Source organism: Botrytis porri, assembly GCF_014898465.1.
Source record: "Botrytis porri strain MUCL 3234 chromosome Unknown BPOR_009, whole genome shotgun sequence".
Lineage (NCBI taxonomy): Eukaryota > Fungi > Ascomycota > Leotiomycetes > Helotiales > Sclerotiniaceae > Botrytis > Botrytis porri.
The window spans coordinates 1,695,879-2,244,665 of record NW_024066083.1 but is presented as its reverse complement, the minus strand read 5'-3'; the positions used below and the strand labels follow the sequence as shown (position 1 = coordinate 2,244,665).

Sequence of the window (548,787 nt, the reverse complement as noted above, 5' to 3'; positions counted from 1 at the left end):
GAGCAATTATACTCAGTTTCTCTAAAAATCCTTTAATCTTTTACTTTAATATTACTAACCGAAGCTACATTTTCTTTAAAGTCGCTTCCTTTTTTCATTATTATATATAAATTATACTAAATAAAAATTGATAATATAGAGCCTTATAGCTAATCTTAAATCTAAGCTATTTAGTATAAAGTGAATTGAATAGTATCGACATTATAAGCAGGAGATAAGCAATAGGAGTGTATATAGTGCTCCTAATTGCTTTTCCTTTGGCCTATATTATAGTCGTAGAAGAACGGAACATATAACTATATCGGTACTCCCACTAGCATAGTCCATCCCTAGTACCCCCTGGGAGGTCGTGGCGAGCCCCTGTAGCTTGCCCCCTAGATGTAAATTAAAATAAATAAATAAACATATATATATGATTAATAAACGTTTTTCATTTTATAATTTATTAAATCTTACCCCCATTTATTATTAAAAATAGGGGCATTAATTAATATTAGAAATTTAAATTTAATGTTTAATATTTAAAAACAATCCTTTTTAATATTATCTACTTTCTATTATAATTCTTATACTTTTCTTTAAAATATTAAATAAATTTAATAAAGGATATAAATAAAAAAACTATAGTTATTAGTTTTGAGGAGTAATACTTCTATCTTCTTTCTAATAAGATTTCATTTCCTTTAAATGGTTTAAAATAAGTTATTAATAGAAAGAGAATTATCAAGTATGAATACATAATATATTAAAACAAAAAGTAAGTAATTATTAGCTTAGATTCAATTGATAGTATCTTATATATCTTCAATTCAGAAGTAATTAGAGCTTGTATAGATTTTAAATATACCTTAAGGACCATTTTACTTAATAGATTATGTTTATAATTCTATATTAATAATATATTAATAATTTGATATTTATATGGAAATGTATTTAATTTTTTTTGATGAATCTTTTATATTTGTCAAGATACTATATAGATCTTCGATATTAAAGTTTATTGATTCCTTAGGTATATAGATATAAAGGGAAACAAGGCTATTAATAAGCTCATCAACCTTAACATTTATAAATCTATTTGGAATTTATAGTTTATTTCAAAACTTATTATTAAAGGGTTTTATAATTGAATAAAATAATTTTAATCGAATAAACAATAATTTATATTTTCAAATATTTATAATAAGTGGAATTTTATTTATATAATAAAGTTTTCTTTTAAATTAAATTTGTTAAAAGATATATTATATTATATTTTAGTTATATATATAGAATATAGAGATTTCATATAATACTATGGAAAGTTTAAATATTAAAATATTAATCTAAAATACTTTTACAATTATCAAAAGATTTTAGAATATTTAATATTATATTAAAAATCGCTAATTCAATTCAAAAAATGATCTAAATAATTGTTTTTATTTTTTTCCTTATTAATAATGAAAAGCTTTAGTTACTTCTTGTTCTTAATATTATAATTATTAATACTAATTAAATTCCTCGAAATTATTTGATTTTATATTAGTATTTGATTTTGTTAAGAATATTTACTTCTTTTATTCTTTTTTCCTTTTTTCTTTTCTTAATAGAATTCTACTTTTCCTATATCTAATTCAAAAAAAATAAAAAAATATAGGATTTATAATATTAATTTTATATATATATATATATCTTTATAGTTCTATACTTATTATTTTTAAAAACTAAATCTAACTTTTTAAAGTCTTGAATATTATTGGTTTTATTTTAATCAATAAAAAAAGAAGTTATTTAAGTAAGCTTTAATTCCTATATATAAACTACTTTTTAAGGCATTTAAATAAGTTCATAGTTTAATACATCCTCATATTCCTTGGAAGATTCCTAGGGTCGATATTATACCGGCTCGATGAATATTAATAAATACTATTACTACTACTACTAGTATTTAATTAATATATTAATACTATTATATTGAATAATTTGATTAATTGAAATCAAATTAAATAAACGAAAAGTTATTAAATTTATATAATTGATTCCAAAGATTTTCATCTTTTAATACTTTTTGAATCTTTAATAATTTAATCAAAAGAGTCCTCTAAATATCCAAATATTAATACTATATTAGAAAAACAATTTTACTTTTAAATAATCATATTTTTATAAGAGTCCGTTTAAGATTAAAACATTTAATTACATTTATAATATTCTTATGTTTCTTGTATTTTTGAGGCTTATTAAGACAATCTCAAATTGAGTTAAATGAAAAGAATTGTTTATTTCATGAATATAAAAGTTATATTTTATAAATTTAATATTTAAAAGTTTAATCTCTAATTAATTTATAATGTTTAGAGTAGAAAAGAATTTTATTATTGTATCTTTAATTTCTATTTTGATATTAATATATATTGTATTAATAGAATAATTTTTGAAAACAAAATAATGTTCTTTTTTCTACATTATCTGAATGTTTTTTAAAAAAGTATATAAAATCATTATAAATAAGTTTCTATAAATTGGTATTTATAAGTCCATTATCTTTATATTTAATGATTTTATATTAAATAAAAGATTCAATATACTTTTTGTAATTATTATAAGAATCGAATCTTTTATATATATGTTTGACTTTTAATAAATCCTTTAAAAATGTAAATTTGAGGGTTTATAAATAGATTTAATTGAAGGCAAAGATTTTTCTTCAAGTTTATTTCATAAATTGTTTTCAATAAATACTTTATTGTAATGAACTATAATTGATAACCTATATACACTAAAGATCTTCAATCTTTTTAGTAATGTAAAACTCTTTTCTTGATTGAAGATATTAAGTTTCTTCAATATGATTAATGAAATATAAGAAAAGCAATAAGAATGAAAAAGTAAAGAAAAGAAAAAGGGTTTTTGAATCATCAGTTAAATAAATTGTAATATCATTAATTAATATTAATCCAAAAAGAATATAGAAGATAAAATATTTATATTTATAGATTTTAAATATTTATATTATATTTTGTTTAAAAAGTTAATTAAGTATAGATTGTTATAGACCTTATATGAATATTATAAGAAAAACCAATCTTTTTTATTTTTACTTAAGACTATTACATTTCGTATTTACTTACAACTATAATATAATAGCTAATGAATTGAAGCTATTTACTAAGTCGGGTACCTCACTTTCAGACCACCTCTCTTTTAAACCACCTCAAAAAAGCTTACTATAAAAAGCAGCCTTTTATCTTAAATCTTTAATAACTTTATAACTTTTAAATCAATCAATTTAAAATTTTAATATATTATTATTTATATTATATTTAAGATACATATCAAAGTTAATATTAATTCGATTTTATATATAATAATGAATAGATATTTAATTTGATAAGCTATTTCGAGTTATAAAATTTTAAAGGTTATTCTTCAAAATTGTATAAATAATTATTTATTTTATAATAAAGATGTATAATATATATAAAAGATAGTTTTAATATAAAAAAAACAATTAGTAAATTAAATATTAGTTTAAAAATATTTAAGTATTAATTCTATATATTAATAAATTCATAAAATTCAGAAGTATCTTCTTAATATTAAAAAAAGTGATTTTACATTTAAAAAACAATAAGTATAGAACTTTCTTTAAAGAAATCTAGAAATTAGAATTAAAAGATAAGTTAAAATTAATTTAGTGTATATCAAAGATATAACTATTAATATTATTAATTAATAATTTTCAAAATTAAATTTATTTTTAATTTGTTATATTAAACCTTAATATTATTATAATATAAATGAAATAGATATACAAAAAGGTTAGGAATTAAATGAATTAGTTCTAAAAAGCTTAGAATATCATTTTATTTAGAAAAAGAAGCCTGATTTTAAAACTTGAACATTACTTATAAAGTATATCTCAATTATAAAAAAAGCTTTTAATTCTTTTATTATATTGAAGAGGAAATTGATACAACAATAATAATTTCCAACTGATTTAAAACCTTATAAAAGGTAGTATTTTATTATTATAAATAATATTGCCTTCAAATAGCTTAAAAAGGTCTTTATACCTTAAACAGCCCCCCCCTTACTAAATAAACTGAAACTCTTTATAATAAATAAATATAAAAATTATAAAACTATTAAATTTATATATAAATACTTTAAGTATAATATATATCTTTTATTCTTTTTATTATATACATCATATATCCTATAATCTTTTGATTTATTTATTTTCTTATTTTTTAAAAAAGTATATAGATATTATCTCAATAAATTAGTTTCTTTATTAAATTCTAAAATAATTAGAAAGATTAATTTCCTTATATACTATTAGAAAGTATAATTAAACAATTTATTAAAGTATAATATACTAATTAAATAGAAAGCTTTAGATTTATAGCCTTTAAATTATATTAAATCTATTATATTTAGATTATTACTTAAAAATAGTAATAAAGAAGTTATAAATCAGAATTTACTTTTTAATCATAATCCTATATATTAATAAAATAAGGAATTTGTAATTTCAATTTTTAAAACGTTTCAAAAAGCTGATGATTTAAGATTATATATATATATATGTTTCTTTGAAGTAAAGAAATTAATCTTTATATTCATTACTAACTTTTTAGAAAGATTATTAAAGGATTTGATATTAAGGATTATGAAATTCTGCAATTTAGACATTAAATAAAGTAATTAGAGTATTAATTGAAGTAAATTATTTCTAAAAAGAGATATAAGGTAAAAACTAATGCAAATTCAAAGTTTTCTAAGATTAAAAAGATTAGAAAAATACAAATTAAACTAAGAAATTATGAATTCGATATAGGAAATATTAATAATAATAATAAAAGTATATTCTTAAGTATTTATTATAATACTAAATAGTTATTAAATGGTTAATGTTTTAATATTATATAATATAAATTTTTGAGGTGGTTTAAAAGAGGGGTGGCCTGAAAGTAGGGTACCCGATTTAGATCTTAATGTTTAATGTTCATATAATTATTATTGATTCGAAAAGAATACGGAAGACATAGTACTCATGGTATTCGTAGGTCCTAAATGTCTAATTATATTCTGTTTAAAGAGCTAGCTAAGAATAGGAAGTTGTAGGCCTTATGTAAATACTATAAGAAGAACTAGTTTCTTCTGCTATCGCTTAGGGCTACTATATTCCGCATTCCATCAATATAATTACTTAATGAATATAGATCAATACAACATTCCAAAATCAAATTATTTTCGTATTTTCGACTTTATTATATAGAATTAACTCTTTATATTCTTTATGAACTCTTTTATTTATTATGATAATTATTTTTATAGTAATATTGCTAAATAACAGATTTATAATTTTAAATTATCTTTCTCAATTATTAAACTTTAGGTTTATATATCTATTAAACCTAGAATTTCCAATCAATTTTAATATATTATTTGTAACTAAAAAACAAAAAAACAAAATGAATACTTATATATTTTTTTTTTTGAAATTGATTTTTATAATTACAATATTATTTCGAATTTATTAGATATTATTAAAAAGTAATTTGATATCTTCAACTATAATATAAAAAACAAATATATAATCATCATAATCTTATAATCTTATTTAACTTCTTTATAATATCTTATATAAATATATTTAATATAATCTTTATAAAGGAACTTATAAGCTTAATAATTAATTTTGTAACTATTATTATCTTTATAAATATTATAATTTCTTTTATACTTTTTGATACTTATATTTAGTTTTTGTTTTATATTATACTAATTATTAGTTTTAAGATCTTTATAAAAGTAATTAAATCTAATAGTACAAATAGTATCAAAAACATTATATTCTTTGAGTTTAAAAATATATAATTTAAGAAAACCTTTTATAGTTTTATATTAAGAAAGAAGTTTAATTTCGAATTATATTTAGTATTAGGATTATAAATTGCTTATTGAATATGAACCTTTTGTTGTACTTAATTAATCTTTTGTTTTTATTCTTTGATAATAACTTATAGAAATCATCAAAACCCTATTTTTGATTAATAGCCTAATAATCTTGTTTAATTATGTGCTAAGTTATTATTCTTATAAGTAATAATATTCATCATCTATTTTATAACAAATATAATTCATAAAAAGTTCTATAAATATTAAATACTATATTTCTAATTATTTTTAAAATTTAATATAATTATATAATTATAAAAGTTTTTATTTTCTTTATAAATCTGAATAATAAGGTAATTATAATAGACAAGATTCTTGTTTTTAATAAAGTTTTTATATAAATAAAAAAGTATTTAATTATAATTAAATCCTTCAATTATAAAATCAATGAACACTTTAATAGAATTATCTAGATTACTTTATTTATTGAAATAATTTACCTTTTTATTTTCTTTGATATTAATAGTTCTTTTAAGCTTACTAAAAAGAAGTATATTATGATTTGATATAATTTAGACTATTAAGAATACTATTTCTTTTTTAAATGTTATTAACTTTTCCTCTATATTTATTATAGTTATTAAATAGATATATATAAGGAATTAATAGGGATTAAATATATAATATTTTATAAATATATTAATTATTATAAACCTTTTAAAATAAAATATAATAAATACTTTATTATTTTTTAATATAAAAATAATATTATAATATTTCTTATCAAAAATAAATTTAAGGTTATTTAAAAGGTGGATAAGGTTTAATATAAAATGATTGATATAATTATTGAAGATTTCAAAATAAAGATATTGAATATTCTTATAAATATAATATTCTTTAATAAATATAAATACAATAAGGTTATTATTGAATATGAACAAATTAGATTTCTTTTTATTATTAATTAAATTTTAATTCGAAATTAAATATAAGTTTTTATAATTATAATTTAAATACTTATTTTTCTTCAAGGTAAAGGTCTCAAATTATATTTAAAATTAAAATGAGGAAGTAATAAAAACACTTTTTATAATATTTATAATCTTAATAAATTAAATATATTTGATTTGAGAAAAACAATCTGTTAATGTTAATATAATATTATAAGTCTTATAATAAAAACTATATTTAATTAATTTAATAATATAATCTTTAGATATATTAGATTAATATTGATAAAAATACTTCTGTATATATAATAGTTCTTATAATTTTAAATATTCAATGAGTTGATATTATTTATATTTAAAAAGTTTAAATTGTTATTAATATATATATATAAAACCATTTAAATTATGATTATTATATTCCAATAAATTTCTAAAATCTTATAAATCCTAAAAAGCTAAATCGCTTATAGATTATAATATATTTATATAAAGATATTAATTTATATATATAATAATACTGTTCTGTTTATAATAAGAATCTTTTTTGAATTGATATAAATGAGAATATTATACTTAATTTATATTAATAATTGAATAATAACAAAGTGTTAGATTATATATTTTATTTTATTTTATTGTTTTGATATCTAATAAAAAGTAACTTTAATATTTAATATTATATATTTAAATTAGAAATATAATTTATATATAAGAGCTTGAATTTAATATATTAATTTAATAATAATGATATAAATTTTATTAATGTCTTTAATAATCTTATATTTAAAATTAATTATATCATTAATCTTATCTTTTTAAATATCCTTTTTATTAATATTATTATTAAGAAAAATATATATAATAACTTAAATTATAAAATATAAATAATTATTATCCTAGAACAAAATACAATTTTATTAAAATAATACTATTATAGAATTTTAAAAATAAAATTAAATAAATTGTTTGATTTGATATATATTAATATAATCTATCTCTTTAATACTTTTTTCTTTATAAATAAAATTGTAATTGAAATATATATAATTAACTTTACTTCGATAATAAACTTTATTATTTATATAATTAATAAATCTAGTAAAGGAAATAATAAAGTTATATTAAAATAAATCTCTAAATATAAAGAATTATATTAAATATAATATTTTAAAAGAAAACATTCTATAAACAATATAAACCTTTTACAAAATAATTTAATAAATAGAATATAATTATTAGAAAAACATTATAAATAAAATTAAAGATAATAAATTGCTTTATAGAATTATTAATTAATATAAATTAAGATTTAATCTAAAGTCTTTTTTATTATACATTAATAGAAACCTTATAAAAACATTATAAAAAAGGCTCATGTTTTAGATAAAAAGATTCTTAATTACTTTAATACCTTTAATAATCTTAAATACAAACTCCTCGAAATCTGAATTAAATTAAATATTTTAAAGTAATTCTAATCTATTTTAATAATAAAAATCGAATCAAATATTAGCAGGATTTTCAATACTTTATTAAATATAAATTATATTATAATATGAATATTTAAAATTTATTAACTAATATTGAATTATCTTTTTTATAAACTTTATAATTAATACTTAATACTCAACTTTTTCCTATAAATCTGAAAGTTTATTAAAATAATTATACTATTCAAGATTAATAGAAAGAATAAATCCTTAATTTACTTCCAACAATTTATTATATGTATTTTCTATATTTTAGAAGGTTTGAAAATAATTATAATTTATTATTTAATATAAATTATATTAATTAATAATATTCTTAATTTATAATATAAAGAAGTCTTTTTCAAAAGAATTATTATAAACCTAATAGTCTACTTCACTTACAATATAAAAGTAGTTTTTACCTATGGATTAAAGATTATTATAATTATTGTGAATATCTGAAAGATCTTTAATATATTCCTAAAATAGAAACTATTAAGAAGAATAATTAAATAAGACTAACCTCTAATTCTTCTAACACTAATCAAATCCTTTTTTATTAATTAGTTTATTCAAATATAATCAAAGAATTCAATTATACTTAATTATAAAATTAATTATAAAACACTCTAGAGGTCCTTTCTCTCTCTAATTTTATATATACTATATCTAATAAAGCTTATATTATTAAAATACAACATTATACTTCAAATATACTAATAATCTTTATCTATATTGAACCTTTTAGTTCTTAAATTCTAATGTTTTTGTTCTAATAGATAATATAGAGAAAATCCTTAAATAAAATAATAATAATAAGATTATCTTTATTTTTGAAAAAACTCGAAATAATTTATTTTATTAAAAAGAAAGAGATCTATATTTTTCTTTAGATTATTAATAAAAAGCTTACTATTATATTAATTATTATGATCGAACATAAAGCTTAATTTATTCTAAAATAATTAAAAGTCTGATCTAATAAAACGCTTATTTTCAAAAAGTATATACCTATAAAAGCTATTAAAGCCTAGATAATAATACGTCATATTTATAATCTTGTAAAAATAATTAATAACTTTTTGATTTTAGCTTTTTAAAAAGCTATAATCATTTATATTGTTCTCTTTCTTATATATAAAATTAAAGAATAATTCAATAATAAAATAAAACCTTTTTATATTCAATATAATAATTACAACCTTATCATTTTCTTCTAAATGAACTAATATATTAACCTATCTAAACAAACATTTATTTTAATTTTCAAGAATATATTTTTTATATAAAAAACTATTTCGATTATTATTCTTTTCAAAAATATAAGTATTTTATTTGCTAAGGTTATACTAAATAAAGTTATATTTTATTTCATATTATATATATACAATTAATAAATACTTTTGATTCTATAATTTATCAAATTTCATATTTATTTATTATTAAAGATAGGAGTATTAATCAATAATAGAAATCTAAAATCAAAATTTAGTATTTAAAGATAATTCTCCTTTATATTACTGATTTTATATTATAATACCTATACTTTTCTTTAAAATATTAGATAAACCTAATAAAGGATATAAATAAAGAAACTATAATTATTAACTTTAAAGAATAATAATTCTATTTTCTTTTTAATAGGATTTCAATCTTTTTAAATAATTCAAAATAAATAATTAATGAAAAAAGAATTATTAAGTATAAGTATATAATATATTAAAATAAAAAGCAAATAATTACTGACTCAGACTTAATTAATAATATCTTATATATCTTTGATTTAAAGGCATTTAGAATTTATATAAATCTCAAATATACTTCAAGGACCTTTTCATTCAATCAGGATGCTATAAATACTTTCAATATTAAGGTTTATTAGTCCCTTAAATATATAAATACAAAGAGGAATAAGGTTATTGATAAGCTTGTCGATCTTAATGCTTACGAATTTGTTTAGAATTTAGAATTTATTTTAAAATCTATTATTATTAAAAAGCTTTATAATCAAATCAAATAATTTTAATAAAATAAATAACAATCTATATTCTTAGGTATTTATAATAAATAGAATCTTATCTATATAATGAAGTTTCCTTTTGAATTAAATTTATCAAGAAATATATTATGTTGTATTCTAATTATATATATAAAATATCAAGATTTTATATAATATTATAAAAAGTTTAAGTATTAAGATATTAACTTGAAATACTTTTATAGTTATTAAAAGACTTCAAAATATTTAATATTATATTAAAAATCGCTAATTCAATTTAGAAAATAATCTAAATAATTATTTCTATTCTTTTTTTTATTAATAATAAAAGGCCTTAATTACTTTTTATTTCTAATATTATAATTATTAATATTAATTGAATTCTTTAAAATCATTTGGTTTTATATTAATATCTATTCCTATTAAGAATACTTATTTCTTTTATTCTTTTTTCTTTTCTTTTTTTTTCTTAATAAAACCTCACTTTTTTTATATCTAATTTAAAACAATAATTAAAAATAAAGCAGGGGATTTATAATATCAAATATACCTTTTAAATATATACTTTTATAACTTTATACTTATTAATCTTAGTAATTATATTTAGTTTTTTGAAGTCCTAAATATTATTAATTCTATTTAATTAATAAAAAAGAAGCTATTCAAATAAGCTTTAATCTTGATATATGTGCATTATCTTTCAAGATATTCAAATAAATTTATAGTTTAGTATATTCTTATACTTTTTAAAACGTTTTTAAAGTCGGTTTTATATTAGCTTAATGAATGTTAATAAATATTATTACTATTATTATTACTATCACTATTACTATATTCCGCATTCGCTTATAACTATAATAAAGTAGGTAATGCATTGAAGCTATTCATATAAAATAACAATAATATTATTAGGTTATAACATTTTAAAACTATTTATAAAATATGTTTACTGAAAATCAGCTTATTGAATTAATTTATAAATCGAGTTAAAACTATTATATAATCATTTATATCAATTCCTGATCTTTTACTCTATTTATAAAGATTTTATTTAATATTATAAAAAGGTTGATTATAAAGATATTCAATTTAAATACTTTTATAGCTATTTCAAAACCTTCGAATATATTATTATTTATTATAAAACATAATTCTTTTTAAAACTTAGTTTGATAAGTTATTATTTTTGTTTTTATTTAATTAAAGAATTGAACTATTTTATACAATTTCTAGGTTATTTATTGAAATAATCCCTTTTCTGTAAAATGATTAGTTTCTATGATAATGTTTATATTTATTTAGAATAATTCAATTGTATACTTCTCCTTCCTCATTATAAAAACAAATTTTTAAAGTTCCCATTTTAATATAGTTTTCCCTTGTCTAGTTCTTCTTTCTATTTACCGTTCATATTTTAATTTATCAAAAGCTTCTTTCCTTTATATATAATACCTACTTTTTTCTTTTTTTTAATTAATATAAATATAAGCTTTAATTAGAACTATCCGCAAACCTTTATAAATATAAGTATATACGAACGATATATTTAGCTTATATCAACCATCAAAAAATCCATATTTTTATTTTAAATAACAAAAAGAGAATATTTATTTCAACTATTGAATTCTTTTTAAATTAGATTTGGTTTCTATAATATATAATTATTTTCAAAACCTTAATTTAATATATCCTTATATTTCTAAAGAAGTAATATAATATGAGCATTAAGACTGAACTCCGCCGGAAATTTAGAAAAACTACTACTACTACTACTTTGAAGATACATTTGGAAGTATATTTGTAAGCAAGAATATTATAACCTGAGGTATACTTACCTTAGAACTTTTTTCAATGTTCGATTCAAATTAGGATCTGAATTAGAATTAGAATGTATATATGAATATAAAGAAGAATATAAAGAAGAATATAAGATAGGATACAAAAGAACTATGATACTATTGTACTATCTTTCTACTATACTATTATACTATTAATATGATTCATATACAAGTAGGTTAAATTAACGAGTAGATTACTTTTACTTCAAATATTAACCTTATAATTTAATATATGATTTAAGAATCAATTAATATACAATTGAATATTCATGAAACTCGAATACTCTTAGTCATTGAGGTTATATATAAAGATAAAAATCTTAGTATTCAATAATCTACTAAGCTATAAAATATTATATTATAGAATAAATGAATCTATTCCTTATATCAAATCTCTGTTTAATCATAATAACCTATCTAAATTAGAAGAGGAAGTTATTATCCAATATATAATTGAAATAGATTTGAAAGGTTTTATATTTAAATATAAAGGGGTGAGAAATATAATTAATTGTATTCTTTATTTTAAAGGAGAAAAGAAAATGGAAAAATAAGAGGTATATTGATTCATGAAATGTGATTAAAAATTAAAAAGATGTTTGAATTATATTTATAATTTTCAAAGAGTTTTTTATAAGGATTCTGAGTTTATTATGAATTATTTCGGATTTATTTCAAATAAATAAGATACATTTAATATTTTTGATTACAATTTATAGAATTTTAATAAAATAAACTTTAAAATTGAGTTTGTAAATATTGATACAATTATTATTAGATTTAAGAAGTTCGATAAGGGTAAGGCTTTATAATTAGATGATTAAGAATAAGTAATAGCGATTATATATAGAAGTAGTATAAGAATAATCATATTTTATTTTTAATGATATAGGAAAAAATATTTCTTTTAAACTAGTATATAGAAATGAATTTTCTTGTAAATTCGATTATCAAATTTTTAAATAATAGATAATTTAATAATGAGATAGCCTTAAAATGATTTCAATATTTCAATAATTATACTCAATTAAAAAAGGATTAATGATAAATGTTAATATTATATAGATAGAAAAATTATGAATCCCTGTTATTTTAACTGTATTATAAAAGTAATATTATTTTGTATATATGTATATATTTTCATATTCAAATCATTTAATTCAATCTTTTAATATTGATTGTTTTAATATCTTAAAGCAGAAATAAAGTATAGCTTTTGAAGTTTTATATTAATAAACAATTATACTTTAAAATATAAAATCTGGATTTAAAAGAATAGAGTGAGTCTTATTTGATTCTAAAAAATACTTTCTAAATTGGATATTTGAATTTATATACTTACTTCTCCTTCTTTCAATTTAAATCTTTAAATCTCTCAAATTCATTTTAATTCTATAAAAGCTTTTTTTTCAATTAATTTTAATTCAATATCAGTTATCTTATTATTATGTGAGCTCATCTATACTTGTATTAAATAGTATTTTAGCTTCAACTGAAAATGTAAAAAGATTAGTATCTAAGAATACACTTTTAGATAAAAAAAACTATATATTTCGAAAAGCAAATAAAGTTTGGAATCAATTTTGATATACATAACAAATTCAGATATATTGAAAGGAAGTCGTTATTAGATAAAAGATTATAAATTTTCCATTTCAAAAAGAGAATGAAATTTAGATTTAATATAATAAGTATTTAAATGAAAAGAATTTTAATAGGAAAAAACTTTGAATCAATATTGTAATAAATACGAATCGATAAAACATCAAATAAAAATTTATTAAAATAATAAAATATTCTAATTTATTAAATTCTCAACTGTTTTAATCAATTGATTGAATGATAATTGAATAATATGAATTTGAATATATGAATTAAGGTGAAAGGAACCCACTTGATAATACAATTCACTTGTATATGAACCACGTTATATTATCATACTATCATACTATCATACTATCATACTATTATTCTATTATCCTATTATTCTATTATTCTATCATTCCATTATGCTATTATACTCCTACTACTACTACTAATATGTCTAAGGAATCTATTAAGTCTAAGAAATCTAAGAAATCTAATAAATCTAATAAATCTAATAAATCTAATAAATCTAATAAATCTGAGAAAGATTTCCTATACATCTAATTAATCTGAGAAATGTAATAAATCTAATAAATCCAAGAAATCTAATAAATCTAAGAAATCTAATAGATCTAACAAGTGTAATAAATCTAACAAATCTGACAAGTGTAACAAATCCAAAAAGTCTGAAAAGAGTACTAGATAGCAAAAAGGAGAATAAGAAGAATAAGAAGGATAAATAATAAGTTTTTATAAATTTCATACTTGAAACTCGACCGTAGTTAAAAACGGGGGTTTGGGGGCTGGCCCTCATGTAGTAGTAGTAATAGTAGTAATAATAATAATAGTATTAATTTTCATCTAATGAATACAGATTTGAGATCTATATCCTATAACCTTTTAAGGAATATTAAGATATATTAAATCAAGGATTTTTAAAACTAATAATTAAATCATTTTAGAAAGTACTTCTAATTTATGTTAAGCTTTATAAAGTTATTCAAATATAATTTTATCATTTTATTTGAAATGACTATATATTATTCTAAAGTAAAGCTCATATTTAGTATGAAAAAGGATTAATTGAAAGATTTATTTTAATATTATTAAAACCTAAAAAAGCAAGAAAAGAACCAGTTTTAATCAGAAATATAAGTTTTAGAATAAATAAGTTACAAATAAAACCTAAAAGTCAAAAGTGTCAAATATACCAAGCCGAATTCAAAAATCTATTAACGTAAATATGCAAAAAGTAATATAAGAATAAGCAAAAAGGGAACTCGAAGATATTTAAATAAAAGATATACTAGAATAATATCGTAACTATTTGAAACAAATATTAATATAAAAGTTAATAAAAGAAAAGAACTTTACAAATTCGAATGATTTTTTCAAAAGCTATAAAAAGTATTCTATCCTTTTTACAATTATAATTAAGAGAATAAATGATTAAAGTAATTGTTTATCAAAGAATCTTTAGTATTTGATATAATACATAATAAAAAAAAAGGTTTTATCTTATTTGTAAAAGTATTTGGGATTGGGATTCATATAATTAAATTTCTTATAATATTAAGTGAAATCTCATAAAAGAATTTAATAATAAATAATCTATAAAATGAATATTGAAAGAAATTGAATTTAAAAGGGAAATCAATTTTATATTCAAGATTTCATTTATAATAATTAACAAAAAGCTTAAGGTTTTTTTTGAGCTATTAGAATTATTAAGTCATATAATAAAATGTTCTCAATATATTTTCAACATTATTAATAATAGATTACAAATTAAACTCAAAATAAAATAAATTATAGAAAGTATTAATATTAGCTAATATATTAATTACTTTATTATTCTCTATGTTTATATATCTTGATAATTATTTAATATGAATATTATATATTCATCTTATATTTGGAATTATATGAAATATTTTATTAGAAAGATTTCGATATATTACCCTAAATATATCAAATTATCAATATATTATTAATATATTAGTAGATATACTTTAAGTTTATATTTATTAATATTCAAATTATATATTAAAACCCTATTTATATACTAATAACTTTATTATCAAAAATATAGAAGATTGAATGAATGAAATTTAAGTTATATACTATTTATCTTTCATTTAAATAAATCATATAATTATATTTAACGGTAATAACCCCATATAGCATCATTCCATGTATTGATACCTCAAATATCAAAAGTACTAGTGGGGATCTAACATATGCTATTTCAGATCGTTTTGATTTTCAAAATATTATTATTTTGATTTCAATTTGAAAAGTGTTAGTTTGATCTAAATTTATAGGGATATTGATATTCTAGTCTCAATTTCAAAAGTGTTAATTTGATCTAAATTCATAAAGATATTGATATTCTGGTTTTAGATTTAAAAGTAATATTAATTTAAATACAATACAAAATTTAGATTTTCTACTCAAATTATAATCAATCAAATTAGGAAATTAGATTCTAATCTTAAATTAAACCTCAAAGCTTTTATTTTTTAAACAAACTTTACTTTACTTTATATTTCTTATTTTTATTAATATATCTTTTAAATATTCTTTTTTCTTTTTAACTTCAATATATAATTAATACTCTTAATAAAGTATTTAATTTCAATAAAAATTTATTTTAAAAAAAAGGAAAGAAAATCAATTGAAGAGCTTTAAAAAAGATAAGTATTTGTAGGATTTAATATATAAGTATTTAAAGGTTTTTAAGGTATAAGACTTTAAAGTGAAAAGCTTAAGAGACTCAAAGGATAAATAAATTAATTAGAAGATTTAAAAGGTGTAGAAAATATTGGAGATTCTATTATTAATAATAATTAGTATTTAATTCTTAAATAAATAAAAGAGAAATACCTGAAGTTAATCTCAAATCTTTTATAAATATTAGTAAAGCAAATTATAAGATTTCAAGCTCTATTATTTTGATTTTACTTTTCTTTTAAGTTTTATAACCTTTTTTATAATACTTTGGATTCTTTTTTTAAAGATTAAATAACATTATGTATTTAAATCTAATTTCGGAATGGTAATTATTATTTGTGTTTCCTCAACTTTATAATCAGATTTAGGTGTATTTTCTTTTGTAATGTAATTTAATATAAATTAAAATAATTTAGATAAGATTACTTTAGCATTTATATTATAAAGAACCTTATTAATCATCTTAAATCTAAGCTTTTATTATTTGATATTAGCTTAATTTAAGAATAAAAACTTTTCTAATCGAATAATATTATCTTTTTTATTATATAAAAGTTAGGCAAATATATTAATTATTACAAAATTACTTTTTAATATTATTTTTTTTGTTTATTAAATATATTATTTAGAACTTATTCCACTTCCTTCTTTACAATTTCTTTAACTATTTTCTTAAACTCTTATTCTTTTAATAATCTTTCCTTTTCTACTTGTTATTCTTTTTCTAAAACTATTTGAATTAGCTCTACTTTATTATCTATCTTACCCTTTATTACTTCTATATTTATATCTACATACTCTTCTTCTACAACATTTATATCTATATTATCTATATTTACACTATTTATATCTATATCTCCTTCCTCTTTATAATTATTATTTTAAATAATTTTAATATATTTATTATTCTCATCATCAACTCTATCTACTATTTATCTATAATACATTTCTAATTCTTCCCTTTTTTATTAATTTTAAGAAAAGTTATTTAGTTCTTCCTATACTTATCAATATTACTTACAAATAATAATATATCGATCATAAATATTTAAATCAGTAAAAATTAGTTTATTGAAATCTTTACTTCAATTAAATAGAATTCAATTATTATTACTATTATTATCCAATTCTTCATTAAAATTATAATTAAAATCAAATTCAATTTTATTATTACTAGTATTATTTAAATCTGATTAAAAACAATTGAATTTAATTAAGAATTGATTAAATCTAATCGAAAATTTGATTGAGAATTTGATTCAGAATTTGATTAAGAATTTAATAAAGTATTATTTTTATTTTAATAGTTTTAAATTTGATAATCTTTAGTATATTAAGCTTTATTATTAGTAATAGATTTAAAAAAACAAATTCAATTATTATAATCTAATTTAATATTATAAAAATTATATATGTTATTTATACAAACAAAATCTTTTCTTTTATTTCTTCAAATTCATTTCCTCTTTGAATAATCTATTATACAAAATTATAGAAAAGAAAGAATTATAGAATATTTAATTAGTTTATTATACTATAAAATCAAATCGAATACTTGTTAATAAATATAATACTATATTTTTATAGTAAATATATTATAATACTATAATATTAATTCCTTTTGTATATAACAAAATACAGTATATATATATATACAAAGTATTCTAATATCCTGAAACTCCAAATATATACAAATAATACTTTCAAGATTAATTAAAGATTGTTTTCCATTTAATATATATTTAACCTAATAATCATTTCCTTTAATTAAAACAATTTTTATTTCTATAATTTAATATTTCATTTTCTTATATTTTTTCTAAAGTATCTTAGCAAGTTTTAAATTAAACACCTTAAAGTTTCAACATTTTTCGAATTCTTATATAAAATAATTTTGAATATTATCCAGTATTAATAAGATTGAAAGGTTTCGAATGAACTCTATTTATTATTAACAAATTCATTAACATTAAAAATATAATATCTATAACAAACAATACCAGTATCTATATAAAAGAAATATTAGTAAATAATAAAAAGAATCTTTTTAATATATTCCTATATTAGAAAATAATACTTTTTATAATAAATATAATAATATCAAATCTTTCTTTAATATTTATTATAATAATAATCCATCAAATATATTTACATTTCTTACCTTTACTTTTAGCTCGAATATAGATATTGTTAATAATATATTGAGTATAATATAAATATATAACTTATAAAAACTAAATTAAATTATTAATTAAACTCTTTTGTTTATTAAAAATATATATATATTTATTTTCTTAATCTAATCAATTAAGTATTAGAAAAACCTTTCCCATTTGGAAATAATATTATTTTTATTAAAATTTATTTTCTTTTAAAATAATAGCCTAACAAATAAAAAGAATATACTCATAAATATTAATACAAATCGTAATAGTTAATATTAATTTATAAATTGCTCGAGTATATGTACTATCAATAATAAAGAATTTCTAAAGATACTTGAAAATTTTATAAAAAGATACAAATATTATAAATATTACTTAAAATCGATTATATTTATTTATTTTGATATCATAATAATTTTCAAGATTAATATTTCGAATTATTTATATATATACTAATAGCTTTCGAAAACTAGTCTCTTTGTTAGCATATTGTTGGAATTGTATATACTTTTCAACTCGATTTGCTTAACAAATACTAATCTTTTAGTCAAAAAAGACTAATATATTATTCTATCATTATTTATTAAAGATTAATGAATTAAAAAGAATCAAAAGATTATATTAATATTGAATCTATTTAAAACTTTATTATTATTTTTATTATTAATAAGTTGTTGGTAAACAGGTATAAGGTTTTATAAGAACTTTATTAATAATATATACATCTTTCTTATTATTTTTTGATATACGATAATAAAACTTATATTTATATTGCTTTATTAAACAATATATTAGAGTGCAATATTTATTTAAGCTTTATTTAATATGAAAAGATGAATTTTGATTTATATATTAAAACTTAACCTTTGTATATATAATATTCTTATTTGCTTATATTTTGCTTATCAGTTTATTTTACGAAATTGTATTGTTTGCTATCATTATAATTGTAATTATAATAAAATCTAGATTAGAAATAAGAATTTAGATTAAATTCTAATATGGATTTATTGTATAATAATTTTCGAATTAATTTTTAATTTTTTTCAATTAAGTAATATACAATAATTAGTATTATAATAAAATTATATTTATTATTTTTCAAATAAAAATTCTATATTCACTTTAATCAATTATAATTTAATATCTAAGATTTGTAAATATTATTTATACTTATTAATAACATTACTTTTTCTTAATATAAATCAAATGAAATAAATTTTAGTTCTATATTTAACCTTTTTTATAAATATATTATACAATTTTCAATTTTATTGAAGTTAAATCATAAAATTATCAATAATATATTAAAAATAATTTCTATTTTAAGAAATAATAAATTCAAATTTAATAAGATAACTAATAAAAGGCTACTATGTAATACTATTAGTAAATTTGTAAGGGTAATTATCTTTATTATAATACTAAATCAATTATAATAAATAGTACAACAAACATAATAAACTATTATGAAAAAAGTATTTAATATAATCTATATAGTTTATCCTCAAATTAAAAACTATATATTAATTCAAATCAATATTTAAAGCAATTACCCTTTTTATTATATAATTCGATGTAATAGTAAACCTTTTATATTATATATCTCTCAAGCTTAACAAACCTTTAATTCTTTATACAATAACTTTATTATATTAATTTTATTTATCTTTTCAATTATGAATATCAAAATGTAAAGATCTAAATAATTAATATAGAAAATTTAAAAACATTTTTATAAAAAACAAGAAAATAAAACAGTAGTTTTAATTATTAATATGTAAAATATTAAATTATATTTATTAAATATGAATTTGTTAATGGTAATAGAAAATAATTGATTTATATTCAAAACAATTCTGTTAGTTTTATAAAATTATCAAATATTCTTGGATTTAAATTAAGCTTTGTTATATAATCTTGATAATATATAAATTATTTTTAATAATAATAATAATAGTTTTAATTTTAACTTTAATAACAATTATATTTTATTTAAGATTCTTAAAATATTAATTGATATTATTTATTAAAAAAAAGAACTGGAAATATATAGTTTTAATAATTCGAAATTAGAATTCGGTTTTAAAGATATTAATCTTATTTAATCCAATTTCAATTCAGATTGTAATTATTTATTAGGCTCTTATTAATAAATGATATTCTTAATTTAGCTTTTAGTTAATTTCTTGTTAATAATAATAGTGATATATAAACTCTCTTTAATATACAACTTAGAATATTAAAATTCTATTTGAAAAGTCAAATGATTTAGTAAAAATGGAAAGTAGCTGAATGCTAATATAAATGTTATTCTTATATAAAAGTGTGGTACTCTTGTATTTGTATTATATAATACTTATTTATTTATTAATAGATCAGAAGGGCTTTGAATTGAATGCGTTATAATATTAGGTTATAATAAAAATGTATATACTAATTGCTTAATTAATTATAAAGGATTACAATATAATTTCAAAGGTAATTAATACTTTCAAATAAAAAGATTATAATTAAATGTTTATAGGAAATAATAAAGTAGATAATCTTATTTGTTGTAAAAGAATAGTAATTAAGAAATCTTTTGAAAAGTGTAATCAAAAGAATGAAATTAGTGATACAAATAATTCTAATAAAAACTTTAGTTTTAATAGTAAGAGTTCTGAAAACAATTTGGGCTTAGAGAAGGTTAATGAAGTTATTATAGCTGTTTTGTAGTACATAATATTGATTTTGATTAAAAGTATAAATAAGGATAAGAAAAAGAAAAAAAAGAAAAAGAAAAAGATTAAGAAAAGTAAAAAAGATAAGGAAAAAAAATATAAAAAGAAAAAGGGAAAGAAAAATATTTATAGATTTAAGAGATTAAAATAGAGATCTTAAGTTTATAGATTTATAATTTATAATTGTTTAATTTATTTTATATTATATTATAATTAGAATGTAACTTTTAAAATTAGAATAATATATAGTTTTTGAAATTAAAATAATATATGATTTTTAAAATTAAAATATCAAATCAATTTGAAATCAAAATATCAAATCAATTTGAGATTAAAATATTAAATCAATTTGAGATTAGAATATTATATATTTTTGAGATCAAAATATCAATTTTTTATTCAAATCAAATTGAAACTAAAATAATAATATTACTAAAAAAAATCAAGATTGAAATATTAAAAAGATTAATTGAGGTTATTTTGATTATATTCCTGATATTTGAGGTATTAATATATAGAATAATGCTATATGAGGTTATTACCGTATATTTAATATATTTGTTTTCATTAATATATTATTTCAATCTATTTCAAAAGATTACGATTTTATTATTTAAAAAGAAAATATTGTTCCTTGAATTCTTTTATGATAATTTCTTTATTAATTCTTATTATAAGATTAATATAATATTTATAGATAAAATATATAATAATTAAAGTTTAACTTGGAAAATTATGAAAAAGAGATTTTTAAGTTATTAAATCTTAATTTTAAAAATCTATTTGTTTTTTATATCATAGTTCTTAATAATTATAATGCTAATAATATTAATATAAAACTTAAATCTTAATTTGGTTTTCTCTAGAATAGCTTTCTTAAAGGATAAGTCGATATTCTTGAAAAAAAATGATTATTAAACTTGTTTTTTAGGTCAATAGTATTTCATATATTATCATAACTAGTATCTTGGTAATGAGCTTAATATAATCTTTAATTTTAATATTAATTATTATAATTCAACATCTACAATTCGATTTGGAAATCTTGATTCTTTTTATATATTATGTTTCTGTATTATAAAGGAAAGAGAGGATTATATAGATAATAATAGTTTTATATAGTAAGGATATTAAATTATTCGAATTAGTATATTTGAATTTCATTGACATTATTTATATTTATAAATTCTGAATTGAAATTAATAATAAAATATAAAATTATTTAGAATTTGATTGTTATATTTTAATTAATTCCTAGGATTTCCTTAATATTGAAGACAAAAAGATAGTCTATTTCTATATTCTTATATATATTTATAAGAATGCTGGACTTTATATATAATAATAAAGATATATTCATAATAAAGATCTATTATGAATTAATACTAATAATATCATAAACTTAAATGTATATAAATAGTTTATAACTAATATAGTTATAGACTATATAATATATCTTATATTTACTTATTATTATCTAGTTGAACAGATTTTTAATATATAATATAATGTATTTAAATTCAATATTTATATTATTTATTATAGTAATAAATTAGTCAAATGATTATTAACTAATGATATAAATTATATTGGAATATTAAAAGACTTTATTTATCAAATAAATTATATTTTAAACTTAATCTTTTTCAATATTTTGTTTATACAAATCTTTATTAAAAAGGATCTTTATATTAATTTAAATTATAAAATATAAATTACAATTATCTTTAATAAAGGCCTTATTATTCTTAAATAATAATACTATTAGGTTCTTAAAAAAGTATTAATTAGATTCTCAAATCTTAATGACATTAGAGTTACTAACCTTATTAATCTATAAACTCTTTTTAGTATAATAATAATTGAAGTTTTTATATAAGTATTTATTATAATCCTTGATTTAGTTATTTAGATAGTTCACAAGCTTAATAAAAAGGATGAATATTTAACTCTCTAATGGAATAAAGCCTCTATAAGGATTATATTAGATTTAAGTAGAATAAAGATAATTTTATTATTAATAAAATTCTTCAAAATATTATATAAAAAGCGAAATATAAATACTAGAAATATATAATAAATAAAGTTAAGGATAATAAGGGATTGTATAAGGTTATAAATTGATATAAAACAGACTCTAATCATAAACCCCTCTTTTCATTTATAAATAGTATTATAATTGTTAATTTGAGAAGCATACGGAAAACTTAGTACCCATAGTTTTGTAGATCTCAAATATCTATATTGTATTCTATCTAAAAGTTAGTTAAATTATAGGAAGTTGTAGGTCTTATATAGATACTGTAAGAAGAGTTAGTTTTTTCTACTCTCGCTTAAAGCTACTATATTCTATATTCGCTAAAGACTATAATATAGTAGCTAATGAATTAAAGCTATTCACTAGATCCTAATCATTAGTATTCATACAATAATCAATAATATAATAGATAAAGTAGAAGTTCTTTATTAGAATTTAAAAAATTTAATAAAGTAAATTATTTTAAATTATGTTTAGAATTAAAATTAAAATTCAATTTAATAGTATTTCAATAATAGGGGGGTTAATATTAAAGCTTCATTACTATAACAAAATCAATTAGAAAACTATTAAATTGAATTTTAATTTCAATTTTGAAGATATTCCAAAATAATCTACTTTGTTGAATTTCTCGAATTTTAATTGATAATTTTATTTCTTTTCTTTTTATTTTATTAATTCCTAAAAGATTATATATTAGATTGAAAGATTAATAAGTATTATAAAATACTAATTAAGATTACTTTAGTTATAAATCTGATATTTGAGGTATTAATATATAGAATGATAACATCCGAGGTTTTTATTGATTATACTGTATATTATAATTAAGAGTAATAAGGTAACTATTAAACTTATCAATCTTAGCTTTCTTTAGAATTAAATTTATTATAAATAAAACTATACTAGATCATTATTATGTATTTAATATAAAGAGTTTTCATATTATATTATAAAAGTTTTAAATATTAAAATCGAGATTTGAAATGCGTTTATATTTATTAAAGGACTTTTAGGTATTTAATATTATATTATAAATTTTTTAATTCAATTTATGAAATAGTTCGAATAATTACTTTGATTTTTCATTTCATTAGTAATAAAATGTTTTAGTTTTCTTTTATTTTTAATGTTATAATTATTTAAGATTAATCAAATTACTCTACATCATTTAATTCTATTCTAATATCCACAATTATTGAGAGCAATTTTATTTTTTCCTTTTTCTCTTTTTCTCTATATAAGGACCCTACTTTTTCTATAACTTATTAACATATCAATCAGAAATATAATGAATACTCTTTTTGTTTGTATATATATATTTGATTTAAATCATAGATATAAATTCTCATCTTAAAATATATCTTTATTTGTTTTTTGAAATTGTATTTAGTTTCTGAAAGTTTCTAAAGATTATTATGTTTATTTCAGTTAATAAAAAAGGAACTATTTGAATGGATTTTTAGTTTTTATGAATAAGATTGCTTTCAATAATATTAAATAAATCCATAGCTTAGTATATTCTTAAACCTCTTGAAAGATTCTCAAAGTCGATCTTATACTAACTTACTATATATTAATAAATACTATTACTATTATTACTATATAAGAATAATATTATAATTCACATTAATTCAGGGCAAATCTTTATTATAGATGAAATAGTATTACTATATATATAAGTTATTATCTTTATAAATCAATATCCAAAGGTAACCGGAGCTTCATAAAATTTATAAAGTTTTAGATATTGATTAAATATAGTATTAATGATTTCGATGATTTTGTATTGATATATTAATAATAATTCAAAACTTTTAGTTTTATTAATAATCATTTATTAAAAATCTGTAACTGTAATAGTTATTATATATATTGAAATATTTGTGTTAATGTTAATTAGTAAATTTATAGATTATACTAATCGTCGAGGGAAAAATTTTTCAGATTACGAATTTGTAGAATTTTTTTTTCTTATTAATTATTGTATAATTTGAAACCCCTACGAATTTGTATATTTTAAATTCCTTTTCCTCAATGACCAGTGTTAATCTAATATAATAGCTGAATTCTAACTATAATTATTTTTTTAATTCGTTTTTTAAGTATGTTCAATATTGAATAACGTAATTTATCAGCATGTGGGCCATATCAGCATGTGGGCCACTTTCACCTCAATTCATACTTTCGAATACAGATTATTCAACAACCATTATATCAATTAATTGAAACTATTAAGAATCTAATAATCTAGGATCTATTGCATTGTTTTGACAAGTTTTTGAATTATAACCTAGTTTTCTATATTTATTATAGCATCTATTAGAATTTACTTCCTCATTAGGATTCCCCCCATTTTAACGCTCGTCGCATTGAATCTGAATATCAACCTTTTGTTGAAATAATATATCAAGAGCCTCTTATCTAATAAATACTCCTCCTTAACATAATTAAGGTTTTTTCGTATGTCGATACTTACTTAATACTTTATTTGCCTTTCGAAGTATACGAATCTCTATATTCAAAAGTGTATTCTTATAAGCTAGTCTCTCTGTACCCTTAACTAGAACTAGTACAGTCTCAAATAAAGGTATAGAGGAGCTTGATTAATAACGATTTATTTGAGATTTGATTAATGTTGATTGAGAAAAAGCTTTAATTAAGTTGTAAAGGGTTTAAGAGATTTATTAATCTAGATTGAAAGAGAGGAGGGTAAGTATACGAATTCAAATATATAATTTCGAAAATACAGTTTCAAGATTAAATAATATTAAACCTATTCCTCAAAATTCTGATTTCATATTCTGAAAGATGATTGATTCTTTATATACAATTTTAAAAGCTATAAAGAATTCAACCTTCGAAATATAATTAATATATACCTTAATAAATCTATCAATTTGAATACTATATAAACATTTTAGATTGCTAAAACAGTTTACATCAAGTAATTGAGTTAAATAACTTGAATGTAATAGTAAACATATATATTTAATATTATTCTTTTTATAATAGTTCTAAAATAATATTGATTCATAACTTTTATGCCTATCTAATACCAACATTCGATATTTACCCTTTCTTCAATTCTTAATATACTTATTGAAGTGTTTCAACCATTTTAAATCTATTTCATTATTCGTTTATTCATTAGATATAGGTTTAATAGCTCATTCTATAGGAAGATTCGTTTCAATGTACTAATTGAAGAGATAAACCTGTCCTTAAACTACTAAAAATAGGGGAATAGTTTTACCCTCTCCATTTCCACATATTATTGCTGTAACCTATTCCCAATTGCCTGATTGTACTGATTTACTTCTGCCACATCTTTTAGCACTAGTAACAATTATTACTGTACTTATAATCCCCATTATAAAGCCTGTTTCATCGAAATTATAGAAATCTCTGTTCAAAATATTATATTTCGTTTATATAACTTATTTATAATCAATCAAAACCAGTCTTCAATAAACATAAAATCTTTGCAAAAAGCTCTTTAAAAGTTATAAACATAATTAAAATATATCTTTAATTCGATTCAACACTTTATAAATTGATACATTTAAAGCTTCCCAATACATTTCGCATCCCTCGATTTAAGAATATAATTTACTATATCTTTTATACTTTTGATTTTAAATGAAAATCCTCTTGAATCCATATCGAATATATATTCAATAATAACATCCTTTTCTAATTCCAAAAGATTATAAGATTTATATCGATATTCTATACAAAAAGTAAAATTGTTAATTCTATACTGTAATATTGTACGCAGAATATTATACATTTTAGCAATCTTTCGAATACTTAGTTTTTTGTCTTTTTGAATAGCTTCAATAATAAGGAGTATATAGGCTTCTTAATTATTCGAATTCATTATAGATTGTTGATAAAACGCATGTTGAAAGAGAAAAGTATGAATTGAGGTGAAAGTGGCCCACATGCTGATATGGCCCACATGCTGATAAATTACGTTATATAATCTATAATATATATAGGGCCCAGCCTCCAAACTCTCGATCCTTGTTATACTCGAGTTCAAAATCATTATTATTATTATACTAGAACGATTTGAAGATATTAGATCTATTTATAGAGGTACTAGATCCATGGTTATATTGTAATATACCTCTGTTTATTATATTGAATTAGTATTAAAAGCTTCAGATTATTCTCTAGTTATTAACAAAGTAATCTTACATCTTACTTATATAGGGATTATACCAACCAATTAAAATATCAGGATATTGAGAATTCTCATTAATTTGAAGGCTTACTCTATAATAATCAGTAGAACACTTCTTATCACTACATAAAAAGCAATATTATATTTTATTTATTTATATATAGTTATATACCTAAGATTCTTTTATTGAAAATTGTTTAATATTTTTTTTAAAATCATTATTTTTAAGCTTATCAATTCCTTCATATATCTCTAACGATCCTTTTCAACTTTAATATATATTAAATAATAATTTGTAAAAGAGTGAAAATTCTCAATGACAATTCGTAAAGATTGTTTTAAACTTTCAAAACGATGTTTGGGTTTAGATTTATTAATCAATTTATTAGTGGACTCTTTTTGAAAAGTATCATGTTTAAGGGATTTGATTATAGAATGTATATATACAATTGCTTTATAAATTAGATGCTAATTGATTAAAATAATAATTAATAATTATCATTCTAAAGTTTGATAAAATTCATCTGATCATTATTAATCCTCTAAAATAGATATAATAGTAGTAATAAATTCTTAATCGATTCGGTCTATTTAGTTATACTAAGATTATATAATATAATTTTATCTAGTTCTAATTGAATAAAGTAGATAAAAAAGAATTAAAGTCCATTCCATTTCAAACTTTTCTAATAAAACCTTTGGGCAATCTTTCGAATAATTCTTTCTGAGTTCTTCAAATTATTTTTATTATAAATCTATTTTATTTAAAAACCTTCCCTTTATTAAATCTTTTATTATACCTATAAAAACTCTATATCTTCTATTTAATTACAATAATCTCTTTTTTTATTCAATTTCTTTTGAAACATTATAAAAACTATAATTAATCATCATATTATATTCTTTTTAAGAAGTTATCTTCTTCTTTTAATTTATTTAATCCTCTAAAAAGTTATCCTATTATAACCTCTAATTTATTATTTATAAACTTTATCTCCACTTTCTTTTGATATACATCAATAATATATAATTTGTTTTTAATATTTATTATCTTTCCTTCCTTTTTATTTTATCAAATTACTCTATCGATATAGAATATATTATATTAAGATCTATTGAATTATTTTATTAATTTAGGGAACAAGATTGTATTATAGAGCTAGACAATTGAATAAGATCGAAATAATAGGTGTGATGATATTAGAATACTATTATTGTTTTAATAATATACAATTTACATTGCAAAATCATTATTTTTTTAATTATAATTAATAATATATTATTCACCATATAAAATGATATTGAAATTACTATTTCATAATAATATCATATATTAATAATAAAATGCTATATATCTAAACTAAATATATTATAAATATATAAAAAGTTTTATATTTACTTTTGTTTATATAAAGTAGCTATAAATATATTAGTAAGATATTGAATATTATATTGATATATTTCTTATAAAATATTTCTTAAAAAAAGTAAGGATTTTTCAAAAGTTTTGATCTTTCATTTTTCTATACTTAAAAACCTTTTTCTTTATAATTAAAATCCTTTTATAAAATCCTTAAGTATTAAAAAACTTGAATCATTATAAAATTCTACAATTTAATCTTTTCCATCAATTATATTGAATATAATAAACTTATTATTAATAATATGAATATTATTAATTTTAATATAAATATATCAAACTCTTTTTTTTAACATTAATAATAATATCCCTTTAATCTAAATGATTATCAATTCGTTAACTTTGAAAAAAATAAAGAGTTATATTCTGTTTTGAAAATAATAAAGATTAATAAGTTTTTCTAAGAAAATCTTTTCTTAGTTTTTTTGTGTTTTCAAAATAGATATATATAATTAATCTTTTGTATTAATCTTATTTATATTATAATAGGTAACTTTCATATTAAATATAGATTTTTTTTTATAGAATTGATATATTTTTCTTCACATTAATTTTAAGAGAAGGAATATAATTGTATTTATAGAATTATTCGTTTTCTTTATTTTATATTAATTTTTTATTATAAGAACATTTCAATCTACAATTATCTACACCTTGCATCCTATAGATATAGATGGATTTTTAACAATTATGATAATAAAACATAATCAATTAAAATATCATATAACATATTCATTAGTTAATATTCGACCTTGATATCTTCATATTAAAAAACTAATATTTCAAACAAAATTTAATGATAAATTCATTTATAAACAAATATATTGATATATGAAGTTGGATTGATGAATTGATATTTTACGTTTTTAAAGACATTAATTGTTTTAGAAAGTTCAATATAGTATTCTATAGAAACCTCCTAAAACCTATTCTTCAATATAAAATATATGAAATCATTTTCTGAATATTGTATTTTTGATAGATTTCGAATTCAAATTCAATATAAGCTGATGTATTTATGTGTACATATATATATATATATTTAAATGTAAATAAATATGATCTATTATTATAAAATATCATTGAAATATTTATGAAGTCAGGAGTTTTATGTCTTTTAATATTTGTATCCATAAATTTATTAATCTTATAATCGATCTCATTATCTCAACAAAAGGAAAAAATTTAATGAATTAAATATATTATGATTTTAAAATTCAAATTTAATTGGAGAAAGTAACTTCTAATTGAAATTAATATGATCTATAAATTTAAAACACTTCGTTATTTCTAAAATAGGAAGGATATTCGATTATAATACTTCTACATTAATTAAATTGAAATTCATATCAATCAAAAGGTATATCAATTAAATAGTCGTATACAACGCATATTTCTTTGAAAGATTAATATTTGTTGATTATATTCTTGATGGCTATGAGAATGTATGAGTTATTTAAGGTATTCTAAGTTGACAGTCTAGAGGATAATTGTTTGTATTCTCTTTGAAGCTTAGATGCCTATTTTAATAAAGATTATCAGTTTAAATAGAATGACGACCTAGAAAAACTCTCCGAAACATTATGAATGATATAGTAATAGTAGTAGTAGTAGTATTTATTAACATTCATTGAGCAAGCATAAGGCTAACCCTAGGTACCTTCTAAGGAATATAAGAATATATTAAATTATAGATTTATTTAATATCTTAAAAAGCAATTTATATATATAAGGGTTGAAATCTAATTCAGTAATTCCTTTTTTATTAATCAAGATAAGACTAATAATATTTAAGATTTTGGAAAGCCAAATATAATTCCTAGAAGTAACAAATATAAAGTTATAGAGGCGTATATTTATTTAAGATATATTAGTATTAAGCAAGCTTTTACTTCATTTCTAATTACTGTTTTAAATTAGATATAGGAGAAATAAGATCCTATAAAAAAAAAATAAAAAAAAGGAAGGAAAAGAGGATATCCTTAATAAGAACAAATACTAATATAAAAACAAATAATTCCAAGGAACTTAATTAGTATTAATAATTATGATATTAGAAATAAGAAATAATTAAGGCCTTCTATTATTAATAAAAAAGAATATAAAAGTGATTATTTAAATTATTCTTATATTAAATTAGTAATTTTCAATATAATATTGAATTTTTAAAAGTTTTTTAATAATTATAAAAACATTTCAAATTAATATTTTGATACTTGAACTTTTTATAATATTATATAAAATCTTTATATTTTATATATATAATTAACATATAATATAATATTTTTCTTAATAAATTCAATTTAAAAGAAAACTTTATTATATAAATAAGGTTTTATTCATTATATATATTACTAAACATATAAATTATTATTTGTTCTATTAAAATTGCTCTACTTAATTATAAAGCTTTTTAATAATAATATCTACCCTGTTAACAAAAGATTTTAATCTTTTAAGTATATAAGTATTAAGGGAAACGAAACTATTAATAAGCTTATTAATCTTAATGCTTACGAATCCGTTTGAGATTTAGAATTGATTTTAAAGGGCAAATATTCAACACCTATATGTAATGTCCTCTACAAATCTATAGTTCATTTATTAGAATGTATAAAACTAAGATTGAATTATTGATTTTCTAATAATTTGTAAATTATATTAATCCTATTTATTCGAATTATCCCTTTCCAAAGACTTAATTACCCTTTTATCAATCTTTTCAATATTCTTATATAATATAAAATCAATGTTGTTAATTAAAAAAAAATATAATAAAGAAAAAGAAATATAAAAAAGAAAATAGAAAGGAATATCTTGAAAAAATAAGAAGAGATTTTTCAAATTTTTAGGATTTGTAATTTGTAAAGATATTAAAGCAAAGTTTTAAAACTTATTTAAAAAAGATTCGAACTACTTAAAGCCTTATATTATTTAAATCAATATGTTTCCATTTCAAATAGAATAAAAGGATTATATAAACAATAATTATAATTATATATAAAAAGTAAAACAAACTATTAAATTTATAATAATTTCTTAAAAAAAGCTTCTTTGTATTATAGATTAAGAATATTATTAATTAATATAGTTTATATTAGATAATAAACTATAATTCTTTTCAAATCTTATAAAATATAGAAAATAAGTATAATTAATTATTAGAAATAAATAAAGACTTTATCCTTTTTATCGATTTCAAACAATATAATTATTTTAATCAATTTTCAGGTTTAAAGAAAGAAACTAAATATTAAACATTAATTATAAAGTTTATAAAAAGAATAGCTAATTATTAATTAATAGACCTTAAGTATTTATGTTATAATATAATTTGTATTTAGTAAGGTATTAAAAATCGTAATGATATTATATTCGATTTTTTTTCAAAATAAATTAGATTTATTTTAAAATGCTTAATTCGTTTCAGTTTTCAAGAGAATTATATTTAAGGTTATTAAAGGTATTGAAATAATTAATAATTTTCTTATATAAAGTTTCAACCTTCTTTATAGTATTTTTAATAAGATTTTTATTGATATATAACAAAAACGACTTTAGGTTAATTTTTAGTTTATATTAGTTAATAACCTTATAAAGCTTCTTATCAGTTTTAATTTTATTTATAATATTCTTTTGGTAATTATGTTTTGTTCATCGGATTATACTATAAAAGATTTAAGTTATAAAAAAAATCTTCTTATTTATAATATTATATTTATAAAAATGATTTCAATATACTTTCTTATATTTAAGAGTTCATCGTAATATTACTGTATTATTTCTTCTATTAGATTTATTGATTATATAAATAATAAAAATTATTATTATAATAAAGTTAATTATATATATTTCAATCATTATTTTATTTGAATGGAAAAGTGAATTGAAAAGGTAAATTATATTGATATATACTAAATTGAAGAATTTATTTAATTTTGTTTTTAGAATTTTGAAATAATATTGTTTTGATAGAATTATATTTTGTTCTGAATTAATAATTAATTATATCTTATAATTCAAATTATTGTATATATTTTTCTTGATGATAATACTAATAAAAAAATATTTGACACGATAAGATTAATAATATGGTTAAATTTATAAATAAATTTATTAAAGATGTTGATAAAGTCTATATTATTATTACTAAATTAGTATATAAAATTCAAGTCTTTATATTTAATTTATACTTCTAATTTTTGTATATATTACTTAATATTAAAATTGCTTTCTTTTAAGTGTTGAGATAATAGGATAAAATGAGATATATAGTGTATTATTATTTTTTTATTCAGTTAATAGTATAGACTAAGTATAATATTTTTATTTTTATTAATCCAGAAAAGGTCCCTATTATAAATAGAATACTATTATTATATATATAGATCAATGTTTTCATATATATATATTATAATCTAAAGATAATTTAACTCTTCAAGATTTATAAGATCCTAGGAATTTGTTAGAGTATAATAACTGGAGCTTAAATAGTTTTATATTTACATATTAATAACAATTTAGAATTCCTAAACATAAATAATATTAATTTATCAAATATTTGAAATTATAGGAATTGTTATATAAATAAACATAATTTTATTAGTATTAATCTAATATATCTAAAGATTATGATATTAAGTTAATTAAATATAAATTTCATTATAAGGCCTGTAATATTATATGAATATTAACAAATTATTTTTCTGGAATTAAATATATTAAAACTATGTATATAATAAGGCATATCCTTATTGTTTCCTTTTTTTTAATTTTGAATATAATCTAGGGCTTTTATCTCAAAAAAGAATAAATGTTTAAATCAAAGCTATAAGGACTTGTATTTGATTTTAAACTAGAATTTGATTAATAATGAAAAGCAATTCACCTTGCTCATATTGAATAATAATAATATTATATTTATATTTGTTAAAGAGTATTATAATTATAAGAACATCAAACGTTTCTGCTTTAAAGATTTTAATAATTATATTAACTATTTTATATTAAATTTCTTCGTTTTTTTAAAAATCTTAAATTTATTCTTAATAGAGAAAACTATAATACTACTTTTATACTAAAGAATAATAGAGTATTTATTATAATCAATCTCAAATGGTTTGTAAGTAATTAATATATTAAAGTAGTATTATATAGTTAATATTTATCGATTCTTTATATATGTTTATTTAATAACCATAATAATCGTAGAAAGGGAAATGATTGTATTTAAAAGGAAAGTAATATTCTCAATAGTCTGAATTATATTGAGTTATAATATACTTTTTTTTTAAGTATATGAACACTAAACATTAAAGTCTAATAAATAGCTTTAATTCATTAGCTATTATAGTCTTTAGCGAATACGGAATACAATAGCCTCAAGCAAAAGTAGAAGAGACTAGCTCCTCTTATAGCGTTTATAGTAGTAGTAATAGTAAATTCATAATCGATTCAATCTATATAGCTATACTAAGACTATACAATACATCTATATTTATATCTAATTAAATGAAATAAATAAGAAAAAGATATAAAAATCTATCCCTTTTTGATATCCTATTGAATTGTTTATATTATATATCTATTTTATTCAAAACTTATAATTTGTAATACTTATACTTTCAAAAACAATATTATTATAATTGCTTCGTTTTTATTCTATAAGTTGATAATATATAGCCTATTTCCACCTAATATAATAATATAGACCCCCTTTCCTCTTTTTTATAATATAACAATTTTTATTATTATTAATATTATCATTATTATAACAATATAATTCTATAATTATTCATCTTTATTCTACAACAATTATATTTCTTTATTTACTTTTTATCTTCCTTACTTTTTTCCTTTTTATTTACCTCACCTAATTTTTGTTTATTATTTGTTTTATTCTTTATAATAAAGTATAAATCTTTTTATATTTTTCAAATGGTTTATTATACTTTGTTTTATATCTACTTTATCATTTCCTTATTCTTATTAACTTAAATTTCAATCTATTACTTTCAAAATAATATTCTTTCAAAATATCTTTCAAAAAAAGAATAAATATTTAAAACCCCCTCCCTATTCTCATTCTATTATACACTTATTTCATAATTATCATATTAAATATCTATATTAATTCATTTATAATTCAAGTATAATTAATAATTATACTTATAAGAAATATTCTTATTATTATACTAAAAAAGGTATATATTATAATATAAATATCTTATCTCTAGATCTTGACTTTAAAAGTTTTTAACTGATAAAACATTTGTTAATAAAAATTTCTATAGATTGTATAAATATTATAATAATTACTCTATATATTATTACTATTTATAAGAAAAATGTATAAAAGATTATAGATAAATTTGATATTTATAATAATAATTAGAATCTTAATATTTTTATAATTACTTACAACCTTTATGCCCATAACAAGTTGCTTATTATTATTAATATTATTAATATTAATTAATTCATTAAAATTCCTCCCAAGTATTACAATCTTTTTAATATATCTAAGATTATTATATATACTATAATTAAAGGGTTATATTATACTTTTATTATTATTAAAACTATTATGTAAATATAATAGATTAAGACTATAAAATCCATTATATTCTTCTTTATTTAGTTTATTGATATATATTATATTATTATAGATCGTTTCTCATATCCTTAGTATTATTATTACTAATTGATATAATATAGTGTTTAAAAGGAAAATCTTAATAATAATAACAAGATTAATACAAAAGTTACATCTTAATTCTTTAAAAATAAAGTTTAAGGTTTAATAAGGTTTTATTAATATTATTATATTTCTATAATCATTTTTATAATTACGATCTATATTTTTAATATTTATATCTTAATATTCTAATGAAAATATATACTAAGGAAATAGTTCTATTTTGATAAGTTATATAACTATTCTTTTAAGTAATTTCAAGTCTTGTATAAAGTTTTATATCCATTACGTCTGAATTCGAAGCCTTTATTATTATAATATTATATCTATACAATAAAATATAATGTAATTAACAATCTAATTCCTTTACTTATATTATATATATTCCAATCTATATTCTAAAACCCTTTATTGTTTGAAAAACTCTTTTAAGCCTATCTTTTCTATTTTAATATCTAATATTATTGAACTGATTCCTTTTTTAAAATTATTATAGATCTTAAACCAATCACTACTAATTCAATAATCCAAAAGAATAAATGTTTTAGATTTATAATAATTCTGAAAAGTGTTTCTTTATATAATTATTTAATTTATTATACTTTAAAATTGAAAATGAATTATTATATTTATTTAATATAAAATCCATTTATTATCCTCTTTTGTTTTATATTTTTATTCATAATTCTCAATAATTTTATTATACTTTAATTTGAATAGGGCTTATTTGAGCTTTACTTTTTCAAAAGTGGTGTGGATTCTTTTTAATTTTCTCGCAAATCTACATTTTCTATACACTTTATTATATTCTTTTTAAATCAGTTTTAGTTTATTTATTCCTTTCAATCTAAATCTTGTTATAGCTTATAATTTGTTCAAATAGATATTTAAGGGTTTTATAAAAGCTTTTATATATAGTATATAAATAGGTATTACTTTATAGATATTAATAACTATGCAAAGACAAATATTCTGTTCTTTTTGAAAATAAGGAATAATGGATTTGATTATCATTTTAATAATTATTAGGGTATATCATATAAATAATATATATATTATTATAGGCAATACTATTGCTTTATATACTTATCGAGATAAATTTAAGTTGATTTTTCAAGTCAATGTTATAATCCTATATAAAACACGTGTTTGGTTAATTAACTTTTCTTTTATTTATCAAATATACTTTTTTTAAGATAATTTGGAATCCAAATAAAGGTTTAGTATTTTAATACTTAGCTTCAATATTATTATAGTGGAGTTGAGCTGAAGAAAACCTTTTATATTATAAAGTTTAAAATATCAAATAAAATAAAATAATTAGTATTTTATTAGGATGAATTATATATCATATTATTCTATTTATTATATATATTTCTTATAAGTTTTATATAGAATATATATATTTTCTATTGTAATATTGTTTTATATAAGAATATTAATATTATTTATAAAATCTATTATATTAATATGTTGTTTAATCCTTATACAAATATTAATAAGTTTATTATTATAAAATAAAAAGAGAATTGAATTTAATGGTAAGTTCTAAGGGATGTTGTTTAAAGTTTCTATTTAAGAACTAATATAATTATCTATTTGAATATTATTAATTTTATTTTAAAATAAGTTTATTATAAAATTAATTATTTAAATAAATACCTTTTCATTCTTTAAAATATAAATCAGCTTAAAATATAAGGTGTTATTAAAGATTTTGAATATATTTAGATTAAGTATATTTATGATTTTCTTTAATTTAATATTTTATATTATATAAGTTTATTAAATAAATCTCTTTAGAATAATAATAGTATTTTGTTTCAATTATATTTTTATTTAAAATTTAAATGGAAAATTGTGGGTTTTTGTAATATAAAATAATTATTTAAATATAATTTTTTTTTAGAAATTTCCTTAAAATATTTAAAAAAATAATCAAATAGTATAACTTGATTTGTTTTTTGTTTTTTTTTAATTTGTAAAGGAGAATTGTATATACTTCCTTAAATGTTTTTAGATAATATTTATAAGCTATATAGATCTGAAATATATAACAATAATAAACATTCATTAATTTAAATTTTAATATAAGTTTAATAATAAAATTTATAATTCTTAATAATCTCGATACTTTATAGAATTTCAATTTTATTATTATTCTAATAAGATATACTTTAATTAATCGAAACTTTATATTTATTATGGAAGAATATTTAAAGGAATCTTCTATATATTGATTTATATTAAATAAATTTATTATTGGTGGTAATATAAAAAAGTAATTTTTAAATACTATTATTTTATTTTTTCTTAATATTATTTTTTTAATTTTTTAATAAAGATTAAAGAAGTAGAGTATTATTTTAAATAAATAGCTTTTGTTTTTGATTCATCTTTTTAAAATTTATATATTGTTTTTATTTTTTATTATTATCTTAATTCTTTCTTAGAAATATTTTATTATTTCATTCTAAATTATCTTTTTCTTTAATTTTTATATTTTATTAAAAGTTTTATGAAAACTAAGAAGAGGGGTTAATGATATATTTTCAATAGAATTATTGGATTTGTTTAATTAATACTATATAATATTTTGTTTAATATAACTTAAAACATAAAGATATAATTGTTATAAATAGATTATCATTTATAATTATTTATAGATAATAATATATCTTATTAATATGATTATTAATCTTATTTATTATTTTTAATTATATAATATTCAATATATTATTTATAATATTATTCTTAAAATTATTTATATTTATAACTTTTTATAAAAGTTTTGGTAATAGTTTAAAGGTATATGACTATATTATAATTTTGATAAGAAATGAAATATAATTCGAACTTCAATCTAAATGTTTATAAACAATAATAGAATAGATTTAGTTTAGAATTTCATTTAAAATTTGAATAAAATTTATTATAGATTTTTGAATTCCTTTATTTTATATTATAGTTTTTTTTAGAATAATAAGTATAAAAAAGAATTGATTATAGAAATTAATAAGTTTCTTATTATATATTTCTATAGATATTATCTTTATCCCCCTTCAAAATGAATAATAAAAGTTAAAGTTACCCAGAATTATATATTTTCGATTTAAATTCTCTAGTTGATAAAAGATTATTAGTAAGATTGATAATTCAATAGCTTTATATCTAACTAATAGAATAAGGTTATAAATATTAATAATCTATATTTACTATTTGATATTTTCATTTTAGATTTTGAAGTAGATAAAATAAAGATTATATATAAAAATGCTAAATATTCATTTATAAGTATTCAAGATCTTATTTATATATAGTATTATTTTGATTTCGTTTTTTTGTTTATAAATAAAATGTTATTATTAATTATTATTATAAGTGGATTTATTAAATAGATTGATTCAAAGTTTTTGAACTACAATAATATAATATTATACAACCTTTTTATAATATAGAAATATAATTATTATAAATATCTATTTATTAATATTATAGTATAATATAGTATAATATAGTAATATCCTAGTATAATATTATAAGGATTCTAAAGATTGATTTTAATTATTGAATAAATTATTGCTTAAAGTAGATTTTTATTTTGTTTTTATAATATTAAAGCTTTGATTTTAATTTGGGGATAATAATTTGAATCGTTTATATTATATTACCTTTTACTATGAAAATAATATTGGTTATTATAAATTAGTAAATATAAATTGATTATTTAAAATCATACTAGATTCTTATCTTTTTTATATTAGAATATTGAATTGATTATATTTATTCTTTATTGTAAAGTAATCTAGAATAAAAGGTATTATTTGTTTTATATATTCAAATTTCTTTACTAGTTTATAATAGTTATATCTATTTTATACTTTCTGGTTTTCCTTATAATTAGTGCATTTCTATTTTCCTTTATTTTCGATTTTTTTATTTTTTTATTAATTCAAATAATGAATTTCTATATAATTATTATATATTGTTTATTTAATGTATATAAATGATCTATAGTTTCCATGTTTTTAATAGTTATAATATTAATTTAATAAATACATTATATTATAAAGATTAATCTTCAACCATATATCATTATAGAATAGACCATCAAATAAAGCCTAATTTACTATCTTCGAAAAAAGTATGATAATAATAATAAATGACATTTCCTTCTTCCCAATAACTTTCTTATATAATAAAAATAAATGGTTTATATTTAAATCAATTTTGAGATTGTTTATTATAAGAGCAACCTTGAATCCTTTTTATATTTAATCCATTTTTAAATTGGTTTATTCTATTTTTATATTATATATAATAACTTGATTTATAAATCGTTTCGCCTTTATATTTAAAATAATAATATTAATTTAAATAAAGTTTTTTATAAACTTGTTATACCTCTTTCAAATTTTAATTATAATAATAAATTTGATATTTGATATTCTATTGATTTTTATTATATTAATTCTTTTTACTTCTTTATTAATATTCTTTAATAAATCTTTATTAAATATACTCTTATATCTTTTTATATTTATAATATTAAAACTAATCCGAACATTTTAAAGAATATATATAATAATAAGTTTTCTAATCAAACTATTTATATTAATGTATTATATAAATACTGATCTAATTCTTAGTATATCTATATATCTATATATTTATTATCTTTTTAGTATTTCTTATATCTTTTTTCTTATATCCTCTTTTAAAGCTTTTAACACTTCTTAAAACCATTCTAATGCTTTTCCATTAGTATTACAATAAATAACTCAAATATTATAGAGTTTTTTTATCTCTATCTTTAATACCTTTATTAAATTATACTAACATATCATTAATTTCATAATTATCTTTAAAAGTTCAAATATTATTATATTAATCACCTTTTAATATTTTACTTCAAAAATCTTTATTTCCTTTATTCTAAATATTATTATAATCTTAAAGAATTTTTATCAAAGTATTCGCTAGATTTTTAATAATAATAACATATTCATTTAGATTTATTTCAATTAGAGAAACCTTATAGAAATATTATAAAGCTTTGTTAATAATTTTATAAAAATTCTTTAACTTTATTTCAAGTTTTTAGAATGCTTATTTTTCCGTGTTTTTTTTATAGCGTTTATATAAGACTCATAATTTCTTATAATTAGCTAGCTCTTTAAATAGAATAAATATAGACATTTAGAACCTACGAATATTATGAGTATTACATCTTTCGTATCCCTCTCAAACTAATAATAAGTCAAGAAAAGCTATTAATATCAAAAAAAGTAAAAAGATAAATTATTTCAATAAATAACATGATCTAAATAATTCTATTAAAGAGCTTATTAATTTTATAACTAAATGATTTAATACTAATTCTATACTTCTTTATTTATATAAAGGCTTCATTAAGGATAAGAATCTTATTTACTATAATTATCTTAGTATTCAAATTCATAAAGAAAATAGAAACTTCTATAATTATATACTTATATTAGATTTGGGAAATGATTAGAAATATAATTTCTAACATTCATAGAACCTTTTATTGATTATACTTATTATAGAATAGATTACAAATATTATTATTTATAGAAATAACAATCCAATTTATAATTATAAATAAGATTGTTAGTATATTAATTAAACAAAAATCTTCAATAATTTCTATAAGTTATTATTAGAGAATATTGATAAGAGATTAATTAAAAAAAAATCAATTTAATGAGTAATTCATAACTTTAATACTAAATACAACTCAAAATAAAATTTCTTTTTAATATAAAATTATAAAAGGTTTTTTCGAATTATATATTTTTAAACTTAAAGAATATATTATTCTTAATATTATTTGTATTATTAGACTTGATTATTTCTATAAAGATTTTAAAATTAATAATAGATATAATATAAATAAAGAATTAAATACAAGTATTAAAAGATGTAAAAAGAGCTATAATATTTACAAAAATGATAATAACTATAAAGTTGATTATAAAAACTATATTAAATATTTTTATATAAAATACTATAAAAATATTGAGTAGGATTATAAGGTTTATAACAATTATATATTTGTTCTTAATATTATATTCAAAAGTGTTAAATCACTTTTCAATAATATTTTATTTATAATAATTAGTTTTAAGAAATAATATATAAGTGTTCATTTTATTTCTTTCTTTTTAATTATAAATAATTTAGTAAAATTAATTAAGGATTATAGATTTAATAAATATATAAATTTAAAGTTTAATAATTAGGAGAAATAATTCAGTATTATAAAAATAATTATTATATTAAATGAAAGGATTTATAAAGGATATAGAGAATTAATTCTATATAATAGAATCAAAAATTTAAAGATATCTTGATTTTAGAATATTGTATTGTTTTGTTATGAATAATATAGATATTTTGAAACTCTTTATTAAGGAAAATATCTATATATGTATATTATAAGAAATAAGTTTTGTAGGATATGATTAATTAAATGTTTTTAAAGGAATGAGGAAATCTCTGAATAATATAAATCCTGAGTAATATTAAAAACAATTATAAAGAATGCTAATAAGATTATTAGTATTTTCAATTATAAAGTAATAATAGTAGTAATAGTAATAATATCTATTAACATTTATTAAGTCAATGTAAAATTGATTTTAGGAATTTTTTACGGAGTATAAGAATATATTAAGCTATAAACTTATATAATAACTTAGAAAAACAATTTATATATATAACGATTAAAGCTTAATTAAATAACTCCTTTTTCATTAATTGAAATGAAACTAATAACATTCAAGACTTTGAAGAATTGAATATGATTTTTAAAAACAATAAATATAAAGTTATAGAAGTATAAATTTATATAAGATGTATTAATATTAAATAGACTTCTATTTCATTCCTAACTATCATTTCAAATTAAATATAAAAAGAATAGGATTTTATTAAAAAGAATAAAAAGGAAAAGAAGAAGAAGAAAAAGAAAAAGAGAATAGATGTTTTTAATGAGAGTAGATACTAATATAGAATTGAATGATCTTAAGGAATTTAATTAATAATAATAATTATAATATTAAAAATAAGGAATAATAAAAGTCTTTTATTACTAATAAGAGAAGAAATAAAAGTAATTGTTTAGATTATTCCTTAAATTGAACTAGTAATTTCTAATATAATATTAAACACTTAAGAGTTTTCTAATAATTATAAAAGCATTTTAATTTAGCATTTTGATATTTGAAATTTTTATAATATTATATAAAATCTTTATATTCTATATATATAATTGAAATATAATATAATATTTTTCTTAATATATTCAACTCAAAAGCAAGCTTTATTATATAAATAAGATTTTAGTTTTATATATTTCTAAAAGTATAAATTATCAATTATTTTATTAATGAGAGGTTTTAAATCGAATTCTAGATTTTAAATGAGTTTATAAGTATTGAGGTTAATAAGCTTATAGATGGTCTTGTTTTTTTATTAAATATTTATATACTTAAAAAACCAATAAAGTTTAATATCAAAAATCTATACAGCATTTTAATAAATATAAAAGGTCTATTAAAGGAAGTCGAATATATTAATATATAAACACTAAATTACTAATATATTATTAATATAAAGCTAAAGGTGCCATTTATTAAGCAAAAGGATCCTTAAAGTAGATTTAAGATTTATATAAACCTTAGTTACTTTTAAATTAAAAACATATAAGATATTATTAAACAAGTTTAAATTGATCATTATTTACTTTTTGTTTTAATATATTATATATTCATATCTAATAAGTCTTCTTTTATTAATAATTTATATAAAGTTATTTAAGAAAATTAAGATTTTATTAAAAGGAAGATAAGATTATTTTTTTGAAAGTTGAAAATTATAATTTCTTTATTTATATTTCTTATTAAATTTGTTTAATATTCTAAAAAGAAATATAAGCGTTATAATATAAGGTATATAATATTAGGAAAGATTATTCTTAAATATTGAATTTCAGCTTTAGATTTTTGTTATTAATTAATATTCCTATTTTAAATAATAAATAAACATATAATTTAAAAAATTATCAAACAAAAGAAATTTATTAATTATAAATGTATAATAAAATAAAGCTTGATTTTATTTAAAATAATATTAATGAATAAAATGCTTATATCTTTGGAGAAGTTGAAATTAAAATGTTGTTTAAAATAAAAAAATACTTTGAAATATTAGAACAAGTATTTATTTGATTAAATGAATATGTTAGTTTATTTAGAAGGAAATAGCTTTATTATTATTAATATATTAAATATAAGATGATTTTGTTTTATTATTTAATTATATTTTAGTTTTATATTTTAAAAAAAGAATGATATAGACAATAATAGCTTTATATAAAGCTAAGATCAAAAAACTGTTAATTATTTTTATGAAATCATAAATATAATAAATTATTGTTTAGATTTTGATAATTCTTATAATTCTATATCTTCTCAAAATAAGTTTTTTATTAAATTAAACTTTTAGTTATTTTAAAGTAGATTATATTTTGTTTTTAATTATAATAATTAATATAATAATAAGCTTAGGGTTGATAATATAAAAAGAAATATAGTTTTTTTTTCTTTTTGATCAAATAAATTATTTTGAGTTTCTTAAAAGTAAAAATAATTGTATTAATATTATTTTATTGAAGAATTTTCTTTATATTATTTATTAGAATAGAAATATCATAATTTAGAAATTGCAAGGTTTAATATAGATAAAAGTTATCCATATATTTAGAATAAAATTTTATATTTTATAATATAAACTTTGTTAAATATAATATATTTAAAACTAAACAAGAAGGGAACTTTAAAATGTTTTATATTCAATTTTATAATTAAATATAATTGAATTCTTTGATTCTATTTAAGTAAGCTAATAATTAAGCGAGAATTAGATTGATCTTAGAAGAATTAAAGATTAATCTTATTTAATTATTCTTTCAAGTAATTTCCATTTCTATTTTTTTAAAAGATCTCTTAAATATTTATAATAATTATAACAATCTTTAATTGTTAAATAAAAATAGCTTTTATGTTATAATTAAAGTAAATCATTAGATTTATAATGATTCTCTTAAAAAAAGCTTCTTTATATTATAAATTAAGAACATTGTTAATCAATATAATTTATATCAGACAATAAATTATGATTCTTTTTAAACCTTTTGAAATATAAAAAGTAAATATAATTGATTATTAAGAGTAAATAAAGAATTTATTCTTCTTATTAAACTTAAATAATATAATTATTTTAATAAGCTTTTAAATTTATAAAAACAGCTGAGTATTAAATATTAATTATAGAGTTTATAAAAAGAATAATCTATTACTAATCATTAAGTCTCAAGTATTCATATTATAGTATAATTTATATTTAATAAGATATTAAAGGTCTTAATAGTATTATATTTGATCTTTTTATTAAAATGAATTAGAATTATTCTAGAATATTTGATTCGTTTTAGTTTTCAAGAAATTTGTATTCAAGATTATTAAAGATATTGAAGTAATTAAGGACCTTTTTATATAAAATCTTAACCTTCTTCCTAATATTTCTAATAAGACTTTTATTAATATATAATAGAAATAACTTTAAATTAAATTTTAATTTATACTAATCAATAATCTTATACAGCTCTTTATCGTTTTCAATTCTATTTATGATATTCTTTTAATAATTTATATCACTTATTAAATTACGTTATAAAAAATACAAATTATTTAAGAAATATTCTTACCTATAATATTATATTTATAGAGAGAATTCTAATATAATAGTAGTAGTAAATTCATAATCGATTCGGTCTATATAGCTATGCCAAGACTATACGATGTGCTTATATATGGTTCTAATTGAATAAAAAAAGGAAATAAAAACCCACCCCTCCTTGAACTTTTTTATTAAAATCTATAAACAACCTTCTAAACAATCCTTTCAAATCCTTCAAATTACTTATATTATAAACTTGTTATATTCAAAAACCTTTCCTTTATTAAATTCCTTAATATACTTATAAAACCTTATACTTTCTATTTTATTATAATAATCTCTTTTTTTTTAATTCTTTTTAAAATATTATAAAAGTTATAATTAATTATAATATTATATTCTTTTCGAAGGATTGTTTTTATCTTCTAATATTTCAAATCCTTTAAAAATCTTATTATAATTTTTAATCTATTACTTATAACTTAAGCTTTATATTCATTTTCTTTTATAATATATTAATAGTATATAATTCCTTTTTAAAGTTTAATATTTTTTATTCTCTTTTCTCCCATTGAATTACCTTATTAATATAGAATATAATATATTAGAATCTATCGAATCATTCTATCAATATAAAAGATAAGATTATATTATAGGACTAAATAATTGAATAAGATTGAAATAGTAGATATAATAATATTAGAATACTATTACATTAATAATATATACTCTATATTAAAGAATTACTACTTCTTTAATTATAATTGATAATATAATAAGTTATCTATTATATAAGATAATATTGAAATTAGTATTTCATAGTAATATTGTATATTAATATAAAATATTATATATCTGAATTAATATATTATAAATGTTTTTTAAAATATCTAGCTTTTCTTTATATTATATAGAATAGTTATAAGTATACTAATAAAATATCAAATCTTATATTAGTATATTTTTTGTAAGATATTTCTTGAAAAAAGTGAAACTTTTTGAAAAGTTTTCATTCTTTATTTTTCTATATTTAAAACCCTTCTTCTTTATAATTAAAACCTTCTTATAAAACCTTCGAGTATTAAAAAACCCGAATTATTATAAAAATCTATAATTTAATTTCTTTCATTAATTATATTCGATATAGTAAGTTTATTATTAATAATATAAATACTAATAATTCTAATATAAATATACTAAATCTTTCTTTTTCATATTAATAATAATATCTCCCTAATTCAAATAGATATTAATTCAATAATTTTGAGAAGGAATAAAGAATGATATTTTGATTCAAATATAATAAAGATTAATGGGTTTTTCCAAGAAAATCTTTCCTTAGTTTTTTCGTGTTATCAATATCTAGCTATATTAAAACTATATAATATCCCTATATCTGATTTCAATTAAATAAAGTAGATAGAAAAAAGAATAAAAACCCACCCTCTTTCGAACTTCTTTAATAAAACCTTTAAGTAGTTTCCTAAGTAATGCTTTTATATCCTTTAAATTGTTTATATTAAAAAATTATCTTATTTAATAATTTGTCATTTATAAATCCTTTAATATACTTATGAAAATTTCATGTTTTTTACTTTATTATAATGATTCTCCTTTATTTATTCGATTATTTTCAAAATATTATAAAAGTTATATTTAGATGTAATATTGTATTCTTTTTGTAGAATTATCTTTAGTTTATAATTCTTTAAGTTTTTATGAAGGATTATTATTCTATTATACTCTTCATTTCGTTATATATAAGGCTTATATTTACCTTTTCTTAATATATATTGATAGTATATAATTTCTTCTTAAAGTTTATTATCTTCTATTCCCTTTCGTTTTATTAATATAATTCTACTAATAGGAAGGACTTAATTCTATATTATAAAGTAAAATGACTATATAACTAATCTCAATTTACATTTGATATATTAAAATTTAAATAGAATTGAAATGATAACGTAGTTTAATACCGAGTGGGCCATCATAAATACATACAAAATTCGTCTGTATGTAATCATACACTTTCTTCATTTAATAATATAATTTTTTAAAAATTGAAATTATGAAATCTAATTATATAAATACTCTAAAAATCTAATTTGTTTTTCAAAATTATAATTAATATAAGAACTATTATTAAAATAATATTTTTGTAATGAAAATCGTAACAATTTCTGATTTTTATAGAATATAATACAAATCTTCATATAAAAATTAAATATTTATATAAGAAACCTTTTCTTATTGATAAATCTTTTTTCTTTTCTAAAAAATATTAATTAATTATTAAAATGTAAATATTAAGAAAAGGCTAATTTTGGTGTATTTTGAAGTGGCCCACTCGGTGATATAGCCCACTCGGTGTTAAACTACATTAGATATAATAGTATTAGAATGTTATTACTTTCCAATAATATATGCCCTATATTAAAGGATCATTACTCTTTTAATCATAATTAATAATATATCATATGTTATATAAGATAATAATATTGAAATTGAGAATTCGTAATAATGTTATATATTAATATGAAATACTATATACCTGAAATAAGTATATTATATATATTTTTGAAAGATTTAACTGTTCTTTTTTTTTATATAGAATAGTTATAAATATACTAGTATAATATCAAATATTATATTAATTTATTTCTTATAAAATGTTTCTCAAAAAAAGTAAGGCTTTTTGAAAAGTTTTCACTTTTTATTTCTCTATATTCAAGAATTTTCTTCTTTATAATTAAAATTCTCTCATAAAACTTTTAAATATTGAAAAATCTAAATTATAATACAAATCTATAATTTAACCTTTTCCATTAATTATATTCAATATGATAAACTTATTATTGATAATATTAATAATATCAATATAAATATATTAAATTCTTTTTTTTAATATTAATAATATCAATATAAATATATTAAATTCTTTTTTTAATATTAATAATAACATCTTTTTAATCTAAATAAATATCAATTTAATAATTTTGAAAAAGAATGAAAAGTAATGTTTTGTTTTGAATATAATAAAAATTAATAAGTTTTTCGAAGAAACTCTTTCCTTAGTTTTTTTATGTTTTCAATTCTAATAAGTTATATCTTCTTATATTTAAGAGTTTATTATAATACTACTTTATTGCTTCCTTTATTAAGCTTATTAATTATATATATCTCAATTATTATTTTATTTATAAGAAAAAAATAATCAGGACAATAAGCTATATTAATATATATTAAATCAAAGAGTTTACTTAATCTTGTTTCTAGAATTCTAAAATAATATTATTTCAATAGAATTATATTTTATTCTGAGATGATAATTATGAGTTATATCTTGTAATTCAAATTATTATATATATCTTCTTTAATAATAATATTAATAAAAGAGATATTTGAGAAGATAAAAATCAATAATGTTATTAGTTTTATAAATAGATTTACTAAAATACTAATAAAGATTTTATATATATAATTAAAATATAATATAATACATTTTTTAATAAATTCAATTTAAAAGGAAGCTTTATCGTATAAATGAGGTTTTATTAATTATAAATATTTAAAAGTATAAATTATTATTTATTCTATTAGAATCGTTCTATTTAATTACAAAGTCTTTTAATAAAGATACCTATTTTATTTATAATAGATTTTAAAGTAAATTTTAAATTTCAAATAAAACTATAAATATTAAAATCGATAAGCTTATTAATAACCTTATTCCTCTTTGTATTCATATGCCTAAAGAATTAATAAACTTTAATATCAAAGATCTATGTAATATCTTAATAAATATAAAAGATTTATTAAAAGAAATCAGATATGTTTTTATATAGATATTAAACTACTAATATATTATTAATATAAAGTTATAAATACTATTTATTGAGTAAAGGGGTTCTTAAGATATATTGAAAATCTATATAAATCTTAATTATCTTTGAATTAAAGATATATAAAATGCTACTAATTAAATTGGAATTAATAACCATTTACTTTTCATTTTAATTTATTTTATATTTATATCTAATAATTTTCTTTTTATTAATAATTTCTTTTGAACTATTTAAGACAATTAAAATCTTATTAAGAAAAAAATAAAATTATTATTTCTTAAAGCTAATAACTATAATTTCTTTATTCATATTTTCTATTAAATCTATTTAATTTTTATAAAAAAAAAAAGAATTATAATGTAAAGTAAGTAATACAAAGAAGGATTATTCCTAGATATTAGATTTTGATTTTAGATTTTTATTATTGATTAATACCTTTATTTTTAGTAATAAATGGGAATAAGATTTAATGGATTATAGAATAAAAAATATATATTAATTATATATGTATAAGAAAACAGAATATAACTTTGTTTAGTATAACTTTAGTAGATGAGATATTTATATTTTTAAAGAAAGTAGTAATTAGAATAGTTTCTTATATAAAAAATATATCTTTAATAATTAAAACAAATATTTTTTTAACTAGATTAGTATATTAATTTATTTAGAACAAGATAATAAAATTATAATTAATATATTGAATATAAAATAGTTTCATTTTACTATTAAATTATACTTTAGTTTTATATATAAAAAGGGAATGATATAAATCATTATGGCTTTTTAAAAAATTAAAGCTAAAGAATTATTAATTATCTTCATAAGATTATAAATATAATATATTATTATTTGAGCTTTAATAGTTCTTATAGTTATATATATTTTGATGATAAATCTTTTATTGAATTAGATTTTTAGTTATTTTAAAATAAATTAAGCTTCATTTTCGATTGTAATGATTCATATAATAATAAGCTTTTTATTAATAATATAAAAGAAATTATAAACTCTTCTCTTTGTAATAAATAATTTATTTCGAGTTTTTTAACGGCAAAGCGAATCAATCTTATTGTTATTATTCTATTTAAGGATTTTCTCTATATTATTTATTAGAATAAGGATATTAGAATTTAGAAACTAAAAGGCCTAATATAAATGAAGATTATCAATATATTTAAAGTATAGTATTATATTTTATAATATAAGCTCTATCAAATATAATAAATATAAAATTAAAGAGAAAAAGGAATCTTAAGGTATTCTATAATCAATTTTGTAATCAAGTATAATTAAGTTTTTTAATTATATTTAGATAAATTAATTAATAAGGAAGAATTTGATTAGTATTAAAGAAGTAAAAGCTAATCTTATTCAATTATTCTTTTTAGTAATTTTTATTTTAGAAATATATTAAAGGTTTTTTAAATATTTATAATAATTATATTAACCTTTAGTTTATAGATAAAACCTACTTTTATATTGTGAATAAAGTAGACTATTAGATTTATAACGATTCTTTCAAAAAGAGTTTCTTTATATTATAGATTAAGAATATTATTAATTAATATAATCTTTATTAAATAGTAGATTGTAATTCTCTTCAAACCTTTTAAAATATAGAAAATAAATATAATAAATTGTTAAAAATAAATCAAGGATTTATTCTTCTTATTAATCTTAAATAGTATAATTACTTTAATAAGCTTTTTGTTATGAACAACGCAACATAGGCATGGGACTGGGCACTAAGTCACGTGGTTGGCTCAGTCTGCCTCAGTGGGATAGACATTGAGTTATGAAAGTATAAACAATTCAGTACTAAGCTGTACTAATTATATTAAGTAAGAAGGTTTATATAAAGGAATAGATTTCATTACAATATAGAGCTTCATGCTCAAAAACAATTATTAGTTTTATTATTATAGTTACAAGAATTATAACTAATTATAACCTTATTGAATTCCTACTTGAAGTCTAATCTAAACCACCTCGAGAGATCTCTAGACACTTTCACGTGACCTTAGAGGCAGCTCCCGTAACACTTTTAGGCTTATAAAAAGAAACTAAGTACTAAATATTAATTATAAAACCTATAAAAAAAGTGATTTATTATTAACCAACAAATCTTAAATATTCATATTATAATATAATTTATATTTAATAAAATACTAAAAACCCTGATAGTATTTCATTCAACTTTTTTTATTGAAATAAATTAGAATCATTCTAGAATACCTAATTCAATTCAATTTTCAAGAGGGTTATATTCAAAGTTATTTGAAATATTAAAGTAATTAAGGATTTCCTTATAAAAAGTTTTAATCTTCTTTATAATATCTTTTATAAAGTTTTCATTAATATATATATATAAAAAACTTTAAATTAGATTTTAATTTATACTAATTAATAACCTTATAAAGCTTTTTTTTTATTTTTTATTTTTTTATATAATATTCTTTTAGTAATTATATTTCATTTATTAAATTATTTTATAAAATATTTATATTGTTTAAGGAATATTCTTTTCTAGAATATTATATCTACAAAAATAAATTCGATATTTTTCTTTATATTTAGGAATTTATTATAATATAGCTTTATTAATTATATGAATAATAGAGTTCATTATTAAAGTGAAGTCAATTATATATATTTTAATTATTATTTATTTATATATAAAAAATGTTAGAGAAATGAGCTATACTAATATACACTGGATTAGAAAGTTTATTTAATTCTATTTTCAGGATTCTATAGTAATATTGTTCTAATAAGATTATACTTCATTCTAAGATAATAGTTATTTATATTTTATAATTTAAATTATTATTTATATTTTTCTTAATAAAAATAATAATAAAAAGAATATTTAAGAAAAGAAAGTTAATGATATAGTTAGTCTTATAAATAAGATTATTAGGAATATTCATAAAGTTTATATTATTATTAGATTAGTATATTAAATTTAAGCCTTTATATCTGGATTATACTTCTAATTCAAATGTATATTATTAAGCATTAAAGTCACCTTTTATTAAATATTAAAATAATAGAATAAAATAGAACATATAATCTATTACCTTATTATTATCTAATTATTAGTATAAATTAAATATAATATTCTTATTTATATTGATTTAAAGAAGGTTCCTATTGTAAATAGAATAATATTATTATATATATAAATCAATATCTTTATATATATATATTATAACCTAAGAATAATCTAGCTTTTTAGAATTCATAAAATTCTAGGAATCCATAGAAACATAATAATTATGATTTAAATGATTTTCTATGTATATTTATTATTAATAATTTAGAGTTTTTAAATATAAATAATATTAATTTATTAACTATCTAAGATTATAAGAAGTATTAGATATATAAAAGTATTTCTATTAATATTAATTTAATATATCTAAAGATTATATTATTAGATTAATCGAATATAATTTTTATTATAAAATTTGTAATATTATATTAATATTGACAAATTGTTTTTTTAAAATTAAATATATTTAATTTATTAAGATTATATATATTATAAGAAGTATTCTTATTACTTTTTCTTTTTGATTTCAAATGTAATTTGGAAATTTTACCTTAAGAAAAAATAAATATTCAAATTATGATTATAAAAACTTATATCTAATTCCAAATTAAAATTTAATTAATAATGAAAAGGAATTTAGTTCGTATATATTAAATACTAATCTTATTATATTTATATTTATTAAAGAGTATTATATTTATGAGAATATTTAATATCTTTGTTTTAAAGCTTTCAACAATTATATTAGCTACTTTATATTAAATCTCATTTATCTTTCAAATAATTTAAAGCTTATTTTTAATAAAAAATATTATAATATTTTTTTATATTGAAGAGTAATAGAATATTTATTATATTCCAGTTCAAAGAATTTATAATAATTAATATATTTGAAAAGTATTATATAATTCATCCCTATTAATTCGTTATATATATTTGTTCAATAATTATAATAAACATAAAAGAAAAGTTAATAGTATTTGAAAGAAAAATAATATTCTTAGTAGCCTGGATTATATCAAATTATAATATACTTTTTTTTAATAAACCTAAAGAATTATTAATATTAAAGAAAGTAAAAAAGTAGATGATTTCAATAAATGAAATGATTTAGGTAATTCTATTAGAATATTCATTAATTTTGTAATTAAAAGATTTAATTATAACTACATATTCTTTTATTTATATCAAGGTTTTATTAAGAATAAGAATTTTATTTATTATAGTTATATTATCATTTAAATTCATAAAGGAAATAGGGATTTTTATGATTATATAATTATATTAAATCTTAAGAATAATTAGAAATATAATATTTAATATTTATAAAACTTGTTATTGATTATATTTATTATAATATAGATTACAAATATTATTATTTATAAGGATAATAATCCAGCTTATAATTATAGATAAGATTGTTAGAATATTAATTAAAAAAAGATCTTCAATAATTTTTATAAGTTATTATCAAAAAGTAAAAATAGAAAATTGATTAAATAAAAAAAGGTATTTATATGTAATAGTTAATTTATAATTCTAATATTAAATATAATTCAAAACAAAACTTTTTTCTAAAATAAAACTATAAAAGGTTTTTTAAATTATATATTTCTAAACTTCAAAAACATAATATTTTTAAGATTATTTATACTATCAAACTTAACTACCTCTATAAAGATCTTAAAGCTCATAATCGACATAATATAGAATGAAAATTAAATACAAATATTAAAAAGTTTAAAAAGAATTATAATATTTATAAAAATAATAATAATTATAAAATTAATTATTAAACCTTTAAGTTTCTTTATAAAAACTATATTAAACATATTTATATAAAATACTATAAAAAAGTTGAATAAGATTATAAATTCTATAACAACTATATATTTGTTTTCTATATTATATTCGAAAATATTAAGCTACTTTTTAATAATATTTAACACACTTAAGATAATATTATAATTATAATAATTAATTTCAAAAAGAAATATATGAATATTCATTTTCCTTTTTTATTTCTTAATTATAAATAATACATTAAGATTAATTGGAAATTGTGGATCTAATAAATGTATAAACTTAAGATTTAATAATTAAAGGAAATAATCTAGAATTATAAATTCATTATTTAATAATATTATTATAGAAGTAATTATTATAATAGGTAAGAGGATTTTTAAAGAATATAAAGAATTAATTTTATATAACAAAGTTGAAAATGCGAAGATACTTCGATTTTGGAATGTTGTATTAATCTGTAAAATATTACAAAGGAATCAAATGAAATTCTAAAATTTATAGTAATTATATATTTGCTTTTAATATTATATTTGAAAGTGTCAAATTACTTTTTGATAATATTTAATATATTCAAAATGATATTTTATTTGTAATAATCAGCTTTAAAAATAATTCTAAGTATTCATTTTGCTTTTTTCGGTTTTTTATTATGAATAGTTTATAAAGATTGATTAGGGGTTATAAATCTAATAAATATATAAACCTAAATTTTAATAATCAAAAGAGATAATCTAATATTATAAATCTGTTACTTGATAATATTATTATAAAAGTAATTATTATATTAAATGAAAAGGTTTATAAAGAATATAAAAAGTTAATTCTGTATAACAAAATCGAAAAGACGAAGATACCTTGATTTTGGGATGTTGTATCGATCTGTATGTCTTGTTTTCAATTATAAAGGGTTAACAAAAGGCTTGTCATAATATGATATAAAATGAAATAATCTTCTTTTTATAAAAGGAAGCTCTTAAGCTGTTGTTCTTTTAATAAAAAAAGATGTCTTATAGTAAATTTTCTAATTCAGGATGATATTGAAAAAGGCTTATATATAATTAGTAGAAAAAAGTCATAGAGTATTTGATTATTATTGAGAAAAAACATATTTATTATAATAAATATTTTTAATACTTTGAAATGAGGGAGTGATTCATTCTCAATACTCTTTTAATCTTCGATAAAATCTAGCCTAAAATAATTAGATTTCATTCTTTTACGATTAGTCATATGAAGAAGAATTCAGATCTATAGAACAGAGAATAACTGTATAAAAAAAATAGATTATAATTACTTCAAACTGGATTTTATAGAGAAATCAATGAATTCTATGACACAAAAATAGATTCTGATCACTTTAAATTAGATCTTATAATAAGAGAATAGATTCTAATTATGTTAGATAGGATTTTTTTTAAAAGAAATAGATTTTATGTTAGAAAAATAGATTCTAATTATTTTAAATTGAATTTTTCTTAAAAAAGGATTGAATGTATAAATTTTTTATTTCTTCATTCTTAAATTTCTTTTTTTGATAGATTAGAATCTATAAATTTGAGGCAGATTAATTTATAGACTTTATTGTAGAGTTTTTTATAGGATTTATTATAGAAGTTATCAAAGATTTTAAACGGTATCAAACTATTCAAAACAATGTTGAGAGATATTGAGAATACTTGCTATATTTATTATTATAATATTAAAATTAACTTGAACTAATTTTAAATACTTTTATGCCTGAAGGCTTGGCAATCTTGAATCAAAAATTAAAACATTTTAAAGTAAAATCTAAAAATCATGATATTACAATTAAACTTAAGATTATAACTTCAATATTTATTATCAAAATCGTGAAGTGAAATCATCTCAAAGCTGAATTCAGAAGGAGGACTTTCAATTTATACTCAAATTGTAATATTATTATTAATAGTTATGTTAAAGACTCAAAATCTGAATATGAAAAAATCAGTATCCAAAATTTAGAATCGAAAATTAATATAGAAAGTATGAAATGTATGACAACTTGCTTTTGTACTCTCTAAAAAAATAGAATTAATTTCATATGTTCATTTTGCAGAGATATCATATAGAATTTATACAGGATTTATTCCAAAGTCATTGATTCTAGTTTATTTTAATAAAAAACCCATTTAAAGAAAAAGAAGTAGTATATTTATAGAATCTATTTCCCTCCTATAAGATTAGTCTGAAATACTTAGAATCTATTTTCCTATTTTTCTTTTATTATGAATTCTCTTTTTTAAAAAAAAGTATCTTTTTTTATACAATCTAAATTATTTTTTATTATAAAATCTATTTTAAATCGACAAAATTTTATTATAAATCTTAAACAATACAAAAGTGAAACACTCTTTAATTCTAAAGTATAAACATAATCAAATCATATTTGGGAGATATAAGAGTAATCTGCTATAGGATTTAACGTCGATCCTGAATATTACAGATAAGACTTCAAATGATAGAAATGAAAGACGATATTTCATGATGCAATTATAAAGCTTTGAAATATCCTTAAGATTGAAGAACTCTATCAATAAATAACCATCATAAACTTTTCAAGTAATTGATAACTTCAAAATTATTTAGAGGAAAATGATTTTGATTATGTTTAGAAATGGAATAAAAATGTAAAAGGATAAATGTGATGAAGTACTTTGAAAGAGTACTTTAGTTTGATTTAAGATTGTTGGCTTTCTAAGCATCTTATTAAAATACTTTTCAATAATAATCTCTTCATATGTAGAAGCTCTTTGTAATGATAGGTCTCAACAAATATTCGTACAAGATATTATAAAACAAAAGATTGAGTATTAAATAGAATCAAATTTGTTCTTGGAAATCTTTATTTTATATTCTATAAGATGATTGATTTTTTGTATATAATTTTCAAAGTTATAAAGGATTCAATCTTTAAAATATAATCAATATATATTTTGATAAATCGATTAATTTGATTATTATATAAATATTTTAGATTATTAAAATAACTTATATCAAATGATGAAATTAGATTACTTCAATATAATATTATATATAAATATATGATATCGTTTTCTCTATAGTATATTTAAAAGGCTTTTAAATTTTGAATTATCTATTTACTTTATATTTACTATTTTTCGATTTTTGATATACTTATCAAAATATTTCAATTATTATAAATTTGTTTTATTAATTGTTTTTTATTAAATATAAGTTTTAATGATTCAATCTATAAGAACATGAGTTTCGATATATCAATTAAAAAGATGAATTTGTTTTTAAACTATTAGAAATAAGGATATAGTTTTAATTTTCTTCGCATTATATTTAATAATTATAATTTATTCTTTATCATTTATTTGTATCATCTCGATTTTAATATTTCGTTTGATATTAATTATTATTATTCTAAAGTCTATTATACTTATTATAAAGCTTGATTCATTGAAATTATAAAAATAATAATCAAGAATATTATATTTCGTTTACATATTTGAAACTAATCGAAACCACTTTTCAATAAACTTAGGATTTTTATAGAAAACTTTTTTAAAGTTATAATTACAATCAAAATAGATCTTTAATTCAATTTAATATTTTACAAATCGATATACTTAAAGTTTCTCAATATATTTTGTATTTCTCGATCTGAGAATATGATTTGTTATATCTTTTATATTTCATAATTTTTATAAAAAATCTTTTATATTTTCATCAATTATGTGCTCAAAAATAATATTCTTCTTTAATTTCACAAGATTATCAAATTTTGATTAATATTTGTAATAAGAAATAAGACTACTGAGTTTATACTATAATATTATATTCAAGATATCATATATCTTTGTAGCTTTTCAAATACTTTTTTTTTGAATAGCTTTAATAATAAGGAGTATATAGGCTTTTTGATTATTCTAATTCATTATAAATTATCAATAAAATGTATATTGAAAGAGAAGAGAATAAATTGAGGTGAAAATAATCCACTTATTAATATGATCTATTCATTAATAAAACACATTATAATAATTCGAATCATATTATATTATGAATTGTAATAATATTAAATTGAACTATTAATCCATTGAAACAAATTTATTAAGTTTTAAATATAGGGTCGTTATTATTCTTGAGTCTAATCATGTTAAGTATTCTCTACTTAAAAGATTTCTAAATCCTTTAGAATAGTTTTATTATAAATGAATATATAATTATAATTAAGATTTTTATTAAGGTTATAGGCAAATCTAATTGAAATCAAGAATATTTAATTCTTTAATAAACTAGAGAATATAAAGAAGTTTATAAGGATTATCTTTAAATTTATTATTATTTAATAGTTGGAGATTGAACATTATAGAGAACTACATCTTTATATAATATTATTAATTAAATCAAAAATAATCAAAAGTTATATGAAGTTATTAATTAATCCAAACTGGAAATCAATCTAAAACTGCCCTCTTTATTAATGAATAATGTTATAATCAAAAATATTTTTTAAAAAACTAGAAGCTCTTTATACTATTATTCCAAAGTATTTCATTATAACTAATGATCTCAATATTAATCTGCTAGAGGAATAAGAGAATATTAGTGATTTTGATTAATTCTTATGTATTTGAATTAATTAAATCGAATAGAATATTATTGGGGTATCTAATATGTCACTAAAAACTAATAGATTTATAATATATTTATTTAAAATTTGTTAGAGTTTAGTTAAATATATGATTTGAAGGTTTTATAAATTTTATTTAGCTTTCAACTTCCCTTTGAAAATTTGACAACTAGTAGAAATAATAATACATTTTAAAGTGGATAAAAAAGACAGATTCTTAGTTTGATCATAAGAATTAATTATATCAATTTCTTATATCTTGAAGAGCTTTGAAAGAATTATAATATATACAATAATTTAAAGCTATCTAATTCAGGGAATTCTAAATCTTTATTATAATGATACCTTTTTTGAACAAGCAGTTAGTTACAGATCTAATAACAATCTTTCTATATAATATAGAATTAGCTATCAGTTTCACAGTATAGTTGCTTACAATATAATTGCTTAATTACTCACTAATATACAAATCTCAAATTAATAGTATCTTAATACTTTCTATTTCAAATCAATTATAAATTACTCTTTATATTTTTATATTATTTTATTTTTGATATTCTTATGATAATGAAAACTAATAATATTAAATATATTTTCAATTATCCTTTTAAATCTAGAATTCTATTTATTAAACTTTACGATTCTTAATTACTAATAAACCTATATAACTTTCAAAAATAAAAAATAAAATAAATAAATAATTTTACTTTCCTATATCTTATATTCAATAAAAGTATAATTAGTAAAGAATTCTCTATTGTTAATTATCTTAAAGTATTAATAAATAAAAACAAATATAAAGTTGAGAAAATATATAATATAATATTAATATTAATATAATTCATTAATAACTTATTATATTTTGTTTTAAGAAATTCTTAAAGTATAAAATAATATATAATCTATTTCAAAAGATATTATTGTTTTTAATGATATTATTTTATATCAAGATTCAAGATATTATATTTATATTAATTAGACTTTATAATTTTATCTTTATAATTATATAAAAAACATGTAAGTTAGTATTTGTTATAAATATTTTTAAATCAATTAATCTTTATGATTTTTTTTATTCAAAAGTAATATGGATATCAAGATTAAAGAGATTTAGTAATTATATATCAAACAGAATCTTATTGTAAAGCTTTATAACAAATAATAATTTCTTTAATTATAATCGACATTTATTTAATCATAGAATTCTAATTAAATATAATCCTTAATTTCTTTTAAATTATTCAGTATCTTCTCTTTTATTATAATAAATTATATATAATATTAATAATATTATTCTATTCTCAATTATTGTTATTACCTTAATTATTATTAACTAGATAACAAATCCTATTGATATTATAATATACAACTTATTACCTTTTTAAAAAAAGCTTAATTATATTATAATAAATCCTCAAAGCTTATTATTTTAAATTATCTAAAGTTTAATATAATTAGATTATTACTAATATTCTAGTAAATTATATAAATCTTCATAATGAGTATACTCTAATTAATAAGACTTTAATTTATGAAGAAATTTATATATAAATCAATATTAAACTTGTTAATTATAAATCCTCAAAATATAAAGTTAATATAAAAACTAGTAAAATTATCTGAATCATTTTATTCCTCAGATTTCTTTTTTCTTTAAGTTCTTTGGTATCAAAGATAAGATCAAGATTTTTAACAAAAAGATAATAATTATTTATTATAATCTTAACTATTAGAATTATTATAATCTAGTATAATATATTAGATAATTATAATATAAATATTACAATATCTAAATAAATTAATATCAAGAATTATTTAATACTAATTCTATCAACAATCTTTATTATATCAATTACTATAAACTTTTCCTTACAGATCATTCTAATTACTCTATTATTTTAAAATATAAAAATAATAGATATATTGAGTTTATTAAAATAGAATTTAATATTATTTATAAATATAAAGTAGCTACCTTTAAGCTTACTCATTAAATATCAATTATTATAAAAATCATCTCTAAATTAATATAATCAGTCAAAAACATCCTGATTCTTCTTTTTATTAAATAATAATATAATAAGATAATTATACAATATAAACAAAATAATAAGATAATAATCATATTAATCATATTAATTTCTAATATAAGTATATTTCTGTTATTTAGTAATCTTATTATTAATATATCTAATACTTTTATTCATAACATTCTTGTATATAAAAAGAAATTCAAAATCATATTGTTTAATTTTTTAATTCTTTTTACAAAAATATGAACTAAAATCATTAAACATTCTAAATAATATTCTTCCAAACAAAAACGATATAACATAGTTTATTAGTATATACACTATATCAATATATACACTACTTTTACCTCAATTTACATTTTCAAATTTTTATTATTCAATAACAATTAAATTAATCAATTAAAACTATTCAGAATTTAATAATCTAGAATTTATTATATTATTTTAATAGATTCTTATATTATAATCTATCTTTCTATATTTATTATGATACTACATAAAAAATGCTTTTGTATTGAATTTATTTTCTTTTTAATACTTATTATATTAAATCTAAATATTAACTTTTTATTAAGATAATATATCAAAAGCTTTTTATTTAATAAATATTCCTTCTTAATATAATTAGATTTTTTATATATATTAATATTTGTTTAATATCTTATTTACTATTCGAAGTATATAAATCTTTATATTCAATAGTGTATTTTTATAAGCTAATTACTTTATACTTTTAATTAGAATTAATATAATCTCTAACATAAATATAAATAAACTTAATTACTAATAAATTATTTGAAATTTAATTAATATTAATTAAAAAAGAGTTTTAATTAGATTATACAAGGTTTAAAAGATTTATTAATTTAAATCAAAAAAGAAAAAAATAAATATACAAATTCGAATATCTAATTGCAAGAATATAATTTCAAAATTAAATAAAATTAAATATATTTCCCGAAATTCTAATTTCAAATTCTAAAAAATGATTAATTCCTTATATACAGCTTTAAAAGCTATAAAGAATTCAACCTTTGAAATATAATTAATATGTATTTTAATAAATCCATTAATATGATCATAATATAAATGTTTTAGATTATTAAAATAATCAATATCAAATAATTAAATTAAATAATTTGAATATAATAATAAATATAAATATATAATATTATTCTCTTTATAATATACTTGAAAAGTTATTAATTTATGGTTTTTATACCTATTCAATATTAACATTCGATATTTGTTCTTTTTTCAATTCTTAATATACTTATTAAAGTATTTCAATTATTTTAAATCTATCTTATTATTTGTTTATTCATTAAATATAGATTTAATAATTTAGTTCACAAGAAAATCAGTTTTAATATAACAATCAAAAAAATAAACCTATTTTTGAACTATTAAAAATAAAGGAATAATTTCATCTTTTTTATTTCCATACATTATCACTATAGCCCATTCTTAATTATTTAATTATACTGATTTGTTTCTATTATATCATTTAATATTAATAATAATTATTATCACATATATAATTCTCATTATAAAATCTATTTTATTAAAATTATAGAAATCTTATTCAAAATGTTATATTTCACTTATATATTTATAATTAATCGAAATTATTTTTTAAAAAGTTTAAAATCCTTATAAAAAGCTTTTTGAAAGTTATAAATATAATTAAAATATATCTTTAATTCTTTATATTGTTTTATAAATTAATATACTTAAAGCTTTTCAATAGTTTTTCTTTTTTTTCGATTTGAAAATATAATTTATTATATCTTTTTTTTTTAAATTTAAAAAGAAAATTTCTTAAATTTATATCAAGAATATATAAAATAATCATTTATTCTTTTATTTTGATAAGTTTTAGATTTTGTAATCGAAATTCAATTATAAAAATTATTCTATTTATTCTTTAAATCAATATTATATTATAATATTATATAGCTTAGTAAAATTTCGAATTAAAAGTTTTTTGTCTTTTTCAATAGCTTTAATGACTAAAAGTATTCTCCCTTCTTTATTATTTAATTACATAATAAATAATTAATAAATCGTATATTGAGATTGAAGAGTGTAAATTAAGACAAAAGTAGTATACATATTAATATAGTACATGTACTAATAAACTACGTTAAATAAGCTTATTATTAACTTTATATTCTTTATCTTTTAATAATAGAATATTATAAAAAGTATTATAACTTGTATTGTAATAAAAGGATTTAATAATTTAATTTTTAGGTTACTTAGACTAATATAAATAAAGAAATTTCCATTCATATTATATTATTCGAATTAATATATTTAAATTTAATTAATATTATCTATATTTAGGAACTTTGAATTAAAATCAATAATAAAATCTAAAATCATTTGGGATTTGAGTATTATATTTTAATCAATTCTTACGATTTCCTTAATAATCTTTTTTTTATAATTCATTAACTCGAACTTTAATTATTATATTTTATATATAAATATTATACTGACTTTATAATAGAAATTAATAAGGAAATTTTTATAGAAGAATTTAAGAAATAATGAATATCCCTTCTGAATAATGAAATCATAATCTTCTTAAACAAAGTGAAATAATATATTGAAAAAATATATATTAAATATAATTATGTTATTTATTAAGATAAAAAACAAATTATATATAGCTCGAGATTCATTAATTTAATCTTTTACATTTTCGATACTAAAGTTATTAGTATATAACAAGGCCTTTAATATATAGTTTAAATACTAATAAACATAAGCTTAAAATATATTTAGCTATATATTAATAATATATTAAAATCTTTTTGATAAGTATTTCATATAATTTAAAATTCAATATAAATATATAATATATATTAAATAGTTATCAAGATATACAAATATTAAGAATAATAAAGTAATTAATACTTTATATAATATATTTAACGATAATAACCTCATATAGTATCATTCTATATATTGATACCTTAAATATCAGGAATATAACCAAAATAACCTCAACTAGCATTTTTAATATTTCAATCTCGACTTTTTTTAGTAATGTTGTTATTTTGATTTTAATTTGATTGAAATAAAAAATTAATATTAATATATTAGGATATTAAGGTATATATAAATAGCTTCTATATAATATAACAAGAGCTTTGTTCTTCTTTTATATTAAAACTATATTAAATATTCTAATCTTAAACATATATAATATTCTGATTTTAAATTAATTTAATATTCTAGTCTCAAATTGATTTAATGTTCTAATCTTAAAAATCATATATTATTTTAATTTCAAAAACTATATATTATTTTAATCTTAAAAGTTATATTCTGATTATAATATAATATAAAGTATATTAAATAATTATAAATTATAAATTATAAATTTATAGATTTGAGATTTTTTTTAATTTCTTAAATCTATAAATATCTTTCTTTTTCTTTTTCTTTTTCTTTTTCTTTTTCTTTTTCTTTTTCTTTTTCTTTTTCTTTTTCTTTTTCTTTTTCTTTTTCTTTTTATTCTTGTTTATATTCTTGATTGAAATTAGAATATCAATATGCTTATAAATTTGAATTATATTAACACTTCTAATTAAGATTAGAATATTAATATCCTTATAAATTTGAATCAAATTAACACTTTTCAAATTGAAATTAGAATAATAATATTTTGAAAATCAAAACAATCTGAAATAGTATATACTAGATTGCAATTAGTACTTTTAATATTTAAGATATCAATACATAGAATAATACTATATGAGGTTATTATCGTATATCTAATCTTAAACTTAACTTAAAATCTATTATTAATAATATTATAAATGTATTAAAAACACTTCGCTATATTACTCGATAATTATAATAGCTTAAATAAAACCTTAAATTTTTTATTAGTTATTATAAATAAAATCTCAAATATAAAATCAATTCTTTCTTTAAACTTAATCTTTTTCAATATTATTTATATAAACTAACTATTATCAAATTCTCTTATAAAAAATTTACTTTATATTATAAGAAATTTAATTATATAAATATTAATTTCAAATACTTTTATAAACAAAAAAAGATTCTTCTTTATATTACATATTATTTTGAATTCTAAAGATTCTTTAATAAATAATTACTTCAATTATTTATTTCTTTGATTATAATTATAGATGGAATAGAATACCTTTCATAGCTTTTAGAAAAATTATTTAAATTTATAAAGTTTCTCTTTCTTATTAGTTTTTATATTAATATTTATTCCGAATAATTATTATATTATTCTAATATATCTTCTATTTAAATATTTCTTTACTTTTCTTTTCATTTATTCTTATACTCTTTTTTAAATATTTGTATTAAAAGATTTTTGAATTTTTGATATATTTGATACTTTTTAGATTTTATTTTTAGTTTACTTATTATAAAACTTGTATTTTTAATTAGGGTTAGTTATTTTCTTGTTTCTTAGCCTTTTAATAATATCAAAATAAATCTTTCGACTACTTCTTTTTCATAATGAATATAAGCTCTTTTTTAAAACAATATATACCTATTTTAAATAAAATAAAAAAGTAATACTTGAATAATTCTATAAAGCTCATTATAAATTAGAAACACTTTCTATAATTACTTAATTATTCATTTTAAAAATTCTTAATTTAATATATCTTTATATTCCTCAAAAGGTTAAAGAATACAGATCTTAAACTTATATTTGTTAGATGAAAATCAATACAACTATTATCATTACTACTACTAAAATCAGCTATCTTATATAATCTCATAGTTACAATAAATAAAATAAATATTAAGGAACCTTTGAATATACTTTTAAAAAGACAACTTTTAGCTTATATAATTTAATAGAACTAGCTTTTAGTTTTATTATAAATTAAAAACTCCTTTTTTATTAATTAATAAATATTAATTTGTTTAAAATATTCTATTACTTTAAACTATAATATAATCTACGGTAAAAACCCCGAATATCATCATTTCATGTATTAATACCTCAACTAGTATATAACAAAACGAAATATTATCATTTCATTATATTATTATTAAATTTATAAACTAATAAATTTCAAATCTAATATATAACCTTTTAAAAATTAATAAAATAAAATAAAAAGATATGAAATTGTTAATTAAAATTCAAAAAATTTAATAAAATAAATTTTTTTATTAAATTTTTTGAATTTTAATTAACAATTTCATATCTTTTTATTTTATTTTATTAATTTTTAAAAGGTTATATATTAGATTAAAAGATTAATAAGTGTTATAAAATACTAATTGAGGTTATTTTAGTTATAAATCTGATATTTGAGGTATTAATATATAGAATGATAACATTCAGGGTTTTTACTATACAATTTATAATATAGTATAAAGCTTTCCTTTATTCTTAGTTTTTTATATACTATATCTTATTAAACCTTCTATTTATAATAAAACTGTATATTTTAAATGTATAAACAAATTATATTCTTTTAAAACAATTAAATACCTTTTATAAAATATTTTTCTTATATAACAAAAGTTCAAAATATTATCTATTAAAAAAAGAACAAATTTTTCTTTGTTTTAAGAAATTAGAAATAATGTATTTATTAAAAGGAAAGGGAATAAAAATTCGATCTATATTATTAAACATAATTCAATTATTGTATTGATTATAATAATCAATTGAGTGAATATTTAATCTATTTTTCGATAATATAGAGTGTGATTTGACTTTATACTTATCTTTAAGAGATAGAATTATAAAAGAATATTCATGATTAGAATAGTTATATATTATATTGAAAGCCTAATCAAAATTATAAACAGGCTCTTAATTCTTGTTCTTAAAAAGATTATAATTATTTGTATTATATTTTTCTCTATCTATAGTATAAAAACATAATATAGTAATAAAAATAAAGTACTATAGCTTTTTATTTAAAATAAATATCAATAATCAACTTTCGAATAGGTTCATATATTACTTATGTAATAGAAACTCTTATAACGATTATTAAATTCTTTACAACTCAGATGTTCCTTTAAATATAACCATATTCGAGAATATAAAACTTAGATTTATAACAAGAATCCAAATTATAAACCCTATTTATTCATTAATCTACTGAAATCTCTTTTTATTAGTTAAAGTGGAGATATAAATACAAAATAAATAGCTAAACTCAAGATTCAATATTTGAGTATGTATTCATTTACTATATTTAGATCAATCTCATAGCCTTTATATTTTATAATAAATTATTTAGTAAATCTAATTAATGATTAATAATAATAATAATAGTAATAACGTGGTTTAACACCGAGTGCACCACGAATTTTACATACAAAATACGTCTGTGCGTAACCGTGCACTTTCTTTATTTAATAATATAATTTTTCAAAATTTGAAATTGTAACATTTAATTATTTATTAAAAATTTGAATTAATATAATAATTATTATAGGAATAGTTTTTTTGTAATGAAAATCATAACAATTTCCACTTTTTATAAAATATAATAGAAATTTTTATATAGAAACTTAATACTTTTATAAAAAATATTTTCTTATTAATAAATCTTTTTTGTTTTTTAAAAAATATTGATTAAGTATTAAAATATGAATATTAGGAAAAGGCTAATTTTGGTGTATTTTGAAGTGGTGCATTCGGTGATATGGTGCACTCGGTGTTAAACCACGTTAACACTTTGAATAAATAATTTATCATAACATCAACTCCTTTAGCTTTTTGCTCAATATTACTATGAATTCACACTTTTCATAAACCTTTATTCTAGTCTTCTTTTACAAAAACATAATTACGATTTATTTATTATATAATACTATTAATGTGGTTTATCATCGAGTGAATTATATTATTGAGTGGATTACTTAATTTATAATTAAAACTTATTTGTCTTTAATTATATACTTTATTTATTTATAAATAATTCTTTTTAAAAATCAAACATATAAATTTTAATTTTAAAATACTACAAAAATCTAATTTGTTCTTCAAAATTCCAATTAATATAATAATTATTATAGAAGTATTTTTTTGGTAACGAGAATCGTAACATTTTCAATTATATTTCCATAAAAATTAGATTTTTAAACAACAGAAAGTTTATAATTATTTTCGGTAATAAACTACGTTATTGAATATACACTTAATAATGAAATTAATAAGACTTTGAATTGTTAAATCAATTACTATTTATATTGACTTTAAGAATCTAATGACTTTATAATATCTCTAAAATATAACGTTTTAAAATGTTCAATGTATAGAATTAGTTTGAAGAATTAATTTGATATTTTTAAAAATTTCGAGTTTCGATTAGGTTTAAAATTATACTCGATTATATAATTCAAGAAAAAAATGATGATAATTATAAAGTCGTTCGTGTTCTAAAGTTGATAAAATTTAATAATTAAAAACTAACTGGAAATCTTATCAATTTTATGATTCAGTATAAAATTAAAGATCAAATAATTGTATTATCTAATCAATTTTCTTTTCATTCGATGTCAAAACTATTTTTCGGTTTTTTATTTTGAAAAAATATAAACTTCTCTAATCTAATAAAACAAGAATATCATTTATTCACCTAGATTATCATAATTTCAAACTCAACATTTTTCAAATATAGAATAAATAAATATAGGTTTTATAAAAATAAAATCACATTTAAATTTATACAATATTGTATAGAATTCTACGAATTTATATACTATCATTTACTTACTATTATAAATAAAATTATTCATTGATATTATTATTCACTTTTTATCTTTTTTAAAAAATTATTTTAAAGGTTTTATTAATGCGATTCGATCTGATAATATCTATAGTCTCTATAGATTTTAATAATCATTTATTTGATCAATTCAATATATATTATATTAAACATAAGATAAAAGGAATAATGATGTTTTATTTTAATCTCTCTATTATAACTATTTATGTTTAAATCGAGGTTACATTTATATTATTCTACATCTGAAGAATTAGATAAGACTTTTGATCTAGTAAGCTTGTAATCAAGTCTTTTACTCAATCTATGAAATACAGACTGAATAATCTCTATATATAGTAATAAATTCATAATCGATTCAATCTATCTATAGCTAAGCTATACTGATGATATAATACATTTATATATATTCAATTATATAAAATAAAGAAAGAAAAATAATAAGAAATCTACCCTTCTCTAAAGCCTATTCAAATCTATTATTAATAATCTTCTTATTCACCCTTTAATAATCTTTATAATCCCCTACCTTTTATATCTATATCTATTATTCCTTTCTACTTTATTCAACTTTTTCTAATATAGCAAATCTTATAATTGATATATTGTTAATTTATTATAGAACTCTCTTTATTTTCAAATCATTGACTCTCAAATTCTTAAAATCTTATTTATAATATTAATAATTTCAATTTCAATCTTATATCACAAAATATTACACTTTTAATCTTTTTCTTTTAATACTTCAATCAAAATAAATTCTATTCAAAATTTATTATCTTTATTCTCATTTCATTTTATCAATACCATTTCTTTAATAAAAGAATCCTAAAATCTTATAACAATTTTTTTCAATAATTATATAATTGATATTAATTTATATTCAATATATCGATAATTCAAAACGAATTATATAATAAATAAAAATAAATTACAATATCGATTTTTAATATAATAATATAGAATATATTATTAAAAACTTTTACCTCCTTTTTAAATAATCAATAATATATTATATACTATGAAAAATACTATAAATACTAATATATTACAATTTCTATTATACTTCAAGATTATTCTTATATATATAAATCATATTATATTAAGATTTAAAAGATATTATTTCCTTTCAAAAGCTAATTATAAATATTAGAAAAACATTTAATGTTTATAAATTAATAATCTTATTGGAAATATTTCTCAAAATGAATAAAACTTTTTAAAAAGATTTTCCTTTTTATTTTCTCATATTTAAAACTTTCTTCTTTATAAAACTATTAAATATTAAAAGATTTAAATTATTATAAAAATCTTTGAAAAATGTCTTTTACTAATTTATTCAATACGATTTGTTTATATAATAATAATATTAATTATTTTGAATATTCTAAATAAATATAATATACTATCTTTCCTATGTCAATAATGATAATTACCTAATTTAAATAAATATAGATTCAATAATCCTAAAAGAAAATATAAAATAATTCTTTAATTCAGATATAATATAAATTAAAGAATTATTTCGAAAAAACTCTTCTTGATTTTTTTCATGTTCCTTGCTCAAATCTCTCTATATATATGAACAAATGTTATTTAATAAACTCAAGAACTGATTTTTTTCTTTTCGAATCTACAACTAAACTCTTTTCGTATTTAGATTTTTTAACAATGTAATACTACGAGAATTGAGTTATAAAATTTAATATACAGGAGTAAACAATATTTAAATCAATTAATGAAGAATCATACAATCTTAATAATAGATAGAAAATCAAAAGACAATATAGTTCAATTTAGGACGAATTACGACAAATTACTCTTCTATCCCTCAAAAGTCATTTAATTACTCTTATACTTTACCAGGGGCCTGCGAGCCCCCGGACCCCTTACATTGATAGAATATAAATTTAAGTTTAAAGAAAGTGTTCTAAAAATATAATTTTAAATAGTAATTAGATTGAAAGCTTAAGTCGACTACTCTACTTTCGGGCCACCCCTGTTTTGGGCCACCCTTTTACACTAAAAATCGCTTTTTTAGCCTATTAATATCTCTATCAATACATAATCTAATTTAATAAAGATTTGAATATATATAATTTAAGCCATTAATTTAAGCCATTTTAAGCTCATTTTGAAATTTTGAAATTTTTAGGAATTTTCTGTATTGAGATCTAAAGCTTTAAAATATTAATCTTTTAATTTGTATAAGAATTATATATAAATTTAAAACTTTTATAAAATCTTTAATAACTTTTTAATAATAGTTATTAAAAGAAAACTATATATCTTTTTGAGAGTTTTGAACTTAAATCTATATAGAAATTTAAAAAAAATTTAAAAAAAATTAATAAATATAAAAATATAATAAACAATGAGTTTAAAGTAGTATAAATAATATCTATAATTTTAAGAATATTTTTTTAAATATTTATTTATAAGAATTTCTTTTTTTGAATCCTTCAAAATAAATATATCATAAATTTATAATAAAATCTTATGATTTATTTTTAATAATTTTTAATAAAAAGTTATTAAAGATTTTATAAAAGTTTCAAATTTGTATGTGATTCCTATACAAATTTAAAAATCGATATTTTGAAGCTCTAGATCTCAATATAGAAAATTCCTAAAAATCTGAAATTTTCAAGATGAACTAAAAATGATCTAAATTATATATATATAAATTTTCAATAAATTCTATTCATAAATAAGAAAGTTAAAAATTCCATTTTTGGTGTAAAAAGTGGCTCAAAAGGGGGGTGGCCCGAAAGTAGGGTACCCGACTTATAATCTTGTAGAGATCGCAGATACTACCCTTTTATATCTTGCCTCAATGAAGCATCCGTTACTAATGTGACCTACATCTTGTGCGCATACCTCTGTATACAAGGATATGCGACGCAACGCACAATTATTGAGAAGTGATAAGCTGATCTCGAGTTGTCCTTTTTGAAAGAACACCCAGATTGCTCTACAGGAGTAGCCTCAGAACTTGCTGGAAAAAGGTCAAGGGTGCTGCGAATATGAGACTTTAGTAAACTTTAAGCATCATCAAATTGATCAATCAATGAAGCAAGTAACTCTTGCAGACCTAGAGAAAGAATTAAAGAGCCCTCGATATCACTAAGAAAGTTTGACGTGGTTTAACACCGCGTACACTAAGCCGAGTATCCTACTTTCTGACCACTCCTTTTTTAAGCAATTCATTTACATTAAAAATCACTTTTCTAGCTTATTAATAAATTTTTTATTTATCGATAGAATCTATTGAATATATATATATATAATTCAAATCATTTTAAGTTTATTCTGAAAATTTCGAAATTTTAAGATTTTTCCGAATGGAGATCTAAAGCTTCAAAATATTGATTTTTTAATTTATATAGGAATTATATATAAATTTGAAATCAATTTTAAATCTTCAATAACTTTTTAATCAAAACGATTAAAAATAAACTATAAAATTCTTATCATAAATTTTCACTATTTATAATATAGAAAATTAAAAAAAATAGAAATCTTTTAATTAATAAGTACTTATAAAAATACTTTAGAAATTACAAAGATTATTTTTCCTTATTGAAGTTTTATTTTAATATTTATTAACTTTTTATTGATTTTTATATAGATTCAAATTCAAAACTTTTAAAAAATTAATGAGGTTCTTTTTATCAATTATAATTAAAAAGTTATTGAAGATTTAAAATTGATTTCAATTTTATATATAATTCTTATACAACTTAAAAAATCGATATTTTGAAGTTTTAAATCTTTATTTAAAAAAATCTTCAAAATCTAAAATTTTCAATATAGATCTAAAACAATTTGAATTATATATATATAAGTTTACAATTAATTATGTTGTATTTTGATAAAGATGTTAATAAGCTAAAAAAGCACTTTTTAGTATAAAAGAGTGGCCTAAAACAGGGATAATAAGAAAGTTGAGTACTCAACTTATATCATCAAATATACTACTTTTATCTTAATTTATACTATCAATCTTATATTATTCAATAATAATTAAATCAATTAATCAATTAAAATTATCAAAATCTAAAAATTTACAATGTATTATAATGTTTTGACAAGTTTTTATATTATATTCTATCTTTTCATATTTATTATAGTATTAATTAGAAAATATTTCCTTATTAAAATTCCCTTCTTTTTAATATTCGTTATATTAATTAAATCTGAATATTGATTTTTATTACAATAATATAACAAAAGTTTCTTATTCAATAAATATTCCTTTTCAATATGATTAAGTTTCTTATATATATTAATATTTATTTAATACTTTATTTACTATTCGAAGTATAAAATTGTTTATATTTAAAAACATATTCTTATTAACTAATTGCTTTATATTTTTAATTAAAATTAGTATAATTTTGAATATAAATATAAAGAAGTTTAATTGATAATAAATAATTCGAGATTGAATTAATATTAATCAAGAAAGGGTTTCGATTAAATTTTAAGGAGTTTAAGAAATTCATTAATTTAGATTGAAAAAAAAAGAATAGATATACAAATTCCAATATTTGATTTCAAGATTAAATAGAATTAAATCTATTTCTTAAAACCTTAATTTTGTATTTTAAAAAGTAACTGATTTTTTCATATACAACTTTAAAAACTATAAAGAATTTAATTTTCAAAATATAATTAATATATACCTTTATAAATTCATTAATATAATTACTATATGAACATTTTAGATTATCAAAATAATTAATATTAAATAGTTAAATTAAATAATTTGAATATAATAATAAATATAGGTATGTAATATTATTATTTATAGTATATTTGAAAAACTATTAATTTGTAACGTTTATATTCATTTAGTATTAACATTCGATTATTCTTTCCATTTATAATATATCTATTAAAGTATTTTAATTAATCTAAATCTATTTTATTATTTGTTTATTTATTAAATATAGTTTTAATAATTTGTTTTATAACACGATTTTTTTAATATATTAATTAAAGAGATAAATCTATTCTTAAACTAATAAAAATAAGTAAATGATTTTATTCTTTTTATTTTGATATATTATTACTATAGTTTATTCTTAAATATTTAATTACATTAATTTATTTCTATTATATTTCTTAATATTAATAAAAATAATTATTATATATATAATTCTTATTATAAATCGGGTACCCTACTTTCGGGCCACCCTTCTTTTAAGCCACTTTTTATATCAAAAATGGAATTTTTAATTCTTTTATTTATAAACAGAATTCATTGAGAATTTGTATATATATAATTCAGATTGTTTTAAATCTAATTCGAAATTTTTAGATTTTTAGGATTTTTCTGTATTGAAATCTAAAGCTTTAAAATATCGATTTTTAAATTTGTATAGGAATTATATATAAATTTAAAACTTTATAAAATCTTTAATAACCTTTTAATAAAAATTGTTAAAAATAAATTAAAAAGTTTTATTATGAATTTATAATATATTTATTTTGAAAGAATAAGAAAAAATAAAAAACCTCTTATAAATAGATGTTTAAAAAAAATACTCTCAAAATTACAGGGATTATTTATACTATTCCAAACTCATTATATACTGTATCTTTATATTTATATATATATATATATTTTTTTTTTTGAATTTCTATATAGATTTAAGCTCAAAACTTTCAAAAAAATATACAGTTTTCTTTTAATAATTGTTGTTAAAAAGTTCTAAATTTGTATGTAATTCTTATATAAATTAAAAAATCGATATTTTAAAGCTCTAGATCTCAATATAGAAAAATTCTAAAAATCTAAAAATTCTAGATCAGATTCAAAACGATTTGAATTATAGTAGTAATAGTAAATTTATAATCGATTCGATCTATATAGCTATACTAAAACTATACGATATATCTATATCTATATTTAATTGAATAAAGTAAATAGAAAAAAGATATAAAAACCTATTCCTTTTTAATATTCTATTAAATCGTTTATATTATATATTTATTCTATTTAATATTTATAATTTATAATATTTATACTTTTGAAAACGATATTATTATAATTACTTTATTTTCATTTTATAAGTTAATAATATGTAGTCTATTTTCATTCAATATAATAATATAGATTTCCTTTCTTCTTTTTTGTAATATAATAATTTTTATTATTATTAATATTATTATTATTATAATAATATAACCCTACAATTATTTACCTCTACTCTATAACAATTATATTTCTTTATTTACTTTTTATCTTCCTTATTCTTTTCCTTTTTATTTATTTCATTTAATCTTTTATTTATCATTTTTTTATCCTTTATAATAAAATATAAATTCTTTCATATTCCCTTAAATATTTTATTATACTTTATTCTATATCTACCCTATTATCTCTTTATCTCTATCAACTCAAACCTTAATCTATTATTCTCAAAATAATACTTTTTCAAAATATCTTTCAAAAAGAGAGTAAATACTCAAAGGTTTTTTCCCTATTCTTATTCTATTATACATCCATTTCGTAGCTATTATATTAAATACCTATATCAACTTACTTATAATCCTGTTATAATCTATATTCATACTTATAGAAAGTATCCCTGTTATTATATTAGAAAAGGTATATACTATAATATAAATATTTTATCTCTAGATCTTAACTTTAAAAGTGTTATAGGAGCTGCCTTTAGGGTCACGTAGAAGTGGCTAGAGATCTCTTGAAATGGTTTAGATTAGATTTCAAATAGGAATTCAATAAGATTAATAACTAATTATAATTCTTATAATTATAGTAATGAAACTAATGATTATTCTTGAGCATAAAGCTCTATATTATAATGAAACCTATTCCTTTATATAGACCTTTTTATTTAATGTAATTAGTATAGCTCAGTACTAGTTTGTTTGTACTTTTATAGCTCAGTGTCTATCTCGCTGAGGTAGACTGAGCCAACCATGTAACTTAGTGCTCAGTCCTGTGCCTATGTTGCGTTGTTCGTAACAAAAAGTTCTCAATTAATAAAACATTTGTTGGTGTAAATTCTTATAGATTATATGAATATTATAGTAACTGCCTTATATACTACTACCGCCTATAAGGAGGGTGCGCAGAGGGTTGTAGGTGATCCTAGTGTTTATGATGACGATTAGAACCTATTTGAATTATATATATACAAATTTTCAATGAATTCTATCTATTAATAAGAAAGTTAAATATTCCATTTTTTAAGATTTTTGATAATAAAGAGTGGCTCAAAACAGGGGTGGCCTGAAAGTAGAGTACTCGACTTAAAGCTTGTTTTATTAAAATTATAAAAATCATTATTCAAAATATTATATTTGACTTATATATCTATAATTAATTAAAATCACTTTTTAATAAATTGAAAATCTTTATAAAAAACTTTTGAAAAGTTATAAATATAGCCAAAATATATTTTTAATTCAATTCAATATTTTATAAATTGATATACTTAAAGCTTTTTAATATTCTTTATATCTTTAAATTTAAGGATATAATTCTTTATATCTTTTATATTTTTTTAATTTAAATAAAAATCATTTTAATTCTATATTAAATATATATTAAACAATCATTTCTTCTTCTAATTCTATATTTTTATGATTATTTACTTGAATTTGTATACAAAGAAATAAACCTTTTATTTTGTAAGAAAAATATTATATATATTATATTATATAGTTTACTAGTATTTCAAATATTAAGCTTTTTATTTTTTTGAATAGTTTCAATAATTAAAAGTGTTTGAGCTGTTTTTAGTTGATTATATAATAAATGATTGATAAGTTTTGTGTTAAAGTTGAAAAGTATAAATTGAAATAAAAGTGGTGTATTTGGTGATATGGTGTACTTAATATTAAACTATACTAATTGAAAATAAATTTATTCCATTACTTCTCTTTAGTCGATAATTCTTTTCTTCAAATATTGTTAGTGGCCCATTCTAGATTTGCCTTGAATATACTCACTCTCCGTAGGACTTTTTGGCTTTTGATTGTTTAAATATTGACACGGAAGTCTTATTTTGAGGCTTTTTTTATCACACCTATGTTCAAGAAAATTGCAATCGGCCTTTTGATATCATTTGGTAACCATAAAAATAACCACCGGCTCTAGCGCGTCACCTTTCGCTGATGTTAGATTTCCTCGTCACTGCATCAGTTCCCCCACTGACCAACTAGCCAGACAGTCTATCCCAGACCGAACTCAAAGATAGTATGCAGTCGTCAATTCTCCTTTACCCGCAACAAAAACAAGGTTCAATCTTCAGGTCAAGCCCCGCTTGGACGAGGATAGCCTAGCACAGATCGAATCCATGGTGTACTTCCCCATTCACCCCCTGCGCGGGAAAACCGCCTGACCGCACCAACTTCTAGGTCCCTCTCCTGCACCAATACTAAAGGTAGGCCATGAAGCTCCAGATAAGCCTGACACCAATAAATATTCCAGAACCTCTTGAAGTTGTCGGTCCGGCGTTGAGCGTCTTCATTCAGTGCATAAGACTTCATGGACAAAGACAGATCACTGCACATTTTGGTGCCAATAGTCCTATAACCAGCAAGGTATCCAGACATACCAATATGTAGTTCATCTGTTTCTCTAGTGCAATTTGTAGATAGCAGATGTGTCAAATTTGGCATTTTCTCGACGAATTTGTTGCAGAGATCTGGGCATGGTCTCGGATGAGGGCCAAAAATTGATTTGACCAGTCCGGGTATCATAGCAATTGCGTCAAGCTTTTCAAGGTTCTGAGTGCTATTGATAAAACTCTCAAACCTTTCAGCGGGCACCCTTGGAGGTCGGGTTCTGTCGAAGAGATTGGTCAATAAGATAGGTATATCAAATCTGAATCTAAAATAAATACGACCGTTTTCGTTCGTGGTACCGAAAGATAATGAATAGAATCTCAAGGCTTCAGTTCTCGAGATACTATACACGTGTAGGGCTATTGGAATTGAACTGGTACTTTGACAAACCTGGGTGGTATCATCATATGTTATGGGGATGACCCTTGGATCAGGTAGTGTATGTATCCAGATCTTTCGCTGGATCTCAAGGGGAAATCTCGAATACTGAGGAAAGCCCTGTTGTTCGAGTTTATAATTGACAAGCATGTCTTTGAGGTGTTTTTCAGCCGAAGAGAAGCTTGATAATCTACCGTCAAAGAAAGTGGTAAAGGTGAGGTTAAAGGTGGCAGAAAAATCTGTCGAAGTTATTCTTGGGTTGAGCAATGTCTGCAGTGGTGATCTCGGAGCCATATTGAGTATTTGTGGGAGTTCTATTCAACACTTAAATAACAATGCATCAAAAGCAAATGTAGAGGGGCGTTTAAGTACTTTTGTAGGAGTACTTTTCTCTGACTTGCTGTAGTCAAATGCTTTCAATAGATATGGTAACATGTGAGGGAGAAATACCTGTTAGGGTTAGAGTTGAATAGAAAGGTCAAGAAAATGCTACTTACTCTTCCAGGAGTATCTTTCTTTGACCTGCTGTAGTAGGAGTTATTCGATAGTATCCATGTTCATTAAATTTTACAGTACATGGCATACTGTCCGAGTTGTTACTGGGCGCCTCAAGGTAAAAGCAAGTACTGAATTCGCAATAACTAAGAATAAGATAATTCTAGATTGTTGCTGACAATGGAAAGGTTCTGGTAGCTGTTAATTTTCAAAATTCTAGACACCACTAGAAGCTTAACGGAGAAGAATTAATAAACTCAGGAAATTCGGAACTCTCATGGTCACAACCATATATCGCCCAAGTGAATATTGCAGTTCGTGTGATTCAATATTGGGTATCTGCATGTTGGATGGAACTTCAGCACATGTTTCTGCGTAGAGAGTCATCCCTTTATTCTGGTTTAGTTGTATGGGAGAGTCTGTCGATCAAGTTGTGACTTTAACTTAGTCTGGTCCTAGCTGCGTGATATTGTGCTGTTCGGTGTTTACTGGGAAGATGAAGAATGGAAGTGTCTGGACTTGGTTGATAGCACAGAAATTTCGGGAGATATTGTATCAAATGCCGCAAGAGAAGACAGTGATATAGTGAAATAATTTAACGAAAGTTCACTAGGTATACATCGGATGATATAAACCTGGGAACCTTCTCGAATTCTCATCTGATGTGAAGAGGAGTAAAGAATAGAAAGACAAAGGTGAGTATTTATCAATTCAAAGAGTTAGGGTTAGGGTTATAATATACCGAAGCATCAATTGGTCAGTAAGCTGCATCATCTCCATTTCTATTTACCTGCATCAATCCACAGTCATTGTGCTTTCAATCAGATGGGCTCTCATGTATGGAACGTGAAAGGTTTAAGTGAATAACGTAAGTCATGGCGTAATGCGTCTAATTGTGGGGGACCACCCCATCAAAAAAGCAACAATTCAACAATGGTCCGTCGAAAAAGTTTAAAAGTGCAGGAAATGGAATCTCGACTTTCTGAAGCAGTATTAGGAGTTCAAAATGGAAAGTATAAGTCTTCATATGAAGCTGCAAAAGAACTGGGGCTTTCTAAAGATACTGTGACGCGACGCGTCAAAGAGGGTTCATCGCGTTCTGAAGCACGTCAATCGCAACAGAAACTTTCTGCTGTACAAGAGAATGTACTTCTTAAGTGGATAAAGCAATTGACAATTAGTGGCTATTCACCAGGCCATTAGTTGTTAAAAGAATTGGTTGAGGAGTTACGTTCAAAACGGACTTATAATTTGGATTGCCTCTCATTTGACTCCCTTGAACTCCCACCACAACACCTTCTTGGTCATAAATGGGTTCCACGATTTATCAAACGACATCCTCATCTTACAGTTGTTATTGGCCGTCGAATTGAATCTGTAAGAATGGATGGTGCAACCAGGGAAACATGTAGTACTTGGTTTGACGCGTATCAAAAAGCGATTCAGGATTATGGAATTGAGAAGAAAGACGAATATAATATGGATGAATCTGGACATTCAATTGGGACAATGGAATCAACTCGAATTATTATCGATTCTACACTTCGTACAAAACATCAAGCACATCCAGGCCGTCAAGAGTGGATTTCAATGGTAGAGTGTATTTGTGCGGATGAATCCATTCTTCCACCACTCGGGATTTTTAAAGGTAAAAATGTCCTTCAAAATTGGATTCCGAAGGAAGTTCTTGGTAGCTGGTTCTTTTCAGCAAATACAAAGGGCTGGACAAGCAATCTTCATGGATTAGAATGGCTAAAACGCGTTTTCGAACCTGCAACTCGTGCAAAAGCAGGTGGCAAATATCGGCTTCTCATCTGCGATGGCCACGATTCTCATATTAGTGGAAGCTTTATAGCTCACTGCCTTCAAAATCGAATTGTACTTCTTATACTTCCTCCTCATACCTCGCATTTGCTTCAGCCACTTGATGTTGCGGTTTTCGGTCCATTGAAAAAAACGGCTCACCGCAGCACTTTCTGATTTGAATCAAGCTCAACTTGTACGAATACAAAAGATTGAATGGATGGAGGCATATATTAAAGCTCGAGCCGACGTATGCCATCATCAAAATATCGAATCGGCATGGCGGGGAGCTGGGTTACATCCATTTAATCCACAGAGAGTGTTCCGTACACTGGATCGAGAGTTTACCCCCGAAGTCGAAATATCTAAAGAACCAACCCAATTTGATATTTTTAACCAAGTCTTCGTCAATAGCTCACCCCCGGATGTAGCAATCTTACAAACAGCAAATAACCTTTTAAATTCAACAATTGAAAATGATACGACTCTTTCAACCCCGGTTCGTCAATACATTCGAAAATTGACGATTGGGAGTGAGCAACTTCGAGCTCAAAGTATTGTTCATCAACACGATGCGAATAATTTACGAGCTATTATGAAGAAACGTACGATACATAAGAAAGGAAAGAGACTAGTTTTGAAGGGTCATTTTCATATTTCTACGCAAGAATTATGTGATGCAGTAGTGGAAGTCGAAAAAGCTACTAAGGTACAGACAATGAAAAAAGGAAAAGGGAAAGGGAAAGTAATTGAATATGAAACTGAAACTGAAGAGGATATTGGAGAAGAAGTTGAAGATGAATCTGAAAGTGATACTGGAGATTGTATTATAGTTGATTGTTGAGTAACTGAGATTTTAATAGAGTGGTTCCCCGCAATTAGACGCATTACGCCATTAGACGCATTACGCCATGACTTACGTTATTGAACGCCTTTGAGAGAAGAATTCTCTTTCAACTGTTCGCTGATGAAGTGTCTTTCCATCTAATTGCCTAGCCTCGCCAGCCTCTCTTCACTTCTTGATAAACAGATTTCATCATCTCATTCCGATTCTATGCCAGCTTCGACATCGGATGACAGTGACCAGATGTTCCTTAAAGCTGCACAAGCGCATGATGTATAATACTTTTGTCAATGCCATTTCTGCTGGCAGATGAGAACCAATGAAGCTTTCATGGAATTTGAATGCTTGTAAAGTTGAGTTCCTCTTCCCAAAGCTGATTTCGATCGTCAAGACGAACTTTTGGGGTGTGGTGGAAATCAATGTTTCGCTGTCTAGGTGCACATACTAGAAACATAACTCAGTGGGAAGGCACGATACAGATGTGATTGTACCTCAGCTTTGGTTCTTATCCTCTGAAGAGACCATTGATTGCTATTCATAAATTGACTCAACATTTCATCATCAGACATAGTCTCGTATCTTCAATCACGTCAAGTTAACTTTGCCTCACAAAGACATCTCTTCTTCACCATGAATTTTCAGGCGCACAGCGACGACTTACCAATGCGAAGACCGATGCTAAAGCTGAAGCATTATTCCACGTTCTTCTGGGAGGAAGGAAGTATTGAGCAGAGAGGATTTACGAAGGAAAAGATGTTATCACTCCAAGTCATTGAAGCGGTGACGAAAAAAAGCCGCCAGGCTGTTTGGAATAGGCTCGTTCTGATCAACTTCTGCATATATGTACGAGCACTGACTAGAATTCAGATTTGGGGACACCGAGTACGATGTTACAAGGCGCCGGTTTGACTTTAAATATATCTTTTGCGGACAAGATAGCCGATACCCATACACACCGACGAACAGACGGAAAAGCCGACCGAGGCATATTTCTCAGTGGGGAAGCTGTAGATGAGTCTGAAGCTAGAATGAGGAGTAAAAGCAAGTTGACATGCGGTTAGTGTGGGCTGGATCCCTCGGTTTCCATGCATCACAGCGAAAAATCATGGGCCAATCTTTCTGCGTTGCTGAAGCACCAACATTCTGGGTTCCACTCCCCCAAACCGAGAAACGTATATGATACCGTTCATAGTCACGTAGTCGAGTAAGACTTAACATTCAATAATACTGATCGCCATCATGAGACTACAGACACGGTACCGCAACAGCCCGTCAATTTCAAGAACACAGATTTGTCCAGTAACGGAGGATCAGAAGACGGAACAGGCAAGAGAAACCTCGAGTTACCAAAACAAAGAAAACACCACGACACGTGGTGCACATGGCTCAGAGATCCAAAGCGCTCGAATGAGGTTGAACGGCCAATTTTCAGCTTCTCAGAAGTAATCACTAATCGATATTTGGAACAAAATCAAATACCACGAGTAAAGAATGATAAATGTGTTAGCCCTGTGCCGCCTGGTTTTGCTTCTTTAAAATGTCTCGCGGAGATTGTATCGGATCACAACTTTTCATCATCACCTGAGCAGGGCATCAAAACTCCTTACCCTGTTCACGAGCTTGATGAGATTTTAATTGGGAATTCTGCACCTAGGCCAATGATTGGCAGATTCATTGAGCCTCAGTCAAACTTGATAGACTTCGAAGTCACAACAACTGAAACTCGATCGACAGAAGACTGGCGAGATCCTTGGATGCTCTTCGGAGAGCCTGGCAGTATGCTATTAGACGGTCGGTAAGGGAATTTTGATATTGATGTTATTTCTTACTTCAATTGCGTCGGAGCATTGTGATTATAGACCTGATGGAATTGTTCAGTATTGAAGAAGGTTATATATTATTATATGTCAATATCAATTTACATAGACGGCGTTTCATATGGTAACATAAATAAGAGAAATTTTACAATACTATTTGTCTTCTCCTAACCTCGCATTACAAGTCCTTCAGTGGAGCTTCGCCCTTACCATCGCCATACTTTCTAACAGGTTCCTTCCCAGAAAGACTATCCTCTTTGAAAACTGCAACCTCATCACTGCTCATATGCTTTGCCACTTGATCTGCCTGCCATTTCTTGAATGAAAAGCCTACACCCTCATGGCTGTAGTCTTTATCATTGGCTTGATCCTTGTGATACTTGACTCGTATGAAATCGCTATGAACGGTTTCAGGATCGAGAGACAAAGTCACGAGTGCATTTATTGTGGCGGTTTTTGGAATAATTTTAAAGGTCCATGACTATCCAATTGTTAGAATTTGTTGAGACGTATGTCAAGCTATCTAGCAATGATTCTCAAATACCTGTTCATTCTTGAATTGGATCACCTCATCATCACTTCTTACAACCTCATAACCCTCGTTCTTACTATCCTTGAACAACTTTGGTAGCGCAAACCACTGTCCAGCCATCTTGTACCGATCATTGGCATACACAAACTGGTCGTCATATACACAATCAGGTGTGTACCGTTTGACACGCTCAATGGTAGGTTCGCAGCCATACAGAGCAATTATATCGTCAACGAGTGCTTGGCGAGCAGGAGACAGAGGGATAGATTTGGAAGGGTTGGGGTGCCAATCCTCAGTCGAAGAGGTTTGGCGAACTTCAAAGTTCTCTCCGGGGGCTGTTGCGGTTGCCATGACTGTACGTGTGAGTATGAGTGATGGGAAATTTCGAGTACTGTTCGAATGAGAGTTCTAGAAGTGAGTACTAAAAGTAGATAATTGTCTAAGAATAGAGAAAAGATATTGCAAGTACGAGTAGTGTTCTTATAGACATTCTGGACGACAGCTACGTATACGAAACGCATGTAACGCCACCACTAGCTATGCATACTCGTGTTTAATGATGTCAACGTGAAGGAGTCGAACAAATGACATATTGACAGTTCTTTACCCGTGTCTTACGCAAACATAAAGATTCAGTCATCGAGATGTCCATGTGCGCTAGGCCGCATCTCAAGAGTCATTCAGATTGAATATTCGTGGAATCAGCGGAATCCCTCAATTCTAGAAGCTCGAAGTGTTGACGTAGTCCATTACTTGGGATGTGGGGTAATAAGCTCGGGGAAGTGGCGTTCGCTTAGACTTTCAGGTCTGATCGTCTATGATATGCTGAACATTTGATAGATATGAATATGACGGACTGATGAATTCGATTCATAAGATCCTACAAAGACTTATTTAATATGGCTTTGTTTCATATACAACGACTTATCTGTGGAAATCCAAACATCAACGGCATCTACGCAAATTTAAGCGCCACACAATTGTGAAATTCGAATTCGAACTCGGATTTAAATGAATTGCGATGCTCGATTCGTCCGTTTCACGCCCCCTCATATCCTTGAATCATGATTTTATTTTCGTCCTCCCATGAAATCGTGTTGTCTTCCAAGTGGAGTCGCGTCCAACAATATATGTGTAATCAGTGATCAATTTGGTCCTCTCGCACAGGTACTGTATGTTAAAGCTTCATTTCCTCCCTTTCAGCGCAAGCCCAGGCCATGCACTCCTATCTTTACCTTTATTTTTATTTATTTTTAAAAAAAAAGAAACTTCATTCTCTTCTTTAATAGTATTCATCCCCGCCCTCTTCTGTTGTAATCCGAAGTCGTGATTCCATTCTGCCTCAAAAGGGCTGAGCTGTTCGTAGCACGAACTGATACTCCTCTTAAATTCTTCCGCCTGCTAATCGGCGCACATGACAAAAGTGCAAGCGTTATGTCTCGAGAGCTGAGATGGATAAGAGACGATGCAAGATCATCGGCCAGGATGCAGCAGTTTGGATAGCTCGCTTTGCGATCCGAATAGAGCATGAAGTAGTAAATAGTGAGGCTTTGCGATATTTGAAAAGGTAGGAGAGCATAATGGGACTGGTGATTCATGTAAAGGTACAATCTTTCGTGAGATTGGTCATGGAGAAGTCGTGGAGGGTCGTGTTGGGTATATTTGTAAGCGAAGATGAACTGTGTCTCTAGCAAGGAGATCGTGACATGCGCCTCGAGCCATTTGGCTTGATCAATTGTCCTTCAAGAAATTTGTTAGCAAATATTTGGATTCAGTGTGCAATTAGTAGAGAGTGCTCTCTCGACATGATAATTGAGGAACGAAAGGGGTACGTGAGCTTATAAATCGAACTTCCTTGCTTGTTAAAGTAGATTTCGATCATGAACAATTGGTAAATGAATAATGAGGGAAGGTGATGTTTTATGCCATTTGAATTATGATCCTATCATAAAATACCATCAACTCTTTGTTTCGAAACCACGCCACGCACACCCATCAGACTCAGCTGGTCCAATTTCAGAAGTGGAAGACGAGAGAAATGATCAAAAACCTCACGCTGACCATCATTCCTGGAAATGCAATCAAACTTCATATGCCAATTGTACGACTATGGTTCATACTTTGAACACTTTGATACCTTCGATTCTTATGTCCTTCCATCTTCTGCTACAGCGACAGCTACATCTAAGCAGATGGCAGTATTATCTGTGAGACCTCGTGGATGATTATCGAGCCCAGGCGCACATGAGGTATACTAAAGAGAGTACGCACGTCGCTTTTTTCTTTTAGCCTGATCAACACATAAAATTATGAGATTTAATTGGAACTGGTAGATTCAATGTTCGAGTTAAACAAGCGATCTCTTCCCGTCCCTAAACGTATGTATGTTGTCAACAGATGATGTGCCATTTTGACAATGGACTTAATTAGCTCCACAGCACTCAAGCACTTCAACTTGACTGGAGCGGAAAGATTAGATTTGCAAAGATTTTACATTTGAAAAGAGTAATCAACTATGATTGCATTTCATACAGGCTGTGTGAATACACACTTAATGTATATTATGTATACTGTCCACTAGAACAGACGGGATATCGTCATTCTGGCTTGTATTCATATCCAACTGTATTGACTGATGGAGTTCCGTACACAGTCATAGTAAGAATTGATGCATCAACGTGAGAATCTATTTCCGTGGAGAAGTTTGGGGAATCTCTGGGTGGGCATTGGGTAATCATTGCTGGATGTATCATTCCTTGTAAAGTTCTATCCCGATCGGTTTCGGAGGTGTTCAAAACACTTTGTCTGACGGGAAATAGAATTGATGTTTTTGTATAATTATCGCCTTCTCATGAAGCAGCCCTACGATATAATTAGATTCTCTAGCATCGCTTCTAGAATTTCCGAACGAAGTACTCGATTGACGCTAGAACTAAGTAGAATCTTAGCATAGCAAGAAGTCGAGTACAGAGTTCCCGAATTATCAAGCTATTTTATTTCGAGTACGAATACGACATGATGGAAAACCCCCCGATGTGGATAACCTGTACTTTAGTTTGTGACTACCAGGATACCAAGGGGTCTCTGAAACTTTGCGCAGATTCCGAGAATTGATTTGATTCTAGAGCAGAACTCGGGATTTGAAAATCCAAGTGTCTCCGGTATGACCTGATCTTCTTACGATTGCGGGATAGGTAAATCATAGGTATGCATTAGATAGTTTCATCTACTTTCTGGCTGTTAAAACGAACCGCTTTCTAGAATTTTTGGTAATTAGAAAAACAAATCCAACGCCTTCTCGTGGCACCACAGGGTGAAAGATATAATAAGATCCAAGCTGTATATTTATTTATTTATCTATCTATCTATCTACTAGACAGGTACGCAGGTACACATGGGATAGTGTACATACTACGTACATACATACTAACTTCGAACCATCTCGAACAACCTCAAGGCGCACAAAGAGAATGCACCGGAGTCATACTATACCGGAATCATACTATACCGGTACTTGTTTGATAAAAACAATCATTGTTAGCCGAGAGGAACTATCTTGAAATTACTCCAAGACGTCGTAAATATATTAAATCTTCGTTGATTTCCATTAACTGACCAATCATAAACTGCTTATTCCAAATAATTATCGATCGCGGAAAGATTTAATCCAATTCCCGTTACGTCGAGAATTATTAATTACAGTATTACACTATTAACTTAATTTAGTCAGGGTTCTCTCTTACTACAGAGTACACTTTATACTTTCCACCCCTCGGTAAGATTTTATACAAACTCCAGTCCAATGCATACATAATAATCTATCATCCCGTCGCTCTATCCTCTTTTTATTCTTCCAAATAAATTCACCCTTCTCTCAATATTCTTCTCGCTCGTCGTATTTCCTGGTTCAAAGGAAATTTCACGAGGGTTATTGCTCCCAATTCAATTCTTTGAATCCATTGTCAATCCATCAATCGAACAAGCAAACAATCATGGAAGCCGTACTGAAAGGTCGGGCAATGTGCCCATTTCTTCAAAAGACGTCGCCCGCAACCCTCCGATCCCTCTCGACCTCTACTCGTCCCCATGCCTCCCCAGGTGGGGGAAGTATGTCCAACCTCCAGACCATTGCGGGTCGATGTCCAGTCATGGGCAAAGCTCTCGCCGTTCAAACCGCAAAGGCCGGAAAGGTTGGATTTGGTGGCGTGACTGCTATGAAGGCCATTCGAGCCTTTTCCGGAAAAGTTAGCACAGGAAAGGCAAAACTTCATACTAGTAGATCCCATGAAGCGAGGGCTGTCGAGGATACTGTGTTTGGTCGTGAAAATGGTATGTGTTTTCTTGTCCGATCCGCCCCCCATTGTTCATATCGAGTCATCATCTAACGTAAGATGAACAGTGCCATTTCAACACATCAAGCAAACGCGCCCACCAACTCAAGCTACTCGCCATGACCAATCAAAGGCCCCCAAATTCGATTACGAGGGATTCTATAATGCGGAATTGGAGAAGAAGCACAAGGACAAGTCATACCGCTACTTCAACAACATCAATCGATTGGCCAAAGAATTCCCTCGCGCTCATATGGCCGACAAGAATGAGAAAGTGACGGTATGGTGCTCTAATGACTACCTGGGCATGGGCCGGAACCCACAAGTCCTAAAAGCGATGCATGAAACCCTTGATGTATATGGTGCTGGTGCTGGTGGTACTAGAAATATCTCAGGTCACAACCAACATGCGGTTGGCCTCGAGGCATCAATTGCGAAACTCCATGCTAAGGATGCTGCGCTTGTTTTTACTTCGTGCTATGTGGCGAACGATGCGACTCTTGCGACCCTTGGTAGCAAGTTGCCCGATTGTATATTTTTGTCAGATTCTTTGAACCATGCTTCTATGATTCAGGGCATCAGGCACTCCGGTGCGAAGAAGATGGTGTTCAAGCACAATGATTTGGAGGATTTAGAGGCCAAGTTGGCATCTCTTCCACGCGAAGTTCCTAAGATTATTGCATTCGAATCTGTGTACAGCATGTGCGGTTCAATTGGCCCCATCGAGGGGATTTGTGATTTAGCCGAGAAATACGGCGCAATTACCTTTCTCGATGAAGTCCATGCAGTAGGAATGTATGGACCACACGGCGCTGGTGTAGCAGAACATCTAGACTACGAAGCACATCTTGCAGGTCGTCCAAAGGGTACCATCATGGACCGCGTGGATATTATCACTGGAACTCTAGGCAAAGCATACGGATGTGTCGGTGGTTATATTGCCGGATCCCATAAGATGGTTGACGCTATCCGATCGCTCGCTGCTGGTTTCATATTCACCACCTCTCTTCCACCCGCAACCATGGCCGGTGCACAAGCCGCCATAGAATATCAATCGGAATACCAAGGTGACCGCCGCCTTCAACAACTTCATACCCGGGCCGTCAAAGACTCACTTAGCGAGCGTGATATTCCAGTTATCCCTAATCCCTCTCACATTATTCCTGTTCTTGTTGGAAATGCGGAGCTTGCCAAACGTGCATCTGACATGCTTCTTGACGTTCACGGCATTTATGTCCAATCTATCAATTATCCTACCGTTCCTGTTGGTCAAGAGCGCCTTCGTATCACTCCCACACCAGGCCACGTTCGCGAATATCGTGAACATCTTGTCAACGCGATCGATTCTGTATTCACCGAACTCGGTATCAAACGCACTTCCGAGTGGGCCGCCGAAGGTGGCTTTATCGGTGTAGGCGAAGCTGGCAGCGAGGCTCCAGAACCACTGTGGACCGACCAACAACTTGGCGTGGACCAAATTGTTAAGGAAATGAAGGCCGCTGGTCCAGTGGGTGTTATGGAGGCACTCCTAGAACGAGAGACTAAAGAAACGGCCAAGGCTGTTAGTGCTGCAGCTCATTAGAGCTCTTCCTCTCGACAGTATTTGCGTGTAGAATTGCCGCAAAAGATGGAAATCGGATGAATAAATGCTCCTCGGACCCAAAACCACGATCTTTTTGAGCTTACAATGGATCTTAGACGATAGTTCAAAGACGATAGTTTATATGATGGCATGGATAGTTGTTGATATCACTGGAATTTCTGCGCATGTTGGCTATTTATCTTAGGATGATAGCATATCATTGTGAAATTGATCAAATCTGTATTGACTACTTTGGCCATATATTACATATTGAGAGTTTTATGTGTTGATGTGATTGTGTGTACCGTTGTGAATCTTCACGAAATCGGATAATACAGGATGCTATCCCTAGCTGGCTGCATAATATATGAATATCCGTGCTATTATAGAACGTAGACAATTAATATCCAGAAAAGGGCTGGCATTATTTTCCGTAAAATATCATAAGAGAACTCGTCTCGCATCGACTTGTACGAAAGATAGATGAGTTATGCCTCGCATATGGTAGGTTGTTAAATACTATGCATGTCATTATCATCTCTAGTGTTGGTAGTTCTTGCTTCGCCAAACCCCCTCAAAAACTGCGCAGCTGGAGTCTCTAAATCCTCAGATTCCATGTGCCGTGTAGATACCTACCTACGTAGACTAGTTAGCCCCCTATATAATCCGCCAAAAATTTAAGTGAATTTGACTTGTACTTATCATCGCCTTCATGAATGATTCTATTCCTGGAACATAGTCATAAATAAAGTTAGAAATCACCAGAACATCACCAAAATGTACACACACAATCAAGCAACCAAACTCCAGGTATCCCTTTCCGATTCATCTATTGACAACAACTATCTAGATATATGTTGCTATCCACACACCCATCCATCCCGTACCTCTAGTCCCAAAATCAAAACCATACAAGGCCACAGGAAATATAATCTCCTCCTCCGCGACCTCGCTTAAAGAACGTATCATACACTTGCGCAGAAATTCGCACAACTCCTTTTACTATGCTAATAATCCACCGTAGCCATGAGCCATAATGAGAGCAGAGCAAATGCTATTTTGTATGCCAAGAAACACATCCAAGTTCAGCTCCAAGAAAATGTCCAAAGGTTGAGAGAGCGCAGCGAGTCATACGCAACACTGTGAAGCTACCCAGCCCATCCAATGGGTAGCAGAGTGCATGAGAAACATGCAAACCCAAAGAAAAAAAAGAAAAAAAAACAGGAACAAGAAGGGGTATAATGGAGACTGCTATTGAGTCTGTTGGTTGGTCATTGTCGTCATTGGTGTATTTATTTTTTGATCGTTCTTGTGGATTTCATCATCCTGGTGATGCCCAAGTCGAAACCAGCTTTCTTCTCAAGCTGGTTGATAATATATGTTTATTTTTGTCAATTGTCCTTCTCATAATCCAGACCCGACGGGAAAGAGACCTCCGCATATGTCTAAAGCCCCTTCAATCTCTCCTTCCATTAGATTGACTCTATCTTTTAGAGTCTTATTTTCAGCTCTTAATAAACCCACAGTATCCCATGCCATCGATGTTCCCTGACCATTACAGTTCGCGCATCCATTTGTAGGACTTGATTCGCCAGAGCCAATACCTAACATTTTCTTGAAAGCTGAAGTTTGAGGTTTTGGTTTGGCGGGAACGACTATCGTAGGATTGTTGTTAATTTGAGCATCTTTTTGTAAAGCACCAACACGTCCAAATGATGAAGGTACATCAGGGGTGCTATCTCTCGTACTCTCTTTGGTTGTCATGACAGTCGAGACTGTAAGTGTGGGGGACCGGCTTCTCGAGAAGACACTTTCACCTCCGCCACTTGCCATATCATCATCACTTTCGCCGCTCAAGTCAGCGCTACCTGCACTTTTCCTCCATTTAGCTCTTATATCTGGAGGAATGCCTAGATCTTCTTCTCCCGCCGTCGAACAACAGCTCGTACGATGTTGTGAAATCCTCGCCTCTTCTTCCCTCCTTTTTATCTGAGCATTAAACTGATCTCTCTCTTCCACACGAGCCAGTTTTTCTTCGGCAAGCTGGTTTACTAATTCTTCTATAGTGTTGTCTTGTTCATTGAATTTCTTGACCATATCCTCTAGTTGAAGTTTAAGAAATTTAGCGCGAGTCTGGGCCTCTTCCAGTTCTTCTTCTTGTGCATCTTTTTCAGCTCTAATTTCATTGTATTGGATAGTGCGAAGTTTGTATACGTTTTGGAGTTTTTGTATGACGCCCTCGGCATTAACGCGAAGGTTTTTGAAGGCAGCAGGGGAGAAAGTGTCGATTTGACCGGATGGAAACAGTGAAGATTGAATGTCGAGATTGATATACTCGTCGTTGTCCAGATCTGAAGGCAGTTGAATGGGTTGTGCATGAGCTTTTGAAGAGGATAAGAAACCGAAGACGCCGGTTGATTTCGCGGGAGTCGAGTTGGAATCGAGGACAGGGAGAGTTCCCCTTCTTTCGAGCTTTCGATTTGGCGAAGGTTCTCTAGCAGATGCCTTTTTCGAGTCCAGTTCATCGTGTTCCGATCCTATAACTTCTGAAGCCGAAGATCCCCCAAACCAGCCACTTTTCCTTGTGGGAACTCTTGCTCGACCACCCTTATCTCCAGTCAACGACGCCATGTATTCGAATGGTAGATCCTCCTTGGTGGGTGAATTATCTGCCGATCCGTTAGGAGCTTGGAGAGTTTGACGCGTGCTCCAGGAAGGTAATAATTGTGAGAGGGAGCGTTGGTGTGTTCGAGCTGGTCGCGGAGGAGATGTTCCTTCATTAGCCGTCGATTGAGAATTACTCGTAGCGAGGGCCGCAGCGGCAGGTAAGGGAGCAGGTGCTTCGATCTTGTTTTGGGTTGTTCCTCCAGATGCTTCATCTGCAAATTGGGTCTCCGCCCATACTGTCTTTAATGTTGAGACCGTTCGAGGTGATTCTGGGGTTAAGGAATGTGTTCGTTGATGTGTTTGGGGCTGTATCTTGCCCTGTGCTGCAGGGACAGGAGATTGGAGATTTGGCATAATGAAATTCTCGGCATAAACCTGTCTCGGATGCTCTTGCCGTTTATATCTAATCTGTTATTGGTACCGAGGATGAATAATAAATAACCTTACTCCCTTCCTTCTTCATGCGAGGAAATGAAGGGTTGTGATGTGCCTCCAAAGGATCATCCAAGTATGGTTCCGTCAGACTTGTGTGTTACGGAATGTCGATGAGACAAATATCGATGATATTGACATGTAATGTCTTCAGGCAAGATCTAGATAAGTAGGAATGAAGATTTTGAATATATTCCCTCGTGCTGTGCACAAGTATTCTTAAAGTTTTATCTTAGAGTTTCGATAACTTTGGTAGCTTAAGAAAGGGACGGGATATAGGACTCGACCCCTGGTTAGACTACTAGATTTCCTTTGGTAGGGTTGTAGTGAGTGGGGTGATGTGAACGAAGGAACTTAACTCTTCTGGTTTGAAGAATGGGCTAAAGTAATGAAACAGCCGTTAACTTTTAAGTCATGAGATGTTTTTGGGTTCAACCAGATGGATATGATTTGTGCATTTGTGGCTAGGTACAAAGCCAAAAAACGAAACACAAATAGACACCTCGGTAGTAGTAATAGATTGGTGTCTAATCTAAAGTTACAATCATCTCAAGAGACATAAAAGAAACCTAAACTAGTCGTTGGCAAATGGTACTGTCAACGCATCTTGTATGTACAAAGTACAAAATGATGGTGGTTGGTTGTTTGGTGGAATGTGATGTGTAGGAGCATGAGCTTGGCTTGGGCATCTCGAGCCTCAAGGACATCCACATCACGTAAATGCGCATATTGCGCGACCATAGAAAATGACGAGAGGTTGGTGAATCACAATCAAGGATTGAGGATTGTAACTACAGTACCTAGGTAGGTATTGATATTGAAATGATAATGGCAATCCATGAAGAACCAATATATGCACAGATAATTCCAACATTTCTATTGAAAATATGTATTACTTGGGTATTTATGTTAGGTATAAGCTAGTACAATTGTTATTAAGAGTTTAGATGTTATTTAGTCGCAGGGACACTCGGTTCATCCCTTCACTCCAACATTCCTCGGCGTTGGAAAGGTCCTTTCAAATTTCATCTCAAAGCGCCTGTTACGTATGCACGATATCCGATTGTCATCATTGCGGAAAGTGTTTTTTGAAAATCCTGCACAATCATCGTTTCGTTGTGGTGTATCAACTTTCGACTGTACTCTTGAGAATATGTCATACACTCGCCAATTGTACGACATCCAAGTCCGTCCCTGTCTACTCCGTACACACACAAAGTACAAATCTAGCCTCTTCAGAAAAGTACTCGGCACAAAAGTAGTCATTCTGATCCCGCTTCGTTGGGTCGATACTGCAGGAAGCAACTGAGATATGCAACAAATGCTGCAAGAATCTGGCAAAGCAAAACAAGAGCCTTGAACTAATTGCACAAGAAGATACCCGAGTAGTTGAGCAAACCAAACTCTGAGTTGCTCATTGCACTAGGTTATACATTATCGTGACGAGGCATGAAGATGATCTCAGTGTCTGTGGGCTAATAGTTGACAGTGAGACAGGTGGTTAGCAGGACATATCTTATCGCCTCTTCGTCAATTATTACTGTACGGTACTGTGTATATCAGAGGAAGAAGCCGATATGAATGAATACCCAAAGACTCAATCTTTCATCTCTGTCGTATAAATCTCGGCTTCTTCTATCCCAGCCACTCCCAGCCAATCTAATCTCTCTTCCTCCTCATCCAGCCCCCTAAAAATAGTCCTTGCCACTACCAACACAGTCAAGCGCTTCTTTCTCATGCAGGACTAAAACTACAACATTGTCAAGACATGCAACAAATATTCAGTAGCGTCACTCAAGATATGCAACAAATGCTTTAGTCATTTCTTCGAGTGATATCATGTGATTCTCATCATTTTTCATCATCCTCATTCCTCATTCCCTCATTCCTCATCTCCTCTATCTTTGGTGCTGGTCACACTCTATTACATTAAGAAAATGATCATAATGTTCAAGCAATATCGGAAATGATAGGAAAGAAGACCGCCGCCAGAAAATACTGCACGTGCGTAGCCTGTGCTGGAAGTTTTGTTGCAGGTCTTAAGATGGGTACTTGCATAATCGGACAGGACATCTCGCATAATCTCGGACTGAAACGATGATTGTGTCACAAGCAAACAAGGATAATCAGTATGGAGTTCGTCCGATGTTTTCTCATAGAAGCTTGAATGAAGCCCCTGCTTCAAGTAAATACATGTAGCAGGTAAGTGTGAGTTGAATCAAATGTTATCAGTCAGGCAATGTCTTGGTGGTCTTTGTCTGGATACATTCAATGAGGAAGTACAACCATAGAACACAGGTGACACTTACCCGAGATGTACTTATCATTTCAGAAAATGAGATTGTTACAGCTCCCAAGCAGCCAGAAAGTAAACCCACATGTTCACTATTTGGAGATTCCCTCTCGAGGAGACCGCTCTATCGTATAAGCGATGATAAGAACCATACTTGATGTTCTCTGATTAGTGAGACTTCTTGTTGAAAATCTCTGGGATTAAGATCAGTTCATCGATAAGTAAACATGGGAAATTTAGTGTCTCAAAAGATTATGATATCTTAAATTCATTCTCATTTTGGGTTTAAGATATTGTTGTTGGGGAGATGAACTACGTAGCAAAACAACCAGACTTGTCATAACCAATTGAGAAAGATTCTATTGTGAGCTACTTCAATCCTCTACTGCTCACTCTGGACATTAACGACGACGCCTACTAGGCCCGTATTAAGATGGACTCATGAGACAAGTTACGTGCGTGGGAGATACAATACAGCGCTATGATCTCAAAGAAGTTCAAAAAACCACAAGAACCACCAGTGGTCTCCATTAATGCTCACAATACATTCCACCCACCGTATTCGCCAGTACCATATGCTTATGGTTATCTAAACTCAAAATAATGCCACCCTCGCTTGCTCTAAACATCAATATTGTCACTGTCTTCATTCATAGTGTTCCTCATGGGACCAGCCTGGAGGACCATGAAGTATCTGTTTGGTCGATTACCAGCAGTTACTTTCCGGAGTCGATCCATTCACCACCATAGGTGACTTCACCTTTGTATCTGTCTCTGTCTTGGCTCGCGCAGCTACTGCAGCTACTGCAGCTACAGTACTCGACCTGGCTGCGAAAACTCTGTCCCTCTCTCGTTCTTCAATTGTCTGGATCTTTCTCCCCCTGGTTTCCTTGGGTCTTCCCGACTTCTTCCCCTGAGATGTCATAGGTCTTGATTTGTAGGCTTTCATATCTTGCCGCCGTTCTCTGAGCTCTGCTCCCTCTTTGGCCAGCTTTACCTGCAGAACCTTTCCACAAAATATCACACCTTCAAGCATTTCCACAATAGCTTGGGCCATGTCATGCGTGTTGAAAGTCAGGAAAGTATGACACTTTTGCCTTCCATCTGGATGCTTTTCGATATTCATGTAGCGTAGAGCATCAAGAGGGTTCTCGGTGGATGGACTGCCGCGATATTTCGATTTTATTACATTGTACAGGAAAGTTTCTAGATAAGAAGTTGATGTTTCTCGAGGAAGCTGGGTAATGATGACTTTGCTTTTTACAATAGTCATTTTATCAGATCTTTGAGTCATGTAAAAGACAGGAGGAGATGCTGCGAATGACTGTGGTGATGGTTGTATGTATACTGGCGTATCTGGTGCCATATCACCGGCATACAAAATATGTGGATAGGTGAGCGGTACTGGGGCATTTGGATACATTTCAATACTTTGTGTTTGTTGAATCTGCGCTTGTTAACTTATGTCATGGCAATAAGTTTGGGAAGATCTACCTGGGTCAATCCTCGGTCATTAAATCTCGCTGATGTAGAGGTAGAGATATACGTGCTTTCGGTTAAAGGAGCCATTTGGACAAATGGTATCTGTTGAATTGACATTGCAGATGCTGGTGACGCCGAAGATGTTGGTTTTGGGAAAGTGTTCCTTATCCTTGCCACATTTCCGCAGGAGTTTGAGGTGGTCCATGGGATAGCAAGATCCCGCACTTGAATCGGCTTCGTTTCGTTGCGGCCATCTGCACACAGCGCTCGATTTCCCATAGTTCCACCTTGTAGATGCTCTGCATCTGTTAGTCCTATCTCTTCATAATCGAAGAACTTACGAAGTGCTTTAAGAAAGTCCTCCTTTCCATGCACTGTCACCCACCCACAAGTTGACCCTGGATATACCTGTGCATGTTCGATTGCAAGGCAATGTCCCTCAGAATCATGTTTTCGTGCGAAGTCTTTTAGAATCTGCCATGTGCATGACCATGGGAGGTTGCTGACCAAAATATAGTATAAGCCAGTTACATCACCTGGTAGAACTTGAGGCATGATGTTTGATATGAAGTTTTATAGTAAGATAGAAGATGGACGGATGTCAAGAAAGGTTGTTTTAAATAAGAAAGTTGTATGTAGGCTACAGTGCTTTTAGGGGGCTGTGAATTTAGGGTATGTTTAACATTTGATGAGTTATTAGGGGAAAGCCTTAATATCAATTACTCGACCAAGATATTCTAGGCATTCACTGCAAAAGGCCGAATTCGAATAGGCACAGAAATAGATCGAAGAACAAGACTCAGAATTCAGAAGCGCAAACGAACTCTTGCAGCAAATTTTGCCGGTTGCCTGTCAATCTCTCAAACCATTTCTCAACTTCTTGTGAGGCAGAGATGAATTACTATTTATCTGCAAGTGCAGAGCGGAATCGGACATAATTTTCAGCTGCGATCTGGTCAAAAAGTGGCATCCCAAAGTAACGGATCGAAAACGAAAGAAGAAAGCAAAAGGTCTGAGATGGATTAATCCATGAAAATACCTGTGTAACATATGGTTGGAGCCATCAAAAGAAAAGCTTTAGATTCAAATTTTGATCCAGATACTCCACATGTCTACCTGCTATCCTGCGTCTATCCGGGTCGATTAACTATCCATCCCATTTTTTATGCGTGATTGGAGAACAAATCAATGATACGCCGGGAGATAGAAAGATCTTTAGGGTACCAAGACTCTGAATGAATGGGAATATCTACATCAATGGTGCACCTCCTCCGGAATCCCATCATGCTTCCCGAATGCATATGAGTCTTGGAAATGTGTGGTGGCTTGGACAGCCAAAATAGATAGAGGCGACGGAGAAGTTGCAATGGATTGCCATTGAAAGAGGCCCAGGGCATGCTTTCTGTCACAGATTCTGCGACACGACTTAGTCTGGAGTGGCGCAGCTGACCCTTTACTTGTTTTGATATGGATTTCCCAACTTATACTGAATATTGAATTTCCCCATAGATGACGGTTTCGAGGATACTGACTTGAATTCTTCGACTTTAGCTAGAAAAAAATCACTAGGTGAAGTGCAGAGATCCTTAGCAACGGCCCTTATTTTCAAAAACCATTTTCCTGCGAAGTTTGAATCGTTAAGCTCGCATAGATACTGAATTTTCCAGAATCTCCCTCTGGTTTAGCCAGGTGGTGTATAGCCAGATATTCTTAGTGTAACCGTGGATACATCTGCCGTTTAACTTCAACGCTTGACTGCGGTAAGTACGGCGATGCCGCGATTGGTGGACGTCAACGGCCCAACCAAGATAGAATGACTAACCACCAACCCGGATCAGGAACTCAGGGTTCTACATGACACCACCAAGCCATAACAAGAACCAGGTTGTCAACATGGCAACATGGGACTGTAGACGCAGTCACAAAGGCAAACATACATGCATAATCTGTTTGGCTCTCATGTTTAGAAAAGATTGTTATGAGAAAGCTTCCCTCATAATCCGAAGAATGTTCCGAGCTCTTTCTACAGTACCAGGGCATAGATAATGACCACTTGCCTTAATCACCTTAAAAAATAGCGATTTAATATATATCATATAATCATTTATTAATATTTATAATTATATTTTTCAATTTAAACTTTTCAAATGAATTATTTATATAATAAAGACTTATATTTTTTTAGTTTTTTAGTTTTGATATAAATTATAGAATTGATATTTTATAATTGAAATAAAATCTTATAAAGGTTCTTTAAATTTTGCTTATTTTGTTGATAAATTCTAGAATTCCTAAATTATTATATTTCAAAGCTATATAATGTAATCAATAAAAATTCTAAAAATGAACTATTCATTTTTTTGAAATTTATAACTAAAACTTAATAGAATTCTAAAAGTATATATAACTCATTCAGATACAATTGTATTTAAATTCATTTGTTTTAAGAATGAATTTTAATGTAATTTAGGCGATCGGCCATTATCTGTACTCAGTGACTATAGGTCTTTAGTAAATTCATAGGGATTACATTTCTGAATGAACCGAAGGACAGTGATAGCTTGGATATTCAAATCATAAGATATCTTAACCCAGAAGGTATGAAACGATCGGAATAAATTTGGATCGAACCTCGAAAATTTATGTTTCTAGAGATCTCTTTTGATTATCATGGTTATGATATTCGGCTATTTTGCCCGGTCGCGAGACTTAAAATTCTTTACAACTAATAAATGATCATCCTTATGATTTTCTAGAAAAGCTTTAAGGACAGGAGAAATATACATGCATGTAGGCGAAAACACAGGGAAGACACAAGTCCGATGTACAATTGATCGAGGATTTCTACCCCAGGCATGCGTGCATGTGTAACATAAGAAATGACTGACTTGCAGCGAATTGATATTTTGCCAATGGAAGACGCCAAAGCGATTTGATTAGATACGATGTGAACTTGGCATGTATTGTACGTCTATTGATGCAATAACTTTTAGCCCTACAGACTGTTTCGAGGATTTCTTCCTCGTGCAGGGACACAGCACACCTGAACTTCCTGAAGGGATGGGGTTTAGAAAACAATGTTACGGATAGTCACTTATCAGAATCAGTCAATCGGAAGTAGTCCGAAGCGATTAGGGCCTTGAAGTGTCATCCATTAATAATCATCGATATTAGTCCGTATCAAATGTAAAATGCCTTCGTTGGGTTTTCATTGGCTTGACATAATTGAGAGGAAAGGCACAAGGGAAATGGTTGAATTCCGATCGAAATCAGCTAGAAAGATCAGGTTGAATCTTTTCAAGGGGTTTAAACTCAGTAATCTATCAACTTGAGCGGCCACTTCCTCTGGATTACTTGAGAATTTTGGCATCGTCGCTATTTGCTATGCAATCTGAGCGACATGACATTCGGATGTTTTTTAAGGTTGACAGGGTCAAGGAAATCATGGATATTAAGCAATCAGGAACGTGGACATCATTTGCTTGACTCATAAGATTTTCGATCTTTGTTTAATCTGGGGACTTGCATATCATTTGGCCATATCTATTTGTTTATGGCAGTTGAAGCCTGTGGCTGTCCCATAGGCACCCATTGACGACGATTAGCATTGCTGGGATATGCACCGAAACCCCATGGGAGAGAATTCTGGTAGGTAACACATACATTGGTAGTACAGCATAAACAAAAGTCTCATTTTTCGAAATCAATTCTACATAACGCATACACGAAATACAAGGACAAGGGGCAACGAAGAAAGTAACACCAATCAAATCCAATTTTGGCTGCGCCTGCGCCCGCGCCACTCAGCTTCTTAGCTCTCAAAACATGCAATCCTCCTCATGACTTCCATCATACCTTCAGTTTACGCTCGATAAGGTTGAGCAACATATGAAGCTACGGGAGTAGAGAAGCTGTAGGGAACATAACCGTGAATTGAAGAAGTAGTGGTGATGGTCGAACTAGAACTACTTGTGGTCGAGTGAGAAGACGAACTTGAACTGCTAGTAGTTGAGTGTGATGATGAGCTACTGTTACTAGTGACTGAAGATGAGCTGCTCGAGACTATAGTTGTCTTCGCGCTACTCGTTGGAGATACTCTCCCGCCGGTTGAAGAAGCATGGCCATTGCCGCTATTACTTCCAGTTGGTCTGAAGGAACCCGATGAGTGTGGGAACCCGGAGCTGCGAATGCTGCCTGATGGTTTAAAACTGCCAGCGGGTTTGATACTACCAGAGGGCTTGATACTGCCGGATGGTTTGATACTACCGGAAGGTTTAAAAGTGCCCGATGGCAGTGCGAACCCTGTTCCCGTCTCGATATGATGTACCCCAGTCCCAGTGCTGATAGTTGCGTTTGACCCACCAGTAGTAAAAGGTGCTTTTGATGAGCCGGTCACGCTAATGCCCAATTCAGGGTGCGTGGATGTGGGTCGGACACTGCCGGATGGAAGTCCATATGAGTAAGTGCCGTTGCGAGAATATGGAAGGCCCGTGCCTCTAACCGTACCGGTCGAATTTGCTGTTCCAGTCGGTGCATGGCTTGTGGTGGTGGTCTTCTTACCCTTGGCAGCAGATACGAATTCGTCATATTGAGTTTTTGATTTAGGGTTGATAGCAAACACCATGCCTGACTCACACTCATTCTTTTGACGACTAAGATAATATTAGTGAGAGTAATGGAATCTGTAACGGGCCGATACATACCTGAAGAAAAATAGTGGGTTCGTGGCGTTTGTAACGGGGAAGTCGACAAATGTAGTCATGTTTTTAGCCAAAACGGGCTTGAACCCCGAATCGTATACACCATTCATAACGCAAGGAGCCGCGATATCACAAGAAGTTATGGTGTGATTAGTTGGGTAGAAATTGAACCGCACGGTATCTCCTTCCTCTGCATCGATGTATTGAGGGGAGAAAGAGAGAGTGCCATTTTGGCCAATTAAGACAACGTGCGTTGGCTTGGTTGGCATTCCGGTTCCAGTGGGTTTGTGTGAGACGCTGGTCCCTGTTCTAATACTACCCGTCGGATAGATAGGCTCACTTCCGTTTCCAAACGAATATGGTGGTCCTGTAGGCTTACCAGTAGATGTCACTTTGCCGGTCTTGGTTCCGAGAAGGCTTTCCGAGTGTGTAGGTGGGAGACTGGGGGTAGAAGTAGCGCTGGCGATCTTGGTTATTGTAACTGTACTGGCCTCACCGTAGACGTCTACGGTGACATCAATAGTGATGATCTGAACTACAATGATTTCTCCACCTGAACCATAAACAACCTCTGTGCAGTCATAAGTTGTAGCACCGGTAGGACAGACTTGGACGGTTGAAACCCCTGATATCACGTTTACTTGTGTAACGGCTCCGGTAGCGCCGGCTGAGGGAAGGGGTGTGACCTGAACTCCCAGAAGCGATCCTGTTCCACTTATAATAGGGGTAGAAGTTTTGAACACCTTCAAAGATGTCGATGTGGAAGTGGAGCCTCCCCCAATAACAGTTCCTCCATTGTTGACTGTGATTGTTTGAACAGGGGCTGTAATAGTTTGAGCAGGTGCTGTGATGGTAATTGGTGTGGGAGCAGATCCGCCTCCAAGTGTGACAGTCTGATATATAGTTGTACCAGATTCCTCTGCTCCACCATACCCTCGACCTCCCCCAAGAGTAACAGTGGAAGTCATGAATGAAGGTTCTGTGACAGTTATAGTAGTTGGTTGATAGATTGTGGTTGTGACAGGAGAACATTCAGCATCTGAAGATGCAGCCCCGATTCCAGAAAGGAGAGAAAGAGCAGCTGCGCGTGAGAACTTCATGATGGGTATCTGAATAGAAAAACGTTACAACCCCTCCAAGAAATTATGTAAGAGAAATGAATTGGTAAGGACCGTAAAGGGGAAAACTTCCCGAAAGACAAGATTGCTGGAAGAAAAGAAAGACTGGGCTGAACTTGAAGTCCCAAAAATGGCAGATACAGCCAGTTATACGAATTGATTTCGATGGCATCATGACTGAAGACAGTGCCACAGTATGGAATTTTGGCTTTGGAATTTACATGCTACGCAAAAAGCATGTCATGATCCTGGGGAGATTACATTCTGTGGGATCTTAAGGTAGCTATACTCAGTAGATTGCTTCAACATAGGATCGCCAAAAATATTAATCTGCGACTTCGAACGATATGAATATGTTATTGGTAGAAATATTACAGAGCTAGGTAAATTTCGTAAATCAGAGTTGCACTGTCAACAATGTGGAAATTTGCTCTTCAATCATTATTTTAAAGAGGATTTAGGATTTGAAGTAAGAAGAAAATTGTGTAGCATCGGAGGATTCAGAATGACAATTTGGATAGGAAATAATAAGCGTTGCTCAAAATTAACATCACATCAGCCACTCAGATATGATTATGTCCAAAATAGAATGATTATGCAGAATTTTTGGTTCGTGAGTCACGGAACAACTCAATTAAACCTTTTATCTTCCTCTAAAATCCATATTTCACGTGAACTGCGACAGTTTTGACAACTTGAAGCTTCTTAGACCTCTAATAGAGGACAACAATAAGTTGTACACTCCACGTTCTCGAGCGGCGCATGCCATTTTCAGAGCCAATGATTGATATAGAATGTTAGAGTCGTGACTTGTTTGAGATGAATTCCGAAAGACAATTAGGCCCAAATTCCTCTGTTGTCCTTTCATATTAACTCAGCCTCACCCCTACTCTACTTCTCATTATTGTGAGCGCCCTCTATCCATGTGCCACTCTTCCCGCCCTCTTTCCTCACTACTCTTAGCCCTTCAACTCGCATCCCCTTATCCACAGCCTTGCACATGTCGTAAATCGTTAATGCCGCGATTGAAGCGGCTGTAAGTGCCTCCATTTCCACACCAGTTTTCCCCTCGCATGACACAGTGGCCGTGACCTCCACACTCCCAAATGCATTACAAGGCACAGATTCTGGAATAGATGGGGGCCATTTATATCCATCGCCTTGTCCTGTGCCAGACCATGGCATTGACGTAGTTGGAGCGGGAGATGAAGGTTCTGTACTCGATTCATCCTCATGTGAGATCTGTAGGTCAATGTTGACATGTGTAATTGCAATTGGGTGACAGAGAGGTATCAAATTAGAGGTTCTCTTGGCAGCCATGATTCCTGCGATACGGGCAACTCCCAGTACATCGCCTTTCTTAACTCGGTTTTTACGTATGAGTGGAATGGCTACTTTGTTGGAGAAGTGAATACTGCAGACAGCGACAGCAGTTCTTTTCGTTGGTTGTTTGGAGGAGATGGAAACCATGTGGGCATCGCCGGATTCTGTGAGGTGGGTAAGTTTGTGTGCCTGCGAGTGGGTCGAATCTGATGCACTGTGCAGCGAAGACTTCCCCCTTTCACTGTCAATGTTATTCATTTGAGCCGGGGTAGCTTTGCTGGAGTATAGATGTGCAAAACTAGACGGGGGTATAAATGGTAGGAGGTTTGGAGGGACATTGTGGGATCGACTTGACGGCCGGCCTCCCATTTTTTTAAAGAGTGCCTTTGAACTACGATAGTAATTGTCACCTGGATTGTATGTCAGTCTCAACCACGTGCTATACTGCAAAAGCGCCGATTCTTACTTGCAGCTATATAAAATTTAAGATGCTGATTAAATACATGAGGGTATTGAACTGACGCCAATGCAAATGATTTTATGACATCGTATGGTTCGCACATATCTCCATCGGAAATGAAACCTACCCACCTATTAAAATCATGGGTCTATTTTTCATATTCTCCAATTCGCCCATGCCAGCGTGCTTTTCCTTTTTTCGACTCACGGCCATACCAATGACTTCTAGCAACTCTCTCTCGTTAGAGGAGCTTCCTAGAGGGCTATGGGCATCTCCAAGAGCCTGTTTCCTACCCATTTCTATTTGCTTCATTGCCTCGAAAGCTTGCTCGTCGATTGGCTGGCTGCCATTTGATTTTCTCAAGATATCCCTCAAGGACACTTCAGCATTGCCAAATAAGCATACCTTTAAGTTGCCATCACTTGTGATTCTCAATCTGTTGCAAGTACCACAGAAATTGTGTGTCATACTTGTGATAAACCCCATCTTTCCTACAAATCCAGGAATCTCGTAAGTCTTACTTGTGTCATTTTTGTGATCTGCCACTTTTCGAAGTGTCGGATACTTCTGCCGTATGATATCAAGCATTTCTTTGTAGCTTAGCATTTTGCCTTGGCTCCACTTGTTGCCGTCAAATGGCATATACTCGATGAACCTAACTTCGACGTCTTTATCGCGGCCCATTTCGACAAATGGTATGATTTCTCTTTCATTGACCCCACGCATTACAACGCAATTGATCTTGAGTTTTATGCCAGCACCTAATTTGTTCATATGTAGTATCCTATCTATACTTTTCATCACAGCTTCAAAGCCCTTCCTTCGAGTCATAATCTGAAACTGCCATGGATCTAAGGTATCCAGACTTAAGTTGACTCCAGTCAAACCGGCTTCCACCATGCTATCCAGCTTTCTTGCAAGGTTTAGTCCATTTGTGGTCAGACAGAGCTCCCGTAAACCATGAGATCGCAAAGCTCCAACCTGTTGCATAAGAGGCAAGATATCGCGACGAACGGTCGGCTCACCACCAGTAAGACGGATCTTCGAAACCCCCTGGGAAACAAATATAGATGATAGAAGTACGATTTCTGGTGTTGTCAGAAGATCTGGCTGTGGCGATTGCGGAACCCCCTCTTCTGGCATACAGTATAAGCATCGCAGGTTGCATTTTTCTGTAATTGAAATTCGAAGATAATCGTGCTGTCTTTGGAACTTGTCGGTAAGAAAGGAGGAAAAAGGTTTGGCATTTTTCAGTTCGTCCCTTCTATTTGAAGTCTTGCTTAATGATGGCTCAGTGCCCTCGCGCAGAGGTGAATCGTGCCGAGGGAGCTCTTGAATTGAGGAAGCAGCAGTGGATAGTGCTTTGTGTGCGTTCCGAGATAGCAGGTTGAGCTTGCCATTTTTGAGTGTACTTTCTCGAAAAGCTCTTCTCAAGGGGAGCATCTTGGAAGAAAGGAGACGCTATATTAAAGATAGTCCGGAAAGAACAAGATGATGTGTTTAATCAAAGATATCTCTGGGCTTTCAATATCCGGTGGCGTAGAACAGTTGGAAGCTCTTCAATCATTTCGCTCATCAAGTAACCTTATACCAGTCTCCCTGAGTATTGAATAGTCTTGCTTCCTTATTGTCGCAGTGACACATCATCTCAATTATCAGGTTTTGCAAAGATTTTAGTCTGTCAAAATAGTCGAGACTCATATGGATTTGTAAAGACGAATTGTAACTGGAGGGGCAGCGGCCCTTTCCGTCCTTTCTCCGAGTTGCCGCACAATAGCCAAGCTGACTCATCAAAGCTTATCGTTATCGGCTCAACTAAATAATTTCACACGGGTATTGTGTGTGCGGGGCTTCTGCAGATCTCTATGAGTGCTACAGTAGGCGGCATTGAAAGTCAGATGCCAAAAGTGCACTCACCTCCATTCAATTCACAATGCGATTTTCTCGTCCTCTTAAATGTAAGTGTGAACTCAATTACTTCCATTTTGTAAGGCATATAATTAATACAAATATATATCTTAGCATCAAATCATTCTCTTCCGAGTCCCAATGGAGCATATATAGCGATTGTTCTGCCATCGGCACTTCAATTCAGAGAGACGCGTTCCCTTGAAATAATACGCTCCATATCACTTCCACCTGAACTCACAGCCTCAATAACATCATTCATATGGTCGTGCTCCTCCAACCGCCTACTTGTAGCGTCTGCGGATGTCATACGCATATTTTCCCCAAGTGACAATCGCTTCTCAGCCAAAATCACAAATCCGACCTCAGGAACTACGAAGACGACTTTCATTTCATTTGGAGGAAACGATAATGAAGTCTGTATCTTTTCAGAATTTGGTTTGAAGTTAACCATCTTCAATCTTGCTACTTCGAAGTCAGTGGATATCACCTCTCCCAAGCTGTTCACTCCTGCTACTGCCGCAAAAGGATTCTCACACCGTCCACAATCCGGAAACTTGGCTCTATTAACGAGAAATGGTGGCAAAGACGTGGTTAGTATACATAAATCGGGAAGCTTGGAGGTCATAAGATCATGGCTACCAGAAACGATTGACGCTCAAGAGATGGCTTGGAGCCCAGATGGAAAATGGATAACATTATGCGAATCTGCTAGCCAAGGCCACAGATTACTGCTTTATACAGCCGATGGTCACTTGTATAAGGTTTGGAATGGCCCGACCCCGATTCTCGAGGAAGAAAAGGATATCGCTTTAGGCGCCGGAATAAAAATGACTGAATGGAGCCCAACAGGAACACACATTGCTATTTGCGACTCTAGTCGAAGAGTTGTGTTGTTGGCTGCTCCAGCATTCTCAGAATCTATGGTGTTATCCCACATACCTTCTGTAAACCCTACAGATACGTTACACGTACGTCAAACTATCTCCTACCCCAAGAAAACGAACTCTAACTTCTCAGATTTGGATTGAACAATTTTCGCCATCTCCCAATGGTGGTTTCACTCGAGAATTCGTTCGAGGGAAACAGCCGACCTTACCTCCAGAAGCAACTGCCATTCCGACTGCAGAGCCAAAGACTGGCACTAATATGATGACTTTCGATATTTCTGGCACACTACTAGCGACTAAGGTTGAGGAAATGCCATCAGCAGTCTGGGTTTGGGATGTGGGGTCTCGATCACTTAGAGCACTGTTAATAATGCACGCTCCGGTAGCTAGGGTGACTTTTCATCCTAGTGTCAACGAACTTTTGATGATTAGATGTGAGGGTGAGGAAAACAAGGGCCGAGTTCAATTATGGGACCCATCTTGGGAGGCTCCAAGAATTGTTAATTTTGGAATGCAAATGCCCGAGGGTAAAATCATTGGAAAGTCGATCATCAAGTGGCTCAACGTAGCATCTGTATCTCCTTCCATTTTCTTTAGCGATTCGCAAGACTGCATTCTCTTATCATTGTCTAAGCTAGAGGATGCCGAAATGCTCCCTTGGCATGAATCGGAGGCGAGAGGAGTTGATATCTACGGTCAAACACAAGAGTCGCCCTTGAACCTCGTTGAAGGCGACGACAAGCGGCACTTTAAACGCGTGAACGCGGATGATATTGCTGACAATGATAACACATACATGGACATGAGCGATAGGAGCGAGGAGCTCGACGATACCTTTCATTTTCGCAAAACCTAACGTCCATTAGTCGCGGAGAGCGGTTTGATTGACATGCCATGCGATTTCGCAAAGGAGTATCCCCAGCTTACATTGAGGCTCCTGACCCCACAACTGTGTGGTGGGAAATGTAACAATCGAAAAGTTCGATGGGCTTTGTATGATTATCTCTACATGTGCATTCAAAGACCGTGAGTGGCCCACGTTTGTACGAGTTATGATATGATTTCTGAGCTTTCAGCACAAAGCTTGTTGATCATGAATTTTGTGCCCTTCTTCTGAGGGCTATGTTGCTACTCCATCATTAATCTATGGACGCCAGAAACAAAAGTGAAGCCACGAGAAAACAGTTCAATGGCATTCAAGGCTTTCGAGCCAAGAGAATTCTAAATCTGAACGAATGCATTGTCTGTATTCTCTCATCTACCCACTCAACCCCATGGTGTACTTACTCCACAGTGCGGCGAAGCAGATGACGAGTCTAGAATACGAATCAAACCCCCCTCCCCCCCCAAACTTTTGTGTTCATCTACGAGAAAGCTGTTGGTTGTGATCATCAGCACAAGATAGAGTTGGTCTAATCAATATCTGTCCAATATAACACTATACTAAACCCGAACCAGTAAGCCTTCCCGGGGGTCCAGATAATGGTCATGGATAAACGAATGTGTAGATGATTGGAAGTATGAAGTCTCTTCCACATTTTCCATAATGATTCTGGAAAAGTGGCTCGCTCACCCAAATGGATCTAGAGTGGGGATTATGTAACAAATATAAGTCCTTGAGTGGGGGAATTCGTTCTTCCCAAATCCACACACGATCTTCGAAAAATAAAGAAATCCATAATAATTATCTTCGTGCCAACAACAATATGGGAACCACAATGCACATGAAATAACAGATAGAAAATGATCATCATTCATTCGTTCAATGACAATCAACCATTAATTAATCTATCCGTTGTCAACTGTCCAAAAGAGACATTATATGAAATAGATCGTACCGTCATACATCATCCATCCACCATTCTCCGTACATCTACATCGTTGCCAATGATGGATCCTCGTTTCTCTCTTCATATGGATACCATACTTGAAAACGTCCAAATTCATCCTGCTTCTCCTGCTTCTCCTGCTCCTGCTCCTATCTACTCCCTGTCCTCTTGTCTCTTTACATCTTCCTCCCTAGACCTAGGTATACTTTCCAACTACTGCGTCTATACATGCTCGGGAACTTGGGGGGTACACCCACAGCGCTAAGAGCCAAGTAAATAAATAACTTGGCTGAGCCCGTCCTCATTGCTTTGCCCCCATTCAAGCTACCGCTCCACGAAAGTTGAATCCAAGATTATGTAGAAACCCTGCTTGAACCCCTGAAAAGACCCTTCAGACCGGGTTTTAGACTTTTGATGGGGACGCGGTACAATTTCCATGTCTTTTCGAACTTTATTGTCCATGGCATTGGTCCAAGTGTTGGCTACAAATTCACTTCTTTACGAGCTGCTTGCAATTATCTAATATGTTCCCCCTTCTCCTCCTCGTTGTCTACTCACTTCTTCCTCTCTAACTTCGCGCAAACTTGGATCCTCACTTGCATTTTTGGATCTTCTAACGGAAATGGCTTCTATAATGGAGAACGCTTCGATTGAGTCTGCAGCTGCAGTTGTCGTCAATCATCCCTATTACCCTCTTGAGATGGAAATAGCTAGTTATCTGGCAAATGAATGGACCGTACCGACTCTCCTAAGCATTTTCTTTAGTGCTTGTGCAGTATTGTTCTTGTGCACTCGCACTTTTGTTGCCAGATCATATCCTCATCTGCCAAGCACTGAGAGAGCTGCGATATGGTGGTTGGTTTTATGTAAGTCTTCCTTATCAACGGTATCACACAGTCTCCTAATCTTTCTTATAGCTGGCGCAATCCATCTCTTTTTCGAAGGTGTGCGATAACGAGTCAATTTACAACAGAAAGTGGCTAATCGCAGCTCTCCAGGATACTTTTCGCTCCATCATACCCAAATCATCAAAGACCAACAATTGTTGGGACAACTATGGAAGGAGTACGCCCTTAGCGATAGTCGATATTTGACATCGGATCCTTTTGTCCTCTGTATGGAAACAGTAACAGCGGTAAGTCGATTCCAAGCCCACTACATTAGACAGCATACTGATAAATTCCCTATAGTTTTTATGGGGACCTATGTGCTTTACCGTTGCGGCCTTTATCGCAACTGGCCATCCACTTCGACACCCCCTACAAATCATTGTGACTGTAGGACAAATCTATGGACTCGTTCTATACTATGCGACTCATACTTTTGATTATTATCACAAGGAAGTCAATTATTCTAGACCAGAATTTCTATACTTTTGGTTTTACTATTTCTTCATGAATTTTCTCTGGATGATCTTTCCAGGCAGTAAGTCAAACTCATTCCGCAGAAAGTGTCAGCGCTGACTGTGTTACTACAGTGCTCCTCGTCGATTCGGTACGTACTATCGCGCGAACCTTTACAGAGCTCGACCGGGTCAAGAGCACTCGAAAAGTCAATGGTTTTGCAAAGAAAGGCCAATAAATGCTGGGAGATTATGGCCGGAGACGGGTCAAGGAGACAGAATACCGATACGATACCCCATTTGTGATTAAAAGCGTGTCACCATCTGCTTTTGGAGAAACATAGATTTCCGAAACTACCCATAGATAGACAGATGTATGTAAGGCCGCAAAGGAATCAACTTAATGCAAGTTGAAGAAGAGTGCATTGGCGAAAGGAGTCTAGGAATCTGGCTGCAAATTTAGATTTTTCCGAATGATATAAGTGACCTACAATCATTCATATTGTTTCTCGTTACATATTATACCCAAGTCCTCATGTTTTTATACTAAGTGCACTGTCGTTAGTCAGGGGATCGGGAGATCAATATTCCAATGGCGAGACATGAGGAAAGAGCCAACAAATCACTCATGTTGCTTTACTCATGAAGATCATGTTATTTCTTTCAAACATGAGAGGGTGCTTCGGATACTCTAGTCACGCTATGGTTTCTCATCTGTATCACAGGACGACGTCTCAACACTTCTACTTGAACAAAACACTGACATCTCTAAAGCAAATCTTGCACCGAAGAACGTAGTTAAAAGTCTTTTGAATGAAATATTTTGATTACATTACAATTGTACGACATATTCAGAATGCAAGGCTTCAAACCGAGCAGTGCCTATTTTGATCCTCCAGAAACTCCACCTTCAACACGCAAGCCCTCAGAACCAAACGGCCGTGAGAAATATTCAAAGAAGTGTGCTTGGGTATTCCAACAGCCAAAACAAAACATTCAGTATCAATCACCACCCAGGCTCAAACCTTGAGGTAAGCAGCCAATTCTTCATTCATCACCATTATGCTACCAACGCTGACATGCTTGTCGAGCTTCTGGCTCAAGATGCTTACTCTCTTTTGTGTAAGTTTCGAAATGAAGAGAGGCGGAGGTCCTACATGCTTTTTATCGAATGTTCTTGGTGAGAATAATGGATCGGGTAAGATCCCTCCTGCTATCAAATCCTCTTCGTATATACTCACAGAGTATGTACTAACTGGTCTTGGCTTGTGCAATTGTTCAAAAGCAAATGGCTGTTCTAGTGATTCAGCTTCTGAATAGACCGAAGATATTGAACCTCGACGATCATCAGATGTAAATGAACCACTCGTTCTAGGCGAATCAACATCAGAAGACTCAAAACTCATCCCTTCATGATCGTGTGAGGAACGAGACCATTGCGATGATGCGTCGATCGATGAAGTGGTGGACGATGATTGATTTCTGTAGGAATCGTATTCTTCCTTGGTAGCGTTTGTTATTGGAACATCGGCAAGGCCGTCCTCCAATCCATAACCATGTCCCTCAATCAAAATTTCATGGTGTGCATTTCTTCGTGGACTAGGATGCTGAAGTTCCGGCATTATCGTCAGGGCATTACCAGCATTGACTTTTTCAATTATTTTCTTGGTTGATAATGTGGTGTCGAGAGCACTTTCGTTCCTTCGCGACAGAACTGATTGCTTTCTTTGGGCGAGATAATCATTGAAAGCGGCTATGACATCAATTGGTGTTTGTCCAGCACTGGAAGGGTTCGACCTAATTAGGGAGTTTCGGTAGTCTCTGTTTGCTTGAGCACTTTGCGTGCGAATCAAATTATAACACGAACGCCGGTCATTCCACGGTGGACATTCTCCAATGCGAATGGAAATATTATAAGCTACATTCTGGGTAGCGCGCACTTGATTTGGTACTTTCGTTGCTTGAATAAGTATTTGAAGAGAAGAATAAATCACAATCCAACGAATCTTGCGGCCTTCCGCCTGGGAGATCTTTTCCGCTGCTGTCATTTTGGACTCGGCTTGGGTGGCACATTCTTTCTCAAAGCCCCGGTAAGCACGAACAAGCGTACACTCAGTGAGCCGTAGATTCTGTCGATTTGTGGCCTTGTCGAGAGCGTTCATTGAATCCATGCTTGAATCATTGTGAGTTTTATCACTCTTGGGAAATATTTTTGTCGTAAAGGTCAATCGTTTGCTCAATGGTTTGGTAGATGGTTTCGCATTATCATCTGGAAGCAGTGGTAGAGAAAAGGGCAATGGTTCGATCTGATATCTCCTGTCGAATGCCATGACTGCATGCAACACATCTAGTTCTTCCTCACTAGCGCTTGTATTCCCTGTTGTCGCCACAGTAGAGTCTGCGAGAAACTCATACAATTTTTCAAATTCGGATCGCATTTGCTTGAAGAGACTCTTGGAGAAAGCTCCGCTTCCTGATCTCGATGCCAAGGATGGATATGATCCAAGCTTTGCAGTATAGTATCTCTGGAGAAATGCTCTAAATTTTTCGAGGTGAATTTGAGCATCGGGGCTCAGCTGCAAACATGTGTCGGCAAGTTCTTCCGTGAGAAATCCGCTCAGCATTTTTCCACATGTATCGAGTCGAAGGTCCATTTCCAGTCTTGCTCGAGATATGAAAACTCGATCTTGTCGACTCAATGACTATGCAGGAATTAAATACTGTGTCTTCAGGCATAAGTTATGATGATATATACATACCTCGAAACCAGGACTATTGTGGAGTTTCTCGCACATCCCAGCACAATGTGCAAGTGCATCTATCCACATATCTTTGAAATGGAAATGCTCTGCAAAATACATAATTCCAAGGGCATGATCCGGTGTATTCCTCATATCTGCGTATCCCTCTCCGTCGATATAGGCTACGATATCATCCACGTTGTTGGCATCAGTCGATCTGAACTGAGACATACTATTGAGAAGTCCAACCAATGCACTGCCTAAATCCTGTCCGACTAACGACTTCTTGAAAACCCACGCAAAGAAGTTTCTGGTCGCGGCGTGGTAGAGGAAAGCCTCTCCTCGTTCTGCCATGATAGGAGCTGGAATGTATAGCTCAACGTAATCAGAATCACTGGCACCCGAGAAATATTCATCCAGAGCCTCGCTAACGTCTGAGAGTGGCGAGCCGTTAATATCTTTCGACATAAATGCATCCAAAAGTGGTTGGCATTTCGCGTCAACCAGGACATTCAATGGTACCCGAAATGCTGGACCTCTCATCGATTGTCCTCGGCCATACAAATAAACCAGGCAATCTCCTTCAGGGTACCATAATTCGGGATCCTAAACAATGTCGTCAGAATGTTGCTGATCAAGAGCTACAATAACAGACATACCCTCCTCAACCCATCCCACTCGATTGACCTCCGCGACTTTCCATCCCACTTTCTGATACCCATACCGTTTGCCGTTAACATGTTCATACTAGATTTGTTTCTTCGATGTGTATTTGTTTCCGGACCCAGTGGCCAGTTTTCTTTGGGTGAAGCTGGAGGGTCGTCTGTAGGTATATATTCCTCATTTATGGAAGTCATGCCATACATCTTTAGATCATTTTTTGGAATCACGGGTATGGAAGATAGATATGGCATCCCAGAAATTGAAAAAGCCATATGGAGAATATTACGATCAAGATCTTCCACCTAAATGACGAAAGCGATCTTCAGTGGCTTAGTAGGGTCAAGTTGGGGGTTCTACCCAAAAGTCTCAATGATTCTTAGGATAGGCGTATTGTGTAGGGTGGAGAAACATGTCAAATGAATCATAAGATTTGAAAAGAAAGCTCAATTCCAGATTAGAGCAAAATTAAAATGGAAGAAAGGAAGATGGTGAGTGTTTTCTTCGATATCTTTACGACAAAGAAAAGTTTCGGAGATCCATACGAGGGGGACGCGAGAGTCAATATGAATAACTTTGTTTATGGTCTGACAGACCACCAGTTGTAATACGAGATGGATCCTGCCGTGCTACGAGCATCCGTAATTTTAATTTTCTGCACATTCTGAATTTCTCGCCACGTAGAGTGAAGCTTCACGGGCTTTGTAGACAGTGAACATTCGTGCATGGCTTGCATGGACATGAGTTTTCGAGGGGTTGAGATGGGATAATTCCATGGTCACGGCCCCCCCCGCTTTAAAGTTTTGACCTAAAGCGAGGCTTGAGATGCTATTAGCATGGTTGATTTGTAAGCACAGACTCGAAATATATATCATTGGTCGAGTTTCTTTTTCTGATTGATGCATGTTTTTGTACATGCATTTGGGTTTCGCTTCATCGTTGATGGGATGGTTTTGATATCATATGGATACAAGTTGATTTGGATCTAAAGGCGTTCAAAACCTGAATGCGTCACTGCATTTCGTTCTGCAAAGTATCAACTACTCTATTAATGAAATCTTGAGTATTATCTGGAACTATCTAAACGGAATCTTCGCTGCTACCAAATTGACAATGCATCTAATGGGAACAAAGTGTCTGCGGATTCTAGCAAGCTTGAGTACCAGTATTTGCCAGTGCAAACCTAGCTCAAAGACTCAAGTTGACAAGTTCGGTGGCTTCGGCGCCGACGGGAAAGGGACCAAGCGGTTCTCGGGATATCACATAGCGTGATTTCTTGTGCTTAGACGCACCTTTTCGCTATTTAATCTTGAGATTAAGTAGGCCTCGGGATCGGAAATTAAGAATCTTAAATCTGAACAATATTCAAATCAAGGATACACCCGATGCGCAAGATCTCTCTGTCGCAGAGTTGAAGTACATGCAATGGATTGTTGAATAGTAGGCGTACATAATAGAGGATCCGAAGTGTCACTGAGCAGGGGATTTATGTGGTTGCTCGAGAAACTACAAGAACATTTCAATAAGAATTAATATCGATATCTCACAGCCACCGAAAGAGTCAAGCTCATGTGTACCGGTAATCACATTGATATCCGCAGATAAGTTGATCTCCAAACTTGGGCTTCTTTACAACAAGCCTCCAGATGACGCCGCTCCAATACCCCTCTCCCTTTCTCCATCTTCCATATGATGCCTCCACGCGATCTTGGTCTCTGTTTCTCAGTGTAATGACGAGTATCAATTGTTTCACATTGTGAGATATATCTCTTTTCTTTTTCTGTTAAGACCGTGACGCAATGATCAACACTTTTGAATCAAGTCGGCAAGCATAATTCAAAGTCCGGTGAGGTTAATGATCGGCAACTAGTGTCATTTCTACTTTAGTGACAAATGTTTTAGGGATAAAATGCTGTGGGGAGTGTGGGTTTGATAGGACCCTGAATTGGAGATGAATGAAATTGGGGATCTGATTTGACGCGTCGAAATCTTCATCTTGATCGAATTATGAGATACTTCTAACTAGATTTGTTTTTGGAGCCTCATTGGATAGAAAATCACCCTTGGGATAACGGATGTTGACATGCACCGCTTTGACATTTTGTCTCTTGTTTTCTGTGACTCCTGGTGGTTTATGCATTATCACCACTGCTATCGCCACCATAGCTTTCCCTCGAATTTCTGTCCATTCGCCTACCATACACACCTCCATGCGTTCTTCATTGCCCAATCTTGTCTTTCATTCGCTTGCATCCACTTGTGTCTACCCTGCCGTCCTCACAATCATCAGGTCTGTGCTGTAGAATTTCATATTACCAAGCTGCATATAAGCTCTCTCGCAATCTATCATTCGTCAAAGCGAGGCTTAGAGGTAGCGAGTAGAGTTGTTTCACCATTGATATACGATGGAGAATCGGATGATTGCGATCTAGGATGGTTTATCGAAAGTTTGTACTGGGAATCGGTATGTTTATGGAAGGGGGAGTAGTTTCTTGGGGATATTTATAGATGTTTAGTCGGAGATGAAATTTGAGCGATTTTTGAAAGGGTGTCGAGAGGGGATGGATGGTGCTTGGTGCTTGGGTTTTTGTTGGTTAAGGGAGGGGAGTGGAGTTGGTTTTGGGAGGTGATGGGAGTTTGTGGTGGAGGTGGAGGGAACGGAGGGCGAGGGAGGAGGGAGGAGGGAGGAGGGGATGAGAGAAAGAAGGAAGTTGTGATGGGTAGATGGGTGGATTTGAGGATATTGTATATATATATATACATACATAATGATAAGACTAATAATCGCATACCAGCTCGAGTTATTCAGGAAGCAAAGTTGAGTACTAGTACAGTCTTCGAATATTGACTGCTACACTATATTGTCTCATCGTGTTCTTGACTATCTACCGTATTCTTTTGAAAAAATTGGCCATACGCTAGCAAGGATAAATTATTTAAGCTCATCGTGGGTTAGGGGGTTGCGGAAACCACCAGAGTTGTTTGATTCGCTCAATCAATGGATTATTCATCAAACACCTTGAATTTCTGCCGAATTCTTCTATTTTGAGGCGTTTCACTCCCTTTATTAGAGGGGAGCTAATTGACCCTATCGTTTCCCATCTTATACCTCACACGAGCACATACCGCTCTATGTCATTCAAAAACCAATGCTCTATTCATATCCCACACAAACTCTAATAAATCTCATAAACCCCAATAAATCCCATCACCATATCAAATGTCAAATACTAAATAGATATTCTAACCTTTAGTATTCAATGTAAGAGATTCTAAATATTTAGATATATACATACATATCAAGCGACGCCAGAGTTAAGTTTTTGTCACTATTATTATTGTTTTGATGATTTGTAGCTTGGGATGAGATACGATGCTATGCAATGTGATACGGTTCTTGTTGTTGTGTATGCATGCGTAGAATACATGATGTACTGGGGAGTTATATTTGGGATTTGAATTTGGATTGGGATTTGAATTTGAATTCAATGTGGATATATTCACATGTCTGTATGTGGATGTGGACAGATAGTTTCCTCATTTTCCATTTACCTTTCCAGAGCTTCACTTCTTTACTTCGCTTTGGAACGGATCTGTTATTTAGGGTTTGAGGGTTGCGATTGTGGTGTTGATATAGTATGGTATCTCCTGGGCGTGGGAAAGGAGAGGTGCGAGGGTGTGTATGGGAGAGTGAGGGAGAATGATAGATGAGGGAGAGAGATAGGAGGTAGAAGTGAGAGAGGAATATAGTATCTGGATGGGAGGTAAGAGGTGACGGGTGGATAGAAGAGGGAACTAAGAGAGGAATATAGAATGATTATAGGAGGGAGATATAGAAGAAGAATACAGAAGAAGAACACAGAAGGGAATGTACCCTAATATACCCTAACATTTTATTATTTTAAAGTTAGAAGAAAGGAGAAGAGAGAAAGAAGAGGGACATATTCTATTATTTTATTAATTCAAGAGGGAAAGGGAAGAGAGTATGATAGATGAAATGAGAAGTATATTAAAAAAAGAGTGTGAGGGAGAAAAGGGAACGAGAGAAGAGGGACAAAATAAAAAGCAAGGCAGAGAATAGGAAGGGTAAAGGAAAAAGGGGAGTAAGAGAGAGAGGAGAGTGAGGAAAGGAGATGAAGAGTGAGGAATTCTTTCAAGGATGAACAAGAGGAGAGATACTGAGGGAATACTATGTCATTATGTATAATAGCGAAGAGGGTGGATGACTTTTATAGAAGTTGTCAGTAATGTAATATTGTAAGCTGTCATTACTATTGTTAGTGTGATCGCACCATCATATATACTATTATCAAATGAGGGAGCTGAAAAATGAATCTGTATATAAACTCTGGAGTTGTGTTGAATTTATTCAATATAGAATAATCTCTTTAAGTTTACTCTACAGGTTTTGTTTCTTCAACACTACTCTTCGTATTTCCCTCCAAAATTTTCCCTCCTCTACCGCCACCTCTTCCACCCCTCCCTTCCTTTCCTCTTCCTCTTCCCCCACCCCTTCCACCTCTACCTCTACCTCCACCTTCACCTCCCCTCCCACCCTTCCCCATCGGAGCATTCCTATTCCTCAACCCCTCCTCCAAATCCGCCACCTTCACTCCATCCTCCCACAACAAACCCCCCTCCCTCCTCCCCACAACCTTCTTCCAAAACCTCGTTCCCACCACCCCTTCTTCATCCCCCTCCGTCAAAACCACCCCATTCTCACTAACCCACCACTTCATCTGCGGTTCCTCCTCCAAACACCTCTTCACATCCACATAAATCAACACCTCCGCATCTCCTCTCATTCCACTCACTACTCCCCCATCTTCTGGAATACCCGTTCCAAAATGTACATGATTCCTTCCCATCTTCTTCAATCCTCCACTTTTTAAAATCTCCTCGTAAAAAGCAAAATATGTCCCATGCACACATATTTCCGGTACATTCCCCGCTTCGAGCGTGATGGGGACCAGTAGCGCCGCGGAATCAATCGCGATGGAATGACCCTGATTAGCACGGATCATCCAATCTTCTGGATTTTCAGAAGAAGGAGAAGGCGGTTCTGGAAGCGATGGATTGGGTTTCATAGAGAAACGCTGTTTGGCATTATTGGTGACGGCGGTGCGGATATCGGCAAAGGTCGGTTTGAGAGATTTGAGACGAGGCCATTGCATCTGTGAGAGTTGTGAGCTGTTGGGTTCATTGAAAATATGTGTGATATGATATGTTAATGGAAAATGAGTATGTCCACGTGATTCCCTTCGTCTTCTCTCATTCTTCTCATACACCCATCCATACTATATACATTCCAATTCCCCCCTTCAACCCTTCCTAACAACCTCTCCCCCCAATAGCCAGCCAACCAAGTAACCAAACCACAAGTAAAAGAACACAAGAACTAAAAAAAAGAAGAAAAGAAAAAAACTCACCACCAAATCCAACCTCGCAAACCCCTCTCCATCCAACTTCACCCCCTCACTCTCCGCCGCATGTCTCAACAACTTCGACAACGCCTTACTAATAAGCATTTCTCTATTTTTTTCATTGCCACCCCGGTCACCACCACTACCACCAGCAGCTCTTCCCTTTCCTCTCCCTCCCCGTCCTCCTTTTCCACCCCTCGCATTCCCACCTCCCATATCCACAGTATCTCCTTCTCCCGCCAACCTCGCCGTATCCAGTGCACTTATATTTTCCATGGCTGTGAGATTCTCTCTTTCCCCTCTCTTATGTCTCTCTCTCACTCCCTCTCTACCTCTATCTCTTTCTCTCTGGGAAACCGTATGCGTATAAACCCCAATAACTCCACGATCACGCACCCCAAAATCAAGACCAAGATCACAAGATTTATTTCTTATCTGACTCCGATTTTGATTCTTCAACCCAGTCTTCCCCGCTTCAGAGCACCTATCTTTCTCTCCGTGAATTCCTTTCCCAATTCCCAAGGTCCTAGAAATCTTGACGCGCAGAAAAGACTTGTACATCAATTATTTTCAAGGCGTGAGTTGAGTAAGGTAAAGAAAGGTCATGGATTGGTGAAAAGGCTGTGTGCATGTAGTGGGGTAAATTTATGTAGGTAGAAATAGATGGGTTCGCTTACCAACGGAAGGTAGGCATACAATAGTAAGAAGGAAGGAGGGGAAGAGTCATCGGCGAGGTGAGATGGGATGAGATTGATGTGATTTGATTTGATTATATTGGTATTTATGATTCAATAGATTTAGAGAGTGTAATATTTTTGAAGTGAATACTATCGATTAGACAAGGTTTATCCATTTGGGTTGATCTTAAGATGATTTATCTATAGGCTTTGTTTCATTATCAAAATATATGCACAATGAATCCTATCTCACCATCACAATCACCATTTAAAAAGCAATACTACAATACTATCAACATAATGTCTTGACCAAAAAAAAAGCCTCTCTCTACATTTATTTATCGCTAGTGAATAAAAATATAATACATTCATAAATGGACACCTATCACCTATCACCTCCAATCCCAGACTCCCAGTCCACCTGGATCCATCTCCTTATATGCCAAAGTGGAATTCCAATCGAATAGCCATATCCAGCAACAATTCAAAGTGATTGTATAAACACATAAAGCAAGCAACCAAAAAATTCCGCAAGCCTAGGCTGAAAAAGCCGCACGCCCAAGACAAGCAGCAATATGTACCTAGAGAGTATGCCCTCAACCCTCTCGCTGATATGTAATCCTCAAACCCCTCTCTCTAATCGTGCCATCGTATGTACCCAGGGTATCTTGAAAAAATGTTTCTCTCCCTATGGTGATAAAATCAAAAATAATGTAAGAAATCCTCCCCCTAATAATCCTGTTCGCAAAAGCGTTGAAAAGAAACCGTAAAGAACTCCAAATTTTCTTTGTACAAATGAGAACATAAATGAAATCTATTGATAAGCACCATGTTGCGAAGGACCCAATGGTTCCCTACTTCTCATAAGGCTACCAGCTCTGCTTCTGGCGGCAAAAGTCAAAGGGGCAGAAACCTTTCTTTGCCCACGTTCTTCTGCCAATCTTCCTGAAAGGCTTGTAGTGTCTCTCTCTGGAGTTCGCTCAAGATATCTTCGGCCACTGCCACCCGTGCTTGAGTTTATAATAATTTCCCTTTCTGGTGTTCGTTCATAATATCTTCTGCTGGGGGTCGATTGGGTAAGTAAAGAAGATTGTGGTACCCTATTAGGACTGAGGGCTGTAGTATGAGATCTCCTGAGTGCTAATGATGACGAGATTGCGCCAGATCTAGGATCGTCGTCGGGTAGGGGATGTCGTGATAATTCGTCTCGTGGAATCTCCCCCCTGCGTCCAAGTTCTGTCTTGGCCCTTGAAGGTGCTCGAAATCGGGCCTCAACAGTTTCTTGAGGATCTTCGGTTTCAGCGCGTCGGTTACGAAGTAATAAAGATGTGCGACGTCCTGCAGCTAAACTTTGTGGTGTTGTATTCTCAGGTGGTGGATATCTTAGGGTTGGCAACGCAGTTGTTGCGAGAAGGCTGCTTCGTCGGGCTTCGAGACGACTATAGGATCTTGGGCTTGCTTTTAACCTTGCTACGTCACCAGAAGGCAGTTGCCTTGGACTGACAGGCTCGATACTCTGTTGAACTTCAGTATCTTGACCATGACTATTTTGTCGGATCTGTGTAAGTGTAGTATCGGGATCGTTTGATCTTCTTTCCGACAATGAAAGACAAAGCTCCGTTAAGCTGCGACACAGACTGTCTGCTTTCCGACGAACTTGTCGATCAGAAATGTTAGATTGTGGTCCACCAATGACTGATTGGGAACTTGATATAGGGCCAGGTTGACCAGAAGTTCCCATCATAGCAGAGATTGCCAAGGCATCATTTGCTGAAGCCTCCAAAGACTTGTAAATTTCGGGATCCAATAAAGGCTTAGAATTCATTAATGCAGACCGTAGGAGAGGATGATTTTCCGCTTTAGACATATCCACAGTAGGAGCTTCAGTAGGTGATATGCTGTTACCTCGTCCACGTTTAGGTGATGTTGACATGGTAGTTTCCGTTGTGGTTGCAGTTGGAGGACGCTCATGGGTGGCTCGCGAGACTGCTGCACCAGATGTGGTAGGCAATTTCCCCGTCAATTCCAATCTGTGTATGCGCGATTTTAGATCATCTAATTCGTCCCAAACGGTTGAAGGTGCAGTGGTGGACACGGTCGATGCAGTGCCTTCTGTTACACGCTGTGTTTCATGTTGATCGCTGATCTCCATCGGTTGCGCAACAAGTGGAGAAGAATGATAAGCAGTGGTTCGGGGAACGGAATACGAATTGGACAAGTTTGATTGTCGGTATGCAGTGATTGTTCGGTCCTGTATAGATGGCCTTCGTCCAGCATATGGTTGTGGTTCGGAATCGGCTTCTCGGTTATTTGTTCGTGGAGTTGTAGGGGTCGACAGCGATGTGGCTGCAAATGGTCGCTTCCTTTGCTCGTTCGAAGTCGAGATCGCTGAAGGAGGCCCTCTCCTTACGAATGAATTATCCCCTGATAGTCGTGGTAAACTTTCCGCGTCCTCTGCGTAACGAATTGTAGGGGCTGTTTCTTGCTCAGGTTCACGACGAAGATATGAAGCACGAAAGATAGGAGCAGGGAGAGATTGGCGCATGCCAATACGAGACTATTGATGAGTTAGATATCTCAAGCCCGTCATGGTAACTATACTGATGCGAGCTGGAATCGCAAAGATAGGAAAAGATAAGAATATAATTACCTTTTTGGAATCTAATCTACTCAAGGTTGGAAGGTTCTTTTGGCGATTCAAATCATCTTCCTCTTGCGCAACCTGTAAGAATAAATCCGCTTCATCGGAGTTTCGTTCGTCTGGTGAATCTCTCCGAGGATTCCGCCCCTCTAAACTCCTCAATGCAGATTCCCTCTCAGCTAGATCTGGTTCCATTCTTTTGTTGATTGTGATACCCCTTGGCGGTAAGGCTACAGGTCGTGATGGTTTATTCTCCAATGATATTTGAGGTGCATAAGATGTTGAAGGAGAGGGAGATTGATCCAAATGAGATTGATCCGCAATCCAATTTGTTGTTTGTGAGATATATGATGCGCCTTGGGATAACATGGTCGGAGTAGTTTCTTTTGCGACTTCAGCCGTTATTCCATTCTTTCCATTGGCGTTCGTTAACACGTTCCTTGCTTTTTTCTCAGAGGTGCCAATCCCTGAAGTTGTTTCGTGTTGAAGTTTGGTGGAAGTAATAGTCGTGGCTGAAGGTTTGTTTGGCGTTGGCGTAGGATAAGATAATGTTCGACGCGATGATGCTGATTTAGGTGAAGCTGCTCTGACCGGACTGCCAGTGAATGAACTCAATATTCGGGTACGAAATGGTTCTTTCTTATTATTATTACTATTCTGATTTGTTGGACTAAAGGGGGTCGCAATAGTCGAATGGTTTCCCGTGAATTTTAAATCAAAACTAGAAGATTTAAGTTTCAGATTTAGATGACTATGATTATGGTTGCTGTTTTTGTTGCTTAGCTGCTCAGCACCACCACCTGCGGGATTCATGTTGGGATTTGGATTGGGATTGGAATTGATATTGGTATTGGTATTGGTATTGGGATTTGTGGTGAGAGTAGAAGTAGAAGTAGAAGTATTTCCAACCGCCGCCATACAGGACTCAGCTGATGGTTGTGATAATGTTGAACGATGATATGGTTTGGTTTTGGATGCGGTTGGTATTTGTGTGACTATCTCGGGCGCATCATGTACTCTGGGGAGTTTGGAGGAGTTATGAACGACTCTATGGGAATGAAATGACAGAGGTCTGGGTTTTGACTTTGTGGTAGTAGTAGTAGTAGTTGGTGACTGCGGGACTTGTGACATCTTGAATAAAAATAGGTCAACATATCAAGTCCAAGCGAGCAGAGGGGAGAGAGAAATAAAAAGGAATAAAAATGGATGTATGTGTGTATGTGTGTGAATGTCACTCACTCACTGTCAATGTCAATGTCAGTGTTAAAATGTGAAAGAGGAAAGGAAAAAATAAAATCACACAACCAGGTTCCTCTCACATCTTCTGCTTAGGTTCACACTTGTCAGGTTCCGTCGTCCCAGGAGATCTGAGCACCACTGGGTAAAGGGTAAAATGGTAGGGTAGCTATGCTCGCTCCTAATGCACAAAGTAGCTGCATCCATTGCTCCATTGATCCATACCCGCAGTATCAAGATTTAATAACGAGGAGGTGGAGAGCTGGGCCCCATAACCAAAAAAGTAAATAAATATGCGAATGGTATTGGATAGACGAGAATAATTGGAGAATTGATAACGGATTCATGTATCCTGTGAGATTGCTTTTCTTACTTGACAATGGTGTATATATACTTAACTACATGTACATTCACACATACATACATATATATATATACACACACTCACACACACATACACATGCACACACACACAACGAATTTCTTATGAAGAGAATGAATATATACAATACGAGCAAAGAGAATACACAACGAGAACGTCTACATCTATGTATTCGGCTGTGTGGTTGGTTTCCTCTATCCATATCTGTAACGACTGCTTCTCTACTCAGGTACTTGGTGCACCTTCGTATATTTCTTTTATCTACGAATGCTTGTTTCCTTTATGACAGTTCTCACGTTTCCTCTCGGGATTTCATTGTGTTTCAATCAATCAATCATACACACTCATTAATCGCGTCGAAGGTTTTTGCGGTGCTGCATCGCATAAATGGCCCTGTCAAAATGCAATCCACCGTAATTTCCATCTCAGCACTCGCATTAGGGCTTCCGACACCTTCACATCCTTTTTGTAGCGACTTTTGCGCTGGATATGATTTTGGATTTTTATTTTTATTTTTACAGAGGATGGGTAGATCTCTCCCCCTTTCTCTCTTCCTCATGGATGAACATTTAACATCCCAGCTGATTCCTAGAAATTGGTAGCCCTACCTAGACATCCCCCTATATGTGGTCGTCAAAGCGTGATTCTTATCTGAAGTCATATTAAGATACTGGCAATGACGACTACCTTAGTAGGTGGAGCATGACATTAATCTTCATGCAGATGCAGTAGAGGGTGTACAATTGAAATGTTCTCACACATTCGACACCTTCTACGGTCTTTTGATTCGAAGAAGACCGAGCCTCTCACGCTCTTGGTTTTGGAAGCTTGACCCTCTCTTTCCACCTGACGCATGTAACTAGTAAATTACTTATCCACCATGACCTCTCACTGCATCGATCGTGCTCTACGCGAGAAACGTGCATATCGACGGATCGATATGTTTGATGAGAAATGCAGAAGCTGGTCATTTTGAGATGATGAATCATAATAAGAATCGCATCACATCACATCACATCACATCGTATCGTGTCGTATCTGACTGAACGGATTAGATAACGTATCTCGATTGACCAAAAGCCTGATGACAACGATTTCCGGAATCAAGTTGAGAGCACATGTTATTTGCATCTTCACATTGGGTGAGACATTAATATGGTGAGGGGAAGCACGACAAATCGACAAGTCGCCACTCGCATGGAGCAGGTGTGAACCCTCAGGGCCTAGCTCGGGCTGTGGCCACTGCCAAGCGGAGAAATAATTTGTATCATCCTGTACCATCATTCCGCTCCTGTACCTGTACTGGGAGTCCACTTTCAAAAATAGCTTTTCATTATTATTGTGACTCTCGGTGGGTGGGTGGGTAGGTACGAGGAGCTCGAATCATGTAACAACTTGTATCTTGTGTTCTTGTGTACGAGGTGTATAATTGTACAGAGCAGATGTCATGGTTCGAGACCTGCTCTATAACCCTACTCGCAGCTGTGGCTCTGCAAGGCTTCGGGTGTCAAGGAAATGTTGTAGTATCGTACAGCGTCAACTGCAAGTCAGATCCTTTGAATGGTTGAATAGCTGAGTGGCCGAATAGCTGAATGGCTGACAAGCTGGTTGTGAATACCAATGGTCAAAGAATTGACTGCCGAAGATCGGAAGAAATTTCGAATCAACCGGTTGAGATAGATTGTGTGGGATATACTAGGTAATCAAATAAACTTTCTTCCCGTACTGTAGAGAGCCTCTTAACCTTAAAATCGGCCACACGAATGTATGAAGAGGGCTTCAATTCGTTCGAAGGGTTGAGCCAGTATTCAATGGATTGATCGACTTGAACTTGAAAGACATAATGATATGAAAGATGTACGAAGCACTATGTTTTACTTGGTGTCAGTTCTTATGTATATTTGATGAGTGGACAATGATTAGTTTTGACTATCCAATGAATTATCCAAACTCTATTTAGAATCTCTCATTAAAAAGTGTCGGGGATACTTGAAAATTTCTCAAATTGTTGCAGCAGTTGTGGGCCGTAATATGATGTACTGCATGTACATTCAGGGGCAAGGACCCATTGATGTCCCAGAACCACGAGGGCAAAGTGAGTATTGACCCCCAAAAAGGTGACCTGGATGCGGAGGGCGTAATTTGGTCTGGCCAAATGGGTATTGAATCTCGTCTCGCAGATGGAACGGTTGTCTTAAGGTCCATCAGATATATGCTTTTATCACCAGTCTTCAGGTTTCTCGTGGAATCCATCGTTCCCACTTCCCACCGATAGAGAGCTACCTAGCTGGATGTTCGTCCCAACTTCGGCTTAGTGAAGTATTGACTGGTGTTTAAGGCGATTCGAGTTGTGGATAGCAGGTACGTAGATCGCGGCTGAGTCTCTTTCTCTGTAACAAAATAATGTGAGACTTATGAGACTACATCGAAACCCTAGGATAAGGATGCGAATTGAGTTTCCCCCCGTTTGTCCATGATGAAATATAAGACCGAGGTTTTAAAAACGTCGACTACCTGCATTTGCATGGTACGTACCAAAACATGGTCTTTTTACATAACAAGCTGCCACACAAGTCTTCTTCAGGGTCGTCCTTGAACATGATCAATACTTCATTAGCATAACGGTGAAGATTCTCCACCTTCTTCCACTTTCTCTTTTCTTTGGCCATATCTATATTTATCTTACCTCTTGCATTCGAGCGAGTCCCCTGAAGAAGACGAAGAAGACCTTTATATGAACAAAGCTTCGATAGTTGGGAAGAAAGGATGAGATGAGATGAACTCGGGGGATGAAAAGCTGTACTATGTAACTTTGGGGTTGCTGTCTCAATCTTCATGCCTCGCTCGGATCGATAGCGAAAAGTATATCATGAAGCAGACATACTTTTCAGCAGTTCGATCGGCTCCAAGGCCGAACTAGTCGTATGTACTTGTCGAATTCCTTGCTCAAGCGTCTCGTATTTCTTGAAAAGGTCTTCCAAGTGTCAATGTCTACACGGCAGCTCCCATAGTTCTCTGGGATTGTGTTCGTACTCGCAGTCTCGTCGTCCCGTAGTTTCGCAATTCGTTACCACCCGTTGAAATGAGATTTTCTATGTGGGGTGTTCTGAAATGCAATGACCTGGATCATGCTTTGGTGTGAGATGAATATGGGATAGCCATGTCGAAAAATCAATCTCATCCCCCGCAATGCTGGGAGGCGACAAATTGGATATGACCCAGAAATAGGATTCGGGAGCGAGAGGAGAAACCCTGACATTTTCTTCTTTCATTCACGAATCTTCGTCCTCTTGGACTTGGAGATGGACATACAGGACAAGGACAAATCACTTAATGTACGTACGTCCCAGCACCAGTCAAGGAGTAGGTGCACTGTGTGTACCCAAGGAAGACTAAATTAACCCAGCCACACTGAGCCTCAATCATCTATCTCTCTCTCTCTCTCTCTTTGTTTCCCCTTTTGCCTTGAAGACAGAGAACGAGGATTAATCATGTCAGGTTATATGACAGTAATGTGAGCTTGGAGGGAGGGGAAGGGCGGTGATATGACCTATTAGAGCATCAAAGCAAATGCAATTGACCCTTGATAATCCATAATAAAGCTTGATGATGCATGATTATCCTTGATACCTCTTCCGTGATCAATCATTTCTACTTTTTTTTTCTTTCTCTCTTTCTTTCTTTCTCTTTCTTCTCTCTCTCTCATCAATTCTATTGGCGTGGCATCGGGATATTCATAGTTTGTTTCATGTATTCATCATGGATGTTTAGGACCAATTAAACTGGAGAGACAAAAAGTGATTAAATCTATTTTGGCAACGCGTATAAAGTAAGTGCTGGGTACGGAGCAAGCACTGGCTGGGTAAGGACTGGATATCTGGGTATCTGAGTATCTGGGTACGGTATCTGGGTAGTGGTGCAGTGTGCAGTGTGTAGTGTGTAGTGTGTAGTGTGCAGTGTGCAGTGTGCAGTGTGAAAATCCTGAGGCCATCGAATCAGTATTTCAGTATTCCACTTGACCCATTTGCCTGGACTGGACAACAAGCCATGAAGTGATGAAGCGGGTTCCAGGTTGTTTTTTCTATGCACCGAATTGTCAATTTTGTAGCTTTGATTTGGCTTTTTTTTTTCTCTCTTTCCAAGCCTCTCTCTCTCTGTCTGTCTCTGTGACTTATTTTACTTTCATTTTATGTTTCTCCCCCCCCAAAGCTTTCTTCTCTTATACCCATTAACTGTGTTCTTACACACCCTACCTACGCCAAAATTCCATACTTTGATATCATCTCATTCTACCAGTACATCTTCTTCCCTACCTCTTCTCTCTCTCTCTCTCTCTCTCTCTCTCTCTCTCTATTTCACCATTTTAACATTATGATTTTCATCATCTGACATCATTCTTCTCCGCTTCTCACCTTTTTGCCATCTTTCCTTAAGATTTTCTTCGAGGACTCGATCGAATTCTCTTTGCGACGGAAAAGCCGCGGCCATTCCTTTGTTCTCGAATCTCGTCCTACAACCCCAAACACGCATACATAGATAGAGAGGTACCTAGCTATCTAGCTACCATCAGCTTGCAGGCCCCTTCAATCGATCGGTCGATCAATCAATCAATCCATCCATCCGTGGAGGCGCAAACAATACATTTGGCGCATCAGATTTCAAAGAGGACGACTTTGTTTTCACTTTCATCGAAATTGACATTGACATTGAACTTGTGCTGAATTCTCAGCATCAGATATTCTATTCGAGATTATCGTCGAAAGGGTTGAGGATCTTCTATTCAAAACAAAGCATCTCCACCAGGCGCAAAGAGAGAAGGAATTCTCCAATCTCGAGGATTAAAATAAATAAAGCGATTACTCTCATCTCAACCTTCAAACGATTTCATTCCTACAGTCTGAACTTCCCCTTCAGGTACCCCAGACGAGATACCAGCCCTCTTTGAGATACCCCACGGCAAGCAATAAATACAATCTGTTCCCTTCATCTGTTCTTGACCAGATCAAGTAACTCTTACATTGATTTATCCGTCTGTCTATCCATCCTATCCACGAGTGATTCTTGTGGAATCTGGGAGCGCAAGGGAAGTTTCTATAATTTCTCGATACGATATTCCACCACTCACTCACGCACTTACTCAACTTGGTTCGATTAATAAAAGAAGATATACTTTGCAAAGGTTATACATATATATTCATATATATCTATCTGCAATTTACATCATCTCCAAAGTTACACACTTTATAACGCCCATCTCATCTCATCAAATTACATCGATCAAATCCAATCTCGAATTTATCCTTCATTCATCCTTTGACGGCTTTCGTGCAGACGGCAGGCTTGGTTTGGGTACACCCGCCTTTATTACAAAGTACCCTCCTCTCTTATAATCGTTGCAGGCAATAGAGAGAGAAAACTCACTCACGCATACATACATACATACATACACACACACACACACAGACACATACATAGTAAGGGATCTTTTTTACTTTGGCTTTGTATTACTTTATTATTTTATTGGTTCACATTTACCCGCCCTGTCTATTTTTAAACCCCCTGCATTTCACTTTATTGCCCTTATTCGCTGAGAACGGTGCGCTGACTTATTAGTTTTCAAACCTACCTACCTTTACTATACCTAGTAGCATTCTAGTGCTCAGCAACCCTGCCCACTACCACCACCACCACCACCACCAACATTGTCGAGACATCCTCGTTTCTCGAAACTCTCAATCCTTCAATCTTGTTTCCCCCCCCTCCCCTCCCCAAAAAGGTTCAATTTGGAAAGTTTGACATTTTTCCAACAATAACATTATATCCTGTTATAATCGGTCATTCGTCATTTGACCCGGTCATACATTGAAACCTACCTATCCTATTATTCTTTCAGGTACACACACACGCACACACACGCGCACACACACACACACACATACAACTTCGAATAATAATAACTGCGGCGTCTCGCGTGCAATACCTAGCTAAGGCAAAGATTAGGTTACCCCTCGAGGCAATTATTACTTTGTTCTCAAACTCTTCTCTTACGACCATTCGCTGTATGCATTCCAATCACTTTGTCTAAACCATCACTTCTTGCACCATTCCATATTCAATCGCAAAATACAAGATCAAGGCGCGTTTGACGTTGGTTCTTGTCGTCGGCCCTTCGCTGGAAGTTTGTCATTCAATTGGGAAACCGTTTCAAGGGCTTCATAACTTCAAGTGAGTGAGTGAATTCCATAACCTTTCTTTTGTTTAATTCTTTTAAACTGGCGTCCCTTTCTTATTGTTGCCTTCATTGGTTATAGTCTCATCATTAAACAAACAACAAAAGAATCTCGTTTGTATTTATTGTTGTACTCTTTGACAAGCGATGATGGCTGGTCCAACAAGCATTGCAATTGCTAACAATGCGACTTTGAAAAGGTCTTTTACGGCGATTACACCTTCACCACCTTCGCCCGACTTGAGTGGACTATCTAAAACATATTGGGATATACAATTAGTCCGGAGCACACACGAATCATTGGCGCAGGCTCCAGTAGTCAAACGTCGCAATCTTTCTGAAAGACGAAAGATGCCATCAGCAGCTGGTCCCCGAATGTACGAGAATCATATACCTTCATTCATGTCAGTGTATGGTATGGATTCGAACATAATGGATGGTTCTTCGTTAGACGGCACTCACACCAAACTATCGGCTAGTCCGTATAACAATCAACAATTACATCAAAATTCAGAAGTCAAGACCGATAGCAACTTACTTCAGATACATTCCCATCAACATCGGGAAAGTACTTCAACACAGGCATCCGATTCGACGGACTCTTCACCCACCACGACAGTATCTACAGTAGATTCATCTTCGCTATCAGATCCATCACCAAGTTCTTCGCCTGAATCGCCAATCACACTCGTCCCATTATCTTCATTCACTGGATCTTCGTTTGGTCTAGATTCTTTTCAAAATTTAAAGATGGGCGAAGTAGATGCAAGGCCGCCGCCAATAACCATTGAACGACCTATGACTTCACCTTCGCCAAGGAAGAAGAATCCCAAAAGTCTGGCTCTCAATCTTCGACCAAGCATCGATGAATTCACCTCGGAACCGGCTTCCCCTTCGTTTATCAAACCGCCACCACTGAAGGCTAGAAAAAAGCCAAGTATATTAAGCTTAAATACTGGAACCGCCAACCTGACTTTGGAATCTATGGGACAAGGAACATCGTCAATGTTGCAACGAAGAGGCCTGAAACATTCTGTCTCGTCGCCGCAAATGCTTTCAATGACGACACCAGGCTTTGGTCCTAGTGGTGGAATGACATTGGGTGACCCTTCTAGAGGATTTGGAGGCTCGAGATTGAAAGAATCTGGCGCCCCGCGAGATACATTCACTATTAATGAAGATGATGCCCCCTCACCAACAGGAGTTCAGATGGCAACTCGAGCACCAGGAATGTCTATTGGCGGTGATTCATTTGACAGGCCACCTACTGGCGAAGATTGCAAGTCTCCATCATATCCTGACGGTCCAATCCTCATGCATGAGCCAACCATCCATCTATACTCAGAGCCTAAAATGGAGGAGGCTGCAGAATTTGATGTTGTGATCAATGTCGCGAGGGAAGTCAAGAATCCATTCGAGGTAAAATTGGAGGAAAGGGAGAAGGAGAAAGAGGAGAAGCAGAAAAGAGTTAGCTATATGACTGCCGCGTCCAGGCATAACTCTGTAGATCCATATGCCGAGATACCTGGCACAGCTGGAACCAATTCCTCTTTCCAAACTGCTTACGAGACTCAACCGGCTGGTTCCGAATCGAGTTCTGCGGAGTCATCTCCATCTACACCACGACCTAACACCTCGGAAATGAAGATTCCCGAGTACATCCATATTCCTTGGGACCATAACACAGATGTGCAAGATGAATTGTGGGATTTGTGCCAAACTATAGAATCAAGAGCTAAAGAGGGAAAAAAGGTTCTGGTGCATTGCCAACAAGGTGCTAGCCGATCGGCAACCTTAATCATTGCATATGGAATGTATATCAACCAAGATTTATCAGCGAACGAAGCGTACAATTTGGCACAATCGAAGTCACGCTGGGTCAATCCTAACATGTCTCTTCTCTTTTCATTGAACGACTTCAAAAAGGTTATCGAGAGAAAGAAGCTGGAGAAACAGGCAGCTCAAAATAAAGACACAGTTGTCAGGAATAAAAGCCTGACCCGACACAGACAATCGCTCTCTGCAAATGATCTCGACACCGCATCTTCCCCGGGCCGTAATAGAGCAAACTCGTCTCACGTTTCGCCGCCTAGAGATCCGGTCGTCAGAGAGCCTTTGATCACAAAGGTCGCCTCAATCAAGGAATCCGAAATCAAGGAAGAGGCAAATTCTGCTTGTAATTCCGCAATTGACCGTCTAGGCCGTTTTAACTTCGGATTCGGTGACATTCCACGCATCGAACCTTTTACCAAATTTGAAATTAATCCGAGAGTTGATCGATTACCATCACAAGAAGACAAATGGCAGCTTGACACGATGTCTCCTCGACCACATGATGATGACGCGCAATCTGATATGATGTCGCCGCGTATCACTGAGATGACTCGTAATCCCCTCGAGCATGCTTTCGCACGTGGTATTCCACAAGAATCTTCCTCTAGTGGAACACCCAGCCTCTTCTCTCCACGTGGATTCGATTTCCAGCGAACAGCGTTCTTCCCCCCAACTGTCGCAATTCATCCAAACCTCCCACCCGCACAAGATCCTAGGAGTCCACCTATAACAGGAGAAGCTACTATCACACGATCTATCGACGATTTTCTTTGAGCATTTTCAGAGCACATAGAATTCATCCTACTAAAAGAATATTACCATAATGTCTTTGACCGATGTTTTATCTATACCAAATTTCGCAAGCATTATAAGTACACATTTAGTTGTATGCCAAATTTTGGATTATCATTCGGCGTTTCTTATTTTCTTTTCTTTTCTCTTTTCTCAAATTTATAAGCAATACGCCGGTTTTTTTTTTCTTTCTCATGATGGACGAAGATGGAAGGGCGTTTGCATAAGTTCGTGGCGTTGGATACGTAGGCAGGTCATCGTTACCGCCTCGCTGTAAGATTTTAATGAATTGTCCCTTTGTCCTCAAAGGGAGTGGAGGGATGGTACGGAAGAGATGGAGTGGAGGGATGGGGTACTCACTTAGTTGAGACTTGGAACAACGAAGGCAATATGATGAGGGGAATAAATCAAGAGGGGAAACCTTCCTTTTGTATCAATTGCCTGACGCTGTAGGGTGGATGGCTACGAATAAAACTATATACCCAAGAGAGATATTTACTGGCTATATATTCTTTACTTCTATCGTGTGATTATATTGTGCATTATTGTTGATTCTACCAGCGATTCTTTTGTGTGTGAGCGCTATCAGTCTGAGCTTGCACGATGACCCCTCTGCTATGTATGTAAATGCAGAACGTAACTGAGATTTGGGTGAATGTGGATCTACTTTGTAAGATTAATAAGAGAGCCTACATGGAAATGAAAATGGAGATGGAAATGTTGAATCACATCGATCGATTGATTATTTAGATGGGACTTCTAGTGTGGTCTGTTAGTATATGTTGGTATATGAGGTTGATAAGAGAGGGATTGATGGGAAGATGATGAGGTGAGGTGAGGTGAGGTGATGTGAGGTGATGAGGTGATGTGATGTGATGTGAGGTGATGTGATGTGATGGAATATAATATGTTGAACGATTGAGGGGCTGTGTGGATGTTTGTTTGTTTGTTTATTTGTTGAATGGAGGATGATAGGATGGGAGGATGGGAGATGGGAGATGGGAGATGAGCGGAGTTGGTTTTTTGAGGGCTAGGCTGTATGGTTTGGGTTGTGGGTAAGATTTAGAGATGTTGGGTATGGAGTAGAGAGTAGAAGGTGAGGGCTAGGTTAGGAGGTGGGTAGTGGGTAGGCAGGGAGACGAGGGAGATGAGGGAGGTGAGGGAGGTGAGGGAGGTGAGGGAGGTGAGGGAGGTGAGGGAGATGTGATGAAAACAAATAACTTTGGAAGGCATTGGTAGGCAAGGTAAGAGAAGAAGAAGAGAAGAGAAGAGAAGAGAAGAGAAGAGAAGAGAAGAGAAGGAGAAGAGAAGAGAAGAGAAGAGAAGAGAAGAGAAGAGAAGAGAAGAGAAGAGAAGAGAAGAGAAGAGAAGGAGAAGAGAAGAGAAGAGAAGAGAAGAGCAAATGAAAACCTATTGAAATTATAAAATTGTATTGTGCTCGAAGTAGTCTGTACTGAGTAGGTACTAGATAGTATCCCACAACATAACACGAGATGATATCCAAATCCATCCTACGAATTCGTTAAGATGGTCGTCTCAGTATTCCATTCCACTCCATTCTATTACACTCCATAATTCAACAACATACCCAACCATTCTTTAAATACCAGCAACGACACTATACTGACTACTTTCATTCGAATCCGAGTCCTCATGCTGAGGTTGAGGCTCCTCGCTTCTCCTCTCCTCTCCCTGCTGAGCTACAATGTCAGCTTCTTTCAATCTCTCAATCGCCTTCAAGAACTTGAAAACTTCTTTTGCACAAGCCTCTTTGGCTTTCTGCTTGCCGTAAATGTTTGTGAGTTTTCCTATGGGGCCATCAGCTCGGGGATCAGATCCAAAATCTGCATAAATTTCCCAAAATGCCGCGCCTTCTGACATGCGCGTGAGTTTATAAGCGGGAGGATTGAAACCAAGGGCAATGCAGAGGCCGGGAACGAGACTAGGGTAGGGTGTTGGGGAAGTGCTTCTCTCTCGGGCATCGAGAATTGGTGAGGCAATTGGGGTCTTGGGAAATCTGACGGCGCCGTTAGAGGGCATGAAGTTATGTGATATAAGCCAATCGATGGCGACTTTGGAGATGAATTGTTTGGCATCTTTTTTGTTGCTGAAGGATGCTAAAGTGGTGAAGGACTCGGTATTCTGTACGATGACTACAGAATAGCGAAATCGCTGTTCGGAGACTTGTTCGTCTCTATACTCTGGCGGTGGAACGATGTTGTTGGCTTGGTGGTACTCTGGAAGTTATTGGTATCGATGCATGGATGAAGAAGTCTCGTGATCGTGATAGAGGACTTACCCAGTAGTTTTCCTACCCAATTTGTGCTGCCCATTTCTTGCAATGCTTGATTTTCAAGCAGGACACCACTAACATCTGGCACAGTTCTAGGTCTACTGGCGGCTGGTAAGCCGGCACGAGATCTTGTGGGTTGTGCATTGAGATTATCTTGATCAATCCTAAAAGCCTTGTTAATAAACTTTCAAGAATAAAGCTAAACGACAGCGACAAAAGATTGAGTCATGGTATTATGACACTTGAGTGTATCCAACATAGAACCTACTGAGCTTGCAATTCATCTTGCTCTCTTTCAAAATCGCTCAAGCTCTGAAATCGTGCTCCAGAGCCTGACGTTCCCACGATGCTTGCTTGAGTGCCCGCCATATTATTTATACGAGCTTGAATATTAGGAAAAGAGCCGTAAACGTTTGTGAAAGAACTGAGCATCGGAAAGGAGCTTTGAAGCTATGTTAGAAAGAAAAGTTGTTTGTTTGCCGTGAACTTTCTTGGGGGACGGGTGAGGCTGGAGGTAGAAGGTTGGAGAAGGACAACATTTGGGATTCAATGCATCTACAAGGGTATTTTGACTTCAGGCGGGGTTATGAGAACCATGTCCAATGGTTTATACTTGGTTGGATGACATATGTATTGACTGGTGGTTGAAGATGGATAGTGTAACACTATCATATTGTATTAAGCACAGCCCAAGACTTTCACTGAAAGGATTCGACGATGAGTATCGTCTGAAGATGTCAATGGGGGAGATTTACCTACATACTTCGCTATTTACAACCCCTTTATCCCGAACTTAAGCCGAGATAGCCATGGCCTATCTGAATCAGTACTACCAACAATCAATAAGACATGAGATCCTTCAAAACAACAACCTCACATCAACGATAATTCTTTTAATTGATATTCGCATTTTCTTGATTAAAGATGGATCTCCAAACTACCATGAGCTCCTTTACTGCTCAGGACAAAGATCAAGAAGTTAGACCATCTTCAAGTGGAAGTTGGGCTTGCAAGGCGGTGGATGAATTCGATGCTTTGTGAATAAGTCTGAGACCTTAGACTGAAAGGAAATATACTGACAGTTGATTAGATCAATAGAATACAAGCCCAAGCCAATTGAAAAGTATCCAGGTTAGTTATCCATCCATTCATGAGCTTATCTAGAGCTTCCCCAGAGGAGGGGGGTGTGATCCTCACGGGACAACTGCCAAGTCTGATGATTGGTTCAACACGAGAATAACTCAAGACCTCGATTCGAATCATGTCATTCTTGTTCTGACAAGTCATATTAGCAAAACTCCATGCGCGGAATGTCAAAAAGTATCTTGATGTCGGCGAGGGTCTCATCTATCTTCCTGGTCTACCAAGTTTCAACTATGAAGACTCTGATATGCCACCTGCTTTCAGACAACGACGTTACTTCTATTATATCACTGGAGTGAATCTTCCTGATTGTATTGTCACTTACAACATCCATCGCGATCAACTATGGCTTTGGATTCCACCACCAAATTCCGGCTCATCCGTCATTTATAATGGAGCTCGTCCAACAGCCAAAGAGATCATGGCCAAATATGATTTCGACCATGTCGAAACATTAACTCATCTTGATTCATATCTCACTTGGTATGCACACACCGAACCTGGAAAAATTCATGTTTTACATGATTATCAAGCGCCAAAAAATATCGAACTTCAGATTACTCGCAAAAATGGATGTCATTCTATTATCAGCGAATCTCCATTCGATAGCTCCAGGTTAGAGGAGGCTATGAATACAGCTAGAGCCATAAAGACTCCGTATGAGCTTAGAATGATCCGGAAGGCAAGTGCAATCACAGCACAAGGTCATATCAATGTTCTCCGTGGTCTTCGTCATTTGTCCAATGAGGCAGAGATTGAAGCCATTTTTACAGCGACATGTATTGCCAGACAGGCGAAAACTCAAGCATACGGAGTGATTGCTGGCTCTGGAGAAAACGCAAGTACTCTTCATTATATGGCCAACAATGAACCTCTAAAAGACAGACAACTTCTGTGCTTTGATGCGGGATGTGAATGGGATTGCTACGCATCCGATGTGACTCGAACATTTCCAATCTCTGGAGAGTATACTGAGGAAGCACAAGCTATTTATGATATTGTGGCTAAGATGCAAGACGAGTGTATTGAATTGCTGAAGCCAGGTGCTAATTATCGAGATATTCATATACATGCTCACAAAGTTGCGCTCAAAGGTCTCATGGATCTGGGACTTGTAGAAGGTGGAACCTTTGATGAACTTTTCATGGCGGGTGTTTCGGTAGCATTTTTTCCTCATGGTGTTAGTACTATTTACTCCATTAATAATATCCAATCTGACTGATCATTTAGTTGGGTCATTATGTTGGTCTGGAAGTTCATGATGTTGGACCAGGTGGAAGTCGCATCACAAACCGTTTGTATGGCTTCACCAAAAAACCCGCCGATTGGACTGATGCCTACTTCCAAATCCTTTCCAACACTGGAGTCACTTCAGATGGTGGATCAATCCTCGAAAAGGATATGGTTGTCACAGTCGAACCTGGAATGTAAGTCTATCCCAGACCCCGTTATTTTCAACTCTGACGATGCGTCTCCAAGTTATTTTTCCCGATATGCTCTTGAAGAAGTTTATCTCAAATCTCCCAAATATGCAAAATACATCAACAAAGATCTCCTACAGAAATACTATCCAATCGGAGGTGTACGTATTGAAGACGATCTTTTGATAACAGAAGATGGATATGAGAATTTGACTACCGTTCCAAAAGGTGAAGAAGCATTAAACATCATCAATGAAGGAAAGAAACAGGAAGAAGGAGAGAGACAAGCGAACAAGAAAGCTACAGAGTCTAGAAGACAAAAGAAAACTTGGTTTTGGTAGATATTGAGTGGTTGAAGAATGGTAGAGGTGTAGAGGTGTAGAGGTGTAGAGGTGTAGAGGTGTATATTAGGCGTTACGTTACATTTTTCTCTTTCATCTCGAGATCCTGAAGGATGCTGGGAGCTTTTCTTTTCTTTCTCTTTTTCCTTGAACAATGTAGCGTGGATGGATAGCTTGGATACGACTCAATTCAACCTGTGGTCTATCGATCAAATACACCTTTTATTTTGAAGTATACTCATGAAAGAATTTATGTGTTTGTATGCTTTGTATGCTTTGTGTGGTGTTTACTTGAGAATTGTTGAAAGTCGATTCATTTATACAATGTCTGCAAAAAGGAAGGTTAGTGGCCTTGTTAGTAGAGATAATCACGACTCACTTGTTAGACTTGCAACGAACCAATTGTTCACCTGCAGCGAGCCTGTAAAACACCCCGATGGTTCAATCTACCACCCAGAAATCCAGCTCACCATATATACTATTGCTAATCTACTCAGTCCTCGCAGTCTATCCAATCTTTCTCCCCCTCTCCCCTTCAAATCCATCGACGCATCCATACATCCTTCTCAACATCCAAAAACAAACTTCCCAAAATATCGAGAGAAATCACCAAATATCCATAAAGAAATCCCCCCCCCCCTTTCCCCCCTCCACAAATCCATCCATACTATTCAGTCCAGTTCAATTCAATGCTCTTTGTCCAAAAATACACACTCTCTCTTTATTCTCTTTTTCCATTGTTCTACACCCCACAACCTTTTTATATAAATATCTATTCCCACCTGTCTCCTTTGTCTCTTTGTCTCTTTATCTGTACAAACAAATAACACGAAGAACGACCCCTTTGTCTTGGATTTTCTATATAAATCTCATTTGCGCCTTCTCTTCTCCCATTGTATTATTCATTTACAATTTCAAGGATCGAGTATTAAGTCAAGTATCAAGTAACAAGTCGAGTATTGAGTCAAATATTACACATCGAGTATCGAATCGGGTATTGAGTATCAAACATCGGACATCAGACATCAAGTCAAGTATCAAATATCAAATATCGAAGATCGAGCATCAAGTAATACCTACCCCAGAATCCCAACTATACACATCTTCGAAGAATTCAACCGTCGTTTATATATAGTTATATAGTCATATATATATATATCTCACTATCGGAAATCGAAACTCAACCCCCCCCCCCCCCCCCCCCCCCCAAATCAACACCACCACCCCTTCAACAACAAAAATGTGCACCTACACCACCGTCCACTACGCCTGCTCCCACACCTCTCACGGCTACCCACAACCCTGCTGGATCGCTCTCAAATCCGATTCTCTTCCACTTTCCCTCCCACTCTCCTTTCCCCTTCCGATTACCTGTCTTAAGAGCATTCAGACAGAGGAAATGTTGCCGGAATGGTGCTCGGGGTGTAAGGCGAAGGCTGCGATGGCGGCGGAGAGAGTGAGGGTGTTGTGTGCGGCGAGGGAGTAGATGGATAGGGTGAGATAGGGTGAGATAGATAGGTAGGTTGGTTGGTTGGTAGTTGGAGTTGGAGCGCTAGGTTTGTGATGGGATGTGTAGGATAGGATAGAATGGGATAGGATAACAAGGTTAGGTAAGTCAGGTAACAATTAACATTTTGATTTTTTAAACCCTAAAGTTTCAGCAATATGAATGAAGTATTTTAAGTACCAATAAATGATTGTAAATCTGTAAAATTTAATAAAATGAATCAAAGTGGTGTTTATGTATACTCAAGTAGATAAACCTAAAGCATCCCTCTCATCTTAATTTCAACTTCCCCTCATGTTCCTGCCAAAAATTTCTACACAATCTGTGTCCCCAATGCTCAATCCACCATTCCCCAAAACTATCCTCAACTTTGACATCTACTTTCAAAACTCTTTCTTCTCTCTTCAATCCACATATCACACACGCTTTCGGTGCCGTAAGTCCCCCTTCTTGACTCTTCACATGCATCGAATCTCCTATTTCTGGGATCGCTAAATGCTTTGATACATCTTTAAGACTTGTATTAGCTACAGCTACAGCCGATCGAAGCCTCCCCAATTGTTCTTTCCACACACGGATTGTTTCTTCCGCTTCACGATCTTCACGTGCGACTTCCGCTTTATCGACACCGGTCAATTTCATGCCGCCTTTTCCACCGGCAGGCCCAATGCTCATACCCTGCGAGAGATGAGTATCACGTTTCCAGCGTAATTTACGACCAGCGATGATATGGGCTGCAACAGTGGCAATGAGAAGGTAGGCGCGAAGAAAATTGATGGTGGAAGGATCGGATATGATGCGATTTTTGAGAGAGAATGGCTGGTTTGCTACGGCTTTGAAGAGAGATGATTGAGGAAGGTCGAAGAGCTGAGGGAAAAGCATCAAGAGAATCGAGGGAGGGGGAATGTTGGTAGGAGGTGGAAGAATGGGTTCCACTGGGGTAGGCTCGGTGACTTTATCGACGGCATTCCAGGCCCAAGCATCGGCTGCTATGCCAGATGTTGGATTTGCGCTAGGTATTGCCGGAGATTCGGCTGGAAGATCAGAAAAGTCACCCCAGTCATCGTCTATGTCTTGAACAATAGATGGTATAGCAGGCGAATCAACATAGGGTGTGGCTTTTGGAGGTTTCTCGTCATAAGATGGCCAAGCTGTCAAAGGAGAAGCTGATTTGGGTTTATCTTCGATCTTCATTTTGGTGACTTGTTTGATTTGTTGGGTAGCAAGAGCCACCTTGGGAAATGGATTCCGCTGCTGAAAGGAGGGTGATCTGGGTGCTTGTGGGTATGGTAATGGGGTTTTGAGAGTCGGTGACGTGGTACTGAGTTTAGGAGGCTCTTTTAATGCTTGTGCCTTGATACTCATTGAGCCAAAAAAGTCATCCAGGGGTTCTAAAGGTGGAGGTGGTTTTGATGATGCAGAAGGAGTGACGCTCTCAAAATCCCCAAAATCATCATCTTCTCCCCCTTCCTCATCGGCGTCAAAAAGGATTTCTCCACCTGACGAACCCTTAGATGGTGGTAGTGTTGGCCGAGGATAGGGATAGCTCATATGATTGTTCGAGGTAGACGAAGGCTCTGGCATATCATGAACATTATTGTTAAAAAGTTCAATGGTTGATCTGCGCACTATTCTCGGGTTTGGCGGAGCATTATCATTTTTGAATATGTTCCCGTGGTAATTGGATTTTGGTGCATTGATAGTTGGCTTTGGGGGAGTAGCCGTTATGCCAAAAGAACCCCATAAATCGTCTTGAGGAGTTCCACTTTGTGCTGGAGTCATTGGACTCGTGAAGCTATTCAAATCCCCCCAAATGTCATCATTTTGATTTGTAGTTTGCGCCGGTACCTGGTTTGCATGCGCCTGGCCTGGCCGGCTACTAGAGGTGGCACCATCAAACAACGAAAAACTCTGACTAGCTTGTGGTTGAGTATCTCGAGGTGATTTGTAAAATGTATCGAACTCGAGAAGATCGGAAGACATGGCTGTTGATGGGACAATTGCTTGTGAATTGTGAGTTGCTATTGCTTCATCGGCTTCATGAGTATCAGTATTTCCCAAGATGTACGGGCTGGTATAGCTCGTCTTCTCAAAGGTTGTACGTCGAGGATCGAAAGATGACGATGTCGAGAGATAGTTGGTTTCGCAATTCTTGTGACAATTGATCCGGTCCAGACCAAGACAATGGAGATTTTATATATCTTTATCCACACAAATTCCACATGGATGAAATGCACGACTTACTATATTTTATATTCTATTCTTATGTGAGCTTCATCTCAAAGCATGTGGATACTTCGTCTCAGGAAAATGAATACCAAATCACCATTTGGAGAATGCAACGGTTGGAGTGCATGAGATGATGATGATTGGGTGAAGAGTACGAAACATAATATTGAAGTACCTCATAATGTTGCTAGTGCGCTGTTCCATTTAGATGCGATGGAAGGCTGAGGCTGATGACAAGGCTGATGGATATGATTGTATTTGATTGGTTCATGCTGCTTGAAAATGACGCTAAATAAAACTTGGTCTAAAAGCAAAAAAGTACAGCTCAGCCTTGTCCCCCCCCACTCCATTATCATGATTTAAATAGTCCGAAAGATAGGAGTGTCGTCATAAACCTCCCTTTTTCGGACATCATATCTGCTCGTGATAATGAGGTCTTTGGAAGATTCCAGGTAAGAAACTCTATAACATTAGAAATCTTCTTCCTTTCTCTGCTCGTTATTGTTCTAAATTCTAATACAAGAGTGAGAAAAGAAAGAGATGGCAGGTGACGATAAAGTCCGCATCTAACTTGACCGAACTCAAGAAATCCGTCAGGATCGATGGAGAACACAGTCCTTGTAACGGGGGCTTGAGATCTATCTGCTGGAAGGCAAGTTCCAAGTTTCATCTTGGTGTACGCTTGAGTAACATTTTGATAGACGTTTTTATTGTTTCAAAACACAGAGATCACGGGTTGGGCACGAGGACTTGAAGATTCACGAAGTGCTTATACCTCTTTAAGACAACATTTCTTGAGATTTATCGAACATCCAAATGATCTAGGATCTTCCTTAGATCCTTTGGATGATGATAAACACGTGAGTTCTTTTGATTTTGTCTTTATGTATTCTGGGAATGTCGTCCAAATATACTGAGAGACTTTGAGTCACCATGGAATACCCTTCGGAAAGATGAAGAAATGCGTGCCGAAATATTCCAGGATATCGAGAGATGCATGCCAGAGGAGCCATACTTCCGTCGAGCCGACATTCAAAGATTCATGCTGGATGTGTTATTCATCTTTTGCAAAATCAATCAAGATGTAGGTTATCGTCAGGGCATGCATGAGATACTGGCTCCAATTCTATGGGTAGTGGAGCAAGATTCTATTGACCCTGGAGACATCAATAGTGACACGAGTGAATCAGAAACAGATTCATCAGATTCGGTGATGAAGCAGTGTTTGAATCGTAAATTCATCGAGCATGATGCCTTCACTCTCTTGTCTCTAGTCATGAGATCAGCAAAGTCATTTTATGAATTAGGTGACCCCGGTCAAAAAACACCCCAAATTGTTGGCGGAACACCTCAAAATGGCGCATCTCCTATTGTTGAAAGGAGTAAGCGAATTCATGAAGTATACTTGGCTCGTGTAGATCCGCGACTAGCCAAACATCTTACAGATATTGAGATACTACCACAAATATTCTTGATGTAAGGATAAAAATCCTTAACTTTGGCTACTGTTCATCTGTTGACGGATTATATAGACGTTGGATTAGGTTGCTCTTCGGGCGCGAGTTTCCTTTTGTTGACCTACTATCAGTATGGGATACTCTTTTCGCCGAGGATCCAGATCTAGATCTTGTGGATCTTATATGTGTGGCAATGTTACTTCGAATCCGTTGGCAACGTATGCAACTCACCTTCCACAGTTTGGTGTAATGACTAACTTATAATCAGTAATGGAATCGAACTACTCACTGGCTCTGATGCTACTACTCAAATATGAGTGCCCTCCAAATCCACAAACTTTCGTCGATGATGCTATCTTCTTACGAGATAATTTTAATGCCAGTGGCGGATCCACGATCATTCATAAGTATAGCGGGAAGTTCCCGCATCGAGATAAATCGTCGCCACCACCCGATGCTCCTATTGAAGAAAGTCTCAGCCCTAGACAGCTACTCATGCGAAATAGATCCTCATTGACTAGCCCTGCTCGGTTCTTGCAACAACAAGGAGGTGTTGAAGCGTTGATTCAAGGTGCTGCAAAAGGTGTTTACAATAGGGGAGAGCGTCTTGGCATCAACCAAGCTGTACGCGATGCGATGGAAGAAGTGAAGAAGAATATGCAAGGATTACAAACTCCAAGAGGTAACAATTCTCCTAGGAGGGCTAGTGGTGCTTCACGGTGGTCTCTTGACGATGGGCGTGTGATGCCTGCCTCGACAGCTATCATGGCAACAATGAACGAAAGAAACAGGCAATTGGCTGTCATGCTAGATCACGCAATGATAGATCTGAGATCTGTTTCGGTGTCAAAAGAAAGTAGCCGGGAAAAGTGCATCGAGGCAATGGACATGGCTATTGCGAAAGTTGATTTCGTAAAAGTTTACTTGGAGGACTCTACTATGCCACTTCCAATTCTTTCACCAATTATCGATAGTAGGAATGAGCCTGCTACCCCAGAAGCAGATATACCGAAAGTTTTATTACCACAAATGTCAGATCACAGGCAGACAACTTCACCAGAGACTCCCATCATGACTTCCGACCCAGGCAATGCTCTGGCAAAAGAGACAAATAACCTAGACGAGCCATCCATATCAACGCCTGAAATTAGTCAAACTCCAAGGGAAGCAATTGATCTCTCCTCAAACGAGCGGTCTACAATTATCGAACGCGACATAGAAAGAGATGCTATGAGATCTGCAACAACCAAGCGACCTAAAGCACCAATCCCCACTAGATCTTCGATTGCTCAGTCATCGTTCTCCTGGATGCTAGAACCAGATCAAGCATCTAGCCCCACGATAAAATCTTCACCTCCAAAGAGTTCTTCTCCATTTTTAAGAACCGGAAAGCGACCTACATCCGGTGCTGGTCGAGAAAAGGCAGCGTTTCTATTTGGGGATGATGATGGTGACTTCCAACTTCCAATACCCAAATCTCCAATGCCAAACGCCGAAGAAGCCTTCAAACTAGGAACGTTGAAACGAATAAAAGAAAAACAAATCTGTGGGAACACGGTTGAATAGTATGGTTATATTATCTCTTTTCGTCTATCTAACAACACACTTCATCATCGGATTTATCAGTAAACGCGAATCCATCAATATCTGAATCACGACGCGACATCGACTTGATCACTTGTTACAAGCCATCTATTAAATATGATAGAAAAAGAACGAATGGGGCGATCTCCTAACATCAGCTGGGAGCCTGACCTATTTCGAACGTCGGATGGTAGAACACTACTGCAAGCTGGCAATGCAGGTATACGCGAAATGTATGAAGCCTCCAATTCGTCTAGGTATTTTGAGTAACACCAGTTGAAACTGGCTACTCCTCATATTTCGTAATTGACCCCGACAATCCCTCGAAACAGGATTTGCAAAGCCCAAGACTAAAGAGCGTCATCGTCGGAATATGGGTCAGCGTTGTGAATATGGGAATGGGCATATGAGGCAGACAATATCAAAATTATTTCATATGAAGCCTCTGAACCTGTTCACTCGTACTTTCTTTGATATTGGTTTTACCATAGAGAGGAGTCATGTACAGGTGACTATGAGTCCTCTCTTCATCCGCGATTCTTTCCCTATGGAGTCCTCCTTTCTTCCCCTATGAAGCTCTCCTTTCATGTAGACAGAAGTATATAAAGTATTTGAATCTTGGAAGCTCCAGCTCCAGCTCCAGCTCCAGCTCCAGCTCTTCTTGATATTTGCCTTAGTTCGAACCCTTGAAATCCTGGGGGGATGATTTGCTATTGATCGTTCCAAGGCACACCAAGTAGATACAACATATACCAATGATATCAAGAGAATACCGTCAGCCTTTCTGTTATTGTTCTTTATGTAGAAAAGAGTTGGTGAAATTGGTGAAATGTGTACTTCATGCAGACAATCCAGCTACCTACCCAAGTATTTTGATACATGTGCCCCACCCTTTCTAAACCCACGGTCGGTGTGTCTCGAACAAACTTCGAACCCCGCCCTTCCAATAATTAGCGTCAAAATGATTCCCAGTAAAAAAAAGCAAAAGCACTTTCCAGGTTCACCAGCCATTCCTTCTCTCCTCTCCCCTCCACAAACAAAAAGATTCGTCCATTTCTTTCAAAGAGAAATATCAATCACACTTTCTCCTCCCCTTTCCTCTTTTTCCTCTCCCTCCTCTTCGTCCCTTCCCACTCCTCAACTCAACTCGCAACCTTTAGTCACCCCCCACTATCTATCGAAATCCCATCTTCTTTTCCCCTCTTCCAGGTCACTCGGACAACCCTTCATCCTCCTTTATCTTCCCGATAACACACCTCGAACTCTTCACACACAACTCCCTCCCACCACCAGTCTCTTTCTTGATATCTGCAATCAAGGTATGCTTTTATATTAATCCTCTCTCTTCTGCTCAAGTCGCAATGTGTGGCTGTACATTGCATTCCACTGGCGCATTCATTTTCGCATTCGGAGAGTGAGATATGTCATTGTCTGCGGATTATCACTTCTTTAATTTACAATTATCTCTCTCGAGTACTAATCTTCTATCAATCAGGTCTACTCAACATTACCTCACTCAACTTTCTATCCCCCAAAAGTTGAAACTCAAACAAATACAAAATGTCTTCTCAAGATCATCGCGACAATGCTCCTAACGGTGATGAGCTCAACGATTCCATGGATCGCTTACAAGTCAATGATGAGACTCGTCTTGGCCCCGATGGTGAACCACTCCCAAAGACCGATGAAGAATATGCAGAATCTCAACTCACCTTGAGAGCTATTGTTTCTTCAAAGGAAGCTGGTGTCATTATCGGCAAAGGTGGCAAGAATGTCGCCGACCTTCGTGATGAGACTGGTGTAAAAGCCGGTGTCAGCAAGGTCGTTCAAGGTGTTCATGATCGTGTCTTGACCATCTCAGGTGGATGCGATTCTATTTCCAGAGCTTACTCCATTGTTGCGAAGGCTTTGTTGGAGGGCGCACCACAGATGGGAATGGGCGGGGTCGTTTCTAACAACGGTACTCATCGTAAGTTACATTCCATGCCATTACATGGACACTTAGTCTAATTGTACTATCTAGCAATCAAGTTGTTGATCTCCCACAATCAAATGGGTACGATCATCGGTCGACAAGGACTCAAAATCAAGCATATTCAGGACGTTTCTGGTGTTCGCATGGTCGCACAAAAAGAAATGCTCCCACAATCCACCGAACGTATCGTGGAGGTCCAGGGCAACCCCGAAGGCATCCAAAAAGCCATCTGGGAAATCTGTAAGTGCTTGGTTGATGACTGGGCTAGAGGAACCGGTACTGTTCTATATAACCCCATGGTTCGCACTCAAACCGGTAACTCGGGTGTTATGGGCCAAGGCAACGTTGGAGGAACTGGTCGTGAGTATGGTAGCTCACGTGTCATGCGCACTGGAAATGGTGCCGACTTCAGTGAGAGTGCTCCACGATCATACAACCGCCGTTCTGAATCGGATGCTGCTCAACGTGGACCCCCTACTCACGATGAGAACGGAGAGGAACTTCAAACACAAAATATCAGCATTCCAGCTGACATGGTTGGATGTATCATTGGTCGGGCTGGTTCCAAGATCAGTGAGATTAGAAAGACCTCTGGAGCTCGTATTTCCATCGCTAAGGTAAGCTTTCTTTATCTCGAGAGAGTTCGAAGCTCCACCACAAATATATCACTACTGACATATACATTAGTCTCCTCACGATGAGACTGGAGAGCGCATGTTCACCATTATGGGTACTGCTAAGGCCAACGACTCAGCTCTCTATCTTCTCTATGAGAACCTCGAGGCCGAGAAGCAACGCCGCAGTCAAGGCAATGCTCAAGAATGAATTACTAGCTCTATTTGAGCACATCGAATTTCGTTTTCAGGCAGGCAAGCTTTGTCTCAGGTCTATCCAGATTTGACTTGCCGCAAGGCTGATATTGATGCGATGATTCTACCTTGGGATTCGTTGGTAATTTTTCCTTGGACCGATATTCCCTTCCCCGACAAAAGCAGTCCCTTTACCATTTTCATTTCCACTTCTTGCGGCACGAAATTTTACGAAATTATGCTCATTTGCATGGTGCACATACGAGTTGCCCTTATGCAAATGTCATTCCCCTATTGATACAAATGATTCGCCTCAACATTCGACAACCAGAGATACCGACCTCCTATCTCGACTCAGCTTTCCGAAGTCCCCAATCGAACGAACGAGAATCGACCTAATCTCGTCATTCATGCCGGCTATGACCTGATAATTCTCTTAAGTTACGAATCATGATATGCACATTACCCGTTAAATCATATGCACTCGACACAAGTTTCCCATTCGTCTTCCACATCGCTCCTTCGAACACCAATACGTCCGCAACACAAATAGCCTTACGTCTTCTCGACTTTGATCTTATACTACGAAATAGGCTCATCAACACATCCAGATCTGTTCTGAGAATGTAGTAGATAGACCATGGAGTAGATCTAGAACAATACGAGTATTCCGAATAATGAATTTATTAAAAATACATGGAATGGATGCAAGAATCTCAAAGTGAATTTAAGCCCATGTGTCCAATTGTAATTCATCGTGTGCTCTGTATTTTCTATAGTTTATGACCGGAATCTGTACCAGTATATTCCAAAGTTTGCTTTGGGGTATCCTTTCCATTATATCCCATTCACCCTCTACTTCAACATTACCACTTCCTATCGAAACCCTTTTCCTTTGTAAAACATCATCCTCTGCCACCATTGTAATCTGCACCTCCTGCCTTCCTACACAACTTGACGATCTCTGCCTCGTCCACATCCTCCATACTTCTCGCATCTATCGACACACTGTGGTGATTCAAGACGGACTTGACAGCACCACTCTCAATGCTAACTCTGGCCTTCCTCATAACTTTTGTCTGTTCGCCAATCCACGTAATAAAAGCGAATTTCACCCTTGAAGATTCGCTGTCATTGGCATATTCAATCCGTAAATAGGCATATTGGGCTTGGGTGGGATCCAATTTCTCACGTAGTTCGGAGATACCGCCCTCTCCAGTTGCAGTGAGGGTCAAAGCATCGCCTATGGCTTTGGCATAGGATATCAAGAGCCAATTTGTGGGGGATTTGTCGGAGCGAACATCGTCGTAGGCGGCCAGAATCTCGGGGGAATTTGCGTTGGACATTTTGAATTGGAGACTGGGCTTGGGTTTGAGGGAAAAGGAGGCGCTGAGAGGATGATTGTGCGGGGTGAATTGGTAGGAGAATCGAAGGGTTCGTGAGGTGAAGTAGAACAGTGGGGTTTCGGTGAGTATATATATATATATATATATGAATGTCTATTTACACTTTTGGATCGAGTGGAAATATGACGTTTCGAAAGGTTTAGGAGTGAAGTTTAAGTAAGGTAAGTGTGTCTTGTCTGTCGAGTTTCAACACTTATTATACTCTCATGGAAGGAAGAGAAATGCAGATGTAAAGCAAAATACTCGACTGAGGAAAAAGCACCAGAGAGAAAATATGAATGGGAGAGACCCACGGAACAACAAAGTGCCAGCTAATCCATAGGGACCCTTTCATAACTTCTTAGCTACCAACCTACCTAGAACAATTGCGGATTGAAACTATTCCATGTTTGAATGTGAGGGGATCTGACCGCCTTTATTTTATTTTATAGTATTATAATGCAGATAGGTAGGTAGAGTAGGTAGAGTAGGTAGATCCAATAGATCTAGATGTGAGATGTGGCTTGTTGCTACTACCTCGGACCTTCCTAGGGAAACCTTGGAAATAGTTGAGGACATTTGGCAATTGAAAATATACACATCTTTATTGATTTACCCATTGCACGTTTCTACTCTGCTTTCTTTTACACTCCTTTCTTTTCTTCTCTTTTCTTTTCTCCTCTCCTCTTCTCTTCTCTTCTCTTCCCTCTTCCTTACCCTTCTTGATACCCATTTGTCTTGACTATTTCTTCGGGCCTTATCCCTTACTTTCATTTCATTTTGCAACCGCCCTTTCTGATTCCCCTAATTGCCAAAAGATGGCGAGAACAAAACAAGCAGAACCTTTGCGTCGCAATCCATCTTCCGAATATACGAGTAAAGCAGATGCGACCGGGGCGAGAACTTTAAGTGCTAAGAAATCGAATAAGGGACTAAATGGGAATGCGCCGACACAGAATGCTGCACTTAGAAGTGATGCGCTGTTGAATGGGAAGACACAAAAAGAAGCTGGCGCATTGCAGTTGATATTCGCAGTTGCTGGAATTTACGGCAGTTTGTGAGTGAAAGCGCCAAAGAAGACTCTCAATGGTCTTGATCAGAGGAAACAATAATGCTAATAGTATAAATGTATAGTCTTACTTGGGCACTTCTCCAAGAACGACTCACTACAACTGCATACGGGTCAGAAAAAGCACCTGAAAAGTTCAAATTCCCCGTCTTTCTCAATACGGTACAATCACTTTTCGCTGCCACAGTAGGCTACATTTACCTACGATTCGATACTCCCGCCAATAGCAAAACGCTACCCATCTTCCCAAGTCGACGGATTATCTTTCCCCTTCTCGTCGTGGCCATTACCTCCTCACTCGCCTCCCCCTTTGGCTATGCATCTCTTGATCACATCGATTATATCACTTTTATTCTCGCCAAATCATGCAAATTACTACCAGTCATGTTTCTTCACATAACTCTCTTTGGAAAACGCTACCCAATTTCTAAATACATCGTCGTCTTAGCCGTAACTTGCGGTGTCGGTATCTTTACTCTCCATGCAGGTGCTAAATCTCATGGCAAACCTAGCAAAGCGGCACTTAATCCAGATCGCAATACTGCATGGGGACTTTTGCTCCTAGGAGTAAATCTTCTATTTGATGGTCTCACAAACACAACACAAGATTGGATCTTCACAAGCTTCCAACCTTATAAAGGTCCACAAATGATGTGTGCGAATAACATTATAAGCACTTTACTTACAACATCATATTTGTTAGTGTCACCATATCTTGTTCATACTGGATTGGGAGAGTATTTGGGTATGGATCTTGCGAGTGGTGCAGGAGAATTGGCTGGAGCATTGGCTTTCATGCAGAGACACCCAAGTGTTTGGAGAGATGTACTTGGATTTGCAGCTTGTGGTGCTGTGGGACAAGTTTTTATCTGTAGGTTTCCCACTTTTATTCTTTCTTCTATTTGATCAAGACCTCTATTATCTTAAGAATCAAACTAACATCTAAAACAGTTTACACACTTTCAACCTTCTCATCTCTTCTCCTAGTAACCATTACTGTTACTCGCAAGATGCTCACTATGATCTTATCAGTGGTATGGTTTGGTCATACACTAGGTAGTAAACAGTGGATGGGTGTAGGATTAGTATTTGGTGGCATTGGTGCTGAAGGTGTCATTGCGAGAAGAGAAAAGGCAGCCAAGGAAAAGAAGAAGTTGGCCGAGTCGAAGAAGGAGTTGTAGACGCGACGATGAGTGTAGGATATTTGAGTAGTCAGATGATTTCAGAATTCAAAATCAACTATCCAGGATTGATGGGAGGCGTTTGGGTTATACAGTACCATAATTGTTGGTATTGGTGAGGAAGGGTTAGAATTTTATGGGGAATTAGAAATAGATAACTAAAGAAGGTTTTCGCATCACCAACATTTGGCTTACTATGGATACCAACGTATAACAAACAACTAACAATGGAAATCTCATTTAAACCACTGGTCAAAGTGTCACGTTTACCTAGTGGTGATGTGCTGTGCCGTAAAGTGTGGGTATAGACTTCACTTGTATATCATACAAAGCTCTCCTTGTGACTTGTCTTCTGGAAGTGAATTGCTCATATTTAAATCTCATACTAGCATTTCAGGGAAACAGAGATATAACAACGATGGTTGATGAGAATCTGGAAATGCAGGAGGTGGAACATGATCTCGTGATTGTTGGAGCAGGTATGCACTTTTCTTCACCTCAATCATTTCAAGCTTTCCAAGCGTATCTCGTCACCCTTTGAATAAATTCTAATTCATGCGCTTTACTTCTCTTTTCTTCTCCGAACCGTTCGGCTGGTTATTTGCTGGTATACCGCGCCCCAAATAGGTCCATCCGGCATAGTTTTAGCTCGCTTCTATCTCTCTATATATCCTACTCATCATCTCGCTATCCTCGAACAAGAAGATGTTATTGGAGGGGTCTGGAGTTCCGGTATTTTCTCTCCTATCTTGTTCCCCCCCTGAACCACCCTCCTTTCACATCATTTCACACGTAGTAATCCTAATCTCCATCCACAGCACGTCAATACCCAGGATTCCGCTCCGAATCCGGTCTTCGCATGAGAGGTTTCTCGGATATACCTATTGTTCTTCCTCCAGATGCAGAGACATATCATGATACATTTGAAGCGGAATATGTGACAAAGTATCTAGAAGGATATGTACATGTACATGTTTACAACGAGAAGAGTTTGAGAGATCGAGTAATCTTTGGGTTTAAAGTAGGAGGGATTGAGAAGATTGATGGGATTTGGTCGGTTTGGAGTGAAGTTGTCAAGAATGGAAATGGGAATGAGTATAAGAGAATCATCAAGACCAAAAAGTTGGCGATAGCCACTGGTCAGAATTCTCTTCCTTATATCCCGACATTTCCTAACCAAACGAACTTTCAATCTCCTATCGTCCATCAAAAACACTTTAGACAAATATCCACATCAGCTCTAGCGTCAGATTTCCCCTACACGGCAGTAACCATTCTTGGGGGAGGTAAATCCGCCGCAGATATGGTATACGAATGTGTGAAAGCCGGCAAAAAAGTATCCTGGCTCATTCGTCAATCGGGCGAAGGACCCGCCATCTTCGCCGGCGCGAAAGGACGAGGCCAGTATCGCAATAGTGCGGAAATGTCTGCCACGCGAGCCTTTTCCGCGCTAAGTCCCTCGTGTTTCGCGGAGCAGACTTGGTGGTCTAGATTCATTCATCGCTCGAGGATAATGAATTCCATCGTATCGAGGATATGGAAAGGCGCGGATGAAGAAGCTACCAAGCTTGCAGATTTCGAAAGAGAAAATGCGCTACCCGGGTTCGAGGGCTTGAAATTCGAAAGTCAAATTTTTTTGGTGTAATGGCCCACTGGGACTTATCCACCACGATGATTTCTAGGATACGGTGGCGAGGAATGTGAGGGTTTATCGGGGGGGTATTGCACAGCTGGATGCTCATGCGATTGTGTTGGATAATGGGACGGTCATTCATACAGATATGTTATTGTGTGGCACGGGCTAGAAGCGCGGATATCCCTTTTTGAGTCCTGCACAAATTCGCGAATTTGGTTTACCGCATCCGGGAATCGAAGATTCCGAAGAAGAAGCGCGGATTTGGGATTCTTTGACTGAAAACGCAACACGAGAAATCCTTACCTCGTTCCCGAAACTGCGAAATCCGCCAGATTCAATGCATACCCAGGGCCAGAAAGAAACTACTCAAGCCATTCCAAGCACCCCCACGCGTCTCTACAAATTCCTCGCTCCCCTCAACGATTTGCCAGACCCCTCTCTCGTCTTCCTCTCTCACGTCCACCTCTCCAACGCCTTTCGTCTCGCCGAAGCCCAAGCTCTCTGGACCACCGCCTATTTCTCTTCCCATCTCTCGCTTCCGGGCTTGCGAGAAGCGAGATGTGAAGTTGCGTATCAGAATGGGTTTTCGAAATTGAGATATCCGGCGCATGGGGAGGGGGGAAATTATTTTCATGTGGATTTGGTGGGGTACACGGATGCGTTGGTGAGGGAGGTGGGGTTGGGGAGTTATAGGGGAGGGGGGGTGTGGAGGGATTGGGTTAGCACGTGTACGGCGCGGGATTATGGGGGGATGAGGGAGGAGTTTTTGGGGAGGTTTGGAAAGAGTGTGTGGAGTGAGAAGGAGATAAAGGAGGAGGAGGGGGTGGTTGGATAGGTGTAGGATGTACATTTGGTAGTTGATGATTTGTGAGAGTGATTTATTTATGTTTTGCTTTTGGTTTTGATTTTAGAGAAGATTTACTTGATCTTGTTCCATTTTTCTTTCGTCTCATATTGAGATTAATCTTCTGTAGTCTGTAGATAATACAATGAATATTTTCAATACTCAAAGTTTTCATTAATCTATCAGAGCAAGTCCCTGCAGTACCATCTCTGTCTTCATCTCCATCTCCGTTCTCATCCCACTCCCTTTCGCAATCCTAATCTCCCTCTTCGAACCATCTGATCTCCCACATCCTCCCAAAAACCACACACCCTTCGAAATCCCAATGTATTAAAAAGAAAAACAACGCAGAAAAACGACTCCACACCTGTCATACCTACCCACTTAACTACCATACATACCTAATCTCAAATTCTCAAAATAAACCTAATAAAAACATCATATCCCAAAGACTTTAAGGGTTAACGCATACCTACCTACTTATCTAATACTCATGTATTAATAACTATACTTACTAATTTGTAAGTAGCTTAAGCGAATATACACTGGGTTTGTGTTTGTCTTGGGGGGTGGATATGGATAAGATTTGATTTGATTTGGAATTTGGAATTTGGGATTTATATTTAGATGAGGATGGAGAAGGAATTGAAAAGAAAGAGAAGGAGGAAAAGGAAGAATGAATAAATTGAGAAGTTGGAGTATGTTATAAGAAGGAATACAGATGAGATGAGTTTCGAAAATAATTATAAATGTAAATATAACCATATAAATAAACAAAATCTCGCAGTAAGTAAGAAGCGCAGTATGCTCTAATTTATTTAGTATATCAAATCTCTTGAAGAAGGATAACTCGAAACGAGAAAGTTGAAGGAATGTTAAAAGGAGTTCTTATTTTCATTTTATTATTTACAGAGTTCCTTACTTTCCCTTCTTTTCCTTGTATCTTGAATCGTCAGATCGGGATTTGATAATGTAATGAATATATGATGAATTGGTTTAAATGTTAATAGGATTGATACCAAATTTTCAGTCTAGTTGCCTACCGACCTCCTTACTTTTATCAGAACTTATCCGAGAAATCTCAACTTGCCTCGCTTGCTTCGCTTGTATAAAAACAAACACTTACATCATTTAAGCAAGCTAATCAAGGTTTCATCTCTTTCATTCAGAGATTCCACATACGTAGATAGTGTTTCCAATTGTCAAATTTTCACGCTGCAGGTTTAATTTTGAGTTTGAGTTAGATAGGTAGGTAGGTAGATCGGTGTGTGATTTTAATAATTTTAGAGATGTATTTTTATAGGTATTTTGATATTTGAGGAAAGTTTTAGGTATTTAGTGTTTAGAAGGGGTTGAATAGAGTTAAATGAAATATTCTAGGGGTTGTGATTGTTGGAGTGAATGAGTGAATGAGTGAATGGAGTTTGAGTGATTTTGGAAACTTTAGAGATCTATTTTGATATTTTGATAAGTTTTAGGTATTTAATGTTCAGTGTTTAGAAGGAGTTAGGGTTAGATGAGAAGAGTTGAATGGAATAGGCTGGAGTTTGTGATTTGTTGGTTGAAGTGAATGGAGTGAATGAATAAAGTTTGAATAAACTATGATAATGGAATGCTCTGCTGGAGAATTGCTGGGAAGCTAGGAAGCTAGAAAACCAAATCGCCAAAGGGAATATAGAGGATTAATGAATCACAAACGGAAGAGGGAATATTAAACCCTATTACTCAAATATCCGAATTTGCAACTAAGAAGAGAAAGGAAATAGAAAGGAGAGAAGAGAGAGGGCGCTATATCAATTTTTCTATTTCAAGAGATATAAGATCTGTAATCATAGTCCCTGTGGTGGCAGATTCCATACTTGACAAAGTGTTCATTTTGTTAATGTAATAAAATCCTCAATATTTTAATACTATATTGAATAAATTATTTCTATTTTACTGATCTGATGAAGCTTTTTATTATATATAATAAAGCTTATTCTAATCTATAAAGTCTTAATGAATTTCTTGGATTTTGAACGTTTTATCGAAAACTTTAGTCTGAAATAACAATTTGATATATAAAAAGTTTCTAGATTTTACCTATTTTTCAATCCCCTTTCCCCTTTCCCTTTTAAAAGCTTACTTTCAAATCTATAAAGATCATACCTATTTTTATACTCTGAATAAATAATAGAGTTGCTTATTTACTAATATAATAATAAAAAGTTTTTAATAATTCCTAATAACATAATATATATAATATAAAGATTTTCGAAATAAATTCGAATTCTTATTACAATTTAGATATATATATATATACATATTAGAAATGAATAGAATTCCTATTTGTATAATACATTCTGTATTTATAATATAATAATAAAGTTTGTAATTAAAGAATAGTTCGAGAATGATTTATTTATAAAGATTTCATTTCTCTTTAAACTTTCACTCAATACTTCTCATCCTTCTCTTTAACTTCCTTCTTTTAAACCTTCTCTTTTTAATTATTATACATATACCCTTTCGTTTACTTTTCCTATAACTCTAATATTCAAAAATCTTGAAATCTTAAAGACCTTTCAGAGTCCTTATTTTCTTTTTTTTAATTAAAATTTAATAATAAATAAATCACTACAAAATGAACTAATTATATTTATTATTAATAAAATGAATACTTCGTTTATAATCAAAAAAATATTAATAATATAATATATACTCCAAAAATTTACATAAGAATTTATATTGAATTTCTTTTCATCTGGAATATTAACTTTGTTATTATCAGGAGTATATATGAGAGATGAGATGATCTAGTGTTCTGTCTAATATTCTAAGATCTAATAGAATCCCCTTTCATGTTTTTACAAAAGTAGTTATGCAGAAGATCTGAGATATTTCTATGCAGACCGTGCAATTCAATAAAAGTATATCAGCCGTAGTATCATCTTGACATAGGGATTGGTTTTCTAACCCCGTTTGACTTTCAAATAGTTCAATTCCTTCGCATCATTTGAATTAGAAACCCCATCTTTCAAATTGCACTTTTTTGTTCCATATAATACTAGTAGCAGCATGATAACAGAAGCCCCTGCTGTTCTCAGCGTGATATTCATCGAGAAGATTATGCAAGTCTAAAAGCCTTCCATTCCCATCCAAGCATTTTCCCAATATCCATCACGCTTTTTCTTTTCCATTCCTCTTCGTCTCTCAGTCGCGATTCTAGTTCAATCCTGCATACGTCGATACGCTCAAAAGTGGTCGAATCTGAGGTTTCGCCAAGCAGCATCATATGAACATCGTTAGAACTAATCCAAGAAGGTTCTGTCACCGAAGCACATATCCATACCTTGAAGACATACTCCCCATTATCCGTAACATTCATCCCCTGCTCTTCTGCCAACCTCAAAAGCCAATGCATTGTCACCAAGTCTATTTCATACTGACCGCAAATTCTCCACCTCTTTGTGTTATTTAAGCTAACTGGAATACGGAGATGTGTGATCCACCCAACAACATGGAGATAGTGCACATTTCCCATCAGCATAGCATTTTGCACAATATCTGCAAGATCCGCTTCGCGAGACCAAGAGAGTATAGTTCCGCTCTCAAATTCCAAGCCGAGCGCCATGTCATGCACCATATCTCGCCTCAAGGGCCCTTGTCTTAGCTTAGTTCTTTCCCATTTGATCGGACAAAGCGATGGTGAAGCCTGTGTCCACTCACACCAGGTCCAACTGGGTAAGGTCCGGCTTCTTTTTGGTACAGCCGCCTTGGGCGACGTCCTCGGGGGTCTCGAACTTCGTATCGAAGCGCCATGTAATACCCATTATTAGTGGACTGGTAGTATTGATATTGAGGTATTCACCACTGAGCTCAAAGATCGGCACTCCAGATATGTGTCCATGAAAGTCTGGCCACTCGGATTTGAACATACCCAAGATGCCCAAAAAAGCAGGCAGAACGTCAGAGTCTTTCGAGAGTTGCCTCTGAGTATAAGCGTTTACCTGCTGTTGGAATTCAGATAATTTATCATTGATGGAGTATTTTGGTCTTCGGGAGAATATGATTGGGATGCGGTTGTTGCGCTTATATTTTCGTTCCTTCTTAAGAACATAGTTCCCAGGACCACGTTCCCAAAAAGGATACTCTCTAGCACCTTCTTCCTTAAGAACATAGTCCCCTGAACCATATTCACTAAAACCATAGCCTCTAAGTCCATAGTCAATGCTTTCCATCTGACTACCCTCTGCATCACATTGGAAATAACACTGCGTCTCCGTAAATACGAGTCTTCGCCTTGACAACAAAGCCTCTTGATAAGTCCACCCGCGCGTATTCCACACTGACTGTTCGACTTCATTCTGGATATTACTGATCAACTGCACTAGATGAACGGAGTTCAGTTGCAGGGATTCTTGCGAAACCACTCTGGGCCTGGTAATCCCAGCGTGTCCTTCACTCGGACATTTGGTAGTAGCGGTGATTATCGTGAGAGTAGATTGTGAATAGATCTTACCCATATTCTGAAGGAGAAGAGATTTTACACCAGAGGAATCAGTTTGAGGAACACAGTATCGATCAATCCACAGGTACCTATAGCCTAGAGATATGACAACCTTGATGACACCGGTTATAAGATCCGGGAGAGTGGCCGGTAATCTTCCCCACTAATCTGGTCCATCTGATACCTCACCACCCCAGACATAGCTCAGTGTGATGTACTTCATTTAGGCCGTACCTGGCACTAGGATATTTCTCCCGTCCTCACAGTCGATCACCATGAAGCCTTGAAGCGGAGCACCAATCTTTGGCATGCAATCAAAGTCAGAAATGATATGATTTTCATCGCACAGCCGAATCCATCTTCGGACAAGAGACAAGTCGGCATTCGAGGAGAGGCGACGTACAGCTACTCCATCATCGTAAGCATCCACACCTGAAAAGCCGAAGACGGTATCATGGGTATTTTCCCTAGGTAATCCGAATCCTTCATGACTATAGATCGGCATAATATCAGATGTAAGGTAAAAAATAGGACTCTTGTCCAAGGTGTGCCTGAAGCGAAGCATGCATCCTACAGTTGACCTTGCAAGGACATAACTACTAACCACGCGTTTATCTTTTCCAGGCCTGATAGAATAAAGAAACTTGCAGATCTTGCAACTAGGGTCGAGTTCTTCAACTTCAAATTTGCAAATCGACTCAAATTTGCCGACCTTGTCTTCTATCCACATTTCTTTAAATACTTTTGGTTCCAGGAAGAACCAGCCTACGATCTTGTCACACCTCTCACAAAGACCACGTATATCAGCTTTCTTTCCAGCCGCCAAAACAGGTGCCATTCGTCTCTCCATGTCCATTTTGCGCTGGACGCTATGATCTGAGGGTTTGAATATGGCAGTTATAAAATCCATTGCAAAGGAACCAGGATTTCAGGATAAACAACGCTCAAACATCTCACAATTCCTTAACCTCCCAGAATACTTTAATTGAGAGGTCCAAAATACTGTCGAAATCGACATGATGCAAAGTTTAGAAACAAAGTGCTTTTTGGTGTCTCAGCCTTGTTGTCCTGCTAGAGGCGGGGTAGGTATTCTCTGCTTACGATACGACACGTCTTCACAAGCCAAAGTGTAACCACCAACTCAGTCTTCCTAAATGATCCCAGAAATCCTACCCTATGAAATTCTCCACTTCAGAATCGCCAAATGAGATGGCATTCCATCCCGTATTAAATCTTCTCATACCGATTCTACATAAGTCTAGATCTCAATACAACATACAATCTGTAATCTCGAATTTGAAAAACATAGGAGGAACTCATAATTCATGTGTTTACTAATATAGTACATTACACGAAAAACTACTCTCATATCTTCAAAAAGTTGTTTAATTACTCTCATACTCCTAATTAGAAGAGAATTCACTCTTATACTCCTTAAGTTCTATCGTTAGAAAGTAGATTCTATAAATAGATCACTAGACTTCCTTTGAATTGTTCTTCTTTTCCCCCTGATTATTATAAATTAGAATCTATAATAAAATCCAAGGAGTATAAGAAGAAAACAAATATGAGTTTCAGAGTAAAAAAGTAATTAAATAATGTTTGAAAATATAAGAATAATTTTATATATATTATATAATTATTACGGAGGTATTCGCATCGTAATATGAATTATAATATAAATACAAGTCCTTTATATTATTACCTATAAGAACAACATCATAGGAACTATATAATTAGAAGAAATCTGTCTTTATTAATATCTATTCTATAATAAATATAAAATAAATAACAATTATAGATTAGCTAGTAAGTATAGGTTAAACAAATAATAGTATTATTATAAGTTATAGAGAAAGAATTATATAATAAATAAAAAGAACAAATAAACTATTTAGGACTATTTACAGATAAATAAAATAAATAGACTATTCAAACTATTTAATAAAAATAAAGGCTTATATAAGGAAATAGGTTTTATTATAATATAAAGCTTCGTACTTAAAACAATTATTAGTTTTGTATTATAGTTATGTTACGGGAGCTGCCTCTAGAATCACGTGGAAGTGTCTAGAGATCTCTCAAGATGATTTAAACTAAACTTCAAGTAGGAATTCAATAAGGTTATAACTAATTGCAATTCTCATAATTATAGTAATGAAACTAATAATTGTTTTTGAATACGAAGCTCTATATTATAATAAAACCCGTTCTCTTTATATAGATCTTCCTGCTTTACAGAACTTATGATTCTGTTCTACTTGGATCCCTTAAATCCTAAGCTCCAAAAGCTCCTGGCTCCTTGGATCCTAGGCTCCAAAGGCTCTAACGTCCTATCACATGACACTTATCACGTGATCCAATGTTACCCGTCGTAACAAGTTATAAGAATTACAATCATTTAACCTTATTGAATTCCTATTTGAAGTCTAGTTTAAACTACTTTGAGAGATCTCTAGACACTTCCATGTGACCCTAGAGGCAGCTCCCGTAACAATACTAAATCTAAATACCTCGAGTTAGAATCGCAACTATACAATTCAAATAGTTATAATACTAACATCCCGATACTACTATAGCAATAACATTAAATCGTTACCATCTGAATTAGCTAACTCGTTGTTGAATGGATTCACTGTCCTACATGCGCACTAGCTTAGCATGGGTCATCAAGATATGTATCTTCTCTTGATTCCATATCCTTAATATGATAGTTATTACAACGCAAGCCTCCGTATATGTATAATTTGAAACGAAGAACGAAGAAGAAGCCCACTCGAGTAGGTAGCTAGCGTAGCCCCCTCTCTCACCTCCAACATTTGATCTGAACCACTCATGAATAATTCAGTCACTCTATACAAATCAAAGATTTCCAAACATATAAATGAAGAGATAAATTACTCTCGTACTACCAAGGGTCTAATATACTACTATTATCCCCTAGACTGTCTGGGTGGTCCGTGCAATATACCCTGTATGAAGAAGTCTGATTGATCAGATTGAGTTTTCAATGCTTTTTCAATCACTTTATTTATAAAATAGGATTTTGATTCTAAATCTTGATTTTCTTAATCATAGAAGTATACAAGATTAAAAATTAATAAATATCATTATACTTAAAATTTTGAAATAAAATATTATGAAATAGATTTTATATTAAAGATTGAATATGAATATCTGATTAAATTTCGAGAATCCTAATGATCTGATTGATCAATAAGTTCCTATTAAGCGAAAGCGCCTTGAGTTGACAGTCTAGGAGATACTGTATACTTGTTACGATTAGGATATCGATAAAGGTCAAACAACTAGAACAAGAAAGCTAAAGAGAGGAGAGATCCTTAAGAAATCTCTTCATCTCTTATATAGTAATAATCGCTTAGTTCAAGCTAGTCTTGAACTAAGGTATGCGTAATGAGTAATTACAATGTCATGTGTTATTCGTTACAGTACTAAAATCGATATCTCTTTATATTCATATCACGTAGATTCTACTCTATCATACCTAGAATCTATATATAGATCTCTAGCACTCAAATACAGATTCTAGCGCTCTATTATAAATACTAGTCTTTAATTACAAACTCACTTCTAGTGACATTGAGGTAATCGACAAATTAACGTAAGTCATGGCGTAATGCGTCTAATTGCGGGGAACCACTCTATTAAAATCTCAATTACTCAACAATCAACTATAATACAATCTCCAGTATCACTTTCAGATTCATCTTCAACTTCTTCTCCAATATCCTCTTCAGTTTCAGTTTCATATTCAATTACTTTCCCTTTCCCTTTTCCTTTTTTCATTGTCTGTACCTTAGTAGCTTTTTCGACTTCCACTACTGCATCACATAATTCTTGCGTAGAAATATGAAAATGACCCTTCAAAACTAGTCTCTTTCCTTTCTTACGTATCGTACGTTTCTTAATAATAGCTCGTAAATTATTCGCATCGTGTTGGTGAACAATACTTTGAGCTCGAAGTTGCTCACTCCCAATCGTCAATTTTCGAATGTATTGACGAACCGGGGTTGAAAGAGTCGTATCATTTTCAATTGTTGAATTTAAAAGGTTATTTGCTGTTTGTAAGATTGCTACATCCGGGGGTGAGCTATTGACGAAGACTTGGTTAAAAATATCAAATTGGGTTGGTTCTTTGGATATTTCGACTTCGGGGGTAAACTCTCGACCCAGTGTACGGAACACTCTCTGTGGATTAAATGGATGTAACCCAGCTCCCCGCCATGCCGATTCGATATTTTGATGATGGCATACGTCGGCTCGAGCTTTAATATATGCCTCCATCCATTCAATCTTTTGTATTCGTACAAGTTGAGCTTGATTCAAATCAGAAAGTGCTGCGGTGAGCCGTTTTTTCAATGGACCGAAAACCGCAACATCAAGTGGCTGAAGCAAATGCGAGGTATGAGGAGGAAGTATAAGAAGTACAATTCGATTTTGAAGGCAGTGAGCTATAAAGCTTCCACTAATATGAGAATCGTGGCCATCGCAGATGAGAAGCCGATATTTGCCACCTGCTTTTGCACGAGTTGCAGGTTCGAAAACGCGTTTTAGCCATTCTAATCCATGAAGATTGCTTGTCCAGCCCTTTGTATTTGCTGAAAAGAACCAGCTACCAAGAACTTCCTTCGGAATCCAATTTTGAAGGACATTTTTACCTTTAAAAATCCCGAGTGGTGGAAGAATGGATCCATCCGCACAAATACACTCTACCATTGAAATCCACTCTTGACGGCCTGGATGTGCTTGATGTTTTGTACGAAGTGTAGAATCGATAATAATTCGAGTTGATTCCATTGTCCCAATTGAATGTCCAGATTCATCCATATTATATTCGTCTTTCTTCTCAATTCCATAATCCTGAATCGCTTTTTGATACGCGTCAAACCAAGTACTACATGTTTCCCTGGTTGCACCATCCATTCTTACAGATTCAATTCGACGGCCAATAACAACTGTAAGATGAGGATGTCGTTTGATAAATCGTGGAACCCATTCATGACCAAGAAGGTGTTGTGGTGGGAGTTCAAGGGAGTCAAATGAGGGGCAATCCAAATTATAAGTCCGTTTTGAACGTAACTCCTCAGCCAATTCTTTTAACAACTGATGGCCTGGTGAATAGCCGCTAATTGTCAATTGCTTTATCCACTTAAGAAGTACATTCTCTTGTACAGCAGAAAGTTTCTGTTGCGATTGACGTGCTTCAGAACGCGACGAACCCCCTTTGACGCGTCGCGTCACAGTATCTTTAGAAAGCCCCAGTTCTTTTGCAGCTTCATATGAAGACTTATACTTTCCATTTTGAACTCCTAATACTGCTTCAGAAAGTCGAGATTCCATTTCCTGCACTTTTAAACTTTTTCGACGGACCATTGTTGAATTGTTGCTTTTTTGATGGGGTGGTCCCCCACAATTAGACGCATTACGCCATTAGACGCATTACGCCATGACTTACGTTACTCTTCTACGCCCCAAATTTTAAGTTAATTCATCTCATGTCCTAAGAATCACACTTGTTCTACTCTCATGCTTCTTGGATTGAATAAAGATTCTATAGTGAAATCCATCTCAAGATTGTAGATTCTAGGCTATAGTAGCTTAAAAAGGAAAAGTTATAATATACCTATAGAATTTACTCCCCTCTATAGAATATAGCCTAAGATGACTAAAATCTACTATAGAATCTAAGGAGTATGAGAATGAATGTGCCGTAGATATTTTAACCATAGATCTTCATATACTCTTCATGCCCTCCCTCTCTACAAAAACTCTCAATCCAACAACAAAACCAACACCAACTTCAACCTCCAATCTCCAATTCCTAAACTCAAAATGAATAAAATAATCCACACACCCTCTCACACTACATCATCCAACTAATCAGCCCAAACTATCTAAATCATCCAAAGTAAAACCGCTCAAAAATTCAAAGAACATTTTCAAATTAGAATAAAGAAGCCTAGCTTATATTCTATTCCCCAATTCCAAAGTTCAAGAAGATAGGCGGATAAGAATTCATATAGCCATCCCTTATTATACATTGAGCGTGTACGGTTATATACAATTGTTTTAAAGCCTGGCTTCTAACCACAAAGGCCGAATTACTCTTTCTCTCTCAATTTCTCCGATTCTCCCCCCCTTTTATTCATATGGAAAAGGAGTTCTACCACCCAGAAGAGTGAACTCTTTTGCCTCAGTATCAGATTGAGTGCTATTTGATATGAATATAGTATTTGAGTTATACAACTATATAACTAATATAAAATCATACAAAATCCTTCCGCAGAACCCTCAACACGATAATGTTGATACAAGCGTCATAACACATCACAGAATGACACCAAATGGTCCCCCTTTCCCTCCCCTCAAAAGACAAACAAAACAACTAGAACCAAGAAAGCCCACCTAACCCACACCTTCTCACACCTCTTCACACCTTCTCACACCCCCTCTCCCCCACCCACTATACTTACCATACCTCCCATTTCCCATCTCCCTTCTCCCCTCCAAACAGATCCAAATCCAAATCCAATCCATTCGATCAATTATTTCATCCTCATCCCCGACCCCATTCCAATAAGCGAAAGAGCTTCTTTCAAACAAGATGAAAAAGTAACATGTATATCAGCCAAGAAGCAAAAAAGCAAAAAGCAATCAATCATTCAAGTAATCAAGTAACAGAGAGAAAAAAAAGGTGAAAAGATGAAAAGATGAAGATTAACACGCACAATATTCAAACACGTAATACAATCGACAAACGACGATTAGAAGGAAGGGAGAGAAACTACGTGATTTCTATTAAATCTCCTTATAATTTAAACCACTAGGCTATATACTTAATTAAATCAATCACAATCGATAATTCTCCTTATAATCCTCAATTCTCTTTCGAGTCCAATAAATAGATTGGCATCATCATCATCATTCATATACAATACAGCCACATCTTCAGTTCCAACCATGTGTGTTCATCACCCCCTATCCACCCCACTTTCATCCTTAACACACTTGCTAATTTCCTCTGATCTACTCATTTCCATATCCCTTCGTCCCATCCATCCACTTGCAAAACCCTTTGAAATCCTCATCATATAAAAGTGCGCAACGAAAAACAAATCCTGCAATGACACCCCCACGCAATTCCCCCATTTGATATAGATTCAGATTCTCGCTAATAAATCAAACCTCTGAACTGTGTCTTCCTTTCCATAAAGGGGGTATCTCTTTTCATGACATCATGAAATCTAAGTATTTCTTCTCTTTCGTGTATTTCTTCATCTGTTTGTTTCGATATAACCAAAATGTTTTCTTCATATTCTCCTTATTCAGTTTCGTTGTTGCTTGTTATTTTTTTTAGTACGCATAGCGATACTTAATACTACCGCTCGATACGAAACCTAAGGCTTATTCGTCGTCCTCTGGCTCCACACACCAAGGATGGTCCATCACTTGCTCGATAGTCAATCTCGAATCGACACCCCGATTTAGCATACCTCGGATGAGGTCGATACTATCTTCACTCATAACATAAGGTACCCTAAGATCACGATCCATGATTTCGTCAATACTGTAGAATGGATTTTCTTTATACACGATGGTGTAAAGCAGAATACCAAGAGCCCAAACATCTTGTGGTTTTCCTTGATATGGTTTACCAGAGAGAACTTCAGGTGCAGCATAATCTGTGACGATGTTAGATATAATCTCAAATTTATAAAAGGAGTAAACTTACCAATGGTTCCTACGAAGACGTCAAAAGGACCGCTCTTGATATAAGCGGCGCTTCCGAAATCAATGAGCTTGATACTCCCTTCACCATTGATGACTATGTTCTCGTCCTTAATATCGCGATGAACGACAAGAGCCTTGGTGTGAAGATGATGAATGGCACGTGCGACCTGTGCGAAAATGCTGCGACATTCTTTTTCCTCCATGTTAACTTTGAGCTCGATGTAATCAAATAAATCCATTCCTGGATATCCGTGAGGTACCATTTCGATATAGTAATTGACGGAATCCTCAAAGAAATCAGACATCTCCACGATGTTAGGATGTTCAAGCCCGTCCCGACGCAAATAATCGAGAACATGAATTTCGAGGGGCACAGTACCCAGTCGACGATCGCGAGTCCAAGTATCGACAAGAATTCGCTTTTTGGTGACATATTTGAGGATCACCTTATTGTTACCATTCTTCTTGAATCGAGCAAGTTTCACCTGACCATAAGCTCCTTGACCCATTTCTTCCAATATTGTGAAATCATCAATGCTCTTCTTGACAACAGGTTTGACCTCTGCTGGAGCTGCTGGCTTTTCTTTCTCATGAGCTTTCGAAAAAGATCGATCGCGACCTGTAAACTTAGCCGCTGTCTTTTTTGCTGCGGCCTTGAGCTGTGCCGTGAGCATCGACGCATGCGATGTTTCGTTCTTGGGCTCATCGGAATCTGAAGAATCCATTTTGATGGGAGCTGGAGGTCCTGTTTGACCTGGAGAAGGTTGGTGTAATGGTGTTTCAAGTCCACTCAATAAGGGAGTTTCCATACCGTTAGCAAGCTTTGCGGCGTGGATATTCCTTGAGTATGTAATCCATAAAGCGTAGACAAGTTCCGATTTTATGACAGGCTCTTGGGGCGTGGGTCCGTCTTCCTCGTCACTTATTTCTTCGATAACATTTTCATCGTAAGCGGGAGTTTTAGGATCCGATTTCACAACCCTAAGTTGAGCGTCAATCTTGAGCTCTGAACCGTCCCTGTGTTTGGCTGATAATCCATCTGGTCTCAAGAAATATGTTGATGAATCAGCTTTTCCATCCCGTAGTGCAAGAAAAGCTTGAGCCCGTCTAAAGCTGTGTTCAGGAATAACAATTCCGTCAACCATATCAACACCGTCTTCTTCGACTAAAATTTTCAACATCCTGTCGAAATCCGGTATTAAATCAGTAATCAATCGACCATCGGGCTTATCCTGCCCAAATAACGCAGCAGAGAAAACAGAATTTGAACTCGTGATTTTCAAGGTTTGCGCAGAGAGAACCATAATGCCAGCAATATGAGGAAAGCTGGAAACGCGGAGATCTGTGCTACTAGGAACTCTGTCGACGACTGCCGGAATATGAACACGTCCAGAGGTACGGGCGGTGAAATATCTCCGTTTACTGACTTCGGCATAATCAATCTCCCCGCTCTTGCCATCAATTCCTTGGCGTGGAACTCTCGGTAGAAGTTTCCCAATATCCATACCTGTCCAATCAATGTCGGCTCCCCATATCGCATCGATAGATCCAGATATTTTTGTTATGGCAGCGTCATCGTCAAGGCTGACAATGGCTACATCTTCATGGATCTCTTCCAAAACCCAAATAAGGCCACCTCTCTTTTCCTTGACCCACAAGCTTGCCGAACCTGTTGCACCGTTTCGTTTTTCAATAGGTACCACATCGCCACATAAAAGGACGCCCCTAGATTTATTACTTTGATGATTTGAGCCACCTTTTGCTGCTCGTGTTCCCGAAACAAGACTGGATCCTGCACCATCGTCGGTTTGCGCTCGACGAGGAGGTTTCTGTACTTGACGCGAGTTAGGTTTACTCAAGAGGCTAGCCGTGATACCACCAGGCCGTCCAAGCAGCATTGATGCTGCAAGCCCTGGTCAGTATACAAGCAATGGAGTGGAGGTCTTAAGATCATCTCATTTTGAAAAAAGAAACAACTTACTGGTTGATGTTGAGCTTGATTGCTGGCTTGGGTTCTGTGATAATAGTGTAGTCTGTTTTCCAACCCTGTGAAGATATTGTTAATATTTCGTGGGGAAATAAAGTGTGGGGTAATGTCCGACGCCCACAAAGCGAAATATCAAAAGCTTCAGAATATCAAGATAAGAAAATTTACTTACTCAGTTCCCAAGCTGTGTGCACTTAATTTTTCCTCCAACCATGGTCTTCTTTCTTTTTGTACAACTTCAAGGATACCCATTTTGCGAACCTCTGCTTTTGTAACACCAAATACGAGACAGGCGAGGTCGTTGGCCGCCAAAATAGTGTATGGTGAAGTACTTTCCGTGGTAAAGATAGCTTGTGCAGCAGGTGCCCACCTACTCGAATGACTGTGATTTGCTGACCCTAAAGAATGTCCGAATGTCGAAGCGCTGGCGGTCTGTGGCATTGAAGGGGAAAACATAGATTCGTGGAGAGAATCAATAGCTATGTAAGGTTGTGACATAGCGTCCATTAGCTTGTTCTGTAGGCTCAAAGGTTCCAGATCGGTGTAAGTTCTCTTTAGACTTTGGCGCCTCGTGATTGGTGGGGATGTTTGCGCTGTCGTCCGACTCTCGTTTGTTGGGGTCCTAGAGGAAGGTTCAGAATCCGCCGGTAGGGCTGTTGCTAAGCCTTTTTTGGGTTTGATAGACTGTAGATCATCTTCGCGTAAGGTATGTAATGAGATTGTCACCTTTTTGGCGCTGGTAGGTGAAGGCGGAGAACTTTCCATTGGCTCTGGACTTTCGGAACGTACGGCAAAGCTAGCATCGAAGATATTCCGAGAATCCAGAATCGTTGCCGGTCCGGTAAGAGGTCCTCCCATTGTCTGCTCTTCTCCAGCTCCGATGTTGTTCGCTCCAACCAGTTTGGCTTTTGCCAAAAGCTCGAGCATACCTTGCATCTCTGCGTCTCCGTTTACTCTTGCTTGAGCACTGGCTATACCTGCACTTGTTGTTCCCCAGCCCAGCTTCTGTGACATGAACTCGACGGACCTTTTCAAAACATTTTGACGGTTGTGGATAAATTCATCGGATTGGTGGGCGAAAGAAAAGGAATGTAATGATTCAGATGGGAAACGGGTAAGATCTTCGGTAAATGGTAGGATTGGAGAGGATGGACCAGAAGGCATGGCTACGGAAGCTGCTCGACCAGAAAAGGGAAGGGTCATTGAACTCGACCGAGCACTCATCGACGCAGCTCGGGAAGAGCTTTCGGAAGCAGGCAAAACTGGTACTCTCGGAACTTGTTGTCGAATTCGTCTTAGACCTGAAGCACCGAGCCCATGCTCATGTTCCGTTACGATGGGCGATCTAGTACTGTAGAAGTTTCTCCGTCAGTTACCGATGTCTCCAAAGTCATTTGCAGAATCAGGCGCAGATTCGCCCCATGACCTCATAACATGTTCCTGCTGCACTAGGCACTAGAAACTAACCTCGACATTGTATCAAACTCTGCCGCCGCCAGCCCGTCATCAAAGGAGAATCGTATTCTAGCTCTATCCGGTCCTGCTGAAGCATGTGCGAGGAGGTTCCCGGTACTTCTGTTTTTCGGGATTGACAAGTCTGCAGGGCGAAGGGGTACACTGCGGTCGCGATCGAGTTCCCTAGCTGTTTTATTCTCGAAGGCTGAGAAGTAACCCATTAGTCTTCTTATAATTCCAATGCGGAAGGAAAAGGGAGAAGTAGGTATGGTACGACAAGCAAAATAATGACCAAGGTTTTATTGTTGGGCGGAATTCATGCGCCGATCAAAGGGAAACCTCGTCCAGAATCATATCACTAATACTAAGAAATAAGGACCTACCATGATTATTTGAAGTATCCGTCTTCAGCATAATTGTGAAGACTCTTATAAGTTCACGAGCTTCTTTTTAGCTTTAAAAAGCCAGGATGATTGTTGGTTTGGCGGTTACGAGTACAAAGGACTTTATTAGTACAGTAGCAGTGTCCGTCGGCAACCTCAAGCTGTTATGTGTAACAAATGATCTCGTTTCGAGTGAGAAGTACAACTGTGCATGAATAGAATATATTCTCCTGGGGCCAAAAAGGAGTTTCGTGATATAATGTCAGGAAATGGATTGAATGGGTTGCGCTTTTGCAAGTATCCAAAGATATGTAAGCTCGAAGGATGCGTGAGTTGTTGGAGAACTTGGAGAACTCGATTGGCTTTTGCTTTTGTGATAGAAAATTAGAAAATCGAAATTTGAGGGTGGTACTGGAGAAAAAGGTGGGGTCGGAAGGGAAGTTAAGTACAAGGCTTCTCCTTGAGTTTGTTATATCTGATGATATAATATATGATATGATATGATATGATGTGATATGATGTGTATGAAGTGTGTACGTCAGGGAGATATACCGAGTAGACAAATGCCAAATTATGAAGTGGTTGATGTAGACGTAGACACAGATGTAGACGTATAGATAGATGTATTAGTATAAGATGAGTAAGAATGAATGTTAGAAATCCAGATATAACGTTGTCTGTCGATGAATGGACGATGTGTATGATATTTTGAATCAGCAAACACGGGAAAAGATGATTGAAAGGCGTCTTCTTCTTCCTTTGCTTTTGCTTCGGCTTCTGCTTCTGCTTCTGCTTCTGCTTCTGCTCTTGCTTTATGATCAATTAATGAGTGACCGATCACGCAGCGAATTACTCGAGTATTATTCTTCTGTTACTTTCCGGCTTCTCACGTGAAGTGTTTTATAATGTGGAGAGTCAAGTCAGCAACAACGGTTCTATCAAATGAAGAGGATGGACTTGCTGGAGAAGACACCATCACGTTGGGGCTGATAGGTTGGAGGTTGGTTCGAGGTTGGGAATACCGCGACTAGGTACGTATTAGGTATATACTACGACGTAGGTAAATGCTGGGTACATACTAGGTAGGTTACAGATTCGGCTCATTCGCCTTGTGGCTATGACTATTCAACTGCTTTTCACGATGGATGGATGATCCAACCATCCAATTCGTCCAATCAACCAACCATCTTTTTCCTCTAAACGCTACACCCCACCGAAAAGAAGTTTCCTATGAAACATTCAAGACATGGTAATTTTCAAGCAGAAGCTCCCAGATTCCATGACGGCTTTATGTGCTAGGTTGTGACTTGTTACTCTATCAACGCCTCCCAGATTGTTGGATTAGAGTTTTCCGAAGAACAATTGACCTTGGTCAAAACATCAAATGAACCTTTCACATCTTTACCTTGGTATCTAAAGTCTTAATCTCCAAGGTAAGACTTATATTGATGTAAACAAGAACATATGCGGCATGTGCCTAGGTGCCTAGGTAGTCGAGGTAGTAAACCTTTTTCAATCAAGGGCTTGCTGAGTCTGAAACTATTTCCAATGTATATACATGAAAGTACTCCTAGCAAGATGCTTGCTGCCAACTCCTCGTCTCCATTTGTTAGCTTGTCGACTCGTTTCTGCTGTACACTCCTCGTCAATCAATTTCAGCTACTATCTAGTTACCATCCAGCTACCTACCTCGCTACCTATACATTTATATATTAATCACACGTGGGCTTCTTCTCCAGCTTTCATCGCACACTCCAGGGCTTGCTGATTAACCATTCGATCCGAGATGGCGTGCAGCATCGTGACACAGCATTTGAGGCCGGGGGTCGGATCTTTTCAAACCGTTACCGCCCATTTGCTCAATTTTGGGGGGTACTCGAGTAACATGTGACGGTATTCGCGTAACCCCTTCATGAGGTTGAAAGCATCATAATACTCTATCAAATATTTATATATGTATGATTATATCACACAGCAGCTCTTGTTGTGATGTTCAAGTTTTAACTCTTCATATATCATGATTTTTTGTTTTGAATACATTTGAGAGACCTACATCGTACTTCTACAAGGTGAATTGGTCATATGGTGTCTCGATATTAATAATTGGGGTCGACTCGACGATGATCTTCCTCTACTGGCAATGATCCGACGGTACGAGAGTACCTCGGATATCATTCTTTGACAATACCGTATACCTATATCCTTGAGGACCTGAAGAAAGTAGATCATCTTCTGCATGAAGGAGACGTACGTACCGAGTACACTCGTGAAGATAATGTTTCTCTTTCAAGTTTATTGTCCTCGAGTCTACCTTTTTTTCTTCTACCTTTCTTTGATTGTCAATAGATTCAAAAGGGGAAGACATCACCTGCAATTTCATGTGAACTGAATGTTCTATTGGCTGCTGCGACGTGATAGACCCGACTGCCAAGATAAACCTCTCCTGCTATCAGGCTAATATGCTAATTCATCCAAACTTCACCATCCACGCAGGTCTCACCACCAATTCTTCAATACAATCCATCCATCCATCAATCAATCATGCTGTCTTGCGGCGGGATTATGGACATATTAGAAGATACACCTACTTGCAGTAAGCTTCAACAATTTGGCATGTGAATTAGCCAGCCATTAAGAATGTTATCGATTGACCCTTCAAAGCTTGGCCAAAGGAAAGTGGAGAGAGTGCGCAGAGTAGAGATTCCGCTTTGACGATTCGGACCAATTCTCCAACTTATGTCGACATACCGTACCTAGGTAAGTCATCTTGTACCTAGATACGATACGATACGATACCTAGGTAGTAAGTACCCTTATTATTCGTTATCCGGAAAACCCCGCATTCAGCTGTACCCCAGAGAGAAAGGGTGGTAGCGATGAGTAATAGGTGTTTGTAAGAATCCGCTTGGGAATATCGAAGAGGAAAGGAAGAAACGAAGAAACGAAGAAAGAAAGAAAAGGAGAGAAAGAGGAAAAGGATGCATGAATTGCTGACAATCGGAAAAATATCAATCATACCTCCTTACGTGCTGCATGCTGCATGCCAATATTCGGAGCCGACTAAGAATTACTCTGAATTGTACGGAGTAGAGCAATCAATCACCATGAACCAAGATTCATTTTCTACCCACCAAATTCATGCTAGGGAATACTCGTCGAATGTAGCAGCAATGCAGCATCTTTTATCCACTTTTGACGAACAAGCTAGGCTCAGCCACGAAGCCATTCGCACGGCCAAGCGTGATCTAGTCACTAGTTTGATCATCCATGCCATGGTGAAAGGGAAAGGGAGAGGGAGAGGGAAAGGAAAAGGGAAAGGAAAGGAAAGGAAAGGAAAGGCACAGCGATGCTTTTACTGTGGAAAAGATCAACTAACATCCTTCTCCCCACACCACTTCCGCTGTCTCGGGAAAATGGGGGATCGGTGGAGAGGGAATCCGAGCGAGGGAAAATCATACACTAACACGACTCGACGAGGATTCAGGTCTTCTTTTTCTCCAGGGGCTTGACTTGATGGGGGAAGAGAGTCAGGGGATTTGTGGATGGCGATTGGAGGTTGATTTATTAGAAAGTGTTTACTAAGTAGGGCGATAGATCTATTGACAGACACATAGAGAGACATTTCTTTCCCCAATGATAGGTTCAATGTAACCCAATATATTACCTATTTTACTCAAGATGGCTTTCTGAAGACTATGATATTGCTACATAATTGCTACATACTAATCTACCACGGGCTGAATTAAGGCCAATTCAATTCTATTCTATTCAACTCGATTCGAATATAATCCATTTGGAAAAGAAAAGTTGCCCCCAATCAATTGTAAAAGATTATAACATTTCACATTGTAAATAAATTATCTTTTGCTTGCTTACCTGCTGCTTACTTGCTGCTTACTGACTACTTACTGACTACTTATGTGGATGTATATCATGTATGTATGAATGAGGCAAGAATGGATGTTTCTCACAGTGAATAATGCAGCCCCAAGCCAAAATAACGGGACCACAAGTTAACTAGTGAACCCATCGGTTCCAGCCTTCCAGCCTTCCAGACTCACTGATCAATCATCGAGTGTCCATGCATTTTGAATTCTCAACCTATCGCTTTCCAGTGTTCGTTTGGAAACTGCAAAGTCTATGCCCCAGTGCCCACCCTCGAGAGTCTCTAAAACTCGTAGTGGCCGTACATCGGTTGGTACTCCGCCTGTCTGGATTGGATGTGACGGGACTGGCTTGTTTATTCAATAACCTCTCACATAACCTCTCACAGTCTCACCTCTGACTTCTCTCCTCTTTCCTATCTCTTCTCTCCTCTTTCCTATCTCCTCTCTCCTCTCTCCTCTCTCCTCTCTCCTCTCACCTCTCACCTCTCTCTCTCCTCTCTCGCCCCTTTCATTGCAGGGCAATTCTTCTACTCCTCATATCCAATCTCTCTCACCCTCTTCATCATCAAATCTTGTCTCGTGCTTGCGATTTTGAACATCTGATCACTATCTCGAATCACGAAGCTTGTTCATGTGCAAAACCTAATTGAGCCGATAAGGAGGCTTTACGATAAGGACTGGGAAAGTGATCGATATTCACACCAGTATTGGTATTCGGAGAAATATCATTCACATTGCATCCATCCTTTTTTCTCAGTGGTGAGTGTCTTTGGATTCTATTGTCATATTTCATATGCATGTGCATGTGCGTGCATACATACATGATTGATCCATTTGTGAATTGTGCCGTTAATTCTTGAAGATAGCAGATACACAGAAGATCTACTACTACTACTACTACTACTACTACACTCCTTCCTATCCACCCCCCCGCCTCGAACATCCATCTCCCACCTTACGTTGCAAGAGTCGAGGAAGATATAATAATCGCTGGTCGGTCCTATTAAAAGAACAAAGGAAAAGATTTGGAAATTTCCATTGTCTCCCGGAATAACTATTACATCTTCGATTCGCATATATTTCGCAATCGATACATACAACTACATTACACTTGAGCCTTGCTTACCTTGGATTTGATCAACTCGGGTTGAAGACATTAGTGGCTTTAAATCAAGGAGCCTCCCGAACACCATCGTCAGCCAGTCCTTAGCTACATTTTGATCACTTGCCTCCTTTTTAAAAAACAATCGATATCGAATTCCTGGAACAAGGAGATTATCTCAGAGTTTCAATTCAAATTTGCCAATCAAATGGCCAACACAATGGCGGGGTTCTCAACCCCAGTCGGAAGTTCAACACCAGTCATGAACGATGAAAGACCTGTCAAGTCCAAAGGCAAATGGCTTCAAAGAATAGCTTCATCGCCTACACTCGCACAATTCAGTCGAAAACGAGCGAAAAGTAGTCCATACGGGAGCAGGTCAACACTTTCCTGTCTGAGTTTCGCTCCTCCCATCTCGGAGAACCCTCCCGCCCGATTAATAGAAGGAAGTTCTTCCGCAGCACCAGTCTCGGGACCAAGTTCAGGAATTAGCTCAGAAGCAGATTCGACACCAGTGACTCCTGGTCTTGATACGCCATATTATGATCCAATGTATCGTCACATTGCTATTCAGCGCAACGAGAATGAAGCGATGGCTGGTGCATCAGCACTGACGCAGGACTTACAACAACTGACCATCGCAGAGGCAGGAGAACCTGCGGCTTCATCTTCAGATCATGAAATCATCGAGGATTACTTTTCACAGCCGATGACTGTAAAATCTAAACCTTTCAAGAAGAGCAACTTTAAATTTTGGGACAAAATGCCACACGAGGTTAAGCTACACATATTTGCATTCCTGAAACCCAAGGAATTGGTACGAGCTTCCAACACTTGTCAGGATTTCTACAAAACTTGTTTCGATGGACAGCTCTGGACATGCTTCGATGCCTCGGAATTCTATGCCGACATTCCCGCCGAATCTTTGGCAAAGATCATTGTATCGGCAGGTCCTTTCATCAAAGATCTCAACCTTCGAGGTTGCGTACAAGTCGAGCACTACAAGCGAGCAGAAGTGATAGTGAAAGCTTGCAAGAATCTTATCAATGCGACACTTGAAGGATGTCGAAATTTTCAAAAAGCAACTTTACACAATCTTTTGAAAACTAATGGAAGATTGACCAATCTCAATCTTACTGGGTTGTCAGCTGTCACAAACGCAACGTGTAAGATCATAGCACAATCCTGTCCACATCTTCAGATGTTCAATGTGTCATGGTGTACTCATATGGATGCGCTTGGTCTACAGCTAGTCATTCGAGGTTGTCCAAATTTGATGGATCTCCGTGCTGGAGAAGTTAGAGGTCTCGACAACGAAGATTTGGCGCTACTAATCTTCGCGACAAACAATCTAGAGCGACTAGTTTTGAGTGGTTGTATAAATATTACTGATAAAGCTCTTCAAATAATGATGCATGGGAATGATCCAGAACTCGACGCTTTCAGCTATGCACCGTTAGTTCCGCAACGGAAACTTCGACATTTGGATTTGAGCCGCTGTAACAGACTGACGGATGAAGGTGTGAAATCAATCGCCTATGTTTGTCCAGACTTGGAAGGTCTGCAATTGAGTGGATGTATTGCCTTGACAGACAAAGCACTCGAAAATATTCTAGCTACCTGTCCAAATTTGACACATCTCGATTTGGAAGATCTCAGTGAACTTAGCAACGATTTATTATCCAATCATCTCGCCAAGGCACCCTGCGCTCCCGCGCTCCAACATCTCTCGGTCAGTTATTGCGAAAATCTAGGTGATACGGGTATGCTCCCTGTTATCCGCACTTGTACTGGTCTTCAAAATATCGACATGGACAATACGAGAATCAGCGATCTAATTCTCGCCGAAGCAGCAACTATGGTTCGACTCCGATCATCACGTACCACAAATCCATTATCACGTCCTTGTCCGGGTCTTCGTATGGTAGTATTCGACTGTTCGAATATTACATGGACCGGTATTCGTGAAGTCCTTTCACGAAATTCGGAGATTACTAAGCCGGTTGATCATGATAATTTACATAGATATTCATATCCCACAGAAATTATTACGCTCAAATGCTTCTATGGTTGGCAATTGACCGTGGATGAACACACAAAGAGAGTTTTGAGAGGTGATCTTTCGGCAGCAGGAAGATTGGAGAGGAAATGGACGGAATATATGATGGCGAATGAAGAGGCTGGTGCAGGTGGTGCCGGGATTAGGAGGAGGAGAAGGAGGGCAAGAGAAGCTCAAATGATGCATGCTGATGAAGAAGAAGGTGGGGTAGCTACTGGTGGAGGTGTTGGAAGAAGAAGGAGGGCAAGAAGTAGTGCGTGCGCTATGATGTGATTGTCCATATTGAGAAAGATTGGAGTGCGGATATATGAAAATGAAATACGATACGGTACATATGATGGGATTTAAAATGAAGATTGCAGAGCAATTACATGTTTGGAGTCATGATTTTGGGAATGGCTCGATAGATGGTATGCTATTTTACTATGGTTTGGGGTTTGGCTAGATATCTGGTATGATGTCTAGATGGAAAATGTACAGGGGTTCGGATTCGGAAATAGTTTTGGGAATGTGAAAGCGATGCGAATGGGAATGACTATTCTTCCCTTTGATTTTTGGGCGGCACGGAGCTCATGACCTTGTGTTTATTCTGTGGCTCGCTTGGACGGGTCTGAGGGATTATTTGAGATGAGATGAAGTAGGATGAGATAGGATAAATTGTCATGGACTTGAGATATCAGAGATGGAGTCTTCTTTCTTTGTGTTTAATTTTTTGTGTGTCTTCTTGTGATGGGATGCTTAGAATGACTGAGCTTTTGTTGTGATTGTTATGGCTGTGGTTGTGAGATTCTGATATGAAAGGAAATAGGAGATTTAGATGTGATGATTGAAGATGGAGATAAATATGAAGAAGAAGATGATATAACATATATGATATATCTAGTAAGATGAAGCTTCAAATGAAATAAATGCGATTAGATGTGATATCATCTTAAGCGGTTCTGATGTGGTATGAAATGAATTTGGATGAAATATTGATATAAAAAGATAGATAGACATACAGATCTCTCTCTCTCTCTCTCTCTCTCTCTCTCTCTTTATTTTATTCAAGTTTTCCATATAAGAAAAAAGATTCTCAAACTCTACAAACGAATTTATGAATCTATAATAAATCTACAAATCATTGAATGAAATGTCTACCTACCTACACCTACATAGTATCCAAGTAGGTACGGTATGCGATGACTACCTACTTGGATTAATTAGCTCGGGGAAACTGAGTTCTTGCCTTTCCGCTGCCTCTTTCTCGCTCTCCCTGAAAATGAAAATGAAAATGAAAAGATAGATATATATATATATATATATATATATATCTATTGATATCTAGAAGATAAAATGAAATGGGAGGAGAGAGAAGAGAGAGAGGAGAGAGAGGAGAGAGAAAAAAAGAAAAAGAAATCTACACCTTACCTACCTAGGTAGATATACCTTTCGGCTTTTTGATTTCAAATTTTCAATTTAAGCCGTAAGATGATGACCTCAGGAGTATATGTATTTCTAGTTGAGTGATTTGTGTGAGTTTTACTTATTTCTTTTTGGAAGGAGGGGTGGGGGGTAGGGAGAGGGGTTGGATTTAATATGAATATGTTTATTATATGTTCTAATTTGTATGGTTCTGTATTTAATGATGTATGTATATACAGATGTACATATAATAGCTAGATAGGTATGTAGATACTATATATAGATAGAGTCAATCTAAATCCATTCATCGTCGTAAGGATATCGAACCAGAATAAAAATCTATAAACTTTTCTTCTAGTTTCAGGAGCTAGATGTACACTCCTATCTAATATCTATGCAGCTTCTATTCATTCCACACCTCCCACATACTCTACCCTCAACCCTCAATCCAAAATTCTCAATTCCCTCACCAACTCCCAAAACTTATGTTGACCTTCCACACCCTTCTCCTCAGCTTCAATCGGGCCTCCCGTATCCTTAACCGCATTATGAACCAACTCGGTCGCAACATCCCACTCATCCTTCTCCACGAGCGCCATCAACAAGGTACGCATCGTATTCCACGACGTAAACTGTTTACTCTTCTGCACACTTCTCAGGTACGAAATCGCTGTGTCGGTATCCCCTACACTTGCATATCCCTCGATCAATCGATCCCAGAAGATGTGATCTACGGTTCCGACGGTGAGTTGCGCGCGTTCGATCAGAGTAGTCGCGGCTTGGAAATTGGGGGGTGACTGGGCGAAATAATATTCGAGAAGAATGGTGTAGATGTATGTTGAGGGGGTGAGTCCTTGAGCTGCCATTCGATTCATGACTTCTGAAACGGGAGTGATGTCTGTGGGGACGCCTCGGAGGAGAAGATAGATCATTTTACCGTATAAGAACTGGTTTGGTGTGACCTTCATTTGTTCCATGGCGAGGAAGGTGTTGTTGATGGCTTTAATTTGTTCTGCAGGACTAAGAGTATCTATGTCTGCGAAAGTTTGATCCAGGATCGTGACGAAAGTGGCAGCATCTGCTTGAACTCCATGACCTTCCATAGAAGTCAAAATTTCTGGAGTTTTATCTGAATGACCAGCGCGGACTATTGACGAAAGAAGTGTGTTGTATGTCTGAACGTCTGGAATGATACCCCATTGATCTGCCCAAGCGAGGATGCGATCGGCCGCTTTTATTTCTTGTCTTTTTATGAGACCAGAAACTGCGGCATTAATCGTTGCAATAGTAGGTCTGACAGCTCCCGGAATATCCTTCACGTTTTTCGAATTTGAGATCTTGAGGTTAGGATATTTTTTCCGCGCTGCTGCTAACCATAAGCGACCCATCTCATCTAATGCGCGGATGCCAGCTTCCGGCTGATAACAGTGAATAAGACCACTGATTCTGGTAGTCCAACAGGTTACATCTGGCTTTTCTCCAGATGATATCATCATGGCCCAGACTTGCTCAAGACCTTTGGCATCGCGGGAATTTTTGCAGCCATTCAACATGGCATCCCAGGCACCAAGGTTTGGAGTAAGATTGTTTTTAATCATGTGATTCCAAACTTCAATGGCTCGAGGTTGTTGCTTGAGATTCATGAACAACAAAATGAACATGTTGTAAAAAGCAGGAGTTAGATAACCGGTTCGATACCCAGATTCGAAACCATCTTTGGCAGTTGGTATGTAGATTGGAAGTTGTTGCGCTTGAGACCATAGCCGATCCATTGTAGCGACGTCTCTTCTAGCATGCGCATCAACAACTTTCTTATGTAAAAGCTGGGTCCGCATATTTTGCGTCACTTTAAAAGCCGTCCTAACACTCTGCTTCTCGGTGAACTCCTTGATAGCAGACCAATCATCTTTGACTAAGCTGACCACAGATTCAGGGACATCTCGGAAGAACTCAGCGGCATCAATCAGAGACATCGAACATGCGTTGACAACATCCGAGAACTTTAACATGAGCGGCTTTGCATCTTCCACCATGGTTGCTGCGCCATGTCCAGTCTTGTCAAGTTCAAGGAGAAGCTTAAGTGTTCCAAGTGCGATTGTAGGCAATTGATACATCTCACCTGGGGAAAATTGTGGAGTGAGAAGACTAAATGCATGTTGAGTTCCATTCTGGCGTTTTTCCAGAAAGATGCTATGCAAGGTATGACTAGGAAGACTTGACCAGTCAGAACAAGAAGGTATGACTTCGGGATCTGATTTATTAATTGATTCTTGGCTTTGAAGTCGTCGAGGCCGACGACGACAAACGATGTTCCAACTTTTGAGAAGTTCAGATAGTAATGTTTGTCCCTCTGCCGTTGTGATACCGACTTTCATAATGCTGTCAATCAATGTGATTATCATTTGAACCCATTGAGTGCCACGCAGTAAACCCAACTCAAGCGTGACCGATATCATTTCTGTGAAAGTAGGTACGTCGTCACGAAGAGGCTGCTCCTTTCTCTGCTCTCTTATGAGTCTCAGCATCTTTGGTACTGTAGACTTGAGGTAGACAGGCCATGAATTTCGACTAATTGTACCATTTTTCCATGCAGTAGGCCCAAAATGTTCCGCGAAAAAGGACCAGCAATCGTTAAGGGGACGTTCCTCCCGGAGCATTTCCTTTAACTTTTCTCCATCTTGATAAGCCTTCACGGTCGATGAAGTCCTCTGGGAAAGCTCCGATGTACGAGTGGGTTCTCGAATCGATTGTTGCTTGAGGGTTTCTTCAAACATTGACTCCAATGCATCTGCTGGCTCTCTGGTCGCATGGCGAGTAGTCGGTGGTCTTCGTGGTGATTTTGGGTTATTCCTCGTTTCCCCGCCTTGGAAACCTCTCGTCGATTCCGCATAATCCTCTTTATATTGCTCACTCGTGGAGCTTGGAGGGGTACTGATTAGAGAGTTGAACGTAGCTTTTGAGTGCCATTGGAAGGATTTGTTTCGACGTAGATGACTGAGAGCTTGTCGACATGACATACAAACATAAGGAGAGCTCATATCAACTGTCTCACGGTAGAGAAATGTGGGAGTTTGTGAACTGATTAATTAAAGCTGGTACATATGAATGGCATTTCAACAAGAATACAAAGTTATTAAACTTCCACGGAAACCTTTGACAGGTCGGAAACTTTAATGCCGATGGCACGACCCATCCACTATCCATTGGTTGATGATGATTTACTAAGCTAAGGTACCCGAAACTATACCGGGCTTGGCTTGAAGCATAGCAGGTACCATATCAACCATGTCATATCCAAAGCCTGATACAATCCTATGCTTTCTTGGGTGTAGGAAAAGGAGTTGGAGGTTGTCAACTTGACTTTATAAATACAACACGAAAATACATACTCAGTTGAAATACATAAGGAAGGTATTGCAATGACCACACTACAGCCCCGCGGTCCATACTCGCAAGATGAGCTCAAAAAGTTATACCCCGATGATCTACAACTTCAACTTGTTCAGGTCCTAATGCGACATGGCGAACGAAGTCCCGTTTCTGCGAGATTTCAAAATGCTGGGCTGCAACCTTACTGGCCGTATTGTTCAGCAGCTCGGCGAATGGTGAGCGCTACAATGGAAGCTAATTCATCGGATTGGACTCCTCTGCAATGGAGACGTCGCCTGGAAACATTCGGCAATGATGATGGCCCTATCATTGCACGAGGGCCTCGAGGAGAAGTTGATGATGTTTGCAATCTGGGTGAATTGACAGACAAGGGGAGAGAAACGACTTCACAGTTGGGAACTCGACTTCGAAGACTTTACATTGACCAATTGGGATTTCTACCTCAAATGATACACAATACCGATTTCTTGTACCTCCGCGCAACGCCAATCCCAAGAGCTCTGGAATCAATGCAGCAAGCTTTCTTCGGCATGTATCCGCCCTATGCCCGCGCTGCAGCTTGCCCACCGCCAACTATAATCACACGCTCGCCTTCTGGTATGTGCCGCGTACTCTCGAACTTTGAGCTTCATGCTGACCGCCAATTCTCTAGATGAGACTTTGTTCCCGAACGATAGTGGGTGTAGAAGATTTGCTCAATTGTCCAGAGCTTTCGCACAGCGAACCGCTGATCGTTGGAACGAAACAGACGAAATGGAATATTTGAACTACCTTATTGGCAAGTGGATGCCGGATTCCAGTAAACGAGTAGCCGTCGACTCTCACCCCAGACTTTCTGGTATTATGGACACCATTAATTCCACCCTAGCCCATGGTCCTGAAACCAGATTACCCAAAGAATTCTACGATCAGAGAGGTCGAGCTATCATAGAAAAAATAGGAGTTGAGGAATGGTTTACTGGATATAACGAGTCAGAAGAATATCGCTCTCTTGGTATTGGAGGACTCATGGGTGATTTAGTCGAGAGAATGGTTGGAAGTGTGGAACATAACGGGCAAGATGGCTTATTTGAAACTGGCGGTGAGAATGGTTCGACTGGCATTGGAAGAGGAGGGGAGAAAGCTATAAAGATGGGCTTGAGTGGCTGCCATGATACAACTCTCGCCGCCGTTCTTACTAGTCTAGGGGCATTTGAGGACCGGCCTTGGCCACCTTATACGTCTCATATTGCTTTAGAGATGTTTCGCAAGAAGCAGCCCTTGCTTGGAGAACCCATATATGAGCCGCCCAGCAGCAGTAACGGTACTGGAAAAGGACTGCTTTCAATATTTGGATTGGGCAAGAAAACAGAAGCAGGACCTATTGGTATTGCAAGAAAGAAGCTTGGTGACCTCTCAGAAACAGAGAGATCCAAGCTAAATGGCTATTATGTTAGAATTCGTTATAATGATGAAGTTGTGACAGTTCCTGGGTGTAGGCCACAAGGCAAACATCTTGATGGAGACCAGTCATTTTGTACATTGGTATTTATTCACCCTCAAAATCCCCATCTGACCTTTGACTAATTATATATAGGCGGAATTCAAGAACATAGTCGACAAGTTCACTCCCGCTCACTGGAAGAAGGATTGCTTGAGCAATCTAGATGCACCAGCTTTTCCCAAGATCAAAGAGCCCGCGGGTTACTAGATATGATATATGAATATATTACACAAGTTGTTTTTAGAGGGTGAGTTATAGATATACACTACATTATGATTCTGCATTGTACAGTCTTAGATAAATTTGTCAAATGCAATCAAAAGAGATTAACGCATTATTTCTGGCGTCTGGGATATCATGCTATCTATAGTCTTCTTGTATACCAATCTATCCACCGCATTGGTCGGGTATCGTCCTCCATGTCCCAAAATAGGTCTAGAAACATCCAGGATTTCATCCAAAATTGTGACCATCCAAAATAACTCACCCTACAGTGCATCGATTATTACAATCTAGATGGCTCAGAAGAGTTTCCCGGTTTCTTTCCTTCAATAACAACACCAAGCGCAGATCCAGCATCTAGGGCTGGCAGAGCTGGGGTTGTAGAGAATGATTCATCTCCTGAGAAACGCCTATGAAGAGTTAGTATACATCATTTCTGCAGTCTCACTTCAAAATCGTGATCGAGTAACTTACCATCCTCGTTCTTCTCCTCCGCTTAAGAAGCTACAGTCACCATTCTTCGTGATTTCCCATCCACCTCCAACACCATTACCATTTCTCCATCCCACTTCAGGAATCTCCTCTTCTGGACCTTTCCACATATCCACATCCTTTCCTGCCTCATCTCCACTCTCCTTTCTCTCAAAAACACTCAGTCCACAAGTAAACGGTCTGAAATCCTCCTCACCGACATCCTCTGGCATTTTCCCCGTCAAACATCTTCCAATCGCTATTAAAGTCGCCGCATGTGTGCATATAACAATAGCCTTGACACCTTCTCTATCCGCATCTTCTATAACTCTATGTAACGCATATGCCGTCCTATCATGCAAAGTCTCTATACTCTCTCCATTAACACTTGGTCGAATCTTCGGCACATATTCTTTATCATATGTCGGGAATAGAGAATGTAATAATTCTGGCGTAGCAGGACTGGGATGATCGAATCGAGCAGTGCCGTACCATTCACCCAAGCCGTTTTCACCACGGATTTTAAGGGACGCTGGGTCACTTGTGCGGGAAGAGAGATGGGGGATGAGCGGAGATATGGTTTGGATGCAGCGGTAGAAGGGAGAGGAGTAGATGCGTTCGATGGGTGGAGAAAGAGTGCTTAGATGGAGACCAAGTTCTGCAGCTTGTGCTTCGCCATATCCTGCGAGCGCGGGATCGCTAGGTATACCGGTAGGAGTGGGGATATTGGCGGTATATGTACCTGTTGCAGGGTCGACAATCCAATTTGAACGAAACTTGAGAAAGTCGGTCAGTATGGATAAAGCACAAACTATTAGAGGAAACTTACACCATGGCGAGTGACGTAGATGGTAGTCAATGAACGTGTAGGTTTTGAAGACATTTTTGAAAACAACAATTTAAGTTTGTAAAAAAATATTATACTTTCAGGTGCGAGGACTGGAAGTTCTATGTTGTTTTTTCACGATGACGTTTTGTGGAGGAAATTCAATATGTACCTGGGCATTTCTCCGCTCCTCGGCTGCGATAAGATAAAGAAAGGGGTCCTTTTGGAGGAGTTCCGGAGTTTTTGTAGATAAATTGGGACAATGTTATATCAAAGAGGAATATTTCATATGACTTTGTTAGCAATACGTGTGAATTGATGTCTTTGCGTCATTTAGTACATTCAATGATTCTTCATGGTACAGTCAAGATCAATGCAGATAGGATGGGGTTGCATTTATACGTCATTGGGAATTAATACACAGCGAACAATCCGTCCAATACATAGAACATCCTATTCGTGACAGTGATCTATAGCATAGTAAATCAGTCCTCTTTGCCCCTTGTAGTTTCATACCTATGAATTGTCAGTATTGAGTCATGGTTAAGTCATTGTTATCGAGTAAGGTGACAACATACCTCTTTCCTCTGAATGCCCAAACACCCCAGTTACCGCAACTAATGTCTTGAGGGTCCATATCGTTGAGATCCCATCTCAAACTTCGAAAGCGATTCTCACCTGGTTCCATCAACATATCCATTTCTCCGCCTACGGTCTTTTTGACCCAATCAATATCTCTATCCATGTCGTATTGTGTGTATCCGGTGACCAAGATTGGCACCTTGGTTTCTAACAGTTGTGGGATAGTTTCCGCCCACTCGTGTGAACTTGCTGGATGTCCTAAACCAGGATGGAAAAGCATGAAGCAATCAAAGTAAGGATCGTAAGGATAAAAGTGACCAGCTTTGTGAAGGGTGTGATAATACTCCACAAAAGTACTGATCTTTAAGGAGTTTGTGATACGATCCTCAACAATTGAGCCAAATGGATTTCCCGGAGTTCTCTCAGGTAAAGGAAATTCAGCATCTCTGTTCGCCATACTTTCGGGTCCAATGAAGATCAAGTGGAATGTGACTCGAGGAAAGAGATGTGCTAATTGCACCCAAACTTCTCTTGGCAACGAAGATTCTGCACGAGCTCCTAGAATGAAGATTCTCACCGGTGGCGGGGTTGGTCTAAGGTTCTTGATTTCAGATCCACCACCGGTTCGTGCAGGGTGTAGATTATAACGAAGAGCTGATTTTGTTAGCAAACAATATTCTGAGAAATTTGGAGGCCCTACATACCACTTAAACTCTTGAGACCTTCAACGGTTAGTCTCCCACCCTTCTTGATATTGTAAGGACTCAATTCATGCAGCACACTTCCAATAGTAAGAGGGTACGTCAACAATCTAGTCGCTTGTCGTAAACTTCTTTCGTCATTGATGGCCTTAAACTCTCTCGAAAACAATAGAGTATCCCAATTTGTCATATTAACCATAGCTTCTTCAATCTGATCTCCAGGGTACTCGAATTCTGGAAAGAACCTGCCGGAGCGTAGATCATGATCATCCTCATTTATCTCCCGCAGGGTATCACAAATTTCCAAATGTGCCTCATAATCATCAGCCCAATGCTCTTCTGAGCATGACACAGGTATTCCGCAATCTGGACATTCGAAATCGACGTGGGCTGGTGGTAGCGCACCTGTAGCAGATTTCCGTGCTTCGGGATCGTCTGGATTTGTTGGCAATCGAGTCTGGTGATGATCCGGATGTGGGCAATAGGCATTTTGTTTCATGAAAGCTGCTCGTCTTCTAATTTCGGGGGATGGCGAATTCGAGAACGAGTGGAAGAGGTTGTTCGGCTTCAAGAGAGCTCGTCCTTCAACCTCTGGAGGCGGGGTCGATTCCAAGCCACTTGGAGTTCTATATTGCGGAGGCTCATTTCTTGCTACCTGCCCTTGCCCAAATGATATTGCTCGACGGCCCAAGTCTTTTTGCGCCAATTGATTCCCGGATGGCAAATTCGAAGGGAGCTTGGTGCTTCTACCATTACCAGAAGCAATGGTTCTATTACCCAAGCCGATTGACCTAGGCGTTTTTCTGAGCGCATGTAAGCACTGCCGGCAAGTATATGAAGTTGAAGGACGCATGATTTCAAGCACCGTCAAGCTTCTCAAAAAAGATTGAAGAAGTAAAAGTGCTATACAAGCTGTGTATAAGAAATTTGATACATGAGGTGATTTCTATGATGAGTGGTCGCGTATTATTTATTAAAGCGGCATGGATTCTTTTAGCTCGTGAATATTTGTAGATTCAAGAAAACAACCTCGAACACCCAAAGCTTTGCGACAAGCTACTTGTCGAGCCCTTACAAATGATACCATCTTTAAATTTTCGCGCAAAGTGAATAATCTTACCTGAAGCTGCGCAGACTTTCTGCGCTGCTGCCCAAATATGGCTACCACATCAAACCAATTCTTGTACAGCTTGACCATCAATCCTCCCACCGCCATCACCCAAGCAATACTCGGACAATTTGCTGGCACGAAAGAGCAACAGATTGTGACTGCCTCTGGTTCGCGTCTCACTCTCCATAGACCAGATCCGTCGCAGGGAAAGATTATTACAGCACTCTCACACGATGTTTTTGGTATCATAAGAGCTATTGCAGCTTTCAGATTAGCCGGTAGCAATAAGGGTAAGTCATTCATCTTATCCCACTTGAGCTTCACTTAGTGATTTGAAGCATCGATGGCAGCACGAATCATACCGATATGAATAGCCTATGGGGACGAGTGTTATAGAAACTCGGTCGCAATTGAGAGCTAAGCTAAAATAAACAATCGCAGATTATATTATCATCACATCCGACTCTGGTCGTATAACAATCGTCGAGTTCGTCCCCGCACAAAATAAATTCAATCGCCTACATCTCGAGACTTTCGGCAAGTCGGGCGTTCGAAGAGTGGTTCCAGGGCAATACTTGGCTGTGGACCCGAAAGGCAGAGCTTGTTTAACTGCATCGGTGGAGAAGAACAAGCTTGTATATGTCTTGAATCGCAATTCTCAGGCGGAACTTACCATCTCATCCCCCTTGGAAGCCCATAAAGCACAAACTTTGGTGTTCGCATTGGTAGCATTGGATGTGGGATACGCAAATCCGGTGTTTGCGGCTCTCGAGGTTGATTATGGCGAGTCGGATCAGGATCCCACAGGGCAAGCTTATGACGAGATTGAGAAACAGCTTGTCTACTACGAGCTTGACCTGGGCTTGAATCATGTGGTGCGAAAATGGTCGGAGCCTGTCGATCGAACGGCGAACATCCTTTTCCAGGTGCCTGGAGGAACGGATGGACCTAGTGGTGTTTTAGTTTGTGGGGAGGATAATATCACCTACAGGCACTCTAATCAAGAAGCTTTCCGTGTTGCTATCCCTCGCCGCCGTGGTGCAACGGAAGATCCACAAAGAAAACGAAACATTGTAGCAGGAGTTATGCATAAACTCAAGGGTGCTGCGGGAGCTTTCTTCTTCTTACTACAAACCGATGATGGTGATCTTTTCAAAATAACCATTGAGATGGTTGAAGACGACAATGGGCAACCAACCGGCGAAGTCAGACGTCTCAAGATTAAGTACTTTGACACCGTGCCTGTCGCGGCGAGTCTCTGTATCCTTAAAAGTGGATTTCTTTTTGTTGCAAGCGAGTTTGGCAACCATCAGTTCTACCAATTTGAGAAGCTTGGCGATGACGATGAAGAAACAGAATTTATCAGCGATGATTTCCCAACTGGAGCTCATGAATCATACACGCCCATCTATTTTCATCCTCGACCAGCTGAGAATCTAAGCTTAGTCGAAAGTATCGACTCGATGAATCCTTTGATGGACTGCAAAGTCGCCAATCTCACTGACGAGGATGCACCACAGATCTATTCAATTTGTGGTACCGGCGCTCGAAGTACTTTCAGAACCCTGAAACATGGCTTAGAAGTAAGTGAAATCGTCGAATCTGAACTGCCCGGTGTACCATCTGCAGTCTGGACGACAAAGCTTACTAGAGGTGATACCTATGATGCTTACATCATTCTCTCTTTTTCAAACGGTACCTTGGTTCTCAGCATCGGTGAAACTGTGGAAGAAGTAACTGATACTGGGTTTTTGTCATCGGCACCAACACTAGCTGTACAGCAACTTGGCGAGGATTCTCTAATTCAGGTGCATCCTAAAGGTATTCGACATATTCGCGCGGATCGTCGCGTGAATGAGTGGGCTGCTCCTCAGCATCGTTCTATTGTTGCAGCCACTACAAACGAACGACAAGTTGCTGTAGCTCTAAGTTCTGGAGAGATTGTCTATTTTGAGATGGATTCAGATGGATCTCTCGCTGAATACGACGAAAAGAAAGAGATGAGCGGTACAGTTACCTGCTTGAGTCTCGGTGAAGTTCCAGAAGGACGTCAAAGAAGTCAATTCTTGGCTGTTGGCTGTGATGACTCAACAGTACGTATTCTGAGTTTGGATCCCGAATCAACACTTGAGAACAAATCGGTTCAAGCTTTGACTTCTCCTCCAAATGCCCTTTCCATTATGGCTATGTCAGACTCATCATCTGGCGGCTCAACTCTATACCTTCACATCGGACTTTATTCTGGCGTCTATCTACGAACTGTTTTAGATGAAGTGACTGGAGAGCTCTCTGACACACGAACACGTTTCCTTGGACCGAAGCCCGTCAAGCTTTTCAGAGTAGCCGTCCAAGGTCAGACTGCAGTGCTTGCGCTCAGTTCTAGGCCATGGCTCGGATATTCAGATCCCGTCACCAAAGGCTTTATGCTCACCCCACTTGACTATCCAGCTTTGGAGTGGGGCTGGAATTTCAGTAGCGAGCAGTGTACTGAAGGTATGGTGGGAATCCAAGGGCAAAATTTAAGGTACGTTAATACAGTTTTAATAATCCTAAAAGCACCATATACTATGATGATTTTCTTATCGTTAAACTTCTTAAGTCTTCCATGACTATGAGGATGTAACATTATAATTCCAATTGTTCCTTCTGAAATATCTAATCCAACTCAATCATTCAAACCCTTGCACTCAAGTTGGAGCAATGGCTAATTCACCATAGAATCTTTTCTATCGAGAAACTCACCGACAACCTTTTGCAAGAATCCATTCCTCTGACTTATACTCCTCGTCGTTTCGTCCGACATCCCGAACACCCTTGTTTCTATGTAATTGAAGCGGACAATAACATACTTTCTCCAGCCACAAAGCAGAAGCTACTTGAGGATCCTTCTGTTACAAACGGTGATGCCACAGTACTTCCTCCTGAGGAGTTTGGTTACCCGAGAGGAACAAACCACTGGGCGTCTTGCATCTCTGTCGTCGATCCTGTGACCGAAAAAAAAGTTCTGTCTACAATTCACCTAGAGGAAAATGAATGTGCAGTCAGCATCGCTGTTGTCGCTTTCGCTAGTCAAGAAGATGAAACGTTCTTATGTGTCGGAACAGGTAAGGATTTGGTTGTTAGTCCAAGATCATTCTCTGCAGGTTTCATTCACGTGTACCGCTTCCATGAAGACGGTAAAGAGCTCGAATTCATACACAAAACGAAAGTCGAGGAACCACCTATGGCATTACTTGCTTTCCAAGGTAGACTATTAGCTGGAGTGGGAAAAGATCTACGTATTTACGACCTCGGAATGCGACAACTCTTACGAAAAGCACAATCTGAAGTTGCGCCTAACATGATTGTTGGTTTACAAACTCAAGGCAGTCGTATCATTGTCAGTGATGTCCAAGAGAGTATCACTATGGTCGTGTACAAATTTCAAGAGAACAGACTCATTCCATTCGTGGATGATACCATCGCAAGGTGGACATCGTGCACTACAATGGTAGATTACGAGACTGTCGCAGGAGGGGATAAATTCGGTAACCTTTGGCTTCTCCGTTGTCCCGCTAAAGCCAGTGAAGAAGCGGATGAAGAAGGCTCTGGTGCTCATCTTCTACACGAACGTCAATACCTGGCTGGAGCTCCTCATCGATTAACATTGATGGCTCATAACTTTTCCCAAGATATTCCAATGAGCATTCAAAAGACAAACCTCGTTGCCGGAGGTAGAGATTGCTTGTTGTGGAGCGGACTTCAAGGCACACTTGGTATCCTAATACCATTCGTCAGTCGAGAAGATGTAGATTTCTTCCAGACATTAGAACAACACCTAAGATCAGAAGACCCGCCTCTGGCTGGAAGAGATCACTTAATATACCGAAGTTATTATGTGCCAGTAAAGGGCGTCATTGATGGAGATTTATGCGAAAGATATACCCTCTTGCCAACGGACAAGAAACAAATGATTGCAGGAGAGTTGGACCGCTCGGTTAGGGAGATTGAGAGAAAAATTTCGGTAATTGCCCCTATCCATCTTTTATGGACATTGCAAGGCTAACAACAGTTCTAGGATATTCGGACACGATCGGCATATTAATTGGGCGTAATTTGGGACAGGGTGCTCGCACCAGACGGCGCTGTATATTTTATAAGGTGTTTGATGTGCACTGTATCATGAACTCCATCCATCTCATGATGTTATGTTAAATTACAAAAATAAAGAGGAATCTAAAACACGCAATTATACAGCAATGTGCGGGCGAAAATCTTATGATCTCTGTCCTGTGAATCTTCTCTTCGCAACATCATATCTCGACTTCCCTTTTCCTTTCCCTTTATTCGATATAGGATTTTCTCTCTCCCACCTCTCATCGTCTTTGTATATTCCCATTGCGAGCTCTAGGTCGTAGTTCGCTTGTTCAAGATATAGAACTGCAATGTCGTATCTAACGGGAAATTAAATGTTAGCCTTTGATCCCTCTAGTGTTATCGGCCTTTCTTTTGAAACTCCTACACTCGAGAGGGTTTGAATCTTGTATCCCTTCGAACTATACAGGTAGCCCTTCTCTGTTTCTCATTGCCCATTCCGCAAATTATAAAACACAAACTCACTCAGAAACTTTACACCCAACCATGAATCTCCTCACGCAGCTCTTCCTCCTTTCTTCTTCCTCCCACTCCACAGGCCGCGGACTCAAACTCACTCCCCCTTTATACCATTCCCCAGGTATCAATATCGTTTTCCTAGCAAGAAGGAGGTGATCACTTGTTATACCATTTTTCTTTCGCAATGCATCAATTGGTACACCGTAGCGAAAGGATAGAGACGTCATGGAATCGGTGGCGTGGGAGAGGAAATGGAGGGTGTCTTCAGATTGTACTTCGGTTTTCGGCTGTGACTGGGTTTGGGCTTGTGATTTGGAGTCGAGAGAGTGAGAGTAAGTAGGGGGAGAAGTTCGTGCGTTCGATTCGGAAGAATGAAGGGATTCGTAGGAGGGTGGCTTATTCGACGGCGTGGAAGCTGCTACCGTATGATCCACCGCTTCTGCGCTCCTAACCTGACAGAAAGGACAATAATTTGCAAATCTCTCATTGCCTTCTACACATTGCCCGCAGATAATGCGTCCGCAACATGATAGCCTTCTATTTTCTCTGCTACTTATCCTTTCTTTCTCATTCCATTGTGTGTCTTCTTTTTCCTCTTTCATCCCATATGCCGGGCTCTCCTCTGAGGGGACAACTTCTTCTTTTATTTTCTCATTGAAACTTGAATCCCTTCTCGTCAATTGAAGAGAAGAATCTCTTTCCAACGTAGATGCCGAGTATGAAGGTAAGCCATTCCTCCCTTCATTCCTCTCTATCTGCACAAGTAGACGCGCACAAGTGCAGCAAGATTCCTGATCCATTTTAGACATTCTTCTGTACTGTATGATATCGAGTATGTGTCAAAAAAGATTTCAGTAAACAGAGAAACAAATGAACGAAGGCTCTATTGTTGGTTGATTTATGATTTATTCTATTGTACGAGTGATGCCACCACTGATAGTACTGATAGCTGACTATTTGCCCCTCGCTTCATACGGAAGGCGGGGTGACCTCCATGTGACGTAGCGCTACATGTTTTTCTTATCGGAATGCACAATTGACATCTACCGACCTCCTCTCCAATTCTTACACATGCAACTTGCATAGAACATCAAAAACTTTTCTGATCATATCATATCATTTCATTTTGGATTTCTCCTCCTCGATATTGATACTTTTACAACATGTCGAATATCCAGTCTATCATGACTATCTCCTACCTCCCTCGGAATCCTCAGAATACCCATAATTAGTATTGGCATTCCATCATCTGAACGTTCAAACTGTTGCGGCCCTCTCAGCGTCCCCATTCAACCACCAGAACTTAGCACAGCTTTCCTTTGGACGATCTTACAAAAGAGGAGTTCGCATACACACATACTTTGATTCAGCACTCCGATCTATCCCATGCCTTCTCAGATTAACTATCGTCATCGGAAAATATCCAATGATAAACCGACAATATCTCATACGCAAACCCATCACTCCCCAGGTCTTTATATCTATTACTGCTTTCCGTATCATACATATGCAGTAGCAACATGCGGAACGCACTGTCGATCCTCTGTCATCTCCTCTTTGGCTGATGTTTCTGTCATCGCTTTTATATCTTCTGAGCGTCTTCGCAATCGATTTTTCTCCTTCATCAACTGCTCATATTCCTCTATTATACCACAAATAATCTCCTAGATACCCTAAAGTTCATCATGAATCTTAAGACTTTCGTCCTGCTATCTTATCTCTAATAAATGCTGACCATCCTCATTGGCTACTTTTGTACCTGGCATTTCCTCAACTGGACTGCGATCCCGAATACTCTGGCCGTTCGTATCTCGGGGCTTTGCGATGTACTTGACTGTCGCCTGCAGCTGTCTTCTTTTTCATCCAATGATTGAACCGACGCAAATGCCAGAGAAAGGCGCCACTTAAGGATCTGATTCACAGGGAAGACTTCACTTCGAATTGGTAGTTGAGTGTGAACTGATGGTCGAGCGGCAATTGGCAAAATTGGTGGCAGAGCGCATCAGCCTGTCAGGCTTTCAAAAGAGTTCTGATTATGGGCAGTTTAATGGTGTCTTTGGAAGGAGAAGAAATCATCCACATGGGGTTGATTCGCTAAAAAGGTTAATCTCTATACTGAGTATGTGTTATTATCAGTGAGTTTAACATGTAATCGAGTAGACTGTTAGTATTTTAGTTTTACCATGTAGTTTCTACGCTCCTTACCGATCTTATAAGCTTCGAATAGCCATCAACTCGAAAACTTATCCTCCCCTTCATCCTGCCTACCACGAATCGAAGAAGGAGCCACCAGTTACAAAATCATTCGCCAGGTTCTGAAAACTCCTCGTCACACTTTACAAACAACAAGCAATAGGGCGTTGATTCCAGCCCATGGAATCTGAAATGTAAGTGGCAGCGGCATAGGGTGATGATGAGATGATGGTATTCTCTAGACAAGTACGAGTATAATGTAAATCGATCACCTGGAAGGGGGATGGGGTGGAAGGAACATGCAGTCTTCTACAGTTGGGAATTTTCATACAATGGATAAGTAGAGCTGGAATCCAAACATTGGATTCTGTAGACCAGATACCCCTCTGTAATGCTAATCGTACACTTGTTATCTGTATCTTTACACCCTTTTTGCTACGCTTTTAACTTTATCTTCATCATTCATCATCCATTCTTCCCTCCCACCGTCTTCACTTTGCTCTTCTTATTTACCTATTTTCTTTATGCACCTACCCCTCTTCTACACCTACTTCTATCACTGTCCCTCTAACACCCCCCCCCCTTTCAAATCCATCTCTCCTAGTCCAGAGAAACCCTTCTAACTTTCAAGTTTCAACTTCCTACCTACCTTTCACTTCACTTCACCTCTTCTACAATCATCTCACAGTTAGACATATCTAGTTGTTTATGTACACAGTACCACTATATACACAGTTTCACGAAGCAGCCCCTTCCCCATCCACACAATCAACTACTCAAGCACAATCAGTCTAATCTAATCCAGTTTTCCCACAGTTACATTATATTATCTAATACCTATCTATTCTATTCATTTTCTCATCTACACAGCAACGCTTCATATTTATCATCTATTCTCTACTCATCATCTACCATCTATTCTCTCTTCTCTATTCATCGTCTATTCTCTCGATTTTCGATACTCAGTCAGCTAGCGATCTAGCTACTCAAACAAGTCAAGCCAAGTCAACAGAATCTCGTTACAACATCTATCTATCTATCTACCTATCTACCTATCTACCTATCTAGGTAGTTACAATAATGATCTACCGACATCATGAAGTAGTTTCTTCTTCTATCTCAATATTTCATTATTTCATTATTTCATTGAAAGTTTGCATGAATATGAATGCCTCCTACCTAGCACATAGTTCGGAGAAATTCAAGCAGCTAAAGAAAAGGCCTAATCTTATCCTTCGATGCAAGTGCGTCTTTGGGAGTATATTCATGGAGAGTATCTCTATATGGACAGTATCTTTCTCCTTGTAATAGTACCATCAAATATCTAGATCACAAGAGATCTCCTCGCATCAAAAGTTTGCGCAAAATTACTTGTTGATCAATCCATATATCTGGTGGTATGCAAGAATTCTTCTACAACTTCGTCTCTCGCAATCTAGAAAGTTTGAGATGGCAATAATCCAAATCTCTATGGAGAAGAAAAATCTAGATGGAGATATGTAACTTTTTCCATTACTGTCTATCTATACATGACATTTATCCTCACACGCGTCAAGTGTCTTTGCCGGCCAACGTGTTTGACTCTCCTGCCTCCCCAGTCCCCCCTTCCAACGAGTAGTCGGGGATGTCTTTATCCTAAAGACATCATAGCGCGTATGTATGAACCGTTCCTTTCGTTTTCACATCATTTGGATGCATGGTTGGGATTGATTTTGGAATCGGATTAGGAGCGGGTATGAAGGGTGTCCACTTCACCTGGTCTCTCGATAGTTTGGGATTCGAATCTGTATATGTACAGTGCTGTGTGTCGCTGAAGAAAATATGGCGTGATGTTTCTTTTCACAGAAAAGAATATCTACAGACTCCCCCATCCTGGGAATAAACTTCCTATACAATGATTATGTAACAAGTACGGTGCAATGTATGTTAGTGCACCTCTTGTATCAGTGACAACATTTCTCATTCCAATATATCTACTTCGTGCATTACGGTTCCGTTGGAAAGAGGGAGAGTTCCGTTTGAAATATCGGTGTTTTGGCTTATGGTAATTGGGCCCGAAATGGATTCTTGAATCAGACCATCTTCGTTGAGCGATCTAGATCGATCGGAGTGTGGTGGGGTGATACCATCATGTTCATCACGTTCGCGCTGTTCCCAAAGCATTTGTGTTCTGGCCAAAGCTAATGCAAGTAATTCCTTCTCGTTTGAATTTTCTCGTCTTGATACTTTGGGTTCTGGGAAAGGTTTCGTGCTTGTTTTGGTTTCGATTCTGGTATGTGTGGCTAGGGTTCCACTGATGTAGATTTGAGGCTCAGGCCAGAATGGTTGGCTCGGATCATGATCTGAGTCTTGCTCATATCTGTTGACCGGAGTGGCGCCTAAGGGGACAAGTTCTTGGTATTCGATAGCTATTTGACTATCTCGTAGATGAGGAAAACTAGGTACCACATACATAAACTCCGATACCTATAATTATGTGAGCAAGCTAACCATTTTCAGAAATGCAGGACGCATACCTTTACGAAAAAAAGATCGAGCCCAAGGAACAGAGGCTTAGCATCTTCTGCCAGGTGCGCGCGTTCATCCGAAGGAACGAGTATATTTGTCTTGAAAGGGTCACGAGAATATTTCGCATGTGCACGGGGCCATATAGCTTCCTTGGCAGCCATCTCTAACGGAATACGTTCCCATGCCGTATCTATCACAGCAAGTCAATACAAATTCTTTACTTCTTCACTTCCCTGTACTCACATCTTGATAACTCGAGGTCCTTCTCTCCCAGCAATAACGCAACATCAGTGTTGAGCATCCACTGCTCTCGCGCACTAGGGCTGCCTATTGCTTCTGGTCTGATGGTATCATATCGATATCCTTGTATGATTCGGAATTTGGACAAAGAAGCAATTTTGAGTGTCTCAGCTTGTGGAAGTTGATCAAACACTCGAAGTAGAAGTGGAAGTTTTGATAATCTTTGTTCTTCCTTTTCTCGCGCCTGTCTCGCTTTCTCGGACCGTTCTCGCTCTTGCGCAGCGGCCCGATTTTGTTCCAATTTCTCCCGTTCTATCCTTTTCTGATCGTCGTATATTCGCCTTTGTTCTGCTTTGTCGCGTTCTTCCTGAGCATGTCGTGATTTTCGGTCCTCTTCTTCCTGTGCTCGCTTAGCAGCTTCCTCGATCGCTAGTTTCTCCTGAGCTTCTTCGGCTTCTCGAGCTTCTTTCGCCTCCTTTGCTTCCTTCTCCCGTGCTTCCCTCTCCTTTGCTTCTTTCTCTGTTGCTTCCCTTGCTTCCGTCTCTTTTGCTTCCCTTGCTTCCTTCTCCTTTGCTTCTCGAGCTTCCTCCGCCGCTTTCGCTTCACGAGCCTCTTTGGCCTGCTGCTTGGCTTCTCGAGCTTCCCGAGCCAGTTTTACCTGCTTCTTGCGTTCCAGATCGATCAGGTTTGAGAGCTCAGGTTTTTTGGCTGCTTGAACTTCCTCGTTCTCTTTGTTGAAACATGTCTCATTTTCCCCTATGGGCTTGGACGAAAATCTTGATGTGTTCTCCTTGGTAGTTTTTAAAGCTGACTTGTCTTGAGATGTTGCATCAAGATTGGGTGCTGGCTGGTCAGTACACAAATTTGATGTATTTTGATCTGTGATGATATGCTTTGAAAGTGCCTCTATTTTCTGGCGCTTAGATGGAGCACCATCGGTCTCTGTGGGAACCATTGTATCAAGAGTACCTGTGTGAGGTGGCGTTGTACTCTGGCGTTGTCGTTTTATGGGGCTCTTATCATTACGAATAGAAGCTAGTCGGTCTTTAGAATTGTCTCGTTTTATACCTTTAGCTTTGTCGTGCTTTTCGCTTTTATCCGAAGCCATCTCGATGATGGAAGGTTTTGAGACCTGGTCTTCATTTGCAAGATCGGTTGTTTGCGCAATGATTGTCGTTTTCTGTTTACCATCTTTTCTCTTCGACTCTTCTATCTGGTCTCGATCTTGGACAGATACAGTAGAAACATTTGATGCAATACTTCCACGCCCTTGTCTATCCCGTTCCCCTCTCAAGTCCTTACCAGAGACAAGCTTACGTCGTGGTTTCGGAGGCTCGTTTTCAGAAGACATCGCCGCAGCATCAGCTTCTGTAACTTTCGGAGCTTGCAGTTTTTTCTTAGGAGGACCTAAGGGAGTGCTTTCCATGTCTGAGGTCGGATGCGAAGCGTTGCTTTCCTCTTTTCTTGGACGGCCTGGGCCTCTTCTTGTCTGGTTCTGTGTGACGAGACTCGGATGAAGGGAGTCGCTGCTTGGGCGACGTGACAATCCTACTTCTAAATTCCTCATCGATTTTGAAGGACTCCTCTTCCGCGATGGTGAGGATCGATCACGTGTGTTCCTTACTGGCCTTCTAGAATCGCGGCCACGATCAGAGTCTCGATGAAGTTTGGGGGAGCGAGATTTGGAGGGCGAAGTTTTGGCTGGCTTCGAATATGTGTTGAAAGCATCTTTGAGTGTTTCAACGACTGACTCATAGTTGGGGCTGCCCCTCTCTCTTTCCTGCGCATGTTCATAGTATGTCTTATCTTTCAAGCGCCTAGTCGGGTCGAAGTCTCCTGAAAGCAAGCACTTAACCACGTCAATATGGCCTTTATGAATAGCACAAAGCATTGGCGTGGACCATCGAAATTCTACACCTCTTAGAGGCTCAGGATCGCAGTCATAATTACCCAGGCCAAGTAGTAGGTCGACGGCGAATTTGTCGCCAGCTTTTGCCGCGATTAGAAGAGATGTTGGATCTTTCCCCTTCTTTTGATTGACGTCTAGCCAATTATAGATATTTGGGTGATCGCCGTTTCGACATGCTTCCCGAAGCATTTCAGCATTATTATGATCTCGATATAAATCTCGGTGTGTAGTTCTATACGATCGTGCTCGCAGGCCATTCGATGTACCAGGATGCTCAGAGGTAGGGCTGTGATGAGGACTATTTCTTGAATAGGACTCATGTTCTGCATTTTCTCCCGTCGTTTGTTCGCTCAGGACAGTATCTTCATGGTACTTAGACTTGGCATCTTCAATAAGCTGCTGCATCTCTTTCCTCGTTTTCCTGGTATTCTCCTCGTCCTCAGGAACACTAACATAAGCTGCTGCTAGATCACTAGGCTCGTCACCTCCAGCCTTCTTTGCCTTACGTGGGTCAGCACCGTACTCTAAAAGGAGTCTCACAACTTCAACATGACCATTGTCAATGGCATCATGAAGTGGTGTGTCGCCAAGGTCATTGACTACATCAACATTGCAATCCTTGCTCAAAAGGAATTCGACAATTTTATCATAGCCTACAAGACTTGCGCCATGCAGCGGTGTATTCAACGCATTATCTGCTTGATTTAGGTCTTCAGGGTGCTTGTTGAATTCTTCCATCACTCCTGCGAGATTATTCTTACGAACAAATTGGAATAACATGGTTGCACCCGAACTATCGAGGTGCTTCTTCTTCTTTTGGGGGACAGTGACAGGCGTAGCAAGGTCTCTGATGGTAGAAGCTGTGCGTTGCCGAGGCCGAGAGCTACGAGGGTGTGAGCGCCCGCTAGCAGAAGAGTCATCGGATTGGTACTCGGTAGATAGAAGAGGAGGCGGTATTCGTCCTTTACGATGGCCTGAATTGTGGATCGACTTCGAGGGAAACTGAGTAGAGTGACCGCGTTTGTGAGAACGTCCGTGGTGGGGAGACTCCGATCGTTCCTTCCTGACACCTAAAGTATTCTCCATGCTGATGTTCAGTGAAGGAATGTTTCCTTTCCTTTGCATATTAATCAAAGCAGAATTTCGAAGTCGCTCTAATTTCCGATCATCGTGGTCGACATGATCTTCGTCTGAGTCCGATGGGTTCTGTTTATTCCGCGGAAAAACTCTTTCAACAGGTGTAGCCTTATCGACGCTGTCTAAATTCGATAATGGTGGCGACGATGATTTGTCAGACCTCAATTCTGGCGCAGTAGATTTTGGAAGAGATGAATGCCGTTTGTTTTGTAGATTGGATAATTTTCCATTGCCAGACTGAGATTTAATTGGCTCAGAAGGGTCGATCTTGAGACGCTTGCGCCTTCCTAGATTATTTTCGTTATGAGGAAGTGCTTCCATTGATAAAGTTTCCCGCTTCCTAGACTCGGACGGCTTTCGAATATCTTCCTCATCACTATTGTCCTCGTGCTTGATCGATTTTCGTATTTTCGAGGGTGAGTGGCCATTTTTGCCTTCCAAGACGATTGTCTCTGCTTCTGAATCGCTCTTCACATCAATATCCTCAGGGGGTGCATCGGGCATATCCACATCCCTCGAAGTCTCGGAATCAGTCACAGCCTCTTGTCTTCCGGAAAGCGTCGGGCTTTTGATGATATTCGTGGCGTTGTTGACTTTGTCTTTTCGATCGACAAGGCTGGTGGTCGAGTCACCATGTTTTGTAGCCGTTGCTCCCTCATGATTGTGAGTGCCCATAACATCTAGACTATGTTTCGCTGTATCCTGCGGATCATCCTGGCTTATATTATAAGTAGACACTTTGATTGTGAATGGTTTTCGGGACAAGGAGGAGCATCCGAGTCCTTCAAACTGATAGATATATTACTTAGATGCGCCAGTTAAATTGGGTTGGTTGAAGTTGGAATTCCGAATGGTGAACGGATTATATCATTAAATTCGTAATGTAATCGTGGATCGTGAAAATCTTGAATTGACAGTAAGTGAGAAAGTATGTGTACGGATATGTGTAGGGTTTGAGGATTGGTTGAAGAAGAATTGTACCCAAGGAGCTAAGTAGTATTTGGGAGTGATTTTGTTAAATGGGAGGAATCGAGTTACCAGATAGAATTGAATTACTTCCACTTGCGCTTAGTCAGGAGAAACGCTAAACTAGGTCGGTCTACGGAATACGGAGCCCCACTCAGGCACTAAGCACAAAACACTGAATCAGGAACTTTCATGAAGGAGCTTATCCTGTCTTATCCAGTCTATTCTGTCCATCCAGTCTCTCGTGTCTATCATAGGACAATACGTGTTGTCCTAAGTCAACAATGGAACGAGATTCGAGGCAAAACAAAGCAAAACAAAGCAGAAAACCTATAGGTCGCTATACTCGATTCGTGAATGCCTACCTACCTACCTACCTACCTACCTAGGCATGGACATATGGATGTATGGCTGTATGTATGGTAAAGACCCAGCCATACACTTGACACTTGTTCCCCAAATCCCCCTTTTAATGCTTCAGGTACTAGGTAGGTAAATAACTAATCATACCCACCGTCTCTATCTCAAATCCAGAATCATACAGCAGATGAGAGAAAGAGAAAATGATCTGATACGAACTTACGACGAAGCTTACAGCAATTACATTGTCAACAAATCTGCCGGTGCAGAGTATAGCAATCTATTTATATCATACAGTCTTTTGCCACAGGAGTTCTTTTCGCTTCAGACAGGTGAACGTAGACGTGAACTTAGATTGATAGTATAGGAGTCTAACTGACGTATAATTGAGGTCTAATTGAGGTCTAACTGAAGTCTAATTCAAACTACAGTATCATCGTAATCTAATCTACAAAGTACAGTACCAGCACAATGTAGAGAAAAACCAAGAACTATACTTCGCAAAACTCGAATGCCTATGCCATTATTCCATCCAAACAAAGGAGTACAACGCATCAACTGACCTACTTTTCTTTTTTCTTAGCTTGTATCAGATCATCCCGAGGTCCTACCTGAACTCTCCCTAGAGAGTCCTAACTCCTAATAAGTTCTAACGAACACTTCTCCAAAACTCAAAGTGCTTGTATGGAAAACACTTAGCGAGCCTAGAGTCTAGGTAGTAGATAGGAACTTGGAAGTGAGTGATAAAATCTTCGAGGACTTGGGATGTCAAAAAGTCTGCCGTATTCGCCTTTACCTACTATCCACCGTGGCTCCTTTCTATTAGTGCTTTATTAGTGCTTTATCATTGCTTTACATTCTGCCCGTCTCGAGCCAGTCGTGCCAGTTAAAATAAAATAAATCCATCAATGGCCCTCTTTTTTCTAAAATCTAGACTTGGTTTCTTCGACACGTGATCAAAGTGTGATTTCTAGATGGAGAGCACGTGAAGATAACGCGGATGGCTTAACGACAAGGCCACTAGCTAAGGCTAGACCGCTCGCTATCTTTCGTCATCGAGAAGATACTTCTGTGTATATTATTCTTTCAGACCATCCTCCCCTCCCTTATAAATTCTTTTTGGACTCATCTCTTCACCAGATCTTTTCTCCTTCAAAGTTCACACATACTCTCACATTATCACCCCAGGACAGTTTAATTCTACTTCTCAAAGATACCTTTTTATCCAAAATGGACATTCCACAGTTAGCCTTACCAACATCTCTTGATGAAGCTCGAATCAAGACCCTCCCTTCAAAAGCTTCTTATATTCCTAATTTTCTCACGGAGGAGGAAGAACAAATATTACTGCAGAAAGTAGGTCGATTCCGGGCCCATTCGAGATTTGATATTTGACATTTTGATTCCCACAGATTGCCACAGCCCCAAAACCACGATGGAAGCATTTAACTCATCGTCGTCTTCAGACATGGCCCTCTGATTTGACCAAGAATACTCTATTGGATGCTCCTCTGCCCAAATGGCTAACAGATCCCGTTGTCTCTCGACTCCTCTCCTTACCTATCTCGCATGAAACCGGAACACGTCATATTTTTAGTGATAGCCCCCATGAGCGTCCGAATCATGTCCTAATCAATGAATATCTGCCAAAGCAGGGAATTATGCCACATAAAGATGGAGCCGCCTATCATCCAGTCGTCTGCACTGTAAGCTTAGGCGCAAGCTTATGCTTGAATATCTATGGCAACAAAGATGATGGAACAAGAGAAGAGCAGCCAAGGTGGAGAATTTTCCAGGAGCCAAGGAGTTTGTTGATCACAACAGATGAACTATATACAAATTACTATCATGGAATATCCGAGACGGAAGCAGAAATTGACCTAAATACCACAACAGTCGCAAACTGGGATCTTCTACGGTCTAAAGATGAAATTATTGATGGTAGATACGAAAGAAAGGAGCGAACTAGCCTTACGTATCGGGACGTACTCAAGGTATCGAAACTAGGTTCAAAGTTAGGGATATTCGGCAAACGCTGAGGCCTAATCTTATAACATAGTATCGACCTCTGTTTCTACTTCCAACTATCTACACCAAACGCCGAGAAGAGTATTTCAGTATAAATATGGTATCATTCTCCATCTACCCTCTACACTATCTACACCAAACTTTGTGGCATACCATTTCCTTGTTGAATCTGCAGTCACTCCAAGGTTTGATATTACAAAGCACAGCCCTGTCAATATGGTTCTGTTCAAGAACTGTCCCTGAGGCGCGGCTGCAATGGCAATTGCAATATACAGCAAGCATTCGCTAGTGTAATGAGGGCAAACGATGTGGCGGAAGAATGCATTTGAGGGAAGAGCATACTTCTTCAAGCTTGCCAAGTGCTTGTGGCAGTCATGCTGACAGACAGATGCAGTCACAAATAGAGGTACTGCCACACAAGTCTTCAAAGAGGGCTTCGAAAAGTCTATCGAACCTAGTGGATTTGTAGTTGCATCAAGTATGGCTTAGGTAGTTAGTCATCAATGGAAAGAATTACAAGAGTTATAATTGACATCACTCACCAATGCCTTCAATCCAAACCGAAATTCCCATAAACAAATAATACGCAATTCCAATAGCCCAAAGCCCAGCCCACATCTTTGACTGGGAAGGTTTTGTGAGCGTAAGACTCTCATACACTCTCCGGCTGCCCTGTAGAGCCATGAGTGTCCATGCCAAAGTTACCTGATTAAATGTCATTGATTTTGTCGCATCTTGTTGAGAGTACGATGCAAGCAATCTGAAAGCAGGTCCACGTGTGATGATTTGAAACGCCCAGAAAATGGAAGAGGCCACGGAGACAATATAATAGTGAGTGAACCAAGTATGGGGAACCTGTATAGATGCAACGTATTCGAATAGACGCGTAGTCTTGCTCTGGGCGGATGTGCTTTTCTCAGGATTTGGCGTGAACCCTCGACTGCCATAGTTCATGAAATGCTGTCGGAATGAAGGTATCAAAGTTCCACCTAGATCAACTGTGGTCCCTAAAATGAAGAAGGCTGCACAGATAGTTCGGGGATCCATAATCCTTATGATGAATCGCAATAAAGTGATTTTCTGACCAGACCTTCAAGGATTCCCGGTGAGTGATTGGCACGTCAGTCGAATTGGAAACCTTGCCAATTGGGGAATTCGAAGAATATTTGTGCCTGAGGTTCAAACTATGCGATCATAGAAATAATTTTTGATGCAGAAACCCCACAATGTAATTCACATCTTCAATTCCAAAATTCAAGATCCGGCTTGAGGGAAATCGCAAAGTATTCTTTCTGCTAAAAACCCTCCTCAGCAAAACATATTTTTAGATAAGATATCTGGATCTGACCAGAACAATCCGCAATCATGTCGACCACCGCTGATAAGGTATACCCTCTCGTCCACGACCTTTTTTCCCAATGCTAACACCCCGCCACAGATCAAACAAATTGAGGATGAGGTATACTGCCAGGACCTGATCAATTCGTCGTCGATAGATCCTAACGAAATGATAGATGTCCAAAACCCAAAAGAACAAGGCGACAAGTTTCCATCTTGGTCAACTTAAAGCAAAGCTCGCTAAACTCAAGAGAGAGTTATTGACCCCTACGTCGAGTGGTGGAGGAGCAGGTGTAGGTTTCGATGTAGCACGTACAGGTGTCGCCAGTGTTGGATTTATAGGATTTCCATCGGTGGGAAAGAGTACATTGATGAGCAAACTTACCGGACAACATTCAGAGGCTGCCGCATACGAATTTACAACTTTAACGACAGTACCTGGTCAAATTTTATACAATGGAGCAAAGATCCAAATTCTGGATCTTCCTGGTATTATTCAAGGAGCCAAGGACGGAAAGGGTAGAGGTCGACAAGTCATTGCGGTTGCCAAGACATGCCATTTAATCTTCATTGTATTGGATGTCAATAAGCCCTTGACGGATAAGAAGATCATTGAAGACGAACTGGAAGGATTCGGAATTCGAATCAACAAGTCACCACCAAACATCGTTTTTAAGAAGAAGGACAAGGGCGGAATCAATATCACCAATACTGTCCCAATGACGCATATCGATCACGATGAGATCAAGGCTGTAATGAACGAGTACAAAATTTCATCCGCAGATATCGCCATTCGCTGTGACGCCACTATCGACGATCTGATAGACGTACTAGAGGCCAAGGGACGAAGTTACATTCCTGTCATTTATGCATTGAACAAAATCGATGCTATTTCGATAGAGGAACTTGATTTGCTTTACAGAATTCCTAATGCATGTCCCATCTCGTCTGAGCATGGGTGGAACGTTGATGAACTGTTAGAACAGATGTAAGTTTATGATTTGAAAGCTTTCATATGAATTTTTGTCTTGGGTACTTTCAATGATTCTATAGAGTAGCGCGGTGTTCTGGAGCTATAATCGACTCGCTCAAGGAAAGAGAAGATGGAAGGCGTTCACCTGAAGCTAGCAGATTTCTGTGGTTGCCAAAATTGCCTAACAACCTGATACTAACTTCTGATCAGGTGGGAGAAACTAAATCTTGTCAGAGTTTATACAAAGCCCAAAGGAAAATTGCCTGATTACACAGCACCAGTAGTGTTACGTTCCACGAGGTGCACAGTTGAAGATTTTGTAAGTGGCTATTTTCCTGATCCTGAGAATCGCGTAGCACAGCATCGAGTGACTAATGGTGGTGATCAAAGTGTAACGCTATTCATAAAACTATTGTGGACGAATTCCGCGTGGCTATTGTTTATGGAAAATCAGTTAAGCATCAACCTCAGCGTGTAGGTCTCAGTCACGAATTAGCAGATGAAGATATCAGTAAGTTTCCACACGTTGATGAGAAAGATGACATGGATTTTCGAGCTAATCCACCATGCAGTTACTATTGTCAAACGATAAAAAACATGCAGAATAGAGCGATACGGTGTAACGACCAAGGATCTTCCGGTGGTACGAACGGCGCGGAGAAGGACGATGGACGTTGAAGAAGCGAAGGATTTCGGAAGACAGAGGAGGGGATGGGCTGATATGGTCTCAATGGCAATGCTCGTCGGGAGTCAATGGCGTCATATTAAGGTACAGACACTTGCGGGCATTTGGGTTACTGGACTCTGGAAGAAATAAGAGGCGGTTGCTAGCTACAGTACTAGCAGTTGCCCGTAGATTCGTAGTCACGGATTGGCGCCCCTGCTCATCTTGGTATGAGAAGGCTACGAAGGTCGATATGAGGAAGACGTAGATGAATATCCAAAAGAGATTGTTTACCCCTCAACATACTTGAATTGACAGGACAGGGTCCTGAATACAGATAGTTATTATTTTATATTGGCTTGTGTACATGTGATACAAGGCTTTGCTCGTGGGATCCATTTGTCAAGTTTAATAGTGGCGAAACTTTTGAATGGATGGGTGGATGAGTCAATCAATCAACGATCTTCAGGTAGGCGCTTCGAAGGTGTGATGAATGATATCTCGGGATTCCATGGGCCTGGTCCAGTTTATGCGTATTGCATGGGACGCTTGGATCAGATGATGAGACTTGTATTTGAATGCTCGGGTTTTGCTTGATTGGGATGAGAGATTTGAATGTTTGGATGGGTGGATGAATGGTTGAGGATGGGGTGTGGTAAGTGGTTGTTTGTTTGGATGAAGTCCTTAACTAGGTGAGGGGAATTGAGGACGAGGCATCAGTGATGGTATGGTATAGTATGTACGATACAGGACATTGGGGGTTGGGGGTTGGGGGTTGGAATGAAATGGAATGCTACATTATCAGTTGCCCGATGGCATGGGAGAGTGATGGAGTGATGGAGTTGGAGATGGATGAGATGCCTACTTGATTCATGGGTGTCGGCGTTAAGGTGAGGAGGTGGTTGTTGTGAGTATGGGATTGGGATTGGGATTGGGATTTGGCCGACATGGTGTGGCATATTCCGCGGGGAGGAATATCGTGAGTGCCTGAAATTGGGAATGCTAGGGACTGTAGGTGTTGTATGATGCATATTACTAATTAGAATTTGAGTCACGGGGTGAGAGATACATGGAGAGATAAATGGATGGAGTTTTGATGCCGTATGCTATGTGGTAAGTAGTTCTAATGAGTATTGAGTATTGAGTCCGGGGTATATCTCTATAGATGCAGAAAAATGATAAATTTCTCCTCGCTCAGAGTTAGCAAAGCGTCTATCTCGTTGTTATTTTCTTTCAAACTTCATCTCCCCGATCCGATGGATCTAGATTGCCAATCTTGGATCGCCGGGTAGATAGATATCGTAGATATTGTAGATAGACAGAAACCGGACGGACCGTAACAGAAATCCGCATTGGTTCGTGCAACATCATGTCATATCGCATTACGGAGTATATCCCATCGAAACTTAGCTAGGTACCTACCTACCTATCTATAATCATGGCTGCAACAGACATCTTTCCTTTTTCTTTGCTTCTTTCTTTCTTTCTCTATCTATCTATCTATCTATCCATTCATCTATCCCACACATAATCATCATCATCATCATCAACGTCATGAATCATGAAATTCGCATTCTCAACTCAGCCTAGCGATGATACCCGGTTCTCCATCATGACCCGTCCGTACCTGACTCCTGACACCTGGTCGATCCAGCGCGTTCGTTCCTGAAAATTCGGCGCTTCGGGTAACCGTTTTCCGTAAGGGTGATCGCTTTCGTACATGATGGCGATGTTTCCTCGGCGGCTACAGAGGCCTTTTAAGCGGTCGATGGACTCCGCTGTGGGAACTTTGGCTCGTTTGGGGGATTAGGCTTGCGTGGAGAGGGTGATTGGTTGGATTGGTGAATGGATAGATGGATGGATGGATGGGATTTAATGGATGTGAAATGGATGAATTGGGACGAATTCGATGATCGACGCAGGCTTGGGATTTTTTCGGAGGGGATAATCGCGTGAGTTGAGATGAGATGAGATGAGATGGATGGGATTGAAGATTGGGTTTACGGTAGGTTAGGTATCTATTGAGAGGAGAAGAGTTCAGATAGGAGTTCATGAGGAGGTTTATTGAAATGAAAATGGATGTCTATTTTGAATGGGAAAGTTTGTAATATGATTTTTCCCCAAACCTTGATGTCGATGTTCATGGAGCCAGTCAGGTCAGTCTAGATGCTAAAGGATGAGTAGAGCAGATGAGGATCATTTCCCCGCGATGTCGATAAGATTGTCTCAATTGCCGCCGACGAGAAAAAAACGCGGATGGAGTTTTAGCTTTAGCTACCAGGTATCTACCTACGTAGAGAGGATGTCTTTGAGCATGTATCATGATGTATGTTTTACCGCTGTAAGCTAGCAAAGAGGTCTAAGCAGAGACAGGGAAGAAGCTGAGGATGATTTTGAAATGAAGGTTGTCACCTCGTGATAGAGGATCTACAAAAGTCCCGAGGTTGAAGTTTGGATGGTGTTTCTAGGTTTCCTTCACCGCTGTTGAGCAGAGAGTTGTGTATGTTGCAGCCAAGACGTAGGTTGGAAAAGGGGGACGTGGTCGCGTTTATTTTTGCTTTTGCTTAAACCCCCCTCTCCCCTTCGTCGATGTGTAAGAGTCTGTTTCATATGGTGAATGCGCCACGGATGTACTGCTGTTTTTCTGTAACTTGGATGAATCAAAAAGTTGAGAGTGTACTTCGTACATTTGTAAGTGATAGCGAGCAGTGCCCCACGACCGCTTATCCAAGCTGCTCTCCCTTGATGAAACGTAAAGTAAGGCTCCCTTAGAGATCGTCGCTGAAGAATTTAATCAATAAGTAAATACATATGATAAAATACAATTAAACAAAATAAAACGAAATCGGAAAGAATTATGAAAATAAATTGAAGTTGCAAGGAATAATTGCAAATAGATTTGAATGAATAGTGGGCCATTAGGATTTCACCCGGAGTTTTTGACACGAAAGGGTACAACAATTAGACCAATGATCAAGAACGTGGATGATGCACAAAGATGGGGAGCCCAACTTCAGATGCGAGGTTCCTCCACATTCGGGGCTTTCGGTTAGGTTGATGGCACGGTTTGATATGGATAATGAAGACGGGAGGATGGATGGATGGATTGGAATGGTGTTTGTGCGGTTGTCAGTGATGGATGGTTAATACCTAGGTAGCTAGCCATTCATGCTTTGGGCGGGGAGCGGAACGGGAAAGAGGAGAAGCGGCACATGCGTGCCTAAACACTTTCGACAATTACCAATCCCATCTGCTCAAAAGAGAACTTCGCGAGATGTAATGCCATGCCATGGCGGAGTACGGAATCAAGGGGACGGAGACACAGTGGAGTATTAAGATTTCCAAACATAAACCCCCCCTGGTCGGTACGTACCGATGCAGCCGAAGCGATTCTAGCTAGGACATCGAATTTGGGAATTTGACACGATTTCGGACTTCGCGATCAGAGCAGAAGCGAGGCAAGATGGCATGGAAATCATGGGGTGAGATGACAGAAGACGGTTATGGCCATGGCTGTATCCTGTCACATGTATCCGTGATGTGAGGTGGGTTACTCAGGGGCAATGCACGCTGCAAATGCAGTACATGAATTGGGTTGCACCTACGAGCGCCCTGAACTAAAGCCGACTGAATGAAGCCTTGCCATTATGCTGAAGTGCAGGAGGTTGCTGGTGGTTGCAGCAGATATCTGTAGCTCCCAACCATACAAATATAGTACTTAGATACCAACAGTTGGAAACTTGGGACGAAGGATGAATGGTACCTACTTCCATGGCCCCCAAGATCAAGAAATGAGGCGAAGTTGTCTTGTCGAGAGGGAGCAATGCGAAACGACGAAGTCAATGCCATGCACTATCTCGATTGGGGTCCAAAACTTGAGACCAGAGTAAACATAGAGTTTACTAACTTTGCGTACGGTAAGTAAGGTACATTTCTGCAACGATCCTCTTTTCCACCACGAGGGTTGGTTGTAGCTTCTACACCATGGTAACTTACGGCAACGAAACGTTCGGATGCCATGTACGGTTCGTCTCATCAGGGTGGCTTGACTAGGTTTCGAATTTTGGCTAATATGATACATGACAATTTTTGGGCATAGAAGGAATCAGTTTGTTACTTCTTTAGGGAATAGGTGGACGTTGCTCCGAACTTGAATAAGCTCTGATTGCTGGCTGGTTTTTTCCGAAATCCTTGTACATCGTACGTCCGGTGTACCTGTTGCACCATCAAAATTCGTTATCAAAATGCAGAAAAGACAAACTTTTGGCGAGACGAGACAATGAAGGGGCTTTTGAGATTATTGTTCTTGTTGTCAATATTGTAACGCTTATCCGAACCGAACCAAGAGACTCAACCGAAAGGAAAATCAATCATTGTTAACTGAATCTGAGCAAGAGGTAGTATTTTGAAACGATATGATATAATACGATATAATATGATATAATGTGATATGATAATGAATGATTTAATTGTCCTTACTGCGGCAACTAACTCGAGCTAATCAGCAATCCCCAGTACTAAGATCATTTGACGGATTTACCTCATTTTTTTACTTCCGGGGCGTACCGTTTGATTAACTTGGTTATCAGACCAGAGGTTAGAACTTAGAAGCAAATTCAAACATCTAGCAGCTTCATCTAAACGTCTCATTCGTCGATAGCTCAATATCCTGGTCATCATCTACGATATCCAGTCAAACTTTAGACCTTGAGTAGTTTAGTCCATTCCCCATCCGGCTCAGCTGAAATGAGATGCGATTTGACATTTAACCTATTTGGACGATAATCTTCTGGATATACCCTACCAAAACCTGGAAAAGCCTCAACTTCTCAATCTTTGGGAGAAACCGGATGAGAGTGGACCTTGACACGACGATGTATTTTTACTGAACAAAGCTTCAAAAAGGTCAATCTGATCGAAATTAGATACTTGTCCTCTCCACTCTTCACATTGAGCCCTGCTTCCTGAGGTCCCCGAATCTTCCGTTTGAAGACGTTGAGATTCTTGATAGATCTGTTTAGATGTTCGGCGATTCCTTCAGCTAGCTCTTCTTATACCATCAGCCATTATTGCATTCATTACCTGAGCTACCCGTGGACTCTTTTGAACAGATGTGTACACAGATGATGAGATGATTAGATCCGCTTCTCATCTGGTGCAACTTTTCTCCCAAGCAATCATTTGGTCAAAGCAACAAATCAGCTAAGTCTTCAAGTCTTACTTCGTACTTTCCCTGTACCTGAACCTTACTAAACCATATTAAACCATATTAAACCCTACCAAAATCAAAGATCAATCCAAATCCTTGCAAATGACTTCTTTTGTATATTTCCAACCGAATTGCTTTTCCTTTTTTCTTGGAGTTATCTGGTCCGTCTTGCTGTCTGCCTGCGGTTCTTCTGAATGTCTACACCAACGTCCGTCCATCCATCCCCCTTTCGATTCGTTCTCTCGTCCTCTCTTTTCTTTTCGACCCTTGCTAATCCCATTCTCCAAGCTCGCCCATTCGTCGTTGCTCCACGATTGATTCCTTGCCATTGCTTTCCACACTCCCATGCTTGAGAAAGTTATTCGAAGTAGTCTTTAACCTAGTATGGTAGTAAAGAAAGCAAACCTAGCATCTATTCTCCTTAGTCCAATTGGTCCCCACCATTAATATATTCAGTTCCCAAGTACTCCCTCTTCCTGCTGTTGCGGAACCTTTACCTTGCAAAATTTCCATGAAGCGACCACTTACTTGCTACCACAAACTCCAAAAAGTCTAGGTTTGCCTCCTACTCACATACTATAGTCTATAACGTCCCATCCATCCATCATACCTACATACATCATACATACTCCGTACATACACATACATACATCTTTTGTGGTTGCGCGCCTTCCCCAGCATAATATCCATTGCAGCTTTTCGCATACGCCTCGTTTCCTCCCCTCTTCGGCATCGCAGCGAGCATTTTCTAGCATCTTTTTTTTCCAGCATTTATTCCTAACCTTACCCTCGCTGGTCGCATAATAATAATAATTGTTCATCCGTCTTCTACCCCATCTACCGCAGACCACCACTGCCATCCCCAAAATCGACCATTACCACCACCACCACCACACTTAGAAGTGCATGTTTCCTTGAACTGCGCGCGTCTAGCATTAGTTCAAGCAAATTGCAAAATATTCTCCCTTTCGAAGCTTCACATCACCTGAAATAAATCAGTCAGACTCAATCCGTCACTCCTGCAGATTCCGCAGGGTTTATATATTTGACGCTGCCAGGAACCACACTTCGCTTTGCTTATCATGCATGCAGTATCCCGCTCTTGAGGCTTTCAACATTTATACCTTACGCAAGGTCCTGTACCATTAAACAACTTCAATTGCCTCGGATTTCTGGAGTTTAAGGAAACACCTGGGAAATCATTCGTTCAGAGACCATAGATCAAAGGATGCACGAATCTATGATGGCCCATATTGGTATGGACCATGAGCAACACCACAATCCACAAGAAAATGGATACGGCGGTGAAGGTCAATGGCAGGATATGGGCAACAACTACAACCCTTCACTGCATCAATCACCAATATTTGAAAATAGGATTCAATATGAATACATGAACCAGCATCATCCAATGCCCACTGAGCCTCAGTATCCAAATCCAAGAATGGCCCCGCCACCGCCGACATATCCTACACATCACCAGCAACTGCTTCCTCTCATCATGCCAAACCATCCCACGTGGCCGAGCATGTTGACAAATCCTGCAAACTCTCAAGCACCACCTGTTGCGATTCCTCCTGCGAACTCTGGGAAACCACCTCCAAAACTACCAACTATCCATGCTACTCCGACTCCAAGGAAGACGCTCACTGATAGTGATCGAAGACGGATGTGTCAATATCATGAGGACAATCCTACTGTCAAGCAGACTGAAATTGGAGGTATGACATGACAAGACTCTTTTAATGATTTTGTTGCTAATATTTTTCTCTTAGCCATGTTTGGTGTTGAACGAAGGTATGATTTGACATTTTGGTTTTGATCTTAACTAAAAAAGAATGCAGTACTGTCTCCAAAGTTTTACGCCAAAGGGAAAAATATCTTTTCCCTGAAGACCGAAGCTTGTCTCCAGTCAAACGAGCTAAAGGAAAGTTCCCTGATATCGAGAGAGCCCTATCGAATTGGGTGCGAAATACTCAAAAGCAGGGAATTCCTCTTACCGATGCTGCGATTAAGGAGAAGGCTAGATTTTTTGCCACCACAGTTGGCAATAACGAGAGTCACCTCAAGACAAATAGCACGAGTTGGCTAGAAAAGTTCAAGCAAAAGAATGGAATCAGTCATCTCAGACGAAGAGCATCCGCAGCCGACATTGGTAGTCTCTCCGAACGTATGGCAATCAACATCGATTCGAGCAGAAGTTCCGGATCACGAACATCTAATGGTGTCTCACCCGCTTCGCCATTACAGTCTCCCTTGCTATTAGCATCCGCGAAGAGTAGTGAGGATCTCAGATCTCATCATATGCATGATAGTTTGAACAGCTATTTCGATTTCACACAAACAGCAAGCTACAAACAACACTCAAATTCTCACAGTACGGCTTCATTGTCTAGTGCTTTTACCGACAATAATCCATCGTCATTTTCAGGGGGGCCAACTAGTCCCACAACCCCATTTGCATTTTCTCCTGAGGGAAGTACCGGATCTTGGATGCCATCCCAGCAATCTCGGGTAACACAGCATTCGACAAATGGAAATGGAAATTCTAACACTGAAGACAATATCAACCATGGGATGGATCCAAATAATCCTGCTAGCAACTTTCAACGTCCCAGAAGCCAGACCTTCCCCACTTTAGCCATTGATCCTTCGTTCATTGCCTCGCAAGGTAATGATCCTATGACGCCAAAGTATAATTTACCGGACACAGCCCCTTCATCAGCCGTCGAATCGCCGGTACATGAATTAGGCCCTCCATTTGGATTGGACTCCGCAATCTCGCCACGGTCTTTACATCATAGCAGCAGCCATAGCTCTTTGGCTCCCCCACCGGCATCACTTACTCCAATTAGCGGATTGCAATCACCTCCACATCTTTCAACGCCAAATTCCCCTACCCAGGATGATGCACGCCGGGCGCTTGATACTTTACTGAATTTTTTCCAGCAAGCTCCGACTGGATTGGTGGATCAAAACGAGTATCTGACGGTTCTTAAATTGACCGAAAAGTTGCGAATTCAACAGCAGAATCCAGGACCTTTACCGGGTGGTTTGCATCGGATTTCGGAACAGGACGACTGCGAGAGTCAGCCACAAAATATGAAGATGGAACAGTCCACGGCCTGTTAACAAATAATGAGTTTCATATCTCTTTTATATATACGCTTTCAATCTGTACATCATGGCATTTTCAACACACGGTTCCAAATTCGACATTCCCCGGCGTTATTTTCTTCACATCTCTCAATTTGTATATGAGCTCTCCCATCTTTGTCTTTTTCCTGCTGTCAGTAGCGGTCTTGCATCGCCCTCTTCTTTTCTGATCCCCGCGATCAGTCAAAATGAAGGTGTATAATATCCTCTAACATGGCCAAAAATCGGGGATTTTGGAAGGAATTCAAAAAGAAAAAAATGAGGGACTATCCTCGGAAGAAATTTATATACCCAACCAAGCTCACTCGGTCTCCAAGATTTTCTCCTTTACATCTTCCACACTCACGCGAAATCTTCAGCTCAGTACTAATCTACTTGCTCTCTCGCGCGTTTAATTCTTTACATATCCTCTTTTGGACTTTCTTTCCCACGGGGTTTTTGGTTATATATGCGCGCTCATGCCCCTGAAGAGATTTTGGCTTTTTGCTCATCATACCCCAACAGCACGTTTTCTTTTCTTTTCTCTTTCCACACACACTTTCGGCTGGATTTTTGTATTACTTTTTTCGCGTATCTTTTCTCTTTTATTTTACTCGTACTCGTGTACGTGTACGTACGCATTGGGGAATTCGTGTTGGGATACCAAGACATCTTTCGCGTCTTCGATGTCGATCCGAGGTGCAGAGTTCGAATTCCTGAACATGATTGTTTGTTTGTTGGAATTCTCTCGTGCGAAATTGTGGAATGAATGGCATGCTCGGCTTGTTTTGTTACATACATACCTACCTACCTATCTATCTTTTGCTAGTCTATTCCTTCACCATTCCTCGCTCTTTGGTGTATTTTTTGTACTTAGGGATTCATTTTTCTTCTTCTTCTGCTTGTTGGAATCGTTCGTTCGTTCGTTTATTGTATAGTGCGTGTGTGAAGTTTGGACTTGTAGTGAAGTTCTTCCGTAGGTGGAATAGGATAAGCGCTTAAGAAGACAGATTGGGATGGATGGGATGAGACTCGTTGATCTAATGAGATATATGTGCATGGATGGGCAGATGGATGGACGAACGAATTGTTCTCCGAGGATAAGGGAGGCCGAGAATTTCTTGTTTACATTTTCGAGCTAGCATCAGACAGATCAAAAATGTACATGTGGAATGAAATGGGTGGTTAATCTGCTACAATGATGGACTTTTCAAGCTGCAAATACATACTGATTTTGTGGAAATTTTCAATACGCAGGCTGTGAGTTGGATGTGTATGGTGCATGACTCAAATAATTTAGTATAATTTTTAATGTAAAATGGCATGATGGGTATCTAAACTTTCAACGCAACGCACGCAAGCCAACAGCTCAAAAATATGAAAAACTTAATTCAACCTCTCATCCAATAACTCCTGCACTCCTTTCTCCCCCAGCTCCGGTATGATTCTCATGATAATCATCTCCACAACTCCATATAGTAAATGTTTATTACAATACACATCACCAAAAACATTCAACACATCTTCTACTTCCCGAATATGTCTCTCTTCTTTTGACAGTGCGGTTTTCGCTTCGAGATCACTTTTAGTAGTATCGGTGCTACTTCCCGAAGTGTATAACGAAGTGCGACCGAAGTAAATATCTCTCACAGCTATTGGTATGAAACCCAATATAGCCTCTGCACACCTTCGTCGTATTTCGATCGTTTCAGTGGGTGTAGGAGGTATTCTCGCTGGTGCGAGCGTATTATTGGGGAAGAGTGTTTGGCGAAGGGTGCGGAGGATGGGTGGTAGCAGAGTGGGGTCTAGAATGAGGGTGTGAATTTGGTGGGAGAGGAGTCTGCCATGCTTGTTAGCTTGTGCTTTTACATTTGCTGAGACATAGGATGATGTGGGCCGGCCTGTAGGTAATTATTTTGGTGTTGTGTATGAAAAAAAGGAGACTTGGTGGGATGAATGGATGGGTGATTAAAAATGATAATAGATTGCAGGAAAGAATAGCATTCGATGCATCATTTCAGATAAGATGTCAAGGAATGTGTAACATCAATGAGGTTTTTCTGACAGCTAGACCTTCTGAACAAGGGGTTCAAACGCTCGCGGCGAAGTCATCGGATGTTTTGCTCGCCTCGGGCCATGATGCAGATGGGGGCCAAGCAGCGGAGAAACCGTAAAAATTGTAGATCTTCCAAGTTTTGCAAAAGAAGGAAGCGGCAATTGACTGGTCTGGAAGATGCTTTATGTGGGGAACGAATTCTGCGCAGCAATAATGCGAGGCATAGTAAGATTTCTATCTTCCCATTGAGCCGGGCGCTTAGGGAAGGTTATCGTAAGGCACGACTCATTTACGCCCCAGATTTTGAAGCACCCACTGCACGAAAGGTAATAGCAGGGATAAAAAGAATGATCCAATGCGGGCAAGGGGAAGCAATGGTTGAATGCAAAATCTCTAGATTCGAATGATAGTTGGATTTAAATGTATAGCCGCATGATGCCAGTGAGTACACCATTTCTCGAGTAAGTTATCAAACCCATCATGGCAATGTTACATTGCATTTTAGTGGCTTATGGCTAGGCATCTGAAGAGACTCTTCATTCGGCATTCTGCAGCCCCTTGTCATGCATGCCGATAACGGGAACTATATCCCTGATGCTGAACGGCCATTATTAAACGACTTCGTTTCTGCAAGCTAACTGGAACGTTTTTGGTCAAGTGACCAAAACTTCATGCGGTGTGATGTATAGATGGTCCGACAGACGCCGGAAATGGATTCTGGAATTCGGAAAGAAATGAAAAATGATCAATCATAACGTACTTGTCAATCATGCCGTCTGTATCTCCAATTCTTCCAGGGCCGGTAATTGCACCCCATTGAAGAAGAGATAATGTGGCGGTCAGCCATGGCATGCGAGCATCCATATCTAGCAAAGTAGAAACGCATGACCATAGCTTCATTCTGAGAATAGGGCGCTTGAGTGGTTGAGCTCGAGCCCAAGGTGACGCTTCCGAGTTCATCGGTAGTTCCGAGTCATCAATCGGCAACGTAAAGCTAGTAGGTTTCCTCGTGGGAGGAATACGAGACGGCAATGAAGATGAGGTAGCAATCGCAATGAATATAACCCGGACCGCGGCGAACGCCAGGAACAAATATTGAAGAATCAGCCAAAAATATTTCTGCACCGATTTACCAAAATTCGATATTTTCGTATTGCCAGCTTTGAGGTCCAATAAGTTCGGTCTGGTAATTTCGGAATTTGACCTGTCGATTCGAACCTGGGCTTTAGCTTTCGGTAGTCGAGCTTGTATGACTTCTGCAACTTTCATTATACCCTCCCATAATAGCCATGGTTCGCAAGCTTTACCTCCAATACCATTCCCTAGTATCATTTCTGAGAGAATCTGACCAACCAGAGATGTCAAGCAATCATTCTCGAGATCTTCCGTGGGCAGTAGAACGGCCAAAACGCCGTTGACAATCAACTGTCTATATGCAGCTTCATTATTCGACTGGCTCTTGATCGTATCGGGATCTCCATCAAGTGGAACAGGAGACAATGGCGCAAAAGGCCAGAGCGAATGATATACTTGTCGCGGGTTCACCGAAATTGGTTCTGGGTGTAGAGGGTAGTGCGATGTTCTATATACTTTTCATCAATTAGCATTGTCGCTTGATGTACCTCGTAAGTGACTATACTTTTGACGTGTGTATCCAATAAGTCCGGCAGTTCTTCAAACAGCAAGCTCTCCAAGTCCACCTTTCTTAGCCTTTGTTCCAGAGCTCTCGTACAATGTGCAATAATCTTTACCACCTCCTCCACAAACATCTGGTCCGGCGTAATCTTCGCATACCAGGTATGCACAAATTCCCTTATTATAACTGCTATCAAAGCGTATAATTGCAAGTCGACCTCATTACTGCTTGTTAATGGGGGGAGTATCTCATCGATTGGAGCTGGGGTACTGCGGCCCTTTTCACTAAGATGTGAGCAAAATGTGCGACGTATAAACAACAATGTAGACCTGTCGGAGATAGCATCTACATCTGTAGAAAGTCTTCGGTTGGAGGGAGCCGCTGGAGCATTAGATCGTAATGGAGGATTCGGCGTTGCTATTGTTTCTGTAGAGGGAATGGTAGTGTTCGGGATCGTATGCGCTTTTGTGCGAGGCTGAAAGGGTGTGCGCACAGGTACGCCTGCCATTGCTTAGAAGAATACGGTTGAATGACCGCGAAATCATGGCGAATTGCTAGGCATAATGTTAAGTTTGAGGATGATACTATGTTGCGACAAAGAGGGAGAGGGAGACGATGAGGCTGTAAGTTTAAGGTGGGTAGGTAAGTGATGCATCTCCTAGGAGGCGATGCGGGCGTGGATAGTGTAGAACCAATAAGATGTCAAGCTTTGTCGTACCCATAATTTACACATCCATCCAACAACAATGTCAACATCTCTACTTGAAAAACAAGACACGATCGATTCTGAAAATCCCACTCTCTTGAATCATTTTCTCCCTTCTCATTTCAATAGGTAAGGAATCCAGCAACCACGTCGGGCTGACCGGGAGAACAACTGAATGTGCAAAAATTAGCACGCCAGTGTTCTCCTCCTATCCACTGCTCAAATACTGTTGTATGCCATGCCTTGATATGCTGTTTCATGACTTTATCTGCCTTTTATGTTCATGCTTTTATCTTCTTTTGTCAAATGCACGGAGCAAGTGTCCTGTCTGTGAAGTCCGATTCAGGCTTGCAAACTGAAAGACTGTTCTATGATTGGGCTGTTCTAGCAATCGAGCACATAGGTTATCAAGTTTTCTATTTAATATGGATCAGACCACTTCTGCAACGAGAGATTATCTTTTAATTCACGTTATGAACGTCCTAGGGACCCATATACCTCTCAGTCAAGGCATATCTCTCCCTGCTCGCGAAAATAAGTCCAAGTGACCGAGTCACCTTCTCAAAACAAGCCCGTACTCAAAATACAATATGATGCTGTCTTCATGGTCGTCTGTTGTGAATTCTTATCCGTGTATCAAGTCGTTCATTGCCGTTCGTCTTTGCCAAGTATTCCGTTGAACATCATTTTGATTTGATTTGAAATAGTTGAATAACACATTCGGCATTACACGAATGACATAATGTTTTTTGTCCATATCGACATGAGATGAGTTTGCTGGTATTGCACTCTTATCGGCCACTGGACATGCCCGTGTAGTGCGAGTGGCAGCATATAAGCCGCAGCTCAGGCACTCATGTACCCTCCATCAATGAGATACGAACCGTATCTTCATGAAATCTCTATCAGAAGTCAAGCCAACAAGTTTTCTGTGGTAAATGTACTTTGCTTTCAATTGAATTAAATGGTTCTTGATGCATAGCTGAAATTAGCGTTAGAGATCTAATTCTTATTGATACTTATCTCCCAATTCTCCTAGTTCTTCTCTAATCGAGTATTTTACAGCAACTTCTAAGTGTATACCATGTGGCAAAACCTCGAGATTTAGAACAGTAGACGTCATTACCAAAATTTCCTCCTTTTGTGAGCTTACAGTAGTCAATGAAATCCATCAATCCGTGAATTATTTCGGTAGGCTTCAGAAACGAAGTTGTAACAGAACATCTACCTCATATGATCACATATGGTATGTCATTAACTTATTTACGGCCAATAGCCAAGCATTCAAAGTTTTCACTGCCCACTTGTACATGGACACCCATGAGTATCTCTTCCAAAACAGCTCTTGGTCCTGATTCCGGTACCTCAAGATTTTGCATGCTTGAACAGTAGTACTATGAGTGATTCCGCAATTTCCTTCTGTATTTCCGTCGTCTGCCTGGGTGTTTCTCTTGTACTCAAGCCTTGTCGAATTTTCTGAACGTTAAATGGTGCTACTTCAAAGCGTTCAATGAGCCGCCCTATTGACTCAGGCCCCTCAGAAGTTAACGTTGCACATGTGAAATACTCGATGACAGACCTTATGCTGACAACCCCGGAAAATGAATCATCAGTCTACATCACTATAGAGGTTATTCTTTATGATAGGTAATTGTCTAATCTGGCCTCATCGTTAGAGCCAATGGGGGCTTTTGTGTTGTGCTCAAAAGTGCTTTAGGAGAGTCTCCAAGCTCTACAGTGGTCCAGACCTGGTTAGTAGAATTCTGGACATAATCAGTATATCTGTACAATATTGTTACAAATCGATTTCCTAGTAGCTCCTAGTGCGGTGAACTTTTCGACTAGCCTCTGGTGCTTTTTGTATAAATACTGAGTTCTCCCCCAACGTTTTCTGGATTTCTCTTTCTTCTTCGGCAAACATTGATACAGTTTTTTTTCTCGTAAGTCTTCTTTTCGACTTCGCGGCCGAAGAGTAGACTTACGAGATAGGAATCTGAATCATTGTGTGCTCGGCTGGCGAAGACGGAATTCTCTACCTGTACGCGGTGCCGGCTACGAACCTGAATTAACTCACAGTTATATTCAGAGCCAGAGAGATACGCATTGTAAAAGATTGTTTGAGAGATCATTTGGCCAACACTAGGCTATAGAGGAACGCTCAAAGTGATGATACCCTCAAGGATACATAACATATTTGGTTATAAAAGGGTCCCAGAGCTTGGCTTGTTCCAACCAAATCCGCGATCAATGTGTCGGAAGCCTTCCAAGTTTTCTGGCAATCATTCAATCCCAAATAGCAATTTTTCACAGCGGTGTTCCTTTAAGTGGTGTAATGTATTAAATTTTAGTTGAATCTTTCTATGTTTCGCAAATGTGAGCTGTCAAACCCCGGATTTCTAGTGAATATTTCTCAATGATGTTTTCTCTCCGCATTCTATGACCTCCGGCTTGTCATTCCTTCTCGTTCCGGTTCTCGGCACAGGAAAAGGAAAGAAGCAGTTGGATGCACGTGTAGCTAAAGTCTGGCTCGATTGATTCAGGGTGCAATTCATGATGCAATTGAAACACTTTGACAGCTCCAACTAGCAATATTCAACTCTGAAGTGGTTAGTCTGATTCATCTGGCCTATCAGACAATTTCAAGCTTGAAAGGTCTCCTTAGTCGATTTTAACTTTAGTGATCTGGCCATATACTACGGGTGCGTTCGGATCAAGTTTTCGAGATAATTACCTATAGCTAGCAGCAATTCTTGTGTGCTGTTGACTGAAAGAATCAATATCTTCTCTATCTTCAACGTGATTTTGTCTGGTCTAATATTACTCCAAATATGATAGCCTCACTCAATATATATGTTAGCTCCAGTATTTAATATCCTTACTAATTTCGAATCGCAAACAGGCCACAGTTGACTTTTCCATCTAGTGAATCTGTCCACTGCCTATTCTTTTAATCCCAAATCAGGTAAGGTCGATATTCCAGTCTAGTGATCTTTTTGACTAGCTTCCAACGCTTCGTGCATAAAGACTTCGCATTCCCTCGACCTTTTCTAGTTTTTTTCTCTTCTTCTTCAGAGCACAGATGTGATTTGAGTCACCATCGTTCCAGAGTTCGCTGTTTCTAGTCATTTTTTGCTCTAGTTGATAGTCTGAGATATTCGTTTCTTACAGGTCCGTCCTTTTTCATTGACCTCATCCCTCCAGGGAGAGATAGAGAAAGGAAGTGGCAGCTGCTGGAACGTGATAGATCACTTTCCTTGACAGAAACCCGCCTTTTCCAATGACCTCATTTCCTAGGGGGTGAGAAAAGAAAAGGATGCGGTGGCTTTGGAAATTCAAAAAGGCTACCAACGAAGGCTGAACATTACTTGGAGAGGAAAGACAGGAACTATGCACGATGGGGACGTAAATCATGACTGTGTTTCGTGGCTTGGGACATCGTTCTTGCCTTTCTGTTGCTTTTTAAATACCCGGTATTCTTTAGGATGCTGGTGATGAGAAGGAATTTGGAGGGTAGTGGGTGTTGGCCCAGAGTTGCGTTTGGTCGATTTCAAGAGGTCATGTGACTACACGTGATCACCGAGCTATCATGCATTCAAACTCTATGGTTGGTATGAGAGACTTCTATGTCTTTTGGGATTCGTCATTCCTTCAATTGTTAACAGTTATGTCTCAATGTATCTATTTCATACTATTTCATACTCTGGAAGCAATACGTGATAAAGTGCTTGGGAAGTCTTTCCATGTCACATTATACGCAGTATTTGAGCCATTATCTTTCTGGGCACTTCAGAGCATAAGGCACATGAAATCAATTAATGTACAGTATCTTTGTGTTTGGATGAATCGATGATTTCTTGTATTATAGTTGCTATCTGATTTTGCATTGTATCCAGTTGTGATATTACTACTGAAGGTTCCACCAACCTATCTATTTCTATATTCTTGAATGATACTCCTCACTACTTTCCCCTACCGATGCGCTCTTTCCAGGTGAAATGACATGTAATTCTATAACAACTCAAGATTACAATCTTTCAATCTTGGCTTCTTATCAATTTCATGCATATGACTCTATAAATTTGAATTCTACAAATATCTTCCAAAGTATGAAATTGACTCTTATGTTTGGACTTTCCCACGCTCTCAAGCTCTCAACTCTTCAACAACCCTCTATGTCAGGCCTAATCACATCAAATACTTTTCACAACTATATATCAACCCAAATTCGAAGCCCAGTCATCGCTCCCGAGTGTGATTTTTGAACCGTAAACTCATGATACCCGTCCCACTATGTCATTATAACAAGCTACCAGTACCAATATCAGGGTTGATATATTCATATGAATGGAAAATTCCCGTCTTGAGCATCTTGTTCATCCGAGAATCCGAGCATCCGACGTATGGGAAGCAAGGTTTTATATTATATACCTACAAACGCATGAGGTAGGTCTGAACAGAATGAGATTGGTGAACATTTAGAAATTAAGAATTTGGACAGTAACCTTACAGTCTAGGTTTCCAAGGTTCCTCCGGAGAGACAAACAAGAAGGGGACTCTTATAAAATTGGATCGAATAACTGAATGTAAAAAGAATCTGGCTGAGAAAGATCATAAGGGTTGGACTTGCTTCCACATGGATGGGAAAGCGGTATACTAAATCACGTAAGCACAATCATACAATGAAAACACTTGTATTTCAATACTTTATGATGATGCAGATTCATATTCAAGTATGGATGATAATAGATTTGAAACTCATGAATAAAGATTCTCAGCTCCCACTCGAAACATGATTGCTTGATCTGATATCGAATACTACTAGCTAGTAATATTACCTAACCACAGGTTGTGCTTGCTTACCTGATCTCAGATGCTCCTTCACAGTGGGGCACTGCAACAACAAAAGAAAACAAGAAGCAAATTCAAAGAAAGAACAGAAATTCCCCTAAAAAGACCAACACGTATGAACGTGAGATAGAAGTGGTAACCAGATAGCCTGCAGATACTAGAATCTTCTCCAATTTTCGCATAAGATTTATACCTACTTCAAGTAATATTCTTTTATGAATTTGATCTGGACGTAGATGATCATGTGATATCTCAAACCCTGAGGCATCACACTCACTTCGGTAAACTTTTAGCGTCCAAAATCGATCTGGCGTGCTGAAATTTTCGCGTTCCTGTTAACTTACCAACCACGACCGCAAAGGAAGAGCATTACCTTGTCTTCACAACCGCACCTTTGCGCTTCTCCATCGACCACAGATAATAACTCTACCACCGATGAACAGTCGCCAATCCCCCTCATCCCCCCTTTAGTTCAACGATATCAATTTTTAATTCCAATCCTACCACAATTTTTGATTCTCTGCGGTCTTCGTTTTCGTAAAGAAATAATTCCCACTTATTCCAATTACAATCCCCAATTTTCCCATTTGTGATCATCGACTTCTCTTTTGGGTCCATCAATTTTGTATCAACTCTATCAAAAGAAGCATCGCGCCAAGTTGTTGCTTCTATCAAAAAGTCATTCAACATCAACACTGAACGCGCCCATTCATTTGGTCCCGCGATAACACTCGCCTTTCCGCTTTATCGACGTGTTCACTCATTGTCAAATCATTGTGGACTTGATCAATACTTCTTATTAAACCATACGCGCCTCAATACAACATTGTACCTCATGCGCAAGGCTACCTTTTGATATGTTCTAAAGCTTACCTTGATATCAACAACCACAACTCCGACGTTCACTCCACACGCATTCGTTTCCCCCACAATACCATGGCTTCCACAATTCAAAACGCACCGGCTGCTCAACAGCCTGGTCCATCTATGCCCAATGACATGAATCCGCAGATACAAGCTCTGTTACAGGTAACTTTCTCTTCTACTCCAGTTTTAGAGAATTATGTTCTCGTCATAGCCTATCATTTTATAGTTTACTAACTTGTTGGGTTTTAACAGAGATACAAACAAATGAAAGATCAGGGCGTGTCGGAAAAAGATCCTGAATTCATAAAAGTTCATCAGACTCTTTCGACCTTTCGCATGCATCGACAGAAAGCTGCATTTGCACAGCAGCAACAACAGATGATGCAACAGCAGCAGCAACAGCAACAACAAAATGCAAATAGTATGGCGGCAAATGGTTCGAATCTAGCCCGACCTCCATCTACCTCGAGCTCTATCTCTAGCGCACAAATACCCGCTACATCCTCACTTGGCCCTTCGGCGATCCCCGCGACTGCAGCAAGCTCCGTCGCGTCTAAGGTAGTCGCGGGATCTCAGAAGCCGTCTGGGAGTGCTGGCTATTTCTCGCCAGAGCAATTGGCTATGCTAAAGCACCAGATTTATGCCTTTAAGTGTTTGTCAAAGAACTTGGGAATCCCAGCGCAAACCCAGCAACATTTATTTGCATCCCAAAAGAAGCTACCTATGCCGATGGAACAAGCGCTAGCTGCCCCTCAACAGCCTGGCGAGGACGCCCAGTCTACTGTCAATGGAGTAGAAAGTACCGCCGTTCCAAAAGTCGACGGGCCCAAAATCCACGAGTATACTGGATTTCAAGACCCGCGTGAGGGACTTTCAAAACAAATTAGCTATGGTACGCATAAGCTACGACAAAAGCGACCCATAATCCCATCTATTTTTCCAACTGGTGTCAATATTGAAGAGCTTCGTCAAAGACGCGCCGACATAATCCACAATCGCATGAATGCGAGACTCAATGAATTGAGATCATTGCCAGCAAATATTGCGCATCTGGATGCACGTGATGATGAAATGGTGCCAGATGACTCTCTCAGGCGCAAGGCTTTGATTGAGATGAAAATGTTAGCATTGTACGATAAACAGAAGGCATTGCGCGAGAGAGTTGGCAGACAAATGGTTCAATACGACAATCTAGCGATGACGGCCAACAGAAGCATGTATCGCCGCATGAAGAAACAATCACTTCGGGAAGCTAGAATTACTGAAAAGTTGGAGAAGCAGCAGCGCGACGCCCGTGAAACTCGGGAGAAGAAGAAGCACACTGACTATCTACAAACTGTTCTTAATCATGCTCGTGAGGTCAACTTAGCTGGCCAGAACCAGAGACAGAAGATGGTCAAACTGGGCCGTATGATGGTAACTCAACATCAAAATATCGAAAAGGAAGAACAAAAACGCATCGAGCGAACAGCAAAGCAACGTCTCGCAGCTTTGAAATCGAACGACGAAGAAGCATACCTGAAATTGTTAGATCAAGCAAAGGATACTCGTATCACTCACTTGCTCAGACAAACAGACGGGTTCTTGTCTCAACTTGCTGCATCCGTCAAGGAACAACAACGAAAAGCAGCCGAGCGTTATGGCGATGACTTTGAGGAAGACGAGTCCGAAGACGATGATGAGGAAGAACAAGATACTCGCAAGATTGATTACTACGCTGTCGCCCATCGTATTAAAGAAGAAGTCAACAAACAGCCTAGCATTCTTGTCGGCGGTACTCTGAAGGAATACCAATTGAAGGGTTTGCAATGGATGATTTCACTGTACAACAACAATTTGAACGGTATTTTAGCAGATGAGATGGGTCTCGGTAAAACCATTCAAACCATCAGTTTGCTTACGTATTTGATCGAGGTAAAAAAACAGAACGGTCCTTTCCTAGTAATTGTTCCGTTGAGTACCCTGACCAATTGGACTCTTGAGTTCGAAAAGTGGGCTCCAGCTATCGGAAAGATTGTTTACAAGGGTCCTCCAAACACAAGAAAGCAACAGCAAAATCACCTTCGTTATGGAAACTTCCAAGTACTTTTGACCACATACGAGTACATCATCAAGGACAGACCAATTCTGAGCAAGATTAAATGGGTGCACATGATTATCGATGAAGGTCATCGTATGAAGAACTCACAGTCGAAACTCAGTGCTACTCTCACACAGTATTACACTACTCGCTATCGTCTTATTCTTACCGGTACCCCTCTCCAGAACAATTTGCCAGAACTTTGGGCATTGCTCAATTTCGTTCTACCCACCATCTTCAAGTCTGTGAAATCTTTCGACGAATGGTTTAATACTCCTTTTGCCAACACTGGTGGTCAAGACAAGATGGAGCTTACTGAAGAAGAGCAGATTCTTGTTATTAGACGTCTCCACAAAGTTTTGCGACCCTTCTTACTTCGTCGTCTTAAGAAGGATGTCGAAAAGGATCTTCCAGACAAGACTGAAAAGGTTATCAAGTGTAAATTCTCGGCACTGCAAGCACGTCTCTACAAACAGATGGTTACACATAACAAGCTAGTTGTAAGCGACGGAAAGGGAGGCAAGACCGGAGCTAGGGGTTTGAGCAACATGATCATGCAGTTGCGAAAACTTTGTAATCATCCTTTCGTGTTTCGCGAAGTTGAAGATCAAATGAATCCAACGGGCTACATCAATGATTCTTTATGGCGAAGTGCAGGAAAATTTGAGTTGCTCGACCGCATCTTGCCAAAGTATCAAGCAACTGGGCACAGAGTTCTCATGTTCTTCCAAATGACGGCCATCATGGACATTATGGGAGAATTCCTTGATTACAGAGGTATCAAATTCATGAGATTGGATGGTACGACTAAATCTGATGATCGTTCGCTTCTCCTAAAGGAGTTCAATGCACCAGACTCCGAATACTTTTGTTTCTTGCTGTCGACTCGTGCCGGAGGTCTCGGTCTAAATTTGCAGACTGCTGACACTGTTATCATCTACGATTCGGATTGGAATCCTCATCAAGATTTACAAGCTCAGGATCGTGCTCATCGTATTGGTCAAAAGAACGAAGTTCGTATTCTTCGGCTCATCAGTTCCAACTCGGTCGAGGAGAAAATCTTGGAAAGAGCAAAGTTCAAGCTTGATATGGATGGCAAGGTCATTCAAGCTGGTAGATTCGATAACAAATCATCTGAGACTGATCGTGACGCGATGCTTAGGGTTATGTTAGAAACAGCTGAAGCCGCTGAGACTATGGAGCAGGACGACATGGATGACGAAGAGCTTAACGAGATTTTGGCACGATCTGACGAGGAAATTGTCAAGTTCCGAGAAATGGATGAGGAAAGAAACAAACATCTTTTGTACGGCAACAATCCTCAAAGCAAGCGTATTCCTCGTCTTATGGCAGAAAGTGAATTGCCTGAGATATACATGTCTGATGGCAATCCTATATCTGATGAGCCAGAGGCACCAGTAGGTCGTGGCCAAAGAGAGCGCACACGTGTCAAGTATGATGACGGTCTCACGGAGGAACAATGGACCATGGCCGTGGATGATGATGAGGATTCACCAGAAGCAGCAGCAGCCCGTAAAGCAGCTAGAGCAGACCGTCGTGAACGAAATAAGAAGAGAAAGGCAGGTCAATTGAATGGGCCTCTTTCACCAGCTGGTAGTCGTGATAGCTCCGAAGATCCTGAGCCCGAGCCTGAGCCGACGCCAAAGAAGGGACGTGGACGCAAGCCAGGCTTCAAGGTTGAGAAGCGTAAAGCCGAAGACTTTGATGAGGAACAACCACCGCCAAAGCGAAAGCGTGGTGGTCCTGGACGCCCACCAAGAATTCCTAACGGAGATATCTTGACGCCCAAGACTCGAGTGACTCTCCAGGCCAGTTTGAAGATAGTCTTTGATCACCTGATGCACCTAAAATCTTTGCCTGAATCTCCAGACTCACAAGGAGAGCAAACAGCACGCGAGATCATATTTCCATTTGTTTCTTTGCCGTCGAAGAAAGATTTCCCAGATTATTATGTGATTATCAAGGAACCAATCGCCATGAAGCTCATTGAAAAGAAAATCAACAAAAGAGAATACAATAGTCTCCAGGATTTCAAGAAAGATATCGACACTCTCTGCACCAATGCTAAGACATATAACGAGGATGGTAGCTTGATTTATGTTGATGCTGTTGCGATTAGCGTAAGTTCAATTGATTCTCATACTTATAGCAGGACTAACAAATAACAGGAGGAATGTGAATCTCGAATCCAAGACGAAATCAACGAGCATCCGGAACTTAGTCCTGAAGGCGATGAGACTTCACGCAACGGTGGTTCAACGGCTCCTACTACTAGTGCTGGAACTCCCATGCCAGCACCCGGGCCGAGCACAAAGTTGAAGCTTACATTCAACAAGCAGCCGGCCAATGGCAGAAGTAGTAGTATGCAAACTGATGATGACGACGACGATGATGATGAGTAGACACTCATACATGAGATTCATTGGGATTTACGATGGAAGGGGGTGCAAGGGGCTTGGTGGGTTACTTATTCTCGCACGCACAATCCGTGCATGTTGTTTTTTTAGTGGCGTTTGCATCACATGGAAAGGAGTTACTTGAAGGGAACAAACATTTTTCGCATTTGACGCGAAGGCATGACAAAAGCTTCTCAGAAGTCTATTGGTTCTATCAAAAGGCGTATGCCTAGAATGTATTTTATTAGAGCGAAAGAGATGCATGAGAGATAATTCCATAGTATACCAGTCTATTGACAGAAATTAAAAATTTGTACCAATTGATTGTTTTTATGAGAATTTTCATAATGAAATGCATTTAACATTACAAGCTTGACAAAGAAGGTAGTCAATAAGTCACTGTCTGAAATTCTTGTTGACGGCCAAATTGTGGTGTTGTTAAACCGTATTGGCACTAGCGCTGGTATGTACAGATAAATGTCCGTGCTTTATTTATAGCGTTGTCCTGAATACCCGTATTCCAAGGCTTTCAGTTTTATCATCTGCAGCACTTCAGCATTGCATACGGCGGAACAGAATACCATCAGCTTCAGGTTGACTTACTTTGCATATTCCTCGATCTCCGGCGCGAAACATTCAACTTTGCAGATGCTGGTATTCCGAACTCGATGAATTCCTAACTTAACAAGCTGATCCTCGACGCGACTTTCCCCAGCTCTTCAGTTGCGCCAACTGTCCAGGCTCTTCCAAATACTCACCAACGCACAGGATAGTAAGCCAATATCATGTCTGCGACTAAAAATGGCCATGTCAATGGTGGCGCAAATGGTCATGATGCTAGCAATCCGAATGGAAGAATGGTTAGCAAACGATTTTCCGACATCCCCTCAGCTATCGATATTCCGGTGACAGGAGAAGATGATGACCAGGCAGTCGAAATCGATCTCGAAGATTTACTCGATGACCCCACCGAACTATGTACATTACTCGAAAACGAAGGTGCGGCTCGCACATATTGGATGACAGTTGCACTGGCATACGCGAAGCAGAAGAAGGTCGATCATGCCATTGAGATGTTGACAAAAGGCCAATCTGCTATGCGTGGTGGTAACAAGGAGAGGCTCAGCATGCTCACATGTTTATGCTGGATGTATCTATGGAAGAGTAAAGAGGCACCTCGCCATCGGCCAGATAGCGTGGAGCACGGAGAAGAGATCAAAACGAAAGAGGATTGGTTGAAAATGGCGACGTCGAATTTGAATGACGCTTCCCGGATTAACCCATCTTTTCCACCACTCTTCCTAGCACGAGGTGTCTTGCAGCTTCTCCGAGCATCTACTCGACCATTTCCAAGAAATAACACGGCGCCCGGCGCACTGGATCCTGAGAAAGCTGAGCTTCTACGAGGAGCTCAAAAGTCATTTGAGGATGCAATCAAGGCTTCACATGGTAGAAACATGCTGGCAGTATTGGGCAAGGCGAGGGCTGCATATTCAATGGGCAAATACGCAGAGGCTTTGGAAGGATACCAAGAAGCATTACGCTCAATGCCAGATCTGGTAGACCCCGACCCAAGAATTGGAATCGGCTGTTGTTTTTGGCAATTGGGTTTCAAAGAAGATGCAAAGTCCGCTTGGGAGCGATCATTGGAGATAAACCCGGATTCGAAGGTTGCAAATATATTACTCGCTCAATTCTACCTCGACCAAAGCGCACACGTACCAACGAACAGCCCAGAATTCATCCAATTATACAAGAAGGCCATGACCGAGTATACTCAGAAATCCTACAAAGCAGATAAGGACATGCCTCTGACTTGCGCTACCTTTGCCGGATACTTCTTATCGCGGAAATCGATGCCAAATGTCGAAGCTCTAGCCCAAAAAGCTATTCAATATACAGACGTCAACGCAATTGCAAGCGACGGATGGTATTTGCTTGCAAGAAAGGAGCACTTCGATGACAATTACGAGAAGGCTCTGGATTACTACGGCCGGGCTGATGATGCGCGTGGTGGTGCTGATAGGGGATATATGCCTGCTAAGTTTGGAGCTGCACAATTATCTGTTCTGAAAGGCGATTTTGGAGAAGCAAAATTACGACTCGAGAAAATCATCCAACAATCAAAAAACATTGAGGCAATGATTTTACTGGGCACCTTGTATGCAGAAGAGGTGTTCAGCAGCCAGGAAAGCGGAGTCAAAGAAGATAAAACCACGGAATATAAGAAAGCTGTCGGCTATCTTGAGAATGCCCGTACAGCATGGAAAGATCCTAAGAAAAATCTTGTTCCAGATGCGTCAGTTCTTCTCAATCTTGCGAGACTTTACGAAACAGAACAACTCGAGAAAAGCTTGCAATGTCTCCAGCAAGTCGAGCAAATCGAGTTTGATCAGATCCCAGCTGCGGATAAGCCAGAGGAGACAGACGATGAAGTTGCATACAAGAATACTATGCGCGAAAGCCTGCCCCCTCAACTGCTTAACAATATCGGCTGCTTTTACTATCAATCCGAGAAGTTTGATCTAGCTCGCGAAATGTTCCAAGCTGCTTTGAATGCTTGTGTTAAAGCTGGCGAAAAGCTTGAAGGCATGGACACTGATGCATTGGTCACCACTATCAGTTTCAATCTTGGGCGTACGTATGAGGCTAGCGGTATGCCTGACGAAGCGAAGACGGTCTATGAAGGGTTGTTGGGTCGTCACGGTGATTATACTGATGCTAAAACACGTCTGGCATACATCGCACTGCGTCGGGACCGAACAGAAGAAGGTCCTAAAGCTGTTTCTGCTCTGTACAAAGAGTCTTCTGCTGACCTTGAGGTTCGAGCGTTGTACGGTTGGTATCTAGGACGTATGCACTCCCGAAAGAGATCTAGCAATGTCAATGAGGATCCAGAATATCGACACTACAAGCATACTTTACAACAGTATGACAAGCATGATAGATATGCCTTGATTGGTATGGGTAACCTCAACCTCATGGCTGCTCGTGAGATGCGTCGTGATTCCGAGTCAGACAAGCAAGCCCGAAGTAAAACCTACACGAAGGCGGTTGAATTTTTTGATAAAGCTTTGCAACTGGACCCTAAAAGCGCTTATGCTGCTCAGGGTATAGCAATTGCACTTGTGGAAGACAAAAAGGATTCCAAAACTGCCCTTCCTATCTTTTTGAAGGTAAGAGACACAGTGAAGGACCCAAGTGTATTCGTCAATCTCGGTCACATATTTGCAGAGTCGCGACAATATTCCAAGGCCATTGAACATTATGAAGCTGCTCTAACGAAAGATCGAGCTCATGATAGTCATATCCTGACTTGTTTGGGACGAACTTGGCTGTCGAAGGGAAAAGGTGATAAGAGCTTATCGTCGTTTAAGAGTGCGCTTGATTACTCAATAAAGGTTTGTTACTTCCTTGAGAGGGGAGACTCATTTTTTAATGCTAATCATTCATAGGCTCTTGAGATTTCGCCCGAACAGGTACACTATAAGTTCAACGTTGCATTTGTACAGCTTCAGTTAGCGACCATGATTTACAACTTACCAGAAACTCAAAGGTCTCTTGAGGAAGTTCAAGGTGCAGCCAAGGGTCTAGAAGATGCTATCGAAGCTCTCGACGCCATTGCTAAGCACCCTAGTCCACCATATCCTAAACATGACATTGAACAACGTGCTAACATGGCGCGAAACACAATGCGTCGCCAATTGGAACGTTCCATCCAAGCACAAAAAGAGTACGAGGAAAAGAACGCTTCAAAGATTCAGGCTGCAAAAGAACAGAGAGAAGCCGAGTTGAGGAGAAGAGAGGAGGTCCGCGAAGCAGCCGTAAGGGCGGAAAATGAACGCAAAGCAAAGATCGCGGAAGAGAGACAGAAGATTGCAGAGAGAGATCGTGAATTGGCTCAGGCAAGAGCTGCTGATGATATTGCCAGAGAAAACGCGGACATGACTACGGATAGTGAGACTGGTGAGAGGATCAAGAGGAAGAAGATTCCTAAAGGTAGATCTGGTGGTGGGAAACGCAAGAAGAAGGAGGATGGAATTACTGATGATGAGGATTCCGGCGCGGAGGAGGGAGGTAGTAGATCGCAAAGGAAAAGTAGAAAAGCGAGAAGGGGTAGTGGGAGTGACGAGGAAAAGCCAAAGACTAAGAAGAGAAGACTTGCTAAGAAGGGAGGAGAGAAGAAAGACGAGGGCAAATATAAGAGTAGTGAGATTGTGGTGGAAAGTGACAGTGATGGGGATGATGGAGCTGATGAGGCGAGAAAGGCTATGGAGGGTGAGGCAGGAGATGATGTTGGAATGCAGGAGGCTACGAATGGTCAGACTACCGCCGCTGGTGGCGATAGTGACGAGGAAGAACAAGTCGTTAAGACGACAAGGAAGAGTAGAAGAGGTGTAATTGAAGACGATGAGGATGAAGATATCGAGGCTGATACTAGCGCCGTCGGTGCTACTCACCAAGACGATTCTCCAAACACGGCAAATGAGGATAATGATACTCCAATGGCGGGGACGGCGGTAGCGGATGATGATGACGAGTAGATTTAGTTGGGAGGTATCTAAATATGATTCGCGCGTGAACTGGTGGGTTGGGAAGTGGGAAAATATGATAAGATAGTAAAATGATAATTCGATAAAGGCGATACCACACATTCATCATATTATGCATAAAGTTAGCTGGTCAGGGAATGGGAAAATATTTCTGAACTGCAATGTATAATAGACTGGACATTCGAGGATAAGGGCAATAGCAATTGCATACATTATCCCCCAAAAGAGGTTCTTTGATAGATTTTTCCTTGGGGTTGTGTCTGTTCACAAGATGAAGTAAAGGGATTATGTAGTAGATATGATCGTCTCCATCCTCCTTTTGTTTAATTTTCGTTTTGGCTCAACTAGTCCTCCATCTCGGCTCTCTGAAATAGGAAACCGCTTGAGGATAAAACATGTATTGAGGTGGTGCTTGGTTATCATACCCGCGGGGAAAATCGGCGCGAGAGTATTTGAGGTCTGTTTTTCGTATATACATATAAGTTTGTAATAGGGGAACTCGCGTGTCGTGACGTGTCGGCTATCGAAAACTCGATCTCGGGCTCCAGAATCACAGTCCAGGTGAAGAAATTTAGTTCGCGGTAGAATCACTACCAAGAATTCACCAGCATCTCGCAGTTTCACGTTCGCTAAAGTCCGTCTCTCAATCGTATCAATTAAAAAGAAAGAAGCAGATATCAATCAGATTTCGAAATCATTTTATGTTGATTTAATTTATTTAATTTTATTTTATTTCATTTCATTATTCTTGATGTTTCTCGACTTTTTCAGTCAAAATCGAATTGAACCGCAGGACCTCCCTCCTTTTTTCCAGCGGGATATCGAAATCCAGAAATTTAAATATATCAACAGCCACCGTAGTGTAGGAAAAACATGAAGATGTAATAGGTATACAGACCAGGACGCCGCCCATATGCAGTGATATTGAATGAGTGTAAAGAAAAGGAGTCATTATTTGCGATGAGTTGAACGCTGATGGATTGGTTGTTCTTAGATTTATCTATCCGTTCGTTCGAACTTCGTCGTGATGGGTGGGTGTAGGATTGTTGGATGAAGGGTTGATGTTTGTGTGTGTGTGTGTAGATGGATGGATGGGATATAGATAGATATTTATTCCTCCTCGTAGAACCAGTATCTAAGATGTATTAGCACGCTGACCAAACATGAAGTGAGAAAAGGAAGTACATACTCAGCAGCATACTGCACGTCAAAACTACTCGACAAATTATCCTGACAAGTAGTCGGGGGGTTTCCTCCCGCAGTGTTGACTCTATATACCTCCGACAAGCCTCCTGTGGCCCCATCTCTCGCTGCTAATTTCAACCACGCTACGGCTCCAAAGCCTTGACCATTCTGTCCCACCGATGCACCGGTCGGAGCAGCAAGCGCGTCGCTCTTTGCGAATCCCCCTTGGCCTAATTGCCAATTCTTGGTGTTTAAGTCGAAAAATGGGGTTGAGGAATTGGTGAAGAAATGATGGCCGCTCATCATGAGATCGGCGGGGTGGAGATTTTGAGTAGAGGATGCAGCGAGGTTGAGATCAAATTGGAGAGCGACGTTAGGGAGGAGAGCGAGGAGATCAGGATAGGTTGCTGCTACGCAAGAGGCGTTGAAAAGAGTTGCGACTGCGCCGACGGCGGTGGGCGCTGCTGTGGCGTTGGTGCCGCATGTGTAGTTTTGGGTTCCGCGACCGATGGCGACGTGCTTGAGGATTAGACCTGTGGAGGGATCGGGCATAGGTGTTGGATCTGTGGAATTGGGTTAATTCTGGAATCTTAGATGGCGATATGGAAGACGAGAACATACATAGAACTGGTTGAGCTGCAGTATTGAGATTGCACACGGGAGCATGAGACATTTTCCTTCCTGCTTGGACTTTCTGACCCAACATGTCGAAGTATTCGGAGATAACTTGTTTTTCGGCGGGATGGGCAGCACCGGAGGAAAATGTATAGGTAGGAGCCGGGAGGGCCGTTGCTCCCAGAGCAAAGATGGCCCAAAGAAACGACGAAGAAACCATGATGAATAAGAATTGCGATTCGTAAGACTCAACAAGACGCAAGAAATTCCAGAAATAACCAAGCAGAAAACGACGCCAAAGGAAAGAAACAGAGACGTCAATTCCACACTTTATGAAAAGGATGGATAGATAAAATAAGATGAACCGAAACCAATCCACGATGATATGCCGGATATATAGACTCTCGAATCCCACTCGAAACAAAGAACTGACGGATCGATGATCGAACTTCTTAAGCGCACCGAGACTTCAAACTGTTCAATGAATAACTGGACTTCCAAATTCATATCTCACAGGCGCTCAGTAGGCGTCTTATACCATCAAACCGAACGGCACGATTGACGATACCCATTGGATTTCCCTGGCCATGATGCTAATCCTGGAAAACAGCCGCTTACCACCATGTACGCAAGATATGTAACGATTCTTTTTAATTGACCCTAAGGAAAGTACTAAGAAGAGGTTGTATCCCCCAGACCGGAACTAATCTTTTGGTTTGGCGGCAAGACAGGCCTTCACGGACCAGTCGAGAGAAACAGGGGGGTCGATTATGTGGTGAAAAGTCTATTGCATCCTTGCCTCTCGCAGATAGATCCTGGTATTTACGCAGGGGGCTCATGTGACTGTTGCATTGCAGTGTCTAATGATTCTTCCGATTGGGGGTTGATTGGTCCCTGATGATTTTTCGCTCGACGGAAGTTTGAAGTCTAATGTTCAGTGAGTGGATTAGATTGGATGCTGATCCGCTTAAAGAGAGCTTGGTGCATATGGGGAAGGGGAAGGGTACACAAGCGACAAAAAGGCAGATTGATTGCGCTAGGGTCGTTATGTTACCATTTTTGGTTTCTCGAAACGGATAGCGAATTAGATATTTGGGAGAGGTTGGGGGGGGGTTGTCCTTGATTCTTACTGCAGATGTAGATCTTCCTCTCTCTCTCTCTCTCTCTCTCTCTCTCTTCTTCGTGAAACCTTTGATTAGTTGCGAGACGCAGGTCCAACAGTTGGTTCTCTTCCCACTCAGAAGGTTTGGTGGCTGTCGTAACCTTTTCCTCGGTATTCACGACAAGATAAATACCAGCTGAGATGACTGAGAATTCCGATCTCCAAGCCCGAGTTGATGGATAAGGGAATGAATGATTACGTGAGAAGAATTGGTGGAGAAGCCTGAATCCTTCGGCGTTTCTTTTAATCAAGGTTTTGACATTCTTCGGTCGAGATCACAGTCATGGTTCCTATTCTTATTGCTCCTTTAGCCTATCTTACAACCATGGTCATTAGTTTATCCACTGTACATACATATTGCAGAATATGCTAACTACTTCAAATTTTGGTTAGATGTGTATCCCATACAGGTATGAAGATATCATGCAAAGATCCCGTCTTCCTTGCTATACATGTGTGAACAACAAACAAATATTGCACAACATCTTGTAGAACAATCTAATGGAGATGGAGCAGGAGTACACGGTATGATTAGACGTATTACCACCAACCCTAATCGGCACTGAGATATGCAATTAGTTTGACAGCATACTATATCCAATCAGCATCAGCAGCGACATCAATACTACACATCTAAGCAAACCATCCCAAACCCCAAGATCCGATAGCCGCGATATCTATCGAAATCTATATCCAAACTTGCCATGCGGATCTACAAGACCTTCATCCACAAAATTTCCTACTTAAAACACAGCAAATACCAGTCCCATTGAAAAAATCAGGCCATTTTCTCCCAATCCCTCTCCCAAGAAGAAGAAAACCCCCGAATCGAAAATTCTGTGCGTGCTCTCTCCATCTCCATCTACAAAATTATTTTTGGCATCAAAGCTTCAAATGAATGTCCCCGATTGGCCTCTCCAATCCGAGCGCTTATGTCTGTCTCTCTAGTTCCATGATACATCCTATAAAACCTAAAACCGAGTAAAATTCGGATCTAAAAGATCTATATTTATCCACCCAGTCTTGCCAAAGATGTACAAGCGGTAAGTTTATTGAATCGAATGGCATGATCAGAGCCAATGAATAGCATGCGGTAAACAAGATGTAGATTCTATGGCCAATTAGATGAATTGAAGTGCATTCGTTCTTTACATAGTTGGACAATAAGATGATAGATGGCTCCACATTTAGGGATTAGCTTTCCCGGTATTAGTTACTTGGGGAGGAAGGGCCTAGGAAAGGTCAAGGAATTCTTAAACGTTTCCAGGAAATTAGACGACCGTGGCCAGATGAATTTAGAAATAAACATATCAAAGTCATATCTCAATTTATACGGAAGAAACGGCAGAGAAATGAACGGTGACGAATCCTGGAACCTTCAATGCATTAGAACAAATTGGCAAATAGCCTCTATTATCACATGGTAGTACTACATGTCCTTCCAATCCATTAATCTATCATCAAGGAACCTTCCCATCGAATCCTTCCTGGTGCCAATCTCCATGCTGCGCATCCGAGGCAGAATCGACAAGTCCTTTCGCACCTCCAGCAGCTGCAACCGCTTGACCTAGATGACTTCCATGTTGATCTACATCTACACTACCTAACCAATATAGAGAGAAGAACACCAGCAAATGAAGAGCCACGCAATAACCTGCGAAGAGGTTTCGACTAGTTCTAGTCGCTAATACCATTCTGGTGATTGAGAATACTATTCTTTCCGGCAAACTCATACGTTTATATGCGCGAGCCGATTCTCGCCCACGGAACGCCGCGAAGGGCGATATGTTGGATTCGTATGCTGAACGGTAGCGATTCAATGCCAGTCCAGAAGAAGTCGACGAGGAAATCTGAACTGTAGATGGATTGGGATTTGTGGCATAAGATGAGGCCGATGAAGCTGTTGGACCTGCTCGATTGTATGTTGATATATATCTTGTCTTCTCATACAGGTTCAAATTATCCTTTTGCAAAGCAGAGATCTCCTGTCTAAGTGACGATACCGTGCGGTGACTTTCGGAAAGCTCATTCTCCAATTCTGAGTTGCGTTTCTTGAATCGATCACGCTGAGCGGTAATCATAGGGAGAATACCTGAACCTCCCCCTACAGGCTCGCCTGATCTAAGGACGTCTACGGGTGTGCTGCCCACGGGCGTCCTGGGATCAAATCCAGATATGATTGATGATGTGGGGGATATTCTGCGATTCCTCGACGCAAATTGACCAATTGCTGATTGAGGATAGCGACTTGTATATGTTCCGGCCACGGAAGGAGCAGAAGGATATGCGCTAACTCCATTTTGCATGTTCGTCAGATCATTCTCTAATGTAGCAACCAAGTTTTGCGCTTTTTCCAACTCGGCATTAGTCGTAGAAAGAGTTTCCTGCATTGTTTGCAAGCGACTCTGTAAATCTTGATGAGAAACTCTTAAAATGGTGAGCTCATCACTCAATTTTTTGTTTCTTGCAAGAAGAAGTTGCTCCAATGTCTCCCCTTTCGCTTTTCCGGATGAGCCATTTCCTGTCGGTTCTGGGGCATTGGAACTAGCCCCGATATCTTGCGTTTCATCGTCATCTCCCATAGAAAATTCGATACTCTTCAGAACTTCTAGTTCCTGCTTGACATCCTCATAATCGCTCCACTTTTGGACTTTAGTCTTCAATGAATCGCGTTCTTCCTTGAGCATCCCAATTTCTCTCTCTAGACTTCGGAGCTTGGTATCGAGATCTCGCTTTTTGACATCCCTTTCAACTCTTGCTGCGTCTAATTTCCTCAATAACGATGAATTCTCCGATCTCAAGCGCATGTAGGCTGGCTCGTCTTCCAAAGCCAATGCTGGCTGACTTGGGACTTGGGAAGCCGACTGAGCTAATTCTATTCGTAGTTGTTCATTTCGAGCTTCAACTTCTGCTAAACGGACGCTTGTACGTTCCAAATCAGATGTGACCATCTCTAACTCCGCACTCGTAACATGCCCGCGACTTCCATCCTCTGCATTCTCGGATTGTCCCATACGCTGGTTGACCTCGTAGCTCGCCTTGATTTCATTCAATAAGCGCTCCTGATTTTCCACCTTCTCTTCCAGTGATTTCTCCTTCGATTCCCAATTGTCCTTCTTTTCTTCTAGAACAGCGGCCCAAGAAGTTTCGACATCTTTCACTTTACTTTCCAAGCCTTCCTCTAGATTCTTGCGCGTAGTTCTTTCGGTTTCTAATCTGGATTCCGTATCTTCTAATTGACTGGTGAGTTTACTGACACTTTTCTGAAGATGCTCATTCTCTTGTGTAATCTTTGGAAGTGTATCCTCAGATAGCAGAAGGGAATCGACAGATGCTTCAAGCAAAGGATATGGATCTGGGGCCTCGGATAAGGACGAGTATACTTGTAGGAAAGCTGAATTCGTAGACTTCGAGTGGTTTGTGAGGAGATCTATAAAGGTCTGGTATGCTGTGGTAGATATCTGTGTCAGTACGGCAATACATTGCGAACTTTGAGATTTACCAACCTTTCAATAACCCTTTGATCTCAGATAGCTTATTTGCGTCATCTAACTTCCGGAAGTCCTTCGTCTTTTGTGCCAATTCCTTGCGCTGCACGGTCGAGTCCCTCTGATATTGAACAATTTCTGATGCGGTGTTGTCAAGAGACGGAATCATGGAGGTAAGGTCGATTGCTGTTAGTGATTAGCACGAGTATTGAAGTCCTATGGAACATCAGGGACTCACTCCTCCACGCCGAAATTGCCTTTTGAAACTTATTGTCCCCATCTTGTCCTGAAGCTACATGATCTGCGGGCGGAGATGGAGGGCTTGACACCGAAGCTGCCAGTGCTGATTCTGCGAAGTCGGTCATTGTAGTATGGACATGCGAGGGATTATAACCATTTGGTGGTGGAATTGGAGTAAGTCTAAGGCAAAATCATAAATTTCCTCTTGGAGTTGTCTATTGTGATATAATTGATGGACAGGTCTCGTAGGATGAATCTAAGCCTCCGAGTATTCACAGCATTGATATTAATCATATTGACATGATGCCTCATCTCAGACGCAAGCTGCAAGGTGTTCGTTAATGCTTATTGGATGACCCAAAACTTCAGAAAGTTCAGGGTGCACCTGGACGAGTAAACATCCCTGTAATCGCAGCCTTACTACGCTTCCCACAGGGCACGAGAGCCTAAACCAAACCAAACCAAACCAGACCAACCTTGGAAACCATTGATAACTAGCCATCATCCAATGCGCCGCAAAAGCAGTTCAACGGCCATGAGCGAGTACTTTTGCATTGGCCATGATAATTATAACTTCATAGTAAACCCTTGAAAATGGCTTCAAATGATGCGGAAGATATTTCGAATTCAAGGAAAAGGAAACGAAGAGTTCAAGAAAATGGTCCTTACGTTCTACGCAGCCTGATTGAGGACTTGCCCTTGTCTGCAGATGGAGATAGAACTGATATTGAAATTAATTGTGTGGAATTTCTAGGTAAGTAACTCCTCTTGTTATTTTCCTACCGTGTCCTTCTATTGCTAATGTACATGCACAGATCAGAACCTATATATTGGGACGTCGGCCTCGGAAATCCTTCACTTCGTACAGATCCCCCCGGATCCTACCGACATATCTAGAAAGCCCTCTTATATTCTAGCTTCGAGATTACCCCCTGCCTACCATGAGCCGTCTACTCGAGACAGACCTGGTGTCCAGCAGATTCTGCTGCTTCCTAGAGTCAACAAAGCTTGTATATTGTGTAATTGGACAGTCACCTTTTATTCCTTGCCAGAATTAAGTCCAGTCTTTGGGACGACTCAGATTCGACCTTGCAATTGGATTGGTGGCACAGACTTAAATACAGATCTAATAAGCCCTGAGCAAGATGGTAGAGGAGTTACAGTGCTTGTTTCGCTGAACAAGAAGATGAGAGTTGTGAGGATTGGGGAAGATCCTCGAGCTGTGAGAGTACGTTTAGTCGAGGTCATGCATAAGTGCTGGACTGATGTATCAATAGACAATAGATTTTGCAGGAAGCACTATATCCATCCGTCGTGATTCCTTTGCTTGTGTCGCAGATTCCCGGTCTTACGCTTTACTTGATGTCGATCGCCAGTTGAAAATACCCCTCTTTCCTATATCCTCCTCAGATGATTCCCAGTCTGGTAGCGTGGGTGGAAGGGTCGAGGATATATCTGGTAATAGCGGTGGTGGCATTTCACGAAACACGTCTCTGACCCATGGGAGTTCGTCAGATGACCGAAGCCATGGAAGGAGTACAAGTCTTGGTGCTTTCATAGCTAGTTCAGATCGTTCTGGGCGAGGCACCCCTGACCGCTTATTTCGTGATGCCTCACCTGTACCTACGGCCAGTTCTTCTGGCCCTGCGCAACGTGAAGCAAGTCCGGAGAAACCCCTACCGCCCCCGCCAGCTGATTCGCCGGCAACTAGTGCTCAAGATCCCACATCTTCTACGCCGCCTGTATACTTAAAGCCACATATAGTTTCGCCTTCCCCGCAAGAGTTTCTTCTGGTCACAGGTACTGGTACACGTGATCATGGAGTTGGTATGTTTGTAAATCTTGAGGGTGACGTTACTAGATCAACACTAGACTTCGCCAGATATCCTGATGAGGTTGTCGTGGATGGTCGTGGCGTTGATGTCGACCCCGTCCCCAACACAATGGAGGAAGAAGAGGAAGGATATGTACTTGCTTCTATGACATATGAAGATGGTGATGTAGTGCGACATGGTATCGAAATTCAACGATGGGATCTGGATCCTGGGGAGGATGTTATACAGAAGTTCTGGTTGGAAGCTCCACCTTCTGATGATGCGAGTGGCAATGAAGTAGAACGTAAGATTGGCTTGAGAGTAGTGATTCAACCAGGAGACATTTATTTCGATGACGTGGTCGACAAACTTCGACTAAAGCGCTTTCAACCTTTTACTTTGAAATCTTTGAACACATCCTTACTATCTTTGAGAAGCGCTGAATCGCCAACCGCAGCATCACTGCAAAGAGTCTCGGGCGAGAGGGAATTATTCGAAGAATCGCTTTCGCCAGGCTGGGAAGCCCGACGCAATGATGAAGAACAACAGTTTGCGCAGAGGCTAGGGAAATCACGGGCACGCGTCGTTACCTGGTCCGGAAAAAACGTGTGGTGGGCAGCTCGAAATCCACTTGCCCTGCGGCTTGATTCAGAACTTGACATGGAGTCTGAATATGAAGAGGTGCAATCTCTCGACAGAAAGAAAGCTATTGAAATGTTGAATTCTCTACGAGGCCGTGAAGCCAAAACCGAAGTCGAGTTTTTGAGCTTGGGCTATATCCGACAGAAAATTGGGTTGCTTATTTTCATAAGTCTATTGACGGCTCCTGTGGGTCAGGCCACAGAAACAGAATATGGAGCTGCCGAAGAAGCTCTTTCGGAGGGAAGCCTTGATCCCAGAGTCATTCTTGCTATTATTCCTGTTCTCAGAAACGAGATCATTGAAGGGAAGACTGGCATTTGGATTCATGGCGGTGTGAAGGAGGCTGCAGATAACTTTATAAGAATCACGAATGGAGTTTGGGAAAATCAAAACTCAATTAAAGATGGCATAATGTCTGAACAAATTCTTCGTTTCTTAAGGAGACTTCTGCTCTCTTGGCGCCAAAGGAAAGGATTTGGCAGCATTTCAAATGAGACTGAAGTCTTCAAAAGTGTTGATGCTGCACTTCTGATTGTGCTATTACAAATGGATACATCATCTCCTCGCGGGCCAGCAAGAGCCAAGTCCATACGAGCAGAACTCAATAACCTGGTGGATCACGGTGTTGATTTCTTTGAACGAGCAATTTCTATACTTCAATCCTACAACCGATTATACGTTCTTAGCCGTTTATACCAAAGTAAGAAGATGACGGAAGAAGTTTTAAATACCTGGAAGAGAATCATAGAAGGCGAAGAAGACAAGGGAGGCGAGCTTCTCGATGGCGAAAACGAAGTACGAAGATACCTACTCAATGTTCGAAACCCAGCTCTAGTCCGAGAATACGGAGTCTGGCTCGCATCCCGCAATCCTAAACTAGGAGTACAAGTTTTCGCCGATGGACAAAGTCGAGTCAAGTTTGAACCAACGCAAGCTCTCGAGATCTTACGAGAAGGAGCACCTGGTGCCGTCAAAGAATTTCTAGAATATTTGGTCTTTTCAAAACATCATTCGGAATATATCAATGAACTTATTGCTTATTATCTGGACATCGTAACCGACAAACTCGAGACATCTCCAGAAGCAAGAAGCACATTAATACAAACTTACGAATCATACCGCGCCCTCAGACCCCCCAAACCCACCTACCGACAGTTCATCACCGAAAATGTTCTCGAGGAGGAATGGTGGCATAGTCGTCTTCGTCTTCTCCAATTGTTAGGTGGAAGTCAAGGTTCCGCATCCCAATACGACGTCGCTGCCATCCTCGCCCGCATAGCTCCTTACACTCAAGAACTCGTTCCCGAAATAATCATCCTCGATGGGCGACAATCGCTCCACGAAGAAGCCCTGCGACTTCTCACTCACGGCCTAGGCGACTACGACACAGCAATCAACTATTGTCTCCTCGGCGGCTCCAGCATCTACCATCCCACCTCGGGCACCCTATCCCCCGCCACTCTCCCCACGCGCGCCGAACAATCTTCGCTCTTCCATACGCTCCTGCGGGAATTCCTCAAAATAGACGATCTGAGTAATCGCGTCAAACAAACTTCTTCCCTCCTCGAACGCTTCGGAAATTACTTTGATGTGCAGGATGTGTTGAGTATCATACCCGACACGTGGAGTGTGGAATTGGTGTCGGGGTTTTTGGTCAGTGCGTTGCGGAGAATTGTGAGAGAGAGGAGTGAGACGATGGTGGTGAGGGCGTTGAGCGCGACGGATAATTTGAGGGTTAGTGCGGGGTTGGTGGATAGGGCGAGGGAGTTGGGTCCGAAGATTGAGGTGGAGACGGAGGCAGGGGCGGGGGAGTAATTTGGGAAGATGTATGTGAAGTGTAGAGAGAGCGGGGGATTGATGGTGGTTTTCTAATTAGAGACAGTGATAGAGAAGTTACCTATTATTAGTTTCTAGTATGCAATTTATTTATTTATGCTAGCGTGTTCATTTGACATTTAGCATTCTTCTCCAATCATCTTGGTATTTGCAAAAGAAAAGAATTTTATATTGGTATCAACGTATTTAGCCTAAGTGTCTAACGACCGCTACATCTCATCATTAAAAGTTTAAACGCTAAGCGGCCAATTCGTACACAACATGCCAAGGAAACAAAGAGACGCCCAAAAGAAATCTCGCTGACGCCATTAACCATGTTCACAGCCATTATAATGCGCATCCCGCGATCAATGGCGATCAAACAATCAAAGGTTGAGCAGGGGGCGCTTCGCGCTCGACCTCTATATTTGGTCTTGTGTTTTCACCGCCCGCCTCTCCTTGCTCAACAGCTCTTTCTGTATGTTCACCATCATTTGCTCGTTCGGCGACACCCACTTCTCCATTTTCAGCAGCGACATTTTCAGTAGCACCATTTTCGGCGGTCTCCGCTTCAACGTGTCGTCTTTCTGCTTCAGCGGCTGCTGCCTCCGCTTCTCTCGCCGCATTATCCCTTGCAGCAATATGTCTTTCTCCTACACCCGGAACCAGACTCGCCACAAAAAGGAGCGCAGCATGTTCTGCTCGTCGAATTTGAGTTATGAGCCAACCTGGCTGAGCTTGTCTCTGTCTTTGTTGCTCCAGTATTCTTGCTGCAACTTGAGATTCATCTAGCTGGCCATGGGGTAGCCGAGCAGGGGTGTTTGCTTCCGCTGCTCCGTTCTGTGGTACTACTGCTGCATTTGCTGCAGGTACAAGTGCGGCATCTGGTCCAGCTAGCGGAATCAAGTTTTCTAAATGTCTTCTGATTGGACCCCAGAATTGCTCTGCGACACCATTGAAAACACCTGTGAGAACGCCTGTGTTTATGAGGAAGACAACTATTGCAAGTCCGCTCATCATCAAGAATCTTGACCAGCTGCTATTTCCAGAGGTGAAAAACCATACGAATCCAATCAACCGAATAACCAACCAAAGCACATTGACTAACTGGAGTGCGACCGGCACCCCTACTCTTTGAGCACGATTATGAATAGGCGGAAAATCTGCGGCAGGAACTTCTTCGTTTGCGCGCTGTCGGTTTCCACGTCCTATTCTAGCTCTGTGAGCATTTCTATTGCGATATTCAGGCAAGCCAATAAGGTCTCGGCCACCTACACCATTGCTCTGACGGGTTCTAGAGACACGTGGTGTATAGAAAGTCTCGGAATTGTTTATCAAAAGGGCACGAGGGCCAGAGGGAGACGTGAGTATGTATACCATTGGCTCCACAGATTGGGATGACGTAATGCTGGTAGATGCTGCTGGAGTTGGGGTCAGGTTTGGTAAAGATGCACTCGCTGCTGGGTTGGGAGACCTGGCGGTCAAAGGTGTACTAGGAGCGGATGTGGTCGCGGGTGCAGGGGTAGAAGATGGAGTTTGAGTTCCGGGTTGCGTTGACAGGGGAGTTGACGAAGATCTTGGCGCCGCGGAAGGTGCTTGGGGAGCTCTTAACCTGTCTACATTGCGCAGATAATTTTGTAAATCTAAAGCGGGGTTTCCAGTGCTTGCCGCTGGAGATCCAGGATGTTGTGCAAAGCTACGTCGCTCAGGTGATCGAAATGGGTTATGTCTCTCGGGTGGTCGGAATGTCCCTACAGGAACTGTGGTTGTAGTCTCATTTATCGTCACTTGCCATCTCTCCCCATTTGGGCCGACACCCTCCCGAGTATAAGTAGAGCTATGGTCAGGAGCCCTGAGTTGAGGTGTTGATCTACCGGCATTCATTTCGTCTAAAGCCGTAAACATGTTTGGTTGTCCGCCAGTATCCGGTGTCCCAAGTGGTCCTCCACGTCTTGTTCGCTGATGCTGCGCAATTAGTTGTTCAATGGAGGTATGACTCGCATTTGTAGATGCATACGGATTTCGAGTAACTGTGGGCGGTATTGGCATATTGTTTCCTAAATTGAGAAGACGACTAATCTGAGATTGATAAGCCCGAGTGCCTGCTTCTAGTTCTTGCTGTAGACGTTCCGCCTCCCTTTGTAATTGCTGCAGTCTTTGCGTGTGTGTGGCATGGTGAAAGTCACGATGTTGTTGGTGTAGAATTTGCGCGGCTGGCTGGCCACGAAACTGAGGTGGAGGGGTCGATATTTGAGGAGGGGGTATATTCGGGGGGTTGTTTTGTGCTTGAGGATCTGCAGCTCTCGTTGGAATTGCTTCTGGAGGAGCAGGTCGAAGAACGAGATGAAGAGTGTGAGTGTCCGGAGATGATAGCTAAGGTATTGAGTCAGCAAATGTATTACTTATATGTATAAACATATTCTCACGCTGTCTTGACCAAACACTTCTAACATTGTTTGCGATTCCCTCTCAAGCATTCGACCACGGTGAATCAGTCGTTGAGCTGAGTCGTTTGGCTTTGATTGCACGACTTCCCTGATCTTTGCTTTCAGTTCTTGTACTGTGGTGGTCACCAACAGTTGGGGGAAAGTCAATGGACTTGCGACCTCTACTGAAGGAGACACGATAGAAAGAGTGAAAGTTGGTAATTTTGGCTCTTCCTCATCCTTGGTGGGCGTGTCACTACCAGATTCGTTCTTCTCTAGTGATTGAGACATAGCGGATGCTTGATTGTTGTTGTAGTTTCGATATAAGACCTTGCCTCTTGCGATTGGGTTGGCCAGTATCTAACGCGATAGTCAGGTAAAGTGAGATGCTGAGTAGCTGTTTAAGATGTGGTTTCTTTCATAGTAATCGTAAGGAGTATGATCATACACATATAAAGGAGGGTATGGGTATGAATGAATGCTGACTTTGTAAACAACTACTGTCCTGCTGAAATAATTTGGACGATGTAAACGTTTAATGTGTCAACTCCGGTGCGAGAAAGTAAACGGTTACTATTATATCTGGTCGCAAGCTTCGGGATCATCTTGCTTATCTCATCTTATCCAAACGCTGCTACCGGGGAGTGGTCCCGCTAAGTCCCGCCAATGGACTAAACTAGGTATTTTAGAGGCCATTTTCGACAGCGGAAAACATGGCCAATAAATACTAGGCATATATAACGTTTCTTTTGATTCTTTAAAATCTTTTGTTTTTCGTTGAGACTCTTGTATTCTCATCTCAATAAGCAAACCGTGAAACGTTGACTGCAGTCTACATCTTCGCTACTCCTTAAAAGGTAACTCATTCATAAAGGCTCGAGAACGGGTTGTTTCCACCACACACTCCTATTATTCATGATCGATCTCCAGAGAGGATGCTCAGAATGCCAGCTTCCATTGCATGATCTAGCTATCTTGATTTCATTGTTGGGTATTATGTATTATGGACACAAAAGCATTCTTTTGTTTCTCCTTCTTTCAATCATCACTTTCAGAATTACTTCCTTCCAAATCTAGAACATCAAATTGGTTTTCGATACCCAAGCCCAATCTTCTAAAATCGACGCCTTCGGTTTGACCATCAATGCTACTGTATCCACTGTCACGTCTTTCGCCCTTGGTGTCTGGTTCTCCACGCCCAAGGAGCTCGCCTACTTTCCACTGCGTATAATTAGCAAATATACCATTAACAATACCCCAAAGGATGTCGTCAATTGGGTAGAAAGAGAAAATTGAGACTTACAGCAATTCTCTCGGCACCCATTCTTGCCCCTTCAAGATTTGGTGAAGCTGGACCCATTCTCAAGCTTGCCAATCTTCCAGTAACAAAGAATGGTATCTCGTCACTCCAACTCAGATCATGTGTCAAGCATGGGAATCCTCCGACGGTTTCGATGCCATACTTCTTGATCAGCGGTTGTACTGCTTCGATCTTCTCAAAGTTGATATCAAAACCTGTTGCATATATGATATGATCAAATTCAGGAAGATCCAACAACTCGGGAGAAGTCTCCACTTCCCACGATTGTGAAGCCGTATTCCATGAGGCGGAAGTAATGTTTGTATGCTCATGAAGTGATACCTGACCTTTTGAGATATGCGTTTTCAGAATATGATGATACTCCGAGTTGACGCTTCCACCATTTCTCGCTTCTTTATACATTTCCAATCTCTCCTCGTCAGAATCTGCGCTCCAGTAACGAGCAAGGAAGTGATTCTTGAATTTGGCGACCCATCCAAGTTCCATGTCAAAGTCTTTTACTTTGAGGGGTCCACGCATTATCTGGTATACTTTCGTGACGCCGCGTTTAAGAGCTGCATCTGCAATTTGGGCACTGGTAAGACCGCCGCCTACAACGAGAAGGTTCGTGCGTTGCTTGCGCGAGATCTTTTGCACCATATGTGGAGGAAGGAGTTTATCGTTCGAGCTGAGATATGAGGGAATAAGAGCGTGTGTTATGCTTCCTTCATCTGAGAATGGACAATCGGATGGCAAAGCTGGGTTTAGAGCAGCACCTGCTGCAAAGACAACAACGCGTGCTCGTTTTATACCTGTGGATGTTTGCAGTGTGAATACACCTGGACAATCTGGACATTCGTTGGGTTCATAATCGATCGAATTAACTTCGGACTTTTCCACAACATTGGCCAGATCATAACGAGTGGCAATATCTTCACAGAAGCTCTTGAAGAGTGCGGTGCTTGGTCTGAAATAATCTGGTCGGTCTCGCTCGTCTAGAAATGTGGTTTCCTGCTTGCTTTTACCACTATTGCAGTTAGCAACATTCTTTACATATTCTCGTAATCCGAAGACATCAAAACAACATACCTTTTTTTCATCTTTTGTTTTCTCTGATGTTTACTCAACTCCTTACCAATCACCCCATGAATCTCCTTGAGTTCATTATCCCTCCCCTCCTTCCACGTATATCCCCTCAACCCATCTCTATCTCGCGGATCCGGATGAAAAAACATCGGACTTCTCAAATATTTAATCTCCAGCTTCTTGAATCGCTCATTCCAAGCACTCATCCACTCGCCGCCGTGTGCATCTAGCACAGCGATATCGAGACCACTACAACAAGATGCACCTTGTACTAGTCGATCACTGGCTGTGTGGGAACGTCGACTTGTTTTGAAAGGTTTGGAGGTTTGACGTGCTGAAGATGCTTTCATCCAGTGATATCGTTGGTGTTCGGAATCTGTGAAGAGTGATGAAGGGGTACTTTCACAAAGACGTGCAGCGACAGCGAGACCGCAAGGACCCCCACCCACAATGAGAACATCGTGAATATGGATATCGTCAACTGCAAGCATATTTGGGAATTTGTACTTGGAGTTGTTGTGTTTTTCTTCTTGTTGCTGTTGATACAAAATCTGAAGGATTCTAAATAGTAACAATATGTATATACAGGATACCTATGTGTGGTGGGTACCTTGATGGCCAACCTTGATGGGTTGAGGACCCCTATGATTCTCAGCCACCTTTAACAATAACTTATAAAAATATTGTTTTGAATGGAAATGGTCCACATGTATATGCACCCAAAGTACTTAGTTTGTTTAAAATACTCGTTTTCCTTTTCCCTGTCCAACTTAAGCATCATCGACCCATCCTAATTGTTCACCCATTTTGACCTTTTGGCCCTTCTCAATGGCCCAATTCCAACCTCCCTTTCTCTTCTGTCCCATCCAGCCTTCGTCAAGACTTGGTCTTGTTCCTTTAGGTGCCTCGAACACAAGTACAACTGTACTTCCTAGTTGAAATCCTCCCATTTCTTCACCCCTTCTCAGGGCATGACCGTGAAGAATGGGGCTCGCAGCCTCGTAAGTAGCTTCGGCAAATCCACTATATGATTCCCCGCGTTCTGCTGCTTCGGCGGCAGCTCTGTCGGCAGCAGTATCTGTTGTTAAAGAATTGGTTCGTAGTTCTCGATCGAAATTGATCTTAATGGAACCAACGTTTGTAGCACCAACAGGGATGAAGGAGAAGAAGCCCCACCTCCATCTGCCAAGAAGAACAACCCGCTCATTCAGTGTGAATAAACCAGGTAATGTTCGTTGGAGATAGGGTGAGACTGAGTATAGTTCTCCAGCGAAATGGCGGCGCTTCTCAGCGACCCAAGCTGTTGGAGAATGGAAACGATGATAGTCACCGGGTGCCAGATATACAACTACATAATATAAAGCAGTCTTGTTCTCTGTAGTAACTCGAGAATACCACGGCTTTTCACCAAGAGCAAGGTCGGCACGAACTTCGGCTTCAGAGGCTGGCTTTGGTGTGGTGGAGGCATCACTTGACTTCTTTCCTGGTTGCTTCTGGGGCGGCCCAGAGAGTAAATTTGGAAGAGTATATGAGATACCATTTACAGTTGCAAACTTTTCGTCTTGCTTGATAATCTCTTCGTCTCCGTCATTGTACCTCGCCTTACTTTGTTTAGGTGTGGTATCTTGAGGCGGGGTGAATATACTGGACGGATCTGCAGGATTAGGAGTGGTAGCTGGTTTGCTGGTACCGAGAAGAGCATCCAGACTATAAGTCATTCCCTTAACTTGTTCTACCTCGCCACTTTCGATTGCACCGAACTGAAGAACCCGACCATCAGCTGGAGAAAGCAACGCATTCGGATTTGGATGAAGTGGGCGAGCTCCTGGTTTCAGAGTACGATAAAAGAATGAAGCTAAATTAGGGTATACGTGAAGATCGGGTTCTGATACTTCAGAAAGACTGGCAGAAATACAATTAGAGAGTGCATATTTTTTGAGATTGAGAGAAGTGCACTCACTTAACACCGAAAATAAAAGAATACAATTTAAATCCGGGTACACGTAGATAGTAAGGTATCTCCAATTCATTGAATCTGCCCCATATTCTTGACATGGCTTTCAATGGGAGAGTTGACATTACTTGAACCTGCCTGTAGACTTGTTAGCTAGAAGCTCAAATACCGAGTGAATTACATACCATGGTCCCGAGGGCCTTACTCTTTCTCTCCTTCTTGCTCGCCCTTGATAACCTTCATCATTTCCATCGTCTCCAGATCCTACACTCCTCACAATTCCATCTCCGTCTTCCTCTCGCCTCCTTGCCTTTTCTCGCTCATTCACTCGATAGAACTGACCAAGACCTAAAAAGCCTATACCCAAACCCACAGGTATATGATACCATGTTATTTTTGTATCATTCAAAGCCCTTCGTAGTCTCGTTCCGAAAGTTTCCTTGTATTCGTTCTGACGATAAAATCTCGCAGATGATGAAAAATTCCGAGGCCTATGACACCGGCATATGCATTGCGATTGTCCTAGAATTGACGAAGTTCGCAGAGTTTGAAGACCTCGCTGCGATGATTGAGATGGAGTCGCATGCGCCGCGACAAGTCGGTATGCCATCGAGGGAGTCGGATTGAACAATCTCGTCCTTGTGATCAAAAATGGGTTGTTTTCCAATATTCAAGTGTTTAGGATCAGCAATGACGAAACTCATTTATTTTGCCGTTGCCGTTGTTCACCGCTTTCCAGCACTGTTTTTCGAAATTATCTTTCGAATGAGTTAACCAATTTATTATTGTAAGAGAAACATGAAGTATCTGAGTAAGTAATTGGATTTACTTGTACTAGATTGAGTATAAAAGTCTATATGTTGTACAAGTTAAAGTGTAGATGTTATGTGATGGTAGTAAATCTTAATTATCATGAGCAGTTTCGTCTGTCCCCTCCCTCCCATGCAAGCATACTAGGTACCCCGCGAGCCAGCCAAACCTAATATAAGCAAGAGAATATCTATTTCTCTTTTCCACCAGAAACATCTCCCAATAGCACCATCAGCAAAATATGGCGAACTCGAGTTCAGAAGTCATGGGCGCGTCACAGCCATCTATTCAAATCTCATTCCCTCTTCCAAAAGCTCCAGAGACCAATATCCATCTTCACCTGACAGTCAACACCGTTTCAATATTACTGTTCCTCACAACGGCATTAAATGGCGATACTTCCACTGCACCACCTCTAGGTTCATTCGTCTATGCGCTTCCCAACGTAAGTCATTCTTTAATTCTTACTTTGTCTCAATGTTCTAACATATGTTTAGAGAATGAATGCTAGTCAGCCACTTTCTACACCGTTGTGTGTCTACGAATCCTCAGTCGAGTTCACGACCCGTCTTGCAAAATTGTTAGCGCGAAAGACAGGAAAGCCCGTCTACGTTGGCAATTCTATCAGCTTCGCAAGTGCAGGAATGGGCGGGACTGTGGAGGAGGAGGTGGAAGGTTTCAAGAAGGTGGTGGAAATTGTCATGGAACAAGTGCGAAAGACCGAAGGTGAACTGATTGTGAATGATACCAATGGCACTTAAATCGAAGCTGTCATTACCTTCAATACTCCCCCAATGGAGATGAAGCTCCAGCTACTACACACATTATTCTAGTTCGTACGAGGGAGAGCGGACGATACCGAGAATCGGGTTCTTGCAAAAGCAAGCTACAACTTGATAGTTGTGCACTCTACTGTTGTACACATGCCGGGTCTAGAAATGACTACTGAACTATTCAAGCCATTTCAAGAATGGTATCACCTGAAATCAAAGATTTATAGGCTAAGGGTCTTCATCGAGGCTTGTATCATGATCAGTTTGGTGGGACAGCAATAATCGTCAGATGTACGACCTGACAAAGAACAGGACCAAATCCTTGGGATCTTACTTGCACATCATTATCACTTCGCGGTGCAACAATAACAGAATAGGAACTCATCAAGGTCCAATTCTACTATGTTCTTACATTGTTCTAAAGACTTTCAATGGACCACGACTCACTCCGCCAATAATTCAATGTCTATCAATTCTTTCATTGTGTACGACCGTCAATCTTGTCTAGAATTTGCCAAAGTCTCAATAATGTCATGCGCCCTTTCTGCATGCAAGATTTCCAGGCCATTGCCAATTCAGAATCTATTTTAGACCTCTTGAGGAAGATAAGGCTATACAATTTCATTTCTATCCTTGACACAAAAGTAGTATCACTTACCGCCGCACTAAGACCCGATCTTTGGGGGGGGGGGGGGGCATTGGGAATGAGTTGGCTTTATGACATAGGGCTGGAGCTACAATGATCAATCATCGGATAAGTATGTGTATGAACTGTCCCGGCTGCAGGTCCGCAGATGTGGCTTGTTGATGGCTCCTCACAATAAGTCTATCTGAATTTGAAGCATTGTGCGATACGCCAACCCACTGAACGTAAATCCTTTACTGAATGAATAGAACTAGATATTTGCAATTCGAATTTTTCGTGAATACGATATTCTTTAGGCTGGGACTTTGGGTTCTGAAGTTACACGGTGTCTTGGAAAGAATCTTTCTTCGTGTTATTGATAAATTGCAGGAACAAATAGTGTATCTACAAATATCAGTCATGAGGTAGCAAGTAACAAGATATTGATCAGTCTTGAAAAGTAAAAATGGTTTGATGGTGCATTTCTTATACCGGTCTTAATATTAGTCTTAAACTTGTATCCTGATCTCCCTAGGTATCTATAGACATCTATATTTACAGTATCTATATTGAATATCCAATTCCGCGTCACTTCTCCCTTCGATCATTGGATTCTACGAGCACTCTATCCCATCTCATCATTCTGTAATTCTACCCAATCTTCTTAGTTAAGCAACGCCCATATTTTCAATACTGACGACAAGCTCTCCAGTCAACTACCCCTCAAAGAGTATTTTCCCAAGCGAGAAGTTCGCTCTTCGCAAACGTCCAATTTCGGCCGATAGTTCTTCAACAAGCACGAGTAGCTACCTAGGCACGCGTAGTTGGTGGTGGGTACAAGTGAGTGAGTGAGTGAGTGAGTGAAAGAACAGAGACAAAGAGGATACAGCACTCAAAAGGGTTAATTGTCAAGTGTACTCGAGTACTTCGTAGCATACGCAAAATGGCCTTACGAACCTACCTATCAAAGGTTGGTAGCCGTCAAAACTCCCCATATAATTATCAGCATTCACTTACCCTCCAGTAATAACTTTTTCGTGTTGATGATACGTTTCCATCATCCACCAAGGTATCTCTATCTACATAGTACTTAGTACTACCTGCCTTCAGACCTACCTATCGGGTACAATATAAATAAATAAAACCCTTTGTCATTTGTTCTCATTTCACCAACCTTCTACGAAAAGCTCTACGAAAGGCCCAGTCCAAAAAACAAAAAACAAAAGCTTCAGTCACAATTTTACACAACCATTCTCCTACGTACGAGTACACCTATTCACATTACACAAACCAATAACCCCCCTGCAAGCGTTATTATATGGGTATCGTCGTACTAGTACCATATCGACCCCCAAATTTCGACACAGCTTTTCTCTGCCGCCCTTGGATCTAGCAAACAAATTGACACCCCACCAAACTCCTACTTCATCGAATCGTAACACAATTCACATCCTACCTTCTTTCTTGCCATTTCCTCCTCCATAGTTGCGATTCGTAAGTCATGCTCCTCCTTTATTCACGCCTCATCCAATGATCTATCAGATTCATCAATCCTTTTATAAACCATTATCACAAGCTAACTCTTCAACCTTTGCGCTAGATGTCGACCTACCTCCTCTAACGTCCCACAAGCAAATTCTTGTGTTACCCCTAGAGCTTCTATTCCTTACCTTGGAGTGCGTACCTGCATATCGGAATCTTGAGAATACTCCAAATCGAAGGTGCGACAGGCTCCTAGTGAGAGGGTAACAGATATGGCGTGGCAGCCAGAACAGGAGGCTTTGAGGCAATTGTCAGGATGCTTGAAAGACTCGTTAAGTGGGCAGGACAAGACTGCTCAGAAGCAAGCAGAGATTGTAAGTTGTTCCTTTGAAAATGCATAATCTAAGATAGAACTGCTTTGCAGAGCCCGATCTAATTACTATACCAAACAGATGCTATCTCAAGCAAAGTCTTCGCCAGACATCAACAACTACCTGACATACCTATTTTCGCATTCGGAGGTTCCTTCGGGCCTAAATTACACTTCACATGATTACTTTGCGATTCGATCGGCAGCAGCTGTTATGCTGAAGAATAACATTAGATCTGGGTACAAATCGATACCTCCTGAGAGTCTATCTCTCATACAAACTTCGGTTCCATTAGCCCTTCAAGACAAAATCCCAACCATACGAAACTACGCCGGAAATGTTATTACAGAAATAGTTAGTAAGGGAGGTATTTTGGGATGGCCACAGATTTTGCCAGATTTGTTGGCTTTGATTGGGAATACCAGTGGAACAATTTCACCAGAAGCACAGGAGGGAGCCATGGCAGCTTTGTCGAAGATCTGTGAAGATAATCGAAAAATGCTAGACAAGGAATATCAAGGACAGCGACCGCTTGCCTTCATCATTCCAAAACTTATTGTGTTCGCCGCAAATGAGAGGCCACGAATTCGAACTTTGGCTTTGACCGCTTTGAATATTTTCATTCCACACAAACCCCAAGCCTTACTTATTTCTTTGGATGATCTACTTAACCGCCTGTTTCAACTCGCCAGTGATCCCTCAAATGAAGTTAGGCGACAGGTCTGCAGAGCCTTTGTTCAGATTGTGGAGATCCGACCTGATAAGATTCTTCCTCATATTGGCGGATTGGTTGATTATATGATAGCACAGCAACGAAAAGTTGATGACGAGGAGTTGGCATGCGACGCCGCCGAATTTTGGCTCAGTGTCGGGGAGCACAATGAGTTATACACTGCATTGGGTCCATACCTTGACAAAATTATACCTGTGCTACTCGAGAGTATGATATACAGTGAGGAAGATATTGCCATGCTTGAAGGTGGAGGCGATGATGCCGATGTCGAGGACCGCGCCGAGGACATCAAACCTAAGTTCGCCAAAACAAAAGCTGCCAGAATGCAAGCGGCAAATGGGGACAACAATGGAGCGGCAAATGGTGTTGATTACACTAAACTCGCAGGCATGGAAAATGATGATGACCTTGATGAAGGGGAAATCGAGGACGATGACGACGATGAGGCCCCTGAAGACAGGTGGAATTTGAGAAAGTGTTCAGCTGCGGCACTTGACGTTTTTGCAAACGATTTCCGCGGACCAGTCTTTAACACGATTCTTCCATACTTGATGACCAACCTACGACATCAGGAATGGCCACACCGAGAAGCAGCGGTTCTCGCTCTCGGTGCCGTTGCTGAAGGCTGTATGGACGTTGTAAGACCACATCTTCCCGAACTGGTACCCTACCTGATCTCACTCTTGAATGATGCCGAACCGTTGGTTAGGCAAATTACCTGCTGGACCCTCGGTAGATACTCGGCTTGGGGGGCTGGGCTTGAAGACCCGAACCAACGAGCACAGTATTTTGAGCCGATGATGGAAGGTATTCTGACAAAGATGTTGGACCGCAACAAGAGGGTTCAAGAAGCCGGTGCTTCAGCATTCGCACATCTCGAAGAGAAAGCAGGTACCAACCTCACGCCGTATTGCAAGCCAATCATTCAGCAATTTGTCACGTGTTTTGAGAAATACAAGGATCGTAACATGTTCATTCTGTACGACTGCGTTCAAACACTAGCCGAGCACGTAGGCCAAGGTTTGGCGCAACCAGAGCTCATTGATTTATTGATGCCAGCACTGATAAACAGATGGCACAAAGTTTCTGATCAATCACGAGAATTATTCCCACTCTTAGAATGCTTGTCGTACGTCGCTACTGCTTTGGAAGATAGCTTCGCCCCATTTGCCGCCCCCGTTTTCACGAGATGTGTGACAATCATTCATCAAAACCTGGAAGAATTCATGGCGGCGGCCAATAATCCAGGGTTAGATACTCCGGACAAGGATTTCATGGTAACTAGTTTGGATTTATTGAGCGCGATTATCCAAGCAGTTGACGATAAGCAATCTGCAGCGCTCGTATCCGGTTCGCAGCCCCAACTTTTTCAACTTCTCGTATATTGCATGGAGGATCCAGAGAACGATGTCCGCCAATCATCCTACGCATTATTAGGAGATTGTGCAAAATACGTGTTTCCACAACTACGAGAATTCCTCCCCACGCTACTCCCTGTGCTCATTAGTCAACTCGACCTTGATTCAATTGTTGATGAGCAGATTGAGTCGACCTTTAGCGTACTCAACAATGCATGCTGGTCGGCAGGTGAGGTGGCAATTCAATACCAAAAAGATATGGCCCCATACGTGCCCAAACTGTCCGAAAAATTCCTCGAAATACTGTCCAATCCAATGGTACCAAAGTCGATGAACGAGAATGCAGCTATAGCTCTAGGACGGATGGGCTTGTTCAACGCTGAGATCCTGTCACCCCACTTGGCCACCTTTTCTCAACCATTTCTTAAGGCTCTCGAAGATGTTGATCACACCCTGGAAAAGGCTACTGCTTTCAAGGGCTTCTTGTCGATTGTCATGTTAAATCCACAAGCCATGGAGAAAACTTTGGCCCAATTTGTCACTGCAATTGCAAAATACGGAAAGGATGTTGAACCCGGCAGTACTTGGAACGTCGAACTACAACAAGCATTCCAACAAGTAAGCTATTGATTACCTCCTGTCATAATATTTGGACATGACTAACATTTGTTTCTTCTACCACAGGTCCTCGATGTTTATAAGGGTCTAATTCCGGATTTCAATGCCTTCCTCAATAGCAATGTTGCTCCAGCAAATATCGCAGCTTTAAGATCAACATACAACCTGTAAATATCTATATGGACAGGATGACCTTCGGGTCAGTGCGAAAATCCAAGGTATATTGCAATCTGAGAATTGAAATGTTTTACAATTTAGGCAGATGGGCCTACATGGGATAGGGAATGATTGAAGATGAATGCAAGCTGATAGGTTGCAATTTGATGAGGAAAAGAAAAGGTCAAACAACAAGCATGCAGGAGCTCGAGGGCAAATTATGCATGGAATATTTGTATTTACAAAAGAGATTCAACGTGAGGAAGATTACGTTTTAAGGGATGGATGGATGGATGGATACTGATGATTAAAGCGAATGGGATGATTGGCGGTTTGGAAGAACGATGATTGAAGGATGGGAATCCATATGGGTTGAAAGAGGAAAATAGCATACTACATTCTGGCAAAAGAGATGGCATGGCGATCGATTTTTCTTCTTTCTTTCTTGATTTCTTTCAACTTTGTCCTTGAGAAGGTGTGGAACACTGGTAGGGTGTTGTGGGTTGGGCGGATAATAGCCCTAAGGACATGTCATGCATAGTCATGGGTGGATAAATGGGAAGTGGGATGGATGGATGAAAATGCAAGTAAGCAAAAACAATTAGATAGATATACTTGATCTTGATACCTCTTCTTGGGGCTTTAAATTCTGGGGGGAGAAGTGAACGAAAACATGGTCATCGAGAAAGTGAAGAGGTACAGGTGGGCAAAAAATGCTTTGAATGGGATGGGCGAAGGGAGACATATTTTGCAACAAGCATAGCGTTGAGACGGGTATGTTTTTGGCGATGGGTTATTATTTAGGTAGATAGATGAAGTAGATAGATAGCATATAGTTGGGGAGCGAATAGTATATATTAGTTTAGAGGGAGATCTTTGAAACGTTTGTTGATTGATTGAAATTTGAAGGGTACGAGTTTAGAGTGATGGTAACGTGAATGTAAATGTATAAGTTGAAGGGTAGGTGAGGGTGAGAACGAGGATGCGGGAGGTGAAATGGGAAAGTGGAAAAAGGGGGGCAAGACGCTCCGGTAAGGAGGTCGGCAGGAAGGGAGGGGGTACATCCCCGGATGTATGAGTTGTCTTTTGTAGGTAGGGCGCATACGTCTAGTATGATGTTATGTTATGTAATGAGCTCTGTGGAGCAGTGGGTTGCTGGGGGGAGTGAGCTGAAAGCCTGATATACCGGGAGTGGATAAGGAGGTCCCTGTGTTTTGTGTGTGTGTATATGTGGATGTGGATGTGTGTTTAGATGTGGATGAAAAGGGGATATGGAATTTGAGAATTTGAGAATCTAGATTTTCAAGAGTCTGTCTTGTGGATTGGAGGAGTGCGGGTTTCACCGGTGGAATGGATTGGATTGGAATGAGTTTGAGTTTGATACGATGCATGCTGGATCGAAAGGAGGTGAAGTGAAGTGTGTTGATAATTCGATACTCGGGAATCAGGAATGAATGGCATTTAGGGCAGACTATCCACATAGAACTCTATTCGCCACTACTGGGTACACATGTATGTATCTTGCATGGGATGGACATCTCTTTAGATCTAGCTACACATATGGGTCCCCTACCAGACATCTTTACTCAAAGCGAAACAGACCCGTGAGTAGGTATCACGATTCATGTATCTACAGTGCCGCGATATAAATCATATAATCATAATATACCCAAGCATCCTCCACATGTTAGTCACTAGGGCTCAAACTTTCCACTCGTCTACTTACCTACAAAGGTACTTTAGATCTCCCCGAGACGAGACCCTGTTTCCACACTCATCCATACATGCACTCGCGGAGATATCCCCGGAGCCCCATATTCACTCTATCATACTCTGTACTTTCTCTTGTCCACCGTCCCATCCCATCCCATCCCATCCCATCCCATCTCCGATCCCCTGTTTCCCGGAGTGCCAGTAAGATCGATCCACCCCTTCTTACGGAGATTTCAGGACTCGAATTGGGGACTCCCGAAAGAAGATGAAGGGAAAGAGGGGGGAGAAGAAACGCCACCTTCCTTCCTTTCTTCCTTTCTTCTATCTTCTTCCTCTAATTCAATTCTGGATCGCCATGATTAGATCGACATTGAATCAGCCCCGAACCGAATAAACACCAATGGTAAGGGCGATTCTCCCCGTAGCAAACTATAATCTTGATATCTTGCTTCTACTCTAGACTTCCGCGAGTCGCCGAACCCAGGGCCGTGGGGCCTAAGGGTCTGTAAGTTTCCGTAATTGTTCTGTGGATGCTTCATTCTGTGAGATTTCTGATGTCGATCATGGTTGAGTTTTTTGAGTGGGGGCAGGGGAGGGACTTCCTCGAGTATTCCAGGTGGATGTTCAAAGTTTATGCTTGTATTGATGTACCGAATTTGGAACTTGGTTTTGGGGTTTTGGGGTTTTGGGGTTGAGCTATTGAACTATTGAATGTGCTTGTGGACTATTCGATAAGGGGAAACTTAATAGATAGTGAGAGTTTGGACGGGAAATCAAATCAAATGTAGAGGGAAAGGAATAGAGTTGGGAGGATAACCGGGGAACGGGAACGGGGACGGGGACGGTTGTGGGAATGTAGTGTATTTTGTGTTGTGTGTTGCTGTGGCGAAAGAGATGCAAGTAAATCTGGAGTGGAGGTCCAAAGCATGAGATACATCGAAAGTTTGATTCGTGGGGGAATGCCGGAACGGGATGGATGGATGGATGGATGGACGCATAGGAATCGTTGGATTAATTGGAGGAAAAGCATGGATTGGGAGAGGTGGATAATGTTTCTTGAATCAAGACTAACGGTGTCTTGCGTATTTGATTTATATATAGAGCCCGCGATTAGAACTGCTGGTATTGTGGTGGGAGTATTTGGGTGATGTATGAATTTGGTTATGCTTGGAATATCAGAGAACATCGACTTTGAGTAGAAGCTGAGTGACTTGTGGGGGTTTAGTCTATTTCATGTTTTTGATCCTATTAAAGTGCTGTATCCGATTGATGTGCTCGACCATCTAGAATGTTCAAATCATTTGGAGCATTAGTTTCGTTGGGGACAATCCGCAGTAGCATCTTCGATCAACCTCAATCAGATATTGCAAATCTCAAGTTTACCTACCGTTGCATCCAATGCAACATCTTCACAATGTTTGACATGGTGACACTCAATGCCCCCGGATAAAGACTGCTCATATATTCAAGCTATGAATTCTCGCATTGAAAACCTACTCGGGACCTGAATGAAGCTCAGGTTGATATTCTCGAATAGTAAACTGTCTTCTAAGTATAGATTCTCGAAAACAACAGTTTTCCCACGCAATCTTGAATGCCATCCCAGACTCCTTGTTTGATTACCAAAAGCGAATAATCAATGAGTGATAAGTGAACCCCAGATAGTAACATGTATAGTAATGTCGGTCCTTTGCGTACTGACTCGATGTGCCGATTATTCGCTCAGAAGATCCCTTCACCGGGAGGCTTCGCCCTCATACCCGTGAAATATTAGACAATTACGAGGTTATTTCCCTTAATCGCAAGCCAAGAAACCATTAAACGCCATCATTCCAGACCGCCCGAGCGACTTCGCCGTCAAAATACTTGAAAAGCTGTTCATCCTACGATTACACCACCACAAAGTCGTGGTGGCTCATCGAATTAAAGTGAGAACTCTACTTAGAGTTCTGACTCCAGCCTTGTTGATATCAAGACTGCCTTTCCATAGTTGTGATATGTTTGTTCAAGGAGACGAGCGAAATTATTCGTATGATGCGACCCCCTGAACATTGGCAACAATGACTAAGACGGCGTGCATGACATGGCGATTACCTCATGCGGCAATTTCTCGTTCTTCACCGAATGGTCGAACGATGGCGATGGCAGTGACTGGAACGAAATCGGGGTGGTACGGCGTACTGGATGGGTTCTATACAATAGCGGTACACACCTGCGTATGTGGATGATTGGAGGATTTTTGGAAAACTTGATAATATGGAAAGGGTTAATCATGATTGTAGATGCGTGCAGGTAGTCAGCCATACATTTTCACGGTTTGCTGCTGCTGTTGTGTTATTGAATCAATGTAGCGTTACATGTTGCATCCATCCTCTCAGTTTGTGGGTAGCAGATTCACACCATGCGATTCCATATCTCGATCCTCAGCAGACAAAATGCATACCTGCAGGATTATAAGCGTTGCTCGTTATTCCAATTCGTCTTTCCTTTTAGGAGAAGTGGGATTACTGCAGTGATACTTGAGTACATGCGAAAGAAAAATGACACGTTCACCGACTATCTATAATTGGACCGAGGGGCTGGAGAATACATGAACATACCCCGCAGTCTTTATTGTTTTTCTTCGCGAAAGTTCTCTTGTATTCCTCTCCCTGTGCGATTAACGCTCTACAGCAAAAGTACGCCCGTCGATAGGACAGGTCATAGATCTTGTGTGTTCGACCTTGCAATAACACGTTATGGTTGCAGCATACGCAGGATTTTCATTCATCTCCACCCTTCTCTACTGACGGGGAGCCAAGAAAACACGGAGCCTTCGATCCCCGATTGGAGACTAGATAGAATGGAAAATCTAATACAACGCCTAACGACATAAACATCAATGCGGTCCGAGTCCGAGTGAACGATGGCAGCGGAGGTATCAAAAGAAGTACACACACTGAGTTTTTCTTTCGTCATAGGTCAATTCTCAGATCATGCAAGAATAGGATAGATAAGTCAAGCCTAAATAGGTGCTTTGCGTGTAGAGTTACTTTTTCTTGCACTTTCCCTCTCGTGCGTCTCAGAAAGGTAGTTCTAGTGAGGAAGCGGGCTGTGGCACACGGGTCGTAGTATAGCGATAGTCCAAACCGTTTACAATACTAAAACTACACTATTTGAAGCAAATCCTGCTGCCTGGATATAATGGTTGATACTGAAGTGTAGTCTGAACCGTAGCCTGAACCGTAGTCTGAACCGGCAAATAGATTTCTGCAGCCACAACGAACGACCCTCTTGTCCTCGGTCGCTGAGGAAGATAAAGTCCGATTCATGTGGGAAGATCGCTGACTTAAAGATGTGTTGGTCTCCTCCTTCCCTACGGATTGCCTCTCACTCATTGAATCAGCATCGGAGTCTCCGGTACCTAGGTTCAAGTCCACTCCACATATCGGGATTTGCGCGAGGTGAATTCTCGGGATGAGTTCAAGAATCTTTTCAATACTGTTCGATTTTTGCACAAGTGGATCGAAGAGAACAATACAGAATAACGGCCCCAGAAAATAGAGTGTTTTTAAGCGAATTGATTACCCAATATAGCCAATATATATGGGCTATTTTTAGTAATCAAAAGAGTTCAAAAGGCTGTCTCGGCTTTTAACCCTCATTGCCCTCCACTCAACAGCTACACACACCAGTGTTGATCAAGAGAAGCCAAGACCAAACTTTACTTGGATTATAAAAGCTTGACCTCTTGGCGCTGTAGCCCAGTTTAACCAGTCTTACGGAGAACAGGCGAAATAAGGTAAGATGTTTTTCATAAGTATTGTGCACAGAACCTTGCCCCCTGCTTGCCCTTGTACATTGATACCGAGACAAAAGATCCCAAAAATGTATTTTTATTCTCCATAAGATCATGAACGGGGCAAGTGACATGGTCATTAAACACATACGACCGGATATTCAATGTCGATACTTCGGCCCAACAGATGTTAGATATGGTGGCTCTGGATGTATACTACCACTGATTTTCGATATCCCCTTGACTGTTACCCATGACTCGATTCCCGTTGATTCTCCATGCTCTGTCCACACCGTACTCACTCAGATATCTCCAAATAGGGAATTGGACTTCGGATGACATCTATCAACATGATTTACCAAGAGATAGAAATGCAAGGATTGGTTTCACAAGCCGTCCGAGGCTAAGTATCATGTGGTGGCTGCATAATGACTCTGATGTTTTGAGGCGTCTAATTGGTTCACAACAGCGTGTGGAAAGTATGAGAGAGAACTACTCTAGGAATAACCATGTTCTTCAGCCTCTCCAAATGATCCAGCAATGTTGTCATTTATGCAGAAGCCCACCCAAAGTAGATTGAGTGAACACCGCAGAGTCAGGGTCCAATGTTGCGGTTTGGAAGTTGGAGCCGGTTAAGCATTCTTTATTTGGAGCTTGCGCCGGAAACATCAACCTAATGTTCTGAGCTTAATTCTTCTTCACGATGAATCAAGTTATTTTTTGGAGCATTCCGCGTTGAAACTATGGTATTTACGTAGGAGATAGGAACCTCGATGGGGTAATCTATATTAGGTTTTAGACGAGGGGGACGAGCAGGTTCCCCTCGCGTGTCTAACCAACATACTTCACCGCCAAAATGATCTTCCCATCGGATGGGAAATTCCACGACCTTTAATGAAGAATTGTTGAAGCTTTCTCCCCGAGCTTAGATTTGACGTGCATAGGTCAATCTTTGCTCAAAAAACCCCATCCCATCGCCAAAATCTTTAACTAAAGTTCCACTCGCGTGGCAAACATGTTATCTCTTCGAAACTTCCCATATTTCGTACAGGATCAAGCTTGGGTAGTATCCATGGTGATCAAGAAATAGTAAAAGGTCATGGGACTTCCCTATCGACCATGTGGATTTCCTTTCATCCCGAGACAAATCAATCCTTGTAATATGGCCCTAATTGCCTCATCTGTATCAGTAGCTTTGTGCTGTAGCCGTTAGCCCCACATTACAGAGAAATGTGCAAGGGATAAGCAAGGCAAAAACAACGTCTGTGGTAAGGTTTCTAGGTTTCTACAAAAAGGGTGCTGTTCAGAAAACCAGCCGAGCACACCACTATTGCGCTGGGGAAAAGTGGGCAAGTGGGGGAACGAACGAAACCAGGAAACGCTGCAAACTTTATGTTAGCTACCAAAGTGCTAGGTGAAATCCAGTGTAGTGAACTGTGGATACTGATAGTATCCCTATAGCATGGAGCCTCGTAGGCGTCCCAATCAGATTTACTCGAGAGTCGTGAAGACACAAAGTGTAAGAAAAGACAAGCTATTATTCGCGAGAAGGACCGAGGATCTACGAGTTTGCAGCACCAAAGATCACAGAGCACTGTAGTGAAGCACAGCGATCGAAGTCATGCATGTAGAAAATAAATGGGAAAAAAGAGGCGACCCGACAAACAGTGATAATGAACAATGCCTGGTAAGATCGGACCTGAATTGTATCAAATCTGACCACTATATAAAAACGGACGATTATTAACACAGCTGCATGTATTGCTGTGTGAATAAAAATAGGCGTACAGTAGTGTAGTTTCTGTGCTTAAAGCTTGCGGTAGCTGTTGTTGTTGTTGTTGTTGTTGTTGTTGTCCGATTCTCATACTACGTAGTATTTCAATGTTGCATGTAAACTTTCGTGTGCTCTTTAGTACAGCACAGCACGGCATGCTCATGTACCGCACAGAAAGGAAAGTCGGATCTTCTAGAAGAAGAATGGATACTAAAAATACACTGCTGGGGATTTTGAACATGTCTTTTTTAGCTTTTGCATGCTGCAGTAATGATTGTGCCCAATGACTGATGTACAGACTTATACCCTTCGCTCCTCTAAAGAGTAGTCGTTCAGTAGTTCCATGCATACGACTGATGTTTTGGCCACGCGATTGACAGGATTTGATGAAGGAGGCGTTCGAGGTAATATGTGTACTGTATGATCGATGTCACTATCACAAGAAAGTCTCTGTGCATAGCAAGATAGCATCTTACCACCTTCTTTTATGCTAAGGACGCAGAAGGAAACGATGGAAGTTTTGACTCATCCTCATAATATATGAATAATCAAATCCCTCTGCCCTCTTACCATCCAATACCCAAGTTCATATAACCAAATCCCTATCGACCCATAAGCAGTGACATAAAGCGGTGAAGCCAAGGCCCTAGTCCTTGGCGAGAGCAAGTGAACCAATAAAGTGCAGCAAAAAGGGGGTTTTAGGGTTTGTTGATTTTTCTCGTTACAAAAAGATGGTGACTTGTAGGAAGAAACTTGGGAAAACTGAAACCGTATAGCAGAATCCCCAGTCGCAGATCTGAACGCACGGGATAGTGAGATATGGCTGGGTTCACCCTTTCAGCCGCGGCCAACCATCGGTTCGATCTACGGACCTGTCTAAGTGAGACAATCAGAGCTCAGAAGCTCAACGGTGGCCCGAGGTCATGCCTGGTAAGGTTCGCACTTGATACTTAATGCGTAAAACTCCCTGTTTAGTGTTGTGGGTAGCCGAATGAAATACTGAAGAAGTTGAACACGCTCTCTCCTTAAGCAGTTGAAGATATCTAGACGGCGATCGGGAAGGATGAGTTCACTCCCCGAAGTGCTCATCATGAGATTCTGTATGGTTGATAGATGCTGTATCCAATTCCTTCTCCAAATCCGGAGTAAGGTTTTGGAGTGCAGAATATGGAATTGTAATACCCATTGAATGTACAGCCCGACGGAGTGGTAACGCGGGACGCTACTCAGGAGTTATGAGATAATGACTTGGATCATAGGGCAGAACATGAGTACAAATGAAAATGCCAGTCGGGACAATTTCGTCTATCTGCTTATTCTGCTAATTAGATCACTTGATACATCTTTCTACTTTGCATCGTTGTCCAAAAGTAATTAATATATATGATTATATAAAATAGACCGGGGTAGTATATCCGAATTCCGTGGGAAGAGCGGATCAGGATCAGGTATGAAGGGGCTATTCCAAATATCGACGTGGTGTAGAAGGAATTGGTATTCAATGCCCTCACAATGTTTTTGAATGACATCCTCCCTCCTTTTGCTTTTGATTTTAATTTTGCACAGCCGCCGGCAGTTTCAGTCAGCCTGTCATCAGAAACATCGCAAACATTCAGGGCCTCTCAGCACCGTATCATGACATGGTAACGATGGTAATGATGCAAAAATGGACACGAGAAAATGTGTGAGCGAGTGCGAAAAAGTGCACTAATCTTCTACATTTGGTCATAAAGAATGCTTGTCTATTTTGCTTGCTTCCACCCAATTCAAGACCCCTTTTCGACAGTGCGACACTGGTAAGAAATCGATTTTCGAATCCGTCATGCTGGTCGTGGTTTAGTTCGAGGCGGAGTCGTTCGCCTGTGTCACCAGTATCGACAAATGCGTGTGTACGAGGAACCCTTGAGGCCATCTTCCCGTGAAGAGTGGTGTTGGGCTTGAGCGGCGGGCAAGCGTCGATGCGTAAGCTGCGTTACAATGCAATCATAAGCTGGTTTAATTTGATTTGATTGTGCTCATAGGCTTTCAAGTTTCAGCACAGCAATGGAGAGTGAGCACAAGTAAGGCAGGCGATGGATGGATGTGATGGATGTGATGGATGTGAAAGGTGTGATGGATCATGACGTTCCCGAATAAGTAAAGGATAGATGGGACATCGATAGATATCGGGCCTGCTTCACATTCATGCATTTGCATTTGCATTGCAGTGTGCAGCGTGGTGCAGAGCGTATAATATGTTCTGATCGAAATGTCATCACATTCTCCGTTTCGCTTTGTGCCTTGCCTTGCCGTTCATCTCGTTGATTACTATGATGTGTGATGTATCATGGACGTTACGTTGAACGGACGAGGAAACGGATTAGGTGGGTATATTCAATTACCTCGGTCGAATGATTTGGTTAATGATTGAGCCGTGTGTAATGAGTAGTTTGGAAGTGTAGTAATTCTAGTTTTTTTTCCGTCTAGAAACTTGAATGTACTATTACATCAATCGGTATTGCTAGTAGATTTTGACATTTTGACATTTTGACATTTTGACATTTACACTCTCATATTTCCTAGTGACAGGCAACAGCGTAGTGTATCGACAAGCTTTCTCCCTTGGCTATCTTCAGTTAAAGGGAAAATACTACAATGCCACACAGGTAAGTTCATCCAGGTCCAATCCAGGTAATTAACCCTTTTCTATCAAATGATGTAACAAAACCTCTGTCATCCAGTCCAAGCAAAGAAAATGGAGGCTGGAGCCCTATGCCCATAGCGGGTACCATCTACTTCAAGATTCATGGAACCCTTTGCATTGATCCAGGATATTGATTCGTTCGCCATAACATTTAAGCATTGAAGGAGGGTGATGGCCAACAATATTGCAAGCCAATCCTTCTTCGGGTAAGAAACATAAGAGAATGCGGTAGGTCTCCGTTGGTGACATGCAAACAGAACTCGGAAACCAACCAGTAAGAAGATATCATCCACTCTAAGCATCCACAGACAGATAAATGTGAGGCCGTCCTCCAAGACCAATTCGGCTATCCAACCCGATTCAAGTCATTAAGCTGTCAAAGGCACATGTGAGTAAGTCATTGTGTGTCAGGTACGTACGTCCGTATGTAAATGTTAGTGTACGGTTAGAACTTAGCAGATGTTCATAAAATGTATTTTTGGATCAAGGTGCATTCCGCCTTCCATCCACTACTGAGTACAACCAACCATCACGACCTTTGATCCTTGTTATACCTTATTCCATAGACTGCATCAGAAGATCTACGCCGCTGAAAGCTGGTTCGTTGTTCAAGACAAGGAAGATGGGAACTTTTTCTCCACTAACCTCATGTTTCTCCCTACATTTGAAGTTATGCACCGTCGCATCATATTCACTACAACGCAGGAATTGATTTCAAAATTAGGTAAGTGGATGATGGATTTGCTAGCATGTCCGCAGTAAAATAGAGTTTTTTTCTCAGTCTTTTCGGAAAAGCTAGATGGGAGAAGATGGAAAGCGGTGAGATTTTGATAGGTAGAGGAGGGCGGAGGGGGTTTAGATTTCTTTTGCTTTGATTATACAGTAGAAACTTTGAGCGAGCGAACGAACGAACGAACGACGAACGGTAATAATGTTTGAGGGTTAAAAATAATCATTTGGTTCAATCGAAACTTCGTGTAGACAGAGAGTATGTCGGAAACGAAAACATCAACTTCGGAGAGGGTTAAACTAAAATAGGCTATTCTTATCCGAGCTTTCGTCTTGCCCATTTCCCCCCTTACTTGTTTGCCCTGCCACCTTTTTCCAAGTGAAACCTAAATGGACTTTTTCAATGTCCGTTTTTTGCTCACTTATTTTTGGGCACCCATGAGCATTGTATCTGCGGTACTTACAGGTATCATAGCTCAGGTTTGCCTTGAAAGTTTAGTCTACTATTTTGACATTTATCACTCTACGTGTGAAAAGGTTCAAAGTTTCAATACTTCATAGCACCGGTAAACTGCGGATATTCAATGTTGCTGTCGCAGTGATAATAGCAAAGCTACCTTGAAATAATCCAACCAACTGTCAAAGCACATGATTAGTTCTGGTTGTTCCGCCCCCAAAAAGAGATCATTATTGTTTATCGGAGCCGAAATCGATAGAAAACCAGTTCCATTCTTCGGTACCCCCCGTTACCCTGCCCCCATTGACCTTTTTTTTGAACACATTACGTCTATCTTACTAAAAGAAACTTCTTCAGTTCCTTGGTATTATACAGCCTATATACTATTACTCTATAACTAATAACTATACTGGTATATGACTAATATCTGATCAATCCCAAGACCTCACTCACACTGACACAGACAAAATCTTCCTCCTTGTGGCACCCAAGATTGTTTGTTTGCCCTCCTCGTTATGAAAATAGATCTTGAAGTAATGAATGAAATAGTGGAGAACTGGTGGAATGGATGAATAATTAGATAGTGCACTCTTAGCCCAGGCCCCAGGTGGTAAACTACAGCAGAGAATGCCATGGCGGCATGGCAGATTCTGCCATGCAGTTTGCTAAGTAATGGTCTAATTGGTCTAATAGATGCTAATATCTGCTGTCCCTTGGAACTATTGTAGCTCTTACCAGTATTTAGTTCTTAAGTTTCTCGATGACTACAACGGGAAAATACTCACTAATCAAACCATTTCACTCCACCTGACCTATATTTGCCTATTTCACCCAAAAAAAGATTTTACTTCCATACACTTATCATACACTACTAACCTTTACCCTTCCTACTATCTCCACCATACCATCCAATCCTGACCACACTAAATCCAAATCATCATCATCCTAGACACTCCGTACCACACTACCCTGCCCTACACATGCAGGCTTTCAAGCGCCCCGCATCCCGGGTACCTTGGCTGTGCTGAGAGCCATGCCTATTCCATCAATTCTGCCACACTCCCGGCAAGGACGCCTTTTGCTATTAGAATGCTGGCATCGCCAGCCAATTCATGATTTTGATATTTCCCTTTCGCATCAGGATCATCCAGAAAACAAACACACTTCAGCCCTCACGTTCGCTGCAACTCCTCCCTCCCACCACATTCGCTTGTGTGTATCACTCTTAGGAAGCCCTCGTTGGCTCCTTCCGTTCGCTTTTGTGTCGTCCTCACTCAGCCCTAATTCTCCCAAAAACCTAAAAGGCAAGCCTTCGGAGGAAATTTCTTTCGTAGCCTTGACTCACAACAAACCTTCGTTGAACAACTTGAACCCACACAATCGCTACGCAATCACTACCCTTTGTGTGACGATTATATCAGGCCGAATTCTCCCTGGATCTTCCGGATACTTGAAGAAATACCCAGCTTATATGCTTACTTGCTGCTCCAAGTCTGTCCAAGCTCGCCTCGACATCGGAATACAGTTACGTTGCGTTCAGCCGCTGCGCCTTTAGATCTGATTGTTTTGTAATTCAAGAAGATATTGAACCCGGCTGGCTCTTGCAGCCTTACTACTACACTCGCTTGCAGGACGGTGAAGCTTACATATATCCGGCAGCCTCGGAGACCTTTTAGATCTCTAGTACCTCCCCCTCCGTTGCCTCTCTCACACAACATATAAACTTTTTAGCCTTCTATACATCTTGTTGACCTTACCTTTTCAAACTCGTTTCGACGTTGGCTTTCACTCGTTCAAGCCTTCGTCGTCAATTATTTACTCACCTTATTTTTTCAACTTCTTATCTTCCTAAAGCCTTATTCAAAATGGCCGGACCTGGAGGTGGACCCCCTCGTAGGAGGTAAGATATACACTTCTGGGAATACCTTCTGGACATAGACTGAACTTGAACTAGTCATACCAAGTCTCGAAAGGGTTGTGAAACCTGTAAACGTAGACACATCCGTTGTGACGAGAACTTTCCTCAATGGTATGTCATTGAAGAACAAATCATCTTGCGACTTGAAGAAATTTCAAAACTAATCATAATTTAGTCGAAACTGTACGAAACATAACTGTCGCTGTCCATATATGGATATGCCAGTACAGGAGGAACGAGCCGCCACACCCGAGAAAGCAGACTTGTTATGGACCCCGGAGATTGAAGCAGACATCGAGCGTTGGCAACAGACCGGGAACTTTCCCTTCCCTGATCTATACATCTATCCAGCTCCCAACCCTCAGTATTTCAACTTTGAAGACCTTCGCCTCATTCATCACGTTGCCTCCGTTTCCAGCGAGCTCAGCATTCACGACGCAGGAAATTTCACTATTTGGACTCGACAGATTCCACTGTAAGATTGCCCACTTTTCACAATGAATGTTTGGCATGCTAATCAAGCTTTTAGCTTACTCAAGATTGGCTCGAGCTATCCTTTCGTCATGCACGCTTTACTTGCCTTGTCTGCCACTCATTTAGCTTGGTTGACAGACTGTCCTCTCACGGCAAATATGGCTTACATTCATCGTGGCATTGCCCTCAAAGGCTTGCACGAAGCGATTGGAGAGTTTTCTCGTCAAAATTCAGATGCAGTCTTGGGAGCTTCACTTCTCCTTTCTTGGCAAGCTACGGAATGGTAAGTCATCAACGAAGCTACTATTCAAAGAACATAGCGCTAACACACACTTAGGCGTGGTTGGACCCAGCTCATGCATGGGACTTCATCTGTATGAAATATATTTAATATTGGGTATCACATTTCAGTGTCGACTAACATCTAATAGGTCATCGACGCTATGCAACCTTGGAAAACGGAATCTCAATTCGGTGATTTTATTGCAGAGCAAAGTACGTTCCCAACCGCACCACCATCTCCGGCGCCCGGCCAAAAGAAACTCAGTCAACCACGCAAGCAAGATTTGGATGCATTGCAACGCGCCTATGCTCAACTTCAAAAAGTTGAAGTCCATTTGAAGAGCCACGGCGAAGACACCAAGGCTATTCAACAACTCATGAGTTTTGTCCGAGGTGTCCGAAAGGTATCTCCATCCCATACCGCCGCTCAGCGATTCGAGATGCTCAACCCACTTCGAGCTTGGTTATTCTGGCTACCGGTTATGTTCTTGCAACAAACACGCGGATCGCCCTCAGCGCTAGTCATCCTCGCTCATTACTATACCATCGCTTTGGTCGTGGAACCGCTATTCCCTGAGGTCGGAGCAGCATATTTTGGCAGTCTTTCTCTGGGACCCATCGAAGAGATCGCTCGCCGATTGTTCTCCATCAACGTTTCGCAAACCTCTGATTCCAACATGCAAACACCTCTTCATCTTATGGAATATCCCATAGATATGGTTTCAATGTTTAGAAGTCGTATGGGATGGGTTCAGCCAGAACGTACAGCTTCTTTCCCGACATTTTCGCATCATAGTTACGGTATGGAGGACAATTTCAACACTATCTCTCCTTACGGAAATCCAGCGTTCACCTACAGCCAAGAACATATCATGACCATGCCATCGGATCCGACATCTTCTGCAGCCATTCCGCCATTAAGTCTCGATCCATACGCCACCAATCATTACTTGGGAATTCCATCGCCAAGTGGGTACGGCGGGTATCATAGTCCGGCATCTTCGAACTTTGGGGAGGGTTCAACGGTCTACAGCGAGCATGGGGAAGATTTTGCTCTGTATGAGGGACAGGGCTCCGGCTCCAATTTCGGCGGGTTTGTGCTTCCGACCGTGTGGATATAAACCTCGAACGAAGGCGATTTAACATTTACGACCAGGACCACAACATCATCTTTTCAATTCGAGCCCAGGTCTTCCGCGGACCAGATCAAAGGCGAACATTCCGACCAGATGCAGCAACACATGCAGCATTTACCTCAATTCCAACCTTATACCTACCATCCTCAACAATCACCTCACTATCAATACGACAATACTCCGGTGGACCCCAAGGGGAAAAACCGCGAGCTTTAATATCAATCATCTCCAAATTCCCCTTTTTAAATATGCGAATACGCGCGCACCGTCGAGTTTTTACGAGATTATATTTTATGGATCTCCTTAATTATTGTTTTTAATATCTACATCATCCTAACGACTCTCCTTTATATCCGACCAATGATCTCACGAAGTTTACGATTTTCTTTTGCTATGCATTCTCGTACGAATACCAGCACCCACGATCCTTTATATACCAAGACAGCATCTTGCATTGGGCGGCGTTTTTTTGGCTGGGTTTGAGAATTGGAGGAATTATTGATTGGGCTGAGCGATTGGGCTGAGCTTTTGGGCTCAATGGATAGCCATAAATGGCTATAAAAATCAGTTGGCGTTACAGTTAAGAATAGTAGCGATCTCGTGTGTTGTGCGAACAGGGTTAGATTTGCAAACGTCTGGGGTTGTAATGATAATATGTCTAGATAATCTATCAGATGAATCTGTCAGGAAATCAATCAATCAATCAATTAAATTAACAATCCACTGGTGTTCTTGAAATCTCAAAGTGATCTGCTCAATGATGTGTGACCTGTCTGATATCTCTCCCCTTCCGCAAAAACTACCTACCTACTAGGCATGCAGTCAGCTTCCAAGAAAAAGTAGGTTATTAGGTCGAGATCTCAATATACCCATATATTCCTCTCCACAATTATGTATAAATTCAAAGATCTACAGAAACGCATCGACGTTAAAAATGACGTGCGTCTACTCCCTACTGTTCAATATATCAACACAATTTTCGTCTCATTTGGCATCTCACCGGGGGCAGCAGGGATAGTCACGTGAAGAGGGGCTTAGCGTCAATGTTAGCGGCAAGACGTAATTGGTCGCACCTGGAGCTTACCTAGTTACGGAAGCTTGAGCTTCAAATGTTTGTAAAGTTATAATTCAAAACTACTTCTCTTTCACCACACGTCTTGTACATTAAACTATGGCAAATATGAGTGGTGGTTGGTCTACTAGTAAGTAATGCGTTCCATATATCACCAAAATTTGAATAGAAATACCAACAATACTAACAATTCCACTCCAGTCGAATCTGACGCAGTAAGAAGGCCACAGCACAATTCCTGATCTAGAGCAAACAGACAATTAACATCATCCTCTTACAGGGAGTCTTTACATTTCTTCTCGATAATCTCGGTGTCAAAGATGTCCAATTCGAAGAATTGATCGCGCTCGATTCTGATTATCTCCGCCAACTCTCTCCCATATATGGCGTCATATTCCTCTTCAAATATCCCGTCGGAGAAGCTCCCAATAAAGATGGCACACCCAAAGATGGTGCCTACGATTATCCCGCTGCGGAAAATCTCTTTTTCGCGGCACAAACTATACAAAATGCTTGTGGTACCCAAGCACTCCTCTCGGTCCTGCTGAACAAAGATGGAGAAATAGATGTTGGCACTCCCCTTCGCGAATTCAAAGACTTTACCGCAGGGTTCCCCGCAGAGTTTAGAGGAGACGCGCTCAGCAATAGCGATTTGATTAGAGATGTTCATAACAGTTTCGCTCGGTCAAGTCCGTTTGTTGATGAGACGCAACGATCTTCGAGAGACGAGGATGGAGATGTTTATCATTTCATTGCCTATACGTCTATAAATGGTACGCTCTATGAATTGGATGGTCTGCAACCTGCACCTATATCTCATGGAGCATCGACTGTTGAAGAATTCCCAGAGAAGGTTATACCAGTTTTACAGAGGAGAATAGAACGATATCCAGCGACGGAGATACGATTTAATTTATTGGCTATGGTGAAGGATTTGAGGGTTAGAGCGAGGGAAATGGGTGATGTAGAGTTGTTGATGAGAGAGGAGCAGAAGAGAAATGAGTGGCAGTTCGAAAATGCCTTACGAAGACATAATTTTGTAGGATTTGCAGGGGAAGTATTGAAGGGTGTGATTGGAGAAAAATTGAAAGAGGGACCTAAGGCATATGAGGAATGGGTGGAACAAGCGAAAAATAAGACAAAGGCGAGAGCGGAGGAACAGAAGAAAGGTGGTGGAGATGGAGATTTAGAGATGTCTGGTTGAGGGATGTTACTTACGATTGAGAATTCGAGAAGACATCAAGTTGAATTGGAACTTCTAGGTTGATCAATTATCATAGACCTAGCATCACTGGAACTTTGTACGCGGATGGAACTTATGAAATGGCATATATGATTATTTGCAAGCGGAGCATGCTAGTCAAAAAGACTAAAACATAACATCACGTCAAGGAAACAAAATGGAATTTGTTGCCAGGAAACCCGGTTGGATCGATTCTTACTCATCTTTCTACATTTCAAACAGTAACTTCTTTGTTGTGTTACAAATCATTGATAAACAAACAAACATACATGTCTCTTCCTGCCACATCACCATCGCCATCACCATCGCCATCACCATCACCATCAAGTAAAAAGTTAGAAAGTTCAGAAACTATCCTATCGTGTATGGATGGATATTTTAAAATCATATATGTACTCACGCCGCCGAAACGCTTATGAACAATAAACAATATCATCCTGAATTCCCATACCCATTCCCAAACCCATCGCTTCATGCGTATGTATATATGTTTGTATGTATGTATATCATGAGCAAGCAGGTAGGTATGTATAAATATATGTAGGTGTATACAATCACCGCAATCCCTATTTCGCTTTTAAAACCTCGAAAACCCCCAAACCCCCCCTAAAACGCCCTCACTACCTAACAACCTGCGCAACACCTTCTCTAATACTTTCCCGCATCCTCGCTTCTTCCTCTCTCCTCTTTTCCCCTTTCATCTCCTTCCCCTTCCCATCCCTTTCCTTCTCCTTCGGCCCCTCATCTTTAATATTATTCCAATGCACCACCCCCAACTCCCTATCCACCCTTAATCTCTCTCTATCCTCCTCACTCACCAGCACTCCCTCAATCGCCTTGACTTTTTTCGCCTCCACAAACGACATGATGCCCCCCGCCGCCGCAACCATACACGCTAGCGCCACAAAAAGTCCCGTACTCCACGACGGACGATCGTACCGATTGAGTCCCCACATGAACCCCGCGAGGACGGCTTGGAGGAAGGTATTCCACACCATGGTCCAGACCACAAAATCGAGTTTCCACATTGCGGTCGCGGGGGCTCGAACACCCGTTAATGGTGCATCCGGCGATTTCTCGAGAGGAAACGCGAGACTTGCTTGAGGGAGAGAAGTACCAGAATCTTGGACATCGAGTTGCGAAGGACCGATTTCCGGGGACAAAGACTCCGAGCCCGCGAGACGAAACCAAGATCGATTGATCCCCGCCAATCTTCTCAATCCCATTTCGTTTTTTCCAATCCGGTACTGGAGGAGATAATACAGGTCGCGAAAGCGCCAGGGAATGGTTCCGAATCCCGTTACGCAGAAAAGAGCATTGAGGATTTGCGAATCAATTTCGATCCAGACGCGGCGAGGAGAATTGATGTCGTTGCAAGTGGGTTTGCACATGGCGGGCGACGCATTGCAGAGGAGTAGAAAGAGCATACCGCCCCACGCAACTACATTCAATCCGTAAACCGTAACGAGAAATCCCACGGGAGTGATGAAGAATTGCCAAAAGGCTTTGAAAAAGATGGCCGTTGATACTTGCCATGAATGTTTGGGCGGAAATTGGTATCCGTTATCGAAAGGAGTGGTTCGGTATTCATCATCTATCTTCGCATTGTGAGACGCGCGGGTGGCATCGCTGCTAATCCGCACACTAGAATTCGGTGTCACAAGCACCTCATTCCTAACATCTGGATTCGTAGCCGTAGAAGTACTTCTCAGAAGCGAATGCGCATGTGAATGATCCTCTTCCTCTGGAGCTTCAGAAAGAACACCATATTTGGTTTCCGTACCCGATGGGACTTGATCGGAAGTATTCATACCGGCCGAATCCTTTCTCCTACTCTTATCCTGGTCTCCCAATTGTGAGAAGGAACTTCGAGCAGAGCTTGCGCGTCTCCGTATTTCTCTTACCTGGCCCTCGCTTGACCAACCCTCGACGCCAAAACTTCCTCGTCGAATATCCGTGATCGAAGGTACCTGCGCTGCGATTTGTCCCGACGCAATACAAAATCCTGTCGGCGGATTCGATTCTTCAAAGACTTTCGAAACTCGCCGAATACTACCCAATGTACTTGATGCTCCTCTACTTCGAGTATTTCCTTGTTCGTCGACTTTGGAGGTAGACGATGGATTTGGGGGGGAAGATCCCTCTAGAAGGGGGAATGGTAAGACACTTGGTTCGATGCTAGATTGTTCATCTTGGCGTAGGTGATGGGCTGGAGGCGAAGCTGTATTGGCATTGGCATTGGCATTGGTATTCGCATGATTCTCGGCACCGGCCGCGAAAGTATCATGATTAGCCATTAAGAATGTATGGGTTGATATGGGTATCGAAACACTGTCTCAATAACGTGCCGCAAAATGCAACGAAAGAATTTGCTTCTTCTTCTTCAATCTTTATTCAGTCATACTGAGCACATGAGCATCAGTAAATTGAGTTTTGAACCAGGGAAAGAAGTAAATAAAGTTGCATCATGAATCTGTGTACGGGTATGCGACTGTCTAGTGATTTAAAGAGTTCTAGGCTTCGCACGATCCGTCCAGGAGATGGGGATTCAGGGGTTATGTATGGTAAACTTAAAATTTTAGCGGCCTCTTAACTCCACGTAAAAAATCTGATCAGCGCAAAGAATGCGAATGAGGGGGGGGGGGACTTGGTATTCTCGTATTTCGTATCTTCGTGTTTTCGTATTTTTCGCATCTAATAGTCTTCTAGTTTTTACCTACTCCGTAGACAGTTACATTACTGTGAAATTTGAGAAAAGACTGTTATCTTCCTGTGTTTATTAATTTGTGACGTGAAGTATATCACGTGTTTGGGTGGCCAAGATAGAAGCATTTATGAATAACAAGTATGTAGACGTAGGGAATGGAGCCAGAGGATGAGTGCATTCTATGGAATGAAATATATGTGCAAACTAAATGATACAAAGAAAGAAACATAGGTAGATGAGTGTTCGCATTACAAGATTATAACTATTTGGAGTGATTCAAGATACGAATTTGAACTGTGTATTTCAAGATTCATCCAAGCTGTCTGTTTGTAGAGCTTGTGAAAAAAATCCAACATCATTCATGTCCACGCTCTTGAACCGTATGAATGCCCAACCCGATGTTTCCATATTCTCGTATTCAAATACAATTTGTAACTCAAATCGAAAAGCTCGCGTCAAAACAGTAGAAAATAATGAAATCAAATTATGAGAGCTTGCCCTCCGCTTTCGCAGCTAAAAAGATTGTTAGCTTCACTTTGAAGTTGTTGCAAGATTCTTACCTTTTACTTGCTCGAACACTTTGAGCATCTTTCTTCTGGCTCCAAGCGCGTTGACACCCCTCTTCTCTAATGCCTCGTCATCTAGTTCCACAAGCTCGGTCCAATTCATATCCTTAAGCTGATCGGTGTACTTATGTAATCTCAAACTTCTCAGCCAGCTGGGAATATCTTGAAGAAGGCTAGGATCGGTAGGATCCTCAGGAGGCTTTGAGCTACCCCTTCTTCCACGTGGCGATCTACCCCGCGCCATTTCACTATGATCAGAGAGATACCCCTCATGCTGTCCCATACCAAATGCGTTAAGACTCAACCCACTCATGCCATTGTTGAGTAGGGGTGAGGCTCCATCGTATGCGGCCAAGAAGCCGTTATTCTGTGGAGATGCGAAATTGACTTGACCAAACCCGCCTTGCATGGCCAAACCTGGAGAGCTTGGCCTAGACTGCCTGCCGCCGAAAGAGTGCTGCTGCTGAGCTTGAAGCCCTAGGACCTGGTCTCGGCTCATTATTTGTCCGTGTTCGTTAATCATGACAACGTTAGCGTTTGGCATGTTGTTAGGAAGACCGGGAGAAGGTGGAACCTGTCCACCATCGTTTGATCTAGCACGGCGGTACTTTCGTACATCATCCAAGGCAAATCGATTGTTGACTGTAGAAAGAGCCGCTAATTTCATAGCCGTAGCGTTTGCGACCATATCGGTGTTGCTGTTCGAAGCATTGAAATTGGGGACCATTGGTGTGTTGACCATCGAGGCCCAGTTTCCATTCCCTGCATTGTATGGCGAAAGTAGTGGCATATCAGAACCAGTATTGTCAGGCGCGTTAAGTACAGTATTTTGAAGGTTAGATGAGCCTTGAATTTGAGTAGGCCTGGGAGAGCGCAAACCACCAGCTGAAGGTGGCGGTTGCATAAACTGACCCATGGGTGTTTGTCCCGAAGATGACTTGGGCCTGTTTGCCTGGTCATTACTGCGAGATCCCCATGGTGAGGCGGGAGGTGCACTATTGTCCGCCGAGTCTCCAAGACCAGCGATGACAGGTGCGGTGAGAGAGGCACGGTTATCGTAGGCTGCACTATTTCTGTTGGATGTAGGAGGATTGCCCCAGTTCTGAGTATATTCAGCCTTTTTGCTGGCAATAGCTGCCGCAGCATCTGGAAACATGTTGTTTATCATGGATGGGTCTAGGACAGAGTGTCTCTTGGTAGACGGAGTGGCGGGAGGACGGCCAATAGAATTTCTTGAGCCATCACCACCGAGCTTGCCCATTGCATCGTTTAGTCGAGTTGACATAGGATCTGGAGTAGACAAATGTTAGCGAGACCTCAAGAAAAATGTGAGGTTGAGATATCTTAAGACAGACCTTTATCGAAGTTTGCGGGTGACAACACACCAGACATTGGATGGTTTTTGCCCATCTGCTGTAAAACTTGAATAAAAAAGCGAATCTGTACTTGAGTTGTTTGTTGAAGTAGAGCATATAAAGCAGCGGTTCGTTCGGCCTCACTCAGAACCCGGAACCATTGTTCTATTGCACTCAACTCATCCTTGAAGTCTTGATCCAAAGTTGCAGCTGCCATTTCTTCCAAGGTATTCTCATATTGATCAATGTCGGCGATCCATTGCTGAGCTTCCAAGTCAGTATCATTTTCAGGGACGCCCTGACCTTGCATTTGTTGAGTGCCGTAAAAATCGGATGAAGGTCGAGCTTGGCCACGGCTAGCAGATGGTGAACCTGAATATCCAGCCATGTCTGCAGAAGCTCGAAGGTGATGACCTGAGCCGACAGCGCGTGAAGATGGAGGTCGAAGCGATGAAGTATTTGTAGACTCGACAGGAGTGCTGTTGCGATTGCCTATGATGTGTCCGGCCGACATATTGAGCATAACTGTTCTAAATGTAGCTTCAAAACGAGATGCTGTAATAAAAAGATTGGAGATTCGCCTTGGGGGGAAATGGGGGAAAATATGAAACACAGCCGACGAATGTCAATGCGAGGAAGATTGCAGGTTCGTTCCCAGTAAAAAGCCTCGACCCCAAAATTAGAAAGATGTGCTCCAATGTAAATACCGATGCGCTTGTTTGCTACCTGCAGGACCTGCTGAGGAACCAAATCAAAGTACAGGATAGGTTCGTGTATTTTGTTAAGTAAGTTTACGGTGGATTGGAAGTGGGTGGCAGTGAACCAATCGAGAGGGATTTCTCAGGGTTCAGGTGTTTCTTGGGTTGTTAACTTGTAAGAAGCTCCGAAGTCAGGCTGAGAGAATGGATGAAAGACGAGAGATGGATAACTCGAGATCCCAAAAGGGTTCCTGGCTCCGATTTTCAGATTTCCAAATGCCCAAATAGTACTGACTCGACAGTTGCTGATTGATATTGTACTTTTGATGCAGTAACAGAGTAAGTTATAGGTACACAGTCGAGTTCAGTCGAGTCCAGTCGAGTCCAGTCGAGTTTGAGTCGGTTTGACAGGATGAGTTGGATTTGAATTCAGAGATTATTCCATAGATGTAGATACTTGGTAGATACTTGGTAGACACTTGGTAGGTACTAGGTATCTACTCGTATAATAAATAGATAAAATGGAGAGATACGGTTGTGTTCAACGTTTTATTTGGGTCTTCTTGAAGAGGAGGGGGCAAAAAGTAATGTTTCGAATTGAGTAGATGCGGAGCAATAATAAGTTCTTCAAGAAGTACTAGGTAGGAAAATCCCCGAGGGAAGTACAATTGTAAGATCTTACATTTACCAGTATTATTATGCTGCATTCACCGCGGAAGTCGGACAATGTTTGAAAAAGCAGAGCCAATGCCAGATCGCCGTTGATGAATAAAGAAAAAAGTTATGTTTCACATTCTAATTCACCAACATAGATAATTGGTAGTTAAATCAATTCCCAGGTCACAATAAGAATAAGAAATGAAGTCATCTCCATCTCGAGGTTCCTTCATTACCTTGGTAGAAATATTCACTTGTAGCTACATTCACTTCAAAGTTCTTACATTCTCCTCAATAGCCATTATCCGAGATGATTTTAGATCATGATTGAAGAGAAAAGAATCGAATTATATTGGTTATCAAGTCCTATCACTGGGGCAAAACAGAAATGCCTGCCTCTGGCTAATTAAAACCCCAAAGCCCCAGAAGTATCCAATACATGTTAATTGTCACCTCATAAATGAAGTCATCCTAAGTACTATGACTTGACATTTGATATCCACGATTTGTTTTGTGACCCCTTCGTCATGCACCATTGCCTCATAGAGTATTGAGAAAAAGTGTTTGGTAATGAAGGGATCTGGTGTTTGATCTTGGCACGAAAAGAAAATATCCTTTCAGCTAGAGAGCATTGAAATGGCTCTAAAAGCTGTACACACAAATGCCTGTGTTGATGATTGTTCATGGGAGAAACGAATTTGGAGTGGAAAGGGAATAGGGTAAAAGGGGAGGAAGTCATTGGAAAAGGGCCAATTTTCACGTCACCTCACAAGTCGAAATTTGAGGTACGTCGGATGGTGTAGCTTGTGTTGATTCAATGGATAGAACTATCGCCCCCAGTGTCTAATCCCGGTTTATGTCGTCGGCTTGCTTCTACTTCCCTGTGGAGCAAAATATCGGAATGCAACTACTGCCACAACCAAGTCTCATAAAATAAGATATTATCAAATTTATGCGGTCTCACGCTTGCCCTCCTTCAACTCCTTCTGTAATGATAGTCAGTATTCGAATGCGACGGATACTGATGATCGGAAGGAGGACGAACCAAAGCCTTCATTGTGCCGTGGAGAGCATGTCTGTGGTTTCTTCTGAACTTGGGGTCGGTACCCTTGAGGGATGGGTATCTGGAGGTCTTTGGCTTCTTGATACTGCGCATCGATGTAAAATTAGCCCCCATTCATCCAAAGCCGGTTATCAATTGAAGTAGACGGAATTTGTGGTTATTGATCGCGATAATATGTAGGGGATCGTACCCGTTACGGTGAGCCTTCTTCGACTGGTTGTGTTGGGACGAGTTCTTGGATTCTAAAGAGAGGCAATATTAGTATAATGAACTTTGGGATTGCCATAGATTGGGATCTTAACATACTCGCCATTGCGACTGTTGTTAATTAGCAGTCTGTTGGATTGTTGTGGTGGTCGATTTCGTATCGTAGAAAAGGGAATTAATTTTCCTCCAAAATGATCTTGGTGCGGCGGTTGCTCGCCTAAATTTCGATCTAATCACGTGAATCTGACTAGCTTCCCCCGCTGTCTTTCCACACGCCCTTTTGCATCGAAGTCTGGACACAACTTGAGCTACTCATTCCGTTTGTTTTCTATTGAAAGGTTATAATGTGAATTTGTACCTTCATGGCCCATGGTCAAAAATGTCATATGTGTCATTCAATTTGCTTTTCAATCAAATATATGTACAGTACAAGCTCTATCACGTCTACTCCAGCTAAACCTAGCAAAACCTTTAATGCTCTACTACCCAAAACCAGAAAGAAATCTCTATGTCCTCATTCTTACTATTACTCGCTCACTACTCAAAAAAAAATTTATTACTTAGCAATGACTGGTAAGACTTGCTTAGCTTTCGACGCTGCAAGATCTGCAGCCTTTTGCAATTGCTCCGATCTAATCTTTCGAAGATATCTGAAGAGAAGAATGAAAAGTAGTTCCATTCTACGTAAGTATTAGCTTAATTAGATCTCATATGGGTTACATTGTATGGGTCGAGTTTTACCTCTCTTTCGTCATCATTAGGAGACCTTGAACAATGAGTCCCTTGGTGATTTGTGGACCAATTCCCTTGAAGAGGCCCAGCAATCCTTCATTATGAATGATGAATTGCATTACCTCGATAAAACTCTTAAACGGTTTGCCCTCTCTGGAAGGGGGTGGTCTTGACTGAAGCCCAACCTTCGCAACAATCAAAGGCTGGGTTACAATGGTCGCAAGGGATTTGGACATTGCTCCCAATACTGTCATTTTAATTAGACGCCGAAAGTCCCATTGAATTTACAAACTTACCAAATGCTTCCCATGGTTTTAGGCTTGTCTTGCCCGGGAAAACAACCTCTCTCAGTCTTTGATACGCGCCATATGTAATGGCAGGATTAACAACAAGTACTAAGCTGGCCTTGAGACCTCTCCAAAGGCCGGTCCAACCATCCTCGCTATGGATAACATCCCGAGCTGTATCTACCATCCCTTTCCTTTCACCCTTTTTCTGTGTTTGTTGACGAGTGGTAACTACTGCAACAGGAATAGTAAAGACCTGAGCAACAGCTCCTGCGACGGCCCCTAAAGACAATTCGATTGCAGTGCTTGGAGGCGTGGGGACTTTCTGAGAAGAGATATATAAGGTTCGAACGACTGAGTACCAGTAGAAGTAGGCAAAATTGGTTGAGGCGACACCAATCAAGGCGCCATTGATACCAGCGTAGAGTCCAGTAACTCCATCCTCGGCTACAATCTTAGAAATCGCATCCCAAGTCGACGTATAGTGAACTGCATCATCACCCGTTGGTGCTACATCGGTCGGTTTGCGTTTGACCTGAACTTGCAGGCGAGTTTTTACTCTGGTAGAATTGCGATATTAGCTACCAAATACAAAAAGATTCGTAGAATATAAGCAAACGATTACATATCGCCTTGCGAATGCGCACGCAAACGGGGATCATAACTTACATATCCAGGGGATATACCATAGCATTTGCAATTACAGCTCCTGTAGCTCCAGCAACTGCCAAACCCCATGGTGGAATAACAGCCTCTTTTGATTGTCCTGCCATGTTGGATTTGTAGAATCTACTAAACGACTTTATATTCTTGAGTAGGAGGAATATAGAATGATTATATTTTAAAATTTCATGGAGCAGCAAACAAACAAGCAATGATGGATATTGAGTCTGGGTATGATTAGGTAAAGAAATAGGTTTAGAAATAGGTTTGGTCCAAGGTCTTTTTCATATCTTCTTTGAATTTTAAATAATATATATAAGAGGCACAAGTATGTATCACAAATGCAGATAAATAAATAGGAGGTTATGAATCTCTAAGATATAATATTCCTTCCTTTCTTCACGGTTAGCCGTTATGTATTGCTATCATGCGCGGCGCGAGGGTCGGAGTTTGTGACGATCTTAAACCTCGGCTCGGATATTCGCTATGGGACCGTGTATTTTATTCCATCATCTCATAGAATTGCCACAGCACCATGCCAAGAACTCGAACTCTACCGCACTGTCCACGGGTATTCTCAAACAAGCTTGATGGGATGGATCTCGAGTATCACGTGGATATCCAGCCCTCTTGCAACTGATGAAACAGATGGGAAACGACGACAGTCCAAGCCGTTGGTTTAACTACACAAACAAAAACACAGATTGATCAGATAGCACCCTTACGGCTTTGCTTACACTTCTTTCTTCAGCTTTATAGTGAATTCAGTCCCCCTCGGCAGTCTGAAAAGCCATACATCAGACGAACGAGCGTTTGCTTAGGGATAGGTATGGCTTGATATCTACCGTCAAGACCCCTCTCATTCATATGCTGCTTACTTTCTTATCCGAAGCAACGTTTATCTCTGAGAGTTGTCGTAGCTATCATGGAAGCCAAAGCTCTTGTACGTCATACCCATTAATCCTAGTGATGGAACAAGTCATTCTGATACTGGGGCTAGGAAACGGAGTTGAGCATTGAAAAATGCAACTCTAAGGAAGAAGCTCTGAAAGTCTCTATCGCTGCTATTGAGTTGTATATTGAAATTTCGAAGCAAGTACTTGGGAAGGCCGAAAAGGCAAGGATCAACCGAAAATGCAAGGCATTGATGTTGAAAGCGGAAGAGATCAAGAAGTCATCCACTTGGCCTATAAAGCCCGCGTCAATCTTCCTGAAAGCTCCAGTATCTGAACGAACTACGAGTAAACATGAAGAGATTATCTTGCTCGAAGGATCGAGGCTGAATGGATTTATTTTCCCACGGTGGACATCCGAGCCTGATGACACGATATTTGAAGCATCATCATATACGTATGTAGATAAAATAGATGAGTATACTGAGACCGTTTACTGACTCCAATAGAGATCCTTCTGAGCTAAAGCTTTCCGAGGATCAAATTGAAACATTTGCAGGTTGGAAGAGACCTCACGAGAGGGATGATGTTCCTTCTCAGATGTTGAGAGATGTGGAAAATACTGATATTCTGATGAATGCCTCTAAAGATATTGATCTGGTCCAGGATATAACTACAGATTGTTCTGTTGTAGCCAGTCTTTGTGCAGGAACAGCACGTGCTGGAAAAGGGCATAGCAAGGTATATGCATTTTCGACTGTCATATTGACCATACTTCAAGTTTACTGACTCTCTCTGATAGGTACTGGATACCATTCTGCGCCCATATGACATCAAAAAGCAGAGACCGAGATCATCTAAAAATGGAAAATACATACTCCGTCTTCAATTCAATGGCTGTTATAGAAAAGTCACAATAGACGATCGGCTACCAGCTTCAAGCTCAGCTCGCAATCTTCATGTCGTGGACAGAAATAACCCTATGCTGCTATGGCCTGCACTAATTGAGAAAGCATATCTAAAAGTGCGAGGTGGCTATGATTTTCCAGGCTCGAACTCTGGCACAGATTTATGGATAATGACTGGATGGATTCCTGAGCAAATATTTTTACGGAGGTATTATATACCCGTTCCCGGGGATCAAGCTATACTGACCAATGATTGATAAAGTGACGAGATCCAGTCCGAATTACTGTGGAAGCGTATTTATAAATCTTTTGAGTTCGGCGATGTCATGATTACATTGGGAACTGGTAAGCTGACCAGAAGAGAGGAGGCTGACTTGGGCCTGGTTGGTGAGCATGACTATGCTATTCTAGACATGAGAGAATCTGGATCTCAACGCCTATTACTCGTCAAAAATCCCTGGTGTGATGGTATGGCTTGGAAAGGCCCTAGACGAAGCCCAGCTCAGGAGGAACCAGGAGATAATACTTGGACGGAAGGTCTCCGGGAATCACTGGAAGCGTCTGGCACCGCGAGAAGTTCCACCAAACCAGGGACTTTTTGGATGGCATTTGAGGATGTGATACAGAATTTCGAATCTTTGTACCTCAATTGGAATCCTGGACTCTTTCGTTATAGACAAGATCACCATCTCTCTTGGACAATTCCGCATGTTAATAACATCGGAACATTTACACAAAACCCTCAATATGTCGTTCATTCTGTTAAAGGGGAAACTGTCTGGGTATTGCTTAGTCGGCACTTCACCACAGAGGAACACGATATTGCTCAAGGTTTAAATACACAAAGCATCACATCAAAGTCCCTCGGCTTCATCAGTCTTTACGTCTTTGACGCGTCCGGTCATCGCATCTACTTAAGCGATGGCGCTCTGCACCGCGGTGCCTACGTCGACTCTCCCCAAACTCTCGCGCGATTCGAGCTACCCGCAAACACCTCATACACAGTTGTAGCTGCGCAACAAAATCTCCCTCTCCCAAAATACTCCTTCTCATTCTCCTTCTTCTCCCGATCTCCCCTCACCATTTATTCCGCTCCCGACAGTCACACCTTCAGCACCTCTCACCCCGGCTCCTGGACAACCCGCACAGCAGGCGGCAACGCTAGCTCTCCGTCCTACCCCTCAAACCCTCAATTCAGCATCACCATCACAGAACCAACTGATATAATGCTCGTCCTCGAAGCAGACAAAGAAGACATCGCCGTCCACGTAACCATGATCTGGGCCTCGGGACAACGCGTCACCGTCATCAATTCCCGCGACATCGTCGGTGGCTCCGGTGACTACCGCCGCGGCTGCGCATTGGCAGAACTCCACCACGTAGCCGCGGGCAAATACACCATCGTCTGCTCCACCTTCCAAGCAGGCGAAATCGGAAACTTCACCCTGCGCGTCAAATCCTCGAGCAAATGCGAGATCCGACCCGTCCCCGCCGAAACCGCAGGCAGACTCGTCGCCACCCTCCCCACCCTCGTCTTCCAAAATGGCATCGATAGAATGCTCGCCCCCATCACCGTCCCTCGTCTCACCCGTCTGCGATTCGTCGCGAAAACGAGTCTCGAAAATAGACCGCCGTCGACGAAGTCGAGACCCAGCCTCAGAGTGAGTATTGAGAGGGGTCAAGGCCCGAATAAGATTCTGCTGGAGTCGTCTAATGAGGGGGAATTTAGCGATGCGCCGGCGGGCATCCGCACGAGGGAGATTGATATTTCGAGTGAGATGAATCGCATGGGCGGGATTTGGGTGGTGGTGGAGAGGCTGGGTGGGAGATTGGGGTTCGATGAGGTTTTCGTGGAGGCGTTGAGTGATTCCAAGGTGGAGATTGGGGTTTGGGGGACGGGGGATGGATAGGAGACGGGGGTAGTTTTTATGTATGTATGTGTATGTATGTTTCTTTTTTTAGTAGGACATAAGAATAAATACAAAATTCATCTTTTATCCTGCAAGTGATTGAAAATTCACATTTCAAAACACAAGCTCCACATATATACACAGATATCTAGAGTCCAAAAATTGCTCTCTTGAAGAATTTGAAGTTTGAGTATAAACTAGGTGGTGGGTAGTAAGTAATATGTATAGACATGAAATTGAAGAATTTCACTATTCAATCCATCCATCCATCCATTTACGCAGTCAAGCATCCAGTCATCCACCCCTCCCATCCTGCCTCCTTCCACCCCTCCCATCCTGCCTCCTTCCATCCCCACATCCAATATCCAATATCCAAAATCCAAAATCCAATATCCAAAATCCAATATCCAAAATCCAATATCCAAAATCCAATATCCAAAATCCAATATCCAAAATCCAATATCCCTCCTCCCCAAAGTCCCCTTCCCTCCCCGCTCCCCACATTCTCGCTAGGTGAGAAGAAAAAATCAATTCCAAAAAAGCCAAGCCAACACAGCAATGACCAAAAAAAAAAGAAGAAAACCCCCTAAATCCATTTCTGGTATCAAAAAGTGCCTCCCACTCCCACTCCCATACTCCAGTTATCCAATCCCATTCAATTCAAACCATTTCAACCATTCAGTCCATTCAGTCCATTCAGTCCGTTCGAATCCATAACCATCAATTCATAAAAAATTTCTGCGCGCTTGCCATTACTGGTGTGTAGATAAAAATCAACCCAGCATCCAGTATCCAGGAGAGGAAACGCAACGCAAAAACGCAAAAAAGAACAAGACCTCCCTCCCTAGTGAAACACCACCACTCCACTCCACTCCACTATATGACATTTTTGCCTTTTTGCAAAAGAACTTGCAAATGCAAATGTAAATCATCAAGCGTGAAGAAAAATAATCCGACCCATATATAGATGAAGTGATAGCTAAATTCTTCAATTTTTCGATTTTTGAATCCCCTCTCCCTCTTTCTCTCTTTCTCCCCTAACTATCACCACCCTACCTTATCCAGCGGGTTTCAATTGCCACCTCTACGTCTCCTGCCTTTACTCGGACCTTCCGGTCTTTGCGCGAGTACTTCTCGTAAGAGGGGGTCGTCTTTATCTTTATCTGTGTGATGTGCTCTTACATGTCTATGTTTGCTGCAAGTTAGAAGAAGATCGAGATGTTTAATTTCCATTTCTCACAGAGATGTGAGAATTATGAAATTATCAATCCACATTCAAAAGGCTCCCTCTACCCCAATTTCAAAAAAGATAGAGAAATTCAAACATACCTTTGCAAATTATCCGGCCTTGGATATTTATGTTCTCTTTCCGGACAAAAAGGACACACATAACCCGGACTATCATGAACCAAGCCATGTCTAATCATTTCATTTTTCCTCTTGAATCCCTTTCCCCCCTCGGCTCTCGAACATCCTCTGACCGTACAGTAATGCGGTCGATTGGAAGAATGTACATTTGCATGGGAATTTAATAAATACTATTTTTATACAAGATTAGCATCTTAGAGTTTAAGCACCTTTTTCTACATAATATTTTTTATTCTGAACATCCGAAAATCCATCAAAAGCATGATCTCATTCGTACCTGTGTTTGAAACGGCGCAGCATTACACCCCGGATAAGTGCACTGATACCCTCCAATCTGTGGATTCGTAATCCCATCTATACTCATACGATCAATGGCCATCGTAGCGGGAGTTGAAGCCGATTGATCGGTACTGGGCGTTTCCGCATTGCTCCCACTGCTATAGTCCGCTGCCATACCGTATGGACGCCCTTCAGACGTTGAATGTCTCCTCGAATTGTTCGTCGAAAATTGATTGAATAAAGGTCCCGAGGGGGACATAATATCTCTCCGAAGACCATTTGGAGAGTTAGCTGGTGATGTTACTCCGGGTCCAGGAGGGAATCGCGAGATGGATCTTCCTGGAGATTGGGGGTACGAAGTTTCATTGGAACTGGGTAGTGGTTCCTCGACAAGCTGTTTCAATGATTCAGCTATTGATGGTAGTTTAATATGTTGACTCCCATTGCTATTTGTAGAGCCGGATTGAGGTGGAGAGTGGAGCATAGGTGGAAGACCTCCAGGATCGTTAGGTGGGGTAGAATGCGTTTCCTCTATGCTACTTCCCTGTACCGTAGCATTTTGATATAATTCATGGGATATGGAATGTAATCTGGCTCTCTCTATATCTATAGCATCCTGTGCTTGCGATTGCGTTTGTGAAATTGTATTGGCATTGCCATTTGTGGGTACCTGATCAGCTTCAAGAGCTTCCCCAGTGGAACCCAGCGAATTATTCCGAGACTCCGGAAATGTGCGCTTTATCATATCAACTGCCATTTGGGCAATGTCCAGATCAGCTGCTCCAGGAGATATATCACGTCCCGGGATTTCCACCGCCGTGCCTCGAAGGGGACTTTCATCTTCCTCGCCCTCATCTGAAGGCAGAGCCTCATTTCCAGCATACTGCGCAATGTCAGGGCGTTTCCCTCCACCCATCAAACCCACGAGTACAGCGTCAGCCTGACAAGCGCGACTTTTCGGTCGTTTCTCCCCCCTGCGTCCGTCCAGACCGGCTTCGGGACTGATGGGAGGAGGCGGATGAACCTCTGGGGGAGGAGAGGGTCTGATATTAATATGCATCGGTTTTAATATAGGACTATCGCGCGGACCAACGTCATCGGGATCAAAGTAGGTATCTGCGATCTCGGTCATGATTCCATTGAGCCACTAAACGTATCGCATACATTGAACTGCTCGGCAGATACCGATTGACTCGAGAGTAGCAGAGAACACAGCCAGACAATGTAAATCGGATTGCATGAAGAATCGAAGAACCGAGTGGGATGATAGATTCGTCGAAAATGAAGGCCGAGGCTCGAATCGTTTCTAGGACCTGTCGACTCGTTCTTGCCAAAGGATAAATTTGACTTCCCAGGTTGCGATTATATTGCGCGAGCTTCTAATCGTACTTTCCCCGGAATCGCTCAGCCGATTAATAATATTGCTGACCGAGGATGGATAATAAAATATACACAGTTGAAATTAGAAAAGAGGTAAAAGAAAATTATAGTATAAAATATGGCCAAAATAGTATGGATGAGTAGAGAATCCAGTGAAGCGTGCGAGATCTGTATAGAAGATCCGGTAGATCTGCCCAAGAGCTAGCTTCGTTGATTACTTCAGACGACTGTAGAATTAGCGCAAATCTGGAGCCCCAGAATCCCCTCTTCAATGTCCCATATGTATTATTTGTAAAAATTGCATAATATGTTTAAACATAAAAGATTGGAGGAAAGATCATAAGTCTACGAGAGTTGCTTGTTAGATGTTAGATGTTAGATGTTAGATATTAGATGTCAAATATCAAATGTCAAATGTCAAATATCAATGTCAAATATCAAAAGTTAGACTAGACAAGAAAAGACACCACACGGCAAGATAGACAACTTGGAAGTGTATAGAAGAGATAAACGTAAGAGTAGCGGTGCGGTAGAGTCCTTCCTTCCCCAGGAAACAAATGAGGGGAGAATTAGATTTTTATTATCTTTTGTTTATCTTTTATCTGGTCATGAGTGGGTGAATTGGGCTGGATTTGGATACGAATGTACCTATCAAAGAATACCTACCTAGACCAGATTAATATTACATTACAGCTTTTTCAAGTATTGCGTACCTTATACCATTACTATACCTAGGTACATACATGTGTTAACTGGGGCATCCTCTGGTGTAATGACCGGCAAAGCAGTCGATGTACATTGTACCTAGGTAGCGTGGTAGTGTGGTAGCTGTCAAATCTATCAAACCATATCTGCGGCCAGCAGAAAGGGTTCGCAATGCGGAGTCTCTTTTGCTCGATCCATACATATAGTAGTAGTAATAGTAGTAGTAGTAGTAAAGTCTTAATCGATTCAGTCTATCTATAGCTAAGCTATGCTGACTATGTCCATAAATATATACTACTACAATATATCACAATATATCTTCCTTGCGGAGATGTGATTAGAAAGGAGAGTAGAGCACGGTGATGGGACAAGAAGCATTAGCACGTGAATGACCAAGTACTCAAGGTACCGCATGTATAGGTAGGTACATGTAATCTAATTTGATCCAAAGAACTCGCCATCTATTTTTGAAACCTTTCGCATTCTCTGTAACCTACCTTACATATCAAAGAAGGCAGGCAGTGCGTGCCGGTAGATTCTCAACCAATCTTGCCAGTATGTAGCTAGAACTAGACAACAGATCATCAGCTTGTATAGCGCAATGGTTCTGTTCGGATAGATAGACATATATCAATATTCTTTCGTGTCTCCTCCGTAATGTCTGTAATGTTCTTCGGTATGGCCGTCACTAGAGCACTCCATGGCCCGGGGGAAATCTAGAGCACTTTTCGTATACCTCGGAAGACTGACCGAGTATATTAGTCAATCCGTACTACTGTGAATACATAGCAGTGTTAACATCATGTTCATGTACCTCACTCAAGTAGGCGTGGTGTATGTGTGGCTTATCCTCATAGGTTGATAGGGTAGCATTATGATTTACGCCGCTGAAGAGCGCCGCATTGTAGTATTCGTTTGCCGAGAAGGGAAAAGGGAAAAGGAAAAAGGGAAAAAGAAAGAAGGAAAACAAAACGGTTATTGATAGTATGGACCATCTCTTTACCTTTGCCCTCTTTGCCCTCTTTGCCCTCTTTACCCTCTCTCACTCTCTCCCTCTCTCTTCGAACTAGATTCTCAAGTGAGCAACGAAATGCGAGTAGTACCCGGCCACGCTGACATGAACTTTCCGGCGTGGAATTACCTAGCCAATTAGATCAGAAGGCTGCACCTAGGAATGAACGGCTGTTGTTAAGTTCGAGAATTGAGGCTGTACTTGTCTTGGTTTTTTCAGCAGGGGGGGGCAGACACAAATGAAAATGCTTCATTCTTTCAAGGTAGAGTTAGGTCAAACTTCAGAAATATCTAACCTAGCTCGTAAGCACATACTCCGTACAGCATCGACCATGATACAAAGACGAATGAACATGAGGATGAATGAGAATTCATCTTATTCATCGTTACATTGAGTTCGAAACTACTTCCTTCACCGTGTCAAGATAGGTAGATAGGTACTCGAGTAGAGAGGTAGGTATCTCATAATGCTCACTATCCCATCCTATTCATCCCTCTCTCATATTCTCATCTCCCATCTATTCATCCGTTTTGAATGCTCACCATTGAGGTAAATACCACATAAATACCACATAAATAACAATGTATAACAAATAACATAACTTACATATAACATAACATATAACCTATCACCTAAGTTCTAACCCCGCACCTCAACCTCAACCCCTCAACCATTCATTTATTCAATCCCCAATCCAATCCAATCCAATCAACTGAACCCCCAAACTCTCAAACTCCCATCTATACATTCATCTATACATCCATACATCCATCTATACATCTATACATCTATACATCTATACATCCATCCATCCATTCATTCATTCATTCATTCATCCACACAAATTACAAAACCCCCCTCTCTCCTCTCCTCTCCCATCACCCTTTCCTTCTCTCCCACTCTTTACTTACTTACCTACCTACCTACCTACCTACCTACAACCTTACTCCGTACAACCAAATCATTATCATAATCATCATCACAATCACAATCATAATCACCAGTGACATCCAACCCACACCCACCCACACCCAAACATGCGGCTAAACCCACCACAATACACCACAATACACCACACCCTCTGCCCTCCTCCCCTCCCCCCTCACATCTCACAAACCACCACTATGAGCCGCACGCACGCACGTACACACCGCACAACCCCCAATCCAATCAATCAATCAATCAATTAATCAATCAATCCAATCCAATCCAATCCACGAATCTGCAGCGTGCATCTAATGAGATACCGGTACCTCATCCCTCAAGCGCAACATCGAACGAGCCATTCATTTCCATTTCCATTTCCATTTCCAAGTAAGCATTTGGTCTATTTACCCTTACCAAATGTTTTGAATTACTTTCTTTCTTTCTTTCTTTCTGTTTGTTTTATCTCGCTTTTACTTAGAGATACGTGGGTGTGTAGATGTAGCTAGATATGAATGTATGTAAGATTACACATGATATTCGTTACAGATCAAATAGATAAATAATATCTATGACAATAACTTTCCAAGTAACTCATCACATAAACCGATACACCTAACTAATTCCTCCCTATCTCCCAAACTAACCCCCCTTTTACCACATCATACCACGCGATACATCCCATCCCATCCCATCCCATCCCATCCCATCACAAATCATTATCTCCCTTCCCTCCCCCCCTCAAAAAAAGAATCAAGAAAAGAATTAAACCAAGTTAAACATAACCAGAACCAGAACCACAATCTCCCTCCCCTCCCCTCCTTCCTAAGGAAACCTAGGGAGATCAAACCCCAACCCCAACTCCAATCCCAACTCCAACTCCAACTCCAACTCCAATCATCCCACCCAGTGTACCACTGTACCACTGTACCACACAAAATAACGAGTGGGATAGTAGTAAAGTAATAAATAGTACGCGAACCTCTTAAATCAAACAAACTTACGTAGTACAGTACAGTACAGTACAGTACATACAACTTTAAAATTGAGGCGATACCCGCGACTCACCTAATCTAGCCCGCTGCATCCTAAAATTTACCTCAAGGTAACTGAGGCTAAATTGGTTTCAATGGTGATTGTCACGTTCCAATTCCAATCCCATGCAGATAGATCATCTACACATGTTCAACAATTTTTTGGGTTTAAAATTTTACGAATTTGAGGCTTACATACAATACAATGCAATGCAAGCTTACAACATGCATATGAACCCTGAACGCCATTGCCGCCTCCAACTAATGCTCCAACCCAAACCGTCATTATCCGATGCCAACCAGAACTCGCGCATGCCTCTCATTGCAATTTATCAATATAGATTCTATCTCTTACTTGATTCCTTGATGTTCTCTTACTTCCCTCCCATATGCTCTTCTCCCCGAACAAAGCTCGTACTGTACACATCTCCCCATGCGGCTCCTAAGGCCATTTACATATGTTCGATAGGTTCTTCTCTAAATCTGTAAATCAGCAATTTCCCATACAAAAAGTCACTCACGGGTACCGATGACAGTTGCAGATATACAAGACAAAGAAGAGGAGTTCCGATCAAGATATAATGACGGGTGGATGATATGAAAATTTAAATTGAACTTACGGCAAGAGCTCATCCACATCACGAACGACACAGGACTTCAAAGGAGGTCGGACAAGGTCGTTGAACAAGAAAGTTCCGTACACAAGTAATACGAAGCCAAGAACTTGTAACCACTTGAAAGTTTCCCATCCTAGAAATAGTGATACAATCCAAATAAAGAGTGTACGACAAGTGTCGATGGTGGACCTAGATGTGGCGCTGACTGTTCTGGTTACGGAAAGTCCAAAGAAATTGAAGCCACTGAGCGGGTTAGCTAGAAAGAAGACATAGATAGAGTGAGGAAAATTACCCGATGCTAATCATGATAAGCACACTTGAGACTCCAATGGCTTTGTAGTGTGTAATTTGTCTCCATCCTTCAACAAGATCGAAGTATCCATATCTTCCCGCTGCGGTTCTACCGACTGCAAGATGGAGAATGATCATACCGAAAATCGTAACTCCAAACCCGAAAAGACCCTCCCAGCCTACAACCTTGAGAGGTTCCAGAGCATAATTTTCCAGAATGTACTCCTCTAAAACGAATTGAGAAGCAGTAAAGATTTGAGCGCCCGCAATTAGAAATACCCCAATAATAGCGCGTAGGGCTTCTGGTGTTCTGGCTTCTCTTGCGGCTAGCTTTAGTGCGTCGTGTACAAGCGCTGTTGAAGACGGCGCAGCTTTGTCGTCCTGGTAAAGAGCTCCAGCCAGACCAACAACAGCGACTCCAAGGACAACAGTCACCAAAGCGAACCATTGGAATAAGTGAAGCCTTCTTTTTAGAAAGAGTACACTGAAAATTCCAACAAAGAGCACCAAAGCCCCTCGAGTCATTTGGTAAATTGAGGGGACTACAAACAAGAGACCGACGTTCACTAAGAAACGATATTAGTAACAGCAAGGTAAATGTGACTTGTGGACACAAATGCTAATGAATGAAACATTTGGAACGTGGACTACTCACTCAAAGTCGTTCCACAGATATCACAGATAGCGGGTAAGGCCAACAACAGCACTCTCCATCCCACCAATGGTAACCTGTTTTCATCCGCATCCATTGCCTTTGCAGTCGAATTTGTCAAGATGCTCGCTCCATCGTTATCTGCGGCCTCTCCTTCATTTGTATCAACTGCTTCATAACCATTCTCTTCGGGCTTTGCGTTCTTTGCGAAATAGCGGCGATAAAGAGAGAATGCCCCAACAAAGAGCCAGCAGCCCATTTCTCCAACGAACATTTGAGCCGTTTGTATGACCGGTTGTTCGAATAATGCTCGTTTCTTAGGATCGGGATTGTCGCAATTCCGGACGCAAACATTGTCCTAGCTTATGGTTAGCAGATAACAGAAACAAATTTGAAGCGTATACTAACTTGATATTTTGTGAGAAGTGTATTGCAAACTCCCGTCACCAGCATCATGGCTACCAGGAACGGTATGAGCACTTTGGGGCTGATCGCCATCTTGACGATATGTGATGGACAGACCGACGGAGGCGTATGTGTATCTAGATCAAGGAACCATTTAGTTTGACAAAACTACAACTAATCGCAAATTGTCATTCACAGGTCTAATTTCCTTATGTTGCAATGCGATGAAATAAATCGAGATCAGAATCCGATATATTTTGTATTTGTATAATCCGTGGTGAGGTTGATTACTCTTTGTCTCATGTCTATTGGGGCACGATTAGGAGCTAGGTTGGAGGCTGGAGCTTAAGGAAGGAGAACTCGGGCGGTGACGGTTTTTGGTTTAGCCGATGACTATCGGAAGCTCACTCCCCTGCTTTCCATCACAAGATCATTTTCTGACTCAAGCCAACAACTGAATCATCAATTACTACGAAGCATCTACCTAGTATCTTTCAACATGTCATAAAGTGCATGAAGTCTATAGTGGAAAGTTTAGCTCAATGATATTAAAATCTAAGTAATTTATGAATCATCCATTGTCACATCTCATGTAGGTAGGTGTAAAACAAACACCGACGTCAAGAATCACCACCTGCTAAGAAAAGCATTCGAGCGTTAATGTATATATAATGAAGGAGGGAAGATGTCTTTTTTTGATTCCGTAATGCGTCTTGAATCATGATACATGAATGTACAACTACCCATTACCCCTAATATCCCATGGGCTATTCAGTTTATACATCAAATCGGGTCGTAAAACATAGACACGTAAATGCTGACCAGCCAATTCCACTCCCGAGTATGTGAAAGAGGTAAATGAAAACGGATTATTGATACACTGCTTGTAGAATTGAATTTTGATAACTTTTACGCCGCCCAATGCTAAATTTTAGATTTTGTACTCCGACCCTATGCCTTATTTACCAGCGGCGGCCGCAGCACCCCCTCGTCGCTTTGGGTTACTTCGACCAGGTCGTTTCTTGTTTTGGTTGCTTTGATCGCTTCCCTCAATGAATTTGAGAAGCTCATCAATGCTTCGCGAATCGAGTCCCCTAGGAGCGTCTCGACCAGCAGCAGCCTCAACAGTTTGGCCGATTTGGGGTTGGACTTGAGTCTGTCCAAGAGTGACACGAGGAGAGACTCGGATTCCTCTGTTTCTGCGGGCTTGAACATCCTTTGCGTGTTTGGCAATTGATACAGCATTTTGAGTAAGCTGTTCAAGCCATTTCTCTGCTTCCTTGGTGTTCTTGTCCTCTGCACCTAACTCAGTAAGGAAGATGTTGTAAGACTCGCGCATACGGTTGACAGCGGATTTGGAGTCTTGATCCAATGCCAAAGCTTGAGCCAATTGGAAGAGCAAGGTTGCAGCATTAATAGAATGCTTTCCGTAAACCTCCTCACAAATTTTGAGGGATGCTTCAAACCATGTGCGAGAATCGTGATACTCCTTCAAGTGTTGCAGCATCACTGCAGCATTGTTGATTGTTGTGATAGAGTCAGGATGGTTTGGACCATAGACAACCTTCCACAAATCCAAAGCGTGCTTGATGTATGTCAAAGCCAACTTGGTCTCTCCACTCGCGTGTGCAATGAGTCCAAGGTTGAGATAATTCAAAAGTGTCTCAGCATTGTCAACACCTAACGTTCTCTCGGAAACTATAACAGCCTTGCGGGCGAGTTCCATAGCAGCCTCCTTCTCGTCGAGTTGATAATAGAGCATCGACAAAGAGTTGTATACTCTCGCCACTTCAGGGTGAAGAATGCCATAAATCTGCTCGTGTAATGACAAAGATTCCAAGAGTAATTCTTGACCTAGCTTCTTTTGGTCTTGTAGAAGAGAAATACGTCCAGCCTCTAAAGCTTCTTCTGCAAGGGAGCTTCTTGGAGACGCCTCTTTGATGACTGGGACGGTGTTAAGGATATCATCTCGGTTGAAGGTGACAGGCGATGCGGCATTTGCAGATACAACAGAAGTAGGAGAGGCTTCACGGGCATTCTTCTTCTTCTTCTTGCCGTTGGTGCTCTTTCCGGTGGGGGTCGCGTCCTTTGTGGCCTCGCCATTAGTTGCCGGTGGAGCTGCAACAGCTTCAGTCTGCGATTGCTTTGTGAAATGGTAAGACTTCATCTCCAATTGAATACCAAGCTTCAAGGAAACTTCTCGAAGAAGTTGCAAATGTTTGATACCTGCAGTCCATGTAGAGTCTAGGGTGTAGCGGAAGCGACGGAGAACTTGACCTTCAATCTCTTGTTTAAGACTCTCTGGGGTAACCTCCTTGAACTTCAAATCTGCCTCTGGATAGAGCGCAGCTATGGCCTCATCCACATCTGGTTTTGGAGCTGCGTTCAAATCTGTGCCGAGCAAGCAATTGAGTAGATGCGCAATACATGAGCTCGTCAAAGGAATAGGGAGGTAGCGGAGATAATTGCCAGCAACATGCTTGAATGCTCTCGACACCATCTCTTGAACCGCCAAAATGCGTAGGGATTCGAGTCTCTTGCCATCCGCAAGAGTAGCAACTTGGCCGAGGTATCTAAGATTGATACCACGTTTATGAAGGAGTCTGCTCAAAGACTGTCCATCCATAGGGAAACCAACATCACCTTCCTTAAGATCCTTCACAAGTTCAGGTAACACTGTCTTACGCAAGAACTCACAAACCAATCGAACTTGTTGTTCGTCCTCGGCAAATTCGGCCTTCTCTTCATCAGTTTGTGGCTGCTGTCCACTGAAAGCATCTGGGTTCAATGCAAACTTGAAATCGCCAATATCAATTCTTTCCTGATCAGGCTTGCTGGGTTCTGCAACCTCATCCGATTCGCTCTTCTTGGCCAATTCTCCATTCTCGGTTGGCTCCTCGCTTTTAGCTGGCTCCGATGTCTCAGTTGCAGCTTCGATTTCCTTTCCTTCGGTAGTAGGCTCAACGGTTTTCTGAGCCTGGCGCTTACGTTCCAATTCGCCGTTTACCCATTCGCGCATCTTGACTTTCCAGTAAGATTCGACCAATTCAGGTCGGATAACCGTCATGCGATGTGGATATGCGGATTCACTCGCCGCATCGGCCTCCTTGGGGCTGTCAAGTGCGGTACCAACTTCCTCCATCCAAGTGATGTCCAATGGGGTTACTCTGTACAAATCAAGAACGTACTTTCTTCCGTCAGTACCCAAAAGACCCTTAGTTTCGATACTGCCTTCCAGATCATGACGCTTTGCATCTTTGTCCCAAACTGCATGCTTTTTGACTTTCAAGGCCTTGGAAAGCTTCTCGAAAACAGACACAAACTTCTCATCCGATGCGACAATGTCCTTGCCATCTACTGCACCATAATCGATTTGGTTCTCGCCTGGGTCACGTTGTTTGAATATTCCTGGCACAATACTTTGTCCAACAATACGCTTTCCAAGATAGTCAACAACTACAGTTCCTGGAGTAAACAAGCCGTCGATATCCAATTGGTTGACCATACGGACTCCCATAACATCCTTGCCTACTGCTGCTCTAGCGGCCTCATCACCACCCTCTGAGGCAAAAGTGCCCACGCCGTCGGCTCCAAAGGAGAAGAAAACGTTATTGTAGACGAAAATTTGGGCATCTTTACCTTCTGTTGGGTTAAGAGGAGCTATTTCACCTCTAGCAACTAGAATCGCACCACGAGCTGCGGCATCGTTGTAATCAGCGAACAACTTCGAAGTCAATCGCTCTCGGAAAACACGATCCTGAACGGTGTCTTTTGGTAGTTCTCTAGTAGACTGAAACTCTTCATTCCAATCTCGCAAAGTCTCGCTATTTTCAATACCAGCAATTAAATAATTTTCTTGAGTGCGTGTTATATCAGCTTGATGTGCAACAAGGGGTGCCGTTGCTGATGGTACAATCCAAGGGTTTGAGGGAGTTGCATTTGTGATTTGGAATGTAGCCAAAGGTTCTTTAGTATTGTTGTATTCCTGAAGGCTCTTGAAGGATTCCTCAAATGATGGAGACAAATCACTCAGAAGTGCTAAAAGTGAGTGCGCGGAATGGGCTTTTGGCGCCGATTTTGGCGATGGATCAAATTTTCCAGTTGAGGATTTGTTCACGTAGAAGCCAGATACGTGAGATGTGATCTGGAATTGCTCCCCCTCGTTTGTAGTGACCTGTAAATAGAGCAGATGTCCCTTCTGTCTAAGATGATAGGGTGGGGGATTCCAAGGAGAGACTGAAATTGACTTCACAGTTTTTGGCCCTGGCTCTTGTGCTCTTGGTAGAAGGGTCGAGAGATTGCCGGAGGTTTGGAAGTCAAATCCAACCATTGGATGTGACGGAGCTGTACTCGTGCCGTTTTGACTAGATTCCTTTGATGTAACCGAATCGAGTAGCGAAACTCCTGAAATAATACCATTCAAGGTATCGGTACGATCCCCGGCAGCACCAATAAGCTCCCGCACTCTAATAATATGTATTCTCGCTTCCTTCTCAGTATACGGGTCCTCGACCAAGTGTATTTCTGAGTCCGCCGTCAGGCCAGGGACCTCGGATATCTGAACGAAATCATTTATTCTCTCTCCCTTGTGCTCGAGATGAAAACATGAGTACTGGAAGGTTCCGGGCAGCTCGATTATTGATTGGCGAACATCGTGTATAGCTTCTTGAGAAGAGACCTAGCTATCTGAGCATTGAATCTGCGAATATTGTGAGGGGTTTTCACTCACGATGATCTGAATTTTATGGGGCTCGCGGGGAAGCACCACAGTCAATTGAAAGACTATGTTCTCGCATTAGCATAAAATCTGGATAAGTCTTTGAACTGCCAACTGATCCTACCTTCACCGCCCGCTTCCCCACCATCTTCTTCTTCATGGTCAACACCATTAGTTATAGCAGTTTCTTCAGTGGCAAGCTTTTGCGAGCTGCTTGAAACATCGGTAGGGGTTTCTGAAGACACTGAATGTTAGTGGATGACTCATAATTGGCCACACATTGCAAAGAAAAGATCAATTGAGGTAAAACTTGAGTAAATATGTATTTTGAAGTGCTCTTCGAGTTCTATAAAGTGCTGAGGGTGGCTTACCAGAAGTAGTGTTGTTAACCTCATTGCTTACAGCCATTTTGTACCTTGAAAAGCTCTCTTACGTAGGTATAATACAATAATAAGAGAAGAAGGTACAAATCGATATTCCAACACAAGAAATGGCAGGAATTCAAAAAAGAATTTGTTGATTTTGTTGTACAAACGGAGTGTAGAGAGAAAAGAAAAGAAAACCCCTCTTCTGTTATGGATGAATTATGTGCAAGTGAAGAATAAATTTGTTCCATTTTCTTCAAATCCAAAAGGGAAAGTATAAAATTTAGTTGAATGCACGGAAAAACCCGGCCCGGTCCAGTATTATGACAATCCTTGCTGACATCACCACCGCAACGGCATTTTGTTCACTACATAATACATATACATACCTAGCGAGCCTCTCTCGCAAAAACATCAACATCAACATCAATCAACATCAACCTTACCTTTCTTATTTGCATACAATTTCTAATTTCTTTTGCTATTACAGGTCCATTCTCTAGATTGTTGCTTCTTGCATTCTTCTATAGAATATAATTATCTGCTGCGAGAATTACGGTTCTGTCTCGTCACTTATCGCGCAGAATCCAATCAATACATCGAACTCAACAAGAATCAGTATGCTTGATCCCCGCTTATCTGGCTGGGGTTTGATTAAATTAACGATGCAGACTATAGGTTAATATCATGGAAGAAGGGGATGTTCCACTGGGAACAGAATCGGAAAGCTTCTCCAATAGTTTTACTCCAGTGCGACGCGATAAATCAACATTGAACAACAGCCGACTTGATCAGGATGGTGAGAAGGATTGGACTACAGCTCGATGCAATCGTTTATTACGACCTTTAACTTCTCGAATTGCAATTCTACGTAAGAATAAACAGAGCTCCCTCAATTGTGTAAATGCCCAATCTGAAAAGGGCAAATCGCTCTTGGATTACAACATCGACGCATCAGACGATCCAATCTGGGGTGTTAGAAAGAGGGTCGCTACGACATATAGCTGGAAAGCAACCTGTAAAAGAAGAGACACCAGAGGACCGGGGCGACATGTCAACATCTCAGAGTCTTCTCTGCAGCTACCACCAAATATGAGAGTGGTATCCTCAACTGATCTTTCAACTGAAGATATTGTAGTTCCAACGCCAGTGCTCAACCGAGCATGGAGACCATCTGCACCGTGGAGGCAAACCACCCCGCCCTATCTCCCAATATGGACTGTACCTGAGGATTGCCATCGGAGGAGGCCAAAGTCTATTCTAGCTACGGATGCGCCTATCCGCGCTCGCCCAACAGGTAACAGCGCTCAAGTTTTGAACAAGATGCGGGCTACAATGGGTGCTACTAGCTTTCATACTCTAGAAGGTATTTATAATGGCCTTGATGCATTGCTGAAGGCAACACGTTCTATTACACATAAGAATCACAGAAGAGGACCTAAATCATTGCTATCCATGTGCCTCGCAACAGTACCAAAGTGTATTACCATGGAGGAAAAGCTGTTCTCTAGTGAGATCAAAAATGTAGGTTCTTACTCGGCCATTGAAAAGAGGGATCTTTCTACCGAGACTTACGATGAACTCGAGCGGTATTATGGTGTATCTGATCGGGGCTGGAAACACCTTCGAATTCTGGTTCGAGCTCATGGTGTTCAGATAATTTGCGATGCAATTTTGGAAGGGCTTTTAGAATTCAACTTTAGTGAACTACTCGTCGATCTTTGTATATATTCAGGACATTACGACGAAGCGGAACTATTACTTTCAAGTCTACTTTCAGTATATAAGTCTCCTGCTCCAAACCAAAGAGCTCAAAATCATGCGTTGCCTGGGCCACTGGCAACGCTTCGTAGCTTCGTTGAAGAGACAATTCGTACGGGGTTTGCATATCGGCAATTCTCCTTGTTAATTCAAAATGGAAACCTTCCGCTCCCATGGGTAGCAACATCAGCATTTGCCCCGGTTTGGACTGGTTTGATGCAGGATTTATCATTGAATCATGCGAGAGCAGATGCTACGACGCTCGTGGATGCCGTGCTGCCACGCCTTGTAAATTACGTGTCACTGCCTGACTCCTCGAAGGATACGAGCTTTCATGAAATATGCAGGTCAACATTGTTGAGTGTGCTGACAACGATCACATCTATCATACTCCTCAGTAGGGGTGAAGGGGAGCTTGAAGGCGAGGATGAGTGGGCGATGTCTGAAACCGTGCTCGATAATGAGGGTGCTGGAGAATTACCGGCGGTAATGGACACACCGGTGGGATATTTCACTGAGCATGAAATACAGGGATTTGACCACTTCAGCACCATTAGCAATACACATTTCAAGCTTTTGAAGGATTGCCTCGAGATCGTCGGGCGTAACAACAAGGGAAATGCCCTCAGAAGTACCATTTTTTCCCTGGCATGTCTAGTGACTGAGCCTAATGCAGATGATATCCCAGATCTCATTATCAACTCTCTGTATGAGACGTGTGTAGAAGACGCAGGGAATACAAAGTCAAATATCGAAGCCCCTTTTTCATTTGTCCAGAAGCCGCTGTCTACCTACGATGAGGCTGTTAAGTTTTTAACTTCAGTGGCTCGTTGTTGTGGAAAAGGAGCATCTACCTCTGGTTTCGAATATCTCCAGTATATACATCGGAGACTCAAATCGGTGAATACAGGTAGAGATTTAAAAGCGAGGACTATCTGGCACGGGATTCTTGTGGATAGCGCATTTGCCTTCGCACGAGTGACACCGGGTCAAAAATACCTCGACTACGCGGATTCTATGGACAGCGAGCTCCATGCAGGTGGCTCAAAAAGGCCTGATTCGGCGACAAGAGAGGCTCATCGTGAATCGACAAATTTTAGGTGGGAAGAAGGCATAAGCTCTTGGGTAACAGCAACACCTGCCACCAATATCAACAAAACCAAAGGCATGACTACAGACTGTGAGAACGAAGAAACCGAGCTTGAATCACCTTCAGTTGTCCGCTCACGACGACCTATGCGATTAAGTCGAGGGACAAAGAGGAAACGTGATAGTACTGAGCACGAACAGTTTACCGAACCAGAAATGCAAGCACCATCAAGAACTCAAATGGGAACACGTAGAGGGAACGCCGCATCATTAAGTATCTTCCATAGTAATAGCAGCGATGATGAACTAAGCTCCAGCCATGGATCATTCGAAGATCCTCGTGTTTTGAAAGATATCGGAAACACGGCACCTCGAAGTCGCTCAAAATTCGTCAATACTAAGCGTCAAAAAGAAAATTTACCCACCAAGGATCAATCGTTATTCAGTGAAGATGAATTGGGTATGTGAAACGCCATACACTTCGGCTATATCTCTACATAGCTCAATGAGAAATTATTGCCTCTCGAGACGATGATGTTCCATGCAACGACTATGGGATTTACAGAACAACAGAGCAGACGACGACTACTCTTACTAATTTACCAACTATCAAGGAGCTTTTGGGAAAGTGTGACCTGGAGTTTCAACGGAAGAAGCTGTGACATCGGCAACCTTCATGCTCTGTCTATAATGAGATGAGCGGTTGACAATTAGATCATCAGATTGCTCGAACACGGGTAATATTGCCAAAACGCAACACAAGTCCTCCAAAGGACAACGATGCGACGATTAATGTATGAAAAAGTATTTGCATGCGGAAGGTGCATGAAAGCATAGATGTCTGAGGTTTGCTTGGCGCACGTGGATATGGACGGTTGGATCCATCTGATCTTTGCTGATCACGAAGTCCATCATGGTTTGGGTACAATGCTCGGTTTATCTTGTATACGGTTGGTGTTAAGGAATGTGTTACGCGTCATTTGACAAAGCGTAGCCTTGGTTGGAGCCGCAAAGGATCTTTGCGATTTGGATGTGTCAATGTTACTGTTGGAAACACAGATATTTTTTGACATATTTTAATACTCTAATACAAGCTTATACAATACAAAGGAAGGCTTTTTCCGCCATGTATCTGTGAATTTGTGAGCTGAATTTAATACATTATATTGTGGAAATCTCTCATCTTTATCATATGAAAGGTTACAGATACTCATTCATCAAAGCAGCGGAGGGTCTTCCGGGACTTGTTCCGCCAATTTTATGAGTGGTGGGCGGGACGATCTCCTCCAAGATATACCTTATTTAGAAATTCCTTCGCTGAGTTACTATGAAATTGAATTACAGAGTACGAAGTACATATTTTATGACCTCTTCAATCCACTCTCGAAGTTCGGCTGCCTTACTGGTATGCACTGATGGAATATTTTTGCACCTTGCCCCAGTGTTATGTTCTATTTCTAGCTGTGTATCCATTAGGAGTTCCGTTGTCTCCATTATTGTATCCGGATTGTATGGAATTGTGAATGTGCGAGCGCTCCGCTCGATACGGTATCCATGTAGATGCATGCTATTGAGTCTTGGTATGCTGGCTCGAGGCTGGGTGAGTGTGATGAATTACTGTGTAGATAGTAGATGAATGCTTAGCTTTTGTATTTCCTAGAGGGAAATGTTAGATTTAGATTGAGATTGAGAATCGAAAGTAAATCAAGAAGAAGACTAGGGTTTGAGGTTTGAGGTTTGAGAGAGCAAGGAATGCAGTGCTTGTCATTTGTCGTTTGGCATATCATCGCTGTCATTGCTGTCATCTGTCATCTGGCTTTTGAAGTATAAACGGTGGGAGGTTCTGGGTTGGTGCACTCTAGACTCTCGAGGAGGAAAGGATGAGTGTATTGGATATATGATGATGATGATGATGGATGGATGGAGAGAAGGTTTCATAAATATGGAGGGAGGGGTCTTCCTTGCCAGGGTGTATCGGAGGTTATACTTGCTATCGGGATTCGGAACCGAGGGCAGAAGAATACAGTACCGGTATGTCAACATGAATAGTTGCATTGTGTAGAGGTAGGTAGTGAAATAATCGTTGCTTTTGTGGTTATGTTGACCGACCTAGATTAGATACATGTATCGTATTATTTCGACGGAGAAAAGGTGTGTTGATTTGATTCTCCGTGCGGAGTACAGAGTTCTAGAATGTGTACTCACCTAGGTACTGGTAAAATTCAAATATATTAATTTGCAAGATTTCATACAGAGTAGTTCGTATTGCATTGGGATTGGGATAATGAGATGGGTGGTGGATATAGATATGGATAGGTATATCATGTGTGAATACGGATATGATATCGTCGACAAGGAATAAAACTCATCTTGCTGAAACATGTTGGCAGGGCCGTGGTATAGATTTCCCTGACTTTACGGGTTGAGGGTTCGAAATGATATTCCTGGATAAGTTTAGATGTTACTGTTTGTTTGTTTACGGTGTGTGTTGCCTTTTGGGGAATGTATTGCAGCTGCTGCTTGCTGCATGTCAATTTCTAGCAAGGGAATTTAGTGTACGATGGATGATGTATTATAGAGGTTTGGGAAGCAGTAATGTCTTCTTTTGCTTCTGGTGTTTTGTACATTGATAGCACAGATTAATGAGATGATCTCATAGGAGTTACGGGCTGACCCGTTTGACTGGATTACAAATACATAATCGCAGTGAGGCTTACACCGTACAGAGCGAAAGGATTTTGGCGATGCGATGCTACTATGTATCAGCAATCAGTCGTTTGTTTTGTCTGGTGACTTGTGAGTTTGTAGGGATTTCTAATTTTCTGTGAAGGGGGCAGAGGAAGAGGCGATGAGGATTTTCGTATGCGGTTGTACATGATGGTTTTTGGAGGAGGAAACACTTTCATGCGTGATTGCGAAATTGTAGAGATTGGCGTGCAGTATTGGTGATCTATATTTTGAGTATTAATGTATGCGCGAGAAGATTATGATCTCCTAAAGTTAAAGCTAATTGTTGGTACGATACTAACGTTATGGACATCGTAAGGACGATGGACCGACCTGTTCACCATCTGAATGATTATCACGACGATTTATTGCATCATCAACTTTTGACTTCTAGACTCTAGATCTTTTCTTCGACAGATGTACAGATGACCGACAAGGCTATGTAGAGGCTCATCCTACGGATAACCTTCTCTGGCCTCCATCGCGATATTCCCACGAAATCCTAGAGGATACTCTTGGCGCTGAGAGAGATGCTGTACTGATTTAATATGTCAACCTGTAATCTTTAAAGAATGCAAGGGACCCTTCGGGATATTTAATCCTCATCATCGCCAAGCTGTTAATCCACCAACAGTAGGGCCAGCATGAGCTAATCTCATAGGATACCATTCTTTCGCAGAATAATATCGCTGGGACACAATCATGTATTGTGCCTCTCTACTTGAAGAATTGAATATCCACTCGGAGAGCTTAATAAGAAAGTTCTTACTACGAAGGTTACTTATTCTTCCTTCTCAGCTACACACTCTATCTAGATGCATACTTTTTTGTTTGACTGCTAACTCCCTTAATTTTCGGTACCGAACCCCTGTTATGAGCACGTCCTTCTCTTCCCCTTTCGCTTCTGCATATATTTATGAATGTCTGAAACGATGAACGCAACGCAAATCTCCACATCTACTTGATCAGATTATACCCTCCGATTCACGAAGTTATTTGAGCCAATCAGTATTTGTTCTGTATGTTATGCTACTCTACCTCTTGGCTTTTACTGAGTGGTCACCAGGAAGTTTAAAGACCTTTCGCTGTTAGGTGAACACTCTAGAGGTGTGTGGTTGTGGACAACTAATATACACCTACTCCGCCACAGATAAAAGGTCTACTTGGGCACAGATGATGCAAACTTCGTCATCTGCCATGGTAGCTAATTCGAGACTATTGAAACGAACACTAGAAATAACTGCCATCCCATCCATCTTGTGTCACCACCCACCCTTCGGTACGTAAATCCATCCATCCTATCAAAGTATCACAACACTTAGGAAAATATATTACCAATTCATCTATTAATCAATATAAATCTGCATGTTGAAAATTCTTCCAATAACCGCGACATTCTGTGTATCGTGAATAACAATAGAGCACGACAATCCTGCCGAGAAATCCAACTTCCACTGAATAGTTCTCACCATTGTCATTATTTACCGTCTACTGTCTAGACATGAGACCAGCTATCGGACCCTCAACCTTCTCTCACTTATTCTGTTCACGATCGCCAGGTCGGATGCCTCAAACTTGCTACATCAAAAATACGTATGCACACCATATTCTGACCAAGACCATTCCTCTACCTTAGGAACCGTCCACATGCAGCCTAGTCGTAGACCCATACCAAGACCTGAGCATGTATCCACGACACGATTAAAGATGTGTGAATTCCAATCATCGCCCTCTTCCTACCCTTCCGTGCGCATGATATTCGCTTCAACTTTCCCCTTTTTGCAACTTTATACACTCTCCAGGCAAAAGAAAGCATATGATTCGACACCAAAAAACCTATCATCATCGACCCCATACATAAGACAAGTTACAACTACTGTACCTAAATTCAATTCTGCAAGGTCGCCAAGGCCTATCGACATAGAATTTCTGTACCTTGCAGCGGTAGCCCAACAAGAAGTGCACTGCGTCTGTTAATCCCCGTCCACACATCATCCAATCCTGAACTGTGGCAGAGGCAAACACAGCTTGCATCCTTGCTAAACTCAACACACGTAAACCCATCCATGGTTCAATTTCGTATTGAGAATTCTGAACTTTCGGGGGGGAAGTAATGAGTTTGTAAAGTTAGCTTTTTGATATATTGACTTTCGTTCCGCCCTGGTCTTCTGGCTAGTTGCAAAAGAAAAGAAAGAGTCAGAAAGAAAGAGAGAGTGATCAGATGTTGTAACTCACTCGGTACATATCTAGAGATATCTCTCATCTTCGTCTTCTTCTCTGAAGTTACTGTTTGCTGGTTATATCTAGAATTAGATTCTACTTTCGTTATTCAATCCCTCGATTTCCATTCGACTACGTTGTCTAGAAGGTCGTCTTATTTTTACTAGGTATTACTACCTCTACACTACACATACCGTTGCCCGCTACCCTACCAATACATCTTTCTTATATTTTCTATTCGAAGCGCCTAGGATTAATAAATCAAATTCATTTATTTTTCCCCGCGGTGCATATTCAAGAGGAAAGGTATGTATCCATCTATCCATCCATTTCATTAGGAATAGCATTCCGAGAAAAAGCCAAGCCTTAAAACATTTTTATTCATTTCCAATTTCCTTCCCACCCACCTCCACAAATTTGACTTCTCTAGATTTCTTATTTTCAGCTTTTACCTTTTACACAAACATCTTTTCTTCATCGACGTCTGGATAACGCCTTTTTTGAACATTTTGGTGTTCATTTACATTCCTTCAACCCACCTTACCTTCCTTCTATTTGTCGATATTTCGACATACTCTCGACGATCGATTCTTATTTGTCTTGAATCTGGTTATTCACGGAATCTATCGCCTACTCCGCTCGCTCATTCACTTACGAAATATCTAACGACGCAAGATCGTCTACGACAAACAAAGTCACCTCTCGATATTCCAATTTTACATCTCGGGCTGGTCTGGGTTGAATGTCAAATCTTGTTTATCGATCGCTCTTCATATACTTTATTAGGCCGATCTGAAGACTCCAAATACAACGTCTAGATCTGTTAGATATTCTTCACAATTATGTTTTCCTCTTCGATATTTGTGGCTGTTCTCGCCATGGTCGAAATAGTGGCTGGTGAAGCACCATCTGGAAGTTCTTCAACAACAGCTACCACACCCGCTGCACAGGCTGCTGCCGCCGCTGCAAAGGCTCTCAAAGTCAAAGCGGCAATGTTCAACCAGGATTTTTATGATTACATTTTTATTGTTCTTGCGGCTTTGATCGGGGGTATGATTGTGTGGAGAGTGGTCATGGAGTCTGTCAAATATATTCGAACCATGGCATCACTCAACAACGAAACGCAAAGATATTTCGCCATTCCCTCTTCCGGGTTTGCGAAATTCAAGAAACATGTTCTGTATGCTCCTGTCTTGAGCAAGAGACATAATAGAGAAATCCAAATGGGGAGAGCTATTAACGTCGGTACTCTGCCTACTAGATTTCAACTCGCCTTTCTCCTGGCTTATTTCGGAACCAACATTGCTTTCTGTGTTGTTAGCATTACCTGGGATCAGTCATATGCTACCGTAGCCCAGCAAATTAGGAATAGAACTGGTATTCTTGCCGTTGTCAATATGGTAGGTTTGAAGAATGATGGGTTGATATATCCATCACGTGCTAATTATCTTTTAGATTCCCCTCTTCATTATGGCTGCCCGAAATAACCCTTTGATCAACTGGCTCAACTGTTCTTTTGATACTTTCAACCTTTTGCACAGATGGACTGGAAGAATCGTAACTCTCCAGATGATTGCCCATGTTGCTGCTTGGGCTGCTGCCAAGGTTCATACCTCTGGTTGGTCTGCCGTTTGGGCGTCGATTGGCAAGAGTTCCATGCTCACGTATGGGGCTATCGTAAGTTCTCTGTGAAATCAAAAACTATTAAAACTTGTACTAAGAACTTGTAGGCCACAATCGCCGCCGTTGTAATCATGATCCAGGCTAGCTCGCCTATTCGCCATGCCGCATATGAGATCTTCAAATATCTTCACATCGCACTGGTCATCGTTGTCATCATTGGCATCTATTACCACTTGAAGTTGGCTGACCTCCCACAATTACCACTTTTCTGGGGAGCCATTATCCTTTGGGTTACTGAACGCGTCTACAGATTACTTACAGTTGCGTACCGAAACTTCGGCAAGGGTGGATCTAGAACGTTGGTAGAAGCTCTTCCAGGGAATGCCGTTCGTGTTACCGTTGATATGGCACGACCATGGAAATTCAAGCCCGGTCAACACGCTTATCTTTACATGCCATCTGTCGGACTGTTCCAATCTCACCCTTTCTCTGTCGCTTGGTCGGAAGAAGCAGAAGATTTATCAGATGAGAAATTAGCCATGAACCGTCAAGATATCCTCGCTATGCAAAAGACAAGCATGTCCTTTGTCATTCGAGCTCGAACCGGGTTTACTGAAAAGCTCTTCAAGAAAGCCGAGGCTTCCCCAGATGGAAAACTCTATACCAAGTGTTGGGCTGAAGGTCCATACGGAGGAATGCATATGATGCACTCTTACGGCACAGTCATGTTATTTGCCGGAGGAGTCGGTATCACTCATCAAGTTCCACACGTAAGAGATCTCGTTGCCGGCTACGCAAATGGAACTGTCGCAGCCCGAAAAATCATTCTCGTCTGGACTATTCAATCACCAGAACATCTCGAATGGATTAGACCATGGATGACTTCCATTCTCGCAATGGATAAACGTCGCGAAGTCTTGAGAATTATGTTATTCGTCAGTAGACCAAGATCGACAAAGGAAATTCATAGCCCGTCGGCTACCGTACAGATGTTCCCTGGTAGACCGAATATCGAGACTCTGTTGGAAATCGAAATGGAAAATCAAGTGGGAGCGATGGGAGTATCGGTGTGTGGAAGTGGTGCGTTGAGTGATGATGTGAGGAGCGCAGTGAGGAAACATCAGTATAACGGAAATATTGATTTTGTAGAAGAAGCTTTCTCCTGGTAGGAGGGAGTATGGGTGCATTTTGGAAACGAAAGGGGATCTTTATTCTTTGTATATTTTAGCTTAGAGGGTTGACGAAAGAGCCGTGGGTTGAAATCGACAAATTTGATTTGGCTGGATATTGGGATCAAGGTTCTGATGAGTTTGTGTAGCTAGTGAGCGTAGTTGCAATGCACATATGATTAGACGAATTGTAGTTCGTATCTCATTGGAACCTTTATGCTGTGATGTTCTGAATAACTGTATAGAAAGAAATCTCGAGAAACTGGTGGAGAGTTCTGTTGGAGAACTGGATTGTTGACTAGAATTAATGTATTGTTCATCTCTCGATCCTTTACTTTGTTATGAGTCTTGGAAATTTAAGGTTGCAACCCCTCTTGCTAGTCTAATCGTCGCTCAGGATACGAGGAGTGTAGCGAGGAAACCTCTAGATGCTTTAAATATGCATGTAATAAATAACTGTTTATACAAAAGCCAATTTATAATTAAGTAATTCCCAAATTACTCATTGTTAATCAAGCATCCATCAAAGAACGGCATTAGCTCCTGCATCTCTATTTTAACAACTCAAAGGTCATTTGATCGATTGATTCCCCAATTCATCCTTCCACCCATCCACTTATCTCCCTTGACTCCTCACACTAATAAACGATAAATCCCGCGATCCCACCCACTGGCACCGCCATTCGGATAAGACGATAAGAGACGATAAAGCCTTTTGACGACAAACAGATAAACAAACATCTCATTATCGCCATTTGACTTGTCCATCTCACCTCTTCCGCGGCGAATACCTACATACCTATCAAGTTACATACCTTACCTCTTCTCCTCTGAGATTATATCTGAATATCAAAATCTGGAAACTCAAGATCAGCAGTTGCACACAAGTTAAACCACCTGACGTAACTTCCTACCAAACAGGTAAGACGAGAGAGACAACAAAGCCTGACGGGACCCGACCGCTTTGGAAACCTCTAGATAAAATACAAATACAAATACGATTTCTATCTGTGTTTACTTCCCCTTTTACATCTATTGATTGTTTGCATCTCACATCTGACACCTCACATCCTCATCCTACGATATTCGTCGCTCGCGGAGAAGAAGTCCTTACCTACCTACCTACCTACCTACCTAGGTATCTACATACTCTCGAAATCTGGACAATATCTCCATCTTCTTCTTCTTCTTCTCCTCCTCCTCGTTTTGACGAACCTCCCTCTTTCTCTTCCCCACGAACTCTCTGCGAATCAGAAAGCAAGACAGAAGAAAATACCTCAAGAAGAAGAAAGATACCTAGCAGACGACATCATGGGTCTTTCATATAACACATACCTAACCAGTAATAAAATATACGGCTGCAAGAGCTGCAAGACGCATTTGAGTACGCACGAGGAGATTATTTCACGGGTGTGTTTTCTTCTTCTTCTTCTTCTTCTTCTTCTCGTTGTATTTCCTATGCATTTCTTTATCAGTATAGCTATCAATATATCTACACTCATACTCCTTCCCCGCACATCCGCATAGTTCAAATCCCAATTTTCACAGCATATTCGAGCTCCCTCTCCCCCCAATATCCTAACTAACTAACCCCTCCCAGAATTTCCGCGGCCAACACGGAAAAGCCTATCTCTTCGGCACCGTCGTCAATATCCTCCCAGGCGACCCCTCCGAAAGAAATATGACGACTGGCCGGCACATCGTCAGAGATATAACCTGTAAGCGCTGTAACGAGTGTGTGGGTTGGAAATACGATAAGGCGTATGAGGCGAGCGAGAAATACAAGGAGGGAAAATATATTCTGGAGGCGGAGTTGTTGTGTAATGTTTGTTAGGGGAGGGATTGAAGTTGCAGGAGGGGGGAGATACTAGAGAATGAAGGGAAACGGAAAGGGACAGGGAGATGGAAACAAGGAGTCTGGCATCAGCATTTCTTTTATTCTTACTTTTACTTTTATACACGCACGATCGACCACAGCGACTACATGTCCGGAGTTTAGAATCTCGAGAGCGGGATAATCTTATGCGATTGGGTTGGGAGTCTGCGTTACAGATGAGAAGGTGTTTTTTTGATTTCCTTTCTTTTTTTTTTTGCACGGGAGAATATTAATGGGGGTTTTATTTGGGAGGAAGGAAGGATGGATGGGAATGGCGATCTGGATGTGGATTTAGTTATGGATATGGATATGGATACGGTATTAGGAGGCGTGTAATTTTCCTGAAAGAACTGCTTTGGTCGTTACTTGAGATACGTACAGAATATTTATACAATGATCTAATCTGATTTTATTTGGTTCAATATGATATGATTATTTGGGGATGTATTTTGGGTGCTAGGTTTTGGATACGGCTATTTGTGCTATTTGTGATGGTACCTGCAGATTTGGCAGAGGAGTAAAGATAACTAGGGTAGATCATGGCGAAGATATTCCGTTACACACGCAGGCTCGCGTTTGAGGATTCATAGCGGAGAGATCTTGTCCTTGAGCTTATAAAAGACTAGGTGTGTGATGTAATGAGCCTGTTGAAAGCGTTTCCACTGGTTGCATAGTAGTGCCAGTATATCCATCCATATTTGAGAATTAGGTCCCTCCCTTCAATATGCGATACCCGGTCTACTTACTCTAAAACCCAGTGGAATGAATCAAGCATCCGCAGCTCAGGCAGTTTTTAGAGGGTTTTGACCACAACGGTATCATCTCCTCAGTCATGAATCATATTCTTCTTTCAATGGCTTCCACGTAGTGTCTCCTCAATGTATATTTTTATATGATATAATAATCTCGGAAGGGTTGACCGGGCCGAATTTCGAAGAAGTTTATGTTCCAGATATACCACCAAACATCCTAGCGTTGGATTTGTTCGTGATTGAGGCATCTTGTTCGCAAGCGGAGTGCTCATATCTACAACAAATATGGCGTTCATGAATTGAGTTTCCGAGACTTTGGCCGAGTTGTCGGAAAATTCCTGCATATCAAAAGCTGTAAGGCAGCTCTGTACTCCTTATTCCATAATAGCTGACCATTCGAGATTTTCAGGTATTTGAATGACTCCTAGAAAAGTAATCCACTCAAAACCCCTTCAATTCTGTCGAGGCTTCACAATTCCATCATGCATGATATAATACACAATCGTACTATCATCATGCACCGTCGCCAAAAGTATCCTCTTCTGTCTATTTTCTCCCTGCCATTTCCCTCCCACAATCTCCTTGCCATCCTCTTCAGCATCTTCCCTTCCCTCGGCTCCAGAACCAGGAGGCACAGTCCCCACCGCGTCAAACACCTCCGCAAAGCGTGCTAAACTCCATTTTTCTTCCAAATGCGTAGGCAAGACCCATTCACGCTCGGGAAATTGCGCAATGGTTTCTCCGGAGGAATGCTCGGCTTTGAGGATGGCGACTTGCTCGTCGGGGTGGATGTACGCGCGTCGAGGAGGTAATCCGGAGATGAGAGGACGAGGAAGAGAGCGTGATGTTAGGGGGGAGTGTGTGTGGATTTTTAGGGAGGTCCAATCGTGTTGGAGTTGCAGATTTTGGAGAATGGTAGTTGCGAGATGGTGGAGGTAGGCGGGGTGGGTGGTTTCGAGGGTGGTGGGTGTTTGGGTGTTGAGGAGATTCTGCAGGGCGGAATTGGGTGGGAGGGAGGTGATTGGAGAAGTGGTGGAGGGCATTTTGAATGAATGGAGTTCAGTTCGGTTCGATCAATAAAGATTGAAGAAGTGTGTTCAGAGACTCATTCGCTATGTTATATTTTGCGACAATGAATGACTTTTTCTTATCACAAATTTGTAGATATCTAATTCTTTCGCGGGGCTGAACGAAATTTAGGTGGGGGAACCTTTGTCGTTTAAGGAAGGCGGTCTGTGATATTTTATCAGCCTTATGCAAGGCTAAGATCTTAAACTTCTAGATCTTGTTATTGTTCCCTCCGTCGAAATAAAAAAAGTGACATGCTTTTCTATCCAAACATTTATTCAATGCTACCTTTTCTTTTCCCACGGTGGTACATCTAAGCACTTACGCTAACCTTTAAGTTTCTATTTTAATCATTTCCGACTCCTCAAGAAGATGTATTTCTTGAATACTTGAAAGAGAAATACAGACTAACTAGCTGAGGTTGCGCTTGATAACCACAAAAGTCAATAAACCTTGGATGAAAAACGAAGATTTAATCGAGCCTGTGAGAGACTTCGATATCTTTAGGATTTCCGATAAAATGTCTGGTTATCCTCACGACATGTCACCGGCCTATGCTTTCACTGGCCCAGGTCACCAATATCCGGATCCAGAAGCAAGCCAGAGCCAGAATTTAATATGGCCTACTCATGCTGTAACCCCAGCGCAAGGCACTGGTGCTCTTAGTTTGGACAATGCAAGGGCCGAATTTGCTGCAGCAAGTACGGAGCAGAGAAATCAGAGACGAGAGCAGGTGGAGGGCGTGGATGATATTCTAGATATGGATTTTGGGTAAGTTTACTTTGGAGGGAGAGCATATGTTGGAAATTTGTTTGACATTGGTCTAGGGGTGATTCGGATGACTCTGATCCCGATTATCGGGAATTCGGTAAAGGAATTCGCAAGATGCAAAATGATGTGCGCCAAGCTAGACACTTAGACAGTGATGATGACTCCGATGAGGCTCCCACTGGTCGAAAGAAAGGCAAAAAGCGCGGTGCCAAAAGCGGCAGAGGTCGCAAACCGGGCATCAGAGGTCCACGGAAAGCAGCGGAGCCAACTGGTGATATCAAATTACGGTTAGGTCAAGCCAATCATGCATTCTTGAATGGGCGTTGTGAAGAAGCTAGAGATATAGCTGCCGAAATTGTTCGAATTAATGCAGAGACTTACGAAGCATGGACTTTACTATCCGCTTGCTTCAAGGAATTGGGCGAATACAACTCGGCTGTCAAGGCTCTGATGGTTGCTGCGACTTGGAGGCCGAAGCATCCTGGTGCTTGGTATGCTGCCTTGAATTTCGCTTTGAATGAGACTGGCGATCTAAGATCAGAGTTTCTTATCTCTGCTCAATACGCTGCTCAACAAATTCTCAGAGCAGATTCACAAGATCTGGAGGCTCGAAAAATCAAAGCTTCTCTCATGCTTGAGCGAAGAAATCTTAGCCACGCGGCCAAAGAATATGAGATTATTCTCAAACGTTGCCCATATGATACAGAAATTATTCAAACACTAGCGTCGATTTACGTTGATCGAGGGCAGGTAGAAGTTGCCATGAAACTTTACACAAGAACCCTCGATAAATTCAAGAAAGCCGATGTAGAAATTGACACACCCTTTGGTTGGACAGATGCCTATGCATACGCCGAACTTTTTGGGCTCATGGAAAAATATACTGAAGGTATCAAGGAGCTCAGGTCGGTAGCTCGTTGGTTAGTCGGAAGAAGTGAAGAGGAATTTTGGGACAAATTCGTTGACGATGATCGAGAGTGGGACGATGATCATGTTAGAAGATCTGAGTGTTCCCAATTTGATGCCAAAACATTCCCATTAGACACATATGGTCCAGGCTTGCCCGTCGAGCTACGAGTCAAACTCGGACTATACCGATTATTCCTCGGTCATTATACAGAGGCTATGGTAACCAGCACATTCTCCCCAATTTGAAATTGTTTCTAACATATCCAGCGTCATTTTACTTATCTTAAAACCTCTGACTATAACGGCCAAAGTCTTGTTGAAGAATTTCCTCATCTCTTTGAGGAAGTCGCTGATACTTTGGCCGAAAAGGGTTATAATAAGGATGCTTTAGATTATTATTTACCATTGGCACCAGGCGTTGGTTCTGAAGGTGCTTCGCTGCAATTTAAGATGGGTAAGTGTTGGCTTGGTGAAAAGTCTGATCAAGAGGCCGAACTCTGTTTTCAAAACGCAGTACAGATGGAGGCGGACAACATTCCAGCTAGGATGGAGCTCGCTAAACTTTACGAGAGACTAAACGAAAAGGACCAGTCTTTCATGTATGTGAATGAAATCATAGCAATTCGACGAACACAACGTCAAAATGAGAACCCATCATTTGGAACAGAATCCTCCGACCCTGCACCTTCTAAGAAGACACGTAGAAAACATGCGTCATTCCCTGGCATTCGGAGAGGAACATCTCGCTATGCGCCACGCAGGCTCCTTAATCCAGCAGAAAGGAAGAAGGAAGAGGCCGCTAGAGCGGAACATCTACAGAACCAATACTCTATCATGAAGGCAGAACTTGAACAGATGAGAGCTGGAGATCCAACGGCAACCTACAAGTGGATGGAGGCTGCTGAAGATCTTATTGATGATTTTCGAGCTTTCAAGACATTCTATCCTTGGGATAAATATGTCAAATTCCTGGGTTATACTCACGATGATAAATTTCAAGCAGAGACAAAACTGGAGACTGATTTGACGGAGATGGCTGATCGATTATCAAAAAGTTAGTAAACACTTCCTAATACCTGATTTTACCTATAAAAAAATTACTGACTCTTTTAGAACTCGGTGCCGATGCTGAGGACCGAACTAGTGCTACATCTGCCAGTGTTCCAGCTGATTATCGGGGCATCTCGTTCAGTTCCTGGATAGATATATTTCTCGAGTACGCAATATGCCTCGCGAAGGATGGGCATGATCGAGAGTCATATGAGATTTGCGAGTCTGCTAGGGACGCCATTGTATTCTATCATAAGCGCGAGGACATGTTCTTGATCCATGTATGCTGGGGCAGTAAGTTGATAGATTCTTGAGAAGCTAACATTTTACTAATTTTTATACAGCTTGTGCTTTGCTCTGTAATGACGAGGAAATGTGTATCAGAGTGGCAAGATATTTCATGAGAGAATATCAATTTACCACAGATTCCTACCGAATGTACGCAGCCATAGCGAGGTTGTGTCAATCTCCAGTCTCGTGGTATTGTTCAGGTCCCGAACAAAAGTATATGCTTCGACAAGTCAAAGCCATGGACTTCAATCTCGTCGATAAAGCTCGTCGTCAAAGAGGCTATGCAGAGAAAGCTGGCTACACTTCGCAGGACCAGGACGGAAAGCCAATTCTTAACGATGATATGGACGTCGCTCTCCTAATGTTGTACGGCCACATCCTTTACTCGGGAACAAGTTATGCCTACTCTCTAAGTACTTCAACCCAGATTGGTATTTTGGACAGATCATTTTGCTAACGAAATAAATCGTAGACTATTTCCTGAGAGCTTATGCACTTGATCCAAATAATGCTATCATAAATCTGAACATAGGCCTTGCTTATGTTCATCACTCGCTCAAGAGACAAGCAGATAATAGGCAATTCATGATCCTTCAAGGTCTGACGTTCCTTTTCGATTATTATAATTCACGCAAACAGACAACCATTCTCGAGGAACGTCAGGAGGCTCATTACAACCTGGCCAGAGTTTATCATATGCTTGGTGTCTCGCATCTTGCGATAAAATACTACCTTCGTGTACTGAAAGAGAACGATGGCCATGAGAGCTCACGAGAAGATATTGAGATTGACACTGCATACAATCTCAAAATTCTTTGTATGGTCACAGGTAATAAGAAATTGGCAAATGTCATAGCCAGGAAATGGCTCGTAATTTAGTCATTGGATTTTCGCAAATCCTCCGTATGAATGGCACGAAGCGGGCTGGGCGGGAAAGGGGCGAATTAAATAATTTGAGTTTGTGAATTCCTCTTCCCGTCCCATTTTATAATCGGCACTGTGCAATCTAACTGGAGAACATCAGCTTTGCAGGATATTGATCAAGAAGCCCGATTCCGGATTCAGTGCACTATAATAGTAGCCGCAGTGACCCTGCATAGATGCGCGAAGTGGGGTTTCGGGTTGGTTGGAGAGTACTAAAACGGCTCGCGAGTCGTGAAACCACTTACATATATCAGCGCAAAACCTCCAACGGCAATAAATTTTAAACTTTATTCCACAAGTTGGTGAACAGACTCAGCGGAATCTTCTTGAAAGTGCAGATTAATTCTCAAAACGTTGCTTAGTCGTAATATCCGAGTCAAGCAGTGCAGTTCATCAATGTTTTTCATATAGCTAGGTATCTTTTGGATGGATTATTTGATGGAAGCTCTGTCGTATACTTCGGTTTCATGTCCCACCGCGCTTGGTACCTGATTCTAGAATGCCATTCTGAATTCCAAACAAAATTCTCCCATGATGACTAGTGGTGTTTGATCGATTTTCTTTGAGCGTCCCCACTGTTCTTGATGGATTTGGAAGGCAAGATTCTCCAATATGATCTTAACCCTCATGATTCCCTCCTTTGCTTCATCACTCAACAGCTTTTTCATTTCTCTCACTCACGCAGCAAAAGGCTCACGACCGTCGTGTTAATCTGAAGCCAGCATAGCCTATTATACCACTGCAGATAGGTATAGGCCTTTTACATGTTGAAACACCTCAGGAGCACTAGCGTACTCTAGCTTTTCCAAGCACTCTTGGGATCCTACTTACATGAAACAAGACAGCTCTTCGCCTTAGTAAAACGTGCTGTCTGATCTTCTCGAAGGTTCAGAGACCCCAGATCATTAAGAGTACTTCCCCATTCAATAATTCTCAGGAATGTACTTTGACTGAGCATCAGCAGTATCATCTACCTCCCTGCACATATAAATATATCTATGGCTTCTAAAACAGCGGGGGCTGGTGAGGGCGGAGCTCCGCAGCTACCAGTGATAGAAGCTGGCCAGAATCATAACGAAATCCCGCCGGTCGTCAGCGATGCTGAAAAGAAAGAAGAAGGAAGACCTTTAACACCAGGCTCGAGTGCGAACGTTTCTCTCAATGGAGCAGCTGGAGGACCAGAAAACACAAATGAGGCACCTAGCATTAGCGTCATTGATCCGCACAATAATACCATTGAAGAAATACCAGCATACCTTCCAGCCGAACCTGTCGACAACGGAAATGCCATCTTCAACGCCACACCAGCTCTCGCTTCAGATTCTGAAAACGGAAGCAGCGCTCTGCCAGCACCTCCGCCTTATGAGAAACTGGCACAGAAGAATCCGAAACCAACAGATCACCTCTCCATCACCATCGGTCCGGCCGTCATCCTCCTATCCGATATCGTCTTCCCATGCATAATCTACTACGTCTGGTTCGACGTCCATCGCGCCCGCTGGGCCAAATCCTGCGAAGCATACCCCAAAAACGAATGTCCACTCGAAAAACCAGAATACGATAAAGACATCCTCGGCTATGCCATTATCTGTTTCGGATTCGGTGAACTCTATATCCTGATTGTGCGCGTCTTACGACTTCTCAAATATCGTGATCTCTGTGCCCCGCTGCTCTCAAGATCTAAATGGGAATTGGATGCCACGTCCTGGGTATATGGTGTTTCGATGTTAATGGCCCTCATCCCGTTCGTGGTAGGAAGCGAACTTGAGATTCCAGAGCTGTATCTCTATTCTCCGGGCTTCCTGATGAGTTTCCTCGGCATCGTCATGGTCATCTCACTTATCCCGTTTAAGATTCCTATCGGGATTAATTCTCACGCTCGGGGCTCCCCCATGCGTCCCTTTATCTACTATGCGGCGGAAGATTTCATCGCGGTGGACGGTCTGCAAGACCGAGAGTTTCGAGTGCGGTATAATGCGCGTTATGATTCATCGCCGGGGTTTCGAAGAATGTTTTTACATCTGACGCTGTGGTGGATTGTGGGCGTCATGGTTTATTTGGGTTGTGTGAGCGCGGTCATTTGGTCGCTGGAATTTCATTATGCGTTTGGGTTGTCTTTGGGAGTGCTGTTTGCTTATTTGGCTATTTGGGCGACGACGAGTTATTTTTGGGTCGATAGGATAATGAAGAGGGAACGGAGAGCGTATGAGGAGCGGGTGGCGAAGTGTTGATGTATATACGTATACGATTGTGGGATTGAGATTTACATACTTGGATGTTTGGATATAGGGAAATGCTGGTACCGGTATACAAAGGACCATTAGCGAACGAAACTTTCTTTGAACCTTTGGAAATTCATAGATATCGTTATAATAGAGGATACATTTTTGAAACCTTTTCATTTTTTTTGTGGAATTATTTACATGATTTTTGATATATACATACATATTAACAAGTGACAGCATGGAACTCCGTCATGGGGATATGTTCCTTGCCTCCAATCGTACGGTATTCGGGTATCTCCTCCAACGACTCTCCATGAGGATGATACTCGGGAATTTCCTCTAACGGCCTTCCATGAGCGTGATACTCGGGAATTTCCTCCAATGGCCCCCCATGAGCATGGTGCTCGGGAATTTCCTCCAACGATCCTCCATGAACTTGATATTCACTACTCATCACCATCGTGCCCTTTTGATCCTGGGTCAATCCTATTTCCTCCTCCTCCAATCTCCTAGCAGAACTCGTCACGCGACTATTCCGGTACGCGTTTACATCTCCCCCCGAGTCGGTTCTCCTCCTGAGTACAATCTTTCCATTCTCATCCTGAGTTAGATGCATTCGATCAACGTCAACTCTCTTCTGACCTTCTACATCGTTTTTGTCATCTTTTACATCGCATCCTTGCAAGATAAGAGTAAGAGTTCGTCGCTTCGTACTCTTGTTTGATTTTCCCGGACCGTAACTTTTGCCATCGGCGCCAGATCCTAGCTTTTTAGAGGCGAGAGAGGTGTGCATGTCGTTGACCAGGGGTCGCATTAGCGGGATGGATTGCACGATGATGGTGCCGGCGACCTCGGCGGAATACCAGACCATGGACAGTCCTTGGCGCCCTGGTGGTTTGTTAGATCAAGGGCGTGGAGGGTGTATGGATATGAAGAGCAAAAGGAAGTTATAGAAGATGGTAGAGATAAAATCACGTCAAAGACTTACAAAAATAATAATCATCATAGGTATTGACACTTGGATCCTCCATCCAAGCAGTTCTTACAGCTGAGATGACGGCGACCACAACCCCAAGGCTCATCGTGATGCAAAGAGCGATCTTCTCCTTCAGAGATATTCTCAATTTCCATGTGACCATCCATGGGAAGAGAGCCAGTACAAAGTCCGCCACAATGTTAGAGACTAGAGGGGAAAGGTTAGTGATCGACAATCTTATCATTTGGATTTTGGCACCCACTATTTCCCCCAACCTTGATGTTAGCTGCTGCTTGGTAATCAACACAGAAACCGGGCATCCTCCACCAGTTCTGATATCCGGATTTACCACAGTATCTGGACCAATCTACAAAGACTTTGAGGACGAGGAAGACGTTGAGGATAATGAGGGTGGCTACACAAATAAATCTTTGCCAGGTGTTTGTCATCCTTAGAAGAGTTACTGCAAATGCGGATTTGCTCCAAGTTTGGCCGGCAGTAGTGAGGCAGGATGATATGGATACGAGAATCAACATTCGATCATTCCAAGTCTTGACGACATATCCGGTCGCAAATTCGTAGGATATAAAGATGTCAGTTGTTAGGAGGACCACCTAGTATATGATGGTTAGCTGGACGAAGTTTGTGACTCGATATTTCGGAAAAGTGTAATCACCCAGGAAAGTATGAGTATATAATCGTCCCACCAAAGGCCTTGTCTCCTCAGCTTGCACCAAAGTCGAAGAACAAGACATACAGTCGCACCGCCGAAAAGGGACCAGATGCCGGCATTGACCTCTCTCTCAGGGGATACAAAATGATGAATTGCGCGCGAAGAACTCATAATAATTCTAGTGGAATTTTCATCGTCATCCAAAGCAAGAGGAAGAGATGAAAAATGATGGGCAAGATCCCACGCGTTTTTGGATCTAGAATATCGAACGAATGGCGTAGGGCTTAGAGTTGGGGGACGGCGCGAGGTAGATACAAGTTTTCTAGAAATAAAACAATGGGAACGAAGGGCACGGTTCCATCTCAACCCGGAGAATTTTTCGATCAATGGATACGAAAATACCAGGACCTAAGCACACCTTTGTAGATAGCTCTGGGGGAGAAGCAAGAAAGACGAAGCTTGCCATGTGCAAAAGCAATGGCTTTTCCCAACATCCATCCAATTGGGCTTCTCTAAGCTAAGTAGATGAAACTGTGATACTTATTACAGGCCAAAATACGGAACTGTTCGCACATTCTGGATTTCAGATGGCGTTCTCTGTTGAGTCTCTTCTCCTCTTTCTTCTCCTCTCCCCCTTCTCTCTGGAGTAGGGATGAGCAGATTATATAATATGAGTGGTGGATATATAATTCTATATTATAATGCTTTTTGAGGCTAATTAAATATTATGTTAAGATTATTTATGTGATTATTTAACCAATTAAATTAATAGAATGAATAAAAGTGATACTGATTCTAAATTATTTTAAGATGATTAATAGAAAAGTTTATTATAAGAAAAAGAAAAAAGTAGTATATAATATTATAAATTTCGATAATTAAATCATTAAAAGTAATAGAAATCAATCGTTTTATTAGTAGTTTACGAAAGTATAGAATAATATTTTTTTTATGTATTAGTAGTTATATAATATACATCTTATAGAATTATTATTTCCTTATATTTTTCTTCATATTTTTCTCTTAATTTATTTCATTCACATTATTTGTTTTTATTTAATGTATTTATTTTATATTTGGACTTAAACATTATTATATATTGTAGTGAGATGAGGTTTATTTTATTTATAATAATTATAAATCGCCCAACCCTAGTCTGGAGCGGAGATCAGGTATCAAAGTGAGATCTAGACTAGAATTTCATACACCCTGCAAGAATTTACAAGGTACCGGTATGAGAAATGTGTCTTATGGGCTAAGCAGCTCGCTTGAATAGATTGGAGCCCCTCGTCACTTTACCACATTTAGAAGTACAATAATAATGAGCTCGCAAGGTCTAGTCGGATATTAATTAAATTATTCCATCCTCCGAGTGAGAACAATGAACGAATCAGACAGGACAAGCGACCATCGAGGCACACAATAGTGGAATTATGCATATGAATAAGTGCAAAGTAAGAGAAGAACAGATTATATAGCAACAAGCTTTCCTTTTCTTCCTGTAAATGGATTTCACAACATGGTTATCCCTTTTTGTGATGAAGAAAAAGGTGTCGTGGCTACAAAATAAGGTTCTGATGATTCTGGTTTCGGAAAATTGGGTGTAGTAGGCTGAGTAGCACCGGCAGTATTAGCATCTAACCGTAGCTAATCGAAACTATTTGTAGACTAATAACTCCCACAAATTCAACTTCGTAATGGTGACCAAGACTTTTATCACCCCATCATTCATTTATATCTTCATGCCCGTTCTTGAAGGAGCTTGAATGAACGAGCTACTGTAGAAGAGCAATGCCGTGTGTCACACAATAGGACTTGTCACGATGACATGGAAACATGGTAAAAGTTTAATTGGCGGAAAACTCCTACGCCTCGGGCCGTCGAAGAATTTGGCGATATCTCCGAAAGTACCTTGAGTAACAAATTTCAAATTTCAAATTTCAAGCTTTGTCGTCAGCTCTGAGCTTTCAAGATTCTGACAGGTACACAGGCGTAGGGGGCGTAAGGGAATGCAAACGCAGGTATATAGTCCGACATCCCCGGCGGGCTCGGAATTAGGAGTAGGAAGATATTTCTGATATGTTCCAAATTGAATTACCCAGGCAGGTACTTTTGAACATTAACAATAGAATTATGAAGTCATCCATATCATTGTCAATAGTGTTAACGCCACAATCTCGCATCGTGACATTCTCTCAAGACCTCGTCAAGGCATTATCCGGCGGGGAACCCTCGGACCTCGATTAATCCGCTAGAGAGTATAGTTTGTTTGTCGCTCACTCCATCTTGAGTTATGGGTAAAAACCTAAAACGATTAAGTACCTCTTCCACATCATATTATTCATTCTTTAAACTTCAATACATGCAACAAATTCGTGAATGATGACTACGGTATCATCCCAATGTGAGACTTATGGTGACTATCCAAATCATCGGGCAAACTTCTCGTCGCCAAACACTTGCCTCCTGATTCGACACCAAAATTCAGGAAATTAGTCTAATCTCCTAGAAATAAGATGCTGTCGTGTATGTCATTATCGTCGTATGGTATTGGAAATTATACTCACCGTCATCTATAATCTAATCAATCTTGGTCCCCTTTTTTTGAGTTTTGTAGATTGTACACTCGGAAAATCTATCCACACAAGACAGTGTCTTGACAGAATTAGACAAACAATCGTATGTATAGATAATGAAGGCGCAGCATTCCAAATGCACAGCCAGCTGACCTGGGCATGGCATAACAATATCTATTTTCCTAAATAAACTTTCGCTGAGACTATCGAAGTGGTTTGATTTCAAATACTGGAGTGATTTGTTATCAGGTGTTTTTGGAGTTGAGTAACTCTCCGGCCGCAAAAAGGTCGACCGGATCGGAAGAGACAGCATCAAACTAGATATGCTCCTAAAATTAGGATCATTACAGCTGTTTTAGATTGTTGGTTGCTATAGTCATAGGAACTTGGTCGTTGTATTCTAGCCTGCCTTTGTAACAGCTGTTATCATGGTTGCCAACAACGGTGTCTGTAACTATTGCAAAAGATACGTATGAGCTCCTAAGACTGTGGCTCGATAGCTGTTGATGTCGGCTGTTACTATATGGAAAGTATATAAAACGTTGTAAGTTCATAGCCCAAAGCCAGACATCTCTTTTCTTTCGTCTCCCTACAGTATACCTCTTGAATCAGCATCACACTCTTACAGCACAATCACCTGATCACACACCGCCCCCTATCTTTAAAAATGCACCGCTTCTTCCATGTCACTGCTTTCCTCCTCGTATTACTCCTTGCAACCACACATGGAGGAAACGTCCCCAACAGTCTCCATAACCATGCGTTGAAACTTAACTCTGACCTAACCACTACCTTTACTACTACTATCTCCATCGAACGTAGAGTTTAGACTTCAAAAACATGGGGAACTAGCTATAGTGGGTATTCCAGCACCGCAAGCATCGAACCTCGAGCTTTATTGTTGGCGGATAGAATTCCCACCACCACAGCAACGGACGCAATGGCTACCCCATTGGTAGCTCGTGACAACTCTGTGACAGAGAGCAGTGATATGTTGTACATTCCCAACCTATGTACCCTTGGCTTGGTTGTTGTCGCTACCATGACTGTTAGCGCCGGCTCATCATCAACCGGAACCCCAGATTCAAAGGGCCATGGGAAAGTTAACCCTAAGTATTGCGGGGACTCTACTATTTTTGCGCATTTGAGTTTGTGCTGAGCAGATCAATCTGGGGTATATGCAAACGATCATTACGTTTTATGGGTTTGATTATGGTTATGGTTTTAGGTTTATCAACGTCGCACTTGATGATCGTGTGACGCCTGGGTACCACACATTTTGATCAATGGTTTGAATGTCTCTCCTTTTCCTTCCCTCGAAAATCTTTCTGTTTGCGTCTTGAGTATTGGTGTCGCATGACTCTTAAGTCTTGGAGCATGTACTTTCTGTTTTGTTGTTGTCATTTTGCGTTTGAAACATTGCTCCTCGCTCACCTGGATGGCCGTTCCCTTTGAACTTCTTTCATAATTCTTGACAATCACAATACAGCGAGATTGACTATGTCCTTGTCAACAGCCAAAATGCGTGATCCCATTGATCGTATTGTATCAATATGACGTTTTGTCTTTTTAGTCCTCAACTCGATTACTGACATTCGCGCGAAGTCAATTTTCCCTTCAAATCGATTCACTCCCTCTGCTCAAAAAGGGGTTACTGTTCATCTGTAATGGAAAAATAGCAAAGTGGAAATCTCACTACAAGCAGACTACTTATATATTCACCATCTCCGAAAAGTCAATATTTGTTATATATTCGGAAAGAACAGAGAAAAAAAGGTTCATGACTTTACAACAAGTACCTATCAACATTTCACACCTCTTATTACACTCAGGGTTGAGAACCCGTACCTTACTCAGCGTTTTTGACCTTTCCGGATATTTATACTCTACTCTACAGATATACAGCCAGATGGAAACTCATAAAATTCGGAAAAATAGCTGAGTATTCGATACCTGGGGTATGAATTATATGATTAACATATAATTATTCTATAATATTATCTAATATAAAACTGTTTCTGATTATATTAAGTATTGAAAGGTTATTATCTGATTAGGGATTTTAATATTATATAATTGAGTTATATAATTATATAATCTTATTAATCGAATCAAAATTTAAAAGATATATAATCACTATCATATGAATATTATTTAATAATACCTAAAGGTATACTTATATCTAATAGTATTTCATAGGGATTTTACTCTATTCTATAATTCTATAATACGTTAAAATACTTGGAATTTATATCCAGGCATACTCAGGTACACCTGACCTAATACTCAACCCTAATTTTTAAGATAATAGATAGTTGATTAACTCAAACATATGGTTCTCCGCCGATACAGAACCTAATTATTGCCCCCGTCTCCCGCCAAAATGCATCTTGAATATGAAGTCATAATTGAGTTTTACCATTAACTTGAGGGGTCACCGGGGAGATGCGATTGAATTCACCGGGAGCGCAAATACAGTCGCAGACTCGAAATCGCGCTAAAATATATCCCTGCTAAACGCGTCCCCCGCAATTCTCTGTCACCATCTTCGACTTCGATTCTACAAGGTTTTCCCACGCAGTAGAATTGCTCTTCTCTACTTGTGGCATTACTTAGTTGATTGTTTGTATTGTTTATAATTCAGATTCTGCAACATTCTCCGTGGCTTATTTGAATATTCGGGCTTGCCATTGCTGTCTTTTGCTCACCGGCGCAAAATAATATTTACCACAAACATGAGCGCCGCAGACACTGCTCTCCTCACGGAGCATTTGACATACAGACCAATTGTAAGTGTTGAGATATGATGATACCGATACTGCCCAATTGAGATATCGCCTATCTCTAACATCATCGCAGGCCGTCATCGACGACATAATAAACAGTATCAATCTCCTCGCATTCCGAGCCATCGATGCGCTCGAAAAAGGTCTCTTCGCTGCTCCCCCCTCTTCAATCGGCTTTACACCCACTTCTGCCCTCTCCGCCGAAGAAGTCGCAACACAATGTCAACACGAAATCGAGAACGGAGTCTACAAGCTGGAAACATTGCTCAACGCGAAGATTGATAAGAATTTCGATAAGATGGAAATTTATTTGCTGAGGAACGTTTTTGCTGTGCCGCCGGATGTCAGGGATTGGATTCGATTGAGCCATTATGAAGGATTGGATTTCAGGAGTGCGGAGGAAAATGGAGCAGGAGCGGATGGAGTGCCCACGTCGGAAACGGTCACGTTGCAGAGGAAGAGATTGAGGGAGACGATGAAATTGAATGCGGTGTTGAGGGCAGAGAAGGAGAGAAATGAAAGGACTATTGCGGCGTTGAAAGGAATCATATCGCCAAGTCAAAGTTCTTCGGCTAAGAAAACTGTGAAGGCCGAGGATGGCACGGAGATGGAAGTCGATGTTGAGGATGATGAGCGACCTTCATTGGCATTCTTGCAGAAAAAGGGTAATTTGACGAAGGATGGAAAACATCCTATTGCGACTACCACCGAATTCGCCTTGGCGCAATTGCCTGCGCTCAAGCAGTTACTGGATAATTTAGGACCAAGATTGAAAGAGTTATCCGAAGGCGATGGCATGGCTGGAATGGTGGGAGAGCAAGAGAAGAGTTGGAGAAGAGAAAGACTGGAATTCATTGAAAAGGAAACGAGACGACATCTTGAAAACGTGCGAGGCTTGGAGCTAGGTTCACAAGGTGAAGTTAGAGATGGAGAGTGGCAGGGCGAGGGAAGGAAACTCGGGAATGGAGAAGTGGAGGATTTGGAAACGGTTGTAGGGATGTTTGAGAGTCACGCTGCGCCACCTGAGGATGTAAACGGAAATGGAGACGGAAATGGAAGTGGAAGTGGAGGCGGAAATGGAGAGGGAGATGGAGATGCGATGGATGAGGGAGCGTAAATTCGATATTCAAGGCACGATTCATGAGGTTGATATTGGCGTTTTTAGGATATACCCAAGGGTGGGCTGATTAAATGGCGATTTAAGAGCGCGGATGAACATGTCGTTTTATACATATACAGCTATGCAATAGTCTAGCTTGAGACGTGAAATTGAATAAATAAGAGAAGCATATGTCTCCTAGCTGGGAAGCATAACAGCGATATACTCTACATATATGTCAATCCCTGCTGGTGAGTTGGATGTCTTGCATTGCAGAACCCTTTACTCGAGCATTGCTATCTGAGACAAGGGAAATACGAGCCCAACAAACTTCATAGCAAATAGTATTAATTCGTATCATAAACCCACACCACTACGCGTGATGCTATTACTCCCCACGCCTTCGCTGAATACATCCCATGCAATATTACCAATCAATTGCCCTCTATCCATATGGACAATCTTCCAGAAAACGCCCTTATATGCAATTACCAACACCCAAAACGCAGACCAAAATGTTCCCATTCCCAAAATCCCAATTCCATGCACACCCCCAAGAATCACAACAATCCATTCCAAATAGCCCCCACAAAAGCTTTCTGCGCACTCTCTTCACGGTTTCCACTCTCGCTCGCCCAACTCTTGACTCCCTTTCCAATAGGTACCAAGCCTGGTTGAGCCGGCAGTTCAATATTCGGTAATGCGGAATCGCCAAATGGTACGGTGTCGTAGGCGCCAGAGGACATGGTATCGTCGTCGGTAATAGTGCTACCGGAAACACAAAGCTGGCCTCCCCATACGACCGAATGAACTCTCATCCATAAGCCGGTGATATCATAGATATCATTTTTAGTATAGAACAAACGACAATTAGCAGCTTCGTATTGGAATTGTAGGGGTGTAAATGTTTCGTCGTCGTCGTGCATGTTATTTCGAAGGTTGAAACGACCGCCAGACATCAGTCTTGATGCAGATCCGAGGGATACGTTGCCTTTGATGTTAGGGATATATTCCGGAGCTGGGTAGTCGGGCAACTCGAGTCCTTTTTTAAGATAGGCTGCTTGTGCGTCTGGTAGAGCTTTAATTTGAGATGCGATACCATTGTAGGTCAATACTTCGGCGCCTTTAGAGCCGCATACTCCTTGTTGAGGACCTGGCTGTGGGCGACCTCCGACGGCAACTATAGGAATATTAGCGGAATGAACAACTGCATGTAGATAATTAACGTACTACTTCGCACGCCAACTTGAGCTTTCATCATCTCGGCGAAGAGAGCACACGTGGAGCCGCAGCCGCCATCCATAAGCATCACAATGTTTGAGGCATTGAAGACCGCTGGGGGAGGGTTGCTCTCGTCTAGGTAGCCTGTGATATTGATGCCTCCTGCTTGGGTCTATGGAAGTAGTTAGCATGAAGTTAATTACGGTTGAGGAAACGACCTACCATCGTAACGTGATCCGAAAGGTTGTAACGAAGTTCCGCAGTGAAGTTATCACCGTAGATCGGCGTGTTAGGGGCTTCCTGATTCCAACTTTGAAAGGGTTGTCCATTACCATCAAGTTCTGATTGTGCCTGATAAAGGTAATCATGACTGTTATCGTAAGCTCCGGCACCAGTGAATATGGTACCCATATAATTTACCAGCGGGGTGGCTCGGTATCGTGATGCTCCAAATGGAACTAAAGATGGGAAAATCTGTTTGAAAGCATCATATCCGCTGAACAGATAACCGCCTCCATTTCCTTGTACGTCTACAATCAAGTATTCCATTTGCGCCTTCTGACATTCAGCTAAGAACTCACTGATCACTCTTTGTTGTTCGACTGCTGCTTTGCCATCTTTTTGATAAGGGTCGTTGAACCCCTGCATTGCTAAAATTGCAGTCTTGGTATCTTCGAAGAAGTAACCGCTTGTATAGCCGTCCGGATGCATGACGATTGGCTGGGGATAGCCGGTGAGTGATGTGATCGATCTTTCTGCTGTCTTAGTTTTGGTGCTCTGTCGACTATCCGAGGCTGAGGAGCTCGAAGAGGGTGATTCTGATTCTGGTAGATCTACAGCGTTGAATAGGTCTTGTCCTGATGATATGGATGTAAAATTGAGGGTTGTCGAGGCATACATTTCGGCATTTACGCTGGTTCCATTTGCGAAAGTATATTGAATAACATCGGCCGAAAATCCATAAATATATGCTCCAGACGTAAACATTCCACTGCTTCCGGAAAAGGCCAATTTCGGCAAAGAATAGAACATTTGGTTGTAGTTGGCATCGTTGTCTTGGTAAACACTTGTGCTCTGACCGAGAAATTCAAGATATAAAGTGGCATTCAGGTCGTTGACTTTGACCAGTGGTGATGCTGTCCAATTACCTGTTTTGGATAGTGTCATGTTGTTCTGCTTGCCAAGATCATCTATGCGAGGTTAGCTCTAAGACAATAATCGACTAAAATGGGAAGCCTATACGTACACTTAAAATATATCTCTGGCAATGCTAAGCCGTCGGATGATATTGATACCAATGGCCCATCTGATGTACCAAAGGAGAAGACGCTCATCAGGGGAAGCGGCAGGTTGACATGGAAATCATGAGGCAATATGTTTCCCAGAGCATGGAGATCCCTTTCGAACTCCCATTGGTTTGTATAATATCCTGAATTGACATTTTCCTTAATCTCAGCTAGGCCTCCCAGCATATCAGCGCCAGGTAACGGGTAGCCTGATGGAGGATCTTTGAGATAGGCCAGAGTACTCTGGAATTGCCAGAATGGCTCTATATAATCAACAAAATCTGATGAGCGCTGTACATCCAGGGGTACGGATTGAAGGCATTGAAGAGCAATGGAAGCGTTAAATCTTTGGATGTTTGCTAGATGATCACATTAGTCACCACTTGTAAGTATACGAATTTTGGTTTACCTGTTGGATGACCATGATTATGTGACTTGATCACATCCGAAACTGCTCCACAGCCATCTACTGCCGTCGCTGTTACTGAGCTTAGCAAGACACTCGTTGATACCAAGGCCAACAGCCTTAGTCTAAGATTTTTCAAAACCATTTCAGCCAAATTGAGATTGATTTTGTGTAGAAACAAGACGGAGAAGAAAAGAGAAATGGATCAAGACAAATAAAGGGTATGGCTCACGAAAACAATGATAAGCAGTGCTTATTGTCTTCGTCTTCCTATTGTTTTTGAAACTACAAATCCTAAACGGAGTTGAAATATGCTGGACTGATTAGGTAACGTGCTTCCTTTAGGTGGCACAGTAATGAAGCGAAATGAGTATATTCCAAGGTTGCTTTATTTGGAGCGGTGGCTTACAACCTTATTGATCCGACCAGAAAAAGCCCATACAAAAGGAAAACAATCAATTTGGGTAGTGCCAGCTCATTGAGGCGTATGGTATAACAATGCAACTGTGCCATCAGCACATGCATTGCCCCCATTAAATAGAGAAGTGAATACGATTTACCAATCAAACTCTGAATCCTCACTGTTGGAAATAACGATTCAGTGAATCTCACACCTTGATAAACTAACATAACTCGCAAGACTAGTTGAGGGCTATGTAGCAGAAACAATATCTCCCGATCGATGACCAGTAAATCAAAAGGTCTATAATAAGGTATAGATAGCGACTTCGACTGCGCAGTACTTACGCGCAGATTGATATACCATTTGTTCCGACACCTCGAATGTGAGAAGATGTCACAAATGAATGTCCAAACATGTTTTCATTCATGAAGCCATTATCCTAGGAGGGTTCCCGTTGGAAGAACATGATTTGCTATCAACCACGTCGCTGCATGGCATATTTCCTCCAACAGCTGCTTTTTCAACATACTGCTATGCATTTCTAGATGAAGGGTTTTGATGACACGATGAAGAACGATATTCGAGTATTAAGATGGTCAGAAAACACCTATATATATGCTCATAGGCAGTTAAACCTTTCGAAAAAATGTGATGGCAGTCAATTGTAGGTAGACGTTGCAGGAAATATGAGGTGTGCGGCGTATCACGTGATTTTGCACACATGAGTTAACACATTGTAGAAGAGTCCCGAGGGTGTCACCTTCCTTGTTAGAATGATCTGAAGCTCACCGACATTCGATACAACAACAGACAGAGAAAGTCTCTCACGAACCTCACGGGGCGTATTGTAAAATGGCTTTAAATTGGACAATATGGCTGTAAATCATCAATTTATTGTTGATGTGATTTGCCTTGCCTTCAGAGAATGATTTCAACATATCACCCCGCCGGTTCATCTACTTGACATCTCCGTTATCCGGGGTAGCACAACCACCTTTCATGTAGACCAAAGCTACACGAATACAACCTCCCTCCAGGCAGTCGGATCCCTCTGAACTTTCCACATAGCAGGGCTAACCAGAGTTTCTCATAATGCTATTCTATCCAAGTATAGGTTGAGAGTATGAGAAAAGTGGCCTAATTCAAGTAGACTTGACTTATCATTCTTTCTACTTCCTCAAATCCTCCATCAAGTTATCCAATTTCGTTGGAAACGTCTAGATCCTATGCAGCTTAAGCTTATTCGAGCTGTCACTCTGATGCATGCTTGCATGATGGGCAACACATCGTTCGGGTCCCAATCCGACTAGGTACATTCATATGGCAAAACAAGTGTGGTTTGACAGCCATAGCATGCGATTGAGAAGGTCGATTTCGCAAAATAAGGCTGAGAACTGTTTCTATAACGTTAATTCAACATGTATAGATCCCAATGGAATCAGTGCTGGAGGAACTATTTGGCCGCGGTAGATATGTCATACTCATATTGGTAAAGCTGATGTAACACCCCTGAAGTTGCATGAGTCTCTGCAGAGGTGATGTCGTATTACATCTACACCACCTCTTGCGCATGATCGCTACTCACCGTTACGCTCACCTTTTCTTCATCTACCAGCGCCAAGTCACCGCCTTTACAGAAAAGTACTGCAATTCGTGGATTTTGGTCGAAAGATCCCTCCGGTATAACCTGATTCTGATATCCATGAGATCTAAGCCTCAATGATAGGTACATGGGGAGCATACTAGGTCGTACGCTCAACCTGTGAGACTTATTTATCAGACGTTGAAGAGCACTAAAAATGCGGACTTGGGTCTTCGGCGCGTACCGGTAACCTACACAATGCAGGATCTCGGTGGAAAAGGGTGACGCCCTAGGCAAACTATAACCTCTCAGGAGTCGTTATCGGTACCAGCTATATGTTGACCAAACAAATCAAGTTCGGAAAAGCAGAACCTGCATGCATTGTGACGGCCATTCCGAGTACAAGAATTGGAGGTGATTGAAACAGGCAATGATAAACACTATGTCAAGAGAACAGCAAGCAAGTGGAACAATTTGCTGACCGCATATTTCAGGCATCACATTACATTCGAAGAATACCTCCAGTAGTAAAGTCTGATTGAGAACCAGCAGAAGGGCCGAAAGTGTAATGTATACCAAGCACACGAACTCTGCAGCCTTATCATAGGGCTGCAGCTGTGCATATTCACCAGGAACTCCAAAACACATGACTACAATTCCATGCGGTGCAATGCATAGATCGAGTTCGTTCTAATGGGAAGCTTTGTATTGAAAGTCTAAAAAGTCATTACTGTGCCTGACCTGAATGGCAAGGGACTCAGCCCCTAAGGCCATGCTACTCCTGCCGGAACCGATCAACAGCTTTGTGTTCTTCTCAACAGCTTACCGCTCAGGTTCATCATAATTCGTTGAAACTACCTCCATTGTTGGGTATCGTACCTCGGCTTTTTATCAAGAAGCCTGGAATAGATCTAACTACTTGTGGAGATTCAACACTCGTATATCGTAAGAGTCACATCTATGATGGTAGAAGTCATCATAATCATAGCAACCTTAGTCTTCAGCTACAATAATGAGGCGAAGACTTGAAGGATCATTGCTCTTCAAGGCACCCTTCTCTCTTGCTAAATTTATGTTGACCGATGCAGAATGATGCTATATAAGATGCCAATGATCGATGGAAATCATCTCCTCTCCAGCTTGCAGATCTTATACCCTCTCCCGTTTTCAGATTATACCTCTCGATAATCTAGAAAACTCGACCAACATCGCCAGTTTACCTCATAAATTCTTCAACTGCTCCATCTCAAAATCGCGATTATCGTTAAGCCACACAAACCTGAGATCATGTGCTACGTACTCGTTGAACTTTATTCTGTATGCAGATGTCCCTACTACACCCACGCGATCGACATGTGTCCCGCATACGGAACACCGGGTCATTATGTTGAAGAAAGAACAATACTCGTCGGATACACCTGCGAGTTGCATTCATCACATCACTAGCACGAAACTTGTGACCTGCTCCTTGCGGTTACTATTGTAGTGTTGTGTCTCGAATTTGAATTTTGGCAAGATACTTGGTCGAGCTTTTACCCATCTCGATATATGTTTCGAAATGTACAACATGTTATCAGTTATTGGGTTATGAACTTGCTTAGTGCATAGTCTTCGTTTGGAAACGGAAGTTTGAGGACTTGGGGTTCTGGGTATTGGATTTCTGGGTATTGGGTTTCTCTTGGAACTGGCATGGGTTTGGCATTGGGATTTGGCATGAAGTATGGTCTGGATCACTGTATCGTCAACGTTGCCGGTCAACGCATTGGGAGTCGAAGAATTGGTATTTACTATGTTGGATGGGTGATACATTATGTCAAGGTTGTCTTTCGGGTTTAGATTTTACATTACCAGTGCGAACTGGCTGGGAACTTTAACGGCGACAAGGGTTTATGGATTGAGGGATTGAGATATGGTTGGGGTTTATACTATTACAAAAGCACTTTAGATCTACGATACTATTCACAAGTTTTATCTTGCATTTCTTATAAAATACGTCGCCACTTCTTTCAGTATCTACCAGAGAGAAAATAGGCACATCCATACAAGATGTCTATTGAAATTCCTTCTAGAGCTCACCCAATAAGAACAACCAGAATACCAGACCCTACCCAAATATTCCTCAATCACATTTCTCCCTGTCTAAAAACCCTTGAATGAGTTGAGCCTCCATTCCAGAAGCTTCCAGGCAGTCCCCATCCGACGTGTGAATCGGATCACATCAGCCTCGCATCCGCCATCAGAAACAACCATAACAAGCACACCCCCTAATCCTAAAGCTTGCATTCCCCAGGGCCAAAAGAAGATGATTGGAAGCTGAGTAAGAAAACCTGCTTGCTTACGTAGATATGATGGCCCTGCTACTACATCTGATTCGCAAATATGTTTTGGGATATTAGTCGTAAGAACGAATGATATCTGAGAATGGAAGAGTGGCTAGAAATAGAATGGAAGAAATATTCCAAACGGGAGGGGTACTAGGAAATGCATGGAAATGGAAAGTTGGGCTGAGTCGGAAAACTGTGGGTAGTGGGTTCTGGTATGTGATTTGTTCTGTGTGTATAGGGGATCGATGACGGTGGGGAGTTGGATGGAATGGGATGGGATGGGATTGGATTAGAATTAGCTCCAGAGGCAGATGAAGATGAAGATGCGTGGAGATCTCGTGTTTGACTGTGGCGTGGCGGAGATGCATATGAGATAGGGAGAGAATATGTGTGAGTTGATGAGTAAGGTTTTTGGATGGGTATTTGAGGGTTGTTGCTTGTGGGTGGCGCAGTGGGTATGCAGGATGAAGATGATGATGAGTATGAGAGTGCGAAGCGAGAGTGCCCCTTTCAATTGGGGTTTGCTGGCTTGTGGAGAGTTGAGAAAATGATTCGGATGGGGGTAGTTTGGATTGGTTTGATTTAGGAGATGAATTGTTTGATGCCCTAGGGAGATATCCACTGTCATATTATGTTGATATTACCAGACATGTCACCGTCGTGGATGTTACGAAGACTTTTTAGATACTTGATGAGTTAGCTACACTAAGATGAAGATCTAATAACTAGTAAATCTATCAATACCTCTACACCAGCAAATTTCACTCCGCACCACACAATTGCACAGTATGATTCCTACTCTCTACACGCTGCTTTACATCACCGCATCATCCAATCTCAAAACTACAACGACTCAATAATCCCACGTATGCAAGATGCTTACCCTGCATGTATTCATGCAGCCCTACTCGGGCCCGAAGTAATTGAATTCCACAGATTGAAATGGGTTTGTAGCTAACTGTATACATACGTATGTATGTAAGACAATGTGTTTTTCATATGAACAGCTAATGAAGAATAAAAATTGAATCAAACAGTCGAAGTTACCCTGATCTACATTCTCTCCTAAGAATCTTCCCATCTGGTATAACAACACTTCACCGCTATCCTACATATGGAATCATCTCCGATTTTCAAAATCTGCTTATCCTCATATATTACAGTATAACTCAACCCAACAATATACCCCCATGCCCAGCAGAATCGCCACTCTGATAACATTCAAATATCAAAACTCCCCAAAACCTCAACCATCTCAACACATACATCGACCACACATCATCTCAATATTCCCAACTCTCAGCCCTATCTATCAGAACCCTCAAGCTTACCTACTATGTAACTTGCAGATATTCATGCTACGTCATGTTATGTCATGTTATGTCATATCATCGTGCGATTGATTCTTACTTGCAGATGTGACAGTGCACTAGGAAATCAGAGCCAGTAGCACAGACGCTCTTGTTCCTTGGTGCTAGATATGTGAGAGCATCGTTACGTTGTGTATTTATGTGTTTATGCGTTGAGGTTTGAATGTTGAGTGTGGATTTCCCGGGTATGGTATCGCTGTATGGATACTGGGAATTAGAAAGCTGGCTATGATTATTTAATCAATCATTGAGTACCTATTAACTACATAATCTCAATCTCAATCTCGACACCAATCCATCCTCCTAGTGTATTCCGCAGTTCTCCACGAAGACATCCTCAGAATAATTAAAAACGGCATGTACTTACTATCCCCTGACGTAAGCGACGCTTTCGGAATGTTGCTAGCCACACTTAGACATTCTTCCTACTTACCTAGATAAAGTAGGTAAGACATTCCCGAAAATCTATTCCTTAGGGAGGTTTATTTCCATGTTTTCAGATTCGGATATTATCCATTTGCATTGATTCCCTAAATATCGAGAGAATTAATGACGAGAACGATGATTTATTGCTGCAAACCATTAAAAATACTCGCAAAGAAACCCAAAAAAATGGATACTGAAATATGAAATCTATGAGATATTTCTCTCTACACAATCCTTCAACATGAATTTATATTCAAAAACCATTCCACCGCACCAATAATTCCAGATGGCGAGACAAACAGCATCAACAACAACCCCCCTTACAACTCTCTCTCCCCCATCCAAATACATCCACTCCTCAACCTCAACCTCGCCACCCTTAACCCTACCCCCTCACTCCCGCCTTCCCCCCAAAGCACCTCAACCTCAACCCCAACCCTTACACCTCCCCCTCCGCCAGCGCGCCAAAATAATCCTCGGCTTCTCCGGCATCGGCAAAACGCACCTTGCCGCGCACGCGAACCGCGAATACGAATGGTTGCACGTAATCGACTATTCACTCGAGCGACACCATCTAGATTTCAGCTGCGATTATCAAACCGAGTACCTACAAACAATATCTGCTGCGGTATCGCAGCCGGGGGTTTTGTTATTGGGGGGACCGCGATGGGTGGGAGAGTTTTTGGTGAGGAATGGGTGGGCGTTTAGTAGTGTGTTTCCGAAATTGGAGTGTAGAGAGGAGTATGCAGTGAGGTGGGATCAGATGGGGGAGGAGGAGGGGTTGATTGCGCATCGGTTGGTGGGGTGGGAGGATGCGGTGAGGGATATGTGGTGGGGGGAGGGGAGGTGTAATCATTTTGAATTGGGGGAGGGGGTTTATTTGGAGGATATTTTTATGGATGTTTTGACGGCAGCGGATCATGTGGAGGGATCTGGGAGTGGGGAGAATGAGGATGGGGATGAGGAGTTGGGAGAGGTGTGGTATGATGCGCATGAGACGTTACAAGGATCTTCTGCGGGACGGAAAAGATCACGTACGGAGAATGATACCATACGACAAATTGTCCAAAGTCTCACGACTCGCCAATCCTCTCGAATTCAATCTTTCCTCAACTACACTTTTCTGATACTTCAGTTTATTTTCCTCTGTACCCTAGCCACGCTCATCCTACTAGCATACAAAGAATGGAATCTTTGGCAATCGAGAAACAAACCAAATTTCCCTACCATTGGGGAATTTTCCGGTCTGAGTGGTCTGAGTAGGATGCACAATATGTTTAGTCACTGGTTTCTTCCAGACTGTATATCGGCCATCTTGCCAAACTCACGAAAAACTTGGCTGGGCACATCTGATTTTCGGGAAGAACTTGTAATGTTGGTTCAGAAGTGGTTAGATTTGGAGAAATCTTTATTGGGTTCTTGATAGGGGTGTTGTGTGTTGTATATAGGTAGGTATCAGCGAAATGTATGTGCATTTGTGAGGAGATAGTTCTCATAAGGGCATACTATAGAATATTGCCCTTCAAGTACTCCCTAACCGTGAGTGCTCAGGACAAAGTGGATAAAAATCGATCTAGCAATCGTCGTAGTATACATATAGCGATGCTCTCGTTGCGAGATTTACATTAATTTGCAAATATCATCCTCGAGTAATGTGGTCGAGCATTATTGTGTAAATAAGCTTGACATTGTGATTGATTTGCATAGCGAGATGTTAAGACTCAATGTATGGCAAACCCGGTGGATGTATGCCACTCGTCATTTTATAAGGCTGCCAAAACATCACGTTTGTACTAACAAAAATAAGATATCGCTGAAATGTTCTCGCAAAGAGATAAGATTGGAAAACACACAAATGGTGAAATGCCACTGGCCTCTTCATAAGCCTGTGTTCCATTAATGGGTTACCAAAGACATTTTTAAAATCCTTCGTACGAACGACCTTTCACAGACCTTTGAATCTCATGTCGTTTACCATCTTGCTATAATTCTTCCTCATGCCTGCCTTTGCTGTTCTTCTTATTTTACCACGGCTCGACGGCAATAATCATTCTTGATACCTGCCGTGGAGCAACCCATGCTATAAAACTCAATGATCGCTGAAAGATCATTCGGAGCTATGAATGCGGTATGGATAGGCGAAAGATCATGATGTTTCCCCATTTGGTACCCGGTTTTGAACGTAGCAAATAACATTTTTCCTGGTAGCTATCCTGCTGAGATTATTCAACGAGCACCAAATAAATCTGTTATGCTCAATCTCCTTCCTCCCTGAGCTTCTACTTGGCTGGTTGGAATTTGGGTTTGAGGTGCCTGGGGTTCTGTATTTCCATGGTTCTCTACCATACTTTCCATCGTTTGCACGTCAAGCATGGTAGCTTGTGTCTTTTTCCAATTCTTGAGAATTTCTGATTGATTCGCAACTCTCGTACCCGTCTCATCATCATGAATGTATATACCATAAGCCTTTGCAACAGGAGTACCTCCGACCGTCTCTGACTTTTCAACCGTCCAATATAAGTATTCCCCATTAATCTCCACATTATTCATTTCGCTGAAATCGTGAATAATATTATTAAGGCCCTTGCGATTGAGAACCACAATGCAGTGGTCTTCAGCCCCGGTGGTGGGTGAGGGTAAAAGCTCGCAGACGAACAATGTACCCTCGATGGGAAGTTTCTCCCAAGTCTTTGACTCTAGAGAAAACATGTACATAGTGGCAGATGCCGCAAGCGAAGTGATCTTTTGGATAGATGGATGGTAGCGTCTGAGGACTGATAGATTGAGTTCTTCGTTGGTACGAGTAGGAGGTGCGGGACCCAGTATTGGCGTCTCGGTATCATAGTCGGAAGCTTGAACTTGGCTCAACTGAGAGGGTCCTGGATGATTTTGACGCTGACGAGGCTTTCGAGGCGTCATTCTGACGGCTTTGATCTATGCGAGGATAGAAGACCTGAGATATGGTAGATAGAAGGCTAACGATTTAGCTGGTCTATGGAGCCCTACCGTTGTTGGCGGATAAGTGGTTGAGGTCGTAGATTTATTGCTGCGCAAGTGGTGGTGTGAAGTTGCGAGGCAGTTAGATGGATAGATGAATCTGTTGATCTAAGCAGTATGGAATACTGAATACTGAATACGGTTTCGAGTGTGCGTTCTTAATGCAAAGAATGGCAGTCTTGTGAATGAAGTTTATTGTATTTTGAGACGGCAAGATTTATTCGGTATTGTCATGAAGGAAGAAGGATGTCAGCCTCGCGGTAACAGATGGGGAAATGTGAAATGCACCTGAGAACACTAAAATCCAAACCGTCAAGGGGGCACAATTGGACAACAAGTGGGCTTTAATACTTCTAGAACAACCCCCACTAGCAAGCACTTAATCACCATTGGCATCATTTATAGTAAGTAAGTAGTACCCTTAGCACCATTAGTACCACAATTACATTGACTTTAGGTTCGGTCCGTACAATAATAATAATAATAATAATAGAAAAGTATACCAAGGAAGTTGGGTCGTTGGGTAGTTATGTAGGTACTTATTAGGTACTTGTACCGCTATTTGTTGAACTCGTCTACTTTTATCCTTTACATGATTACCTGCATCAACTGCCATTCGTTCTCTCACACACTCATTCATTGACTTTGAAATACTCACAAACCTTTCTGCTACTCCGCCTGCAAAACTCTCTTGCCTCCAATCACTACATCGTACTCGCTCTTTGATTTCTTCTTGAAAAACCACCCCCGGTGAGCTTTGAGCCTACGTCATTCAATCCCGGGTATTTAAAGAACAAAAGGAAAAAGCAAGACAGCGAAGAAGAAGAAACCCGAGCACGATCTTCGAGAAAGAATAGAAGGGAAACAGGCCGCGCAAAATCAACATGTCATGAAACTTTGACGTCTGTTATCATTGAAAACTGTTGTAAACCCTCAAAGATGGTCTCGAACACGAGAGATTCGATAGATGAGGAACCTGTCGAAGTCGAATTGCCTGTGACCTCCAGTCCACAATCCCTCTCGAAAGCTGTCTATGCGCGACGAAGCGAATACACTCGACCGCATAAAATCAAAATAAAGATTGGTTGCTGGAATGTTGCTGCTTGTCCTGGAACCGAGAAAGATCTCGCAGGTTGGTTTGTGCAAGGCAAAGGGATTGACAAACGACTAGCTGGGCTTGATATAGCCAATGCGATTGAGAAGCAAAATAGTCAATCGAACATAGAAAGTGTCGAGGAACAAGAATCAAGGAGGAAGAAGAAAGAGTCAACAATCCCGCTTGGCGATGAAGGTATAATTGCTGGCGGAGAAGATGTCGGATTATATGTTTTGGGACTACAAGAAGTTGTTCAGCTCACGTCTGCGAAGGAATATATTGGCAAAGTTTATTCAAATGACAATCCTGCAACAATATGGAGGAAAGCACTTTCTGGGGCTTTACCAGAAGGTTACACTTTAGTGGCTGAACAACAGCTCTCTGGTCTGCTCATGTTCATCTACGCATCCCCAGCCGTGGCACCTACGATAAGTTCTGTCAGTACCGTCAGTATTGGGACTGGATTCATGGGATATCTAGGGAACAAAGGCGCAATTACTACTAGGATAGTACTGGGAGAAACAACTCGACTTGTATTCGTAAATTCACATTTGGCTTCGGGAACGGATAAAGCGCATTTGGAAAGGCGAATTTGGGATGTTCAACAAATAGTGCAAAGAACGCATTTCGACCCTATAAGCCGAGGTGGAGTTCTAGATGATGCCCAGGAGAGCATCGGTGATGAAGATTTTGCTTTCTGGTTTGGAGATCTAAACTTCAGATTGGAAGGTTTACCGGGAGACGACATTCGACGATTGCTGATGCTTCATACGAAAGGAGAATATGACATTGGGTCGCGATCAAGAAAGAAGATTGACAACGAAATTGACGCTGGTGACGGACCAATCGTAATCAGGTCTATTGATAGTGATGACGAATCTGAGGAAGATTTTCGTAAAAGCAGTAGCACGTTTGACCCGAACGACGATTCTTCTACTGTGACCACGCTTCCCGATCCTGATGATTTCATGCAAGATCCAAGCCAAGATCCTGCCTCATTACAAGCTACCATTGATTCGTTATTACCACATGACCAATTAAGGCATGTCCAAAAAGCTCGAAGAGCGTTCCACGACGGCTGGAGAGAAGGGCCGGTAACATTCCTTCCAACATACAAATACGATGTAGGGAGTATGGGAGTTTTTGATTCGAGCGAGAAGAAAAGGGCACCAAGTTGGTGTGATAGAATTCTATTCAGAACACGGAGAGACAAATTGGTGTTTGATGCCAAGATGAATGAAGAGTCATTGGCAAGAGCAAAAGATGAAGAAATGAGGGCTCAAGGAATGGATCATGCCACCGATGATGAAGATGTCCTTTTTAGCTATGATCCAGATGAAGATGGGGAGCAACAGACTACTCCTTCTAAGAGCGATGATTATGATGAATATGACGAATACGATGAGACTGAGGACAATGAAAACGCACCAGTAATAACTAGGGACGGATTTATAGATCGAATAAATCTGGATATTTACACCTCACATCAACGAGTCCTCTCATCAGATCACAAACCACTCGATGCTGTTTTTAGCTTGGAATATGACGCAGTCGTACCTGAAATAAAGTCAAAAGTACAGCAAGAGGTTGCTAGAGACCTTGATCGAGCGGAGAATGAAGCTCGGCCCGGGATAACCATTGTTATAGATCATTCACAGAACACAGAGGAAAGTCATCAAAGTGACAAGTCTCGGAAGAATTCAGATGACGGAAATGGAGCTGTTGATTTTGGGGATGTTGAATTCGAACACCGAAAATCTAGAAATATTACGATTGCAAATACGAGCCAAGTCACATCTACATTTGCATTTGTTGATAGACCTGGTGTTGAAGGCCAAGAAGACAGAATTGCACCGTCATGGCTCAGTGTATGGTTTGCAGGATTCTCTATGGATGAAGATGATAGAGCCTTACAAGATCTTAAACGAGAGGTTACACTAGAACCTGGGGATGCAATCAATGTAACACTCGAGGTTTTAGTGGACGACCCTTCCTCTGTAAAGTCATTGAATAATGCGGAGGTCCTACTCGAAGATGTATTGGTATTACGAGTTACGGAGGGAAGAGATCATTTTATTCCAATCAAGGGAAATTGGCTCCAATCTTGTCTAGGACGATCTATTGAAGAGCTCATTCATATACCAGAAGGTGGCGTGCGAGCTTTGTTACCTCGTCCAAGAGGCCAACCCGGACCTCCAGTCAACAGAGGCCAGGAAGTGACTTGGTCTGCACCTCGAGAATTACTCAAACTTACACAAGTCGTCGATTCTCTCACAGATCGTGTCGTGGCTGATTCAAATATGTTGGAAGGGGCGATGATACCTAGAGATTCTCCCGGTTGGCCATTCGATGAAAAGACATGGCGATACAAAGATAAACCTACTAGGATCGCGTTGAAAAGTCAAGTATTAACAGCTCTTGACGCGGACCAAAGTATATATGATATATTTCCCGTGGAAATTCCAGCCGCTCATCGACTCGAAATCGTAGCAGAAGTTCTCATCCTCTTTTTACGCAGTCTTACCGATGGCATTGTTCCCGCACCTCTATGCGAGCAAATCGACTCCGATATCACATCTCGAGTCAATATTCAATCGGACGTCGAAGAAACAAAAGCATGGCTACTGGATATTCTCTCGTTACCTCATCACAATATCTCTTTCGTCTTCCTCACTTCGACACTCTCCCGTGTAGCGGGAGAATTGGCACCGATACCAAAAGTAAGACGTTCCCTCGACACGGCTGTTCGTATTGGATTCGATTCCGTAAAGAGAACGCTGAGTTGGAAAGGGAGAGCAGCGCCGCTTCCGGAAGATCCGGCAGCAGTGAGGAGGAGAGAAGTTAATAGGGCGTTTGCGGAGGTGTTTGTGGGGATCGTTTTTAAAGGGAGTGTGGGGGTGAAAGAGAGGAATAAAAGGACGGTGGAGGAGAAGAGGAGAGATGTTTTAGAAGCGTTTTTGAAGGGGTTTTCGCGTTGAGGGAACGGTGGGGATGGGGGAGGAGGTCTGTGGGTTTTTTTTTTACAAGAGTAGCGAGTGGATGGTAATGAATAAATGAATTATTTTGGTGTTCTTTTCTATTGTTACTTCTTAGCGGGATAGATTGGGAGGGAGGCCATTATTGTTGGGGTTTGGAGGGAAGGATAGGAATAGATAGATGGTCGGACGGTCGGGTGGGACAGCTTGGAAATGCTATCTAGATGCGTGTATGTAACAGTCTAGGAAGTAATGCCTATAAATAAATTATAACTAGATGTTCTTCACAACTTCTATTGCTATCAGTGTCACAAAAAATATCACTGTCCCACTACATGGCTCTCATCACTGCATAGATCAATGAAAAAGTATTTAAAACGTATTATATCCCATTAATCATTAAATGACCCCCTATCCCCAGAAACGAAGTTAAAGTTACCCAGGTATCTTCTAGAAAATTAATAAATACTAAAAACATCCGTCCCATTATCATACTGCACACCACACACATCCACAAACGAACCCACCACTTCCGCTCTCTCGCTCAGCCACTCCTGCACGTCTTCCTCCTTGCAACTTGTTCCGGGACCTCCGGTACAAGTAACCAAATCCTGTGGACTATTATTTACCAAAACTCTGTAGTAGGTTCCGGCCTCGTAACCAAAGCTATCGCATTCCATTTTTTCGATTGCGACGTTGGTGAGGAAGGGGAGGATAGCGCTGGATTTCCAGGCGCGGTTGTAGTTGATGGTGTTGAGGGGCATGGTGCCATTGATATTGTTGGCGCCGGAGTAGGCGGAGTTGTTGAAGAGACCGAGTGCGACGATGACGGTGGGAGGGAGTTCGCGATGGGTGAAGGAGATGTAGAGATCTTGATCTGTGGTGGCGTTTGAGGCGTTGTTTTGTTCCGTCATGAGCGTGTTGAAGGTGGCGTTGACCCAGGGGAATCCAATGGCGCCGGAGGCTTCGTGTCCGTACCCGGTGTTGTAGAAATATTGGATGTCGTTGGTGTATTCGAAGCCGAGCCAGTCGGTAGGGGAAAGGACCGAGAGGTCGCAGAAGGGCGAGGAGCCGCGGATCACGGTTTCGTAGCCGCAGAGAAGGGACATGCCGTAGACGTCGTTGGAGGTGAAGTTGAATGCGGGTGCCAAGCTGTTGAAACGTGCGGTGACGGGTTTGGTGTAGACTTCTTGGAATTCACCGGATTCTTCGCTTCCGCCTGAGGAACTGTATGCTGGGCATGCCTTGTATGGAGTCAAGGAATTGGCGCTCGAGTTCTTTCCTTCGTATATTTGGACAATCTCAATATCCGAGGCATCGTCTGCGAGACCATTGGAAAAAGATTGCGCGGTCTTCACGGTTCTTTCTGCAGTGGACGTCCATATTTTATTTGGGGTTCTCAGACTTTGATATCTCTGCGCGATATCCACACCCAAGTTTGTGGCCTCCAATTTACCCGATCTGGTCAACATTTCGATTTCGGGATCGGTAATAGGAGCTTGCCATGTTGAGAGGAAGGAAAGACTTGGAATGCTCGCCCAGTTCACAGATGTGTTTGCGAGCTTTTGTACAAAAGGCTCAATGTATTCTTCGTAGTCGAAGTCATTGGCATAGATTGCAGCATGGCGGACAAGATAAGCAGCTCGAGTTACGTTGCATCCTTGAGGAGGAGCAGGATCAGTAGGGGGATCTTGAGGATCGAATGGTGGTGCGGTTCCAGCTAGATGCTCCAATGGATCGAAAGAATAGGAATTGGGTGAATGAGAGACTACATTGGTAGCTTGGAGAGCGAGCGTGAGGAGAACTGAGGAACGCATCTTGAGATGGATGAGGAGAAAGAAGAGATAGGGATGAAAAAAAGAGAATTGCGCCCTACCGGTTCTGGTACCTTACCTTATATTCATCCATGATTTGAGAGATCTTCACCGCAAATCTCCCCAGTTCATCATCACGGCTTGAATTTGCAATCTTGGTACCGACTAAATCAAGGCACAGGGAACGGTATCCACGATGCGATGTATTTTTCGTAGATGTGTGGGCACAAGTCGGCAGCTAGCTCAACAGGTTTGTTGTTTCTTGTTGTCGGTGGATTAGCTTGATGTCAGCCAAGCCATTTATATTGACGAATCACCAGCCACATTTATGGGTCTGTTTAGCACGAAAGTAGTTAGCCGAATTGGGTGACGGACATCGCTCAGGGGTGTTGGCGCAGTCCCGAGCGCACCAGAGTCAGAATGAACTACGGGGGTTACAGTCATTTCGGATGAGATTATAGGCTCTTTTAGGTGGTGTATGTCTTAAGGCCCTATAAGGCTCTAAAAGTTATTGCCCGCTCTGCTAAATTAGGGTAGTAAAGCTTATATCTCAAGCTCAATTAGGCTATAGATAGGCATGATATTCGAAAGCCCGAAGCTTAGAAGCTCGTTAAGCCGAATATAGGCTCAAGCTATGCAAACACAGATGTCTCCCGACAACTCCGTATTGCAAAAGTCGGAATAAATCCCGGTGCACATGTCACAGAATGACGAACATGATTTCCGACAAGCTGGCTCAGCTGGATGCTGAATTACCTAAGTTTCTCATGGAGAATAACAAAATGGTTCCAGACTTTCATAGATTTGCTGTCTGTCTGATTTCACAAAGTCTTTACTCGTTCACACTAAACATGACCTTCGAAGTCGATGATTCATAACTTTTCTGTTGGAATGTCTATTTTCGCAATCATAATTTGACGTTCAACTTGACGTTCAAAGTCTATCATGTCAATATACATCTTGCTCGTATTCTTCAACGCCATTAACTTCATTTATCAATCTCGTTTTCCATCTCGAACTCAAACACTGCAATAGCTAGCTTGGATTGATCTAGTTTCAAAAGTCAAGAAGACAAGTACCCTACTCTCTTAGGATATTGAATCCTTTCTGTTTCTAATTACATCTACTTACATCCACAATAAACTCTCTCAAAATTACCAAACTCTCCTCACCCCTCACTTGCCATAAAAGGTCTCAAATCAGCCTAGATCACATGTCTTACCCCGGTGTCATCGCGCGCTATTGACAAATATCACAACTTTATTATCCATATTGCAAATTTGCCAACGATGTTGCGCCTCGTATCTTCCAATGTTCCTTTCAACTATTAACTTCCTGCAAATTTAGCCAAAATCCTCGCAATTATCATGTAACCCGGTATGGGGAACCAATGACTACTCCCGATATATCCTCTCTGATTTTAGGGAGATGCTCCCGCTTGTCTTGAAATGGTATGAAGTTCTTCCTTGATATACGACCGCAATTTAACTTCGACAGCGAACCTTTATGCTGGAAGAAACAAGACATCATTGGTTCCTCCGATGCCCTCGATTTATTTCCAAGCGTCACTTCATTAAATTCAGTGCGTATTGCTTCATCCTACCAAGCTCTCCTCTACTCTTTTCTCTTTTTTTTCTTTCCCTTTACTGTCCTTCTCCTTGGGTCTTCTACTCGGCTTAATCCTCACCTAACGAAGACTTTGATTTCTCTCTAAAATTGCATTGCAACTTGTTCTTGCTCTTTCTTGGAGAAGCCCTCCGTTCTGGTGAAGTATCAGGTGAAATGATATTCTCGATGCTCTTTTTATGCTCTACAACAGTTCGATCCTTCTCTTCCCGCTGGAACATCTATGAACAACATCTCAAGGCCAGCGCCACTAACGAGTTCCTGGTGGGGTATCGACCTCAGGGTCTCAGGATGACCTGTCGTACCAGTATAAGTTTCAAAAACTTTCAGTGAGGTTGAATATCAGCTCACCAGACAATCAAAGAACACAGCACGTGTTTTCCGTTTGATAACTGCCGCTGTCCAGCTTAATGTAGAGTTCGTTCCCTTAGATGATCTCCTTGAAGATTATCGCGTGTTTATAGCGTTGGGTGAAACGATCTTTGACATCGCGTGCTGCGACTCCTTTGAATTTCCTCCAGAGCTAGTGACAGTCCCGCCGAATATGGCTAGGAATCTACCACCCACTTTTATTTCCATACACTTCAGGCTCATCTGTTTTGGGGCGCAACCTCTCCTTAAATTACCACTGGAGGTAGGACCTTGAGGGCCATCCTAATACATGCGGTTTGGATCTCAGAAAGCTGTGATGCTTAGATGCATGTCATCTCAAACACATCTCTTGCGTGATCGTCAAATCTCCATATCCTGGTGCATAATATTGGTATGCGTTAACATACCGACCGTCGAACTCATTATTCTTTGATAGAAAAAGCATCACAGAAGCAGGTCAAAACAATCATTCCTTGATATTTGGCAGCTTGCATTTCCAATCGTTCATGTTCAGCGCGATGCTTCGATCCTTTGGTGCTTTGTACTGAATCTGACGAATACCATACTCTGGCCGTGGTTTGATACCTAATTGTTGATTGGACAACCTCTGTGACCTGATTCGACCATTTCTCATAGTTGGACAGTCAGAACATAGTTTCTCAATCTGTTCGATCTTTCTCTCTCTTTGTCTAGCCGAAACTCCATTGGGCAGGTGACAGCAATTTTTCGCGTGAAGATCCCAAGATGATGTGGTGCAAGAGGCGCGAAGAACCATATTTCATGTCCTCAAGTGGTAATCTACATTGGACTGGTACATCGTCGATATGAAATTTGAAAGCAAATCACTTCTGTTTTACCTCCACACTTGCTGTCAGGAATTCAATAGTCTTGGCTCCCTCATTCGAATGAGCCCTTTGCCGGGCACCCATCGATGCTTGAGAAGCTGATTCTAGACCTGAGTGGATCTCAGCATCCGAACCGATCCAGGATTCGCAATGCCCTGTGCGGATAGTCGTCCAACATTGTTCTCTGAGTCGTGCGAGGTTTTCCCTATAAAAAATACCTCAACCTAGAATGGCGACGAAGAACACTCATACAGCTGGGAACTCTCTGTTGATGAATAGTCACAACATCCCCTCGGGTATCTTACCACGATTCTCTAGACAAGACTTTGAAAGAGTCAATCCCAGTTGTTTTATGACCGGTTTGGGGAAACGACGGCGAATTCGGAGAACACAAATTGACCTTTCGGGCACTATCTCCCCTATCCTGCTGCAATACCCTCTCTACTGATGAATCCATATTCCAAAGATATGATATGAAAGATACCTTGGAAGCTAGATCTTCAGCCCTTAGGAAATTCTGATTACTATTTAGTGGCTCCCTTCTAGAATGCAAAGCACCTCCTTCTTTCCCCTTTTTTCTCTAATGCCTGTATCGTATTGAACACAATTTGACGATCACATGCTAGAGCAAATCGATAGAGGTCAAAACAACTAGAATAAGAAAGCTAGAGAGGAAAACGATCTCTAAGTGTGACGAGGGATCGCATAGATATGTGATATTCGTCACATATGGTTCTCTTTTTATATTTGGAGAGCTTCACCTGTCAGCCAGAGCTAACGAACATCTGAATCTTTCTCAAAAGTTGTATTTTTTCGGATCGGAGATCCCTTAATCTGCTGGTGAAAATCCATCTTCTAGTTTTGTGTAACATCACTGATTCCCGATAAAATACAAGAAGTCAGTTTTAACTGAATAGCTTATCTCGATCCGGTAAAAATATCTTCCAATCGATAGACCATGTCACATCTCTAGCGAAAAATTGTCGCCTGGATGGAGTATCGTGCAGCGTACTTGCGTATGGAGTGTGTCTACTCTAACCACTCGAAAGCGCATCTTGCCGAATTTATGCAGCTCTCTGCTCGTCAAGATGGGATCTTCCTTAATCCTCGTACCCCCTACAAGTATTCCTTCCTCGTCGCTGGAAGTATGGAGTCGATTATGTGGGGATTTCGAATGTTTTGCGTGTGTTTCGTATGGCACAGGAAGCTTCCAATCTCACACTGCAATTGCTGTCAAGATTCACAGCTTGCAGTGCCATCTTTATCGCAATCTGAGGCAAATCGACAATACTTCCATGTTATTTCTTGCCTTTAAAAGGCTCCCTCTCCTATAGCATTCAATCTCGTATGTAACAATGATCACAAATTTGCATGTCGCCGATATCTTCGACTACTACTGAGAGCGCCAATTATCCCTGTCGACTTCTAAGACGAAAAGCTGATTCTGGGTACTTATTAATCTCAATAACTTCGATCCCGGAACCCATCTGTCTTCTTTGTCTTGTTAACCCTTCATTCAGCCTTGCTCGAACCTTTACGGGCTTCGCTGCATGATCTACTAACTCCAACATCCTCTCATTGACTCAAGAATCGTTGGAAATTTGAATGTGAGAAATCATGTATCCTCCATATGAAGATCACGATTAGCTCCGTGTGATGATTCGTCCGATTAGCAATTCAGAAAGCAACCTTTGGTACAATGTTTTTCAGATCCTGGTGTGATCCGAATATGCTCGACGATCCTGTCTGCAGTCCTGTGAAATGTCCGTACTTTCAAAGATAATCCTGTTCAGGATGTTAAGTAGTCATCACCTGAAAAAGGTTGAGCGATGCCAGAGATTGGAAGTTATGCTGAAAGCAGGTTTCTTCCGACGTTTAGTAGCCTGAGAATTTGGAGTTAATGTTGTTGTGGGTGAAGATGAAGTATCTCAATCCTTGGTCTTACTGTCTCCAGTCGTTCATTGCTTAGACTGCTCCCTCTTATCCATCGCACATACTCTTTTAACTATCCTCCGTTCTTCTTCTCGCTCTAGAGCTGCGGATCAATCACGTTTTTGTATTGAGAGCAATATGACTGCCCATGCCTTCTGAAGTTTTTCTTCTTGCTAAGATCATCACACTTGAAAGAAGAGGACTTCACCAAGAAAATGAACGTTTCCACCAATCTACGATTCGAAGAACGAGTTCCTCGAGGTTCATATTCACAGCCAACTGATAAAAGGTAAGACCGAGCTTGTGAAGTTCGTCGATAAGTACTTCCGTGACGGGACACATATGGGGTAGTAAATCGTTTAGGCCATGCATATTTATTAACCAATAAATCATTCTCTCTTCATTCGTGATTCGGTGCCGCCGGCAATCGTATAATATAATTCAACCGTGACTCAATCTAGGAGTTCAAGATGGGGATCCCTGCCAAAATCACATGGCTTCGCGTTAAGCAACTAATGCATGTGAGTCCCTAAGTAACAATCCCAGGTTCTTTCGGATAGCCGGATCGGCGAGTGTCCATGTGATCTAATGTTGGCCTGTAGAATTTCGGACTGAATCCGTCATGCTGGTGATGGAACTCCCTGGAATGTCTCTTTTGAATCGAAGCGCTCATTTTAGGATCCGTTGAACGGGCCATCAGTCAGATCAAAGTTCAATTCCAAGTCATTTCCGTGGATTTTGAATCTTCAGATGAGGAAATTCATATGGAAGAAATGGGTTCAGCAACTAGAGTGACTGTCTATCTTCTGATTGATGTTTGGTTCATTGTGGTTGCATACCCAATACTTCCCTCCATTCTCGACATATCTCTTGTCGAGTTGTAACCATTTTTCATTGCTCTTTAGAAATTCGAGAATTTCAAAAGGTGTGTTGTGTACCCAATATGGCTGAGCCTGAAGATAGTCCAATTTTCATTCTCGCAAATATTTTCGAGCAGCTGAGCAATGCTGGATGCTTGTGTACATTGTTTGACTTGTTATTAGTGAACCTCTAACTAGAAGCCAGGAACTCGAGATTGAACTTTTCGTAATTGAATTTTGAGTTAACCGATTTTGAAAATATCGCTCTTGCCCTCTGATAGGCGAGGCAAATTTCGTTACCGAAGGTACTGCTGTAGGCCAGACAACAGAGTCGAATCGGTGAAAGAAATCTTGCAATGTATACCATCTCCACGAGAATACTGCTCCACTCTCATTTGCTGCTCTGATTCAAGAATAAACAGTCCCATCTTTGGGCCTTCTTACATCCTGAACAGGGGTATGTTAGTAGAACGTACAAATTTATGGTACGCGTCGGCTTTGATAGCGTTACATTATCTGCAGCTCGTTGCAAGACCACGGGGCGAACTATTCGACTTGGTCATTTTTCCACCTGTTTCAATGGCGACAGAACCATCGCATTCGTATATGTATGCGAGGACATCGGCTCATCCGAACCTATTACTGTCACCAAAGAAGTGTCCATTATTGTCATTTGATTCATGCTATATGGAGGTCGAGGTCGGCATCTTTGAATATCACCGGGCTGAAGACACCTGTGCTCATGTGCCTTTGAAAAAGGTACTCTTGCTAAAAGATCCCGTACACGACTTCCTCCGATGCCATCGCCGTCAATCGCCTCTTCCTTGTGCAATGATGACAAGCTCGAGGAAGACTGAGAAATCATTCGCGAAGACTTGCATTACAGTATCTGCAGAAATAGCAGGGTCATCCCAGACATTATTTGCTCTCTTTCTTCTCCTTCTATCATCTTTCTCTTCGCTAATAATGATACTTCGGTTTTCAAATAGAAGCTCAATCTCTCCCTCAATTTAGCCGAAGGGTTGTTATAAAAATGATTGTCTGGCTCAGGACCTTGATAGCCGACATGGCAGCCATAAGAGAGAATAAGGGCAAGATGATGGCCAAGAAATCCTAGATAAAGCTGAAGGAGAAGACATCATGTATCAATAATATGCACATAACCCTGAAGCATATGCGTTGGGATGTTATCATATCTTCTTGTTGGGCTCATCATTCGAACTTTCTCGTTCACTGCGATCCACCACGGAAATTATCTTTTCATTTTTGAAGATGATGTCGCTTTTCGGATATCCATTGGAAAGTTCATCAGTCTCAACATCGGCATTTGCCTTCTTGTGGTTCAAAATGCACCCAAAGAGCTGTCTGCCCAGCAGCATATGCCACGGTTGTTGACATGTGGTACCCAGGTGACTTGGTCGACCTTGAGAGCTGGAATATTGAGGATTCGTTCTTTCAGAGGTTAAAATCTCTAAAAAAAATGACTGCGTCGCCAATCGCTGCTTCGTGATATATTAATAAGTTCTCGATCATCCCCTTAACATTCTCTGTGACCTAGACTCACTATTACCCAACCTGAATTTTTGTGGTCCAATCAAAATTCCCAAATCGAGCGTACGCACGAATGCCTCTTCAAACATCTCTGTGCCATGTCTGCAAATTTCACAATAACTGTCCCATCTCAAAAGTTATTTGTAAACCTAATGCATCCGAACTGTATGTGATCGTCTCCTACGCATCGTACATACAGTGGACACGTTAGTATCCCTATGATTTATCAATTTCTTTCTTCTAGCGACTCCCATAATGCTAGCAAGCACAGTAGCATGTCTTTTGCAGAGGTGTGGAATTCAATCCTTGTGTCGCCGACGCTAAAGCGCTGCACTGGAGAGTGCTATTTACTTCTCTCTCAACTCCGCAAGGAGTTTCGGCAAAACCAAACGACCGGAACGGACGCATGTCGGAACATCATGGCAGGATGTGAGGATGAGTCAGAGTATAGGCCGTAGTAGATATCCCGACGATTTGGGGATTGGAAGAATTATTATTCCAAGCAAATGTACGTTGCGATGTTGCAAACTCCATAGGAAACTCCCGTAGTAGATTAATGATTGACTTCCTATATAGTGGAAGCTTAGATTTCATAACGACCACACCAATTTCCTTGAAATTTTCCCAATCGACTTGGTGCACTTATTGAGCGAGGTCATTTCTCTAGACTCGGTTCGAGAATGTATTCAGATGCATATCTACCATATCTTCGTGGTAACAGTAGACATATACGTACAGCCGACAAACCCTCTGCGTAAATTCGGAATTCCGGGACTGTGCGGCTCAATATTGCTGCTCAATTAGACCTTATAGATTTTTCAGTCTTCGGCGCCTATGTTCATGTCGATATCAGCAGATTAAAAATAGTATGTTGATTAGCGGGCGGTCAATTGTTGAGATCGTTAGTTGTTAGTTGTCGTACTTGATTATCTTCTTGAGGGCCTTTAAGCATCGTAAGTGAGGCTTTCGACGTGTATGGCAATCTAGGATAACATGGTATGATGGTGAGTAGCATCGGACATTTGAAAGAGTCCCCGTATTCGGGCAATGATGTGCAGGAACACAAGGAGAAGAAAGCAAGCAGAGAAGTCAACAGACTTCCAAGCATCTTGACTGGTGGGAAGCATCAACTGGTCTCGCTTATTCTCGTCTCCTGGCACGGGACTCCGTGTCAATAAATATTGTATCGAATTTTATGATGTGAAAAATTCGCCCTGTCATTACTGCCAAACGGAAATTGTGAAGACCTTATTAAATAAGAGCCCTGGCAATTTGAGAGATATTATCATTGCAAACCAAAACAATGAAGAATGCACCTTTCCCACTCTGACGTTCCTTTGGCTCCTCAAAGCCATAATAACTTCAACGACCTCTTTTCTGAAACGTTCTATGTTTGACGGTGGAGAGGATGGCCTATTGTTATGTGTGAAGAAACGGTTTGTCTTTCTAAACAACTTCTGTAGGGGAAGGCAGGGTCTGAGAGTCTTGGATTGACTGTTGATCCCGGGGACCATAAGCGGTCTTCTCATTGATTAATGGGAACTGAGCCCAAATTCTGCTGCGGTAGGAACTTCGAAATGTTGTCATCAACAGGTTTGGGTCTGGAGCAGCTCGGTCTGCTGTCTTATCCTTCCTGTCTACTATCGGTTCTTGAGAAGTCGAATGATGGCTGTTCCACGCCGAAGACACATGATCCTATCTAGTGAGTCAATCGAAACGTAGAACTGAGAACGCAGTGATTGCGTTGACCTTTTTTCCCCCCACCCCGTGAGCTTCTTTTGTCTGATGAAGGTCTGTTGTACAAAACTAGTCAACCCAAAATATGAGGACATTTTCGAGTGTCCGCGTTCCTAGCGAAGACCTCGCTGCTGGAATCAGTCTGGTGTTATGAAAACCAAGGCGGTGTAAGCTCCCGAGCATCAGTCAGTCCTTGATAGGTGCTGACGGTGGTTTATAGGTTGTCTACTTTACGTGACTAGTTCGGGCCAGTCTGCGCCGATCAGTTGTTACATATCGAGAAGGAAATCGTTCTTCTAAGGTCCCTTAAAGCAGAGGACTACATCTTATCTCCTGTAACAGTAGAAGCTAGTCTAGTGCCATTATTGATATGAAAAGCTGAACAGATTTCGTGATACGTAGGCCTTCGAGTGGTGTGGACTCTGAAGCCACAGACACAGTCTCATGAGTCTCCTCGGGTGGAGAAAGTGAGCTAGGAAGAGTCTGTAGGTTCCTATTGAAAGTCAGAGAGTGTTCATTTCGTCGTGAGAGAAGAGCACAAGGATTGAATGGCACAAGTCATACCAAGCAAGACATGCTGTTAATTTTGCCTGATCACTGTTGAACTCTGATGGAATTCTAGATATCGTTGTATCTGTTTCAAGAAGAAAAGAAAATGATGTCGCCGTAATAGCGATACAAGAAGATAGAAGAAGCCGCCAAAACGACACAAATTTATTGAAGTTAACGATATATAGTTGAAACCGCTCTACAGGCGAAGAGGCATGAGCGAGAATGAGAAAATAAAGAGACCCTTCCAAGTCCTCCGGAAGAAAGAAAGGTATATGTCTGCCATACAGGCATACCCCAAGGTAATTATGGAGGAGCAGAAGTTCCGGGAAACATATATTGCTCTGGTTTCTGCGGCCTGCTTTGCGAATTTGTGTGTAAATAACATCATTCTACCGACTAATGGCGGATCACATAATCCAATCTCCCATACGCAAAGTACGTTGGCAGAAATAATAATTGCAAACCTACTGACACATTGGTATCTGCGGCCTACGCACCAATTCGTTGGCAATTGACATCGAATTACCGCCCAACAGAGAAGATCACATAATTTGATACACACCGACTATACCGTCCATGGTTTTGTGTAGGAATCAATGGAACAGTACTTCATTTCCTGTATGAATGACAGCGATTGCAAACTATGCACGTATCGTATCGATGGAAAGGTGCTTTTCCGGAAAAGCGTGCATTAGGGAAGTTTTGAACATGTGGGCATGTCCGTCACCTTCGCATACATACAAACGGAAAAGTGGCTCAGAAAAAATTGGCAATAAAAATAATCCTCTCATGGTATCATCAATCTATTCTCGATCTAGCTAGGTATACTACACACGCACACATGTTTTACAGAATCAACCTCCCGGGCTCCTGTTCCAAGACAAGCTTGAATCTCTGCATGAAAATTGACGCAGCCTCCATATCAGTTTCTGGAATTGTTACCCAGAACTCATCTGCTGCAACTGGCTCCTGTTTTGGCGCCGAGCGTTTGACTGGTGCCGTCCTTGTAACACCTGACAAGAAATCATAAACATCGATATTATTGTTCTTTTTCGATGATTGTAATGCTTGAGCACCTTGGCGAAGTGCGGCACCGCTCTCCGGTAAGAAGTTTCCTCTAACCCCATTTGCTGGATTAACTTTGTCAAGCCCGAGAACGGAGTCAAAAAGTTCATCGGATGTTGGTTTGTAGTTCTTTGGGCGCGGAAGGTCATCGTTTGCGACATCTGCTGCACGCTCAATGAATGTTGAGAGAGGTATGAATACACCAAGTGTAGATTGTATTCTCTGTTGAACCTCTACGGCTGCTTTCATGGAGATGGTGTGAGCGACACGATGGAATGTGATTGGTCTTGGTGCTGGTGCATCCTTCTTGGCTGGCTTAACTGCCTTGGGAGGAGCAATCTTAATATTGCTGAGGTCGAGGTGGGAGAGTTTGGCGATCTTTTGCGAAAGTTCGGTAGGGTATGAGGAAGATATTGAGCCCAAATATGCTAGGACATCTCCTTTCAGTAGTCGGTTGTTAGGTCCACTGGGCACCATCTTTTCAATATCAGATGCATCTAATCCACGTGCATGAATCAAATGTTCGACTGAAGGAAGTAGAGGGTATGTTTGCTTCTTTGCCTTTCCTGGCGATTTCTTTGCGGGAGCAGAAGTCTCGGCGGATAGCTTCGAGGTAGGAGGAGCTTCGGCTTGTGATTCTGAGGACTTCGCAGGGCTTGGCTTCGAGGCCTCTTCTTTTGGCGATGGCGGGGCAGCGCTGTCTTCAGCTGGTATTTCCAATGAACCCAAATCATCTCCAGATTCTGCGAGAACACCGATTCTTGTGCCAACCTTGATTCCTTTGCTACCATCTCCCATTGTAATCTTTGCCATAATACCATCATCCTGAGCTTCAACATCCATTGAAGCCTTATCAGTTTCGATCTCGAGTAAGACATCACCAGCCGCAAATGAATCTCCCTCCTTAACACTCCACTTTGCGATATTTCCCTCGGTCATCGTAGGAGAAAGAGCCGGCATCGTGAAGTTCTGAGCAGCTAGACATGCCGCAGAAGTCCTGAGTCCTACCATCATCAAATATTAACCTTCCATACTCAACCCAAAATTTCTCAAGGGTAAATACTAACCTCTGGCAGAGGCATCTTGTCGCAATCCCCTAGCAGTAAGTCTAGCAGATACACGACAAGCTGTCGCAAAAGATGCCATACTGACTGTAGCAGATATGAAACTCAATTGAGAGTTTCTTGAGGAGATAAGTAAAAGTCGACGATATTCTTGAGATGTTGAGATCAACAAATGGGATATTTCGGGAGGGTACACGCTAGGCCAATTGACAGGGTTGAGTAATTTCGCCGAACCACCGATCATTAATTTTTCCCGTACCGAACATGAAGCGTTGGGTTCTGAATTTCACTTATTGGATTTTGTTCTCCAGGTATGGTACGTTTTATTTAAATATATTTATTTGACTGGTTGATAAGTCATTGCTAATACTTTCTAGACGTCCGCATTCTCAAGAGGGTGTATTAAATTACATTCTACGACTCTGACTTCCTCCCGCACTCTTCTCTTTATAACTCCAAAACCATGTCGAAACCATCGACTTTTCACATCGACATCCTTATGTCGCTCTACAGCTAGAAAGCCAATGGCCATGCCAACGGCAAAGGCAAAATCAAAACCCAAGCCACAGCTCAAACCCAAGCCAGGGGTCTCAACTCAAATCAAACCCCCCGAATTATTTGCCGCAGAACCACCATCGCTGGCTCCAAAACCTCTCAAGTACCACAGCTATGCCGATATTCTGGCTGCGAAACCACATACCACAATTCTCTACCAAGCGGCTTCGCATACCGGATACATTGTGACATCCTACATAGCTGGAACCTTTCTTCTGGGATTTGCCGGTCTCACTTGTACGTTTTCTCATTCATTGACCAGAAATCTTTTCTCTTGCTCTCACGAATCCTTCGCTAACTCATCTTCTTCATCCACCAGTCTGGAATAATTACGTGCATATCCCTGAGGGTATTGCCGTATGGGTTCCCTATGCTTTCGGTGGCATATCTTTCCTCCTCGCTTGTTGCGGAGGCTACGTCATTCTCTCCCCCGCTGGTCTCATAAAATCTATAACCGCCGTCCCTGCCAACCTATGCGCTCATCCTCCAAAAGTAGCAGCACCTCTTTATGTAGAGGTTGCTCTCAAAAAGATTGTTCCTATTCCTTTTATGCCTCCACGCATCCTAACCCTACCGCCCTCTTCACTCCATCTTACAAGTCATCTTTATCAAGCCAGAACACCCGCTGAGGAACGAGCTTGGAACAGACTAGCTGAGGCAAAGAAAAGAGAGTTAGCAGAATATGATAGGACACATATTATTGGAAGAGGCACACGAAAGATTTCAGTGGGCTTATTTGAGTTGGTAAGGTCATTTGGAAGGTGTTGGACGAGAGATGGATTCATTCCAGTGAGGGTTACAGAGAGAGGAAAGGGAAGAGTTTTAAAATTAGATGGAGAGGCCGGATGGGCACAAGATGGAGGGAGAGCGTTGGAGAAAATCATAAAGGTTCAAGAGTCCAAGAGAGTGGGGTTCTAGATCTAGTTAGGGATGGAATAACCGAGAAATCGTTTCGCTAGTAGGGGATCAGGAGAAATACCTCCTTAAATATTTGTACAATACAAAGACTTCACACATTATAATGGTACATCTAAGTAGATTATTGTACTCGCTTAACTATAGCCTGATGATTCATTCTACACGTCCGCGAAGATCCCAAATTGCTCGTCTGAAGATTATAAATTATCATAAACTTACAAACAAATAATCTGCCTTGTTAGCGAACAGTCACACAGGGGGGGTGAAGCACTGTGGTCACATTTCTAGACCTATTCTTCCAAGGCACTCAAAATTTCGATGGAGGTGTATAACAAAACGTATTGGCCACAAAGGAGATGAAATGGCAAAACGCAACTCAATTCCTTATTCCGTGATTCAACATTCTTGAATAATCAATTGAACGTATTTAATCTCTATCTCCGATTTGAAAATTCTATGATTATCGTCAGGTAATTCCAAAATACTACTATGAATATGCAGTTGAAGTAGAGTATAACACGATCAGAGGGCAGTTTTTGGGCACACTCTTTCTGTCAGTAAATATTTGGTGTAGTTGTTGTGAAGATGATTGCTAAGAAGTCAAGGGTACGGTCACATTAGATGGGATGATATGGTTTTAATTTCTAAAGAGGTATATAGGGCTTCGCGAACTTTTCTGACGGCTTAAGGAGAAAAGAGGAATAGATTTACAATGAAACAGATGTTTCTCCTCTTCCTCGATTAAATGTCGCCGTTTACACCCTTATATCATCTTGCGTCTAAATTCCATATCCCATCGACATCTCAAGACACATTACTAGAATTTTAATGAGATTACAGTCCCAAATATCACCTACGACTGTTATCCATGCATATAACGCTCTGAAATGGAATCAGATAATAGAAGGGCTCGTTTAGATATCAATTCCGATCAAAATCTACTGAATTTTCCGCCTTTTTCTGCCACAACGGATTCTGTGGTAGCACTTTTTTGTTTTGAAAAAGACAAATTCCTTTTTTTCACTTTCCTATTTGTATATCAATTCTAATATAAAATCCATGGAAAAAAATGAAGCATAAATGTAGTACATATATATCATTAAATGAGGAAATTCGAATTTTCAGTTTATTATGGTTATTATTTGATAAATTAGATAAATAAATATAGAAATAGCTTTAGTTTAATCAAAATAAACATACAAATAATACTTTATTTAATTAAAATTAAAATCTTAATAATACTTTATTTGTTTAAAATTAAAATCTAAATTATAATTTAAAAATAATTTAAAACTCTAGATTATATTTATTAGAATTTTAAATTACAATCACTATAATTTTAGATTATAGAAGTCTATAAATTCATGAATTTTTATATAACTAAAAACAGTGATTACTTTTTCTATTTTTTATTTTCGATTTATATTTCCTATTTTCCTAAATAAATTCATTAAAAAGATGGATTGAAATACGGATTGAATTTAAGATTTTAAAAGAGTTGTAAAATAATCCATTCATTTATAAAAAATATACAAAATCTACTAAAAATCTTCATACAGAGCACTACGGTCTATACATATTCAAACATACAACAAGAGTCACATTTAATCTTTTCATATAAGAATCAGCCATCTGATTCCAAGCCTGCGAATCGTTCTACTTGTGAGCCACGGTGAGTACGTCCTTTTCAGATATGCAACAAAAGAATGCACTAGGGCTCTGAAGTAAGCTGCACGGTAAACCACGGTAAGTATGCTATTCTTAGATATGTAACAAATGCTCAAAGTCTCAGTACACAAGTCTCCGATATTGATGATGCTGCGGTAGGTATACGATTTTAGATATGCAACAAGATGTTATATCAGTATTATTCTGTAAATTAGACCAAGCTTAGGATGTGTGCCACGGCGCGTACGGATTCAATAATTGTATCAAACTAGACAAGATACCACAATCCTCATTGATTTCAAAACACAATAAAAGTCACATTCAGCCTCTCCATATAAAAGCCATCCAGCTAAAGCCAAAGTTACGGAGCCATAGTATGTGCGAACCACGGTGAGTACACTCTTTTCAGACGTGCAACAAGGCATTATCTATTACTAATTCCAGAGTTCCATAGCAAACTTCGTGGTACACCACGGTACGTATGCCATTTGTAGACGTGCAACAAAACATCACATTTACCACTTGGATTAAACACAAAGCTGTATGACCTATATCTCACGGCAAGTACGCATAAGAAGTGCAACAAAAGAGAGTAAACGCTAGAAGCTCTCCGCTCTCGTAACACATATTACATACGCGTATACATCTTTCCAACCTCTTACTAAAAGATTTAATGATTCACTTATTATAATAATCCGTACCTCCTACCGAGAAGTCGGCTACGATCTCATATAAAATACACAGCCAAAATCAAATCTCGTCTAAAGGGCCAGGATTCCAGAAGCTAGACTCATGTGCACGCTATACTGATATCTTTATGTCAACCCTGCCATCCGTACCAGTTGCTATATATTAGGTTGAAGAAAGTGCACTATTAACAAAATAAGGAACGAAGTGTGCTGAACAGTATATATGAAATTAGACACGGGAAATTTAAGCGAAGTCAACGAATGTGATTTAAAACTGAAGGATTGTAGCGTTTAATTTTGTGCGCATATGTTAGATGTTTTGCAGAAGATTTCTTATTGTTATAACCACTCATACATGTGGACTGGTTACAGACTGTTTAACATTGTTTGCATGGAATAATAGCTAGACGATAGATATAATAGGAAGTCCCTTATAGGTGAAATTTGGATCGCCCACTTAATGATGGAGAAATTACATTTCAGACGACCAACTAATTAGCTTATCTTTAGAAATTAGCCGTGGAATTGTACGGAACGGGACCTTAGATGAGTATTCCAGGAAGCTTAGATTGATTTGAAGAAAATAGGTATAATTTGTTGTAGTATGCTGAATACGGAATGTGGGATATCACGGTTACTTACGTCTTCAGACACGCAACAAAGAAAATCCAGGGCACTACTTTAGAATTCAACAACTACGGACCGGTATGTGTGCAACTTCAGATATGCAACAAAAGATCGAAACCTCATATTAGAGCCCAAAGAGACTGATTATTAAAGTAACACGGTAAGTATTCATTTTCAGACGTGCAACAAAAAGATTCGGTAACCGACCTCATAGCATAAACTCACTACAAGGAGACTGGCAACCCACCTGCTAAGATCCATACGCAACGATAGACACACACAAAGAACGTTTATGAGAGTAACACGAACCATCCATACGCCTTTTCCAACCTCCGAAACCACAACTGGAGGTATATTACATTAACGGACTGTACAAAAACCAGTCTAGACTTCATATACACTTATACCCAGACAACCAACCAAGACAAAGTAACTAGTAAGCTTGATTCCACGAGACACGATTCCATCGACATGTATGCATTTCCAGACACGCAGAAGAACAGCAAATCAGTCTCTTCCTAGAATTTTATATATAGTATATAATAGTACTTAGTAGTTGTCCTACCACTCACATTCTGCACGAACTAAACGCGAGGAAGTTCACTGTCTAAACTCATATATATACCAAAGTTCCTTAAGCGCATGCTAATCTCCAATCCGCAAATCTCACCTCTCTATCTCCCATCTCCCAAGCCCCATCTTCAAAACACCCCCTAGATCACCACCACTCAACCACCAAAATCTCATCCCCATCCCCATCTTCAGCTCCACTCCGTAGAAACCATCTCCTCGTTCCAACCCACTCCCCTCCCCACTCCCATAGTACCAACAAACCAAGAACACAACAACTTCGACTCTGTTCCTAGAATGCAGATGCAACCGCATACATTCATCTGGAAACACATCTATATTTATATATACATTCCCATAAGATATAAAATAAACCTGGGACTAAAATCCACAAACCAACGCTAGGAAAGAGGATAAAATATCATAAATATATTAAATTTAATGAGATATATATCATGATATTCAATCGAATTCCCCGTGAATAAGTAGCTCAAATCGGGATGATGTATGTATATGTATGTAACAAGAATACCAGTTCTGGTTATAAACATCTATATCAAGACTATGCCACTCTTCACACATAGCACTCATGGTTCGTATACATACACCATATAAGTACTACATCAAACATCCAAATCCTTGAGAAAACATCCAAACCTTCAAGTAAATTCTTACATCTCCACCCAACAGCTTCCGTCAAAAGCCTCCACCAACACCCCCTTTACCCCTAATTTCCTAATTTCCTAATTCCCTAATTCTCAACACTTTATATCCTTCCTCAGAAACCCTCACAAATCCATTCCCCGTTCCCCCCCCTCCATTAAAAATCCCACCCCTCTTTCTCACAAATCCACACCCATCCTCAGCGCAACACACAAGAAAGTTCACAATTCTCCCCTAAAGTTAAAGTCAAGAATCGACTGGCACTTTCGTACCACTATCGATTTTAACACTTATAAGGAGTTTGCTACTACTGCTACTATTACTATAGAATGGAATGGATTGGATTGGAGGTTTATGTGTTTTATTTGGATAGTATTTGTTTGTGTTTATATGTTTATGTATACGGCAAATTACCCTCATGCCCCTCAAAAGCCATTTATTTACTCTCATGCCCTAAAATTGAGAGATAATTTACTTTTATGCCCCTTGGATTCTATGATAGATTCTATACATTTTAGGCTAGATTCTATAATAGAAGTATAGATTCTAGTCACTTTAGGTTATATTTTATAAGGAAAGGATAGATTCTATAGGAGGATAGATTCTATAATAGAAGTATAGATTCTAGTCACTTTAGGTTATATTCTCTAAAGAAAGAATATATTCTATAAACGAAGTATAGATTCTATAGGTATATCACTATCTTTTTCTCAAATTTTATGATTTTTTTCTTTTCAAGCTAATTATAGACTTGAATCGATAATTATGAGATAGATTCTACTATAGAATCTATATAGAATCTCAGGGGCATGAGAGTAAAACTTAAATGATTTAAAGGGTAAAGAGTAATCAAATGACTTTTGGGGGGCATGAGACTAATTTGCCGTTATATATATGTATATGTATATGTGTGTTTGAGCAATACAACACAACACAATACAATATAGTATCACAATGAATATAAACAAATTTTACAACCTCCTACCTATGGAGAGATACATACACACATCTACATCCATATAATAAATCCATCTCCCCCTCCTCCCCCAAGCCAATCCCCAACCAAACACTCCCCCAAAGACTTGGAAAATCTGTAAAAGCACACACCGAGCAAGTATCAAGAATCAAGAATCAATAAAAGAATCTTATAATCCTACTATCTACCTCCAATTCCCTTCCCAAATTTCAGGAATCTCCATGATTATCTTGATCATCTTGATGATCGGAGCATGTACTCCAGTACCCACAGACTTCCCATTTGCTAAAGATTTTTTTCTTCACCAGAATTGCAACTTAGCTCGTAAGATTTATGATATGATATGATACCATACGATACGGCAATGGTATGGCATGTCATGATACGATGCGATACAACGATACACACAAGTAACGGAGTTCAGGAATAGGGATAGGAATAGGAATAAGAGTAAGAGGAGTTACCATAACCCAAATACCACATATCATTCTTCATCCCCCAAGATACATTATCGAATTCCAATTCAAGCGAGTCCAGATTCCAGAATATATACACACCTAGTGCTCGAGGAAACCACTTCTCGACTACGACACATACATATTTACACATCTCCGCAATATCAATCCCCCCAAACAACCATCAAGAATCTTCAGCACTCCAATCAGAAACCCTCAAACTCCTCCTTCTCATTCCCCATATTCGCAATGCAACATCGTGTTGCATTCCAAAATAGGCTATAACGCATACGCATATCCGGATCTCCCTTTATATATATATATATATATATCCAACACACGATATATCTGACGCAATTTTCGCGAAATTAATCTATATACCTAGCGCCTTTGGATGCTACCCCATAGAACATAAACGGACACTGCGACACACTAACTACACATGGAAAGACGTTGACTCGGAGACGTCGCCAAGTCCCGATCCTGCAAATGGCGAGACCAGTAATCCCTACCTTACATGAAACAAAACGTAACGGTAAGACAACACCAGGACTGTCTAGCAAACCAATGTTCCCATCCATTTGGGATTCTCAGACCAACACTCGAGACAAAACCTATCGAATTAACTTCCTGAGAATAAACAAATCAATTTCCATCTGTCCATACATCGTCTCCAGTTACTCTAATCGCGCGCTTGGGACTCGTATGTATGTACACGTGCGTGCAGATATAACAGTACACTTGTTTTCCTTACTCCGTACAGCTTTGTACGTGTTGTACACCATTCAAGACCATTTCGCTACTCCACCTTCTATTTATCTCCAGGGGAATCTCCGGTTGGTTCGAGCTTTTGAGTGTAGAGTACGTGCAGTTGTGGCTTGCAGGCTTTTAAAGAATACCAAGCGCTTGCGATGGTACTTTGTTCATGCAGAAAAAATGGAGAGAAAAGATAACACAGAAGATGGCACTGGAAATGAAAATGGAAATGTAGTCAGCAAGCCATCAAGTCAGCTAGTGCCTAGCAGGCAAGTATAAGTGAAGAACGCAATAAAAACCGAAAAGCAAATGCAAGAAGGCAAATGGATACGTGATGTTAGAGTTCTACCAATCTCTTCTCATGAAGTCATTTTGTAGTTAATAAGTGAAGGGGAATATAGGTACTAGCGAAGTCTGACGTGGTACTTATCCACCTGTCATTGACGATGAAAATGGCGATGTAAAACTGATGTGCCGGATAGCCATAATCATAACCATACTGTTAATCTCCTCAAATCGTCATTTGTCGAAATAAGAAACATCTAGTTCGGTAGGCACGGAGTAATTTGTGATCAGCAAAGGATCCTTGGCACAATGCTACTTACCGAGCCATGAAACCATTGATGATCTGATCTAAAATCTTCGATTCCAACCCCTCCATGATTTGAATGAATCTACAAACTCTAAACGCCGATTTCATTCGACTCGGGGTTGATGCTGGTGTGGTGTGGTGGGGGAAGCATAATGCAACTTGTTCTACTCTTCTAGAAAGAAAAATAAGCTTGATAAACAGACGGTGAAGAAGCGAGATCAATGCAAACTGCACCTGGACAGACCCCAACCCATGTTTACTCGTACACTAGATATGCAGACTTTCTTCCTTCAGTCGTTGGAACTGAAAGTTCTACACAATGTATACGGAGTAAGTATGTCCCTAGGTAGTTCAGTTGTATATATAGGTAGCATTGTTAAGTTCTTCGTGCGGCATAGGTTAATGAACCTTCTTTAGGTTGACCGCACATGACGCCTTTATGTGTTAATCGTATTTATTGGTCCCACCTATGTACAGAGAGTGGTAGTTATGAGCCTACAGAGTGTCTACTATGTGTCTCCAAAAGCTCGTAAACTTTTCAGACGTTGGTGGCGGGGTTATTCTCGAGCCAGCAGTACAAAGGTGGCACACAATAAACGCTTTGACAGTCTCTGTAACATGCGAGGCATGATGGTTGAATCAAGAAGAAGAAAAAAGATGTTAAGATATCGATCCCAGTGACAAGTCTGGTGAGAACTTAAGAAGAAAGATAAGATCTTATCTAAATACCGAAATAAGGTTTGGTTAGATTTTCTGCTTACCTATTAAAATATTCAAAAACCATGTCCATGTCATTGACGCAAGCCATTGTCCTTCCTTTCCCTTCAATCTCAATCTCAATCCCTCAATCTCACCTCCTTCATCTCTCTCGCTTCACCGCTGTCCTTGTCCTTGTAACAAATCTCCAGCCGAAGAAAAGATTTGATAATTTTTTTCTGATGAAGGATTGTTCAGTCGTTTGTTTCCCATTCGCAATCTTAAACAATCGTATTTTGATTATCTGATTACCCAGACAACAACCGTTCCAGTGGGCAACGATAAGAAAATACTCCGTGATACAGATGAAATATCAATTGATCTCTTTCTCCTCCTTCGCTTGCTTTAGAAACGATATGCTTATGCTCATTTCGTTTGAGAATGTCGCAGTGATGCATCCGAAGCATCCGATGTCTAGAAGAATATCTTTGAATAATATGATATATGATGAAAAGCATCAAATCATAATGTTGAGAGTCACCTGCTTCACTGCCTCATGATTGGGGAAGCACTCGTTTTTTTTGGCAGATGAGATGTAATCCCCACACACATTATTGTGCATATCCCATACATGCACGCCGTGCTCTGCTGTATGGCTTGTGGAATAAAGCATTCGCGAGGCGCGGCCAAGCTTACATATTTGACGGCTCATGTAACACACCTTGATGAGTGAGTAGACTAATGGTAGTTAGTCTCTTGGATTTTATGACCGGCATATGCTGCGACCAGCATGTACTATTGGCCTACATATCATATCCTTCATTCCTTTCGATTCTTTTGCCGTGTATGTTCTTTTTGGGATTACCTTCCTAATCATTCATTCATCCCATCCAAATGCATGGAAAATGTGAAAGAGTAAAAAAAACAACCTGTCAAATAGTTCCAGATATCGTAGCCACCACCACTTCAACGATGGCGGGGCTCCTCATGCCGAAAGGCGTCATTCCTATTTTATTTTCCACTGCTTTCTCGTGTCTCTGGTACACCGATCATTCAATGGTGTGTGCGTTAAATCCACTTCTTCCATTCGTTAACAATTTTGTGGATCAAACACTTAGTAAAGCCGTGTAAACCGTTTGTATGGAGTGATGAAGTGATAAAAATGGCATGACAGACAATCATTCTCATATTTGATGGGAGCTGAGTCAGGAACCTAAGCGCGCTTGACTCTTCAAAAAAAGATCACAGACATTCGGAATGTGAAAGATTAGAATAGTTTCACATGACCTTCTCACACGGGTCATCGAGGCTGAAATTTTTGTTTCGCATGTTTCGTATCACCAAACGGATTCGCACTGTGAGTAACATGGATTTGGATGAAAATGTGACTGAGGTCAGGAGAATTCTTAGAGCAGAAAGAGTGTGCCATGGGATGGCTTGACGCGTGTAGATTGTGAAAAGGTGGTGGCGAAGATAGACTGAAAAATGTGTCTCTCGAAGGAGTCACAGCATACAACCAACCCATTGTAAGATATTGAAGCGGTGAAGGAAGAAGGATTTGTAGTTTGGGACCTAAAGATGCAACAGTAGATGAAGGTATCGTAAGAAAAGGCAGACGGTAGCTTATGTTATGTCTGTTCTTGGGCCTTGGCTCGTTCCCCCAGCCCTCAAGTGTCTTGTCCCTTTGGTAGAGAGCGGCCGTAGATAGTAGTTGGCGTAATGATCCACTTAACCGTTTCCCTAATAGGATTTTGAGTTTGGGGGCTTTTTTCTGCACATTCGCTGCCGAGTCTAGGATTCATTTTAAGAAATGCGAATCATAACAAGATTCCTCAAACATTGGAAACTCAAATCCGGAGTGGAGGGGTAAGGAAAAGGATATTCGGGCACGAATTCTCTGGAGGGAAGATTTTGAGGTGACTTGTTAAAGTGATGGTGGGGTGTTTGAGACAAGGATAACTTACAATAAATATGAAAGGTCGGCTGGATGTCTTGGGTGACTATTGCTTGCCTTTCCATAGGAAGCCCTGCAGGCTGTAAATCATTTTTCTGCCCAATAGCCCACCCAGCCTTCAAGATTCTCCATAGCATCCCATCGAAAAAGTATCCAGAGAATTTTCACGATGTTACTCAAAACCTGGTGACCATGGCCAGAAATCTTCCGATTTCCAGAGATCTTGACCCATAACGTTTCGATACTTTCCCCCCTTCGATATGCTTCGTGACGTCGTCGTGAATGTATTCTGTCGGTACTTCTTCGTGCACACCGGCGAGACTGGGTTTTCACGTATCCGACGTGTTCAAAAAAGTGACAGCAGGTCCTTCGTAAATCACGTTATACCCACCCGTTGCGTGAGGGAAGCATTATCAAGGCATCAAGGGACCTTGGAGGGGGTGAGGGTTGAATTCCGAAGACAAGGCGTTGATGAAGGAGATGATGTACATTTGATATGCACCTTGGCAGCCTTGAATCTGGGCAGATACGAGTAATGGTCGTAGATACATGTCGGTGCCGACGAGATGATACCAAAAGAAACAAAACAGGTGTAGATCTGTATGGGGGGGGGAGTGACTGAAACGAGTTTATGTTATGATGTAGCGGTGGTCGACGATGAGGTAGTGTATCAAATTATCAATCCCGTTTTGGTAACATTGCTCCATCGATAAATCTCATCAAGACCAACTGATACTAATATTGTACTATCCACTACCTCCGACCTATTACCTACCTTACTAGGTATTACCTTTTTTACTCTTCTTCTTTTTTCGGCGTTGAACTCGTTTGTTTTGATTTTTCTTCGGTCGGAGGCAGGTAAGCAGCAGCTGTATATGAAAGCTGTGCTGTTACCAGCCAGCCGTTACCATTAAATGATCAAAGTGTTAATTCCTAGACACGCTGCCCATGCCTGCCCATACCTGCCCATATCGAGAATAGCCCTTCCCGCCCTTCTCACCCGTGTGTCTCTTTTTGTATGCACTAGGTAGTATATTTTGGTATATTTTCAATGTTGGTAGGATTTTTCTTCTTTTTTTTTCTTTTAAAAAGGGTCTATTGATCACCTCCCTTGTTACCTGGTCTAGTATCTAGTACGGAGTATATTACATTTGCGCACAGACTTCAGCCATTAGAGATTGGAAAATGCGACAATCTAACCTATCAACAACCCGATAGTAAAATACTCCAATTTCCAAATCCACTCCACATCTGCCTCGCTCTCCCACTCTTCAAATTAACGAAACATCCTCACCTATGATATCGTCCGACTCGACCATCCTCGCCGCCGCCAAATTGTTGTGCTCGATAAGTGCATAGAATAATTACGCTGATCAGAACCAAGAGAAGAGTGAGAAACATCCCCACAAATCAATCCATCCCGCTCTCCTCTTCGCACACCTGCTGAGTGCTGAATATTCAATACTCAATCAATACTCCATACTCAATAATTCCAATATTTATTAGTCCAATCAAAATTTGTTCTTGTGCTGGTATTGGTGCTGGTGCTGGTGCTGGTGCTCATTGCTCATCGCTCGTCGCTTGGTTCTCTTTCCCCCTCTCCACTCCTCGCTTTCTGAATCGTATTTTCTCTAAACGGACTTTTTCGCACATATTTCTCCCCTTCTCTCTCTCTCCTCTTCTTCCTCTTCTTCCCGAGGCTCAGTCCTTCTTAAATATTCATGTTCTGTTAATTTAATTTCTACAGTACATAAATTGTTCAGCACACACGCTACGACGTGATATTGCATCTGGCGTCGCATACTAGGAAGAACCCTTAAAAAAAGCCAGGGAGTAGACGCTTGTGAGTGGGTATTTGATCTCATGTACCCTGGTCTTACAGTAGTGGAGTATTCCTGTACAACGAAAGGAATTCGACGAACGAACGGCCGAACTCGCTTTGCATATCCATAACGCCTGCATACATACAATCCATACAGAAGGAAGGCCCTCGAGCCTGCTAAACTATTGGTCCCTCAGAACCTTGGTATAATACTTCGCAAGCGGCAGAACTTCTCTGTTTAGATATTGTCGTCGCAGAACTTAGGGAGTGTCCCACCCTTCTCTTCTTCATTCGATCCTTTTCTCTTCCCAAGAAGTGTCGTGAAAGTCTCAGAGCTGTGTTGCTCTAGGTCTTCCGCACCACGATAAGAGCGTTGAAAGAGGTACGTTCAATAAATTTCCTATCCGTTTTCGATCTTCGTTCCGAGAAACATGTCTTCTATCATATGCAGGAGACTTTTTGTCGCGAACCTAAGAGGCAGTGATCGTAGAATTTGATCTTCTGCGCCTGGAAGACACGGGCGAAGAGCTCGATGGCTTTTTAGGAGATGGCACCAGATGGGATCTTCTTTCCGAACCATTCACACCTGGGATACTATCTTGTTGTCACACCAAATGAATTGAAACCCTTCTAACGACGTTGTGTAATCTGCAGACTGCCCAAGCAATTTCTTTCTCAACACCTCGAGTCGTACTATTGCCATACCACGAACGTTTCCCTTCGAATACAAGGCCCGCTGATAGCCTGGTTTGAAGCGACTCTTCTCCCGTCGAAGGGCTCTCGATCGTAATAAACATTGGTGAATGAAACACATGCATCCTTAATGATGGATACTGAGGATGGACAGTTCTTCATAAAGGTATTTGGAAACCCCTAACTTTACGCCTTATCACGGCAGTTACTGATAAAACTTTTTCTTGCAGAACTTGGCCCACTTTGTTCGTACACATGAAAAGGCTCTCGCGAATGCTTTACAACTACGACGTCAACAAGCTCCTAAACATGGTTCCTCGAACAGCATATCTGGTGTTGTTGGAGGGTCTACCATCCCTTCCCCAACAGTGACAAACCAGCCGTCATCTGCCTCTTCTTCTACGACTTCTAGTACTCTAGCAGCAGCTCTCTCTCTCCCATACCTTACCTTCGCCTCTCATAACATCAAACCTGCTAAGCTCGCATTAACACCCCACCATCTATTCTATCTCCTTTCCCGAATTGAAGAGCTAGGTGTTCCAGTTGGCCCAATGAATGTGCGGTTAGAAAATCTTCATGCAGATACATCAGCAGCGAATTACGTTTCTTTTCTGAGTCAATCCCAACGTTCAAAAGGTCGTGGTTCTGACAATGGATCTATTCACTCCGTGTCTAGTGTGAGAAGTGTGATGTCTGGCATGTCTTCTTTGTGGTCTAATTTTGGCCTTGGATCTGGAAACTCTGCCGCTCGAACAGAGAAACAAAAAGCTGCCACTGAAGCCGACTTGAAGTACCTGTATTCAGCATTTACTAAAATTCCTTGCCTTAGACTTGCTCCAGATCGTCGCGCGCGTTTGATTGAAGGCTATGAAGAATTTCCGTTCGATTCCGCCGTTCCACTGATTGCCTTTAAAAATATTAGTGCTTTGGAGATAAGTGATATCGATATTCGACAGTTTTTCGGTTGGGACAAGCTAGCCGAGCAATTAAGATCATTGACAGTCAAAAGGGCAGGTGTTGATGATCTAGCTGATCTATTGATCAATATCGTGCTGGATGATATGGACAAAAGGAGGCGGCGGTCTTCCAAGGCACAGATGTCACCAACTTCAACCTTCATTCCCGCATCGAGTCCAAGACGTAGCCCAACAATGCCTCATGCCGAGCTGATTAAATCCTGTTCGGCACCTGGGTCACCGGATGGCCGCAGCCATATTATTGACACTGAAACAAGAGGATTGGCGCGTTCTGGGTCCGACGGGGCCGAGTTTGGCAAATCTCCTACCAAGCATGGACAAAGACCAAGAAGCAATTCTCCCGTTCGTCCACCAAGTTCTCGTACTGGCTCTTCACATGGCCATCTTCGTGGCTCATCATACAAGGTGAAGAGATCCGGATCCGGGAGTTCACATTCAAGCATGTCTGATAGCTGGCACAACCCGCGGAATAGCACTTCGAATCTGTTATCTATGGGTTTCCTGCCATCTTCAAAGTGGAGATTCTTGAAACATCTCAGCGTTGCAGACAACGGCCTGACGGCTATTACTGCTTCCAGCCTTGCACCTTTGGCTAACACCCTCCACTCACTTGACCTTTCTTCGAATCTTTTCGCCCAAATCCCCGATTGCTTAGCGTCCCTTACCGCACTACGAGCATTGAATCTGTCTAACAACATGATTGAGTCTCTTCATTCTCTTACTAGAAACCCTCTACCTGCTATATCTGCTCTTAACCTACGGTCAAATCGTCTCACATCACTAGCTGGGATTGAAAGACTCTACCCTCTAGAAAGGCTCGATCTCCGTGACAACAAGATTACTGATCCAACAGAACTTGCTAGATTGACAGGTATTCCAGATATTCGAGAAATATGGATTAGTGGCAATCCATTTACCAAAACACACAGTAACTACAGGACCACGATCTTCAACCTATTCAGGCAAACTCCAGGATATACCGAGGATATTTTGATTGATGCTTATGGACCAGGTTACACGGAAAGGCGGCACCTAGTCGAACGTGCTGCAGAACGGCCAGGTGTGCCTGTTGTCAAACCACCTCCTCCCGATTATGGCCTGTCCGCTATTGAGGTCAACAAACCAATTATCGAATATGCTGCACCGAGAGAACCTGCAGTACTTCGAAAAGAACGACCAACACCCGTTGCTGCGACTAGTGAAATCAACACTGGCACTACAGGTCGAAGAAGAAGAACTCCAAAACGACGAATCGTAGATTTATCGACTTCAGAAACGTCACCAAGCAAGCAGGGATTGACCCGCGTTGTAATGCCAGAGGAACCACCACCATCTATGCCGCGAACAGTGTCAGATAGTAGCTATGGCATAAGTCCAGTTTTTTCTCCTACGATTCTTCCTTCCTATGTACCTTCAGAACCCCGCCAGGCCCAGAGACAGCCGGATGTCTCACGTATCAACACCTCAGTTTTGCCTCGTCTACCTCCAATGCCGTCGGTAGAAGCGGTAAATTACGAAACGGCAATCAAGCCACAGCCAGTAAAGACTCCAGATACCCCTGACTGGAACATGAGCGGTGAGCTATATCGGAAGAAGATAGAAGCTCTAAGAAATGATGTTGGGCAAGGATGGTTGAGTGTGTTAAGCGAAGAAGGTTGGGAGGCTCAAAAGAAAAGTCAGCCGCCTGGATATCAGACTTCCGAATATGAATCAGCAAATACTATGAGACCGGGCCCTACAATTAGGGCAGTCAGTCAACAGACGATACACAGCGGTCGCACTCTGGGTTGAAGTGCAGAAACCAAAAGCGAATTTTTTTCATGCAGATACAAAATCAGAATGGCTCGACATTTAAGAGTACATTGGTCGAGTGGCTGGAAGGGAATGTGGTCCCTGCGGATGAAGGATCATTGCCAACATTGACTGTGGTTAAGTTAGAAGGAAGTGAGAGAAGAGGAACTTGTTTATTTTGATACCCCAAACCCATTCTTCATCGTTTTTAAGAAAATTGCATGAAGGACGACTCTACTCTCGATATAAAAGGACACATTGCATGAAAGAGGCACTTATTTTCTACTTTTATTTATTTATTTTTCTGGCTCGAATTCTTTATCATCAATGAGAGCATGCATAGCGTTTAGGTTGGAGGTTCATTTGCTGTTTTTATATTTTTCCTTAACGAATCAATGATGGATTGGAACAGAAAAAATTTCGGCTTCTTCGAGAATGAATGAATGGATTATGTTACTAGATCTTGAGAGAGAGAATGGAAGAGAGAAATCTTCAGTCAGAGAGAAGCAATGACATGTTTGTAACATATCGGTTTTTTCGTGCGTGGAGTTTTATGGTTAGGGAATACTTTTTCATTTCACCTACTCACGGTTTGATATTTGAGATGGATGGATGGGTCGGGGCGTTTGAAGTCACGAGTAATTACTGGTCTGCCTGACCTGACATGATTGAACTGGGATCTGGATGGTGGGAGCATTTACACGAATAGTGGATGTGCTTAAGACGGAGGGGCGGAGGTGGAAGGCTTATGTCAATGGGTTATGTTCAAAAAGGAGCAAGTGAAAGTGGTCGATTCAAGTTTTGGGTTGGGGGGAGCAGAAGGGGGGAGGGATAGGGAAGAGAATGAGCCTAGGAGAGGTGTGAATAGAGGCGGATTAATGAGATGAAAATTGTTCTTTTGTGATGATGATTTCTCTGAGTAACTTTTTGCATTGTTATGTGTTGTGAGTACAGAGCAGAGAGAGTGAACAACTACCGAGAACGGAAAACTTGGATGATAGTCAGCATCAGATGTGTAGGTAATACCAGTAAGTGCTGGATGAACGAGCATTCAGCATAAGAAACGGTGAGAGGAGTTATCTATGACATCATTACACATATGCACGAAAAAAACTTTATCCTCCTGCTTTCTGGGGACTTTCTCTGGTACTGAAGAGGTTGGAAGACTGGTCGAAAGAGAGGGGTTGGAGGGGTAAAAAGATATCGGGAAACCAAGGAAAGGAAAGGAATACCCTTGAAGTTGCTGCCCAAGTCTAAATTTATTTCTGCACATCATCTGATCCTTTTCCCGTATTGCCGTTTTGGGATTGGGGTCTCTCGTCTAGCGTGTCTCATTATCATGTTCGCCAATGTCGGTATTGGATGGATGGATGGATGGATGGATTCTAAGAATATCTACTTGGGTACTAGGTTAGTTTCTCTTATCGGATGACTGGAAGAGGGTTTTGAAGGCACACTGGGAATGGCGTATGTGATGTTTTGATGTGAAGCCTCATCGGATGATTCGCATTCGCATCGGATGATCGGGTGATGAGTGGAGGTGATGGTGGAGGTGCAGATGGATGGATGGATGGATGCGTTTGGGTGGGTGGGTGGGTGGATCCACTCGGATGGATCGATCCACATTGCTTGTCTGTAGTCACTGGTGTGGTGATGGGCGGCTAAGTGGGAGGAGAGGAGTGGGTGGGTGGGAGTTTCAGCCCTACTTTCTGGCGGTGAGGGGTAGGGCGGCGAGGAACTTGGGGGTTGGTTGGTATTTGGGTTTAAGGTTTAAGGTTTAAGGCTTGGGGTTTGGGGTTTTGGCTTCGGCGTTTAGAGCGTGGATACTTTGATCGGGGGTTTTTTGGTTCCTAGCGTCACTTACTAATGTTGATATACATATATATATACCGTATTTGGGTTGATGTTTTTGGGCGGTGTCGCTGGTCTGGCTAGCGAACTAGCGAGCTAGCTTTGCTTACTTGTTTGTCGTGATGAAATTGGGGGATTGTACAGTGCTTGGAACTTAGCTCTAGCGATGTGATGTGTGTTTTGAGATTTGCTAGTTGCTTTATCTTGTTTTACTTTGCTGGTTGCCTTACTTGACTTTGACTTGGCTTGCCTTGCTTTGGCTTGAAATCTACCATCTAGTATTTAGTGTCTAGTGTCACATACTTCACTTATTCACGCATCGACTACATCAGCTGGTATGAATACATACGGATATACGGCCCTTGGATTTCAAGTTCTCTTTGTTCTTTGTTCTTAGTTCTTATTCTCATATTTGCTCGTGTTGTCTAGTGACAGAGCTAATTGTGTGATAGAAGATCGGATATGGGTTTGCAGTAGTTTTTCATGATTTGTCGATTCTTACCTTACCGCTTCTTTGAGTTGGCTACTTTGTGTTGGGATTTATGCGGGGGAAGAGGGTTATGTAATATCTAGATGTAGAGTCGCGATTGGAGAAGGTTTTTTGGTAATGGTGTGTGTGTGTTTATGGGAGACGTCGGCGCTATATTGTGGGGTGGTAGTGGGAATTGTTCCTAGTGATAAGTTTTGTCTTTTTTGCGTCGACTGGATGCGGGGTTATTGTTGCGTTGTGCTGTTGTGCTGTTGTTATTGCTCTTGTTGTTGTTATTGTATAGAAACTTCTTAGTTATGCTGGACTCAAATTGCGGAATTGATCACAATATAGACACATTCCTAGAACGAATCCTGCGAACAAAGTATATTCTTGTCGCACGTTTGAAAATATAAATAAACCACAGATCGTTGAATAGTCTCATACGAAATGCTATGGGTTTCGCTAAAACATCTCAAGTTCTTTCTTGTACTATATATATTTTGCGTATGTATAGTACAGTTAGACACGGTTGATATAGTGTCGGACTCTTGTTGAACTTACGTTTGTCTTTGTAGTATATACGAAAAGCATACGGATGGTGGTACATTATTTACAACTTTGGATTTTAGAGTGGTAAATATAAAAGGGTTTGCTGCAGATAGGAGTACATGCGAGTTGTTTTCTTGAGCGTATGGGGTGGTCATTCGTTGGAATGATTAATGTTCTTTGGTTGTATATATACGAGTTCGTATGAACTGTACCTTTAAGTATTGAGATTAGCTTCTGGTTGACGAGATGGATATAGGCATTTGCAGCTCCTTGAATGGTTTAACTGCTTGCTAGTATAAAATAGTACCTCACTCTCACCCCCACCCTCGCTTCCGTCCCTATCGATGTCTATGTAGCTACAGCATGACGTAATGAGGTTCTGTACTGTATTCGTATTGTTTTCTTCGTCTCGCTCCTCTACTTTTCTCGACCTCAGATCTCTCACTCTCAGCTTACTTATTTGTATTCTTGATTTCCTCAAATACATAGTACAGCATAATATAAAAAATTTAAGGTTTCTATATTCATTTTGTTTATTATTCATTGGATTGAGATTTAATATGTCTAAATTTAAATTTGGCTATTAGAGAGTGTGTGATCCGGAGGGGAATGGTAGATCTGTCTGAACTGTTAGTTCCGGTAATTATGTGAGAAGTTGGGGGTTAGAAGTAGAAAAAGTCTTGGTAAGGGATTCAGATGTGTGTTAGTGAAGACAGTGAAATAGACGAAGCAGAATAAGATAGCTGTGAGCAGTGGTAATACTTGGGTTTTAAAGAAGCTGTGGCTGTGGTCGTTTTATATCTGCAGGAGGGAAGAGATCATTAGCTTAACAATCCATCTATATGATATGATAGATCGCCTCTTGATGAAACTCACTCTACTGAATCGGACTATGGTCTTGAGCTTCTGGTGTACATGAATATTATACAGGCGGAGAGATGACTGCATGGACGAGACTGTTACATTAGCTCACTTACCGTGCAGTGAGTTACTTAATGTGATATGTCGATATCTTCGAACGAAGACAATAGCTCAAGAGAAGAGTAGATAGATAAATCCTTCGCTACAAATGACCAGAATCTCGTTGCTTTCAGAGCCACAAGCGGTGATATAGTTACCTTGCTGTCACATGATACTGGTCAAAGTAAATGCTCACACTTTAACCACTACCATAGGCATCAGCTCTTCACAAAATCGACAACTTTTCTTAAATCTCTATTAACTCCTTCAGCTGGATTAGAAAAGAGGCTATTAAAGAGACTGCAAGTCCAGATAGCTTTACCCACCATACTATTACATTAGTAATCCTGCAATACCTCAAATCGAGTCATCAACGATCAACCACACATCAAAATCCTCAAACTCCTTGAAGAAAAATGTCCAACCCCCCAGCCCTCCTCACCCTCCCAGTAGAAATCCGACAGAACTCCTCTACTACACCCTCTATCCAGAAACTTCTCCAATCTTCCATCTCAAACCAAATCATCGTATTCAAGCTCCTTGACCCCAAGTATCCCAACGGACGTCGATTTCCCCGGAAAAGCATGAGCACTTCTACGGCACCTAAATCATGAGTTACTTGTTTATCGTTTGTCTTCTTAAGCTTGCTAAACTTGAAGAAATCTCTTTTACACGCTTTGTTTTTCGTATGTGTTTGATTTTTGTATAAGAATTTATAAGTGTGACTAATCCTCGCGCGTGTATGTTGATACGAGAGATTGGAGTAGTTATTATTTTTGATCTCAGTCGTGATGAGAGTCGGACGCAAGATGTTATGAATTATTTGAAGGAAAAGCTTCCGGGGTTGAGAAAGGTGGATGTGATGGTTGTGTTTGTAAAGGCTCCGTTTGATGATGGGATGGCGAAGGGAAGAATTGACGGATTTGCGGATAGGATTGTAGAGTTTGTTGTGGGTTTTGTAGAGGGTATAGAGGTTGTGGTTGCTGAGAGAGATTTCTGTTGTGTAAAAAGGAGATTATGGATGTATTGTGTGATAAAGTGGAAGTGCTGATGGTAAGGTCGAAAAGGGGGATGGAATTATAATATGAGAGTTCTGAAATTTCAAGGTACTTGGATGACTGAATGATATTGGTTTATGCTAGATGTATCTCACAGATCAGTTCTCGCGATATCAACACAATCATGATTGAACTTATAAAGTTGTAAGTGATGGCAGGTTGAGATCCGTAAGTTCTAAGTTCACGATCAATAGTGATTTTGGTAATAGGTTCCCAAAATATCTCTACATGGTGACCTATTTATGTTAGAGTCTCAAACCTGTCATAGTAGTCCTTTTAAGTAATATTTTGTACGATGATAGGACTAACAAATGCGAATGACTATAGTCACGTTAATGACATAATATCTCCCGTCCGATATATTGAAATCTTTGATCTCATTTGATGCATCTAAACTTATATGATTTATGTCATCTGATTTCAATTTATCTAAACACAACAGAGTCTTGATATAACCTACGGCGCAGTAATATCGAGATGATTTAACATAATGTAATAGTGTAAGTCAGCATGATCGTCGTTTAAAACCCCTATTCTACATCTATTATAACGCGTCATACGAACATTTTTAATTAGAACGATATTAGATAATAATTATCATATCTCTTGATATTATCTAATCTATACTCTCATCTTATAAAAAATGATGTATACCATCTTATCTTTTATATATTTTATCTTTAAATTGTAATTTTAATTTTAATTTTAATTCTAATTCTAATTCTAATTCTAATTCTAATTTGAAAAGGAGTTTTAAAATAGATAGAATTTTGAAATGATAATTAAAATCACTGAATTCTATATAATTATTTTAATTCTATTACGAGATGAATTTTGAATAGATTTCTATTAATATCTAAATAAAGAATAAAAGGAAGATTTAACAAGAAATCTTCTAAATAGAAAATACTAAAAATAATCCCAAAAAGAATTTTATATAGAATTTTATATAGAATCTATAAAGAAAATCTATAGAAAATTTCTGTAAAGAAATTAAAATAGATAAAAAGAATTAATAAAATAATTAGATAAGAGAATGATCAAATTTATATTAAGAAAGATTAGATAATAACACAACATTTTATTAGACGAAAATAAGATTAGATAATATATATTAGATTAATTTTAAAATTAGATAATAGTATATCAGATGAAAGAAATGATTCTGAGCAAAAATGTCCGCATGACGCGTCATAGTCCATTCTACAAATCTAAATAGTATATCTATCCTGCTCAATTCTGATCACGCTAGAAACGATATGATAAATATAGTATAGAGCCCCGGAAAGGAAATGGAAAAAACTTGGCCTTAGAAGAAATAGATTTAACTCTAGATTTATAGTACATCTAATCACCAAATTCCTTTTTCTCCCTTCAGCACAACCACCAGCATCCCCTCTCTCTTCTTCCTACCACATCCACTTCATCCAATATCAACATCTTACCATTCAGAAGTATTCTCACCATCCTCTCCTTCCTACAATTTCCCCTCCTACAAAGAAATATCGATCATCCATTAACTTTCAAATCGTATAAACAATCCGCATATCAACCATCTCGAAATCCGCACATTAATCACATCTAGATTTTCAAACTTCCCATTCTTCATTTTAACTTGACCGCTTCTATCTCTGAGGGAAGGCTGGATATAGACAGTCCTATATCCCGTACAAGTTTTGCTGATAACAATAATCACGCTGATGCAGCGATGCAATATAATGAAAGGTAATAAAATGAAGCGAAACGATCCACGCAACAGATTTCTTTCCACACCAAAAACAGGCAATCGGCACGGTATACTATATCACGAAATACAAACATACAAAACTCATCACCATACCCCATTTCCCAATAAAAGCAGCGCAAAATAAACTCCTCGCCCACAAATTCACTCATATCAAACCTCTCCCATCTCAATTACAACTTCATTTCCTCCCCAGCCATAGCCCCTTCACTTCCTCTCCAGAAAAAGCTTGCCTAGTATTTCCATAAACTCTCAATTCATCTGCACTTACCGATCCCCAAGTTTCACAAACTCCTCGTCATGCAGATCATCAAATCCTGCAGAACCTCTATCGAATTCCAATCAAAGACACCTTACCTTACTAACCAGCAACAGAGAATGATCTACACACAAACAAATTCCTATTACTTCCCTCCTCACGATCTATCTCAAAGAGCCCGGGAATTCAACAATCAGCACTAGAAGCAAACGTAAAGGAAACTTCAATCCATCTCAATCATCAACAAATACAAACAAACCACACTGTACAGTTCGCTTATCAGCAGCACCACCAGCACCAGTAGGAATTTTCTATCCTTCCTCAACATCCCCCCCTTTCTCTAATAAATTGCGATTACTTCAACTTCTTACTCAATATTCGAATCCTGAGAAGCCCGCCTCCATGTCCTAAACACAGTAGCGTATCGTACTGTACCTTGAAAAGCCAAGTGGTCGCGATCTACTGAATGACTGATCCATCCTGAAGCTTTCAACGATCAATCGTGAGATACCGTCCCAGTTTCGTTTGTCTCTCGCAAGTCATTCCATCAGTCAACCAGTCAGTCACATATCCACTCACCCACTCATTCACTCATTCGCTTAACTGATTAGAGTGAAATTAATCACTAGTATTGATATCGATAACAATCTCGACATGAATAATAGGTCAAGAATTCTCGAGGTAAGCGGAAAAAATGCATTGCAGGGGGGGTGTGACATGATGATAGGAGAGGAATAGAAGCGAGCGAGGGAGGGGAGAAGCGAATGAAAGAGAGGGCGGAAATGGTATCAGAATATCAGAATATCAAAATCTAATAATCATACATCTATAATTCACATCTCAAATAATCTCACCTAAAACTGACTAGCAATCAAGCATTATTAACCCTTGAAAGAAGATATATATACAATGTGATAGAATAAACAAACGATCAATCGCCATTATTGATTATCTTACATCACACCAAACAAATCAAAAATTCAAGAAAGTATTTAAAGCATAACAATCATTCACTTTTCCTCATTGTCTAAACTAATTACAAATAACAACCTCAACTCTAAGCCTTGCGAAGATGTGGAGGAACCCATTTACCGCCAGCAGCAGGTTTAGGCGCAAGCGCGGGTGTAGGAGCTGGAGCATCACTACTCTTTTCCTCGCTTCTGCTTGGTGGACTTGGACCACTAGCTGCTCCCTTGGCTGCTTCTCTTTCTCTCCAGGTGGACTTACCACCGGCAAGAGCAAGAGGTGCACGTCTCTCTCCGGTAGCTGACCCAGTACGTTCTGGAGTTGGTGCTGGGCGAGGAGCTCTTTCGGTAGATGGTGCTGGGCGAGGGGCAGCAGGTGCGGAATCGGAAGGAACCTCCTTGCCTTCAGCACGGAGTCTCTCCTTTTCTCTCCAGCCCAACTTAGCACCGGTAAGAGCAAGAGGAGCACGTCTTTCACCAGTTGAATCTGATCTTTCAATAGGAGCGCCACGAACAGGCCCTCTTGCCTTTTCTTCAGCTCTTCTCTTTGCAGCTTCCTCAGCTCTTCGCTCTTGTAACGCAGCCATCTCCAAGGCCTCTTGTCTCTCCTTCTCACGGATTGCTTTGAGCTCAGCAAACTCAGCCTTTCTCTTTTCTTCTCTCTCGTCCTTCTCAGCCTTCTCCCTTTGAGCACGTTCTTCTTCTTCCCGAAGCTTTCTCTCTTGCTCTTCACGCTCTCTCTTTTCACGAATCTTGCGTTCCTTGAACTCCTTTCTACGTTGAGAGATTTGTTTCTCAAGTTCCTTCTCAGCATCACGACGACGTTTGTCAAACTCTTCGTGTCTGCGCTCGGCAATATCATCACGGAAAGTTTCGTAATGAGAAACCAATCTTGCCAATCTGTGCTTCAGAGCAACATTCTCCTTGTGCTTGGCTTCAGCATCCTTCAAGGTTTGGGCCTTAGTCTTCTCATAAGCGGCCAAATCACGTTGTCTTTGTGCTTCATAGTCTTCTGGCAACTTCTTGGCTTCCTCCTTTCTGAAAGCTCTCTCGAGATGATCAATACGTTTACCGGTAATTCTCAACTTTTCGTTTGTATCATTCTTCTCACGCTCGAGTTGAGCCAACTTCATGGCACGAAGTTTATTGCCGTCAAGGTTGTCCAAATCATCAAGATCAATGTCAAGAGCCTTGTTGCCAATCTTGAGGTCATCGATTTGCTTTTGAAGTTCTGCTTTTCTGACACGCTCCAACTCGGCCTTGATACGATCATCCTCACGCTTCTTTTGTTCGGCTTGAAGACGCTTGTCCTCGGCTTCTTGGAGTTGTGCAGCCTTGATACGTTTCCTTGTGGCTTCTTCCTTCTCTTTGCGAGATTGAATTTCGGAAGCTTCCTCCTTTCTCTTTTGGATGGTTTCTTTTCGTTTCAAGGTCTCCTTGTGCTCTTCATCTGCACCAGCCTTAGCTCGTGCGTATGCTTCATCACGAGCCTTGATTCTAGCTTCATTGAAAGTGGGATCAACATATTGAGCAGTAATATACAAAGCCTTAGAAAGACGAGTAAGTTGAGTTCGCACAATTTCAGAAGGAGTGTTTTGGAGTCTTTGTACAGAGGCAGTCTCGGACTCAGCAGATCCTGCACCGGATCCTGCGTGGATTGCCTTGGTAGATGAGAAAACATCAGTATCGAAGCTAAGAACACCAGTAGCGTGATCCATTCTGATGGCAAGATCACCCTTCTTGTTACCGTTCATGATGAACTTCTCAATTGTTTCTCTGGTAACTTGGAATGGCTCTGGGAATCTGGCGAGGTTCTCGACAAAGTTAAGATCAACAGTCTCGTAGACTTGAGAGAGTTGTTGGAAGAGTCTAGTCAAGATGACTTGTTGAAGAGGAAGAACATATTTCTCCATCTCGGCATCAGCACCAATTTGAGACAGAATTGGGGAGATCTTCTGGCAAATTGAAAGAGGATGGAAGTCAACTTCGAGAATGTTGTAAAGTTCACGAATCTCAGGGCGGGCACGCTTGAGAAGACCCTTGCTCATGGCATCCTTGAACAGAACGGCACGAGTAGGAGCTTGAGCCATACCAAGAAGATGAGTAAGACGAGAGTTCTTGTTCTTCTTTTGCTCATCAATGTCAACCAAAGCACCACGAGATCTGGATGTGCTGATCACAGGGATGGCGAGGGCAGACAAGAGAACGAAGGAAGCAGCCTTGGAGAGGTCAGCCTCAGAGGTTGCTGGGTTATCCGACTTCTTGCTTTGGCCAGCTGCAACCATTTGAGCGGATTGACGGAGAAGGTTATAGTATCTTGACCATGCAGCAGCGTGGAAGAGATAGTTCTCACCAACCAAGAAGATTCTGGTCAGCTTCTCATAGTAGTTGGCCATCATAACATTCTTAGGTGGTCTCTTGCTAAGGCTGAGCAAGGTGTGAATATCCTCAACACTTCTAAAAGCCTCTTGCCACAACTCAAGCTCGACTGCCACATTCAATTGTTGAAAACGGGTCTCGAGATGGCGTTGAAGGGTGTCTGGGTCGTTGAGGTTGATGGCATGCATTTGAGCAGAGTACTTTGCAGCAGTTTGAACATGGTTTCTGAGCAATTCGCACAATCGACGGAACTCGGTCTTTCTGGTGTATTTTTGGCAGAACTCGAATGCTTGCATAGCAGTGCTTTGGTACATAATTTCCAATCTGGCATTGTTTCGGAGGATATCGAGAACAGTTCTGTATGTCTCCCACAAAAATTTCAACCATGGTGTAACAATGGCGCGATCTGTACGATCTCTGGATTGTTCGCCGGATACTGTTGACAAAAGGATAGACTCTGGGGTTTCGGTAGCTTCCAAATCATCGACACTTGCGGTTGCTGCTGTTGTATCTAATGTTGATTGAACCTCATCGGCCTTTGCTTGCGCAGTCTTGACTTTCTCTTCCGCCAACTCGATGAACTTCTTGAGAACAAGCTAAATCAAATACATTAGCACCGCACACGTAATCAACACTACTACCGCTTACCTCGATTGTGCCAATGTTGGTGTTTTGACTGATATTCTTGTATTGGTATAAAGCGTCCTTTGCGAGTTTTCCTTTCTTTTGTTCAACGGATTGTTCCACCAACAAGAGCATCACAGGCTCTAGTGAAGTGATCGGGGCATTTCTCGATCTTTTCGAAGTAACATGTTCGTGAAGTAAGACCAAAGCTGCTTGAGCTTGTCCGACACCCATCAACTCATGGGCGCGCTTGAGGACATTCTCGGGTTTTTGATGAGGTGGAGGAGGCATGCTGGGCAGCACTCTAGTAGTGTCCGTAGGGTGTTGCGATAATCTGGCTGAATATTTTCAAAGATAATATATTTATCTTTGGAAACAGAAAAAACGAAGCGGTTCCTGCCAGATAGTATTGTCCAAGGCTGGGTAGGTACTCCGACTTGATGGATATCGAAGTGGGTTGAGGTTTCGTCAACAAATTCACGATAGCGATAATTTCATACAAGAGTTCATTCGTGTGCGGAAAGCTAAACTAAAAATGGTTAAAGCATTGCTTTTTTAAGGCAACAACCGACTTTGAAAGGAATATATGGCGGTGAGAGGTGGCAAAATAGACAGGAGGGGTGAGTTGAGTATCAAAACAAACTGAACATGAATGAATACACCAAAACACAAAGGTCAATACGGCTATTCGAGTATCGATTTGCACCTATACATGAGAAGCAGTTGACTATTAAATTTTCAATAACCCTAAAAAAAATCGAAAAGTATCATTCACTTTAGCTATAGATAGACTGAATCGATTAAGAATTTACTACTACTACTACTACTACTACTATCATTCACTTGATCGATATTCGACTTCGCCTCATTCTCGAGGATCAAGACACGCTCCAAGATAAACCACATAAATCACACACATCCAGCTATTTCAACACAGTTCCTAATATTCCAAATTATCAAATGGTCTTTTTGGGTTGTCCAGAATATGTCTCCCATGTATGCAGGATCCTGGAATACGTCGTCCTATATTCCATGTTAATTTCGTTAAACAAATGCCTTGAGTGATGATAAATGTAAGATGTCCTAGATATGTGTTCATTTTCGGATTCCTTGTTGTGTTTCATTCGAGTAGACGAAATCCGTGAAGGTCCGTTAAGTTAGCATAGAATTCTATAGTTCAATCAAATTTAGGGTCTGATAGATCATTGGGGATAGATGACATGATTATCATTTCCTAGGCTCTGGCATACGGTCCTGTCAAGTCCCATATCAAAGGATGTAAGCCCAGATAGATCTTTCCTCTAGCCATTCCAATCCAACAAACAGAGTACCATGCGGCGTGCGGCGTGAACCACCCCTTTCACACCTCACAACCCTTCCTCCCAAAACCTAAACTCAAAATCCGCCACACTCCTCGTCCCCAGGTCTACATACCCCAAATCCGCCCTCTCCTTCCAGACCCGTGATTACAATTTTACCTCTCTCATTCAACGTTACTTTCTCTTCTTCTTGCTTCTTCTCCTTTGCCTCTTCGAGCTTCGCTTCAACCAGCTGGGAAGTAGAGACGGGGCTGGAAGGTGAAGGTTGAGATGTGGTATTGGCTGGGGTTGAGGTAGATGGTTTGACATCTGATGGTGCAGATTGGAGTTGGCTGTTAGATGCTGGCTTAGAGGCAGAATGAGGGGTCGTTGATGTTGTTGCTGGGACTGTTAGCTTTACTGAAGATGAGCGAAAAGAGGGCGAGGACGAGGAAATGAGAGAGAAATGATGGCTTAGAAAACCGAGGTAGAAAACTTACATTTCTTTCCATCAACATGACCCAAATCCCTTGATGGATCAATGATATTCCTAAGTCTCTTTTTCAATTCTTTCGTTTCTGAAATCACGTTGCGATTAGTAGCCTCTCTTTGTCAAGTCATGAATTCCCAGATTTGACCAGAATCCCATTCAAGAATCCCAATGATTCTCCGTATACAAAACCCACCCTCTATTTATTATCTTCCGAGAAGTAAGAAGAAAAACATAAGAAATGAGCACAAACCAGGAAATCCCCCCTCACTCTTCCGATCCCAAAGCGTATGTTTCAATACCTTGAACCCTCTTACTTCATTCACGTTCTTTTCAGCTTCTCCTTCTACAGAACTAGTAGCATTCTTATTCGCGTTCGCATCTGTAAATAGCTCAACAATAAATGTACCACCGGTACTAGGTTGAAGGGCGACTTCTCCGATATCTGTTCCGAAGGTTGAGAGGAGTTCTTGTGCAAACTATTTGAGGGTTGTTAGATTAGAGGTGTGATTGTAAAGGTTTGGGCGCAATAAGAAAGGAGAGGAGAGATATAAATGAAGAGGCAAATGATAGGTTGAAAAAAGAAAAGGGTAAGAGTATGAAGAGCCTCCTCCAAGTCTCACCCATAGAAAATGAAATGCAAATTAGATGCAGGTGCTGGTGCTGGTGACTACCGAATCGAAAGGCTCTATGTATCCCAATGCCTAGGCTTGAAGCTGCAATTTCATTGTCCAAGATAATAGCAAATTCATTTCATATCAGACCAATTACATCAGGTAGACGAAAATGCCATGCCACTGACATGCTCGCCCTTTCTATTTCCATAGACAGATGAGAACTACACATATCTAAATCCACCAGTGTGTCAGGGCACTGTCAGGAGAAAAGCCCCAAGTAGACACCCGAAAGACAATCTAGTTGTCTTTCCTCCTTCGATGATATCATATCACTTCATGACATCTTCCACGGCCGAAATATAGTGAGGGGAAAAGATCACCGGAGGATTCAGCATCAATCAACAGGTTCCCATGAATCCAGTCAGAAAAGAAGAAATACTACCCATTTCCGCCATCCCACCCCGTTCTATTCCAACCGTATAGATATTTCATAAATCCATCAAGCAGCTCGCAAGACTTCTCTACTCTGTTCATCTCAACCATTCCAAACATCATCTAAACCCTCAAAACTCCAGATATCAATTCAACCCCCTTCTTGCAAATGGAAACAACCCCATCGTGTTAAAGAGACACCACCCGCCCCAACTATCCCTCCAAGAATGAGCATTTCCTTCCCGTCAACACCATTTTACACTCCTTTCTCTCTCAAACATCTACTCAGATGCATATGTACGCCCAACTGCACTTGCTCGACGCTCCACAACCACAATATCATCCACCCATCCATATATCCATACAATATGTACACTCAAGCATCCATACCCTATTCCCCCTCTCCAAAAGGTTAAAGAAAACAAACAACCCTCAGTAGAAAACACACAAACCCCAACTCCCAAGAAAACCCATCTCCCCCCCCCCCCCCAAAAAACGAACAAGCAATCAATCTAAGAAAAGACGAAAGGAAAAAATTCACATACATAAGCCGCCCTCAACATCCACTTACACTGCGTACAAAACTGAATCGACACACGAGGAAGTTTAATCCCACCCACTTGATTCATTCCCTTCTCATCTCCATTCCCATCTCTCTTTTCCTCTCCTCCAACATCCCCGGCGACAATCTTCATTTCATTCATCTTATCCATATTATCAATCTTGACCAAATCCAGATCCAAATCCTAACCCAAATTATTCAAATTCAGGTTCGATACACGAATCCGATTCGATTTCCCACTATCTAGTTACTCCTCTGTATAAAATCCAAATCAATCTTCGTAATCAACCTTCGTAATCCTAATCGCGATTCACAAATATAAATACACATAAATACACAAATACCAGCGCCTGTATTAAATATTCGCGTTTGTTATGCAAAATAAGTGGTGTGCCTAGGTAATTATCTACCCTACCCTACCTACCTACCTACTTTATTACTGTACGAGCCAACCCAGACAGGAATCATTTAAACTTTTTTTCTTCTTTGGCCCGCCTTCCCCGGTTAATTTGAATTACATTGGTTGATTGCTTGATTACCGGTACTCGATCGATGATTTGATTTGATTTTGTTTGATTTATCATTCGTTCATTCAAATTGTTAAATCTCATCCGTGAATTTTGAAGTTATTCTTCGCTGTAATTATTATATATACCTATCTATAGCTACCCAGTCACGCCAGTCTACAAAACCACTACCACTACCACTACCGGTACCTAGCCACTCTTCCTCATTCCATCACATCACATCCCAATCCAATCCAATCAATCCATTCTATTCCCATTTAGATTCCCACCTCGGCGAAGACGTCTGTGCTAGTCTACTAGACCTACTCAGTCTCGCTAGTCAGTCTAATACCTAGTGCATTACCTCTTCATAGCTATCCTATCCCATCCCATCCACCACCCACGTCCACGTCCACCCACCCCAAGAATAAAACCAAACTCCCAAAGTTTCTCTCTCCCTCATACATACCGGTAGCTCTCCCTCAAATCTTGAATTAGAATTTAGAATTCCTAGGACCAAGGTACTAGCCCACCATGTAAACACAATCACCCCCAAAAGTGGCTCAAGCTCCCTCCCATTTGACGCACATCCCTACGCAAGAGCCAGTCAGGGACTCTAGAGAAAAAGCAAAAAATGCGAGGAGAAACAGGAACAGAAACAAGATCAGAAACAAAATACGGAGTAGAAATGGATCATGCAGAACAGATGGAGTGGATGCATGTAGGTAGGTGCAGATAGATGCAGGTGGGTGCAGATTGTAGTGCGGATGAACTTGGGTAATTTGACTTTGGACTACTGTATGGAGTAGATATCTAGAATAACTACGAAGTATAGTACACACCTTAATCCTTAAGTTTGCGCAGAGAGTAGAGTGGGATGAGAATCGTGAGGTGGATTACATACGTACATACAAAGGTATGTGATATTTAGGATTTGCTGAGACAGGATTCCTTCTCATCTCTTCCTCTCTCTCTCTCTCTCTCTCTCTCTCTCTCTCTCTCTGTGAAAGAAAAAACAGACGAACAAATAGACAAATATCTTCAAAGCCTAGATACTATACCGGTACCACTCAGTAGTCATCTAGCTACCTATCTATTTAGCTTTCTTCAGCTACCTCCTCACCAAATGTCATATATATGTTTACCTACTCTGAAGATCTCAACCCCTAATTCACATGACATTATATACATGAAGATACATCATACATCCATCCCATCAATACATCCCACCAAACATCAAACAACCCTTCGCTTCATCAATCCATCCATCAAATCCATCAAATCCATCACATCCATCACATCCATCACATCCATCACATCCATCAATTGTCAAATACCTACCTACATACAAACCTAAAACCCATCAACTCTACTCCCGTAAACCATAAACCCTAAACCATCACACACTCATAAACCCTAATCGCAACCTCCACCCTCCACCCTCCACCCTCCAATCAATCTCCAACCCACCTCAAGCGCAACAAGAATCTAAATCAATAGTCTACTCTATACGATCAACACAATATCTCCATCTAACCCTACCCTACCCAAGCACCTCTACACCCAGCACCTCTGTGCAGCCAGCCAGCCAGCCAACTTCTTTTCTCCATCTATTCGTTCATCTATCTATTCACCCAAGTTCCTTTCCTTTCCTTTCCTTCCCTCTCCTCTCCTCTCCTTTCACCCATTTCCGCTAACGACCAGACCAGACCAGACCAGACCAAAAATCCCCAAACCAAATAAAATCCCCAAACCAAATAAAATCCCCAAACCAAATAAACTCCCCATCTCCCATCTCCCATCTCCCATATAATCAATCCCACTCAAATTCCAACAGAATAAAATACACTTATTACCTACCTAGGTATTTACCTACAAATATGCACCTGCACCTGCACCTGCACTCAAACACAACCCCCAAACAAAATAAATTGGTTGCGAAATTACGCCATCCACTTACCGATCCCACATCATTCCACACCAATTCCAAATATCAGTCTCTCCCCGAGCCCACCTCCCCTAGGTGGGTAGGTAGGTAGGTAGATTGCACAATTTTTGAGTGGAGGATGGTCTTGTATATTATAGATGTTGAATGCCGGAATTAACTCAAATTTATTGCGAGTGTTTCAATTGTGAAGTATTAGATCCTATATGTTAAATATTAAAACATCAGATAGTAGCAAATAGACAAATAGATATAGTTCACATCATATAATCTCACTTACTCACTCTCATGCAAAGTTCATCAGACGTTCAGGTAGATAAATACCAAATACAATATAATATCTCAAAAATGCATTAAAAACAAAAAGTCTCTTCATTCGTATAAAAAAAAAACAATACCATCCCAATGACTTTCCATTGAAATAATCCTATACACAAAGAAGTCCATATGAAGGTGCATACTATGTTTGTTGGTAGTCCTGGGGAAAAAAAGGGTGTAACTACTACGAACAGAAACGAAAAAAATTATTACATGCTTCTTTTCCCATTTCCCCATTTCACTTCTTCTTCATCTTCCTTCTTGATGACTTTATCCTGCCTTTCATTTTCATCAAGAAAAGTCTCAAACAATTGCACGCCTCAAGATACACGTCATAGATACAATCGAATCGAGAGTAACCAGCTTGCTATCGTGCCCTGTCGATGATGAAAATGTACCTCCAATTGGTGAAATATGCTAATGCTTCTTCCGGTATCCTCATAAGAAAAAAAGCAGGCCTATAATGGAAAGGTTCGAGAAGAAACTTTTGGAATTTCTGGAAATGATGTCGAAGAAGGCTGAAAAGTGAATGATTTCCCCAATACGCCCCGTTAATAACGCCCATTATTCTGGTCTGCTACCTTCCTCTCTCCCTCTGTATGGTGATGTACGTGATTTTTGTAAACGGAAGGATCGATATCGAAATTGGTGTATCTGAATGGATTGATGAATTGAGTGATTGATAAAATTATGATTGGTCATTGTCGGGTCGTTCGTATGCTTTCCATTTCGAATTATCTTGATGTATTCTTCCTTGTCTTACATCACCAAACAGCATCCACCACTTTGTTGCGGCGCATATGGATCATCCTTCTTATCAACGGCACCCCAAATTGATGGAACCATAAAATCTTTGGTTTGACTGGTATATTGAATAATACTAAATAGATGTCAGGTATAAGTAACTTCTCAGGTAGTCAAGAGGTGAAGAGGAGTAAATTTACCTCTTAGCAGCTTGAGAGACTGGGATCCTTTCGCGTTCTAAATCTTCTCGGAGCCGATTGTTCAATTCAGTAAGACGTCTTAATTTGAGATCTGCCATTGATTGTTTATTCTTCTTAATTTGCGATGGGTCACCAACATCTCGAGATGAATAACCTTGAGGCATGGTTAGAGGTGTAGGTGTAGATGGAGGTAGTCGAGTTGGTGTGGTTGTGTGGATGTGTGGTTGTGTGGATGTGTGGTTGTGTGGTTGTGTCGAGGTGAGCTGGATCGGGAAATTAGTTCAATTCGTGTTGCGACAGACAGGATAAGGAGAAGTTCGAAGCAAAGAGGTCGAAACATACCAAAGAAGCTTATGGTCGTTAATTACAATTAGAAATTGATTGTTATGGTATCAGAGACGGTATCAGAAACAAATTGAATTGAACTGATTGTCGTTTTGACGTGATTGTGATGTATTTGAAAGGAGTGGTATTGTTTGTGGTATGGACAGTGATGATGGTCTAAGGTCGAGAACGATGGGAGGGAAGTTTAATTTGGATTGCTGAAAAGAATCGGTACGGGTACGGTACGTCGGTTCGCTATTTCCCGTTTAAGCCTTGAAAGATGTAGGTAAGAAGAAGAAGTGGTCAGACAAACAGATAAGGGTGAAATGAAGATGAAGATGAAGAAGTGAATATAAAAGAATAAGAGTAATAATAATAATAATAGTAGTAGTAGTAGTAGTAATAAAAAATTGATATGTGTAGGTATCGACAGGAAGGTTAATTATTATTGTTTTTGTGCTCTTGGGAGAATTTTACCTTGGTGAGTTACAATTAGTTACGGTACCGGTACTCCTCTCTTATTAGTCAGTAGGGGAAAAAAAAGGGACAAGACATTCGATGTGGCTTTGGCGTTTTTGGGTTTCTCTTCACTCTCTCACGTGATGCAATATAATCCCTGGCAATGTGCAAGAAAAAAGCTATGAAGATCTTGGTACCAAGGTAGGTATCACGGAAAAGCTCACTCTCAGGTCCTCACTCTTTTAACATCTAGCTATTTCTCCATCCGATCGCAATGCGGAGGATACCTACCATACTTAAGCTCAAACTTCTCCGAACGTCACTGACTGAACGAATAATTCTCCCAAGTCTCACTCTCTCTCCCTCGTGACTTCTAGCTTATACTTCACAACTTGACATTCAACGGTTCTAGATACCTACGTCCTCTCACCATACATTAAACAGCCAAGTCTATTGATGATCTCTACATCTTTCCAAAGCTCATCGCTTTCAATTATTTCACAGCTACAACCTACCACCATACCAATAATTCCACAAGACATTTATAATACACTCAGTCAGTCTACTTCACTGTCTCGAGACTGTCTAATCCCAAAGAAAGGCCCACTATTTCTACAACCGACTACTGGCGGTGCTGTACGATATCTACTCCGTATATCCCAATACCAACACAGAGTTTTCAGTACACACTGATCAATTGCGTGTATCTAGTATCTCTGTTCCTTAGTTCTTTCCGAAATCAAGCAATGCTCTTGAATTGTATGTAACTAGGTGTTCTAAGTAAAAGATCCGAAGTCCCACATATGTCAAACTGTCTATTTTCGATATTCCACGATAATCCAATTTGATATCCTGATTTCTTCAAAATTTGCACACATGACGAATTACTAGCTCAAATTATGGTGAACGCACAATGACAATTGACTGGTGTTTTATGACTAGATGAATTGATAGAAAATCTGAACCACATAAAAGACATCAAACTCACACACCAAGTATTACCCCACCCCAATGTCAGCAACCTGAAATATGATCCAGTTTACCTCCTCTGCTACAATACCCCCATCCCACAAAACTCCTCACCCCATCCATCTCCCCCAAATACCTCTTAATAAACCACAAAAGATCCCAGTGAACCCTCAAGATACAGACTCTCATCCAACTCAACGTCGAAATCTGCGCCTTCCCCATCTTGGGTCGACTTATTTGATTCAGAACTCGAATCGCCATAGTTTCCTAGAAACTTCAACTTAGACAAATTCTGAGGGTGATCCAAGCCCACCTCATTCTTTACATAATTACTCGGGGCTGACACACAGCCTATTCGCGTATAAAAGCTATTTGGTGACGTCGCTCGCTCCTGGAGAAGTAATGCATGAAACCAAAAATCTTCATTATCCGACCCATCTGAGTTTGACAAGATAGGAAGGACTATCACCTCTTTTTCCGCATTGGTCGGCCGGTGCATCTAGCTTTACATAAATAAATCTATCTTCACCCTGCCCAGCGAGGAGGAGAACATTGCCATATCTCTTATCGTTGACAATTGTGTCGCGTATTAGCAGTCCCTGCGCACGAAAGTATCCATCCAATATGGAACCAGTGTCATCGACGCTGGAAACGGGCGTAACTTGTACTTCATCAATTTCAATGTGATATTTAGTATTGGAATGGACGGAAGCAGGGTCGATAAAGCCATCCACAGAGGCCCAGGACCAAGTCGGCGCTCGATAGTCTTTCGGGCGAGAAATGGACAGACCGCTCCAAAGAAGCTGATCGACAAACATATATCTCCAAAGGCCTGCCACATAGACATCACCGAAACTTGCCCGTGTGCACTTGGCCAGGGCACTGACTGCAACTAGTTTGTCCGAATCTTTCGTTAGATATGTTTGACTGTAAAGGACAATTCATTGCGCCCATCTATCGTAAGCAATGCCTTTCATGGTCTTGTTAGCACCGTCTATCAGATACTTCCTTCCATATGAATCGGAACCCGACAGTGGTCTTGACTTGAAATTCATCTGCTTGCAAACTCTTGGTAGCCCTGCTGGGTATGTTTCGCAACTAGCCATCTCCCTGCATTCCCAGAGTAGTTCGCTATCACAAAAATGGAGTGATCGAGGGGACAAGACACGTTCTTGCAAAACCCAGCCTCGCTCTAGCAGTGGTCCACTGTACAATCTCTTGTTCCAGATGTTCTCGTCGATTAAATAGAATAGATCGTTCTGAGCACCTTCCCATTTTGACTGAACTGCTGGACACAGCTCCAACACCTTTGGGTCTCGAGATCGAGAAAGACCCTCATGACTGTTTTTAGAGGCTGTAGCCATTATATTCAGACTACTGTTGCCATAGACATTTTCCATAGAGACAGATTCAGTCTGCCAGTCATCCTCAGAGTCCTGTATGATACAAAGTGAGTCTATCCATATGTAAGGAGTAGAAAACTTTCTAGCAATAAATACAGCCTCAACAAACGTCTTCGGGAGTCGCTCGAGAGGGATACCAGCTTTAAACATTTCCAGATTCGAAACTGTAAGCTTTAGAATATTGGAATTTCCCCAGCAATGACTTAGGGTTGAATAACGTGAGTCCTGGGCCGCTTCTTCTTTTGTTACAACAAGCCTGACATATTTTTCATCTTCATCAATGCGAAGCAGTCTAGTTGGCATGAGGCACTTGGATGCCAGTGGAGCGGTGCAAGTGGTATGCTTCAGTAGACATTCACGATACCACTCAGAAGCTTGTGCCAGTGCAGCATCTGACATCGTGGTATTTCCTGCGATTGACGCATGATTTGTTTCTGGTCCATCATACTCTAGATTGAAGTATGAGTATAGCTGGTTGGTAAGATCTCTAACTTTGGCCTACCGTGGTGTGACATTACGACGAACCTACAATAATCCACTCCAAGTCGAAATGTGAGGAATAGTTGTCTTTTGCGAAATACCGGATCTAATTGCTACATTGAGGATCCTATCAAGGGAGAGATTCCTGCAAGTGTATTCTTAATATCTATATTCTTGCTGAAAGATTCTAGTAATCGATGACAAATCCAACAGCCAGAGGCCGAAGCATCAATGATTGATTGCAAAGAAGAATGATGATGAGGATAACGCATCCGTGAACTTATCTCACTCGCCATTCGACGGCTATAAAAGATCTTCTGGCACGCTTCGCAAAGCATCTTAACTCTATATTTGACACCGTAGAACACGCAAGTACACACAAAGAAGACGATGAAAAGTCGTCTGACGTTATGTAAACTTTACACTCATCAGCGCGGCTGATTTGCGCAGCAAGGCCAACTCATCGATAAAAAACGTCATCTTATACACCTATTTGATTAGTCCAGAATTATCTAGCCAATGATGAATTGTGATTCCACCGGCTAAAATCAGATAGAACAGAAAAAACAATGAGGCTCAAATCGAATACTTATCCAACCAGATGTTGATGACGAAGGGGTGTTATCATCGATATGCACCCATATCCATTCATAAAACATGTGCGCAATCTTTGCGAACAGTGTTTATTTGGAACATATTCAAACCCGTCTCGCTGTCTATGAACTTCTGAATACAGAGATCGAGTGGGATCTAGCCAGCTTCAGGAATAATGAACCAAATAAACCAACCAAACGAAGACAAAACAAGGTAAACGATCGAAAAACACAACCTCACTTCAACAATGCCGCATCATACTTCATCTTCGCTCCATCCCAATCATCGCTGCGTCTACCAACTCAAAAAAGTTCCACTCCCTCACAATACCAGCAACCTTATTGTAACTCAAGTACAAAGTGCGAGTATGAATCAGAGAATTGAAATCCTCTCATCCTCTTGGTCTTAGTCTTAGACGCTTGGACCATACAGTAATCATACCTACTACCAATTCGCCGGACTTCACTTCCCTCGACCTGTCAGTAGGTATTTCGAAGAACGATTCTGACGAAAAGTGGAAGAGCTTACAATTTATAACTCTAACATATCATTTCTTGTACTATTATTCGATTTCCAGATAACGTGACTTTAAAGAGTCTTCAATTTGGCGAGTTTAAGTTAGTGCTGCTGATTAATTCATTCATCCAGCTGGAGCTTAAGTGAGGAAGATTATATCAAGAGGAAGATGTAAGCAGTAGGTAGTACCTACCTAGTATATGCAATCTCAAGGTCAAAGCTCTCGAGAACTAGATTGAGATATATGCACAGATCTTCACAACCGTAAATGGTTTCCATCTAAATGTGCTGGGAATGAAATCTCAGGGAAGATATAAGTACGTATTCTGACCAATCGGTATCTGAACGAGAGGTAGAACGGGGAGACTGATATGGAGGATTACATTTATACTACATATGAGTAAACATACATGTTCTCCCTAACTTTTACAGCTAAAGATGTTTCTGCGGCATGAACTAATAGGGAGAAAGAGTATCAAGATAACAATCTCGTCTCTTCTTGCGGTAGTAACGTCTATTCAAAATTCAAGAAAATCATCAAAACAAAATAAAAATACATCTAACCACCACACCACACTACACCCCAACCTGCTCTCCCCTCCCGTTCCCATCCCCATCTCTCCCCAAGAACTTCCACCCACTCCACCCCAACAAACCTCCTTCCCATTCGACTTCTCCTCATCCTCCTCCCAACTAAAATCAACCTTCATATTCCCATCCAACGACAAATCCACCTACGCACCCTATTCAACACCCTCACGATCCAATTCCACACTCTATCACCCCTCTTCATAATCTTCCCCTACAGCATCGCGCTCAACACAAACGTGACATACGTATCATGATACTTCGAAAACTCAGCTTTCCTTCAGACGTCATCTCTCTTGTATCCGCGCGGACATTATCACCGGGGTCGTCGATAGCGAGTTTGGTGACTTGACACCAGGAATTGGAGGTGATGCGGAGAGGGTTGTGGGTGTTGTTTTTAATTCTGATGCTTGAAAATCAAATTAGATGTATGTATAAGAGAACTTTCGGCTAGAATACTATATTATGTAGAGGGTTTTTAAAGATTCTTAATATCTGATTAGGATTGAGTATTTGGGTGGATGAGAAGATATCTATTAGGTGATGAATACTGAGATGATGTTTTTGAATCATATCTACAGCTGAACTCTTCACAGAATCAGAGTCACACCACCACATGATCATTCCACCATATCAAGATCCAATCCAATCATATGAAGATCAAAATCAAAATCAAAATCAAACCCATCAAATACGACAACACGAAAACACGATTCCCAAAAGATAGATCCTATCCCCCTCTCTTCTCTTCTCCTTTTCAACACCCACCAAAGAGCTAATATCGAACTAATAGCATCCAATACCTTCATGAGATCCCTTCTCAATTTCTCCAATTCACCAATTCATCAATTCTCAATCTGTATCCCATCGACCTGATCAAGTATCAAGTATGAAATATCAAGCAATCATTTGTACTCTAGCACTCTCGCACTCTCGCACTATATCCTTCTATAACTTCTACAAATCACATCAGACTGACTAACTACCTACACAAAAACCAAGTACTCAAGTATCCAATTATGAATTCTACTCGACAAATTTCGAGATCCAATTAAATCAAACAGCAAAACAATGAAGATACGATACTCGAGTAGAAGAGGGGAGAATAAGAAAGAAGAAAGAAACATAGTATCTCGATATCCCATTATATTCTCTTCAGAATATTACACACGTACATGTACAAAGATTATCGATATCAAGAAGTGCACCAGTCATTCATCGATTCCAAGTTCCAAGAGATAAATATCAAGTAGGGAGGAAGAAGAAGAAGGGAAAAATTGTGAGATTCTATAATAAGTATACTAAATCACTTATTAATATCTTACTAATCAAGCTATATATGTATTAATAATATAAGTATAATATGATTTTATATTATAAAATTATATTATTATATTATAATATAGCTATATCTCTTATCAAATTGATTTATAATGAAATAGAATGAGATGAAATCATATGGAAGATTGTTAATAAATTAACTAAATTGATTAATTGTATTTTTCTTTTATGATATAAAATGATTCTGTAAGATTCGATTTAAATCGATTTTATTTATAAGCATAGAAACTACTAGAATTTCATTATAAACTATATAAACCTAGGATATTCTTTAAAGAAAACCTAGGAAAAAGCAAGCAAATTCAGCTCAATTAAGCTCTTTCTTATAACTTGTCTTCAATTCAACTCTTATATTATATTCGATTCGTCCCTCAAGCTAAAGTGACCAAGTCTTCCACTATTACTAGAATATTAATATTATTATTATATTCTAGAACTTACATCCAACAAAAATGATGGGAAGAGAAAGATAGAGAGGACTAGATATTTTATTCTATTTTCGGAATAATCATATATATATGGGAAATTTGAACCAAAACTTTCCAGATCAAAACTTTCTAAGAATCAAAATCAAACCAAATCAAATTACAAACGAGTAGAGAGAAAACAATAGTGTGACACGAAACATCCATTTCATTTCCACCCCCTCTCCCCTCTCCCCTCATCTCCCACTCCAAGAAATCCAAAATCCCAAAATAAAAAGTCTCCAAAGTGTCCCATCCCCAAAACAAACCCATCACCATACCGCCCATCCCCCCCCAAATTCCAAACCACATTCACATTCCCCAGAATCCCAATCAATAAACCCCAATCCATCAATCCACACCACACAAATCTACATTCCTCTTCACCAATGCATACCCCAAACCCCAAACTCCAATCCACTTATCTTAACTCTAGTATTCCTAGTCCGCATTCATAATATTTCCCTCCCCTCATCCCTATCCTCAACCCAAAAAGGAAAGAATAACTGAAACCCTCTCACCACCTCCCACCCCCCAAAAAACTCTCCTTCCGTCACTCCCTCATTCTTCGATTGCCGTTTTCATTATTGATGCAAGTTCTATCCAGCCATAACATTTAATGTATTGAAAATTAAATACCTATGCACTCTAACATCTTCGAGTAATGATGGTTGGAATTTCTATAGATCATTGACTTTGATTAATGCATAGCAAGAATTTAAAACTTGCTTCTCCTTTGCTTTTCGTGTTACTTTCATAACAATGCCTTTTCCTAAGAAATTGATTCCATTTGCATCGTTACTAACCGCGACATTTTTGCTATTACTCTTCAAACCATTTCTCCGCACTCGATGGGAACCGAATGAATTAGGGGCTAGTCAACACAATGATAAACGAATATATGGTGCGAGATGGAGGACGATGCAAGAAACACAGAAACCGATAACCTTTCGTCCAGGGATTGTGAAACCATATCCTGCAACATATTCGAAAATGCTCGTTATCTCCAGGACGAAAGACGAGGATGTGAATTGGATCAGAGAGAATTTCGAAAATGATACTAGTATCCAATCAACCATATATACCGCGGACGATCCTCAAGCCAAATATCATCCACCCAAGAATAAAGGTCATGAGGTTATGATATACCTTTCATATATAATTGAGAATTATAACAATCTTTCGGATGTGAACATATTCATGCATTCTCATCAAATGACATGGCACAACAATGACCTACTCGATCTCGATGCAGTTCAGATGATCTCGAGACTTTCTTCCGAACGTGTTGTACGAGAAGGATATATGAATCTACGGTGTCATTGGCATCCAGGATGTCCGGATTGGATGCATCCAGGAATCGTGGAGGAGGATGATGATAAACAAGAGCAGACGATTATGGCAAGAGCATGGCTGGAACTTTTCCCACTTGAACCGATTCCCACAGTGCTTGCACAACCTTGTTGCGCACAATTTGCCGTTTCGAAAGAGAGGATTCGAACTCTACCACTGGCAAGATACATTTCCTATCGAGATTGGTTGTTGAGAACAGAGATATCGGATTATATAAGTGGTCGAGTGTGGGAATATATATGGCAATTTGTTTTTGCCGGACAAACGACTTTATGCCCGCCAGAGCACATTTGCTACTGTGATGGGTATGGTATTTGCTTTGGAGGAGAAATGGAATATCAAGCTTATTGGGAGAATCAAACCGAAAAGGATAATTTGAGCATTCAACTTGAGGACTGGAATCTACGAAATGGAGAGATGCAGAGTTTAATAGATGAGGGAAGAGGAAATGACATGGAGAATTCGGAGAAACCCGACTCTGCAACCAAAGAGAAGCTAGAGAGGGAGATTGATGAGATTCAACGCTGGCTAGAAACGGCCAAAGAAGAAGCAATGAAACGTGGGGATGTGGCTCTTACTCGAGCGATAGAAGCTGGTAGAGAATGGAAGAATGGAGATGGATTTTGATGACCCAGGTGGAACCATCAATTAATTGTGTCATTGTCTTGCCTCTCTGAAGGTTCAATCCGACCATAATTTACTCAACAGATGAAGCTTGAGGTTGCCTCATCACGGTACTCGCTCATGAAGTTATTGGGGGAAGAGATGCTCCAACTCCATGCGACATACAAGAAACAAGGAATGTCCCGGTTTGAGAGAGAAAGATCGACGACTGAACATCTGGCACTTGAGGTTCACTACCGTAATCTTATATATGGAAGATTAGTGTGCCAGTTCTTAACCCACAAAATATCTTTGCAATCACTCATTCAGGTTACATCAAAGCTTAGCCTCATGTCCCCTGAGAGATCCCGCACACTGCCACCAGAGCGTGGAGCACGTGTCGATCACGTGTAAGGTTCATGGTCATTGAGTCCTTGCGTCCTTGACGGATTTTGTCATATTTTCTGGGTTTTGGATGGAGTATAGATGAAACTGTTCCAGATGTGGCTTGTAGAGATCGTTGAGATGATGGATTTCCGATGAGAGAGAGGGGTGGAGGATAGGGATAGCTACAGAATGATTTGATTTTCAGCATGATTTGGAAAGTGGGAATGGCAGAAATTCGAGTGTAAATGATGATGACGGGAACCAATATTTGACGGGAGGGGACTTTGGGAAGTAATATAATATACTCGGTATGATGTAAAGTGGAAGGGGGAAGAGGTGGGATGAGATGGATCATGGTTCTTTGCCATTGCTCAATAGTTAGGTAATGAATATTGATATACCACAATAGCCAATCTCAATGGACAAAGCATTACGAGTTGTGGATTAATACGAGGAAATACTTCATGGCGGTCTTTGAACATTCATTTGAATGATGATAGCCTTGCTGATGAGTATCATTGGTGTTGTTGTGTATGGTTCCAAGGTAAGTGATATATTGTAGATATCTGAAGTTTCTCCAGATAGCACCTAGGTAGCGTACACGAGATAACGACGACAATACATTAATTGATTGATTGATGTTGATTCTTCAGGAATCAGATGAAGTGATTCCAAACCTTCCAGGGTTTAACCTTACTATGATGGCCCATCCACATGCATTCAATTATTCAATTATTCCATTATTCCATAAAAATTATAGAATAAATCCTACCGAGTACAGAAGTATAAGCCCGATGAGCCCCATCCGGCTCACTAAGGCTTTACGCACCGAGCCACCATACATACACGAACGAAAGATCCGACCCATAGCATAGACATTACATCCTGTCCGCCTTGACTTGTTTCTTCGTCTCCGCGCGTTCACATCTTTGCTTCTTCTGCGTCTTCGGTATCCTTTTTCTCGATTCGACATAGAGTTTGCGATCTCGTCTGGTGAATGGTCCAAGTGATGATGGATAGCAGATCGATCACCTTTTCTCTTTCCTCGTAAGCGAACCGTGTTGGAAGTATTCCGTTAGACTGGCTCGACGGGATTTGATATCTGATAGATTAGATCAGCTCGAGGTCAGGGACACAAGTAATGAAAGGGGCCAGACCACCGAGTACAGTAGTCAGATGGCGTTGGTGTACTCGGCACCCGAGACAGAACCAAACCATTCACTAATAATGCTGTCTCGAGGAGAATAAGATAAAGATGCTGAAGAGCACGAGGTACCGTGTCTCGTGCTTGTGTTTCCCATGTCACTGTCACAATGACCGTTACACCGTTGGTCGTGTCTCAATCTTGGTGTATGTACTATGTGTGATGTTGTATACTAGGTACTATGCTATGTACATGTACGCATGTTACCAGAGTTCCAACGTTTACCAGTAACATGGCACTTAAGTCGGGTACCCTACTTTCGGGCCCCCCCCCTTTTGGGCCACTTTTTACACCAAAAATGGAATTTTTAACTTTCTTATTTATGAATAGAATTTATTGAAAATTTATAAATATATAATTTAGATCATTTTTAGCTTACCTTGAAAATTTCAGATTTTTAGGAATTTTCTGTATTGAGATCTAGAGCTTTAAAATATCGATTTTTAAATTTATATAAGAATCACATATAAATTTGAAACTTTTATAAAATCTTTAATAACTTTTTAATAAAAATTATTAAAAATAAATTATAAAATTTTATTATAAATTTATAATATATTTATTTTAAAGGATTCTGAAAAAAAAGGAAATTTCCTATAAATAAATATTTAAAAGAATACCCTTAAAATTACAGAAATTATTTATACTATTCTAAACTCATTGTATATTATATCTCTATATCTATTAATTTTTTTTAATTTTTTATTATTTTTTATATAGATTTAAATTCAAAACTTTCAAAAAGATATATAGTTTTCTTTTAATGGTTATTATTAAAAAGTTATTAAAGATTTTATAGAAATTTTAAATTTATATGTAATTCTTATATAAATTTAAAAATCGATATTTTAAAGCTTTAAATCTTAATACAGAAAATTCCTAAAATTTTCAAATTTTCAAAATAAGTTTAAAATAGCTTAAATTATATAGATTCAGATTTTTATTAAATTAGATTATATATTAATAAAGATATTAATAGATTAAAAAAGCGATTTTTGATATAAAAAGGTGGCCCAAAACAGAGGTGGCCCGAAAGTAGGGTGGTCGACTTACATTACACCCATATTGCACCAGCATCTGTTTGGTCGTGGTAGATATGTAGACAAGGGCTTGGGAGGCAAAGACGGGGAAATTCATACCATTGGATAAGATGTTATTTTGGGAAGTGTCACCTACTCGAGCAGGTAGGTCAATCAGAGCGATGGTATTACTTTTTTCTACGACGGGGTAATTACTTGGTAAGAGGTATATGACCTCCTAGCTACCTTACCCTACCTATCATGATCAATTGCTCTCAACCAGATGAGTTTGACAAAACAAGTCTTTCTTTTGGTACGATATTACCATGTACGAAGTACAATGAATGCAATGTCCCATGCAATTTACAATCAATGCCATGTGCGATACCCACGATTTTCTCTTAAGAATGTCCTTTCCTTTTTCCTCTCCCCCCCCCCAACATTGGATGAACACTTTGAAGTTCTCCCATCAAGCAAGGACTCTCTTTTCATCCGAAAGCCTTGAAGGCTAAACCGTCGTCGCCAATTCTGTCAAATGAATTGATTTGGATACGATACCCCTGCTAAGATCAAGAGTCAGACTCGAGACTCGAGACTCGAGACTCAAGAGCCACTGGCTGAATGCGACTAGAAGTATTAATAAGTGGTCTGAGCGGGGAGTACCAATTACAATTACTTCCTAGTACCTTACCTTTCACCTCGCCTGGTCTTGGGATCACGATTCACGATTCACGTTTTCTCTCTTGCCGGTTCCTCGTACTTAATCGTGCTGGATCGGATGAGGAAATTGATGGGTCAGTGTCATTCATGGTCATGGCATGGTAGCTTCTTTACTCTTCAGCCCCATTGCCATTGATTCTTCCACGATTACTAAGTTTGTCATCTGGGTAAGTTGGGAGATTAGGAAGACCTCCTCGTACCTACTACCTAGGGAGGTAGTTACTGAGGGAGTTCTGAGGTAGTTACTGAGGTAGTTACTGAGGTAGTTACTGCCTACTCCCTATTCACACTTACCTGGGTACCTACATAGAGATAGAGAGATAGGTACGCCACACCAACCTCCCTCCCTACCCCCCTACCCCCCCCCCTACCTACCTACCTACCTCCCTACCTACTTGAGTATATTTTGCACAAAATTTACATCTCGAATGCTAATTGAGCCAATAAGAAATCATACCATTAATTACTTTTTTTACTTTTTACGAACCTTATTATATAGAGAGGTACATGGACCTCTCACATTAATATTTTCCCCACTCACCACTTTCCACTGACCACTTTTTTTAACTTCGTAGACTATTTCCATCGCCACAGGGATGATACCAGCTTCCCTCTCTTGATTCGTCAATTCCTCAATTTCGCCCAAGAAAATAATTCCAGACTCCCGACACTCCAAGGATTCGTCATGTCGACGAAATCAACAGGATTTGGAGATCAATCACATTCACAACAACCCCTTCAGAGAAAAGGTCGTGCGTACGGTCCTGGTGTGCGGACTATCATAGGTGTTGAACGGAGTAGTTCTGTTATTGGTGGGAACGGGAATGGATTGGGCAATGGATTTGGCAATGGCAATGGAAATGGAAATGGAACGAGAAATGGAAGTACTCCTCGTCTAAGGTCTCCTCCAATTCTCTCTTTGGTATGTCACAAACCGACTCGCTGTCTGTGCAATCCTCCTGTCTTTTTTCCTTTCTCTTGGTAGATTTTCAATTTTGTGCATCTTTTTTTCTTCTTCATATCTACCATTGGAACGGATACATAGGCACATACATATCTTCATCATACACAATTTGGAGGATATCTTCTTTGCTAGTTGCATAGATGTGGAAACACTTGAAGCAGAAGAGAAGGAACAGCCTTCAGGATACATCCCATGTATGTCGGTGATCATCATTACTTTTCTCCATCATTTACCAAGGATTGATTTATCCATACCGCCATTTCACTCATTCTATACTATTGATTCTCTTCGGAGAATAAAGTCTTCACTTGATGGATTCTGGTGGATTGTGGAAAGGAGAACTGCTTCAAAGCGTCACTTAATTTCACTCGTATTTATTTGTTGTCATTCGGCGCATTATCGTTCAGTCATTGATGTTCAATTGAGATTGGTGAAAAAGACGAGACGAGATATTATTTTATGGCTGGACTGACATCACTCTTGCCCCAACTAGTTTCCTCACCCTAATCAATCGACATCTACCGCGCCTGCAGAAATGAACATTCAAAATTTAGCGGATCGTCGTACAGGAACACTTACTTATGGAAAAACCCCCGGCTTTACGCTCCCCACCAAAATCGACGAAGCAAGTGCAGGAGAAGAAGAAGGCGGTGCGGAAGTGAACGACATACCATTTTACAAACCCTATAGACCAGGTCTGGGAGGATCTCATTTGGCAGGACCATCACAAGTAAATCGATCGAGGAGACATTCATTAGAGAGACCATACGACCCTAGCAGTCCAAGAAGGGGAACCGCATCACCTACATCCAGCAAGTCGGCAAAGATCCTACAAGCTCAAGTTGATATTCCTCTGCGGTCAAGGTGAGTTTTGAATAATTATCTACTGCTTTGACAAAGTCAGTTGACGCATCCTAGTAGTAGTCTTTACAACGAAGAACACCGCGAGTCTGGAGAACAACTACAAGATCACTTTGACATTCCAGAGAGAGAGGAGCGCATAGAAATTAGAGATTCAAAGCAAAGTAAACTGGCTTCGCCACAATCATTATCCTCGCCTTCGACAATGCGTTCGCGTTCGCGTTCTCGAGGCGGTTCCGTGTCGTCATACCAAACAAATGCGACATCTCTGCCAGCACTGCAAAAAACGGGAGTTCTAGAAGAGGGAGAATTGTTAGAGCCATTGAATGAAGAAGATATTGATCCGGGATCTTTTGATCTTGTGGCGGCAACTGAGATCGGAGGCAAACGATATTCTCTAGAGACCAGATCAGAACAACTCTTTTCGACAGAGCATCTACGGATCATCTTCAGTGATCCTTCACTACTTTTGAGATTCACTTCTTTTCTAGGTGCACATAGACCTTCTTCAATTCCTATACTCATATATTACCTAGATGCTGTTAAAGCACTCAAGGCTATTTCGTATTCAAATGCGATTGCGGAAGCTCTGGAACCAATTCCTGGTTTCGATTTTACCGCCACTGCAGCCTCCAAGACAATGAGCGCTGCATTAGAAGAAAAGGCCGCAAAAGCTTTCGATGTTTTAGTTCGGGAGGATCTTCCTGCTTACATTACATGGGCATATATCCAGACCGTCAGTATATCGATCCAGAGACGAATCACTGGAACTTTACCAGCACATCTAAGAGAGGCGTCCGAGGGCTTAGCTGAAGTCTTTTGTTTAACCGATCCATCTCGCCCGGATAACCCTATTGTTTTTGCTTCCGAGGGTATGTTATAATGAACTAATCGGTAGACGTTGGCTAACCATACTTTAGAATTCCACCGAACCACACAGTACGGTATGAGTTATGTTCTTGGCAGGAATTGTAGGTTCTTGCAAGGACCGAAAACAAACCCGTTCAGTGTGAGGAGAATTCGAGAGAAGGTTGAAGCCGGGCAAGAACATTGCGAGACTTTTCTGAATTAGTGAGTTTTGTCTGAACACGCTTGGGGATGATGGCTAATTAGATGATAGTCGACGAGATGGATCTCCATTTATGAATCTTCTAATGTGCGCCCCACTGTGCGACAGTAGAGGCACGATTCGATATTTCATTGGTGCACAGGTTGATATTTCGGGTTTGGTCAAAGAATGCGCAGAATTAGAATCTCTTCAACGTCTTGTTGCGGCAGATGAGCTTGCCCAGGAGCGTGAAGCGGAACGAGCAGCAAATCCTGACGCAGAACTCGAGGAATATCCAGCACCACCACCCAAAGACGAATTCCAAGAATTAAGCGAGATGTTGAATATGCAAGAGCTGGACACAGTACGCAAGTGGGGAGGAAGAATGCACAAAGAAACTGAGGAGGAAAATTCTGACAGCAATCCACAAAAAGGGAATTGGCATAAACCGAGATTGCATATCAAGAGTACAAGTCCCGAGAGCTCAAATCCACAACTTGGACGTATTAGTGGAAAACTTGGTGGTATATATGAGAATTATCTTCTTGTTCGTCCATACCCAAGTTTGAAAATTTTGTTTGCAAGTCCGACACTTAGAGTGCCTGGCATCTTGCAATCGCCTTTCATGGCGAAAATAGGGGGTAGCAATCGTGTTCGCGAGGAGTTAACTCAAGCTCTAGCTGATGGACGAGGAGTCACTGCTAAAGTACGTTGGGTAACAAAGGATGATATCGATGGTCGACCACGATGGATTCATTGTACACCACTTATGGGCTCTAATGGTTCAATTGGTGTATGGATGATCGTTATCGTTGACGATGAGACTTCACAACATAACAGCAAGAGATATAGACTCGCCCCAGCTGTGGATCCAAGATTTGGAAGAAGTATACCATTTACGAGCAAAGCAGACAGTAGTGCGGGAAGTATCAGGGATTTCTCTATTATCCAGCACAATGGATCCTCGGCACAACCAAGGACGCCGAGATCACACAAAAGTATTGAACTTGATGATGAGAGTAGTATGAGGAGTGGTAGTCCGTATACTTTGAGGATTGATTGATTGATACATCTGAAAACATCAAAATGGCAAGCGGATGATCTTTGGTATTGTTTGCTCGTGTTGTAATTTTCTTCTGTCATGGAGGTTTCGATTATTGCTATACTGCTAGCTGGACAGCTTAGGCTGCTGGATTGAATGGGAGGTTGTTTGTTTCTTCTTCAGATGATTGCGTTGCATTTTAGCGTGTTGTTTTGCTTGTCTCACTGTTTTTAGAAATTTGTGTTTTGAGCGTACTTTATTAGTTATACTGTCGTATTATGTACTACGAAGACGAAAAATTCTCGTTGGAGGAAGGGGAGAGGGAAAGGGGAAATATCATATGGGATATGGGATACGGGAAAAGATATGAAGAGGAGAAGAAAGACAAAAGGAAAATGGTTGAAAGGAAGATAAACTTAATATTGCAGCGAGGGAGCTGGCATGATCGCTTGCAAAAGGAGGATGAATGATGTTGGCATTAGCATTAGGTTGCACTTATTGCTTTGGCTACCTATGGCTAGAAAATTCGCTTTGGCTAACATGCTTGGGCTATGTATAATATGATATCGTATGATACCGACGCATTATTCGGTGTCTATTAGACTGAATTCCTCGAATATGAGTTATTCGAGATGCGAGTGTTTTTTTTTTTTTGTGAGTTTGTGTTGAGTGATGTGATGTGATGTGATGGTGATGTGTATATATGTAAGGAGTATTTTGTACTTCTTGTAGTGTGATGTAATGTAGGTATGAAGGGTAGATGGGCGAGTGGGCAGGAGATAGATAGGTAGGTAAGTGAGCAAGGAGTATTCACCTCGATGTTAAAAATATTAAAGATATTAAAGATGTTAAAGATGTTAAAGATGTTAAAGATGTTAAAGATGTTAAAGATGTTAAAGATGTTAAAGATGTTAAAGATGTTAAAGATGTTAAAGATGTTAAAGATGTTAAAGATAGATATTCATTTATTTATTCGTATCTAAATAGGCGACGCGAGTCTTTTCTTATCTGTTTATCGATTTAACTATTTAACTATTTATTTATTTAACTATTTATCTATCTATTTATTTCACTAAGTTCCTTATGTATATAACTCGATAGCTGAGCGATATATCTTGTTTTAGTAAAGGAAGAGGAAGAGGAAGAGGAAGAGGAAGAGAAAGAGAAAGAAAAGATAGTTAATGTATATAGATGAATGTTTATACGAATTTCTATTTTATTCGAGTTTATTTATTTATTTATTTAAGTAGATATACGAATTGAGATTCAATATGAATTTGAATTTGGATTTCGAGAAAAAAAGAAAAAAAGAAAAAAAAGGTAAACGAAAAAGGCAAAGAGAGAAGAGATAGAGAAGGGGGGAGGAGGAGAGGAGAGGCAAAAATTGAATCTTGAACATCAATTTGAGTTCAGATCTTAATTCGGGTTTTGAGGATGAGAAGAAAAAGAGAAGAATAAGAGAAGAGGGAAGAGAAACGAAAAAAAGATAACAGAGAAGAGAACAAAGAGACATCATCTGAATAAAAACTTCCATTCACTTCATTTTAATGTCATACAAATTCCATACAAATTCCATACAATTCTAAACCATCCAATCCAATCCAATCCATTTCATTCCCACCTAAAACTCAAACTCAAAATCAATCACAAAATCAAACTCCATATCCTCTGTACAACACCTAAATCTCTATCCGTAAAACATGTCCATAACCAGAACCAGAACCATAACGCTGATCCTATCTTATTCCATGCCATTCCATGTCATCCAATCCTGTATGTTTACCCCTCCCCCTATCCTACCCTATCTCCCACTACCATCAAAATCAGACGCCCGAGGTATAATACAATGCATCATTTACACATTACCAATTCGGATTTTTGAAACCATACATATACCCCTTGATACATTTCGACCATGTGATGGAGGAAGTAAGTAATCTTGAATCGCATCAAGATCACTTGCTCTTTCCTATCCTTTTCTTTCAAAGAAAAATTGGCCTCCAAATAGTCCCATTCCCCGTTAACTCGTCCATGCCGATCCGTGCCGTACAATACTGAACCTCTTCGCTGAAGATGAAGCAGTCTGTTGATTTCCATCAACTTGGTAGAATGTAACAATGTCCTCATTCGATGAGTTCCATCTAAGCTCCTCTCTCACCTAAACCCTTGACCTCCCATTCCACCCCACTCACTCCCTGTTCCTCGCGTGTCACTCCCAACATTATCGAAAATTCCGTCCAAATTCATCCCAGTGTTATACACCAAATTCTGAGGATTGAACCCTGTACTTCCGGTTCCACTTGTGTTCGTATTCGCGGTTGTCCCGTGCATCATCCCACCCATGCCCCCGCCGCCAACTCCGCCGTTTCCACCTCCCGGTCCCGCCCCAGACATATCGAAATCATGCTGGGCCTGCATCATATAAGGGGGTAACGGACCGAAAAGTTGTCCCTCCAAATCATCAAACATTCCATTTCCAGTCCCTGCTCCACCACCCATATACATTTGCTGCGCCCTTGTATTATCCATATCATTCTCCTGCTTCATAATTTGTGCATCGAATTCCATCATTGGTTGATTCGGATACGCAAAAGGATCTGTAGATGGAAACATCAACCCTGTGAGATATGGGATACTGTTATTAGCATTGAATTGATTTTGTACACCATATTGTGAAATGCTGTGACTAGTCGAAGCTGTGCTTTCAGGAGTGCCAGCCGTGGACAAATCACTTGGTGATACGAGATCTTGAAACCCTTGTCGAAGATTTGGATTGGATGCTGTGTTCATGTGGAAGCGGTTGTTCAAATTTTGCATTGGAAGACCGTTGGTTTGAAGAGGGGTGGGGGTTTGAGGGAATGTCGTCGCGCGAGGTATTGGAGTAAAGTGACTCGAATTTGGTCTTGGAATCTCGGGACTACTGTGGTGCGCCGGTTGAGTAGATGGCGGTGCTAATCTTTTCTTCTTCGATGGAACCGAAACGGAACGATTTTTTAACTTCTCTGGTAGTTGTTCAAACAGTGGCTATCTGGGTTAGATAAATATTAAATTGTGGAACGGGGCACCAACCTTGAGAGTTTCAGAACACCTATCAGCGGCCATGCTTCTTTGAGCTAGACCAATTAGAGCATCCTTTCCATCATTTGCGTCTGCCAAAATCTCTGCGGCTCCATTCTTATCGGGATTCTCAAGAACGTAGTATACCAAGGATATGACAGAAAAGAAGGTTGTATACATGGTAAACCAATATGCCCCTACCAATAGACCTTTCTTCTTCATCTCTGCGGTAATATGAATGATATTGCGGGCTACACTGACACAGGCAGCTGCACATGCATATGATCGCTCATCAATGGTTTTCCCGGCACAACTTTTTCCCGAGACATAGTGAAGAAAGGGTCGATATAGCATCATTTGAACGTGGGCGTATGCTAGCCGTAATAGTTGTTGTATACTATATTGCCATTAGTAAATATTCATGATCACTCAAGATCTAGACCATTGTAGTAAATCTCGAATCCTCTATCAAAGTATTGTATGCTTGACTCACCGTATCAATTCGGGTGGACCGTCACCTCCAGGACGTAGTCCCATGGGTAACATGTCCAGCCAATCTGCTAGATCCTTTTCAATCTCTCGGATTTTTGAGTGACTAATGGTATATGACGCCTTGCTGTTGCCCGTGATAGATTGCTCCAAGCCTTTGATTGGATAGATGTGTTTGACAACCTTTGTTGTAATACCCATGAGTCGAGTATGAGCATTTGAAGCTACAAACAATGACATCTTGCCAGGAGGCATAGGGAGTATGGCTTCCTTAGTTATATACTCATCGTCTACCTCAAGTGGCATATCTTGGTCTATGTCGTCGCTACTTAACATGATAGGAAATCCTAGAATAGCAGAAACATAGGTATCAAGCTTTCGAATTATCCAGAATACTCGCTTTCTAGTTTCCCGCTCAATAGGATTGAAATTGCCACTGAGGCTACGGTGTAAGCCTATGCGCAACGCAGATCTTAGGGCAAGACCTATGTAAGAATAACATATGCTCAAGTTTGATGTTGCTTGTAAGAACAGGATCATGAATATGATTGTTTGCAAAGACGTCATGTCGCGACAATCAGTGAGATCCATCATTTGCCGAGCGGCTTTGTAATATTTAAATCTAATGAGATGTTAGCCGTGCAACGAATTGGAGACGAAGTAGCACATGATCCAAGCTTGTACCATCCGCGAAGTTCAGGTAAGACGAAGCTACGGAGCTACATATATGCAAATCATCGCTAAAGACTGCACTCACCCTTGATCCATACTACTCTTATACTTCTTTCCATCCGGGTCCGTGGAACTGGAGGGCCGTGACGAGAACATGCAACCCAAAGCTAAAGCCATGTATAGTAACGGCAGAAATTTATGCTCTTCATCACCAAAACTGTCAGGTGGTAGATCGTATACCCTATTAAACATTTCATAAAAACTGGGTTCATGAACGAAACGTAAGAGACAACAAGCGCAATGTAATGAATCTTCACATAAAGACATGGCTACTTCTCGCGGAGGTAGATCCATTGTGTTGGGAAGACCAGAATCATAAGGGGAATCAGTCGATGATCTTGGAGAATCGAAAGTGGGCGGCATTTGCGCACGTGGTGGCTTGGGAAGCAAGTTGGGAGATCCGAGTAAACTACCAAATTGTTCACGCAGACGTCTAATGAAAACAGTTCCCGAGGAACCACCATGAAAGTCCCAGTTTCCACGTTCATCAAGATCGAGTTGCCCTGTAGATTCTATCATTGATCGCAACTGCGCATCTTCTTCTGATAGCTGTGGCTGTTGTGGGGTCGCACTTGGCATGGAGCTCGTAGTCGAAGGGGTCGTCGGCGCAACCTGTCGGTGTAGTAATGATGCAGCATCTATGTTTGGATCGTTCAGATTTATGTTTGGAAGATAAGCTTTTATGATGCTTTCTGCTCGTTGTAGACGAAGCTCCAACGATTCGACATACTGCGGCGCGGGGTTCCTTCTTCTATTTGAGGGCTGATCATATGTACAATCTGTCATGGCACATTGGTCAACGATAAATGTCAAAATACGTAAATCACAAACAGTATCATACCATAACTATATACAGTGCAATGAGTACAAGGTTGCTTTCCATCACACTTTATTTTCTTCCTCCTACATTCATCACACGCCCTTGTAACTCGTCTCCTCTTTTGCAAGGGCGCAGGACGTGGTTGCGATGAAGGCGCAGGCCAATCCTCTGCGGGCTCCAGGTCGGGAGATGATTGATTCGGACTGAGAGGAGTTTCTTGACTTGGTTGAGCTTGAACTGGTTGCGATTGCGGCTGTTTGTCGGTCGATGTGCCTGACATCTTTGAAAAAATTATAAGTAAGAAAATTGAAAAAGACTTCTTTGAGTCGGTATCTCTCAAAGTGAGGAAGGAAAAGATGAATCAATTGTAACTTTTTCTATTATTCTGCTACGATTAATGGAATCACAAATCGGACTGGGCCGAATGAGGTATTGGTAAGGAAGATAGTGCTCGGGCAATTGACCCCTCTTATTCTTCTCGAGTAGTCTTGACGTTGACGCCCTCGGATATAAGGGAAAACCTGGGCTGAACAAGAAGAGTCAATAGGAAAAGGGCAAGGCAAGGTAGTAGCAATTGACAAGAAATATTCCGCTTGGCAGCGCAAAAGATGCAGCTATTGAGGTCTTGGGAGGGATGACAACGTATGGATGTATGTATGGATGGATGGATGGATGGATGGATGGATGGATGTATGGATGTGTGGATGTGTGTAGTATGGATGTATGCAGGTCTGTAGTCTGTAGTCTGTAGTCTGTAGTATGGATGTATGTAGGTCTGTAGTCTGTAGTCTGTGGTCTGTAGTCTGTGGTCTGTAGTCTGCAGTCTGCAGTCTGTAGTATGTAGGTCTGAAAGTAAGAAAGTAATCAAGAGAGAGTGCGAGGTCGGTCGTTTCTTCTCTGTAGTGACTCGATGGAATTCTATCATGCATAAACTGCATCAAGTACCCAGTATGCTGAATAATACCATACCATTGGGGGAAAAAAAAAAGGTACCTTTCTAATTCCTTCTTCCTCTTCCTGTTATTATTGCATACATATAAGGAAAAGGTATGCGGGCGTACAGAAAATAATGGATCGAGTAATTGCCATTGTCCCATGGTTAAACCGTTACTGTAATGAGATAACGACTAATACAACCAAGGATGGATTTCACCCAAATGGATATGCAAGCAAGCAAGCAAGGCAAGGCGGATCGTGCGGAAATAAAAAAGATGGGATGGGATTGGCTTGAATCAATGGATTAATTGGGTATCCCGAGCCTTTCTCTCTTTTGGGTCTTGGTGGTCTGGAAATATTGAAATAATTGGGTCCCTTCAAATGATGGGAGGAACCAGTGAAGTGAGTGAAGTGAGTGAAGGTTGGGTAGAGAAGTGAAGATGGAAAAAGAAAGAAGGGGAAAAGATGGAAATAGTTAGGTATTCAAAGTTATTTATTACCTTTGTAGGTAGGTATTTCTTCCCCTGTGCTCTTTGGGTCTCTCTTGGGTTGTCGTTTTTTCTCCAATTGAAGTTCATCTACCTACGAGTACCTATTGATTGATTGATTGATCGATCGCTTGCTTGCTTGATTGATTGACTGCTTGACTGCTTGACTGCTCGCTTGATTGATTGACTGCTCGCTTGATGGATGTGATGATAATTCAAGAAAATAATCTATTCTCTACAGTAAGTACACAGCCAATGCAGCAAGAGTTCATGATCGACATTCAATCTTTCTCAATATGTAAAGGTGGGAAAAGCTTTTAAAGGTGCAGTGTAGTGGGACGATATAGAAAGATTTAAGAAAAACGCCAGAACATCATCGCCAAGCCACTTGGAATCATTCGATAAGAGGTCCGCCGCCCAGCGGGATCACTATCCATCAAGTAATCATGAGCAAGGATGGTGAAGGGATGAATTCCGTATTCGCTCAATTAACCCCAGTTGGGTCACACCATCACCGGGACTATACCGCATACTTGTTAGGAGTCGAATTATGAATGTCGGAAAGTCGGGTCGGGACCGATCAATGCAAGGCTTGAGTAGAGGAGGCGAGTAGAGCAGAGTATGTAGCATGTTAAATTGACGGGAGAGGAGAAAGAGAGAGCAAGACGATGATGATTCATTCGAGGTATTTATATTATGATATTGCCATTTTGTATTGTATTGTATGTGTTGGCTTTCACCGTATCTCCCTCCGTATCTCCCTCCCTCCCTACCACCCTCTCTACCTCCCTCCCTAGCTTTTCCAGCCTTGTGAGTTCAAGGATGTTCTCCGTACTATCTTATTTTGATGAGGGGTCCGAGGAGAAATGACCGTGATATCAATTCTACAGTCTTGGCAAGGCGGAAGCTAGCGAGGGGAAACATCTTGAATGACTCAAATTATTCATTCCGGTTGATTTGTCCTTGTTCACACGCGATGGGCCGATATAGATGGGCGAAAGTGATTAAGTAATTTGCACAACAAGTAATGAGAATTTCATACAAGTACCTAGGTAGGTAGGTAGGTAGGTAGGTAGGTGGGTAGGTAGGTGGGTAGGTAGGTGGGTAGGTAGGAGGTAGTCATTCAATGTTTTCATCCGAGTATAAAATAACACTCCACTCGTTGGAATGTTCAGGTACTCTGTATACGAAGTTCGAATGTAACCATCAAATATTTTTCATATTCCACTTCCATTTACCTCGATGCCTAGTATTCACATACCCATGGATACACTACTATAATACTACTGTACTAGGCACTAGGAAGTCCATTTTGGTGTGTGTGGGCTACTATGTGAATGTGGAGCTTACGACCTATTCTGTCCCCTTGCATTTGGCAGATGACTTTACTTTATCCCAGATACCTAGGGAGGTAGGACTTTGGGAAATGGTAACCATCTAGTAACCATCCCGTAACCATTCAGGATCAAGAGATGCTCACAGTTACATTTGGAGAGATTTATCACATTCTTTTTTCTTCTTTTTCAGAGATCCATCACTACCTTCCCACCCGAGCCACCTTATTAGTACTACTTCAGATCATTCTCGTATCTCCAGCTCCAGCTGTCTCTCTCCTCGGGTCTCCTTAGGGATGCACCTCGGTAAGGCTGGAGATAGGTTGTCGTTTAGTTTTATTTGGTTTGATTTTATTCTATCTTATGCTTGTATGATGTATTCTCTCTGTATATCTGATTCTCATATGCCGTTCATCACATCCGGCTGGTCCTGTCTTGTTCTTGGAAGGCGGACTCGACTCAGATATCCTTGCTAGAATAACACGGCGCTTTCAGATGACTTGCATCAAGGGGTCATTTATTATGATCATCTCACTCTTTTTTTCACCCAACTCCAAACAAATCCTTATCAATCTACTCCGTAATAAATGAAAGACTCATTGACTAGGTACCCAGCCAGGTAGTAATAAGTCGCAGGGAGGGAGGTGTGCTCACATCATTCATCAAGTTCCAAGATACAAACAGATTGTGATTTTTTTTCTTTTCTCCCAACCATCCAATCCGCATCGTTCAACTTCAACGCCATTCAACGCCATCCATCCCCCCCCACGAAAAAGCAAGCCACAAGCCACAACGCAAGTATCATGCCCAGCTGGAGAGCCCAGCATTTCTAGATTCTCCAGTCCTTTAGTGCCCGCAGAAAAAGGCGAATGAGGGGCCAAAAATTGGAAATTGGAAAAATTTCAAAGTTGGAAGGAGGGGCAGGGCCGCATTTGAGTGCGTCATACCTTAACCGCACTCTATACTCTAGTACCCTTCTTTGGTCAATTGCATCAGCTTTTACGAATAGCAAAACCTCAGAACCACACAAATCTCATATATCATTGGCTCCATTGGCTCCATTGGCTTCCTTACCTTCACCTTCATGACATGAGACAGTGACGTTCATGGATAATTCTTTGTTTTCGTCTTGGTCAGGAAGAGGGAAGAGAGAAAGAGAGAAGAGAGAAAGAGAGAAAGACAGAGAAGAGATGTCCAATGTACATGCAGCAAGCAAGAAAAGATCCATTCAATGCAATGCTTCTTTTTATTCGGGTCTGGCTGTCAGAAAACCACAATAGGTGTAAATCTCTTACACACATGCTTATTTTTTCATTCTCATCAATTGGTCTGTCAGATTTGCTCTCGGGGATTCTTCCTTCACTACCCACGCTCCACATAAGTATAGTATGATGGGGTAGCAGGTAACGTACCTTGGTAGTAACTTTACACTTTCATTTGATCGCTGCTACTACTTAAACTTAAAAGAATCTATCTTCTTTCCAGTCCTCTTTTCATCTAGCATTTATTCTTTTTTATCCAATCGAGTTGCAAGATTGGTAAAATCTGAGATTGTACCTGAATTACCCACCTTGAATTGTTCTGGAAACGAACAACAAAGGAGACCTTTGACACCTTCACAAAGCTCTACTTGAAATAGAGATTGCTTGTATCCGTTGGTCGAGTGTGTGGTTCCTGTTATTATTATCATTTACAACTTCAATTGATAGATTGGACATAAAAATATAACCAGCAAGATGACTTCCATGAAACCAATCTTCTGTGCTACCCACCCCCGAGCTTGCTCTACCGCATTCGAAAGAGTGAGTACCAATTGACTTTGCAGCTCTCTCTGCTGCCAATTGACTAATGTATCTGTAGGTCTTTATGACTCGCGATGATGTCCTTGCCTGTGTTCACGAACCCTTTGGAGATGCATTCTACTTTGGTCCCGAGAGACTGAGCCCGAGATATGAAGATGATGAAGCCGCGCGCAAGGAGAGCGGTTTCGCAGATAGTACATACAAGACAATTTTCGAGAGAATTGAGAAAGAAGGCAAAGAGGTTAGAATTGAATCCGCTTCTACCCTTATTCCGATCTTTCTTTTAGATAGCGTTGGTCCTGCAGGTTTACCGGAGCTCTCGAGATTGGTTTGGGCATAAGACAAGTGTCTGGCAATACGAACTCCATTTTTACTATATGATACCCGGATATTCTCTACACCAAAATCAAAAGAGCTCCGGCCCTATTTTTATATTAATCTACGTTTTCTTTGACGCTCTAGACTATCTCATGGAAGATGTACTGTTCATGCGCGCGAATTTCAATCCCTACAAGCACGTACATTTATCCTGATGAATCAGCAACTTACACCAAAATAGGGAAAACGACTATTCATCAAAGATATCATTCACTACCTTGTACCACCTCAGAAAAACCCAGCATCAATTGCTCCTTCACTTGGAGGTAAAAGTGTCAAGAAGGGTGTCGGCACCAATGGCGAAACAAATGGAGTAAATGGGGTGTCAAATGGGGAAACCAATGCACTTAACGGCCACACAAATGGCCATACCAATGGCCACCCCAATGAACACACTAATGGCACCACCGCCAAAGCCCCATATCCATACAATACCGTCGCTGAGCCTGGAAATCCCACCGTCGTCCCCGCCGAAATCCTCAAACAATTCCACTTCACCTTCCTCATCCGTCATCCCCGCTCTAGCATTCCCTCCTACTTCCGCTGCACCATTCCTCCCCTAGATAAAGTCACCGGTTTCTACAACTTCATGCCCGAAGAAGCCGGCTACGATGAACTCCGTCGCGTCTTCGATTTCCTACGCTCCAACAACCAAGTTGGTCCCCCCCTCGCAGGAACCTCCGAGTCCGAGGCGGAGAATCTGAAAGATGGGGAAGTGAGTATTACGGTTATTGACGCAGATGATCTGTTGGACAACCCAGAGGGGATAATTAAAGCTTATTGTCGAGAGGTCGGCTTGGAATATAATGCTAATATGTTGATTTGGGATACCGAGGAACATCATCAGAAAGCGCGAGAGGCGTTTGAGAAATGGAGAGGTTTCCATGACGATGCGATTAATTCTTCGAGTTTGAAGGCCAGGGAACATGTAAGTTTTTTTCTCTTTACCTTTTAATCTTTCTTTTTTCCCCTTTTTGGGGGGATCGGATCAGATTGGAATCGAAACGCAAAAACTAACACATGGAAACTAGAAAAAGAAACCCAAAACCATAACCCAAGAAAATGAAGAATGGACCGAGAAATACGGCGCGGATGCGGCGAAAATCATTAGGGAAACGGTGGATGCGAATATTGAGGATTATGAATATTTGAAAAGTTTTGCGGTTAAGGTTTAGGTTTGGGGAGTCTTTTTGGGAGAGAGATAGAGGGGGATAGAGTCTATTCTTGGTGTTGGAGAGCTTTGAGGGTTGAGGGAGGGTATTAAGCATTATGGCGAATGGAATGGAATGAAATGGGTGGAAATATGGAAATATGGAATATGGAATATGGAATAATGGGCCATAGATGAGGAGGGAGATGGTGGGTAAGGGATGGAATGGGCTGAAATGGGGTAGGATGGTGGTTATGAGATTTTTTATGTGTTTTTGCTTTTGTATATGTGTATATGTGTATATGTGTATATGTGTATATATACTCTAATAAAGGAGTAAGGATATGAGATTAAGTATCTATATAAAACAACGAGAGAGCAATAAAGCAGAAAGGAGAAAGGAAGGAGGGATTTCGCTTGTGTTTTATATATATATACATATCATTTTCCTTTCGTATTTCTTCGATTGGTTTTGGTTTATTTTTCTTGGATGGATGGATAGACGGATAGACGGATGGATGGATGTGAGGTGAGGTGAGGTGAGCATGAATATGAGGAGAAGGAGAAGGAGAAGGAGTGGATGTACATGATACTATTGTATATATAAAAAATAGACGCAGTGTGTCATGTCATCTTTTTTCTATTGTGAATACCTAAGGGATATATATCTATTTACTTGGTATTTTGGGGTTTGTATATACATATATATATGTATACTCGAGTAGATAGCTACATATAGGTATGCATATATTAGGACAAGAAGATGTGCAATGATATGCAATGCCATGCAATGTGATACACTGCGGTGCGATACCATGTGATTTTACAATATATATCTACATCTACCTCTACCCTACCCTATCCCTACATCCCAAACACATAAATTCTCCCCTTAAAGAATTTTAGTCGCAGGAGTCTCTATCTCCGTCTTTACATTCGCTTCAGTTTCCAAACCCAATGGTTGAGCTCCCGCTTCCGCTGCAACTGCAGATTCAAGTTCTAATTCCTGCGTCTCAACCGCATCCGTCGCATTGGCTTGCTCGCGCATAAATTCATATTCCTGCGCCGAGCCACCCGTCCTCTCCATCCATGCTAATTTTTCCAACTGTGCCTGTCTCTCCTGCGCCCAATTTTCGGCGGGGGGTTGTCTGATTCGTTGTGGGAGCACCTTGGGACCTTTTCCCATTGCGCGGTGTTTCTCCATGAGCGCTATGTGTTTTGCCCATCGCTCTTCTCTCGCTTTCATGATACGTTCGTTCTCTTCTCTATTTTTCCTCTTCTTTTCTTCGTTGGCTTCTTTAATCGCCGCGCGCTGAGCTTTCCACTCCGCTTGCTTTTCCGTGCTCAGTGCTTGTCTTTTGAGTATGTCTCGGTTATTGCGATCCCAGGGTAGAGTATCGTGGAGAACAGCTTCGCCCCAGATATCGGACCCTTCGCCTGCGTAACTTGCATCTGTCAGATCGCTCCATTTGACTTCTACGACGCCTTCTTTTCCAATTCCTTCGAGACCTATTCTTTCACTTCCGTATCTGATGTCTTTGAGAACAGCTGCCATGTCGGCAACGGTGTTGGCTTTCTGATCGTTTATTTTGCGGGAGCGCAGTTTGGAGGTGAGATGGATTTTTGATTTTTGGTAGTCGGATTCGCCTGGTTGGGGCTCGCGTTTGAAGAGGGGAGAGGAGGGATCCCAGGAGTGTTCGTGTCGTTTGCGATATTCGCGGAGTTTTTGGAAGGCGCTGAGGCCCGAGGAGGAACAGCCGGGTGGGAAGGTTATTAGGGCCATAGGGTGCCAGTGGTCTTTGCGGAGGGCGGCAGGTCGAGTCTTTTTGCCATTGTAGGGGAGTTGGTCGAGGGAACCTGTGTTCTGGTGAGGGGTTAGTGAGGGTTGGGGTGGAGGGGCGGGGGCGGGGGCGGGGCAAGTATGGCAGGATATGGGCCATTGAGTATGTTGGTAAAGAGTAATTGAAAGACGGAGAGGTAATACATACATCCATTCCCCGAGTAAGTGAGTAGACGACTTGATTCGTCCGTAAGTGATTATAGACATATATCTGCTCTCCATGTTCCGGACGATTGGGTGGTTGTCTCGCAGTCACCGACTTCGTTGATGCATATCTAACACCCGCTGTCTTACTGACCGAATTGCCAATGCAATTCCGAAGTGATGGGACACTCATGACTATCAAGAATGTGAATTGATTGACTGGAAATGCGGGCGACAATAATAATTTCGATAGCTTGAAAACCAAAATTGTCCTAGCGTCTTTGGCTCCATGGGTAAGTTATTGCCTGATTAATTATGTAATATTGGGCTTCAAAATCAGGCCACTACAAACAAAGTTTCTCGTTGGTGCCCGGGCGGAAACCAGGCGGATGCAAGCGAGCCAACTTTTTTGGCGTGTGGGGTCTAAAAACGTGTGGTTTGATGTTGACGTTTCTAGAAGCTACGAGCTGATCCTAGAAGCTTATAGGATGGTGCGAGTAAATTCGAGATATATCAAGTATTTGCTATGGAATAGGTCATCGTATGGGTCTCATCTTCGAAGTTTCCTATATAAATGAGTCTTTTCTTTGTACTCGAGAGTCTTCTCTCCTCATCATCCCCAGAAATAAAGTCATAATCAATTCGAATCACTCATTGAAATAAATTCATTTGCTTTACATAGAAATACTCATTTACGCTGAAGCTCGGCACTAAACCCCGCAGCATAATAATACCTACAGAACTTATTACTTGCGTTTGAAATCATACAACAACGAAAACACACATATACGAACTGAACACAATACCGCAATCATGTCTACATCTGACATGTCCTTTACCACCCGGGCGACGAAGTCCATAGAAGATGCCATGTCCAACGCAGAACAGCATGGATCTTCTCAACTTCTCCCCCTCCATCTCGCACTCGCCCTCCTGGATCCCTTACCCGATCTATCGAAAGACCAACAGCAGACTATGAACGCTTCGCATGGGCATGCTTCTCAATCATTATTCCGACAAGTAGTTGAACGAGCCCATGGAGATCCACAAGCTCTCGATCGTTCACTTAAGCGCGCTGTTGTTCGTCTTCCCAGTCAAGATCCTCCGCCAGAACAAGTAGCTGTTTCGCCTGCTTTCAATAAAGTTTTGAGGGCGGCGAAGGAATTACAGAAGACACAGAAGGATTCTTTTATTGCGGTGGATCATTTGATTATCGCAGTTACTCAAGATACGGCTGTTCAAACATGTTTGAAGGAAGCCAACATGCCGAATGCTAAGCTTCTGCAAGATGCAGTTTCGCAGATTCGGGGAACGAAGAGAGTCGATTCTAAGACGGCGGATGCAGAGGAGGATAATGAAAATTTAAAGAAGTTTACCATCGATATGACGGCGATGGCTAGAGAGGGAAAGATTGATCCGGTCATTGGCAGAGAAGAAGAAATTCGCCGAGTCGTTAGGATTCTGTCGAGACGTACGAAGAACAACCCAGTACTGATCGGTGAACCTGGTGTAGGAAAGACGACAGTTGTGGAGGGATTGGCTCAGCGAATTGTCAACGCTGATGTGCCAGATAATCTTGCTGCTTGCAAGCTTCTTTCTCTGGATGTCGGATCGATTATCGCCGGAAGTAAATACAGAGGAGAATTTGAAGAGAGAATGAAGGGTGTTTTGAAGGAGATTGAAGAATCCAAGGAGATGATCGTTCTTTTCGTCGATGAAATGCATCTTCTCATGGGTGCTGGCGCCAGTGGTGAAGGTGGAATGGATGCTGCTAACATGCTCAAACCTATGCTGGCACGTGGACAACTTCACTGTATCGGTGCTACCACTCTCAACGAATACCGAAAGTACATCGAAAAGGATGCAGCATTCGAACGTCGTTTCCAACAAGTCTTGGTTAAGGAACCATCTATTCCTGATACCATCTCCATTCTCCGTGGATTAAAGGAGAAATACGAAGTTCATCACGGAGTCACCATTGCAGATGGTGCTCTTGTTTCTGCGGCTACTTTGGCTGCTAGATATCTTACACAAAGACGACTCCCAGATTCTGCTGTCGACCTTATTGATGAAGCAGCAGCAGCTGTCCGAGTTGCCCGAGAATCACAACCTGAAATCATCGACTCTCTTGATCGAAGACATCGACAACTCGAGATTGAAATCCATGCTTTGTCTCGTGAAAAGGATGAAGCTTCGAAAGCTCGCTTGGCTCAGGCTAGGCAAGACGCTAGCAACGTTGAGGAAGAACTTAGACCTCTACGTGAGAAGTATGAAAGCGAGAGAAAGAGAGGCAAGGACATCCAAGAAGCTAAGGTCAAGCTTGATCAATTGAAGGTTAAGATGGATGAGGCTACTCGTTTGGGTGATACTAGCAAGGCTGCTGATCTCCAATACTATGCTATTCCAGAACAAGTAGCATTCATCAAGACTTTGGAGAAGGAGAAAAAGGCTGCTGATGCGGCCCTTAGCTCTTCCTCTAACCTTGATTCCGGTGGATCACTCATTACTGATACTGTTGGTCCAGACCAGATTAACGAGATTGTTGCTCGATGGACTGGTATCCCTGTTCAAAGACTTAAGGCTACTGAGAAGGATAAGTTGTTGAACATGGAGAAGGCATTGGGCAAGATAGTAGTTGGTCAATCGGAAGCTGTGAAAGCAGTCTCAGATGCCATTCGACTTCAAAGAGCAGGACTTTCAAATCCAAACCAGCCCCCAAGTTTCCTGTTCTGTGGTCCATCTGGTACTGGTAAGACACTTCTTACCAAAGCTCTTGCCGACTTCCTCTTCGATGATGAAAAGGCTATGATCAGACTCGATATGTCCGAATATCAAGAACGACATGCACTTAGTCGTATGATTGGTGCACCACCTGGATATGTTGGACATGATGCTGGTGGACAACTTACCGAAGCCCTTCGTCGTAAACCCTTCTCTATCCTTCTCTTTGACGAAATCGAAAAAGCAGCAAAGGAGATTCTTACAGTTCTTCTTCAACTCATGGATGACGGTCGTATCACCGATGGCCAAGGACGTGTTATTGATGCTAGAAACTGTATAGTCGTCATGACATCCAACTTGGGAGCCGAATACCTCGATCGTCCTAATGCTGCTAATGGAAAGATCGATCCTACTACTCGTATGATGGTCGAACAAGCCCTTAAGGATTATTTCTTGCCGGAATTCTTGAATCGTATCAATGCTACGATTATCTTCAACCGTCTTACTAAGAATGAAATCCGTTCGATTGTCGATGTCAGACTTGGAGAAATTCAAAAGAGACTGCACAATAATAGTAGAGATGTTCGCATCGATTGTTCTCCTGCGGTGAGAGATTATCTTGGTTCAGCAGGTTATAGTCCAGCGTATGGTGCTAGGCCTCTGGCAAGATTGATTGAGAAGGAGGTGTTGAATAGAATGGCGGTATTATTGTTGAGAGGAGCGATCAAGGATGGGGAGGTTGCAAGAGTTGTAATGAAAGATGGTAGAATTGAGGTTTTACCCAATCATCAAGGCAGCAGCGAGGAAGTCAGTAGTGAAGATGATATGGAAATAGACGAAGTGGATGCAAATGAAGCATTTGGTAGGAGGGGAGGAAATAGGAGTTATAGATATGAAGGGGATAGTGATGGAGATATGGATTTGTATCAATAAGGGACTTGATATAAGGGAAAAATGGGCAATTCATGATGATGTTTAATGACTAGGGAATGAAATGGCGTTGGGTGTTTGGGACTTGAGTCTAGAATCAGATTTATGATAATCAAAAGAAATTGAAATAATGTCTGAAAGTTTTAAGAATTTGGATTGTTCGCTGTGATTGTGTGAAATATTATATTGGAAGTAGTGATTGATCTTGGAGTAGATGAAAGGAAATGTGGTGGGGATAGAAGATTAATTGCGGATGGTGGGAGACTTGAGAATGATAGTTTGTGGGACAGAGGTGGAAGGGAGATGTTATAGTGATGAGTCGGTATGAATCATACTCTGTTCACTCTTTTGTGGAAGAGGGGGAAGGAATGATTACTGTACGTCTAAGGTATAGTGAGGAGGATAATCCTAATGCACATAATCTCTATCTCTATTCATTTAGTGCCATACTTGTCTATTTTCTCTCCTCTACTAGTATCTAGGTAGAGCATTTATTAACCATGTATGGATATCGATATCGTCTGGTCAGGTCTGAGATTGAATAGTTAGCTACTTGTACAAGTGAACAAAATTCAAATTCGCCTTGGTAGGTACTGACTTTCTCGTTTACTGTTTACTGTGGCTTGGGTTAGTAGGTGAGATACTTGCGGTAGATGGCTGGATGGCTGGGTGGTGTTTCTTGAGGTACTATCTATCTTAGGGATTAGACGTGTTGTGTTTTGGTCTAGGGAGCTGGGTTTTTAATCTTGGGGAGAGGAGGACCTTGATGGGGTGGTTTGTTGAGGGGGGTGTTAGGGTTGGGTTTGATTTGGTTTGTGAGGTTGGGGACTGAGGGGGATTTGGGAAAAGTTGTGGGAGGTGGAAGATTGAATTGGGGTGTGGATGCTGAGGATGACGATGAATGGATGGTAAGTTTGGGGGTTGGGGGTTAGAAGTAGAAGGGTTTTATGCTGGGTTGAATTAATTGGGTTATTGATTGAATGAGTTGTTTGGTGAAAGTCTCAGGGTAATTGAGATTCTCGGCATGCTGTCGTGAATTTCTCTGGGCAAGAGCAGGTAGATATTGGTGCCGAGTCTTGCGAGGGATGAGACCAGGGGCGTGGATATATCTTGACTTTTGGATATAGTAAGGTACTTGATTGCATGGGACGAAAGTCATATTGTTGAAGAGCTCTTTTACTTGCTGGGGCTTGTTCCCAGGGTTGTTCGGATATATATGTATATTTGATGGCATGGATGTTTCTCGTTTTCTGAAATTGAAAGATGAGAATGAGGTAAGATTGTTGGGTTCTTGAGGTGATGTAGAAGTTTTGGGCGGAGATCTGACGTGCTGGAACTTCGTTGTTTGGATGTATTAGATACTTCAATAGTATTTCTACAAGAGAGATACTAGTTGTCTGGTCTGTGGTAATGAGTAAAGGGTTTGCTTTCCCTCTGCTTGGAAGATTTAGGAATGATAAAATAGATTTGGTGTTTTTGAGCTAGATGATAGAAGCCAATGATGTGATCAAATATAAATCCCTATCATACATTTTAAGGCTAGTATTCAGCGTAGTGAGAATACAAGATTCTGCGGTGCAAATTTCGACTTCGCCAGATCTAATTCGATGAGTATGTTAATGGTTGAAATGGAGGGAAGGGAGCATTTGCAATTGACGTAGACCAAGAGTATATGTCATCTTCTGTGCTCTTGGTGGACTAATGTCCGGTAAGATATTTGGTAGAGATGGCTTAGATTGATGTCTGATTCTTTAGAGTTACTCAAGTACCTAACAACAGAGCTCACGGGTATGGTCAGAAGTAATAAGTCGAGGGTATGCAAATGTCATTCAACATTGCCCATTTTTATACTCGAAGTCGAGTGACAAAGATAGGCGATCGAATCATTCTGTCGAATAGATAGAATGACTCGATATCTTGATCTACGGTGGTGAGTGAAGATTGCACTCGCTTGATCTTATGGTGGGACTATCTTTGACAAAGTTCTCATATTTTGATCTCAAGAGGATATGGCTGATAGTGATCTTCCTTCATGCAAGCAAGATTCATTAGAAGGTGAGAAGGGGAGTTGTGCGCTCTTCATACTTTGTAGTAAGATTTAAGAATTCTCGATTTACTAGACGAGTTCCGAGGTACCTGTTGCTCGCGCTGAGATGCTCAACTTAGATCTCTACCACTAGGAGAGGGCCGAAATATCCATATTTCTAGAGTTTAGAAATAGAGCGTAATACAACAATCTTTGCTATTATACGGTTGATAGCCATAAGCAATTTTCTTAATGTGAAAAGAGATGGATTTTTCTAACCGACTAGACGAGCTTATCCTTATTCCATTCATCATACTACAAAGACGGATTTGAGCCTATGAATCTGAAATAATCAGAGAAAATACTGGGAATAACTGAATCTGAAGTAACCAGCAACGGTATGCAACTATATGCAACTACTCTGAATAAGGTGTTTCTTTCACCTTTTGTTTGTTGTACTGTCATGACATTGGCATCGTTAATAAGATTAGCGAGACCATGGACGCTTATCAGACAAGATTGATACCACGTGACAGCTGCTGTCTGTGCTCAAGCTGTATAGTTCCAATTTGTTCTTCTCAGCCCTGCTCACCCCACCACGGAACTTCGAAATCGATTCACCGATTGGACTGTACCCGAATAATCATGAATACTAGTGGTACTGATTCCACCCCTCTTGGTATGTAACCTCAAAGCCTAATATCTCGATAAATAGCTCTTTCTAACCTCGAGAATCTATCAATAGCTACCTTACTCGAAGCTTCCCGTGAGAAAAGCAGAATCATTAAGGAACGCGACGAGACACACCTTAATTTGACTGGAGAGCGAAATCAGGACTATTGGACGCAACAGATACAAGAGATTCTCATTCGACTTACACTATTGCAACAGGCATCGCGCGCAATTACAGCAAAGAGACCCTAGATTAAGATGGCTGCGTTATATCCACCAATGTCACCTACTATGAGTAGGAAGAAAGCTCTTGTCGTTACTGGTAAATTGCTCATTGGATCTTCTCAAGTAAATGTATGAATAGCTGTTAACCAGCTCTTCTCTTTGTAGATCCGCCAAAGTTCGATCTTGAAAGCTACATTGCGAATTATAAAGGTGAGATATCAAGTCTTCTGTGATGTGTGATCTCTCATGGACCTTTATAGCTAACATTTCTTCTTGTTCAGGCAGAACCAGACTTGAGCGACTCTATCTCATCGGCATTACCTCCACCTTCCTCGGCGTCGAAGCTCTAAAAATGCTAATCAAAGAAGCAAAGCAAGGAAAGGATGTTACGATTTACATGGATGCATGTACTGCTATGACCAGAATTGCGCCAAATGAACCAGAGGCTGTTAGAGATGATCAATGGATTGATGCTACAAATAAGTCCAATGCTGCGGAGGCTGCAAGCTTGGAAGCACAGTTGAAAGGCTACAAGAATAATTTAATCAAGGAAAGCATTCGGGTAAGTCATCATGTGTTCCACTGCAGGTGGATTCCGAAGATTGACTGGCTAATGAATCGCGGGACAGATGGGAAATGAAGATTTAGGCAAACATTATGAAGCTACAGGGCAACTTGCACTTGCATTCGAAGCTTATTCTCGCATGCGACAAGATATCAGTGTGTCAAGACACGTAATCGACGTTTCCAAACATATCATCGAAGTTTCTATTGAAAGAAAGGAATATATCGCAGTTCTTTCCAACGTTCAAAAGATGAGAGGAACAGTTGTTGGCCCAGATGATGAGAAGGTTATTAAACCATTTTGTCATGCAGCTGAAGGTATCGCACAAATCCATGCTGGGCAATATGCTGCTGCTGCACAAACTCTCTTGCAGACACCTCCAGGAATGGGTTTGACTTATAATACCATCGTCAGTCCTAACGATATTGCTGTCTATGGAGGTCTTTGCGCTTTAGCCACTATCGATCGTAACAAATTACAAAAGACAGTTCTCGAGAACTCCGATTTCCGCACCTACCTCGAAATGGAGCCACATATTCGCCGTGCTATTCAAGCATTTGTTGGTAGCAAATATTCGGCATGTTTAGAGATTCTAGAGTCTTACAAGGCCGATTATTTACTTGATATCCATTTGCAAAAGCATATTGATGAGCTTTACACACGTGTTAGAAGCAAGAGCATCGTTCAATACTTCATTCCATTTAGTTGTGTTACGTTCGAGACATTGCACAAGAACTTCGCTCCACCTGGAAAGAATATCGAAAAGGAGTTGGCAGAGATGATCAGATGTGGCGAGCTGGATGCTAGAATCGATCTCGTTGCTAAGGTACATTTTTTTTCTTCATTTTTCTTCAAACATTTTCCAGCTTCTACACTTCTTCCCCCTCAATCAATTCATCATGCTAACATATTCCGATCAGACCCTCGTATCAACGCCCAAAGCCAACCGTCAAGGAATTCAACAGGAAGCTCTCAAAACTGCAAAGCAAGTCGAACGTGAAGCTAGACAACATTTGCTACGTATGAATATCGTCGCTTCGGATATGGAAGTTAGATCACATAAAGAAGGTGGGAGAAGAGGCATGGGTGGTGGATTGGCAGGCGAATTATTTAGTGGTCATTGAGGGAAGTGTCCATGAGGGGTTGATGACATGATGATATGATACGATACGATGAAAAGGCGTTTATAATTGATAGGGACCAGGGCTGATTCTCATGTGGGGCGGCGTCTATGGTTCAGAGCAGGTAACTCCGGGGAAGGGTTATTCATGTGCGTTGCATGGCATGGCATGGTAGTTTCGGGCCATTTTTCTTTCTCACTATCTATTGATTGAAAGATGAGAAATTAGATGCATGGTTGTAATATCTTAGGCATAGAGAAATACTATGACTTTTAAATGTTGATATGTATCATTTGCTTCATCTGATGCTGTGAAACTGTGAAACTGTGAAACTGTGTATGAGGAAGTGAGAAGTGGGTTGGGAGGTGTTTACGGAGGAGCTGGTACTATGGGGGTGAGGGTAATTAGCATGGAGTGGTAGGCTAATAAGGTATGTATGGGCGTAGATGATGGTGCAACGAATAAGGAATAGATAGAGAGGGTGGATGCATGCTGTGGTAATGGTATATAGTGGTTTTAGAAGTGTATTGGGATGTAATGCAACGGAACGAAGAAAAGAGAAAACGAGACAGAAGACATTCCTGGGTGGTTTAGAAGTGTGGAAGTTTTGGAGTTGCGAAGTGGATATCCGGGGAGGAGCGGAAGAGTTTTATAGCGCGCGTCTAGTTTAGGGTAGGGTTGAGAGGATGAAGTATTTTTGTCTTGGGCTGTTTTGTGTTTGTGTTTGGTTTGGTTTTATGTTCTTTTTTGAGATGGGTGATATAGAGGGGGGGGGGTAGAGGACAGATGGAGGGGAGGGGGAATCGGTAGATAATAAAGTAAAAGTATCTATTTAGATTCTTATTAGAGATAGTAGATCTGGGAATGCGGATAGAACTTAGAAGCTATTGGGCGGTGGAAATTTATTGGCTGGGCTTGTGGGTTTTGGTGCTTTGGATTGATTTAATTGGGTGTGTTTTGATGGATGTTTGCGGTGGGGGATGCGGTTGGGAAAGAAGAGTTTAGGTGATGGGGTTTATGTTTGGATTTCGATGTGGGAAAGGGAAGAGAGGAGGAGGGAAAGAGGGGAATGGAGATGGGAATCTGGATTCCGAAGATGTCCACGGGTGGAGGCGAGGTAGTGTTGTTGGGGGACAGGGGGATTGAACTTGAATGAATGGATGGATTGAAGATTGCATTAATATGAGTGAATGAATAGAAATTCTTGATTTATGAATGAATATGTGAGATTCCAGGACCTCCAGTGAAATAAGAAAGCATGTCCCCGTCTTTTAAAGAAGGATCTTGAGACGGAGCACAGAAGGAGAAGGGGAAGGAGAAGAACTTCAAATCTACTTATAAGAAGCACGAGAAGTAGAATAGCATAGTGCTGTGTATAATCAATGTTTCACTTCGCGGGTATATTTCCAAGAGGTACATACGATACAATACTGGAAATTCTTCGAATAATGAACTTACATATACTAGGTACGTTATATTTTAAAGTCTGGGACATGGGATAGAAAGGCATCACGAATGACTTCCGGGAGTTATCTAATCCCCAACACTGTCTTATCGTTAGATCTGATGGCCGTCGGATTTCTGGCCTGGATTTCTAATTTTGTAGATGATCAGCATTGGGTACTGGAAGTAGCCTAATACATATTGGAGATGGAAAACATTCGTGATCGGAATGCTCTTGCAGTAAGAATAAGTATGGGGAAGTTTTTTTGCTAGAATTCTAGTTCGATGGTAGAGTTGCTTATTATGTTGAAACTGTGGTAGTGTAAATGTGTTGGTGGGAGACCAAGAGAGAGAGATTTGACGGGTTCCCTAGGAAAATATACAGCAACGTAGCGCTGTGAACATAAAAAATATACTGGAATCATGATTGGCAGACTTAATAATTTTCTGCTGGTATTCTGAAAACAATGTGTGCAACTTTGCATTGATAATATACTTCATACGCTTAGAGGCAGGTATGCTGATTGTTAGGGAGCGTGGTGACGAGGATTTGAAAAGTACAGGTAGCGGGCTTAAAGGAGTGACCCATGAGAGCACATTGAAGGTCCTTGAAATAGCACAACAGAGTGTCAAGTCACCCTGCAGTTGAATATTTAGTCTGTAGGTCAAGGTGACAGAATCATTAGTTGCCAGCTTCCGTCAGAAGCGCGAGTCCGACAGGTCGATGAAGCACAGAAACATGTCACATATATCGGCGTTGTGTATCTCGTGATGACTAAGAGGTAATCTAGGGAACGCAAGAAATCCTTTGATACGCGATATTGATCAAGTGCGGCAGAGATGGTGTTCACATTAGTATTCTGAAACGGGTGGGGTACTTCCATAGCCCAGGCACAACAATCCTGTAGAAGATATTTGGGATATGTATTTGGGTCATACATAGCATGTAAAACGCGAAACCCTCCGGGGTTCGCTACTATTTCATCGAAGAGAAATATAAGCTATTCTAGCTTTCAAACAGATAGAACATCTGCATATCGCCGTCGTTATTTGTTTTATTCAATGATTATAGTGCTAAGTAGCTAGACCAAGAACACAGTACCTAGTCAGACCTATCACCTGTCATAACGAGAATTTGATTTCCGCCCAAACTTTTGGTAAGATGGAGATCTTAACGTTTTGCCTTGAAACAAGGAACTCATGGCATACCACATGAACTCAACAACTTTGTTTTAGAGCCTGCGAGAAAATTATCGCGCTGGGGGCTTTGCAAAGTTCTTTGTGTGCCGCATAAGGTCATGTTTTTTATACTAGATCACTCTACTAGATTATTTAACAATATACAATGCATGGCCTCATATAACGTGAAGCCCTTTGACAATACAAAAAGAAAGTCTGGGAGCAGGTGAAGCACTCGGCTCCTCCTCCAAATGAATAAAGGGGGGAAATCGGTAGAGCGCGGGAAAGGAGAAAGGAAAAGCAAACAAGTATGTAAACTCTCCAATTGGGTAACTTGTAAGGCAGGCTTCAAAACAACGTGTGCAGTAGCACACCCCAGATTGTATTTCAATTTCCCTATTGTAGACTAAGGCTCTGTAAGTATTGTCAGATGGGTTATCAAAGCTAATTGAAGTTCAGACATTTCTCGATCCACTTCATCAAAGCTCTCACCCGTGAATGAAAATCATGGTATAATCTTATTTCAAAAAGGCTTAGTGGAACGTAAAGCTGTTGAGTTGATACGGTAATAATCACTGTTTGGGAAGTTTCAAAAGTTTCAAAAGCTAAGATATGCATGCAGTGTGAAAATCACCAGATTGAAGATGCAAAACCAAGCCAAGATCACCACACTTATGGCAATTGAGTGAACATCAAACACTGTAACGCGCAAGCTTTATATCCCTTGAAAGAACAAAAGATATTGATATCAATACAGTTGCAAAGCTGGACATTGAATCATTGTGCAACACAAATGAAGTGAAGTGAGAGGCACTACACCGCCAACAACAAGAAACATCCGCGACTGCACTGCACTGCATTGCGATGGATCAAAAGTAGACATTCCCATCTCGAGATTGCTTGATCCAGGTGCTCGTAAAGTCATGAGAGGGGTCATCAATTCGAAAAAGTCGGAAAACACGACAATAAGTTAAATCGAGACTCGGCAAGGATGACACAAGGGCCGATCCGATAGAGTCTCCCGACAAGAATTTTCTGGAAATGTGCGGGTTGGTGGCTAACCAGCTGTTATTAGAAATAGCGGGGTAACCATGAGCTGATAAATGCATGTGATCTGCCAAAGTACCGGCTTGTCGGGATGAAGCGAAGACAAGAAAAGAAAACATATGAAAATTGAGGGGATTCCCATGTATAGAGTGTCTCGAATTCGATGTGGCTTGAGATATGATGTATGATTCGCTGCTGCTGCAGTTAGGCTTGATATTGGCATTGCAGTTTCTAGGCACAGACAATGTTGAGTCTAGGAGGACAGTCTTTTGCGGCTGGGCCATTGATAAAATACAGTTGGTTGGGGTATCAAGTGTGCGTAAATCTGTAGAAACGGGCTTGAGAGCAAACCGGTGAACGGTGAACGGTGAGAATTAACAGGATAAACCAATGAGATGCACGACGAGGAAGCATCGGTAGGCAAACAATCCTCTCCCAAGCACATCAGTAGGTAGAACGTAGGTTGCTGTTGGCGATTAGTTGTGTATAAAGTTTGATTCGTCAAAACCCAAAATAGGAGTGGTGGAAGGGGCCGAAACTAGTATGGTCGAGTGAAAAAGAGGACTCATTTTTGACTTTTTAAGGTACGGGAGGGACCGATATTATATTATCGGCGATGATGTGAGCTAGACCGCTGCAAAGATCTTGAGAAGTTGAGATCTTGAGCGATAGTGCAACACCAAACATCAGTGCGGTCATTGTTCTTGTCTTGATATCGTATATCGTAGCTGCAAATCTCCAAGTCTAATATAATCCTCCACGTAAAGGCTGTCGTATTCACCTGTGGAGTTGGAGAGGAGACGAAGTATGCGTGCAGATATCCCCAATCTGGGAAGAGTGGAGAGAACAACTTGTACTCGAGTAGATGCGGAATGAATGCATGCATGGCTCGTATATTCGGTCCATACTGCGTACAGTAGCTCAGTAGTGAGCTATCGAGTATATATTCGGGTGAGGAGTTGGTTTTGTTGAAAAAGATTGAGAGCAGATCTACTTCAGGGGTTATATAATTAGGGACATAAAAGCAGCCTTGAAGAAAAGAATGAAGCATTGGAGTTTGAGAAAAACAATTGCATAAGCGCTTGAAATGTATCGCTGCTTGACCACGACTATGGTTGGAGGATATACAGAGTAGGGATGGAGGTGAGAAGGGGTTGTACAAGCTCATTGTGCTCGATGGAAACATTGGCAATCTCGAAAGAAGTGACACGGGAATTTGACTGAAAGAGAAATGGACCTATTGTGTACATGACTACCTACTGACTACTTGGTACATCGTGAGACTTTACATTCACATAAGCAGAGTCAACGTTTGTTCACATGGTAAAAGAGGACGAGTAGCCTCATTATCCAAGATAGACTTGCACTCAGACATGATAAATGACAAACGATACAGCTACCTACACTTATTACACTTGTTACACTTACCTAGTACCTACTTGAGGATATACCGGTAGCCTTCTCACTGGGTGTGATACATACATTCATTCTTTCATTCATTGAGGTTATGATGAATGCTTTGAAACAAGTGAATGCTTCGAAACAATTCTTAACATTGGTAGTTCTCTTGATGTACTTATACCTGCTCATACCTACTCATAGATAGATACTCCAGTAGATAGATGACTTGGAACATTCTGTCAACATTCTTGTTTACCATCACAACGTATTTCAGTATCAATCACGTTCGCACCCGCATTCCATACAAGATATAAACGTTGGCTGACTCGTGTACTTATTACTCCATACATCTCAAGATGCAGTCAACCGTCAATGATACTCAACAGTCAACCAGTCCCAAGCAAGGCATAGAGCTAGACTGATCCTCCAACTTGGCTACTCTTTCTCCCCTCTCCCAGATGAATCTCACCCCCCTCCCCCTTCGTAACCTCTTCGTAGCCCCTTCATCCTTCCAACTTTTCTTGGCTCTACAACAATATGCATCACATCACAGTACAGACAGCCTTACTATATTTGTGAAGAGACAAAATCATTCTTCTCAAAAGCCAGGATTTGTATGTGACTTGGAATCACTTCAAAAAGTTTCAGTTATCCCGCCATATAAAATTAACAGCATAAGATTGATACCAGAAAGAGATAAAACACCAGAAAAAGAAAGGAAGGGAGAGCAAAATCCGAACCACCGACAGATTATAAGAAAATTAAAATTTTCCCCTCCTCTCTTTCTCTTTAGGACTCTGTCTGGTTCTCGCACTCATCTTATTTTTTTTCTTCTGTTCCTGGCTCCACTGCTTGCTTTGTACGGCCGTTCTCGAACCTTTGACCTTTTTTCAAGGCGATAAACGAGAGCGCGCTTGTTGAAAATACAAGAGAAATCCGACAAGCCCGTAACAACTTCATCCCTCGACTTGACAACCACGAAATATTTTCGAGTCGACAAAGATTACTTTGCGAAACTTCATCGACGATTCTTAAGACGAAATTATCGCATCCTTTGCGACATAAGCGGCGAATTAATAATTCAAAAAGGACCGGTGAATAAATCATAACAAATCACCTCGTTTTCATACACCTGTTTACTCAGAGTTCTATTCAGCTAAATACAGTTGGTGACTTCTTGAGCCCAATTCATTAACACTGCCACAACATCACGACATCAAGAAAAACACTCCTTGAAGAGTAAGTTTGACGTGGGTTTCATCAAAGAAATCCATTGAGGCGGATTTAACTTCATTGTAAGTCATTCGAACCCTCTTGATTCTTGTTGAGCTTCGCTTCCAATATAATCAAAGGCTCTATTTACATTAAGTTATCTTGGCTTAGACTAATTTTTAACGCGCAGCAGATCGAGAAGTGAGGTGAATTAAAGCCCTAGCGTAAACACATCTACGACCTTATCATCCACGGTCTTTTGACATCCACCTGCTGCGGATTACATTACAACACCTACAGTCAAATTCTCCTGCAGGAGGACAAACGCGATGGCAGAACCAGAAGTCGATCTCGACTCTATCATTGATAGACTGCTAGAAGTTAGAGGTAGCAGACCAGGCAAACAAGTACAGCTTTTGGAACAAGAAATTCGTTATCTTTGCACCAAGGCTCGCGAAATTTTCATCTCTCAACCAATCCTCTTAGAGCTCGAGGCACCAATCAAGGTATGATATTAAAAATTCATCTGTTGAATGCGCCAAATTCGCAAAGCGATACTGATTGAATGGCATGATTATAGATCTGTGGTGATATTCATGGTCAATACTACGATCTCCTCCGTTTGTTCGAATATGGTGGATTCCCTCCCGAGGCCAACTACCTCTTCCTTGGTGATTATGTTGATAGAGGCAAACAGTCCCTCGAGACTATCTGTTTGCTCTTAGCGTACAAAATCAAATACCCAGAAAACTTCTTCATCCTCCGCGGTAACCACGAGTGTGCCTCCATCAACAGAATCTACGGTTTCTACGACGAGTGCAAGAGAAGATACAACATTAAGCTATGGAAGACATTTACTGATTGCTTCAACTGCCTCCCCATTGCAGCAATCATTGACGAAAAAATCTTCACTATGCACGGTGGTTTGAGTCCAGATTTGAACTCCATGGAGCAAATCCGTCGTGTCATGCGACCAACTGATGTGAGTTCACTAGATAAAGCTTTTCATTTGCCAGCTCTCAATGTGCCATGGGAGGAGGCCAGAGCTCTTGCTGATATGAAACTAGATTCCTGATTGCGGTCTCCTTTGCGATCTCCTCTGGTCCGATCCAGACAAGGATATCACCGGCTGGAGCGAAAACGACCGTGGTGTATCATTCACATTCGGTCCCGATGTTGTCTCTAGGTTCTTACAAAAGCATGATATGGATTTGATATGCAGAGCTCATCAAGTCGTCGAGGATGGTTACGAGTTCTTCTCAAAGCGGCAATTGGTAACACTCTTCAGTGCGCCCAATTACTGTGGAGAGTTTGACAATGCCGGAGCGATGATGAGTGTGGATGAGAGTTTGCTATGTTCATTCCAGGTAGGTCGCAATTGCAGTGTCCTCATTTCTATGAGTGTTATATTAATTTTCCTCTTCCAGATTTTAAAACCAGCGGAGAAAAAACAAAAGTACGTCACAACAGGTGGTCTAGGTGCCTCCAGCAGGCCCGTCACTCCGAGGAAAAAATAAAAATGATCAATTACGAACTTCCTTTTGTGTAGCAGGTTCGGACGCAGATAAGCTTAATTCGCGATTTTCCACGCAACGAATATCGCCCTCGATCAATATGCGCCCTTTCACCGATCGCTTCTCTTTGGGATCCGTCATCTCACCAGACTTTTGCAAGTATCCTCCAGACCTCGATCTCGACCAAATATACCTATTTGCGTGACACCTTCCGCATCCAACCTTTCGTTTCCTTATTCCTCTCATTGCCATATGCGACTTTGTACACAACAACTTTTCCATTACGCTTTTCGATCACTAACCCTAAGGATTCTACTCGATACGTTTTTCCCAACGACTTTCGTCCGAATCACGACCTTTTGCTTTGAATTGACATGCCAGCATTTTCACGACATGACGATAGATACATGGGACGTTATTCGGGCGAGTTTCGGTTTCGGGTATTGGCATTCGGATTTTGGGATTCTGGTTTTCATAGAAAGGCGGGAGGGGAATTTTCAGAGAGAAGACTCATGACGGGTAACTCACAATATTTGTGTTCATACGTTTGAGAAGGGGGGCCAATTGATTGTGCCGGGCAACGAGATAAAGAAGGGAAAAGGGAAGGAAGGGTGTGCATGGGTTGAGCACAGAAAGCAGAAAAAATAACTCAACGATGCGAATTGTACCTTTGTTCTATGTAACTGACCTTTTTTTTACTACATCTCATTGACACTTTTATGAGATGAGCTATGCGTGTTGATGATTGATTTTGTTTTATTTGGTTTGATGAGTGAAATCATGCTTCTTAAGAGTTTGTGTATGTTTGGGGAAATAGTGTGATGATGGTAGAGGGAATGATTTGTATGAGCCATATGATAGGTTAGTCAAACCCTCATGCATCTTTTCTTTTGATGTTCATTCTAGGTTGAAGCTTCTCGTAGCTTTAGTTTTGGCTTAGATTGGCCATCGCCTAATGTATATTTTCTTACTTTCTTAGGTTGCTGCCTGTCTTTGATTAAGTAGTCTTGGTTTGTCTTCTTTGTTGTGGGGGTACACTATGTTGTTTCTTATTCTTGTTGTTATTCTTGCATGTATGGATGCTGTGATATAAAGGAGTGTAGGTCAATAGGTAGCTAGGTATTGAAGTAGATAGATATCTAGAATCTAGATAGATAACTCCCAAGGACGGATAAGCACAGCGGACACTAAATGCCAAGTGGCAAAAGGTGCGAGATGGGAGATGGGGGAGGAGGGGAGGAGAATAATCAGAAAGGCTCGAGATAGGATAGGATAGGAGGTGAGGATCGTCCATGGGTAGTGGTGGTGCACAGACAGACTACCTATTATAGGAAGGAATTTGGAAAGAAAAGAAAAAACCTTGAATTGTACGACGAGATTTGATTTTATGGATAATTTACAATGGTTTGTGGATTGATGAGTTGATGTGAAGTTTGAAATTTTCAATTGTATTGTATATTATGTTGTATATCTATTTAGGTAGGTATATTTGATAGTAATAGGATTAGATAATACGATATAATACGAACCAATATATAGTACCTACCTAGTAATACCTAGTAATACCTATCTACTATTACTATAGTAAACTATAAGAGTATCTAATCTGAAAGTTTATATAAAGATGAGATGGGTAGTGTAGATCAAGAGGGTTAGTTTAGTTTAGTTTAGATGAATGGGTTAATTTATTTGGGTTGGGTTGGGTTGTTTAATTTGATTGTTTGAACTTTGGGCTGGACTGATTTGGGGTGGTTTGGGTTGGATTGGATTGGATTGGATTGGGGTTTGTTTTAGAAAGTCAATTGAGATGAGATTTGGATTGATTCTGCAAATCTTTTGGACTATTGGAACTATTTGATTATTTGGAAAGTTGGGTAGTTGGGTAGTAGAGAGTGTTGTGAGTGGAGTCTGTGCATTTGGGTATACTTGTGGATGGATGGGAGGATGGATGGGAGGATAAGAGGATTGGGCTCTGGGAAGGGAAGGGAATGGATGGGAAGGAAAGGGAGAAGGTGGGTAGGTGATGTTGTGGATAGTAATGGATTTGAATTTGGATTTGAACTCTGATGGAGGGTTGAGGTGGTATATGTGTGGGTTTTTGGAGTGGAATGGCGGAGAGGAGAGAAGAGGAGAGGAGAGGAGAGGAGAGGAGAGCAGAGGAGAGGAGAGGAGAGGAGAGGAGAACAAGAGATGAGAAGGAAGGGGCGAGAGAGTGGTTAATATTTATGGATGTTATGGTGTTGTTATGGTGTTTTATACATGTAGATGTAGATGCAGAAGTTGTAGGCAATGGATTCATGGATCTAGAAGTACTTTACTAATTGATCTGAAGTGGGTGGAAAGTGTCTATTCCCTTCTTCAAAGTGTAGATACTGATTTTTTATATCTTGATTAAGTCTCCTGTAGAATCACCAAATATTATAACATATTTCATTCTTCTTCTCTCATTCCCTGATGCTCCTACCCCTATTCCTCTTCATCCCAAACCCCCTCCAAATCAACATGTACCCTTATCTCCTTCTCCCCCATAACCCTCCATATACTCTTCAACTGTTTATTAACCTCTTCGTCTCTGTTAATCCTGTTTTTCCTTTCATCATCACCATCATTACCACTCGTTCCACATAGTCTCTCAAATCCAACCATATAGATTCTCTTACACCACGGCGTCTTCGCTACCGCTTGTTTCCAAAGCTCCACCATTCTATTTGCTTTGCGATTCATTTCTTCTCTGCTATTTTCCCTGCTGGTGGACCTTGATCCAAGCCTTAAAGCTTTTGATGATAATGCAGGTGTAGATGAGGATGAAGAGGGTAGAAACTGAGGGTATACATCACAGAATAATAGATACAATCTCCAAAGCGCACTCGAACTCGCAAGTCCAGAATTCAAGTTTGATTTTGAACCCTTAAGATTTAATGCCGAAACAAATGTTGAGTTTATCGTATTGAGGTTTGGAGATGCAGATTGAGTGTTCTGAAGATAGTGGTGGATAATGTTGAGATAAAGGGGTTGAATATTATGAGTTGAAGAAGTCGAGCTATGCAAAAGATCAGAGAACAAAGTACTCAGAGTAATCGGGCTCATAAGTTTCGTAATTCCGAGTCCTGGGGATGTGAGGAGTGAAAAGAAAATCGTATTATTTGGGAATAAGCGTAGCGAGGTGGTCAGTTGTGAATGAAGGGTTTGAGGACGATAGGGGCCAGATTTTGCGTGGTGGTGTAGCAGACGGGCTGTGGATTGGTGGAGGAGAGATAGTGGGTAGGCTAATTGTGGTGAAGTCAAGCGGGAAGAAAGTTGAGCGGAGAAGGCGGTGAGAGTTTCGAGAGCGGAGGTGATGTTTCCTTGTTGAGGAGACTGGGGCGCGCTTGTGGACGTGGTGGTTAGGTACTTGAAGAGGGCAAGGAGTTCGGTGTACAAGACTGCGTGTGTAGGATTTTGGGTCGTAAGGAAATGGTCGCGAGCGGAGGAGAGATGTTGTTGGGTTTTGAGGAGGGCGGTTGGAGTTATTTCGGTAGGGGTCATTGGTTTGGGAATACCATGGGGGGTTGAGAGAAGGTGCGACAATGCAATTTCTCTGGCTCCGATCGAGATATTTGCCCATATCAGACTTTTCCAGAGGTGTACTGAATCTTTGTTGTCGTTGAGGTCTGGCGAAGAGGATATAGATTGATTCATCCCTAAAGCTGCAGTGTAGATTTCAGTTGACATTTCCTGGTTGCCTTTTGACCATTCGATCATAGCGTATGCATTGTAGAGTTTGAGACTGGAGGAATGTTGTTTGATGAGAGTTTTAGCGACCTTCTTGATGGTGGCGGGTTCGTTTATCCATTCAAATGCTAAGTAGTATTCTGCGAAATCTTCTATTGGATATGATTGTGTGAGTTGTTTCAAAGTGTTGCGAACCCATGAATAAGAAATGGGACCATTGTCCTCATTACCGTACACTTCTCGCCATGGCTTGAAGCTACTAAACCAGCTATTGCTAAACATGGATTCTGGAGCCATTGCAAGAGTCGTTGTAGGAGTTGCGAAGACTGACGATGCTTTCGTTTCTTCACTCTCGATCGATTCCTCAGTAGATATTTTCAAGTACTTCTCTTGGACCCATCCAGAATCATAATCGAGCATCTCATTATATAAGCAAGGATCATGGCTCCAATCCACACTTGACTCATGATCTTGAGTAGGCATAGAAGGCAAATGACAGAATATCAAAAACGCATTCAAGAGAGATCTTCGTAGGTACTCAGCAGATTTTGGCAGTAGCACAAGAAAATTCTCAATATCAGTGAACAGAATGACTCTATAAGGATCATCTTCCACAGTATCATCCATGGTTCTTGCAGGAACTCTAGAAGCTTTGCTACGAAAAGATTCTGCAATGACCCAGCTTTCAAAGAGGCCTTCGCTATTAAGTGACATCTCTGCTTCATCAGTTTGAGCATCTGGAACTGTTGAATCATCTCCTCTTTCTGTAAATCTTTTCCAGCCTAGAGAGCCTGATTCCCCAATTCGTGGAACTTCTGCCTCCCAGAACTCACCGAATAGTTCGACTGTTTTGTTTTCCGCCAGCCCTGGCGCCTCATGCTCAGTGCGTATAGATAGCTGCCCTTGAAAGTTTGTCTCCAGGATACCTTGCCAGATTCCCACTGCGAGTTCTGTGAAGCCTGATTCACGGATGAAAAGAGTGGCCCTGAGCACTACATATAGGAGCTGCTCGTAAAGTAATTTCACAGAGCTCCATTCTGGCGCGGCGCTGATGCTGTCCTTCAAAGAACGAATCCTACCAAGGAATACTTCACGCACATCTTCATATCTAAATGTTGAAAAGTTGCTTTGCCTGAAGTTCAAGTACTCTTTCCATAAGACGAGACTATTGATGTTGTCCTTTGCAATCTGTGCCCATCGCTCAGCTTGAACCTTTATTTCCCATATCTTTGCACCTTCCGCCATCAGGCCAAGAAGTAGTCGCTCGCGGTCCTGTAGGTAGTGGATCTTGCCCAAAGCCTTCTCGTACATAGAGATTTTAATGTCCGCCGTACTTCTAATCTCTGCATTAGCGATGCGACGACGTTCATCCCCTGCTTCGAGAAGCGTATCTTGATGCTCAATCAATGCAAGCCACGCATTAACATCTTTTGGAGTCTGCTCTATTCGTCTGGATAGCTCGATATTCTTCTGTTTGATTGAAGACTCAAGTCTCATAGCTCGACCAGCATCTGACCCTGAAAAATCACTATCTGAAGCATATTGGAAAGCGCCATCTTGAGGTTGATTAGAAGTTTTGGCTTTCCCTTGTATTGAACGGTAATGAGTATCATCATGATCAGATTCGGAATTTGAGCCTAGTTCTCGATCCACTCTCTTTCGGTTTTTACCTCTACTAGTCTGCAGTGGAACAAAGTCCTCATCGTGCAAGAAAGGCTCCTCGGCCAAAACTTCTGATCTGATTTTCAAAAGGCGAGGTCTGCCTCTCTCCACTTTAGAAAAAATGTATTTCTCTCGATTATTGAATCTGAAGTCTTTCAGATTTGTAAGCACAATACCCTTATCATCTGAATATTCTCTGTCAATTTTTGTGCCTTGGGGTGCACCAAGAACGCGACCCGCCCCAATTCTATGAAACGGTGGGACACTGTAACGATGGTTGCTTCCATATATCAGGTTCTTCACATCTCCTTGTCTGTCAACAACATAAATGTCAGAGGCAGTTTCGGGCTCCGAGACATCTGGTTGATGTTTGCTGGACACTTCGTTAGAGCTTTTTTGAATTTGTTCCTCATTCAAAGGCCGATGATTATTGGACGGATGGTCATCTCTGCTCCGAGATCTACGGCGTGAGCTATATCTTTCATTGTTTTCCTTCTCCCTAATTCTGTGCTTCTCTCGACTCCGTGATCTGTGACGGAAGTCACGTGTATATGACTTCTCCTTGCTCCTGGACCTAAGGTTCTCTCTACTTCTGGATCTGTGGTGCCGACGATAATTCCTTGGACGTTCTTCTTCTTGGGTATGTTGCTGACTTCTTGTCGCTAATTTGTGTTTGTTCTCCTTTTCGGGGTCGATAACTGCGACAGTGCTAGAAGGGTTTGACCGGAAAGATGCGAATTTGGGAACAGGAGGATTGCCTTCCGTCATGATTTCTAGCACGAATTCAATCAACAGGATAGCCACCAGTGACTGCAAAGAATATATTTGATGAGGAAAGGTTTATCTATTATGAATATCCCAATGGGTTATATTTGTTTACACAATGTTACTGTTCTAGTAAACTTGGGACTTTATTCTTAAAGCAGCAGTACCATCGGGCCGGATATTTATCCGACCAAATTTTTCGATAACGATAGAGCTGGAAATTTTTATTGAGAAGTTTGAATGAAGTAAGCGTCAAGAGATAATATTTTTGAACTTCGATATGCCATAATTTTGAAACTTGTGGTATCGATAATCACACAATGGCTTCTTCACTCAAAGCGCAGTTGGCGCAGATTGCGACCAATTCAACCAATTCGTTAAATCTCAAGGCGCAAAAGGCTTCGCATTCAAAGTCTCTGATTTTTGAGCCTAGAGTCGCGGCATCACAAAGTTTCGACACACTCTACACATTATGCCACGAAGGATTTCAAGAACTATGTCTACTCGATGGTCGGTTCCTTGAGTTTCAAAAGACAATTTTCAGCGAACAAAGTCAGACAGTGGATCGTACACAACTGCCCGTGGCAGAGATTTCCGAATTAGACAAACGGCTGGAAGCATTCTTAGGATTGGTCGGTGGCCGTCTACGTCTGAATCCAGCAATCAAAGCAGTTGAATGGTTGGTGAGGAGATTCAGGTATGCCTTTTGAAGTCCAACCCTTGTTTCTCGGAACTAATTCATGTAGAATTCACGAGTACAATACATCCTTTCTCTTGACAACTTTCTTACCCTACCATACCCTACCTATATTTACCACACTACTTTCTTTAATACCCTCGAAGATTCCGGCAGAATATCAATTCTTAGCACCATATATTCGATCCTTGACCCAACCACAAAGAAGGCCAATTGTCACAGCTGCGACTGATAGCACTATTTTTGCCTCGACACTCAATGCATATGTTTTGCGTATATGTAAAGCTAGGCAGCATTATCCTGCTATTTTAGCTTTTTGGGCTGGTATCATGACTGAGGCTACGAGCAATATGCTGGACAAGGCCCGTTCTGGGAGAAGAGGAGTCCAACAACAAAACGAACAGGATGTGATAATGAGATTGCTACCAACTCTGAACGAAGGTCTTTCGATGCAAAAAGTCCCAGACTTGCGAATTGGATGTTACATGATCTTGTCAATCTTAGCTTCCAAAGGAGGATTGGACGACAAACTCCTGACAGCAATGATGGAAGCATTGGTTCTTGGTTGGACTGGCGAAACCGTTCGTCCGGGATTGGTCTGTCTTTCAATTTTGGCACAACACAGGGGCGCAAAGCAGATCACAAGACGTGTAACCAAAGAGCTGCTCAAAGTTTCGGATCTTGCAACTCAATTGATCGAATTAGGGAAGGAACGAAGAGTCGACCGACTTTCTAATGGGCTATGCCTTGCCCTTGTTGACAGAATAAGTAAAAGCGGAGAGGTTCAAGGCCTTCCAATCATCGAAAAGATTGTGGAACACGGTCTTCTTAGCGATGCGCAAACTTCTGTGGTTGTGAAGCACCTACTGCTGGTGGCGCATCGTGTTGATGATGCTACAGATTCCGAGAAGAACACCCGAGCGCATCTCGCATCATCTCTTGTTGCACTGACACAACTTTCTGGTCACGTAGGGACTGTTATCCAGGGTTCGTTAAAAGATACCGATGTCGATATGGATGAACTAGAACTGAAGCTCTCCACCACAATTAGACGAATAGAAGCGGCAAAAGAGGAAGATGAGGATGTGGTAATGGGAGATGATGATACGAAAACAGAATCTCGACCCGATTTCCGACAACTAACTGAAAAACTTCCACAAAGCAGTGATAAGGAGACCTCGTTTTTAGCGCATGGTGCTTCCCGCATCTACCAAGATTTGTGTCAGGCATTTTTGGTCGCCGCGGTTAATGCCAGCGACTTGGATGTATTTGATGAGTTACCTATCTTGAATCGCGCAAGTGCCTTGGAAAAAACTCTCTATCTCACATTTTATATTAGAATTTGGTGCGGCCCTTATCCGGTAATGGCCCGAGTTTCTGCACTTCATATGGTTGCTCGATACTTATCAGGACATGACAATGCAAGCGTAGATATTCAAGGAATCATACCATATGCAATTTCGGCTCTTGCAGATCATGCGTCTAAGGTTCGTCGTGCCGCAGCAGAGCTTATCCTCAAAATTGAGACATTTTACCCGGCTGGCGCAATTACAAAGAAAGCCTCGAGCTCCCGACAACAATGGGCATTCGATGGTATCTATGGCCCAGGTGAAGAAACTCAAGAGACGAAATGGTTGTCAATTGATAATGCTACTCGTCTTTTGAGAGAGGTTTTGGTTCCAGCTTTAGAAGAATGTGTTCTCGATAAAACCTACATTGAGTCCGTAGTGGAACAGTCTTTGAATAGTCCTCGTGCTTCTGCAGAGTCCAACAAGAAGAATGATGTACGATTGACTCAAACTACCCGCGCATCGATTTTGTCATTTCTATCCAGCCACGTCATTCACACCCCTGTATACTCGGTCAAACTCAGGCTTCTTGTTATTCTCAACCACGTTCGTAGTATTGCTAGCACTACTAGAACTAAAGTTCTACTTCCAGTACTTCAACAATGGGCATCCCTCAGTCCAGAAGTAGCATTGCAACACTCGAAAGAAGAACAATTTGCCATGGCAGACTTCGATAAACAAGCAGCTGCGACCGTTGTGGCTAATGACAAAGAATGCTTACAATTCTTTACTCAAATTGTGCACGGCGAAATTGCTTCGGATCGCCCTACCCTTCTCGAGGCCGTATTTTCAAGACTGCGTGAGTTGTGGACGTCTTTGAAGGGTGATGTGCAGCTGCAGACAGCTCAAATGTTGATGGACGCTTCCCAATCTTCATCTGAAGAATCTATCAAATCAGTAGAAGAATCTTTAGAACTATTGCGCAGCGCTCCTCTTTCAACAGAGATTCTCCTTTCTTTCCTCGATCAACTACCTACGACGGCGAAACTTACAGATGCTCCACCTGCAAATAAAAGACGGCGAACTAGCCACGGCGAAGTTGCTAGAACTTCTCCACAGGACCCCAAACGACTTGCGGCTGCTATACGCCAAGTTACATTTGTGTTGCAACTCATCGATACTTCTGATCCAGGAAACCATCCAGAACTTCTCAAGGGTCTTTTTAATACTTTGGCAGAACTTCAACACTTCAAGGTCCAAGTTTCATCCGAGCTAGCATATCTTCAAGATTTGGTCTTGAATAGCCTCCTATCAATTTTGAAAGCACACAAGGCCAACCCAGACATGGAGTTGGACCATTCCGATATTCGAGCCGATTTGCTTGTCGATTGCGTCCAGAAAACAGCCAGTCCACAGGTACAGAACGGTGCTCTATTGATGATTGCTGCACTTGCAGACATCGCACCAGAAGTTGTTCTCCATAGTGTTATGCCCATCTTTACCTTTATGGGAAGCTCTGTACTAAGACAGAATGATGATTATTCTGCACATGTCATTAGTCAAACCATTCGTGAGGTCATTCCACCTCTTATAACTTCGCTTCGAAAAGACAAAGGCAACCCCGTTACAGGGCCCGCTGAGTTGCTCTTGAGCTTCGTTGCCGCATATGAGCATATTCCTGTCCACCGCAGAAAGGGATTATTTATTTCCTTAGTTCAAACTCTTGGAGCAGAAGACTTCCTATTCGCATTGTTAATAATGTTGGTGGATAAATATGGTGTCAACGATGATATTAAATCCTTCTCTGCGGAGCTGACCAATGCGTTCAGCGTGGAAGTTCAGCTTCAGTCTGCAATCAAATACCTCGAGCTGATTGATGATCTCTTGGCTCCCAAGCCAACATTTTCGCTGATTCTACTGGGAGCCCATGAGAAGATTGACCCACAACGTGCAGCTCTCCATGAACTCACGCTTCTTCCACATATACTCTCGCAACGACGATTGATTACACAGACTGCAAAACTTCTTGATCGGGACGATATGGACGCTGCTAGAATTCGCGAGCTCTACTCCACATTGCTGGAAAACTTGTTGGTCTTGACAGAATCTTTGAAAGACAAAAAGGCAATGCACAATGCTTGTGGAGACATCCTAGAAAGTATTTTGGGTCTCCTTTCCACAAGCGAATTTGTCAAATCAGTCGAAGGACTCTTGGATAGACCCAACGAGGACTTGCGACGAAAGATTTTGCGTTCTTTACAGGTTCGCATTGACCATGAAAGCGCATCAGATGCCATTTCAAGAGTGGCAATGCTTGGTTTCTTGCCCCAGCTTACCTCAATTATTCGAGAGTCTACTGACATGCCTTACAAGCGTACTGCTGTGGCTTGTGTTGAGAAAATATCTGAGAAATATGGAAAGAAGGATCTTGAAGCTGTATCTGCAGCAGCAGAAACCATCGCAAGTAATCATTGCTTGGGCCAGAGTGATGCTGGCTTGCAAATCATGGCTCTTCTGTCCTTAGCTTCTTTGGTAGAGATTCTGCGAGAAGGTATAGTTTCTGTATTGCCTGTTGCCATTCCAAAGGCTTTGGAGTACATCAAATCAAGCATCGAAGACACTGTTGAGGCTCAAAAACTCCACAACGCTGGATACACTTTCATAAGCGCTCTTGTACAACATCTTCCATACATGATTACAGGCGGATACCTAGATACTCTTCTTTCAATCTCCAACAATTCAGCAGAGGCTGAGCTCGAAGATGAGGCAGATGAAATCAGAGAAAATTGTCTTCACTTGGCTGCAAAGCGTGTGGATGCTAAGAGTATGTTCGTTGCTTTGGAGAAGAATTGGGCACAAGCAGTAACGGCAGGAACTTGGGTAAGTTTTCTATTGCTATTCTTGAAAATTTTATGACTACCTACTAATTCAAATAGGCCATCCGTGAACAACTTGAAATGCTTAGCATGTCAATCAAAGCTCATCCAAAGAGTGTTGTCTCCAAACATTCCACTATACTTGCAAATATATTCCAAAACGCATTTGATCTGCGAAGACACTTGTCTAATGCGGATGATTATGACCAAGGCGACGAAACTGTTTCAGAAATAGAAGGACAGGTGAACGAAGTCGCTCTAGAGATGATCTATAAGTTCAACGATTCGACATTTAGACCTATATTCTCCAACTTGGTTGAATGGGCGTCATCATCGTTGCCCAAGAAAGATAAGTCTGGCAGAAATCTGCGTTTGCAGAGTGTTTACGGGTTTATGGCCGTTTTCTTCGGCAATCTGAAGTCAATCGTCACAAGCTATGCCACATACTTGCTTGACAATGCCGTACAGATCTTGAAAGAGACCGATATCAAGAATGATGCTTCGAGAGAATTATGGACAAGAGTTCTTCGAGCTTTAGTACCATGTTTCGAGCACGACCAAGACGACTTTTGGCAATCTCCAGCTCACTTCAAGGCAATTGCACATGTCTTGTGTGATCAATTTGAGAACGCCTCGGGATTACCTTTGATCGATGAACTTGTTCCCGCTATTGTTGAACTTGCTGCTGCCGCTGATTCTTCGGATCATCATAAGGAACTTAACGGGATGATCTTAAAGCATCTCCGTTCAGAAGTATCTAGTGTTAGACTCGCAGCAGTCAAGTGCGAGCAAGCATTGACGGATAGATTAGGAGAGGAATGGTTGGCTATGTTACCAGAAATGTTGCCATTTATCAGTGAGCTCCAGGAGGATGACGATGAGATTGTAGAGAAGGAGACGAACCGCTGGATCGTTAAGATCGAGGGGGTGCTAGGAGAGAGTCTGGACTCCATGCTTCAATAAATGTAGATATACCTGAACAAAAATAACGGAGTTATCTTGGAGGTCAAATAATTTGTTTAGTTGAGGTTTAATGAATGGATAATCATACCTGATGACAACGTTTTTAATCTGACATTGTTACCATTGATCAAGTGGATGCCCATACACCATTGCTGGATGAAGTGATCAGTTTAGTCAATGTCACGTGTAGGCGCGTATAAAGATTTACGCGACAAGACACGAAACTTATGGCCACCGCGTCTCGGTATTTGCCCTGCTTTCAACAAATGTTAAAATAAGATGTTCAAACCATTCCGGCCTCCACTTTTGAAGAGTGTGCCGAAACCTATCAAGCCGGTCGATGAGTTCTCAGATGTCCAGGTCGTATCAGATTCTGAGGAAGAAATTTTGACCAAACCGGTGGCGAAGAAGAGACGGCTTCTTATTCACGATGTTGAAGAGGCTCCAAAGATTAACGCTCCGATCGCATCTTCGGCTGCCAATGCGCCTCGAAAACCTTTGCTGGTTGTAAGGAATCCTGTCGAAGCAACTCAGGCCCCTACTGCATCTAAAAATCCAACTAGTATTGACGGATACTATTTGGTGTTGTGGTGAGTATTCGCCCCCCCCCCCTTCTGCTCTGAATCATATTAATGAGTTTCACAGGCGCAAATTGACGATGAAGAAGCATAAGACCTGGGATGGGGATGGTGTACTCGCAGTTACCGGAGGGTACGCCCGACTTCAAAATATTGATGGCAGAGATATGGGCCGCTGCATGTATAATGAGCCTTTATTACCCGGCAGCACATTGAGCATAGGAGGAAAGGATGTTGAGATTGATGCAGCGATTACAAAAGCAGATTTTCTTTCTGGCCGACACTTTTTAAATAATGGTGGTAAATCTTCTATAGCAGACAGTCATAGCAGTCCAGCCGCACGACCTTCGCCTCATCCAAGCCTATCAAATATATCGAAAAACAATTCTACGAGCACACTTGGGAAGAGAAAGGATAGTGGCTTAAGCTCGGCAATCCCCGCCAAAAGCTTCTATGCCTCTACATCGAAAAGTGATGCAGTCAAATCCCAATTCAAGAATCCTCTTCTAGCAACGACAATCATGCCACAGAATAAAAGTGGTGAGCCCACTCCCCGGCATGATCCCTCTGCACCAGGGGCGATTGTAATGCAACGGCCAAATCCTAAGCATGTTGCGAAAGGCAAGCAAGTTGTAGATGTTGTCGTCGATCCCTTCTTGGGTCGCCATTTACGTGATCATCAAAAGGAGGGAGTCAAATTTTTGTACGAGTGCGTTATGGGCTACCGTTCCTTCAATGGACAGGGTGCAATTTTAGCTGATGAGATGGGTCTGGGAAAGACACTACAGACAATCGCGCTGTTATGGACGTTATTGAAGCAAAATCCAGAGCATCCACATGAGGGGGGCGTCATAAAGAAGGCCTTGATTGTCTGTCCTGTGACTCTTATCTCCAATTGGAAAGCAGAATTCAACAAGTGGCTCGGCAATGAAAGAATAGGCGTTTTTGTTGCAGATGGATCCAAAAATATTCGACTGACTGATTTCACTCACGGCAAGAGCTACAGCGTCATGATCATCGGGTACGAAAAGCTACGCACAGTACAGGAAGAGTTAAAGAAAGGAGGCGGAATAGATATAGTCGTAGCTGATGAAGGGCATCGCTTAAAGACTGCTGCGAACAAATCGGCGCAGGCAATCAAAAATTTGAATACCGAGAGGCGAGTCATTTTATCTGGAACACCCATACAGAATGATTTATCGGAGTTCTTTACAATGGTGGACTTTGTCAATCCCGGTCTTCTCAATGGCTATAATACTTTCAAAAAATGTTTCGAAGCCCCAATCTTGAAAAGCAGACAGCCAGGTGCTACAGAGAGCGACCTGGAGAAGGGAACGGCTCGAGAAGAGGAGTTGGCCGAGCTGACAAAGTTGTTCATATTGCGTCGCAATGCCAGCATACTTGCAAAATACTTGAAACCAAAGACCGAATATGTATTATTCTGCAAGCCTACTCAAGCTCAGGCTGAAGTGTATCAGCATGTTCTGGCCTCTCCGATCTTTGGTAGAGTCCTTGGCAGCTCAGAGGCCTCTCTACAGCTTATCACTATGCTCAAGAAAGTCTGCAACGCTCCGAGCCTCCTTGTTAAAAAGAGTGATACAGATACTCCGAGCAATTCAAACGTTGCTCAGCTTTTAGAAAGCATACCTCCCAAGATTCTCAAGAAAAATCCAGTTGTGGCAAGCAGTAAATTCAGAGTTTTAAATCGTATGCTCCTACGGCTTTCGAAATCAACTACCGAAAAGATAGTTCTTGTCTCTAACTACACTTCTACTCTCGACCTGCTGATGTCACACCTTTCGTCATTGAACTTACCTTTTCTACGCCTCGATGGTAGCACTCCTCAGGGAAAACGACAAGATCTAGTAAATACGTTCAACAAGACACCTGCATCGAAATATTTTGCCTTTCTCCTTTCGGCTAAATCCGGCGGTGCTGGTATAAACTTGATTGGAGCATCACGCCTTGTATTGTTTGACGTTGACTGGAATCCTGCTACTGACCTTCAAGCCATGGCACGAATCCATCGCGACGGGCAAAAGCTTCCAGTCAAGATATACAGGTTTCTAATGTCAGGAGGCATGGATGAGAAAATATATCAGCGACAAGTTACTAAGATGGGACTCGCCGACAGTGTCATGGATGGCAAGAAGAATGAAGCAAGTTTCTCAGCCGACGAGTTACGAGATCTCTTCAGATTAGATATAAATGCGCAATGTCAAACTCACGAGCTCTTGGGTTGCGATTGTGGAGGAGTTGGTCACGAGGAGCCAGTTGTATCATCATCTGAGATGCCGGAACCCAGTAAAAATATCAGCGCCAGTGAAGGGGATGAAGAGGACGAAGATGATGAATTCCCTATCAATCCAGCTTGTTCATTGGTGACAGCAACCAAAGCAAATGTGGAGGCCCAGCAAAAGATTGCTCTTGAAGCCATTGAAGGAAGACGATCCAAGAAAGGAAAGAAGATGCAAGCGTTAATGGAGTATAGACACATCGATACATCGATGTTCCATGTTAAATCGACCGATCCGATTGCTACAGAGGTAAACGACGTGAAACAGTCACTAGATGACGACGTCTTACTTTCAGTTCTAGAGGATGTAAGATGTAAAGTGTGCTATGTTTTTGCTAAGAAAGGATAGATATGATATCAAGATAAGTATTTGGGTGGGGATAAAATTCGGTTTGCATTGCTAGGCGCCATAAGATGGGTTGTCTGGCATACGGGAGTTCTTGCTGGGAAAGCTAGATATATGATGATGCTGACGGTGCTGTCGGTGTCGAACTTCTGGGAAGACTATAGATTGAAGCCAAGGTGATTAAGAACGGAATAGGCTTATTGTAAATATTCATTAATATAAAGAGCTCAAAACATGATAAACAATCCAGATTTTACATTTCATGCAGCTCATACTATTGTTTTATTGAGGGCTACATCTGGAATGTATAAATAAATCCTTTATAAATCCTTTCTTCGATATCCTTCTCTGTCCAGATTTCACCTGAATTTAAAGTTTGTTTTCACAGTTTCGATTGGTGGGGAGCTTCAAACTATACCAATAGTAGCTAGCCTCTCTTTCTACGGTGATGACTGAAGTTCGAGCCACATCTCAAAAGCTCGAGGGCCAAAAGGTTGAAACGTATGATAACACATCTTCTTTTCGAAGAACAATCAACTTATAAATTTCTTTCATGTCCTTCCTTCGCTAGATACATTGTCGCAAACAACATTTGGAGGGGAGAATTGAATTAAATTTTTAATTTGCGTGCAAATCCACTTTAAAAGAAAGGTCTCGAGGGCCAAAAAAAGAATTTCAAGATGAGTGGAACGGATTATTCCTATGATGAACAGGTATGTAACTTTTGCGCATAAAATACAAGAAGGGCAGCTAACAGTCTATAGGGGCAATTTTTCCCTATCTTCGTCGGTACACTGGTTGGAATCATATCTACAGCTTTGACTTGGGACGTTTTAAGACCTAGATCAGATCCAGGCGCCACGGCGCCCCGAATAAAGACGGATTACAAGCCAGAACATGCGGACCTAATCGACAGTCAAAGGAGGGCACAGAGAAGAAAACAGAGAAAGATAAAACGCATGATTGCCATGGTTGTGGGGTGGGCGATAGTAGCTCTTATGGTATACCAATTTCAAGTCACAGCCAGAACTGTAGCAAAAATCTGGAATCCATATGATATCTTGAATATCAAAGAGGTAATTTGGCTTTAAATGTGTCTTTTTTATATTGGCTAATCTTGCAACAGTCCGCTACTGAAAAGGAAATCAAATCACACTACAAACGACTTTCGTTGAAATTTCACCCTGATAAGATTAGACCCGACCCAGCTAAGAACCAAACAATCGAATCATTGAACGATTACTTCGTAGAGCTTACAAAGGCATACAAGGCGCTTACTGATGAGGAGATCCGAAACAACTATATACAATTTGGACATCCCGATGGCAAACAGAGCTTTAGCATCGGAATTGCTTTGCCCACCTGGATCGTCTCTGAAGGAAACGGAAAATATGTTGTACTTGTCTATGCGCTTCTTTTGGGAGTTTTACTTCCTTACCTTGTCGGAACCTGGTGGTATGGCACCCAGCGCATGTCAAAAGAGAAGGTCTTGATTGAAAGTGCCAACAACTTGTTCCAAGAATATCAAGAGAGCATTACCGAGGGCGGAATTGTTGGTGCTTTGAGCAGTGGTGTTGAATACAAGAAAATCTTGAAAGGCCACAAAGCTGATTCGGGACTCGGCAAATTGGAGTCAAGAGTTCTCGCAGAAGGAGATGGAATCACTGCTGCAGCTGGCTTATCAGCCAAGGACAAAACAAAGCTAGAGGATTTAGATGGCGGTGCTCGACGAAAGGCCCTTGCATTACTATGGGCATACTTGGGCCGAACTGAACTTGAAGACGCTGAACTCAACAAGGCAAAATACGAAGTTGCTCCTATTGCTCATGACCTCAACAATGCATTTACAGCTATCACTCTCGCTTTCACAACCACCGGCCCTATTCTGGCATCATATGCGACTGCTCAAAACATCGTTCAAGCTTTACCACCAAATGCCTCGCCTCTTCTTCAATTACCATATATTACCCCAGCTATAGCAAAGGCAATTGAAGGCGACTCTAAAACTCATTTGACCCTTCAACAATATATGGCACTACCAAACGCATACCGCAAGAAGTTGAGTGTTGGAAATGGGCTTCTGACAGAAGCTCAATACAAAACCGCCATGTCTACTGCAAAGCAACTTCCTCATTTACAGGTTGAGAAGGCATTCTTCAAGGTTACAGGCGAAAAGTTTATCACCCCTAGCTCATTAGTATCCTTTGTTGTCAAAGGGCGATTTATTCCTCCTGGAAGTGAGAACGTTCCTAAGGTTAATGAACTCGATTTGGAAGATATTGACCCAGACGAGGATGATCTTGATGCCATCCTTGGTCGCGCGAAGAAGTCTGCCAAGGGTGGAAAGGCCGAAACTAAACAGGTCTTCCCACCTCTGGCATTCGCCCCCTACTTTACACGTGACCACTCGCCTAAATGGCACGTTTTCCTCACCGATAGCAAGCAAGGCAAGATTGCTGTACCACCTTTCACATTCTTTGCCTTCGACAAACCCATATTTGATGAGAGTGGAAAACCTACTTTCAACATGCAAACGCTTAAGGCACAATTCCAAGCTCCCCCACAGCCCGGAAGTTACACCTTTGTTATGCATCTCATCTGTGATTCATATGTTGGATTTGATACCAAACTTGAAGCTACACTTGTCGTAGAAGATGCAAGTAAGGCTATGGAAATCGACGCAGAGGATGATATTAGTGAACCGGATGAAGGTATGTTAAATCCAAAAATATCATTTTTAATTTGAGCTCGTACTAACAAATTTTATAATAGATTCTCTAGCAGGACAGATGCAAGCCATGAAAACCGGTGTCCCACCACCCAAAAAGAAGAAGCCAATAACTCGAGACTCGAGTGATGAGGATAGCAATACGGAAGAAGAAGTTGATGAACAGAGTGAAACGGATACAGATACAGATACTGATGGGGAATAATGAATCACGCTCGTCTACTTCTAAATTCATATCATGAATTCATTCTGAGGCGGATTTTCAATACTTACTCTTTTACGTTTTATCTAACTGAATCTCTTGGGTGTTTGGGATTTTGGGATTTTTTCTTTATTGGGGGATACTTTGTCGTGTGTACTTGTACAAAATAGGCGTGATGAGCATTTTGGGTTGGCGTTGTATGTTATACACATAGCTTGTTATGTGCGGCTGTAGCTTTGCTTGGAGTAGAGTAGAGCAGAGCAAAACAGAAATGCAATGCAATGCAATGAATTGGAAATTTCGATTATGAAAGACTGAATGCGTTTAATTTTCTCATGTTCATTCCAATCACATCATTTATTATTTATACGCTCCTATATGTAAATCCGACAGCTACTGTTTACGAATTGCAAATGACGTGAAGCATAAGATGAAAGTGACACGATTGATATTTGTCAACATGAATATTTCGACGCGTGATTCAATCCTTTCCATTTTCTCCTTTCCTTACTTACCAACACCAGTATTAAATGCAGATCCAGATAGGGGTTCAAGACTCCAAACTCATACACGCCGATTCCGAATCCCATCTTGGCGGCCCTTTTCTTCTTCCTATATAAAGACGAACAGAACAGAATAGAAGGCGATGTAAGTGAAGTACAACAACCATGAAAACTTTACCATCCCAATCCAAAGTATCTCCAGCTCACAACCCCCCTAACAGATCCTCACACCACAAATATCCACTCCCCTCCCTTCAATCTTTGCCCTTCTCCCAAAATATTCTTTCACGATTCCCTCCACAAACATATAATCGCCTGCGCTCCATACATCGAGACCCATGCGTTCCATATCTGCACTGCTGATATATACACAGCTCATTCCATCTCCTTCTTCTTCTTCCTCTTCTAAAGAGGAATTGTCCGTTGCGTCTCCTCCTCTACCGCTACCACTAGAATTGTTACGATTTCCTCTGTTGATTAATGGCGCCGAAGAACTATGTGAATGCATTCGGTCATCTTCGCGTTCATCATCCGAATCACTCGCATCAATAATATCACTCAAGCACGTAAGGATCTGCGTAGTCAAACGATGAAAATAGGCAATGATTCCCATTTCCGTTTCCGCCATCATCATCCCGCTCGCATTAAAACCTAACGGAGTGGGGAACGGATTTGGTGTATGAGGAGAGGATAGAAGTGCCGAATCAGCTTCCCATTCTTCTTGGGAGTGGAGACGTTGTTCGCCCGCTGAAGCCCACCATATGAATCCGGAATATGCGAGCGCAGCCCAGGAAACGGGCTCAATGATAGAGTCTGTGTCAGTGATATCGAGATTGGGATCGTCTCGGGGAGGAATAGTAGCAGTAGAGGTGTCAAGGGTGGTGGGGGAGGGAAATTGCTCGAGGTAGGAGGTGGTGGATGCGCGGCGCGAGGTGCTTATGTCTGGGGAGGCGGGCTGAGGGGTTCGGGATAGACCCCATCGGAGGGCTTTGTAGCGGCACAGATCGCGTTGAGTGGCTTTTAGTTCGATGCCGCCAGGCGATAATTCGATTTTGGGCCAGACTTTTGCGGTGGAGGTGGAGGCGTGGGGTGGTGGCATGGTTATTAGAACATCGTAGAGATGGGTTTTGGTAGCAAGAATACTGTCGGTTGTACAGGCTATCCAACCACAGCCAGGTTCATCGCGTCCTTCAGTCTGAACGGTATCTTCGGAAGCGGCTCTTCGTTTTGAAGCTTTGAGGTCATCTTCGAGGAGGGGTATATCGTGGACACCGATTGAGAAAAGGGGTCGAAGTTTTTGTGGTGGGGCAGTTGGTTCTAGTAGATCGCTGACTGCAAGTGGGATATTTGATAGAATGGATATGTCATACACTGTTTGATATTAGTTTATTCAAGAATGTCATAAAAAGGCTTTCTAACCAAAATCGCATGTCTCATGTACAGGCGCATGCGCACTGATCAAAATCCTCCTCCGTAAAAGTGCAGCTCTATGTATTGGGAATATCAAAGGGCCAAATGTGTCCAATAGTCTTGGCAAACTCCAAGCAGGGTGATATACCGACAATGTGTGTCCAGGGGGTATTAAAGCTGTGCCATCGGAAGCTGAGCGTTCTCTATTGTGACCTTTTGCTTTCGGTGGTGTATTCCGAGCTTTGTATCTAGCACTTGACGGAGACTCAAGTAGTGAGTCGGTGTCTCTACTTTTGCCCAGATCATCGCCTTTGTGACTTTCCCAAAATACCTCAAGTCGCTCCGTCTTGCTCTCGTCAAGTATAAGCTCACTGAAAAGAGCGTCAGCAAGTAACACACATCAATTGGTCGCGTAGTCATACCTTGCGAGATCCTTCAAGCTCTCAGCATGCTTCCAACTCCTACCCAATCTTCCGTAACTCAAAGGTACCATGATACCTACAGCAATCATCCTCGCATTCCTCGAAGTTTTGTCCGCAGGCGCATTGACGAATGCGCTGAGTCCTGCATAATTATCATGGGTGAAGTATATAAGATCCTCCTCCACTGTGTGTAATCCCGATGGCAGACTCCTATATTCGACCACTCCATCTAATTCGATGCCTGGTAATGAACGTTTCCATCCAATTGTATAGCCAGCCTTGATATCAAAATATATCATGAATAGTGCCGAGAGGGGTGGGAGATCGGCATTGATGTTACTGATTTCGATGTTCAATGGATCTTCTCCTCGATGTTGGGCTGCCATCGCATATCCAAAGAAATGGGATCTATGTGTGAGGAATGAATATAGATATGCCCTCGATTGAGGGTAAAGATATTTTAAGGAATATGGATGTTGTACTGTGCTGTGCTGTGCTGTGCATTATTTGATAGTAATAATTCCTAGGCAGAATGACGATGTTGGGGTGTTTGAGGTTTAATTATGGGGTGACAAATAATCCTTGTCCTTGTTCGTTTTTGAAGTTTGAGCTTGCATGTTACACGTAGGACTATCTATTGTAACCTTTATTATTAGTCTTACAGGAATATCACATTCATCACATTACATCGAGGTAATCATGGAAAAAATCTCAAAAATAGATGGGATGGAAAATAGAGTCAAGTAAACATCTGCATTTTCTATGGTCACATTCTCTCATCTACAATGATATTCATCTTTCTAGTAACGCGGGCTTAGGTATGTTCCAGCATTTGAGGGGTGTCTATGTATATCTTCATCGTACAGTATGAGGATATTGCAAGATCACAGGGTCAACGGCGTCGATCTCTATTGGTGAATATGACTCCCTGGTTGATCGCTACCCCTCTCTCTCTCTCTCTCTCTCTCTCTCTCTCTCTCTCTCTCTCTACTCATGAGCCTGACTCATATGCAGACGGCTATCATCTGAAGTTCAGTAGTTTGAGAAGATCTTAACCTACATACCTATGTAGATAAACATAGAAGCACTTGGAGATCAAGGCAGTTCTTGATTGCGAATTGCCTTCATGTTTGTTCTTTATACTGCATTGTAGTTGCAATGGAACAGAGCTATATATGTACTTGTTAGATTCATGATTTAGGCAATCTTCCTTTCTTGTACTCGTTGTCTTGAATGTCGTTGTTTAATCAATTGAAAGTTCTTTTCTTTGAGATCACCTCGGAATGTAGCTGGAATCATGTTTTTCCGAGGCGATGACAAGCTTTTTAAGGCAGGTCACAATATTTTATATCAAATTCATCTTTGGCAGCTCCATCATATGCTTTGGCATGTGAAGATGAAGACCATATAGAAATATTATGTTGCATTGTGTACACATCATGAACCATCTTCATTGTTGCCATATCAATCTGTTCTATCATGCTACCATTTACGGGAGTTATGATCTCGAATATGCTCGAAGGTCAAAAAAGCGTGGGGGCTATGCCATTTCTTGTTTGTCCTTTTGTTTAGAACAATCATACTAGAGAGTTCTGTTGTCATCATCTTCAAGTAAGTATCCTCCTCGGAGAAGTACAGCATCTTCATAACATGGCACCGCGCAAGGACAGTAGAAGATACACACCTTGATAGTTAGTTCTCATCCCAATTATCAAAAACATCAGATTCACTTTTCATACCAAGTTCGAGGACATGTGGGTAACACGATCTGATCTCTTTCAAACCAAACAAACCAGACGCGCCTCGAGAGTGAATACTGCAAGCAATTTCACATATCAGGTTTTGCAAAAATCTTTTTCCGATCTGTCTTCTTCACATAAATTTCAACAACAAGAATTCGAATATCTACAGCAGAAAGCCGCAAAGGTTTCAACGTTACAACTCCTACAATGGCAGGTGAAATACTTTATTCACTTAGTCCAAAGTCGATCAAGAGAGGAATCTTACAGAACCTCCAAAAGTTGTCTGTTGTAAGTTTCTTCCACCCCTTTCCCCCTTCTTCCCCTCCAAAGGTACCACCAGACAATGCTCGGGTGCTTCATATCCTTGCGAATCTAGGCCAGGTCTTCCAAAATTACAGCAGCAGTGATTGTCAATCAAAGCAGGAATCATATCAAGATTGTCGATGTTGTGGTCCAAACCTGTATTACTACCATCAATTCCTGCATCCTACAAACCACAAACATTTCTAATAATTATTCTAGCGAAAGCAAACAACAAATCCTCCACCACCGAATGATGGCTCGAACTTCATCATATCACCAGCAACACCTCCGCTCACTGATGATTATCATGATTATTTAAACTTCACCATGGGTAGAGAATCAATCTATGCTTCGGCAGCTAATGTCATGGGCAATGAATCGATCTATGCTTCAACAGTCGACTCCATTGATACTTCACCTTTGACACCTCCAATTTTTGAATCACCATTTCTTGAATCACCACCTCCTGGAACTCCACTCCTAGAACTTCAACAATTATCTTGGCCCTTGCCAGAAACCCTCCCAAGAATGTTCCTCCGCTCTTCAACCCTGACAACCTTCAGCCTCTTTCCCTACCTCCCTAAAGAACTGCGCGTCAAAATCTGGAAACTTGCTGCCAGGCACCCCCGCATTGTACACCTCACCTATGACCACTCAATAGAGTCACTCGTTTCACTTAGTCCCATTCCTGCACTTCTCTCTACCTGCGGCGAAGCGCGCGATGAACTCCTCGCTCTTTTCAAACAGCTGTCTCTTCCATCCTCAGCATTTGGAGCTAGAATTTACGTAGATCTCGATGTTGACACTGTTTATGTTCGACGACCTACAACTTCTGAATATGCGAGTCCTTATACTAGTAATTTCATGACTACCAAGGCGATTTTTGGTGCTAATGATTCGGCCGCTCGTCATCCATTGAGTGATGTTAAACATCTTGCAATCGATTCTTCACTTATTGATTCACCAATCGAACTTCGTCTTCTCTGGGGCGATTGGAATCATCGTTCTAAACCTTCGGATTTAAAATTGAGGGAGCTGGAAACTCTCAAAATTGTTTTTGCGCCCATTGGTAAGAGACCTGAGTTGAGAAAGGTTCGAGGACGTCCGCAGATTAGTTGCGATTGGGAGAATAATGGTATTGAGAGTGTTTCTATCTTGTCAAGAGAAGACATGATGACAGAACCTTCCTTTTCTCGTCGAGTTTTCAATTATAGACAAGGAGTGTTTGTGCCACAAGATCCGGATTTCTTGAGCAGAGTTCATGTTTGCGATAATAATGGGGAGGGAAGGGGAGAGAAGGATTTCGAATGTCCAGGTTGTCATGAATACATGAGTTTGGGTGCGTATAGAGCGTATATGAATATGATGGAACGCGATATTGTGGGTTGGAGAATACCAGAGTTTGAGGGGGTTGTGTATGAGAGGGAGAATGAGAAAAATATGGAGTATTGTTTGTGGGGTTGATGTTAATGTTGACTCTGTTTGAGATATTGGGGAATGAGAGATGAGTGATGAAGGATAATTGATGATGTCTGCGGACTGAAATTGGGAATGCAAGGACTTCGACGGTTTGTAAGATTATATTTTCTTTTGTGGATTTTTACTTGTTGCACAAAAGTTTCATTGACAAAGGATTTGATAGACGGATCGATAGAGAGAGTGTGTGTGAGATTCATGGACTGAATGTTCACACGACTTTATGAATTTACGAAAACATAGGCGTTGGAGCGAAGATACTTCGACCATTTATACATATTACACTTGTTACATATGTATCGGCAGAACGAATTTCCGCTTTTATCCCTCCACTTACGACGAAATTACAAAATACAATAGTGCGAAAATTCCTGCAGGTTCTAGGAGGATATACATGATGTATCTTTCTTACCTGGAGACAGAGAGAGGCTCATAGGATACAGAGAATGTAATGGTTATTTCTGCTGCTTGCAGCTAGATAGTGAGGGATTTCTTATTATAGGTGTACATACCTAGGTAGCTATTTTCATAGATGAATACATGGGGGTTTATTACGAACTTTTGGTATGCTGGTGTGGTGCTGATGTTTGACATTTGTTTTGTTGTGGGCGGCATTTGGTATGATGATGTGGGAGATGCTGATGTGTGTTTTGAGTATCTTGATGTTGCGAGAAGAAGCAAGAGTTTTTTGGTGAATACTGAGTCTTTTCTTTAATGCTGATATTTCAGATGACTTACCTTTCATCTTATCAGCGCTCAGGAAACTTGGGAATCGCTCCGTCGGCTTTCTAGATTTTCTTGCTCGTTCTATGGTGCACACAAAGGGAGCCCTCTTACTTTCCAGACAACCTTTGTCGATTTTCAATATCTCAGAGTGTGATGCTTGAGCAATGAAGCGTTTAAACCTTCTGCCACCTAGCGGTCAATGAGACGAGAATGATAGAATTCGATTTGACACAATAACATCCCCGCGCTCCTAGAGCCAGTTGATGAATATTATGCCTAACAACAGTAACAACAGTAACCGCTATATATAGATCCTAATCAACCCCGGAAACTAGCCCATAACTACGCACTGAGCTTGATTATCTTTTATAACAACAACGGAGCGGCCGTTAAACACTGTGCATGCTTCAAGTCAAGTCACTACCTACTTTAAGCTTCATTGTCGCACAGCTAGCTTGATGTGATTTCACGGACTGACTTGTATTCATTATTATCCCTCCAGCTTGTACATATTTTGAGATATTGAATATAGGGAGAAAATCGAAAAGGCCATCTAGCATAAAATTGAGGCATCTCCCTTTTGAGAGACCTGGGAGGGTATGATACGCACTTTATCTAAATTTACCGGTTTCAAATGTGCTGATAGTATTTCTATATTCGGCAAACAATATCTGATGTGATTTGATTATTTGCTGATACTGTTTTAAAGGGCATTGGAGTACTACATATAGAATACTCTGATTTTGATGAGAGACATAATGATGAGATTATGAAGAGAATACTCGGAAATATGTGGAGATTTGGCATATTTTCGTCTGCAGTCAAAGATTGATTGTTGTGTGTGTATATATGATTTGAATGATTCACTCTTTGCGGAACTACCAAATCAAGCACACGAGAATATCCATACAGACTTTCCGTTATTCTAATCCGAATCCGCGAGTGTAGAGATTCCCGAGATCTAAGTACAATACTGGCAAGAGAACATCCATCTTGTCAGAATCTCTTGGGGAAAAGATATCACTCACATATTCAATTCCTCGCAGACTCTAGAAAAACGTAGATAAGAATGTATGTATGTATGTCTCTATCGAACGAATAGGAAGTTTGACCATTGATATCAGTAAAACACTCCAAGGATGTAACCTCACTTCGGTGAATATGAAAATATACTTAAATATCCTTGAGGGGAGGGGGAGAAGAAGCTGATCCTCTATTGGACATTATAATTATCAAACACAATTCTTCATTCGTCATTAATTTCTATAAAACTATTCATGAATATTGAGGAGGTGATCAAACCCGCCGAGATGGGATATCACGTGCCAGGCGACTCGGCTAAGCAAAAAAATGCCAGAAAATCCAACCACCAAAAAATGGACAATAACAACAATGATATAAACGTGCAAAAAATTGCCAAAAGGTGAATTTGAAACATGAGAATCAAGGAATTCGATACTGAACTCTCTGACGGGGAGTCGAACCCCGGTCTCCCGCGACTTGCAATGTTATTGACAAGCGGAAATCATGACCGTTAGACCATCAAAGATGTTGTGTTATTGTTGTTACCGACGTGGATTTTTGAGAATATATAATAAGATCGTGCTGACCGGGGTGGGGAATGGTAGGTGGGGCGGGATAATACTTGTAGCAAGCGGGACTTGGGCTGGGTAGGAAAGAGCTACGGGGAGGGAAGGGGGAGCCTAGATGTAGTATATCATCAAAGATAATGTTTCCGGTTAGGAGCGAAGGGCTAAACATGATTAGTGTTGTCTTCAGTGTTATAAAATAAATTCACTTGTGAAAATTGGATTATGGTATTATTGTTAGAATACCAATTGAGTTCAACTCTGAGATTTTTACATGTCGGCGATAGGGACGTTGAAAAAGATAGCTGTCAAAGATTCAAGCTTGCCAAATCGTGAAGATAATGATAAATGCCCAAAGGCCAGCCACACATACGACTTCAAGTATTGTGAAGAAGGACTTGTCGAAATGAATTATGCCTACTCATTTACCTTCATAAAATTCAAATGACCAGAAGGCAGTTGTTGGCTTTCCAAAATAACGAACTTAATGTCTATTTCTGACGAAGATACCAGGTATGTCTTCGCTATAAGTTTTCCCTGCTAGACTTCTGCCTTTGGCGTTTGAGAGCTACTTACGCATGATGTATCTGTAAGTAAGTTCTAGCTTATTAAATTGCTCTCCTCTCCTCTTCTTGATCCGGGGGGAAGGAGTCCTTTACTCCGTAGTGAGGAGAGGAAATAAGAAGAAAAGGAAAATTGACAGGGTTTGGTAGGTAACAAGCTGATCATAGAGGATAAAGGGGAAGAAAGGCAGAGGAGAGTTTAGATATTCCTGTGATGACGTTAGATCGACCTTAGATCAAGGCGTTTTTCATTAGAATTTAGTCACATAATCGATTTCCTTCTCCTCCCATCAGGGAGAAAAGATAAGGAATGGATAATTGACATGATTTAGTAGCTTCTTGTAGGGCCCAGGAGAGAAGGAAGGTGTGGTAGGAAGCGAGGTTTCAATGATTGCAAGCAGCATAGGGTAAAATCTCTGACCGTGTAACAAGTCGCAATATGTATAGAATCTAACGCATTATATTTATGCTGTAAGCCAACATGATTATCACTAGTGCAGGAAGCAATGAACGAATCCATGGAATGCTCAATCGTCATGGTATCTGTCTGTTGTTAAGATCTCTTCGAACCAAATAATCTAGAGTTGGGTTTATGGCGATGTGGTGAATGTGAGTCGAGCTGCCACTCAGGGCATCCTGTCGATGATCTTGAACAGAATCTATTTCATGCTAGATCTGCTAGTTCGAGAAGGTAGCCGTGGGTTATTACATGGTGAAGGATCAGGGGAGGCTGATCATCACTTGATCAAAGCTACATGCCCTCACGATTTGTTGCAAGTCGCAGGTTGAGGCTCATATACAAGATGAGATAAACCAGATCCTCTGGACGTTTTTGGCGCTGTTGGCGCTGTTGGGCCTTAACATTGAAGCTATCCTAACGCTTGCCACTGATGTTAAGAGATGGAAATCCTATATGCATATAGCCGCGCTATGTGGGTGGATCCAGGCGGGTTCTGAATATTGCGAGCTCCACCACACCCGCTCAACCAAACCTGATGCCCTCAAATCCCCACTGTCTTTTGCATACAACTTATACACATTTGAGCAGTGAGATGTATATAGAGTTGGCACTTTGGCGGAGTGGTTAACGCGATGCCCTGCTACTGTGTAAATAGAGTCAGGCATTTCCTTCGGGAGCGAGTGTTCGAATCACTCAGGTGTCGTTTCTGAGATTCAACTTTTGCACTTTTGACATGTGATTTTCATCCTGGTTGGTTCTCTCTTTTTGGCTCTCACTCTTTCAAGGATGAAATCAATCGATCTCATGATGCGTAGAGAGATCTGTAAGGGCACAACTGTAAGATTAGACCTGAGCCTTCTTCATTTATTAATCAATCATCTGGGTTATCTATACCATTCATGGACAGCATTAAATATAATCAATTCTGAGTTCTGCGCCGTTCGGCTAAGGACTTGATTATGCTTAAACTGTAGGATCTGACTGTATTAGAAGAGGAGCGCGTGGAGCATCAATTGAAGTATGAATCTGTACAATGAATCCCATTCTTTGACATAAAAGTCGACGCCAAATGTGGAGTTTTGATACTTAAGATAGCTGAATTGAGGCGGTGAAGAATGGAGCGTGATGTAGTAAGATATTATATAATCATGTTTCATTGGTACGCTCGCATCTTTCATGGTGTTAGCCTTGTAGCTCAGGCGAGGCTATTTCCGAAGGCCAAGCAAAGAGGATGTACAAGTTAACTTAAATCTCACAATGTCAAGGGATTTCTGGATTCGAAAAGTCTCAGGCAAGGGAAGAACGCCTACAGATTGGTGGAATTCCATATGCACCACCTCATGCACCCTCCACATCACACAAGGCTGAGGATCAAGAAAGGGGAGCATGTCAGATTGCCATGTAATGGGCAGTGCTCTATATATGTATATATTGACATAGGTAGGGACTTAGCTTTCCATTCCAAGCCTTTTCTACTTTCATATGAGAGGCTGCATCGTATCTACTTGCTTATTCATTCACGCCATCATTGACATTACGATTGGATCCCCCGGAAAGTTTTCGAAAGTTTTGAAGAAATAATGCCTATTGGAACCCCCGATCAAATATTACCTCGATCTAGGAGATGTGGACCCAAAGTGAAGACAGGCTGCCAAACTTGCAAGTATGGATTCGAAATGTTGTTCTGTCAAGGAATGATTCCCATTGACATAATCCAGGATACGTCGAGTCAAGTGCGATGAAGCCAAGCCTTCGTGTGAAAGATGTGTTTCCACTGGACGAAAATGTGATGGGTATTCCACAGACCTAAAGAGGTTGAGCCCGGAGATACATACATCGTCAGGCATCCAGCGAGTACCTACATTCTTACCTGGTACTGTAAATGAACGGCGAGGTTTTCAATACTTTGTTTCCAATACAGCAACAGAGCTCAGTGGATATTTTGATCCCTCGTTCTGGAACCACCTCATATTGCAAGCAAGCTCTGTGGACCCATCTCTCCGGCATGCTATCATAGGACTTGGGACTCTCCACGAAGATTTCTCAAACCGAAGATTGGATCTTGCAACGAAATGCGATGCTGCAAGATCAGGATTTGGGTTCGCTACAAGTCAATATACAAAGGCCATTTCGCACCTCAGACGATCATTAGCGGCAGGCAAACAGAAACCTCTCACGGCTTTAATGGCTTGTATCCTTTTCGTTTGCTTTGATTCTTTACGGGGCCATTTCTCAAGCGCAGTGATGCATTTGCAGAGCGGCCTAAAGATTCTACAGAATTCGCGACTACGAAACAATTCTCAAGACGAGGATCTGATAGAAGAAAACATTGTACCTATGTTTATGAGACTTTGCATACAAGCTATTCTGTACATCGATACTAGAGAAGTTCCAGAACGTATGGCTTTCGCGACAGTAATATCGACTATCAGTACTCGAGAAAATATAATACCGAGAGAATTCAAAAACCTGGATGCAGCAAGAAGAAGTCTCCTCCACGCATCCGATAGCCTTTTCCGAGGGGGTTACTTATGGGATGGTAACCTTCCTTCCGCCTGTCAACCAAAAATAGCGATGGATTTATATGTAAAATCCCGTACGCAATTGGACGCTTGGAGAGTCTCATTTGAGAACTTCATGCAAAACCAGAGTCATACTTTTGACAGTAAACAATTGAGGGGTGCTGCACTGTGCAAAGTACATTATGCAACTGTGCATATTATGGCTAGGGTCACCGAACTAGATCTAGACGACCCTCGAATCATCAAGAACTACGTCAATGATCCCAAAAAGTTCGCTGTGTTCGATTTGGAATTTCAGATCATCGTCAGTCTGGCGAGATCTTTAATTAACGCTGCCGAGGAAGATGCTAAAGCTGGAAGACCTGCATTCACTTTCTCAACTGATCTGGGGTTGATTGCTCCTTTATATTGTAAGTTGCTTCATCTGCAATATTGTAACCAAATGCTAATTCCACTTTCTGACTAGTCTCTTGCATGAAGTCACCCAATGAAGCAACTCGACGCCAAGCACTGGAACTTCTACTGCGGTGTCCAAGAAAGGAGGGGATGTGGGACAGCTCATCAACAATCAACCTCGTCCGAGGTTTCTGGAATCTTGAACAGAAACTGATCTATCGACCAATAGGAGTATATCCGGTTTCAGAAAAACTCATTCAGATGAGTGAGGTGGTAAATCTTGTCCTGAACAAGGATATGCAATGGGAATGGAAACTACTCTCTGAAACCCCGACAATACAACCTCCTCAATGCACACCTGGAGACAACTTCTCGAATCTGGAGGACTTCAGTTGGCTACCAACTGATTTGGAAGATATTAAATCATTTGAAATGGCTGACGGAAATCCCTTTTTGGGAGTTTATTGGCCCTAATTATATCCGAAGAGACGATGAAAGTCTATCAAGAGACGCAATACTTACATTTGTAGAGATAGGAAGGCGCCTTGTAGATGTGTTTTTCGTTTTATCACAACATACCCACGCATGCACACCTAGTTCTCCTCCTCAAATACCTTCATGAAAATGAATATACACAAACACAGACACAGACACAAACCCAAGCTCCTCACTACTAACCTCTCACCTAAAGAAAAACAAAAACCTAAACGTAAATAAATAGAAGATATATTGAATTCTTACAATTACACTATCTGTATGTAAAGCCTCAAAATCACCCTCTCCTCCCAAAAGTGTACTCCATGGAGTATGCGCACGTATCAAATAATGTATCTTACAAAGAGAGGAAACAAACGCCCGCAAGAAATATACTCCTCCAATCCATTCCCCCATGCACGCGTGTTTCCGTCCACTACCAAAGTTACGTCGAATTTTAAGTCTAGCAAATTAAAAAATACAAGCACCAAGCAATTCACTCATCCCAAGCGAGCTACCCCTTAAAAAGCAGTAGATAATACACGAATATTCCCATAGTCGTCTACCCCCTCGTAGCCTCCAACGCCGCTGTCAACGGCACAACCCTCAAACTTCTCACTCTCTTCAAATCAGTTCCCCCTTGTTTCACGCTCGGCTGTACAGTAATAGTTGGGGCTCTTCCCTCACTCCACTTCCTAAACACACTTTTCAAATCTTTCGGGATCCCTTCAATGACTACTGTTGAAACAGGTACAAAAGGACGATCTTCCATGCCCGCTGAAAGAATCCCATATTCCTGTACGAATTGAAGTGCGGTGTGGAAGGGGCCATATTGGGACTGAGCTTTGGCGCCGATGACAATGTAGATTTCGAAAAAGGCATCAAGAATATAAATACCAGTTGGAGAGAGGTCGGCTTGGGAGAAAGGGTTTATTTCGATGATCTGGGATTTGTCAGTGAGAGGCTATGCAATGAAGAAAACAAGAACATACTTGTTCTTTGCCTGTAGCGGTAGCACAGAACAAACGAGCGGAATATTTATTATAGGCTGGCTTAAGTTTCCAGTGATCAGCTGATTGTGGAATTTGTTTACAATTCTCGAACGCTCTCAAGAATGACGAAGGTTCATCGCCATCCTCAATTTCTTCGATATCACCAGTCATTGATATTTCCATTCCGAGGAGTCTAGCACAACCATGCTCTTCAGCGGTACTACCTCGTCCCTTCCATAGATATGTCTTACCTGATGGTGAGGATATAAGATATGGAAACCCGGAGCATAAGACTGAAGGAGAGTAATCAACCTCGTCGAATACCAACATTCCATATTGTTGTCTTGCGCAGAGAATATGAGGTGCGAGGGAATCATACTTGTTAGAAGATCCTCTCCTGATAATGATGATACCACCTAGAGCTTGGTAAAACTCTGGAGTTTCTTTGCCTTGTCTCAATGTTACAAAATGACCACCAAAACCTTTGGCTTCTCTCTGAGCAAATATCTCGGCGCCGGTAACAACTCGTTCAGAAACTTCATCTCCAATCCACCAGTATACTTCTGTCGCTTTTCTACCATTCGCATTGATAAATGTATGGGGGCATAAGTACATCTCACGCTCAAAAAGAACACGCTCTTGATGAGTAGGAACAGACTGCCTCTTTCCATCCCCAAACAAATAAAACAGGCTGGATTGCAATGTCCGTATCGTTGAAATGGTGTCTTGTCGTGCCATTAAAATGCTTGCTGTATCGACTGAGTAAGTTGGGGTTGGCTTGGGTTCTTCACCGAAGAAATCGGCGAGAAGCTGGGACGCTTCAGATGCTTGAGGTACTGGGGAGTAGGCCATGCTGGGTGAACGAAGACCTGGGCTCATTACTGGTGATGTTAGTGTTTTGGTTGGAGGGATGGGAAGAGCGCGCGCGGGTGTTGGCTCTTTTGTAGATTTTGGTCCCATTCGTAGTCCTAGATCAATAGACTTATTTCGCTTCAACGGACTAATAGGCGGTAAACCTACACCTGCTAGTTTTATTTTCTCGTCTTCATGAGACTTGTTCCGTTTTAATGGACTTCCAGGTCGCAAACCTGCGCCTACTAAAGCAGCCTTCTCATCTTCGTAGGTTGGTAATTGTATTGGAGAAGGTATACGAGCAGGTGGTTCTGCAGTGGATCGACCCCATAATGCTGCAGTATGCTTGACTGATCTCGATGGACTGAGTGGTGGTGGCTGATCAGAACGAGGTGAGAATTGCGGTGAAGATTTTAACGAATTTGCTTTTCTTGGGGATAACGGAGCAGGACGAAGCTTTGCAGTCTCTGGCGACACAGGTTCATTGAATGTACGATCTTCATAAATTTTGGTTGGCGATGGAGATTTGGCAGGCGCTAGGGGCTCTGGCTTTGGTGGATCTGGCAAGACTATTGCATCGAGCTTGTTGTGGTGTGCCTTTACCGTGTTCTCGGGGAAATTAGCAATTTTGACGGAAGAAAGTGGTTTAGGGGCTTCCAACGATGGTGTATCCTTATTCTTTGGTGCTTCTTGTAGAAAAAGAGATCGCCTTCTCATATCTAGCTTCCGTGGTGATGAAGGCTGAGAAACCGGAGTGGTTTCTGGCACCTGTTCTGTGTTCAAGGCTGAAATTGTCTGCTTTATTGGGCTTGTAGCAGGCGATGAAAGTTGCTCAGACACAGCGAAAGACTTGGTAGGGGATGTGACGGGAGCATTTTCTTCTGCTCTTTCTTCGGCTTCTGGTGCTGATGAAGTTTGGGTTGGTGCGGTTGTAGATGGCGCCTTTCGTCTTGGTCCACGGGCACGCCCCTTAGTCATATGTGTGAGTTGTGGTCCATTCTCGCTCGATTCGGGATTAGTTGTCGAAGTGCTCATACTGATTGTACGTTGAGATAACGAGGCACTTGAAGATCTTGAGGTTTCACTAGCAAGTGAAGGCGGGCCCCTGGCAAGTAAATCTGCGAGACCAGGATTAAAACGTCCAGCAAGCTTACCTCCAATTGCATTCTTTTCTTGCATGCGTGCTGGGGCACTGGTTTCCTTGACTAAGTTTGGAGTGGGATTGGCAGAAGCATTCCGCTGTGGTGAACTAGACTCCCAGGTCGATGCAATATTAGAAACGGAACCGTTTCTTCCAAGGGTGTTTCTTCTCCGCAACGCTTCAGGTACCACATTCTCCCGTCTTTCGCTACTGGCAGATCTCGAAACTCCATTTCCCTCAGCTTGTACTTTCTTGAAATCCTCTTTCTTTTTCAATATGGCATCTTTGAATTCATCTTTACGTTCAGTTTTTACGGGTCCTCCAGTAAGGTTGAGACCTGCCTTGCCACGTGTGATATTGTCCTTGAGCATATCCGGAGCAATGTAACTTTGAGTTTTCGTCCTCCGTAGTTGACCAAAGACATTCTTAAATTCTGGCTCTTCTTTGGGCTTTTCATCAGCAGGTACCTGGCGTGATTTCAAAACAGAGCGGAAATCGTTCTTTGGAGGAGTTGTGGGCTTGGGTTTCACGGAACTAGCAGGTGAATTCAAATTGGCTTTGGGTGTTCCAGATGGGGTGGATGTAAAATTTGGATTGAGTTTTGGTATGGTATCAGAAATAGGAGTGGAAGTGGAGGGTGTCAATGGTCTTTCGGCTTTTGTATTTCCAGCGGCGCTCTTGCTATCCTGATTGATCATGCTCTCGATGTTTCGCTGTGGTGTAGTGCCAGGAGAAAATGCTGTTGGGAAGCCTCGAATACTTGAAGGAGTTGTCAATGCGCCAGGAGGAGGGGATCTCATTAGCCCACCAATATTTACTTCGTGCTTCACGGTCTGACTTCTACCCAAGTCGACACTGCCTTTCTGTTTTGCTCTGTTGATTTCTGACATCCACGATGGTTGTTGAGGCGGTGGTGTGGCTTTGGGTTTCGGTGATTCAGGTTTGTTTAACGCGCTCTCAAGCCAACTAGATTTGGTAGGACTCCATCGTCTCGAGTCCGCGGTTTTTGTAGGGCTGACAGGCAAACTATCATCTGCTGGAGGCGATTGATTCCCACTATCTACCTCTTTAGCTTCGGCCGGGTTGTAAGATCTAGCTGTTGCCAAAGATGGTCTCATGAAGTTGGAATTCTCATTCATGGTAGAATTTGTTACATTGCTTCTCATAGAGCTTGCTGTGCCTGGGCGGTGGAGTTCACCATGGCTTGAGGTAGGTCTTGATGCAGGCCTTGAGGGAGAATTGGATTGATTATCCGCAGTAGGATCAAAAGACGAATTCTTCCGATCTAATGATGGTGAAGCAACCGACCACCGCTTGTTCATACTCTCCGATCGTTTCATCATCGCACTTTGGACAAATCCACCCATTCCTTTGGTTGGAGAATTGGGTCGGTCTAGTCTATCGGGCGATATGCGACCCTGCGAAGGTGACATTGCTAGGCCTCGAGTATCCGACAAACTATCAGCAGCAGGTGGATCCAACCTCTGGGCGTCAGTCACTGGAATTGGTGATCCCATGCCAACACCCGGGTTGCTTTGAAATAACATTCTAGAGCCGCTTCCATATGAAATACTATTCCTTGCTGGAGGCCTTGTAGGTGTTGAAGAATAATCCTTGACCTCGTTCGGTGTCTTGTCTGGCGTAGAATTGTTACGAGTCATTCCTGGCATCTGAATTGACCCGTGTATTGCTCTTTCTTCGTCTTCCACCTGATTCGTTCTGTAAGCTGGTGAATTAACGCCTCGATCAGCGGTTTGCCTAAACCAAGCTGGATCTTTGGATGCTAGTGATTGCGCAATTTGTTCACGAGAAGGAGTATTATCATCGGCAGACGTAGCATTCTCAGGGGTCGGTGTAGTTGTGCTCGATACCATTACCCTATCTGTAGCAACCATGGATAAAGGTCGACTTCGCGGTTTATCGGAAGGTTCTGGTCTGCGAGCCCATGATAAAGGTGAATTTCTTGAGGGCATAGCATTTGACGGTGAATCTCTAAACTGAGAGGTCCGCCTTAAATCCGGCACTGAATTTAAGGCCATTTCGTCTACGTCGTTGTCAACAACACTCCCGCGCCGAGACTCAGAAGATTGGTCGTCTGAATTTGAAATTATGCCTGATATGGGTCTTCTAGGTGTACTCATAGGAGAGGACTTCGTAGGTGAGATGGATAATGCCCTTTCTGAAGTAAACATTAGCAAAAAGTACATTTCTGACCTATCGTATTATAGCATGGCGACGGGCGGAACAATGTCTCTAAAGAGAAAGTTTAAATAGAAATCAATTACCAGCTCTACGAGCTTGTCTTTCTTTTCTCCCTTGCAAGATCTCTTCTTCTAACTTTCTTGTGCGGTCTTCGTCTTCTTGGTCCCGTTTATTGCCCAATTCTTTGATACGCTGCAAGAAATCATTGACATCGGGCTCTCCTTCGGTATTCGACATGTTTACAAGAGGCGGCAGCACAACAACACGGGAGAAGAAATATAAATGGTGTATTTCAGAAAACAGGACAATCCAAGTTACAACTCGGCGGGGTAAACGCGTTTGCACGAGGGGTCGAGGTTGTTGAGTACCTCGAAGGATTGTTCTAGTAAGGAAGGTTGAAGCTTTCAAGGTTCGCTTGGTCAAGGTTTCATAAAGTTCATAACTTAAGCTGCAAGCTTTCATTTAAGTAAGGTTACGAGCACCTGAATATGGATACAACCTTGGGTTGTTGCCATTTTTTCTTTTTACAACTGTACATACATAAAACGTGGCACACATTCTATCGTCGTGTACTTGCGTGCTTCAAAAAGTCATGACAGATGTGTTGATGCACACTTCTCACGATAAGTTTCGAATTCTCTATACCTACCGACCTACCTACCTGTTGACCTATTCATAATTGATCAACATCTACTGGGTATACGAAGTACTTCGTGCCGTTTCTTGAGCGGCGGCTGTCACACAATTACGCGCTTAAGTCGTATACAAACAATAAACAATAGAAGTTCCGGTAACCCAAAACACAGAAGATCCTGCCCCGATTATCAATTTTTTTTTTAACAAAGGGGTAAGGTTATTAAGGTACCGGTACCCGTACAGTGTACACCCATCTGGGTAAGCTGGGCACAGAATTAAATGACACTAGAGAAGTCCCAAATTAAAATAAACAAACAAATCTCTTCTTTTCGTAACTATGTCACTAATAAATGAGTTGAATGGGATGTTCCTAGTGTTGGGTTGAACGAATTTCGGAGATCCACCAGTGGTCTAGTACTCCGTATAGGTAGGAAGGTTCCTAGTAAGTACTCTATTTTGGTAGTAGTGAACTTTTTCGACTCTTTCACCGACGTCAATATAGAAATAATCGTTCCTTGGAGTCTTCGACAACCCAAGTCAGTCCTTCGTCCAAATTATCGCCTGTGATCGCGCTGCAATTAATGATGTGCCATTTGTGCGTCCGAATTTCATCTAGCACCAACATCTATTTCCGGTTAGTATGTCCACATCTCTTGACGACGCCCTTTACGCCCGCACATGTTTTCCCAGTCTTCACTCACATCTTTTATTTCGGTCTTGGTCATGCAGCCATTAACATCTGTCTTGTTGGCAAATACAAGAAGACTCGCACCAGAAAGTCTCTATTCAGTGTCAGTTATTGGCATTGTAAAAACTCAATACTTTACTATTAACAAACCTCTTCCTGAAGTAAAGCATGCAACTCTTCCTTGCAATCTTCAATACGTAGACGGTCAGTGGCATCAACCACCCATATCAAAGCATCAGTCTTCTCAAAATAGTTTCTCCAGTATGATCGGAGAGTCTTTTGACCACCAACATCCCCTACAATTGTAAGGTTCAGTATACATTTCACTAGAAATAGCGGAAAGTTAAAGAGGTAATACAAATGTTCAGCTTGTAACTTTAAATGGTCAGCGTGCTGTAACTTCCTCATAGGTGGCATAACATGTACCCAGAATGCTCAATAGTCTTGATGATGAAACCCAGTGTTGGGCTCACAGTATTGACATCTTCGCCCATGATTCTTTTGACTATCGTAGTCTTGCCAGCATTATCCAGTCCGCTGTGCGAAAAATCAGAAAAGGACGATCAGCAAGGAAAGATTGTCAGGGGGAATAGCAGTCTCATACAGCATCAAAATTCTCATCTCCTTGTCCTTGAGTCTTGCCTTGCGTAAGATAGATAACATCTTTACCAGAATCTTTCAATGTCGTCGTTGGCATTACTCCCCTCAAGTGTTCATCGCAGGGAAGAAATGAAGCGTTCTGCTCACATTCTATGGAGAGACAGATAAATCACGTGATGCATTATAATGTTCTGACGTTTCAATGTTCGTTGAAAAGTGAATCATTTAGATATTGATTTTTCACTACTCAGACAATAGATCAGATTGTCATTTGTGGCTGCTGGAGATGTTCTTGCGTGCTTGTCAGTCAGCGCAACGAGATGTCAATATGTCGATACTGCAAGTTGTAGCTTCCCGATTCAAAACACAATCTCTCTTGTAGCCAGTCACTTTTCCATGAAGAGATTAATGATAGACGGATGTTATAATATGGTATGTGATTGATAAATTGGAAACTCCTCGTACTCTTCTCAGTTCGAAGTTTGATCTTATTCGACGAAGATGAAAAAGTCTCAACATTCATGAAAATTTTCAATTTCTGTTCCTCTCGATTATCTTACTTCACTCAATTCACTCCTCCGCAACACACCTCGTTCTAGTAGACCAGTGACAAATTCACCTTCAAGCTTGTCTCAACAACACACTAGAGCAACAACTCAGCCACGACAATAAGAAATTTCCTGGGTACCTTGTTGTCGCTTTCTGTTGAAGGTATTTCTTTCTTCTACAAAGTTGTTATCAATGTCTTCGTCGTTTCCTCAATCAGCTATACAAACAGACAAAATTACTACCGTCTTTACTCACAGTTTCTCTCATCTGCCTCGTTTAGTATTCCACGCACAGATAGCGAATCATTTTTGCAGTTCCATTCCCTTGCGCGACTCACTGCTGCTTTGAAAACTCCAATTTATACTCACCGTCGCCAGTTATCTTTGTGTAAGTACTTCCGCCTTTGTACCAGTCTCGCGACAATGGAAAATACATCCAAAATAATAGTTTCAACGAAGAGGGATGAAGACTTTGAGAAGGCCCGTATCAAACGCCTTCGAGGTGAATTTGAACAAGATTTTCTAGCATTCAAAGATGAGGTGCTTGAGATCGCTGGAAAGGTAAACGGTCTTGGTTCATCCCGATTCGCGGTTGGTCACCAGAAGCTCTATCAAGTCACACCAGGCGGTCCGAAGAATCTCGACTTGGATGACAACTCTCTGTGTAGACATACACCTTCACCGCCATCAAACCCGGCGAAAATGAGCGTGTTGACAGGAAACAAGGACTTGACTTCCCAGTTGTTAAAGCTGGGGGGCTTCAAGAATTCTCGCTGTAAGTCTCCTTTCCCATATCTATTCTTTCGCTCGCTGATTGTATAAGTTTCTCCAAAGGTTCACGACAACACCGTCGACAAATTCAACTTTCAAAGCAGTTCCGGGGAAAGTGCATTGAAGGCAAATGCGGTCATCTCTACACCGACCAAGCCGAAGAGTAGATCTCCTTCATTGAGTGGTCCGGCCAAATCTTTCACACCTCGGAATCTCGAGGGGTCGCCTTCTAGTGGCGGCGGTGGTGTTTCATTGGCTCCAGTTAGTCTACCTTTCAGTCTATGGCTGCCATTACTGACTATATAATCAAGTGCTCAACCACCGTTGTCAAAGATAGCGCAGTCAAGAAGATAACTCCTGAGAAGTTGATGGAGCAGAGGCTCATGGCAGACTTTCACAAGCGCATGGGTAAATCTCAAAATGCCAATTCACCCAAAGTCGACAGTGCCAATGAGGTTATCATGGTCCCAGTCTTGGTATGGCTCTTGATTCTATCATCTATTCACATCACTAACTTCAATTTAGTCTCCTAGTGCTATTGTCCCAGATGCCCAAGCAATCACTACTACCAATGAAGATATCTCAGTCTCAAGCCAGGGGCTCTTTCTTGCTATTGAATCTGTTGCGCCATCTTCTATCCCAGCTACACACATCACCAGCTCTCCGGTGCAAGCTTCAATTCCTGGTGGTACAAGTAGTGAGTCGTGCCCACTGACTACTATTACCCAGCCAGTCATTTCTGGTCGTCCCCTGATGAGGGAAGACGAATTTATGAGAATGCTACTTAAGGATAAACAAGAGAAAGATTTGAAGAGAAAATCTATCGCTGCTTCACGACCAATAACACAAAACAAAAATCTCAAGGGTACACTTCACTTTTGAAACTAAAAAATTCTTCAAAGCTAGAAATCTTTTAGGGCTAACAGAATTGTGCACCAGTGAATATACAGCAATTGAAATCTGATTCCCCTCCCTCTTCCCCAAATCAGGCCCCGCTTTCCCTGCAGCCCCAAATATCTACAGATGAGGAAGTCAACTCGAATAACAACAATACTTTTGAGCACAAATTAGGTAGGTTATATTGGCGCTGGCCTCAGATTGATTCAACAATTTCTGATAGTTTTATCCAGAATCCCCCAGTACTGAAAAGTCGACCTTTCCTCAAAGACAGAACTCACACACGAAAATGTCGAATAAGCCTCTAATTTCCGCACCAGCCAACTCGGTAAGCATTTGATCACTTGATGTGTCCGTTTTCTTCTGCTTTTACACGATCTTTTCCCTCTGATTTGACGTTTCATTCTCTGATTCATCTCCCTTTCATCCGTATACCTGTCGTGAATTTGAAGGGTACAAATCTTGCTAACCTACATTCTTATAGTGGACCATTGCAAAGTTGACTCAAGGCAAGACTCTAAGCAAAGCAGATGAAGATTTCCAGACATTCATTGCGAACAAAGCGGCTGCAGATGCGGAGGTACGAGCACAACAACAAACTGCTCCACAGCCTATATCACCAAAGCCTGCTCCCAGAAAGCCAACACAGGCCGAAGCAGATGCAGAAAAGCGTAAGCTAGCGGCTGGAACAGCCGATTTCAGTGTGTTTCTTGCTCGCCGCTTCGCAGATTTCCCGATAATCAAGAGGGAAAATATTCTCAATGCAAAGCCTTTCGCTGAGAAAGGTGTTAGTGTAAAGAGCACGATTGATGATAATCATACGAATACTGCTATTAGTTTGGCTGCTTTGAAGGGCGAATCTTCTCAGGACAAAATTTCCCACGTTGCTGTTCACAGTTTCGCACCAAAGGAGAAAAAGGCTACCATTCTTTCCAACACACAAGTCAACGATCCATCGGATGGAAAGCTTATGAATAACTTCAATCAAGCTGTTAGCATCGTCTCTTCGCCTCCATTCTGGTCAATCTCTAGCTTTTCTGACATTGGCGATAAGTTGAAAAAGGCCGACATTGGCACAGAATCCAAGGAAGGCGTTCGTCTATCCGAAACAAAAGATGCAAATTTGACCTTGTGCGATTGGGATGGTAACTGGTGTACACCGCCAATTTGGGAGGAGCGTGGCGCTTTCGATTCCGCTTACATCCCATCTTACATTCGTGAGTGGTCTAGCAATGTCAGCCCTGTGCAGCCAGTCACGATTACTATCGACATCTCTGCCGAAGGTTTTAGATCTGGCGAATATTTTGTCAATAACGTCGTCCTTTCCAAAGCACCCCATCATGAGCCAACAATTCCTAGTAAGTTTATTTCCTTGAAAAACTTCATGTACTTAGCCTTGTTTTCATGAATTAACTTTGCTGCTAGATATTCTGAATGCCTCTGATGAACAAAAGAGACTCCATCAGACTGCAGCCAAAGACGCAGCAGCTTACTTCCAGAAAGTAGAGAGGGCTCGAAAAGCACAAGAACAATCTGTCACAGCAAGTAATGCTCGCTATGAGCAGCAAATGGCAGAAGACCCTGAGCCAAACACATCTGCTCCTAAGATTGAGATTTATCTACGACCCGCCACTGAAGCTGATATAAAGCAAATTTTGGGGATTTACAACCATTACATTCGCGAGTCTTATATCCCAGAGGATCAAGAGCCAATCACCGAGAATGAAATTCTTTACCTTATACAAGTCACCAAAAAAGAGAAGTTACCTTTCGTGGTTGCCGTCAAAGGATGCATTCCAGCGAAATCCGCCAATCCAAAGGTCAAGACCAAGTTACCGCAGTATGAGAATATCGTTGGCTTTGGATACACTGAGATTCGTGGCTGTGGACTTACTGGGAGGCCTAACGGTCGATCCAGATTTACACACAATCTACACTTTTATGTTCACCCTGAGTATACTCGCAAGGGAATCGGTGGTTGCATCCTAGATCGTCTCCTCGTGGTTTCAAGTCGTGCTTGGTCTAGTCATGGTGGATACAACTGGCTCAACCCTGATAATAATCCTGCCTACGGCCACGGTTGTGGCGCCCGCTGTCACCAAATGATTATCGAGGTACCCATCAAAAAGGATGACCTGAATTACGAGTGGATGAAGAAGTTCTTGCGCAACTTTTGGTTCCTGGATGAAATTCGACTCATCTCTATTGGCCGAACTTCTGTATTGAAGAGTCCAGTAGAGTGGCTCGACGTCGTGCACTTCCAGAAGGAACTTGAACATTCAGGTGAATTCACACATATGGTCTAGCTGTCTTAATCACGAACGTGATTGATCAACACAGTCGCGACTTTCGAATATCCAATACCCTTTATTTCCCTTTTTATTCTTTTCTTTTCAATATGTCACCATTGCAGATTCCATCGCTCTGAAGGCAGCTGTGGTTGAGATTATATTGACTTTGATTACATGTCTTTTTTGGGGTGATAATCAGGGAAAGGCTCTGGATTGAATGTGAAGAATTTGGAGTTGACTAAATGGAAGAAAGAATGGAAGCATTGCACGATGGAATACAATTTGCGAGGAGTTTCTACCCTTTGGTGCTAAAATACTCCAAGATCCGCGATTAATAAACGAGATCTAGCGAAGCTTTTATTGAACTGAATGTACTTAAATTGAGAAATACACAGGAAATAACACAAGAAATCAAATCTCTGTTCCTCTGTTGTTGCTTCAAGGTTTATTGTGATTTTCCTCCTATAATTATGAAGCATAATTTATGCACATCATTTGTCGTGCTCGAGATTTATGCAATTTTTCAAGCTAACCGATTTTGTCAACAAAAAAAGATTCTGCCAGGCGGTAATACCACTCTCTAACTTTTTTTCTCCAATGATCGAAAATCCTAAGACAGTATAAACTAAACATGGCACCCAAACGCAATCGCGACGATGACTTTGTTCTCACACTATCAGACAACGAAGGTGAAGACTTGACCAATGTAGTCGAAGAGGAATTGCCTCTAGATTCTTCCTCGAATAAAAAACGCAAACGCAACGATGATACTTCTACAAAAAAGTCCAAGAAATCAAAGAAGAAGAAGACCGAGGAAGAAGATGTGGAAGAAGAGGGAATATGGGGAATTAAGGATGCCGATGATGGGGCAATGGACTCTGATTTTGAATTCGCATTGGAAGCAGACGGAGCAGGTGGTGCGGATTTAGAGGAGTTTGAGGGTTGGGGATTTGATGGAGCGAAGAAGGGACTCAATGGAGGCGATAAAAAGGCAGTGGATATCGATGAAATCATTGCACGAAGAAGAGAAAAGAAGAAGGCCTCTGGAAAGAAGGGAGAAGCAGATGATGAAGTAATGGCAGACCAAGAAGATGCCGTAGCTTCGAACGAGGAAGAAGATGCGCCCGAGGGTATTGATTTTGAGGATGAGGATGATGAATTCATGGCTGAAGATGGATTTGGAATGGGTGCTGGATCTGCGGAAGAGTCTGGAGCAGAGGAGGATTCCGACGCAGAAGATAATGAAGAAGGAGAAGATGACGATTCAGATAACGATTCAGTCGCATCTCCGGCACCTCACCCAGACGACGCTGCTTCTGAGGCTTCCGACGAAGATGAGGATATGGACGACGACCTAGAAGAAGCTGCTAAGAGAGAAGCATTTTTTGCTCCTGAAGAGAAGCCAGTCAAGGGTGCAAAACAAGAACTCAATACAACATTCCAAAGCATGTCATTATCTCGACCAATTCTTCGAGGTCTTGCCACAGTCGGCTTCACGCAACCTACGCCAATTCAATCGAAAACTATACCTGTTGCTTTACTTGGAAAGGATGTTGTCGGTGGTGCTGTTACTGGTTCTGGAAAGACAGCAGCGTTTATTGTTCCGGTTCTTGAACGTCTTCTATACAGACCAAAGAAAGTACCAACCAGTAGAGTGGCTATTCTTATGCCAACTCGTGAATTGGCAATCCAATGTCATGCAGTCGCCACGAAACTTGCGAGTCATACAGACATCAAATTTTGTTTGGCAGTTGGAGGTCTTAGTTTGAAAGTTCAAGAAGCCGAGTTACGTCTTCGTCCAGATGTCATTATTGCTACTCCAGGTCGTTTCATCGATCACATGCGCAATTCCCCAAGTTTCACTGTCGATACCCTGGAGATTCTTGTTCTCGATGAAGCCGATAGAATGCTTGAAGCTGGTTTCGCCGATGAGTTGAATGAAATTCTAACGACTATTCCTAAGTCAAGACAGACTATGTTGTTCTCCGCAACAATGTCTTCATCTGTAGACAATCTTATTCGTGTTGGTCTCAACCGACCTGTTCGATTACTTGTTGATTCCCAGAAGTCAACTGCGGGTACTTTGATACAAGAATTCATTCGTCTTCGTCCAGGAAGAGAGGGTAAACGTATGGGTTATCTTTTGTATCTCTGTGCAAATGTCTACACTGATCGAGTCATTGTCTTCTTTAGACAGAAGAAGGAAGCTCATAGAGCACGTATCATCTTTGGATTGTCTGGTCTCAAAGCTACTGAATTGCACGGTAGCATGAGTCAAGAACAGGTATGCTTCTGATTCTATTCCCCTCACTAATATTTCACCAACTAATAAATCCAGCGTATCAAAAGTGTCGAAGCATTCCGTGATGGAAAAGCCTCATTTCTTCTCGCTACTGATCTTGCCTCCCGTGGTCTCGATATCAAGGGTGTTGACACAGTCATCAACTATGAAGCCCCTCAATCTCACGACATCTATCTTCATCGTGTCGGACGTACAGCTCGTGCTGGTCGTTCCGGACGCGCTTGCACTATTGCCGCAGAACCCGATCGTAAAGTTGTCAAAGCAGCTGTAAAGTCTAGTCGCACCCAAGGAGCCAAGGTTGTTAGTCGAGTGATCGAGGCTAGCGAGGCAGATAGCTGGAGCGAAAAGGTCGATGAGATGGCAGATGAAATTGAAGAGATCTTGAAAGAAGAAAAAGAAGATAAGATTCTTGCGCAAGCAGAAATGGAGGTTCGCAAGGGACAAAATTTCATAGATCATGAAGCCGAAATTAAGGGAAGACCTAAGCGAACATGGTTCGAGACGGAGAAGGAGAAGTTAGCCGCGAAGAAATTGGGTGTGGAGGAATTGAATGGTGTGGTGGGCGGAAAGAAAAAGGGAAAGTTGAGTAATAAGGATAAGAAGAAGTTGGATGATAAGGGAGAGAGATTGGAGGGGAGGGTCTGGAAGAAGGGTAGACAGGAGAGAGATGGAAAGGGCGTCTTGGCTAAGGAAAAGGGGAAGAAGAAGATTAAGGGTGGAAAACCTCCGGGACCGGGTGGAAAGAAACCGATGAGGCCGATGAGAACGGGAGGAGCAAAGAGAAAATAGATGTGTAGATTAATAATACTGGTGGTGGAGAAAAGTTGAGATACCAATCCATTGTTTTGTTATGTGTGTACGAGTATCGATTCTGAATTCTTGATCAAAGGTTTCCCTCAACTCATTTAATATCGTACGGCATGCTGTGAAAGAGAAATGATCATATCGCCCGCCTTGACGATAGGCCTGGAATTTGTATAGTCTTGCACTCAGAATAAACCTGAACGTTCAAGCAGAGACCCTCACTCCAAACAAGGATCACAATTACCCAAAAATAATACTCAATACAATATGATATATATACATATATCATTAAATGAATAACCATATTAATTTTTCATATTTTCATCTCATCCCCTCATATCTACATTCCCCTTACCAATATATCACCCCCCAAATTGCACATCACAATACCATACACATATAATCATAACACATTCCGGCATTTCATATTCCACATATCCGTTCCGTTAAAACACCCAACTCTCAAGTCTCAAGTATCCTCGCTACCCAATCCCAACATCTTGTCCGGTGTCTAACATATACGACTCATTTCCACTCCACCAACTCCTTATTTTCAAGAAAAGTAATAACCAGAAGTGACCTGTCCTTCCCAGTCCTCCCATACAGCCCTCGTGAGAAGTTTCCTCCGTTTCCTCCGTTTTCCGTTTGCCCTAGAAAGAATCCATCCCTTAAGCAAACCAACCAACCGATCACCCAAGCCACCCAGCCAAGAATTTGTTGTTCCAATACCCATCCATGCCTATATACAAAACGGACTGGCACTACACGACGAAGAAATCCAAAACCAAACTCCAAACGCAGATTTATATATTTCTCTCCATATTTCCCATTCACAACCACCTCAAGCAAGTATGATCAAGGACAATACTTAATCAATGCCCACCCATACCGCCTCCATTTACTCCGCCCATATTCATACCCATCATACCCTGACCACCCATTCTCATTTCGAAATCTCCTCCAACAGAATTGCCTCCAAACGCATCATCATTCAAACCGTTCACATTGACCGGAGGCGGACTCATATTAAAAGGCGGGTACCATGCGTTAGGCATTCCATTCTCAAGACCCAGCATATCAAATCCATTTCCCATCCCGCCCAGGCCAACATCTCCCCAATTCAACATTGATCCGTCGCCATTATGATTCGCACCTGGCGTACCGCTATTGTTCAGACTGCCATTCATATTGTTGCCACTCATGACGCCACCATGCAGACCATTGCCATTCATGGCCGAGTGATCCATTGTCGCGTAATCAAATCCTAAAACGTCATTAAGTTGCCGCTGACCTATATTGTGTGGTTGTTGTGATCGTTGCGACTGCATGAGAAGGTCGTGATGATTGACATACTGTGGTGGCGGATAGAGAGCAGCTGGTGACATGATATTTTGGTTATATGGATTTTGAGGTGCTTGTTGAGATGTTATCTGTGGATGCGAGGATGATGGAGTCGATACCTGTATTCCTTGATGTGAAGCTTGCATGTCAAAAGGTATGGCTTGCATGGTATCCAACTGTGGGGGACGTGAAGGCTGTGATGTAGATTGGGTTCTTTTGACCTTTTGCTTTGTCGGCTTGGAATTTGGTTGTTGTTTGGGGGAGGGGGTGGGTAAATCCCTGACGTAATTCGCTACAGTCTTCAAGTCCGACTTTTGCTCGAGAACAGCATCGTCCCCCTTCTCCTTCTTGACGGCCGCAGCAGGATCTTCAAAGTCGGACTGTGATACACCATGTGGAAATTTATCAAACCAATCGCCGTATTGGGGAATGCTTGACCTCGAGTCTTTAGTTGAACCAGCAATAACTTTGTCTGCACATGATTTATAATGGCTTCTGAGAGTTTCGGATAACGAGTGAAACATGCCCCAATGCTTCTTCATCATTGTTATGTATCTCAGAGTAATTGTAATGTGCTTCCTAGAAGACTCTTCCAAAACAGGATTCCCCGAAAAGATACCAAGGACTAAAAGCATACTGGCCGAGAAAGCACAATACCCAACGAAAGGTGCGGTAAGGGACAAAGATTTTCCTTCATCGATAAGTCCAGCGATGCGACCGGCTGCTTCTATCGATTTGGACTCTATTCCAGTTATGAATTCTTTGGGGGCATCGGATCGGGGTCCTTTCCGTTCTAAAATTACCGGATAGTGATTGAGGAATAAAGTAGATTGTTCAATGACAATGTAGAGGAATATGAACTGATTTGCTAGTCCTTCGGATCGATGCGAACTAAGATTTTCAGCATTATATACCATCTCTTTCGGCATAGCTTCTGTAAAATCCTGCAATCTCTTGACTAGGCTAGAGTACTTCGACTCCGGTGACCATATAGGATATGGATCTTTGTCGAAACCACCTTGATTGAAATGAGTGACAATATTAGAATACAGTGCAATTGATCGAATCACATATGCTGCTACACCTAAATTTTGTTTTGGGCTGGCCAATCTTGGACCACTAGGCGTGCTCTGATGTGTAACCTCCCCGTGGAGACTCTCTGTCGATCCTGGAATGTCGAGCAGAAACATGTTCTCCTTCACAGGCAACTGAATCTCGAGAGTTTCTTCTTTGACAAAAGTTGGCCGACCAGTTCCAGAAGATTCGAATCTATCCATGAGGAAGCATGCCCACATTGTTCGTCGTCGGATTTCCCTATCGATGAAGCTGAGTTTCACCGCATTGCCTTTCTCATCAAGCTTCGGCTTTTGAGGGTCGTAGTCAAGATCTTTGTGTAGTTGTAAAGCATATGCCATCCGAATTGCTTGCCCTGCCAATGCCCAACTTCTACCGCCGTGACAAGTGCCAAACTCATGAAATCCCAGAATCAGCAAGCACGTCAAAATTGTTATATTCGGAAAATCGTATCGTTTCAAAACAATATCACGAGCTTCAGAGGCCCACTCTTCCCCTTTTAGAAAGGGCGGCGCTGTAGTCAATTCAACATGATCGGAAAATCGAGCTGCGCAAGCACAGACGGCTAACACTAGGACGGGAGGAAGTGCTTCAGACCTAAGAATTTTGTTAGTATTCAAAATCAGATTATTTGTGTCAAAACTAACTTTAATTTCATCATGAAGCTTGGCTTGTGTAGTAAGTGATACGTCTGGCCATAAATCTTTTCGAAGAATACCTCCGCCAGGTGCTCTTGAAGCTCTCGCGAAGGTAGCTTTTCTTTGCCATCTTTCAGAAGTTTGCTTTCTGCGTCCTCCTGTGCTGATACAACCTTGGATTTCAACACCGTTTTCCCACTCTCTTTTGAAGGCTTAGTTGCCGACTTCGACCAATCATTCGAATCTGGTCCAAATGCTTCTTCTGCGGGTCGCTTTTTTCCGGCAGTAGTTTTAGATGGTAAGGTTCCCGGAATCGGAGGTTTGACATTGGCTCTTGCTAATGTAAGCGTGCCATTTTGTTCTTTTTGTTCTTCCTTTGGCATAGTATTCATGATGCGCGTTTCCATTCGCTTTATCCTCTTGTCAAGCATTGCCATATAATCCGTCCTTGGCGTCGCCTTTTTTGTCGTGACCTTATATACACAAGGAATTTTCGATCTGGTGCAATTTACACATGCGGGCTTCTCTCCTGAACAACGAATCTTTTTTCTTCGGCATGCTGTACAAGCCAGTGGCAATCTTTTTCGCTCTTTACCTGCTTTGGTTTTGAGTTCGGTCCATGCAGGTGCTAACTCTGGTTTGTCCTTTCCTTTCTCTTCACTGCCATCCCCAGAACCTCCTGTATTCATCTTGAGATCATCCACCACAGGGGTATTGCCTTGGTGAAAATTTGCGATCATTCGATTGCTTGTGGGACTTGCTTCATCTGACCCCCCACTAAAGCTAGGATGCCGAGCCGTTGGTCCAGATATGCTGCCATAACCATTTCGATGCATGGGAGGTATAGATGATATGGAATCTCGATGTTCGGTAGAATTCGCAAGATCAAATGGATCTGAAGTACCATCCAACTTCAGCTCACCTGGAGTTACGGTATTCTCCCCGAATACATAGGGAAACTCGTATCCTTCAAGATTAGGCGTTCCTAATACATCAAGCGGCGGGGTATCCTGTGCTAACAGTTGATGAGAGTGATTTGTATTCTGGTAATCAGAGGCATTCTGCGCCTGAAAGTTTTGATGTTGACCCGAGGGCATCATTTCTGTGAATGTCTCCTAAGATCCTATTACTTGCTGTGTAATGCCTGTTTCACAGAACCATATACATTTATTGTTCCAGACCCCTAATCCGCCTAAACACCACCACTTCTAATAGCTTTGTGAACCCTGAGTCTTTGAGTAGCCCTCGAAGTTTTCATGTACTCATGTGTATTTCAATCGCCATAAATCGCAAATTTAGATCTCGGATATTCGGTAGGTTCGGATGACGTCGATATGTGAGTGCTTTGATGAGCAGCTAAGTTTGCAGCTGTGAAACAGTTCGAACTTCGCGACTGAGTGAGATTTGGTGAATTTGGTATGTAGGACTGAGTTGAGCTATGGCTTTCATTTCAAAGATTGAGGAATTGATCTCGAAGCATGCGGATAAGATACTTGCAAGGTAGGGGTTGTAGTCGCACAGGAATTACGAAACTCAACAGGTCTAGTTAGTAGGTATAGAGATTAACGAGACAACTCTTACAAGCCTCATTTTTGATAAAACTTACTATTTTACGAAATTCTAATACTGCTTTGAATTTATTAGATATTTAGTTATTTCTCTCAAACTTTAAAGCTTTCTATTGATTTTTTCAAATTTTATAATTTAAAAGTCTTTAAAGCTTTTAAAGATTCTTATTAATTCTAAATAGATTTAGAATAAAATTCTATAAAAAAAGCTATAGACCTCGATGTTTTTTAAATGATTTGATTTTGTTAGAGTTAGATGAGAGTTATAATATTTTTATTATCTAGAGTTCGTTAAATAAATTTTTAATTACTATAATAATATAATTAATTCGATTAGTAATAAAAATAGGGAAAAGCTTAATTACCTTTTGATGTGTTTTATAATACTTATTACGCCGTTAACCTTCGTAGGTAGGAATTACCTAGATATAATAATAAAGGTATAGAAATCTATATACCTCCTAGTACGAAAACTACTACCCAGTAGGTAAATGAAAGAGAGTAAGTTCAAAAGTACAAGTACTGGGATTACATAGGTGCCGCTTTTAAATGATTTTTGTCCAGGGATTTTAGTATCTAGACCGTGCACAAAAACATTTCCCCTTCTTTGAGCATGAGATGCTGCTTTTATATTTAGTCCCATCTATCAAAAGACATATATTCATCTACAGACTTGAATCTATACCATATATTCTATATCTCCTATATATTCTATCGCAAAGCAAAGGACGCAGTTCAAATGTTTATCTTGGTTCAAATGCTTGAATAGATTTCTTGGTCTGACAGTCTCACAACTTCCGTCACCCCAATCATGAAGCAAAGATGCGGCGTGTACGACTACTATATGTATTGATTCTCTAGAACCGGGGTGTGTGAAGTAATAACTAGGTCATTAACTCAGTTTGCAGGAAGGAGATACCTCGTGGGATGTCGTTCTGCAGGGACTTGAACCATTGCTCTCCAGTAATAATCATGTTCACACACACGCAAACTATCTGCAATGGCATGCTCAGTCTTGATACTCGGCGCACTATGATTATCTGTACGTTTGACCATAAAAGGAAACGACACTATCTTGGAACCTAAGATCCCGGAACACCCACAAGATTGAATTTCGATGATCTGCAAAAAGCAGCCTCCAAGACTCCCAGTGCAGCTGTTTTCCTTGGAATATGGTAACATGCCCCACGTGCAATGGTCCTGAAGTTGGTCTTTTGCCATACTCCAGATACGAACGTCGAGCACAGCTAGACACATTTGACTGTTGTACAGGGTACGAACTCCACAATCGGGGAGGTAATAAGTTGGGGTCCAATGGCAAAAAGTTAACGGCGATTCATCAGTTTAACCCCAAAAGTGTGCTATGAAATAATACTGTGATCGGACTTATATCCCTATCTCAGAAGAAAATCGCGGGGTCGACGCCTAAATACATTCCAATTATCCAATCAAGCGGAATATGCATACTCTGACTTCCGGAAGTCCTTGGTGAGCATTAAATGAATCTCGGAGTATTATACGCAGGGAGCATTTCCTGCCTCTTTAAATTGGGAGAAAGGCTCTGTTCGAACTTCGTGTTGTGTCAAAACTTGTAGCTTTTTATGTCGCTCTGTAGCGGTATTCAAGGTATTTGATGAACACTCAAGTTTTCATTCATCATCGAATTTCCAAGGTTTGATATTTTATTCAATCAAAATGTCTAAAAGTTACATACTCTGTACAATGTGGTGGGGTATGGTCCAGACGGCGGTCAAGCTTATTAGTCGATCGAGTTCAAGTGTTCATGCGGCGATGCTTAAAGGCCAAGAATACGACACTGTTGATTTGATTGGCTGCTCCTGGTAGCTTCTATTCCCTCAATAGTAATATCACGAAAGCCATTGGGTGAGTTCCCATCGGATATTCTCACAGCTCTTGCATCTAGAACTTGGAAAACTGACACTGTAATGTAGTCAATCACAACTCGACTCTACTCAATAAGCCGCGACGGGAAACAAGTCAGATGATGTTAAGCACAACCCAAAGGTTCTTGCATAAATAACTTGGAACTCTTTTAGAATCGGCAACCAGTGCCGGAGCTAAACCCCATATCTGCAAGTCTGAGAACATTTCACACCATCAATGTGATGCAGAGAAGTTAAACTTTTGAAGTTCATAAGCTTTGCCACCAATCCCCATCAAAACCCACGGGGAATCAGCCGCACAACCTTCCATCTCAAACAGGTATACAGAGTAGGTATCAAGCCAGGATAATCATCTGAGCAACACAATGGTTGCTATTTGGGAGTCGAGACTCACGAGTCACGCAAATACCGAAACACACCCGGCATCAAGATCAAGGCTGATGGGACGGATGTGGTGCCAAGATGCTGGAGGACTGCATTGAAAACCATCTATCCCCTCAGGTGCCAACTCCGGCCGGCTTCGCAGGTACCAGATTCTGGGAGATTGGAGCAACAGTTCTATTCAAAGTATAAATTATATATAGTATAAGTTATACTTAATACTTAATACTAAATACTAAATACTAAATTCACACAAACGTTTATACAACTGTCAAAGTTTATAGTTTGAAATTACAATTTATCCGATATGACATCCAATATTGCAAAAAGTATATACACTCGACGCCCCAGATTTTTCCTTCTGCTGGAGACAAAACAGGGACTCGAATACTTTCGCCTCGCGCACATCTGCAGATCAATCTTCTTCCCTTGCCCAACATCAACTCTCCCCAGCAAAACCCATTATCATATTCCTAGAATTACTCGATCCCCACGGAGAATATCGCGATATCCGTACTCGAGTAGCTTGCAATCAACAGTCAAACCCCCAGCTTCAGCGTCACTCATGCATTCCTTATGATAACAACTTCTAGCTTGTGAAAGTTCATGAAGTTCAATGGCGGAATTATCCCGCAAGAGATAAATAGGAGAATGCTGAAATCAAAGTTTTCACATATACATACCTAGGTAGGTACTGAAGCTCATAGATATCCCTTGGGAAAAAGCTTAGCTGCTGCTGTAACTGTACATCGTAATTACGATGTCCAAAATCCAAATGTCTTATCGATTCTTATCGTCTCCCTAGCGTAACCTCGGTTTCCCGGGTTCTCCGCTTGTGCTTATCCGAGAGTACAAAATGTATGTTGGTCTGGACTGATAGATTTATCAAATATCATTCATTGTATCACGTCAATTCCTACTGCTTCTGAGATATACTTTCGCGTTTTTGCTTGTAGAGTATAGGTATATGCGATTATTTGAGTAATAGAGCGAAGACTGTTGAAATTCCTACGCAAAAAGAAAGATGTCTATTTACGATACTGAACTAAAGGACTTTGGGTCTCTGTTTTCTCTAAAGGGGAAGATTGCAGTTGTTACGGGGGGCTCGAGAGGATTGGGGTTACATGCTGCTTCTGCGTGAGTAATTCTATTTCATCTATTGCGAAGAAAAGATTTCCATGCAGGAGGAAATTCATTGACACTCGACATTATCATTTCTGCTACACCCTTCCAACCACTAACTCCCGCTCCCTCCTAGTTTCCTCCAAGCCGGCTGCTCCCTCGTCTACATCACATCCCGTAAAGCTTCCGCCTGCGAAGCCGCCGTCTCAACTCTCAATTCCCTTCCCAATCTCTCTCCAGGTGCAAAAGCCATTTCCGTCCCTGCAGACATATCAACTATTGAAGGGATCCAGCATCTGGTATCCGAAGTATCCAAAACCACAGATCATATCGACATCCTATTTGCAAATGCGGGAGCCACGTGGGGAGAAAAATTCGATACCCATCCCGATGATGCGTTTGCGAAGGTGATGAATTTAAACGTCAAGAGTGTTTTTGGGACAGTGAGATTGTACGTGCCCATTCCTCTCTTTTCCCCAAGCCCCCCTCAATATAAATCGAATCAATCCGCTAACAAACCCCCAGATTCGCACCCCTCCTTCAAGCGCGCGCCAACGCCTCGGAGCCCTCCCGTGTAATTGTAACCGCCTCCGTCGCCGGCCTCGCGGTCGCTCTCCCAGGTCCCAATTCCGCAATTGGGTATTCCGCTTCTAAAGCTGCGGCCATCCATCTCACCAAAAATCTCGCCGTCGAACTCGGTCCCCGTCATATTCTGTGCAATGCCATTTCTCCCGGCTTCTTTCCATCGAAAATGGCCAATGCGCTTATCGAGTCTAAAGGGGGAGTTGCGGGGCTGGCGAAAGCAGTGCCGGATGGGAGGTTGGGGAAACCGGAGGATATTGCTGGGGCGGTAGTATTCTTAGCTAGTAGGGCAGGGAGTCATGTGAATGGGGCAAATATAGTGGTTGATGGAGGGGAGGTGTTAAGTAGAGGTGAAGCAGTTGGTGAGGATACGGAGAAAGCGAAACTTTAGGTTGGAAGCTTCGGATTTGTGGTTTGCAAATCATAACTCGCGTTTAGAGCACGGGGACATACCTTGTGGTGTTAGGTAGATGCAGTATATTTATAAGTATATAGCGGTTGAATAGAAAAGTAGGCGTTTCATTTCAAGTAGAATATAAAGTTGCATAGAGAAATAAATTACGAGTGATCATACCGAGATACCAAACAAAACCCGACATCTAATGGCTACCAACTGTCATGTCTTGCTCAAAATGGGTGTTCGATTCATGAAAATCATACCAAAGAAGATACTCCGTTATAAAATAAAATAAAATAAAATAAAGAAAGACTTGGCCCAGTATTGAAATGAAAAGTGAAACATGTGTATGTAATGGATCTACATATGTAAAATAGTGAGGCCCGATGTTCCAATATGTAAAAATGTTGAAAGAAACTTGACGTCTTCAAATAGTGATAGCAGATTTGTAATAAATCGATGTCGTGCATCAGAAAAGACAAGAAGGAAAAAGGAGGGCAAGCTGCTGGTGGCTCTGGAGAGCGGAAGGATGAGAAGTGTTGATGTTGATGTTGTCAAGAATGGAATATTGTTGAAATAGACGGTTCTTGCTTTACACTCTCAAACAGCTTGGAGAACAGGACTTGGTGATGGTATGAGATAGAGCTATTAGCTTGCTCTCGACGAGGTAGGTCGTGATCTCGCAGTGTATCGTATGGATGGAAGCTGTGAATCGATATGTGAATTGTTCATCTGATATCAGGTCGGTCTTTCCATGCCCCGAGTTGAATATTTGGCGCTTTCTAAAGCTTTGACGACGGCTCTGGCTCACAGGTAATCTGGACTCTAACATCAGTATCCAAGAAAACATCTAATCTCCTTATCTCGTCCGCATCCTCTTCTCTCTTCTCCGTTACAACTCGATTGATAGCACCATCGTCCCATGCAATACCATGCCAAAGCAATACTCCCAAATCTCTCGCAAGTCTAACGGTTCTCATCAACTCGTTTTGTTTCAGCTCGGGGATCAGAGTGACGAGTTCGGTCCAGAAAACCTCTCGCAGATATGTCGCATCGGGATGGTAATGAAAACCTGTAGGTGTAATTTCGCCGAGCATCTCTTCAAGTCCATAGAAACAGGTTCCAAATGGTAAAGGTTCGGCTTCTGCCCAATCAACAAGTCCAGTGAGGTGGCGCGTAAGGGGGTTGATCATGATATTGCTTGGAATTATGTCGCCGTGGGTTAGTACCCATGGCATAGATTCAATGAATCGGATATCTTTGCGAATTCTTTTAGCTAATGGCTGGAATCGGATTGGTAGATCCTTGCATAGTAATTCAAGACGAGATAGTAATGATGATCCTACAACACCAAGCGGAAGAGCTATACACTCTTTTCGATGCCAACCTATTGCTAGAAATGCGGCGAAGTCTTTACATAGAATTGCTCGAGTTTCGGTATCCATAGCTAGGGATGTGTTGCTTGCTCGGAAGTCTCTAAATGAGAGACCAGGTAATCGATTCATCGAATATACCAACAATCCTGATTTCGAGAGACTGGTAACATAAGTGATTCGAGGGCAAAACTTCCCGTATATCTCTCGTGCAGCATGAGTTGTCATGAGATTCAATCGATATTTATCAGGTCGAAATTGAATAACGATATCGTCTCCCACCAAAAAAGTCAGCGAGCAATATCCTTGACATGCAGGCTCCTCGATATTCTTTCCTGGGAAAGCATTCCTAACGAATTCATAACAAGTAAGTTGATCTCCTTGATCGAGTCCGTTGCGAATGTAGAAATTATCAACCAGAGTTGAAAGATCTGACGTCTGCTTGACAGACATATTGGATGTGCATGATGATACTTCATATATGCATCCATGATTGTTTGTCTTATCAAATTGTAGCACCAGAGTTGTGTTCTGTTCTGTCAAACTCCAAGAAAGCGGCACGGCTAAGCACATGAACCCCGCCTTCATCACTTTGTCTGGTGACTTGCAGTGAGATAAGACAGACATGAAAGGGTTTTGTGCCACGAAACTCACATTTCTCCCAATCACTTGAAAGAGCATGGTAACATATTCTTCAGAAAGTGACACCAATTTGATCGATCCCCTTGAGTCGAACCTGTAAATCATTTCCGATATGTACAGAATCCGAGGTGAGGAGCTGAGAAGTGATTAACATTGATGCCTCCACTAGAGAGAGATACTTGTACAGATAATCTGCAGAAGTTACAAACGGGAACTAATGATTACTAACTAGTACGAAGCAATCCACATCATACCATAATCTCACCACATACACATACATACACACACACACATATACACCTCGAGTACACCAGTGACCACTTTCTCTCGACAGATTCTTCTCATATGAAAAATGCATCTCGAGTCGAAATATCTACATAATGATATTCATCGCATCAACGCCAAGTGGTTGAGAAATAACTCTTGATCATATCAAGGCACAACGGTGAAGAAAAGAGTCTCAACGCACTGTTCATGTAAAGCCACCTCGGGTCCACAACATACAAAATGGAGTTGTTTTATACCATTCATCCAATGAAATATCCTCTGACATGGCAAAATTCATTAAGCTGGCTTGACGAATCAAATTCCTCAAATTTTCACAGAATTCTCCATTAATCCTTGAATGAAATCATTTGTAAGGCTGGCTGGGCTGGCACGGTGAGATTGGCAGATGTTATTTCATCCATAGAAAGAGGCGGAAGAAAGAGACCAGCACATAAGAAATTTGATCAACCACCTCCTAGGTAATCAACCTCAACACCACCTTGATCAACCTAAAATTCATCCAAAACAGCAAAATTGGTATTTCTTAAATACCCCATCCATTACGAGCTACACCCTTCATCAAAATGATGTCGGAGGCTTGAGAATAACGGCAAATCGGTGCTGAAAGGAGAGCCATATTTGTGATGAGTGTCACTGCAACGTTCTCGAGAGATGGCTGAAAATAAGTTGTGATACATTCTGTTGCATCAAGCGAATACTGATCGAGAAATCAATACATACACGGGCGAGGGAGAAAAATAGAAAAGAAAGGGAGAGAGGCTTGCTCCCTCTACATTTTGTATAAATTATTTGTTTTTCACTCCTCACATCTAGCTTCTAGGGACTCAAGAGTTTGGTACGAAGTGATTCTTCATTACGCCTTTGAGATTCAATTTGGAACGCGCATCAGATCACCCATTCCTTGATATCATTGATACCCATTCTCTACTATCGATATATATATATATACCCTTTGAAGAATATCGGTATGAATTCAATCTTTTTCTATTATACGTCCTCCTGGTTTCATATCACTAAACGGTCCTTCAGTCCTACCGAGAATATTACAGTCTCTTCACCGTTATCACGTCACACGAAACAACATGGATGATCTTGAAGGTCAAAAGCATATTCACCCTAAACGTCTAGTTCTATGCTGTGATGGAACGTGGATGGATAGGTAAGTTCTCATATTCCTCTCGTTCAAGTCATATGATCAAAATTGCTGACTATCAATATCAGTGATGATGGATTCACCAAACCGACACTGATCCCCTACAAGCCAACCGGTACATTACAGGTGAGTTACACACGTCTTACTCTCTTTCATCAAATTTGAGGTTGGGATTATCTGGTTTGAACGTTATCGTATCATAACCCCCTTCACCGCCATCTCCACTTTCTAGCCAATCATGCAACGCTCATCCACTAATTTTACCCCTTCATAGACTCCAAGTAACGTGACCCGTCTATCAAGATGTCTTCGAAGATATGCTCCAGATGGAACTCATCAGATCATTTACTATCATTCTGGTGTTGGTACCGGCAGTAGTATGTTGGATACCCTCAGTGGAGGTATGCTTGGCACTGGTATTTCTGAGGTAAGAATTATTCTACATAATGTCAAACTGCGTGCTGACCTATGACAAGAACATTCGTGAAGTTTACAGTTTCATTGCCGCAAATTATACTCCCGGTGATGAAATAATTCTTGTTGGTTTCTCCCGCGGAGCATTCACTGCTAGAAGTGTTGCAGGAATGATCTCTGACATTGGACTACTCACTCGATATGGCATGTCAAACTTCTATGCTATATTCAAAGACCAGGAAAACTTCAGAAATGACAGTTACAAAGATATCTTTCCGGATATCCCTTTTTCAAACAAACCAAAGGATGGCGAGGAGTACAAGAAGAGATTGGTGGAACAAAATTTGACCCGGGTTCATGATCCGAATGGATCTAGAATCAGAGTTCATGCGGTTGCTGTGTGGGATACTGTGGGATCTTTGGGTATTCCAAATATTGCTCTTCTTGCAAAACTTGGACTTCCACATTCCACTAAAGAGTACAAGTTTCACGACACGAATCTTTCCGGCTACATTAGACATGCTTTCCAAGCTTTGGCACTCGACGAACATCGAAGACCGTTTAGTCCCGCTGTTTGGGAGATTAGAGATTTCGAAGATGAGCCCACTGATTTGCGACAAGTCTGGTTCCCTGGAAGTCATGCCAATGTTGGAGGGGGTTACGATGATCAGGAAATTGCAAACATCACTTTGGCCTGGATGATGGATCAGCTTGCTTCCATTGGGGTTTCTTTTCATGACGATGCCATTGACATAATATTTCAAAAGAGTGTTCACTATTATGAAACTTTACCACCTCCTTCCACATCTATCTTTAGGTTTTCGAAGCCAATTAATGAATGGGCAACGCCTGCCGTTTATGAGAAACATCATCCAGTTCGTCCGTGGGCTCTTGGGAAGATTTATAACTCAGATACTGGAATTGTAAGTACATGTTATTGATCACGTTCGAACATCATTTATCTTTCCGCCGGAGAGCAGACAAACTAACATTTACCAGTGGACCCTCGCAGGTAAAGAGACTAGAACTCCTGGTCTTTACCATCGTTTAGACCCGAATACCGGTGCTCCGACTGGAATACCAATGACACATACTAATGAACGTATCCATTCAAGTGTAAGAATCCGGCTTGATCTCGGGGGACTTGGTGAAGAGGATATGACAAAGTATAAGTGTCCAGCACTTTTAAAGAAAGGACCATGGCGCTTGGATCAAATTCGAATTAAAGTCACTGATCCTATTCCACCAACAGCCACATGGGGTCCAACAGCTCCAGCAGCATTAGACGATGAACGAACCAGCGACCTGAGATGGGTATGGGAATATGATGGACCGGAAAAGAATGCACCCGTCATTCAAACTATGATTGAAGAAAATCTCGGCCCATATGAGAGAAAATTACTCCTATTGAATAAAGGTAAGGGAATGTTTCACAAGGTTATTGATGAGGCGAATGCAGATGATCGTAGGGCTATAATCTCAGCAGAAATTGATGCAAGACGTGAAAGTGATGCGTAAAGTACTATTCATAAGCGTTTGATTTATTGGGGGCTAGTTTCCGTCTGATGATCTACTTTGATGTTTGTATTGAGGGGATGCGTTGAAGTTTACTTCTCATTTTCAGAGGTTGCTTTCTTTCAAACATCAATAATCGCCAACGTTCCGCTGTTTTTATTTTCATGAAAAAAGGGGGGGGGGGGGGTGATACCAAAGCATTAATGGCTGAGCGCTCAAGAAGAGCATTTTTATTATCTGAAGTTTTAATAGTTTTATCACATCACGTCACATATCAGAACCATCTTTAGATGAAATGATGATGTAATGAAGAGATGACATCTCTAAACTTCCAACTTATTAGTAGAACAATTTGCTGATTATCTAATTTCCATGAACATAGGCCGGGTTAAATATCAAGAATCAGTCATGCATCGACGACGCAAAAAGAAAAAGAGAAGATCCCATCGAACATCTAGAGCAGGGACGGAAAAGGGTCATATCACAGCCGATGATTTATTATTAGGAGAGACGGCTGTTAATGGAGATTTTGGAAGAAGAAGAAATAGAACGGGAAGAGATGAGGTGGTTAGTTATGGGAGTGGGCCGGTCATTATTGGGGAGGAATTGGAACCAGATGAAAAACTGGATAAGTTGCATGGGTTCTCGAGTTATAATGGAGAAAGAAGGAAGTCTCGACAACCGGGGGTTTATGGCCAGGGATTTGGGGAGAGATTGGGAGAATTACCGGTTAGAAGTCGCACGAGGGTTACGGCTGATCCGAGGGATTCGGAATTAGAGAAGGATATGAGGGAGATGGACGAGAGGAGAGCGGGGATTAGTGGGAATACGACAAATGCGACGAATTCGAGAATTAGAATTGTTCCGGTTGGAGACGAGGAAAATGATAAGCAAGATAAGCCTAGACGATCTCGAGTCGAAATCCAACCTCAGGAACAGGATGAAATTGTCGTATTTGAAGAACACGATAGTCCGGACGAACGCGCGAATCGGAGATCTAGAGTCGGCGCTCGCGATCGTGCTAGAAGTACGGCGAGAACAATCGATACATGGGAAAGAAGTGAAGTAGGCGAAAGTACGATTTTCACACCCACGCCTAGAAATAGATCTCGAGGACGAAGTGGACTCGGAGAAAGAGAATTGAAGAGTCCGGGCGTGAGTGTCAGGGAAAGGGATCTGAGTGTTCCGAGAAGTGTGGATAGTTGGGAACGAAGCGATATTGAAAGTACGGTTTTGACCCAGAGAGAGAGAGAGAAAAGTAGGACGCCAAAATCGAGGGGGGCGAGAGCGAGGAGTGCGGCGAGGACGATTGACACGTGGGAGAGGAGTGAGGTGGGAGCGAGCACGGTTATGAGTGGGGGGAGGACACCAGGGACAAGAAGTGGGGTTAGTGCGAGGGCTAGGGAGAGGAGTAGAGTGGATAGAGAGAGGGAAAGGGAAAGAGAGAGGGTTGAGAAGGAAAGAGAGAGGGAGAGGGATAGTGGGTATGAAGGGGAGGGGGAGAGATGGCATGGGAGGGGATACAATTATGATGAGAGAAAACGTGGACATAGTCCCGTACCGAGTAGACTTGGGGAAAGTAGGAGGGATCGGCAGAGGTGGAGTGAAAGAGGGAGTGGAATGAGTACTGGAGCCAAGAGTCAAGGGTTGTGATTGAGTTGGAAAAGACCCGGAAGCATGAATGATGAGATGAAAAGGAGGAAAAATGACGCGATGAAAAAGATCGGAAGATCAGAAAAGAGATGATTTGATGATTGGGTGGTACTAGATTGGATACGTATTTGCTTTTTTGTTTTTGGATTTTGAATTTTTGAAATTTGGGAGTTTTGACGCTTGCTTGTATATTCCCCACGCAGAAAATGAGTTGAAGATTAATGGTTTATGGTTTATGGTTATGAAATTGCTTGTGGATGAGATATGGAAATGACAATGCAATGAGAAAAATTCATATATGAAGATATGAAGAGATGTGGATTTAAATATAAGGGATGAGGGATGATGAATGATGAATGATGCATGATGGAACGATGAATGAGGAATGATGCATGAGATAAGTGGTTGGATATGTGTTTGGATATAAATATACATGCATATGCGATGCGATGGATTAGTAGATAGATGAATCTATACTCTTTGTTATACTCTTTGTAATCAGATTCTTGTTTGTGTTTGAATGGTTGTTTTGATTTGGTGTTCTGTTTTGAGGGTGGTTGGGTTGGCTGGTTGTGAGACGCGATTGTGAGACGCGATGAGATGAGACAGGAGGAGAAGGATAGGGAGAAAGAATATGAGATGATCTACAAAATGCGAGAAAATTACCATGCTCAGGTTTTTGTTTCCCAAAAGGGGTTTTTGTACTATAAGGAATTAGGATTATATGTTTTTTATATTGGATTTTATGGAGTTTTTTTTTTGTATATATCTAGTTCTATTTGTCGTATTAGTACTGTGCGATCAATAAAACGCATTATTGCTAGAGGAAGTGGGGGGGCCTTTCTTGATAGATGAAGGGAGATGATAGTGTAAGGTAAGAGGGGGGAGAGGAAAGGGGAATAGGATTCTGATGAAAGGCTTAAAAAAATATGTGTGGCTGTAGATATCGGTATTTGATGGGTATATGTTGATGTGATCTTATGTGTTGTATTGGAGCTGTGGAATCAATGGGGGTCTTTAATACAATGGGATAGGCGTTTGGGGGAGGGGGTGGGCGAAGCCTTTTCTTTATAGTGTGTAGGAAGGGGAAAGAGAGGGAAAGGGAGGAAAAGGAAGATGGTAGGTTTAAAATAATATGCGCGGCACATTGTTGTATGTAGTTGGAAGTTGAATGCTCGATGGAAACAAATTGTGCGTTAGATTGTCTATATGGGACTCGATAACTTGGTACATATCATTAAATAAAACTGTGAGTTGATAACCAGGGAAAAGGGGAAGGTTTTATAGACAATCACCAGCTCTACTTTGTATTGGCTATCTTCCTTGATTCCAAGTATCAGGAGATCGTATGGATATGCATTGGATTTTGATTTCCAAGGTAAGTAGGTAACTAAGCCCATAAGCTCGATATAAGGCCCCTGGATCAATTTTATGGTTTAATGCTATCAATTCTGTGTACTTATGTTGTATATGATCTAGAAGGTTATCTATCCATCTTATCATCTGTCTACCTGGCTCTTTCTTAACTCTTGCTCATCTATTCATAATATCTTACTCTACAACGCAAGTAGAAGAGATCTATACCCAACCTCCCGGTGTTGATTCTATTCCTTCTTCATCCTCTTCCCGGATTATGGGCGGGATGCCATGTTCATGCTTTCCTTCTTGCATACCATTATCACGTGGCTGCGCATATTCATGATTCGTACTTCGTCCCTCCTCAATCTTCCTTGCCACCCAAAAACTAGCTGAATATGTATTTTGTAGCATGGAATCTGGGTCTTGAATATAAGGCGCTCTTAAATCAGTCGAGGAAGTAAGGACCTCGAATCCCAATTTAGGAAGCAGAAGCAGTACTTCTGAATTTGTAAGTTCGATGCTTCCAGGATCGGCGATACCATGATCTTGAATCTGATCGCTGGTTTTTTTTGAAGATGGAGCGGCAGAGGAACCAGGAGGATTGTTTTCGAAATGCCAGAGGAGTGGTCCCATGTTTATGAGTATACCGCCGGGTTTGAGACAATTGCGAATAGCTTCAAGATAGCGAATGATATTTGGAGCTGTATCGAGGAAGAAAACAGAGGCTACTGCATCGAAGGATTCGGCACGTTCTTCGTCGCCATATAAGAGGAGGAAATCGGAGGCACTCATGGTCATTTCTCCTGCTTGTGGGTTGGAATTTAAGGCATCTCCTGGGTGGACATTTGGAATTTTGACGGATCGGAGATGATTGCTTCGAGTTTTATGATTGGAAAACGAATGAACCCAAGGGAAAATAGTATGGTTCTCCTTTTTGGGACAAAAATTGAGAATGTAGGCACTAGCAAGAAGTTGATGATAACTAATTTCATTGCCTTCAACGTCGAAGCCTTGCATACAGAGATCAAATACTAGACGTCCAAGACCTGCACCCGGAACTAGAACGCGCATATTGCGTTTAAGGGGAGAGGATCTAGCTTTTTCATCTTGGAGGGCGCGAATTACAGGGCGGTAGGATGCTTCGCGTTCGACGGCTCCTTCAGCGGACCAGTCTCGATACATTTGCCGGAGGGTACTTCGGGCTTTTTCGAGATCACCTGAGGTGGCTGTGCCTCGGAAATCATCAGGAGATTTGGTGGAAGGGTTAAAGTTTGAGGAGGGATAGGGAAGGTTGAAGGATGGTAGAGCCGCTGATAAGATCGCTTCTGAGAGTTCGGCATTTTGACCTATGGCGTCGTCGACGGCTATTAAGGTGTCCAGATAGTTAATGGGTGGTGATGCGAGAAGTTCCCAGTGAGCTCGAGGTAAGGCATAGAAGGCTTGCCTTCGTAGATGAGTGGTGTTGTAGTGAGCGGTCTTTTGGTAGTGGCTAGCGTGTTTGTTAATAAGAGTACATGTATTATGTGGTAATAAGAAGAGACATATGTGTATATCAATGAGCATTCATATGTCATAATCCCTTGGCTCTCGTGTTCACCGAGCACGTACAGGTCCCCCCTAACATGACACAGATAGAACTCGCTTGATAGTCCCATGAATCAGGTGGTGCTACGATTCTAGCCGGATCTCTCCTTCTTATCGGACTCAAAGATGCCGTCATCAAATAAAACTATCCTTACTAGAAAGAATCCAAGGCTTGATGAAGAACTCTCTTCTCATCAGGATCATTTTGAGTTTCCTCGTTGCCCTCCCAAGCATTATTAGAATCGGCCATGTCGTATATTTAATCTCTTCATAAACCTTAGATAATTCCTTCCATCAAGAGGATGAAGTTCAGGGATACTAAAGAATTTGGAACTTCATCAAGTGAATACAAGGAAGGTACGGCGTACAGTATTATTCACTGCTTAGGTAGTAGGCACATGGAAACTCCAGCTATTCAAGTTCACGCTCCTCATGGTACAAGTGGGGGTGAAGCTTTCAAAGTGAGTGAACCTAAAATAAATAAATAATTCGCTTATGCACGATAATCCAGTAGACCAATTTATGATCGCGCCGGTGTTTGACTTTCTATCGATCTTCCTTAACCAAACAACCAAACAACTAAACATTGATACCAACATTAATTGTAAGCTGTTCGTCTCGACAGCCTTGGAAGCCAGTTCAAAGCTTTCAGTCTCGGTATCTCCATCAGGATGGCAACTGCAGCCCCCAGACAATTGGGCATCACTCCGCCTTTATCTACCGCGCTTCCAACAGATGCTGAGAAGCAAGCAACTGATGCGCTGATTGAAGAAATGACAAAAGAGAATCTTTTTGAAAGCCGCGCTGATACCGAAAAAAGGTATGTGAATGCGATTACTATTTCTGTTTCTTACAGAGTCCGCAGATCAATGATATCTCGGAACATCTTGCTTCATTCTTATCTATTTCATTACTGACATACTTCTCGCGCAGATCCGCCGTCCTTGCTTCTTTACAATCCATTACCGAAGAGTTTGTGAAACGAGTTTGCAGAAAGCAAAACCTACCGGAGAATGTCGTCAATAGTGCCGGTGGTAGAATATTTACATATGGCAGTTTTCGACTTGGTGTATATGGACCTGGCTCTGATATCGATACTCTGGTTGTCGTACCAAAGAACGTTTCCCGCGAAGAATATTTCGAACTTTTCCCAGATCTTCTCGTTGAAATGGCGCCAGAGGGAGCTATTGAAGACCTAACGCCTGTTCCGGAAGCCTTCGTACCAATTATTAAGTTTGAATACTCAGGCATCAGCATCGATTTGATCTTTGCACGCATCGAAGTACTTTCTCAAATTTCAAGGTCCCTAAGCTTGAACGACGACAACCTATTAGCGGGCTTGGATGAAGCTGGTTTACGCTCTCTAAATGGAACGCGAGTTACTGATGACATTCTGAATTTGGTACCAGAAAAGGCAGTATTCAGAACTGCTCTGAGGGGAGTCAAACTTTGGGCGCAGAGACGGGCTATCTATGCCAACATTATGGGTTTTCCTGGAGGTGTCGCCTGGGCTATGCTGGTGGCTAGAGTATGTCAATTATATCCACAAGCAACCGCTTCTACAGTCATCCTCAAATTTTTCCGTATCATGTCTCAGTGGCAGTGGCCGCAACCAGTCTTACTGCAGGCAATTAAAGGTGGTAAGCTTAACGTTCGTGTCTGGAATCCAAGAGTAAGTTTTTCTCCTGCAACCTGGTCCGGGTTTAATTGACTTTGATAGGTTTACAAAGGCGACGGCTACCATCTTATGCCAATCATCACTCCTTCATATCCCTCCATGTGCGCTACTCACAATATAACAAAATCAACCAAAGAGATTATCTGTCGAGAACTTGCTCGTGGAGGCAACATCACGGATAGAATTATGATGGGCAAGGCATCTTGGAAAGACTTATTCGTCAAACACACATTTTTCACCAAAAACTACAAATACTATCTCTCCGTCATCTCCGCCAGTACTACAAAGGAGGCTCAACTTATATGGGCTGGTTTGGTTGAATCAAAAGTTAGACTTTTAGTTGCTAATGTAGAAAACCACGAATCAATTGCGCTGGCACATCCATTCAACAAAGGATTCGAACGAGTTCACAAATGCAGTTCCGAGGACGAAATCGAATCGGTAAAAGAGGGCAATCTACAATACCAGATCAAAGAAATTCCAGTAGTGACTACGGACCCATCCCATGATACAGATTTAGGAATTACGGTAAAGGACCAGACTGGGGAAGTCAAGGACGAGAATGGAGATGCACCAAAATCCGAACCTGAGAAAAAGGAATCATTGGTTTACACAACAACATTTTACATCGGCCTCGAGCTTCGCGAAGGTAAGTGCACCACCATCACCTCACAATTATGAGCGATCTTACTGTTATCACGATTAATGGTATTTGTAATATGCATTCTAATTACGAGCTTCTATGATCTATGATATATTCCGAGGCCCAGCTACTAACAATCCTAGGCGCTAAATCGCTCGACCTTGCATGGTGTGTTGATGAGTTCAAGCGAGTGTGTAGGGGTTGGGAAAAGTATAACGAAGAGCTCAACACTTTATCTGTCGTTAACACTCGAAAGTTTGTGCCCTTTTTTTTGAATTAGATGATAAGAAATGCTGATTTATGATTCATAGCTGCGACCTTCCAGACGACGTCTTTACTGAAGGCGAGGTCAAGCCAACTCGTTCTCAAAAGAAAAAGAAGCGTTCTTCAGCAGATGTATGTTAAAGCCAATCCCTCGTCCGGGATATGGCCCAAGGTTAAAGGCGGAAGATCTCGTTCTTGATTGGGATTTTTCTCAGATAATTTCCAAGCATTACTAACACTTTATTTAGGACGTTGAAAATGCATCCACAAAGAGACGGCAGGTAGTTGCTGCTGGATAATGATTCAGTGCGGAACCATATCCTCTCTTACTCTACTATCATTGATGGTATCTAACGACAGGATTGCTCTACATTAGCTTTCGATCATTGCGATCATATAATCAGATTTTGAAAAGAAGAAGAAAAAAATCGGAAAAACGACCAACTTAATAACTTACTGACCTGAGGCAGTTCGCATCAACACATTCATTCATTCAATTATTTCATTAAGTAAATCTTTAAGTATCACCTACTTCCTTGACATTCCTTCGGGGTAAACCCGTAATAATGAAAATTCACATTCAGGCCTGGGTACAGTGTTGAGGCAAATTGAAAGGGCAGATCCTCCTGAAAATAATACGGCACCGGCGTTCTTAGAGGCTATTACTTCACTTTATCGTTGAGGGTTGAGGGAAAGGGGGGAGTTTGTCGAGTGAGAATGATACGACGGCAAGCAAGCATTGGTTGAAAGATGCAGCGGGAATTAGTCTGGGTCATTTCCCCATGACATGACTACACATAGATGACTATGTATTTTAAGAAATCAATACAATTCAGATTCCGAGACTACGTGTCTCACACACCAAGGCGATCGATTCTAGATTTGATGGTGTATTTGTTTCTATGATGATGGTTCTCATGGAATGCGTATGAGGGAGGACCTAGTATGTAAGATCTTACCAAGTACTTTCTGGATCCAATTGTCATGGTTGCAAGAGAGACAGTTTCACATTTATAAGATATTTGTTTATTCTGTCGATACTCCGTGACTAGATGATGATGAAATAATATGTGTATGTGGTATGTGGTATGTGGTATGTGGTAGGTAAAAGAAGCATTGATATAAGTCATCACTTCAGTATTACCTACATTTGTATCTTGGTAGTAAATTTACCCAACTTACAAATCTATTAACTAACCTTATTTTATTGTAGGGCTGGGATGGGCAAAAAGTGACGTAGGATGTAATTAATCTCTGTGGAATCCCATACCCTCATACCCTCATACCACCATACATACTAATAATAGGATAATGAGAGTAACCAAGGACCGAGTATGAACATATCGAGGATACTCCCAAATTCCCATCTTGATGGCTCTTGACATGTCATTTGACACTGCCCAAGTACCTTTCTTCCCAAAACTTTATACTTCCGAGTTCATCAATGTTTAATTATTCACTCGTACAATAAAAGACAATTCATCAGAATCTCAGCCCTTACTTTTCGTCATAACCCCAGTAAGTATTGTCAGATCATAACATAACTAAACTAATAAGCACGCTTGGGTTTGCTATGTATTATTAGCTTGTTCCTTTTAACACCCACCCAACTAGATAAAAGGACTGGAACGTCTCCACAGCACTCAATATCATTCAGGCTGACAGCCTCGCACATTCGTCGTGTCTCCTCCTTCATTTCGTCAAACAGGTAATTCTCATCGTAAAATATCCATTTTCCAATACTTATTCTCGCGCTTCCGGCAGACTATCCGCCAGCGCTTTACAAATTTCAGATTCGAAACATTCCCATCCTACAAACTTGGCGCACAATCACGAATCACGAATCTATAATTACATAGTTAGGACTCAGTCAAACCGAAAGAGAAAGAGAGCTGCGGGAAAAACTGCCTTTCAAATCCTTGGAAGACCGGTGAGAAGATTCCTCGGTGGCGGTTCCAAAGACAATGCGACGACTCCTAGAAAGCTGAACCCATCATCAAATCCGATGTCTGGCTATGTCGCAGATGGATATGGGGAGGATAAAAAACGAGGGGGAAAGAGGGGGAAGTTGGCCGGGTATTTCAAAGCTGCAAACGAACTTCGTCAATCGTATCAACAATCATACTCGGAGAAATGGGGTGGAGGTAGTGGATTAGATGATGATGAACATGGAATACCAGGCTCGTTTCCGGATGTATCTATTGTTTCTCACGGTGATGAGCAAATGATATTATTTCCATCATATGCGCGGAGGCATACCAAGGAGAAACCATTTTTTGAAAATGCCAACATGAATCCCAAATTGAACGAACCCGGAGATGCGGAATATTGGGCAAGGGAATGGCAAAAATATGAGGATGATAGGGCTATAGTTGATGTGGATGTTAGAGGATGGCTTTACTCTCCTCATAGAGGACCTATGACTAGAAAGAACAGGTTACTCATTGGACTTGCACGCCAGCTAAGTGGGATACCTGCACCAAAATCTGGTTCTCGAGAGACTAGTCCGGATTCAAATTCATTCAGAGCAAAGCATAGAGAACTCGAACAGAGGCGTGATGAGGAGAAGATTGCCCGAGAAGCAGAACAAATATTGAAAAAAGGTCGAGGCGAGGAGGAGGCAGCACTACGGGGTGATTATAGTGAAAAGCCAAAAAGGGAATCGGATGGTGATAGTATCTATAGTGAACGCGGTAGGCAGCGAGGTGGCAGTTCACGGGTATCACCAGAGTCATCTCCTGCTCCAAGTCGTCTAACAAAACGCATATCATGGAATCAACCATCCGAAATGACCCAAGCGGAGCTATTAACAGCAAATGCTCATTTGATGGCACGATTAAGACCATTCCTTACGAATCCAAAGGTTGAAACAGCCATTACGGTTTTCTTTTACGATGAAAAGAATTCTTCATCGCGAACAATAGAAACAAATGAAGCAGGTCATTTCATTATGCGAGCCGCTTTAGAGTTTGTTCCTACACATGTCAGAGTGTTGGCTTCGGAAAACCTTTCAGCGATTGAAGAAGTTAAAATTACTGAACCAAAAGGAGTCAGTCTTATCACTGATGTTGATGATACAATCAAGCACTCTTCAATTGGTGCAGGATCAAGAGAGATATTTAGAAATGTCTTTATTCGTGAATTTGCTGATCTCACAATTGAAGGTGTCAGGGAATGGTATAATACAATGTATGATATGGGTGTTGGGGTACACTATGTATCCAATTCACCTTGGCAATTATTTCCAGTCTTAGTAAGCTTTTTCAGAAAAGCAGGGCTACCACCTGGATCTTTTCACTTGAAACAATACAGCGGAATGCTTCAGGGTATTTTTGAACCTGTTGCAGAGAGGAAGAAGGGTACCCTTGAGAAGATCATGCGAGATTTCTCAGAAAGGAAATTCATCTTGATTGGAGATAGTGGTGAAGCAGATTTAGAAGTCTATACCGATGTCGTTTTAGCGAATCCGGGGAAAATCCTTGGGATCTTTATTCGAGATGTCACAACACCTGAAGATATAGGTTTCTTTGATCCTGCATTGGGTCCGCTGAGTGGAGATCGTCGAAGGTTTGAGCCTCAATCTCGAACACAATCTCGAACGCAATCCATTGATAGCAGGAGATCATCTACATTTAGTAAATCTGAGCTATCAGAGAAACGACCATCTTTGCCTCCCAGAGTTCCCTCGGAAACTAAACTTCAGACCAGTAATGGACCAACCATGGGAACACTTATTGATTTCGGAGATGAGCCTGAGAATCAACCAATACATAAATCTCATAGGCAAGTGGTACCTCGATCTATGTCAGAGATGGAAGTACCAAATATTCCACGACGAGGATCCGCCAGTGATGGGAAAGCTCCTCCCCCTCGACCTTCTAAGCCTTTATCGCTTCGTGGAGCAAGTACAATCACAATGGTTCCACCCGAATCATCTGAACCCCCAAAACAAAACACTCCACCACCACCAAAACCTCGTCGTTCAGGTGCTATACATGGAAGTGTAAACAACCATCCATTAAAGCAGGCACAAAGTAGTGCAGAGTTATCAGAATCATCTAGTGAAGGTTACATGTCTAGTGCTCGTCATAAAGTTGCAGAGACCTATAACAATCTTCCAGAAATGAGATCTTATATACCAGGCATGAGTGAATCGAATTCAAGGTCCCAACCTGCATTCGACCCATCATACAGTCCATCATCAAACAGTGGGCCACTGCCTCCCCCACGTCGAAAATCTACCTTTAATTCTTCAATATCCAGCTCCCCTGACTCATCAGACGATGAATTTCATCGAACATCCAGTGGAGCACCAGCAAACAAAAAATTAGATCTCTGGAGACGTCGGTGGAAACGCGCAAAAGATATTCTTGATGGACAAGGTGTAACACTCAGAGCTTGGAGAAATGGTGGTGATGTGTGTATAGAAGCTGTACATATGGTTGAACAAGCTATGCGGGAGATGGGGGTTGAAGGATATGGAAATGGGAAGGGGAAAACGGGGAGAGGAGGTGGAGAGGTTAAGGTTAGGGATTTGAAGAGGTAGGGGTTTGTGGGAATACGGAAATGAATGAGCGAGTTGATTGGTTGGTTGGGAGTAGAGCGTTGAGTTATATTTTTATTATATTTTGGGAGGTTTGGGATGGATGGGTGGATGAATGATGGATTGTACGCATGTATGCATGGAATGGCGAATACAGTTTTCAGAGGAGCGAAGAGAATAGATATGAAGGAATGACAGTGGAAAGCGGGAGAGCTGGAAAGAAAGAAATATATTAAGAATTATGATTTATAAGCGGAGAAAGAATAATGAATATCCGAAATTCAATGGTTTATTTGCATTTGCATGAATTAGATGCAATTTTGTTACATGGTGAGGACGTATATGCACGTACTCTGAGAATTGAAGTAATAGTCGATCGAGACTCAATTCAAAGGGAGGTGTCGAGCCAAGATAGGTAGGTGGGTGGGTTGGGTGTTCGTTTCGCTTCGCTTGATCGGGTGGGTGAGTCGCTTGTTTGGTGGCTTTCGGGGCTGGGAGCTGAGGTTGTGGATTGTCCATGATTGTGTTTTCTTTGTTGAGTCTCGAGTCTTGAGTCTTGAGTTTTGGCGGAGTTGCTTTATGTGCTTTACTTTTTTGCTATGCTTCTTTTTCAAAGAGGGATTGGGGTGGTTGTGGATTAGTATGGTAGAGTGTGGGTAGTATAGCAGAGCAGACTAGTTTAACTTTACTGTAGAATGTCAACTCTCAAGATTCAATATTCAATATGGAACATTCGTATCTAGCGAGAGGATCAAGATGGATTTAAGGTGCTGAAATCTAGACAAATGGTTTGGAGAATTGGGGAATTGGGGAATTGAGGGGGTTGAGGGTTTTGTGTTGTGTTGGGATGGTTCAGGGTGGATGGGCGGAGAAGCTAAATGGATGGATGGATAGATGTATCGATGGAAAGAAAATGGGAGATGAGGGGAATGTCTGTACTGAGTGGATCATTGCTGGAGAGATGTCTGTTTTTTTTCCTTCTTGCCAGGACTCGGTGGTTGTTTGTGACTATCACCTGTGTTATGTATGTTGTAGGTAGTCTCCTTAAATAAATATATCTTTATTATCTATAACTTCATAACTTCCAAACTTCTCCACAATAACCAAATTCTAACCCAGTTTTTAACCACCCACTGCTCATAAACACCACGTAGGTCATCGACCAAATTCTGTCGCTCATCTCTCTTAGCAGCGTTCAAGCCATTCGCGTAATCCCTTCTTTACCTATAGACACCACATAGATCATTAACCAAATTACTTGATCAATCTCTTTGAACCACGTTCCAATCTTTCGCATAATCCCTTCTTTCCTGTTATTCCTCTTCCGTTCTAACCATCTCCTTTTCTCGATTCATCTCTCTTCCATATTGCAAGTCCTCTTCTTTCTTCCCATCACTTCCTTTCGCTAGGCCTTTTCTCTGTACAACAACACATTTTGCTCTGTGCGCTATCTACTCGCTCTCACTCATCGATGCGATGGCTTATATCGTCTTCTTCGAATTTGAGTTGCTACATCTAGCGATTAGTTGACTTGGTTGAATAGCATTGGGAGCAGGAAGTATGTACCTTTGTTTTTGATAATACCATTTTTACCATTATTGCGTGTGGTGTCTTCTGAATCCTTTTCCTCAGAGTCCTTAATACATAAGTGTATTTTCTTCTTTGAATCACCGGAGTGAAAGTTCTTTGTCTGGGAACTGGTGAGTTTGATTCAACCAGTGGGATTGGAAGAAATGAAGACCGATTCACATCCATTATGAAGAAGTCCTTGAGTCTCTCTCTTCATCTTCGTTCCCACCGGTTGAAAAATCGGCCACATATTTGCCACTAGATTCGTTATAGGTCGATTATTAAACAAGATCTTTGTTCTATGTGTGTAAATTCGATAACATCTTCGTAGTAATGAAGTTTATGGAAGGGAAAAGCGGAAATTGGAAGTGAAGATGACGATCGTGAGATTTTACGGTGTTATAGGAAATGCTTGACGCTTAGCGTGCTTTCCCGTTTCCCTCGTTCTTTCCAAACATCGACTCAACTCACATAAGGTTAACATGTCCCCGTGATTTTGGGAATTTTGAGACTTCCAAATTGTGGTGAGTATATTTTCGTTTTAATGATGACTTCACGGGTACATATATCTAGTTCACCTGGCACACATTGAAGAATTCCATCTTTGGTTGTTTGTAATGTATTTTATTATTAATTTCCTAAATTTGATGTCCATCGAGAAATGTGCAATGGAAAGAAATGAATTTGAAGTCATCTATATAGTTAGTTGGTGGAAGAGGAAGGGCTGATTCACCTGTATATATACTTATGCCAGTTCCCTATGATCACATAATTATGAGTTGTGAAGAATGAGGGAGTGCGAAGAAGAATATGTCGCTTACCTACCTAAAATGATTTGTTAGCGAAAAAAAGGAAAGAGGCAGAGGGGGACTTACCTGTATAGTATCTTTATCGCTAGATGTGGTTGTGCCGATCACGAGTACTAAAGTATGAGGGAGTTTGAAGCAGCCGGTGTTGAGCTTACCTATGTCGTCGATTAGTACAGTGAGATAGAGATGGGGAGGAAATGGTACAATTACCCACTAGTGTATGTGACATTTAAACAAATATTCTAATATGTGAGAGTACTAAAACTCAAGGACAAAAAGGGAGCGAGTGACTTACCTGAAAATTTTCCTTACGACCTATTAGGGTTCTGAATATCAAGGAGGAAAGTATGAATATGCCTAAATGATTAGCTAAAATGGGGAGGAATGACTTACTTGATTTACCCTGCATCGGAGACAAGGTTGCTGTTGACACTACTCGTGACTAAAAAGGTGTATAACTACTCTCGATTAGCGACAAAGGGGAGGGGAAGTGACGTACCTGAAATATTATCTTATAACTGCGCGGTGTAGTGTGTATTAGGATTGCATGAGCGAAATAAATAATAATGATACCTATATTTCTGATTAGCGAACAGGAGGGAAAGAAGTAACTTACCTATATCAATTTATTCTAGGAATAGAAGGAAAATAAAATTAAAAAACCTGTATACTTGATTAGCGAAAACAGAAAATGAAGAATGACTTACCTAGTTTTCATCTCTTACAACTATGCGGCAGCGTATAACTGAATTGTATAATTAAAGAAAACAATGCTGACCTATTAGTTCTATCAGTAAGATGGGGGAAAGGAGGGACTTGCCTGTATTTTAATCCGAAAGAGGATTAAAAAAAGGGAAATGGTGATAAAACTGTCTATACCTATGCACAATTAGCGAAAACAGGGGTGGGAATGACCTACTTGAAATTTCTAATAGGGCAGAGAGAGAAAAGAAAAGGGAAAGAAAACCTAGACTCGATTAGCAAGAGGGGGGGGAATTGACTTACTTAGATCTTTATGTCCTAGAATATGAGTGTAAAAATACCTATACCCAATTAGCAAACAGTGGGAGGGGAATGACTTACCTAAGTTGTTATTTCTGACGTGAATCAATCAGTATCTATCTGATGCACAAATTACCAACAGTAGCTATTCCTATATACACAATTAGCAAAACTTGGGGGGGTGGGAAATGACTTACCTCAATCTTCGTCTCCCAGAACACAAGTGTAAAAATACCTATACTCAATTAGCGAACAATCGAAGAGGAACGACTTACCTATTATAGCCTTTCGAACGAACAAAAAACCCCCGAACCGAAAAAATAATGACTACCCACTATATAGTATACACACTCGACTGGTTAGCAAAATGGGGAAAAGGGGGAGGACTTACCTGGATGCGAAAAACCCCAAAAGAGAACGAAATCAAAACAAAAGGATGAAAAGAAAGGAAAGAAAACGAAGAGGAAAAACAAATATCGAAATAATTAAATTAGCAAAAACAGGGGAGGGAAAAAAAAAACTTACAAACTTATTCTGTATGTATATATATATTTGGAGATTTGGAGAAATGAATCTTTCTTTTTGGTAGAGGGGTTTCGTTCTCATCGATTTTGTATCGATGTTTCGAAGTCTAAAAAAGAGTGACTTACTATACTAGTAGATATGAGAAATCGAAAGCGAAATCGATATATTAGAGAAAGAAACGGAAGATAGAGAGAAAAATCGAAAAAGAGAAAGACTCAAACCCCAAGGGAAAGAAAAGAAAAAACTCACCTCCCTCCTCCCTCCTCTCTCATTCCCCACAACCTCACCACCTCACCACCTCACCCCCTAATTCCCAGCGCCATCCCGCTAAAAAACCACCCCAAAACCACCCCCCCAACCACCGCCCACCAAGCCGGCCACTCCACCCCACTCTTCCTAGGAGGCTGTACTCCATGGTGTTCCCGAAACGAAATGTATCTCTCCGGAGGGGTTTGCGTCCAGCGGGAGCTGTGCGTGCGGGTTTTGGTGGTTTGGGTGCCGATGGAGCGGATTGTGGGGAGGGGGGTGGGGGTGTTTGGTTCTTTTCTGGAGATGGTGTGGGGTTTTGATTTCGATTTTGATGTTTTGGAGAGGGAGGAGAGGGAGGAGAGGGAAAAGGAGCGGAAAGGAAGGATGTGGAAAGGCATTGTTGTTTATGCGGGAGGAGGTTGTGGGTGTTATTGGGGAGAGCTGAAGAGCTATGCTAGAGGGAATGTGATTTAGGAGGGGAGATGAAGGGTTTTATATCTCGTGAACAAGGAATCGAGGTTCTTTATGGGATTTTTCACTATCTATTTCGTGAAAGGAAAGATACAATGGGATTATTTCTTCAAAGAAGGATTAAAGAACTACTCTTAAACAATGTCCCATTATATTCCCAACACAAAGGATCGTGAGACATACAAAGGAAACCAGAAGGAAACAATGCTCAGCACCCAGAGAACTCCCCCCCCAAACAAGTTTCCCCAACAAAGGAAAAATAATAATACTTACCAAACAACCCAGACAAAGAAAATGCACCTTCTAGAAGAAATGCAAAACAATGCTATTATCAAACTACAAAGACGATTCCAGATTCCAGAATCGAATAGGATTATCAGCAGACCGAACCATCCAACACTCACACCCAGTTTACAATTTCCATCTGCATACATATACAGTAAAGTAAAAGTAAAATAAACTGAACCCCCGACAACCAGTCCCGAAACCCCCTTACTGCAACCATGCAAAAGTTTCTCGACCCGCTTCTCCCGCAACCGCGGACCACCACCCAAGGAAAAACCAACATCCCCTCCCCAAGCGATTCCCTCCGCGAGTTTTCCACCACATCCCTCGATCTCCTCACTCAACTCTTGACCCGACTCCCCGGTACACTCCCTACCGACTCCTGGCTTCGGGACCAAGCAGTTCTCATCCAAACCTTCCCTCCTTCTCTCCTACACCCCAAATGCAGCGGACTAATCTCCCGCGTCGCCGCATCCCTCTCTTCGCTTCGCCTCGGCGAAACCAAAGCCGTACTATGCGACACCCACAAACCTCTAAACCCCTATCTCATCCGCAAGATATTCCTCGAACTAACCGCCGAATGCACCACTCGTCTGCGACGACTTACTACTGAAACCCCTCTCGAACAATTGCCGGTCAATGTTCAAGAATTCGTTCTTCGAATGAAAAAGCTCAATAGTATCTGGATGCAGCCCGAATTTTATCGTCAAGCATATCAAGTGCAGCCATCCGACCCGCGCTACGAACGAGTAGCATCGGGTTGTGAAGCCTGTATTCTCGCTACCATTGGAGGCGATCAATCCATCATCCGCGATCTCTTTGCCTCGATCTGGGGCCGCAGAAAGAAGAATAAGCAAATGGATGGCTGGATCGATGTAGTACGCGCATGGGCATCATGGCAAGAAGACTGCGAAGGCTTAACGCATGAATCTCAAGGACTCGGGAGAGAAATCTCTCGATGTCGCAAACATCTTCAGACACTTCGGAGAGATGCTCGACGAGAACGCTTAGCTGGAAACCACAACCCTTTCGATAGAGATAGCGAGGCCCAAACACTTCTTGGACACGATTTTCCTGAAGAGGATAGAGAGGAAGACGGAGATGTTGAGAATGAAATTATAGATTTCTATGCAAATATGATGTCGAGAACATCTCTCGCAAACACATCAAGCCATAATTCACATCCGGCAGAAGGAGTCCATGCCGCTTTCCGCGACACCGTAGTCTTCACCGACGGCTTTTTTCACAACGCATCCAGACCCATCAAAGCAAGAAGTCCAACCCTCTATTCTCGCAGCGTATACAACTCTTCTCAACTTTCCTACTCCGGAGTCGAAGCCGAAGAGCGCGCTAGCGCCTATCGAAAACTCGTCGGAACCCCAGAGAATGCCGCCGCCGCCGAATCCGAAGCCGAAGAAGAAGACGAACCTCGTTTCACAAATCCATTTGCAGATCCACCAGCAAGAAACAATCGACCTGCTTATCGCGGAAGCCATTATGAGAATCCACGAGCATCACCTTCGCCTCCTTCTCCTCGTACTACGAGACATGAAAACGAGAATAGACCCAAACAAAAGCACGCACCGCATCATCGACGTCCTGACCCTCAAGTAAATCCTTTCACACGAAAATCACATGTTGTTCACCCTGAAGGTAAGCGCGGTGATCGAGAAACTAGAGTCAGTGATTTCATGATCTAGAGTGTAGAGAAAAGAGAGATTTGGGGTATGAAACAAGAGAGGAGTAATCTCCTTCTCACAACATAGAATTTCTTTTGTAAATTTTCTTTTGTTAGAAATCCACTCGCGAGAATTTCCTTTGTCAATACTATACAATATAAACACACTTCCTTATATGCCCTGCCTAAGACCTTAATTAAGTGATAACCGATCCTAATCCATGCTTCTCCTTCGCAATCGTGAAATTGCATCCATTCAATCCCTTAATCTATTCTTTCTCTTCATAAAGCTTCAGTAACGCCGGTCTAAATGCCGCTATTTTCGAAAAATCAGATATCTTAACCCTCATATAATCGAATGCAACAATGGCAACTTGATCTGTAACTTCACTGTCCATAACTGGTATCTTTTGATATCTCTGAGAAAAGTGAGTGAGTAAAATACGCCTTGCTCCCATACCCTTGCCAATATTCATTGCTTCCGAAGTTGTGGAATGTTTCTTGGCAATAGCATCACCTTGAAGTTCATCATCGAATGTAGCCTCGTGAATCAGCAATGTTGCACCTTTACCAATCCTGACAAAGTCTTGTGAAGGTCGACAATCACCCGAGTAAGCAACCTTGAATCCATTGGGGAAATTCAATGCAACAGCCAAAGCACCATGACAATGGCTTACTTGACAAGCTTCAATAGACGAAAGACCAAATGCTTTCGTTTTTTCTGGTGTGAATTCTTCGTAAAGGTTATTGACTGCAGGAGTCATTTCAACGAGCTCCAGTCTCTCAAATCCATAATTCTCGACCTCTGAGTATTCCGTTAACCAATGAATCATACCATGGTCTGATGCTACGGCAAGTTTATTATTTCTTGTCGCTTCATTCTTAGATGTTTCTTCATGCCACGCTTTAATGACTGAAGTAGTACCGAGATGATGATCGGCGTGAAGATGACTGATCCAAATTGCTTTGAGACTAGAGAGTACACCTGGTAGTTCTTTGCCAAATACTCTCTTCAATTGACCAAGAGTATTCTCACCAGCGTCGAATAGGTAATCACCATATTCTGGAATTCGAAGTAGAGTGGCTGAAACATTTCGATACTTTGAAGGTAATGCCGAACCAGTTCCGAGAGTAATAACTTCTGCATCCTTGCATGGTATATCTTTTTGAACTTCATCAAGCTTTGCTTGATACTCTGGACTCATAATCTCTTTTCTAGCTGCGTTTGCTAGAGCAAGAACTTCAGGATCTGTTTCCTTTGCCACCTGCTCTGTATCAAGATAAGGGATGCACTTGTCATCTTGAATCTCGAATTTTGGTTCGAGTAGCATTGTTTTCCCTAATTTTGCCTTGAAATATGGTACAGGCTGGGATGGTGGCTCGGATGTATTACTGAATGCAGGAATTGGGAAACGTTCGGAATCGAGGAGGTGTAGACGAATAGCTTGCGCGGCGGCCGAGCTGAATGCAAGATAATTTGGGCAATTATCTTGAGAGGAGACAATGTGAGCAAGTTCTTTGCGCTCTTCCATGAACTCTTGTATCCTGGGGTCAGCTAAAACGCCAGGACCCAAGATCCATATTATTAATTTAACTCCTGCCATGACCTCTTTTGCTTTCCATTCTTCACGTGTAAGTAGACCTTTAATATAAGAGGCATCAGGTATTTCGAGAACTGCAACTCCAGTACCTTCTTTGCTCACTCCCAAAACTTGTTCTGGAGTGACAGTGGTACCGTCGGTCGCAATCACACTTCTTCCCGCTGCCAAAGTTCGATAATCAGCACCTTTCTGGACATTCAATCTCTCGGCTTCCTTGGGATTGAACTTTCCACGCTGAGTATGGTTCTTGATGATATATGAGACTGAACTGGTAGAGGGTTTAGTCGGAGGTAAAGATTCGACCAGTGCTCCTGGCCAAGGTTTCCGAGTAAGGACTTCAATATCGGGAACTTCTTGATTTCCTCCGGGTTTAGGTCCTTGATATCTTTGTATCTTACCATCTGAGTTTCTAACAAAGATGGTGGCAGGCATTCTGACATCCTTAAGCTTCATGGAATACAAAGTATCTAGCTTCCAATCAGAGTCAAACATAGAAGATACGACAGACTTTCGTATTTGATGTTCATTATCCTCCTTATCCCTGAGTTCTTGGGCTTCCTTAAGCTCAAGTTCCTTGCTCTTTTCAGCAAGAGAGCCATCCAGAGAATCATCCGAAAACTCATCGTGACTTCTCTTCCCACGACGCTTCGCAGTTCCTTCCGCTTTAATAGCCATAGCCCAGACCTTGATATTTTCGTCACTCCATGAAGGGTCCCAATTCGTTCTCTGTTCTCTCTCCGGTCGATATTCGTTTGTATATAACGGCATCCCATTTCTGAAAACGAATCTCCTAGCCGTCGCAAGTAGATGAGTCAAGTTTTCTCCTCCATGTATATTCAAAAAGGCCTTGTCGGGTTTCTCAGCGCGTCCTCCTTTCTTTTGCGATTTCGCGTTTGCAACTTGGAACTGTGCCTCTCTTGAAGCACTGGTCGCATCTGCCAATGTCAAAATCATGCCCAATATTCCTCCAGTCGAAGCCCAATCCACCTTGCCAGTCATAAAAACCTCCCCAACTTTCATCAACCCGATCTTGCCTTGCACACATGCTCTTTGAGTTCCCTCTGCAATATTTCCAATCAAGTATCTCTTGTTATCAAAATGTAAAAGTAATGAAGTCCCAGGCGTATCCACCGTGGGAGTTGTGAGGAATTGGATATAATTGCGCATCTTGGTTAAATCTCCTGGTCGATGAAGGCGATTGCTACTATTGATCAATGGTCTCCTGTATTTTGCGCTGCGATATACATTCCCCGGATTTTCCTTGAGAATAAGAGACCGCTTTACATTCACAACATTCGGAAGCGTGTGAGATGAGTCTGGAGAAACTCTTAGATTGTCGTTATTCTCTAAAATATATTGAGTGGGCAAGGGAGATAATCTTGCTGGATGTGGAGGAAAACTATACCCCTCTTTTCTTGGGAAGGTTTTCAGTGCTTCGTGAAGTGATTTTCTAAGACCTCGAAATCTAGATTTGAGATTCAACCTTGTGATTGATGAGAATTTCTGCATTAAGCTGGAAGCAAATGTCACTTCATATTCTTGTTGCAGTTACAGAATTCGTGATCAGATAAATAGGTACTTGTAAAAAATTATGACGGATTTCATGAAATTATACGGTAGCCGAGACAGCATCATATAGCATTCAATATCAGGAAAATTGTTGTGAACACTATCTAGATAGTACTGACCTAGTACCTACCTACCTACCTAGGTAGCTAGACAGACTATAGCATGCACTCTAATCACTCAAAAACATTCGAGAAAAGTAAACCTCCAAATAGTGTTATGTACTAGGTATTTGTTAAAATCCTATGTGATGAGATTCATTTTGAAACCAACGATGCTCTCAACATTATAGTAAGCTAAGCGTTAACTTGCTGGAACTCCATCCTGTGTCTATTTTCTGAAAGTAATCAAGACGCCCAGATTGTTTCCGGGAGCAGAATATTTATGTAAAATAATACAAAAGTCATTACCACCGCGATCCGCTGCTAAACTAAACAAATAGTGCAGAGTAAAAAGATATCCCCATGCTCCATGCCATTTACGCCGTCATAGTTCATTAATCGCTCAATGATGCCTCTGTGGTGCCACAAATGTCCCGCTTTGCCTTTGTAACCTAATTTTCGCTGCTTCCGTACCGTCATCTGCTGTTGCAGCTTCCTTAAACCACGGATGTTGAAGCGCCTCCTTGGCGGTGATACGTTCGTTTGGATCATAGACGAATATCTTTCTCAGTAGATCTAGGAAATTCTTGCTAAATTTCGACTGATCCTTAATGATTTCCTATGATTTTATTAGTAAGGTTTGCTAAGTAACATTCGGAATAACTTACATGTAATGGTTTCATCGCCTTCACAAATCGCCGTGAAGCCCTTGTGGTGTCAGCAGATGGGTACTCGAGTCTCAAGCGCTTGAAATATCTGAGAAATCACATCAGTATGAACATTTTTTTAGGGAAGATTCCAGGGTACTCACTTTTGAGCTGGATTTCCTCCGTTTCGTTTTGCCATAGTGTTGACTTGTTGAACGAGATGGGTATCTATTTTTTTATCGACTACCGCTTCCATCATGGCCAGATGCTCCAGGTTATCATGTGTTTGGAAAAGGGCATCGCCCGTAAAGAATTCGACAAGTATACATCCAATACTCCAGATATCACATGGGAACGACCAACCAAGACCAAGAATAATTTCAGGAGCTCGGTAATGACGTGTAGATACGACAGATGAGTGATATTCATCCTGAAAAGTTGCGGAACCAAAATCAATGAGTCGAATCTCTGTATCCAGAAGAACTTTCCGCTGTGCCGCTTGCCGTGTAACTGTGCTTGAAGAAGAAGGAATTTTGCGGCTGTACGTAAAAGCTTGATATGCACTGTTGCATAACAAGATATTCTCCGGCTTGAGATCTGTGTGAATTAAGTTTAAGTCGTGGAGAACTGGTCCAGTGTTAGCTAGTGACTTTTTATTCATGGCAAGATACTTACAGGCAACACTCGTAAACAACTGTCGCGCAAAATGTTGAATCTGGGAATTGGGAAAGGGTACAAAGGAATTGCCCTTCAAGAAATCGAAAACACTCTGTCCCAAAAGATCCATGACTATGCATATATGCCCTCTGTAATCGAAACAATCCCGAAGATGTATACATCTGTTTCGGTTCTCACGATCATTTGCTTTGAGTGTTGAGAGGACTCGTAACTCGATTTTCGAAGCATCCCGATATTTCTGCACAGAGCGAATGATCTTGATAGCAACACATTTATCATTTTGAAGATCTTTAGCTTGTACAACCTTTCCAAAGGTTCCTTGACCAAGTAATTTCTGAACCTGGTCTGATTTCTTATTAGTCTGTACAAAGTATTGGATGAACCCATGGAAACTTACATTGTGTTGTTAGGTGAGTTTCTGGAACAACGATATAATGACCATCGTCATCATCGATTTTAGTATTCTTAGTATAAGAATTCTTCACATATGTTAGCTTTCGATCGTACTAGGGAAAGCATCAAGACTTACATCCGCAATCGGTCGTACTGGGACATCGCGAGATTTTATGGGTGGCTTGGGAGGTGGTATGTAGTTGGTGAATGCATCCCCATTGATTTCTAGTTCTTTCCGCTTGGCTTCATTCGCAATTTGCAATCGAGTATTGGTCCTTTTCCTCTTTTGCCCTATAACTTCCGCAGCCTCGTACCCATTTTGCCCATTGGATGAATGTGAACCAAGGGATGTAGCGGCGGTTGTATGAACTGCTGATGTTGTGCGATCGGTGGATATTGTGGAACCGGAACCCGATTCTGATTTGTAGTGTGGACTCGGATCGATCGAGGGGTCAAGTTGGTATATGGGATCATATGCATCATTGCGTTTTCTCTTCTTCGCCGCATGGCCATTATTCGCTGCCACGGCAGAATTGTTGGCTTGAATATGTGAAGAAACGTCCAAGGAGGGTTCTGGGGATTCAGAACTATCGATGACAATTACCTCTTTAGGTAAACCATTCTCGTAGAATTTATCCCAGTCTGGTTGTCTCTCCTTGGACCTTTGTCTCTTGTGCGGGGGAGGCGCTTGCGACGAGGTAGAAACCATGGCTGCGGGCTTTTTTGGAGATTTTTTAGACTCGACTTTTGCAGGATGTGAGGGTAGTTGAGTCAACTTTGGAGGAGGAGCTACACTCGACGATATGCTATTACTCGACGAGTTGGTCGGAAGGGTGTAAGAGATGCCCAAACGGCTATTTCCGTTCAACAGACCGTTGCTCGCTCGATATTGGTGGTTTGATTGATAATTCTGATGATGTGAGTATCCGTAATTGGGATGATGGGGAGGTAAAGTCGATGGAGTCGACATGGCACAATGGCAAGTAGTAATCGCTTCGACCCTGGGGTGGGCTCAGACTTTATCACGTCCAAATTTTTGAAGTATTTGGATGATTTAAGATGAATTCTCGAGATCAAAAGGATCCGAGCATCGAGTCCAATATGGAAGAGTATGAGTTGATTGTTGTAATGTAGAAGAAATGCGCGATGATGTATGAAGGAGTTGACGGTTGACGTTGGAAGTGGATGATGGATGATGGTCTAAGGTAATTCTTTCTATCTTTCCGACCGTATCGCGCTGGGTTCGAAATGTCAAATACGCGACATTTCTCGAAGGAGGGTGGATTATATTGACTTGATAGGTAGGTTTGGATGTGTTAAATTTCCAGATGCAAGAAAATATTGTTGGATATCTTTTCGATAAAGTTGGGGTGCTCTGAGAGAATTAGAAATAAGCACTTCTTTCCAGTTTTCTGAACTTGATGGCACTGGCGTTTCTTGCGGGTGGTTCAAGATCGCTTATGACTTAGCAAGGACTGTATTGTATGATTTTCAAGTAAAGTAAAGTAAAGTTAATTGAATTGGGTGGTGAATTCTTTTGGTTTGTTCCACTACGACCAGCACTACTGTACTCGGAAACTATAATAATCATAATAATAATAATAATAATAATAAGTGAACCGTTCAACTCGATTGATTCACTGGATTCATGTTTGACCATTTGTTAAATTTCTTTCTCTTCTTTTCTTCACTCTACCTATGTATTCCTTCCTCTCTTTCTCTTTCTTCCCTCTCTTTCTTCTTCTTCATCATTTCTTCCCTCGATTTTGAATCATGAAAAATGATAATACATTGAGGTATCTATCTATCTATCTATCTATCTATCTATCTACCTGATGAATTACCCAATGAGTGATCAAAGAAAAGTGTCTGTTCATGGTCAGTCTATATCAAATGATTGGATTTTACCTGCTCCGGACTAGGGAGGTATCTCGATTCACTCACTCATGATTGAGGGCATCTCAATTTAGGAAGAATACCTACCTAGGTACAGAGAAAAACAGGTCAAACCATGATATTCTCTTTTGGGTCTATTAATTCACATCATTGAATTATTGAAATCATCCTTCTTCATATAATAAAACTATTGTGATCTTATAAATACATCCATTAGATACCTAGGTATTTACGTACCCAGCTAATCATTCACTCTTGGTACATTCATTTACCTTCCTCACATACCGACTTTTACCAAGTACAGAGCTATAATTCATTCCCCTCAAGTCGAAAAGGCTTTATTAGTCCCTTGTCCCAAGAGAATTATACTTCATGCCAACCGACTATCATGTCAATATGAAGTTATCCCATTCGCCATGCTCCATTTCCCCTGTATCATACGTTCTGTCAATATGTAGTGTAGGATAGCGAGCGACCTCCCTCCCTCCATTCTCAAATGTACCTAGGGAGATACTAGGGATGGACTGCAACTTACAAGCCCTTTCTGCATGCCACGACTAATCTTACCCATCTAGCCATCTTTACCCCGATGTGACGATGTCACTTTCTTTGAAAAAGTCCTTCCATTCATATATCTATGTAGTCAGTCACATCACATCACTTAAAACACTTCTGAGAAAAGCCGGTGGTTCTCCCCTCAATTCATCCAGAAGCCTTCCTATTCATTCATTTTGGCCAATCCTTTATCAGTGGAACCAACCCCCCTCCGTTATTCTTACATTGACTGAGTTGATGAATGCATGATCCAAGTCTAATAAGTCCTGTCATCATGCTTCACAAAGAAAGAAAAAAACAACCTCACAAACCCACAAACCTACTGCCTAGAAAAGCTCAGCCCAAGGAAAGCCAACACTGTAACATTTTGCAGGATATATATTAGATCGGGAAGATCCTTAAGCCCATAATAGTAACAAAAGTTATTTTTGCAGTAGTATTTCTAATTTCTCAATCTATTCAAAATTCCACACTGGTTCAACCTTTTACTTTTCTGTGCAATTGCCACTGAAATTTCCATCCATTGTTCTACTTCGAAAATCATCCGCTTGATAGAAACCCCTCGATCTTCTTTATCTCATGTGGCAATTGTCATAGGCGAGGTATGGAGGGATCATCATTGCAACTTGTTTCTCGTAATAGATGCGAACAGAAAAATATTACTTACTGTACTCACATGAGTTTGAGTTTCGAACGAATATCCTAAACAATTCTAGAAAGACCTGCTGAGATACAGATATAAAAATCCGTGCTCATGAACCAATTTAATGGTCGTGCGGGATGTGTGATCGACGAACAAGGGGATCCCGTTGGTCTTTGAGTCGGCAATCACGTGCCCAAGAGACACTTAATTCAAGAAGGGGTGAGAAGCGAAATGTTATACAGCCTCAGCTGAATTGTTATCTATGTGTTATTTGTATTTTCTTCTATTGGTATCAGATTCCTGTGCAGTGTAGCCATGAACGCCATGCTCTATGCTTTCTTTAATCAATATCCCGCCAGTAGATCTCTCGGTGGGGTTAAAATAGAACTCGAGCCGCATGATGGACCTTTGAAAATTGTGGTGGAATAAGGCCGAATTGTGTCTTGGAAATATAAAATTCGAGTCATTCAATGATGTCTTCATATTCCTCTGTTGAAAACCACCTTTCCACCCTCTCCGCCCTTGCCCCAGAATTCCTCCTCTAACGTTGATGCATCTACGCTTTGGCGTTGAGGGAAGGCCGCTAGAGCTAGAGGTAGAGCAAATAAACTAGTACCAAGAATGAGACCCAGATTGATCGGTAATGTGAGTCTAGGGTTTCTAATGAGAAACTGCTTCTTCTGTAATCTCACCAAAATTAATGCTGGAATAACCATAATTGGAGAACTGTTCAAAACTCGACTGATAGCTGTCTCCGAGACGGCAATAGTGGCTGCTTTCTTGCTCTTGCCCAATGAAGCAACCTCGGACTCAGATTTGCCCTCTGCTGCAAGCTTTACCTTATCCGATTCTGAGAGAACTGGGTAGACATCAATGCCTTTTCTAATTTCTTCTCCTCGCATCAAGAAAACATTCAATGCTCCAGCACTTGCAACGGCAGCGAAGGGCACCAATCTTCCAAGAATCATCTTGGTGCCTGGGCTGACTTTCTTTAATCTTGGAACAAGAGCATTGAGACCAAGTGCAACAGAGCAAGAAGCTCCAACTGCGAGAAAGTAAGATTGTGCAATTTTTGAGGTTGAGAGAGGTGTGGATTTGTTGGCATTGGCATTGTTGATAGCCACATTAAGAGATTGATTTGTAATTTGCCATAACAATGTTCCTGTCGTCTGCCAGCTGTTAGCAATGGGATATTTCTACAGAACTTCTGAGAGAGCTTACTCCCAATCCTGGTGTAAGCATTCCTGCTGTAACTACCAAATTCGACAAGACGAAGCATGACATTCGAAATGGAAGGAAAACTGGAGTGCCGGTATCTAGTAATATGAGCCTTCCATCCAGTACTTTCGCAGATTCTCACAAACCCGGATGTAATGTTGAATCGACAATCTTTTTCGCATTCCATAACTGCGGAGTCATTTCATGGATCTTCCCCTGTTTATAACTCGAAATGAGACTTTTCGCATGCTCCAATCCGGCGCTGTCGACCAACAATGTTCTGTTCAATAGTCAGCATATGATGTTGTATACTTTCAAAACGGCCACGATGGAGTGTCTAAAAGAAAGTGTGAGCACCTTTTTGGTGAAAACACACAACAAATTCCTCCTCACCTAGGGTCTGAAATGGCCGCAGAATGCATTACCCGTCCCCAGTATGTACTGAGATCATACTGAGAAGCGGGTAATTCTCGATTGCCTGGAAGAGAGGCAGACATTGTTCTGGTCCTTGAGTCACTGTATGGTGTGAAGAAACCTCGAATTGAGGTTGATATAAGACCTCGATATAGATGGTACTGGGGGCAAAATGATTTCGGATCCGAATTATCAATAGTAAGCCACTCGCAGATTCATAGAATACATAAAGGCCGCAGAATTGGTGAATTAAGTCTTTCGAGTTGTCTTCGCGGGAAACCCCAAATTATTTATTTTTGGTGCTCTGACTCCGCTTTCGCTTCACCTGTTGATCGGGATTTCTTCTCCAGGAGCGAAGATAAGGTCTCACCACAAAACAAAGCATATCACACAAAGGATTTATTACTTCTGAACAATAATTATTAAATTGTTTGATAATGAAATTTGCCTATCTGAAACTCCTTGGCGGTTTAGTCATTATATTCTATTTAATGTATTAGCAACCAACAGACCCTTGTGTTCTTAAGAAGTCTTGACATACGAAAAAGTACCTATCTAGAGGTTTATCGAATGAAGGGGTCCAGTAGACACCATTCTGGGCGAGAAGTGACCTCGGTCTCATTGACATCTTGATACTTGATAATGATATTCAAGGCTCATCGATCCGAATTTGCTGAACACTTAAGTGACCAGTCATGAGGATCTTGTCAATGGCGGGGTGAAATTTGAAGAGGATATGAGTACGATGAATGGCAATGATGCACAAGTACGAGCAAAGTACATATTGTGCCGAAATACAGATGCATAGTACAGACCGCGTGTTGCGTTGCGAATCTCGAAATACCGGTACGATAATGCACTGGGCTACCTGCAGGTCTAGGTTTGTTATAGACCTCCGTACATCAATTAACACGCGTTCAATATGCATTTGTGTAGCTATCAAAAGCTGGTCAACGCAAGTGTCGACAAGTCAGAGAATTGATGCATCGATCACCAAAGAACTCAATCCAAATGCAACAGTCCACTCACGGCTTTTACCACAAAAAATACTTGGCATTTACTAAAAGGACAGTATTGTGTATAAATGAGCTCCTATAATGGATTGGTATCGGTTTTCTGGTCATTCGCCCTCAAGTATCTAAACATGTAATCTTACCTAGGCATAAGTTTGAACTTTCAGCGAACATCTCAAAGTGCGGCATCTGCAGCTTTTACCAACCTTTAAATCAGGTCACGACTTCTCATCGTGAACATGATATGTCAATCATGTACTTTATTGTGTACTACCGTACGACTTGATCTCATGTTGTAACCAACATGGCTGGCGGAACAACCACAACGTTCAGCATTCTCCAGCAGCCAGCACACCAGCGATCTAGAATCACACTAACCGTCCTCAACCACCAGTTTCGTATGAATGTCATACTTTAGACACTGTACCAAGCTTAACTCAGCAACTCATCTCCGTTGCAATAATTCCGGCCAACTTTCAGATATGCAACAAAAGACAGAATAACCAGCACTTGTACAAGTAAACGCCACGGAATCTTGAAGCGAGCCTGTCAATACTTGACACCTGACCATTTGTACCTTTTTGATGCAAGAAAGTGGTCAAAGAAAATTTCTCTGCCTTTCTTTTGCCATCGCCGAGAATTCTTCGTGGTACCGAAGCCTGGACTCTTCCGCGGAAATCAAAAGATATCTCACCCGATGTTTTTCGACTTGTCCGAGGTATCCGAATTAGCATCGTAATATTAGTATATGATGATGTATTTGACTGAGTAGAAGAACTGGTCTATTCTTGATCTTACCTTCGATGTTCCGTTCGATACTACCCTCTTGGCAGTATGTGCCGTCCAGTGTTACATTTCCATGTTGATACTCCGAATCAGCCAAAATGTTACTTTGTCATATCGGCGAACAATATCATGCCATTGTATGCCAGTGGAGATTACGCAAATATGAAAGTGATGCGTTTATCTCATCCGTCAAGTTTTTGTCACTCTCAAGCGAGAAATAGTCAATATAAATTATGCCTATGGTTGTGTCAGTATGATGGATCAAACCGGATGATTACTATTGTATTCGAAGAGAACCCTATGAGCATTGCTGTCAGGCCTACATGGCCCCGAAATAAGTAGCAGTATCTCTGCATGCTCCCACCAGGCCTACAAAATGCCATTGGCATTTCACAACCAAGCGGTCAGTCGCGTTCGGGAGAGAATCAGTCTCGAATGAAATATAACCAATGGAAGCTCATTCTAGCCAATTGTCATACCCAGCTATTCTATCAAGCATTATCTTCAAGAACACTCACCCTCATAGCCAATACCATGAGCGAATACAACCTACGTAATCTACAGATGTATATATCATACCAAGTTAACTATTTTTTCAAGAGTTGCACATTTACTTCCATGTAGCCTATTGTCCTCTCCAATTGATCTGACGACAACCCGACAGGAAACCCCCAAAAAGTTTTGTTGCATATCTGAATTTACGAAAAAGTACTTTTTGGGAGGTTGGTTTTTTTCTCAAATTTGCTTTTGTGCTAAGGAGATAGAACGTTACAGAGGCAGGTTTCCTACTACCTAGCCAATTTTGAGCTTGTTAGATCCCTCACATGAAGAGTTATTCCACTTTTAATATTGGTTAAGCACCATATATACTCAATCAGTTAGTCGAGCCTTGCTGCATATCTGTGTTTGGTCAAAAAGTACTACTGTTGGTGTCGCCGCTTCCTTGCAACAAAACGTCTTTATAGGGCTCAAGGTATGTCAATAGGAGGCGGCTATAGAGAACATGTACATGCCTTCTGGTCGAATACGGCTTGACTTGCTTATGGACACACGCATAATTCAAGCAACTGATTAGCTATCCAGAGTTTTGCTGCACGTCTGATACCAAAAATGCCCGGAATTAAAAGTACTTTTTGACTACCTTCAACTTCGAGCAGCTTTGCCACTCCAGAATAGGATACAGAGATAGGCTCCTGTAGACTTCATATATGCTCTCGGAAATATTGAATCTAAAGTTCTAGAAGAGTAACAGAATTCGGAAAGTTTTGTTGCACGTCTGATCAGAAGTCCTTTGGTGTTGAAAAGTACTTTTTGATAACATTGAGGAAACCGACCAAAAGTGTTTGTACTGAGAGACGAAGAGACGTGATACTATCTTTCTGGCGGAACAAAAACCAAACAATCGTGATCTATGTCAACGGAATTGAAACTGGCCAAACAGACATTAAGCCAAAAAGTTTTGTTGCACATCTGAAGTTCAAAAAGTACTTTCCAAGACGCCGGGAAAATCGACAAAATCCCGTTTTTGATCTCTACTACGACTGATTACAGATATAGATTATTTGTCTCCCGGTTTAACGCGAGCTTCCTATGTCTTTCCTACTCAAGATTATCTCTTTGAAAATAGCCATATATGCCCACCTAGGTGTGTGGAAGCGAAAGATTTGTTGCATATCTACAAAAAGATTTGGTCCTAAAAAGTGCTTTTTAAGAAGACCTAGAAGAAGATGGTTCAGCTCGTGCTGTTGCTATCTGGTAGGTACGAGTCTTAGCACCTGTAGCATTCGAATTTCTGATCGAATTTGGGAAAGCCTATTAGGCTTTTGTTGCATATCTGCAAAAGTAATTTTTATTATGCGTTCAGTATATCTACAAGAGAGGCCTTACAGTGACTTGGGGGTGTATACAATAAGTGATCTCACTTGAGCTGTACAACCCTAAAATACTTTTTTCCAGAATTGTGTCCCGAGCGTTGAAGAAGAATGAGAGCAATGGCATGTCCGGGAATGATTTCTTCAACTCAAAGAGAGCGAACTTCGTCAATGTGAATTTACCACTTCCAGGTTTACCTCGAATCCAGAAAACCCCATGCTTCTCTGGCAGTATGCTGTCGTTCAGCCACTCTAGGTATACTGAAGTTGTGAGTCACCATTTGCAGGTTCTGTAATGGCCGGACTTCACGTTGTTAGGACGATCGTCAATTTGATCGAAGCGTGGAAAATTGAAGATATCGCTCTTTGTCTGAGAGGACACAGTGCTGTGAGCCTCTGGTATCTGTGAATCAAACTTCCTTCGTTTCGCGGCTGGCTCTATATCTTCAGGCAGAAGCGAGATATTAGTGCAGTGTCGATACACAGAAGTCAGGTTCGAATTTTTACTTGATAAATTCTTGGTAACAGGACTGAGGTCTTACCGGTTAGGTTCCCCTGGATCTCACATTCCAGCCTCTTAAATGCCTCTTCCCTCGCCGTAGATAACTGACATGGATACTCCAAAAATATTGAGCAAACCGTATGCTGCATCTTCTTTTCTTGTCATGATTCGTTTTCCCGCCCACTTCTTTCTATCAGCAACGCTGAATTTTGATAGGTATTCCTCGGAGCGCCCCGGTAGCGATACCTGTAATCTCTTGTATCATCAACTTTAGAGAATCTTTATCCCCAAGCCTTTCACCATCTCGCGAAAAGAACTCGACTGATGTTGAAGCCAGGAGGCGCATTATACGACTTCGACTATGGAATGTCCAGGAACACAATTAGTGAAGGTAGGGCACACATCGAAGAGACAGTAGCGTATCGGAATTTCGCATTTCATCTTGATCAAAAAATGTATCGAGAACTTTTTGAAAAGCACAACCATCGTAAGACTGGGCAGGGAAAGCTTCGCGCTTCAGGAATGTCAGTGTGTGCCTCATAATGGGATATTTCAATATCACATCGTCTCCTTCAGCTTATCACTTGCCATGCGCAGGTTTTCCACAAAGGATTGGTATATTCTCATACGGTCATATTATAAGTAGATAGATCTATTGTTGGTAATAGCTCTACTCGCATATTGACAACATTAACACGAAGGAAAACAGTGCATCCGATAAATAAAAGATGGGATCTGCAGGACATTGCCAAGCTATTATGGGACTCTGCAATGATGGCAAAGTCTTGGGATCTTATTGAACTACGTTGTATCTACCCCGTAGAGAGGATGATTATTTGGATTGCTACGTTTAAAAGAAGCATCGCGTTAAAGATTGGATGGATGATAACGTTACGGGATTCCAGTGACTTCGATAATATCTGTTTACCTCCTACCTAAGCGCCACAGATTTAATCATTTAATATACATGAAAGGAGGCTGGCAGATTCTTTGAAACCCCCAGGATATTGCTGATGCTATGAGAGAAGCTGGGACCAGTGGCTGGGATATATAGTGAAGATAGAAATATTCATCTGGTGAGTTGGAGATACCAGCCCTTCTATACTACTTGGCTAGGAACATAGCAGTGGCAAATCCTGTCAGAGATGATGGCCTTGTGATGAGATGAAATTGATTCTAGAACACAGATGTGTATGTTAGGTTACAATGATGTACTGCAGAGTGATTGACCACAAGAATGTATATTAACTAAATACAAAGATTAAAATATATAATTATGAATAGGTACTCGAAGATAGTTGATTGTGATCGTGTTTCAGACACCTATAAATTCTCCGACGTTCAAGCCAAATAGACCGAGTCTCCTAATGACCGCTTCCATATGTAACGAGTTATCAAAACACGATGCACCATCAAAGATATGCCATCTGGGCTGATCACAATGTATTTCCTGCAGAGGTAGGGACAGTATTCTGGATCGATGAAACTGCAGCTGCCGAGGGAATGCTAGTCTTTCCTTTGAAGAGATAAAGGAAGCTCGTGTCTGAGTAGCTGAAGGCACCCGAGCTAGACAGACTATTTGAGACACAGTTACGACCAAGGTACGCCGCGCATTTGGACGCATCGGCAGGGTTCGAGGTGAATAGACGAATCGAAGAGCCTGCTTGCACCACCGTCGGGACGCTCGTGAAGTAGTTACCTTCGTACAGACCCATGCCGTTCTTGTCTCCTTCGAGTAGGTGACCGGAGTTGGAGGACCAGACATTGTTCACGGCGTGGAAAAGTGTGTTTCCAGAAAGTGCAGGGGTACGACCAGAAGTGTTATAGACGTAATTTTCTAATGAGGGTAGTGGTTAGCTCTATTTTCAGGGGGGTGAATTCGGGAGAGTCATACTGTAGAATGTAATTTGATCCCCTGATCCTACCAGCTCCAAACCCCAGTATGTGTGTCCGTCGCACGAAGCGGAGTGATCCGTCTTGCCATTGATAAAGCTGTTAGAGATTGTAACTGCGTTGTTGGCACCGGTGCCGAAGCTGTAGTGCTGACGGCCGAGACTAGATGTCTACGTCAAGCAAATATTAGTTGGTTTTACCTTCACTGCTAGCATGCCAGAGAAAACTCACAGTGACATGATCAATCCATATATTGTTAGTATCACTGAAAGTTAGCGCATCACCACCCCAGACGTACTTGGGGTTAAGATTGGTGATGGCGATGTTCTGGATGATGATGTTCGAGACGCCAATAAAACGCAAGCCTTTGCCGTTCAGCGTCGCGCCGTTCTTGCCGACAAGTGTCTTCTGTGACTTGACATTGATACCTTGATAACCAGCAGTATCGACAGACACGCTGTATGTTGGGCTCGAGCCGCATCCACCGAGGGTGTTAAGTAGCGCCTGTCCTCCATTCGAGGGCGTGCATGGATAGTTATTACAAGCTGTCAATGGAGTTGTGCCCTCTGATCCGACAAAATTGAAAGCTCCGGATATGACGATATTCTGGGGCTCGTCTGAGGTGAGGTAGGCCTTTAACTGCTCGATGGTGGTCGGATACACAACTGCTGCACTACCGCCACCCGTGACGGCAGAAGCCATGCCCATTGGTGTGCCTTTGACTATGGAAGAGATAGCTCGCTTCTCAGCGCTTTCGACTGGTGCGGCCACTACCAAAGTACTGAAGGCCGCTAGCATCACTGCCGAAATGAACCTTAAGTTCGTCATCGTGTTTGTTGAAGAGAAGAAAAAAAGAGTGTGAGTAATGAACGTGAAAGAGAGTGAGTAGGTTGATTCTTCCAAACAAGTTGTGCAATCTCATGTCCCCCGCCGCCGACTTTGTACTTTTCAATTTGCATTCAGTCATCAAGGGTCTACATCTCGTAGCTTCCTCAGACTAGCAAACATCGGCCAGAAGTTCCAGAACAAGACGAAGAGGGGCACGTGCACTTCGGCGCACTAATAAACATCAGCTAGAACAAGAAAATGAGGGAGGGGTACGTCCACCTTCACCCCTAAACCGGGTAATTAGTTTAAATAGATAATATACTCCAAACAAAATACCCACTCACAAATAAGATTAATTGTTAGTTTTCGCTTAATCTCTTTCTTTGACCCAGAAGTTCAGATAAGCTTCTAGTTCTCCCCAGTACGTTCGTTATGTGTACTATATATCAAACGGCTAAGCGCCGTTAGACTCCTTCTCGAGTCTCGACCGCAAATACTTTCGTACAGAGCGATCGCTTTCGAGATTAAGGAATAACTCCACCAACACAACCTCCACAATTTTACGAGAAACCACTTCCAGGTAGTTCTCCGTAAACATTCAGTTCCTCCGGGACACTTCGATAATCAAATTCCGAGAAGTTGCCCGCCCGCATCGGGGAGGTGATAAGTTCAACCCACCAATCGGTCTGAATACTTGGCATCATCTTCTGACATCAGTCAAAAATAGCCTGTTATTATCGGAAAACTGTTTGCGATTTGTGCGCAACAAGCCAAAGTAATTGTCTCATGCACCCCAGAGCGCCACAATGATTGCGGGGTGCATGCCTTCACGTCAATGAGCCTCCTGTAACATAGACAGAGATATGCTATCAACCAGGTTCAACAGTATAGTCTGTTACTGACGTGGCTGCCGAAGCTGCCGAGTCTAACGAGGTACACTACCCTATCTGGCTGCTTTTGAAGTCTATTTTTCTGAAGTCTTCCCTCTGAAATTGTTTTAACCAAATATTGATATGACTAGCAGGCTGTACGTAAATTACGGGTGCCCCCCTTTCCTGCATCGTGCTAGCGCGCCGAAGATATTTTGTTGCACGCCTAAAAATAGCATACTTCTTACCATGGACCAGGACAGTAGACTAGGTCCAATACTATGTGCTGCCACATATAAAATGCTAATCTCTTGAGCTGCCAGCCGCAATAGCATCAAAAAGTACTTTTTTGATTCAAATATCTTTGAGTGGTGGACTGAAGACCCATCTGTTGCGCATCCCATCTCGGAAGTTTGTGTAGAGTATTTGAAAGTCTTTCCAAAGATGAAAGTTTGAATAGATATGCAACGAAACTCTCCCAGAATTACGAGTGAATATAGTAAGGTTGATTTTACAATCAATTGTCGCGCTCAACGAATCGTATATCATTCCTAGGCATCATAAGCTGTCTGGATACTGTCAGGGAGACTTTCGAGCTTGTTTGGGTGCTTAGTCATGTCTGTATTAAAGGACTGCTTCTCCCAAGCGCAATCATGGACTTTTGCGGCTGTGGCCATCAGTCCCGGTCCCGGACACTAATGAAATAAGATACTTGATCCTATCCTCCCTGTATCAATGTACCGTTGCTCGCTGGATTAGTCTTTTAGCTCCAGCATTACCGACCGAAAATCTTTTTATTGTATATTACATTTCGACAGATCGTACAAACTCTATTCAGAGGTACATTCAATCCTTTCAATAGTCAAAAGTGATTTTGCAGATATGCAAAAATACTTTCTAGTTATCGGATACACCAGATATCATCAAAATGCACGCCATCCCTTCCTTACCACGCAAGAGGTAGCTCTCTATATAAAATTTACTTTCAATTATTCAACCCAATTTGGATAGAAGGGCACAGTCAATAATCTTCACCTCAACGTCCAAACGTAGTTCCACGAGCATCATTTTCTCAGCTCAAGAACATCCATTATATAGGTAACAACTACAGTAATTCAAATCCTCAAGTTAAGCAAATAGAACAGAGTAAAGGTGATCAAAGGGTTGAAAGGGTTGGAAATGCTTTTTGATGGATCTTGGTTTATGTATCTATGTCTTCGCTTCAGAACTTGGAAGTCTATTAAGAATGGGATTCATTGCATGGTTTAGAAAGATGGGAAGGGTGAATAAACGACGTGGTGAAGTTGATGTGATAGGTACTAGGTAGTCCAACGACAACAGAAAGGCCATCTCTAATATTTGATGACGATGACGATACTTACAATTCAAAGAGTTTAAATACTTGAGCAAAAGGAAAGGAAATCCAATTTACATAGATTATTCATAAGTACAACACGTCCTTACATATCTACACATCTACACATCTACAATAATTCTGAATCACAAAGCAGACCTAGTTTCCTGAAGTCTCCTTGTCTGAAACTCTTCATATTTTGGACTCTGGGGAAGAAAAACTAGCCAAGAAAAGTACCATTTACACCCCTTTCGCGATTCGCGAAGGGAAATGTGTAGAGATATCTACCTACCTACCTAGTCAGCTCGCGAAATCGAAGTGAATCAAACTCCTGCATGTATTCCAAATTCTGAGAACAAAAAAAAGTTATTATGATAATAACTTAACCATAGACTTGACTTTTACGCATCAAGCATAGGTAGGTATCTAGGATGTAAATAAGTGATTACCTCCCGAGTCCCTAGCAAGCTTTTTCTTTACCATACATTCCACGAGGAACAGAAAACTGTATCTAATAGTAGTAGTAATAAATTATTAATCGATTTAGTCTATCTATAGCTAAGTTATACTGACTATGTAATGTGTTTATATAATATTAATTATCTAAAGTAAATAGAAAAACAAAAGAAAAATCTATCCCCCTGTAAATAATCTTTAAATCTATTATTGTAAAATCTCATTTTATTATAAAACCTTTATAATCTTTTTGTTTATTTCTCTATGATCCTTATAGTTTCTTACTTTTTATATCTATTTCTATTATCTCTTTCTATTCTATTCAATTTCTTTCACTATATTAAAATTGCCCGGTTTAGCGAATGATAATGAGAATGTAACAAAACCCTCTCATCTCACATACCCCCATCTCAAACTCCCTTCCCCCGTTCCCCCATCTCGCAATCCTCCGCATCCCACACCCCAGATACCAAAACCCCAAACTATCACCAGAGATCACAAACCACACTCCTCACCACCTTGGCGCCACTGCCTGATTCCCGACTTTCCTACAACCATTCCATTTTCTTTCTTTTATCTCTTTTATAAATCTATACCTAGTCATATACTTTACTTTGTTTTGAATTTGGATCGCTGCTAGATCGTGGTGTTGAGATGACGTTATGTGATTTGGTTGAGATACACTTAATGCACTAATTCGCCCTCTTTTCTTATTTCTTTTAGAATTCTACCCAGGTATATATCCACATACCTAGGTAAGTAATAAGAATTCAGATAATCTTTTTGCAGAGATATGTATCAAATCCACCATCTCCACTTTCCAATCTGCGAATCTACATTCAGAATTTCAGATAGATACCTACACCGACTGATTCACTCTCAACTTCTTCAGATGATACCATTCCACCACATTTCGCTCGTCTATAACAGGAGGATTTATATCTCTTCCTGAAGTACCTAGGTATCCATTATCTTGTCTAGTAACTCCAATCTTGATGTAAACAATTTATACAATTTATTTATACAACAATCTACACCTCTAATATATATACCTACAAGCCCCAATCCCTCTCTTCCCCCTTCCCCCTTCCCAATCACCATTCCACATCCAGCGGCCCCACCCAACTCTCCCCCACCGCTCTATAAATCCTCACTTCCCCCTTCACCAACTCCGCCATATTATATTCACCCCTCATAACCTTCTTTACCCCACCCACATTTTGTTCTACGACTTCTATGATACCGTTTGGTTTGACTATTGTTTCTCTTGTTAGTGGACGATATTTAATTTTCATGGGATATTCGAGGGGATTTATGCATAATCGTAAGGAAGAAGGATGTGTAGGAGGAAGCGAATGAAGAAAATACTCAAAAAAGGGAGGAAAAACTGCGCAAGGAAACAAACACAGCAAAGAAAATAAAACTCACCCCCAACAACAACACTAGTATGATCTGGAGCCCCCGCCCACTTCTGACCTCCTCTATTATCCCTAAAATGTGCCTCCAAGAACTGCACCACATCACCTCTCCTCACCCCTGCTTCCTTTACTCCCCCTCCAACCTCCACCCTCCCATTCTTAAACTCAAAAACCTTATACCCATGCACAAATCCCTGACTATTCATACACCCCTCCTCACCTCTCTCTTTACAATCCCGCGCAACAGCTTTCAATCCCTCGTTAGCCAAAGTCCAACACTCACCATTCCCTACTTGTGTTCCCATCTGCGCTTCACACCATCCCGCCAAACTCTCTCCATACCTATCTCCATGAAGATCTAACTCCCTTTGCCCTAGCTTTCCTGGCGGTGCAATATGTCTTTGCTCCGCTCTTACTGTTCTTCCCGGATCACTAGCATCCCATACTAATTTAATTTTAGTAGTCGAAAGGTTAGTGTTATCGCGTAAAACACCAATGAAAGTGTGAGTTTTGCGAGGGCCGTTGGAAGTCCAACTACTACACGAGGCGTAAGAGCGAGTGCCGGGGAGAGAAGTGATGGAGGGAGGTGGGAAGGCGGGGGGATTTTGAGCGAACCAGAGGGTTTGAAGCGAGAGAGGGAGGTCGGTGGGGGTATACTGTGATTGTGGTGGCGAGGGAGATGGGACGGGTGTGGGATGAGAAGACTGAGTATGGGTTAGTCCTTAATTCAGGAAATGTGGAGGATGATAATGACGAGGGAAAATATCGAAAGGGGGGGGAGGGAAGGGCGGGCTTCAATAAAATATATGCATGCTATCACGGCCTGAAAAGGGCTTTTTGAGTAACGGAGATAACATCATGCTTTGCGATATGAGATATCCATTCAAAATTATCGGACCAGTGTATGGAGATACCCAAGAATAGCAAAGAGAAAACTACAAAGTCCGAAAAGATCATGAAAAGTCCCAGTGTTTTCGAAATAAAGGATAAAAGTATTGATTGTAAAATTATGAATATTGACCACTTACCATAGGCTTAGGCTTAGTCGCCATTGGTATAGGCGGCGGTGCCCCATTCCCAGGAGCAGCCAATTCCGATCTCTTCTTAGGCGGAGGCGGAGGAGCCGGTTTCTTTTTCCCCAGAACTGATTGTCCATTAAATCCATTTCCAACCGGACTAGATGAATTCTCCATATTCCCATCGTGTCCATTAGGCGAAGCGTCTCTCCCTTGCGAAATTCCTCCGTATGATCCAACTTTATCTGCAATTCCGTATTTTGTATTTAATTTATTCGCGGATGCCCATCCGGATTTTACTTGTTCCCCATGTCTTTCTCTGAAATTGTTCGCGGTACTTGCAGCGGTTCGAGCGTCGGATAAAGAAATAGATGAGGGATCTTTATGGAATGCGGATGCGGTTTTCAGAGCTGCTTGTTTTTGGGCAAAGGTTGTTCCTTCAGAAGGTGGTGGAGGTTTGGGAGATGAAGAGGATAATGATGGCGAGGATGTGAGCCGAGAGAATCGAGATTGAAGTTCATTCACCTGTGGTGAAGAAGATCTGGATGGTATCTGCGGCGAGGATGTCCGTGCAGGCAATTGTGGTGAAGATGTCCTTGAAGGCGGAGGTGGAGGTGATGAATTATTTGTAGATGTTCGGGATGGAGGGGGTGGTGGTAGTGCTGGTTTTGCTTTTGTAGACCCAATTCCAAATCCAGGCACTGATATTCCTGCTGCTCCCAACCTACTCAATGCCCCTTGATTCAATATACCTTTATGTGGATCCGCTTCAGATGTAGCCGCGCCATATGTAGGAGGAGGTGAAGGGGCCGATGATCCCGGATTAGAGTTTTGTCGCGGTGGCAATCTTGGTGGTAAGCCAGGAGGTTTAGGTTTGCCAGCTGTAGGAGGCATAGGCGGTGTTCTTCCATCTGCGCCGTCTTTTCTACCAGGAGGTGGTGGTAAATGTGATACGGATAATCCTGTAGTATTTGCACGGTATGGCATTGGCGGTGGTTTAGGTTTCGCAGCTTCTTCTTCTTGTCTTCTTCTTTCTTCTTCCTCTGCCTCTTGTTTTGCTCTTATTTCACTTTGTGGCACTGGGGCACCCAATCCTCCTGTATCCGATCTTGCTGAACTCGATAGACTGGTCGGGGGTGGTAAAGCGGCTGCTCCATGATATTTAACACTTTTTGGCGGTGGACCGAATGATGAAGGATCTTTCAATGAAGACAGAGGTGTGGAATTATGTTCTAAAGCTTCTTCTCTTGGATCTTTACCTTTTCCCATCCTGTTGAATAGAATGTTAGCTCAATACCTAGGTAAATACAATGTCTGAAATCAAGAAGTCCTTCATCTTGTTCGGAAAAGGAGATAAAACATACCATCCAGCTACTTGATTAAGCCCCTTGAAATCACCTCTCCAACTTTCCTTGGATTTCCCATCTTTACCTTTTGGATGCCATCCACCTTTCAAAGTATCCTTCAATCCCGACATATTGATGTGTCGAAGAATATAAAATGATAATCTAGGGGTGATTTTGCGGGGAGTTATTTAGTCCCCATGCTCGCTTTCACTGGTGTGTAATAGCTTGGTTTGCTAGTTCTAAATTGACATGGTCAATCTGCATGCGTAGTACCCGCTCCGTCCGATAGGTACAAGCTGAGACGAAAGAAAATTCTCCGAACATTAAATTTTGACATCAGTACTCCTACAACAAAACTATCTAGATAGGTAATAACTAAGGTTATATAAAAGTTAAACACTCAAATCTCTACCGACATATAGTAATAAGCATCTATATAAGTAGAACATTACTATATTAGAAATCTACTAGGTAGCCTACTAGGTAGGAGGTATGTCATCGTTAACGGTCGCTTATTCCCCAAATGCCTACCTAGGTAATATGTAGGTAGGTACCACATGGTGCAGGAGAATGTGGCGGCACAACATTCACCTTCCCTCACATCTCATTCACCAAAACATGAAGATATATAATCAATGCAAACACCGAGAGTCATCAAATAACGAGCGTAGGTTCGGCCTAGTGGCCTAATGGTTAAGGCGCCAGATTTCGGTATACGAATCTCTGGAGATTGGGAGTTCGAATCTTCCCTGGGTCGATATATTTTTGGGGGTTATTTTTACTTCTAAGACTTTTTTTATTTGCTTGTTTGTATAACATGAGGGTTTGAAAAATAAGATCCTATCGATGTTCGCATTGCGGTGCTCTTGCTCTTTGTAGAATTGTCGGATGTCCATTTATGGTACCTGCCTAGGCAGTAGAAGTCAACCTTTTCTTAGGAATTCCTGAAGACAGTGTCTACTGAGGACTTATTAGTGAGGTGTCAAAAGAATCAAGCTACAAGTGACTTTTAAGAATGAATTCGGGATGAAACTGTTGCGATCATTCTTCCTAGAAAGCCAGCAATGCAGCCATACAAATACTTTTCCTCTCACTGGGTTTCCCGTCATCAGTAAATCATTCATGTCATCCATCACCAGAAAGGGTTTCCTGCCAGAGTGTTTTCCAAACGCAACAAGAGTACTATACACCCAATCAGATACACCTTTCTCCCATTAGGATCAATGTTGATCTCCGCTTAATCAGAAAATTCAATCGTCTCCATTCCCAACACAGCCATCAAATACTAGAAACACGGCGACTATCTGGTATCCCATCGAGTGCCAAAATTTGCTCCGATTTCCTCATCCTGAAAGATAGCCGATCATCAGTTGCAGAGAACATTTCCCATACCCACAGTAATGCCACCAAGCCCTTTGCATATATTACCAAGCTCATCGATTCAAGCAACGCGTTCTCCGAAAAAACATCTTGTCCATAAATACAACATGTAATCTGAGCCATCCCATCATCCTCGCGAGTACAAGACAGACATCCTACCATTCAAGATTCCGTCCAATTTCATATTGAAACGATTTAGACAGCTTCACTTCTAACCCCATCAAAACCAAACAATCCTCTCCCTCTATTCCCCCTCTCTATCTTTCCAATCTCGACCCAGAAAACACCCAATCAGCAGATCAAAACACAGATCAAATGAAATCAACTCACAACAACAGCACCAAGTCCAGAGAACGAAAAGCAGCTCCAATACCAACCAACCAAACTAAACATAACCACAGAACCAACAAACAAGTCCTATCAATAACTTCAGGATTCCTTTCTCTCTTTCAGCTATCAAAAATACAATACTACTAAATTATCCATCTTCCACTGCCACTTAAAGTTGCATGCTCGTTTGCATACATGCAATATCATTATACATACTTGAGTAGATAGGTATACCTACCGAATACCCATCTACCCATCACACCTCATCAGCACAGTCGATATAATAATATACATACCATACCATTTATTCCATGCCGCCATTCAAGTAACATATCAGTTCTTGCTATAGACTATGAAAAGATGAAAAACCACACTGACCGATACCCGAATGAGATAAATTACATAACGGAACCAATAAGCGGTTAAGTGATGAATAGCGGGGATGTGAGTACTGACTGGTTCTAATGTCATACCTGGGTAGCTCATGGTTTGGCGAGACATCTGAGAAGCGAATAAGACTGGGTGGGGGTGAACCAAAGGTATTAGATGTTAAATCGGTAGACCATTCAGCTGTAGAACCAGGATAGGAGAGAATCGGAGAGTCATGGAAGGAATAGAATTATCTAGGTGATCCAGGTGTTGTTCCCTTGTAGCAGCTCTAGAGATATGTAGCGAGAGGTGCGAAACTGGAGATTGAAAAAGAAATGTTAGGAAAGATTGCATGTGGATAAATTGAAAGGAAAAAAAGTTCACAGCGGAAGGATTAAAAGTGTCGAATGATCAATACTCAAACACTGGAGGAACAGATCACCATAGCCGAGTACAAATAGAGCTCATCTCATCATTCATTTAGTTGCATTGTATTTTAATATCGTAGATAGCATTCAGATCTCGAAAATCGAGTCGGACGATGCGAGTCCATATGGTGGATTACACCAGAGAGTAAAACTCCTATCCCATAACCAACAACCTCGACAACTATTTATTCCCTTAAACCTTCATCTCAGTGAGACCGTGCTTCCAGACAGTGATGAATGGAGTAACACCGTCCTCACGGTAGTTCATGAGAACGACCCTATAAAATGATGTAAGTGTGTGTTCTAATAAACTGGCGTACAAAAAAGAAAGAGTAAAGCTTACATTCCATCAGGGTCCATAGATTCACCAACATAGAAGTCATAATCCTTGAAACCCCCGACAATCTTCTTTGCGTATGCAGCGGCACCCTTCTCGAACTTGGTAACTTCCTCATCAGAAGCACCTGACTTCTTCAAGTGCTCCTTCACAGCCTTCATGTAACCTGTTTATAAGCATTAGTACAAATGCTTCTATGTTTTCATATGAGTGTAGGAGAAAATTATACCTTTGAGATGGGAAAGGTAGGATTTCTTGTCGAAAGAGGTGGAGTTGAGACGGAAAGAGTTAACGATATCGTTGACCTTTTGCTCTCCATCTTCAGTACCCTCCTCAGCTTCTTCAGCAGAGGCGTTGGCACCAGTATCTAAAATCCGGTTTTGTTAGATTATCCTCCTCCTAAGGTCATACCGGTCTTCGTAGACTCGATCGATTCGGGCGGGGTAATTTTCGAACGTACCGACGTTGACAGCGCCAATAGTGATCATGCTGCAGTTGACCTCGTAGACAACACCATCGACCTCCTTCAAGTCGTAAGAGTCGGAGATGATCTCATCACCAGTGATAACATCCTATAGAAATTACAAAATTAGTTTTCACTCATGATTCTCCTTTTAATTCTATTTCTCATAAACCCCCACCCCCAGGAAGATGATGGATCTTCGAGTCTTCGAAATCATCTGCCAAAGCAGTAAATGTATAAAAATCGGTTGTAACTTACTTTATAGATAATCATATTGACGGTTTGGTTTGAGTTGAAATGAAAGAGATGTTGAGATGTGTGTGTGTATAGGTAGGATAAATTTGTGGGATGTGGTTTCTGATGAAGGAAGATAGTGGGAAAATTCTTTGGAGGGGAAGTTTAACGGGATTTGGCTTAGTGTGTTAGGGGTTTTTGGAGACCTTACTGATTTGGACCACTTGTAAGCAAAATTGGATTAAAAAAAATATAGAATGCCAGCCATGGAATTAAAGCCACAGTTGAGAAGAAGCGAACTGCCCAGGTGTGGCTTTGATTCAGACGTGTTACAGTGCCCGTACTTCTAGGTATTACCCAGTAGTTAAGTTTCTAGAGTCTCATTTCTTTCTTCACTTTTCATTCTTTTATTTTTATTCCATCCGACCTTTTTTTTTTTTTTTTGCTTTCACTTACATAATAAGTACCAAGACGTCGGTACCAGTATCTATCTACCTATTGCATTGACGAGATGGACTCATGGGCTGATTTGATGGATATGATGAACTGACCTCGATCGCTTTATACCTACGCTCGAGCTACGGAAGCAAATATTCCGTGTACCGAGTGCATTGATGTAGAATCCAGATGTGATTTCTATCATTGATATATATTGTGGACAACCATAAACCAGAAAACCCAAACTTTCGAGCGCAGCGAGGGGATGGGGGTTTGGGGGCTTGCCCCCATCAATAAATAATAATGGATGAATGATGAACTCAAACGCCGCTCCGCTGGCCCTTCGGGGACCACTGCCGTGGAGGCAGACTATATAGGTACTCTCTCTGCATTGATGCCCATCATTTTACTTTCGCCTGAAGAAATCACATCAAGGCATAAAATGTGACTTGGGTACCTGGGTAGGTAGTACAGAGTAGTAGTTGATTATGTAAAAAATTGTTACAGAAATCAATCCGGTATATGCCATTCATGATTCATCCCATGAACTACTTATTATTAACTAGGTAGGTAGGTAGTGAGTGACTGACTCTCATCAGTAGCCCTTCACTTCACATGAACATCATGCCTTTTTTCCTAATCTGATTCATCTGATAATCCTTGAAATTGTCATCCATTCCCCCATTCCCCCATTCCCGATTCCCGATTCCCGCCGTTTTCATACTACGGAGAGGTACCTGCAACCCACAACCTGCAATCCACAACCCACTGGCATATGAAAATTATACTCCTTTATACTCGCAAGCTTCTGTCACAAGTTCTGTCACAAGTTCCGTCACAACTACCGTCACCAGCATTTTTATGGCTTAAATAATGTAAAATTAAAAACGTACGTAGATGATTACATAATCCCACAACTATCTCTCCGGAAGTAACGGCATTAAATTTTAATTCGTTCACTCAAAACAAACCTCATCTGACTTTCCCAGTGGCGTGGATCCTGTGTCCGTCATTTACTATTAAGAGCTTTCCCATCAAGTAACAGAACTTTCCGCTTATTGATTTGAGGGAAAGGAGTAGAAAATAAATACGATACCTCCGTAGTACTATACCCGTGGTATCTATCCCTTTTCTTTTGCATCTGAAGACAAGAAAGACAAGAGAAGAAAGAAAAAGAGAAAGATAAAAGATAAAAAGTGGAAGATTTATAATGCATTATTGATTTTATAATACATCCATGGATAGTCAAGAAGTCGAAATAAAAGAGTCATTATCAAACTATATTTCTACTCTTTTCCTATTTCAATCATCTCATCTCATCTCATCTCATCTCATCTCATCTCATCTCTCTCAAACTTCTCTCTCTTTATTCTTCCTTTCTTCCTTTTATACTTCTACCATCATACCACTTTATCAGAGTCAATAACCAAAACCTACATCAACACATTCCTTTCGTGAGCAACACGATAACTGCTGCAGCCATCAATTCAGCTGCTCACTCTTCAATACCTCTTTAATAAATACAATACAACACAATACAATTCAGTTCAATCCTCTACAACCCTCTACAATCCTCTACATAATGGCGAACCTAACAAACCTCTCAATTAACTCAACGACAACAATGTCCGACCTTCCGCCACTTCCTCAATATACTCTTACCCCCCTTCAACCACTCATTCCGTACATATCCGATTTCTACCTCTCACTCATTGCTCCAATCGCCGCATACTGGATCACTTCCCTTGTCTTCCATGTAATCGATACTCTAGATCTTTGGCCGCAGTATCGTTTGCATACTCCTGCGGAAATCCTCAAAAGGAATCGCGTCTCACGTTACGAAGTTGCTCGCGATGTAATCCTTCAACAGGTCATTCAAACCATAGTTGGGGCTCTGCTAGGCCTCACCGAACCGGAAGAGATGGCCGGGAAGACGGAATTCGATATTGCGAATTGGGCGCAAAGGATACGCATAGCGCAAAGAGCTTTACCGTCCATCTTAAGTTTGATTGGACTGAATGCATCCGCGTTATCGAAGAACGTAGCCGGTAATTGGCCAATTGTCGCGGGAGTTTTGGCTGGTGGTAAATATCCAAGCTTGATGGATGGTTTGGATGTGGTTAGTGGTCAACAAATTCCTGCCTTTGCGGAATGGGAAATGATCGCTGCGAAGATGATGTATTGGTATATTGTACCAGCACTACAATTTGGATTGGCAATTGCCATCGTGGATACCTGGCAATACTTTTTGCACAGAGCTATGCATATGAATAAGTGGTTGTATAGTGAGTTTGCCTTTTCTTGAGCCTTGCATGTGCAACAATGATCTAATGTATGATTTTTACAGCAACTTTCCACTCTCGCCACCATCGTCTTTATGTCCCATATGCTTATGGTGCCCTATACAATCATCCCTTTGAAGGCTTTCTTCTCGATACCCTTGGCGCATCAATAGGCTATAAAATTGCCGGCATGACATCTCGTCAAGGAATGGCATTTTTCGTTGCCTCCACTATCAAGACTGTGGATGATCATTGTGGATATGCACTCCCGTGGGATCCCCTTCAACATATCACAAGTAATAATGCAGGATACCATGATATTCATCATCAAAGTTGGGGAATCAAAACCAACTTCAGTCAACCCTTCTTCACATTTTGGGATAGATTACTAGGAACAGTCTGGGTTGGTGATACCACGGGAAGATATGAAAGAGGTAGAAAGGCGGCAGAGGTATTGGTTGAGGCCGATACAGTTAAGGTTGGGGAGAAGGAGTTGTAATTTTCGGGGCATCATTAGATGCACGAATGAAAGAATGTATATTACGACCACCACCACACAAAGATCTGCGATGAGCACTTGGGATTCTTCTTCTTCAACAGCAACAATTTTTTCATGTATTGATTGGAAATTTGGGAATCATACTTTTGGGGAACCAATTTTTATAGGGAAAGGAGCCGGCGTTTTTTTATGTTGAAGATTGATGAGGAAAGGGGGGGTGTATATTATGAGATCCTGTTAAGAGGGTGGTGGATTAGTTTGACAGAGTCAAGGGATTGAGGACGAAGATAAGGGTTACACTCAGTTCAAGTGGAAGTGTCTATTCTATTCAAGGAGAGCAGGGAAAAGTATCAGGTGTTGATGGACAACAAGGAGGAAGGCAGGGACATGACATCAACCTAAGCTTCTAGGTATCTCCAAAGAGATGAAATGAAGAGGAAACGGATAGAGAATCGGCAGGATAGAGATGGCGTATGTGGGGATGGGAATGGTATGGGGTGCGGACGGAGATGGAGATGGACACGAAAGGATACGTATGATACGATTAATAGTAATATTATAACACTTCTATTCTATTCCATTCATTGCATTCTTGTTATGTCACTTTTATGGTTATTAAATGAGATATTGCAACTTTACTTACTTCCCCCCTATTTCCCTTTTTTCCATATTGGGTCGTATTCATCGTATTGCTCGTATTCGTACTCGGATATTTATTCATGTGCGTATGGCTCCAAGAATGGCCTGGCCCTGTCTAGAGTTCGGGTTTCAGATTTTGCATCTGGATATAGATGGAGATGGAGATGGATATGGATATGAATATGGATATGAATATGAATATGAATATGAATATGAATATGAATATGAATATGAATATGAATATGAATATGAATATGAATATGGAGATGGATATGGAGATGGATATGAATATGAATAAAGATGGAGATGGATACAAACGGATACAAATGAATACAGATGGACATGTACAATAGGGGGTTAGGATATGGATACATGAGGGGAATTGGGATTCGGACTCTGATGTGGGTGTGAATGTGGATGTAGATATTGGGGTTTATTGTTTATTTTTTATTGTTTACCGTTTACCGTTTACCGTTTACCGTTTACCGATTGTCCGGGATAGGGGGTTTGATGAGGGGAGGAATTTAGGGGGGTTTGAGGGGGGTGGGGAGAGGGGAGGAAGGAGGAGGAGGTGGAGTGGAGTGGAGTGGAGGAGGGGTGGAGGGGGGAGAGGAGGGGATAGAGGATAAGGACAGGGATAGGGATAGGGGAGGGGAGAGGAGGAGGGAGAGGAAGGGGAGGAAGAAGAGGAAAGAGGAAGAAGAGTTGAGGGGAAAGAAGAGAACAAACTTAAGAGGGGGATGAAGCGATTGAGTATACAGGAGACTATAGGTAGGTAGGTATACTTAATAACTCAACAACTAATTAAATACGGGTAAAGAAGTAAACTAAGAAGGAAAAGAAAAAGAAATGGGGAAAAAGAGAATGGGTTTTAGTTTTTGAGGAAAAGATATTTTAATTATATTACGGATTTTAAATTCGAGGTTTCGAGATTGGAGAGGTTATGAGATGGGTATCTTTTATTTACCTAGATAGGTGTATGTGTGTGTGTATGTATATATGTATATGTGTATATGTAAATGTAAATGATTGTGTAGAATGAGGGTTTATTTAATGTTTTGTTTGTATATGTTGTGTGGTATATGGTAGGTAGGATTGATGTAAAATTTATATATATTGAGGAGGTTGTGGTTGATTATGAGGTGAATAGAGGAATTAAGAGATTGAGAGGGAAAGAGAGGAGGAAAGAGGAAAAGGTTGAGAGCTTTGTAGATGTGGTTAAATGGGAAGGATG

The 548,787-nt window shown here is 39.3% G+C and overlaps 115 protein-coding genes across 115 annotated transcripts; 55 read left to right on the top strand and 60 right to left on the bottom strand.

Annotated features, from left to right (window-relative positions):
* Positions 1–76,898: 76,898 nt before the first annotated feature.
* Positions 76,899–77,885, bottom strand: EAF01_007422 (uncharacterized protein; the record flags this gene model as incomplete). The annotated part of the gene is made up of 1 exon (XM_038915677.1): positions 76,899–77,885. The coding sequence occupies one exon, from the start codon at positions 77,883–77,885 to the stop codon at positions 76,899–76,901; it is 987 nt and encodes a 328-aa protein (XP_038769315.1).
* Positions 77,886–81,838: 3,953 nt separating this feature from the next.
* Positions 81,839–82,532, top strand: EAF01_007421 (uncharacterized protein; the record flags this gene model as incomplete). Its single annotated transcript, XM_038915676.1, has 2 exons — positions 81,839–81,905; positions 81,985–82,532. 2 exons carry the CDS (start codon positions 81,839–81,841, stop codon positions 82,530–82,532), a joined length of 615 nt encoding a protein of 204 aa, XP_038769314.1.
* Positions 82,533–82,728: 196 nt separating this feature from the next.
* EAF01_007420 (uncharacterized protein) lies at positions 82,729–83,433 on the bottom strand (the record flags this gene model as incomplete). The annotated part of the gene is made up of 2 exons (XM_038915675.1): positions 82,729–83,031; positions 83,095–83,433. 2 exons carry the CDS (start codon positions 83,431–83,433, stop codon positions 82,729–82,731), a joined length of 642 nt encoding a protein of 213 aa, XP_038769313.1.
* A 3,641-nt stretch (positions 83,434–87,074) lies between these two features.
* On the top strand, positions 87,075–88,995 carry EAF01_007419 (uncharacterized protein; the record flags this gene model as incomplete). Its single annotated transcript, XM_038915674.1, has 2 exons — positions 87,075–87,411; positions 87,482–88,995. 2 exons carry the CDS (start codon positions 87,075–87,077, stop codon positions 88,993–88,995), a joined length of 1,851 nt encoding a protein of 616 aa, XP_038769312.1.
* A 1,404-nt stretch (positions 88,996–90,399) lies between these two features.
* On the bottom strand, positions 90,400–92,016 carry EAF01_007418 (uncharacterized protein; the record flags this gene model as incomplete). Its single annotated transcript, XM_038915673.1, has 1 exon — positions 90,400–92,016. One exon carries the CDS (start codon positions 92,014–92,016, stop codon positions 90,400–90,402), a length of 1,617 nt encoding a protein of 538 aa, XP_038769311.1.
* A 3,077-nt stretch (positions 92,017–95,093) lies between these two features.
* Positions 95,094–96,424, bottom strand: EAF01_007417 (uncharacterized protein; the record flags this gene model as incomplete). The annotated part of the gene is made up of 3 exons (XM_038915672.1): positions 95,094–95,834; positions 95,882–96,168; positions 96,211–96,424. The coding sequence occupies 3 exons, from the start codon at positions 96,422–96,424 to the stop codon at positions 95,094–95,096; spliced, it is 1,242 nt and encodes a 413-aa protein (XP_038769310.1).
* A 3,307-nt stretch (positions 96,425–99,731) lies between these two features.
* On the bottom strand, positions 99,732–101,669 carry EAF01_007416 (uncharacterized protein; the record flags this gene model as incomplete). Its single annotated transcript, XM_038915671.1, has 2 exons — positions 99,732–100,521; positions 100,573–101,669. 2 exons carry the CDS (start codon positions 101,667–101,669, stop codon positions 99,732–99,734), a joined length of 1,887 nt encoding a protein of 628 aa, XP_038769309.1.
* Positions 101,670–102,578: 909 nt separating this feature from the next.
* Positions 102,579–104,913, bottom strand: EAF01_007415 (uncharacterized protein; the record flags this gene model as incomplete). The annotated part of the gene is made up of 2 exons (XM_038915670.1): positions 102,579–103,420; positions 103,602–104,913. 2 exons carry the CDS (start codon positions 104,911–104,913, stop codon positions 102,579–102,581), a joined length of 2,154 nt encoding a protein of 717 aa, XP_038769308.1.
* Positions 104,914–105,403: 490 nt separating this feature from the next.
* On the top strand, positions 105,404–107,124 carry EAF01_007414 (uncharacterized protein; the record flags this gene model as incomplete). Its single annotated transcript, XM_038915669.1, has 3 exons — positions 105,404–105,428; positions 105,493–106,349; positions 106,399–107,124. 3 exons carry the CDS (start codon positions 105,404–105,406, stop codon positions 107,122–107,124), a joined length of 1,608 nt encoding a protein of 535 aa, XP_038769307.1.
* An 831-nt stretch (positions 107,125–107,955) lies between these two features.
* EAF01_007413 (uncharacterized protein) lies at positions 107,956–109,955 on the top strand. The gene is made up of 5 exons (XM_038915668.1): positions 107,956–108,963; positions 109,015–109,041; positions 109,096–109,232; positions 109,288–109,522; positions 109,575–109,955. Exons 1-5 carry the CDS (start codon positions 108,720–108,722, stop codon positions 109,676–109,678), a joined length of 747 nt encoding a protein of 248 aa, XP_038769306.1. The 5' UTR covers positions 107,956–108,719; the 3' UTR covers positions 109,679–109,955.
* Positions 109,956–110,232: 277 nt separating this feature from the next.
* EAF01_007412 (uncharacterized protein) lies at positions 110,233–113,536 on the bottom strand. The gene is made up of 3 exons (XM_038915667.1): positions 112,840–113,536; positions 112,199–112,786; positions 110,233–112,141 (listed from the first exon to the last, which is right to left on the bottom strand). Exons 1-3 carry the CDS (start codon positions 113,113–113,115, stop codon positions 110,459–110,461), a joined length of 2,547 nt encoding a protein of 848 aa, XP_038769305.1. The 5' UTR covers positions 113,116–113,536; the 3' UTR covers positions 110,233–110,458.
* Positions 113,537–117,234: 3,698 nt separating this feature from the next.
* On the bottom strand, positions 117,235–118,824 carry EAF01_007411 (uncharacterized protein; the record flags this gene model as incomplete). The annotated part of the gene is made up of 2 exons (XM_038915666.1): positions 117,235–118,014; positions 118,270–118,824. 2 exons carry the CDS (start codon positions 118,822–118,824, stop codon positions 117,235–117,237), a joined length of 1,335 nt encoding a protein of 444 aa, XP_038769304.1.
* Positions 118,825–119,754: 930 nt separating this feature from the next.
* On the bottom strand, positions 119,755–122,712 carry EAF01_007410 (uncharacterized protein; the record flags this gene model as incomplete). Its single annotated transcript, XM_038915665.1, has 2 exons — positions 119,755–121,497; positions 121,591–122,712. 2 exons carry the CDS (start codon positions 122,710–122,712, stop codon positions 119,755–119,757), a joined length of 2,865 nt encoding a protein of 954 aa, XP_038769303.1.
* A 6,866-nt stretch (positions 122,713–129,578) lies between these two features.
* Positions 129,579–132,035, top strand: EAF01_007409 (uncharacterized protein; the record flags this gene model as incomplete). Its single annotated transcript, XM_038915664.1, has 1 exon — positions 129,579–132,035. One exon carries the CDS (start codon positions 129,579–129,581, stop codon positions 132,033–132,035), a length of 2,457 nt encoding a protein of 818 aa, XP_038769302.1.
* Positions 132,036–133,652: 1,617 nt separating this feature from the next.
* On the bottom strand, positions 133,653–134,778 carry EAF01_007408 (uncharacterized protein; the record flags this gene model as incomplete). The annotated part of the gene is made up of 3 exons (XM_038915663.1): positions 133,653–134,290; positions 134,353–134,510; positions 134,615–134,778. The coding sequence occupies 3 exons, from the start codon at positions 134,776–134,778 to the stop codon at positions 133,653–133,655; spliced, it is 960 nt and encodes a 319-aa protein (XP_038769301.1).
* A 152-nt stretch (positions 134,779–134,930) lies between these two features.
* Positions 134,931–137,317, top strand: EAF01_007407 (uncharacterized protein). The gene is made up of 5 exons (XM_038915662.1): positions 134,931–135,383; positions 135,437–135,477; positions 135,639–136,669; positions 136,720–136,916; positions 136,969–137,317. Exons 1-5 carry the CDS (start codon positions 135,271–135,273, stop codon positions 137,249–137,251), a joined length of 1,665 nt encoding a protein of 554 aa, XP_038769300.1. The 5' UTR covers positions 134,931–135,270; the 3' UTR covers positions 137,252–137,317.
* A 1,711-nt stretch (positions 137,318–139,028) lies between these two features.
* EAF01_007406 (uncharacterized protein) lies at positions 139,029–140,741 on the bottom strand (the record flags this gene model as incomplete). Its single annotated transcript, XM_038915661.1, has 1 exon — positions 139,029–140,741. One exon carries the CDS (start codon positions 140,739–140,741, stop codon positions 139,029–139,031), a length of 1,713 nt encoding a protein of 570 aa, XP_038769299.1.
* A 675-nt stretch (positions 140,742–141,416) lies between these two features.
* Positions 141,417–144,010, top strand: EAF01_007405 (uncharacterized protein; the record flags this gene model as incomplete). The annotated part of the gene is made up of 6 exons (XM_038915660.1): positions 141,417–141,439; positions 141,522–141,639; positions 141,689–141,847; positions 141,916–142,463; positions 142,520–142,662; positions 142,713–144,010. The coding sequence occupies 6 exons, from the start codon at positions 141,417–141,419 to the stop codon at positions 144,008–144,010; spliced, it is 2,289 nt and encodes a 762-aa protein (XP_038769298.1).
* A 1,578-nt stretch (positions 144,011–145,588) lies between these two features.
* Positions 145,589–146,828, top strand: EAF01_007404 (uncharacterized protein; the record flags this gene model as incomplete). Its single annotated transcript, XM_038915659.1, has 3 exons — positions 145,589–145,997; positions 146,052–146,620; positions 146,691–146,828. The coding sequence occupies 3 exons, from the start codon at positions 145,589–145,591 to the stop codon at positions 146,826–146,828; spliced, it is 1,116 nt and encodes a 371-aa protein (XP_038769297.1).
* Positions 146,829–147,717: 889 nt separating this feature from the next.
* EAF01_007403 (uncharacterized protein) lies at positions 147,718–148,158 on the bottom strand (the record flags this gene model as incomplete). Its single annotated transcript, XM_038915658.1, has 1 exon — positions 147,718–148,158. The coding sequence occupies one exon, from the start codon at positions 148,156–148,158 to the stop codon at positions 147,718–147,720; it is 441 nt and encodes a 146-aa protein (XP_038769296.1).
* An 857-nt stretch (positions 148,159–149,015) lies between these two features.
* Positions 149,016–150,688, top strand: EAF01_007402 (uncharacterized protein; the record flags this gene model as incomplete). Its single annotated transcript, XM_038915657.1, has 3 exons — positions 149,016–149,254; positions 149,332–150,137; positions 150,218–150,688. 3 exons carry the CDS (start codon positions 149,016–149,018, stop codon positions 150,445–150,447), a joined length of 1,275 nt encoding a protein of 424 aa, XP_038769295.1. The 3' UTR covers positions 150,448–150,688.
* A 177-nt stretch (positions 150,689–150,865) lies between these two features.
* EAF01_007401 (uncharacterized protein) lies at positions 150,866–152,918 on the top strand (the record flags this gene model as incomplete). The annotated part of the gene is made up of 4 exons (XM_038915656.1): positions 150,866–150,926; positions 151,266–152,072; positions 152,130–152,197; positions 152,253–152,918. The coding sequence occupies 4 exons, from the start codon at positions 150,866–150,868 to the stop codon at positions 152,916–152,918; spliced, it is 1,602 nt and encodes a 533-aa protein (XP_038769294.1).
* Positions 152,919–156,033: 3,115 nt separating this feature from the next.
* On the bottom strand, positions 156,034–158,272 carry EAF01_007400 (uncharacterized protein; the record flags this gene model as incomplete). Its single annotated transcript, XM_038915655.1, has 3 exons — positions 156,034–156,559; positions 156,636–157,512; positions 157,651–158,272. 3 exons carry the CDS (start codon positions 158,270–158,272, stop codon positions 156,034–156,036), a joined length of 2,025 nt encoding a protein of 674 aa, XP_038769293.1.
* Positions 158,273–164,841: 6,569 nt separating this feature from the next.
* On the bottom strand, positions 164,842–169,024 carry EAF01_007399 (uncharacterized protein; the record flags this gene model as incomplete). The annotated part of the gene is made up of 6 exons (XM_038915654.1): positions 164,842–165,119; positions 165,170–167,071; positions 167,150–167,214; positions 167,328–168,506; positions 168,623–168,815; positions 168,994–169,024. 6 exons carry the CDS (start codon positions 169,022–169,024, stop codon positions 164,842–164,844), a joined length of 3,648 nt encoding a protein of 1,215 aa, XP_038769292.1.
* A 5,178-nt stretch (positions 169,025–174,202) lies between these two features.
* On the top strand, positions 174,203–176,314 carry EAF01_007398 (uncharacterized protein; the record flags this gene model as incomplete). Its single annotated transcript, XM_038915653.1, has 1 exon — positions 174,203–176,314. One exon carries the CDS (start codon positions 174,203–174,205, stop codon positions 176,312–176,314), a length of 2,112 nt encoding a protein of 703 aa, XP_038769291.1.
* A 1,574-nt stretch (positions 176,315–177,888) lies between these two features.
* EAF01_007397 (uncharacterized protein) lies at positions 177,889–180,483 on the bottom strand (the record flags this gene model as incomplete). Its single annotated transcript, XM_038915652.1, has 1 exon — positions 177,889–180,483. One exon carries the CDS (start codon positions 180,481–180,483, stop codon positions 177,889–177,891), a length of 2,595 nt encoding a protein of 864 aa, XP_038769290.1.
* A 381-nt stretch (positions 180,484–180,864) lies between these two features.
* Positions 180,865–182,525, top strand: EAF01_007396 (uncharacterized protein; the record flags this gene model as incomplete). The annotated part of the gene is made up of 3 exons (XM_038915651.1): positions 180,865–181,432; positions 181,488–182,359; positions 182,412–182,525. 3 exons carry the CDS (start codon positions 180,865–180,867, stop codon positions 182,523–182,525), a joined length of 1,554 nt encoding a protein of 517 aa, XP_038769289.1.
* A 298-nt stretch (positions 182,526–182,823) lies between these two features.
* EAF01_007395 (uncharacterized protein) lies at positions 182,824–183,894 on the bottom strand (the record flags this gene model as incomplete). The annotated part of the gene is made up of 3 exons (XM_038915650.1): positions 182,824–182,950; positions 183,015–183,787; positions 183,841–183,894. The coding sequence occupies 3 exons, from the start codon at positions 183,892–183,894 to the stop codon at positions 182,824–182,826; spliced, it is 954 nt and encodes a 317-aa protein (XP_038769288.1).
* Positions 183,895–184,322: 428 nt separating this feature from the next.
* Positions 184,323–185,973, bottom strand: EAF01_007394 (uncharacterized protein; the record flags this gene model as incomplete). The annotated part of the gene is made up of 3 exons (XM_038915649.1): positions 184,323–184,353; positions 184,416–185,073; positions 185,124–185,973. 3 exons carry the CDS (start codon positions 185,971–185,973, stop codon positions 184,323–184,325), a joined length of 1,539 nt encoding a protein of 512 aa, XP_038769287.1.
* A 186-nt stretch (positions 185,974–186,159) lies between these two features.
* On the top strand, positions 186,160–190,441 carry EAF01_007393 (uncharacterized protein). The gene is made up of 4 exons (XM_038915648.1): positions 186,160–186,521; positions 186,673–188,755; positions 188,950–190,234; positions 190,289–190,441. The coding sequence occupies exons 1-4, from the start codon at positions 186,278–186,280 to the stop codon at positions 190,313–190,315; spliced, it is 3,639 nt and encodes a 1,212-aa protein (XP_038769286.1). The 5' UTR covers positions 186,160–186,277; the 3' UTR covers positions 190,316–190,441.
* On the bottom strand, positions 190,442–191,716 carry EAF01_007392 (uncharacterized protein). Its single transcript, XM_038915647.1, has 2 exons — positions 190,831–191,716; positions 190,442–190,664 (listed from the first exon to the last, which is right to left on the bottom strand). Exons 1-2 carry the CDS (start codon positions 191,631–191,633, stop codon positions 190,487–190,489), a joined length of 981 nt encoding a protein of 326 aa, XP_038769285.1. The 5' UTR covers positions 191,634–191,716; the 3' UTR covers positions 190,442–190,486.
* Positions 191,717–194,408: 2,692 nt separating this feature from the next.
* On the bottom strand, positions 194,409–199,827 carry EAF01_007391 (uncharacterized protein). Its single transcript, XM_038915646.1, has 3 exons — positions 195,769–199,827; positions 195,534–195,715; positions 194,409–195,483 (listed from the first exon to the last, which is right to left on the bottom strand). Exons 1-3 carry the CDS (start codon positions 199,484–199,486, stop codon positions 194,977–194,979), a joined length of 4,407 nt encoding a protein of 1,468 aa, XP_038769284.1. The 5' UTR covers positions 199,487–199,827; the 3' UTR covers positions 194,409–194,976.
* A 1,404-nt stretch (positions 199,828–201,231) lies between these two features.
* EAF01_007389 (uncharacterized protein) lies at positions 201,232–203,212 on the bottom strand (the record flags this gene model as incomplete). The annotated part of the gene is made up of 2 exons (XM_038915644.1): positions 201,232–202,649; positions 202,708–203,212. 2 exons carry the CDS (start codon positions 203,210–203,212, stop codon positions 202,252–202,254), a joined length of 903 nt encoding a protein of 300 aa, XP_038769282.1. The 3' UTR covers positions 201,232–202,251.
* EAF01_007390 (uncharacterized protein) lies at positions 201,368–202,176 on the top strand (the record flags this gene model as incomplete). Its single annotated transcript, XM_038915645.1, has 2 exons — positions 201,368–201,493; positions 201,550–202,176. 2 exons carry the CDS (start codon positions 201,368–201,370, stop codon positions 202,174–202,176), a joined length of 753 nt encoding a protein of 250 aa, XP_038769283.1.
* Positions 203,213–203,530: 318 nt separating the features above from the next.
* EAF01_007388 (uncharacterized protein) lies at positions 203,531–205,068 on the top strand (the record flags this gene model as incomplete). The annotated part of the gene is made up of 6 exons (XM_038915643.1): positions 203,531–203,551; positions 203,604–203,624; positions 203,680–204,491; positions 204,687–204,795; positions 204,867–204,987; positions 205,049–205,068. The coding sequence occupies 6 exons, from the start codon at positions 203,531–203,533 to the stop codon at positions 205,066–205,068; spliced, it is 1,104 nt and encodes a 367-aa protein (XP_038769281.1).
* A 6,509-nt stretch (positions 205,069–211,577) lies between these two features.
* On the top strand, positions 211,578–213,481 carry EAF01_007387 (uncharacterized protein; the record flags this gene model as incomplete). Its single annotated transcript, XM_038915642.1, has 3 exons — positions 211,578–212,070; positions 212,125–212,146; positions 212,194–213,481. The coding sequence occupies 3 exons, from the start codon at positions 211,578–211,580 to the stop codon at positions 213,479–213,481; spliced, it is 1,803 nt and encodes a 600-aa protein (XP_038769280.1).
* A 1,389-nt stretch (positions 213,482–214,870) lies between these two features.
* On the bottom strand, positions 214,871–217,684 carry EAF01_007386 (uncharacterized protein; the record flags this gene model as incomplete). The annotated part of the gene is made up of 3 exons (XM_038915641.1): positions 214,871–215,324; positions 216,301–217,129; positions 217,180–217,684. The coding sequence occupies 3 exons, from the start codon at positions 217,682–217,684 to the stop codon at positions 214,871–214,873; spliced, it is 1,788 nt and encodes a 595-aa protein (XP_038769279.1).
* Positions 217,685–223,095: 5,411 nt separating this feature from the next.
* Positions 223,096–228,425, top strand: EAF01_007385 (uncharacterized protein). The gene is made up of 3 exons (XM_038915640.1): positions 223,096–223,759; positions 223,850–227,818; positions 227,867–228,425. Exons 1-3 carry the CDS (start codon positions 223,667–223,669, stop codon positions 228,098–228,100), a joined length of 4,296 nt encoding a protein of 1,431 aa, XP_038769278.1. The 5' UTR covers positions 223,096–223,666; the 3' UTR covers positions 228,101–228,425.
* Positions 228,426–228,879: 454 nt separating this feature from the next.
* Positions 228,880–232,638, top strand: EAF01_007384 (uncharacterized protein; the record flags this gene model as incomplete). The annotated part of the gene is made up of 2 exons (XM_038915639.1): positions 228,880–231,495; positions 231,550–232,638. The coding sequence occupies 2 exons, from the start codon at positions 228,880–228,882 to the stop codon at positions 232,636–232,638; spliced, it is 3,705 nt and encodes a 1,234-aa protein (XP_038769277.1).
* Positions 232,639–233,757: 1,119 nt separating this feature from the next.
* EAF01_007383 (uncharacterized protein) lies at positions 233,758–234,667 on the bottom strand (the record flags this gene model as incomplete). The annotated part of the gene is made up of 3 exons (XM_038915638.1): positions 233,758–233,782; positions 233,837–234,395; positions 234,454–234,667. The coding sequence occupies 3 exons, from the start codon at positions 234,665–234,667 to the stop codon at positions 233,758–233,760; spliced, it is 798 nt and encodes a 265-aa protein (XP_038769276.1).
* Positions 234,668–237,069: 2,402 nt separating this feature from the next.
* Positions 237,070–239,462, bottom strand: EAF01_007382 (uncharacterized protein; the record flags this gene model as incomplete). Its single annotated transcript, XM_038915637.1, has 3 exons — positions 237,070–239,057; positions 239,116–239,283; positions 239,336–239,462. The coding sequence occupies 3 exons, from the start codon at positions 239,460–239,462 to the stop codon at positions 237,070–237,072; spliced, it is 2,283 nt and encodes a 760-aa protein (XP_038769275.1).
* Positions 239,463–239,826: 364 nt separating this feature from the next.
* On the top strand, positions 239,827–243,732 carry EAF01_007381 (uncharacterized protein). The gene is made up of 3 exons (XM_038915636.1): positions 239,827–240,091; positions 240,153–240,565; positions 240,615–243,732. Exons 1-3 carry the CDS (start codon positions 239,932–239,934, stop codon positions 243,606–243,608), a joined length of 3,567 nt encoding a protein of 1,188 aa, XP_038769274.1. The 5' UTR covers positions 239,827–239,931; the 3' UTR covers positions 243,609–243,732.
* A 254-nt stretch (positions 243,733–243,986) lies between these two features.
* EAF01_007380 (uncharacterized protein) lies at positions 243,987–246,325 on the bottom strand (the record flags this gene model as incomplete). Its single annotated transcript, XM_038915635.1, has 2 exons — positions 243,987–245,981; positions 246,035–246,325. The coding sequence occupies 2 exons, from the start codon at positions 246,323–246,325 to the stop codon at positions 243,987–243,989; spliced, it is 2,286 nt and encodes a 761-aa protein (XP_038769273.1).
* Positions 246,326–247,072: 747 nt separating this feature from the next.
* On the bottom strand, positions 247,073–248,911 carry EAF01_007379 (uncharacterized protein; the record flags this gene model as incomplete). Its single annotated transcript, XM_038915634.1, has 3 exons — positions 247,073–247,255; positions 247,338–248,361; positions 248,424–248,911. The coding sequence occupies 3 exons, from the start codon at positions 248,909–248,911 to the stop codon at positions 247,073–247,075; spliced, it is 1,695 nt and encodes a 564-aa protein (XP_038769272.1).
* Positions 248,912–249,190: 279 nt separating this feature from the next.
* Positions 249,191–251,223, bottom strand: EAF01_007378 (uncharacterized protein; the record flags this gene model as incomplete). Its single annotated transcript, XM_038915633.1, has 3 exons — positions 250,560–251,223; positions 250,381–250,512; positions 249,191–250,322 (listed from the first exon to the last, which is right to left on the bottom strand). The coding sequence occupies exons 1-3, from the start codon at positions 250,982–250,984 to the stop codon at positions 249,191–249,193; spliced, it is 1,689 nt and encodes a 562-aa protein (XP_038769271.1). The 5' UTR covers positions 250,985–251,223.
* Positions 251,224–251,425: 202 nt separating this feature from the next.
* Positions 251,426–251,945, top strand: EAF01_007377 (uncharacterized protein; the record flags this gene model as incomplete). Its single annotated transcript, XM_038915632.1, has 2 exons — positions 251,426–251,629; positions 251,682–251,945. 2 exons carry the CDS (start codon positions 251,426–251,428, stop codon positions 251,943–251,945), a joined length of 468 nt encoding a protein of 155 aa, XP_038769270.1.
* Positions 251,946–253,104: 1,159 nt separating this feature from the next.
* EAF01_007376 (uncharacterized protein) lies at positions 253,105–258,276 on the top strand. The gene is made up of 6 exons (XM_038915631.1): positions 253,105–253,227; positions 253,295–253,552; positions 253,607–254,076; positions 254,183–254,438; positions 254,517–257,144; positions 257,211–258,276. The coding sequence occupies exons 4-6, from the start codon at positions 254,337–254,339 to the stop codon at positions 257,313–257,315; spliced, it is 2,835 nt and encodes a 944-aa protein (XP_038769269.1). The 5' UTR covers positions 253,105–253,227; positions 253,295–253,552; positions 253,607–254,076; positions 254,183–254,336; the 3' UTR covers positions 257,316–258,276.
* Positions 258,277–265,808: 7,532 nt separating this feature from the next.
* On the top strand, positions 265,809–266,253 carry EAF01_007375 (uncharacterized protein; the record flags this gene model as incomplete). The annotated part of the gene is made up of 3 exons (XM_038915630.1): positions 265,809–265,935; positions 265,966–266,013; positions 266,132–266,253. 3 exons carry the CDS (start codon positions 265,809–265,811, stop codon positions 266,251–266,253), a joined length of 297 nt encoding a protein of 98 aa, XP_038769268.1.
* Positions 266,254–270,299: 4,046 nt separating this feature from the next.
* Positions 270,300–272,460, top strand: EAF01_007374 (uncharacterized protein; the record flags this gene model as incomplete). The annotated part of the gene is made up of 7 exons (XM_038915629.1): positions 270,300–270,334; positions 270,389–270,463; positions 270,528–270,827; positions 270,882–271,109; positions 271,164–271,200; positions 271,258–272,201; positions 272,265–272,460. 7 exons carry the CDS (start codon positions 270,300–270,302, stop codon positions 272,458–272,460), a joined length of 1,815 nt encoding a protein of 604 aa, XP_038769267.1.
* A 964-nt stretch (positions 272,461–273,424) lies between these two features.
* Positions 273,425–274,520, top strand: EAF01_007373 (uncharacterized protein; the record flags this gene model as incomplete). Its single annotated transcript, XM_038915628.1, has 3 exons — positions 273,425–273,446; positions 273,518–273,531; positions 273,597–274,520. The coding sequence occupies 3 exons, from the start codon at positions 273,425–273,427 to the stop codon at positions 274,518–274,520; spliced, it is 960 nt and encodes a 319-aa protein (XP_038769266.1).
* Positions 274,521–275,179: 659 nt separating this feature from the next.
* Positions 275,180–276,856, bottom strand: EAF01_007372 (uncharacterized protein; the record flags this gene model as incomplete). The annotated part of the gene is made up of 1 exon (XM_038915627.1): positions 275,180–276,856. The coding sequence occupies one exon, from the start codon at positions 276,854–276,856 to the stop codon at positions 275,180–275,182; it is 1,677 nt and encodes a 558-aa protein (XP_038769265.1).
* An 894-nt stretch (positions 276,857–277,750) lies between these two features.
* Positions 277,751–279,701, bottom strand: EAF01_007371 (uncharacterized protein; the record flags this gene model as incomplete). Its single annotated transcript, XM_038915626.1, has 3 exons — positions 277,751–277,779; positions 277,827–279,122; positions 279,188–279,701. The coding sequence occupies 3 exons, from the start codon at positions 279,699–279,701 to the stop codon at positions 277,751–277,753; spliced, it is 1,839 nt and encodes a 612-aa protein (XP_038769264.1).
* Positions 279,702–281,291: 1,590 nt separating this feature from the next.
* EAF01_007370 (uncharacterized protein) lies at positions 281,292–281,961 on the bottom strand. The gene is made up of 4 exons (XM_038915625.1): positions 281,912–281,961; positions 281,796–281,847; positions 281,588–281,690; positions 281,292–281,528 (listed from the first exon to the last, which is right to left on the bottom strand). The coding sequence occupies exons 1-4, from the start codon at positions 281,916–281,918 to the stop codon at positions 281,493–281,495; spliced, it is 198 nt and encodes a 65-aa protein (XP_038769263.1). The 5' UTR covers positions 281,919–281,961; the 3' UTR covers positions 281,292–281,492.
* Positions 281,962–282,368: 407 nt separating this feature from the next.
* On the bottom strand, positions 282,369–283,604 carry EAF01_007369 (uncharacterized protein; the record flags this gene model as incomplete). Its single annotated transcript, XM_038915624.1, has 4 exons — positions 282,369–282,492; positions 282,554–282,791; positions 282,841–283,391; positions 283,501–283,604. The coding sequence occupies 4 exons, from the start codon at positions 283,602–283,604 to the stop codon at positions 282,369–282,371; spliced, it is 1,017 nt and encodes a 338-aa protein (XP_038769262.1).
* Positions 283,605–284,049: 445 nt separating this feature from the next.
* Positions 284,050–287,205, top strand: EAF01_007368 (uncharacterized protein; the record flags this gene model as incomplete). The annotated part of the gene is made up of 5 exons (XM_038915623.1): positions 284,050–284,437; positions 284,495–284,844; positions 284,897–285,128; positions 285,190–285,503; positions 285,558–287,205. The coding sequence occupies exons 1-5, from the start codon at positions 284,420–284,422 to the stop codon at positions 287,203–287,205; spliced, it is 2,562 nt and encodes an 853-aa protein (XP_038769261.1). The 5' UTR covers positions 284,050–284,419.
* Positions 287,206–288,276: 1,071 nt separating this feature from the next.
* On the bottom strand, positions 288,277–289,984 carry EAF01_007367 (uncharacterized protein; the record flags this gene model as incomplete). Its single annotated transcript, XM_038915622.1, has 3 exons — positions 288,277–288,391; positions 288,535–288,743; positions 288,851–289,984. 3 exons carry the CDS (start codon positions 289,982–289,984, stop codon positions 288,277–288,279), a joined length of 1,458 nt encoding a protein of 485 aa, XP_038769260.1.
* A 4,375-nt stretch (positions 289,985–294,359) lies between these two features.
* On the bottom strand, positions 294,360–295,965 carry EAF01_007366 (uncharacterized protein; the record flags this gene model as incomplete). Its single annotated transcript, XM_038915621.1, has 5 exons — positions 294,360–294,384; positions 294,528–294,767; positions 294,817–295,381; positions 295,471–295,825; positions 295,876–295,965. 5 exons carry the CDS (start codon positions 295,963–295,965, stop codon positions 294,360–294,362), a joined length of 1,275 nt encoding a protein of 424 aa, XP_038769259.1.
* Positions 295,966–296,830: 865 nt separating this feature from the next.
* EAF01_007365 (uncharacterized protein) lies at positions 296,831–300,997 on the bottom strand (the record flags this gene model as incomplete). The annotated part of the gene is made up of 4 exons (XM_038915620.1): positions 296,831–300,550; positions 300,602–300,654; positions 300,714–300,824; positions 300,961–300,997. 4 exons carry the CDS (start codon positions 300,995–300,997, stop codon positions 296,831–296,833), a joined length of 3,921 nt encoding a protein of 1,306 aa, XP_038769258.1.
* A 644-nt stretch (positions 300,998–301,641) lies between these two features.
* EAF01_007364 (uncharacterized protein) lies at positions 301,642–304,272 on the top strand (the record flags this gene model as incomplete). The annotated part of the gene is made up of 1 exon (XM_038915619.1): positions 301,642–304,272. The coding sequence occupies one exon, from the start codon at positions 301,642–301,644 to the stop codon at positions 304,270–304,272; it is 2,631 nt and encodes an 876-aa protein (XP_038769257.1).
* Positions 304,273–308,479: 4,207 nt separating this feature from the next.
* On the top strand, positions 308,480–311,818 carry EAF01_007363 (uncharacterized protein). Its single transcript, XM_038915618.1, has 4 exons — positions 308,480–309,057; positions 309,182–310,151; positions 310,207–310,428; positions 310,482–311,818. The coding sequence occupies exons 2-4, from the start codon at positions 309,594–309,596 to the stop codon at positions 311,541–311,543; spliced, it is 1,842 nt and encodes a 613-aa protein (XP_038769256.1). The 5' UTR covers positions 308,480–309,057; positions 309,182–309,593; the 3' UTR covers positions 311,544–311,818.
* Positions 311,819–312,854: 1,036 nt separating this feature from the next.
* Positions 312,855–313,842, top strand: EAF01_007362 (uncharacterized protein; the record flags this gene model as incomplete). Its single annotated transcript, XM_038915617.1, has 2 exons — positions 312,855–312,953; positions 313,144–313,842. The coding sequence occupies 2 exons, from the start codon at positions 312,855–312,857 to the stop codon at positions 313,375–313,377; spliced, it is 333 nt and encodes a 110-aa protein (XP_038769255.1). The 3' UTR covers positions 313,378–313,842.
* Positions 313,843–314,623: 781 nt separating this feature from the next.
* EAF01_007361 (uncharacterized protein) lies at positions 314,624–315,214 on the bottom strand (the record flags this gene model as incomplete). The annotated part of the gene is made up of 1 exon (XM_038915616.1): positions 314,624–315,214. One exon carries the CDS (start codon positions 315,212–315,214, stop codon positions 314,624–314,626), a length of 591 nt encoding a protein of 196 aa, XP_038769254.1.
* A 545-nt stretch (positions 315,215–315,759) lies between these two features.
* EAF01_007360 (uncharacterized protein) lies at positions 315,760–319,139 on the top strand (the record flags this gene model as incomplete). Its single annotated transcript, XM_038915615.1, has 6 exons — positions 315,760–316,010; positions 316,067–317,138; positions 317,187–317,973; positions 318,033–318,263; positions 318,314–318,673; positions 318,733–319,139. 6 exons carry the CDS (start codon positions 315,760–315,762, stop codon positions 319,137–319,139), a joined length of 3,108 nt encoding a protein of 1,035 aa, XP_038769253.1.
* Positions 319,140–320,182: 1,043 nt separating this feature from the next.
* Positions 320,183–321,415, top strand: EAF01_007359 (uncharacterized protein; the record flags this gene model as incomplete). The annotated part of the gene is made up of 1 exon (XM_038915614.1): positions 320,183–321,415. One exon carries the CDS (start codon positions 320,183–320,185, stop codon positions 321,413–321,415), a length of 1,233 nt encoding a protein of 410 aa, XP_038769252.1.
* A 217-nt stretch (positions 321,416–321,632) lies between these two features.
* On the bottom strand, positions 321,633–323,229 carry EAF01_007358 (uncharacterized protein; the record flags this gene model as incomplete). Its single annotated transcript, XM_038915613.1, has 4 exons — positions 321,633–322,297; positions 322,398–322,592; positions 322,648–322,999; positions 323,062–323,229. The coding sequence occupies 4 exons, from the start codon at positions 323,227–323,229 to the stop codon at positions 321,633–321,635; spliced, it is 1,380 nt and encodes a 459-aa protein (XP_038769251.1).
* Positions 323,230–328,369: 5,140 nt separating this feature from the next.
* Positions 328,370–329,537, top strand: EAF01_007357 (uncharacterized protein; the record flags this gene model as incomplete). The annotated part of the gene is made up of 2 exons (XM_038915612.1): positions 328,370–328,423; positions 328,494–329,537. 2 exons carry the CDS (start codon positions 328,370–328,372, stop codon positions 329,535–329,537), a joined length of 1,098 nt encoding a protein of 365 aa, XP_038769250.1.
* Positions 329,538–330,079: 542 nt separating this feature from the next.
* On the bottom strand, positions 330,080–332,577 carry EAF01_007356 (uncharacterized protein; the record flags this gene model as incomplete). The annotated part of the gene is made up of 5 exons (XM_038915611.1): positions 330,080–330,699; positions 330,750–330,912; positions 330,963–331,930; positions 331,987–332,385; positions 332,436–332,577. 5 exons carry the CDS (start codon positions 332,575–332,577, stop codon positions 330,080–330,082), a joined length of 2,292 nt encoding a protein of 763 aa, XP_038769249.1.
* Positions 332,578–338,823: 6,246 nt separating this feature from the next.
* On the top strand, positions 338,824–339,960 carry EAF01_007355 (uncharacterized protein; the record flags this gene model as incomplete). Its single annotated transcript, XM_038915610.1, has 1 exon — positions 338,824–339,960. The coding sequence occupies one exon, from the start codon at positions 338,824–338,826 to the stop codon at positions 339,958–339,960; it is 1,137 nt and encodes a 378-aa protein (XP_038769248.1).
* Positions 339,961–340,763: 803 nt separating this feature from the next.
* Positions 340,764–341,456, bottom strand: EAF01_007354 (uncharacterized protein; the record flags this gene model as incomplete). The annotated part of the gene is made up of 1 exon (XM_038915609.1): positions 340,764–341,456. The coding sequence occupies one exon, from the start codon at positions 341,454–341,456 to the stop codon at positions 340,764–340,766; it is 693 nt and encodes a 230-aa protein (XP_038769247.1).
* A 1,017-nt stretch (positions 341,457–342,473) lies between these two features.
* On the top strand, positions 342,474–345,608 carry EAF01_007353 (uncharacterized protein; the record flags this gene model as incomplete). The annotated part of the gene is made up of 1 exon (XM_038915608.1): positions 342,474–345,608. The coding sequence occupies one exon, from the start codon at positions 342,474–342,476 to the stop codon at positions 345,606–345,608; it is 3,135 nt and encodes a 1,044-aa protein (XP_038769246.1).
* A 455-nt stretch (positions 345,609–346,063) lies between these two features.
* Positions 346,064–347,422, bottom strand: EAF01_007352 (uncharacterized protein; the record flags this gene model as incomplete). The annotated part of the gene is made up of 1 exon (XM_038915607.1): positions 346,064–347,422. One exon carries the CDS (start codon positions 347,420–347,422, stop codon positions 346,064–346,066), a length of 1,359 nt encoding a protein of 452 aa, XP_038769245.1.
* Positions 347,423–350,259: 2,837 nt separating this feature from the next.
* On the bottom strand, positions 350,260–350,719 carry EAF01_007351 (uncharacterized protein; the record flags this gene model as incomplete). The annotated part of the gene is made up of 2 exons (XM_038915606.1): positions 350,260–350,467; positions 350,568–350,719. 2 exons carry the CDS (start codon positions 350,717–350,719, stop codon positions 350,260–350,262), a joined length of 360 nt encoding a protein of 119 aa, XP_038769244.1.
* A 7,021-nt stretch (positions 350,720–357,740) lies between these two features.
* EAF01_007350 (uncharacterized protein) lies at positions 357,741–359,267 on the bottom strand (the record flags this gene model as incomplete). Its single annotated transcript, XM_038915605.1, has 2 exons — positions 357,741–358,963; positions 359,027–359,267. The coding sequence occupies 2 exons, from the start codon at positions 359,265–359,267 to the stop codon at positions 357,741–357,743; spliced, it is 1,464 nt and encodes a 487-aa protein (XP_038769243.1).
* Positions 359,268–359,336: 69 nt separating this feature from the next.
* Positions 359,337–360,496, top strand: EAF01_007349 (uncharacterized protein; the record flags this gene model as incomplete). Its single annotated transcript, XM_038915604.1, has 3 exons — positions 359,337–359,339; positions 359,401–359,815; positions 359,898–360,496. 3 exons carry the CDS (start codon positions 359,337–359,339, stop codon positions 360,494–360,496), a joined length of 1,017 nt encoding a protein of 338 aa, XP_038769242.1.
* Positions 360,497–370,066: 9,570 nt separating this feature from the next.
* Positions 370,067–376,280, top strand: EAF01_007348 (uncharacterized protein). Its single transcript, XM_038915603.1, has 3 exons — positions 370,067–372,346; positions 372,619–372,823; positions 372,888–376,280. The coding sequence occupies exons 2-3, from the start codon at positions 372,788–372,790 to the stop codon at positions 375,423–375,425; spliced, it is 2,574 nt and encodes an 857-aa protein (XP_038769241.1). The 5' UTR covers positions 370,067–372,346; positions 372,619–372,787; the 3' UTR covers positions 375,426–376,280.
* Positions 376,281–379,673: 3,393 nt separating this feature from the next.
* Positions 379,674–379,871, top strand: EAF01_007347 (uncharacterized protein; the record flags this gene model as incomplete). The annotated part of the gene is made up of 1 exon (XM_038915602.1): positions 379,674–379,871. The coding sequence occupies one exon, from the start codon at positions 379,674–379,676 to the stop codon at positions 379,869–379,871; it is 198 nt and encodes a 65-aa protein (XP_038769240.1).
* Positions 379,872–383,375: 3,504 nt separating this feature from the next.
* Positions 383,376–386,577, bottom strand: EAF01_007346 (uncharacterized protein; the record flags this gene model as incomplete). The annotated part of the gene is made up of 2 exons (XM_038915601.1): positions 383,376–386,258; positions 386,311–386,577. 2 exons carry the CDS (start codon positions 386,575–386,577, stop codon positions 383,376–383,378), a joined length of 3,150 nt encoding a protein of 1,049 aa, XP_038769239.1.
* Positions 386,578–387,681: 1,104 nt separating this feature from the next.
* Positions 387,682–389,836, bottom strand: EAF01_007345 (uncharacterized protein; the record flags this gene model as incomplete). The annotated part of the gene is made up of 4 exons (XM_038915600.1): positions 387,682–387,986; positions 388,085–388,162; positions 388,328–388,553; positions 389,669–389,836. The coding sequence occupies 4 exons, from the start codon at positions 389,834–389,836 to the stop codon at positions 387,682–387,684; spliced, it is 777 nt and encodes a 258-aa protein (XP_038769238.1).
* A 3,377-nt stretch (positions 389,837–393,213) lies between these two features.
* EAF01_007344 (uncharacterized protein) lies at positions 393,214–393,562 on the bottom strand (the record flags this gene model as incomplete). Its single annotated transcript, XM_038915599.1, has 2 exons — positions 393,214–393,334; positions 393,399–393,562. The coding sequence occupies 2 exons, from the start codon at positions 393,560–393,562 to the stop codon at positions 393,214–393,216; spliced, it is 285 nt and encodes a 94-aa protein (XP_038769237.1).
* A 2,013-nt stretch (positions 393,563–395,575) lies between these two features.
* On the bottom strand, positions 395,576–397,068 carry EAF01_007343 (uncharacterized protein; the record flags this gene model as incomplete). Its single annotated transcript, XM_038915598.1, has 3 exons — positions 395,576–396,077; positions 396,156–397,002; positions 397,056–397,068. The coding sequence occupies 3 exons, from the start codon at positions 397,066–397,068 to the stop codon at positions 395,576–395,578; spliced, it is 1,362 nt and encodes a 453-aa protein (XP_038769236.1).
* Positions 397,069–401,298: 4,230 nt separating this feature from the next.
* Positions 401,299–402,516, top strand: EAF01_007342 (uncharacterized protein; the record flags this gene model as incomplete). The annotated part of the gene is made up of 1 exon (XM_038915597.1): positions 401,299–402,516. One exon carries the CDS (start codon positions 401,299–401,301, stop codon positions 402,514–402,516), a length of 1,218 nt encoding a protein of 405 aa, XP_038769235.1.
* A 3,531-nt stretch (positions 402,517–406,047) lies between these two features.
* EAF01_007341 (uncharacterized protein) lies at positions 406,048–410,375 on the top strand. Its single transcript, XM_038915596.1, has 7 exons — positions 406,048–406,146; positions 406,271–406,325; positions 406,398–406,744; positions 407,280–407,650; positions 407,705–408,519; positions 408,568–408,718; positions 408,768–410,375. The coding sequence occupies exons 3-7, from the start codon at positions 406,508–406,510 to the stop codon at positions 409,756–409,758; spliced, it is 2,565 nt and encodes an 854-aa protein (XP_038769234.1). The 5' UTR covers positions 406,048–406,146; positions 406,271–406,325; positions 406,398–406,507; the 3' UTR covers positions 409,759–410,375.
* An 831-nt stretch (positions 410,376–411,206) lies between these two features.
* Positions 411,207–415,526, bottom strand: EAF01_007340 (uncharacterized protein). The gene is made up of 5 exons (XM_038915595.1): positions 414,857–415,526; positions 414,041–414,794; positions 413,288–413,905; positions 412,807–413,191; positions 411,207–412,761 (listed from the first exon to the last, which is right to left on the bottom strand). Exons 1-5 carry the CDS (start codon positions 415,113–415,115, stop codon positions 411,892–411,894), a joined length of 2,886 nt encoding a protein of 961 aa, XP_038769233.1. The 5' UTR covers positions 415,116–415,526; the 3' UTR covers positions 411,207–411,891.
* A 3,803-nt stretch (positions 415,527–419,329) lies between these two features.
* EAF01_007339 (uncharacterized protein) lies at positions 419,330–420,948 on the top strand (the record flags this gene model as incomplete). The annotated part of the gene is made up of 4 exons (XM_038915594.1): positions 419,330–419,395; positions 419,454–419,636; positions 419,955–420,701; positions 420,805–420,948. 4 exons carry the CDS (start codon positions 419,330–419,332, stop codon positions 420,946–420,948), a joined length of 1,140 nt encoding a protein of 379 aa, XP_038769232.1.
* Positions 420,949–421,815: 867 nt separating this feature from the next.
* Positions 421,816–423,100, bottom strand: EAF01_007338 (uncharacterized protein; the record flags this gene model as incomplete). Its single annotated transcript, XM_038915593.1, has 2 exons — positions 421,816–422,787; positions 422,912–423,100. The coding sequence occupies 2 exons, from the start codon at positions 423,098–423,100 to the stop codon at positions 421,816–421,818; spliced, it is 1,161 nt and encodes a 386-aa protein (XP_038769231.1).
* A 620-nt stretch (positions 423,101–423,720) lies between these two features.
* EAF01_007337 (uncharacterized protein) lies at positions 423,721–426,561 on the top strand (the record flags this gene model as incomplete). The annotated part of the gene is made up of 1 exon (XM_038915592.1): positions 423,721–426,561. One exon carries the CDS (start codon positions 423,721–423,723, stop codon positions 426,559–426,561), a length of 2,841 nt encoding a protein of 946 aa, XP_038769230.1.
* Positions 426,562–429,514: 2,953 nt separating this feature from the next.
* On the top strand, positions 429,515–431,170 carry EAF01_007336 (uncharacterized protein; the record flags this gene model as incomplete). The annotated part of the gene is made up of 5 exons (XM_038915591.1): positions 429,515–429,578; positions 429,647–429,691; positions 429,763–430,043; positions 430,111–430,872; positions 430,967–431,170. The coding sequence occupies 5 exons, from the start codon at positions 429,515–429,517 to the stop codon at positions 431,168–431,170; spliced, it is 1,356 nt and encodes a 451-aa protein (XP_038769229.1).
* A 6,608-nt stretch (positions 431,171–437,778) lies between these two features.
* EAF01_007335 (uncharacterized protein) lies at positions 437,779–438,966 on the top strand (the record flags this gene model as incomplete). Its single annotated transcript, XM_038915590.1, has 4 exons — positions 437,779–437,955; positions 438,030–438,431; positions 438,517–438,816; positions 438,877–438,966. 4 exons carry the CDS (start codon positions 437,779–437,781, stop codon positions 438,964–438,966), a joined length of 969 nt encoding a protein of 322 aa, XP_038769228.1.
* Positions 438,967–441,429: 2,463 nt separating this feature from the next.
* EAF01_007334 (uncharacterized protein) lies at positions 441,430–445,104 on the bottom strand (the record flags this gene model as incomplete). The annotated part of the gene is made up of 1 exon (XM_038915589.1): positions 441,430–445,104. The coding sequence occupies one exon, from the start codon at positions 445,102–445,104 to the stop codon at positions 441,430–441,432; it is 3,675 nt and encodes a 1,224-aa protein (XP_038769227.1).
* A 317-nt stretch (positions 445,105–445,421) lies between these two features.
* On the top strand, positions 445,422–451,013 carry EAF01_007333 (uncharacterized protein; the record flags this gene model as incomplete). Its single annotated transcript, XM_038915588.1, has 3 exons — positions 445,422–445,798; positions 445,848–449,967; positions 450,024–451,013. The coding sequence occupies 3 exons, from the start codon at positions 445,422–445,424 to the stop codon at positions 450,924–450,926; spliced, it is 5,400 nt and encodes a 1,799-aa protein (XP_038769226.1). The 3' UTR covers positions 450,927–451,013.
* A 192-nt stretch (positions 451,014–451,205) lies between these two features.
* EAF01_007332 (uncharacterized protein) lies at positions 451,206–454,149 on the top strand (the record flags this gene model as incomplete). The annotated part of the gene is made up of 2 exons (XM_038915587.1): positions 451,206–451,516; positions 451,572–454,149. 2 exons carry the CDS (start codon positions 451,206–451,208, stop codon positions 454,147–454,149), a joined length of 2,889 nt encoding a protein of 962 aa, XP_038769225.1.
* A 677-nt stretch (positions 454,150–454,826) lies between these two features.
* On the top strand, positions 454,827–457,079 carry EAF01_007331 (uncharacterized protein; the record flags this gene model as incomplete). The annotated part of the gene is made up of 4 exons (XM_038915586.1): positions 454,827–454,859; positions 454,911–455,222; positions 455,273–456,857; positions 456,919–457,079. The coding sequence occupies 4 exons, from the start codon at positions 454,827–454,829 to the stop codon at positions 457,077–457,079; spliced, it is 2,091 nt and encodes a 696-aa protein (XP_038769224.1).
* A 714-nt stretch (positions 457,080–457,793) lies between these two features.
* On the bottom strand, positions 457,794–459,797 carry EAF01_007330 (uncharacterized protein; the record flags this gene model as incomplete). Its single annotated transcript, XM_038915585.1, has 3 exons — positions 457,794–458,950; positions 458,999–459,360; positions 459,412–459,797. The coding sequence occupies 3 exons, from the start codon at positions 459,795–459,797 to the stop codon at positions 457,794–457,796; spliced, it is 1,905 nt and encodes a 634-aa protein (XP_038769223.1).
* A 1,563-nt stretch (positions 459,798–461,360) lies between these two features.
* On the top strand, positions 461,361–462,920 carry EAF01_007329 (uncharacterized protein; the record flags this gene model as incomplete). The annotated part of the gene is made up of 2 exons (XM_038915584.1): positions 461,361–461,441; positions 461,676–462,920. The coding sequence occupies 2 exons, from the start codon at positions 461,361–461,363 to the stop codon at positions 462,918–462,920; spliced, it is 1,326 nt and encodes a 441-aa protein (XP_038769222.1).
* Positions 462,921–467,576: 4,656 nt separating this feature from the next.
* Positions 467,577–469,900, top strand: EAF01_007328 (uncharacterized protein). The gene is made up of 3 exons (XM_038915583.1): positions 467,577–467,933; positions 467,989–469,202; positions 469,259–469,900. The coding sequence occupies exons 1-3, from the start codon at positions 467,851–467,853 to the stop codon at positions 469,660–469,662; spliced, it is 1,701 nt and encodes a 566-aa protein (XP_038769221.1). The 5' UTR covers positions 467,577–467,850; the 3' UTR covers positions 469,663–469,900.
* Positions 469,901–470,224: 324 nt separating this feature from the next.
* On the bottom strand, positions 470,225–475,086 carry EAF01_007327 (uncharacterized protein; the record flags this gene model as incomplete). The annotated part of the gene is made up of 3 exons (XM_038915582.1): positions 470,225–470,605; positions 470,655–474,826; positions 474,933–475,086. 3 exons carry the CDS (start codon positions 475,084–475,086, stop codon positions 470,225–470,227), a joined length of 4,707 nt encoding a protein of 1,568 aa, XP_038769220.1.
* Positions 475,087–475,978: 892 nt separating this feature from the next.
* EAF01_007326 (uncharacterized protein) lies at positions 475,979–476,836 on the bottom strand (the record flags this gene model as incomplete). The annotated part of the gene is made up of 6 exons (XM_038915581.1): positions 475,979–476,110; positions 476,187–476,267; positions 476,324–476,469; positions 476,532–476,548; positions 476,600–476,710; positions 476,778–476,836. 6 exons carry the CDS (start codon positions 476,834–476,836, stop codon positions 475,979–475,981), a joined length of 546 nt encoding a protein of 181 aa, XP_038769219.1.
* Positions 476,837–477,744: 908 nt separating this feature from the next.
* Positions 477,745–481,295, top strand: EAF01_007325 (uncharacterized protein; the record flags this gene model as incomplete). Its single annotated transcript, XM_038915580.1, has 8 exons — positions 477,745–478,096; positions 478,145–478,353; positions 478,404–478,568; positions 478,618–478,957; positions 479,032–479,163; positions 479,223–479,317; positions 479,474–480,347; positions 480,415–481,295. The coding sequence occupies 8 exons, from the start codon at positions 477,745–477,747 to the stop codon at positions 481,293–481,295; spliced, it is 3,048 nt and encodes a 1,015-aa protein (XP_038769218.1).
* Positions 481,296–481,911: 616 nt separating this feature from the next.
* On the top strand, positions 481,912–484,371 carry EAF01_007324 (uncharacterized protein; the record flags this gene model as incomplete). The annotated part of the gene is made up of 2 exons (XM_038915579.1): positions 481,912–483,564; positions 483,619–484,371. 2 exons carry the CDS (start codon positions 481,912–481,914, stop codon positions 484,369–484,371), a joined length of 2,406 nt encoding a protein of 801 aa, XP_038769217.1.
* Positions 484,372–485,258: 887 nt separating this feature from the next.
* EAF01_007323 (uncharacterized protein) lies at positions 485,259–488,539 on the bottom strand (the record flags this gene model as incomplete). Its single annotated transcript, XM_038915578.1, has 2 exons — positions 485,259–487,398; positions 487,449–488,539. 2 exons carry the CDS (start codon positions 488,537–488,539, stop codon positions 485,259–485,261), a joined length of 3,231 nt encoding a protein of 1,076 aa, XP_038769216.1.
* A 3,777-nt stretch (positions 488,540–492,316) lies between these two features.
* EAF01_007322 (uncharacterized protein) lies at positions 492,317–493,387 on the top strand (the record flags this gene model as incomplete). Its single annotated transcript, XM_038915577.1, has 3 exons — positions 492,317–492,429; positions 492,551–492,865; positions 492,940–493,387. The coding sequence occupies 3 exons, from the start codon at positions 492,317–492,319 to the stop codon at positions 493,385–493,387; spliced, it is 876 nt and encodes a 291-aa protein (XP_038769215.1).
* A 788-nt stretch (positions 493,388–494,175) lies between these two features.
* EAF01_007321 (uncharacterized protein) lies at positions 494,176–495,219 on the bottom strand (the record flags this gene model as incomplete). Its single annotated transcript, XM_038915576.1, has 1 exon — positions 494,176–495,219. The coding sequence occupies one exon, from the start codon at positions 495,217–495,219 to the stop codon at positions 494,176–494,178; it is 1,044 nt and encodes a 347-aa protein (XP_038769214.1).
* A 1,559-nt stretch (positions 495,220–496,778) lies between these two features.
* On the top strand, positions 496,779–500,431 carry EAF01_007320 (uncharacterized protein; the record flags this gene model as incomplete). The annotated part of the gene is made up of 6 exons (XM_038915575.1): positions 496,779–496,855; positions 496,918–496,975; positions 497,124–497,276; positions 497,326–498,186; positions 498,263–498,680; positions 499,161–500,431. 6 exons carry the CDS (start codon positions 496,779–496,781, stop codon positions 500,429–500,431), a joined length of 2,838 nt encoding a protein of 945 aa, XP_038769213.1.
* Positions 500,432–502,009: 1,578 nt separating this feature from the next.
* EAF01_007319 (uncharacterized protein) lies at positions 502,010–503,624 on the bottom strand (the record flags this gene model as incomplete). The annotated part of the gene is made up of 2 exons (XM_038915574.1): positions 502,010–503,279; positions 503,530–503,624. The coding sequence occupies 2 exons, from the start codon at positions 503,622–503,624 to the stop codon at positions 502,010–502,012; spliced, it is 1,365 nt and encodes a 454-aa protein (XP_038769212.1).
* A 421-nt stretch (positions 503,625–504,045) lies between these two features.
* Positions 504,046–506,258, top strand: EAF01_007318 (uncharacterized protein; the record flags this gene model as incomplete). The annotated part of the gene is made up of 6 exons (XM_038915573.1): positions 504,046–504,194; positions 504,308–505,046; positions 505,095–505,701; positions 505,839–505,950; positions 506,007–506,091; positions 506,208–506,258. 6 exons carry the CDS (start codon positions 504,046–504,048, stop codon positions 506,256–506,258), a joined length of 1,743 nt encoding a protein of 580 aa, XP_038769211.1.
* Positions 506,259–507,964: 1,706 nt separating this feature from the next.
* On the top strand, positions 507,965–510,505 carry EAF01_007317 (uncharacterized protein; the record flags this gene model as incomplete). Its single annotated transcript, XM_038915572.1, has 1 exon — positions 507,965–510,505. One exon carries the CDS (start codon positions 507,965–507,967, stop codon positions 510,503–510,505), a length of 2,541 nt encoding a protein of 846 aa, XP_038769210.1.
* A 2,135-nt stretch (positions 510,506–512,640) lies between these two features.
* Positions 512,641–515,054, bottom strand: EAF01_007316 (uncharacterized protein; the record flags this gene model as incomplete). Its single annotated transcript, XM_038915571.1, has 5 exons — positions 512,641–512,673; positions 512,947–512,993; positions 513,274–513,322; positions 514,408–514,513; positions 514,711–515,054. The coding sequence occupies 5 exons, from the start codon at positions 515,052–515,054 to the stop codon at positions 512,641–512,643; spliced, it is 579 nt and encodes a 192-aa protein (XP_038769209.1).
* Positions 515,055–515,630: 576 nt separating this feature from the next.
* On the top strand, positions 515,631–517,112 carry EAF01_007315 (uncharacterized protein; the record flags this gene model as incomplete). The annotated part of the gene is made up of 1 exon (XM_038915570.1): positions 515,631–517,112. One exon carries the CDS (start codon positions 515,631–515,633, stop codon positions 517,110–517,112), a length of 1,482 nt encoding a protein of 493 aa, XP_038769208.1.
* Positions 517,113–517,359: 247 nt separating this feature from the next.
* EAF01_007314 (uncharacterized protein) lies at positions 517,360–519,858 on the bottom strand (the record flags this gene model as incomplete). The annotated part of the gene is made up of 1 exon (XM_038915569.1): positions 517,360–519,858. One exon carries the CDS (start codon positions 519,856–519,858, stop codon positions 517,360–517,362), a length of 2,499 nt encoding a protein of 832 aa, XP_038769207.1.
* A 903-nt stretch (positions 519,859–520,761) lies between these two features.
* Positions 520,762–523,046, bottom strand: EAF01_007313 (uncharacterized protein; the record flags this gene model as incomplete). The annotated part of the gene is made up of 6 exons (XM_038915568.1): positions 520,762–520,977; positions 521,027–521,114; positions 521,170–521,632; positions 521,681–522,028; positions 522,081–522,162; positions 522,213–523,046. The coding sequence occupies 6 exons, from the start codon at positions 523,044–523,046 to the stop codon at positions 520,762–520,764; spliced, it is 2,031 nt and encodes a 676-aa protein (XP_038769206.1).
* Positions 523,047–525,649: 2,603 nt separating this feature from the next.
* EAF01_007312 (uncharacterized protein) lies at positions 525,650–526,885 on the bottom strand (the record flags this gene model as incomplete). Its single annotated transcript, XM_038915567.1, has 4 exons — positions 525,650–526,339; positions 526,392–526,486; positions 526,535–526,668; positions 526,782–526,885. The coding sequence occupies 4 exons, from the start codon at positions 526,883–526,885 to the stop codon at positions 525,650–525,652; spliced, it is 1,023 nt and encodes a 340-aa protein (XP_038769205.1).
* A 5,311-nt stretch (positions 526,886–532,196) lies between these two features.
* On the bottom strand, positions 532,197–533,822 carry EAF01_007311 (uncharacterized protein). The gene is made up of 3 exons (XM_038915566.1): positions 533,099–533,822; positions 532,869–533,037; positions 532,197–532,811 (listed from the first exon to the last, which is right to left on the bottom strand). Exons 1-3 carry the CDS (start codon positions 533,693–533,695, stop codon positions 532,411–532,413), a joined length of 1,167 nt encoding a protein of 388 aa, XP_038769204.1. The 5' UTR covers positions 533,696–533,822; the 3' UTR covers positions 532,197–532,410.
* A 3,646-nt stretch (positions 533,823–537,468) lies between these two features.
* EAF01_007310 (uncharacterized protein) lies at positions 537,469–540,409 on the bottom strand (the record flags this gene model as incomplete). The annotated part of the gene is made up of 4 exons (XM_038915565.1): positions 540,173–540,409; positions 538,821–540,078; positions 537,803–538,496; positions 537,469–537,629 (listed from the first exon to the last, which is right to left on the bottom strand). Exons 1-4 carry the CDS (start codon positions 540,283–540,285, stop codon positions 537,469–537,471), a joined length of 2,226 nt encoding a protein of 741 aa, XP_038769203.1. The 5' UTR covers positions 540,286–540,409.
* Positions 540,410–542,854: 2,445 nt separating this feature from the next.
* Positions 542,855–543,734, bottom strand: EAF01_007309 (uncharacterized protein; the record flags this gene model as incomplete). The annotated part of the gene is made up of 5 exons (XM_038915564.1): positions 542,855–542,939; positions 543,005–543,164; positions 543,228–543,365; positions 543,459–543,570; positions 543,720–543,734. 5 exons carry the CDS (start codon positions 543,732–543,734, stop codon positions 542,855–542,857), a joined length of 510 nt encoding a protein of 169 aa, XP_038769202.1.
* A 2,023-nt stretch (positions 543,735–545,757) lies between these two features.
* EAF01_007308 (uncharacterized protein) lies at positions 545,758–546,914 on the top strand (the record flags this gene model as incomplete). Its single annotated transcript, XM_038915563.1, has 2 exons — positions 545,758–546,418; positions 546,481–546,914. The coding sequence occupies 2 exons, from the start codon at positions 545,758–545,760 to the stop codon at positions 546,912–546,914; spliced, it is 1,095 nt and encodes a 364-aa protein (XP_038769201.1).
* Positions 546,915–548,787: the final 1,873 nt, after the last annotated feature.

Coding starts and splice junctions, on each gene's coding strand:
- EAF01_007341 (XM_038915596.1), top strand. CDS start 406,508: ATGTCGACGAAATCAACAGGATTTGGAGATCAATCACATTCACAACAA. Junction 406,745..407,279: donor CTCCTCCAATTCTCTCTTTG/GTATGTCACAAA, acceptor TGCCCCAACTAG/TTTCCTCACCCTAATCAATC. Junction 408,719..408,767: donor TGCGAGACTTTTCTGAATTA/GTGAGTTTTGTC, acceptor ATTAGATGATAG/TCGACGAGATGGATCTCCAT.
- EAF01_007385 (XM_038915640.1), top strand. CDS start 223,667: ATGGCTTCCACAATTCAAAACGCACCGGCTGCTCAACAGCCTGGTCCA. Junction 223,760..223,849: donor AGATACAAGCTCTGTTACAG/GTAACTTTCTCT, acceptor GGGTTTTAACAG/AGATACAAACAAATGAAAGA. Junction 227,819..227,866: donor TTGATGCTGTTGCGATTAGC/GTAAGTTCAATT, acceptor AACAAATAACAG/GAGGAATGTGAATCTCGAAT.
- EAF01_007363 (XM_038915618.1), top strand. CDS start 309,594: ATGTTTTCCTCTTCGATATTTGTGGCTGTTCTCGCCATGGTCGAAATA. Junction 310,152..310,206: donor TTCTTGCCGTTGTCAATATG/GTAGGTTTGAAG, acceptor ATTATCTTTTAG/ATTCCCCTCTTCATTATGGC. Junction 310,429..310,481: donor TGCTCACGTATGGGGCTATC/GTAAGTTCTCTG, acceptor AAGAACTTGTAG/GCCACAATCGCCGCCGTTGT.
- EAF01_007340 (XM_038915595.1), bottom strand. CDS start 415,115: ATGTCAGGCACATCGACCGACAAACAGCCGCAATCGCAACCAGTTCAA. Junction 414,795..414,856: donor TTGCACTGTATATAGTTATG/GTATGATACTGT, acceptor GTGCCATGACAG/ATTGTACATATGATCAGCCC. Junction 413,192..413,287: donor GGTCCACCCGAATTGATACG/GTGAGTCAAGCA, acceptor ATGGCAATATAG/TATACAACAACTATTACGGC.
- EAF01_007407 (XM_038915662.1), top strand. CDS start 135,271: ATGGATCTCCAAACTACCATGAGCTCCTTTACTGCTCAGGACAAAGAT. Junction 135,478..135,638: donor GCCAATTGAAAAGTATCCAG/GTTAGTTATCCA, acceptor AAGTCATATTAG/CAAAACTCCATGCGCGGAAT. Junction 136,670..136,719: donor TAGCATTTTTTCCTCATGGT/GTTAGTACTATT, acceptor CTGATCATTTAG/TTGGGTCATTATGTTGGTCT.
- EAF01_007370 (XM_038915625.1), bottom strand. Junction 281,691..281,795: donor AAGAAGGCTCACCGTAACGG/GTACGATCCCCT, acceptor ATCGATGCGCAG/TATCAAGAAGCCAAAGACCT. Junction 281,529..281,587: donor ACGGCACAATGAAGGCTTTG/GTTCGTCCTCCT, acceptor CTATCATTACAG/AAGGAGTTGAAGGAGGGCAA.
- EAF01_007413 (XM_038915668.1), top strand. CDS start 108,720: ATGGCTTCTATAATGGAGAACGCTTCGATTGAGTCTGCAGCTGCAGTT. Junction 108,964..109,014: donor GATATGGTGGTTGGTTTTAT/GTAAGTCTTCCT, acceptor TCTTTCTTATAG/CTGGCGCAATCCATCTCTTT. Junction 109,233..109,287: donor GTATGGAAACAGTAACAGCG/GTAAGTCGATTC, acceptor AATTCCCTATAG/TTTTTATGGGGACCTATGTG.
- EAF01_007412 (XM_038915667.1), bottom strand. CDS start 113,115: ATGGCTTTTTCAATTTCTGGGATGCCATATCTATCTTCCATACCCGTG. Junction 112,787..112,839: donor AGTGGGATGGGTTGAGGAGG/GTATGTCTGTTA, acceptor GACATTGTTTAG/GATCCCGAATTATGGTACCC. Junction 112,142..112,198: donor ACAATAGTCCTGGTTTCGAG/GTATGTATATAT, acceptor ATTCCTGCATAG/TCATTGAGTCGACAAGATCG.
- EAF01_007391 (XM_038915646.1), bottom strand. CDS start 199,486: ATGGGCACTCACAATCATGAGGGAGCAACGGCTACAAAACATGGTGAC. Junction 195,716..195,768: donor GGACCTCGAGTTATCAAGAT/GTGAGTACAGGG, acceptor TTGCTGTGATAG/ATACGGCATGGGAACGTATT. Junction 195,484..195,533: donor TCGATCTTTTTTTCGTAAAG/GTATGCGTCCTG, acceptor ACATAATTATAG/GTATCGGAGTTTATGTATGT.
- EAF01_007328 (XM_038915583.1), top strand. CDS start 467,851: ATGCCTATTGGAACCCCCGATCAAATATTACCTCGATCTAGGAGATGT. Junction 467,934..467,988: donor ACAGGCTGCCAAACTTGCAA/GTATGGATTCGA, acceptor GACATAATCCAG/GATACGTCGAGTCAAGTGCG. Junction 469,203..469,258: donor GTTGATTGCTCCTTTATATT/GTAAGTTGCTTC, acceptor CTTTCTGACTAG/TCTCTTGCATGAAGTCACCC.
- EAF01_007392 (XM_038915647.1), bottom strand. CDS start 191,633: ATGTCTAAAATGGATCAGGAATCTTGCTGCACTTGTGCGCGTCTACTT. Junction 190,665..190,830: donor GTTGGGTGTAAAGTTTCTGA/GTGAGTTTGTGT, acceptor ATTTCCCGTTAG/ATACGACATTGCAGTTCTAT.
- EAF01_007348 (XM_038915603.1), top strand. CDS start 372,788: ATGATGGATACTGAGGATGGACAGTTCTTCATAAAG. Junction 372,824..372,887: donor ATGGACAGTTCTTCATAAAG/GTATTTGGAAAC, acceptor TTTTTCTTGCAG/AACTTGGCCCACTTTGTTCG.
- EAF01_007393 (XM_038915648.1), top strand. CDS start 186,278: ATGGCTACCACATCAAACCAATTCTTGTACAGCTTGACCATCAATCCT. Junction 188,756..188,949: donor ATCCAAGGGCAAAATTTAAG/GTACGTTAATAC, acceptor AATTCACCATAG/AATCTTTTCTATCGAGAAAC. Junction 190,235..190,288: donor AGATTGAGAGAAAAATTTCG/GTAATTGCCCCT, acceptor CAACAGTTCTAG/GATATTCGGACACGATCGGC.
- EAF01_007376 (XM_038915631.1), top strand. CDS start 254,337: ATGGCGTGGCAGCCAGAACAGGAGGCTTTGAGGCAATTGTCAGGATGC. Junction 254,439..254,516: donor CTCAGAAGCAAGCAGAGATT/GTAAGTTGTTCC, acceptor TATACCAAACAG/ATGCTATCTCAAGCAAAGTC. Junction 257,145..257,210: donor TACAACAAGCATTCCAACAA/GTAAGCTATTGA, acceptor CTTCTACCACAG/GTCCTCGATGTTTATAAGGG.
- EAF01_007311 (XM_038915566.1), bottom strand. CDS start 533,695: ATGACGAACTTAAGGTTCATTTCGGCAGTGATGCTAGCGGCCTTCAGT. Junction 533,038..533,098: donor TATGGATTGATCATGTCACT/GTGAGTTTTCTC, acceptor TGCTTGACGTAG/ACATCTAGTCTCGGCCGTCA. Junction 532,812..532,868: donor GGATCAAATTACATTCTACA/GTATGACTCTCC, acceptor TACCCTCATTAG/AAAATTACGTCTATAACACT.
- EAF01_007381 (XM_038915636.1), top strand. CDS start 239,932: ATGGCTTCAAATGATGCGGAAGATATTTCGAATTCAAGGAAAAGGAAA. Junction 240,092..240,152: donor TAATTGTGTGGAATTTCTAG/GTAAGTAACTCC, acceptor GTACATGCACAG/ATCAGAACCTATATATTGGG. Junction 240,566..240,614: donor AAGATCCTCGAGCTGTGAGA/GTACGTTTAGTC, acceptor ATGTATCAATAG/ACAATAGATTTTGCAGGAAG.